Source organism: Canis lupus, chromosome 11 (genome assembly GCF_011100685.1).
Source record: "Canis lupus familiaris isolate Mischka breed German Shepherd chromosome 11, alternate assembly UU_Cfam_GSD_1.0, whole genome shotgun sequence".
NCBI lineage: Eukaryota > Metazoa > Chordata > Mammalia > Carnivora > Canidae > Canis > Canis lupus.
This window is the reverse complement of record NC_049232.1, coordinates 39,223,029-39,774,643: the sequence shown is the minus strand read 5'-3', so window position 1 is coordinate 39,774,643 and position 551,615 is coordinate 39,223,029. Positions and strand designations below refer to the sequence as shown.

The 551,615-nt window shown below is 41.2% G+C and overlaps 2 protein-coding genes, 3 long non-coding RNA genes, 1 other non-coding gene and 3 pseudogenes across 13 annotated transcripts; 4 read left to right on the top strand and 5 right to left on the bottom strand.

The window, feature by feature from the left end:
* Positions 1-66,093: 66,093 nt before the first annotated feature.
* Positions 66,094-85,288, bottom strand: LOC102151501. 2 transcript variants are annotated; one of them, XR_005366810.1, is made up of 5 exons: positions 85,035-85,288; positions 77,390-77,601; positions 76,808-76,867; positions 67,324-67,563; positions 66,094-66,145 (listed from the first exon to the last, which is right to left on the bottom strand). It is a non-coding gene; the product is annotated as an uncharacterized LOC102151501 (long non-coding RNA). The 2 variants fall into 2 exon arrangements; XR_005366809.1 differs by lacking the exon at positions 76,808-76,867.
* Positions 83,672-83,796, bottom strand: LOC119874082 (annotated as a pseudogene).
* Positions 85,289-90,745: 5,457 nt separating the features above from the next.
* Positions 90,746-91,479, top strand: LOC111097905 (annotated as a pseudogene).
* A 15,923-nt stretch (positions 91,480-107,402) lies between these two features.
* LOC119876804 lies at positions 107,403-110,496 on the top strand. The gene is made up of 3 exons (XR_005366808.1): positions 107,403-108,277; positions 110,109-110,160; positions 110,356-110,496. It is a non-coding gene; the product is annotated as an uncharacterized LOC119876804 (long non-coding RNA).
* A 33,236-nt stretch (positions 110,497-143,732) lies between these two features.
* LOC119874114 lies at positions 143,733-143,839 on the bottom strand. The gene has a single exon (XR_005367324.1). It is a non-coding gene; the product is annotated as a U6 spliceosomal RNA (small nuclear RNA).
* Positions 143,840-195,724: 51,885 nt separating this feature from the next.
* SLC24A2 (solute carrier family 24 member 2) lies at positions 195,725-447,480 on the top strand. Of its 3 annotated transcripts, none has more exons than XM_038552504.1 (11): positions 195,725-195,851; positions 197,730-198,817; positions 347,423-347,461; positions 350,041-350,149; positions 376,358-376,408; positions 395,610-395,708; positions 398,549-398,667; positions 417,957-418,097; positions 426,005-426,094; positions 433,494-433,660; positions 438,415-447,480. In XM_038552504.1, exons 2-11 carry the CDS (start codon positions 197,888-197,890, stop codon positions 438,662-438,664), a joined length of 1,995 nt encoding a protein of 664 aa, XP_038408432.1. In that variant the 5' UTR covers positions 195,725-195,851; positions 197,730-197,887; the 3' UTR covers positions 438,665-447,480. The 3 variants fall into 3 exon arrangements, with proteins under 3 accessions (XP_038408432.1, XP_038408434.1, XP_038408433.1); XM_038552505.1 differs by lacking the exon at positions 195,725-195,851 and adding an exon at positions 196,320-196,552; XM_038552506.1 differs by lacking the exon at positions 376,358-376,408.
* On the top strand, positions 371,331-371,656 carry LOC100687371 (annotated as a pseudogene).
* Positions 447,473-451,145, bottom strand: LOC111098062. Its single transcript, XR_005366807.1, has 4 exons — positions 450,873-451,145; positions 449,117-449,217; positions 448,755-449,010; positions 447,473-447,573 (listed from the first exon to the last, which is right to left on the bottom strand). It is a non-coding gene; the product is annotated as an uncharacterized LOC111098062 (long non-coding RNA).
* A 42,662-nt stretch (positions 451,146-493,807) lies between these two features.
* ACER2 (alkaline ceramidase 2) lies at positions 493,808-526,543 on the bottom strand. Of its 5 annotated transcripts, none has more exons than XM_038552498.1 (7): positions 526,337-526,543; positions 517,267-517,381; positions 516,319-516,460; positions 509,073-509,210; positions 502,271-502,362; positions 501,964-502,101; positions 493,808-498,274 (listed from the first exon to the last, which is right to left on the bottom strand). In XM_038552498.1, the coding sequence occupies exons 1-7, from the start codon at positions 526,442-526,444 to the stop codon at positions 498,033-498,035; spliced, it is 975 nt and encodes a 324-aa protein (XP_038408426.1). In that variant the 5' UTR covers positions 526,445-526,543; the 3' UTR covers positions 493,808-498,032. The 5 variants fall into 5 exon arrangements, with proteins under 5 accessions (XP_038408426.1, XP_038408427.1, XP_038408428.1 ...); XM_038552499.1 differs by having other exon boundaries at positions 502,304-502,362; XM_038552500.1 differs by lacking the exon at positions 502,271-502,362 and having other exon boundaries at positions 526,337-526,542.
* Positions 526,544-551,615: the final 25,072 nt, after the last annotated feature.

The window sequence follows — 551,615 nt, the reverse complement described above, 5'->3', positions numbered from 1 at the left end:
AAAGTAGTTCTAGTACTTTTCAGAGAGTGTGTGTGTGTGTGTATTCTTCAAAAATTTCTACACATAGGAGCATGCCACTTGAAAATAAAGAATTTACTTCTTATCTTCCAATTTGATTAATTTCTTTAGCACATAGTTTGCAGTCTTTATTCATTAAATATGACATTAGCTGAAGATTTTTCATAGATGTTCTTTATGAAGTCGAGGCAATTCCTTTCAACTTCTGGTTTGCTGAGAGATTTTAATCATGAATGCATGTTGGATTTGTCAAATGCTTTCTCTGCATCTATTAAATGACCACTTGGGTTTTGTCCTTTATTATGCTACAATGATGTATTACATTAATTGATTTTTATGTATGAAGCTCAACCTTGCATTCCTGGGATAAATCTCACTTGGTTTTTTACTACAATTCTTTTATATGTTGCTGAATTTGGTTTGCTAATATTTTAAGGATTTTTGTACTTGTGGTCATAAAAATTATTGGTCTATCATTTTCTTTTCTAGTAATATCTTTGTCCAGCTTTGGTAACAGGATAATGCTGGCCTCATAGAATGAGTTAGGAAGTGCTCCCTCTTCTATTTCTTTTTTGGAACACTTTGAGAAGAATTGATGCATAGTCTTTAAATGTTTGGTATAATTCACCAGGAAAGCCGTTGGTCCTACAATACTATTTGTTGAGTGGCCTTTGATTAGTGATTTAATCTCTTTATTTGCTATAAATCTGCTTAGGTTTTCTATTTTTGTCATGAAATAGAAATACTAATATGGGTAATTTCTGTGTTTTTAGGAATCTGTCCATTTCATCTATGTTGTCCAATTTGTTGGCTTACAATTGTTTATGGTATGCTCTTACACTTCTTTTTATTTCTGTAAGGCCAATAGTAATGTCTCCACTTTAATTTCTGATTTTAGTTATTCACATTTTCTGTTTTTCTTAGTCAGTCTAACGATTTGTCAAAGTGTTGATCTTTTCTAAGAGCCAAATTTTGATTTCATTGATCCTATCTTTTCCTATGATCTATTTCACTTATCTCTGCTCTAATTTTCATTATTTTCTTCCTTCCATTAGCATTGGGTTTAATTTGCTCTTCTTTTTCCAGTTCTTTGAGGTGTAAAGTAGGTTATTGACTTGAGAGAGATCTTTTTTATTATAGGGATTTACAACTATAAATTTCCCTGTGAGCACTGCTTTTGCTGCATCTCATAAGTTTTGGTATGTTATGTTTTCATTTTAATTCATCTCAAAGTATTTTCTAATTTCCCTTTTGATTTCCTTTTTGGTCCATTTAATAGAGTGTTGTTTTATTTCCACATATTTGTGAATTTTCTAGTTTTCCTCTGTTATTGATTTCTAGTTTTATTCCATTGTGGTTTGAAAAGATACTTCGTATGATTTCAATCTTTTAAAATTTATGGAGACTTTTTTGTGGCTTTGTGGTCTGTCTTGGAGAATATTCCATGTGCATGTGAGAAAAAATATATTTTGCTATTGTTAGCTGGAGTATTCTATATGTGTCTGTTAGATCTAGTTGGTTTATAATATTGTCCAAGTCCTTTATAACCCTGCTGACCTCCTCTCTAGATGTCCTTCTGCCTTTACTTATCATAGATTGTGAATATATTGGGCCAACCCAAATAATCTAGAACCATCTCATTTCAGAACTTTTAACTTAATCACATCTGCAATCTCCCTTTTTCCTTTTAAGGAAATATATTTGCAAATTCCAGGGATTAGGAAGTGGACCTATTTAGGAGGTCATTGTTCAGCCTACCACAGTAACTGTATAGTCTTGGCTAAATACTTATCTATAGTCAGCATACTTGCTACCTCCAGGGTAGGACAGCTTTGACTCAGAAAGAGGGAGAAGAATGTGCAACTACAATAGCATGAAGCAAAATATTATATCAAAGTAGCATTTTGAAAAATTCCCAAAGTATCAGAATGATGGATATTATCCCTTCAGAATAAAAGGGGGCTTCAACTTATATGACAGTGGAAATTAGACCAGAAGACTGTATTTAATGTATTTACTGAATTGAATGTACTTAATGTGAATTAGAAAGAGATTTTAAATGGAGGAGTTATTTTTGACTACATGATAAGGTAGAAAAAAATCTGAGTGACCTGCTAATATTTCTGTGGGTTTTGTTTTTTGTTTTTTTTGTAGGGCATAGATTTGTATTAGAAGCATACTTTGAGCCTCTAGATATGAATTTCATGGTATAGTTTTCATTTCCATTAATGATACTTATGGGCCTATTCCTGTGTATGTCACAATAACTATGCTTCATGGTGGGAAGATTTTATAAAATAGGAGTTATGTTTTCCACTGGGTTTTTGTAACTGAAATTTTTTCTAAATGTTGATTCCTCTATATTTGTGTTACTCACACATGTCCAACTTGAAAAGACCTTGATCTGACTTCTATTCAATTAAGTTTTACTGCTTTGTACTCTAAAGCCAAACCATAACTATAAACCTAGGAGAAAAGTTATGACTGAAGGAGAGAACAGCGCAACCTGCGAACGGCTCTCTTTCCATCATTTAAAAATCTTTAGTGGTGAGCCAGGAAGCTTCTGACCAGTAAATATAATGTTAAATATTGAGCTCCTTTATTAGATTTTATTTTAATATTTTTGTTTATCAAGATGAGGGCTTTTGAAGGATAACTACCAAGTCCAGTGGAAAATAATGTGTGAACAGTTTTGATAACTTACTGGAGTGCAATCAGATGATGTGGTTTCATATCTTGGTTCTGATACTTGCAGCCTACATAAACATGGGGAAGTAAAATAATCTCTTTGAGTCTCAGTTTTCTCATCTGTAAAATGAGATTAATAATATCTATCTCAGATTTGAGAGTTATGAAAACATGCTTTGAAAATGTAATATATTAAACAAATGAAATGAATTACCTTTCCTCTCAAATGAAAAAAAACCCTCTGTGTTGAACAGTAATAATGGACTTGCACTTTTAGTACAATATTTGTGAATATATATGATGTATATACACAAACACATTTAGGTGAACAATTGTTCAATTCGGTGAACAAAAAGTTACTAGGGGTTTTAAAAAATTATGTCTTTAATCTCCATTGTAGGTTCAAAATGAAATCAATACTCTAGAGATAGAGTTTTCTTCTAACACTACACAAGAAGAACTAAAAGAAATGTCTCTTTGCAAGTAATTTAAAATGATTTACAGAGAATTTAATGCTGTACAGAAAGGTTTGCTTTTCCCTTTTTATTTGAAAAAGGAGAAATAAGAGGGAAATATAGGGTCATTTGCTCATTAGGGTCACTCAAATGCATGGAGATACACATATCACTTCTGGACATTCATTTTCTAGAATAAAGTCATATGGCTATATCTATCTATCCTAGGTCTTTATTCACCCAATCAAGCTTCAAAGACCAAAGTAGTTGCATTACCTGAGATCAGGTCATGTGCTCTTGCTTTGGGTTGTCAGCAGATTTAATAGTGGAAGGTAAGGATCTGATTTCTATTTAGACATGTTCAATAGGGAATTCTCCTAAATGAGGAACACTTGGGGAACAATGAGCCAATAAATAAACAAACAAATAAATAAATAAAAATGTAAAAACCCACTGTTTATTACATAATTATTTTATTAGAAAAAGTGTATAACCAGGATGACTAGACACAGTGAGACCTTCAAATGACTAAATCTCAACATTTACTGGTTCAATCATAGAACTGGGACTAGAATCTTGTTTGGTAGATAGTATTCTGTAGTCAGCCACAGTGACATCCCCAGTCCACATCTTTCTCAAATAATGCGACCTTGATACTCTTCTCATTGATAGGTGAGTCTTTTCCTTTCCCTTGAAATATGGGAAATATGGTCACTTATTTGCTTATTCAATCACCTATCCAGCATGTATATTAATACATATATATGGTATTCAGCATGTCTTTTGTTTCTTGGGGAAAATGGATACTATTGTCAAATGTCAGGCTCTTTGCTAATAATGTTAACTAATCTAAGTATCACCATTTCCTATATGATAGGTACTATTCCCATTTTACAGATGATTTTTGTGAGTCAGATGTACTCTAGCATATGTTTGGTTCCTTTTAGAATTTAAGTACTACAGTCAATTTCTAAACATTTAAATACTATATATATCTGCTATCTCTAACATTGCATAGTGGTATAGCAGAGTAGAAACAACATGGACTCTGGAGCTGGTATGCCTAGGTTTAAATCCTGGCTCTGCCCCTTAAAATGTGTGACCACGTGCAGATCACTTAATCTTTCTGTCTCAGTTTTCTCATCTGTAAATTATGGATAGTAATAGTACCCATACTGGAACATTGTTATGAAAATTATACACATTAATATTTGTAAGATGTTTAGAATAGTGCCTGACAAATAATTAAGCAGTGTTTTAATGATTACTAGGTAAAATGTTAAAAATCAAATCAAATACAATGTACTTTAACCTTCTCTTGTACCATATAGTTTTTTTTTTCTTTCAGTTTTACCTAATTTTAATTTTGTGAATCATATAATGGACAATTTGTAGAAGACGTTGTATCTCCTCTTTAGCTCTCCCATAAGAACACTTGACCTACAGATGTTTAGCTGGTTCATTATGGGATGAGAAAGAGCTTGCTGCAGCAAGGAAATGTGCAGATAGATGGAAAAGAGCTTAATGATCATCAGAAATTATATTCATATATGTAACATTCCTGGCCCTCAAATATCTCATATCTTGGGGCACCTGGGTGGCTCAGTGATTGAGCGTCTGCCTTTGGCTCAGGTCATGATCCCAGAGTCCTGGGATCAAATCCCATATCAGGCTCCTCAGAGGAAGCCTGCTTCTCCCTCTGCCTATATCCCTGCCTCTCTCTGTGTCTCATGAATAAATAAATAAATTCTTTTAAAAAATCTCATATCTTGCTTGACATATTCATAATTGATAGTATTTCATAATCTTTTAGCAGAATGTTTCAAGTATGGTAAAGGTGAACAGAAATGACACTGATTTGCTGAGGTACCTAAAGAAAAACTTCTTAGAGAAATACTTCCTTACTTGTGGTTTCTGATTGGCAGCATGGTGGCTGAGTTAATGCAATAATTGGGGGAGGGAGGTGGTAATATTAATCAGAGCTGCTGATTGTCCCATGGACTGTATCTGTTATGGGTATCTATTTACTCATGGAACACAACACTTCATTTTACGTCCACACTGTGATAGAATTACATTGGTCTTGTCTACTCATGGCCACACATTCTGTGCTATGCAATTGGAGATCTCAATGCGGTCACTCAGCTTAGGCCCTACCAGGAGCTAGCTCTGTTCTCTGGAGACCTACACCAAAATGAGGCAGCCTAAGAGCAGCAAAAGGCTCCAACTGTGAGGATTCCATTCAGAACAATGGATAAGAGTCTAGGAGAGGAAAGCACCAAACCCCTCATGCATATGCAGCACCAGATGGAGATAAAGAATTTTTACAATGGGGAATTGGAAAGAGCCAGAGTAGCTGTAGAAAACTCAGGTGGGAGAAAAAAGACCAGAAATGGAGACCAGAGGCAAAGGGGGGGGGGAGGGGGGAGAGTACAATAGAGAGCACTTTTGTGAAGAAAGTGTAAGTAAAGCAAACAAAAGGTAGGAAAATACAAAATGCCCCCTAAAAGTTGCTCTCCCCTCGAAGTTCTTTTTATGCTTCTCTATCATGATAATTTCATGATGTGTTGGAATTCCTTGATTTTATATCCTTCTGACACCTCTCTAAATTGTGAGCATAGGTAGGGCAAGGCAGTGGCCAGCAGGTAGCTGTTTCTAGGACAGGATGGAGGGAAGGAAAGGGGGGTTAATAGGGACTTACAGTAAGGAAGGAAAATGTAGAGGCGAGAGAGAGAAGTTGAGCAAAAATTAACAAACACATAATCACTAACTAGGATGATAAAAGAGACAAGATAGCCATCAGAAATGGGAAAGCCTCTCTCATTCTGATTTGCCTTATCTCATTCAGTTTCAAACATTTTATATCCAGAGAAGCTCAAATGCTGAGACTGCTTTTAAAAAAGTAGAGGTAGTTAGAGAGGATGAAATCCATATGTTTCTGATTCTTTTACGTAAATCTCATTGAAATACAGCTCAGTGTAGGGCGATTGAATGTCATATATGCCAATGCACAGCATACTAATCATTTTAAGCCATTTTTGACGCTCCAGGAAGTCTCCAAGAATAAACAATATGAAGCCCCAAAGGCCTAACAGTGTAGTCTGAAAGGAAAAGCCAAAAATATCTGAAAGAAAGTCTACATTTCCAAATTCAACAGTCTGCTGTGAAGAATCCAAGGATATTTAATGATGCCCAGGAGCCCAGGAAATGGCAGAGAAGGGATAGCAACTGGGAACCAGGTAGAGAGTCCTTACCAGCAAATGTTATAAGGAAGAGGGAAGAAGATATAGCAACATCCAAATGGAGAAGAGAGTGAGGCTCGATTCGAAAGTAATTAGCAGTAGATTGAAGTGAGGAAAAAAAAGAAAGAAATGGGAAAAGAGGGAAATCAAGCAGTTAGAAACCAATCCAACCTTTAAAGAATATGGTTTTACAGCTACAAGACTGTAAAGTGCACTTATTCCTTATTTTAATGCTTCATACACTAGTTCAGACACAGCCATTGCAGGGAAACACTTTCCATACCCTAAAGAAGACAAAAAATGTTTTTGTACTCTAATACCTTCTATTTTGGTTGGGGAGAAAGGCCATCAACTAATAAGGGGAAAGATTCAAGGACAAGTTGGGATTTGGGTTTTAGCATTTTGCACAGGTGATGATGCCACAAGTGTTAATTGTGTTCACATCTTCTCTGTCCATACTGATTTGTTGTCTGTACTATTGGTTACTCAGATGTATAAACGTGATTATTATCTATTTCCTCCTGTACTTCTTCATAGACTTAATGTTTAATAATCCCCTAAATTCCTAAATTCATATGTTGAAGCCCTAACCTCCAATGTGATGGTATTTGGAAGTGGGGCTTTTTTTTTTTAAGACTTTATTTATTTATTCATGAGAGACACAGAGAGAGAGAGGCAGAGGGAGAAGCAGGCTCCATGCAGGGAGCCCGATGTGGGACTCGATCCTGGGACTCCAGGGTCACACTCTGGGCTGATGGCAGGTGCTAAACCATTGAGCCACCTGGGGATCCCTGAAAGTGGGGCTTTTGAAAGGTAATTAGGTTTAGATAAGGTCATGAGGGTGAGGTGTTCGTGATGGGATGGGAGTCCTTATAAGTAGAGAAAAAAACTGGAGCTCAGTCTTTCTCCACCATATCAGGATACAGTGAGAAGGTGACCATCTGCAAGCCAGAAGAAGGATCATCACGAACCCAACCATCCAGCTTCCAGAACTGTGGGAAATAAATTTCTGTTGGTTAAGCCATCCACTTTTATGGTATTTTGTTATGACAGCCTGAGCTAAGACAATTATAATTTATTGAATGATTATTTACTGAGATAGAAGAGAATGAACATGTTATGTTGGGCCTAGATACATCCATGTGGAGATGTTAAATAAGTGATTGGTTATATACATTTGGGTACCATCAATATATCTAATCAATGATAGTGAAACTATGAGAGTAGTTGAAAACTTCAAATAATAATAGCTAATATATATTGGATGCTTCAATATGCCAGGAAATACTTTACGCACTTGATATAGATTATCTCACTAATCCTTACAATAGCCTTGTGGGCTAGCAACTATTGTTATCCTGAGTTTACACATGAGAAAAGGGGATTAGTATTCTTCTCAGTGAAATTGAATCATCCCAGAGAAAAGACCACATCCCAGAGAAAAGACAGTGACATTAGGGGTCCCCTAGTGAATAATTAAAGCCCTGCCTCCTATACTTATAGCTTAAAACAAGCTCTCCTAAATATTAACAGATAGCCAAAGATCACTATATATCTCAGAAATCCTCCAAAATGAAATACAAAGACTAAGATAAGCCAACAAAGGGAATATGCAAAAGATATGTATGTACCTTTGTCTTAATTTATGGCTCAGTATATCATAACTTTTAGTAAAGGTTCAATGTGTGCTTCACTAAGATGGGTACATTGCAATTGTTGGCAGTATTATTCTATATGTATCTATTATGTCAAGTAAGTTAGTCATGTTATTCAGTTTGTTAACCATGTTGTTTGCATCTTGTCTATCTATTCTAATTTGTTGTCTGTTCTATCAGGTGTACAAATGTCCTAGTATGTGATTATTGTCTGTTTTGTCTTGTAGTTCTGCCAATTTTCCTTTATACATTTTAAATCTTTTATGTTAGGTGTACAAAAAATTAGACCAATCTTTAATATTGTTTAAAACTTTATGAAGTGTCCCTCTTTATAACTAATAATGCTTTTTGCTTGATATTAACATTGTTGTTTTGGTGAGTATTAGCTAACCAAATACTCTTTTTCTATTCTTTTACATTTAAACTATTTCTATCCTGTTTTCTACATATTATTTGTAAACAATACATTGTTAAGTTTTGCTTAGCCAGTTTGATAATCTTTCTTTTATCTGGTGCATTTAGTTCATTTACATTTAATATAATTAGTGATATATTTGGGCTTTAAATCTACTATTGTACTATTGTGCTTTCTAATCTTCTTTTACATATTAACTTTTCCTTTTCTTCCCTTATTTTGATTTAAATTTTTTCCATTTTCCTCTGTAATTTGAAAGTCATATATCCTTTTATTATTCTTTAGTTCTCCCCCTATTTTTCAACCACTGGTTCATTATGATGAACTGCAGAATGCAGAGCAAATGAATAGGTTTCAACTTTGTGTCACTATATCCTCGGCTGCATGTTGTCACTGTCAGTAAAAATTCAAAGTCAGACCCACCTATATAAAACTAGGCTCCAATATTCACTTGCATTATCATGGATAACATACTCACTTCCTGGAGTTTCTTCACTTGTGCAGTGAGGTTGATATACCACTTTAACCTTAAAGTCTATATTATACTAATGGGGTTGATGTGAGGATAAAGTGAGATAACGTTTGAAAAGCATTGAACACCGATCCTAACACATGGTTAAGCATAGATTTCTATTCCCCTGTTTCTTTTTCTAAGCTGCACCTTGACCAGACTGAAAGAAGATTCCCAAAATCTTAAAGTCAAGTCAACTTGGGGAGTGAGTTATCTTGCAAATAACTGGCCTTACTTATTTTACATTGCTCTAGTTAGCTTCAAATTCAGAGATGGACAATGCTGATGTTGGAACCAAGTCACGTATGTGTGTGTATATGTGGTACATGCATATGTCAGTTCCTGGCCTGTTGATAGCAGGTATGTTCCATGTCCCTTCCCTCCTCTGGTCAGTTCCACTGGGTGACTGATACTTGAAAGCTGTATTTTCCTGTGTCTCCTGTCAGCTGCTTTCTTGTTAGGTTTGACTAATGGGACACACCAGTGAGACTGTGGGCAGAGGATGGAAGAAGTTGACTGATTTTACCTTCTCTATTTTCATCCAGGGTCATCTTCCCAAGTGGGTGTGTCTATTCCATTCCTCTGATTTTTTTCTGAACAGATGTGGTGCATTTCTAACATCCACTCAATGATTTCTGCCTCTGGGGTCTGGTAAACTACCTTTAATTCCTCTGGTTCAGTACAGCAGCAGTTTCTTGATGTTGCCAATCTCTGGGTTGCTTACATGACTCCCATACGACTACTCAAGTATTCCCTTATCTTTGCAACCGGTCACCTGGAGTAAATGCACTCTTGTATGCTTAGTGTGGCTTCTGTTTTCCTGGTAGGACCATGTTTGAAACTATGTAAGTAACTTCGTGTGTGTGTGTGTGTGTGTGTGTGTGTGTAAGAAAAAGAGAGACAGAGAAACACAGAGATTATACTTAGAAGTCAATTAAAGTAGAGTCACCCACTTTAGTGACTGTGGCCTTCTATGCACTGCCAAAATGATAGCTGATAAACTATGAGCCAGTAAGATACTCTAAGGGAAAAAACTTCATTGGAGTCACTGAATGACTTAAGGTAGCCACTCAGTGAGGTGTGACACTATGAATTATGTGAACATTTTCATAGGTATTCAAACATATGGTTGCTGATTGATTGATTGATGGTTCTGGAACAATAACCATTACAAAATAGAAAATAGTCCCCTTCCTGCTTCAACTATTTCCTCATTCTCTGAAAGAAAATAGAGTTTGTTGTCCATCTTCATATCTTCCTTATTGCTAGATAAGCCCAGGGAAATCCTTGCCACTTGTAGTTGCTCTTCAACAATGCCTGTCCTCTTAATGGGATAGAAGATCCCAGCAATCACCCAATACCCAGGATTGCTAAATGCCATCAAATAGTTAAAAATAGGAATGGGCAGGAAAAAAAAATCCTGAATGTAAATTACTTGGGAGGATTTTAGAACCTTGGTTTTGCTATTTATAAAATTCTTTCACATTAGAAATATTGAAATCCCTGTTTAAATAAAGAAGTACGAAGAGGGATTAGATCTGATAACTCCATCTTTTCCTTCTAGAGATAGCTCTATTAATTGGTATTTCCCCACCCAGTTGAAGCTGGACTCTTGTATTCTTTGTCTCACTCCCTGTTTTAGATTTTTCACTTCTCTATTTTGAATGTTGACTCCTTTAATTACTTTGTTACTCATTTGCCAAGAAGAATATTTTTCAGTCTAGCCCTGTGTGCCTATAAAACCTGAAGCAATTTCTCTAAATAATGCCCCCTTTGACCCATCATTGGCTTGGGCTGTTTCTCTTTAACGTAGGCCAATGTAGAAAAGCTTTATTGCCCATGTAGAAAGATCTCACTAACAGATTTGACCATATACGTTTATTCTCTTGTGCTTTAGGTGGTTGGAAGGTGGATGCCTATAACAGTGCTTCCATGTTTGAACTGCCAAGCAAATTCTCTGTATTCAAAAGGGATAACCTAGTAATGCTGCAAAATGTTTTAAAGTCAACAAATATTTACTGAACATCTCTTATGTGCCAAGCACTGTGCTAGACATTCCAAGAATATAAAAAATAACATGATAGTACTAGAGGGAATATATTAAACAAGCTATTTAAAGCACTTACCATTGTTCCTGGCATCAATAAATGGTAGCTATTCTTTTATTTTTGGAAATTTATTTTTTACTGGTGTTCAATTTGCCAACACATAGAATAACACCCAGTGCTCATCCCGTCAAGTGCCCACCTCAGTGCCCATCACCTAGTCACCCCCACCCCCCTGCCCACCTCCCCTTCCACCACCCCCAGCTCATCTCCCAGAGTTAGGAGTCTTTCATGTTCTGTCTCCCTTTCTGATATTTCCCACTCATTTTTTCTCCTTTACCCTTTATTCCCTTTCACTATTTTTTATATTCCCCCAATGAATGAGACCATATAATGTTTGTCCTTCCCCGATTGACTTATTTCACTCAACATAATACCCTCCAATTCCATCCATGTCGAAGCAAATGGTGGGTATTTGTCATTTCTAATGGCTGAGGAATATTCCATTGTATACATAGACCACATATTCTTTATCTATTCATCTTTCAATGGACACCAAGGCTCCTTCCACAGTTTGGCTATTGTGGACATTGCGGCTATAAACATCGGAGTGCAGGTGTCCCGGCGTTTCACTGCATCTGTATCTTTGGGGTAAATCCCCAGCAGTGCAATTGCTGGGTCATAGGGCAGATCTATTTTTAACACTTTGAGGAACCTCCACACAGTTTTCCAGAGTAGTTATTCTTAGTTACATTGGGTTTTATATCCAGATCTCGGGTTTTCCCTGCTCAGAGGGATCAAGCTGAGACCAGCATATTTGCCACATGACACTGCTCCTATGTTCTATATCTATTTTATCTACTTTAACCTAATTCCTAACTACCAACCTATTTTATGTCTAGACTAGTACTATCATCTATCTCCTAAATAACCTCTCTAATTTAACCTTGGTTTCAGCTCCTGCTTTTCATCCCCTTATCTTTTTTTTTTTTTTTTTTAAGATTTTATTTACTGATTCATGAGACACAAAGAGAAAGAGAGAGGCAGAGACACAGGCATAGGGAGAAGCAGACTCCATGCAGGGAGCTTGATGTGGGACTCGATCCCAGGACTCCAGGACCATGCCCTGGGCCAAAGGCACGTGCTAAACTGCTGAGCCACCCAGGGATCACTAATCCCCTTATCTTAATATTGATAATAGCTAACATTTAACCTGACTTCTACTTGAGCCTGGCACTATTTTATAAGTGTTTTATTGAGCATTATCTCATTGAATCCTATGCAATAGGTCCTACTTTCCTCCCTTTTTCACTAATTAGAAATTGAAGCTTAGTAAAATCAAGCAAACTGCCTGCACAGCTGCAAAGTAGCAGAACCAGGAGTTGAATCCAGGCAACCTGACTCTAGAGCTTGTGGTCTTAAATGCTAGGTCATGTTGCCTGGGCCCCGGGGCCTTAACATTAGCCTAACCTGTTCTAGTCCCAGGTTAGTCCAGATGCTATTCTGGACTCCAGTCCTAATAGACTCTGTGGGCAGGCTGCAGCTTCCTCCCCAGCTCTAGCACTAAGAACTAGAATTACATAATTAAGAAGAGGAAAAGCACTCCCCTAAGAAGCAAAGGCTCCCCACGTGATCTTCCTTTGCTCCATGTGGACTCTAGAATGCGGAATTAAAAAAGCCAAAAAAAGTCCTGGGTTTCTTAAGAATGTAGATAGACAAGGACTACCCCAGAGATTTACTGTGAGAAAACACTGTTTTAAGGAGAGGCAAAAGGCTGCTTTAAAACGCTGGAAGTTGATATGTGAGATCAAAAGCAAATGAGATTCTCAGGGGATGGGAGGAGGTGAGCAGAGACTACTGCAAAGCAGCTTTCCTCTTAGTCTCAGGAGGTGATGGGTGGCTCCTCAGCTTGCAAATTCTTCTCTCTCTGTGTAAAGATTGTCCACGTTCAGTTGTAGCTCTTTGGGCATTCTCCTTTCCCCCTTAACTGCCCTCCTTGAATACCATACAGTACTCCCTCAAGCTGTAACCAACTAAACCCTCAACAGCATTCTCAGCAGGAAAAATGTTGTTCCTATCGCAGAGGACATATGGCTTCAAGACAAAGATGGGCTCCATTTGCATTTCTGTTGACAACCAATTTTAAGTGCCCATGAAAAAGCCCTTGGTGTTGCCACTCTGATGGAAGTTTGGCTTTGTCTGCCTAAGCATTTCCTTACTCTGGGACTCGCAGTCACCAGATGCAGCAGAGAAACCTGCCCGGGTCAGCCTGTTCCTTCCTTTCCTTCCCTCTCTTTTCCCAGGAGCAATGAGACAGCATGAAGATGGCTGCGAACAAGTCTCTTTGTTGAAATACTGACTCTGGCTTCTATACACAGTGGGCACTTACCTTTCTTCTTTCATTTGGCCCCACCCAGCCTCTGTGCCTTGGCTCTAAAAATATTTTTTAGTTAATTTCATGGAAGGTACCTTACAGATAAAACAAGATGAACAGCATTGCCCTGGCCAAGGTTCTTCTCAGGAAAGGGAATTGTCAGTGCCGGGAAAGGTGGGACAGGACTGCAGCTAGGAGCCTGCCCAACCTGGGGGTGGAGGAGACCTGCTGTTTGTTGCCTGCTAAGGCACAGGCCCTTTGCACAAGCTAATCTCCTCCTCCACGTGTGGGGAACCTGGCTCCAGAGCCAGCCTACCAAGTTCAAACCCTATTATTCACTGTCTCTCTGACCTCAGGCGAGTTTTTAACCTCTTATTTAACCTCCTTGATTCTCTCACCTGCATAATGAGGCATAATGATGGCAGTTCATCCCAGGGTTGTTGGAGAAAAAACGCAAGAAGAACAGTATGTGGCACACAGTAATAGCACCAGAGTGTTCCCTTTTTATGTCTTACTTAAATCATCACATTAATCTTTGCCCTTCCTTCCAATCTCAGCTGCAGTGTTACTTTCCCAGGGAAACCTTCCTACCTTGCTTTGCTGCATAGGTTTCTGAGAAATCTGTTCTTTCGTGATATGTTGATGATTGTAATCATTTGGTACATTTGTCTTGTCCACTGGGCCGTAAGCTCTGTTTTATCATTGCACACTCAGTATCTGACACCATGTCTACCACAGAGTAGGTTCTCAATAAATTTCTGCCAAATGCGTGAATGACCCACGTAGAGAAAGGTTTCAAGCAACTAAGTTGAAGTTGTATCCAGTTCAACAAAAACATACTGAGCACATGCTCTGTTACTAGACTGTCCTAGAAGCTATTCAGGCAGAGTTGGAAAAGGTGGTTCCTGATCTCAAGAAGCCCCGTTAGAAGTCAACAGCCGTGTATACTGGGATGACGTTTATGTAAGCCATGTATTAGTCTAACAACAACCAAGTATGAATTGCTGGGGTAACTTTTGCTTTCCTACGTATTGTGGGAGCCTAATTTGTTAATGATAGATGTACACATGGTGGCAATAGGGCCTATGTGCACAAACAAATTAATAAAACAGGATAATCAGAGGAATTCTGATTATGTGGTAGAAAATAACAATTTGCATTTCTCTGGAGATTTATAACCTTGTAGTTCCATGGCAGTTTTCCTTTATGAGCTTCAGGTCATTGCATAATTTTCATCCCCATTTTGCTAGATGAGAGAAAAATCTGCAACTTTCTGTAGTACCCAGTGAAGACCTAACTTCACACTCTTCCTCCTGGACCTCTTGGCCTTCTGTGAAGCAGCAAAGGGAACCTGGGTGGTAGAGGATGGGGGCTGGGGAGATGCCTTCACAGCTCTGAGCACACTTTGCCTCAAAGTGTAAAATGAGCCCAAAGCTCCTTGTCACCTGTCCTGTGGGTCTGTGGCAGCTCAGGATCCTGCTTGCACAAATCCTGCTCCTGGCACAGCAGAGATGGTGGGTTTTCCCTCTTGTGATGACAGCCCATTAGGCCCCAAAGGCCCTTCTGCAAGGCTTAGCATATTGTCGTAATCATTTGGGGCTGCTATAACAAATTACGCCATAGACTGGGTGGCTTCAACAACAATTTATATGTCATGGCTTTAGAGAATGGAAGTCCAAGAACAGGGTGCCAGTATGGTTGGGTTCTGAATGAGGTCTTATTTCTGGGCTGTAGATCGCCTACTTGTTATTGCATCCTCACGGGGTGGAGAGAGGGAGCCAGATCTCTGGCCCCTTTTTATGAGGGCACTAATCCCATTAATGAGGGCTCCATTCTCATGACCTCATCACCTCCCAAAGACCTCACCTAATACCACCATACTGGGATTAGGTTTCAACATATGAATTCTGGGGGGATGCCAACATTCAGTTCATAAAATGTGTTCCTTATTACTGAGGTGGGGGTGTTGGAAGGCCACATAAGCGTGTTCGTCACCAACAAGGCCTCGGTCCCAAGGAGGAAGTCCAAGCCACCTCACTCCTACTTGGTAAAGGGGAGACATCTTCCCAGGACCCAGTCCCCAGAGGTCAGGCACTTTTGCTTTCCATTTTTTCTTCAGGGACTTTAGTTCTAGCCATTGAAGAATTTAACTGTAAGCTCCCAAACTCCTCTCTAGTGTTTCTTCCAGAAGCCCAAATGGGCTATACAAATGGAATCCCAGATGCCTTCTCAATTATCCCAGAGTTGCTCTGTGGTGGTGGGGGTGGGAAAGCAGCAAACTTAGTTCAGATTTCTCTTTATTTTTTAAATTTTTTTTTCCAGATTTCTCTTTAAATGAGATTATTCTCTTCCTTTCACTGATGCCACAAATTCCCACCATCTCTTCCCTGTTTATTATTTAAGTGTGCTTAGAACCTGCCCTCTGACAAGTACTGAACTAGTGGCAAGCTGGAGATGCCCAGAGCTATGCCCTCTTGACCCTAGACAATTCCTGCCATGGTCTGCTCACCAGGGACAGTGCACACTCAGTGTCACCCCTCAGTGTCACACTCCCCATGCCAGGAAGCACTAAACAAATGCCCCACCACAAGACAACAGGCTCCCCACTCTAGGTGCCAGACTCCCCTCCTTTGTCTCATCCTTGTGCTTGGAGCTACTGTGGCCAAAGTGCAGAGTCTGGCACCTGAGGGGGACAAGGGGGGCTCTCGGCAGCCAGCCTACCTGTCAAGTGCTTCTGGGATTAGGAGTGCCCACTGCCAACACTCCCTCTGGAAGAACTTGATGGGTGGGCGTCCTGCCAAGAGGCAGAGCTCAAAGCCCTTCTGTGCATGTGCTTCTCAGACCCCCAACTGGCTACTTAGCTATTTGGCCAGATACCAATTTTTCCAGCAGTGTTTTTTGAGCCCCACCTATCTTTGGCTTGGCTGGATTAAGCAGACTCACTATCAAATACTATCAATTTTCCTTCATATGTATGAGGCTGACCCTGAAGCAGTTTGTTGGGTTGGGTCCATGTCTTTCCTCTACCCCAACTACCCACCACCCCCCTCTCCACAAATGATTTTGATGATACAAGGCTGGTTTTGTTCTTTTAAAACAAAGCCTCTGTTCTGGGTGGATGTTCCAAGTCAGAAAGCCTGGTTGTGTTTATCCCAGGCCATTGGCTGGGCATTCACATGCTTTTTGTATTTGGTAAGTGACAGTATTTGCAAAAGCTGATTGCCACAGCAGGCGGAACAGAGACAAGACTAGCAAAAACATGTGTCGGTAACATATGCTGTAGCCTTTTCTTCTTTGCTTGGAGGACTGACACTTCCTACAGGAAGAAGTAATTATTTTGCATGTGCATAGATTACACTGGAATGAAAAAGGGAGGGGAGGGTCTGCCGCTTTATACATAAAAGAAGAAATCTCTCTCTCCCTCTCTCTCTCTCTTACACACACACACACACACACACACACACACACATATGTTCCTCATGCTCACATGCATACACACAGGTTAACCTGCTTACTTTTAGACATCACTCTTTTAAAACAGTGATGTCCTAAAAACTGGAAGTCTATTATTAGCAAAAATGTCTCTCCTAGGAGGGAATAAAAGCATCATCTTGAGAGTTAAACAAGCCTCTCTTCAACTCCTATCTCCTATAGACGGTGCGGCCCCTAGAAAACTATTAAAGCTCTACAGTTCATCTGCCGCTGGTGGACCAAAGGCCTCATTCTCACGTTTGTCTTGTGGATGAAACTGTAAAACGCATGATTTAAGTACCTAAGTAGTGTTCTCCTTTCCCCTCTCTGTGTCAGCTTGCCGACAGGGCCAGCAATCCTAAATGGCCCTGATGTTCGACTTCACTTGGATCTTCATTGATGAGTGGAAGCCGTGGGGGACTCTGGGCAATTCCAGATAGTTCTGGAACTGCTTGGAACCTCAGAACTTACTGCACATATTTTTGGGCAGCCACAAAGAATAAGTCTGAAAATGCGACTCGGGGAAGCAGACCCAAATGGAACTCAGATTCCTGCGCTTTAAGCAATATTTGCCTTGGTCATTTGGTGGAAGTTCAAAAGAACTGGGTGACGCATTTTGGGATGGAGCCGGCAAGGCCCTCTCATGTCTTGCTGTAGGCTCAGAAGTCCTGGCAACAACACAGCTAACATTTGATTCATTATTCCATCTTAACCAACCCTCTTTCCCACCCTCAACCTGGAATCATTCTGCACTGTATGCATTAGCATGAGTGTCTCCAGCTGCTTTACACATTCCTCAGGGCAGCGTCTCTTTCAAACTTCTCACATATACCTGTTGTTGTATTTACCACCCAGGTTTCTCTAAGATAACAACAAAAAATTGTTCCATCTGCCTTGACTGAGAGTCACATGCTGGTAAGTGGTGAATAAATCTGGAACTGACCAAATGATGATAGCTTACATTTATTAAGCACATATTCTGTGTAAGGATGGTGCCAAGCACATATTTAGATACTTCGCGACAACCTTGGGAGATTCTTTCAACCACATTTCACAATTGAATGTTAAATCTCTCACCCAATGTCACGAAGCTGGAAGATGGAGGACATGAAACTTGACCTCAAGCCAGCACATCTTCAGAGCCCAACATTTAACTGCTGCCCTGTGCTGAATGGATGGATGAGTGTTAGAGCTTGAGAGAACTTTATCAACATCCCCATACCCTGGATCTTTGCTATGTCTTCCCTACAGTTTCAGCCCTGCACTTCCCCTTATATAGAAGAAACTCTTATCCTAATTTATGTGACTTGGTGGCTCCCGTATTCTCCACTCCTTAGAGCTGGGTCCTCATTTTCCTCCCCTGTACCTGGTACCTCCATGTTGTCAGCACTGAGCTCCAAGTCACGCCTCCAGGGAGCCCCTCCGAGGGAACGGAAATGTGCCCCCAAACCCCAACCCAGAAGCTGGAGCCCGGCTGCCAATCTCTACGATGCCAACCTCCTACCTGCCTGCTTCACCTGCTGTAGCTGCAGGAAGACCTGGAGGAACGCTTTTGCTATAGCACCTTCTGCCCCCTAGTGCTCACTGTTATTCTTGCACCCTCCAAATCCTTCCTTCTGCCCCAGAGCTGGGTTTCCTGTCCATCTCTCCACAGGACCCTTCTCTTAGCCGCGCCACTCAAGTGCGCATGCCCAACTCCAGATTCCAGCTCCCCCTGATGGGCTCTGCACCCCTGCAATTAACCAGGACGGGCCCAGAGTGCCTCCAGACATAGCTGACCCCATCTAACCCACCCCTCATTTGGATGGAGGCCCAGGGAAGCTAAGGGATTTCGTCAAGGTCACAGACAGAGCAAGAAACACAGGCTGGGGGGCTGGAACAAGGGTCCAGAGCCTGGTTCAGCATCTTTCCACCACACCACACTGCCTCCTTTCTCCCCTGTCTGTATTTTCCTCCTGCCTTCCTTTTCTCCCTCACCCACACCTTTTTAATTTAAGTTTTAACATCTGTTCTCTCTTAGTCCATTATTTCTGTGACATTTTATATTATGTTGAATTTCCATTTCCACTTAAGACCCATCCATTTTTCTTATAAAACACATTTTGAATCTGCTTTAAAATTTTTTTTATATAACTTCTTAAAAATTCAGCTTGATTCTTTCATTCTGGCACCTTTCTTGGCTTATCTTTCCTGCCTCCTTAGCAGCAGAAATCGTTCTCTGCTTCCATGTAGTTTTGCTCCTCCTATTCTCTGCACCACTGTCATATCAGGCCTGTAATCTAACAATCCATTTTTGCTCATTATTTGTGAAACCCCTATTTTTTTAAATGCAAATGAGGAAACCAGTGGTTTTATATTGGGGGGAAAAGCCTTTTTGCTGGTAATTTTACTGATGCTGCTGCAGAAAGATCTCAGAAGGGGAGAGGGCAGGAGAAGGGAAAGGATCACATGTGAAAGTGCCTCATGCTCCACATTTCCAAAATTATGTACTGAAGTTTTATTCACAAGGTCATCTGCAGAGAGCACCGTGTTGAGAGTCAGGCTTCCCGTCTTGGGACTGCCACCTCTGACTGTGAAGTGGCTATCCTTAGGAGTAACCAGGAAACAGTCAAGTCCTTACTAAGGAAAAGGGCCCAGAGAACTGGGTGTCCTTCCAGGAAACAATTACAAGAATAGAAAGGATGATAGCTAATATTTAAGGAGCCCTTATACCCTGCTAGGTATTGGGCCAAACACTTTACATTGATTAGCTCCTTCACCTCTCACAACTTCCTGAGGGCTCTCTTCTTATTCCTTCCATTGAAGAGATGAAGCAATCAAAGTTCAGAGGTTAATAACTCGGCCAGGCTGACACGGCTAGTGTAGGCAGGGTTGGAATCCAAGCATAGGAAACCTAGCATCTCCAGAGTCAGTGCATCTAATTATACAGGAATAGTTGGGGGAAACTTGTTTTTCCAACATTTTGCCATACTCTGGAATTAAAATGAGTCCAAGGGACTGAAACCCTGGAGGATCCAAGCCTCACATTACCAGACATTGCAGAATAATTATATTTTCTCTGAACTCTTCCAATTCGGAAACTTTCAGACCTAGTCTTTTAAAGTGGCAATATTGTAGTGGTGCCTGTGTAGCTCATTCACTTAAGTGTCCAACTCTTGCTTTCAACTCAGGTCATGAGCTTGAGGTTGTGAGATCAAGCCCCTTGTCAGGCACCCCACTGAGCATGAAGCCTGCTTAGGATTCTGTCTCTCCCTCTGCCTCTACCCCTCCCTCTGCCCACATGTGCACTCTCTCTCTCTCAAAAAAAGTGGCATTATTGTAATCATAATTCTAAAAATATTTTTTTTCACATTGCAATTGTCAGGATTTTTAATTTAAGCACTATTGACATTTTAGGCTGGATGATTCTTTGTTGTGAGGGGCTGGACTGCCCATCGTGGGATGTTTAGCAGCATTGTTGGCCTCTACCCACTGGAGGCCAGGAATACTCTTCATCCATTGCCCCTCTTTCCCTTCTTCCCAGAATCATGAAATCATAACAACTGAAAATGTCTCCAAACAACTGCTGAATATTCCATGGCGGGTGGGGTGGGGTGGGGGGAGCATTCCCCAGCACCACCAAATGAGAACCATTGTGTTAGACATTGCCCAAATCCTAAGTCCTGACCTATATATAGTCTTATAAATGGGACCAGGGTTCCACATACCTTTACCCTAGAGCTTAACCAAAATGTTCTTGCCACTAGGAAGATGGGGAGATAGTGCGCAGAGCTATTTGCAACTATTTCCATTGGTTTTCACAACTTCTTCCCTTCAGAGAATCACTCAATTCTTGGCAACCTTATGTTCTCTCCATATCCTTTCTTTTCCTCTCTTCTAACTTTTTCCCCATTACCTTAATGAATCATTTTGTTTCTTCCCTTTTTTCCTTTTTCTTCTCCCTCTTCATTCCTGTATGAGGTAAAATAGAATCCTAGCCATTTCAGATAAAGATGAACAATTCTGCTGTCAATAATCTCCTTTCTAGGAAAAATGAAAGACAGATGTTTTGATATGGAATCAAGTGAGATAAAACCTACCATCATCAACCTTTAAGCTTTTCAAAAGTGGACAGATGTCCCTTTCAAAACTTGATAGAGATTTTCTTCTGCGGCTTCATTTTTCATAGCAAGTCTCCAGTTTTCTAGGAACTAGCATATTCTTGGCCAAGCCATATATCATAATTAAACTTTCAACAACATTGGTAATGAAAGCTAGTATTTATTGAGTACTTACTACATGATGGGCACCAAGCGACTGACAAGCATTGTCTTATTTCATCATCACAATTTAATGAAGTTACTTGGAATGGACATCATTCCAGATCTCAAGTTAAAGGTTTGCATAACCTAGGTATTGTGGACATTTGAAGAGCTTCAAGGTTTTTCCCAAAGTCAGGAAAAGCCAGAATGAGGACTCAAGCCCCTGATCATCAGTATTCCACTGAATTCATTGTTCCTCATTTTTCTCTCAATTTCTAAAGATAGCATAGTATTGGCTTTTTCTATCTTTTCTATTTAGTTATATAGCATATTTTAACCACATTCTGGAAAAATGGATTATTGAGAAAACCTGGGGAATGTCTCAATTTATGATATTCCTATAACAGAAATGCAGTGTGAATTACAAATACCCATGTTCATCAATATAATTTTGCAACATAAGCTCCCTTGAAATGAAGATTTTCCCCCCCCTATTGAGCATTCACAGACAATTGTGGGATCGATGCCAGTTCTCTTTTAAACAGTATCTACTGGTTCTTGAATCTGAAAGGGCCAGAGTACTTAGGAATAAGCACATTTTCCCCAGTAGCTGAGTCGATTTGTAAAATATCTAGAAGAATGGAGTGAAGGCAAATGTAATGCAGTGCCTTAAACAAAGAGTTGCAAAAAAAAATCAATACAGGCATCTTTTATTTTATCTGAGATGTAGTTCACACAGAGAATTTGTGTAGAGCAAAACTTGAGCTTTTAAATCAACTTCTGTTATAAAATCTGAACATTCCTATAGTAAAGAAACGATTTCAGACAAACTGAAAGCATTTTGTAAGGAAGGGGTATGTCAATAACCAAGCATGGGGGACTGGTGGTGTAGAGCTGAGAAGTGCTTTTGAGTCATTTTCAATAATTTTTACATCTTTAACAAAGCCACTCCCATGTCTGTAACTTTCTCTCCATGGTCAACTTCACCCTCACTCTTCCAGCGTCGTTTAGGAAAAGATCTATAGCGCTAAGGTTTTCCTTAAATTTCTAAGCAAATGCCCTTCCTGCTTGGCCTGGATAGTTCTCATTTTCTATATCAAGACTAGCATTTGATAACAAATGCTTCCAACACATGTAAAAACATGTAAAACTCCTGCATTTCTTCAGCCACTATTCAGGTTTTTCACAGGCTCTGAAATGACAATTCTTTCCATTGTTACTTTTTTCTTCTTCTAGCAGGTAGCTAGCTACCTTGTCTCCTAAAGATTAAGAGGGGGATCACAAACATTATTTATGTCCAGAATTTTCCAGTTCAGCTTTTCCTTTATTTCTCAGCAGCCCTGCAAGTTAGTTTTTTCTTCACATTGCAATTGTCAGGATTTTTAATTTAAGCACTGAGTGAATGAATTATGAGTGAATAATTCATTATGAATTATTCACTATGAGTGAATTATACCCACTTCATAGATGAAGGAACTGAGTCTAAAAACAACTAAATGACATGCCTGGCAATGAAGTGGAGCAACTTGGCTTTGGACTGAAGTCTAACTTAGTTGGACACCCTTATTTTCTTCACTAGTATTGTGCTGCTCAAGGACTTTTTGAAAACACAAAGAGAACCATGTAGAACCATGGGGTCACATTCTCAGACATATCAAATTCTCTTGAGTACATGTTTAAAACGACTATTTCCAAACCCAGGAAATCCATATCTATGGGTATGGGCCTTGGGAATCTGCATACTAGCATAGACCCCCAAATAACCCTCATTCACATTCAAGTTCGAGAATCATTAAATTGGAGTTCATGAATGGACTTCAGATTTTGTGAACTGCCTTCAACCTTCTGTCAAGTGTTGTGTGTACATTATTTAGAGGATATCTTTCATTGGATTCTTAAAGGGGGCCTTGACCCTGAAAAGACAAAGAATACCAGCTTCAAAAAAATGCCTCGTCATTTTCTAGTTTTTGATCAGCTGCAGGGAGTGAGAAGTGGCTAAGTCAGCTTGAAGTAGAAGTCTTTGCACTGTGTGTACAGCCCCATCTCCCACCTCGCCTCACTCCTCCCTGGCTGGGATCCTTCCTAGGCCCTCCTGGAACCAGCTCCTGCTCTATCCTATTCACAGCAGGAAACTCTCCCTATTGACAGAATCCTTGCTAATGCAGATGATGCAGAATGGTCTGTCTTCTCGTCTACACTAACTGCACTGAGTTAGTCGACTTGGTGACCCAAGTTGTCTAATATTTTACTGTAAACAGGATACCATTTATGTGAAAGAACGCAGTTACCGTATTTCTCTGTCATCTGCAGTCTGCAGAGAACAAAAAACAATGGTAACCTGACCCTTGGGCAAAATGCTAATGGCTACGTAATTGACTTAGCAGATAATTATAAAACACAGTTCCGTATTAAAACACAAAAGATGTAATTATTGCACTTTATAAACTAATTAATGAATACTAACTCAATTCAATAATTAATAATTCATTATTTAACCTCTAATTAAATGATCATCCTTCCTTTCCCTGCAAACTTTGCTGGTGGCTTAATTGCTCTGGGCCAAATATACAAGAGAGCTATCCTTCTCTGTTAATTAAACAGTGCAGAGATTTGAAATCATGGTAACAGAGAGAATTAGGGAATTTAAACTGAAGTGCAGGTATCCCCTGCTTTTCGAAAGTTCACTTTATGCCACCTCGCTTTTACAAAAGACCTACATTAGTAATTGTGTTCTCTAACCAAAAGAAATCTGAAGGGGAGTTTTGCTTTTACAAGGAAAGGCAAAAAGTGAAAGCGGCATTCAGCGTTTGCCCTGCAGCGAGCCTTGATGGAGGCAGTGAGCACCCCAAGCAGCGAGAGTGGCACCCCCAAGCCCCTTCCCAAGGAACTACATTCAGCATCTCAGCATCAAGCCATCAAAACTTTGAACTTCATGAGCATCTGTGCTTTATCTCGATTTGTTTTGCGTATCCATTAGCAAGATGTGTCTTAAAGTACTGGAAAAGCCTAAGAGAAGTATTTTTGGGGTCTAGGCACACTCAAAATATGTTCCATATACATTAATGGCAATTGTTTCTTTGTGTCTTCCCATTTCAGCTTATGAAGTGTTTCATAGAAACACTCTACTTCCAGAAAGGGGGCGAAACTGTATCTCCCATTTGGAAGACACAACATCAGCTCCCGCCCAAAGCATAAACCGATTAAAACAGTCCAGAGTAACTCACATTTAAGAACTGGACAAGACAGTTGGTGAACAGAGGGGTGTCTGAGATATGGATCAAGTCTTGGGAGCAAAGCAGGAGCCCATGAGACCGGACACGCGGTCAGGCCCCAGAGCAGCTGTGTACTGCAAACACCGACACTGGCCAAGGACGGCCAGTTATGAGAATCTCTTCCTAATTCTGTGGTCTCTGACATCACACCAGCAGCTTGAAATCAGTCAGCATGGGAGTATTTACACCACAGAAATTGGGGTACACTCCAAATCAGGGCTTTTTTCCCTTCTTTTATTGGAGTACTAGTTGTTCAACATTTACTAGCCCCTAGATCAGCAGAGGTGACTTGTGGCTGAGTTCTAGATGGTCTGCCTACAAATGCTAAAATCGTAGTGGCTCCGGGGCTGACCTACAGGTTGCAGCTCCTTCCCTGGGAATCTAGGAAAGGAATCAATGTTTACAGAGTCTGTGCTCTAAGACCAGGATGATGGCAGCTCTGTACAGCGCATCTTGATGGATCCCCAAACAACAGTGATAGACGTTGCTCTTGTTCCTAGCAAACTCTTGATTTAAAAAAAGTACCTACTTCCCTCATGATTATTCTCCATTAATTTACAACACAGTTATAATCTATTTGTTAGTGGCTTACTCTTCATTTAAAAAAATGTAATAAATTCTTGGCATTTCAATAAATAATAAGGCTTTTTCTCTTTGTAATTATATATATATATATATATATATATATATATATATATATATAATAAAATGTGTGTCTTTGGGCTTTTTTACATTTTATGGAAGCAGAGTGGCATTCCCACAGCATCCACAATGTTTTTGTAGGGGCCAAGGAATAACAGAGCAGACTAACAAATATTTTCCTCACAGAAAGGGTTTTTTCTGGTGTGAAGTGCTGGCGAGGATGTGAGAGTAGGTGGGGGTTCTGACTGGGTCAATTCATCACTTAACTACTCCGCATCCCATTCTGAGAAATACATCTGCTGTTTCCCCTTTTCTCTCCTCTCTCCTGGTTGTTCCTCTAAAAGGGCTCATTTTACTAAACAGTCACTAATGGTTTCCTCATCTGTGAAAGGAATTATGGTCAGAGCTACCTCATACCTACCTTCTAAGAATGAGATGAGTTAACATTCACAGAGCTCTTACAACAGTGGCACATACAGAGAGTTGAATGAGTGATGCTCTTAGAGGCAGACAAAGGATTTAGCATTAGGAAAGACAGGGAGCTGGAAAGGCGGAGATGGTGCAAGAAGTTGCGTGGAATCCCCGGAGCTCACAGGAGCACAGGAAATGTGATGAGTGACCAGATGACTGGCTCCTTCTGTGGGTGCAGCCAGTTGGTATTCTCCCTGCTCATTGTAGGACATTTGGAGTCCTCCTAAAGGAGGCACTAGTGCTCTCCCATGGCAGATCTCTCATCTGCATGATTCTGTGACAAAAGCTCAGATCCTCCTCCCATGGCTAAGTTCAGTTACTGCAGTAGACTCTTCCCTGGTCCCCCACCCTCCAGAACACAGATCTGATTTCCTCTTTGGTCCACTCCGTAGACAGTGATTTATCTAAAACACACATGACCACCCATCTCCTTTCCTGAAGACCCTTCAAAGCTCCCCATAACTTTCAGAATGGATTTTTTTTAAAAAGATTTTTAATTATTTATTCATGAGAGACACAGAGAGAAGGGCAGGGACATAGGCAGAGGAAGAAGCAGGCTCCCATAGGGAGCCCGATGTGGGACTCGATCCCAGGATCCCGGGATCATGACCTGAGCCGAAGGCAGACAGTCAACCACTGAGCCACCCAGGCGTACCCAGAATAGATTTTAAGTTTGGCAGCACAACTTATTTTTATTTTTTAAAAAGAATTTACTTATTTATTTTAGAGAGAGAGTATGTGTGTGAGGGCATGGGCAGTAGAGAGACAGACAAGCAGACTCTGTGCTGAGCGTGGAGCCCAACTTAGGGCTCAGTCTCACTACTCTGAGATCATGACCTGAGCTGAAATCAAGGGTCCAATGCTTAGCTGACTGAGCCAGCCAGGCCTTTCCCATCTGGCCTCTGCTCTGCTAGAAAGCCACTCCCTGCCATGCCTCTTCCTTCCAGCCACCCTGCACCAGTGCAATCCTGCCATCATGCTTTATGTCTTTACACATACTGTTCCTTATATCTGAAATATTCTCTCCAGAGAGACCTCATCAAACATTCGAACGTGGCAGATGTTCTACTCCTTCAAAGTTCACCTCCGACATCACCTACTCGGTGATGCCAATCCCAAAACACACAGCAAGGAGGCAGCCATGGAGGAGCCAGGAAGCATGTTCTCACCAGACACTGCAGCTGCTGGCTCCTTGGTCTTAGACTTCCCAGCCTCAGAACTATGAGAAATAAATTTCAGTTGTTCATAAGCCACCCCGTCCTAAGGTGTTTTGTTATAGGAGCCAGAACAGACTAAAACCACAGGCCCATTTCCTGTGCACCCAGAGCAGCCTTTGTGTAACTCTAACATGGGGCTCGTCACATTGTCTTTTCATACCCGTCACGCTGTATGCTCACTTCACTGCACTCACCTACCTCACACACACGCGCATCCACGCACATGCGCCAGCAATGGTAGCTAACATTGGAGCTGGAGGTCATCGCCTGGGTTCACATCTGGTTCTGCCGTGGAATCTCACTTCCACATCGGCAGACTGGAACTCAAGAGCAATCACTCGTAGGGGGTGTTGCAGAGGGTCATGCAATAATCTGCACAAGTTCTCAAAAGCTGCCTGACAGTACCTGAGTGCTCAGTAAATGCGGTTTGATTTATTTTTCTTTATGATCAGGAACCATTCAACATCGTCTGATCAGCACTGTGAATCAAGCACTGCACCAGATTGGCCAAGACTGGCGTTGAGAGCGAGGGCTCCGCAGTCAAGATGTGCTTGGGTTGCAACATTGAACTGTGGTATCTCTAAAAATTATGTAATGAGAGTTCTCACCTTTCGTGGTGCTTGGGAGTAGTAGATGAAATAAAACAATTCACCTTGCCCATGTAAATACTTAACAGGGGGTAGGTATTCTTCCCAAAGCCGGAAATGAACCAATGAGTACACCAGCCAGCGTGGACACATGGCGCTCACTGCCAGACCCACGGGCCTTGCCATGACCACAGCGCTCAGCTGAACCCATCGTGCTGCTTTGGCCCTTTTGCCTTCTGAAAAGCTTCGGTGACAAAGATCTGGCTCCTGCTACAGTTGCACCTCGAGCCCCCACACTAAATCACAGCAAATGATAAATTGCTGGGGAGTGGGAGGAAGAGTGATGGAGGGGGTGTGCAGTCTGGCTGAGAGGCTCACCCAAACTTTCAAGTAGCCTCCACAATAAATCCAGGACTGTCGCTTGGTGATTAGTTAGAGGAAACAGAAACTGCAGGACAAAGCCAGGAAATGACCTTAGAGACTAAACACAGTGTATTTTATTTTAGGGCTTTTTCTCACTTAGAAGTGCTGCCAGGTTGTTTAAAGAGAACGAGTGTTATCAGGGAAGGATTTGGGGATCTGCCAGGCTTTTGACAACATGTGGTAAAAAATTTACAAAGCCCGGAATCAAAGGATGAGGACAGACAGGAGGATGTGTACTCCAGAGATGCTGCAGGTGGGCCTGAGGTTAACATAAACTTTTTATTGCCCTTTGGGGAGCTTTCTAGTAAGCCTGATGGACTCTGTGAGGCCAGGCGGAAGCCCAAGTAGAATGGCACGTTTCTGTGAACGACCACAGAGTGAGGCAAGGGTGGGGAGCCATATGGGTCATTCAAGACCCATGGGAGTTCATCAGGGAACGGTGCAGAGCGGTGAGGACCCACCAGGACAAATGAGGTTTTGGGCACACTGCCGTCTCCATTTTTAGACAGATGGAAATCAAAATGCTGTTTGAGGAAGAATATAAAAAAGCCACCGCAATTTAAAGCCATTCATGGGAAATGGGGAGGAAGGAAGGTTAAAAGTATTGAGCCCCTCTTGTGCTGTCGAGGGCTGGCTGGAGGTTCCTGCTAACCCGTGACAGCGGAGGACATGGTGCTAGTGCATGCTGGTCAAATGCCCTTGGTGCTGCAAGTGGGAGAAATGAGGGTTGTACAAGGTCTGCCTGATTCCAGAGCCTTCTATTGCTTTGCCTTGGAAGGGATAGACAGGAGTTGACTATCAGCTGTCAGGAATGCACTTTTCTCTGCAAGTGACTGCTTTGCTGTTCATTGTTCAAATGGTACAGGAGTCCCCAAAGCGTGGGGCTGAGAGGTCTCCCCCATGATTTCCCCACCCCCCAGGGATGGTTCTGGCTTACTAAACATGAACTTATTCATATTCTCGCATGTGCAGACAAGAGACCGCAGGCTCCTTTATCCTTGGATTGGCCTCAGGCCCGTCTATATTTTTAATGATGCCATTAACTGAGGCATGCAAAGGAGTAATTCTGAGACCGTTTATTTTCTCTCAAAGAGAATCTGCAAATGGTTCCAGGGATTTTATAAATGTGATAAAAAAAATAGCTAATAATAGCTTCAATTTATGGAGTGCTTACTATGTGCTAGGCACTGTGAGAAGTGTTTTACGACCATTGTCTTATTTAATTGCAAACCAGTGGCATGCAGGAAAATCTGGCCTGTAGACTGGAACACTGTTTCTCAAAAATAAATTTGAATGTGTTTAAAGGGGGTCTGGGCTCTTCAGTTTTCTACAGCCCACACTGTTTCCTAACTTTTTACCCCCTTACCTCATTTACATTGTTGCCAGGCCCCTGTAGGCAGTTGCATTTGTGACTTCTGCTTTAAAATAGCCTGATGAAATAGGCCATACTGGGGCCCCATTTTAGTGCTGAGGCAAAGAAAGAAAATGCAACTTGACCCATGCCACGTGGTTGGCAAGTGGTTTAGGATTTGAAAACAAATTCTTCTGACCATGGGACAAGTGCTGAACCAACGCGGTATATTCCCTTGCATATATCATGACAAAGTTTCCACACAATGGTATAGTGTCTTTGTTTAGGGCAAGAGGAGTCATCCAGAACAATTCTTTAATAACAGCAACATGTCTTCTACTCCCCTTCTACCTCCCTGCTTCTTCCTTTGTAGAGAAGCTGTCTATAAAGGCTGTTGGCACATGGATCTTGTGTCTAAGAGAGGTAGAAGTGGGAGAGACATCACTTCCATTTTCCCATACGAGCCAAAGACCATAGTGTCACCTGTAAGTAGAATTCCAGGACATTGATTTCTGGATTGGGAGATGCACGAGAAGAATGTCATAGCAAAGGCTTTCCAGGAACAGGAACTAGGTGCATCCGTCTTCACAGCATCACCTCCCAGCACAGAAACTGGTATACAGTAGCTGACCAAGAAGTGTGGACTATTATTATTGCTATTGCCATAGTTATTATTAATTATTGGTATTACGACTATCAAGGAGCTGGCTAACAATAAAATTCACTAATATCCAAAACCACCACCGGAAGGGTGACATTTCCCTTTTATTTTATGACCGTACCTTTTCTGATTAATTTGTAAATTAAATAATGTTCCAGGTTGACCAATATTTCTGCTTAACATACTGAATACACATTATTAGCTTCAACTTAATTCATTTATTGGTTCGCCATTCATTTATTCAGCAAATACTTATCAAGCGACCCAGTATTAGGAGCTGGGATCCAGGGTGATTACAATTTCTGCACTTCAGGCTAATACATGCTAGTACAATGTTTTCAAACAGCAGGATACAATTCATTAGTGAGACATAAAATTAATTTAGTGAGTCATAACAAGCACTAAAGAAAACATGACAGAACAGATTAGAAAACACCAAAGTGAACTTTGGGTAAGTATCATTTTAGGAACATTTATTTCCATAACATCTATGAGCGTGTTGCAAATATCCTGAGTGGCATTGTAAAGCATTTCTTGCAGGAGGCTAAGATCAAAAGGCATTGAAAGCTACTTGTCTGGTGGTCTAGGGAAGAGAGTCCAGAAGGACAGATGCTCGAACAAGAAGATGACCAGATGGCTGAATTACAAGGGTTTCCTTTGCCCCTCAGGTGTTTCTCAGTAAGTCAACAGATGTCCACAGATTGAAAAACACTCGAAAACCCTCGTCCAAAATTCTTTGGGTTCAGATGCTTCATGCTTTGGGACTAGACTTCTTTTTTGGCTTTAAAAACCTTAGTCCCTCCCTTTTTTGTAATGATTGAAATCCACTAGATACACACACACATTTATACTCTTTTTAAAATCTATGAACTCCATGGGTTTCCTTATCAGAGAACCCACTAATTCTAATCACATAATCACATTCCCAACACCACAAATAGCTTAAATATTTACAGGCTGGAGTGGGAACCAGTAAATGTAGAAAGGCTGTCAAGCTTGGCAGCATTGTCAATAATTCAGTAGTAACCTCCTTGCTGACAGCCAAAGCCAGGAAAACTGATTCCGGTGCCAAATGCAGGTTCCAATACAGTTCACATTTCTATTCCAGCCCCACTGCTTGTGTGCATGTACATGTTTGTGGATGGGAGTTTGTCAATTGTTTATTTTTTCTAAGCCCTTTGTGAGGTCTCCTGCAAATCGCTTTCCAGGTCTACGCTTGGAATATTCTCCCACACATTCTCCAGATTTTCAACCAAATCCAGACGGCACAGGCCCGTGTTGTTTAGATTTGTTTGCCTCTAAGTAGTCCTCTGATGAGGCTTTGAAGCAAGCACCCCAGGATGATAAATGGGAGAAACTCACACCTCTTGGAAGAGCTGTGATTCCACTCTGTCTGCCTGGAGCCCAAGCAAAGTGGCTCTAAATTGATTTACAGAGACAACTGGGAAAATGAGACAGTGTTTCCGTGGAGATGCAGCTAATTAAAGGCTCGAGGAACCAGCTTGGTCTTCTTGGGCTCTTTACTTATGCCTGAGCACCATATTCCTCTGCAGCACAGGGGCTCCCAGCTCCAGGGCATCCAGAGGGCCTTCACTCATTGAGAAATATGTTCTCAAGGGGAGCAGTGGGCGCTCCTTAAAAACACCACTTTTGGAACAGGTTGGCCAGCCATTTGCCTTCCCCAGCTGAGGAACAGGAGGGTTGATTGTTTTCCTTCCCAGTTTGTTCCCCAGAAACAGCTGCTTCTCTGGGCGTTTGGCTAACTCTAACCCTGAGCAAAATCACCAGGAGCCCAGAGCGGGGTAAATGAAAAAGTAGGAAACCTTAAGGCTAAGCAGATTGTGCCTTTCTCCTGTGGATGAGGGCTCTTTCTAAGCAAGATGAGAGAAAAGGGACTTGATCATCTCTGGGATTGGTGGTGGGAGGTGGGGGGCTTTCTGAATGCAAATGAAACGAATCAAAGCCATTGGTTTCCAATCCGAAGGAAACCTGAGATCACGAAGAAGTGACGGTTACAAAGATTGTGCAATTTCCAAAAGCAACCCTTTTTACGTGGCTAATGATTAACAGTAACCAAGGCTGCTAATCTGTCCCTTTTCTCTGCTACTTCCTGCTCACCTCACTATGAAGTTTTCTTTGTGTTTCCATGGAAATACAGAGCAGTTTACATGAAATATTTTTAAAAGCAAGCGTGGGGAACCCATCCTTTGTGTATTGATCTTACCATATTCTGTTGTACCACTTTGAAATCAGGTCAAATGGATCATTTCAAACCTTTGGGTCACACATTTTATTTGCATGGTCTCATTCAAATCTCTTATGAAAATATACAGTGGGCATGACTTGAGAGTCAGTCTATTTTAACTTTCATAACTGAGTGGACTGATTTTTCAGACTGCTCAGTATCCAAATGGCAATAGACACAGCGTGCCATTTCATTTCCTTTTCTGTTAATAACTGAAGCGCTTCTTACTGAAATTTAATTCCATATTCTTTATATTCTGCCTGCTGTTGACTTCAGAACCCCATCCCTCCATGGTCATATCTGCCCCGGATCATTTTCTTCAATCGAACCAAGTGAATTCAGGTGACCATGCCTAGAATAGTGCCCAGTGTGTAGTAGGTGTTTTAGCACCTTCTTTTACCCCATTTCAGATCTAGAATGTGATCATCTTTATTAGCAAATAAATGGCTGCTCAAGGAAATAGTCAAAGCTGCGTAACAGCAACAGACCAGGATTGTTGGTTTGACTGACTTTTTGTTTTTAGTAGCACTCAACTCACATTCCTGACCACCAAGTTCCTGGACTAAGGTTCCAAGAAGGAATTGGTAAGAGAGAAGCAGCAGAAACCTCTTCTTCAGGAATATAACTTAGCTGCCACGGTTCCTTTGTGTCTCAGAGTGAACACATGGATTAGTGACCACACTGCCATGGATGTCAATAATAGGGATTGTGTGAGGGAGGGAGGTGCTGTCACTGAGCTCCTGGCCTCTGACCCCAGACTGACTTGGCTTGAATCCCCCCTCCACCACTTAGAAGCTGTGAAACCTTGGGCAAGCTGTCTAATGGTTCTGTGACCCTGTCCCCTCATCTATAAGCTGTGGCTAATAATATACTTACCCTGAGGTTTTCTGTACAGATTAAATAAGTTAATATATAAAAATTGCCTTAAGAATACCTGTTATATGTGAAGAACTGTGTATATTTTTGGTGTTACTATTATTTTTTTATTTTAGGTAAGCTATATGCCTATCAAGGGGCTTGACCTCACAACCCTGAGATCAAGAGTTGCATGCTCTGCTGACTAAGCCAGCCAGGGGCCTCTGTTTTTGATATTATTATCATTTAAAATTACCCTCAACTTTGTAGAAAATAGTGGAAGGAGATTTGACAGATGACACAGAGAAGTGAAGAGTGTGAGGAAATCCAGAGATGTGCTTCCTTTCAGAAGGAGAGAAGAAAAACATTTTAGAAAAACATAATCAATTGAGTGTTGGTGGTACTGGCCAGAAAAGATTCATTAAATGTAGTAACACTGCAGAAGGGGAAGATGTGTCAGGTGTAGGTGGGAGATACAGAATAAATTAAATCAGGGGTTTTAGCGGGAAGATTGGGGGGACAGGCAGGATGAAAATATAGACTATTTTCATTCTGAACCTCAACAGAGTGAGGTGAGTTTGGATCATGGGTAGAGTTCAGCCGATGGAGGCAGAGCCTGCGGGGAAGCCAAGTCCTGGCTGTTCTGTCCCAGCTCCTACCAGGCATGCGAGGAGGTGATGCTGGTGCAGAGGAGGCGTAGTGGCTCCTCATCCTAATAATCATATCATGAGAAATTCCAGGTATAAAATAAGTGAATCACTACTAGGAGTAGCCCTACATATGGTGGGATGATCTGAGCTGGAGTTTAGGAGGGGGTTGAAAAGTAGGCCGCAGAAGACAGCAGAAGGGGAATGGACAGCCTGGTTCGTATAGGAGATTGTACTGAACCCACCTGTGTGCTTGAAAACGTCTCTGGTAATGCTGTCTGACACTCTGTGAACCTGTGTTGCCTCACTGCATCATCTCTTTGCCCCCGTGGACTTTGCACCATGGAAAACACAACAGAGCCAGAAAACCTGGAGCTCATTCTCCTGCTGCTGAGGCTATTGTGAGTCTATTTGGACTACTAACAATTGGGACAGCTGCTTAGATTTTATATTATGTATGTGTGCAATGTGTATAAATAAGCACAACCCACTAAATACTTTTGTGTAAGAGCAAATGGATTATACATGCACACACCTATTCACAACTCCCTTATAATTTATGTAACTTTTTCAAAAATGAATATTATTTAATGATTTGTATTATAAGGCATTGGTTCAGTGTGAAGATGTTCATTTTTTAGTCTATCTCTTCTGTATTTGGATATGTATATACATAAATATACATGACTATGTATTATAAATTACATCTATATATACAGTATATAGTCTCAAAAGTATATGAGTGTACACAATGTAAACTCCTGATCTCCAAGGGGACAGATAAAAAAGAGACTAGTGGAAAAGAGCCACCTGGGAAGTACTCTTTCCAGAGAATCTTATTTAAGTGATGTTGAACTTAAGAGAGTCTTTGATTTAAATATTCTTGACATTCCTAAATTTTAAAAGAAAAGGTACAAACAGCATAAAAGAAGGAGAAAGACCACCTGCAATCTCCACTTAGAGATGATCACTTTAATGTTTTAGTGTACAGATTACCTTGTACCAATTCTACACACACATGCAAAAATACAAGCATACACACATTTTCTAGTTCTATAAAATTGCACTCAACCAAAGCGTGCTTTTCAATATTGTTTTTTTCCACTTACTTGCCAAAAAATAGAAAAGTTCATTATAATTATTAATAGGCATACAATGTAATTACTTTTGCCCAGATCTATGCCTTTTTGTTGTGACCGGATGACAGCAGTCTTTTCCTGGTATCTGTTAAGTGCTAACTATATGCCAGTTACTATGCAAAGTGTTTTATTTTTTAAATTTTTAAAAAAGATTTTATTTATTTATTTGACAGAGAGAGAGCCAGAGGGCACAAGCAGGGGGAATGGGAGATGGAGAGGGAGAAGCAGGCTCTCCACTGAGCAGGGAGCCGGACTTGGGACTCTATCCCAGGACCTGGGGATCATAAGCCAAAGGCAGATGCTTAACCAACTGAGCCATCCAGGTGCCCCTGTGAAGCGTTATATATCCATGATCCCATCAAATATTCACAGTAGCCACATGAGGAGAAAGGATATGCAGCCAGGAGAGAATCCACGAGTTCCCTGGCTAAACATTGTTTAAACATTAGGAATCCCAGGCTCATGGGTTGAGCTCAGGGTTATGGACACTTCTCGTGTAGCACCCCCAACCCCCGCTTTTTTTTAACTGATATAATTTTTAATTAAGTTTTTAATTTTAATTCCAGTATAGTTAACTAAATAACATATAGTTAACTATTATATCAGTTTCAGGTGTACAATATAGGGACACAACAATTCTATGCACTACTCAGTGTTCATCATGATAAGTGTGCTCTTAATCCCCATCACCTATCTCACCCATCCCCCCACCCCCCCTCCCCTCTGGTAACCAGTAGTTTGCTCTCTATAGTTGAGTCTGTTTCTTGGTTTATCTCTCCCTCTCTTTTAATCTCTTTGTTTCCCTTTGTTGATCTGTTTTGGTTCTAAAATTCTACATATGAATGAAGTCATATGGTTTTTGTCTTTGAATTATTCTACTCAGCATTATACTCTCTAGTGCTATCCATGTTGTTGCAAATGGCAAGGTTTTATTCTATTATATAGCTGAATAATATTCTGTTGTATATATGCCACATCTTTTTTATCCATTCATCAGCTGATGAACAGTTGGGCTGCTTCCATAATTTGGCTATTGCAAATAATGCTGCAAAAATATAGGGGTGCATGTACCCCTTTCAATTAGTGTTTTTGTGGGATCCCTGGGTGACGCAGCGGTTTGGCGCCTGCCTTTGGCCCAGGGTGCAATCCTGGAGACCCGGGATCGAATCCCACGTCGGGCTCCCGGTGCATGGAGCCTGCTTCTCCCTCTGCCTGTGTCTCTGCCTCTCTCTCTCTCTCTCTCTCTCTCTGTGTGTGACTATCATAAATAAATTTAAAAAAAAAATTAGTGTTTTTGTATTTTGGAGGTAAATACCCAGTAGTGTGATGACTGGATCTTAGGGTAGTTCTATTTTTTACTTTTTGAGGAAACTTTATATTGTTTTCCACAGTGGCTGTACCAGTTGGCATTCCCACCAATAGTGCGCAAATTTCCTTTTTCTCCATGTCCTTGTCAACACTTGTTTCTTGTGTTTTTTATTTTAGCCTTTCCAACAGGTGTGAAGTGAAATCTCATTGTAGTTTTGATCTGCATTTCCCTAATGATTAATCTTGCTGTACATCTTTTTATGTGTTTGTTGGAGAAATGTCTGTTCATATCTTCTGCCCATTTTTTAATTGGGTTGCTTTTTGGATGTTGAGTTGTTTAAGTTCTTTGTGTATTTTGGATACTAACCCTTTATTGGATATGTCATTTATAAATATCTTCTCCCATTCAGTAGGTTGCTTTTTAGTTTTATTATTTCCTTCACTGTGCAGAAATTTTATTTTTTGATGTGCTCCTAAGAGTTCATTTTTGCTTCTATTTCCCTTGCATCAGGAGACAGATCTAGACAAATGCTGCTACAGCCAATGTCAAAGAAATTACTGTCTGTCCTCTCTTCTAGGATTTTAATGGTTTCGGGTCTCACATGTAGGTCTTTAATCCATTTTCAGTTTATTTTTGGGTATGATGAAAGAAAGTGGTCTGGTTACATTCTTTTGCATGTAGTTGTCTAGTCTTCCCAGCACCATGTGTTGAAGAGACTCTTTTTCCTATTGTATTATTCTTGTCTCCTTTGTCAAAGATTAACTGACCATATAATTGTGGGTTTATTTCTGAGTTTTCTATTCTGTTCCATTGATCTATGTGTATATTTTGTGCCAATACCATAGTGTTTTAATTACTACAGCTTTGTAATATAACTTGAAGTCTGGAGTTAGGATACCTCAGTTTCGTTTTTCACTTCAAGATTGCTTTGGCTAGGGCATCTGGGTGGGTCAGTGGTTGAGCGTCTGCCTTTTGGCTCAGGTCGTGATCCCAGGGTTCTGGGACTGAATCCTCCATCTGCAGGAAGCCTGCTTCTCCCTCTGCCTATGTGTCTGCCTCTCCCTGTATCTCTCATGAATAAGTAAATTAAATCTTTAAAAAAAAAAAAAGATTGCTTTGGCTATTTGGGGTCCTTTATGGTTCCACACAAATTTTAGGATTGTTTGTTCTAGCTCTGTAAAAAATGTTATTGCTATTTTGATAAGGATTGCTTAAATGTGTAGATTGTTTTGGGCAGGATAGACATTTAACAACATTTGTTCTTCTAATCCATGAGCATGGAATGTCTTTCCATTTCTTTCTATCATCTTTAATTTCTTTCATCAACGTTTTATAGTTTTCAGAGTACAGGTCTTTCGATTTATTCCTTTAGTTTATTCCTAAGTATCTTATTATTTTTTGATGTAATTGTAAATGGAGTTTAGTTTAGTTTATTTAGTTTATTCCTGGATATCTTATTATTTTTGGTGCAGTTGTACATGGAATTATTTTCTTAATTTCTCTTTTTGCTGCTTCATTATTGATGTATCAAAATGCAACAGATTTCTCTATGTTCATTTTGTATCTTGCAACTTTTCTAAATTTATCAGTTCTAATAGTTTTTTGGTGGGGTTTTTAGGGTTTCCCTATATAATATCATGACATCTACAAATAGAGAAAGTTTTACTTCTTCCTTATTGATTTGGATGCCTTTAATTTCTTTTTTGTTGTCTGATTGCTGTGGTTAGGACTTCCAGTACTATGTTGAATAAAAGTGGTGAAAGTGGACATCCCTGTCATGTTCCTGACCTTAGGGGAAAAGCTCTCAGGTTTTCCTCATTGAGTATGATGTTCAGTGTGGATTTTTTATATAATGACCTTTATTAACTTGAGGTATATTCCACCTAGATCTAACTTGTTGAGGGTTTTTATCATGAATGGATGTTTTACTTTGTCAAATGCTTTTTCTGCAACTATTAAAATGATCATATGGTTTTTTTCCTTTCTCTTGTGATGTCATGCATCATGTTGATTGATTCACAAATATTGAACCACCTTTCCATCCTGGGAGTAAATCCTACTTGATCATGGTAAATGATGTTTTTAATGTATTGTTGGGTTCAGTTTGCTAAGTCTTTTGTTGAGGATTTTTGTATCTATGTTCATCAGGGATATTGGCCTATAGTTCTCTTTTTTAGAGGTGTCTTTATCTGGTTTTGGTATCAGGGTAATACTGGCCTCCTATAATGAATTTGGAAGTTTTCCTTTCTCTTCTATTTTTTGGAATAGTTTGAGAATAGGTCTATTAACTCTTCTTTAAATGTTTGGTAGAATTCGCCTATGAAGCCATCTGGTCCTGGACTTCTGTATGTTGGGAGTTTTTGATTACTAATTCAACTTCATAGCTGATAATTGGTCTGTTCAAATTTTCTAGAGATCTATGCCTTTTTAAATTAAAATTTATGTCATCTTTTAATTAGAAGTGTCTGTTTCCTGGGACACCTGGGTGGCTCAGCAGTTGAGTGTCTGCCTTAGGCTCAGGGCATGATCCTGGGTCCAGGGATTAAGGCCTACATCAGGCTCCCTGTGAGGAGCCTGCTTCTCCCTCTGTCTATGTCTCTGCCTCTCTCTGTGTCTCTCATGAATAAATAAAATCTTTTTTAAAAAAGAAGTGTTTGTTTCCTTAAATATACAAGTAGTACAAGAACACAGGCATGTAAAATTGCAAATGAAAGCCTTTTCTCCCCTAATATCAATTATCCCCCTTCTTCCTCCCTCTACAATGTCTCTCTCCTCCTCAGTGAGAACTGCTGCTCACACTTGGGAGTGAATCCTCCTATGCCTTTTTCTGAATATTTGCATGTATGTGCATGTATAGTTGGAGATTTTTATTACATTTACTTTCAACAAATCCATCACTGAATTTAAATATATCCTGTATGATTTAGAAATATTTAGTACTTAGAGAAAATATTTAGACAGCTTTAGTGGAAGAGTTAAATAAATCATACATAGTTCATAGTTTATTTATCTTGAATTATGCACAGGATTAGGTTAAATCTAGAAAATCAGTCACCTCAGATCCTTTTTAGTAGTGGATGGATATGGGTGAATGTGGCATAAATTATAAGCAAAACATATTCAGGAAATCACTTAGGAATCAATGTAGAGTACAGTTCATTTAACCTCATGAACTATTTCATAAATGTCTCTATTATACATCTACATTTATATCCTGAATAATGTCTTTCTAATCCAAGCCCTAGAATTAGATATTATATATATATTAATCAATAAGGTATATATTACATTTTTATGTTTTTCCTAATAACTATATCCTAGTGAATGGATTCTGAGTTCTTTAATAATACAATAGAATCAAGCTAAAAATAATATTTTAGTCCCATAGAAATACACTATTTATAAGAAAGGGCATGGATTAAATATATAAGACAAACAAGGATCTGCTTGATATCATTTTTACACTCCTGTTATAGTTTAAAAAGCACTGGCTTAGATTTTCCAGTTGATGATGCAGATCTAAATTAGCAAAATTGTCATGTACCCTTAAAATTTGCTTACTATACTTGTATACATTTTTAGGTGATGATAGAAAGAAATGTCTAAACAGCTAAAGGTACACTAAAATGGTCCAGATATTGATCCCTTCCTTCTTAGAAGATTCTTTTAAAATATAATTTCATCTAATGAGGTTGTGAAATAGAATCTTATGCAATGTGATAAAATACAGTTTGTGTAAATACAATCTTACATAGTGAAACTTTTCCTTCTGCCTTGGAAATGGTGACCAGGGCCTAAAGCTGAGAACAGGAGGAATCAGGGACCCCACATACAAACAAATGGGGCTACATTCCCATCCAGGACTAAGAGATTTGCTTAGTAGCCACCACCCAATTTTGATCCCCATCCAAGTCTAGATGAGAAGACTGGAAGTAGGTGAAAAACAAAAGAATCACTGGAGTTAGAAGTCTTAGATATTTTATGCTGTGTAACTTAGCCAAGCTAGAACTATGTTTTCTAGAATTCCCTTCTAAGTATGGTCTGGGCTAGGATTGGCCACAAAAGAAATTCCTAGGAGAACTGCAAGGCAGGAGGGAGGCAGCAGCCACCTCTTAGAAACACAGATACTGAGCTTATGCTCAAGCATATTGTCAGGAACCCACTAGCTTATCTTACAAGCATTTTACAATCCATAGTTCTTCTAGTTCTTATCACATTTCCTCCTTCAGCTCAACTCCTGGGTCAGACATGTGTTTCACTCCATAGTAAATGGCACCAGCTTCTATAAGACTCCCCATCTTTGAAGTGAGAGACAGTGAGATTGCCATAGGTTCCAGTTCATCTTTGTGGGTTGCAGTTCATCCTTGCTCTCCCCCACTTCATATCCATCTTTCCTTTCTGACTGTCAGAGCTGCTGATGTTAGGCCCAGCACCAGATACAGAAGTACAGTGGAATATAAACCATATAAACATAAAGAAAGGATAGTTAAGAGAATGACTCAGAAATTAAGGGTTCCCAATGAAGGGAAGATCAGCATCTCCCTACTCCAACTGCATATTCTTTTGAGCTAGAAACCTGAAGATCTTCTTGGCCCTGCCAGTGGGGTAGAGCAAAAAGGAGAAAAGGAATAAGTGGGAGCTCAGTGCATCCTCTAGAGTTTGTGGCATGAGGAATGTGGAGTCTGGAGTCTGCCTCTTTTGTAGAGGTCTCTAATGATAGCTGGCTGGCCCACAGCAGAGTAGTGTACTTGAGAAGAATATAGGGGGTGGGGCAACCCACCTTACCTTTGAAATGTATAATGGCACTTATCAGGGATCCAGTGCAAAACACAAAAGCCATGGGGCTACCAAGGTGGCAACCAAATGAAGGTTGGCCAGTCTGAAGGTAGGGGGTGGAGGGTAAAGGTAAGGAATTTTGTCCACAAAGGTAGACACAACTACCTGCCAGCAATAGAGGGGTGGAGTAAAGAGGACCATCACCTCTTATAACCATGTGTAAACTCTCCATGCACAGAACCCACCAGTGGCAGACAAAACTAGGCCAAGCCAGAGTGAGACCAATGCTGTCTTCCATTATAGACAGGCAGCCAGGGATTTCTGCTCTCTGCCAAGTTCCTCTTCCCAACAAACTCAGAGACCTAGAAGTGGATGGGGCTAGGGGAAAGAAAGTGTCTCTAAGTCTGACTGAGAAACGGGGAAGAAGAATTAAAGGGAAGACTACTTGCCCTCACTGCTGCCTGTACTATAGGATATTTCTATTAGCTTTTGGATTAGACTTTCAAACTTGGCTGAAATAATTCTTTTTTAAATAATTAAGTTTTACAAAAAGTGATGGAATATGCCCAAGGGGGCCTTAGACATAACAGTGGAGAACACTGATAGTGAAAAATAAAACTGTTTCATGTTAGTATCCCTAACACATTCAGACTTTTCAGTAAAAGACACATAGAAGCATTTATATACACAAAACTGGATTTATATATGTGGGTGAATATGTATATGTGTACATATATATATATATATACACACATACCCATACATACATGTATGGTACTCATTTATAATTGAGTTGGAGAGCTTGAGAACCTAGATTAGATTTTGCAAATATGTGACTGATGTGCCACCCACCTCACCCCACCCCATCCATCCATTGCCCAAGGTAGACATTACTAATTGGTCACTGCCCTCTTTCACACTGAACTAGGACTCAGGTACAGAATCCTGTACAGACATTTCAAAGAGACTAGAGTTGGCATACAAGATGAAACCTGTTTACCATACCTGTTCAAGTCCAGAGATCAGGAGAGGGAACCTGGTTTTAAGCAGTCATGAAAACCTATGCTTTTAAAAAAATTTGCTCAGAGCCTATTTATTCTTACTGAGGGCTTAATTTTAGTAAGCTTTATCAGCTGTCATCTGATTTATCAGTCCACTACTTGAAAGAGTAAGCTAATTAAGCGTTGAGATTTTGCTGGCACTAATAGTAGGAAGCCAGGATACTGACAAAAAGAAGGTGTCACAAATTTAAAAAAATTTTCCATTTACTAAGCATTTTTAACTTTGTTTTTATTCTCTTTTATCCTCAAAACAATGCTCTAAGTAAAGTATTGCAATTTATTCCCATTTTATAGGGGAGAAGATCTCAGGCTCACAAAACTTAAGTGACTTACCCAAGAACACACAGTTGGGAGTTAATCCTAGTCTTTAACACTCCTAAGCACATACTATTTTCTTGACGCTACATAAGACACCTCCCCCCACCTCTGCCTCACCTCCAAATTATAAGCTTCAGGTTGCCAAGAGCATAGTAGCTTGGGGTCATCTAATGTAGGAGCAGAAAGTCACCTAGAATTCAATGACACCTAAAGCCATGAATTTTAGAATAGAGTAATATATAAAGTTTCTGATGATTACCCTGAGTCATTAAGAAAGTATTAAGTTTATATGCTCTGCAAATAAGAAGGGTAAGTAAATGTAGAATATGTTTTAATTTTTTAAATTAAAATGCTTTCAAGTGGGCCTATTGTGTACATACATTGTATCATACTCTATATATATCATGTAGCCCATTTTTTTGTGTTTTTTTTATTGGAGTTCAATTTGCCAACATATAGCATAACACCCAGTGCTCATCCTGTCAAGTGCCCCCCTCAGTACCCGTCACCCAGTCACCCCATCCCCCTGCTGGCCTCCCTTCCACTACCCCTTGTTCGTTTCCCAGAGTTAGGAGTCTCTCATATTCTGTCTCCCTCTCTGATATTTCCCACTCATTTTCTCTCCTTTCCTCTATAATCCCTTTCACTAACTTTTATATTCCCCAAATGAATGAGACCATATAATGTTTGTCCTTCTCCGATTGACTTACTTCACTCAGCATAATACCCTCCAGTTCCATCCACATCGAAGTAAATGGTGGGTATTTGTCATTTCTAATGGCTGAGGAATATTCCATTGTATACATAGACCACATCTTCTTTATCCATTCATCTTTCGATGGACACTGAGGCTCCTTCCACAGTTTGGCTATTGTGGACATTGCTGCTAGAAACATCGAGGTGCAGGTGTGGCAGTGTTTCACTTCATCTGTATCTTTGGGGTAAATCCCCAGCAGTGCAATTGCTGGGTCATAGGGCAGTTCTATTTTTAACTCTTTGAGGAACCTCCACACAGTTTTCCAGAGTCTCTGCACCAGTCCACATTCCCACCAACAGTGCAAGAGGGTCCCCCTTCTCCGCATCCTCTCCAACATTTGTTGTTTCCTGCCTTGTTAATTTTCCCCATTCTCACAGGTGTGAGGTGGTATCTCATTGTGGTTTTGATTTGTATTTCCCTGATGGCCAGTGATGCGGAGCATTTTCTCCTGTGCATGTTGGCCATGTCTATGTCTTCCTTTGTGAGATTTCTGTTCATGTCTTTTGCCCAATTCATGATTGGATTGTTTGTTTCTTTGAGTTGAGTTTAATAAGTTCTTTATAGATCTTGGATACTAGCCCTTTATCTGATATGTCATTTACAAATGTCTTCTCCCATTCTGTAGGTTGTCTTAGTTTTGTTGACTGTTTCTTTTGCTGTGCAGAAGCTTTTTATCTTGATTAAGTCCCAATAGTTCATTTTTGCTTTTGTTTCCCTTGCCTTCATAGATGTATCTTGCAAGAAGTTGCTGTGGCCAAGTTCAAAAAGGATGTTGTCTGTGTTCTTCTCTAGGATTTTGATGGATTCTTGTCTCACATTTAGATCTTTCATCCAATTTGAGTTTATCTTTGTGAATGGTGTAAGAGAATGGTCTAGTTTCATTCTTTTGCATGTGGCTGTCCAATTTTCCTAGCACCATTTATTGAAGAGACTGTCCTTTTTCCAGTGGGTAGTCTTTCCTGCTTTGTCAAATATTAGTGGAGCATAGAGTTGAGGGCTCATTTCTGGGTTCTCTATTCTTTTCCTTTGATCTATGTGTCTGTTTTTGTACCAGTACCACACTGTCTTGATGATCACAGCTTTGTAGTACAACTTGAAATCCGGCATTGTGATGCCCCTGGCTCTGTTTTTCTTTTTAAATATTATCATGTAGCCCATTATTAAGCCAGATAAATTGGGTGACTATGTTTATGTGTGTATAAGCACATGTATATGGCATGACAAAATATATGTCCAAATTTCCTAAGAGAAGCTACTGAAATGCTAACTACCAGCTGACCCTATGCCACCTATCCTCAACTTTCAGGTCATTTTCAAATGATAAACAAAACAAAACAAAACAAAACAAAAAAACCTGAGAATTTTAAGATTGTTTGTTTTGTTTTAGAAACAAAGAATCAGATCCTGGAATTCCTGATCATTTTGACTGTTCATGTTTTTCCCCATCTCTACTTTATCTTTAGCACCCAGTTAAACCACTGATCTTTGGTTTCATAAACTCATTTCTTATTCTGCAAACAATGTAAGATTATCTTCTTCTCCTCCCACCCAAAAGAACTTTTTTCTGGGAGAACCCTCTTTTGATATACTAAAAAAAAATAAAATAAAAAAATAAAGTCACCTTCCCCAATCTTTTAGGATCTTTCCCTTCAGTGAGTTAATAAAAGAGGTTTTTAGAATCCCAGTGACCTGAGTACAAGTCTTAGCTCAACAACTCAGTAATTCTGTGACCTTGAGCAAGATCCTTGACCTTATTGTCTGTTTCTTCATCTTAAAATGAAGATACAATGTCAGTATCTACACTTTGGACTACTATGAAGATTAAATTAGTTAATATATGTAAAGCCTTTAACATAGTATCAGGCATAGACCAGCCGTCAAAGGATGTTTAACTGATATTATTTCCTAACCCCTTCTACATGTAAGACTGCCAGGTGTTTAGACATCTTTCTCCCAGTTCTTACTAGGAAATAATTTTGTAGGTGCAACAATTTGTACAAAAGAGAAGAGGACCTTCTGATTTGCCTGACTTTTTGATCAATTGTGGGTAAAGGGAATGGAAACCATTGTCTTTGAGGTGATTATCAGATGCATGCAGATTAAAATTAAAGAGACTTCTCCAGGCACTCTCCTCTCTATGAATTTCATTGTGATGTTTTAATGCTCAACTTTGGATATAGCACAACTATTTCCATGACAACCAGTATAGTTTGGGAAATTATTTCATTATGATAACTAACAGACTGGGGCAATAGAGAAAAAAATCTCTTATTTAATATCAGTTCCTTCAAGGAAAAGAAAAAAATGTGTGTGTTTTTAAAATGAGATTGTTTTCAAGTTTGTCTCATTCAGAAATCTTCTCTTTATATCAACTCAGGTTCAATTATGTAATCCCAAAGGAAGAAAAGAAGACTCATCGTCTTCACTGCACATTGTTTGGCCTGCTTAATAAAAGCAGTGCCTGCTTTGTTTTGTTATAATCCCTCATTCTTTGGGATTTAATGAGACAAGATACTGTATTTTGAAATGAACACATATACAAAGGCAAGTCGATTTCCTTTGGGGATAAATCTCTTATAAAACTCCAGCTCAACAAATTTAAATATAATAATAGCTTTGACTAAATCTGTATACGGTGAAATCCACTAATGGAGACCACCCCACAGTTCAATAAAACAAAACAAAACAAGAGAGTCTTTTAGGCAGGTGGTCTCCAAACGCAAATTCATGATAGCTTATGTTCAGTTATTAACTGGAAGGATCCGTGGTAAGATAGAGTTAGCAAGTGTTTTCAAAGAATGTCACTTCTCTTTCCTCCCTCTCCCTTCCTCAGATTGTGGAATGCTCAGTAATGTGCTCAGCTTCCCTGGAAAAGGCCAATCAACACAGTGGCCACAGGCCCAGCTGAGCATTGGTCAACAAAAGTGTCCTTCTCTTTGATTTAAAGCTAATTGAATGGAAACCTCCAAATGTTGGAGACTAAAGATTTGGGAAGCAGAGGCTACTGTGCAAATAGAGATTGCATAAGCACAGCCCATGCTTTCTAAGCATCCGTTGGCTGCTTGGTAGAGATGGTTGTAAGGGATGGGTACCTATATCTATTTTATACATAGTCAGTCTTAGATATATGAAAGAATGTCTAGGCTGAGAAAAATCTCTCAGAGCAAAGAAAAGAAAATCACCCTATGATCCCAGTTTTCCAGCCCAACTACTACTTGAATATATGTATATTTTTTTCCAGATTTTAAAATATACAGACATATACAAATAAACAGCTGTAATCATTGAGGATATACAGTTTTTATCCTGCACATTTTCATTAACTATCCCGTTAATACAGTCTTCACAATCATCATTTAAATGATGATGCAGGGATCCCTGGGTGGCGCAGCGGTTTAGCGCCTGCCTTTGGCCCAGGGCGCGATCCTGGAGACCCAGGATCGAATCCCACATCGGGCTCCCAGTGCATGGAGCCTGCTTTTCCCTCTGCCTATGTCTCTGCCTCTCTCTCTCTCTCTCTCTCTCTCTCTCTGTGTGACTATCATAAATAAATAAAAATTTTAAAAAAATGATGATGCCATTGATTAGCCAACAACCTCTCATTAGCCAAGTCTGGTCTGTTGCTTGTTTTTCCAAATAAAGTTTTATTGAAACTTGGCTATGGTTATTCATTTTTGCACTGTTCGTGGCTGTTACAGCGGCAGAAATGATTAGTGGTTCAGAAACCTTGTGGCCTGCAAATCCTAAAATATTTATTCTGCCCTTTACATATAAAGTTTACCAAAGCCTGGCCTACTTTCCATTAAGTTGAACTCCATAAGACAGAACATAAAGACTCCTAACTCTGGGAAACAAACTAGGGGTGGTGGAAGGGGAGGAGGGTGAGGAGTGGGGGTGAATGGGTGACGGGCACTGAGGGGGGCACTTGACGGGATGAGCACTGGGTGTTATTCTGTATGTTGGTAAATTGGACACCAATAAAAAATAAATTTATTATAAAAAAAGAGAAAAAAGTTGAACTCCATAATTTATTCAACCAACCCTCTATTTCTGAACATTTAGTTTGCTTTTCCTTTTCTAATTGCTACCACCTCACAGAATATCAGGGTTCATATATTTTTTCCCTTTTTAAAAAAGATTTCCTTAGCTTACATTCCTTAAAGTAGGATTACTGCATCAAAAGTTATGAATATATAAAATAGATATAGATCTATATAGAAGGTGCAACAATTTGTACAAAAACTGCATGAAATAAAGTAGTTTGTCCTATAACAATACATTCCTCTGATAATAGGTGCTTGTCAACCATATGGACACAGAACAGGTGTGGATTTTGGCTGATCTGTGGCTATATGGCTAATTGCCAGAGTAGAGTCTTGGGAGCATCATTCTTATCACAGGCATACTTGTCTAACGTGAGTTTGTGTTATGGGTTCAATTGTTTGGCTAGTTGCTACGTATCATTTACAGTGATGCTTCTTAGTACATTTCGAGGAGAATCCTCTCACACAGATTTGCCACACAAAATCCTCTTACCACAATACCCACTTTGACAAACATAAAATGAACATCAAAGAGGCGGGCAGGACCAGCTTCATAATCTGCGGGGCCTTGTGCAAAAGCATCGTGGCAGGCCCCTTATTCAGAAGTGTTTAAGAGTCTGGAGATGGCAACACCACGGTGTACAGGACTCCATGTGAACACTTGCCCATGAAACAAGCACAGTCCCCTTCTAATTACAGGGCCCCATATAAATACATACCCATGAAGCCAGCCCGCCAGGTAGGTAGAGGGTGTTTGGAGAGGCCACAGCTAATAAAGACCCTACTAAATAGAAGGCAGTCAGCCCCCGTGACCAAGCTCTCCTAGAGACATGGACAGTGGGCAGGGATGGCAGAAAAATCTGGAAGAAGTACTTGGCTGCTCTGCATCTGGAAAAAGGTGGGTCAAGAATGTCTGTGGTCTCCTTGGTGTCAGTCACTCTGACGGCACTAACCTGGAGTCCCATCAGTCACTTGCTCTTCTGTGGTTAAGAGCAGGGGCTCTCGAGTCTGATTGCTTAGGTTCAAGGGCTAACTGTGACTTCCTGTAAGAGCCTTGGACAAATTACCTTCAGTTTCCTCATCTGCAAAATGTTTCTTTAACATGGAAGCAATGCATGTTGCACAGAGACCCCTCCCAACTGCTAGTGAGATGGCGCTGGCTTGTCAACCTATGTAGACACAGTGTTGCGGTGAGGCATAGGATGAGAGCATTATTGGTGTCACTATTACTCCTCTGATGTTGAAGCCATATGGCGAAAAGCAGAGTGCCTGTCTCTGCACTAGAGAGCATGGTACAGAAGCAATCCTTCCAGATTATGTCAGCACTTAACCCAAGTATGTTCTACTAACCCAGGGCTGAGGGCTGCCTCTAGATGTTGGAAAGCAAAAGAATTCAATGAACAAATAAATTTTGGAAATGCTGGGTTAAACTCACTTAATATTTCCCACCTTCAATATGCTAGTGTATAAAAAGGCTGTATTGTATACTTTCCATGAAGTCCATTTTCCTGGGAATGTACCACAGGACTAATGATGTTTCCAAGAAATACCTTTTAGGAGGTACCACTCTACTAAATAGTTCTGGATCAAAGTAGGTGTTGCTTTGTAAAATGTCATTTATTTGGACAAGTGACTTTTAGTTGAAGACCTCGTGAACAGGACACGTAATGATTTAAGCAACACATGGCTGCATTGGCTCCTTCCCCTTCCTGCCACACCCTCATCAGGTCTCCTTCTGCAGGGCAGTTCCTCTTCCCCCACATAGGGTTGGGCACAGGCTGCAGCTCCTGTGCTGCTAAGGCCTGACACAGGACCGCCAAGTGCAGCTAGCAGAGGGGGAAGGATTCAGGGAGGGTCAGCAGGTGCTATCCACATATGAATATGTAATTTCTCAGGAAGGTGAGTGCACACTCCCTGCTCACACTTACCCCCATTCATTGCACAGATCTATGAAGACAGGACATTTTTTTTTTTTTAAATCAGGGATAGATTCCCTGGCCTTTGGCTTGTTCCTTAGTGATGGGATGCAACTATCATCCTTCCATTTGGTTATTTTAAAAGTGAGAGTATGGCCATTAGAGCAAGAGATGGTCATCTCTGCTCTCAAATACCAACATAATATTCATTTTACTGTCTATTGGGGTCAGATTATCCTTCTAAATTCACAAGACAGTAATTCCAACATATGTTCTCTGCCTCCCTCCCCCACACTTTCTTATACACAACTCTCCCGGCAACAGTGATTGTTTTCTTATGAAACATATCTCTGTGTATGAAGGAGAAAGAGTCTTACATTTTACTATTAATTCTCCCTTGCTGGCATATATATTTCTTTCCTTTTTTTCTGAGGCCAAAGCCAAAGCCAAGCTTCATCTTTTAGTTCAAAATCGGAACCTTAAAATTATAAAATGCTGACACTGAAAAAACTCAGATGCAAAAAGGTGGGAACTAGAAGCTGTGAGAGAAGGGATCTGTGTTTCCTGGAGCCAGCTCATGATCTTCCTCGAGCTCCCATGGCAGTTACTATGGATTTGTATACGTGTGCTTTTTATCTTCTATTTCTTTATTGCCCTCCAATAAGACTAGATGAACATTCTAAGGATGGAGATCCTGCATGTTGTATATTGAGACCTAGCTCAGAAAGTCTTCTCTCCAGTCTAAGATAGGTTTCCTCCCTGTTGTAACTATAGGGCAGTCTGGATCCAACCTGCCTGGGCCCCAGCTGGTCTCTGTTATTTACTAGCTCCATCCTAACTATATACAGGCAAGTCAGGTAAGCCCTTTGTACCTCAGTTTCCTTACCTATGGAATAGGAAGCTCTTGTGAGCAAAATCCACATCATATGCTTAGCACAGCTCCTGGCATAGAGCAGTCATTTATAAATATTAGCTAGTTAATATAGGGTGGAATACAACACTGAGTGCCAACTACTTTTGTGCATGTTAGTTTACAAAAATCTTTTTAGGTAGAAACTGTCAACTCCATTGTGTAGCTAGAAGAACAGCAAATCAGAGAAATGTGGTTTTCTTGTCCCAGGTCACACAGTCAGTGATTTGCAAAACTGAACTTCCGGTCCCCCCAACACTCCAGTCCCTGAACCTCTCCGTATCATCCGTAGCACTCCAGCCATGAGGATGCTGAACTGGGGCAGTCTCGGTCCAACTCTTCTGCCATCTACCAAAATCAGCACCAGAGACCAAAATAAAGAGGGAGACAATGGGCCCCTTCTAGATGTCATATTCCCAGCTGTGGGTGTTGACAGCTCTTTGTACCTCCTGGGTCTCACTAATGAACATTCTCTGTGACTCTGGCTCAGGAAATTTTGGGGCAGTGGACAGGAGGTCAGCTCTGTAATTCCATAACCGCTTGCTCATAGGGAGAAGCTACGACAGCAGCTGGGATCCTTTCCATGATGAGTAATTGCCCCATCATACAAATCTATTTAGACCACATCCTTCTGGTGCAAACCACCAGTTGATTTAAGATGCAAACCTTTTGTAGCTCATTGCCAGAAGGATAAAATATAGAGTTTACCCAGACTTTTCTTTGCTGAAGTATTTATTGTAAATCATTAGTTACTGTTAGTTGCTACCCATATATCAAGCAATTCCTACCCAGCTCCGGGTGCTGAATGAATTCTCTGTGCTTTTCTAGAAAATGTACCATTTGTCCAAGAACATAATTACTGCATACTCTTTAAAACTCCCATGCTCATATATTCATATGGAGAAACTCAGACCCAAGGACACCCAATTAGCTGGAAACAGTCAATGTGGTTTTTAATGCAGGAACCACAAGTCTTTGGGGATGTTTAGGAACAAGGATAATAAATGCCTCACCTACTATTCAGGCTTGCAGCCAGAGAGGGGAGGGGAGGATACTAACTTTCACGGAGTATCTCCTTGCTACAAGCCTTGTGCTAAACACTTTATACAGGTCCCTTTAGTTCTCCCAGCAGCCCCAATAGGCAGGTATCCTCATTTTCATCTTATACATAAGTCAATTGAGAATCACCATCCTGTGTCATGAAGCAGAGGAGCCACAGTCCATCCCCCAAAGAATTCACTTTCCCAAGTCTCTCTGCTGGATCAGAGATTCCCACTAGCTGATTCCTGGCTTATGCTGGTCTGAGGCTTCTGTGGGTGGCTCTGTAACAAATAGGATGGCTGAGGTTCCCCATGAGAGGGGCTGCCGTTGAATATCAAGGAGCAAAGCTGCTATGTATAGCAAGCGTTTTCATCTCGCCACCAACAAAGATCAAGCACACAGAATCTGAATCCCCCCAGGGGTGGGAGAAGGAGTGAAGTCCTATTTTCCCTTGACCATTCTACACGGAGCATGCAGCAATATGGGCAGACAATTAGTATGAACAGATTTGAGCAAAACACCACATCTGATTGATGCTGAAAGCACACCCGTGTGGGAGCACACAAAGGGCTGCTGAAGGAGAGGGCTGATCGTATGTAGCAGGGCCTGCTTAAAAATTCTAATCCTCATAAGCTTCTGAGGAAACTGCTCTTTTCACTGGGCAGGTTTTTAATATTTATTGCTGAGGGCCATTTTAATCCTAATGAAAATAGCGTGTCCTCAGGAAAAGAAGTGCAGTAGCTAAAAAGAACAAGTGTGGCCCTGGCATTTAATGTCCACAAGGCTCACAGAGGGTAGAGGTGACCCAGAAGTGCATCACTGAAAGGCTTCAGGAAGTAGCACTGACAGGAAAGAGTTGAGCACTAAAGGGGGGTACATGTAGACAACTTCTGGTTGAGTTCCCCCCAAATGGAAGACTCAAGCTCATCGTTGGCAGAAAAGCAGTCAATACAGCTCGTAGGCCGAGAGACTCCAAATTCATCTGCCAGGGTCTGAATCCCAGCTCTGCCATTCTTAAACCCCAATCTCTTTGTGGATAAGATGAAGATGATGATGATCAAGGATCTTGCTGGTTTGTTAATGGAGATCCATTGAGACCATAAATGTAAATCAGCCGGCACAGACTCTGGCACAGACTAAGTCTAAATAAATGAGAGATACATTATTGTTATTATTATTATATTTTTTATTACTGCTGTGACTTATCCCCAACATTACTGGCTTTTTTGCTCAGAAAACGAGGATGGCAGATATGGACTAAGAGCTTGGCAATGATGAAGGAGAGCCTGTTGGAAGGAGTCGGGGGAAGTTAATGATGCATCCTCTATTGATAACATTAGGACTGAAATCTGGCTTAAGTTGGTAAGGAAAACCAGAGCTTCACTTTTGCAGTGAGGGACGGTGGCAAATCAACTGTTTATTCAAATAGTGTTTCCATTGGCAGGTAAAATGTATTGCTTGAATCTGAGCAGGTCCTCAAGGGGGAGGGATCTCAACAGAGCTGAACCTGTGTGAAAGTGTGAAATCTGGGATCCCTGGGTGGCGCAGTGGTTTAGCGCCTGCCTTTGGCCTGGGGCGTGATCCTGGAGACCCAGGATCAAATCCCACGTCGGACTCCCGGTGCATGGAGCCTGCTTCTCCCTCTGCCTATGTCTTTGCCTCTCTTTCTCTCTCTCTCTGTGTGACTATCATAAATTAAAAAAAAAAAAAAAAAAAAAAAAAAGTGTGAAATCTGAAGTTCTCTCGGCCAGGCTCACAGCTCCTGTTGTATGCCAGTTTTTGTCAGAAACAATATCATTTTTAATTCCTCAGTAAAATTTCCCTGTGCCTTTCCCCATCAGTAATGGTGCATCAGTGATTGGGGAAGCCCTTCGATCTTTGGGGGAATCTTACCCTTGGAGCGACTGAGCACAATGACCCTGACCCCCTCTTCTGGGCTCACAGATGGGGGAACTCAGCTTCCTCCCCCTAAGGACTGGATTAAGGGCTTAAGGAGCATCATGAAAGATTATAGTACTCCCACTCCCATTTGAAAGCAAAAATGAAAACAGTATCAAATTGTTAAATAAACTCATCTTTCAAAATGACAGAAAGCTTAAGTATATGATGGTGTTATAGTGTCTTCCTTCTAATTTCACTTTCCATGCCCCGGCTCTGCTGGTACCCTAAACTCATGCCTGGTCTGATTCTGGAGAAGCCAGCACCACCATTATGAGGACAAAAATTATGAAGAGGAAATAGCAAAGATCCTCTCCAAGACCAAATTTTAGATGTTTCTTCCAGGCTTGAGGAAAATACCTCTTTTGGGGGTCTAACTCTTGAAAAACACAGCCAGCTAAGGGGCCCAGGAGATTATCTGCTTTCTGGCTTTTTACACCACTTTTGCCTATAAACATGGGCATAGTTTCCTGACCAGTTGTCTCCCTCTGTCTCGTCTTCCTCCTCTCTTCTCCATTCTCTGTGCTGTGACCACAGACTGCTTTTGACAGTTCAAACCCAGTGATGTCACTGCCTAGTTGGATACCTGTCAGGCTCCTCATGTCTGGACCTGCCATTGTCAAACCAGGGAAAGGGTACTTCCTGAGGAAAGGGGCCTCGTGGAGCATTCAGGGGCACAGGATAAACAAGGCAGATCTTCTGTAATGGTGATAAATGTAAAAGTTTGCTTTTATACGAACAAATATGAATATATTGTGGTATAGAACACATAGTTTTCCTGGCTGTTAAAGATGAAACATGGGATTCCAGAGGAATTTCACAGTTGGGGTTGTTGGCTCCTAACCCAGTGCTTAAGGAGATAAGCAATCACTCTCCTAAGACTTTTTTTTTTTTTTAAGATTTTATTTATTTATTCATAAGAGACACAGAGAGAAGTGGAGACACGGGCAGAGGGAGAAGCAGGCTCCCTAAGGGGAGCCCCATGCGGGACTCGATTCCAGTACACTGGGATCACAAACTGAGCCAAAGGCAGATGCTCAACCACTGAGCCACCCAGGTGTCCGTCTTCTAAGGCTTTAAAGCAGAGAATTTGGTGGAGTACTGACCTGAGGATAAAATCAAGCTCTTTGGTGCAAACAAAACTTTCTGAGATCTGGAGCCTGCCTTTTCTTCCCAGCTTCACGTTTGTTCCCCATTCATGCCACACTTCTTACAGTTCGTGCATATCAGTTATAAGTATCTTTGCTAACTCCACGCCTTTAGCTATATCTCTGGAATATCTTTTAGGCACCCATCTTCTTAAAGAGCTGGAAGATGATGCTGTCTCTTAACCTTCCCTTCCCTTCCCCAAAGAACCACGTACAGCTGCCTCTTGAGAGCAGGCTATGAGAGGTTAGCTCAGCAGTGAGCATGTGCCTGTTCATGTCTAAGGTGGGGAGAGGCATAAGCCATGCTGCCTTGACTAAGTGTATGGTGCCCCATCTCTTGAATATTAGGAAGTAGTAAGTGATTGAAGGCTGGATGCTATGGCTGTTTACTCAAGGCTCTGTCACTTATCAACTGGATGATCCTGGACTAAACTCTCTGTGCATCAAATTGTTCATCTATAATGTAGGGATTATAGCAGGATAATCATTTGGTAAAGAAGGGCCAAGATTCCAAATGTGGTAAATGCTTCAAACACTGTGGCCTCTGATAGAACATTACCTATTATCATCATTAAGCACTCCTTATGGGAAGGAGTTTGCTCAAAATGCCCAGTGTCAGAAAAAATCCTGGTTCCCAAGTATTCTCATGTATCCTCCTCATAGCCTGAATCCTGTGGTTTATAGGACAAATGTGTTTCAGGGAGTAAATTCAGTTATTTTTACGTTTTTTCCTTTCAGAAGGCAGAGGATTCTGATATACCCATACACAATACCTACCCTCCCTTTCCTTTGGGGCATGAGTATTGGAAGAGAGATTGAAGGTTGAACATATTTCTAAGGTAGAGGTCAGGAGGGTAGAGATCATAAGAGAAAAGTTTAATATTGAATTGATTAAGATTATGATATTTTAACTGAAATTTAATTTACATAACAAGATTATTTTTTAAGTACTCTATACCCAGTATGGGGCTTGAATTCACAACCCCAAGATCAAGAACTGTATGTTCCACCAAGTGAGACAACCAGGTGCCTCCCCCCCCCGACAAGATTATTATTATTAAGTCCAAAAGATATTCATAGAAGAAAGAAAGAGAACTGACATTCGTTGTGAGTTCATGTGCCAGTCTTCAATCCTGACTCTCATAATAATCCTGCATGAAGGGAATAGTTATCCTTGTATGGAAAAACACTCAAGCTCTGAGATATTAGCTCACATAGGGGTTAAATCCCCTAACGATCCCCCAAATTAAAAAATAATGGCATTTGCTCCTACTGAAATTCCATATCCTCAGCTTAAGACAAAGAACTTTTATTTTAGTTTTAATTAATGAAATCTGCATTCTGTGGGAAATAGACCCCTCCAGTCTTACCCCTTTTACATATTTGAAGAGACCTCCATAGGGAGTCTCTCTCTCTGTCTTTGTCTGTCTGTCTCTCTTTCTCTGTGGAGTGAACCAGCATAGGCTGGCTCCAGGTAGATGAAAGGAAGGAGCTGGGGTGTGGTGGAAAGCTGTTGAACCTCAATGCACAGAGCCATACCATCCGCAGGTCAGCAGATGGCAGCCAGAGCCCCATCCTCACACATGCTAAGTTCCTCGGAGGTCCCTGAGAAGTCGTGCTGCTCCCCCTTTGGGCATTCCCTTTGAGCTTGGCAGCTACTGCCTGGCTCTCAATCCAAGAGCGTTAAGTGAGACTTTGAACAGCGTCAAGGGCCTGGTCATCCCTTCCTCCAGGCATGATTTGTTAATCTACTGTGAATGAGCCAAGATGAGAAACCCTGCAGCTGCTGCACCCACAGGTGCCCAGCTCATTCAGACATAAACCAATTGGCCATGCTCTAGTCGGGAATTTGTATGACTCAGAGCGGAGAATGAGAGCCTGCTCAAGACTCTTGCCCGTGGAATTTATAGTGTTGATGGTTAATTACCTTGGCCGTCCACACTAAGGCTTTCTTTCCCTAGTCTTTTGCCAATGGTCACAGTTTGTTATTGCCTATTAATTTTGTACTTGTCAGCAGAGGACTCACATTCTGAGATAATGAGAAATTGCAGTGTCTTTTCCTGATGGAGAAAGTTGTCTTCACTCCTCCTGGAGTGTCTTTTTCTACTCAAGTACAGAAGCCTGCTGTAGTAGAAAAAGCAGCTCACCTGGAATCAGCCAGATCTGTTTTGCTCCCAGCTCTGCCACCTGCCAGCAGCATGAACCTCTGTAATCTACTTGGCCCCTCTTCACCTCAGTTTCCTACCCACAGTGCTGCTGCGGAGATTAATTACAAATGAACAAGATAATAACGGAAGGGTGCTGGCATATAGGGAGGGCTCAATTACTGTGTCTTTCTTCTTCTCTTCCTGTGTTTAGATCTGATCACTTTCACCATGGGCATTAATGACTGTGCTTTATCAATCACTAAGCATGAAGTTCAAAGCTCTTTTATTAGTGGTTATGGGGATACAACAGTAATATTTCTAGAGGGGCTTAACATCTTGTTGGGGAAAGACGTAATTAGAGAGTAGGATGGTCAACCATAAAATGCTCAATTACCCAGTGCATACTCTTGGCCCAGGGTGGGAAGAAATCTGTGTGGGCTCTGGTTATCAGGTTCAGCTTCATGGAGAGAGGGTGTGGAATGAAGAACTAATGTGGCACGTTGCCCTGAATGCAGTAGCAGATACTTTATAACTGCTAACTGTGTTGAATGATTGTACATATTTAATGTTTGGAATGAATAACTTTCTAGTTTACAATGTAAGCTGTTCAGAGGAAAAGTAAATGTCAGTGAATGGTTAGAGAATTTTAGGAAGGACATGGACAAAATTTTAAAAATTAGGGATTTATTTTCAAATGGATTAGAAAAAATTAACACATGCATTGCATGAGTTTATATTTTCTAGATCTGGGGTGAAAGTTAAGTGTTAAGATTGTGTGAATTTTTTAAATACATTAAATAATATTAAAGGTAGTAGATAGGTGTGTCAACAATCAATGGTGTATGGCATGTGAATGACTAAAGTTTGGGAAACTACACTGGAAGTGGTATGATTAGTCTCTGGATAGCTTTTGGGGGAAAAGATAAGAACCAGAATCTTCATCTCTCTGCTGTGAGAGGTTGTGTGCTTTTACTTTTCTTGACTCATTTTCCTCATTTATTAAACAGGGATAATTTTGATGCTACCTTATGAGGATGGTTAATATTTATAAAGCATTTATAACACTGCCTGGCACATGTTAAGAGTTCAATTAGAGTAAGAGAAAAAACCATGAGAGCTCTATTGGTTTAGGGGCTGGCATTGACTAAGTGAATGATGGAGGTACTAGGTGTTCTAATAGGTCTTTGAGAGGAAGCGTTAACCTGCCCCACACTGACACACAGCGCTAGGTCAACAGATTGTGCTGTGGTTGCCAGGAAGAAATTTGTGCTCTGTCATTCAAACCCTTGTGGGTTACTCAAGGTCACAAGTCCTTTTCCTGTATGACCAGAGAAACCACATACTTGGGCAGCTGGGAAGATACTTCTGCCAATGTACAAAGAGCTGATGTGATTCTACAAACAACGGCATGGGTGGTTTTCCCTGTGAGGCAAGTAAGTCCCCAGTCAACCGAGCTAAATTTACTCTGAATCCTTGAGCCTGCTCCAGTGAGGTCCTGGACCCTCCTGATTCTTTCAGAGGCAGATGAAAGAATGAACCAAGACTTGTCTCTGGTTTTTTATTCAGTTGATAAACATTTTATTCCAATCCCAGAAGCTTGCCGATTTGAATTGGATGGTACAAAGTTTATATATAAAGCTATTTGGTTCCACCCAGAGGTAGATATATTTTAGCACTCACGCAGATTGCATTTACCACTCCTGATGTATAGCCACTGGTTTTGGAATTTTAAAAATATCTTTATTTGGCAACACTTATCAAGTGAGCAGGCACTGTGACAGAAATGCTGTCAAAGATCTGAAGAAAACAATCCTCAAAGCTCTACCTCCTGTGCAGCCTTCTTGAGCACCAGACCCATATTGCCAAGGCTTCTAGACATCCCCTAATGCATATGGAGTTGTTCCCTTGAGAATTTCCAATGAACAGGAGTGTTTAAACATATTGAGAAGTCCTGGAAAAACAATCCTATTTAACCTAACCGTGTTTGGTAGTGGATTCCTTTTGAATGATAGCCTTAATGTTTCTGTTCCCTAGAAGGCAGAATAGAAAATACTGCCCCAGCATAGCCATATCATCCATTCAATCATCAGCCTAAAACCCTGGATAATATACCCTACACTTCTTTTCCCTCAACCAGCCAGTCCCCAAGTCCTATTGTTCTACCTTGGGGATATTTCAAGAATCCCTCCCCACCTCTTCATCCCTGCTACCAAAGCCTTAGCTTAAGTCCTGCTCAGATCTATTTTGAACATCCAGACTCTTCTCCCTACCTTCAGCCTCTCTCCTCTATAACCCATTGTTCAGAGTTATTTTCCTAAAAATAAATCTTATCATATTACTTTTCTACTTAGAACCTCCCTTAGCTCCCCTTTGCTCCCATGGAGAAGCCAAACTTATTCTCAGGCACTAATTCTAAGGCAGAAAATAGCATGGTAGTTACAGGCATAGACTTTGAAATCAATTAGTCCTGGCTAGACCCTGGGCAATTTTTTTAGTCCTTTCAAGGCTCAGTTTTATCATCTATAGTCATCTACAATTATGGTATAGATTTAACGGAACTATGGTAAGGATTCAGAGGAAAATACACATATGATGCTTAACACAGCACACAAAATATTGAAAATGCTTATAATTTTAGTCATCTTTATTAATATTATACACTACCCTGAATAGCTGAGCCCTAGCTCTCCAATTTCAACATGGGACAGCCTTCCCTCACAATTACCTATGATTCAGTCAGAGGGCACCATCTAGCCCTTCTCCAACATGGCCTGCCTGTCTCCATGATTTTGTACTTTTCCCTCTCTACAAGGTACTGTTCTCCCCTCCTCTGATGGATGTGTCCTCGTTCCAAGAGATCCCTCTGCCAGTTGAAAGAAATAACTGTCATAAAGTCCATGTGCTTTCCTCTACAGGAAAGTCTTGAAGGCTTTGCCTGTTTATTTAGAATTGGGTAGAAGTTTCAACCTACTGATTTAGCACACAAGATCATCTAGTTTCCTTGGTAAGTGGGAGAGGAAATGGTGTGCTCAGCTTATAAGGAGATCAGACTAGAAGCCACAAGGGGAAGCAAAAGCTAAGAAACAAGAAGAGTGACATGACAGCCCACTTAGTTTAAAGCATAGCTTACAGGGACCTCACAGTATTAATATCCACTTCAACAGACACTTACATAAAAGGATTGACTGGGCTCGGTGCAATAATTGACATTCCTCATGATGACTACAAAATCACCAGAAATAAGCAATGAAAGTTATAAATGCATTTTACTGTCAAGTGCTTATGATAGACAACCATTATGCTAAGTGTTTATGTTAAGGGTTTTGACTCACTCTCATCGTACGTAGTGCTTCCACCCTCCATTCTACAAATGAGAAAATCAAGGCTTAGAGAAATTAAGAGACTCATAGGTGTTCAGTTGGTGAGTGGCAGAGTTCTATTGATTCTAAGGCTAGTAAATCCAATCATTTATAATATTGCTGCTTTGTAAGTTTACTATGTCTGATAAATTCTGCTTAAATAGGCATAGAATATTAATACAAATATTTATCATTAATATGTAGGACTAACTGTATTTTGCTAAGTTGTTTTACCTGGCGTTGTTCACATTTTTTAAATGCTGGTGTGTTAGCAACCTGCAGAATTCATAAGCAGGTATCTCATATTTCTCCGTTGCTAGATAAATGATGCTTCGAACAGATGACTAAGAAAGTTAGCTTCCCAAGAGAAAATCTAATGACTGTGAGCATGTTTGTGTTTCACAGGCTTATTGTGAAAATTAAAGTTTCAACCAAAATTGTATGCTTTATTTTGTCATAGGAGATTTTCCTTAGAACTGGAGTCAAAGGTGGGTATGTGAATTGGAATGAGTAGATTCAGTGTTCTTCTGATCTCTGTTTTGTTTCAGAGACAGCTCAGTGTGTATAAACTTGTTTCTCTTCTGCCTTCTTGGTTCTTCTACAAAAGCAGAACCACCCCTGTGGGGGACACCGCCTGTTGCCTGTCCCTTCAAGCTTGTCCTTAGGCTATCACCTTTTAAAGCCAGCTCTTGTCTCTCTTCCCATTCAAGCCAGACCCTCCCTCTCTTGTCTAAATCTTAGCCAAGCATAGCAAGACCAGCTGGTGAGAGCCTTGTCAAAAACAATGGCACCAGACCCTGCTTAATGGAACACTGCTTGTGCCAGTCGAAGCTTCCTGGATTGGAACAGTTGATTTTGAGTTGTGGCCCATTCTCTGACCCATATTGAAGCACTGTCTTCAGTGAGGATTAAAAGCCTTGTGAACTGGAGTAAGAAGAAGTAGAAGAAAGAGGTCATTGTGGGTCTAGAAAGAATCAATACTGTCTCTTTGAAAAAGCCTGTGTCTGTTCCCAGACTGACCATCTGGGGCTGTGTGGCTCAAAACCAGCTACAAAAGAGGAAAGGAGAATTAAATTGAGACGGGGAGAACTTTACAAGGCAGGTTTCCAAGGTAGCTTGTTTGGGAAGACTAAAAAGGAGCCAAAGACGGTGTACGGAGAAAGGATTCAAGAAAAGTAGAAAAAAACCTTCGATTCCTCTACATACCTGTACTTCATCTGCCCCTCCTGTGCCCCTGCCAAATGTTTTCCAGATGTGAATAAAGAACTATTTCTATAGCACTCACAAGTTCTCCCCGATTCTTGAAAGCCTCTTTAGCATAATTTTACAAAAGTATTTTTGTATTCAATGAAATTGACATTTCCAATGGATTCCAAACTTGGAGCTGATGGGCATGAATGCAGGGTGGGGAGGGGTAAGAATAGAGAGAGATGGCGGTGGTGCTTTGGTGTCCTTACAGGAGAGAGAGTTTCCTCCACTGAGGGTTCATGGTTTCACTTTTCTTTGGGTGAGGGTGGTAAATGAGTGAAGACACAGCAGCAAAAGTGGCCAGAGGAAATTGAGAGTACAGATGTGTGATGCAGGATTGTCAGGCTAAAACTGAGTGTGCTCAGATCCATGCTAGATCCCTCTAGCTTTAAGAAACCAATGATACCTGCTCCAGCTCAAGTTCTAGAATTAGAAAAACTTTTAAGAAAATAGATACATTTCCCCAGGAGGCCAACCAGCCTTAGAAGTGATGCAGTTCTTGATCCTTGAGTCTGGAATTAAGCCCAATGTGGCTGCAGCAGTGAAATGCTGCCTAGTGAGTGGAGTATTGAAGCAGGAGTGGTGAGAGCTTCAGCATTGGACAAACTCTGGCTCCAGGATGGATTGGCTATGTATCCCTGGATGAATCCTTAATATTTATAATCCTCAGTCTTCACTAATAAATTAAAACGGCAAAACTGAATCTACTGGAAGACTTTTTTTTTTTTTTTTTTTTTTTACTGGAAGACTTTTGTGTCATAACAGCAGGAAGATAGGAAGTTAATGATTTCTTGTACATGATCGGTATTTTGCTTCAGAAGGCAATTTCACACGTCAAGTCTGTCCACTAGGGTATCCTATAGCTCTCTTCCCCCATTATATTCCAGAGGTCAGTGGCCCAACTGACTGTCAGTGCACTTCAACTGCACATTTCCACAGGCACCTGTAATCTTCATGATTCAACTAAACTCATGGTTTTGCTTAAATGTGATCTTCCTCTCACTTTCCCAATGTAGCATTAGTTCTTCCAGGTGAGAAATTTCAGTATCACCCTTGACTCCCTCTGTCCCATTCATCACTGTCACATACCACTCTTATCATCTGCTTTGTTCCCTCCTTTGTCACTGACTCTGCTTGAGTTCAAACTCATTGTCTTTCATCAGAGCCAATAGCATCCTTTCTGTATTCAGATTGAGTTGAAATTTACATATTAACCATTTTATTTATTTTGTATTAAGTTGTCTATGTTTTATAATTTTTTCCATTTTATTGAGATGTAACTGACAAAAATGTGTAAAATTAAGGTATACAACATAATTAACCATTTCAAAGTTAACAATCTGGTATAATCACAGTATTGTGCAACTACCATCTCTACTTAGTTCCTAAATACTTTCATCACCCCAAAAGGAAATCTGTACCCATTAGCAGTTACCTTCTATTCCCTCCCATCCTTAGCCCCTGGTAACAATCAGTCTGCTTTCTATCTCTATGGATTTATCTATTCTGGATATTTTGTATTAATGGAATCACACAATATGCAATATTTTATTTCTGACTTCTTTCAGTTAGTATAATATTTTCTATTTCTCCACATTGTAACATGTATCAGTATTTCATTCCTTTTTGTGGTTGACTAACATTATTTTGCATGTATATACCACAATTTATTTATCCATTTAACTTAAGTGGGCACTGGGTTGTTTCCACCTTTTGGCTTTGTGAATAGTGCTGCTATGAACATAGGTGCACATGAATTTGTTTTGCAATTCTTTTGGGTATCTACAGAAGAGTGGGATTGCTTGGTCAATTGGTAATTCTGTGTTTCACTTTTGAGGAACTGCGAAATTCCTTTCTACAGCAGCTGAACCATTTTATATTCCCACCAGCACTTTTAAGGATTCTGATTTCTCCATATCTTCACCAACATTTCTTCTTTTCCATTTGTTTATTATAGCCATCCTAGAGAGTGTGAAGTGGTATTGATCTGCAATTCCTTAATGGCCAATGAGATTGAATATCTTTTCATGTGCTTTTTGGCCATTTTTATATCTTTTTTGAAAGGATATCTATATAAGCACTTTGTTCACTTTTTGATTGGATTGTTGGTCTTTTTGTTGTTGAATTATAATAGTTCTTTATATATATTCTGGATATTAGAATCTTACCAGATATATGATTTGCAAATCTTTTCCCGTTCTGTATGTTATCTCTTTTCTTGATAATGTCCTTTAATGCACAAAAACTCTAAATTTTGATTGAATCCATTTTACCTATTTGTTGTTATTAATGCTTTTGATTGCTTAGACTTTGTCATATCTAAAAATTCATTGTCAAATCCAACATTGTGAATACTTACTTCTATTTTTTCTTCTAAGATTTTTATAGTTTTATTTTATTTTTTTTATTTTTATAGTTTTAGCTCTTATTTAAGTCATTGATTCATTGAGTTCATTTCTCAGTGCTTTTAAAAATCACCCTTATTAAAGTATAATTTACATATGAAAACATTCAAATTTTAATGTACAACTTGGTGAGTTTTGATAAAGGTATACAATTATGTAACCACCATTGCAACTATGATTTAGAACATTTCCATTACCCCTCAAAAGTTCTCTTGCCTCCTTTTATATAGTTAATACCCTCTCTGACCCTGGTCCCTGGCAAAATTAATTTGCTTTATTCAATAGTTTTGCCTTTTCTAGAATTTCATAGAAATGGATTCATACAATATATAAGTGTTTATGTCTGGCCACTTCACTTACAATAATACCTTTTGAGATTCACCTAAGTTGTATCAGTAATTCACTCCTTTTTATTTCTATTAAAGAAATATGCCTATTGTATGTTTATACCACAATTTGTCTATCCAGTCACCAGTTGATGAACTTTTGTTTCCAATGTTTTGGCTATTATAAATGAAGCTGCTATGTACATTTCATACAAGTCTTTTTATGGACATATGTTTTTAGTTCTCTTGGAGAAATTCCCAGGAGTGGGATTGCTGAGTCATATGGTAAGTGTATGTTTAACTTCATAAAAAATTACCAAACTATGTTCCAAAATAGGCATATGATTTTCAACTCCGACTGGCAATGTATGTTTCGGATGCTGCATGTCCTCAACAACACTTGTTATTGTCAGTCTTTTTTCATTCTAGCAATTCTAATAATGTGGATTGGTGTCTCATTTGGAGTTTTGTTTTTTTAATTCGACATATTTTTTTTAGAAGTATTTTTAGGTTTACTTGAAAATTACACAGCAAGTAAAGAGAGTCCCCATATGTTCCTTTCCCCAAACCCCTTAAATTTTACAGATGGTGTGAGGTATGGCCTAACTTCGTTTTATTTCTCTTTTTTCTTTTTCTTTTCTTTTTTTCTTTTTTCTTTTTTTCTTTTTTTACATGTGGATATCCAGTTGTTCCAGGACCATTTGCTGAAAAGACTGAAAAGAATATTCTTTTCCCATTGAATGGTTTTGGCATCCTTGTTAGAAATAAATTGGCCATATAATGGATGAGTTGATTCTAGACTTTCAATTCTATTCCAATGGTCCATAGATCTATCCTTATACCAGTACCATGCTATTGTGATTACAGTAGTTGTGTAGTAAGGTTTGAAATCAGGAAGTGAGTCTTATAACTTTGTTCTTTTTCCCTATTGTTGGGCTATCCAGGGCCCGTTGTGATTCCATGTGAATTTGGTGGTCAGCTTTTCCATTTCTGCAGAAAGGGCCATTAGCATTTTGATAGGGATTGCACTGAATCTGTAGATCACTTTGGGTAATATTTCCATCTTAACATTATTGTCTTCTAACTCATGATTACGGGATGTCTTTCCATTTATATAGTTCTTTAATTTCTTTCAGCAGTGTTTTGTGTTTTCCATGTACAGGTCTCTCATCTTCTTGGTTGGATTTTTTTTCTAGGTATTATATTCTTTTGCATGCAATTATAAATACAATCTTTACTTAATTTCCTTTTCAGATTGTTCACTGCCGGAATACAAAGATACAACTTATGTTTGTGTATTGATCTTCTATCCTGCAACTTTGCTGAAGTCCCTACTAAGTGCCAGGAAGAGTCACTCATGTCATTGCAGTTAATTCTCCCTTGATTAAACTCTGCCCACTTTCCAGTATCAACCCCCATCACTTGTTTTCTTTGCTGCTGACCATTCCCAGCAGCTTACTATTCTTCAAACCCATCATACTGTTTCTCAGTTCACATTTGTGCTGGTATTTCCTTAACCAAAATGCCTAACTCCCTCACTTCTCTAGGTGTATGACCAACAGTAGCATTACTTAGAGCTTGTTAGAAAATGCAGAGTTACATGGCCTGTCCCAGCTACTAAGGCAGGATCTGTAACTCCAGTGATTTGGATGCAGATTAAATTTGAGAAGCATGGATCTTTTTTCTCCTTTTCTATCAGATAACTCCTCCTATCCTTCAAAGCCCAGCTTAGCTATCGCCTCCTCTAAGACTTTATCCATGTCCCAGGTAAAAGTTAATCAATTCCTCTCTGTGCTATTTCTTTTATATACTTATACCACATCTGTTTTCTTTACTAGACTATGAATTCCTTGTATCAAGGAATTAAGTCAGCTTCATTTCTATGTCCTTTGCAGGCAATCAATCTACAATAGATATGTGTTGAATTAGGTGGATAGCCATCCACATGAGGGAGATTTTATCATTATATGGTAAATGCAGAAACTGGAGCTCAAGGAAGTAAAGTTGTGTTGTAGAGACACAGTTGAAATTTGAGCCCAGACCCCTTCATTTCAATGCCCATGTTCTCACCTTTATGCCATACAGCCATTTTAAGAATTTTAGACAGTGAAGAGAAATACCCTAACATACTGGGATTTTCTACATGTGGGCAGCTGCCTATTCTGAGGTTGGTAACTAAGAGTAAGGAAAGTCTAGTAACTAAGAATAAGGAAAATGCAGCCAAAGAGATTGGTGCTGGAGCACTAGGCATGTCTTAGGAAACCAAAGAAATACTTTGAAATTTTAAGGTCCATTTACAAAGATCAGTCCAGTCCCAAAGTGTGTTATCTGGATGTTCTTCATATGCATATCTATATGTGTACAGTGCCCACCCTAAAAAATGTACTCAAAATTTGTTGTCTAAAAGAATGAATGAATGTCTTTCTTTGCACCTATATGTGTATCCAGTTCATATGTATATATTACACATCTATAAATAGCTATGTATATCTGTGACTGTGTGTTCCAGGCCCTTGCTCTTTCTTCAAAATGTGGTCTGGAGGACCAGCAATATTGGCACCACTTGGAAATTGGTGGAAATGCAAAGACGCAGGCATCATCTCAGACAAACTGAACCAGAATCTGAATTTTTAATCATATTCCTGGATGATTCATGTGCACATAAAAGTCTGAGAGCACCATTCTAAATCATCCCAAGTATGCCAGGACAGGCTGTCATGTCAAGTCTAAGCAAAAGATGCTGAAAAGCTGCCAGAGAGATTTTTCAGTTACTTACAGTACCCTGGGATCATTATCTCACTCCTCTGCTCTTCACAACCTGTAGACAAAGATCTAATTTACCACTTAAAAAGAGAGCATACACATGTCACCACAAGCACACAGAACATATCTGAACCTTTGTTGATACTTTATGATCTGGTTTGGCCTTAAAGCCTTCCTCAGTGTACAGAAAAACTTGCCTCTTTCATTCAGTAGAGCTACTCATCTACCCTTTTCTTTCTCTCTGCTAACGTTCTTCCCCCCACCTCCCCACTCACTCATTAGCAAGAAGATAGCTTTTCTCTTCACTAACCTCCATTCTAGCAACTCAGAGAATTTTTCATTTTCTCCATTACCCCAGTCCTAAGAATTAGATGTGTGTGTGTATCTGTCTGTTTTGTTTTGTGTAAAGGTAGCTGGGGGAACAACTGATATTTCTAAAGTTGCTAAATACTTGGAAGAACATATGCTCTTTCCTTTCCTCAAATTTGTCTTGGTAATCATAACATTGGTTGGTTGCACTGACACTATCCTCTTTCTTCATCTACTATCACCACCTGCGCCATACCTAAGGCTTTTTTTTAAGAGTATAGAAATTATCTTAGGGTCGCATTTTTTCTCTTTCTACCAAGTAACAGTCTTCAACTCAAAGAAAAACTGGTAATTGAAGCAAGCTAAAGATAACAACTAGGGGTTATTTCTGAACAACATTGCACTGAAACTTATCATTTCTCTCTAAGCTCTCTTCTTAAGGAACTGATAAAAGTGGCTCCTATATCCTTTTGCTAAAGATGGCATCAAATGATCATGATACAGATGGCGACATAGTATTATATAGGGCATTACACACAGTTATAAAGTTGGAAAACCAGCTTAGTAAATGACTCTGCTATGAATAGAAACATGTATTTATTACAAGTTGGAGTTTTATTTGACAAACTGAAAAGTGCAGAAATGCCCATTCTCTTATTCTCTGCAATTAAATCCCCCTCTAAGCACCTATCCATCTATCCTGGCAGGAAATTTAAGTTATTAATAAGATTCTCCTGGGGGTTATGTCAAGGAAAGAGGTTGTCCTTCTCTTTAGTTCATGACCCATGACCATCATCAGCTAAAGCAAGGTCCCACTCTGGATTTACTTGTTTTTCTTCTTTATCCCTGTCTCAATTCACATTCTCCCGCCTCTCCCAAGGTCCCCACTTGAATGTATTTAAGTATGTTTTTGGTTGTGTGTACCTCTTTTCTCTGCAGCAAGGTCCAGAAAAGAAGACAGGAACATGGGTGCAAGTTCCTTCTGTAGAGAAGAGTTGGAATGCTATGCTGAGATAATAATTTGGAATTGATTTACTGAATCTTTCTCTTTCTCTTGCGTTTCAGGCAAGTAGCTGGACCCCTGATGTTGCCTTGCTTTGGGGATTTGTGTAGGGCAGAAGGCAGCAGGTATTTGTAGTTGGACCCCCTCTCTTTTGTAAAAGCCTAAACACAAAGAGGAGATTTAGCTGGGGAGTGCCTTTGAAGGTATTTAGATGCCACTGTGAATGTGTTTATGATTTAAACAAATGGATTTGAAATCTAAATCTTTTTTCATTCAACTTATCTTTTCATTCATTCAAGAAACTTATTTCTTATTACTGTAATTCCATGTATTTATTGCTTTTAGCAAGGTCATTATACACTATCAAATGCATTTTTAAAAAAGATTTTATTTATTCAACAGAGAGAGAGCACAAGTAGATAGAGGGAAGAGAGAGAAGCAGATTCCCTGCTGAGCAGAGAGCCCAGCACTGGGCTCAGTCCCAGGAACCTGGGATCGTGACCTGAGCAGAAGGCAGACACTTAACCAACTGAGCCACCCAGGGACCCCTGTCAAATGCATTTGATACACATTTTACTTACCTAATCCTTTAGTGAAGAACTCACTAAAGTTGGAGTCACCTCCAACCTCAGTAACACACTGCAAGGAATAGCCCTACACATTTTCCTTTACAGATTGGTTGAGGACTTCTCTAAGATTCATACCCAAGAGCAGGATTGCTGGGTATAAAGTACTATATATTAATTTCACCAATAACTACTTTCCTGAATGGCAATGCTAGTTTGTTGTGAACACTGTGATTTAGAATAAATATATATTTAGTCTTCTTCCACTGTTCTAGCACCTAGCTCCTAAAACCCTTGAGATTTCCTCTTGGACAAGAAGAGAGAGGTGTCCATTGTTACGTTAATGAGACAACCTTAGGTACTCACCTAAGGCTGGAAGCTGGTTGCAGGGAGAATTGATCAAGTGATAAGAGCTCTGGAAATTTCAGTCCCACCCCTGAACTCCAGGGAGGGGAGAAGAGACGGATGTTGAAACTATCACCAACTGCCAATGATTTAATCAATTAGGACTATAAATTAAAGCCTCCATAAAAGCCCAGAAGGACTGGGTTTGGAGAGCTTATGGGTTGGTGAACACATTGGGTTGTGGGAGTGGTGTACGTAATTAAGGAAGCTCTGTGTTTATCTATACCTTGCCCTCTGTATCTTGTCCATTTGGCTGTTTCTGAGTTTCATCCTTTTTTTTTTTTTTTCATCCTTTCTTAATAAACCAGTGATCTAGTAAGAACAATGTTTCTCTGAGTTCTGTGAGCTGCTCCAGCAAATTCACTGAAGCTGAGGAAGGGGTTGTGAGGCTCTCTGACCTATATATACCCAGTTGGTAAGAAGCACAGGTGAGCTTGCCATTGGCCAGAAGTGGGGTTGGGTGGTAGTAGTGGTGAGATTGTCTCATAGAAGTGATGCCTTACCCTGAGGGATCTGACACTATTTTGTGATAGTGAGTTAAATGGTAGGACACCAGCTGGTGTCAGAGCATTGTTTGGAGGTGTGGGGGTGCCCCACCTCCATGAATCAGAACTGGGTGCAAAACCAAAATATTCATCTTCCTGTCGGTTGTGTGTGAAGATTCGTACACCCATGTCCTCATCAACACATGACATCATGGAATTCTCTAATTTTTTTCCAAACTGATGAGGATGATGCATTTCTAGGATTACTTGTGGGCTAGAACATTGTTTTATATACCAGTCATTTAAGTTTTCCATTTTTAATTGCTTTTCCATTTTCCTATTGAGTGTCTTGTATTTTATTATTATTTGTAGGCATTCTTTATACAGTCTAGATCCCTCTTTTGTTTTGCATTGAAAACAACTTCTGTTTGTTAACTCAGAATATTATGTCCTCTAGTAACAGAAAAGAAACCATATACTTAAAGTATAAAAGTAAGTCTAAAATAACAGTGAAAAAAATAATAAAATAAAATAAAATAAAATAAAATAAAATAAAATAAAATAACAGTGATGTGAACTACCTCTGGAGACATGAAAAACTTCTATCATCGTGTTTCAGTTAGCTATTAAATATTTCAGTCCAATGATTATTTTCCAGTTATTAAAAGCTCATTTAAATTTATATATTTGGGACTTGCCTAGTCTAATAACAAGCACCTGGATTGAGGGTTTGTGGTGAGGGAACTTATCTTGCTGTGATCATCCAATATCAGTGTACTGTGGACAAGTCACTTAATCTTTTTACTCCTCAGCTTGCTCATTTAATTAAATGAGCTGTTTGACCTGTCATTTTGCAAACAAATATCAGGAGGACAAAGTGGAAGTAAATCATGGAGGTATGCTTTATAAACTGTAAAACACTATATATAACATATATATCAATATATGTTGTTATGACTGCTATTAACCATCATAATTATTAAAAGAAGCATTCCTGGGAAGGGCTGGCATTGAAAATAGTATCACACACTTACCTTTCTAACTAAACCCCCCCCCCACTTTTCCTGCAATTTGAAGGCAACCAGAGCACCTTTGTATTTGTAATCATCTAAGTTTTATAAATGACTTTACACTTCAAGCTACAGATAGGACTATGTGCTTCTCAGAGTATCATTGCACATCTCCATGCGTCTTCCTTTTTGACTAAAGGATGAATTACCTATTTTCACATGCAAAAATTTTTTTAAATCTCCAAACTTAAAGAAAAATCCCTGCCAAGATTCATAATTTGCATATCCTCTATGATTTATTTAATTATTTATACCAAGGACCGTATCAAAGATCTAGAGTATGAGACATAACGATTAAGACCTCAGACTACAGAATGCACAAGTATGAATCCTGTCTGGCTGTCATTTGCTAACTGATCTTGGGGAAGTTACTTTGCCTCTCTATTTCCCAGTTTCCTCATACGTATATTGCGGATAACAACAATGATATCTCAGAGGGTTGGAGTGATGAATATATTCGTTATCATGGGTAAGTACTCAGTGGAAGTTTGCTGTTACTATCATCATTTAAATTTGATGAAATTAAAGCTACCTCTCTTGAGATTCCATATAAATAAAATTGATATTCTGACCTAGGGGTTACACTTATTTTAAAAGTTAGGGAGGGGTGCTTGGGTGGCTCAGTTAAGTGTCTGCCTTTGGCTCAGGTCATGATTTCAGGGTACTAGGATGGAGTCCTGCTTTGGTCTTCCTGCTTAGCGGGGAGTCTGCTTCTCTCTCTTGCCCTCCCCCTGCTCATGCTCTCATTCTCTCTCTTTTTCTCCTTCTTTCAAATAAATAAAACATTTTGTAAAAAACTTAGGGAGAGACGAGTATAGTAATGACACAGAAAGGAGCATTTTCTAAACAACCTCTTGAGGTAAAGCTTCATCCTCACCATCGGAGTGTTGAGCCTTTCCTTTAGGACTATGAGGCCCAAGAAAGTGGAAAAATGCGGTGACATGCTGGTTTCTCTTCCCTTCTCAGTTTTCTCACTATCGCAAGAATGAAGCTGAACCAAAAAATAGCTTAGGATTTGGGGAGGCACTGGCACTCAGGGAGCAGCAAGTCAAATTCAGAGTTTGGAACTGGGAATGAGACCTAAAGATAAGACAGAGACCCAAGGCAGGGGATCCACAGAGGACTGGTTCCCTGGATTGGTTGGGAAGAGGCCATAAAAGCTATGGAGGGGGCTGACAAGTCTGAAGATGAGTGGAAAAAGGACTACATTACTGGTAATTAAAGTCAAAAGAAACATTGACTTTTAAAACCATAAGATGCAAATCTTCCCTAGGAAGGTAAAGTGGGATATAGAAGACTCTGGTTGACAATCAAAACAAAACAAGTTACTCTTCATAGGGTCAGGGCAAAGCAGAAGCCAAGAAACCAGTAAGCTAGATTAGCCAAGGACAGGTGTGCAGTAAATTCAACAACATACATGGGGCAATGTGTAGAACCCAAGTAGACAGTCTAGAATGTCAACAAAAGGACTTGATGACAATGACCAATCTGTCTTGTGCTTCTGTTCCTAGGTTAAGCACTAAACATATTGTCTCAAGAACAGAGGAGAGCAGGTAAATATCTGTGAGACATTTTACCTTACCTTAGCCCTGTGAGGGTAAGAGTGCAAATGAACACAACTAGGGATATTCAGTGGCAAGAGCCCGATTGAACTGTATTAGATGTTACCTGGCTTCTTTCGAGGATCTATAAATCCAAAAATGAAATAAACAATACACCATGAAAAAGTTTATAACACAAATTGACTATGTACCTAAATTAAACAAATACAACTAATTATAAGTGTTTCATTATCTTTTAAAGGAAATAAAAGGGTGCCTGTGTGGCTCAGTCAATTAAGCATCCCATTCTTGATTTCGGGTCAGGCCATGATCTTGAGGTCATGAGATCAAGACCACAACTGGGACTCCAAGCTCAGCAGGGAGTCTGCTTGAGATTCCCTCTCTCCCTCTCCCTCTGCCACTCCCCTCCCCCCCCCCCCCCACCAAATAAATAAATAAAATCTTAAAAAAAAAATAAAGGAATATCTTTTGGGCTTCCAAATCTTTCTCAATAGTTCATTTACTGGAATGACTTGGGTCATGCCCAAGTCCCTTTCTTTTTGTTTTTTTTTCCAAGTCCCTTTCTCTTTTGATCCATGGTCTCCTCCCGATCTCTGTGTTTCAATTGCTCTTTTTACCATACTGGATGATGTTGTCTTTTGAAGTTTTACTGTCCTTGTTGCTATTCAAGTTGTCAAAGCCTGTTACCCACTGCAATTAGCCACCTGTCCTGTCTTTGTTATGACTACAACTGCTGATCTTTCTTGTATGTTTATTGAATTTATCTTACATTTTTCTTTTCTTTTTTTTTTAAGATTTTATTTATTTATTCATGAGAGACATAGAGAGAGAGAGAGAGGCAGAGACACAGGCAGAGGGAGAAGCAGGCTCCATGCAGGAAGCCTGACATGGGACTCGATCCTGGGTCTCCAGGATCAGGCCCTGGGCTGAAGACAGAGCTAAACCACTGAGCCACCAGGGCTGCCCCACATTTTTATTTTCACAAGCATTTATTATTGTCATATCTTTCACTAGGGCATAGGACCTGAGTACCTTTTATCCAGAATTGTACTGCAATCAGCAAAGAATAGAGTATTGGAAGCAATAAATGTGCCCTTAAAGGAGTACAATGTTAAAATCAGGATAAGTCATCAAAATCCAGGTCTTCAATCCCAGTGAGCTGAGTGAAAAATTTGGCCAGTCTTTGAGATAGAGCAATCATAGCAACTGATGTGTGACTTGATGAAAATAACAAAAAATGGATCATTTCTTTTGGCCTCCAGGTACTTTCTATTCTCATACCAAGTCCTATGAAGTAGACATTTTTATATTCCTTGTATGGATGAAGAAATGGAGGTCCAAAGAGTTTCCATAACTTAATAAATTTGTGATAGGGCTAGGACTCAAACTCTGGTCCAACTTATTCCAAAGCTCATCATTTCTCTTCAATTCCATATTTCCCTGGATGGACAAGAGGTACAGAGAAGGAGACATACATGGAATAATTCAAGTAGCAGAGTTCAGGCACACTTGAAAGATTTTTTTTTTTTTTTTTGAGATTGTATACATCCTTCATTGAAAAGTATATTTTAAGAGAAAAAATCAGTGTATACATCAAGGATGTCCAGGGAGTGTTAAGATAAGAGAAGTATTTATATGGAAGCAGGCTAGGAGCCAAGAGGTAAGAGACCCCAAAAGATCTACACTAGGCTCTTAAGACTAGAGGCTAAATATCAAAGATCTTTAGATCAGACAATTTGTGTCCCTTTGGCCTAAACCAATCATGATAATCCTGTTTCTCCTTGCCTGGAATGAGGTAATTCTATGATCCTCCCTTAGGGACGAATATGTGACCTAGTTTGGGCCAATGAAAACTTAAGGGAAATCTGCAGGCCTGGGGGGCTTCTGGAAAGATTTTCCTGCCAGATACAAAGAAAGAAAATTCTGGAAAATCCTTCCTGCTTGGGACAGGGTCATATAAATAAATATGTGACATCCCGCTGTAGCAGCCATCTTGTGCCCATAAAGGAACCACAGAGAAACAAAAGCATCCTATGAAATAACAATATTTGAACTTCGTATATCTTTTGTACATACTCAATAGTTTGGAAAGTACTTTTAGATAGCTAATCTCATTTAATGCTTAAATAATCCTGCAAGCTTGTTATTATGTGTGCTCTGGAAGGATCTAAAATCTATAGATTTCACCAAAGTGATGGCCAGAGGATGGAACTAAAGTTACCCAACATTTGCAGCTGGTTTTCTAACTGGTCCTTTACAGTGTTCTGAATTCCTTTCCAGTATCACCTGAAACAAGCTCCCAAAGGAGACTTCAGACTTCAGATCCCCAGGATGTCACAAGGAAAATCAATTAATGATCTAAAGCCCAGGTTTCTATTTTGTTCAGAAAAGAATACTGGAATGATTAAAGGTTAGGCAAAACTAAAAAGGGTACACCAGCACTGCTGACACAGCTTAGGGCCCACTTACTGAGGAAATGCCAAAGGCTCCAGGCTGGTTCAAAAACTAGTTGGGAGTGAAGAGCATGAAAATCATTTACCACAGAGGTTTTATTGTTATTTGTTTGGAGAACTTTCACCATGGGGTTGGTTTGGGTATTTTTATTTATTTATTTATTTTTTTTAGATTTTATTTACTTATTTGAGAGAGACAGAGATAGCAACAGAGATAGTGAGAGAAAGCACAAACTGAAAGCAGAGGGAGCAGCAGACTCCCCACTGAGCAGGGAGCTCCATGTGAGGCTCTCGATCCCAGGACCTTGGGATCATGACTTGAGCCAAAGTATGCTTAACCGACTGAGCCACCCAGGCACCCCTCACCATAGGGTTTGGTTTTTTTTCACCATCGGGTTTTAAGGCAAATTCATAATGGCTTTAAATCATTATTTAAATATATTTCCACCTTCTCATGACAAATAATTTCATTCTGTTAAGTCTTGAAGTAAAAAAGTCCACCAAGGTGCTAATCATTGCACATAATTAAATGCTATAAAATGACATTGACCTAAAAACAGTAGCAACTGCAAATAAGGTAGAATGCAGGGGAAATACACTTATTTAGGGCTTATCATGTACCAGAAACTACATACTACATAATCTGACTCTCCCAATATCCCTGTGAGATAATATTATTAGTAATCTATAAAAGTGAATACATCACAAATTTAATGAATCCAGTTTGCAGTGTATAATAAGCCAGAATATCATCCTGAATTATTAGACTCACTATATATGGAAACAAAACATGCAAACTATTCAGTTAATTCAATTTTTAAAATTGAGTCAAATGACCTTGTTTTACTCCTTGCTGAAAAGAAACATACTTGCTGAATAAGTAAATTTAAAAAAAAAATCTTTTAGTTAATTATTTTGAGATTGTACAGCCACAGCATGTGAATGGGTCTCAAACAAGCCAGTTGAATGTATTTGGTTTGGGGGCATCTGATGTAATTATCCTCTTACTTCATACTTGATGAGAGCAGTTTATACGAGTTACCTTATTAAATTATCTCAAAATCCTATGAGGTATGAATTATTCACGTTTTACAAATGAGAAAAAAAAACTTCTGGAAGGTTAGCTTGATGCCAAGGTTACAGAGCAAGAAAATGGCAAAAGCAGGACCTAAGTGTGGGTGTGTCTGGCTCAAAAGGCCTTGTAGATCTACTACTACTGGCTGTAATCAAACACAGTTTTACTTTAACAGATGATAGGAAGAAATGCTTTTGAATTTAAGACCACAAAAATCAATTGCTTCACTGAGTGTAGGATCTGTTAGACAATTTTTCTCAAATGAGAATTTTATGTATTTCCTACATTTCTCATTGAGGGAGTTGCAGAAAGAGCAAAGGAAAAAAAGCTGTGCTGGTATTTCCAAATGATGCTGTAAGAATCATACCATCGCTATGTGTACTACATGTCCACACTGGTAGCCTCCAATTTGATTTTTTTTTAAAAGATGTTATTTATTTATTCATGAGAGACACAGAGAGAGAGGCAGAGACGCAGGCAGAGGGAGAAGCAGGCTCCCTGCATGGAGGGAGCCTGACGTGAGACTCAATCACGGGACTCCAGGATCACGCCCTGGGCAGGGCGCTAAACCGCTGAGCCATCCAGGGATCCCCACCAATTTGATTTTTAAAGTTCGGCTCTCAAGTCCTATTTCTGTGCTCTCTAAGTACTTGACTGACTGTCAATAGAAAGGCCTAGTACCTTCCAACCTCCTTCCAGCCTCCCAAAAATCAAACTTCGCGTCATTGTTCAAATAGGCAGATGCAGGCAGACATGGTCTTAATCAACTTGGATGTTAATTTTAATCAAAATAAAATGATTTGATGAGCATTGGATTAAGACTTGAGTTTGAGGCTTGTTCTGCCTCTTAACAACTAAAACCATGGCAAGTTATTTAATTTCTCTGAGCCTCAATCCTATTATCCAGAAGTGTTTCTCAAACTCTATTTTTAAAATACCCAATCCACTGGAGGAAAAATACTTTTGTAAAATGAATTAAAATGAATTACCAGGAAAATGAAATAGAAAACATAAACATATGGAGTACATTTTTTTAGATTATTAGATTCAACAGGCAAAACATTGCTCTAATTGTTAAAAGTTTCTAAACACCTACTCACAATTTTTCATCTTAATTTCTCATCTCACTGAGGCCTGAAAAGAGTTCACAGCCTGTCATCAGTACAGGAACTCCATTTCAAATCACACTGATCTCTAAGATTAAGGATAAAAATATCTTTAATCATTGAAAGGCTGTTGCTAGAATTCAATGTATAATGTATGTGAAATGCTTAGAAGAGTGCCTAGTAAGTTCAAAACATAAAGAAATTCTAGTCCCTGCCATAAAATTAAACCCCAGGCCTCTAAGGAATCAGCATCAGGTAGAGAATATCCTGGCCAAAGCAAGTGAGATAAAGCGCCTGACTGAGGGCACTTGCTCTTGTCCCCAACTTGACCTTCCCATTGGGATTTTCTTTTGTTTTCTCTCTCACTCCAGCTCTCTCTACTTATTCCCTGCCCACTGCCACCATGATATGATACTGGCCTTACGGGGGAGGGGAGGAAATTGCTTCCCATTCAGAGTCAGAAACAGAGTAGGTGGCCTAACAACAACGAAGTTTACAAAGTATTAAGTCTGGTCCAACCCCACTTATCTGATGTATGGTTCCATAGTCCTTTGGCATAGAGGGCCATAAGTCAAATCGGTGACCACCCAGCTCTATTCTTTATCAGTCTTTAACAAGTTAGTTAATGATAGCTCTGGGTTTCAATTGCCTCATGTATGAAATGAGGAAAAAGTAATACCTACCTGATAGGGCTGGTATGAAGATTGAATGAGCTAATACATATCAAGAGCTGGGAATAGCACCTGGGACAAAATAAGCAATCTGCTCAAGAAAGTGTCATGTGCCACCATCATCATCATTGTCATCATCATCACTGAAACCCTGGAACCCTTCACTTCTCAGCTTCTGTTCTGTCTCCACAAATCAGAAGTCATTCTGAATGGACCTTAGAGAAATACTCTCCTAGACAAAATCTCCTCCCTAGGAGAGATCCTGTCATAGCACTTACCTGACTATGACCCTTACACTTAGATTTCATTTCCACTTGGAGAGATACTCCTTTTCCTTCAGTGATTGGTAGGGACATGTGCTGACCTTTTAAATGAGAATCCTCCTTCTTACCTGGCTGTGGTTTATCCACACAGGGCTACAGTCTATCTTAACACAAATCTTTGCTGTTGCTTTCATATAACATGCAACACAACTTACAATATGTTTTGATATCCAGAAACTATTTCCTAACTGTGGGTTTTGTACCAATTATCTAATGCTACAATAATACTGCATAACAAACTACCACAAACCACACAACAACAAACATTTACCGCTTATGCATCTGAGAGGTGTGTTTAGAAGCTTTGCTGATCTTGGCTCAGCTAAATGATTCTGCTGGTCTTGGTTGGACTTGCTAATGTGTGGGAGGATCATCTGGTTGTTGACTGATCTAGGATCATCTCAGCTGGAGTGACAGGGTGACTTAGTGCTGTTTTGTGTGTGTCTCATCCTCCAGCAGGCTAACACAGACATGTTCTCCTGGCTATGGCAGAAAATATAAGAACAAGTGGGAACTTTGACACTTCTCAGGTCTCTACTTGCAACACATTTGTGAATCCGATTGGCCAAAGCAGGTCACAGAGCTAAGTTCAGGGCAGTAGGGAAACAGCACCACAATGTTACATGGCAATATGCAAGGGTAGCATGCTCATTAAATGCTTGTTTTGCCTTCCTTCCATTTCTTTATATTCCTGTCCAATCAGATCAGGAAAACCACTTGCTGATTCATATTACCAACTCAGGACCCAGTGTCAAGCCAAGATTTTATTGAATATACACTCTAGGATTTGGTTTGTTTGTTTGTTTTAATGGAATCTGTAGGGTACTTTTCTTTCTTTTCCCCAGTAGGCAGAAAAGTAGCAAAAGAAAACATTCATTTTTAATAATGGATATCTGAACATTTCATGTTATAATCCCTAGGATGACTTATAGCTCCTATTGGGACCAGTCTTCATCCCATGGTATTATGCTAGTCTCAACAAATGAATTTCACACACAAGGAATAATACTCAAATAGCTACTTATTAGAGCTGAATGCTTTTCTCATAAAACTTGCAAAATATAAAATGAGCTTTCTTACTGGAGGTAGACTCTAGGGAGATTTCCTGTGTTAGTTATTTGATATTTTCCTCTCAAATAAGAAAAAATACTGTATTTCCTTTCTGAAGGCATTTCCTAACTAAGCACAGAATTATTATCGCCATTTCTTAAGGAGGAAAATAATTTTCACTTGCGTGAAACTTCTCAGATGACATCTTGGTCAAAGGGAAGTATAAAGTCCTCCTGTTATCAGTTAACTCTCCAATTAGTGACTTTATGGGAAGGTTCCTAGACAGCAGCAATGATTTCAGAATGGGCCCTTCTGCTTTAAGAGCAAAATCAGAACCTCCCGAATCCCCTTGCGATAAAGGAGTTACTTGGACATACGTATGACTGTGCATGGAGGGAGGTGGGGCACTGACAGTGGGCAGAGTCCTGGTCCACACTCTAGCTTGCACTTGCTTTTTGTCCATCATTTGTACTAAACAAGGTCAGGTGAATAATTCATCATAAAGATGCATGAAGGTGTGTAATGGTGGGATCATGGCATTGCATACAGTCCCTTCCACTCTTCCCCAGATTTATGTCACTGACCTCATATCCTTGCACAAAACTTGGACTCTGAGGTGAGACAGCCTTGGGCTAGTATTTTAATCAGACCATTCACAATCTCTGTGACCTGGTAACTTTTAAGTGATTTCTGTGAACTTGAGACCACTCACCCGTAAAATAGGAATATGTTTCTTACTGGTACAGTGATACCTGACATACAGGAAGTCACTAAATAGAACTTTCCTACCACCCCCATTGCATCTCCTCTCCCACCCCTTTCTGATCCTCTTTTCCCACCTTCACCTCAAGCCTTACAGGCATTGCTTATCTTAGAAAGAGAGAGACATGAAAAGCAGCTAGATCTTGAATTTGATGCTGAAAGTTTCTATCAAAGTCTCTGCAGAAAAGCAGTAATGTGCCTGAAGTGAAGAGACACCTGAAGAAAGGAAGAGGGAACAGAGAGCTTCATTCTGAGGAGAGGGGGAAGTGTGGAATTTTTAATTTTTCATAGGCCGGAGACCCAGGCTTTCTGAGAAAGATGGAGTGAGACTGACATAACTTTGATTTTCATGGAAATTATCATTTGACTTTGATCTTAAGAGAAGGTCACTGAGCCAAATGGTGAGGTTTAGGTGTGGGGGGAGGGATTTGGGGGAGGGTGTGGAGGCTGTGAGATAGAAGAGATAAAAAAAAGGAGGACACTTCATTCTGAGAGGAAAAAGTGTATGTGTGCGCGCGCACAGCAATGACTGGGGGGATGCAGGAACAGGGAATTCCCTTTTCTCTGCCATAAGGAATTCAGGTTTAAAGCCGGAAATGTCTTAGAGAAGCTGAAAGAATATTGTACTTAATTCCCTCAGTTCCATGCTAGTTATAAACACAGGAAAGAAATGTGGAGCTGAAGAATGTCTAGTAAAACAAGCACTGTAAACCTTTTATTATCATATTTGTGGCTTCTGGGGTATGACTTTAATATCATCTTTTAAGATGTTGCTCACTTAAAGCAATTGTGTCTAAGTTTAAATTAAATAAAAAACCTATCCCAAGTATTTCTTTTCTCCCTTCAATTAATTTTCCATTTAAGTATATGATTTCCTTGCTGAAGAAGCTCATGCCCTGAGAGGAATGCATACTTTTAAGTATTTCCACACTTGAAGAGATCTATTAATTATGTAAAATAACACAAAGATAAAAAGCAGTGCATTGTAGGGGCAGGGCCCCCTGCAAATATCCTGGGTCATGGCCTGTCACAACTGGCTGTGTGACCTTGGGTGAAGTCCTTGACTTTTCTGAGCCTTAACTCCTCTATGTGTTTTACATGAGGGGTAAAGTTCATTTCAGTTAGGCTTTTTATCATAATTAGGTGACTATAGTCTCAAACCAAAGTTAGTGTGACATATAAGAAATCCATCCACTTCTTAGAGGCTGTGGAGCTTAATTCTATTAGCAAATTAACTTCTCCAAATTCTAATTTCTCATCTATAAAATGGAAATTATAACAATGTCTATCCTGTTAGGCTCGTTTGGAGGTTTACATGAGAGAATGCTTGTGAAGAGAGTAGCATACTGACTGGCACTTAGGAAGTGTTCCAAGAATGTAGGTTAAACAAGAAAAAGACAAGAGAAGCTGCTGTGCTTCAGAGTCCAATCATTCTCTGCCATCCCATTTTGGCACTGTGGGGTCCCCAGTGTGTTTAAAGGAACAATGTAAAGCTCAGTTAACAAAACAAAGATGAGGAGGCGGAGAAGGATGATAATAGCTCACCAGGCTCTCTGTTCAAAGTGCTTTTATCTGTATTAACACATTTAATACATTATGAGGTAGATAAAATTATCATCCCCATTTTATAGACGAGGAATCTGAGTCACAGAGAGGTTAAGTGATTTGCTTAATGCCACACAGCTACTACAGATCACCTCTCTTTAGTGAAATTGAAAATGGACACTGTCTCCAACAGATCTGGGGAAAAAAAAAAACAACAGAAAAGGACTTCTAGCCTTTTTGGTTTTTCATGGGTGCTCAGAAAGTTGGCTGATTAAATAATGTACAAGCCTGAGTTCGCCCCCAAATTTCCACGCCTGTATCTAGCAGTTCCTTCCCACCTTGTGCTAATGAACATGCAAAAGAAGATCTCAACATTTGTCTAATGACATTAACTAATGCTGCCCCCTGCATGGTGATTATGAGTGGCGCTGTGCTGTGGCTTCAGCAAGCAGGTGGTAGAAATTCATAATGAAGAATGCATACAGATTATAGCATTTTGGTTTATTTGATGGTGAAATTTGCCAAGGGTTCAAAACCTTTTCCAATTGGCTCACTTATCCTCAGCATGATTAGGGGGGCTTGATGTAAAGAACTAAGAAGCATGGGATGAACTAAAGATAAATTGCATTAGAGCTACCCCGACGTTAGAGTACCGACTCAGAATGCTAATGAATAAAGCTTCTGTGATGCTCTTTATGAAAGGAAATCTACAGGAGGCAAAATATGGACTCAGAAGACCAATTCTGACTAAACCTACTGGCATAGAGGGAGACATTTTTTTTTTTTTGTATTGGGGAATGAGAAGTTTGCTAAGAATTAGGAGCTATATACACCTAGTTGTATGTGTAAGTGGACAAGTGCACTTCTTGAAGGATTGGATGTGCTTAAGAAAAATAAAGTAGTGAATTGCTTTCTATACTGAGAGGAGAAATTTATTCATGCTAATGTTGGCAGATGAACTATTACTTAATAATGGTTTAATAACAGTGGAACAACCTAGGATTTATTCCAGGGAAACAGAATGAGGAGGACAAATTCTTATTCTGTTCTGCTTTGTATGCTTCCCAAGGTCATGCTAAGTGTATATGTTAATTTTTTTTTCACTCATGGTCGTAGGAAGCATATTTAAATTCAATTAAATATATATATTTGCTAAATACAAAAACAAGGCAAGTGGAAATGATTAAAAAACCTACCCCATCATTTTTGGGGAAATTTCCAGGCTTATAAAGGAAAAGTTGCCTCATGGTAATTGCAAAAGCCTTAAGATTTTTATTATAGTACTTTCTGGGCAGCTTTTTCTTGGTAATTTCTTCTATTAGTTCAATTGCTTGAGAGCAAAAAAATTTGTATTCAAAATTCCATATTCTCAGCAATCACATTGAGACACCATCATTTTGTCAATCTGCAGACCTACTTTTTGTTTGAATTTAGAAGCTTCTTTTTAACTACAGTCCAGTATTTTCCTGTGTTGATTTTTCTCTACAGAACGTTTAACCTTTATCTCATTTTCCAGGAGGACAGTTTGATAGTGACATTTCTGTTAGTGAGGATGGTCTTCAAATGCAGCAAATTATTCTCAAATGCCCTAACTCTCCAATGAGAAGAGTATTTAAAGTATCTCAGAGTTGACTGTATTATTTTTTTCTGTTCATGATTTGAATTTTTTTGAATAGTAAATAGTAATTTCTTATAGTCTGAGCTTATCCAAAAGATATTAATGGCTCTGAGGATGCTGAAATGCTTTTAGTATTCATACTTACTCATCGTTGAACAAGGCTGCCTTTCATTTGCAGCAAAAGAAGTTAATTTATACACCGTTATTATATGCACACAAATGCTATTATGGGCATGCACACACAGGGGTCCAACTTTATTCTTAATTATTCATGCTAGTGGAAGGGAGGCAGAGACAACACAGAGTTGTACACAATCCAAAACCCTTAAATATTTTAGTTTAGAATGTCCTGCTTGACTTTCCTTTGGACCTAGAAAACTTAACCAAAATGATATGTGAACATTTAAATATTTAATAGTTACCTGCTGTATACAGATTTCTAAGTACCAGGGGATATTATGAGGTATAAAAGGAATACCTGGTAAATAGTTTGCTGAGAGATCAAGTTGATCAAAAGGAGGGATAAACTTATACTTGTGATGTTAGCTAGAGAGAAAAAGGCAATAATGGACCAACTCTTATCAAGTAATTGCCAGAATAAAATTGTGGTGGTAAGGCAGTAAAGTACAAAGCTAGTTTTTTGAGTGAAAGGTGTGTTGACTCCGGAGTTGAAGGGACTAGTGGCTATAGTTTTAAGCAATGGAAAAGTGCTCCAGATCTCTAGAAAATTGCAGAGAGGAAAGCCTAAGTAAAGTCACTGCTTTGTAGCTCCAGGATGAGTTGTGGTAAGTGACTTGCCAGATCACACACGGTGCATCCGTACCAGAATAGAGGCTAAAATTCCTGTTTTCTGAGCCCTCATTCAGTAAAGGGATAGGGTCCTGGTCTCCTATAATTGGATTAAATTGCATTTCTCCATGGAACAGTTTTAATAGCTATTTTGACTACAGTCACATAAGACACAACAGGTTAAATCAATTTCATTGACTTGAGTAACTGGAGTTTAAAACTACAACCACACACCAAGCCAGGCAAGGTTCCAGTCACATTAAACAGTTTGCTCTTCATCACATTCTCCTTGGGTATTTTCTTCAGAGCTGGCATTCAGCTGGAATGCATCAATATGATGGCACAATTTGTTAAAAAAAAATTTTTTTTGACAGCATGTAGGATTTATTGGAGGACATGAATAAGAAGGGAGTAGTACCGAGGTTCTCATGAGTGCAGGGCCTATCATTTGTCCAGGGCATCGTAACTAGGGATATATTTGACCCTACAACCACTGCGGATAATCTGCTTTTCAGTCACCTTGCTCCAAATTCATCCACTTTAAACTTAGTAAAGCCCCACTTCTTGGAAATGTGGATCTTCCAGCAGCCAGGGAACTTGAATTTGGCTCTGCAGAGAGCTTCAGTTACAAGTTCCTTGTTCTGCAGGTGGGTACAGATGGACATGATGACTTGGCCAACATTGACCATGGCCACTACACGCTGAGGCTTTCCAAAGGTGCCCAATATTACCTGTCTGGAGCCTGGATTGGGAGTAGCATGAGGTCAGACATCAATGTCCACTAGAAAGGGCTATCTCTGAGGTCCCTTAAGAAAATTCAATCAACAGCTGCATATACTATTGAGGAGGCTACTATTTGCAGCCATTATACACTGGACCCCCATGAGGAAAGAGCACAAATTATTAAAATATAAAACACTTCTGTTCCAGTTGGGAAATAGTCACATCTTTGATAGCCCAATGCCCTTAACCACCTCAAGATCCATTCAGATGTCTTAAGTTTCCATAATTCAGTAATAAAAGGAGAAGAGCCAGAACCCCAGAAGACCCTGTTTCAGCACCACAGCCAGCATTTGTTCTGATTGGCTGGTGTTGGTGCCACCATTCACTGTGGTTGGTCAGTGCTGAGACCAGCATTTATTCTAATAAATCAGTGCCAATGGTGTGCCAGTGGTTAAGAATTGTATTAGTGCTACATTTTCCCTTCCATGTTTTTGTTCATACTGTTCTTCTGCCTTGAATGAGCTCTTTTCACCTATTCACCTTGGACCTCATGTATGTCACAGGCAACTGTTTACACAACTGTGGGAGTTGGTGAAGCAACCTCTAGAAGGCTGTCATCTGAGACTGGAGCTTAACATCCACATGGCAGGTAGGCAGGAAGGCTGGAACCCTAAGCACAAGGAAACATCAAAACTTTGTCTGCTCTCACCTCTCAGCTTAGTGAGGAGAGTATTCCTTAGAAGCCAAAGCCCTTTATCGCAGGGCTAAACAAATATGGCTGGCCCAGAAGTCAGAAAAGCTAAAGGAGGGTAAGGTTAAGCAATCACAGGCCTGGCTGCTGCACCACACCAGCAAGGTGAGTTAGCAGATCAGCAGTGACACATGTGCACTACAGAAGGCTGCTGCTTCCCTTCTGCCATTAGGGAGAATCTTCCTAGTGCCTTAGAAACATAGGAGAATGGGAAGTCTGGGGAATGTAGTTCAGCCTAGCCAAACTGACACAGGACAAAGCCATCATACCTTAGTACTAAGGCTCCAGTCAAGTGCCATCTCCTCCCTACATCCCTCTCTCCTGTGACCAGGGTGGAAGTTTGCATTCCCTCCTCTGAGTCCCCAAAGCTCTCTATCAAAACCACATGGTGGCATTTAAGATGCACCCAGCATTTTCACGGTTAGTCTGCCCTTAGTATGTCCACCACTAGACTGTAAGCTCCTCAAAGTGAGAATCTGAAGATAGTTACATCGCCTGACCCATAGCAAGGAATTCACAAACATTCATGGAATGAATGAGGGAATCAATGAACGAATAATGAACTAATTGGCATGACACTGAGATGTTGTGGGAAGCAAGATGCAAGGGCAGTATATTCACTACCCATTACTACATACCAAACATCCCCCAAACTTAGCAGCTTGAAACAACAGTTACCATCTCACAGATTCTGAGAGTCAGGAATCTGGGAGCAGTTTAGCTGGGTCATTCTAGCTCAGGGTGTCTGGTGAAGTCCCAGTCAAACCATTGGCTGTGGCTGTAGTCATTTGAAGGGGCTGGAGGATCAGCTTCCAATCTCCCTCACATGGCTATTGACAGGAGGGCTTTACTTCCTCATCACACAGGCCTCTCCATGGGGCTATTCACAACATGGCAGCGGGCTTCTCCCAGAACAAGGGATGCAGAAGAGAGAGGTGATGCCAAGCTGCCTTTTATGACCTACTCTCTGAGTCATACATTGTGATTTCCACCTTATCCTCTTAGTTAGAAGTGAGTCACTAAGTACAGCCCACACTCAGCTGGAGGAGTGATTACACAGAGCATGAACACCATGAGGTTTTGATCATTAGAAGCCATCTTACAAGCTGCCTCACAAGTGGGAAAAAGGAAGGCTTTAGGCAGGAGACCATGCCATAGAGTTCTTTAGTTGAACTCAAAAATTTAAACTCACTCCCCACTATTTGGTGTGTAGAGTCATGTTCTTCCCCCCACTTCCCTTATTTATTTATTTTTTTTGGTAAAGTCTACTCACTGAAATAGGCCTTTAATGTCAAGCCAAAGATTGGATTTTGTGAAAATACCTTCAAAGAAGAACAGGGAGAGGGAATCCAATTTGGATATAACCTTTCTTTACAAAAATGATTTCCTTTGCTGCAGCCAAGTTTGATTTGGCTGCTGGGGAATACTGATGAGCAAAGTAAACAGCAGTTTTGATTTCACACACACACACACACACACACACACACACACACACACACAATCCTGAGTTTGCCTCATCAAGATAAATATTGTAACCTAGTCTACAGGAGTCCAGGACAATAATAGATCTATTTGTTGAACAGCTAACATAGGCAATAATTTACTGAGCACTTACTAAGCATCAGATATTGTGCTAAGGGCTTAACATGTATTATCATACTTAATTCTCAATCATATGAGGCAGGTATTACTATTCCAATTTTTTACAGGTGAGTAAACTAAAGCTTAGAGAGATTTATATAATTTAGAAGTTTAGAGATGTTACCTACCTAAGCTCACATAGCTGGCTAGTGTCAGGGTCAGCACTCCCCCCACCCCTTTTTTTTAGAGCAGGCTCTATGCCCAGCATGGAGCCCAAAGCAGGGCTTGAACTCATGACGCTGAGGTCAAGACCTGAGCTGAGATCAAGAGTCAGACGCTTAACTGACTGAGCCACCCAGGCACCCTGGCATTCATCATTCTTGAATGCCTCATTACACTGCTATCATCATACTTCTGTGAGACACTAGGTGCTGGGGTAGGTGCCTATGTTCATTGCTTGCTATTCTCAATAACCCTTTGAGGTAGGTATTATCCCCATTTTGTGGATGAGAAACTAAAGTTCAAAGAAGAGGTTACTTGCTTTAGCCCACACAGTTAATAACAGCCTGGGATTTAAACCCCACCACTGTGTGAATCAAAAGTCTGTGCTCTTTCTACCACCTTTATTGCCTTCTAGCTTAGTGGTTTTCAAACTGCAGAACTTATTAATGCATAGTGAAGTCAATGAAGTGTGTCTCAGTCAGTATTTAAAATACTGAAGTAGATATTTCTATTTTTAATGTTTTAAGAAACCTCCCTACTGTTTTCCAGTGGTGGCACTAATTTATATTCCCACCCACAGTGCAGGAGGGCTCCTTTTTCTCCATATCCTCACCAATACTTGTTATTTCTTGTCTTTGATTCTAGCCATTCTGACCTGTGTAGGGTGATACCTCATTGTGGGTTAGATTTGATTTTTCTCTGATAATTCGTGATGCTGAATATCTTCATATGTCTATTGGCCACCTATATGTCTTCTTTATTTATTTATTTTTTAAATATTTATTTATTTATTTATTTATTTATTTATTTATTTATTTATGATAGACATAGAGAGAGAGAGAGAGAGAGAGAGGTAGAGACAGAGGCAGAGGGAGAAGCAGGCTCCATGCCGGGAGCCCAACATGGGACTCGATCCCGGGATTCGAGGATTGCACCCTGGGCCAAAGGCAGGCGCTAAACCACTGAGCCACCTAGGGATCCCCTATATGTCTTCTTTAGAAAAATGTCTAGTCAGGTCCTCTGACCATTTCAGATTACTTGTGTTTTTTTTTTTTTTTTTTGATATTGAGTTGTATAAGCTATGTATTTTGGATATTAACCCCTTATTGAATATATCTTTGCCAAAATCTTCTCCCATTCAGTAGGATGCCTTTTTTGTTTTATTGATAGTTTCCTTTGCTGTACAGAAATTTTTTATTGTGATGTAGTCCCAATAGTTTGTTCTTGCTTTTGTTTCCCTTACCTTAGGAGACATGACTAGAAAAATGTTGCTATATGGATGATGGCAAAGAAATTACTACCTATGTTCTTTTCTAGGAGTTTTCTGGTTTAGGTCTCACATTTAGGTCTTTAAACCATTTTGAGTTTATTTTTATAATGTAGTGTAAGAAAGTAAAACAGAATGGAGATTCTTCAAAAAATTAAAAATGGAAATACCATATGATCTAGTAATTCCACTACTGGGTATTTACCCAAAGAAAAGAAAAACACTAATTTGAAAAGATAATGCACCTCTATGTTTACTGCAGCATTATCTACAACAGCCAAGATATGGAAGCAACCCAAGTGTCCACTGATAGATGAATAGATAAAGAAGATGTGGGACACGGACACACACACACACACACAGACACACAGGAATATTATGCAGCCATAAAATGAATGAAATCCTGTCATTTACAACAACAAAGATAGTCCTAGAGGGTATAATGCTAAATGAAATAAGTCAGACAGAGACAATACCATATGATTTTGCTCATTATGTGGAATCTAAAAAAATATAAATGAATAAATAAGCAAAAGGCAGAATCAGACTTATAGATACAGAGAACAAACTGATGGCTACGAGAGAGGAAGGAATTGAGGGGATAGGGAAAAATAGGTGGATGGGAGTGGGAAACACAGCCTTCCAGTTATGGAATGACTAAGTCCCAGGGATAAAAGGTGCAGCACAAGGAATAGAGTCAATGGTACTGTGATGGTGATGCATGGTGACAGATGGGAGCTACACATATGGTGAGCACAGTGTTATGTACAGAGTTGTTGAATCACTGTGGTCCACTTGAAACTAATGCAACATGTTGTGCCAACTATACCCAAAAAAAAAAAAAATACTGGAGTAGAATCGAATGGTAGGGAAGGAGAAGCAAGAAGAAAAAGGAATAAAAAATATTAGTATGCATCACACATAGTAACAGTAGTCATTGCTTAATGAAAGTTTTATTTTAGTTATGTACACATGTATGGGTAATTATGTATGTGATTGTGCATATGTGAGATTGTATGTGTATGTGTTAGGATGTGAAATGCATTTCTTCTTTGGTTGTATCAAAAGCATTGGAAAGCCTCTGTCCTAGTCACTCCGTCTATTTTTTTTTTAAAGATTTTATTTATTTGAGAGAGAGAGACAGAGAGAGAGAGATTGAGAGAAGAGGGAGGGGCAGCAGGAGATGGAGAAGCAGACTCCCTACTGAGCAGGGAGTCCCATGTGGGACTCGATCCCAGGATCCGAGGATCAAGACCTGAGCTGAAGGCAAATGCTTAACTGACTGAGCCACCCAGGCACCCTCCTCCATCTATTCCTAAGGCCACTGCCAACAGGTAAATGTTCAGGTTTTAATGATAGTTTGCTCTCACCATACATACTTTCCTCTGGCCCTAAGCAATTAGAAAAGGGTAGTTACAATTTTTGATCCACTTCCTAGTGCCCTTTCTACTAAAATAAAATTAAGGACAACCATAGGCAATCAGTTAACCTGATCTCAACTTACTAGGTGTCTGACCTTTGCTGAGTTACTTGACCCTTCTAGAGGTAGCCTCCCTGAATTTTACTTTTCCCACACTTCAAGTTGGGTAATTATATGCTCACTTATGCTGATTGAGTGAGATCATGTGAACTTCTTAGCATAATACCTGACACAACAATCATTAAATGAGCACCAGCTTTTAAGTTATCTGCATAGACTGGAGGAGTCTTAATTGAGAGACTCACATTCAAGGAAATAAAAGGGTAAGGAGGGAAATGTATTTTTTTTCTGACCTTGAACCCTCCAACCCCATGACAACAAATGAACTGAAAGAATGCAGGCCTACTTACGTTAATTTATTTATCAAATACTTATTCAATGCCTACTATGTGCCAGAGACTAGGCTCATTTACAAAAATATAAGAGTTTATACCGCTGAAACCCAAATTTATAGATGCTTCTTAAAGTTGGGATATATTAGAAGAGCATGGTGATAAATCACTTTGGCACCTTATGATTGTGGACAAGAGCGATCATCACTTAACTCTTACATGTAAGCTCTGTCAAATGAACTTGAGCGATAATAGCCTCATTTTTTAAAGCTATGTCCACATGGCATCTGATTGATTGAATCTGAGGTCCCCACTTTCCATTTTTATAGCTTAGTCCCTTCTCTCTACATGCCACAATCAAGAGGATTGATTTTCCTTGTACATTGTCTTTTCTTCTCTCCAATTCCCAGGTCCCTCTTTTTCTCTTCCATACCCTCCCGTGATCACTGATTCTTCTCCTATGTTCTGCCAATTATCTTCAGCCCTGAGCTGTGGGACTCACATTTTTTCCCCATACACATTTCCAATGAGAGGTAGATTAGCAAGAATCGAAGTGTGGGTCTTAGGGGAAAAGAGCCACAGTGAAAGGACACTGGCTTCTAATTCTTTGCCACACATCTTTGCTTTTGGGGGCAGGGAACCTACCACACAAAAATCACCTTTCCATGCTTAAAGTATACGTGTATGACTTACCACTCCTTTTTAAAGGGTCACATACAAAAACAGGGCCTCAAAACTGTTGGCTGACTTTCATTGAACATAAAAATGATGACATTTTAGCTGTATTCACTATTAAAAGTCACAAGCAGTAATGTTTACATGTGTGTGCCCCTTTAGCCTTTACAAAATATTTTCACTCGCATTCTTTTATTTCACACACTTATCTTATGCCACCAGTGCCTCATAAAGCCAGTGAGAAAAAGGATTAGTTGATATTATAAGAAACCTCTCTGTGAAGTAGACAAAACGAGTATTTTATCCTCATTTTTCAGACGAGGAAATTGAAGCTTAGAGAGATTGTGTCTTGCCCAATGTCACTTAGCTCCAAAGGGCAGGGTTAGTACTGGAGTCTGAGACCTGGCAGCCAACCCTCATTGATTAGTACCTGAGACTTAGACACGTTTAGCGCCCAGCATACCAACACTTGGGTGCAACTGTGCCCCTTCAAACAAGTTTGGGTCTCAGAAGTCCTTAGTGGTAGAGCTCAGGCCTCACTCAGGCAGCTCCAGAATGCGGAGAAACAGTACCTCTGGGCAGACTTTTCAGTGAAGCTTTGCTAATTTGCAGCAGCTGGACAATGTTCCTCATCAATATTTGTCAGTGTGGTGGCCACATCATTTCACCGTGGTGACAGGGACTCAGCTCCAGAAGCCTATCTAGTTAAAGCACCTGGATTCTAGTCTTTCAATGGCTTTGAGAAAACCCAAAGGACCTGCTCTGAGCCTAGTGGGCTTCTAGACAAGATGTTTTGCCTCCATCAGGATGTACTGCTAGACAGTCAGGCATGATGATGTCCTCAAGAACCCTACACCATGACTCTTCTTCCATCAGTCATGTACTCATGACTGGCAACCTTGGAAAGACAGTAGTTCCAGAGCTCAAATATCAGGACCTTGACAAGGCCAGTATGCCCTTCCCTGCCATGACCCTATGGCACTGGCAGTATGAACAAGGTCCCAGTGATGAAAGCTAGAGCTACCCATGTCATCATGAATTTTCTAATCACAGAGCAGACCCAGAGGAGCACTCAATGCTCTGAGCAAAAAAGCAGGGCTGAGAGATGCTGGATTCATACTCCAAAAAGGCCTTCCAACCAAGGAGATCAAGTACTTTCAAGTGGCAGAAGCTCACTGCACACTAAAGCTACACAGCAAAGAGATAAAAGAAGGAAGTCTATCTGATAAAAGAAGGTAGAATGGGTAGCCCATTCTACCCCAAGTAGCACCCCTCCCCTTCCTCTAAGCAGAAACAGAGACTGGGATACTTCTGGTTCTGTCACAGTCCTAGCACCATGGATTTTGGAAATGGAGATATAGACAGAAATTCATCAGAAACATGGAGTTTCTTTGAACTATGACCCCTCCAAAAGTTTGATTGGGATTTTGCCACTCAGGTCTACAAAGGGGCCCAGAAGCCCTTTCCTATGGACTGGCTCAGACCCAGGCCACTTGCATGGCTGAGGATCCAGCAACATTCAAGCCAACCAAGATGGACATTCCAGTGATAAAAGGGAAGAAATAATTGTCACAGACCCATATCTCAAACTTGAATGTGCTTATGCCTACTGGGTTCTAGAGCTCTTTTTCCTCCAGGGACTTTGGATAGAGAGGGTCTCCTTCACTTTTTTCTTGGCTCTGACATAGGAAAGGTATACTTTTAAAAACTTGTTAAACTGAAGCTAGAACAAGAGACATAGCTGACTTTGAGAAACAGTACAATGTATGGAAGAAGTAATTTTGTACTGCTTTAATTTATACTTTTTTAAGTTTTTTTTTTTTTTTAAGTAATCTCTATAACCCAACATGGGACTTGAACTTATGACCCCAAGATCAAGAGTCACATGCTCTTCCAACTGAGCCAGCCAGGCACCCCTGTACTGCTTTAATTTAAAGTCAGACTAAATAATCTTATCAGTGATGTGGGGAGAACTTCATTACCTACTTTCATATCTTTTAACCTAAACAAGAGCTTCAATCATTGCTTATTAGGTAAATAATATTTGTGTCATTCTAAAACCTAGGCTTTTGATTCCCTTATTGCTGCCAGTGCTGCTATAAAGCAATGGCAAGTCATAGAGATGTTCACTGACTAGTTTAGACAATTTTGGCTTTCTTGATTCTGTATAAAATAAGATTTGGTTGCATTGCTTCCTCCAAAGAAGGGGTTGGAAAGCCTAAGAATTCATTTCAATATTCTTACAACCAGAGGATAATATAATACGGACTCTCTAGGGTCACATAGGTGGCTCAGTTGGTTAAGCATCTGACTTGATTTTGGCTCAGGTCATGATCTCAGGGTTGTGAAATCGAGCCCTGCATCAGGCTCTGTACTCACTGTAGAATCAGCTTGAGATTTTCTCTCTCCCTCTCCCCCTGCATCTCCTCCCCTCATTCCCCACCTCTCTAAAATCAATCAATCAATCAATCAACCAATCTTTTAAAAAAGTATGGACTCCCTAGAATCCCAAAATAAGAGAGTGAAGAAGTCTGGTAGAAAATGCTGGTTTATTGCCTAATACATGTCCAGTCCTATTGAAGTTGCAAAATCAATGATTTCTAATCTTTCTTGAGGGAAAAGATGCCAATTTTCCCAGGACTGCCCATGTTTAAGTCTATTTTCCCAACATTACTAAAATTTATGTCAAATAGAAAGGACTTAGATAAGCTAAGACAATTTTGTTAAAGAAGGAGTTACACCACCTAATTTCCAGATTTATCACAAAGCTACAGTAATCAAGATACTGTGATATTGGTGTAAGGAAAAAACATATAAATCAATAATCTGGAAATAAACCCTTCATTTAGAATCAATTGTTGACAAATGAGTCAAGGCAATTCAATGGAAAAAAGATAGTCTTTCTTTTTTTTTTTAAGATTTATTTATTTAAGAGAGAGGGAGAAAGAGGGTGGGTACCTAAGTGGAGGGAGAGGGTGAGGAAGAGGGAGAAAGAGAATCTCAAGCAGGCTCCACACCCAGCATGGAGCCCAACTCGGGGCTCAATCTCATGACCCCAAGATCATGACCTGAGCTAAAATCAAGTCCAATACTTAACCAACTCTGTCCCCTAGGCACCCCTTTTTTACTTATAAATTATGCTGGGTACTAAATATCTGCATGAAAAATAAAGTGAACCCTTATACCTCACACACTAAATATCTGCATGAAAAAAACTAAACCTTGACCCTTACACCCTACATAAACGAAAACTGTCTACACAAAAATTAACTCAAATTGTGTCATCGACCTAAATATAAGAACTAAAGCTATTAAAATTCTAGAGAAAAAATTGAGAAGAAAATCTCTGTAACATTGAGATTCTTAAATAGGACACAAAAAACTCAAACCATAAGAGAAAAAAAGTTTGTAAGTTGGATTTGACAAAAAATTAGAAATGCTTCCCTGTCAAAAGACACTTAAAAATATGAAAAGATAAGTCACAGATTTAAAAAGAAAAAAAAACGAAATATATAAGTAACAGTGACAACTTAATAAGAAAAACAACACAATTTTAAAGAAGTGAGGGGAAGATTTGGACACTTTCCAAAAAGTTATATGAATAAGTTCCCCTTAAGGTCAAGACTCTTCATGAGGAAGCGATACTTCTGGTGATACCCATCAAAGGCCTCAGGGAGGAGCCCTTCGCCTGCTCTTCAGCAATAAGTGAGCCTCATCAGGGAACTTCACAGGGGGCCAACCATCTCCGTTCCTCACTCAGTAGTCTTCTGACTTTGCTTTGGAATGGAGGTTTCCTGTGGTCACAAAATCTCTTATGCAAAGACTTCATTGGCCCTAGACAGATTTTGTAATAACCACAACCTCACAGGCCCCAGAAGGTTTTGAGCTATTTTTCACTTCCTCTTTTTGGTTTAAATTTTCCAAACTAGTAATCAAGAAACAGTCTGAACCGCAACCTGATAATGAGACCCAAACTTGATAGATGATCCCCATCTCCATGCCATTCCCCTCTCTTCCACTACAATATGAGTTTAATGAGAGCTGAATATTATCAAAGATCAAATGGCTTAAACAAAATAGAAGTTTTTTTTTTTAAGATTTTATTTATTCATGAGAGACACAGAGAGAGAGAGAGAGAGAGAGAGAGAGGCAGAGACATGGGCAGAGGGAGAAGCAGGCTTCATGCAGGGAGCTGGATGGATGCGGGACTCTATCCAGGGACTCCAGGATCACGCCCTGAGCCAAAGGCAGATGCTTAACCACTGAACCACCCAGGCATCCCAAATATAAGTTTTTTGTAATAGTGATAATAACAATAGCAAGCCTTATGTAGCACTACAGCAGCCTGTTCACATAATTTAACTGATATAATCCTTACAACAACCCTATCAGGGAGGTATTAATAATATCCCCCACGTACAGATGAAAAACCTAAGTCGCAGAGAGTTTTAATGATTTGCCCAAAGTGACACAGCTAATTTAATTAAATCACAGATTTGGATTTGAACTCAGGATCTAGCTCCAAAATTTAAGCTTTTAACCACTATACCCATGCTTCTCAACTTCTAATGTGTATACAAATTATTGGGAGGGTTGTCTTTTTTTTTTTTTTTCTTAATGCAGATTATAATTCAGCAGGCCTGAGGTAGAGCCAGAGATTTTGTACTTTTAATAAGCTCTCAGGTGCTGCTGCTGATCTGACCACACTTTGATTCACAAGGCACTATGCTAAACCACCACTCTTATAATCAGCTAGTTTACACTAGTAGGCAGTCCAGAGGGTGTGGGGTGGTTCTATTCCACAAGATGGTCTAAGGATCTTCTTCTTTCTTGACAGCACCCACTAGGGACTGCCCTCAGCTACATGGTCAAAAATGAACCACCACATCCACATTGCAATCTCTGGGAAGAAAGAGAAAGTGGAGAGCAATTATATTCCTTAAAGGCATGACCAGAAGTTACATGTCACTCAGGCAGTGCTTGTCCTCCAGATTTAGTCATGGCGTCAACACCAAAGCTGCATGGCAGGCGGGGTAAATGTTGTCTCCAGCTAGACAGCCACTTGGCTAAAACTCAGGAGGTTCTACTACTAAAATAAAACTTTTAACATGGATGAATGTAGATTATTGAGACAACTCACAGTCTCTGCTACAGTGTACTCAAAAGCCTTCAAATGTTTCATCACATCCTGTTATCTCTCTCTTCTGAGACTGATCTAATTCATCCTCTTCCATTCCCCTCCACCGTCTGCTGACCGGCACACAAGTTCCTTTGTGTCCAGAAAAACCCATTTCACCACTAGGTCACCTCCCTTAATTTGATTCCTCCAAAGCTCTGCTTAAGTGTAAAGGGAGAATCCATAATGCTTCACACCCTAAAGGGAGTAGTTTAGGATGAATACATAAGTGTCTTAAACATACACATTCCCCCTTTCTTTCTTTCGCCCTATTTCTTTAGAGGCCCATCTACTCTTGGTCTTTACCTGAACCTGAAGGAAACACAATAAAGTAGAAAATACTCTCTTTGGGTTGAATTATTTTGATGAATTTTTCCTTTTTCTCTAACGAAGTGTTAAGCAGCTTCTTGGTTTCTTATCTCATAGGTGGAGAAGTCATGAGGAAAATATTGTGAAGGTAATGTATTCTAAGTAGGTGTGATTTGAATCAAGTTTAGGCGAAGACTGGGAGGCTGCCTTCACTTTTATTAGACTATCTTAGCCTAAACCCGGCAACTTAGAGACATTTGGATTAGGCAACTCACACAATGCACTTATCCTGTCAGCAGACATGGATGAATTGGCTGGAAGTAGAGAAGGCAGTGAGGAACCATGGTAGCTTTACTACATCCAGTCACTTGTGCAGGTTGTAAGGGCTTAGGAGTCCTGCATATCACTCTGGAATCTGGATCTTCTTTAAAGGACTTTATCTTCACAGTTGGGAAATATATTTGAGACCACTGCTTTGTTTACAAGCTTTTGAATTAAGCACAAAAGCAAGAGATACCCCAAGAAGAAAAAGCAAGCTGGGGTTCAGTAGGAATCATTGTTCCAGCGTCAAAATCTATCAACTTCGGGCTTCTGAAATAGGTCTACAAAATCTACTGAACACAATTTATTGAAATCAATTGAATAAATCCACTTTTTTGGGCCAGTCGAAATGCAGTCTCACTTTTAGACAGACCTACGAGTCATTTCTGATAACTGATTTTCAAAAGATGGCACCTGGCTGTTTATTGACGGAGGTTGTAGCTTTTGAATGGGGCCTGGCGGACAGCATGGCCTATCCATTTGTTTTAGCTTTCTCAATAATCAGCAAGTATCACTGCAGGCTCAGTTGGTCTGGCTGATTGATTGTAAAGACAGCCAAAATGAACAGCTCGGCCATCTCACAATCTGATTTCCCCACCATGTATTGACTCAGTCCAAGTTACATATGTTACAGTATTTGCAAAGCTGTCACTGTTATAAAACAGTTCCTGGGCACTTGCTCCCGACAGGGACTCTATGAGCTCTATGAGAATTCGTTAAAATTAGAAACCAACTCACCTTGGCCTGTTTGAGCTTTGCAAATTCTCTCACGTGGGGAGAGGGAAGCAGTTTCGCAGCTATTGCCACATTCTCGCAAACACAGCAGTAACAACAATGACAAAACAGATAGCTCTTTCTGAGAATTCTCTTTGATGTGATTCACCAGGCAGTGACTGGGCGAATGAAAGTGGATAGAGAACAACCTTAGATTTTATGTGTGAGTGTGTGTGTGTTGTTTGACTTTGTGGATTTTGATCTGCCTTAATTTTTAAAATCGCAGGATGTGCGGGTGTGGAGACCAAACCCCTGGGCCCTTTCTTATCCAAGAAGAGGAAGTGCTGGCATCTGCTGGTTGAGGTGGGGACTGTTCCTTAGCACAAGTTGTCTCATTAACTCAGGGGATGACCTGGTCTGTCTGGAAACTGTCTGTGTTTCAGAACCCTTGGCTGATTTATGGTTAGAGCAAAACGGGTTGTTTGAAATCGGGGATCCAGCGGTTTGCTTTCATTTGTCTTTAAAGCCTTCAGTTGAATTCAGGATAGATCAGAGAGATTTCTCATTGCACTAAATAAACTTCTAACGATACTGATTGAGCTCCTCAGATGGGACACTATGGGAATGCAGGAAATTCAAGGGCCATTAAATCACCAAGCACACTTTGTTGAAATTATGATACTCTAGTCACCCGTGGCTAAATGAAGAGCAGAGGTTTAATGAGTTTACCAGGTTCAAAATGAGCCTGTGTCAGGCAGGAATCAGACTCATTAATTAGGACCCCACTTAACTATCGAGTAGTTTTACTTACTAGCAGTACTCAGGTTTGGAGGAGGCAGCAGAGACTTGGGGACGGTTTGCTTGGGGTCAATTACGCACTATGAAGTAAAGGTTAAGAGGGGGCTGAGGGTATTGAGAAGATCATTTTAACCAACTTCCACCACTGACCACAATAAACATGAAAATCCCAAGTCCTTACATCTCACCGTTGAACCTGCTTGAGACCCCAGAATGGCAATCTTCTCCATCCAGGGAGGGTGCCCAGACCATGGACAATGCCTAAAATGCCTGGCTACTTTCAAAGCTGCAGCTGGTATGGAGTAGGAAGAGACTGACGTCCCTGAGTGTCCAAACCCCTGAGGGATGTATGGACCAAATCAGTCTGTTCAGAAATGGGAAGATACCTCCATTTTGCTTATCAGCAATTAGTTGAGCATTAGGAACTTGGGCTGTGGGCTTTGGGAAAACATTGGCTGCCTCATACCATGAGGTCTTTTGGAGCTTCATTTCTTCCTGCTCAAAATAAGGATAATGATAACACCTAACACAAAGAGGTGTTGTGGGGATTCCAAGTAATGATGAGGGTCAAGGTGCTTAGGTAGTGCCTTGCATTTTCTAAGCGTTCCGCCAAAGAAGGTGTTTGCTGCCGTCTACTCTCTACAAGGAGAAAGTTACTCCTTTTCACTTCTAGTTTTTCTTTTTTTTAAGATTTTATTTTATTTGTGAGGGACACACAGAGAGAGGCAGAGACATAGACAGAGGGAGAAGCAGGCCCCTTATGGGGAGCCCGATGCTGGACTCGATTCTTGGACCTGAGATCATGACTTAAGCTGAAGGTAGATGCCCAACCATTGAGCCAGCCAGGCGTCCCTTCACTTCTAGTTTTAACCATATAAAGCAATGAACGTTGGGGGGGTGGGGGGGTGGAAAGGAAACCTAGACCTGAAATGTTTAGGGAGTGGAGTCTGGTGAACCGCTATCAGGACTGAGTAACTGTTCTCACGTGAAGGGGGTCCATTTCCACAGACCTGCTTTGCTTTCTCCCGCTTTCCCTCCAGTGTTCTGCCTTTCTCCCTATCTCCCCACTTTCTTTTACCTCCCCCCCACCCCCATCTCTCCACCTGTTTTTGTGCTGGAAGAGCCTGGTGCTGCTAGCAGTTTCTTATAAAGCAAAGGCATCTCGTTCCCAATTCAGAGAAATTGCAAATAAAATTGCCACAGCCGAGTCTGCAATTTAATGTCTTTTATGCTTGTCCGTGACAACTCAATGCTGTGTTGAACATGCTAATCTTCCGATTTGGTGTCTTTATTCTTTAATTCAAAGAGAAACAGCTGAGTTAGATGTATACGATTTGACTTATCAGGACCGCTCTGTATGTACAAAAGGGATGTGTGGAGGAAAGACCCATCCACAGAGAGAACACCGCGGGGACAGGCTGGGGCAGATCAAACAAACTGGACAATCTTTTTCTCAAGATGGAAATCTGACAACATAAGTCCAGCAACTCGGAATGCTCAGAATGGTCACTTTCCCCTTGTAACTATGATACACACACACACATACACACACACACGTACATATATATTAGCTAACTTCCACTCACCTCCAGCCTCTTGCCACCTAGGTATCTGTGCACTCTACTGGAGTGAACATCAGGCCTCATGATCCCAGAGAAACAAAGGGACACTGAAACTTCAGAAAGTCACTGTCTCACACAGCATGTTGCAAAGGCCTAAGGCTGGTGGAAAACTGCATTTCTATCCTGAAATACATTCCTGTTAATGAGGAGAGGATCGGATTACTGGCTAAATGTTCTTTCTGTTGGGTACTAAGCACTATTTCTAAGTAGTACCTTTTCTGATAGTTCACATTCATTCCTTCTCATTTTTTTCATCATTCCTTTGATTCATCTGTTTAAATGCATAGGAAAATGTGGTGTGAGAATTAAGCTCCTCTAGAGCAGTGTTGTTTTTTTAACATCATTTTTGTATTCTCAATTTTTAGCTCAGTGTCTTACACCAATTAGAATCTCAACCGATTTTTTTAAGCTTCTATTTATTTATTCATGAAAGAGAGAGAGAGGAAGAGAGATAGGCAGGGGGAGAAGCAGGCTCCCTGCAGGGAGCCCAGTGTGGGACTCAATCCCAGGACCCCATGACCTGAGCCAAAGACAGACGCTCAGCCACTGAGCCATCCAGGTGTCCCAACATATTTTTTGATGAGTGAATGAAGGATCAGGTTGTAGTTGCTTTCAAATATCAGTGAATAAAATAGGCTAAGTAACTTTTTAAAGTTTAAATAAGAGGGAGCAGTACTTTTCTTACTTGAGATAATGACAAAACTGTGCAGTGTTGTATCTCGGGTCAGCCAAAAAAAAATACAGATATAGATACAGATCTATTTTTTATCTATATATGGATATGTAGATATCTCAGCAGAGAATTATCTGCAAAATTATCTTCAAAATCATTATTCTACTTAATGATTTCAGAGAAGAGGCACAAATGCACTCTGGAGGTTTCTTTCAGAAAGATTCTTGCTAGCAACTAATAGTGGTTTGGGGGCAGTTGCTGAGCTCAAAAGCACTGTAGATACTCTAAAACAATAAAGAAATGGCTTGAGTTGTATTAAAAAAAGAATTAATGAAAAGGGACATAAGAGATATAATGAAAATAAATAGTTCTTCCTCTTCCAACTTCCCTCCTGGGAACAAGTTATGAAAGATAGCTGGGATAGTAGACCCTGGAATAAAATTCTTCCAGGGTAGAAATTAATTAGGGTGAACACATGAAAGCCCAGGTTTAATTGTTCCTTTCAATATAGTAACAGAATATATTCATTATACAACTTTAAATGAGTGTCCCATTAATGGAGTACACCTCCAACAGAACACCATAAATTAATATTTTTATATATCCTATAATTATTTTGGGAGTAGCACACTGGGTGTGCATTACAGCTAGAGGAGGTGCTAAAAGCATTAATCAGGTTAAGGTCATCATTTAAAATACACAATTGTTGATATTCCATTTAAGCTTTTAAAAAATATTTTAATATTCCATGACCCTCGTGAAGATGACTGATAATTTCTTAAGCTTCTGGGGGAAAAAAAAACCTGCTTCTGTTTTAAGATTTTATTTATTTGAGAGAGAGAGAGAGAGAGAAAAAAAAAAAAAAAGCACACAAGCAGGGGGAGAGGCAGAGACGGGCTCCTTGCTTGATCCCAGGACCCCAAGATCATGACCTAAGCCAAAGGCAGATGCTTAACCGAGCCACCCAGGCGCCCCTCTATTTCTAGTTCTAACTCAATGTCTCATGTTGATTTCCAGATTTCTCTAGAAAGCTCATTTGGGGCCCTTCTTTAGACCCAACCGGTAGAAGAGACTGAATTTTCTTTCCAGCTTCACATTTCTGGTTGGTTCATCAGTGCCCAGAGGCTACACCGTCAACATCTAGGACAACACTGTCCCGGTTATGGCAGCACAATAAGCTTCACCTTCTCATAGGTCTAAATTCTTCTCAGGATTAAGTGGGGATTTTGTGACACAGATGACATCTTCCTGGGCACAGTGCCATATGGACCTAAATGGTGGCCTCAGGACACTTAAGCAATCTGGTTATAAATATCTTCTTACTTCTAAATACTCAGCTGACAAGGTGATTGTGTTAGCTAGGGTAAATTAAAAACACAATATGTTGTTTAACCATGTTAAGCTGTCCTTTTCTTTCCCCTAAGAAATTCTCATATTCTTTCACAATTGATATAAATGTGCCCACAGCCTGGATTGTGACTAGAGATGCAGTTTCCTTTTGAATTCAACCTAGAAGAAATGTGGCCTGGATAGCACCTGGCTCCAAAGCCCGAATCAGCCTCTGCCTCTCCATGTGACCTTAGGCAAATTATTTAACCTCTCTGCTCCTTAGTGGCCTCCTCTGTAAAATGGCAATGATAATAGCAACTGTATCTTTGAGATTCACTGGGAGGGTAGGAGCTGATATTTGTAATGTGCTCGGCATCAAGTTGGCCACATATAAAGGCAAGGTCAGTGTTCACTGTTTTTTTTTTCCCTAGCTCAGCTGCTGAAAATTAAGAAGACATTTAACTCTTACTGAAATGTAGTTTCTCAGAGGGTTGACAGAATGAGATAAAATATGTGTGAGGCTTGGAAAACTATCAGGATTGTATGAAGGTTTGCAAAAATGCCAACTAAGGTAAAGAATTATAGTAAATAAAACAAGGGGAGTTTTTTTAAACTAAATTATTTTTTGTTTTAAATCCCTAAATTTTCATATTTTATCTTTTGAGAGAAATCCTTCTTGTAAACATATATATGCATATGTGTGCATACACATACACAAGGCCTCAAAGTATCCCTTGTGGGATTAAACATCCCAGTAATGATTCCACATTAGTACTTTCTCATGTTTATCATATGTTTTATGGAATAGAAACAGGTATATTCGTGGAAGGTATATTCATCCAAAATCTTGTTATATGCAATATCCTTAATTTTTATTAAAACAAAAGTATTTATCATGTGCTTATAGTAAGTATGGAATTACAAATGCCATATGATGGGCATTTTAGCCCAGATGGGTTTAGAATAGGTAAGCCATCCTTCCCTTTTGCAACACAGCTCTCCTTCTCCAACACACGTGTGCCCGTACACACACACTCCCAAACCTCTACGAAATCTGGTAAATAAATCTGGTGGTGCTCTAAAGCAGGTGTTGTGGTTCTTTGGGGGGTGGGGGGGCAAGAGGAGTCTGGGTAGCCTGAAACATATGATCCTTCTATACTACAGCAGTCCATAAAGTAGACCTTGAGAAAGACAGCAAAACAACTTAAAACCAGATAAAATGGAGGCTTATGGGGCTGGGCCATTGAGCCTGGAGTCAGCTCATCAACACTAAAGATGCTGATGAATCAGAAAATCAGGGAAGAAGGCCTCAAGATTCAGTCTCCCAGGACAGGCTGGCCTCAGAGATTTATTCTCAGATCTTTTTTTATTTGTCTCTGCTGCATAGTAAAACTTGGGTGGGCAAAATTCTCCCCATTCCAGGGACCCTGTATAGACTGCTGTAGATTTTATGGGACTGATACTCTTCTTTTTTAGAGGGCCATTTATGCCCGGTGTCTTTCCTCTTCTCAGCCAGTGTACATCACTCTCTAAATCTTCCTCCCCCACCTTTGAAAATTTATGGCAGCTTTCAGCCAGGCTTGGCTTAAAGCCATTGACCTCTGTGGCCTGTGTTATTGACCAGAACACAGCATCTTCTGCCCACATAATATATGTCTCTTTATCTCCCTGAAAGGAAAGGAAATGACTCTTGGAATGGCCAGGAACACAATAAAAATGAGAGAGGCTTTCTCGGTTTTTTGTCAGTGGCATTTGGCTTTACAAAAAGCCACACTGGGATTCGGGTGTGTGCTAAGCAGTGCTTTGAATGGTGCATTGAGAGGGCACCCTTGGGAGCATGCATTGTAGGATACAAGGTCTGTCCCAAATAAAATCACCATTTTTTAATTTCTCACCTTGAGTGTGGGTGAATGAATAGCCCTAGGTCAGCAAGTTTCCAGAACTAAATCTATAGATGCTCCAACGTAGTGATCCCACAGAGACACGTGAAAAATGCAGCAGGGTTCACAGATCCTGCCTGCCCTTTGGGTCACAGTGGCATAGAAGACTGGAGCTGGAAGGGCCAGGAGCCTCATCTCATTCAAGCTGCGAAATCTGCAAATAAGGAAACTGAGGCCCAGTGAGAAGATGCCACTTTGTCCACATTGCAGAGCAAATAGGTGCTAGGAATGGAGTCCACCACTAATGGAGGAAGCACTACATGACCTTGCCTTAAAAGCACCCCCTTTTAAAAAAACTCCCACCAAATAAAGACACAAAATTCCATATAGTAGCAAGAGGTATACAAATGAGTCAGCAAAAGCCTCTTGCCTTCCCCCTTTAGGTATTATTTCCCAAATCCCATACTTAAGAATCCTCAGCTGCCCGGAAAACAGTACCAGATGCCTCTCACTATCCCTTTCAGACAGGAGCTGGGAGCATACCCTAAAGGAAAACCATGCAAAAAGTGGCTTAACAGCTTTGCAGCCTTGGAGGAGTCTCTTACCTTTGAACCCTCCACTTCCCATAGGTACAGTGTGAATGGGAGCATCACCCTACTCAAAGGTGTTATGAGAAGTGAGAGCAGGTACTGAGGAGCATACTAACAAGTCAAGCGCTATCGGCATAGTCTGGGTTTAAGAAAAATGTATTGGAGGTTTGGGATACCACAGAACTCCAGATGAGCTGGAGCATTTTATTTGACTGTACCAGGACTTTCTGGAGGAGGACCTGGGCAGAAGTTGTGATTTTTAATATGGCTATAACTCACTAAGAGCTGGCTATTTATTTCTACCTACAGCATTAGTTCTCAGGCTCATATTTTTTTTTTGTTTTTTTTTTAAAGATTTATTTATTTGAGAGAAAGAGAGAGAGCAGGAAAGGGGGGTGGAGCAGAGGGAGAAGAGAGAGGGGGAGAGGGAGAGAGGGAGAGAGAGAGAGAGAGAGAGAGAGAGAGAGAGAATCCCAAGCAGACTCCCCGCTGACCACACAGCCCTACCCCAGCTCAATCCCACAACCCTAAGATCACAATCTGAGTGGAAATCAAGAGTCAGACACTCAACTGACTGAGCCACTCAGGCACCTCAGTTCTCAGATAGGTTTAAAGGATAGAACACCAATGTGGTGCCATACTCCTTGCAGAACACCAGGATATGTTGCTATACTCCATCCAATCACGTAAACTAGAATCCAGACACAGCATTACTAGCAGAAGGCATATACTATCTACCTATTTATATGATCTATCATAAGCAGTCATGTCCATGAAAAAAATATAACTAGACACTGCAGACTAAGGAGTTTCCCCATTTCCCATCATCATTTGATCATTGCTTGTTCGTTAAGTTTTGTAAGTAGTCTCAAGGAGACAAGCTGTAGCAAATGCTAAAGTTTGAAGTAAAATCTGTGGAGGGAAAACTTTGAAATTAGAAAATTGTAACTGGAACCTTCCCCCTCACCCCGGAAATTTAGAGGAGACATGATTATTGATGAAAAAGCTCAGCCCAGCTTACATGAAACCAAGAATCCATGAACAATTTAAGAACCACCACACTAGAGGGTCGGTGAACCGGGAGAAGTCCTATTTCCTGGTCATCTAAGTATCAAAACAAGGAAAAGAGACCCAGAAACTTGGTCAAGGTGAGTTTTTAGTATCTTGCCTAACCAATAATATTTAATACTATGAAGCAAAATAAAACTATTTCAGGATCTGTAGGTAATTCTTTAAGACATTTTAATAAGCCATACTTCTATTCAGGACCATGAATTTTATCCTAAAACTGAAAGTGTCAAAGTACTGAGAACATTAATAGTAGCCTTAAAACTATATGCATATAGGTCAAGTTGACATTAAAGTATTTTTATCTTGCTTAGAATCTTTGTTTTCTCACATTTTTCTTTCAAAAAATAGCATATTAAAAGCCTAACAATTCAACCCTAAAAATTGAGTTTCTAGCATGTTTTAAAAAACGATTGTCCAACAGTAGGGAATTGGCTGAGTAACCCAAATATGTACCAAAATGATGGGTTATGCAGACCTTAAAAAAATATTTTTTGTAAGAATGACTAATGACATGGAAAAATACAAACTGCATATTAAGGTAAATGGTCCCTAAGAATGTATCTTACAATATTATTTCATTTGTAATCTATATATACAGGTAGGGAAAACTCACCAATGGTTAATAGTGGTAATGTTATTAACAGCTGCTCTATGTTCTCCTTTTCACATATTTGCATTTTTAGTAAACGCATTGCTTCTGTAATAACCAAATCACTATCATTGGTGTAAATACTAGAGCTTCTATGCAATGTTATTTAACTGCTAAAGTACTAGAAATATAACCATTTCATCTATAAGGCTTTCCCACCACACGGATCCTGAAGACACCATTAGAACACGGCTTCCATTCCAGAAGAAATGTGTGTGTATATGTATACATGTGTATGATTGTGTTTGTTTGCAGAGACACAAATATATACAAAATTCTCTATCAACTTGATTGGCTGTTAGGGTACATGGATAAATTTCAACAGACAACACTTATTTGGTTATAATCCAGGTTCTCATTAGAGAGTATAGTTTCAAGCTCATTGTCATCTGATAATTTTCAGGAGCTAAATTCAGAGAAATTCAATTTAATTTTTAAAAATTAAAAATAATGACTCTGTTGTTACAAAACTATATCTAATCTTCCAAGTATTCCAAGGTCTATCTCCAGACGAAACAGGGAGCTGGGTTCCCATGGAATTATTTATCTGATTTGCATTTGGGTGTGCCATCAACTATCTGGTTGAGATTCATTATAAGGGGGGAAAAACGTGATACATTTCAAAGATGTTGTTGAAGATGTTAACTGCATCTCCATGTTTTCTAGAGGAAGATTTCAGGAAGAAATTTCATTTTGATGTTTTAATAACAAAAAGAAGGCAAATTCTCCCAAAGAACCAGTTTGTTTTCATGTGTGGATGATATGAATCAGCTGACCAGGGGTTCCTTCTCTGCTCTCGCATAGCTGTGTGCCAAATGTGTGGCCCAGCTGTAGCAAATGTGCGAATCAATGTAGTGTGTTTTTAAACCTAATTCTTGACTCAATTTTATGTTCCCACCATGTTTTCCTTTCTCTCCCCTTTTTGTTTCTTGCTTTAAAGAAAAAAAAAAAAGGAAAGAAAAGAAAAGAAGTGCACTAAATATATGTGTGTGGGAACAAATCAACAAGGACAGAAGAACTTAACGTGAAAAGCTGCGGCCTCTTGCCCCTCCGCTCTCTGCCTCCACCCCCCATCGCACTCCCCAGATTCAACCTCTTTTAACTGTTTGTTTTTAGTTCCTTTAGCAGTTACCTCCATAAATCTAGATAAGAGGCTTAACCTCTTTTTCTCCATTTATCAACTTGAGATAATATCTCTAGACACCTTAATATGAAAAGGGAGGACTTAGCTCATTTACTAGAAACCTCCTCTAGTTCCAAGTGTTTTATGTTTACATTATTTTCAGTTCTATGGTTCTTATGTTTGCAACTTTAAATACATACATCTTTTCATCAGAGGCCTCCACCCTCAGATTTTTAATTGTGTGTACTACTTACTGCGAGCTGCCTCATTTTAGCAAGTGAAGACAACAAACAATGCAAATCCCAAACAGTGAGGCCACAAAGTCTTCATGATGAATCCAAAGCTAAACAGTTAAGGAGCCCTAGAAAACATAAGCGGTGGTAACACAGACCAGGTGGGTCCCAGACATGGTAAGCTCTTAGTTTTATCTCTGGAGCAGCCTCAGTTACTCGTACATTAAGGCTTAAACTGAAGCTTGAACAATGAGCTTCATGCATCTACCTGATACCCAGGTGAAATCCTTTTAAACCCTTTTGTGTTTACTTGAAACCTTGGATTTCAAAGTTTGTCTTTTCAAAAATGTTTAAGGTACTTAATACTCCTTCTTTCCAGTAGAAAAGCCCCCCACCCTCACCCCCCCCCCCCCGTAACTCTTTTTACAAAGAAAAGGCTTCAAATGGAGTCACTTATGCTAGGTCACATCACCAAACCAGAGCTTAATACCTAATCTAAGTATAGCTTCAACCTCCCCCAGAATGTAGTCCTTACCAGTCAGCCAGGACTTTTCTGATCAGTCCCACTGTGATCATCCATGGGCCTGTCCATCCCACCAAAGATGAATTCATCCCCCTAATAAATCCCTTCCTTCGTCACCAAAGGAAGGTATCTTAGGTATCTTCACCTAAAGCAATCCTCTTTTCTATGTATGACTTCCCAGTCATGCCTTTAAGAACCCTTCCTTTGCTATAGCCCTTTGAGGCGTCTCTTTTACTTGCTAGATAAGATGCTGCCCAACAGCATAGTAGAACCAGTAAGATCTTCAAACATACTCTATTGGATTTTGTTTTTTAACACCTCACACCTAGAAGTTTCTTGATTAACCTTAAAAACAAAACTGGCAGCTATTTTACCAGCAAAAATACGCATGTTTAGAATAGCACACAATTTCAGTTCAGATGACAAAAACACAGCCAACTCCTCAGATCAAAGGAGAAAAAAATGCTCTTCTATAAAGGAGAAGGGGTAAGTTTGAGCTGTAATAAAAAGTCCACTGGCAGAAACTGGGAGTTCAAAGTTCCATTGGCTGTGTCATGACTGTCTCCCATTGGCTGGGTTGTTGCTAGGAAAGGAGACAGATCTTCTTCCTTTCAGGTGGGCTAGCGAGGTAGCCAAAGTAGTAGGAGAACAACTTGCAAGGTACTTCACTTCCCCGTAGAGTCTGCAACTGACAATGAGTGGTCGGGCAAGATGGTTTCCTGACGCCATCTGAAGCCTGGTTACCTTTTATGAATTATTAATTCATTTTCACATCTTCAAAGGCTCATTATTATGGGTTGTGTAGACTTGAACCAATGGGTGAGGGGTACGGATCCATCTCCATGACCTCACAGTGGTTTAACCTGGTGACATGCCTCCCCTGGGCTCCTCATGCTGGCACACACATTAGACCTCGCAGAAGATCAGTTAGGACAGCTCTGGCAAAGAGGACAAAGCCAGTACACTGGACTTGGCCACCCATGTCATTCAGCACCAGCCATGTACAGGCAATAAGCCAGGTTCTCACTGCAAACACAAGGGCCGTGGATCAGACAAGGATGAAGAACAGGTGCTGGGAGTAGCGCTGAGAGGAAGCAGGGAAGCAGCAAGGTGATGGGGGTTGGGGGTCAGAAGACCTGTCCAGGTGTGGTAACCGGGATCTAAAGCGGAGGGGCAGGGGATCAAAGGCAGTATGACAAGAAATGGAGAATTCTTAGATGCGGACAGGCGTGGGTTTGAAAAAAATATGATTGATGTTATAACATTATGTATGAGAAACATTGAAAAAAGAAACACATGAAGACGTCGCTCAGAAATTGGAGTGAACGACTGGAAGTTACAAAGGGTTGAGAGGTACTGCTTTCATAAAGCCATGTACTCCGTTAATTAAAAATACCTAAATAAATCCTTTGACTCAAATCTGCCATAATTGATTACATTTGCTTGCTCTTAACTCTAGTATAATAGGAAAATTTATAATGCATCATTTTAAATGCCACAACATTGCTAAAAAGCTTGTGCCTGGGGCAAGTGAATGAGTGGAGCGTGATTGAATGGGCAAGGGGGTTCTATGGCAGCTTTGCTTTGTTTCCTAATTTCTCTTAATGGCATGGACCATTAGTTTGTATTTTCCTCCTAGTCCCTCTCAAGCCTGCTGCTCTTAACTGCTGCTTTTTCTTTTTCTTTCTTTTTTCTTTTCCCTTTTTTTTTTTTTTTGCATTTAGTTCAGTTCCCTTGGACCCTCTTGAGAAACCCTCAGCCCACTCAACTGAAATCTTCAGCAGCAAGGACCCGGTGCCCACCAGGGGCTCTTAAACTTTAGTTTGCTTGGTAATCATCCAGGAAGGCTGTTAAAAATACACATTCTTGCACTAGAACCCCCATCTTGGCCTCCTTGATTTCAAATACAGTAGGTCAGGGTGGGGGCTGGGGGATCTTTTACAAGCAATTCTAGGGATACATATGTACATGATCTTTGGCCCAATACTGAGAAGGGTTTTTCACCCCACCATGTTCTGTCCCTACCGTACCCAGCTCTACCCCTAAGGCTAAAGGGGCAACGGACAACCTTTACCACGAGGAAAACAAGATTCCAAGGATGACCAAATCTCACATCTCTTGCCAGCCCTCCCTCCTTCACCCAAACCTCCACATTTAAAATCTCTCCACATTTAAAATCTCTTCCACCATCTCCTACTCTGTAGCTCCTTAGAGGAGCAAAAAACAGAAATGCCACTCCATCCTCCACACACCACACCCCCAGGGAGCCCCTCCATCCATGCTTTGGTTTTTGATTGAGATAAAGTTGACATACAATATTACATTAGTTTCAGGTGTACAACATAGTGACTTAATTCTATACGTTTCAAAATGCTCACCACCATGAGTACAGTCACCATCTGTCACAACACAATTATTACGGTATCATTGACTACATTCCCCGTGCTGTACTTCTCATCCCTGTGACTTATTTATTTTAAAACTAGAAGTTTGTACCTCTCAATCCCCTTCACCTATTTTGCCCATCCCCATGCCACGGGGCCCCTGGCAACCACGTGTTTGTTCTCTGTAATTAGCCACTCTTTAGAGACTCTCATCAAGCAAAAGAGAAAGTTCCCCCGCCGTCTTTAAAACTCTCTGGGAAGTCCAGGGTAACATTTCCTCTTGGAAAGCTCTTTGCCATGATTTTCCCAGGGCTGTACTTGAGTGAAACTCCCAAAGGAAATTACCACTTAAATTAGGCAGGATGTGCTGGCTGCTTTTTTGGCCTCTGCCAAGCACACACACACTGAGGGATGATGGGGGGCGGGGGGACTTGAGAGGGACCCACACAGGGGCTGGGGGACCTTTGGGGAGAGACAGGCCTGAGGACATCACTGGGGAAGCCAACACTGTGAAATGAAGCCATCTGCTCCTTTCCTGCCAAATCTTCCACTGGCCTGTAAGGTGTGTGTGTGTGTGTGTGTGTGTGTGTGTGTGTGTGTGTTGGGGGGTTGGGGAGGAAATGATGGGCCAGCTTTGGCACCCAGCTACCCATCTTGGAACCTGCCCTCTTAGGTGCAGAGGCCTCCATGGAACCAGACTGCAGGTTCCATGAAAGCAAGAGCAAGATCTGTTTTGCTTTTGTTCTCCTGCTTTTTTGTTTTTAAGTTGTAGTTGATATACAATGTGTTATTGGTTTCAGGTGTACAACATGGTGATTTGACAATTCTGTACATTACGCAGTGCTCACCGCAGTAAGTGTAGTCACCATCTGTCACCGTACAAAGTTATTTCAGTATTATTGGCTATATTTCCTAGGCTATACTTTTCATCCCTGTGGTTTTTCTCCCTTTTTAAAAAGATAAATACCATAAGATTTGGCCTTTTAACATACGCCATTCAGTGGGTTTTAGTGTATTCTGGAGGTTGAGTCACCACTTGAATTTCAGAACATTTTCATCACCCAGAAAGGAAGTCCCTCTACCCAGGAGCCCCTCTGCCCCCCAACTCTCCTCCCCACACCACTGATCCACTTTCGCTCTCTATGGATTTACCTACTCTGGGCATTTCATATAAATGAAATCTTACTACCTGTGGCTTTAGGCATCTGGCTCCTTTCACCGAGCATCGTATTTCAAGGTTCATTCACATGTAGCATGTGCCAGTCCTTCATTCCTCTTTATTAGAGAACAATATTCCATTGTGTGGATAGACCACATTTTGTGTATCCCTTCGTCAGGTGATGAACACTTGGATTGTTTCTACTTCTTGGCTCTTATGAATAATAGGCATGAAGGTTCGTGTACAAGAGTTTAAGTGGACACATGTCCTCATTTCTTTTGAGTATGCCTGGGACTTACTTGGGTCATATAGCAGCTCTGTGTTGAACTCTCTGGAAGAATCTGTTTGTACCCACTGCTGCAATTCCCCACTGACAGTCCAGCCCCTGGCATGTTCCTTGGCAAATGGATGAGTGAATTAAATCAATGAAAGAAATAAGGAATCAAAAGAGTGAGGTTCTGAGTTCTTGAGTGTGAGAGCATTTTATACTCTATTAAGAGCAGTACAAATGGGATTTACTGGTATTAAATAATGGTATCAGAAGTTCCTAATCTGGGATCTATGGAAGAGCTACAGGAGGGTGGTGAATGATCAGAAATTGTACATACTATAGAATTGAGTACATGTAGTGTTGTCTTTGGATCAGGCAAATGGAATACCTTGGAGACCCTGCTCAGGCTCTGCCCCTCTCAACAGGATATGGTGTGCCAGAGGCCCAGGGAATGTGCCAAGGTAATTTCTAGTCTAAAGAGCCCAAGCCTTTTCCCCAGGTTCATCCTCTCGAGGGCAATTCATGCCACTCTGGTCAAAGGAGACCGGAGACAAAAGTGCAGACAGAGGTGCAACCTGCAGGGTAAGATTTTATACCCTAGGTGCCCAGGAGCCCACCCCCCACTCCAGGGATGGAAAGAGAAGGGGAGAGGGCAGGCTGCTGACTGGGCTGAGGGTTAGCAGCTGAGGGGGTGAGGACCAGCTCTATCCCCAGCTGCCACTTTCCAGTAAGAAACTCTAAGAAACCCAAGGATTCTAAATTCAAACCTGGCTTTCCAGTCTTAGGTTCCTTGGAAATGCTCAAGAGGAGGATGGCATTCATGTTATGATTGGCAGAGCAGGGCTGGAAGGATGAGGAAGCATCTTGTGACAAGTGGCACATGGGCCTCCACTTCCATTTGTGTGCTTGTCCCAGGCCTATAGCAGGGGGAACCCATGTACATGGGTTGTTTTTTCTGTTTTTTGTTTTCCAAGGAGATGGTATATAGCTGTCATCAGATTTTCAAAGGCCTCAAAAAATCTGGACCACAATGGAAACAGTTGAAAATGAAAGGGAACACCAGAATAGAAGCCAGAAGTTCTGAGTTTTAGCCCTTCTCCCTCTGCACACAAGCTGCATGAACTCAGGTAGCTTCTCCTGATCTTAGGAACTTAGTTATCCAGACAATGAAATGGAAATCATCCTGACATATGTTAAATTTGCCATAAAGCATTAAGGAATGCAAGGTTCTTATAATTTAGGCTCATAATATTGCTACAAGCTAAATTTCACTACAAAATTTGCAAAAGATTTATTATGTAAGATAGACTTGCATTACATAGTTTGTCCGGTTATTCAGCAGTAAATTAGAGGCAGTTAAAATATATATAACTAAGAATTCTGACACTCTTGCCCAAGCTTTCATCTCTACACCACATCCTCTCAACCAAGACAAAGAAATATTGACCATTACAGAACAGAAATGTTTTCCTGAGAGCTGTGATTATTTAAATAGTTTCCTTTTTTTTCTTATGGCTCAGTAATATTTTTCAGTTTCTCCACATGAATTTATTCCTAGTATTTGTTTGTTCTTCTACTCTTATGTTTAATGGAGCCGTGAATATTATGGCATGTAAATACATGAGAAATTTCAGCTGTTAGCCATTATGGCTGATACATAATGGATGATTTTTTACTAAATTAACAAAACCAATTCTACACAAGGAAAAAAGCTAAATCTCTAAAAACTAACCAGCTTAGTCTGTAATATGAAATAGCCAACTTAAGTTTCTATTTCTTTATTCAATGGATTCATTGTTACCAATGAATTACATAGACAGATCATAGAGACATAATTATTCTAGTCATGGTGGTGGTTATTTGAGGTAGAGTGACCAACTGTCCTTTCCATGCTGAATCTCATATAGGCAGGACTGGGCAAATCAAATTGGTTGGTCACTCTAATTGAAAGTTAACGTACCATTTTGTCTATGATTTTTTTTTAAAGATTTTATTTATTTATTCATGAGAGACACAAAGAGAGAGAGAGAGGCAGAGGGAGAAGCAGGCTCCACACAGGGAGCCCGACGTGGGACTTGATCCCGGGTCTCCAGGATCACGCCCTGGGCCGAAGGCAACACTAAACCGCTAAGCCACCTGGGCTGCCCTTGTCTATGATTTAAATCTAAAAGTTGTGGGAGACTTGTCAATTTAGGTTTTCTAGTTGTCTACACCTCCTTTTTTTTGGTTTGAGAAGGAATATGTGTGCATGAATGGATTATCGATGCTAGTATGATGTTCTTAAGCTTTAATCAGAACAAGGACAATGGGACGAAATTAACATCCTTCACATTCTAAGTAGATTTTGCATGATAAAAACGGATTGTTACTTTTCCATTGTGTGTTTTATGTGTTAAATATGTTATTATTTAATATCTTTATATTATTAAATATTAAGCCATTGCCAAATTATTACTAAAAAAATCCATTTTTAAATTTTACTACTGAACATGGAAGTTATACGAGTTTTTCATCCTTCTCAGTTCTCAATTATAAGTGCTCTGCTGCTAAGCTTTCACCTGGATAATTTTTTGGCCTCAGTTTGAAAGCCCAACTGATCAAGATTACAACCTGGAGATCATCTTGACCTTGCCCAGTTTGTCCTCTTGCTCATCTTGGGATACGTTCTTGTGTCCCTTGTCGTTTTAATAGCCTATAGCTATGAATGTTGTTACTCTATGTCAACCATAGTGTTTTCATTTTTTGTTTAGTGAGCTTTTGCTTCCTTCTCTTCTATTTCATATTCTGTGGTCATCATTATTTAATGACTTTTTTTGAAAAGTATCAATCACCGTTGGTCAGTGATCATTTGACAATGAATTTCATGGATTTTGCCAAAGCCAATCCTGTGTTGAAATACAAGAGGTAAGCCTTCCATGCAGACCTATTGTGGTATGTGGTACAAATAGTAAAGTTTCCCTCATTAGAAACCTTAAAAATAGACATAGCCTTAAAGAGTTCTTACTTACCTGGGAACAAATTCTAGCTCGACTACTTACTAGCTATCTGAATGTGCACAATTACGTGATGTCCTGGAACTCTGTTTCCCAAACTATGAATGAGAAGGTTGAACTTTTTCAGAGGTTCTTAACCTGATGACCACTGCTGAACCGCAGGTTATCTGTGAACACTCCTGAAATCTCATTAGTTCATATGTCTCTACATGTACTCCCACTATGGGGATCCATTCCTTCCCCCTTCATTCACCAAGGAGTTCACGATGTAAAAGATGGACAACCACTGAGCCAGATGGTCTCTGAGAAGACTCTGGGACAAAGTGTATGATATATAAGTTTTCAAATATCATTGTTTCTAACCTCTTTAAAAATCAATTTAGCATAATCTATCAAAACTTCCAAAATAAGGAATGTGAATGGCTATCTCAGAGGCCATGGGCATCCTGGTCTCTCTGCTGCAGAATTGCTGGTTTGAAGCAAATCCCAAATGAGGGCAGCAAAAACAGTTCTCTTTGGTGTTAGGCTAAGGAATTGGGAATTAACCTTGGGGGTGGGGGAACCTGTTGACAGGTTTTGAGAAGAGAAGTGGTATGATGAAAGCACCGTTTTGGGGAAAATCGAAATGGAATTAATGTGGTAGGATGATCTGGAAAGAGCCTGGGGATACCAAAGGAGTTCATGTTATAGAACAGTATTAACTCAACTGTGTTCCTTGTTCCTCTAGTGATCTGACACATGTTAATAGGTGTTCTCCCCCAGAAAGTTGCTGGGGCCAATAATCTGGGGAAATGCTGAGTTGCCAAAGTGAGCAAGTTTTCATCCCATGATTTTCAGAACTTTTAATAATCGAATGCTACTGAACACAGCACTTTTCCAGTATCAATTGGCCACAACCCTCCCTACCAATGCCTATTAAATTCCCCCGAGTCCACTTCTGGTGGTGAAGAGAATGAGCTATGAAATCAGACTGCAAGGATACCTTTACCACTAGGAGCTCAATGAGTTTGTCCAAGTTTCTTTTTTTTTTTTTTTTTTTTTTTTTTTTTTTACAGGAAAATCATGTTTTAATCACTGTGTCCAAGTTTCTTAATCTCTCTGTGATCCAGCTTCCTCTTCTGGAAAGTGGGGGCACTTCTGATAATTGACTACCTGATTGTTATGGAAATTAACAAGATAATGCGCGTCAAGTGCTTACACAAGCCTGGACCATAACAAGTGCTCAAGGGCTACAAATGCTGCCTCTGCTAAAGATGATTCTATAGATCATGTATTTATTTGTTAGCTCCGAATAATTCCTCTCTTTAAGACCTGGAGTTAGTTGCTCTAGCTGTTAGAAAGTTCTTTAGAGCACAAATCTGCCTGCCCATCATTTCTATACCTTTTTACATTTTAATTATTCACTCAACAAACATTTATTGATCACCTACCGTGGGCCAAGCATTCTAAACCAAGCACTAACAAAACCAGACTTACAATTTAGAAAAAGTCATTCTAAATCTATGGCAACCTCCCTCAGTCTCTACTTCCTCACTGGTCAAATGCGAATCATACCTACCTTATAGAAGCAGTCTGAGGATTAAATAAAATTACTATAAGCTGGTGAGCACACTGCTCAATTAATTTTAATGATTAGATTTATAATAAACGCCTCTCCTTGCTGCAGTCTTCTGATTGGTGAACACAAAGTACAAAATGTGTTGGGCCAGGCAGGGGAAGATGAAGGGTGGCCAGAGAAATGGAACAAAGGCGGCCTCGGTGGGATTCGGTGACCTCCTCAAGGTCGCTCAGCTGTGAAGAATGTGAGCTGGGACTGGAGCTCAGGTCTGTCTGGCTCCAAAATTCATGTTTTTAACCCCTGACCCTGACCAGTAACTTCTCCCTCCATCTTTTTAGACTCTGGTTCTGTGCTAAGAACATCATTTCAGAATCTCCTAGAAACCACACTGGCCTTTTCAGAGAGGAACTGCTGATTCCCTTTTCAGAGAAAAGCTTCTGCATCTCCAATGCCCTGGCCCCCAACTCTCAGTGTGCTGCAGCTAAAATGTATCAATGGTTTGGAAAGAGCTAGAACTTACTTCCCAGCTGTGGGAAGAAAGCTTGACCGGGCCTCTGCTGAATATTCTGGCAAAGCCTCACTTTTCCAATGCACGGAGCTCCTCGAGCCCCCAGGACAAAGGCTGCCAGGCTGCTAAGGGCATTGGCATGGGGCCAACTCCAGGGGTGAGCGGAGGATTTGCTGCTGCTGGGCAGACAATGGCCCGTTGCTCCCGGCCAGGTGCCGCAGACTCTCCCTTATGGGGCTCAGAAGTGGCATTTTCTTTGTGAGTTGCGGGAGGCTGGAGCAAGAGGGAGGAAGGTTTGGTTTTAGTGGGGCTTGATCCCTTACTGAGCTCAGTGCGTTGGGCTTTCAGAAGATATTCTTGAGTTTCAGTTCACACCCCATTGGATTTCACTTCAACCTGAAAACTCACAGGGAAGGTCAGCTGAAACAACTGAGTTTGGTCGGCTCTCCCCTCAGAGCCATAAATCACACCCTGCCAAGGAGGAAAAGAAGAGGTGAGATGAGAAATTTGGCCTACCTTGTCTAATTCACCCCGAGTATGTGTGTGCGTTGGGGAGGATGCGGGTGTGTGGGGGGGGGTGTTGTAAAGGGTAGGGATTTTCATTTCACACCTGCTTGGGTTTTTATTATGAAATGTTTCCATCATGACACTCAGGTGTGTTTCCTTAAAACTAGCTTCGGCCTGATAGGAATAAGCTGCCAATCCAGGCTCACATGAACACTAATCATCATCACTTAGATGCAGATATATATGGGCAAGATACTGCATGAAACACTTGACTTTCATTATTGCATTCGATCCTCAACCCCACGATGTGGGTACCATTATCATCCCCCCTTTTATACAAGAGGAAACTAGACTTGGCTAAAAACTTAGCAGAACTAGAAAGAGACCTTCATGACACAGATTGCACTAGGGAAACCTTTGACCAGAGGAGGCCTAGGGAGCTGCTTCTCCCTAGACTGGTTGTAGGGACCAGGTGGCCACAGAGCGGGGATCCTTCACCAGGGTCAAGGGCAGAGGGTGGAAGTGCTTATGAAGTCCACCTACTGGGGTTCTTTCTGACTTGATGCCACTCTGAGGCTCTTGCAGGCCCAACTGTAGGAGGGAGAACTCTGTGCTTCCCCAGTACCTAGTAGTAGGGATCTGGCCCCAAAGTCTCCCCAACTCAAATTCCCATACATGAATGGGAATTACTGATATGCTTCAAGGGAAACACAGACTTCTAACTGGTGTGAAAGGGACCTTGGTGACTATGTCCCCATTGCCACCCCACTGCTCTCTGTGGGGGCCCACAGCCCGGCAGTCCCCTCCCTGTGTCTGCTGGCTCATGACTCAGCATTTGGTTTGGCTCCTCAGATTATTAGCTTAGTTGTACAATAAAACTCATGTGCTCTTTAGAACGTCTTCTTAAAAACCCGGATCACATCAGTTGGCTTCCTCAATCCTCCTCTACGCCCCTTTCTGGGTCCATAGAGTGAAGGTCAATTCCAATACAATATGGAGACATGACAGCTCTGGGGCCCATTTGTCTGCATCCCTTCAATAGAATTTTTTTCTTTTTAAATCCCCATTGTAAGATTATAATGCTCCAATTTACAGGGTCTGAAGCTGTCTTTTTTTTTTTCTTTTTTTTTTTTTTTAAGTAATACCTGCGAAAATAGCACTACCCCCTGAGTTATGCAGAGCCCTGCGCGTCTTCGGAGACAGGAACACCTGGCCAGGGGCGGGGTGAGATTTGGAGAGGACCGAGCGGAGGAACCGGGCTGCGGGGCGCGGGGCGCGGGGCGCGGGGAACCCGGGTCCTCCCCGCGCCGCCCGACGCCGAGCCGGGCCGGCTTCCCTGGCGCGCAGCGCTGAAAAGCAAGCCACGCAATCCCAGCGGGGGAGAAAGGGAGCCGGAAAATGGTGAAGTCGAACAAAGGGGCAGGAAGAAAAAGCACAAAAACAAAAGTGTTCCTCCCCCTGCAGGGCGAAGGGAGCCGCCGCCGGGGCTCCAGCTCGGTCCCCGCCCGCCATCTAGTGGCCGCGCTCCGGGACTGCAGCCCGCGCCGCGGCGGGGGAGCCGCACGGGGGGAGGCGCCCGGAGCCGCTGCCTCCTGGTCCCAAGACAGGACGTCCCCAGCCGCACAAAGGGTAACTGGAGCCAAAACCTCGCCCGGGACAGCAGACCCCTCTCCGCGGGAGGGGATGTGTCTTTGGACTCGAGACACTGTGCAACCACAACACAGATGTGCGTCTGGCTCCACCTGCAGGTTAACGGAGGTTGGGATTGGACCTTCCCCAGGGCCTGGCGAGTTCCTTAAAAGGATTCACACGTGTAGCACGCGATTGCACTCTCCCTCCCGAAGAGCTGGTTCTCTCTTCGTCAAGACTATGTGTTACTCCTGCTTCTTTTTTTTTTTATATAAAGATTTTATTTATTTATTCATGAGAGAGAGAGAGAGAGGCAGAGACACAGGCAGAGGGAGAAGCAGGCTCCATGCAGGGAGCTGGACGTGGGACTCGATCCGGGGTCTCCAGGATCACGTCTCGGGCTGAAGGCGGCGCTAAACCGCTGAGCCACCTGGGCTGACCCTATCCAGAAGTCAACCATTCTTAACTTTTGAGGAGACCAGGGAAGAGGTGACATGGGTTCATTGGCCAGGACTCCCTCCCTAGTGGGGCACCCCAAGTTTTAGCCTCAACTAATAATTAGCTTTCCTTTGAAAAAATAAATAATGCAGATTCTGGCCATTTCCCCCCCCCCCCCCATTTCCAAGAACAAAATATTCAGATCTTGGTACTAGTGTTCACAGATGAACTAATATAGAGAGCTTTTCAGCAGCAAGGACTAAGATATTTAGGAATAAAATACATAAGCACATAAAGTTACCCTTTTAGAAATATACATGTATACACTGAATGGTTACACTCGCCACAGCCTTGGATAGCTGCCCAAAATGCCAAAAATTTTCATGTGTGGGGGCACCGGGGTGGCTCAGGTCATGGTCTCGGAGTCTCAGGACAGATCCTTACTGGCTCAGTCTCCCTGCTCATGGGGGAGCCTGTTTCCTCCACTCTCTGGGCCCCACCCCCTGCTCATGCGCTCTCTCTCTCTCTCTCTCAAATAAAATCTTTTAAAAACTTCTCACGTGTGTTACAGCCTAAGGGGTTGTAACAAAAAGATCAAGTAAATAGAGCCTCTTCAAATCCCATTTTTTTCTGTGTCTATATATATAAGACAAAAAATGGTTGATATAAGCAGCAGCCTGTTTCTCTAGGCTCCTCTGTGTTCCTTCCTGATCGCTATAAATGTATAGATTTGGACTGACCCGCAGAGGCAGCCTAGATTTGTCCATAAAGTCTGAGGTTTGTTTCAGGACACGTCTGTGCCAGTCTGCGAGGTCGCTGGTCAATCTGGGGGTGATGATGCAAGCTCCTTTATGTGAAGCAAGCAGTGCTTTGCTTTGGTACTCGAGACCTCAGACGGAGCTCCAGGCTGCCCCCTCCATCGGCTTGTGCTGGGCCACGGAGCCTGGTAATCGGCTCCCCTTGAAGCCTGACCTCCAAGAGCACTGAGTGTGGCACATTCAGACAAGCAGTTTCCTTCTGTCTGCACCGCTTTCAAAGGCCTGACTTCTTTGCTTCAAGAGCCAAATGAACTCAAGGACGGCAATTACACAGCAGACAGTAGACTCTCGTGGAGACAGGAGAGGAGGAAGATGCTGAGGAGCTTGGCAGTTGCTTTGGTTAAAAAGTTATTTCACTTTTTTGATGTGTTTTGCTCTCAGAGATTCCACCTGCTTTTCTCCTCACTTATTCACACCCTGGCCTTCATCTTAGAAAATTAACTTCTGCAGGCAATGAAAGTAGTTCTCCTGAGCCAAAGGATATGGGATCCCCATTGGCTCTTGCCTAGGAGTCAGTTGGGAAAAGAACTTTCTGAAGCAGGGATGCCTGTGATAGATTAGACCCACAGTATCATCGACTATGGACTTTTGCAAATCCATCTTCTAAAACTTCAGCTCCGTAGTTAGGAGCTAAGGGAAACTGCCATGGTGGGACTCTTGAGATAGGTAGGTAGCCACTGCCTCGCCCACCGTCCTGCCAGGTGCCCCAGGAGCACGGAGAGCATCCCAAAGTTAACCAGAGGAGGGTGGGTCAGCAGCTTGGACTGGGAAGCTGTCTGGAGGCACTGGGCTTCCTACCACCGATGGACTCCGCAGGACTAGAGCAGTGATGGAGACTCGACCAAGATGATATCCAGAAGCCACAGCAGGTAAAAGCCATGGGGAGGGGGAGAACAGAAAGCAGGGCAACCAGTAACGGCCAGAGAAGTGGGTGCTGGAGTCCCCCAGAAAGCAGCCTGGTGGCCGAGCTCTGGAGAAGGGAACAGCTGATGACATCATAACACAATGGCCCTAAATGACCCTTCATGTCTTGGTTCAGCTGGCTCAGAAGGACATACCAGCCACCCTCTGCCACTTCTGTTTTTCCTCACTCCTGGGCAAAAAGCCCAACAATAACCGTGTCACCCGAGCCTACTGGGTGTAGCTCCCTGTTTCTTAAAGAAACTGGGATGACTGTGGCACAACCAAACGGACAAAATGTCATGTCTTTTTGTTCTTGACCCTTGCCACCCTCTTCCCTTTAGAAATGACCTCCACCCACTACTAATTTGTCTCTGTGGGTGACACTTGGCAGATTGCATTCTCCAAAAGCATCCACAATATTTCCCATCCCACGTGTTCTTTTACAATGGGACCTTGTCATTCTTCTGTGAATGTGGGTGGGCCTGCGACTGCTTCAACCTAGGGACAGCAACATTGATGCCGTGTGACTTTCATGAGAAGGGAAAAAGCCTCTTCATGTGTGGCTGGGTGGACAGGCATCCTGAGAGGGACAGCCATGTTTCTCATCCTGGCTAGGATACCATATCTCCTCCAATCTTTTTTTTTAATATTTTATTTATTTATTCATGAGAGACACACAGAGAGAAGCAGAGACATAGGCAGAGGGAGAAGCAGGCTCCCTGTGGAGACTGATGTGGGACTTGATCCCAGGACTCTGGGATCACAATGACCTGAGTCAAAGGCAGACACTCAACCACTAGGCCACCCAGGTACCCTATCTCCTCCAATCTAAGAGGCTTCCTACGTGAGAAGTGTCATCAATTCAACGAGGCATTTAGGGAACAGAAGGACCATCACTACCATGTCACGTATGTCATCTACTGTATGATGCATTATAAGAAATTTTAAAAGAGGAAACAAATGCAGTTAATATAAAGAAATAGGGCAGGTCCTTCAGCATGTTTGGACACCTTTTAGTACATGCTGAAAGTACAAGGGAAGGAAAGTTTGTAGCCTATAGAAGCCCCTGACTTCCTTCAGGGGTGTATGCAGGACTGATTTCTCCCCTGGGCTCCATACTTCTAGGGTCCTACAAAAGTGTTTTAATTTCTTTCAAAATCAAAAGAAAAAAAATAACTTTTAGATTGACTAAAGTTTTTTTTTAACATAAAAAGGAATATATTCCTTTCTCTGCAAACACATTCATGTAATTTTTAAGGTTTAAGATGTTTGATTTAAATGCTTATACATATTTAGCAAATGTTCAATGTGCTTTATCTAGGAAAGTCATCGTACAACTGAGTTGTCTTGATCACCTGCTAAAGAGGCTCTGACACATAGTGCTTCCCTTTCATCCTCTCAATACCAGGATCCCAGGGATCCTCTAGAAATCAATCCCGGGGGTGGGGGGTGGCGTGGGGGGGGGGGTGGAGTTTTCCATTCAGTACTTCCCTATTTGGAGTCTAGATGGCCCCATTGCTCTAAAGTTAGCTGTGCAAAGTTGCTGTGATTTACATTAACTGTGGGATGCCTCCTAGGGAGCAAAAGGGGGGTTACTTTTTGGTAGAGATGTCTCCAGTGTGCAAGGCCGAAGGCAGGCCTGGGATTCTTCATGGCTGTCATCCTTTTAAACCTTTAGTCCCTGAGGATAATCCATGGAAAGTAAAACCTGGCCATTTTGAACTAAACTTGAATTATTGAGCATGCCAGGCCTGCATGAAAAATTTATATGTCTAGGTAAGTAAATAGGGTGCATAAAAAGATTTTATTGAACTTCTCCAAATCAGGGAAGAATAGTAAATGGCTGCTTTTTCTTTCTTTTCTTCTTTCTTTTTCTTTTCTTTCTTTCTCTTTCTTTTCTTTCTTTCTTTCTTTCTTTCTTTCTTTCTTTCTTTCTTTCTTTCTTTCTTTCTTTCTTTCTTTCTTTCATTAGAGGAAGCCAGTGTAACTTGTTAAGAGATCTCTTGGCTCCCTTGAAAATAATGGACTCAAATACTTAGGGACAAATTAGCAGGAAAAAAAAATACAACTCCCTGAAGCTATTTGATACTTAGGGAGATCATTCATAAAATTTTTGAGGGAAACACTAAATTTTCCACTTCAGATTCCTAGCCTAATCTTTGAGTTTAGAAGAGTTGCTCATGAAACAATGGAAAGGGCCTGAATCATTCAGGTCTCTTTTCTGTTGCTGCTTGGGGTGGACATACATGCAAATGCATGTGAATGGAAGCAGATGTATTTAAAGATCATAAAAACCCACTCCTGGCATTCTTGGACAGGAGAATAATTTCTTATATTTCTTCTAATGTGTGTCTTATGTCCATAGAGGCATTTTAACCCTTTTCTTCCCTCTTGGCTACTTTGAAAATGATTTGTTCCTATCATATTAAATTCAAATTCCATATGAATAATAGGTGTGCTTTCTGTAATGTAAATTACCAGCAAGGACTTGGGGTCTCTTGTCTGCATAGTACCATGGATGGAAGACAAGGGACAAGGTAGGATGTAGGAAGTGGCCTTGGACCACAGGGTCCTCTGTGGAGATATGGGCTTACATACTGTGTTATTTCCAGGAAGGGAGGAAAATCAAATGAGCTTTATTGAAATATGCTCAGGTAACGGGTTTAAATGCTCCCCAAATGATGATATATGTACATGTATATGAATGGAAAATAAACTCTAAATCCCAGTTGAGATGAGGTTACTAGATATCATACATAGCATGCTAAGTTCTGATTTTTTTTTTAGTTCATATTTTCTTTTATTTAAATTCAATTTAGTTAACATATAGTGTATTATTAGTTTCAGGGGTAGACTTTTATGATTCATCAGTTGTATATAACTCAGTGCTCATTCAGCATGTGCCCTCCTTAATGCCCATCACCCCCCACCTCCTCCCCTCCAGCAACCCTCAGTTGGTTTCTTAGAGTTAAGAGTCTCTTACGTTTGCCTCCCTCTCTGTTTTCATTTTATTTTTCCTTCCCTTCTCCTATGTTCATTCATTTTGTTTCTTAAATTCCACAGAGTGAAATCATATGGTACTTGTCTTTCTCTGACTGACTTATTTTTCTTAGCACTATCTTCTCCTCTCCATCCATGTCATTGCAGATGGCAAGATTTCATTTTTTGCTGGCTGAGGAATATTCCATTGTATCTATGTACCACCTCTTCTTTATCCATTCATCTGTCGATGGACATCTGGGCTTCTTCCATATTTTGGCTATTGTGGGCACTGCTGCTATAACAGGTACATATGCCCCTTCAGATCACTATTTTTGTATCCTTTGCATAAATACATAGTAGTACAATTGCTGAGTTCTATTTTTGTAAGTTCTATTTTTATAAGTTCAAAGTTCTTAGTGAAGATATTAAAACTATCAGAAGGTGCCTCATGTTGAGAACACAGGTAAATGATCATTGTTTAACATAGGTGCACTGTTGGGAGCAGGTTGGGAATTTACTTTGGAGCTCTCAAATGATAAATACAGATAGACAGCAACATGTCAATGTTGTCAATGTGTCAATGCTATTTTTAGCTTGTTACCTATATTGACCTACTTAATCCTCAGGATAACCTATGAGGTTGGGTACTATTACTATCTCCTTTTCTTTCTTTACAGATGAGGAAACATAGGCAAAGAAAGGCTAAATAATTTTCTCAAGGTCACAGGTGAGGAGGGGCATAGCTGGATTGAACCTAGCTTGGTTCCACACTCTAGAATCTTACTGCTCCAGCGTGTTGCAGGCTCTGTAGCTGTCCTGTCCAGATCCCCTCAGAACTCACAGCTCTTACAGAGGCTGACAGTCCCTCACTGCCTGAGGATTCTCATCACAGATACCCATCACACATAGACCTGTGGGAAGTGCTGAGTACTTAACACCCCCTGGTATCCCTGCAGCTCTCAACCAACAACTAACAAGAGACGGTGGATGAGCAACAGCTTGAGGCATGCTTTCTTCAGCCTGTCAGAGATTTGCAGCAAGACAGCTCAAAGTGGTCATTTTTGGCTTCCTTTCCTTCCTCGTCTTACTTCATCACTTTCCTGGCATCTCCTCCTAAATAAACTGCGTGTACCTCAGAGTCTATATCTAGGGAACGTGGGCTTTGAAAAATCATGAGTGCTAAATTCATCATTGGCAGATGTGAGAATTGTCCTAAAACTAACTCTATTTTTTCCTATCATGATGAATTTACCAAAAAAAAAAAAAAAAGGATAAATCTGGAAATGTCAAAATCCTACCAAATGATGTTAAACATTCTTGGTAATTGGAAGAGATGATTTATTTCCAAGCTGCTGTACCTAATGAATCCGGTAAGCTGTTTCTTAACATAAACTTAGCCTTAATATAACTTCAAAGAAAGGAAATACATCAGATGGTCCATGACTATACCAAGAACCTCATATTATTTTTAGGCTCTGACCTAAAAGGTAAGAATGCAAATAAATAGAATATTAAAAATACCCAGATCAAAGTAAAAAATGCCACATTCCATTATGAATCTTCCAACATACTTAGACATGCTTTGGACTCAAGGGGGGAAAAGGTTTTTTTTTTTTTTTCCCCCATTAAACTGTGAGTTGTGATGTTTGGCTGTATTTTTTACTTTGTCCCAAATATGTTGGCATCTAGATTTATTTTGCCAAAATCTCATGTGAGCCATTTTCACTGTTCCCTTCAACTTTCATTCTTCCCTGTCCTTCCATTGTATTTTCAATTAGAGACTGTATCAATAAAAAGCAAATTATAATGTCCAAGATTTAGATGAAGCAGTATATTGCCATCAACCTCCAAAGCACAATAAAGTAGAACATTCTAAAAGTGATTGTATAAGAGAAGGCCAGGAATCACTCTCTGTGCCTCTTTTTGGGCCTGTTTGCCAACTGAGCTGAACTCAGTAGGAACAGCAGAAGCCAGCACTAATCCTTCACATAACTAGCCTCTCTCACTCTGCTCTGTGAAATCATTTCCCTTGACACAAGTTTGGATAGGTTCCATGGCTTTCTAGGCACTTTCTGGTAATAAAAGTTCTCCAGCAACTGTTAAATAATTAAAACCCCATTCAGCATAATATCAAAAGTCCAACCTTCGTTTAATTTAAATCTTCCCCTTCCTCCAACACTGGCCTATTTCAGGCAAAGAGAGGTATAGGTGACTTTTGATTCTGCTTAAGAGTCAAGTCTTAAGTAAGAGAGAAGGGAGCCTTAGGACTTAACTGGTCTTACTTGCCTGGGACATCCTACACTGGCAGCAGGGCCTCCCTTGTGGTGCTTGCACAGTGGCTGGCCCTTCATCACATGGCTCTGGTATTTTCATTGGAGTTCCCCCTTTGGACATCTGCAATGAGGAGTTTCCCCAGGGGCAGACAATGCTTCATCTGGCTGGCACACGGGCTGTCCCTAGTCTTTGGGCTTCTCTGATAACACCTGTGGCATAGTCTTGCCGTTTCCTGATTCATAAGGTGTTCCTGGTGAATGCCTCTCAGACAGCTCATGCTGAGACTCCTTTAAGGCATTTACAGCTGGACTCTGGGGAGACACACCATGGCTGTCTCGGCAGATGCAGGTAGCATCAACCTGCATCTCACCTTTGAGCTTCCCATAGTTCAAAATGGCACCGTGGGTGAGAAGCAAGTGAAAGCAGAGGTATGGGACTAGAGAGGGAATGGTGTGATGCACAGAAGCAAGAGAGAGGAAACTGCCTTGAATGAAACCCACAATCTATTCCAGAGCATAGAAAATTACAGAATGCTTCCCTGTGTTTTATAAAGCCAGATAAACACGATATCAAAATGACACCAATAACACCAACAATAAAGACTCCAAGTTAATCTTACTTATTACAATAGATATGAAAAACCCTAAACACTAGCAAATATAATTCAGCAGTTAATTAAAGAAATGATATACCACAATAAAATAAGGTATTTCCCACAAATGTAAATATAGGAAATATAGTAGTAGGAAATCAGTATGTGTGTGTGATATCCCCTGCTGGGATACATGTATGATTATTTCAAAGGATAATGACAAGATAGCAATAAAATTCCATTCTAATTCCTTAATTTTTTTTTAAAAAAAGAAAATCATATAGCAACCCTGATTCCTTATTTTAAAAAAATTATTTAGCAACACAGAAGGATGCTTTCTTAACATGAAGGAAGCCAGCCATTTTCTTAACAACAAGGCAAGCACTGGAGGTATTCCCAATAGCAATAGGAATAAGATAAAGATTCCCTCCAACCCACTGTTGTATAATACTATCCTTAAAGTTCTGAACATTATATTAATATTTGAAAAAGAAAAGGAATTCCAGTTATTGAAAATAAACATAACATAATAATTATATGTAAATTATATCATATCACATAACCTTAAAACTACAAAGCATCTACTGAAAAATTATCAAAGATAATCAAAAGATTTGAGACAAAAGTATAAATTGAAATATTTATTGCATATCAGTGAAAGTATATTTTAAATAGAAAACAGCAAAAATGTCCTATTCACTATTTTAACAAAAAGATACACAAAAGCCCTAGAGAAAAGCTTATAGGCATGATCTAATTTTTTTTTTTTTTTAGATTTTTATTTATCTATTCATGAGAGACACAGGGAGAGAGAGGCAGAGACACAGGCAGAGGGAGAAGCAGGCTCCATGCAAGGAGCCCGATGTGGGACTTGATCCCAGATCCTGGGATCACGCCCTGAGCTGAAGTCAGACGCTCAACTGCTGAGCCATCCAGGCGTCCCTATAGGCATGATCTATATGAAAAGAACTGCAAAACCTGGCTATGGGATGTCAAAATAGAGGAATATATGATGTTCCTGGATGGGAAAATGAATATTATAAATATGTCAAATGAATTTATAGGTCTAAATGCAATCCAAATCTCAATGGGATTTTAAAAATATTTGACAGTGTGATGATAAAATTCATTTGGAGGCAAAAATAAACATAAAATGCCAAAAAATACTATAAAAAGGAAGAATCATCTATGAACATGGTCTCTACCAGCTGTAAATTTTAAGGCCATAAGAAATAAGATAGTGTGACTAAAATTTCAGAAAAAAATAAAATTAATTTTTTCCTAAAGACTACACTGCAGCAATATCCAGGTGGCATAAAGTTATTAAAACATGAAAGCAGAGAGACAAGTATCTTTGTGATCCTTTTGTGAATAAAGACATTCCAAACCCAAAAGCTGTTGAAGAAAATACAGAGGGAAACTTGGAAGATTAAATTTAAAGGGGGGATCCCTGGGTGGCGCAGCGGTTTGGCGCCTGCCTTTGGCCCAGGGCGCGATCCTGGAGACCCGGGATCGAATCCCACATCAGGCTCCCGGTGCATGGAGCCTGCTTTTCCCTCTGCCTGTGTCTCTGCCTCTCTCTCTCTCTCTCTCTGTGTGTGACTGTCATAAATAAATAAAAATTAAAAAATAAATAAATAAATAAATTTAAAGGGAAATGTGAAGCTTCTGTAAGTCAAAGAATATAATGATCATAACTAAAGGCAGATCCAAAAAACCGAGAAGAAAATTTGCTACAAGACAAACAAGGTATCTGCATCCATCCATAATTACTTCAGAATTCAGACAATTCATTAGGAAACATAACTAAAATCTTCATAGAATAATGGATATGGAATATGAACAGCTAGAGGAACTCCAATAAAACATACAAAAATTTCAGCTTTAGTATTCATTTTTAAAAGGTGAAGTAGAGGGGATCCCTGGGTGCCTCAGCGGTTTAGATCCTACCTTCGGCCTAGGGCGTGATCCTGGAGTCCTGGGATCAAGTCCCACATCGGGCTCTCTTCATGGAGCCTGCTTCCCCCTCTGCCTGTGTCTCTACCTCTCTCTTTCTCTGTGTCTCTCATGGATAAATAAAATCTTAAAAAAATAAATAAATAAAAGGTGAAGTAGGGAGATAGAGCCTCCAGGTAAGGAATGAGTAAGTCATGGGAATAAAAAGCTGAGCATAAGGAATACCATCAATGATACTGTAATAGGGATGTAATGGGACAGGTGGCGGCTATCCCTGTACTGAACATAGCCCACTGTATATGAACTTGTCAAGTCACTAAGTTGAACACCTGAATTAATGTAACATTGTGTGTCAACTATACTCACATAAGAAAAAGAAAAAAAGACTAAGATGCTATCATTCTATTAAATTAGCAAATGTTAGAAATGATAATATTCAATGTTGACAGTCTGGGAGGTATGGAATTTTCATACATCAATGGAATTGGAAATTGTTGCAACTCTTTAATAAAAGAACTTAACCATTAAAATCAAAAGTCTTAAAATAGGCTTTGATGAAGTAATTCCATTTCTAGGCATCTGTCCTAAAAAAGGTATTAGGTATGTACAAAAAGACTTTTTTTATAAGCAAGTTTAATTCATCATTATTTAGACAGAAAAAGACTTGAACTAGCCCACATGTCCAGCTATAGAGGAATAATTAATAATGCAACTATAAAAAAAAACATTTTCTGAGAATATTTAATAGCATGTAATATTGCTCATGATCTAATGCTATGTGGAATAAAGCAGGTATAGAACTATGTATCTCAATTTATTCTAGGAAGATAGACAGATAAATACTTTTTTAAGACTCTAAGGAAATACTTTAAAATGTTAATAGTGGGTTGGCAAAGACTGATAAAGCTTCTCCCTTCATGTTTTTCTTAAATTCTTAGGTAAATTTTTAAATTGTGTAAAATAAGCCATATTACAAAAAAAATTTCAGAAGAACATATACACATGCTTTTAAATTATTAAAGTAAATAAGAGCAAAGTTCTCATACTTCCTGATTCCAAAACCAACTATAAAGCTATAGTAGTAAAACGGCATGGTACTGATATAAGTATACACATATATATCAATGGAATAGAATCAGAAGTCCAGAAATAAACCATATATATATATATATATATATATAGTCAATAAATTTTCTACAAGGGTTCAAAGACTATTCAATGGGGAAAGAATAGTGTTTCAACATAAGGTTCTGGGACACAGGTATCCACACGCAAAAAAAATAAATGTGACCTCTACCTCACATCATCTATAAAAATAAACTCAAAATAGATTAAAGACATACCGAAACATTAGCATTAAAACTATAAAACTCTTCAAAGGAAACATCTTGGCATAGTTTTGTGACCTTAGAAAAAGCAACCATTTATTAAATATAAGATCAAAAACATAAGCAACAACAACAAAATAGATTAATTCGATCTTATCAAAATTAAAAACTTTAATGCTTTAAAGAAAACCATTAAGAGTGAAAAGACGGCCCAAAAAATGGGAGAAAATATATACCAATTACAATCAGATAAGAGTCTAGTATCCAAAATATCTAAAAAACTGTCAGAACTCAACAATAAGGCAAATAACCCAATTTAAAAATGGACAAGGAATCTGAGTGCACATTCTCCAAAGAAGATCTTTAAATGGCCAATAAGCCAGGAGAAGATGCTTGTTAGGAAGTAGGAAAAGGCAAAAAATTAAAAACCATAATGAGATACTATTTCACACCCACTGGAATGGCTACATTAAAAAAAATGCAAAGGAAAAGAACAAGTGCTGATGAGGATGTAGAGAAATTGGAATCCTCAGACATTGCTGGTGGGAGTATAAAATGGTTCCACTGTATGGAAAAAGCTTAACAGTCCCTCAAAGGTTAAATATTTACTGCATGATCCAGCAATTTCACTCCTAAAAATATACCTAAGAGAAGTGTAAATCCATGTCTACACAAAAACTTCTACATGAATAACAGCATCATTCACAGTCACCAAAAAAAATGAAAATAACCCAAATGTGCATCAAGTGAACAGACTGTTTAAATGTGATATAGCCATAAAATGGAATATTAATTAGCCATAAAAAGGAATGAAGTACTGACGCATACTACAACATGGATGAGCCTTGAAAATATTATGCTAAGTGAAAGAAGTCAGACACAAAAGGACACATATCATATGCTACCATTCATATGAAATATCCAGAATAGGCAAATCTATAGAGACAAAAAAAAACGGGTTTGTGGTTGCCAGGTAGTAGGAGGAGAGTAGAATTAGGAGGAATAGTGTTTTTGGGAGGAATGATGGAAATATTCTGGAATCAGTAGGGGTAATGGCTGTGCAACATGGCACATATATTAAAAACCAATGGATTTTGCACTTTAAATAAATTAAAATTGTATGTTATGTGAATTTTATCTAAATCAATTTTTTAATTAAAATATGTTTTAGATGAGGGCAGCCCGGGTGGTTTAGCAGTTTAGCGCCACCTTTGGCCCAGGGCCTGATCCTGGAGACTCAGGATGGAGTCCTACGTAGGCTCCCTGCATGGAGCCTGCTTCTCCCTCTGCTTGTGTCTCTGCCTCTCTCTCTCTCTCTCTCTCTCTGTATGTCTGTCAGGAATAAATAAATAAAATCTTTAAAAAATATGTTTTAGATGAAATTAAAATCAAATGTGTGTAGAACTCTTGAGGCACCTGGAGTCAGATCTTTTATGTAACAGGATTTTGCAAAGGCCTATCTCCACAATCCGGTTCCTAGCTCTGACTGACCACGTGACATTGGCCACTTGTTGCTTTAAGCCCATTTTCTCATTATGAAATAAGCTGTTTTATGGTTCAAATGGAATAGCCTTTGTGACTATAAGGCATAGTTGTAAGGGACTATTATTACTTTGATCTCTTCTCACTCTTTTCTAAATTGCAGACTCAGAAGAGTCAACAGAATGCCTTAGGAGAACAGATCTTCTGCCTACATCAGTAGAAATGATATTTGAGCTTGTCTGGTTGAGTTTACCAGAAAGATCCAAGAAAAGCCTTTTGAGACAAAAAGAAATGTGTATTGGAAAAACACAAACTCAGGGAATGCTAGGTGTTTAATGTGGTTGGAAATCACTGGAGTAGAAGTTGTGGGAAAGAATAATGGAGAAGAATTTGGGAGCAAGTCATGTAGGGCCTCTTGTTAAAGAAGTCTGTATTTTGTCCTTGGAGCGAAGAGGAGGCGATGGATATGTTTAGGGGTGGGTGTCAGGATGACAAATGAATCTTAGGAAGGAGTGTTGTGACATCATGGAGGATGAGCCAATGTAGGGATAGGCTGTCAACAAGAGGACCTGACAAAAGGTGATTGAAACTCTGTAGGTGAGAGGTATCAGGGATCTGATCTAAGGTAGGAAAAAAGTAAGGATAAACAGGAAGATCTGAAGGAAAGGACATTTTGAGGTAGAATCCAAAGTATTTGGCAATCGGTTAAATATGTATTAAGGAGAAGAGGAATAAATACAAATATAAGGTTTTTGCTTTTAAAAACAAGGGTCTACTACCATACCACTGATCAAGATTGGGCTTTCTTGCTGAGCTGGCATGGTGAGGATCACATGTTTGATGTGAGATATATTAAGAATTAAGTTAAATACTGATCGTGGATCACCGGGTTGGAAGAAACAAACTCACTCAAGCATGAGCAGGCAAAAAGGAATTTACTGTGAAAAAAGATTCAAATGTAAGATTTGTGAGGTCAGAGACTACATTTTTCTTGTCCAGCAAAATATTTCTTGCCCTTAGCGAAGTTCCTGATGTAAGTAGGTTGTCGAACGATATTTGAAAAATGATTGAATTTCGTGAGCTACAATGAAGGCAACACAGCAGGGGCTCATCAGCACTAGAGAATTCTTAGGAAATCACCTGCTCCATCTCGATCTCTCTGAAATCCCATTGCAATTTGCTTGGCTCCACTTTGCACATTTGCCCCATTCTCCAGATCCTTTCTCTCAACTGGCTTCCTCTGCTTATTTATCAATTGGAGAAGGTCTCAAGCCCTGTATCACCTTACAGTTGTAGGGCTCTCTGGCAGGGGATTTCCAGGCAAAGGAATCTGACTGGCCTGGCTTAGAGCAGATAGTCACTCTGGTCAAATCAACTATGGCCTGAGGGAAGAGGTCACATAGTGATCTGCATGGCTACCCTTTATGGGCTGTGGGAAGGCACATTCTCTAAGAAGGGGGTGTTGGCAGACAGAAAGTGACTGTACTTCTAATATAGGGCTGCAGCCAAACACCAGGTGTAGCTGAAAATATGGGACCTACATTTTAGACAGGGTGGCTGGAGATTTTGGCATTATTAGCAAACAGATAATGCTTGAAGTCATCGGTCTAGATGAAACAACCTCTGTATGTAGAAAAATGAGTATGTAGAAGTGATAAAATACTGGGCTATAAGAAATAAAGGGAAAGAGTCAATGAATGAGAGGAGTCATTGTCAGAGAAAGATTTAAAAAACCCAGGAGAGACACATAGAGACTTTGAGGAAGGAGAGAATACTAAGAAATAAAAAACAGTTTCATCTTCATTTTTAAAAAGCATTTTCTGATAGTTTCACAAGCCTGCAAGTTGAGATAGATACATCATTCTGGGTGTCAGCCAGGCTTTTGATATCTTTCATGACATCATTTTGGACAAGACAGAGAAACAAAGATGGGATAAAATTCAGATGGGAGAATTACCAATCAGGCAATGAAGAACCCCGAAGGGATATAATGGGAGGATATCCAGCACAGGCAACTCTAATGTAAGCCGAAAGACTCTAATGTAGTCTTGTTTTTGTGAACTTCTTATAAGCTGTGTGGATATAAATAAGAATCATTCCTTTATCTAATTTGTGAATAGCATGAAGGTGGAAATAATGGCAAGAAACTGGTGTGTCAGAGTGAGGGTCCTACCTGAATTCAGTGGAAAAGAAGAGGATAACTTGGCAACTTACTGAAACCACTGATTTCCAACCCCACCTCAGTCAAATTCCTGCTGATGGGATGGGAATAGAAAACTCATATTTGTAACCCTTTTTCCAGGACATACTACTTACCAGTATTGTCCATGGACTAACATCTGAGAACATGGGCTTAAACTGCTAACAGGCTCAGTTTCTGAGTCGGTAAAGTGAGAAGTCACCAGAATGATCCCTAAGGTCTTTTCCAACTAGAATGTTTACATCTGTGCACATGGAAGGAAGACATGTATTTCAACAGAGAGTTTACCCAACCTCTAATTGCTGACCTCAGTCCTTGCACTGGGGATTTGAACACCATCATGACATCCCCGAAGTAAGCATCCTCATTCTGTGATCAATCCTTATTCTGGGAAGTTATGTGGTAGCTTTCAAAAGATGCTTAAAATGTAAATACACATTTATATAAAATTAATTGGGTAAGTAGATAAATAAAACCTTAGGTGTCAGACACTGAAAGTCTCAATGGCATGTTACACACCAGGTTTCTTTCTCAAATTCAGCCATACCCATTTGCCTAACCCCCAAGATCACCCTTAAATGTCTGATTTTATTGTCAATGGAAAGAGAAACTAGTGTGCTGGGATAAGATCCAGGCAGGAGTTAAAAACAAGTGATAATGAATGTGCATCATAGGTGTTCTTCTTACAGCCATGGGTGAAGCACATTTCTCACCACAGAACAGGTTTAATGAAGCAGTGAGTGAAGGCCAAGGTAGAGTCATTAACATCTCATCTCTTGGTGGAGATGCTGGTTATCCAATGACACTACGCAGTAAGACCAGGTAGGACTGCGCTCCACATCTTTAGTACTGGGAATCTCATCCAGTGATAGAAGAGCTCAGATCATACTTCACTGCACAAATATTTACTGAGTTTCTACCATGCTCCAAACACTTTTCTAAAGAAGCTCAAAGCTGGGTGAGAAAGACAGAATGAATAGTTGTAAAGTAAGAGCATAGTGATGGATAGATACAAATAGCCACTATGGAAGCATAGTGATGGATAGATACATATAGCTAGTATGGAAGCACAGAGGAAGGACAGCCATCCCTCCCTCCAGGAAGAGGACCAACCTGGAAAGGCTTTTTTAAAGTAGGTGACTAAAAGCCAAAAGGCTAAGCCTCGAATAATGAAGTTAGGCATCTTTGCTGGTAAATATAGCCAGGTGTCAGTGGGCAAAAGAGCCCAAGAGAGGATGTTCTTGGCAGTTATGAGTTTAAGCAGTTTCACATACCGAACATGCTCTATGTAGAAACCTGAAAGGACAGAGAGCAAATCAGGAGGTGAGGTTGGAGATGGACCTCCATCCAGGAACTTGGACTTTACCCTGCAGGAAACGGAGGATCTCTGAGGGTTCAAAAGTATAGGAGTGATGTCTAAGGCTGACATCTGGAGGAGGGATTTAATGGAGCTAAAACTAGAGGGAGGAGGACCAGTTATGATGACCACTGATGAACAAGAGACGATCGAGGCCAATCTAGAAACCTAATGGTAGAGATGGATAAAGGGAATCATTTAAAAAAAAAAAAATAGGTAACATCTCCTGTGTTTGGCAATATGTAGGTATGAGGAGCAGGAGTGAACTGGGGTGAGTTCCTAGGTTTGTGGTTTGGATGACAGAATGGCACTAATTTAAGAAGAGAGAAAGAGCAGGCAAAGTAGATTACTCTAAAGTTTGGATGAAAAGGAAATGAGATTTGGAGTACCTTGATGGCTCAGTTAAGCATCTGACTCTTGGGCTCAGGTCATGATCTCAGGGTCCTGGGATCAAGCCCCATGTCAGGTTCCATACTGAGCACAGATTCAGCATGTCCCTCTCCCTCACCTCCTCCCCTCACACACGCACACTCTCTCTCTCTAATAAATACATGAATAAATCTTTTTAAAAAAGAAAAGGAAATGAAATGCGATTAGATGGAGTTAGTGGGGGACATAGACAACAGACTATACATTTCAGGAGGACAAGGACTGTATCTGTATTATTCACTCACAATGTCCTCAACACCTAGATCAGTGTCTGTGCTTTTAAATCTTGAATAAATGTTATTTCCAATGAATGTTGTAGGGACACGGGAAGGATGGATCCTTAGATGAGAAAGATTTGAGCATGTTTATAAGCAGAGAGGAACCAACTGGGGGAGGAAATGAAGTTATAACAGAAGGAAGGTATGCTTGATATAGTAAAGAGGATCCCAAAATAGGCCACGTTGGCATAAGGATTATTTAGAGCAGACTGATGGCAACTGGAGAATTGACAGATATAGAAAGAGTTCTCTGCCCTCTTTTTATCTGCCTAAAAAAGCAGGGCATAAGTTTCCCTAGGTGAAAGTGCCTCCACCACCACCAGGAAGAGAAGAGCAATTCTTACCATCAGAGATAGACAGTCAACACCAAGATGAGTTTCCATAAACCAACTTTACTAAAATAACCTTTATTTTCCATTAATTCCCCCATAGATTTCACTCAATCTTCTCTTGATGCTCAAACCTCCTTTTCTTCCTTAACATGGTATATAAGCCCCTGAGTCCAATAGCTTCCTTGAATTTCACTTCCTTTCCATGAACTCTTGTGCAAGTAAACATTAAGAAAATATTGTGCCTTACTGCTGTTAATCTATCTTTTGTTAGTTTATTTTGCATGCCTCCAGACACTGAACCTAAGAGGGGAGAAGGAAAAGTTGTTTCTCCCCGACAACAGCCAAGCCCCTAAAGAGGTGGGAAGGGATAGGGTCCAGGGTGCAGGTAATTTCACAAAAAGTGCAACATCACCTGCCCTGAGCCAAGAGAAAAGTTGCTGAGGATGGCTACTAAATATAAGTGTTTATAGAGAAAATACTAGGAAGTTGAAGGAGCTTATGCCTGATGGGCTTTCATATTCTTGAATTAGTTAGAGGCAGTCTTAGTGATACTCCTCACCTCTGATCCTATATTACTGTCCTTGAACCAACTGAGAGCCAGAAGGGCTGGGCTTTACATTCTCTCTCTGTCATATCCTGAGTTGTACCCCCTAAGTATAATTGAGACCCACAAGCCTGGCACCTTGTGTGTATGTATGTGTAACAGTTTCTTTTAACATAAAAATAATACATGCATATGGCTAAAAATAAAAGATACGGAATGATATAAATTAATGAGAAAAGTCGTCACCAAATGTGTTGTAAGACCAGGGTGTGTGTGCTTGGAGGGGAATGAGGAGGATATATATGTAACAAGCTTTTCAAACAAGTCTTAAAGCTCCAGGCCTCAAATAAAGTTTTGAGTTATCTATTGAATAAAATGTTAAAGAAGTTCAGAAACTGTTTTACAAAAAAAGCCTAATTCAAGACTTGCTATATATACTATGAAACTCAGTGCTCCTTTTGTCCTTCTAGTCTTTTCCTTTAAGATGAATTCTCTATTATGAGGATTTTTAGTTCCTCAAGTAAATAGAGCCCTGCTGGTCTTCCCTACCAGCTGTGCAGACATGTCCAGGCTTGACTGGATCCCAGGGCAGGGAAAAAAAAAGGCCTGGCTTTAAGCTGGGTCTCCTGCTGTGCAAATTTACAAAAATATTTCATGTCATACACCCACGGATTCAACAATTTAGAGGGGAGTCCAAAAAGTTAAATGCACAAAAGACTGTAAAAAGAAGTGAGCGGTATGAAACAGCAAATGAGAAACCACACAATGTGTGTATTATTCTTCTGGTCTGCGTGAGAAAGAATCATGACTAATAAAAGAAAAATGAATGACCATGACCCTCAAAAGGTGCTGATCAAAGAAAATGTAGTTCCATTATTTTTCCGCCTCTGGTTTAATCTTAGGGGGCCAGTTTTGGTCCAATCCAGGAAACTTGGTTGAATTCAAGAACTTAAGAGAGTCTCTTCAGATAGTTGAGTCTGCTTTGGATAACACGGAGTCTTTCACATTTTCTCCCCCTTCTTTTGCTCTTCCCTAAGACAACACATGGCTGTAGAGGGTGATGGTAGTATATATCTCATGGTGGGTTGTAAAGGAGAGGCAGGGCCCTTGGATTCACACAATATCTGATCAAGGCTCCTGGAACTTAAATGTGAAATGAAAATTCTATATACCTTGTTATGATACAGATTCTGGTTCACAGAATCTGGGGTGATAACCCAAGATTCCACATATCTAACAAGATCCCAGGTGATACTGATGCTGTGCTGGTCTTTGGATACACTTCAAAAGCTCAGTTCCTAGATCCTTGCAGGCCTCTGATGTAACATGTCTGTTCTGCTTAGCCTCCAGGCCAGTGACCACTGAGGTATGACCCAGTAGACATTTTGAGATGACATGCTGCCTCTCACAAAGGAAGTCTCAGCCATCTTCCTTCAGTTACAAAGTCTTTGCATAGAGGCTTCTTTGGCTCTGTACAGCTCAGGTGCTCTCTCAGAGCATGGGCATCTACTCACTAGGATGTGAGGGAACGTGTGGGCTCCCCGAATGCCATACAAGGCATCGGAGCACCTCACAGGGTACAACTTCACACTCATTTATCACCTTCTACCACATTGCACCATCTCCTGTGTCATACTGGAAGAGGTCCCATGTGACAGTTCTTTAGGCTTACAGCTTTCCTCTAGCACCAGGTCAGAGGCCATTGTAGGAGAGGAAACATTCCTTTTCCTACTACCCTGCTGGGTTCTCCCTCTCCCTTACAACCATGTAAATTGGTTGACAAAAGAGAGATTAACAAAAGAAAAGCACTGAAATTTATTTAATATAAATTTTATTTAACACTGGAACCTTTGTAAGGAAATGAAGACCCAAGTGAATGGTGAAACCTGAGGATTTTTATATGAGGTTTGCTGAAGAGCAGAAAGTCATGAGAAGATGTGATAGGATGGACAGGTATGAGTTAAAGGCAGTAAACTGGGGGGAAACTTAGCAAGGTCTGTTCATCCAGATTCTTCTCATTACCCTTTATCTTCAGAGACAAGCTTGTTCCTTTCCTCCTGGCACAAGGAGGGCACCTCTCACATGAGGGTTTACTGACTTGCTTGGGCAGAGATGTGGGAGCTCTGAGAGTCCTTGCTTCTGCCATTTCTCAGGTCACTTCAGCCTAAAATGTTCAATATGCCAAGGCACGATATTTTGAGGTAGCATATTCTGACCCACATCATAGTCCACCTCTAACTCCCATAATATTCTCCTATTTGGCTGAATATTTCTGAGGTCTCATATCAGAGTGCAGCTTCAAGAAGGGAAAACAGAATCATAACATGCCTCTGCCTGGCTAGATCTCTGCCTCCCTCCCATTGCACCACACCTGAGCAAGAAGGGCTGGGCATTTTGTTTCCTCTCCATTATATCCTGAGTAATACCTCCCTGTTGTGGTGAAGCCCTAGATTCATATGTTGAACCCCTAATCTCCAATGGGATGGTATGCACTGGGGCCTTTGGGAGGTAACTAGGTTTAGATGAGGTCAGATGTCATTAGTGCCTTAAACAGACATGAAGGTACCAGAGCTCACTTTCTCTCTCTCTTTCCCCCATGTGAGGATACAGTAAGAAGGAAGTGGGCTGTGAACCAGAAGGAGGGCCTTTACCAAGAAGCTGACAATGAAGGCATCCTGATCCAGGACCTTCAGCCTCTAGAACTGAGAAATGAATGTTTTTTGCTGAAGTCACTCAGTCTATGGTATTCTATGGTATTCTGTGATAATAGCCCAAACTGACTAAGATACTCTCTAAGCATAGTCAAGTCTCAGGAGGCTTGACACTCAAGCTGTCAAATGGGAGTTAAAGAAATTTAGAAACTGCTCTGTTTGTATTTATTATTTATTTTGCAAAAAAGAACAAACATCTAAGTTTATTTAATTAATACTTATATTTTTCTGTGTAAATAAGCATATCATAAGTAAACCAGGTGTCTGAAACTTTATGTATAATATTCCATTTTTTAATTGAGGTATAATTGACATGTAACATTTTATTAGTTTCAGCTGTATAACATAATTCAGTATTTGTATACACTGAGAAATGGTCACCATAGTAATGTTAGTTACCAACCATTACCACAGAAAGTTACAGAAAAAAAAATTTTCTTGTTATGAGAAATTTTAGATTTCATTCTCTTGGCGACTTTTAAGAACATGCTACAATATTATTGAGTACAGTCACCATGCTTTATATTACATCCCCATGACTTATTTATTTTATAATTGAAAGTTTGTACCTCTTGACCTCTTCACCCATTTTGCCTAACCCCCAAATGCCCTCCCCTCTAAGACCACTGTTCCATTCTCTGTATCTATGAAAGAGATTCTTTTATTAAGAAAATGTCTTATTTACAAGGCTTGCTATAAACTTTGAGACTCAATGACTCTTTTTCCTAGGTAGGATTTGTTCTCTCTCCTCCTAAACTAGTGAGCCTTAAGGTTTAGCCATGGAGGCAAAAGACTGTAAGAGACTATGACGTAGGGTGGAAATAAAGCTATATTGGTTTTCTGTATCGGATATGTTATACCTATAACCATACTCATACATCTCATAAATGCTAATTCACAAAGCCCATTTCTGTTCCTCCTTCCCTTCTGACTTAATTGTAATGTAGTGATTACCTTACATTACACTCTTGTCCTATTTTAGAATTCTAGCCTTTTCTAGAGACCCTGCTCACCAGTACAAAGTTGATTGATATTATGATATTTACAACAGGAGGTTGACAGATCCAGGGACCAAGGCAAGTGACCCAATAAATATCCTTTTCCAGAGTGAGCCTTTATTTAATAGACAGAGCACCTGTTCCGCCCAGGCCAGATCCTATGAACTGACACTTAACCAGAGGACCACCAGAGCTGTTTTTGTTGCTGTCACTGCTGTTGCTGATAAGGAGTTTTTCATTGTTAAAGGCTTTATCCACTAAAAAATATCTGATTATTGATTATCTAGGCCCTCTGATTTCTCTAAGGTCAGGATTAATCTGTTGTAAGGGGAAAGTCTTTTCTCCTTGTCTGGAAATGTCCTTTCCCCACTGTCTGCCTTGAAGATGTCTACTCAGTTTTTAAAATCCAGCTGTAATGTTGCCTACTCTGTACAGCCTTCCCTGAGCTATTGCTGCACTCAGGAAGACAAGAGTCCTCTGTTACATGCCGTTGCTCTAGCTTGTAAGAACCTCTATTGTCACACCATTCACAGTGACTCAAGAGTATTTGCCATCACATCTGTCTCCCTTACAGAATTTTTTGTATTGTTCACACCAGTCATAGTCTGGCACACAGTAGATGATCAATAAGCATTTGTCAACTGAGTGGCTGAAAAAATAAATGAGTAGATCTTAAGTGCCAGTACCCAAGGTCCCATAGGTAGTAAAAAGTAATGCTAGAATTCAACAGTGGATTGAGACCACCCGCCTCAAGCCCATTTTTGCCCGGGACCACACTGCCTTGCACTTTTGGATTTTCAAATTGAGGTAGCTTATTGTCTACCTACGATAAATAGGAGTGAACTGGCATGAGCCTTATATATTTTTCCAGTCTCTTCTCTCCTCCCTGTCCTCCCTTTGGTGAAGAGCTTTCCCAGAATCGCCACTGGAACTTAGTTTTGGGGTAGTGTTGGCCCAAGAACAGAATGAACTATCATGAGGTTGAGCCCTTAAGAGTCAAGAGCAGAAAAGAACTTTCCTTGAAGTCTTCTCTTAAGAATTGCTGGCATTTTTCATATGTTTATTGTGTGCTTGACATATTGGTAAGATTTTGCATACTTTGATTTAATTGTAACAACCACCCTTTGAGAGATGCCTTCCTGATGTGCTTTATTTCACAAATAGGGAACAGAGAGTCCTGAGATCCTGGTAACTGCCCAAGGCCTTGTTGGTTTTAGCAGTAGCAGAACTGCGACCAGAGCCTGCACTGGGTATGCCTCATGTCAAAATCTAGTCTCTTACAGTAATGGTTCACCACCAGGAATACACCAGTAAGGAAGAGGGAAGGAGAATTAATTAGGAATTGGCATTTATTCGGGTAATAGGTACCTCAAGCTTTGTGGCCACCCAACATCTCTGAACACCTTTCCTGTATTTGGGTGATTTTACACATTGAAAGTCCCACCCACCCAAAGGTGGAAACCAGACATTTGCAGTTGTGCAAAATGGGACAATTCCACTCAATACGCACATGGGGACTAACTGACCGAAAAAGTGAAAGAACCTCACAAAAATAGAAACAGCAGCAGACACACCGGTCCCTTTAGCCACTGCATTCTGTTAAATGCATTAAACAAAGGGGCTGTTAGAGTGGAGTGACTCTAATGCCCAGCAGCCAATATAAGCAAATCCAAATCTAAACCTTACTTTTACAAATGCCTCAAAGTTATGAAATCAAAATACTAAAGACAGCCAATCACAAACAGTCAAGTAGGCTTTAAGCTGTAGCCAACTAAATAATTTCCACACTTTCTCCATTAAGTTTTCCCTCTGGCTCCTGTGGACAGAGTGCTCCTAACCACTTACAATCTGGCACTACCCAAGTCAAATCGATTTTTGCTCAAATAACCTCTCAAACATGTTTAATATTCCTCAGTTTGTTTTTTTAGCAGTTCTAAAGCATTGCACAGAGATTTAACAAGGCCATACAGCAAAATCTCAGAGAGTGACCTTAATCTTGGGCTATGGGGCTTATGAGCTACGTGATTAGAGAAGCACTGGCCCGTCTCATTGGGTAACTAGGCATCTGGGACCATAGTCATAGGGCATGGCAGAAAGAAGGCTCCATCCCTACCCTCATCTGTCATGGCTTTGGGGAACATCAGGCCTTTCTCTGATATACGGTGAAAGCTGGGGACCAATGCTCACAGTTGTAGTTGTATGAATGATAAACTATTGCTTGAACCCCAGCAACCAAGCAGCATTTAAGACTCCAGAAGGACCAGCCCTTCCTCTGGTAGAATCAGTGTAGGATCTGAGCCTCATAGGTAGCCAGAACTGACTGCTTTAAGCCACTGGCCTATAGCCAGTTTCCAGCAAGCTTCCAGGGGAGGAACTCGTGTCCTAGAAGGAAACCTGCAGAGAGAATCAGTCTTAGACAAATTACCCCTTTCTCTCCCTTGCTTTTCCAGCCTCCCTTGCAGTAAGGGCATGGTGTGTGGTCTAGGCCCTGCTGGTCAGACATGCCCATGTGAGATTTGATTTAGAAGAGAACAGGGTGAGAATACAGGAGCATGAAACACATTTCCTGTGGTGGCTCATAACAGAGGCCTCTGTTCCTGGGTACAACGGTGGGGGTAACTCTGGAATCCAGGGCCAGCATCAACTTTGTCGGTTCTGATATGTGTGCCTAGATAATGCTGCGACAGGGCCGCTTCTGGGACAGACTCATGGGTGGTTGGTACTGTTCCTGTCCATGTGCCTTCCAGCTGATCTAGCCCTCCTCAACATTCTCTGAGCTTCCTAAAGCCAACCTGGGATAAATTCATCCTCTGCTTCAATTCAAGCTCAAGTTGGTTCTGCTTTGATGGCCCAGAAGAAGAGTGATCACTGACCATCTATTTTGTGCCTGGCACAGTCCTCGGCACTGTCCTATTCTTTATCCAACTGGATTCTCACACACATACTACCAGACAAATACAATTTGAAATGCTGAAGAAAAGGGGGGGAAGGCTTGGGATGAGGCTGACAAGACCAACACCAGAGATTGTTTGTCAACCATTGACTCTGTGCCTTATCCCATAAGCATGCATTATACACACCCCAAGTTGTAGGTAAAATGAACACCACATACCTGGCTGCAGATGTGGGGGTGGAAGCTTCCACAGACCCTCCTACAAGGTTCTTCTTTGCAATCTCATGCTGGCAGCCAGACATACAAAGTATTGGAGATTCTCCCACAAGCTCTGACTTACTGTGTATAGCAGTGCTTCAGAGAAAGTGCCTAGATATTGTTCTCTGACCCTGGGACCACCCCCTGCCCAGGCTTTCCTGTTGCAACTCCCTATAGTCACGTAAGCTCTAACTCCTCAACTGAAGTCATGATTTCTAAAATACACAGTTCCTCTTTCCCTGCCTGGCCTGCAACTGATACAATCGGTAAAATGAAAAGGGGGATGGGAAATAACGTATATGGTAAAAATAAATCTCGAATACATTTTGTTCAAAGCAAACTAGAATAATGGGAAAACCTTGAGCTTCAGGAATCATAAATGATCAGGTTAAAATCTCAGCTTTACCCCTTGAAGTTCTGTGATGTTCAGTAAGTTAACTACTGAACATCTCTGAGCCTCCATTGTCTCATTTTAAAATGGGCACAATATTTGCCTCATAGGCTTGGTGACGATTAAATGAGAATGTTTTAAAGTGTTGAGAACATAATAGACTCAAATCTCAGGCCCTTTCCATTTGTGACCAATGCTTAGAAATCAAATATAATGAGGATGTGTATTTGTTACTCATTTTAACTGAGAATTCTTGTTTTTGTTCAAAGATTTATTTATTTATTTGAGAGAAAGAGAAAGAGCCCACACATGAATAGGGGGGAGGCAGAGGGAGAGGGAGAGAATCTCAAGCAGAATCCATGACATGGAGCACTTGATCCCGTGACCCTGAGATCATGACCTGAGCTAAAGCCAAGAGTCAGACACTTAACTGACTGAGCCACCCAGGTGCCCCAAGAATTCTTGTTTTTAACAGCTATTTATAGGACTTGCAGGATAAAAATGAATACCTTTATAAAACACAGCTTTAAATAATATATATATCAAAACAAAATTGTGATTGCTCTGGATTTGTTCTCTCAAATTGGTTTTTAAAAGTATTCTGTACTATGCTTCTTTTATTTTTTATTTAGTTTTTAAATATAGAATGCTTCACAAATCTGTGTGTCATCCTTGTACAGGGGCCATGCTAATCTTCTCTATATTGTTCCAATTTTAGTCTATGTGCTGCCGAAGTGAGCACTGTACTATGCTTCTTTTAATATACTTCAGAAAAAAAGTGTAAGCTTTCATAGGCTATGGAGTTTTAAGTTTTCAGAAAGTAAAAATTTCATTTTTCACATTTATAAACAGGAAAAAATGTTAGACATAGCATATACTTGATTGATAACTAATTGTTGATGGCACATTGAGACAATAAAATACAAGCTAAGAGTTCATTGTACTCACATGGAGAGGCTCATTCGTAGTTTTGAAAATAGTTTCACCAAGGGCATAGTTCTCCCAGTCTATGACCCCAAGGATGACTTGGCTCTTTGGGTCTCAGTGTTTCCTCACCAGTTACTGCAAAGAAGGCTTAATGTGGAGTCTTCCAAGTTCCAGCATTCTAGGACCATGAATGTGAGCTCTGCTGGCAATAAATAACATTTACTCAGTTATTCCTCCTCCTCACCAAATGAGAAAAGCAGGTGATAATTAGATTCTTCCCAACCCTTGAATGTGATAATTTAAAAGAATAATAATAGCATGGTATGTGTAATAAGGCATTTTACTGAATGTTTTATAGCCAGTACATAATTCAATCCTCACAATCCCAATAACACAAAACTATTCTCTAATTCGCAGACAAGGAAATGGAGGCAGAGTAAAGCTAAGTAACCCTCACAATGGTGCCCAGTAAGGACAAAACCTGAGGGAATACTGAAGTGTGGTAAAGGGTATTGGCTCTGGGAGTCAGACTGACCTGGGTTTAAATCCTGACTTTACCTTCTTTGTGTTTTAGGGGCAAATTACTTAATCTTTTCAATCCTCCATTTTTGCTATCTGTTCAATGATGATGATACTAGTTGTATTTCCCTCCAAGAATTAAATGAAATCATTTGTTTAGTGTTCAACAAGTAAGAACTATACTAGAGATGATGATTTATATTACCTCCCGAAGAATTTCTGTTCAACAACACTCAGTATCTTAAGCAAACTGGCATTTCAAAACCCAAGCGCTGTGCACTAATGTTGTTAGACACATGTTAACCTTTTTCACCAATTAGAAAGACTAATGCAACATAACTCGCTAAGCTGCTTCACATTTCATGCATACTCAGAGAGGATGTCCAAAAAAATTAGCTCTTTATGACAGATTGCTGTATGCCGTATTACAAACATATTTCCCACTACTCATAGGAAGGCACTCAGCAATCCAGAAGGAATTTTTCAACATGCTAATTAATGCAGATAATATATCTTCTCTGCAATTGAAAAGGTCAGAGGAATGTATCCATTCTCTCTTTCATTGATTAAAAAATGTTTGCATCCTCTTTTGATCTTCCCCCTATTTTACCCAAAAGAACTGAGGATGCCCACCCAGGAATATTAGATAATCTTCCACCCCATTGCCTAATGGTGAGAAACCTCTTGATGCCTTTGGGCTCAGCTGTGCTCATTAGGTACAGAAATGCCCTGAGAAGATAGCGAACTTAGTCAGATTTTTGTTTGTCTGCAGTTTGATGTAATAGTGTTTTATTTTTGGCCCCCCGTTGCTCAGCAAAAAAAAAAAAAAAAAAAAAAAAAAAAAAAAACCTGGTTAAGCTGCTGATTTCCTCTAAATGCTGAGCACAGGGGATTGTAGCTTGATAAAGTCATTTAGTTGCTACATGTTTATATTCAAACCATGCCAGGGGCTCTTGCTGGAGTTTTTCATGAGGAATGTGATGATGTGTACTTCACAGGGGTTAAAATAGCTGTGAATTTACCAGTACTACCTCATAGGGGATTTTAAAAAATTTATTTCATCTTTAGGGCTTTGAAATATAACATTTTATGTAGGTTTTCACTGAAGATGTCACAAAGAGAAGTATGTATGCTTTCACTGAACAAAATTAGCTGTAACTTCCCCAATTCCTAAATTCTGAAACACTATTACATTGGCCATTTGGTCTTGAATGTGGCACCCTCAAGACATTTCCCAGGAGGTGTTATCAAGGCCTACTTGAATAGAAAAATTCATAATTGTGGCATCCACACTAAAGTGAGAGAAGGAACTCGGGGATGAGAGAACTGATATAAAAATACCTTGTCTCCTTTTCCTGTTTTCTTTTCTCTTCTCTCTTCTCCCAGCACTGAAGGGAAAGGCAAAACTGGGAATGTAGACTGTGCTTATCTAAAATAAGAAAAAATGTTGAGTTAGAAAAGCTGTTGATTTTCCATCCATCCATCCATCCATCCATTCCATAAACATGTATCTGTTAAATATCTGTAAAAGGCCAATGTGCTGGAGATACATAAACAAAATTGTGTTGTCCATTAAGTCAGTTATTCGTGTAATAAACATTACCAATTAGCCAATATTTGATTCATGAAAACTGAAAACAAGTAATTATAACATATGGAATGAGTATATAAAAGTATTCAAGGGGTGGCTGGCTGGCTCAGTCAGTAGAGCATGCAACTCTTGATCTCAGGGCCGTGAGTTCAAGCCCCATGCTGAGCACAGAGCTAGCTTACTTAAATGAAAAGGCACTCAAAATGCTGAGGAAACAAGAAGCTGAGAAAATAAGCCCTCACCAGTAGCGTAAGTGACAGAGGCTGAGTTAAAGAGGCACATAGGTTGCAAGCCACAGGTTATATGGTAAAGCTGTCTCTGGAAACTTCAGCTGCTAAGGTACTCAGAGGCAGTGTGGGATGACAGAATATGACCTCAGGAGCCACACAGACCCTGGGTTTGCATCCTTATTGTGGCAGACTACATTTCCAATCTCCTTTGCAGCTGTGCAAGGCTTTGAAGATTAAGTTCTAGCCAATGATTGCAAGTAGAAGTAGTGCTATAGACTGTGTCCTCTTGAAATTCATACGTTAAAATCCCAACCCACAAGTGTATTAGGAGGTGGGGCCTTTGGGAGTTCACCAAGGCACCCTCCTGAATGGGATTGGTGCCCCTATAAAAGAGACCCCAGAGAGCTCTCTTACCTCTTCTGCCATGTAAGGACACAGCTATCAATGAACCAGGAAGGCACAGCTGTTTATGAACCAGGGAGAGAGCTCTCATCAGACACAAATTTGCTGGCACCTTGATCATAGTCTTCCCAGTCCCCTGAACCATGAGAAATAAACTTCTGTTGTTTATAAACCACCTTGTTTATGGTTAAGTTGCTATAGAAGCCTGATGGACTAAGACAATGGAATAATTTCCAAGAAGTATCCTTAAGAGAAGGGAATTTCTCTCCCCTCTTCCTATTTTTTTTTTTTTCTGTTGGCAGATAGGTGACCATGAAAACACATGCTAGGGCAACTACCTTAGATTATCAGATGGAAACCTTATGCGGAGGATAGAGAGCAACATGAGCCACAGAGTCTGATGAATATGAAGCCACCATACCAGCCTCATGTGGCCTGTGGGAGGAAAATAAAGTTTACCACATGTTTTAGCCACTACTGTCACTTGCAGTTGAACTTAATCCTAACTCCTACCAAAAGTGAGACCTTAATGAAATACAATCTGAAAACTATGAGTCTCAGTTTCCTCATCTACAAAATGAGAATAATAATAATACTTATTTTTATAATTGTTGGAAGGACTGAATTATGAGTAAATACATTTAATCCATCTAAAATAATGCCAAGTATCCAAGTAGTAGTATTATAAACAGCAGTATTTATATGTTTACTATGATTATAGTAATGTTCTGTGTCTTTCCAAAGCTCATGCTCCACAAATCTCTAAAACTTGAACAGAATCAGTACCCCTGTTCTCTGACCGTTGCATCAACTATCATCAAGGTCAAGCATCAGCTGAAATCCATGGTGTTTACTTGAGCAGTGGGGGATATTGGGGTAGAAGAAGATGGGGGAGGAGGGTAGAGTTGGGAGAAATCAATAGTTCTTCAGATATGTGAAGTTTGAGATGCTTATCAGGTATCTAAGTGGAAATAAATGTAGAGTAAGCAGTTTGATATATGATTCTAGAGCTATTCAGGAAGGCACTGGAGCACCGCAGATTTGAGTCTTATCAGCACCTAGATGGTATTAAAAGCTATGGGGTAGAATGAGATCACCTAAGAATGTATATCTCAAGATAACAAGGCCAAGAGCATAGTCTTCAAAGCATTCTAATATTTAGAGTTCAGTAGAGAAGAAATTGATAAGGAAAATCCAACCAATAGGCTGTTTCAGAAAGCCTAGAGACTCAATGTCTTATGGAAGAGGTAATCAGCTGTATCAAATGCCACTGAGAAGTTAAGTGAGCAGAGGACAGAAATTGCCTGCTGGCATTGGTGAGAAATGGGTCACTGGCAACTAGATATGTTAGGCAGCCTCTAAGATGGCCCCCCATGAGTCTCTCCTCCTGGTATCCATACCCTTGACTGGATTTACTGACTTATTTTTTTTTTTAATTTTTTTTAAAGCAGGCTCCATTCCTAGCCCAATGCAGGACTTGAACTCAGGGCATGCCCCTGAGATAAAGACCTGAGCTGAGACTAAGAGTCAGATGCTTAATCTGGTGAGCCACTCAGGCACCGTTTTACTGACTTTTAATAGAATACAGAGGTGATGCAACTTCTGAGTCTAGATTATAATATGGCTACAGCTTCTATCCTGCTATCTCTCTGTCTCTCTTTCTCTCTCTCTCTCTCTCTCTCTTCAGTGTTTGGCTTGAGTGCAGGCACAGAATAAAAGATAGGTTTAAACTGAGTAGGGATTTTTCAAGGCAATGATGAGAGAAGAAAAGAGGTTTGGGACTTAAAGAGGCTTATATGGGAGTAGTCATAATGGTGGTCTCTAGACTCTAAGCTATGTGAGAAGAGAAGTGAGAACATGAAGTATGTAAGGGAAAGAGAAAACATAGTAGGACAAAAGATTAGAACCCCAGTGGGATGAGGACCCAGTGGAATACCAGAGTAACTGAGGAGAAAGGATTAAGAGGTAATGGGTAGAGAGAAGAATGCTTCAAACAGAGATTTTGAAACACATACTTGTGAATGTAATGTCTACAGTACAACCTTAAGAGTCAGTGGCTCAGAGAGAGTGAAGGAAAATGTGGAAAGAAACTAAAGGTGTGGAATAATTACTGATGTAGGTGTGGAAATCATCCAGGATCTCCACAGACATATGGTAAGGATGACAGTGAGGCAGATGCCAGGACCACCAGACCCAGGAGTAGCAGGTTCTCTACCCAGAATGAATTTCCTACTCTGTATCACTCAGAGACAGTCGGCTTCCCTGACACCTCTAAGCTCAGACATTAGAAAGTGGTAACTCACATTAGAACCATAATTTATCTAAAGACAAGTCTTCCTCATTTCTACTCTTCCAGGATATGCCTTAAGCCTACAAACAAGTGGTATATTTAATGTAACAACACAAGAATCAAAAGTAAAAAGCTCACACATAAAACTGGTGCCCCCAAGACTGAATCACTCTAAACAAAGATGGTCATATTACATACTCACAGCTGGAGGCATTGAATGATATAGAAGACAAAATTGGGCTGCTTGATGTGTGCTCCTTAGTCACTTTAGGTTTTGTCAACGAGCAAGAAAGATCAAGACACTGGGGGAATGTAGGAGGAAAAATAGCAAATTTGGGCAAAGGGAATGAAAGGAAGGCTATAAGTACATCTTTAAAGCATTTGCACCTGCTTAGGAATGAACTTTAAAGATTTATTTATTTGAGAGAGAGAGAGAGAGCAGAGGGGGAGGGGCAGAGAGAGAGGGAAAGAGAATCTCAAGCAGACTCTGCACTGAGCGCCAAGGCCGACATGGGGCTCGATCCCATGACTCTGAGATCATGACCTGAGCCAAAACCAAAAGTCAGACACTCAACCAACTGTGTCACTCAGGTGCCCCAGGAATGAACTTTAAAAGGAAATACTATTTTATCATATAAAAATTTATCAGAAATATTAAAACATAATGGAACCACATTTGTCTACAGGGTGACAATGCAAAACACCCACTTAAAGTTTGGAAGACTACTTTTAAATTATATTAAATCTTAATTAAGTGCTTGATCACTTCTACAACACATGCTAGCTGGATTCTGAGCTTGTTTTCTCACCTGTAAAATGGAAATAGTAACCAAAAATTTCATGGGATTTCTGTAAGAACCAACAGACATGGTATATGTGAAAGTGTTTTATAAATTCTAAAGTTCTCTACACATAAAAATATCTTCATCAACATCCACAGGAAATCATGATTATCATATGAACATCCATTATTTGTGTCTACCTAGACCTCTGCCCTCCTTCCACTAATAACATATCCCCCTCCCAGTGAAGAACTGTTGTTCCTTATCATTGAGGGAGTACCCACTGCCCATGCTGGCCAAGCGATTCATCACACCTCATACACCTGGCCACAGTGCTGGGTCAGGACAGCTGTGTCCTGTAAGTCAGTCCATTCATAGTTCTTCTTGGGTTCCTTTTTCTTTTCTTGCCAAGAGCTATAAGAATATGTCCCCAGAGAGACTGGCAACCATATCCTCCCCTGCCACCTGCAGGATAAAGTTGACATGTAGAAAGAATGAGAAGTGAGACAGAGTCCTTAAAGAATTTCCATCATCCTATATGGCCAGCCCCAATCCTGTCCATCTCATAATTTCCTTACATGAACTTTATGCACACTCAAACACACACATACATAAGCATTTGAGTTTCATTTTAGTCACTTCCAATAAACAATTTGGCTAACACAGATTCCACAACAAAAAACTTTCAAATTAAAAAAAGTGGAGAGAGAAGAACTTGCTCATTGTTTCCTTTTCAAATCTAGAATAGTGTTCAGAATAGCACACAGAACCACTGAATGGGAGTAACCTTAGAGATACATCTAGAATGATGTAAAGACACATCATTTTACAGATGAGGGAACTGAACCCCCCTAATATGAAACAACTGGAGCAAGTTCATAGTTTGCCAGTAAATTCGGTGAGGGTTCTTTGCTTATAAAATAGTTCTTTGTGGGGCACCTGGGTGGCTCAGTCGGCTGAGTGTCCCACTCTTGATTTTGGCTCAGATTTCCCGAGATCAAGCCCTGAGTTCAGCAGGGAGTCTGCTTGGGTTTCTCTTTCTCTTTCCCTCTGCCCTTACCTCCACTCGCGTGCACGCACTTGCATGCACACTCTGTCTCTATGAATCAATCAATCTTTAAATAGAATAAAATAGCTCTTTGCTTTACAAAACACTACACTATATTTTTCCTTTTAGTTGATGCTTACAATATATATTTCCTAATCTATGACCATGTTAAAAAATACTTCATTGAATTTGTAAAACTTTGATTTGTACACAACTCAGGAAAGCACTTATTGCATTTATATATAATTCCAGCTTGGACACGCTACTTATGGTATCAGAAATTCAGAGTCTTTTCAATGAGTCAGCACTGGGATAGACAAAATGTTTAGATTGGAAAATCTCAGTAGCTTGAAGAAGTAGAGACGATTGCCTGGTAGAAACATGATACTCCTATTAAATGTTCCAGTGATTCCTAAAGCAGTTGATGAAATCCTTACTGCTGTAATTCTTGTATTAGGTAATTTTAATAATTTCATGTTCTAAGTCACAACCGTTTAACCAGTTTCTCTTGGAGTGCAATTATTTTCATCAATCTTTCTGTATATCTAATGGAACTGAGAGAGCCCCAAAAGGAATCATATATCAGCTCCCTCCGTGAACTATCCTTTTCGTTCAGTGAAACACAGCTCAAAATAGGATTTTCAAGGGTGTCATTTTTCAGATGGTATTCAATGTTGTTTACTATTTGCTTTTATTTGAATTACTGAGCTCAATTTTCCGATCTATGGCTTGGCTTTTTGTATATCTTCAAATGCATGTATCTTCTTCCATACTATCCTACATTATATATTTGCTTATATATCTTCTTACATATATAACATATGTAACTTGCATATCTTTACTTTTGCCCAGTGAGAACTGGGTGGAAGCTTATTCTCAATGTTTTGCCACCTCTTATCCTCTATCCCTGTAAAGCCCCAGAAAGTTGCTACGGAGGGACCAAATCTCTACTGGGTTAAAGCTGACAGTGGGCAATACTGAGCCTTCTACTAAATTCAAAACTATGATTTCTGTATGCTTACTAATGCCAACTTTTTTCTCCATTGCTTTTTCAGGGGTCTAAGGATAGTATAGCGATAGACATAGTGTTAATCTTAAAAGCTATCAGTCACAAGGAGGAGATGTCGTACTAATAACAAGAGAGCATATAATCATAGATATCAAAACCAAAGAGGTGCAAAGGAACAGAAACATAAAAGTCTCAGAGAAAAAAAAATGCAATGCTTATTGAGCAAATAAAGATGTTAACCTTTAGACTGAAAATTAAAACAGCAGCAAGATACCTTTTTTTTTTCACTAATAAAAACAGCAATGACTTACACATGTATGTTCAACACTGGCCAGAGTGTGATGGGATAGGCACTCTATCTCTGTTGGTATATCTTATAACAGCACAGTATTTCTGGAAAGCTATTTAACAGCACATCAAGAGTCTTTAAAATATTCACACTTTCACCCACTTTCAAAAACCACCACCCCCCACAAGAAAATAATCAGAGCAAAGACAAAGATTAATGCATGACATTATTTTGGTGGTGCCTACAGCAATTAAAAAATGTAAACACCATCAATGTACAAAAGCAGAATGGTTAAATGAATTACAGAACAGGCATAGGCCGAATTATTAAATAGTGATTAAAAATGATGTTTCTGAAAATGTTTAAAACATGGAGAAATTCTCATGATTTCACACCATGAAGAAAGTAGGGCATGTGACAAATGTACTGCAGAAGAATCCATGAAACTGAAAGTACCTGCTACTCCCCAGCCTTCATTTGAGGAAACCACCCTGAGCGGTTGTTTGTGCCTCATGTTGTCTTAGCTTGTGATAATAGGGGTACCACATCATTTAACTTGTGCAAATTTAATTCTATGACCTCCGCAAAAAATAAAATGAGAAAAATAACTTCTGAAGTAGCGATGGCAATTTCCACTAGATAAGTGTGTGCCCTAAGTGAGCCTGACATGGGAATTATGAATTTGCTGTTCCCTCAGAAATTTCAGGCTCTAAGGAGCTGTCACTGTAGAGGAATCTTGCCAAAATGTGTAATTCTAGAGTATAAAGAGGTAGTTCTATAACATTATCCTTTGCATATGAACTCTATTGCTCTGTACCTTCTCATCACACTGGCTCCTGTAACATCCCCTAGGGTGTCTCTATGTTGCCAAACTGAGCAGGTTGTTCTCAGGCTTCATCTTATTCAACCTCTCAAGGCACTTGATACATTTACATTTTCTTCCTTCTAGAGAATGTCCACCTCACTTCCGGGAACATTATTCTCTCTTCCTTTTCATCCCATTCATCTGTTTCACTGATCCCTTTTCCTCTTCCTGTAGTCTATTAAGATTATAGTGTTTTCAGGTCTTAGTTTTTCAACATCTTCTCTGGCTAGACTCAGGTGATCATGGTTCAGGAGAACGATGGCTTTAAATATCAACTATAATCATATGATAATAATAGGACTAATGACTCACCCCCTACTTTGTGCCCCATTCTAAGTATATTACATATATTAATCAACCCTCACAATGGGGCTATGAGATAGTTCATATTATTATCCCCACCTTAAAATAAAAACTGAGGCACAGAGAAATTAAATAATTTGCCCAGAGTCACAGCTAATAGAGGATGGATTCAAGACCTGAACCCAGGCATTCGGGCTGCAACTTGCCTGCCTACTCTTAAGTACTATCCTGTATTATACTCCACCACCTCCTCAATGATTCCTAAGTTGTACCTCTATCTGTTACCTCTTTCCTAAAACTCAAGATTTGTACACTGGACATCTTTGGTTTGATGTTTAATGTAAACTTCAAACTTAAATATATCCAAAATGGTATTTTTATTCCCCTTCAAATCTCTTCCTCCTGTAGCCTTCCTGCTCAGTGAATGGCCTCCCCACTTTACTCATTGCTCAAGCCATCCTTGACTTCCCTTCCTCTCATTTCTCATACTCATTTAAATACTGTTGGCTCTGTCTTCTAAATAAATCAAGAATCTTGTTTTTTTTTTTTTTTTTTCCATCTTTTTTGTAGCTATCACCATAAAGCACATCAACTTTTCTCACCTGGACTCCCACATAGTCTAATTTCTACATAAATTGAGACTACTCTATGCTGAGGAAAATCAGCTCCACTACCTTAGCCATGACATACTGGTCTAAGGGTCCGTGTCTAAACCAGTTGTAACTATATATAAGTGGACATAAGGAAAGTTAAACCTGTCTGGCCAATAAGGATGCTCCATATGAGTGGTGGCTCACTAACCCAATTAGATGATAATTTGGGGGGTTATATGATGTGAGTTTGTATGCTGACCAGTGCTAAGTGACTGCCCTGGTCCTCTGAGGCCTGTTATGTAAGTCTAGTCTTGAAAACCTTGGATCCCTGTGTGCAGACTAAGAAGAAAACATCTCATTGTATTATACATTTGCCTTTTAAAAAAGTAATCTTGTTATAGTCCTTTAAAAAGTAATCCTGTTATAGTGCTTCTTTACAATTTTAAAAAGAAAAATGTGCATGGGAAAAGAATGGAGGAAAAGAAATCAAATCGCAATTAGTATTCAACTCCAGGAGCTCTTTGTATGGGGCTTTGTTATTGTTGTTCTGCTTTTTGCTGTTTTACTCTACTTTTCAGAATATCATGTTTTGATAATCGAGGAAAACAATGTTAAGAGCCAAGTGTAAGAGGGACTGTGGAAAGAGTATTTTCATATTCAAAAAGAATGGGATCAAGGCAATTGTGAAGTATATTATTGTTTATTCACTATTATTTTAAAAATTCACTCATTCTCCTATACAAATACTTGAATCCTAAAAGAAAAAGAAGAATATAAAAATTTCAAATTCTGACCTTTGAATCTATATTTGACATACTTCTTACTCCCAAGGAAGTTTAAAAAAGAAAAGGAAAGGCAGTGGACTCAAGACATTTAGTTCTAATCTATGTGCCCTCTGCTGGCTGTCTTTTTCATGGCTTTCCACCATTGCATTTTTGGTTTTGGGGGAATGTTTTTATGTTTTTCTGATACTACTGCAAGACCAAAAAAAAAAAAACGAACAAACAAACAAAAAAAACCCACATAACTCCTCAGATATACAAAACTAGTAACATTTTAAAATTCAAGAAGTCTTTGTAACAAGGCTCTGTTGGGCCCCCAAATAACTTGCTGTCTCCTTTAAAACAAAGATAATAATGACTACACAAGGCATTTATATGATGCTCTCTACAGATTTTCCTAAACTCATAGCTATTTAACTTATTGTGATTGTACCTTACCATGACTCATGTGTACATCACTCAGCTGCAAAACGTCCCTCTGCAGACTGCATACAAATTACTAAACCCCAAGCAACCTCCTCTTTGGGATCCAAATCACTTTCTTGATCCCCAGCTGGTTCCATCTCACAGCCCCCTTTCCCAGAGGTTCCCCCTTCTAAACCAGTACCAGCCTAAGCATGGCCTCTTAAGATGTTACTGGTGCTCATATAGAAAATGAGGAAGATACAGAAGAAGGGAAGGGTGCATTCAACAGGAAAAAAATAGGAAGGGAAGAAGGAATAAAGATCAGCAGACTGAGAGAGAATGTCCAGTTGGCATAAAATAATGATTTTGTTCTGTGCTTGATAAATGGCTTCGAAGGTGGTTTCCATAGAGAAGTCCAAGCATGTACTGAATTATGGAGACACTGTTACTTGCATTGGCTAAAGAGCACTACTCTGAAGGGCAATATTCTTTTGGTATTATGATTCAGGTTTTTTTGGGGGTGGGGGGGATATTGTCAGTATATTTTTATTATTTTAAATTTTATTTTATTTTTGAGAAAGAGAGAGAGAAAGAGGAAGGGAGGGCAGGGGGAGAGAGAATATTAAGCACGTTCCATACTTAGTGTGGAGCCTGATGCAGGGCTCCATCATACAACCCTGAGATCATGATCTGAAATGAACTGAAGAGTCAGACACTTACCAAATGAGCCATGCAGTCACCCTGATCACTTTATTTTAAATTAATTTTTATATCCTGCTTTCTTCCAAAAGGGATTTAAGATAACTTCCAAAGATGTTGTAGAGTAACAAGAAGGATTAATTTTTTAAAATTCTGGTGCTCCTCCTGGATTAGCAGATGGTGAGCTGGCTGGAACTGGCTCTACTCCCTCTCCCAATGGGAAACTTGCATCCAACCCCAACTTCCCCTTGCAGCAAGGCTTCAAACTTCCCACTGGTCTCCAGGTCTCCAGGTGGTATGCAGGTGTATTCCCAGTGCTGCTGCAGAGCAGGCACCTAACCTCTGGCTGCTTGGCAACAAGGAGTCCCTATCACTGACAAGGGCATTTGCATGGTCACTCATAAAAAGGAGACCAATTAAATGTTTTTCTCTCTTTCCTGGAACATTCTAGATCTGCCCATTCCAAGGTGCCTCTGCACAGGGTAGTAACACAACTATTGCCTCTCTGACCATGAGCTCTAGCCAACACCATCTGTTCCTACTGGTGTTATTTACAAGACTCAATACGATATATTGGGGATCCCTGGGTTCCTGCCTTCAGTCCAGGGTGTGATCCTGGAGTCCCAGGATCGAGTTCCCCATTAGGCTCCCTGCATGGAACCTGCTTCTCCCTCTGCCTGTGTCTCTGCCTCTCTTTCTCTCTATGTCTCTCATGAATAAATAAAATCTTTAAAAAAAAAAAAAAAGACTCGATACAATATAAATTCACACCACAGAAAAATTAAGTACATACATAAATTTATAGGAATGAGTAATGAAAAAATAAGATGGAACTAGGGTTGATGACATAAATTGATTGCATGTCATGAAGTTACATGTTCTTGTATGCCGCAAGTCCCAATGATTTCAGCCCTTGTGTATCTTTATTCCCTATAATACTCAGAACAAGAGTCCAAGTATCCACTCCATGGGACCACAGGCAGTCCACTCTTTCTCTAGGTTCCATTCACTGAGGGTCTCTAGAGCCCTACAGAAAGCCTCCATATGCTACAATCCTGTCTTGGTGGTCATGGTCACATGGCTACCTCTTTAGCTTGCCATCTTTATTTTTTTTTAAAGATTTCATTTATTTATTTGAGAGAGAGAGAGAAAGAGAGAGAGAGAGCACAAGCAGGGGGAGAGGCAGAGGGAGAAGCAGGCTCCCTGCTCTGCAGGGAGCCCAACATGGATTTCTATCCCAGGACCCTGAGATCATGACCTGAGCTGAAGGCAGATGCTTAAAACTGAGCAACCAACCCAGCCTTCCATCTTACTTTACAGGTCACTTCTGGCCATCTCAGAAGCAGCCTCATCCTGACCTCTGCCATTTTTCCCTCCTAACACTGGGTAATTCCACACCTGAGATAAATTTCTAGAATATGTAAGACTTTACTAAAAGCAAAGGAGATATCACAAGAGAATTTCTATACAGAAAAGGTAAATTACTTAGATATTTAAATGGTCACAACCTTTAGAATCCATAGGCCAAACTTAATGCAGTTACTTCCTCATCCTTTACCCCAGGGACTTGGTCTAATAGCAGGTTCCAGCTTCTTTCTCACAAAGGAATATTTTTTTAAGATTAATTTATTTATTTTATGAGAGAGAGAGAAAGCACAAGTGGTAAGGGCAGGAGAGAGATTCCCAAGCAGACTCTGCTCTGAGCATGGGGCCCCATATGGGGCTCTATCTCACCACCCTGAGATCACAACCTGAGTTGAAACTAAGAGTCAGATGCCTAACAAACTGCACCAGCCAGGTGCAGTGCAAGCCCCCAGCCGCCCCCCCCCCCCCACTTTTAAAGATTTATTTATTTACCACACAGGAATTTTTGACTCTGACTTCCCTATTGAGGTTTTTTATTTTCACTAGGGTCTAATAGGGAAGAAAATCATGTTTTCCTCCCCATCAGCATCAGGCTCTTCTTCCAGACAATAGCATAAAAATCTACACAGATATGAATACCCCAAAGGAGGTCAATTTCATTTCACATTCAGAGATATTTAGTTCCCATACTGTCCAAAGCTCTCTGAAATAAGATTTTGGCTTTACCTTTGCAAAAGAGAAATGAGAGTATTTTTCTGAATCTAGAAAATAGTTCTTCTCAAATCAGAAAACAGCTGGCAGCTTTAAGATAGCAGCTCAAACTGACTTAGTGTCATCAAGATTTCAAAAATACTGGCTCCATATTTTTGGTGGACCACAAATATGGTTCTAAATCTTGAAAACATTGTAGGGGGAAACATGATTTGCTTTGTGTTTCAAGATAGCAATAAGCTTTCCTTGTGGCTATCACAAAGAGAGAGAACTATGTAAGGGCACCTGGGTGGCTCAGTTGGCTAGGGTCTGACTCTTGGTTTTGGCTCAGGTCATGGATCTCAGGGATGTGAGATTCAGCGTCCAGTTGGAATCCATGCTCAGCAGGGAATCGAGATTCTCTCCCTCTCCCTTTTCTCTTCCCCCTGCTCATACACACATTCTCTCTCTTTCTCAAGTAAGTAAACTATTTTTTTTAAAGAAACATACATTTTAATGTCAATTATAAGTCCAGATATTGGTTCATTCTAAATAAATTTGAGTGAACATGCTCTGGCACTTATGGTTATAGACATCTTTCCACATTTATGAGCACTCTGGCCTAAACTGGAAAATATTCAAGAAAAAGAAGTACAGTAAAATTTAATGTGTCCTTTGAGTTGGCTTTCTCTTTCTCTTTCTTCCTTTCTCTCTCTCTTTCTTTCTTTCTTTCTTTCTTTCTTTCTTTCTTTCTTTCTTTCTCTTTCTTTCTTTCTTTCTTCAAGATTTTATTTATTTATTCACGGGATACACAGAGAGAGAGGCAGAGACATAGGCAGAGGGAGAAGCAGACTCCCTGCAAGGAGCCCAGTGCAGGACTTGATCCCAGGATCCTAGGATCATGACCTGAGTCAAAGGCAGACACTCAACCACTCAGCCACCCAGATGCCTCTTGAGTTGGCTTTCACAAATAAATTTGCTGAAGCTAACAACGCTGAAGGAAGACCTCTCCACTAGCCAGATAGTGACGAGATTTTTCTAAAATAAAAAAGTTGGGATTCGACTAAATCTTGAAATTTTTCCAAACACACCTGTTTGAAGCACTGAATAAAGTTGTTTATCATTTATTAAGCACAACTGGAGAAGCTTTGGGGAATCCGTGTACCTTGGAACCAGTCAAGCTAGTATGTTACTTGACACAGAAGAAATCTGAAGCAGTGTCTTATTCAAGTAACATAATCCACACTCAAATTCTCCCATTTCTATGCACATCATAGAATAATTGGCAGCTACTCTTCCTTTTCCTTTCAACATGCAAGTGGATGAAACCCCTGCATTTCTCCCTGCATTCCACACTGACTTGTAGCTGCTGGGGGCAGGCTTAAACTTCAAAGAAGAACTTCTCTTTCCTGAGCCCTGTTTTGAAACTTCAAAGGCCCGCACTGTCTTCGAAATGGTGACAAGTTTCCTTGCCAAGAAAACTTCCCCATGAGGATAATCTTGATATTCTGGGCACAGATGGAGTCCTTGCAGGACTTGGTAACACATCTGGTTTGCGGCTTTGATGAACAAAGAGGCTCCGTATGTCATCATGACTCATCGCTGTCCTCATCAGCATGCATTTCGCTCAGAGACTCTGCCAACGGACTCAACAGAAGTTTTGTCATCATCTACTTTAAGTCCTCAATTCCATCAGATCCAGGGCCTTCATTCACCTCACTTTCAAAAGATTTTGTTAAGAAAGGAGAGCAAAATAGAAATGTTTTCTACTACACAGAAGATCACTGGCCTTCTTGAGGGTAAGTCTTTGAAGAGTCAATTGAAACATCAGGGGGGATTTTCAGCTTCCTGAGGGAGAAAAGGAAAGTCTGCTCAGTATAAACTGACAGGAAAGTATTCATTCATGATGTGATTTTTTTTTTGGCAATACTTGTAGCCATAGGCAAGAGTTAAAGCTTTCCATTCAAAACTTGAGTCACCATTACGGATGCTGGTAAAAACAAAACAAAATAAAAACTATTTTGGCAAAGCCCCCCCCCCCTTTCCTATTCTGGAAGATAAAATTGGACATAGAAAGCAGAACTAACTTTTAAGGCTAGAGGAAGTGCTTCTGTAAACAGGAGAGAGGATAGAGCCTTAGAGAGTTTGGTGTAGGTAGAAATCTGAAGACATAATCAAACATGGCAGAAAAATACTTTTGCTCAGATTATTTGCTTAAAATTTGGGAACACAGAATCAGAAGACATACTTTCTTTGATGACATAGTATCGATAATGTAGATGAAACACAGAAACAGAAGGGAACTGCAGGAAAGAAAAAGCTGCATTTTCCCCCCTTTGTTTCTCTTCTGGCTTCTATTCTCACTAGAACATAAACCCCCACCCCACTCTCCACATGCTTTGTAATGCAAATGGCTATGTCCTCCTTGTAAAGGACAAGGGGTTAATGATTCTCTAGAACAATGGCTAAAATTCTCTAGAATAAATAACATCTAAGGAAGGATCAGATGAGAATGACCCAAAGGAAGCTATCATTTGTGCATTTCAGGTCCTGTAACTAGACATCTCAATACCAAGACCCCCTGACTTCAAGAAATACTACCTGGTCCCTTGTCTTTGTTCTAACTGGTCCCTCCATGCCTGAAAGGACACATATATCAGACTACCATCCTCATAAGAATAGCCAAAGATAAGATTCATGATCTGGGTAGCCCTGGTGGCTCAGCGGTTTAGCACAGCCTACAGCCCAGGGTATGCTCCTGGAGACCTGGGATCGAGTCCCATGTTGGGCTACCTGCCTGGGTCTCTGCCTCTCTCTCTCTCTGTGTATCTCTCATGAATAAATAAATAAAATCCTTAAAAAAAAATAAGACTCATGCTCTTTTCCTTTCTAAGTCCTCTGGACACTCTGTCCATACTTTTCCCCCCCGTCTTCCACGCCCCTCACCTCTCTCTCATATACATATATCTTCAATAAACTGCTTTCAGCTCCTGCTGGCTCATGCTTGATTTCCATCCTACATGAAGCTAGGGACTCTCTTGGCTGGTCCCATGGGACCCCCAACCTTTCGGTCTTCAGACCTGGCCTGCCAGCATCACAAAGACAAAGCTGACCTCAGTGACTAAGAACAAAGAAAGTGATGCAATGTGAATTCAACTGGAAGAATCTTGAGGGAATTCAGCACCTGGAAATAAGTCTGTCCTTATGTGGCAAAGGGAGCTACTGATACAGTCCTAAAATTTTTCAACTATTAATATAAAACGTTAGAAAGCATCTGGGTCAAACTCATACATATTCAAGAACATTTCACCATTTCCAAGTTCTCGTACTGACCAAGGACAACCTCCTTGATACTGAAATAAACCATTAGAATTAAGTTTGACTTTTAATTTTGTTTGTGTGTGTGTGTTTTTTTTTTTTACCTTTTTTTAAAGCAAGGATTCAATTATATTTATATGAAAAATGAAAATGGGAGATATAATTCTTTCTGGGAAACATTTTTCTATTCGAGGTGAAGGAAACCAATTTCCAGTGCAATAAATTATATTAACTGAAAAATAGTGTATGTACAAGTTTATAGAATTTTTGTCTAGAGTTGGAATCAACAGTCTTTGGCAAATGTTCAAAGCAGTACATGACTCCAAAAAATTTTAAAATGCTGATCTAGAGAAACAGTTGTACTAGTTATCCTTGAAGCAGGTAGTGATTTGGGGTACTGGGCAAGTACATGGAGTCCAGTCAGACAATTTTGCAGTTTGAGTGTTGCATTATATTCTTTACTAGGGTAGAATTAAAATCCTCATAATAGAACGGAGTTGCCTCTAAGAATTTTACCTGATAAATGCCCATTCCTCCTCCTATCAAGTGAAGACTCTCTTCTGAATATAATTTGGGTTAACTGTATTGTCAAGACAAATGGATACTTGAAGACCCAAGTTCCACATCATAGAATACAATAATTTCAACTGGGAAAAAATTTATGGTTTTCCATTAGAAAAATAGAGTAAATAGAGTAAATCTCTCTTATATCACAGAGACTAAAACACAGAGTCTAAGAACTTAGAAGTCTTAGGACTTTTTCCTAAGAAGATTAGGAAAGTCAGCTTTCTGTGGCCTATTTAGTTTGTCTACCTTGAAAATTAGCACTTAACGGCTTTTAAAACTGAAATGTGAAACTGTGGTCAAGTTCAAAGAAAGGAAAATGAAATTCAAGGAAAGGTTGACTTTCGGTTGTAAATGCCAGTTCACTCTGCATAACCTCCAGGTGTTAAATAAGGCTCCACTTGTACCCGGAGCCTTATTATTTTCTATAATAGAAAACAAGGTTGAGATGGCTTACTTGGTGTTGAGAGCTACATGAGTGTTATTTCGTCAATACATACTTCTTAAATAAAACCACAAATATCTGATTCCACCATCCAAGCCTTCCCACTAAAAGCATACTCTTTTGAAGCTTTCTAATTTCAAACAACTTTCTTTTTCATGATTATCCTTATTACTATAATGCCCTGACTCACTCCAAGCTTCTGTGTTACACACTAGAGGGGTCTTCTCCCCATACAGCAGTGGGCAGGCTGAGAACCCAGGTACCTCCACACCCAGGTGCCTTCAGCCCCAGGGTTTTGATTTGCCTTCCTATTACCACTTATGGAGCTTTTCTAGTGTCCTTTGTGACTATCTGGTCCCAGCTACCGGATTATACAACTGGGCCTGATGCCCAGAGAACCACAACTGCCATCACCTTGACATTAGCCCAGTAAGAATGATTTTGGACTTACCTTCAGAACTATAAGGTAATATGTGTTCTTTTAAGCCACTAAGCTTGTGGTCATTTGTTATAACAGCTATGAAAAAACACTTGTTAAGATGACAATCTTTCCAAATTGATTGCCAGATTCAACAAAATCCCAACATGATTTTTTTTTTAAAGAAACTGACAAGCCAATCCTAAAATTTACATGGAAATGCAAAGGACCTAGAACATACTAAAAATGGCTCAAGGGAATTTGAGGAGAATGAGGGATATGTTTAAAACTGGATTTGGGTCATGGCTGCACAATGGTGAAAAATCAATGACTTACACTCTTAACCCAGATGAATTTTATGATATGTAAATTATACCTTAATATGGGTAAAAATAAAATATATGCATACTTACAAGGAGGTGTAATTGCTTGTACATAATGCTTTTTTACATTTATAAAACTGTTGAATCTAGGTGATTAACGAATCTAGAACAATTCAAATGATCTATTCCTCAGTGTTTCTTTGTGTTTAAAAATGTTCTCGATACAAGAATTCTTTGAATTTGTCATTGTTGCAATATAAACTAAATTACAGAGAAGATGAGATCATTGAATAATACCTTATACTACTGTATCATGTTAAATATAATTTTAAATCATTACTCTGATGTCTGCCTAATTGATTTTTAATTATTTAAAAGTCTTCATAGCTCATAGACATTAGAATCAGGCCCTTTGTCAGAAACATAACCCTATATGATAGCATTGATCCTATGAGAGAAGCAGGTTTTATTAAGATTTAGTTTTTGGGCCTCTTCCCTGAGAAAATAACCTGCTGAGAATGTGTTAGCTAACTGCTTTTTAAATTTGTTCACATGTATCAGCTCTTCTTTTCCCCCACAACAACGCTTTAAGAACTTTGTGTATCTAAATCCATCATAGAAACATTCACTTTAAATATCCTTGATTGTTGATGAAATATCACATCAGTGTTTTGGTCTTCACAGTTTAGACTGGTGCCTACTATGTTTATGTCTTCTTAGAATCATAACATTCCAGACATAAAGGGATAAAGATGTTTGCGTGGTTGCCTTACAGAACATCTATAGCCCAAAAATAGACACATTTTTATGCTGTAGGCTATACATTGGTGAGTACATTTTATTGTCACTCATATTCACAACGATTTTATAATGCATTCCATTTTAAGAACAGACATAAATTGTGGCGCCGGGGTGGCTCAGTCAGTTAAGCAGCCAACTCTTGATTTTGGCTCAGGTCATGATCTTGGGGTCCTGGGATGAAGCCCTAAGTCTGGCTCCATGCTCAGCAGTGAGTCTACTTCAGGACACTCTCTCTCCCTCTGCCCCCCGCCGCCCCCGTCCCGCTAGCGCTCGCAAGTCTCTCTCTCTCTCAAATAAACAAATTTTTTTTAAAAAAGAACAAATCTTTTTTGCCAATGTTGCTTTATCTTTCTAATAAACATTTGCAAACTAGTGCTAAAAACATAATAATAGTGCAATGTTCATTAGCCAGTGTGAATAGAATCTCATGGCCACACATTCAAATGAACTGAATTTAATGTTATAACCTCAGCAAGATACCAATCTTTTAAAATAAAATATTCAAAAATATTCCTTGTATACTTACTATTATATACTATACATTGCCAGAGACATTTCACATGTGTGTACAGATATGTATCTATACAGAATTTATTCTACAAATACATAATGGGCAATTAAGAGATTTTTTTTTTTTAATGGTATTCTGGCCCTAATACCTGTTTGGTTTTTTCTTGCCTTACTTGCTGACCTACCTAATTCCCAAACTGGGCAGATATAAGTCTGCACTACCCAGAAAACTTTCTTTGACACTCACTCTTCCCCTGGGGTCCCTGTGCCCACGTGGCACCCCCTAGATCCTTGCATATCTTTACCCTCACTGCTTCACTAGGGATGCACCTGTCTCTTTACCAGGCTGCCTTCCCCACTCCATTGTGGTTCCCTCACATGCAGAATCTATGTTTTATTTCTCGTTGTATCACCAGTGCCTAGGGCATCTTTGGATGTCAAATAAATATAGCCTTTGAGGGACACCTGGGAGGCTCAGTGGTTAAGCATCTGCCTTTGGCTCAGGGCGTGATCCTGGAGTCCTAGGATGGAGTCCCACATCAGGCTCCCTGCATGGAATCTGCTTCTCCCTGTGTCTCTCATGAATAAATAAATAAAATATTTTTTAAAAATATAGCCTTTGAAAGATGCTAGTCAGGATGCAGATTATTCCGGGTCAACATTTATTGAAATTCTGCTGTTGGGTAAGAGCTCTAGTCAAGTAAGGAACCCAAGAATGAGTGGATCTAATTCTGTGGACTACAAGAACCTGAAGTATATCACAATTTAGAGAAGAATCTTTTGTGGTTAGAAGATTTTTACATTTTTAAAAATCTTACCTACTGTCCTTTAAGCAAAACTGTATTAACATATTTAGAAAGTATTTAAAATGTGTTTGCCATTCTTATTGTATATAATTATATTTCTATAGTTCTTAAATACTAATAATAGTTAACTCTGCCTGGGACTATTAGAAGCACTTTACATATAATACTGTATATCATTTATACTCAATACTTCATATATACCATGTATATACAGATAATTTATACCTAACCTGCTTTACACTATATCATTTATTCTCCACCCAATTACTCCCATTTTGACCATTTTATAGATGAAGAACCAGAAGCGCAGAGAAGCTAAGTAACTTGCACAAGTCATTTAATACAGAATATGATAGAGCCAAAATTTTAACACTCTCACTTTCTCCCCTGGGTTTTAGCTTAACATTTTCAGCAAATCTACAGTTTAAACCTCCTCCTCTGTACGCACAAAAAATTTAGTATTATCAAGTTAACTTACATCTAAATTCAGAAAAGTCCCTTTGTTCTGAATAATTTAAATAACAATGCCATGGATTCTAACACAATCTGAACCCACACAGGAATGGCTGTCACAAGGGAACTGCTGATAGTTGACAAATTTGAACTGCAGCTTCCCATTGAAAAAACAGAAGTCTTTTGAAATCCGATTCAAAGCTGGGATCAAGCCTTGCGGGCAACCCAGGTTTGGGAGCTTCTTCCATCCAAACATAAAATGACTAAATAATTAGCGCAGGCCCCATGAATTCACCATCTATTTGTTCAAGCAAATTAGGCTATGAAGTGAAAAAAGGAATTACTCAAAATAAATTAACAGGGATTCGAATGGTGTGCAGGGCTGACACAGGAGTAGCAAAATATGTGTTGTGCTTGCCTGCTGTGTAAGCTCCGAATTTTTCTGCCAATGTGGATCATTCTATTCATTGGTGATGTATTTATTATTTTTACCTCTCCACAAGTAATTGAGGCCTCAAAAACACACAGAGGTAAGGATGGTTTTTTAAAAATCTGAAAAGAGAGTAAGAGAGACAGGAGGAAGAGATTTAGATCAGCAACCACTGAGAAAGATAGGTTAATGCAACCCACGGAGAGTTACATTTAGTGCACTTGGCAGCCAAGGCTAAAAGAGAAACATTATAAATTATGCGGTTCACATTATCTGATACAAGAAAGCAGTTTGTTCTTCAGGATATACAAAATTTGTCCTAACATTCAGTTCTACAAGAAACTTCTCTCGGAGATATAGAAGCAATGGTCAGTATTAAATGAACACATGGATAGCAGTTTCGTAAAAGAGGCAGAAAGTTCTATTGTTTCTCTTCTGAATCATTCTCTGTTTGATCACATCTCTGTTTACTTGCATCTGTGTAGCACTAGCCCTGTCCCCAAATAATCCAATGTAACAGTTGTGTAATGTCAAATGATTAGAAGAGCCATTTCTCCCCACTAAATTATTTTTTGTTTAAAGATTTTATTTATTTATTCATGAGAGACACAGAGAGAGAGGCAGAGACATAGGCAGAGGGAGAAGCAGACTCCTTGCAGGGAGCCTGATGTGGGACTCCATCCCATATCCTGGGATCAGGCCCTGAGCTGAAGGCAGATGCTCAACCCCTGAGCCACCCAGGCGTCCCTCCCCCACTAAATTATCTTAAAGTCATATGAACAGAACCCAAGCCAGCTCTGCATTTCTGCTCCAACATTTAACACAAGTGGAAATTTCTGAATAAGAATTTAGGATGCCATGAACTCCTCAAGGGCAAGGACACAGTGATTAGTGAAGTCCCAAATGAATAAACATGTATTAAACCACAATTCTCCAAAAGACATTGCACTAATAGCTATGTGCGCTATTTTTTTTTTTTTTTTTTTTTTTTAGATTTTGGGGCTTCATAGAGGATTATAATCCTTCATATCTGGAGGTATAGATATAGAGATCCTGATTTTTCAATTTTATCAAAGAAAGATTTCAGAAAACACTATATCTATTATTACTATAATTTCAAAAAAAGATGAAGCATATTGACATAAGGAAAGTAAGAAGAGCATGGCTTCAACATAAAGGACAGTCCTCTAACTTGAATATATTAGCTTTTTTAAAACCTGGCTACATGCTTCATATTTTTTCCTCTGCTGCAGACTGGTGACAGCAACTACATATCTCTTCCCCAAACTTTCCTGTCACTAATATCCTGTTCAGTGTCCTTTATTGACAAATATATATATAAAACCCAGGTCTAATATCACAGAGCAGGCAAAAAAGGTGAATTCAGAGCTAAGAGGCAATGGGTTGATAGCTGATATATCATCCTCCATGTAAGCCCTTCCCACAACCTCTCACTGATCCTACAATGCTCGCTTCACCTATGCACATTGAACAAACCAGATACACCTCAAGAACTTTGCCTTGCTATTCTTTTACCTGGAATGCTCTTCCCCCAGATATCTAGACAACTGCCCCTCTCAACTTGTCCAGGCCTTTGCTCAAATGCCATCCTCTCAGTGATGGCTTTCCTGGCTACTCCAACACCGCATGCCCCTTCTCTTCCTCATTTTACTCCATAACACTTACTGATATATACTATAATGTATACTTTTTACTTATTTATCTTGTTTATATTTAATATCTTTGCTAGAAAATGACTTCTGCAAGAATAAAGATTTTGTCTGTTTTATTCATTGTTGTATTCTCAGCACTTAGAACACTGCCTGCCTCAGAGGAGGCACTTGATAAATATTTGTTTAATGAACAGTCTTTTAAAAAAAAAAGTAAAAGTTTACAAACTTTTAAGTCAAGGGTAATGAAAAAGTATATGGTTCCAAAAAAATTAAAACATATGTCCATGAAAAGACTTATACAAGAATGTCTATTGCTTTATCCACAAGAGCCAAAAAGCACTGTAAACCATTCATCTGTCCATCAACAAGGGAGCTGACATATATTTTATTGATGAATATACTCATCAATAAAAATGAATTAACTACTGATACACCTGCAACATGGATAATTCTCAGAAACATACTGAGCAAAGAACCCAGTTACAAAAACGTACCTACTGTATGAGTACTTTTATATGAAGTTCCATAATTGGTAAAACTAATCTATAGTAATAGAATTCAGAGTAGTATTTGCCTAGGAAAAGGGGAAAGGAATACAAGGGTCCCTTCTGGGATGACTGGATGTTCTATATCTCAATGGGGTGGAGGTTATCAGGAATACACACTTATCAAAACTCACTGAATGACAACCTTATAATGAGTACATTTCATCCTATGTAAATTTTACCTCAATGAAAAACTCAGTCATAATCTGATTCAAAGTCAAGTCACAAAAAAGCAATCTGTAATCCCAATTTGATGATAATCTGTTAATTAAATAAGGACAACACATATATTCTTCTAAGTTTACCAAGAAAAACAGTTACAATTTGAATGGCATATCTTGGTCCCAAATGGATTCTTTATTTGGAAATCAATAATTTTATTTCAGAAAAAAAGATAAATATTTGGCATATTGATGGTTTGAGTTTTTTTCTCACTACTAGAAGTTTTTGTATTATAAACTACTTTCTTATCTTTTATTATGAACAACTGGATAAATTTTAAGCTAATTTTATGTCTCCCAAATTAAAAATCACTTTTAAAATTCAGCTTGGGAAATAAAAGGTCTATGAATCAAATGTAATTGAGAATTCAATGACATTTGCAGCACTACAATTGTTCAGAATGATTTGATTTCAAATTTATTGGGAACATGCTTTAAAAATGCATGTTTTTTCCCCCTAAGTTTCAAAATAGCTCGTAAGTGGCTCTACCTTAAGGATTAGTGGAGAGGAGATGTTTCAGATGGAAGGAATATTAAGAAAGGTGGATGAGTTTTAAAAGAGGCACAGAAAACAATGAACTGTAGAGACTTAACCATAGGAAACAAACTGGGAGTTGCTGAAGGGGTGGGTGGTGAGGGGGTGGGGTAACTGGGTGATGGGCATTAAGGAGGGCATGTGATGTAATAAACACTGGGTATTATACCAATTAATCACTAAATTCTACCCCTAAACTAATAATGCACTATATGTTAACTAAATTGAATTTAAATACAATTTTTTTAAAGAAAAAAATTAGAAAATAATGGACTTGATTTTTACCCAGACTTCTTGAGATATGACCAGGAGAACATTAGTGGTCTTCTCTCTGGGCAGCCAGACTAAAATGCATAAATGTACTTGATATAGCTGGTGACCAGAATTCATATAGTCAGGCACATGCTAGCCATTCAATTCCTTTGCTAGGTTCTTTGCCTCATGGATGGGTCAATGCCAAGGTCTTCAGAGTCCCTGTAATGTCCAGTTAGGGAAGAGTAGGAGTCTGGAGTCTACTGGGTCTAGATGATTTACCACATTGCAGAACTGCTCAGATGACCCTTACAAGGTGTTACTGGTTCCCAGAACAGAAGGCTCTTGGGACTGTCAGTCTATTTCATTTCATCTAAGAGATCCTAATATAGTTGGGGGTTGAAGTTCCAATTGGATGATTCAGGACTCAGCTCTTACTGTGTGACTTAGGGTAAATTATTTAACCTTTTCTAAGAGTTGGCATCCTGGTTTGTAAAATGCAGCTATTAATAATACTTATCTCACAGCATTGTGGTGAGAATCTAATGAACATATCAAAATCCAGCACAATGCCTCATGACGAGTAAATACATAGACAGTGTTATGTAAAGATATGTTAGTTAGTTTTAGAGACTTTGAATTCCTGAGGGATTCCCCAAAATAACTTACTTTTTCTGGGGCAAAAATGTCCTGGCATAGCTGAAGCAAATGCAGTATCTAGCAGATTTCTTTTAGCCATAAAGCCTAATATTTAAGATAGATCATGTCCAAGGTCTGTGCTCACAGCAGTATCACTTGTATGGCAGTCCTAGGCAGGTACCTCTGGTGGAAAACTACTGGAAAGACTCTTCTATCTCCATCATAGACCTGTGCCTCATCACTCATAGGCTCCTCCCCCTGGATGGTCAAGGGAGCCAATTAGGCCAATATTATCCTAGGTTGTGTTTACATACCAAATTAAAAAAAAAATGACACTGGAAAATCCAGATACAATAAAACCCCAAACTTTAAGTAGTAAAAAGAAAAATGAGATGAATAATTATACTAGAAGAATTAGGGAAAAAATGTAATAATTTTGTAAGAGAGGGATGGAAGGCAGGCCGGCAGACAGGCTGGTCAGTCGGTCCTGAGCTTTCTTTCTTTCTTTCTTTTTTTTGTTTAAAGATTCATTTATTTATTTATCATAGACAGAGAGAGAGAGAGGCAGAGACACAGGAGGAGGGAGAAGCAGGCTCCATGCCGGGAGCCCGACATGGGACTGGATCCCGGGACTCCAGGATCGCACCCTGGGCCAAAGGCAGGCGCTAAACCGCTGAGCCACCCAGGGATCCCCCGGTCCTGAGCTTTCTAACAGCCAAGGCAAAGAGGGCAAAACTGAAGATTTCTTAAGTTCCAGTCTCCGTTTAAAAGGCATTGACCAGGGATATCTGGGTGGCTCAGTGGTTGGGCATCTGCCTTTGGCTTGGGGCCTGATTCTGGGGTCCTGGGATCAAGTCCCTCATAGGGCTCCCCACAGGGAGCCTACTTCTCCCTCTGCCTCTCTCTCATGAATAAATAAATAAAATCTTTTTTAAAAAATGACCCTGCCTGGACTGCAGAATGTTGGTGTAGACCCAGGGCTTTTCTGGTCCTGAGCAGCAGACCCTCCCCTTTTTAACCCTCCCCTAAGCTGCCTCTTACTTTTAGCAAAGCAGCTGGTGCTGGGTTCCCTACCAACATCTTCTTCTCTCACATACCCACCCTCCAGCAGTATGTTCTTTGAGGACACCCAATCACTTTTAAAATTCCTTGCATCTGTTCAATCTGTACGCTTCCACAACATCTTATCCAGTTTTTAAAACTTAGGGAGGGGATTAAATGCAGGGATAAGACATGATCTGCCCAGCCTCCATGAGAATCTAGATATGAACTCCTCTCATTCACAAATTTATATTCACAATTCTAGGAAAACAACTTCCTTTCCTATTTTTTAAAATATGTAATTCATATTCTGTTTTACGGGGATTAAGTCAAGCTATCTACCAAACAAAGTGCTTGTACTTCTATTTGTAATTGAATTTTGGTACACACAAAAAATAATAATACCAACCATCATAAAAAGCAGGCTGGGGTCATAAAAAAATTAATCCCTTGCTGCGATCATGAGAGATGGTGAGGACAGATAGACAGCAAAAGGAGTTACACATGTGGAAATTGTTTGGATGAGACTCCGTTGGCAGAAGAAAGGGCGTTGGCTGACAGAAATAGTTTTGACATGTCTTATAGATGGGTGATTCCAGAGTTCATAGAATCCTCTAAGGAAGGATGTTTCACCCTCAATAGGAAATTTTAAGTAGATGACTTCTCTTCACACAGCTAATAAGGAGAAGGAGTATCTCCAGGGAACAGGAGTAAGGAACTAGAAAATATCACCCTATTCCCTTGAGAGTAAGGCAACAATTTAATAAGAACCTTTGGCTTCTTTGTTGGATTTGGGGGAGGGAGGAGGAGAAGAGCACAGAGGGAGGAAAACAAAGAGACACTACTTAAACATGCATGCTGAATGTAAGCCATAGTCCCATTTCAGAAATGTCAAAATGTGTGAACATGTACACCTGAGAATCAAGAAAATACAGTGATAAAGCTAATAATATCTTTTTTTAAAGTACTTTTTGTAAATGATAGGTATTTGCTCTTTCTTCACGGTCATTTGAATGTCCATGTTAATCTTGTAAATTCCCAATTAAAGGTACATACTTGGAGAGAGAAGGTTACAATTTAGAGACTTTGGTGGAAATGTAATTTCATTTGTTATAAATCAAGTTCTTTTTTTTTTAGATTTTATTTATTTATTCATGATAGAGACACAGAGAGAGGCAGAGACACAAGCAGAGGGAGAAGCAGGCTCCCTGTAGGGAGCCCAACGTGGGATTCAATCCCGGGACTCCAGAATCAGGCCCTGGGCCAAAGGCAGGCGCTAAACCATTGAGCCACCCAGGGATCTCCATAAATCAAGTTCTTATATTTGATAACCAAGACTTAATTATAATGTGAAATGGGCAAAAGTGTTATTTTATTTTAAGATTTATTTATTTTAGAGGGAGTGGCAGAAGGAGAGAGAGAATCTTAAGCAGACTCTCCACTGAGCACGGCACTCAATGCAGGACTCGACCTCACGACCTTGAGATCATGATCCTGAGATCATGACCTGAACATCAAGAGTCAGATGCTTAACCAACTGAGCCACTCAGTCACCCCAGAGGGGTTATTTTAAACATGCAAACAATGTAATTACAGTTTCTTGATGTATTCTATAGATGCCAAATTCCACATGTATAATCCTTCATATAGCTACTATAAAAATTAATATATACAAGTATATATGAATGAACATATTATACATATATAATATCACCCAATGGGAACGGGTCAGTTTGCCCAAAGACCTTTATCGAATGATCAGTTCAATCCACTTTTGATTGGTTATTTATCTGTCCTAATATCATAAGCTCTTTTGCCTCTTTTGGGCAATTAACTCTTAACACTTTGAAATGGCCAAGATAAAACCAATTCTGGTTGTGTTCTCAGCATAATTAAACATAGTTTCTTATTCTATTCTATAGATGCGTTTATGGAATGACACAAACCAACAGACTGAAACAAAGTTAAGAGTGATACTGCCCATCTGGGTGCACTCAAACATATTAAGACCGATAAAGCACAGTCTCTCCTGGATTATTATTTTGAGATTATGTAAATTGGGCATCTATACCGTAATGGAGTTGCTGCTTCTCCAAACCTTGCACCCAGATGTGAAATTGTTATATTGCTACTCATCACAAACTATCTCAAACAACTGCATTTATTCTCAAAAATTTATTGAATGCCTTCTATTGGTTTGCATTAAATACTTGATGTCAGTGGTACACTATAGCGTGGGAGAGATAGATGCCACCAAAACTTCATGCTCCCATTTCTACTGTTGAGGTGTTCCCACAAAAAGGTTACACTTCCCCAAACCCCCTTGTGCCACAGATGGGGCCACGGGAGCAGTTCTTATCATCAGAGTACATTTGCAAGTGATGTATGGCACTTCTGGGTCAGGGTAATTTTAAATGGGTGCTTTCTCTATCCTCTATTCTCCCTCATGGAAGCAGAGGACTTTGAGGTCCTAGACAACAGTAGAGCTATAAGATGGAAAAAAGCCTGGGTCCCTGAATAACCATGTGGAGGGAAGCCACTCACCAAATGGATGGGAATAAAGAAAATTTAACTATGCAAAGAGGGAAAGAAAGGCAGGGAGAAAAACATGTATAAAGTTCTCCTGGTATGAACATGTGTATGTGAAGGACTGAAAAAGACCAGAATGTCTATGCAGATTTCAGCAACTGGTTGCCAAATACCATTTAAGTCATCAGGGAGAATGTCAGTGCAGCCATAATAAATAAATAAATAAATACATACATACATACATACATACATACATAAATAAAATTTTGATTAAAGTTATAAAAACAGAGCAAAAAGTAAATGGATAATAACATATGTCCCAACATGGAAGCCTTTGGTATTACTTGTGCTCTATTGCCCATTACACTGGCTACCATTGTTGGGTATAGCTCTTCATGTTTTATAATCCAGTATGATATTATGAACTTGAGATGTTGAAAAGTGCAATGTTCAAAAGCGGGATACAAAAGAACCTAATTGTTTAAAAAATGTTCAAAATCTGATAAATACATATTAGAAAAAAATAAATATGTTATATTTCCTTTAATTTAAAAGATAAAAATTAGTCTTTGCATGGGCTCCAAGGAGTCTATAAATCTCTGAAAATGCAGACAAAAGTTTATGGATTTTGTGCAGAGATGCCTTTTTCTAGGGATAGGTTCCACACACATATCTGATTTTACAAGATTAAGAACTAAATGTATTAATGTCTAAAATATTTAGAAGTGAGGCCAGAGAATCAAGAAAAAATTAATAAAGTGGTGAATTTTAAGTGAGCGAGTAATTAGGCAAGAACAGGGTTTAGGGAAATTGGCCCAGGGCCCATCCAATGAACTAAGCAACTTTCCAGTTATTATTTCATTTATATAATCCATATACCCTCAAAGGTCATATTTTATTTTCTGTAACATATTGGAAAAGGAAAAAAAAATCAGAGTTAGAAATATTAAGTGCCTTTTTCAGAATTTTCAGGAGAATTCCAGGACTCCTCCAGTTACTGCTTTTTGCTCTTAACCATCTGATTATTCCCATAAAATTGAAATGGGTGCCAAGAGAGCTCTTACCCTCAAAATTTAGATGTCTTCTGTGTGTTTGAGCCCAATGTTTGTGGTGATTAACTTAATAGGGAAGTTTTCTCACATTAGCCAAAATCTATATTCTGCTCTGCCTTGAAAAAGAAAGCATTTTTTATTAACCTTCAGATTTCAGGCCAATCAGTCTGAAGGATGATCTTTTAGAATTCTCTGTGTTTTCTCACTGAATTTCAGGACCACATTGTCCAACTGCATATCTGACATTGTGAGGAAATGGTTTTCAGACATGATTTTTCCAGTGTTAATTACAGTTGTGCTTCATCTCTTTTTTGGAAACTTAGATATCATTTGCAAGATCTTTCTAAACGGAAGATTCATTTTTTTTTTTTTTAATTCCACAGACAGGAACTGCTGCTAAACTTACAAAGAGATGTCTAATGTCTAAATGTTGATAGTACTTTAGTAAGAGAGCCATAAAAACTGTCAAATTCTGCATAGGTGTGTTCTGGCAACCCACAGCCCCCCATGTAGGAAGATCACTCCCCACATCACACCCCAGAATTATAACTGACTTCCATGCCCACTTAGGAACACAGCACTAGTTGCTTACCCTGACATCCATTCTCTCTATCTTTCCAAAGAATAGCATCTTAATTTTTAGTTAGGTATTTTATCACTCAGAACTTTAAAAACTACCTTTTACTGTGTAGAATGTGACCATATGACTAAGTCGGAACAAGATATTGATGGGTGTGATGGAATGGCTTAAAATATACCAACATTCCCACAAGAACAATTAGCACAAAATAAGCAAACAACAAACATGTTTAAAGCCATTAAAGGACTGCTAAAGCAACCAGAGTTGGAGGGACCAAGATTTTGGAGAGCAAGGAACAATGGTGAGGTGAATTGAGCATCAGCAACTGCTTTTTTTCCATGGGTATTTGTGCATTTGGAGCTAGGGCGAAAGGCTGAGAATGTAGGCTTTGCACATACATAAGGCTGCTGAGGGCTGATACAGAAACCAGTAAGTATTTTGGTAGGTTCATGGGGCCAGAGAGTCAAAGACACATTATAAGACAAGAGTGTCTGTTGGGAGGAGAGTGGGTACAGAGAAGCAAGCCTAACATGTGGTTGGTTTATTCCTTTAACCAATCACCAAATTCTGGAACTACACAGTGTAAGAGGCTAAGAAGCTAAGTAGAAAGAAAGCCTCTGGAAAACAGAAGGTTTAGCTAAAGGGCAAGAATTAGAGTTCAGGACCTCCTGGAAAGAAAGAGAATACATCAGGCTCTTAGTTGGAAGCCCTGAAGGGCTAAATTTAGATTAAGAGCCGAGGAGAATATAGGAAAGTAGGGACTTACTAAAACTACATTGCTCAGTGCCCCAAATGACGTGAGATATTCAGACCTAATTCTTTCTGCCTAGGAAAGAAAATGGTGAATATTTTCTGGAAGGAGATAAAATCATCTGGAGGCTATACAGTAATAAATTGTTTGGCATTCAATCAAAATTACTACACATGACAAGAGGAAGTACAATATGACTTGAAATGAAGAGAAAAAATTAAATAACAGATGTAGAACTACAGGTGGCTCTCATACTGGAGTTACCAAAGATTTTAAAATAGCAATGACTAAAATGTTAGACAAAACAGATGGAAAAAATGAAGAATTTCATTGTAGAATTATTATCCATAAAAAGAATCAAATGGAAATTCTAGAACTGGCCTGGAAACTTGAGTTTACCAGCCAATTAGAGACATCAATAAAGAAGATTAGTGAGGTGGAAGACAGGTTGCTAGGAAATATCTAGAGTGAAGCACTAAGAGAAAAAAAGGATTAAAAATTTACAAGAGTATAACACACGCATAATAAAAAACCAAATGTAAATATAATTGGATTTCCAGAAGGTGAGAAGAAAAAAATATAAGAAAGAAAAAAAAAGAAGGAGAGATCATGGTCAACTGATTTTTTTAAAAAGCAGCTAAGAAAAAAAAAAAAAGGTTATTACCTTCAAAAACAAAATCCAAACTTCTGTAAGTCAGAAGATAATGAGATGATATTTTGAAAGTGATGAAAGGAAATAACTTTAATGAAGGGCACAACAGGAATATAGCAATGGTATTGTAATGGCATTGTATGGTGACAGACGGGAGCTACACTTGTGAGCATAGCATAACGTAGAGACTTGTTGTACACCTGACACTAATGTAACATTGTGTGTCAACTATATTTTAATAAAAACAAAAGAAAAAAGGAAATAACTTTAAAACTAAAATTCTATGTTTAATAAAATTATCCATCAAAAATGAAGGCAAAATAAGGAAGTTTTCAAACAAAACATAATTTTTACCAGAATATCTCTACTAGTGGAAGTTATTCAGACAAAAAGAAAATTATCCCAGACTAAAACACAAAAATGCAATAAATAAAGAAGAACAATGGAAAGGATAAATAAGAGTAAACAAGAATATAAGACAATATCTTTCAGGGATTTAAAATAAAGTTAACAGAGGGATAATTGAATTAAGATGATCTAATGGTTTTAATATTAGGAAAGTGGTGAAATATAATCCATATTGGACTATAATAAATCAAGACTGCATGATGAAATCTCATAACCTCTAAAAAATAGTGAAAGGATAGAAAAATGACAGTTGATAAAGGGTAAAATGGAATGAAAAAATTAATCCAAAAGAAGTCCAGAAAAAAGAGAAAAAGATAAATAGACCAAATAGAAGTGTGACATATCAAAACCAAATAATGTTAGTAATCAAAGCATATGTAAGTGAACTAATTGTAAATTTAAGTTTGTAATGCAAATGAACTAAATGCCCCAAATATTTGGAAAGATATGCAGCCAGCTGCTAACTCTGGCACCTCTGGGGAGTAAAAAGTGTTTGAGGAAAAATATGGAGAAGGATTTTATTTTCTAAAATGTTGATTGTTAGGAATGTTCCCAATAAACATATTTTACTTTTGAATTTAAAAGAAGAAAAATGTGATATTTTATATACCTACTTAGCCAACTGTTCTATCAGTTTTGTCCAGTTTTTCCTGTGGGCCTCACATACTCCTTGCTAAGGTTATCCCTAACACTGGTTATTATATGGTTTAAAAAATTATTGTCATAAGATCTCATTATCCATTTTGTTTTCCAACAAGTTACTGGTTATATAAAATAGAGCTACAAATTTTGGCATGGTTTTTCTTATAACAAGTTACTTTACTGGATTCATTAACTAACACTCCTCTTTCAAATGTCAGGATATTCTATCATCTCGAGATACACAAGTACTCCCTCCTTCTACTTTATCCTGAATGTGTACAATGCTAACAGACTGTTGAAGCCCATTTCCACTTGTGACCATGAAAGCTGATCAATTCTTCACATTCTCAATATGTGCTCTACATGCACTGAGGTCCCTCCACGCTGGATATCCAAGCTCCCTGTAGTTGGTACTGGTCTCCTAGGACTGTGCTACACAGGCTCCTGGAAGAGGTGGGACAAACCTGATTCCAAGCTGACTTCACCTCATCCTCAGAATCTCCTATTTGCAATTCAGGCCTTCCTTCTGGTGCCTTACTCACTCAAGGCTAAATTTCTCTATGCTGTTTCCTTTTTTTTTTTTTTTTTTAATAATAAATTTATTTTTATTGGTGTTCAATTTGCCAATATACAAAATAACACCCAGTGCTCATCCCATCAAGTGCCCCCTCAGTGCCCGTCACCCATTCACCCCCACCCCCCACCCTCCTCCCCTTCCACCATCCCTAGTTCATTTCCCAGAGTTAGGAGTCTTCATGTTCTGTCTCCCTTTCTGATATTTCCTACCCATTTCTTCTCCCTTCCCTTCTATTCTCTTTCACTATTATTTATATTCCCCAAATGAATGAGACCATATAATGTTTGTCCTTCTCCGATTGACTTATTTCACTCAGCATAATACCCTCCAGTTCCATCCACGTTGAAGCAAATGGTGGGTATTTGTCATTTCTAATGGCTGAGTAATATTCCATTGTATAAATAAACCACATCTTCTTTATCCATTCATCTTTCGATGGACACCAAGGCTCCTTCCACAGTTTGGCTATTGTGGACATTGCTGCTATAAACATCGGGGTGCCGGTGTCCCGGCGTTTCATTGCATCTGTATCTTTGGGGTAAATCCCCAGCAGTGCAATTGCTGGGTCGTAGGGCAGGTCTATTTTTAACTCTTTGAGGAACCTCCACACAGTTTTCCAGAGTCTCTGCACCAGTTCACATTCCCACCAACAGTGTAAGAGGGTTCCCCTTTCTCCGCATCCTCTCCAACATTTGTTGTTTCCTGCCTTGTTAATTTTCCCCATTCTCACTGGTGTGAGGTGGTATCTCATTGTGGTTTTGATTTGTATTTCACTGATGGCAAGTAATGCAGAGCATTTTCTCATATGCATGTTGGCCATGTCTATGTCTTCCTCTGTGAGATTTCTCTTCATGTCTTTTGCCCATTTCATGATTGGATTGTTTGTTTCTTTGGTGTTGAGTTTAAGAAGTTCTTTATAGATCTTGGAAACTAGCCCTTTATCTGATACATCATTTGCAAATATCTTCTCCCATTCTGTAAGTTGTCTTTTAGTTTTCTTTGCTGTTTCCTAAGAGTCTAGCCAGCAGTCTGGTTGTTATGCCCTAGGGGCATAAAATCAGTTTCCCCAAAGTGTGAGATATTCTGGAGGCTGTTAAGAAAATAATTTTTTGTGTGTGCCGAGAAAATAATTTTTTGCCAGGGATAGGTTTTCAAAATCCTTAAAATTTTAAAGCGTTTATATCTTTGCATTCTGCTCCATCTCAGAGTATTTAACCTGTTTCTGTGTAACAGAAAAATCCAACAGAGTCTGGTGTCATTTTAAAATTCATTGTTGATGGATTTTTTTTAAAACATATTGAGGCATAAAGAAAACCAAAAACTAGCCAATCACTCTATCCCCTGTATAACTCCTATGGACATTAAAAAAAAAAAAAGTAATACCTGTATATTAACACTTCAGCACCAGTCAGGTAATCTGCTGATAGATCCCTGCCATTCCCCAAAGGAAGGTGACCTTGTCTGAAATTATCTGCATTTTGCTTTTATAACTCCTCATCCTGCCCTCTTCCATGTCTTTCATTTTGTGTAGCGCTTTGGAATTCCTATTTGCTAGATGTGATGCTGCCCAATTTATGAACTGAACAAAGCTAGTAAGATCTGTAAAATTTACCCATTTGAGTTTTGTTTAACAACAGATAAACCTTAGGGCCCCTGGGTGGCTCAGTCAGTTAAGTGTCTGCCTTCAGCCCAGGTCATGATTTCAGAGTTCTAGGATCCAGCCCCACACTGGGCTCCCTGCTCAGAGGGGAGTCTGCTTCTCCCTCTCCACCTACTCATACTTTCTCTTTCTCAAAAAAATAAATAAAATCTTTAAAAAAAAGAAAAAGAAGGAAAGAAAAAGAAAAAAAAGAAAATCTTTCTTAAATAATCTTAAAATGTTCACTTCCTGCATTGTATCAGAAAATTCTTGTTCTTAGAGTTGTTAATCATTATTCTAAAGACAAGGAGTTATATGTCCAAATATTCTTTATGTAAATGTCATCCATTTCTTTCATGGGAGTTCCAATTTCATTACTCACATGCCTTTTAAAAGAGGATGCATGTATGTCCTTCAGACTTACCAGAAATGAGAGAGAATACTGCAGTAGTTTCACAAACATCTGTCTAATCTGGTAATGCTGACACTATCGTGGTGGTTTTATTTCAGGCACCTTCCAGCACAATCTATATATAACTCTAAAAAAAATGGTAACTATTTCTTTTAGAAGTCTGAAACAAGATCTACAAAGAACCCAAAAAGATTACTCAGTATAATTCCCCATCTATAGGGAGTCCTTAGGGAGCAGAACCCAAATTTATCTACTTGCCTTTCCCCCATAGTGCCTTTTGTTTAGAATTTGGTCTATAAATGTTCTCTGAATTGACTGGAAGTCCTAACCATTCAGAATGGATGACACCTTAAATATTTTTCAGGTAGTCATGCTGTTCATCAAAAGAAAAGAAAGGTCCTGAGGCCCTGACTTTGAACAAATGAAGAATCAGAGCCACAGTGATGAAACTGGTGTTAAGTAGCTCTTATGCAAGGGAACTCAAAGTCCTTTACAGTGTCACAGGGCAATCGTTTTCTTTTAAAGCAAACACCTTTCAGTAGCCATAAAGTATGAGAAGAGGCAGGGCCACTGTCTGCAATCTGAAATGCCATATTTCCTCAAATTACAATTAGCATGTAAAATACTTTCATATCCATTTTTATTCAAATATGCCACCTTTGTAGTTATAGTAACCCTTTTATATTTAGATTTGGTTGTCTAGTTGAGCCATTCATTTCATGCTCTCTCCTAAATGTACCAGGTTTCTCTCTCCCTTGTTCTTTCTAATAGAATCCACTGCTGCACTTTTTTCTTCTAACATGTTGGTTCACCCTAAAAGATGTGAGAAACGCAAAATAAAATACCATATTGAATCACAAAATTAGGAAAACAGTTTCTTAGACTATCAGGAAAGTTAGATGATGTCACTGTGTTCAGATACATGGCAGGAGCCAGGTTCTTACACACATTTCAAACCTACTCCTTTTGTCCCTTGTTACCATAAAGATATACCACTTAACTGACTTAAATTCCTAAGATTATAAATGGTCCCATTTGGGTTGTAAAATTCATGGGTCAGACGAGCAAGATTGTTTCCAAAAGAGGACAGAATCCAAATGCTAGAGAGATTTTAAGTCCATTTTCTGTTTGTTTGAGTTTTTTTCAATTTATAAAGGAAAATCTCAAATGAGAAGACATGTAAAATTAGCATATTTCTCTTTTAGGATCTGTTATGACATCTGATTTTATGTTTACAGAAATGGATTTTCAAATCCATTCTATTTAGAAAGAGGCATGAAAATTCAGAGCAGTAGAAACCTCCATTGATCTCATCTAGAGCCTTTATTTTGCAGGTGAGAAAACTGAAGCTGCAAAGAAATGAGGGACCTACTTAGGGTCATACATCTAGTTAATGGCTCAATTCAAGCCCCCTACTCCAGAACTGTGTGTTCTTTCCATGACATGCCCAGTCTTCACACCATGCTGATTCCACTGTATTCCTTAAGATGTTAAATTTCAGGATTTTATATCTTGCTATGATTTTTCCAGATAATTAAATTTTAAAATAAAATAAAATAATACTGTTTAGCCTAAATTTTCCTAATATATGATAAACAGCATGCCCCTTCTAACTTCATCTAGTTTACCAATCAAAGCTAGAGTAAAATGTGGCAAAGCAAAAGTTTTTTTTTAAGATTTTACTTATTTATTCATGAGAGACACACAGAGAGAGGCAGAGACATAGGCAGAGGGAGAAGCAGGCTCTCAGTGGGGTGCAGGACTCCATCTCAGGACCCCAGGATCACAACCTGAGCTGAAGGCAGATGCACAACCACTGAGCAACCCAGGTGTCCTAAGAAAAAATTTTGATTTAATTTTTAGGAGGAAAAAAATTCATTCATTCATTCATTCATTCATTCATTCATTATATAAGCAACAATCCATAGTAACATTTAGATAAGACAATTTACTGGGAAACTAATAAATCTTAAGCCTTAGGGGCCTATACTTGGCAACTTGCCTAGGCCCCTTCTAAGATCCTATGACTAAGGAAAAAAAAGAAAGATCCTATGACTAAATTTATATTCTTTTTCTTAGGCCCATGAAAATATTTGAGCTTCAGGCTACACAATACTTGGACCTAACAGTGGAAGAAAAATGATCAAGTTCATAATTTGGATGCATTTGAAGCATTGGTTCACCAAGAACTAAACATGGTAACCTAATTTCCATTTTTTGCTTACTAGGTAGTACAAGAGATTGAAATCAATCATGTAACGTGATTATCACAATCTTCTGTGTGTCAGGTGCTGTTCAAGGGTTTGGGGACAACACAGTAACAAAGTACCTGTCCTCACAGAGCATAGTACAATGGAACTAATCATATATATCTTCATTTTTAATAAGCTTCTTAAGATGTATTTTTGAATTAGATGAAGTTATGTGTTCTGCATGATTACATTATTGGGTAGATTTCTTATCAGGGGAATGGCCTAACATTAAAGAATTGATTAACAGATTCGTGTACACTTGGGAAGCAGTCTATAGAATAGTCTATAGAATAGAATGTCAGTCAATGGCATTGCTTTATTCAATTATTTTACTAAACATCCAAATATAAAACACAGGCATCCTTATTAAACGTACAGCTGAAGAGTATAGGTCAATATGATAAATGACAAAGTCAAGACTTGTCAATATTTTCCATGAAATGTAGGTGGGCTTTCATGCAAGGCTATTCCATTATCGACAGCATTATACCCCTTTATCACATTGTGTTGACAGGTGTCGAGAATAATATGTTAGTACATGTCCAATCACTAGGATAGTTTGCTAAATTAGTATGTCAGTTTTAAAACTGAAACATTTCTCTCTTATAAATTCAAGAAAGTACTGACATCTCTGTTAGAATATCATTTATTAAAACTAAATCTCCAAACTTCTCATAATGATTATGTAATGTAGCATATCAATAGAATAAAGGACCCAAACCACATGATCACCTTAATAGACGCAGGAAAAGCATTTAACAAAGTCCAATACCTCATTATAAAAAACACTCAACAAAAAAAATAAATAAATAAAAAATAAAAAAATAAAAAACACTCAATAAACTAAAATAGAACAGAACTTTCTCAACTTGATAAAAGCCATCTGTGAAAACCCCCCAGCCAGCATATACTTAATGGTGAAAGACTAAGTACTTCCTCTGAGGTCAGGAAAAGACAGCTCTTGCTACTTGTCTTCAGCATAATACTGGAGGTTCTAACCAAGGCAATTAGGAAAAAAAATGAAATAAAATGCATCTTGATTGGAAAGGAGGAAGTGAAACTTTCTGTTTGCAACTGATATGATCTTATATAAAGGCTATTCTAAGGATCCAATAAAAGACTTTGAGATCTAATAAACAAGTCCAGCAAGGTTGCTGGATATAATATACAAAAATTATTTGTATTTCTATACAGTAGCAATGGACAATCCCAAAACAAAGTTAAGAAAACAATTCCATTTATAATAGCTTTGAAAAAAATTAAATACTTAGAATGAAATTTAATTAAAGAGATATGAAACATATACTCTGAAAAGCTACAAAATAATGTTGAAAGAAATTAAAGAAGACTTAAATGGAGAGAATTCCCATGTTCATAGATGGAAGGACTTAATATGGTTAAGACAGCAACACTCTCCAAACTGATCTATAGATTCAACACAATTCCTATTAAAATCCTAGGTGATTCCCTTGCAGGTATTGATGAGCTGGTCCTACAGTTCATATGGAAATGCAAAGGACCCAGAATAGTCAAGACAATATTGAAAGGAACACTGTTGTAGGACCCACACTTCCTTATTTTTCCACAACATCAGATGTTCTAGACTGCTATTCACTGTCAGTATCATTTCTTCTTCACTAAATAGTATTTTTCTTCACTAAAAATAATTGTACATTTTTAAAATATAAATTTAATGGTATGTGCATTACATCTTAGTAAAGATGTTTTAAAAACTCTAATTCTCCAATTCTTTTCAAAATGAAATGTTTTCATTTCTCAAATATTTAACTACTCCTGTTCACAATTTCTATTAATGGCATAATTTCCAAACTACAAGCTACCAACTGAGGTGCAAGTATTTTTCTAATTTTCATGATTTCATCTCCTTTATCTTCCAGAATATTGCATATTTCTCTGATATTTGATAAACAGTAGTAAATGTAGAGTTATCAAGAATATATGTATATATTTTATATCTTTAATTGCATTATCCAAAAATTATTGAATATGGTGGTTAATATCAAATTAAAAAATACCCAGAAAAAAATTTAAAACTCCAAATTGTCTCCTTAATATTACACTAGCACATCCATATAAAGTTTAGTAGCGTTTTTATGTCAACATATTTCACTGAAATAATTTCTCTCTAATACCACAGTCATTATAGCATTTCAGATATTTATGTCAGCTCTTTATGACATATTTATGTCAGCTAATTATGTCAATACTGAAAAAAACAATTTCCAACTTTCTTTGAAGTGCTGAATTTTTCACTTAAAGAAAATTATTCTGTTTACATAGAGCAATTGAAACATCATCAATAATTAAAATTTTACTTTTGAATTATGTTTTCCAAAAAGCAGTGTTCTCTCCCAAAGGAAACAAAACTACAGATCTGAAGGGATACATGTACCCCAATGTTTATAGCAGCATTATTAACTATAACCAAACAATGGAACAAGCCCAAATGTCAATTATAAAAAAGAACTGGTCAATGGAATATCACTCTGCCATAAAAAAAAAAAAAAAGAAACCTTGCCATTTGCAATGATATGGATGGAGCTAGAGTGTATTATGCTAAGTGAAATAAGTCAGTCAGAGAAAAACAAATACCATATGATCTTACTCATATTTGGAATTTAGGAAACAGATGAACATATGGGAAAGGAGAAAAGAAAAAGAGGAGAGAGAGAAACAAACCTTAAGAGACTCTTAAAGATAGCTTAAAGATAGAGAACAAACTGATGGTTGATGGAGGGATATGAGTAGGGGATGGGCTAGATGGACAATGGGTATTAAGGAGGGCACTTGTTATGATCAACACTGGGAGTTGTGTGTAAGTGATAAGTCACTGAATTCTACTCTGGAAACTGTACCTAAAATTTAAATTTATAAAAAGTAGTGTTCTCTTGTCAGTAAACATGTATTTTTTTAAAAGATTGGTTGATTTCTTTATTTGAGGGATGGATAGATAGATAGATAGATAGATAGATAGATAGATAGATAGATAGATAGAGCGAGCCAGGGTGGGGAAGGTAAGAGGGTGAGGAAGAAGGAGAGAAGCAGATACCCCTCTGACCCCAGAGCCCAGTGATGTGGGGCTCAATCTCACAACCCTGAGATCATGACCTGAGCTAAAATCAAGAGTCAGATGCTTAACCAACAGAGCCACCCAGGCACCCCAGTAAACATATGTTTTTAACAAGCCAGGACTACAAATATAGATTATAATTATTTATCAATTTGATATTATTCCTTTTTTCACAGTCTTATTAAATATTCATGCCTAAAAACGTCCATTCCTTCTTAGGAATTTCAAATGACTTCATTTACTTTCTCAAGAATTTGACTTAAACTTTTGAAATTTTTATTGAATTTTTTTTAAAGATCTTATTTATTTATTCATGAGAGACACAGAGAGAGAGAGAGAGAGAGAGAGAGAGAGACAGGCAGAGGGAGAAGCAGGCTCCATACAGGGAGCCCGATATGGGACTCGAGGATCACACCCCAGGCCAAAGGCAGGCACTAAACCTCTGAGCCACCCAGGGATCCCTGAAATATTTATTGACTTTTATTGAACTTTTGAGTTTTTATAGTTTCACTCACTCTTGATATTTAATTTTTTTCCCTTAATGATGATCATAAATTTCTTATGTTTAAATCCTAAGATTTAACAGAATATGATTCCTAATCTAACAAAATGTTTAACATTTTTACCTTTAAATAATATAATTTTGATGTTATTTCTTCTTTATACTTCCAGATTCAAATTATTCCTATTAATTATATTTAACAGAAATATTGAGAAACATATCCAAACTTTATTGTCCCTTCATTCTAGGTATCTCTATTCAACACTCTTTTATAAATCCTTACATTTCAAAACATTAAAATATACACTTACACAAGAATTACAACATAGTAACTATAAAAGACAAATAAAAAAAACCCTACTTAGATGGAGGAACAACTAGAATTTCAGGATGAAAATAAACTGGTCATTCTCCCAAATCACAGACAGTTTTATAAGGAACACATAATCTATCTGATCTGTATATGGAGCTTTGGCTAACTGGCTATAGAGCTATCACTGTTTCTCAGATGTTTTTATGACAGGTGACCATTTATCAAGGGTTCTTGAGACATCCTACACCTTTTCACTAGAGCTGGTGAGTTTTTATTATGAATGAACTTCACTGTTGCTATAGTAACATTTCCCAAGTGGTACAGAGTTATTTCAGTATTTTAATAATCAGCCTGACCATTATCTGTCCTAAGTCTGCATGGACTCCTCCATTGAAGGGTCAAGAAAATTACTCTTAATAAAGAATGCTCTCCATTATAGTCCGATGTGTGCCTAGTATGGAAAACTGACAGGACAGGAAGTATTTGAGGGAAAATAGTGACTCTCCCTAATCCTTCTGCTAAGGATTTAGCCAAGACAAGACAAAGTTTGGTTGTCCCTGCCATCCCCTTGATTTCAGACTTCTAGCACCTGGAGCTGTAAGAGAATAAACTTCTGTTGTTTTAAGCTACCAAGTGTGTGGAAACTAGTTTTGGCAACTTGAGGAAACTAATATACATATAAGTAAACTTGAGTGTGATGCAGGAGAGAGGGAGGGAATATCAGGTAGATTTGCAGTGCTGACCAAAGTGGACTGAATAGAAACAAACACACAAATGGCTAAACAAAACATCTGAACCACAAAAAGAGACTGAACATTGTCTCCAGCTGACAGCCAGCAAGGAAATCAAGACCTTAGTTCTACAAGAGCATGGAGCAGAGTCCTCCCAATACCTGAATGAGCAGGAAACAGATTTCCCCTTGAGCTTCCAGAAAAATTGCCTTGCTGACACCTCCATTTTTAGTCCAGTGAGACTATACTGGAGTTCTGACCTATAGAACTGTAAGATAATAAATGTGTTGTTTTAAGATGCTGAGGTTGTATTGTTTATTTTTTAACAGCAGCAATAGAAAACTAATTGCACAAAGATATAGGATACGCCCCAAAGATATAAAGCTTCGCTGAAAGTCTTAAAAAAGCAATGACATCTCCAAAGATCTTCCCCCACCCTGTGTAGCTAGGAGATGGCCCTTCTCAGAGCTGGAAGAAGACTGAAGGTTGACCCTCTGTAGAAGCTCAACAAGAGTTATCTGGGACATAGGGCAAAGCTATGGTCAAGTGTGAGCTATCTTAAAGTCTATAAGCTGAATGATAAAACTCCATCAACTTCATTTCTTACTCAGTTCCCATAATGCTGGCAGCTAGGAATAAATATCTCTGGTAGGAGCTTGAAGAAATCCCCCATGGGGAAATTGATCAGCCAAGGAGAAGTTATACAGATACTGACACTCTTTTTTTTTTTAATTTTTATTTATTTATGATAGTCACACACAGAGAGAGAGAGAGAGGCAGAGACACAGGCAGAGGGAGAAGCAGGCTCCATGCACCGGGAGCACGACGTGGGACTCGATCCCGGGTCTCCAGGATCGCACCCCGGACCAAAGGCAGGTGCTAAACCACTGCGCCACCCAGGGATCCCCGATACTGACACTCTCATTTCTTCCAATGTAATGGTCAAGTCCTCACTTGATTACCCTATAGTAATCAAGTATAGTAAAGCCCTCTTCTTGACAGGTCCCATCCAAGCGAGGGCTTTGGATTAGCATTTTAGTGCCTCACTCTTAATTATCTTTCTTTTTAAGATTTTATTTGTAAGAAATTTCTACACCGAACATGGGGTTCAAACTAACAACCCTGAGATCAAGAGTTGCATGCTCTGCCAACTGAGCCAGGCAGGTACCCTCCTCACTCTTAATTATTAACAGACACCAAAGTAAACCAGACATTTTAGAAAGGCCAGAATAGTGAAAAGGAACTTGTAGGAAACTGAACCTTCAAGGGGAAGACTGTGCAATAAGCTATAAGAAATTTTCTGTCATTCAAAGATTTTATTGAACACCTACTAGGCATTTACTGTTCTAGGTGTTGAACATAAAGTAATTAGCAAGGAAGAAAAGTGCAGGGCCTTATGAGGCTTACATTACCTAAGCAAGGGAAGAGATGCTGCTAGACCTAAGGACTAAAGGCAGAGAACTGTCTTTAAAAGAAAGAGTCAAAGAACAAGATAGAGCTTTTAAAAATTAAAAATGTAATAAGTGGACTTTTTAATACTAGAAGGATTAAATGATACAGCTGAAAATCTCCTGAGAGATAGAAAATGGAGAAGAAAAAATGCCTTAATTAGGGGATCAGGCAAGGAAGGTAGGGGGAGGTCACGGAGCTCCAGGAGTGATGCCTCATGATGGGGGAACCATAAAACAGGCATATCAACTGAAATGTTTAAAAACGCTGAGGGAAAAATGAACAGTGCCATCAGAGGATGTGGGGTGAGTTCGTATACTAGACAGCTCAACTGATTGTATTTGCATAATTCAAAGGACATATTGATTAAAGATATGAATATTAATTTATTCAAAATGGTGATATTTCTATATTGAAAGGATGAGGCAAGGATTAAGTTGAGATGAGGGCTTCAGGGAGTGAGTGGGGAGACATTGTAATAGGAAGAAATAATTTTCTCTCTTAATAGGAATTTGATAGCTAACATCCACATTAGATAAATCAAGATACTAAAAAGACAAGCCTACTATTTTGAAAGGTAATGATAAATACTAGGGAAAAACAAACCGCTAAAACCTACAAACATGATACATCCAGGGACAAGGAAGCAGGAGTTGTGGGGAGAAAAAAACTGCAATTTTTAAAATAAGCCATGTAGTAATATTTGGAGTGTTTGAGGGGCTCAGTATATGTCACCTATTGTCCATCTTGATTACAAACAGATTAAGAAATAAGCAAAATGGAGTGGCAGGTGGAAGAGAAACTATCACTATTATCCCCATAAAGGCTAATTTGGGGAAGTGATAAGTTGGAGTGCTAGACAGACTTACTAACTGAGTCCCAGTGTTGAGCCAGGGGAGGTGTGCTCCCATGGTATCAGGACCCCCCCCCCCAAACCCACCACCACACACACACGTATGTTACTTGGAGGGGGAAGAGTGTTGCTGAACTAAACAGTTTGAGACCCCTGAACTGGGAAAATGATTAGTGATTCATACATTTTACTTTAATGAGTTCTATAAAACAAGTATCTTCAATGTTCAAAACCAAAGATACAGTAGCACATTCTTGTTGGCTTGCCCTATACACAGTGGATGCTCAAGGCATATATCTCCTTTCCCAATATTTTAAACTGTATATTATGTTGAAATTCTGAGCCAGAGATAGGTAAAGAGAATGTAGTTAAAAAGGAAGGCAGCAGTGGTACAATTTTTTTGAGCTGTTAGAAAGAAGTGTTCCTTGTTTGCCCTCCAAATGGATGGTCCTGACTCTGCCTCTCCCCCAGACTCTGTGCCTCTCCCCCAGCAGGTCTTCTTTTAGCAGTATTATTTATCCTTCTTTCCTTGCTAATGTGGCTTTAAGAGACAGAGGGGCACCCTGGAGGTCACTCAGGAAGTCCCCACTAGAATCAGGAAGACAGCCAGGTTTTTATACTCTAGGTCCTTTTGTTAGAAAGACAGACCATGCTCCCATCCTCTTCTAAGCCTTGTCTCAGTACTGTGCCTAACTTGGTGCCCAGGAGGCCAGAGCTGAGCTGGGGTTGCAAGAGAAACTCAATTTTTGTGCTTCCTGAGCATTTAAGCCCGGAAAAAATCCTGTCCCTAATGTAAGAATCGCAGGCATTTATAATTTCTCATTTCCTAAATAGATGAAAAAGAAGAAAGAGCAATAATTCGGGTGTGCTACTTTAAGTGCTATTGCAAAAACCACTATCAAAAGCAAAGAAGTCTGTACTTACATCTCTAAACCCCACAGATATCTTTTTCTTGCTTTATAGTTCTTATTGAACCGGAAGGGGAAAGCCACTGGCCAAAAAAAAAAAAAAAAAAAAAAAAAAAAAGAGCCAAATGCAAAGGAAAAGAAAGTCAGCCCAGAGTTGGGGGCCAAAGGAGAACATTTTTCAGAGAACATCAGGATTTTATTTTGGCATTTACACCTGTGATTTTTAAATAAGCAAAACAGATCTTCTTAGGAAGTAGAAAGCTATCCTAGATTATAGACAGCTGGTGGTAGAAAAAACCCACAGGCATCACCTAGGGATATGATCACAGCAGGCAAAATGCAACTAAGTCTCAGTAGGCAAAGACTAAAAATCTCAGTCATATAAAATGAGGGTCAGTAGAAAGAACTTGGGCGTGGGAACCAATATTGGGCAAATGAGAACCACTTAATATTGGGCAAGCCACTTAACCTCACTGAGCTTCAGTTTCTTCATTTGTAAAATTAGGAAATAATGGTGATAAAAGTCATGAGATTGAAGAGATTAATGAAAATTTGTAGTTCCCCCTTTGTTCCTATTCTCCAAGGTGACAGTCATTAGTGCCGGTCACCAAATCGTCCTATTCTCTCTTAAGCACGTAGTGCAACCATACCTTCTCGCTCCCTTGAAAATACAACCATGTGCTTTGCTTTGGCCAATAAAATCTGAACAGCATCACCTTTCAGCTAAAGCTTTAAAATTGAGTATAAGATCTGCCATGTACCTTTTTTCTCTGGCAATGTTCCAGACAGGGACCAGCTTGGCATCAGGAGTGAGCATGACATAGCAAAATTCACAAAGAACAGGTAGTGTAAATAAGAAACAAAACCTTTCTTTTCAGCCACCTTGAGCTCTTTGTTACTGCAGCAGAACCTGCACCTCCTGATTGATTCATTTTCCTTTGAGTAACTGCATTTGCCATCAACTCATTAATTCATGCCACAGATATGTATTGAACAAATGCCAAGCATTGTGTTAGATGCTGGGAAATGTAGGATCTGATTCTTGTCCTCAAGAAGCTCAAAGGAGGAAGGAAAGAAGGTCGTTGTTATAAGTCTTTTAAAAATATCCCTCTGTTGATTCCAATATTGAATGAGAATCAAGGATGAGAATTACTACTTTTGTACACATGGAGTCCTTCCTCTATGTCCTGGTTACTTGAAGATATTGATAACAGAGAAGGTGGAATTGTAATAAAAGAAAGGAAGAAGGTTGTGTGTTGAAGGGAGAATGAAAAAAGAGGTGGTTAAACTGACAAAGTAAAAACTGAGTATTTCACGTTGTCTCTTGGTTACCCACAACTTCCTGGCTCAGCTATCTCTCTTCCATGTTCCCTTTAAGAAAATTTATTAGAACTTTTCTCCTTTAGTCTGAACATCAAGTCAAAAACAATATAAAATTGCTTATTATAACTTCAGTACCATTGACTTTTAAAAAATTCTCAATTTATTATGGAGAAGATGTAAAATAAAAACCCAACACAATAAATTTCTCATGGTGAAATTATAGACACAGTGCCAATTGGATATGTCATTTTAGATGGAAGCAAGGGGAACTTACCAATCCTATCATAAACCATGCCATCCTATGTTTCTATGTGAAAATGATATGGGTGCCTTAGTAAGTTATTAACTCATCCTGTTGGCCATTTTCATTAAGGTTTTTCTGTGAAGTTTTATCTTGTTCTTTTGTTTGGAACCATTCCTCTGCTTCTTCATTTTCCCTAAGCATTAGATAAAATAGCCACTTCTAGTCTCGAAGGAGTGGCCTCCTATAAGAGATAATCTTATTGTTCAACCCGCCCTAGCTCTTCCTCATCTCTCAAACTTTTGTGATTGTCCAAGCAGCCTATTTTATTTGAATGGCTCCCAGGAGTTCAAGGTGTGCCAAGACCTGTCAATGTCCCAGAGGGGAGGATCTCAGCATCTAGAGGCAGACCCTGAGGTACCAACTTTTATTTATTTATTGATTTTTTAAAAGATTTTATTTATTTATTCATGAGAGACACAGAGAGAGGTGGGGGGGTGGGGCAGAAACATAGGCAGAGGGAGACGCAGGCTCCGTGCAAGGAGCCCGATATGGGACTCGATCCCAGGACTCCAGGATCATGCCCTGGGCTAAAGGCAGGCACCAAACCGCTGAGCCACCTAGGGAGCCCAGGTACCAACTTTTAAAGTATGCAAATATATACAGTCCCCTGGGGTCACAAGCCTAAGCCCCACAGGCCACCAGTGCTAAGTAACCAAGACATATCCTTTGGGGACAAAAATCAGGGCTGCAGATAACTGTATGAGCCTCTATGGGAGATACCTGAGAGCTGTGGCAATGCAGAGAAAGAGCGCAGAGATGGTATGCATGGGCCCAGACCTTTAGATATAGGCCTGAAGCTCCGGCTGAAGCTCCAGGACAAGGAAATAGGCCTTTTTCACAGGAAAGACTGAGTGTATGTTTCAGGCTGCTGTCCTTGCAGTGCCCTGGGTGGAGGTCAGGGTGGGGGGACACAGACTGCCCTAAAACTAGCTGTACGATTATTCCAGGCCTGTGGGACCCAGGAAGATGAGCGCCTCCCACCCCCCACACTTCCCAGCCACTACAGCAGGTGATCAAGGGGGACACCTCTGGCAGCAGCTGCAAAGAGCAGGGCACTACAAGTAAGAAGTAGGGGTGTCAGAGGTGTGTAAAAGCTCCCCTCTGGGAGATACTGGAGCTGTGGAGTACAGCAGAGTGCCAGTATAAAGATGGAGCCCACCAGCTAGAGTCAGGCAGAGGGAGTGTGTAGAGATCACACTCACACACACACACACACACACACACACACACACTCCGTTGCTGGAGCCACCCCCATCCACCTGCTGAGGACACAGGACAGGACAGCACCAGAGCAAAGACGGCACCTGCCAGGCTCCTGCCCTGGACAGCATCCCTGCAGCGCCCACAGGATGCAGGTGCCTCAGGGCGGAGCTCCAGGACACGCAAGTGGGGGATCCAACCTCACGAAGTCCCAGCGCCCCTTACCCAAGTTTTCTGTTCTGAGCGGCTTTAAGAGCTGCTTCTCCCGTCATCGCAGCCTTGTGGGGCTCCTGGTATGACCCCCATCGGTTTTCAAGGCTAAATGTTTCGGGGGGATTTTCTCTCAGGTGCAGATGTTTAAAGGTGGGGTGCCTAATAGGGAATTCAACCCCGCTTAGCTCCTTAGGGCCAAGGCCTGGCTTTTTTGAGTTCCCTCCCCAAGGTCAGTCCTCCCACCCAGGGTGGGGTGTATGGCAAGACCGTGTGTCCCAGCGCCCCCTACCTGACAAGGAGTCTCTCAGCCAATGTCTCTGGGTATTTTTTTCAGAGGAAATTGTTCCCCACGTAGCTGTTGATTGGGTGCTTTCGCTGGGAGGAGGTGAATTCAGGATGCTCCAAAGTCTTCATCTTGACCAGGAACCTGGTTCCTTTTTCCCTTTGGCAGTTTTATATTAAAAAGAGTCTATTAGCTTAAGGATGATCCCACGCTTTTTATTTTTATTTTTATTTTTATTTTTTTTTACGCTTTTTAAAATTCATTGTTGATTTCTGAAATTCTCTCCTCCAGAATTACAAAAAGAGCTCAACATTCTTAACTGGTAATTACCAATGACTCCTATAAACTCTGTGTTCAGAGAAATCACAGTTAATAAAAGAGTAAGCATGATGCCAATTAATGTTTATACTTAGGCAGGTATCTAAAAATAAATAAATAGTTGGCTCTTTATAGGAATATTTCTAGAAATACATTACAATCTTTTCCTCTTAAGCAGAACCCCGTATAGAAGATCCACCCCCACCTCGATCCCACCTCATGTAGTCAGAGACATCCACTGCATCAGAGGATATTAGGTTTGTTATGCCAGGAAAATAAGGACAAAGGCAGAGTAAAAGTATAGCCTAATTGGTTACCCTGCAGTCCATTCTGTAGAGAAGAGGCAAAATAAATGCATGATTATTTTCTTTTTTCTAAAACAGCTTCAAAGTAATGAGTTCACTCCCTTTTATCTCTCAACAATGACCAATCAACTGAGTTGCTTTAGAATCATAAGGAACTTATAATCATATTTGATGTGTTTGAAACAATTACAATTATTGTGAATTTTGGGTGCTCAAAATGACGCATCCTTGCCTAGTGGGAACTTATTTTAATTGATTCTTCGGTCTTTTTGACAAAACCCTAGTACTGGTTGATAGCTTCCTTGCTTTCTGTAAATATTTATCAATAACGTATCTGGGATTTCCTTGAAAATGATGGCACAGGAAAAATAAGTATAGATGAAACAGGATTGGCCATGGGTTGATAATCGCCCGGTGGAATTTCCTTACACTATTCTCTTACATTTGTATATGTCTGACATTTCCAAAAAAAAAGTAAAGGTTTAAAAAGTTTGGCCTTTGACTTCCAAAAGAGGACCTTGAAATCGTTAGTAAGGACAGTGGTCTTAAATGCCTGGTTTTGACGAAAGAAAAAGAGATTTGTAAGTTCCCAAGGCTTCTCTTGACTTACGAAGAGTAAGTGCAGAGGCCTGAGTATAGAGTTTTACTCAAAATCAGAGGTAGTGAGCTTTCTGGATATGAGGATATTCCCCTAGTCCCAGGAAGGCATGAAACCCTCTCTAAGACAGAAAACAGGAAGGTGGAGAGTGAAGAGAGTGGAAACCGTGAGCTGATTGCCTCAAAGGTTTTTCCTGCTGAGTACCCTTTTGACAGTTTTGGTTGTGGTCGCTGGGCTGGCTAAAAACAGCTTCTGAAGGTCACCTGTTTGGCTCATCTTCTTCCACACTTTAGCCCAGATTCTTGCCTCTAATCCCCCAAAAGACTGACTCAATTTCTTGTGGTCCGGGAAATCTTGCTTTCCAAACAGGGCAGGAAAGAGCACTGGACTGGGAGTCCAGAGGCCAGCATTTGAGCCCTGTGACTCAAAAGGACACTGTGTCCTGGGTCTCCATTTCATCACCCCTTAAACGAAAGGTCAGCTGCAAGCCCCGGGATCCTTCAGTGTCCCGACCTTCCCAGGAACCCTGGGCCTGAACACAAGCCCTGCAGGCCTTTGCGCCTCTTCACTGAACATCTTTTCCACCATTACACATTACACAGCTTCCTACCCAATAGGTGACTGCTGTCACTTTCTGCAGATAATTGGGAGAGGAGGTGCCCAGCATAGATGAACCCCAAAGTTGGCAGCACTTTCAGGCTCCGGGAAGCAGGCGCGTCACCGACCTGTACGATTTCTCCTCTGCGTCCTTGCTCGCCTGCAAAGCCTGACCCCAGTCCCCACTGCGGAGAAATCTCCTAAGAGACGGCTGCCGGCGCGGCCTCTGCGCCCGGGAGGCGTGGAGCGGAGGGCGCGGGAGCCGAGCGCGCTGCGGCCACGCTCCCCGCGCAGAGACGAGAGGGAGGGGCGCGCGGGCGGGGGCCGGGCAGCACCGGAGGCGGCGCGCAGGGCTCGCCGCGGCTCAGTCTCCTCCCGAGCCCAGCCCCGGCCGGCGGGAGCCGCGGCGAGCGCGAGCGCGAGCGGGAGCCGGAGACCGGGCCTCGGCGCGGGGAGGCGGAGGGCCGGGGACAGCCCCCGCCGCGCGCGCGTCCTCCCGGCGCATCCCGGTAAGTGCGGGCGGCCGGGTCCCCGCCAGCCTCGGGGCTCGGTGGCCGCAGCGCCCGCGGCGCCCGCTCCGGCTGCGCTCATCCCGCTGCTGCAGGCTCACAGGTGGCTCTGCGGTGGCCGCGGGTGCCCCAGGCCCCGCCAGGAGTTCGCTAACTCTCTCGGCTCGGGGCGCGGTTTCCGAGCCCCCCCCGCCCCCAACCCCGCTTCTTCCACCGCGAGCGCCCTTGCTTCCGGCTCCGAGGTGGGGGGCGCGGCGGGGCCGGGCCTGCCGTCGGGGTAGACGCGCCGGGGGGACGCTCCCCTTCCCCAAACCAGCGCCAGAGGATCGGGGGGGGCGGGGGCGGGGCGGAGATGCTGGCCAAGCGCCTTCCCGAGCCGCATCCCCGCTCGCTTGGTGGGGCGTCCGTCCTTTAGTTTTATTTTCCTATTAACCCACCGGGGAAAGTTTGGGACCACACAAGGCAAAGTTGGGGCGCGGCTGGGGTGCACTTCTCCGGCAGAGGCAGCTCCGGTGGAGCGAGGCGGCGGGTTTGCAGGTGGAGCCGGCTCGCTGGAGCTGGCCGTGCGCCCTGGGAGTGGAGTCTGTCCCTGCCCGTGGCCCTGGCCGGCATTGTGACAATCCCCGGGGCGCTGTGAGTCGCTTAATCTTTGGTGTTCGAAGCGTCGACATCTGCAGCCGGCCCCCAAATCTCTGTGATAGGTAGCAGCATCTTAGCCTGGTTTGACTTGTGTTCTTGCTCCGCTCTGCAAACCTGAGCTCCAGCTTATCTCAGTGTTTAACCGGCGTGTGTTTAATTAGCTTATTTTACACCTGAGATGATCTCAGCGAGCCTCTAAAATGAAGTCGGTGATATAAAAAGGAACAACGACAGGGTTTTTAGAGAAAAATTTAAATAGGAACCTTCAGAAAAGCTGCTGTGGTGTCTAGATGTTTTACCCATCTCTGTGGGATAGAGAATGAAAAGTGCTTGACTATCTAACCTACTAGAAGAGTCAGTGTTGGGGCTATTTTTATCAGATTTTGTGGACAGAGGTACTGCTGCAGCTTGCATATTGTTTACAAAATACACATTTAGTCTCTAGAAATAGCCTACTTGTTAGGAGTTGTTTAACTATGTTGTCTATTTTACATATGACTGAAGGTTGTTTTTAAAAATAAGCTTTAGCTGAAAACAATATCTAGGTATTTAGGGAAGGCAGCCCATGTCACCAGAACATTCTTTTGTAAACTTAAATTTTTAAAGGGCTGTTTGTCTGCATCAGGCATAGGAGAAGCTTTTCATGAAAAATAAGACGCTGAGATCTTTATGTGTTACAGGAAAACAGTGCAGTCTCCTCTGACGCTCAGTGCTTTCAAATGATAGATTAGATAGAAAAGCATGCCTTCAACTGGAATTATATAATTGAACAAAAAGAAAACACAATGGGCAATTATTGGTTGTCCAAGTACTTAGATAGTTCTAAAAGAAGTGGTATCTTTTATCACTGGGAGGTTGTTACATGAGTAGAGGTGGGATAAATTTTTAAAGGTGATCGATTTTCATCTACAAATTTTTTTATATTTAACACACACATCTGCATAGTCTATCCAACATTGGATTTACCAAAATGTTTAAATTTATAAACACATCATTGTTATAAGTGCTTACTAGGTGCCACATCTTACTCTAAGTGTCTCATCCTCAAAGCAGTCCTTGGTGGCAGTTGCCACCAGTAATTGTTCTTATTTCTGAGATGGGGAAACTGAGGCACGAGTTAAGTAACTTACCCAAGGTCAAACACAGGATAGGACTTTATCATACATGCAAAGTTCTTTTTATAGAAAAGACATATGATGATTTTGTCATTTATTCTCCTTGTTTTAATTTTTCTTTAAGCCTGAATGTCAAAAACATTTCCTGTGACGTGTAAGAATCCCTGATTGTAGAAGTTCCCCCACAAGCACCGTTGACTCTAAAGGGAAGAAAAGTATGAGAGAACCTTATCTGGTTGAGTCTACAATTTGAAGACCACCACAGCCACCAGAAAACCAAGGATGGATCTGCACCAAAGCACTGCCATTACCTTCCTTGAGAAATGGTGTTTGGATAAGTCACTGTCTGGCTGCAGGAGACATTATAATGTCAGGAAAAAACTGAAGTTAATTCGAATCTTGGGCCTTCTCATGGGCCTAGTAGCCATCAGCACTGTCTCATTTTCAATCAGTGCCTTTTCTGAGCCAGAGACACAGAGCACAGAAGAGGTCATTGGTGCAAGTGGCCCTAGGGCAATACACGGTTACCGTCAAAGAACCCTCTTAGATTTAAATGACAAGATTCTGGATTACACTCCACAGCCACCTCTTTCTCAGGAAGGCAAATCTGAGAATACTACAGATCATGCCCAAGGAGACTACCCAAGAGACATCTTTTCCCTCGAGGAGAGAAGAAAAGGCGCCATCATTCTGCACGTCATTGGAATGATCTACATGTTCATAGCCTTAGCCATTGTCTGTGATGAGTTCTTTGTTCCTTCTTTGACTGTCATCACTGAGAAATTGGGCATCTCTGACGATGTGGCTGGAGCCACCTTTATGGCGGCTGGGGGCTCGGCCCCAGAACTTTTCACGTCTCTTATAGGGGTATTTATTGCTCACAGCAATGTTGGCATAGGCACAATCGTGGGCTCGGCAGTGTTCAATATCCTCTTTGTTATTGGCATGTGTGCTCTGTTTTCTAGAGAAATCTTAAACCTGACATGGTGGCCGCTCTTTCGGGATGTGTCCTTCTACATCGTTGACTTGATCATGCTGATCATATTTTTCCTGGATAATGTTATCATGTGGTGGGAAAGCTTGCTTCTCTTAACAGCTTACTTTGGCTATGTGGTTTTCATGAAATTCAACGTCCAAGTAGAAAGATGGGTGAAGCAAATGATAAATCGCAATAAAGTCGTCAAGGTGACAGCACCAGAGGCCCAAGCAAAGGTTGGTGGTGGTGGTTGTTTATTCAATGTTCTAAGTAATTATGTTTTTGAGATCTACCACTCTTTTAATGTGATGGTGTGTGAGGCTCTAGTGGGTAGCAGATTGCTTTCTGCAGTTCTGTGGTAGCCAGACTGACATGGCAGTGGGAAAACATAATTTGGAGATATTCTTGTGGATATCTCCTAAATTCTCAAGCCACTTGCTTAAGAGTAAAACATTGATAAGTATGGGTTGTGCAAGTATCCATGAGTGAATTCAACAGTTATTTACATCCGAAAGGAGGCATAATGATTTTGTGAGCAATTTACTTTTCATGGGAAAGTGTTTGTGTGTGTGTGTGTGTGTGTGTGTGTGTGTGTGTAGCCTAGCAAGTTTCAGGCATGTTTTTTAAATAGGCCCATGACAATGATCGAAGAACCATCACTTTAGAGACATTTAAAGAAGAAAGTTTGTTTGTGTCACCAGAGCTGTACCTTTAAGTTAGCGGCAGGACCCAGAAGGACTGGTCATTGCGGTGATCATAGCCATTTTTCTTGATCCACCCAGTGATCATCAGACCACTTGAGCAGGAACTGATTGGGATCCATGACAGGAAGTGATTGCCAAGCTCTGCTGTCTGCCTCCATGGCCTTACAGCACTTTTGCATGCCATGAAAAACATGACCCAAAATAATTTTACAGTAGAATATGAGGGAGTTTTAATGATGAGAGTAACCACTTAGGTGGTGAGCAAATTGGTAGAGGGCTTAGAATAAATTGGTCTGCAAGTTTATAAACTAATTTTTTTAAATAATGACTAAACACATCAATAACATTTTATGTTAAATATAGTAATGAGGTTCTGATTTATATCCTAACATTGGAATGTTGTCTCTGAATGTGATTTTAAATAGAAACCAAAATACATATGCAGATTTTTCATACTAGCATCTGGGAAAATTCTCATGTATGCAAAAAACAGATGTTGAGTGGAGGGTGAGATATTTTATCCAAAAAAAAAAAAAAAAGGTATTAGCATAATTCCTTTACATTCAGGTTGGATGACCACTTATCATTTTTGTGGCAACCATAGCATGAAAGCAAAGTGCAGTAAAAAAACAAAAACCAAAACACCAGTAATATTGCTATTTATTACATGTAAAAGAAAAATGTTTTCATCTGTATTTTTTTTCTGACATTTCACTCAGTGTATTATTGTTTGTTAGAAACTGTAGTAAAAAAAAAAAGTCATTTACCAGTAGACATGGCAAGTAAGCATTTAGATGTTAGACTTGAATATATCCTTGAGGGCCTGATTGGACCCCTCTCCTTGCTCTAATTTTGTAGCCAGCAGGATGATCCCTCAAGCCTGATGGCTAGTTTGAGTGGTTTGCATTCATAATCTATGGGTTTATTCCAGTTAGAGTTCTTAATAATTGCCAAGGGAAAGGCATATTTTTTTAGAGTCAAGGAAATGATTTGGTATCTTACAAATATCCTGGGCACATCAAGGGTAAAAAGTCTTTTCGAGAGCTGAATATATTTTTGTTTTGTTACACAACGGTGGAACTCGAATTAACTTAAAAACAAATTCTGCCGAAGGTTATGCTGACAACATTTATGATAAAGGAATTTGCAGAGCAATTCAATGGTGTAGTTAAGATTGTGGGGAGATTTTCTAATTTCAGGAGGAGCTGGTTTTGTGCACATGGTAGTAACTTTTTAAATACAGTTTACAGGCCATATTCAATCAGTTGTAAACCATTAAAGTAGCTCTGCAAGAATCTTTACCTACTGTAGTAGGTGACTGTTATGTCGTATTTATATTTAAAAATCAGTAGCTTAGGCTGACGTTCCTTAGCAGTTGTTAATTCAAATCCATAATTTTGCGCTATGCTTAATATTGTGCATGTTTTAAATTTGGAAGTTCTGGATTTACCAAATTAAAAAAGAAAGTAGATTAGATTCAAGTCTATTTCTCCTGTTTGTTATCCCTCTCAAATATGTTCAGTGTATTATTTCCCCATGTTAGCACTAAATAGCTTTAATTTATTCCTTTTAATCATTATTATTTCTTGTGGCATTTAGTAACTAAATTGAAGTATAAATTATGACGAGAATAGAATTTTTTTAAACATAACTATGCCTTGCTTGGCATTCCTCAAAAATGCTAGAACACATTTTTTAGGTGGAGAAGTACATAATGGTATGTAAGATTTCCTTCAGGGCATTTCACCTTGTCAATTTCGTCTTTGAAGCATTGTTGGAAAAAAAATTTGTTTCAGCAGCTGGTTTTATCAATATGCCTGATTTCAGAATCGTATGGAGGTTTTGCTGCCCAAGCCCTGAACATAAGATGTCTCAAATGGGATGAGTCCTTGAATGTGGCCTTCCATTCTCATTCTGTGACTACATACCCCACCTATCCTCCAGAAGCCTGTGCTTCTGATGCCATCAAAACATGCAGGAAAGAAACCCTGACCCAAATGCAGCCCTCAATGAAATCTTCATTGAGATTTCATTGGGATGTGGTGTAGAAGAATTTAGGAAGCAGAATACTAAGCATGTTTCCATGGTCTTATTTTTATAACTATGGAGCATGGGAGTTTGGGAGACTAGAGGAAACATATTTTAGGTATTCTTGTACAAATCATCCGTGGTTCTCGCTCAAAAATCATCAGCTCTGCTGGGCTTTTGGCAGTGAACTGTTTTTGGAAACTACATGCCTCAATAGACAGGTTGAAAATTCTAATTTGGTTCTATTATTGAGGATATATGTCATGGGGCAACTGTGAAACATGGAAAAATGTGAACTGGCATATTTTTTCATAGTTACAGTAATAGTTTCTCATCTCATTTGATTTTTACACCCATTCGTTATTACTACTATTTCTTTTAGTGAGTATCATATCCTTTTTAAAAAGTTACATTGAGTCATCACAGTGTAAATAGACATGGGGCATTGACTCAGGGTGAAAAAGATTTCAATCCCAATGTGTAATTAGCTCTCTGATCTCAGAAGTTATATAAACTCTCTGAGCCACAGTTTCCTAATGTGGACCTGAAGATAATAATGCCTACTTCATGAAGCTAGGAAAATTATTAAATGAAGAAATGAATGCTAAGTGACTAACAAAGCCCTTGGCAAATGTGGGTTGTTTAATAAATGGTAGTACCTTTCCTTTTATCTTCTGTTATTAAATGAAAAGTAAGTAAAAATGAATTCTTTTTTTAAGAGTTATTTATTTAGTTGAGAAAGAGAGTGTACATGTCAGCAGGGGGAGGGGCACAGGGAAAGGGAGAGAGAGACTCTCAAGCAAACTCCCCACTGAGCATGGAGCCTGATGTGGGACTCTATCCCATGACCATGAGACCATGACCTGAGCTGAAATCAAGAGTGGGATGCTCAACCAACTGATCCATCCAGGCACCCCTAAAATAAATTATTTTAAATTCAAGAATTTCACATTTTTTGAAAGCTGTAATTCATGCCAGTGAATCATTGAGTTAAGCAGGTCATTGTCTCCCTTAGGGGCATATACTATTTGTCACAGTATGATATTTATAAGCCCTGGTTCACATACAGTGAATATTTGCAGGCCAGATATTATCATAAACTCTAAGAAACCTCCAAGTGCATTTATTGTCCTGAAATTTTATTGTGTAGAATTTTGCTTGAAATAAGTAGGCTGTTAACTGGGGTTAAGAAATATCTGTGCTAAGCAGAGGTTTTTGTTTTAACGGTATTCTTATTTGTAAATTATTGAGACTCTTCTAAAAACCTCTCCATAGCTGGTCAGGAATAACTTTGAATACTGCAGGATGTGAAGCAGTGGTGTTTCAGGGCATTCAGAGCATTTTGCTATGCTTCTGGCCTGACTGCTTGAGGTCCCTTGATCTGTTATGGTGCTAGGCCGTCATTGGCCTAGAAAGCAGCTGTCCATGGTATTTAGCTTCTTCTTAGTCTTGGCATTATAATCTGACAGCAATTCAGCCCAGTTCTAATGAAGGGAATGGTCTAAATAAAGACGCTTAAATCTGAGTAGTTGAGTAGGCTAGTTAGTAATTTCAGCGTGCTTTGCTTTATTTGGTTTGCATGTTCCTGAAAAGTTGTTTGTAAATAGAGTTCCTGTAGTTCGAGTTGTTACTAATGTTCATGAGAAAAACAAAATTGAAGCAATGCTATAAATATTCCTCATAACGTGAAGTAGTTCTTATAAGGTGCTAAACCTAAATAATTTTATTAGTACAAATCTATGGGTCCAAGCTCACTTATGGCACAGTAGATACTATTTATTCAGCCTTTGTTTCCCCTCCACACCTAGGAAATAAATTAGTAAAATTAATGTACAAACTTCCAAGGAAGGTAAGGTAAGATCATCCTTATAATAAATTAAAGGATAGTGTTACTTGGTAGACTTGGAAACTCTCTGTCCTTCTCATAAGAAAGAAAATGTAGACTTTAAAATTCTTGACTGACTAGGTGTAGTATGTAAATGTAGCATGTTTATCTAGTGATACAGCATTATGCCTTTTCCTTCTTCTGTTTCCTTCTACTTATATTAAAAGCAAACTCTTTAATTTAGTTACTGCCTGTAATTCCAAGAGTAAAGACATTTCAACAGACCCAGAAAGCCCACTGGATTTTAATACACAGAATTCAGATTATCTTTGGCTTTTCATCCTTGCTATTCTGATTTCTCCAGCAAGAGAATATCTAAATTTTCTGAATCCTGGCAATGTTGGGAGCAAGGATTTACTACCACTTCCCTTCCTTCCTCTCTTCTTCCTTTGTCCATTTCTCCTCCCACCCACCCACCCCCAATTCCTCTCTTCCCCTCTTCTTTCCTTTTTATTCTGTCTGTCTCTCTTTTTGGTAGAACCAGATAATTTGTATTTTAGCTTTAACAATGAATGGGATTGTTATGTTTAAACTGTTCCTTGGCTGTTAAGGAGGCAAGTACACCTTCAGGATGGATTTGACTGGTTTTGTTTTTCCTTTCTTTTACTTTCAATCTTCTTTTATTTTAAATAAGTCCCTAGTAAGCAGAATATAGCTACATTTTGTTTAATTCAGTTTGACAATCATCTTTTAACTGGAAAGTTGATTGACATTGATTGCGATTAGTGTTACATTTGGGTTCTTTCTGTTATGCTATTTTATACTTTCTATTCATTCTGATCTGTTTCTTCTTTATAATTTCTCCTTGCCTTTTTTTGGAGAAGGAGGGGCATTGAATTTTTTCCCCTAAATTTCTTTGTCCCTTTAATAGTTTGCAATTTATACACTCTATTTCTATTCTTTTAGTGTTGGCTTATAAATTTTAACGTGTATATTAAACTTAACATAGTATAGGTTAATTACACTGCTGCCAAACAACCTAAGGACTTTAGAACCTTTTAACTCTATCACCTGTCCTCTGTCATATATATATATATATATATATATATATATATATATATATATATATATATATATGTGTCAAAGTCCATGATTTAAGTTCTACCTTCCTGCCTGTTTTATAACAGCTTTAATGAGATATAACTTAACTTTTTTAACCCTACAAATTAGACATTGTTATTATGCCATCAGTGTTTTTAGATTTAACCATTTCTTTACCAGCTTTTCTCCTCATTTTTTCCATTTCAGACCTCTTTTCAGGAGGTTTCTTTTTTTTTTTACTCTACTGATATTTTTTATAGGTCCCTTTAGCAAGAATCAATTAATAGTAAATGCTCTTGTTTTTATTTGCTTAGAGATATTATTTCACTTTTAGTCCTGAAAGATGGTGTGGGTAGAAAATTATTTTCTCATCTTACTTTGAAAATAACATTCCACTATCTCTGACTTCTGTTTTTGCTGTTGAAAAAAACTGCTGTCAGGTGTAAAGGTTGTTCCTTTGTAAGAAATCCATGTTTTCATTTTGACTACATTTAAGGTTGTCTCTGTTTTCGGTGGTTAACATTTTCTTTATGCCATGTCAAATATTCTTTTCTTACTTATTTATCCCCAATCTGTGATTCATTAAACTTCCTGAATTTGCAGGTTAGTGCATTCTACCATTTTCAGCTCTACCTCATTCTTCCTATAGTCTTCTAGAATTCTGATTAAACAGATGTTGTACCATCTCAACCCATCTGTCACATTTTGTAACTACTCTTTTTCTACCTCTTCTTTTTCATTCTGTTCATTTTTTTATATTGACCTCCTAGTTTCTAATTTTCTCTTCAATGTTGTCTAATCTCTAAAGATCATCCATTAGGTTCCTAATATTATTATATTGTTTTATGCTTAGAGGTTTTTTGTGGCTCTTTCATATCTGTCAGGTTGACTTTTATTGTTTCTTATTCCTTCATCATTTATCAATTTCTTTAGAAATGTTAAATTCATTATATTTCATAATCGATATTCCTTGGGACAGTATCCTTGCAGGTCTAGTTTTGCTGTTTTATTGATTCTTGATCATGTAGAGTTGCTTTCTTAGGTATTTAGTGATTTAAAAAACACAACTTTGAATTCCTATTTCTTGGAACTTTACCCATAGGAAGTCATTGAGGTCTGGGTTTTAAATGTGTTTCTTTGGAGGCAGTTGCTTCTCAGGCAAGTGCCTGATAGCACAACCAACCTGGCATCATTCTAATTTAAATGTTTGACCTTTTTTACCCAGGTAGTGTGAATTCAGACTCCAAACCCATATGTGTGAGCCAGTGGTAGAAATTTTTTAAAGGAGATTCTTCTCTCTTTCTTTCTACAATATCACTCAAAACCAAGATGAAGATAAGCCCATCCTGCTATTTCCCCTTGCTAGGCAGGTTTTTCTCCCTTATTCACCAGCTAAGAGTATCAACCCTTCATTTCTCACTTATTGGAAGGGGAGGTTTCTGAATTGTTTCCTCCCTATGAGGCCTTTGTAGCTTTTAAAAACCTAGTCTTTGGCCACTGGGGATTGCCAAGTACTCTGAAGACAAAGCAATACAGACCCCTTTGGATTTGTGCTTACTTGATGCTGTTGCTTCAAGAAACCTCTGATTCCTCACTAACATAGTTAGAGAACTTTAAAAATATAATATCCAACATTTGGGGGTGTGACATACTGAGAATGGTTTCTCTGAATATTTGGCCCATTATATTGCCAGAAATATATATTTCAGACTGTGGGTTTGTCAAAAGATAATGCATATAACAAGGGATACTGATATGGAATTTTAATTGAGTAATCTCAGAGTGTTTCATGCAGCCTAACCATTGTAATAAAGCTTCTCATCAACGAAAATCCTACCAATGGCAAATTTTGAGTCAAATCTAAGAGGCAATTCTAACAGAAAATTATTTGTGACTACTTTATTTTATTTTTTTTTGGGGGGGGGCACTTTAAATTTGCCTTTTAAGTAATACTTTTACCAGATACTGAAAGTAATATATTCATCATAGGATTATAAAAACACATAAAAATATTAAAAAGAGATTTAAAATAGCCCATAATCTCTTCATTGCACCATCCAAAAATAATTCTATGCATTTCTTTGAGGCTTTTCTCACATACACACACACACACACACACACACACACACACACACATATCACATGCATATTCACATATATATCTAAGTATTTAGATAAATTGGAATGATATTGGATATACATAACTTTAAACTTGTATTGGGTATATAACATTTTAGTTTTCTAAGATCTTATTTATTTGAAAGTGAAAGAGAGTACACAAGCAGGGGGAGGGGCAGAGAGAGAAGCAGACTCCCCACTGAGCAGGGAGCCTGACAGGGGCTCAATTCTAGGACCCCAGGATCACGACCTGAGCTGAAGGCAAACTCTTAGCAAACTAAGCCACCCAGGTGCCCCACATTTTAGTTTTTTTAAAAAAGCTTGACTATTTATGATCATTTCCTTGTATCATTAAATGTAATTCACTGTTAAGTATTATTTTATAATAGAAAACCATTTTCATATTATAAAATGTTGCAAATATGTCAGTACTATAAAAAATGCTACAACAAATAGCCTTACACACAAATTTCTGATTTTAGAGAACCAGAAATTCTGGATCAAAGTTTATGAGCTTCTTATTTTGCTTTTAAGGATTTTATTTATTTATACATGAGAGACACAGAGAGGCAGAGACACAGGCAGAGGGAGACTCAGGCTCCCCATGGGGAGCCCAATGCGGGACTTGATCCCAGGACTCCAGGATCATACCCTGAGCCGAAGGCAGATGCTCAACCACTGAGCCACCCAGGAATCCTATTTATGAGCTTTTTAAAGTTTCTGCTACATTGTGACATACTTGGTAGTGTTGGCTATTATAGTTTTTAATGTTTTTATGTTTTTGCAGTGCAATATAGCATTTTGTTTTAATTGGAATTTCTTTGATTAATTGAGACACTGAGTGTTGAAAGATACATTTATTGAGAATTAATTTTTTAATAAGTTGCCAGTTTGCTGTGTGTCCTTTGTGTCATTTCTTAAGTTTTCTATGATGACTCAAAGATCTCTTAAAAATATATGTTGAGGATCACTAACATTAGCTTTCATCCTTCCCCATGATTTCCACACCTAAATAAAGACAGGAAGTTTTGTGGTTTTTTGTTTTAAAGGATTAATTATTTTGAAGAAGGAGGCCTTGTACTCAGGAGTTGGGAGATGAGGTTCCCAGGGACTGGCCATGTGACCATAGGGAATCCTATGTCACCTAAGACTCCTATTTTCTCATCTGGAAAATGGGAGACTTGACCGGGATGACCTAAAACATTGCTGCCAGCTTGTCATTTCTGTCCTTGGAAGCTCTAGTGTATATATACAGAACACTCTAATCGTGTCAAAGTAATTAAAGTTACTTAAAACAGAAGACCAGACTCTCACCATTCCCATCTCAACAAATTCTGTTTCTAAATTGGCTTACCTGAGGTCTTTCCACACAAACGACTTATTGGCTTGGCCAAGCAAAAGTTTTAGCTTGGACATGTCGTGGGAGATAGTTCTTCCAGACAGGAGAACAACTTGCATGGGAGAAAGTCATTTAAAGTTTACTGCAAAAAAATAAAAATAAAAAATAAATAAACTTTACTGCAGGATTCTAGTAGACCTGCTTAGCATTTGTGGTTTCTGGCAGGGAAAACCCACCGTGGCAGCTGCCTGTGCATCCCTGGGATGCTAGTCTCTCCACAGTCGAGAGACTGGGCATGTACTTCACACCATGGCCTTATGACATCAACACCCTGAAATAGAGATCATCTCCACCTGCACATCAGGAACGTGAGGGTCAGAAAACATAAGTGATTGCCTGAGGTCCCAACTGAGTGGTCTTAAGCTGCATTTGAACTTAGGTCTGACTCCTAAATACCTTCTTGTTTCCCTAGTGCTTCTCACTGGACAGTTGGGGATAAAGACAAAGCAAACCTCCAAATTAGATTCCCATTTCATATTAGGCTCTGTTAAGTTCGTGACTTTCAAATATTTTTTACTATGATCTCCACTAAGAAATACATTTTACATTCTAACCCATCGTGTAACACAGTGCACGCACACACACATACATATGTGCATGTTTACATATATACATATAAGAGTAAAATCTTAGAGTGATGTACTTTTTCTTTCTTAAATTTTCTACACTATCAGAAATACCAGTTTTGACCCTCTAAAGTAATTTCATCACGCACCAATGAGTTGTCACCTGAATTTTAAAAAATAGTATCATGTTAAGAAATTTCTTTTTTTCCTCCTCTTCCTCTTAGCAGGGCTTCCCTACAAAACTGTGCTGGGTTGCTGCACAAGGGCATCTTTCTGATCAAGGAGATGGACAGGGACGGAAATTCAGACATCCCTCTGCTGGATAAGCTATGTGCTTTGGTGTGGGACTGTGGCTGCCCAGAGGAAGGGCTGCTTTTTCTTCATTCAACAAAAGTGCCCTTTGGGCTGGCCATGGGTTTGCTTCCTACCCTCAACTTCTCCTTTTTATAATTGAGTATTGAGAATTTTAGAGCCATGGATCCATGGGGACCATTATGTGCATGTAAATCTATGCTGATTTTCATGTTTGGGACTGTTTCAGCCATTTAGAGTTGGATCCACATGTTATCTCAGCTACCTCCCCAAGCACACACACTGTCCGTGTTCAGCTGGGTAACTTCACCCCTCTGACTAATGCAGATTTCTGCAGAGTCCTAAAATGCCAGCATATACCAAGCTACGTCTTGCTCTCTGGCTCTGACATAGACTGATTGCAGGGTAAGGAAGGGGCAGATCAAAGCATGATATGCTCCCTGAGCCTCGACTCATCCTTGTTTCCCAGTGAGCTTGTCATTGGGTAGAAAAGAAACGTGGATGAAACGGAGATGAAATCAGAGGAAAGCAGAACCTTGGCGAGAAGACCAAAGCTGCATTTCAATTAGGTTGGTTTCCTTTTTTTCAAAGGCTGGATTTGTAAGCCAAATGATGCAGACATGGTTCTCATGCTGGTAAAGACTGGTGGGTTTGGAAAGGGTCTGGGCACCAGGCCATATCATGCCATGCTTACAGCTTTAGAGGATACACGCAGAATCTGCATTGGCAGGAACCAAGCCTGGAGAGATGATGTCCTTTTCATCCCGCACAGTGGTGGTCTAACCATGGTCCAGGCACTCTGCCTCAAACATCTCCTTGACAGTAAAGAAGCCAGTTTATCTTCTAGGTCCTCACCAGCTCTGATAACTCTGTGCTTCTCCATTTTTTTAAAAAATATTTATCCATTTGAGAGCAAACAAGCAGGGGCGGGGCGGCCAAGGCAGAGGGATGGACAGACTCCCCACTGAGCAGGGAGCCCCACATGGAGCTCGACCCCAGGACCCCGGGATCATATCCCGAGCCGAAGGCAGATGCTTAACCGAGTGAGCCCCCCGTGGGCCCCCTGTGCTTCTCTATTAATGGGAAAGAAACAAGTATTTGCTTATAATTGTGGACTGGCCGATAGAAGAGGTGATCAGGTAATGAAGCCCTGAACTTGCCTCCTTCCAAGTGCTTTTCCAATTAAGGAACCCAATTAAAGCAGATTAGTTCCTCTGGAGGGGTAACGAGGGCTTCTTTACCCCTCCAGAGGACCTTCGTGGAAAGAGGCAAGTGGGTAGTGCTTTGTAAGTCACTTTCTCTTTTACTGTTTGATGGGTGTTAAGCTGGGCAAGCAGGCTGCTGGTAGAAACAGGTTTCACCTAGCAACCCTAGTCCTCCCGCTTAAGTCTCTTCATCTGTTTCCTAACCTCTCAAGCAGGCTGAGTTGGTTTCATTTTTCCATGCCATCTGATAACAATTAAATACATGTTGAACCACTTCTATTATTTTAGGCCTGTGGTAGACCCTGGTGTGTTCCAGGAACTTGGGACTTTGCTTCCTGAGATGAAGTATGATAGTGAAGCTTTAACATGATGGAATTATTATTTATGCCTGGGTTAGAGTGTGACCATTTTAGCTGTTTAATCTTGGACACATTACTTAACCTCTCTAAACTTACATTTGCTTGTCTATAAATTTGGGAAAATGATAGAATTTTCTTCATAGGCTGTGAATTTTGATGAGACTGCACAGGAAAAGTGCTTCTCAGAGATGGTCCCACCTGGCCTCTTCCTCTGAGTCCCTTGTGCTACTAGCCTGCTGTCTGGGGTCTCTACCCCCACCCCACCTCCCCAGTGTGTTTTCCTCCTGTCACTTTAGGACCTTGCCTCCCTTCCTGGAATCACTTTGCCATGCCTCCCATGCAGCAATATGAAGGCACAGTTGCCCCAGCTAATCCCTAGCTAATAGTCAAATCCTCAGCGTTCGGACTTGAACCTGCTTTCCCTCTGTTCTTGAAGAGGATTAAGAGAGAAGCAGTTTCCCTATCTCTGAAACTGAACCTCAGTCAGCTGTGAAATTCCCCTGAGCCCTCCTGTCACTGCCCTGTAGATGCACTTACTCTTTTCTTATGTGCACCATCAATATTTCATCTTAGCTTGTCATGTCTCCATCCGGTCATGGCTATGCCTTATGTTGGTTTGTCTGCAGCTGTGTTTCCTGCCTTGGACCCAGCTACTGCCCTTGACTCAGGGACTAACCAATATCATGTGCAGTATCTGTTCCCAGGTTCCTAGGTAAAAGTGCAAAGGGCACTTAATGCCCTTCGACATGTTGGTAATGGAGGTGATGAGTGTTCGTGATAAACAGCTTGGGTCCGGAAAAAAAAATCATAACACAAATGGCTTATGTGTTCGAGTCACATGGCAAACAACAAATGTCCAACTTAAGAAATTATTATTTCTGTCATTAGTAATTCCCCAGTCCCTTCAGGTTGCAAGTATGGGTATCAGGGTGGGTCAGGGCCCCCAATTCAAAGAGTCAGATTACTCTAGCTGTAGCTTTAATAGCCTTTTTGGAGATATAATTTATTATAGAATTTATTTGTTAATTTATTATGTAAACTCATAATTTAAGTGTGCAATTCAGTGGTTTTTAGTATATTCACAGAATTGTAAAACCAGCACCACTATCTACCTTGGGAACATTTTCATCACCCCAAAAAAGAAACCCTATACCAATTAGTAGTGGATTCCCCCTTTTCTCTCCCTGCAGTCCCTGGTAGTCGCCAATCTGCTTTCTGTTGCTATAGATTTGTCTGTTCTGGACATTTCATAGAAATGGAATCAAGCAATATGGGGCCTTTTGTGTCTGACTTCTTTCACTTAGCATGTGTTTGAGGGTCACCCATGTTGTAGCCTTTTAATGGCCAAATATTACCTGCAAAACTGGACCACAATTTGCTTATCCACTCATCAGTTTATGAACATTGGTATTATTTCCACTCGGGGGACCATTATGGATAACGTTGCTATAAACATTTGCATACAAGTTTTGTGTGGGTGTATGTTTTCAGTTCTCTTTGGCATATACTTAGGAATGGGATTGCTAGGTCACATGTTCACTCTATGTTTAACATTTTCAGGAATTGCTAAACTGTTTTCCAAAGTGGCCGCACCATTTTGCATGCCTACTAGCAATGCATGTTTTCATTTCTCTTTGCCAACATTTGTTATTATGTCTTTTTAATTATACTCGTCCTAGTAGATATGAAATAGTATCTGGTTTTGATTTGCATTTCCTTGAAGGATGATGATGTTGAACATCTTTTCATGAGTTTATTGGCCATTTATATATCTTTTCTGGAGAAATATCTATTCAAATATTTTGCCTATTTTTGAATTGGGTTATTTGCCTTATCATTGATTCAAGAGTTCTTTGCACATTCTGGATACAAGTCCCTTGCCATATCTGTGATATATAAATATTTTCTCCCATTGTGTGAGTTGTTAAGGAAGGTGCTCCATAGATAGGGCAGCTCTTAGACTGGGGACCCTTGGGTCTCTAAGCTGTTCTCTAAGACATACTTATATTTAGAGTGATTTGGTACTCTTGGGCTCAACCCTAAAGCTGCTTCTTCCCTTGAGTTGGCCTTGAGAAAAGATTGATCCCCTTGAAGCTAAGGACTAGAAGAGGATTCAGGTTTTTGGGGGGTCCGGGCCTTCCTGATTATGGAGATCATGGGGACATATGAATCTACTTGAATTTTGGTCCCAGGTTGTTTGTGGTCTGCTGATTGCATCATTCCTCTTTACTTACTTCTGACTCTTCTCTGTATTATCTAAGATAGTTTCTTGTCATCAGATCTCCTGCCCTACATCTTACCCAGAAGCCCTGTCAGAAAAGCAGTTAGGCTATAGACCTTCGCTTCCAGATGAGAGCTTTGCCCATTTTGCCATCTGGACCTTGGCACTTAGCTTTATGTATCTTGGTTGTGGGCCAGTCCTGTCCATTTCACCCCCTGTCCCCCACTATAAACCATCCTACTCCAGGCTCTATGAACATTTGCCTTCATCTTAAACAAAGCGTTGTAAGTATATGGAGCAGCATACAGTAAATAATAACAATATGGTAATGATCTACTCCATCATTGTCTACCGTGAAAACTAATTGGACAAACTTGATTAATGAGCATGCTCTGAGAGTAAAGAGAGCTTCTCCAAGCAGTCATGCTTTGTACAAAAATGCAGAATTGTTTCAAAGCTCCAGCAGTTTCCAGGGGGCTCAGGAAACATTTTCTTTCTTGCTTCTAGCTTGCTTCAGCTGCACGATGACTGGTGGCATGGTAGATGGAGTTTTGTGGTCCTGAACAAGAGGCTGATTTATTTAAATAGGTTCAGATGTGCCAGGCTGCTCTTTTGATGCTTATTTTGAAGGACCGTTACAAATCTGCTGTTTTCGGCTGCCTTTTATTTTAAGTCCAATTAAGTGGATAGCTACAAATAGCTCTGACCTTGAAAGTCTAAGTGAAGGTGAGATGGGAGAACAGGCTTAGGAAGCATATGTTTTGGCATGTTAATGCTCTGCAAGTCATACACACTTAAGGAAAATAAATAGAACAGGACAAGATAATGTTGTGCTTTAGGAGGAAGAATTTGAATGCCCTGGGAAGTAGCACCACATGCTTCACTGGTGGATAATCATAAACTGTGCTAAAAATTAATCCAACTCCATCTCACTTCACTGTGGCTCTGGGAGACAAGCTCCAAATGAGTGGTAATGTCAGTGATGTTCAATGCATCATCACCTTGGATCAGTGTGTCTGCTGCATGTCACCACTGAGCGATGCCCTCAGCAGCCCTGGCACATGATTTGTATTATTTATTTGTAGTAAAATAGTGCTTAGAGTACCACACCACCATTTCAGTTCAGTTTCTTGCAAATGTGGATCACAGGAAGACCCTCTGTAGTTGAATAGCTTGTTCTAAAAATATCAGCATGGGACCTCTTATTAAAATTCTTAAAGCCCTAGAGTTGGGTTATGGAGGTTTAAAGATTTTTTTTAGCCATCTTTACAAAAATAATATGAAGTATTTTGTGATGTGCCATGAGCTGCTCTTTGGTCTTCTTAACCTTATGAGTCCAGGAGCAAAAATGCTTATTCAGGAATTTTACTGACTCACTGAATGGCTATTCTGATACAGTTCTAGTTTCTGTGCACCTATTTTAAAATATTTTTGTGTTCTTACTACCCTACTAAATGCTCCAACGTTTTGTGAGTTACATATGTGTTTATCTGTCCCCAGTTTTCTACATCCAGAAATGGGGGCAGATGGCTTTTCCCTTGTCTCGTGGGATAGCGCAATAATTAACGAGGTGATAGGAAGGGATCGCTGTCTGAGCCCACAGGCAAATGGGACTAAAGACACAAAGAGACAGTGGCAGGCACTGAATGAGAATACTAGGACATAGGACCAGAATGATCTCAAGCACATTTTCTTGTAAGGTTCACGTAAATTGTCTTTATGGAAAGGATCACTCTAATGTGAATATCCTGAAAAAATGTTCACATAGTCGTCTTGGGAGAATAATAAACCACTCTCTGACAGTCTATATTTGTATATGTATTTGTTTTGAAATATCATAAACTTCCATTTTTCTGGAAGTCCTGTATGCAGATGATCAGAACAGAATGAAGATCCAAGGCCATGAGGATTTTCAAGAGCCAAATAGATGCCAGAAGATCAATGCTCTAAATTTCAGGCCCTTAATCATGTAACTACTCTATAAGACTCTTTATAAGGTTCTGTTTATATGTTTTCCCATAGACAGAATTCAAATAAGTTAGATTGCCTGGCTTCCCAGCCCATAAAGAAATTGGAAGCAATCACCATAGTCTCTGTGGAACAGGAGGCAGGTAGAGCTTTGTGTGGGGGGAGACTCCTCTGTCCATGCACACAGAGAGCCAGGCCTGCCACTGGCCTGTTCACTGTCTTTAAGCATATTTTAAAAGGCTCCCTGCTCTAACCAGACCAATTAGAAAAGGCACAACCCTACTCCCTCCTCCAGGTATAAACGGCTCTGGAGATGCAGGATGTGATAAGCAGAAGGCATTTTTTTTAAAGATTTTATATATTTATTCATGAGAGACACAGAGAAAGGCAGAGACATAGGCAGAGGGAGAAGCAGGCTCCCTGCAGGGAGCCCGATGTGAGACTCGACACAGGACCCCTGGATCATGACCTGAGCCAAAGGCAGATGCTCAACTGCTGAGCCACTCAGGTGCCCCTAAGCAGAAGGCATCTTTGTGCAAAGGGAAAGCTGCCATCTCCTCAAGGTGGGCAAATACAGTGCCTACCAGGACTCATGTACTGGCGTGGAACACAGGCTGTGCTCTCCCCCCAGCCATACACCTCAGGGCAGTGTATCATACAGATGTGTAGATATATATCACATCAGTAAGACAGCCGGTGGCAACAAGATCCTGGAGAACTCTAAGACCACACAAAAATAGATCTGTCTGGGTTAAGTGTAGGTTCAAAACAGTGCTGCACCTTTTTATGGTACCAATGAGCTTGAAAGTCATATAATAATTAATGTTGGTAATACCTACAGAAACACTGAGAGAGTCTGAATTATGTTCAACATACCTTGTGCTGGTGGCAGTGGAAGTATAGAGCAGGAGCTCAGTGACCTACGGGTTTGTGTAACTGGGGCCATGATCCAGGTGGGCCATGATGGTGGCCTGGCCAGAGGCAGGGAGAAGCGCCTAAATTCTGTACATATCTTGAAGGTAGAACCAATAGTGTTTGCTGATAGCTTAGGTACAAGGTGTGATAGAAAGAGAGAAATGCAGGATGATGCCAAGATGTGGGGCCCGAATCATGGGAGGCGTGGAATGTCCATTAACTGAGATGGGGAAGACTTCAGGAGGAGCAGGTTTCAGGGGGAAGATAGGAGTTCAATTTTCAATTCAAGTTTTGAGATCTAAATGATTAAGTTTAACATTAAAACCGGTATGTCGAGCAGGCAGTTAGGGCACATCTAGAATTCAGATAAGAGTTACAAGTTCAGAAATCCTGAAACCCTAGATAGTATGTAAAGCCAGGGGACTGAAGTGAAGAGGTCAGAGACCTGAGTCCTGAGGTTTCCAGCCTGGGGATGGGAGGAAAATGAGGAGGAAGCAGCAGAGGAGCTGGAGAAGTGGCAGTTAAGGGGGAAAGGAGGACACCTGGAGAATGAGGAAGTCAGGTGAAGAAAGGATCTCGAGAAAAGAGTGGTTGTGTCAAGTCCTCACCAGCTAGGACGAAGACAGAGAATAAGATATATTCACTGGCCAAGCCCAGGTTTGGTGGGGTGGGTGGGGAACAAAGCCTGGTAAGGTGGGTCCAAGAAATGGGAGTATGGGAATTAGAGATAGGTGTAAAGGTGAACAAACAGATGGGGTACAAGCTGGGAGAAAATATAGAGCCAGGAGGTGTTTTTCAAGTGGGAAAAAAACCTAGCATGTGCGTGTAGTCATGGGCATGACACAGGCAAGTGGGAAGACTCAATGAAGTGAAGAGGGGAGACTCGCTGGACAGCACATCTTTGAGTAAGTGAGGAAGGTGAGGAAGATCCCGTACCAAACCAACAGGTTGCTTAGGTGAGTGGCACTTACTCAGGGGTCAGCCGAACAACTGCAAGGCTGCAGGTTATGGGTAAATGCATTCAAAGACTTGTGCAAGGGTCTCTCTTTGTGTTTTCTCAGCATGATAGGAAGCAACTGATTTCCGAAATCTGATTGGAAAACACTTTGATGAGTAATAAAACCTGTCGATCATAGCAACATTCAATAAAATTGAGTTGTGTAGCTCTGATTGAATTACAGAAATCTGTACTTCTTGGGAAGCCAAGAAGCAGAGTGATAAACATTAATCCCTCTTCTTCTGAAAGACCGCATTATTATTATTTTTCTGACAACAGGCTATAGAAGGGCATTTATTTGCAGTTCAGTGGGCCTGCAGGATGGCTTTCTCATTCCCTTGGGAGCCCCAGTTAGGCCAAAACATGGCTTGTGATAGAAACATAGAAGTCAGTGAAATAGAAGCTTCATTAGGGCAGGAATTTATTTTGTTCACACATGAATCCTTAGAAGAGTGCTTGGCAGATAATAAATGCTCAGTAAACAATTATTGAGTGAATGACCGATACCAAACCAAGGGCAACCAGAGTATTTTTTTTTTTTTTTTTTTACCGAAAAGGATTGTTACCAAGATTTGAAGTGATCTGTTTCTACACTCTCAATTTGTCATCATTCAAGTGAGACTGTCCATATGGCCACCTCACTGCCTGCGTTCCTCCAAACACTTTGTTCTTCAGAACTGGCTGAAGAATATTGCTTATAGCTCTATGTTTATGGGATAATTTCAGAGGCTTTTAATCCATAAAGTCACTTTGCTGTCAAAAGCTAGGAGAATCTGTGTAGAATGAAAATCTGCCCCCTGATCTCATCAGGTCCAATCTCATTATGAAATGGTTATGGAGATTATAGAGTTTAATGGGTAAAATGCCTGGTACCATCTGTTGGGGAGTTGGATACCTACACTGATCAACCAGATATGGCTGTGAAATTTCAGAACAAGGTCCTCTGGTACTCAAGTTATGCAAACTTGCTACCATAGGTCTGGCATGATGAGAATTTAGAAGCTAAATAGCAGCGTTACACTTCACATTCCAGACCTAGATGCCTGCTGTCTTTCGTGTGATCTTCATTGTCAACAGTAGGATCTCCGAGTAAGCTAATTGTTCTTTATTTCCCTTTTGCTTGGCAAGATGAGTGTCTTCGGAAAAATCAATAGGCTGCTTAATGATGGTCGTGCACAAAACAGCTGTGGCAAGCATTTTTTGCAGTCAGTCCCAGAAGCCTCAGAGGAAAGGTGCATTGCAGTGTGGGGTAATCTCCTTAGTGAAGGAGACTAGCTGAATTTACATTAGTAGAAGAGGAAGATATATTTTAGCTCCAGCTTGTCCAGTTAGTGGGAATGATTGACAGACACTAGTGATTAGTAGGGAATAAAACAGATTTCTTGAGGTATTGGAGCATCATGCTCTTTAAAGAGGATCATCTTCCTTATTAAAAACATACCAAACCTCACAAGGGTCTCCCCGTCCCTTGGGTACCCTCATGGGCACAAGCCAATGCCACTGAATGACCTTTGAGATGTAGACTACTCCTATGGGACTTTTGGGTTCCAAGGGTGACAGAAGGAAACCATACTCTCTTGTTCCTTTTTTAGCAAGTAGAATTTATTTTCCAAATAATGTTATATTCTAACTCTTAGGTTGGTTAGTTTTTTGATTAAAGACCTGATGGACACAAACAAGGGAAGGTCAGCATTCCATATGAATGGTCCCAGTTGCAAAGTGTAGCACAACTGTGACCTTGCCAACAGATTATTTCTGGTTGTTCCTTTCCTCCCTCTTCCAGAGGAGGGCTCAGGTAGTACTCATGTGGACAAGCGAATGATGAGGGGAACTGGGGCCCTTCTGTATTTGTCTTTTTCACCAGCTTAGTTTAGGCAAAAGCATGGACTTTATGTCTGTTGGTAGGTCATAGGCCATTTTCTTTCATGCTCTGGAAACGGGCTCTTCCTGTTTGACATTGAAATGATGCTAACACAGACTCAATGGTAGACTCTCTTAAGTTTCCATGTTGGTATGTCTAGATCATTGTCAAGATCTTTACTGGGTTGTATGTGACTTTAAAACACGAGGAAATCGGGATCCCTGGGTGGCGCAGCGGTTTGGCACCTGCGTTTGGCCCAGGGCGCGATCCTGGAGACCCAGGATCGAATCCCACGTCGGGCTCCCGGTGCATGGAGCCTGCTTCTCCCTCTGTCTGTGTCTCTGCCTCTCTCTCTCTCTCTCTCTGTGACTATTATAAATAAATAAAAATTAAAAATAAAAAATTAAAAAAATAAAACATGAGGAAATCCCATTGGCTTATTGGAGTATTTTGGATTTTTAAAAATTTAACGTCTGAGCTTTGCCTTTTCCTCAAGCCATTTGGGGGTGGGGGGTGGGGCAGAGGGAGAGGGAGACAGAGAGAATCTCAAGGAGGCTCCATGTCCAGCACAGAGCCTGAAGCGGAGCTCAATCTCACAACCCTGAGATCATGACTGAGCTGAAATCAAGAGCTGGATGCTTAAACTACTGAGCCACTCCGGCACATCCCCCCACCCCCAAACCATTTTTTTTAACTACCGAGAGGATATTTCTGTTTTACAACTTTGCCAACAAAGAAAGTAATAATCTTTTCAAATTTTAAGCAACTATTCCTTAAAGTAAGAAGAGGAAGGAAGAGGAGAAGGAAAAGAAAAGAAACTGCTTTACGATTTTTTTCTATCCTTCTTTACAACCAAATTTATAAATCAGTGAAGTTTTATAAGGATTGATCATTTTTTAAGATGCAGCTGTGTATTTTGCTGCTGTGTGTTTAGTTTCATCTAAAACTCTCAGATTTATCAAATACATGGTGTGCTAAATGGAGGACAGACCCCATGCTTGGCACTTTGGGTACAGAGATAAGGAAGATGGGAGTCTTGCCTTCACAGAATTGACACTCTATCATCATTTGGCCAGTAAGTCATTTCATTTGTAGGTTGGCAAATTGAATAGATTGACTCTGGAACTGTGAGGTAAGGATTTCTGTTGCAAAGAGGCTGTAGTAGAAGCCTGGAACATGCATTCCACGCTCTAGTTTTATACATTTCTGGTGCCATAGACTTTTCCCCACAACATCTTCTGTAAACTTAAGCATTTGCTAGGAGGACTACAGAAACATGGTATTTTTCTGAGTAAAATGAACAAATTTAAGTCAATGGTTCAAAGAACCTAGTCTGAAATAGAATCCGATAAATCTGGTTTTCTAGTTCCAGAATATTCTGGAATGCTTCTGAAATGCAACTGTAATCTTTACTGCCTCCCAAAGGTGAATTAGTTATCCGGTAAGAACATGATTGCCCAAGCAGAGGCATGTTGTACTCAGACTTCTGGGCTACAGAAACTGCAAGACAATAAATGGATGCTGTTTTAAATGTCAGAATTTGTGGTAATTTGTTAGACAGCAATAAAGAAGTAATATACCCATGATAACAACATTGTATAAAAAGCTATCCAGTGGTGCCTGAGTGGCGGAGGCAGCAGCATCCAACTCTGGGTTTTGGCTCCAGTTGTGATGTCGGGGTCATGAGATCAAGCCTCATGGAGTCTGCTTAAGACTCTCTCTCCCTCTCCCTCTACCCATCCCTATGCAGGCATGCACAGGCTCTCTTCTCTCTCTGAAATAAATAAATCTTTAAAAACAAAAACAAAAAACCTATGCAAAAATGTTGGAATACTAATAGCTAAGCTTTGAGTATTTTCAAAGAATCACCATAGACTATTTAAGCCCATGATTCTCCTTTTCTTGGAGTCCCTCCGGAATTATTTTCTTCTTCTCTTGGTTTCTATAGTTTAAAAGCAACAATAAAAACTCCTCTGCAAAAGGACACATTCATTTGTTTATAGATTCATGCATCAAATATTTATTACATATCCACTATGTATGTGCCTGGTGCTCAGTTGGGCATTTGGAAGTAAAATCTGACTAATGCATGGTCATTGTGCAAATAGGAGCTCAGACAAGAAAGTAGATTGTTGCATACAGTTCAGGTGCTTAAACTTGAAGATTATAGCTGGTTACACCGGGCACTGGAAGCAGGTGGCATTTACCTTGGTGAATTTGCTATGGTCAGGAGCCTGCCTGTCAGCCCACTGGGCTCATAAACCTGCTTGTGATGGTGCATTGCAAAGGGATTGTCTCTCAGAGGTGGACTTGTATTGCCCAAGCTCATTATGATTGCTATCTATTAATACAAATCCAATTAGAGCCCATTAAAATACAATGAGAGCTACATCTCTAAAACCGAATGGAAAGCTCAAATCAGAAAATCAGTGCCTTATTATCCCCCAGTAGGCAAGTACATGGAAAACAAAATTATAATAATCAGGGTGACAATCTATTAATTTGCAATGAAGAATTAAACTGTCAAGTTGTCTGATCTGACCAACACATTGGCTCTGCCTAGATAACAAAATGTGAAGCCAGATTATGGCATCATGATGGATTTAAGAAGCGTTGTTTTGCTAAAATGCTTGACAGACTCTCACCACAGTAGGGATGACCTTACACTTGCTCAGCCAGGATTTCCTCTACCCTTGAGAGCCCTTGGACAGGCCTGGCCAACTTATGTCTCATCGTGCTGCTTCCTGCACTTCGCTGTGCTTTCCACCCCGACCACCTGTTCATGGCACAGCACAGCACACAGTACGACATAAACAATTATGTTTCCAGGTAATCAGTTGCAATTAGTTTCCAGTTCTCCTTCTTTAAGGTTACTCTTTGATTGGGATTTGGGATATTCCTCTACCATTTCCTGCCCTGTTACGGTCCTCTGGGTTTGTGTTCACACAGGGTTAATCAATACGATATGATAAATTCTATAATAGAAGTGTACAGAGGGTCCCATGGGAACTTGGTACAAAAAGAAACTAACGTTTATTGAATTCTTTCTAGGGACCAAGGACTGTGGCCAGCATCCTACATGTATTACTCATGTAATCCACCATAACGCCTTTGTTGTAGGAACTAGAGATTAAGAAATTTGCCCATAATTACAAAGTGAGTAAGATGCAGGACCAGGGTTAAAGACCAGGCCATGTGAGTCCAAGGCTTACATTCTCAACTGCTGTGCTCTACTGCCTTCCTTTGGTCTTTTGAGTCTTCTCACTCACTCTGAAGGATGGAGAAGTATGTCAGTCTGGGCTCAGCTTGCAGAAATTGGAAACCACTCTGTTGTTCTAAAAAGAGTGAGGGTTTTAACGTAGGAAGTGAATGCTTGCAAAATCACTGTGAGAGCTGGGTTTCCAGGAGTGACTTCAGAACCACACTGGTAGGCCTGGCCTGCCCAAAGAGCTACTGCATCTGCCTCACTCAGAAAGGGGCTGGGGAGGGAGGGAATCAGGAAGCTGCCCCTGGGACTGTTGTTTCTGGAATAAACCACCAGTGCCCTGCCTCTTAGCACTATGATCCTAGTCACTAAACACCCCAGGTTAATAAGAAAAATCCTCTCTGTGATTGCCAGGAGAAAGCAGAAATAGCAGAAGCAGAGCATGCACCTTGCTTTCCCCTCCTAAACCAGTTTGGGAGTCTCTGATCGGCTAAACTTACATAACATCCTACACCACAGCCACAGAAGCGGCCAGGAAATGTCACTGCCGGATTTGCCAACCTCTGCAGTTCAGGAAGGCACACCAGAAGGAAAGTGGGACAGATGCAGAGTGCCAGAACCCGTGTCACTAAGGAGGAACACACAGAGGGCTGATGTGCCTGGGGTCATACAATGAGTGATAGGTGGCCTGGGCTCTCACAGAATTGGTCAGACTCTAAGCTCTATGTTCACACTCCTCTCCATTTCCTGACTCCCCTTACTTGGGAAAGGAGCATTCCCGGAGACAGCTTCATGGAGAAACGGTCTTGAAGGAGGAGTGTACTGTGATCCTGGGAAGACAGCGGGTAGGGCAGGGCCGCCGGGAGCACGTGCATCCTCTCTCTTCCTCTGGTACAGAGGTTGTGATCCCTTTTTCAGGATCTCTGAGGAATCAGTGCAGTGGCTTACCTCTGTGAAAGCGACATAGTGAGCCTTCTTAACCTCCATAATGTAGTTTAAATTGTTAGTGTTGTAGAAAAGGTTAGGGCTTTTAGTTTTTCTCTTCATTTAGTTTTTGGAGGGTATTTCTCTTGTGTGCATGTTCAAATACACAATTTAATAATTTACATACCTTCGCTGCTAGAAAGACTGCTTGATTCTCTCAAAGAACCTTGATGGTTGATGGAGGTGCGAGATTCTGGTGGATGCTGATTGTTGGAATCAGAAGAGGCTGCCCCTGCAGTGATGGAGAGAAGTCTGGGGAGTCTGATTCCCTCCCCCCACCTAATCCACAGTGAGCCCTAGCATCCCTGTCTGGTCCTCAGCTTGGTTTTCTACTAGTGTGTACCTCTAGTAGGACAGTAGTTTTGAAGGAACAGGTGACCAAGTAGGCAAATACCATGCTTGGTGGGAAAAAATTAGAACATACCAAAACAAAGAAGCACTGGAAGGTCTTTGAAACTAGGAGGTTCAGATATTAACTATTCACAGCGGTGTAATTTAATTCATTCCTTAGAAGCTAGAGGTAAACACAGTATTATAGGAAGATGGTGGTTTAAAAATAAAGATGGGCTTTGTGCCAGTCTGACTGATAAGCACCCAATGGCACAGGAAATGGACAAACTATTTGAGGATATTCAGAGTTTAGGGTCATTAATTTTTTTCCCCACAGTTTTAGCTCTGCTCATCAGAACTCTCCAGAATAAGAGCCATCGCTGTTCTTAAAAGCTTTATTGATTGTCAACCCAGATAAAATTCAGGGTTTCAAAAATGCTGGGGCTTTGGGAGGGGCACCAGTTGAGTTGAGAGATGTGGTTAGATGAGAAATGACTCAACTGTGTGTTGCTCGCCTCTCTGCTGAGTCAGGGGAGCTGCTGGTGATCTGAGGCCATTAAAAGGGGCCTTTTGTGTCTCCATACAAGGCTCTTCTCTATCTAGCCAGAGCGTGCAAAGAAAAGGATTTGATAAAAAGTGAATGTAGATCTAAATCCCACTCCTGGCACCTGAGGGATCAGGGGACTATCTCCGGAAACCATCATTTAGGGATCTCAGTGTTTCCATTTTTCATTCCTCAGACATTTGTCCTTATTCTATCTGCTAATACGTACAGAGGATTTTGAGCATGGCATAGCAGTTTGGAGCTTAGAGTCTGGTGCCAGATTGGCTTTGGTTCAAAATCTGGTGTGGCCACATATTATCTGTGTGACCTTGGGGATGTCACTTAATTCCTCTGTTCCTCAGTTTCCTCATCTGTGAAATGGGCATGATAATAGTACCTGTTTCCTAAGACTGTTGTAAGGATTAAGTAAATAGAATACTTACAGACCCTCTAGAAAAGTTAGCTATTATTGTAGATGTGAACTTTTTGTTTCTTTTTTCCCCACAACCCTATGAGGTAGATCTTTATTAAGACTATTAAACATAGGTAGAAACTGAGGCTCTGTGAGTTTAAGGAGTTTGCTCAAAGTGACAGAACTTATAAGGGGTTGAGCCAGGGTCCAAATGCCCAGGACCACATGACCGCAGAGCCTGTGCTAAAAGGCTTCTTCTTTCACCGTGATGATCATGTTTAACTCTGGAAGAGACAAGATGTTCTTTATTCAAGGGAATCATTGTCTTTGCTTACTAGGTTGCAGCCCTGGGTTTCTGAGTCTCTCCTTCACATTATGAACCCTGTCTTTGAATCCTGCTAATACTTCTGAAGTCATACACCTCTCCTAGGTCTTTTCTGTCTGCCAAGAAGAATCACCTGCCTTCTAATCCCCATCCTGGATCATTCTTTCTGCACCTCGTTTCTCTAGGTTTTGTTCTTTCTTATTTCTTCCTTGGGAAGCAGCTAGCACTGATGTCACATAACCAAATACCTGTCAGGCACTCATCAAATGAACATTTTTAAGGTCAAATTCTGCCTTTTGACAGCTTTCGACTACATATAAAGTGGTTACTGCATTGCACATTCTAATTTTGGCAAAGGGATGATTTCTTTGCAGAGAAGCAGCTGGTGCACAGAGAGGAACAGGACCAGTCCTGTCTTTGGAGAAGATTAGGTGAAATCATAGTGCTCAGAAATGTCTAATTCAGGCACTCCCTTCCCTCATGGCCTGATAAAGTGCACTCAGGTTAGAAAGGAGCTGTCTCCACCCCCCTTCCCACTCCTGATCTCAAGTCAAATGTGTACTAAGGAAAGAACTATGGTGTTATCTGCAATGCTGGGGAAGGAGGCAGGGTAACATGTCAGGTGGCCCTGGTAGGGCACTCATCTATGGGAGTCTAATGCCTGATGAGAGACTCAGGGGCCTGGTGTCAGAGCTATAGAACTCTCAGCTGCCACGGTCCGGGTCCTTTTTCCCCCTAAAAATCCTCCCCACTCCTCCCCTATCTCCCCAATATTGCTTACATTTTCTTAAGACAAAGCAGGTAGATTGGTGATCCTCAAAGCTGGCTGCACGTTAGAATCACCTGGGAAGTTTTAATAACTTCCTTTGAGGCCTGGGCCATCAAAGATTCTAATTCAAAGGTTCTTGAATGGGCATGAACACCAGTAGTTTTAGAAAGTTTCTCAGGTGCTTCTACTTCACAGATGAGTTCATGCTACCAGTGACAAGCCATAGCATGTTGGGCAGCCATTGACATCTTTGCTTCTTCTTCTATCAAATAGAGATAATAACGGTACTAGTCTCATAGGGTTGTTGTCAGGATTAAAAGGTTAAAACACATAAAGAGCCTAGAAAATCATCTAGCACATAAGCACTAGGCCAATGTTAGCCATAAGAATGATCATTGCTTATAATTATTATACTTGGTGCTTGTGTAAAGTCCTAGGAATTCAAAGGTCAGGAAAGTAAGTCCCTGCCCTCAAGCTCATAATCCCCTGGGGAAGACAGACATGCCACTGCTACACTCAGTACAAAGTGGTAAGCCCTGGAGTGAAGGCAGGCCCCACGTGCTATGTGTGCACAGGCTGGAGAACAAGCTAGACCTCTCTGGAGAGGAAAGCTGCTTACTGGAAACAGACCTACCCCCGAGCACGGTCTAGAAGGGCAGATTCACCAGACACAAGCAGGGCAGGAGGAGGACACTCCAGGTAAAGGAACAGTCTTTGCAAAGTCATCTTAACATGAGAGAGCATCAGATGGCAGACAACTGGCCGTAGTGTGGCACCATCTGTTGTTGGGGGAGAAGTGATGGTCAAGAGGCTAGAAACAAAGACCAATGCTGAAACTTGAAGGACCTGCGTGCCTGCCCAGAGGCGATTGGATTTTACCCTACAGGCATGAAAAGCCGAGTACATTTTTAAGAAATGGAGAAACATCCTGAAAAATTTTAGAAAGCTATCTCACAGCAATGAGGAGAGGAGACCCAAAGAGGAAATGGCTGGTGGGGAGGGGTCTCTGTTAAGACCCACTTGCTGATGGTTGGGGTGAGAGATGCTGACAGCTGACCCCCCTCCCTTGAATTAAGGGGCCCGCAGGAGATAGGACTTGTGAGGTGGCCTCCCCACCCCCACCCACCAGAGGTGACAGTTGACTGAGCTGTAAGGATAGTAGTGGCATGGGGTGGGGTTGGGGGGAACGAGGGGGCTGCCAGCCTGGGACCATTGCAGCCTTGGTGTGTGGACTGCGGTTGAGGCAGGAATTCTAGGACAAGTGGGTTTGGAGAAGAGTGAATTGAGTGTTGAGCATGTTGAGTATGAGAGCCTTCTGGGATATCCAAGTAGAGGACATTTAGGTAGAGGTTCTTTATCAGGCAGCTTCAAAGAAAGATTGTTGTACCCTTAGGCCTTTCCAGTCCTCCCAGAAAATCTTTCCATACCCTGAAAAGACCTCTGTGAAAACCTTATCCACCAACCAGCTCCACAAGCTAGAAGTTGGAATCCTGTCAAAGACTCCCTGTCCTTGAACTACACCACCACCAGTCTACACCAGCCACATCCAACCGATCCTCCTTGTTTCAGGAGGCACTGGTAACTGTGATTCCTTTAGTCTTGGCTTGAGTTCTAGAGAGTCTGGGAGCTGTATGCCTGGCTTCCCAGTTTGGTATATCTCACCAGGCTTGATCACAAAGGGTGTTCCAGATGGAAGACTGGTTCATGGTCCCGTTGGCAGAATGCACTGCAGTGCGACAGTGACTTTACACTGTTAAATAAAAATGTTACTAAGTCCCAAGTTGTGGCATGTAAACACTTGCTGCTGCATCACCTTGACCCCTACAAAGCCTCACCTCATTAGGATTGCAAAGTAAAATATAGGGCAACTGATTAAGTTCGAATTTTGGATAAACAAGGAATCATTTCTTAGCATAAGTATATCCCAAATATTGCACTAAATACTAAAAGTGCTTGTTTATCTACAACACAAATTTAACTGGGCATCTTGGATTTTTATTTGCTAAACCTGGCTACCCTATCCCCGGTCCACCTCACACATTTCTTTTAATGCCTAGAATCTTCTAATAAGAAATAAATGGCTCCTTTTGCCTTTAGCCTGAGGAGGTCAGCTGAACTCGATTCTGGAGTGATGGGGCCCTGGTTCTCCCTTATCCCACACTCAGTAAATTTATCTTTGTGGGGTTTTGTTTGTTTTGTTTTAGATCTCTGGTCGTCTTTGTTTTATTCTTTGAACACACACCTTTATTTTTTTTTTTATTTTTTAAATTTTTTTTTTTAATTTTATTTATTTATTTATGATAGTCACACAGTGAGAGAGAGAGAGGCAGAGACATAGGCAGAGGGAGAAGCAGGCTCCATGCACCGGGAGCCCGATGTGGGATTCGATCCCGGGTCTCCAGGATCGCGCCCTGGGCCAAAGGCAAGCGCCAAACCGCTGCGCCACCCAGGGATCCCGAACACACACCTTTAAAAAACAAGTACCCTACCGAATATAAATACATAGCCCAAAAAAAGAGATCCTGGTTGGTTTAATAAAATTCAGACAGATCAGCCAAACGAAATGAAATGTGTGCTATTTCCCTATCTCCTTTAAACAAAATTAGCAAATACCTGCATTTTGCTGAGGATGCTGGGGATCTGTATTGCATGCCCTTTTGTTATTTATTTAACCTCTGTCTCCTAAGTAACCTGAGCTGAGGGCAAGAAGAGAGGTGACTTGGGTCAGTATCTGGAAGGCACACATTGGTCTTGCTGATTCATGAGACTCTTGGGGGCTTATTGATGGCATCTGGAAATAGTTCTGGAAGCTGGTGATGCCGATCGGATGTGTTTTATCCTGCACCACAAGGTCTAGAGAGAGAGAGAGATTGCACAATCTGGTGCAGCAACCTGTTCGAGATAGGAGGAGGCTCTTGTTTCTAATTTAACACAAACCCACTTCCTCTTGCGCTCTCTCCATTTGAAATGGAATGTTGCTTATCACCCTCCCCTGAGGTTGGACTGTATCCTGTAATTCTTTCATCCTTCTGCACCTAGGGATTCTTTACCCCTTCTGGTTAAGTTAGACCAATTCTAATAGGAAGCCGAGAAGATGTTTGGGCTGTGTTATTTAAAAACCCCAAACAAAAAAGGAACAACAGAAACAATTGGGCCTCAGCTACCTAGATAAAGGAACTGACCAATATTGCTGAAAACTTGGCAGGTCAGACGACAAAGATCATAATTTTGACACCAACCAGCCACATCTGGCATCCATCCTGCAAAATCCTACTGTTTCACTGTGAATACACATTTAATAAGACATGCTCAGAAAGGTGCCTCAATAATTTTTTTCTGCCACTTACCCTGCCACATTAGTAGAAGGCCCATCTTAAAAATTCCTGTGTCATTCCTTGGTGCAGTTTCAGAGGGAAGAGAATAATGTTTTGTGATGTTGTTGAGCATAAAGAAACCACTGTCCCATGATAAAGGGGGAAATCTGCCTGCTTGTTTATGAGTACTGGTGGGAGCCAGAGAACTGAAACCTCAGATCTTCTTCGCTCCTGCACAACATATTTATGTTGGCTTCAGCTGAACTGAGTGTGAGCCACTGTCAAATGCTAATGGCTTTGGATATTTGTTTTTTGTAAATAATTCAATAAACCCCCTGGGAGGCCCATATGCCCATTCACTGCTGCATATCTCTTTTGTGAATGTGCACCTTTTGCAAAACTGGAAAACAAATCCGCAGGGGCCGAGAAATTGAGATGGAGCCGAGCATCAGCCCTGAGCACAGGCTCAGGACCAAGACTGCTTGCATTTAGCATCCTGTGGTGGCACCATCTCCTAACTTTATGATCTCCAGCAATTTATTAGACTCTGTGTGCCTCTGTTTCCTCACCTGTGAAGTGCAGAGAGCTGTGTGGGTGACATGGCTTGATGCAGAGCAGCTCCAGTCCATTCCTGCCCACAGTCTTTGTGTGCATGTGTGGTGTGTGCGTGTGTGTCTGTGTGCCATCGTAAGTGTGTCCGGGCAACCTGCAGTGCTCTCTTCATTTGATCTCTTCTTGGGTCATGTGAGTTTATGGAAGAGGTTTGTAGTCGAAGTTAATTTCCAGATAAGGCAAGAAGAATTTGCTCGGCTGATCCCATGAAAGACAGCTTGGTCTGTCAGATAATATTTTCGTAATTCTGTTGGTTGCCTATTACAGGCTGGACACCATGCTAATCACTTTCCTAGACTACATAGTCTTCTTGTAGGTAGGGCTGTTACCCCTTTTTGACAGTTAAGGAAATGGAGACTTAAAGAGGTTAAGGATATGTATATCGAGTTACATAATATGGGGCCAAAAAAGCCAGTTGCATATGTATATTGTGAAACCAGTTATAGAAATGTTTTCGAGATATATACATATGTATATATGTATATAAGAGAGAGAAAGTAAAGGTATAAAAAGTGCATGAGAATGTTAAATAGCAAATCAGGGGGTGAGGAAAGGGAGAGGAAGGGAGTACAGAGGAGCTTCAATTTTATCTATCATACTTTCCGGTAAGTGTCAACATGGCAATGTGTTAAAATCTGAGTAAGTCAGGCAGTGGATTCACAGGTGGTCATTATATTCTCTGTACCTTTTTGAATGCTTAAAATATCTCATAATATTAGAAAGAGATTCTGTGATAGTGATCTGGAGAGTGCCAGCACAGCACCAGCACGCACGGACCCTCAAAGGATGGGACTGTTCTCGTGAGTTGGCTTTTCTCCCCTCTAAGTATTGCTGTGAAGGAACACTGCTGATTTCACTGTTGGAATTCCATTCTGTAGTGAAGATGCAGCAGTTAGAAACTTTTACATGATTCCCCAAAAGGCACTCAGAACCCCTTTGGGAATATTTTTTCAGTGGTCACATACACCAACAACATAAGCAAGGGTGTCTAAAAATACGTATCTCCAAGTGCACTAAATAAATCTTCCTTGTCAGAAATAGCACTTAGCTTAGCTTCCCCATGGATCATCTTTCGGCTTTTGGCCTTCATTTTTTAAATATGCAAGTTAAAGAAACAAGGCAGGGGGTACTATTTTTAGAGTAATACCAGAATGAGGGAAAAAATGATTCTCTGGGTCAATCAAAAATTAAAAGCTTCCCATTGCATGCCCTTGGGTATATTTCATAATTTTTCGCTGATTGCAGAAGCACTATCAATTTTATTGACACTAGACTGTTATGGTAATGGAGTTTCTTTTATTATTAAATTCTATTACAGTTAGTCACAGCGAGCCTACACACACTATCTGCAGTTGGAGTTGCCTCGGGCACCTCTCTAATAGCATAGAGATATTGAATATTTTTGTATCAGAATTAGCAATTTCCCCTGTCTGTCATGGCTGCTAGAAAAATCAGTGCTGCTGATTTCATGCCATTTAGATTTTGCATCTACTTTGAGGGTTACTTCTGACTTTGATGCACAAAAACTAAATAAAATATTTGAACGTTTCACTGATGAGCTCACTAGAAGGTTGCCATAGGCTCTGAAAACAAGGGAGCTGTTGATCTCCTGATGATATCGTGTAATTGAAAAGAGGATTGCACTAACCCACATGTGCACTCATGCATTTAAAAAAGAAGAAAAAAAAGACACAAAGAAAATGCACACTAGGAGGAGTTGCAAAGATAGAAGCAGGGGTAGGAGTAACCTACAACCGACAAACATGGGTAGCCTTTATAAGCTGGAAAAATTAAGAAAATAAGTTCTCCCCTCGAGTCTCCAGAAGGAATGTGGTCCTGGCAACCCATTTTAGATATCTGACCTCCAGTACTTGCTTGTTTAGCTAGGTATCAATGGGTGACTTGGCTGCACACGTGCTCTGAAGGACTTAATCCAGAAGGTTCCCAAACATGCTTGTATCTTTGCTAAGAGGTGAATGGCTCAATTGGAAATTGAGAGCACCAGCCCATACCTTTCCAAGGACAGAATCACTTGGCAGAAGAACTAGCCTCAGGGAGGTTTCTGGAAGCTTGAGCCAACCTCCAGGAGGACAACAAGAGAAACCTCCTAGTCTAACCCAGCTGCACCAGGAATACCAGTAAGAGGAAGGAGGAGATGGTATCAAGGACACAAGTGGGAGAATTGACTTGGGGAAGGAATGGGAACATCTATGGGATGATGGGAGAAAAGGGAAAGAAAATGGGAAGAAAAGAGAAAAGATGGAAGCAAAGGAAGTAATACTTGTTTTCCAGTTTTACTGAGAAATAATTAGCATACATCACTTTATAAGTTTAAGTGTAGAGCATGATGGTTTGATTTACATATATTATGAAATAATTGCGACAGGTTAACATCAGTTATTTCCTATAGCACAATAAAAAAAAAGAAAAACAATTCTTGTGATGAGAACCCTTAGAATCTACTCTCAACAAGAAAGCATTACTCTGAATTAAAGACCATGGTCTTGGCCTTCTCAGTAACATAGACAAAGCTCCTCTTCTGAATCGGAGGGAGGCGCTTGTCCTGGGGAAAAGAAGAGGTTTGGCTGGAGAATGTGCTAGAGAGTTGACAGGAGATAATAAAACATCACCGAGCAGCAGTGCCAACCCATCTGAAATGAAATATACTGTGGATCTTCTCCTCTCCCAACACACTGCAGCACGGTGGTGAAGGCAGTGACCCAGGACAGAGGATCCAGAACAGAATGAGGAGAAGCCATTTTTCTCTTTAAACCACAGAACAATCACATAGGCACAGCTCTACAGTTTAGATGTGAGTTAATAAAGTTAAGAAGTGTCCTCCTTGCCTGCAACCTGATCAAAACAAGTTACCAGTCCACTCATGCTGTTGTCCCGGGTGCCCTGTGGAGTTTCTAGAACACCAGAATTGCTTCTGAATCTCCATGCTTTTTGAACCAGGAAAGGCGGTAGCATGCCTCAGGATAAACAGAGTCCTAGCATCTGAGCATAATTTTACTGCTAGATATTTTAGAAGGGGGCAGCACTTAAATAATTTACCTAGCAAGTAATTTAGAACATTTTTATATTATGCAAACAGGAACAGATTGCAGAATGCTAAATCTCTCTATCTTTGTTGGATAGAATACAGATTTCCAAGAAATTGGGCTTTATAGCAACCACGTTGGGCTACATGCCTCTGCGCAGCCCCCACCTGCACCCTCCCTGTCCTCTGCTCTGGGACAGCGGCAAAGTCCAAGAACTGTCACTGAAGGAAAACACCTCATTCTTCCAAGTTGTACTTACAGAACAGTAAATCATCATTCTTTTAAAAAAATGTGGAAAATCAGCATTACCTATGTTTCAAATACTGTTTCCCTAAAAAGCAGCTGATTAAAATTCTGTATAATTTATAAGGAGAATTACAAATCAGGGTATGATCAACTTCTCATGAACAGAAGTGAGGAACTGATTGACCCCATGACATAATCTCAGACATAATCATCCAACTGAGCTCTAACAGCTTTCTCAGGCCAATACTGACTTTGACTTTTTAATTTTTACATGCTGTTATTTTGTAAGAGCTGTTAAGCATTAAATTTCTCTACTTTTCAAAATAACAGGTTTTTCTCAGACTTATGAAAAATTCAAAGACATTTGAAAATTGTTTAAGTCTTTCACTGAAACACAAAAGAGTTCTCTGGTTTTAATTAGAAATTCCCATGTCCCATTGGGATTGCCATCTGTTGATAAGGGATCCCATAGTATTCCTCTGCAGGCTGCAATATGGTGCCCATGAAGCTGTCATCCATTCCAAAAGGAGGTCTGCTTTCTCACCAGTAGGAGTACATTTATGGTCCAGAGGCAGCAACTGACTCAGTGTCCCCTGAGGACAGGTATGTGTGTCAAAGAGGGTGAGAGGTTAACTTCTTTGATTCCTTTCACAGATAAGTTCATAGTTTGCCTTCTTGAAACGAGACATGTTCTACTGCTGCTCAGAGTGCTTTTAGGAAAGCAGGACCAGGCTGCAAATCATAGAGCAGGATCTAACCCCTCTTTAGCCCCTTGTCCTACACTTGAACTAAGGGAAGTTTCCAAACTCCTTATACTTAAAATTTTTTAAAAGTGTATATAGGGAAGGAGCACAGAGAGGAATAAGAATACCAGCTCTGTTCCGTAAGACAAATGTAAGAATTCAATGCAGTCATGCTAATGAAAATGCTCTTTGGGGATGGATCTCATTATATACAAATATTGAAGATTATTAAAGAGCATACCAAAGATGACTGTGTTCAAGATATGTCTCAGAGATCTGTTCAGAGGAGATTGCTTCACGCACAAATATTGATTGGACATGACTACACTGTGGTCTAACGAAAATAGAAAACAGAAAAGTTCCTAACTTAGGGGAATATCAATCTATTGATCTAAGAAGGCTCTATAATTTATATATTGTTGAGGCCTTTATTTCCTGCTTTCACACCTTCTGAAAAGATGGTCAGCTAAGAACAGGCTGGTAGGAAATAGATGAGCCGCCAGTTCCTGGCTTTTATTGTTAGCTAGTCGAATCCAGTTGAATTCATGAGTGTTACTGGTTTGTTTTCCTCGAGATAATACCTGCTTTCCATCTTACCACAGTGTATTTTGACTACATTCTCAGTATTTTGTTCTCTGGTTTGGGCAATACCCATTCAAATAACATGCAACTTTCCTCTCCTCTGCTTCTAAATAAGCACCTACCATGGAGCTCTCCCATATTTATGACATCAACACTTTGATGGCAGTTGCTTCTGAGATGGAAATTGGCTTTTTTGCCTCTGGATTTCAGTATTGCCATGTCAATTTCATTCCTAATGGGAAATTCTAAGAGAAATAACGTGAGCATGTGACAGAGGTGTGGCTGATAGCTCAGATATGCCTTGTCAAAAATTATACCAGTAGAATTGAGTTAATCACAATAATGTGAAGCCAAAACTAAACAAGTTTTAAACAAAATTAAACAATTTTCAATACTCCTTAAAAAAGAGAATAGAAACAGCTGAATATTCAAATAGTTGAACTGTTGTCATTCTGTTTACCTGGAGTGGGAAGAAGAGGCGTTTGATATTTTACAAAAATGTGTGCTCAGTTAGAGAAAATAAATACCTTTATGTCAAGCACAGAGTTTTTACTTTATTATCTTGAAAGCTGTATGGGTCGGGATCCAGTGAAGTAGCAAGAACCTCACTTGTTACTTGAACAGGCCAAGATTAAACATAAGGAGTGGTTACCTAGGTATGAAGTTAATTACCTAAAGTGTAAGAGAATTTTAAGGTACCAGGGAGTTAGAATTGCAGGAAGCAGCTGCCACTCTTAAGACTGGAGAGACAGGACAGAGGCTAGGCATTTTTAAAGTTTAGAAACCTAGAGGAGGAGGCTGCTCACTGATGCCCCTGTCTTTGAGCAGAGGGCCATGAGCCTGATTCTATAAGAAACAGTGTGCTGCATTTAGCTGCCACCACAGGGAAGTACTACCCTCCCTGGGATGAAGCTGAAAGGATCAGGAAACAGACTGGAAGTGCACAGGAAGTGAAAAGGGAGGAGCAAGTCCCTTCACTTCCAGTCTTGCCCTAGTGCCCCTTTCCAGAGAACCATAGGGAAAGCTGGCAGGTCAGAAACCGAGTTTGCAGAGCAGCACCCTGGGTTCAGAAAGCCAGAATATAGAAGGGGGGGGGGGTTGGATCTAAGAGGCAATAACTTTATCACTGGCACAGAAGTTTTCAGACAAGAAGGCTAGGTGATGGCAGCAGAAGAAACCAAACAAGGAGCTCTTATGAAGACTCAGGCAGCCCTCAGGATGCCAGGAAAGGCATACAAAGTGTAGCATCATCCTAATCATGGTCTTCAAATGATAGCTTTAACAATGTTTATTAGGGATCCCCTGGGTGGCGCAGCGGTTTGGCGCCTGCCTTTGGCCCGGGGCGTGATCCTGGAGACCTGGGATCGAATCCCACGTCGGGCTCCCTGCATGGAGCCTGCTTCTCGCTCTGCCTGTGTCTCTGCCTCTCTGTCTCTCTCTGTGTAACTATCATGAATAAATAAATAAAATCTTTAAAAAAAAAAAAACAATGTTTATTAACCTTCAAATAAAGCCAGTAAAACTGTGATTTAGATATAGAGGACAGTAACCCATCATGAGGCTGTTGGTCTCTGTGAATAGTTGTTTGTTTTTTAGGTCATGGAAAGTTTCAAATGTACCTGAAGTCCAAAGAATAATACAGTGAACCCAGCACCCAACTATAACAATCATAAGCATTTGGCTTCTTGTGTTTTATTTATGACCCCCCCCCATCCACACTCCCTCTCCATTCCTCCAGCTTCTCATTGAACTATATAATTTTGTTCCTAAACAATTCAATATATTTAATTACAGCTTCATGAATTTCCACAAATCAAACATGCTCATGTAAGTCCCACCTAGATCAGGAAAAAGAATGTTAGAAACCACCCAGAGCCCCTTTATAGTTCTTTTCTTTTTAAGATTTTATTTATTTATCCATGAGAGACACAGAGAGAGAGGTAGAGACACAGGCAGAGAGAGAGGCAGAGAGAGAGAAGCAGGCTCCATGCAGGAAGCCCGACGTGGGACCCAATTCCAGGTCTCTAGGATCACGCCTTGGACCAAAGGCAGGCGCACCAAACTGCTGAGCCACCCAGGCTGCCCTATAGTTCTTTTCAAGATCGTCTCCCCACTATTTTCCAAAAGAGTGACTACTATCACTAGTTTTGAATTTTGTATATATGGACTTCCAGAGTATGTGTGTTTTGGAGTTTGGCCTCTTTTGCTCAACGTTGTTGGTGTAATTTAAACATGTTGCATGTAGCCATAGTTCACTTACATTTATTGCCCTGTAGTAATTTATTGTAGGACTGTACCACAATTTATTCATTCACTCTACAATTGATAGACAATTGTTTCCAGCTTTTGGCTATTACAAAAATGAACATTCTTGTATGTGTTTTTTGGTACACACTTGTATACATTTCCGTTGGATATATATCAAGAAAGGAATTGTTGGATCTTAGAATATGCACATGTCCAACTTCAATAAAAACTGTCTAACAGTTTTTCAAAGTGGTTTACCTCCCACTAGTCCCTATTGCTCCATATCCTTGTCAACACTTGGCATTATCTGTATTTTTCATTTTAAACATTTGGATAGGTGTGTCATGGTGTTTCATTATAATTTTAAGTTGTGTTTTCATGATAAGCGCATTTCCTAATGCTTGGCTATTTGGATATATTTTATAAAGGGTCTGTTCGAGTATTTTACATGCTTTCAATGGGTTGTCTATCTTTTTTTCTTACTGATTTGTAGGAGTTCTTTCTATATTCTGTATCTGAGTCCTTTGTGGGACATAAATGCTGTGCGTACCTTCTCCCACTGTAGCTTGGCTTTTCATTCTCTTAATGATGTCTGTGATAATAAACATTCTTAATTTTGTTGTGGTCCAATTTATCAGACTTTTTCTTTATAGTTAGTGCTTATCATGTCTAGTTTAGGAAGCTTTTACCTATTCCAGTGTGATAGAGATATTCTCTTGTGTTATATTCTAAAAGCTTTTCTTTAACCTTTCACATTTAGGTCTAAAATCCACCTGCAGTTGAAATTTGTTTCTGATGTAAGATACAGAACAGATCTTTTTTTTCTTTCTCATAAGGATATACCATTGTCCTGGCACTATTTCTTAAAAAGATTACTATTTGCTCACTGCACTGTAGTTTCACCTGTCTTGAATCAAGTGATGGTATGAGTCTGTTTATGGTTTCTCTATTTGTATATCCTTGTGTGGATACCATGTAATTTTGATTGTAATAAGGATTGAGACATCTAATGGTGTTCCTTCTTGAAGTTTACTCTTCTTCAGAACTTTCTTGGCTTTTCTTGCCTTTTGCTTTATTTCCATGTAAATTTTAAAATAGTTTACCAATTTTCTAAATTACCTGATAGAATTTTGACTAGAATTGCATTCAGTCTATAATTTAACTTGAATAGAAATGACTTATTTGCAATACAGAACTTTATACCTATGAACATTTTGTAACTTTACATTGATTTAGACTTTTTGAATTTCTCTAATTAATGTTTTTTTTGGTAGAGTCTTTGCATATATTTCATTGGATTTATTTCTAGATGTATGATTTTCATAGAGTTATGCTATTTTAAATAGATAATATTTAAAATTTTATTTTCTGTGTCTTGCTTGTACATGGAAATATAATTGGCCTGTTAAATTCAGCTATTCAAATAGTTTATTTGAAAATAATTTGATTTTTTTCTATGTATATAATCATGTTGTCTGCAAATAATGCAGACACTTTATTTCTTCCTTTCTAATCTTTAAACCTTTTTTCTTTGCTTCATTGCACTACTAAAGACCAATACCACTTTTAGACTAGTGAATCACAAATACACACTGAACATAATAAATTTATTCTAAATTTATTCTATGCATGGGTTCCTCTTTCACATGGGAGCTGTTACCCTAAATATCCTATTTAACCCTAACACCATCCAGCCCCCCGAGAAGTGGTTCTCCTCCTCTCTTGCATGGTCATTGAAACAAAAGGTGATGGTGTCCAGATTCCATGACAATTTGTGAGTTGCCTTGTGTTGATAGTAGAGACAAACACTGCTTTACAGTGGAGGGAGCTTAGAGTGGCAGAAGCACTTATGTAAAAGGCAGGTTAATTAACCTGACACATCTATCCTCTGAACCAGCACAAATACATAGATTCCGTGACTAATGAAGTATTATTTCTCACTACTTTGGGCTTCTTATTTATGGTTCTGGGGATTGGCAGGTTATGTATAAATCAACATTTTGTGCAGTAGTTGTGCATCCTAGGACATTCTGGAACATTTTCCAGAAGCAAACAATTTGTGTTACTCTGAAATTTACATATAACTCTGTATCTAATATATGTAATGCTTCATACTGATTCTTTCCATTGGCATGTAGAAGAACAGTGAATGCATGAATTGTAAATGTTTTACATTTATAACAATATTTAATCAAATTTATTAAATTCTCAAAAATGATAAAATACCAAGTTTCTTTACATTTGATTTAAAATTTTGAGATTCTGGGATCCCTGGGTGGCGCAGCGGTTTGGCGCCTGCCTTTGACCCAGGGCACGATCCTGGAGACCCGGGATCGAATCCCACGTCGGGCTCCTGGTGCATGGAGCCTGCTTCTCCCTCTGCCTATGTCTCTGCCTCTCTCTCTCTCTCTGTGTGTGTGACTATCATAAATAAATAAAAATTAAAAAAATAAAATAAAATAAAATAAAATAAAATAAAATTTTGAGATTCACTAATTTGTAGCCTGCCTTCAGTTGTAATGTATAATCTTGAGGATTTTAGATGAAAGGGGACATTTTTGAAAACAGAAACTTTTGATATTTTATATTTTCATTATTTTTACCAAAATGTATATACTTTGAATGCAGTCACATTTTATATTTTAATCCTTTAAATTATTACTTTCAGTATTACCAATTATACAAAAATCTTAACTATAACAACATGAGAAATTTGCCAAAAGTATAAAAAAAAACCTTATGAAATAAATATGTAATAACTGATGGATTATTCATGCATTCCTTGTTTGACTTATGCAAACATGGCTGGCCCATCGACAGAACACCCAGATATGTATCATAATAATTAAATTTCATCATCTTTGATATTTGGCAATTTTAAGTCATATAAAAATATTAGTTTTATACTTCTTAATTTTGTCTTTATAAAGGTATACTTGTCAAGGTTTGTCTTTATAAAGGTATACTTCTCAACATAGACATGTTAGAACATAGTTTGAACATATGGGAAATGTGACTTCGATTTGTTTTCTTACCCTTGTCCTTGCAAATGAACTTGGGTGAGTCTGGCTAGGACCTTGGGTTACAGTGCTGTGTAGAGGAAAAGATAGCCAGCATCCTTGTGTATCAAGAGTCTTCAAATGTTCAGTTAGTTCAATACCAGTTTTTTACCTCTGTCCTTTCTATCAGTTTCAGGGAGAAGTACATTAAAATTTCTCACAACGTTTGTAGATTTGTCTATTTTTCTATTAATTTTGCGTTATATATTCTGAAGCTGTGTTATTAAACATATAAATTGAGAAATGTTACATCATTAGGCTGAGATAACTTTTTTATTCTTGAGAAATGGCCCTCTTAATTTCTAGTAACTCTTCTGGCTTAAGCCTGTTTTGTCTGATTTTAATATAGCCATGTTAGCTTTCTTTTGGTTAATTTTTGTCTGAAATTTTTTGCTCTTCCAATCTTTTCATACCCTTATATTCAAAGTGTGTCTCTTGTAAGACGCATGTAATGCGATTTTATTTACAATTATTTGCTTACGATCTTTGTTTCCTAATCAGAGTATAGAGTCAATTCATATTTGATGTAATTATGGGTATATTTGGACTTAAATCCATCATCTTATTTATTTTCTTTATGTCTTATCAATATTCTCTGTTCTTTTTCTCTGTTATTTTGCTTTTTGGATTAAGTATTATTATTTCATTTTGTTACCTTCCTTTATTTTATTATTTTATTAAAACTGTAAATACATCACACATGCTTAACTTACTGAAATCTGATATAAATGAGTACTTTGACCACTTTCTGGACAATGTGTATTAAGAATCTTAGGAAATGTTATTCCATTTAATACTCCCAGACACACTTTTTATGTTACTGTTGCCAAGTATTTTCTTTCTAAAGATGTCTTTGATTCAAACTGCTCTTCAGTCTTTGTTCAAATGTCACTTCCTCTGAGAGCCTTGCCTGCATCATCCTTATCCAAACAACTTCACCTTACTTCTTTCTTCTTTCTTTTGTTTTGTCTTTCCTCATGAACTTATCACATGAAATGAAGTATTTGTTCCCTGTTTCTTACTTTGTTTACTATCTTTATCATTAACTCCTTAAAGGCAAGGGCTATCTCTCTTCTTCACCAGGATGTGGTCCAGTAACCGTATGTTGACTCACTAATGTAGGTCAGAGGTGCCCAGCAGAGGCCACAGCCACTAACTCTCAGGAATGAGGAAAGCAGAAGCCCATATGGCCTTGGAGAACTGCTGCAAACCACAAGTCAAAGATTTGATATCTGGAAAACTTAGGTGGGATACTAGGATCGCTCCAGAAATAACACAGTGGGCAGATTTCCTCTATTCATGTTTTTCGTTCATTCAACATTTCCTGAACACCTGTTCAAATCTGGGCACCAGGCTAGGTGCTGAATACTGTGCTAGACTCCACACTGTGTGTGGTAAGCAGGATTCTCTACAAAATCCCTTCATAGATCATCCTGGGAAACAAGGCCTGGCTAAAGAGAATGTTGTAATGAAAAGAAACAGAGACTGCTCTTCTGATGAGGTGTCCTTGGGCTGAAGGAAATCAAGAGGTTTGGTCTTGATAGCCTTAGGTCAGCTATGTTGAGACATGATACAAAAGGGTATTCATGTATAAAGGTACTTAAAACTGATCCAAGAAAATTCTAAATCCAAAGACCCTGGATATATAGTGCCCTATCCTCCTCATTGCTGAGACTCAAGAACTAAAGGCCATTAGGCCTGGAAACTTGGACTAGGGTGCCAACCAGAGAGCAGCTTAGATGCCGTGCTAGCTTGGAGCCATGTTAGCCTTTTTTGCTTTTATTTTTTTATTCACCAGTCACATCTTATGATGTCTGAAATGTTCTACCCTTATGTGGCTTTACAGTCACTGTTTTCTTCCCTTGTAAGCAGTTGGGCCTGACGTAGTGTAAGGGATACTTGCCTCTGGCTTTTGCCCATTTCTGGAAAAAAAAAAAGGTCATGGGTTAATTTCTATGTTGTACTCACAGAATGGCTAATGAAAAAAAATCAGCATTTAAAAAAAATAATTGGGGCTACAGTATTTTCACATTTTCCACTCTCGGCCTTTTCTCCAGCCTGACAGGCAGATGGAAAGGCAGCTGGACCCACAATAAAAAGTGACCCTAGTAGCAAATCCCTCTGTTTCATGGCCAGCCCTGGGTTCTGCATATGGGATGTAGCTGGCATTTGCAGGCAGAGTACCTGCAGAGGAAGAACCAGCATGGCTGTGGAGAAGAGGCGGGTCTCAGGTGTGACATTAGGATCTCATCCCGAGGCATACTCAACATTGCTGAAGCACTTTACAGACTGCCAGCCCTCAAGGACTCATATGGATGGATGTGCCCATGCCATTAAAGAGCCAGCGTTTCTAGTATTTCCACAAGTGCTGGTCTTGCTGTACCCTGTTGGTCTGAGCCACTAGTCAGAGTTTGGTTTTTTTCTGGAAGCCATTTGAACTTTGTAGAGATTGCCCCACAGCCTCTGCCTCTTCACTGCCAATCAGTGGAGCTAAACCACCTGGAATGTTTGTTTGGGTAACAGGCATAACTAGGTGCCCATTGGGGGTCAGGCTCTGGGTTTAGTATAACTAGACAAGTGTCTGCACCTACCTTTTTTCAGTACATGCAAGTCTTCATCAGAAAGAGATTTTTTTAACCCTGCAAGCAACTCTTCAAGGTTCTCTTTGGACATCCAAAAAAATATGGCAGTAGGTATTGTTTTAGGGCCTCTACAATGTGCCAGCATTATCTCGACACCTTTCCTCCACATCCTCAAGTCCTTACCTTGCAAAGTAGATATTGTTACACCCATTTCACAGAGCAGGAGATAATGCTCCAGTGATTGGAGAAATTGAGTCACAGTGAGTAGGTTGCAAAGCTAGGGTTTATATCCAGCTTAATTCAGTGACACTGTGCACCTTTAGAAACTGTCTGTGTTGTGACAATTTACCTAACAATTTAATTCCCCTAACTATTAAGTTACGGATATTTGAACTGCTCTTTCTCTCCATAAGCATTGGTACCATCAGGGCGTCAGACTCTCGGTTTAGGCTGCAACTTGCATAAAGGGATTACACCTCATTCAGAACATCTGTCCTCTTTGTAAGTCATCACTCAATGTCAAGATGACAATCAGTTTTCTTTCCTATAATACTACATTCTCTTCAAGGCAAGAGATATAAAATACTAAGACAATCACTTCAGCTAAGGAATGAATTTTCAGTCCTCCAGTTCCTCACCTTGAATATCCACAGTGGTGAGGGATCATGGCATCCACTTATGTGAAAGCCAAAAGCAGTCTCATTTGAATGGACAGATGACAATAATCAGCATGTGTCTTTGATGATTTATTGGCAGTTATTATTTTGTATAACAATTCTATTATTATTAATTCTATTATTAACCATGTTTTTATAAATATATCTTAAATACACAGAAATGTAACTGCAGTAAATGATTACCATACTAAATATAAATATCCAGGCAGTCCTTAATTTTCAAGCTTTTGGGATAGCTGCCATGCAAAGCGAGGGCATGGTTCCAGTGTGCAGGTTCCACTAACAGATTACCATTCAAAGTGAAAACTGCCTATAGTCACCATTTGTTCAGCGTCAGCTCTGTTCTTGCTACTCCATTTGAGGTTTTACCCAGGCTCTGTGTATTAGTCAGTTCGAGCTGCTATAACAAAAGATCACAGACACGGGGGCTTAAGCAACAGAAATTTACTTTTCTCAAAGTTCTGGAGGCTAGAAGTCCAAAAGCAAGATGCTAGTCAATTCACTTTCTGGTGGGGACGTTTTCCTGACTTGTAGACTACAAACTTTTTGCTGTGTCCTCACATGGGAGAGAGGGAAGGAAAGTGAGTTCTCTGATATCCTTTTTATAAAGGAATCTAATTCTATCAGATGAGACTTATGACTTCATTTAACCTTAATTATTTCCTTATAGGCCCTCGCTTCAAATCCAGACACATTGGGGGTTAGGTCTTCAACAAATGAATTGGGGTGTAAGGGATACAAAAATTCTGTCCATAGCACAATGTATATAATCTTCACAAGAATCACATTTGACAGTAAGTCATCTTCATGACTGAAACAGAGGTCAAACCAGTACTTGATTCTAAAACCCATATCTTTTCTACCAGCTAGGCCACTTCCTAAACTTTATTCAGTGGCTCTATATTGAGAATATACAAAAAGGACAAGAATAGCTAAACCTGACTAATCAGTCATCTATGGACTAAGCTAGTTTGTTTTGTGCTGGCCTGTTTTAAAAGATGTACCTCAAGACAAATCAGTGTCACTTAGCTTTTGAACAGATAGATTATAAAGCAGAATGGAATGAAAAGTATACAGTTTTAAGTATGGTCAAGTGCGTGAAAGATACGTACCTTTTTTTCTTTTAAATTGTCAGAAATGTTTATTACCAAAGGAAAAAATAACCTAAAACCAATAGGATTTAAAAGCAGAAATTGAAAACACTATTTAATATGATCTTAAATGGAGTCATATGTGCTTAGAAAAGATAGTATTAAATGTTTTAGATATTTAGACATTTTGATGCAAAAGTAACATATCCATATTTTAAGCAATTCAAGCAATAGAAAATATATAAAAACTTATATAAATATACATATGTGGTTTTTAAACAAAAATGACTCTTAGACATTATTTGCTTTTTTTATTTAATATATAATAAGTTGGATATATTCTCATGTTGCTACACACAGATTTGCCTCATTCTGTGAAACAGTGGCCTGGCATCTCATAGTAAGTTTGTCCCATCATTCACTTAACTATTTCCCTATTAGTGGACGCTTAGTTTGTTTCCCACAATCACAAAAACATAGGCTGGCTGTTTTTATTTACTAACAACATAAAGGATGTCTTAGTCCATCTGGACTGAGCATCTTTGCATTTCTCTTCTTATACACATGGGCAGATAACTCATGTGATTTCTCTGTAAAATAAATGCAATCACTGCATCAAAAGCATGCATAATCAAGATGCCGACAGTTATTGCCAAATTAAATTTAAGATAAATTTTCACATTTAATGTTTCCAAAGATGCATTCTGCATCAAGTGTGATGAAATAAGCCACTGTTCTCACTGCATTGCCTCCCCCTCCTTTGGTGACATTTGATCAGAGGCCTAAATGAACTGAGGGAGATAGCCATGCTGCTCTGGAATGTGCTAGCAAAAACAATAGTTAGCTGAACATACATGTAGACTTGGGGGAGGTAAACTGACATTCATGCACTGAAATGGTAGTTTTTTTTTCTTCCTTCATTCTTCCACTTCATTCCACAAACACTTATGAGATGTCTCCTATGTGGAAGGCAAAGTGATGGGTACCACGGTTGTTCCAGAGGTGAAGAAGCCAAATAGGACCTTGCCCAGATTCATGTATTTCACCATTCTTTTTTTCAGTAGGCAATGATTTTGATTTATGTTTTTAATTTACAGACAGAAAAATTCACTCTTTTGGTATCCTGTTTTGCTTTTTTCATTCAAACCTCAAACAAAAGCAACAAAAATTGTTGCTATTGAATATGCCCTTTGCTATGATTTGAATGTTTATGTTTCCCCCAAATTCTTATGTTGAAACCCTAATACCCAAGTTGATGATATTAGGAAGTAGGGCCTTTGGGGCTATTTATGGGATTAGTGCTCTTATATGAGACACCACAGAGAGTTCCCCGGCCCCTTCCACCAGACAAGAATACAAGGAGAAATCTGCAACCTGCTAGAGGACCCTCATTTGATCATGGTGGCACTCTGATCTCAGACTTCAAGAACTGTGAAAAATAAATGCTGTATTATAAGCCACTCAGGCTATTATATTTTGTTATATCATCCCAGATGGACTAAGGCATCCTTAATTTTGTCAGTGAATAAAAATAGCTGGCCTAGAGTTCTTTGGGCCTCTTACTGTACAAAAATTTAGGAGCCTTCCAATGTGCAGTGTTTCCTAAATCAAAGGTCTGTTCAATTAAACTTTTTTAAAAAGTAAGATGTGGGTTACAGCTATTTTTGTTTTGTTTTGTTTGACATAAGCATTATGTAGCCTTTGAATTTTATGCCTGCCTTTTCTGAGCCTTTTTCCCCACCAGAGTTGAGAACCTTCTATAATCATTACATGTGACAACTTAAGACTTTTTTCATTACAACAAAGCAGGATGAATAAAAGGTGTAGTCTTTCAAGCTGAAACTACATTACCAACCTGATGCTCTGGAAAATGCTAATACTCAATATATTAAAAGGACAGCCAACTTAGCCCTCTTAATGCCCATTTGCCTGAATTTACGAGATACCATTCTTTTCAGTTGGGTATTTTTAAAATTATCCAGCTGGGAGTGACTCAATTTTTTTTTGTCACTAATTCATTAAAAATGCCAGTCATACCAAGCAACTCAAGTGAGACCATCTGCCTTTCAGAAAACCTTAAATACCCAAAGAACAAGTGGAACTCTGTTCTTTGGGTCTGAGCTGGGACTGATGCACTTAGAAAGGGCAGAGCTTCCAAATCCAGCACACCTAACCCCGCTACAACTCCCCACTTCCTTACCTGCCCAGCAGTTGAACTATTTGGGTCCTTGGCTGTTTAGGCCCTTAGGGTTAACCTATCTTTCCCTTTTGTGAACTTTCTAGCGATGTGCTGTAAAGAATGGAAGCAATCCCTTTACTCTCTAAGAGTTTACCCTATCAGTTTTATATTTATTTGAAAACAAAGTCACTACTGAAACCAGAAATCATAAACTAATGTTATTCTTAATTCTTTCTCAATGGATAGTTTTTTGGATAGAGTCATCTTTTCCATATTTAGGATAAATGAATTTTTTTAAAAAATATGTCTTCTAGAAGATGGTCTACAGTGCAATTACTTGAATAGCTTAAAAATAGTTAGACAAAGAATGACAGATATAATATTCATTGACCCAACAAATAGTTACAGGTGTCCACCACATGCTAGCCATTGTTCTGCATGCTTAGGCACCTGCAGGGAACAAAGTTGGCCCAAATCCCTGCCCTCTTAGAGCTGACCTTGAAGTGGGGGAGGACAGATAGTACCAAATAAATAAGTAAATGATTCAGTACAGGGGAGGATGCAAAGTGCTATGGAGAAAAAATAATTAGGGAAGAAAGGGGGGAATTATATTGTCAAACTCTTAATGCCAAAAGGAAATGCAATTATGAGCTAAACGTGTACAAGTTATATAAGGCCATTTTTCATAATCTTGATTGTATCTGAAGCATTCTTTTTTGTTTCTTGAGAAAACAAAAATGTCACTATATAAAGATCACCCTCTTTGAATCTATCCACAGAAAAATGTCTAGTATTTGTACCAACTCAAGTTAGGATAGTAGAGCAGTAAATTTCAGCAAATTTCCTTTTTTAAAAATTTATTTTTCTTTTTTTCTTTTATTATATTATTATTATTATTATTATTATTATTATTATTTAGTAAATTTACTTGATAAGAAGGTATGGTAAAGCCTACAGATACAGAATTGCTGTTTTTACCGTCCTTAAAAATAAGGTGACATAATCTTTGCTTCTTTAGTGGTGAAAAAATTTCGCCCCAAATTATTTCCATGCCTGAATGAAGTGGGTATAAATAATAAATCTGGCATTGACTTCATGGAGGCATCCAGCAGGATGATGATCTGCCCTGTACTGCCAAGCAGTAGACACAGTACAATATTTCTAATGTGAAGGGAAAAAATCCAAATGCACCCAGAGCATTTATTATAACTTTAATCAAAAAGTTTTCTGGTTTTAAAAGAAAAGAAAGGCTCTTTAGATCAGGTTGACTTTGCCTCCGGGTAAACAGATCAATCTACAGGATAGAAAATACTCTATAGAACAGTTGGTAAACTGCAGCTGAATTTAACTAAGTTAACCATATGTGAATGATGCTATCCAGTGATTTTAAGTGAGTCATCTGCATGACCACTAGGGGATATTTAATGCCCACTGGTTTTATTAGCAAATAGGAATTGGGTAATCATTATGAAGAGAGCAAAATCACATTTCACACTGGTCAGCTTGGAGAAGATCGTGGAGGTCTCTGAGCACTGATGACAGCCTTGTCTTCCATCTCCCTGTTTTGGGGGGGAGTGCTCTGCCTTCTGATTGCTGTTTGGAAGCAATAACCAACACTGCCATTTATTTGCTTTCATATTCAAACAAAATAAGACTGATAAACGAAAACAATAGGAGTGAGAATAATACACTAATCACACAGGAAGATTTTACTTTTGTTTATGGAACAAGATTTTACCTTCTTCTTTTACCTTTTTGGTCAGATATAAGATACTCTCAAAGTTTTATTTTCTTGCAGGCAATTAGAATATTGTTATTGCAGCAAGGAGGCTGCCAGTTGAGAGGAAGTGTAATCCTGTGCCATGTTTAATGTGAAATGCTTGTCTGCATCATGGAAGGTCTTGCCAAGAGGTGACTCCAGGGAGATTGATTTTTGAAGTCCTATAAAGCTGGAGGCAGAAACCTTAGGGCACGTAGGCCTTGACTCTGCTTTCTCTCCTTGGTGAGGAGATGGCCTCCTTAGAGATGAGTTTGCTTCAAGAATCAAGATATCATAGAGTTTATAAATATTCCTTGCTGAGCAGAAGCCCATATGGACCTGGAGCATAAATTTCTTCCCAATACCATATCAATCTAAATATAAAGGGCCAGGGCATAGCAAGAATTGGACTTTTCTTCAAATCTGGCATAACTCTACCCCAGAAGGGAATGTGAGTGGCTGTTGGGTGTCCTGAGAGTAAGTAAGGGGAAAACTCTCAATGACATGCTGAATCTAATGCTGAACTGTGGCCCGACATCCATTCAGTTCTGTGTCTTTTGGGCCATGGGGAAAGAGTGCATATGAGCTGTTTTCCCAAACTCCCACCCCTGAAATGCCACAGTAACAGTGGCCTTCATGTGTATTTTTAATACTATAATCTTTATTCATATACCATCTCATATTCTTATCTATATTTCCCTTAAAATGACAAAAGTTAATGTGTACATAATTTGAAATGCTGTAAAAAATAATAAAATATAATGCTCTGATATGATCAATGGAGCCCTAGGAAGATAGCTTGTTTTGTAGACTGCTTGCTTCCAAATCTGAGAGCTTTTATCAAAACATTCAACAGAGTTTGTACACATTTCATCCTAAGCCAAAATAGAGTAAAAAATAAGACGTTGAGCCAAATTCTCTCACCTAAACTATTTGCTTATTCTGAGGGAGGCATGTCTGGATTGGTATTAGCTCCTTTAGCTACTAAAGAAACAACTGATTGAGTTATATATAATTACAATATGCAATATGAAATTAACCACTTATCAAATGTACAATGTGCAGAGTATACTCTAAGGTTTCTCAGCCTGGGCACTACTAACATTTTGAGCTGGATACTTCTTTGCTGTAGGGTACTGTGCTAAGCACAGAAGGAAGTTTAATAACATCCCTGGCTTCTGCCTGCTAGATGCCAATAGCACCCACCACCACCTGCCAGGTGGGACAAATATGTCTCCAGACATTGCAAAAAATGCCCTTGGGGTGCAGAATTACCAACTGGTATATACTATAATGGACAAGAATAACTATTGTATAGACAGAGGTTTTAAATGGTACAGACCATGCCTTTGAGACACTTGAAGAGGGTGGGAAGTGGTTTCCAGTGGGAAAGTTTGGGGAGGCTATGGGAGGGAGGCTATGGGAAGAATTTCTATTGTTTTGAAATTTTTAGTTTCTTGAAGTTTGTATAGGATTTTAGATTAAACTGTAGCTTGGTTATTGGCTTACCTTTAGTGGTATCTTTTCCAACTGCTGTTTATATTTGAAATACGCCCTATTGGTTTCAAAGCTGTTTAAATTTCCAAAATATGCCAAAATTATAATTTGTACACAAACTTAAAATTGAGAGAATTTAAGTAATTTTTATTTCCTTTTTAAAACTAAGACTGAATTATTTCTGAACTTAATAATGTGGCTTTTTTGGAATTGGAGCATCTGGGGGTAATTACATTGTGTCTGAACGTGCTGTTCTCCATTTATAAATGCCACCCAAAAAACCAGTTAGCATTATTTTACTGAAAGGGAAGTAATATAACTGGCCTTGCATCAATAATGCTACCTTTTGTCAGGACCTCCTCCCAGCTCCCCTACCAAGAAAAAACAAAGTACACGTTAAGTCATTTAGATATTTTAATCCTGTATCCAGTGCATCTTGTCCAGATCAAAATTGTGTGCAATTGACTTTCAAATATTTGTTGAATCTTCAATGTAGCTTTAACTTTGAAGGCATCACCTTTCTTAAAGGAAATGACTTGCTGAAATTGTGTCATGTTTGAAAAGCAGGTGTTATAGCCTTCTGGTGTATTAAAATGTCATTCTTTTCCTGGTTAGATGCCTCATTAAGACTGATTGAGCAATAATCAGCTATGCACTTAACCAAGTGTGTGAGATTAATCATGAGTCTGTGTTCACCAAACTTTGTAGCTCTGAGTTATCTGAAACTGTAGTCTTTTAGGATGACTTGCTCTTAAATTCTTCTTCGAATGAATTATTATTCTCTTCCAGGTATAATAATTGTGTCACTATCAATATCACTACATAACAAATTAAGTTGTAGGATTGTGGCTGAAGTTGTGTTCAGATAAAAACATTACTATCAATGTACCATAAATCGTATTATAACATGAGTTAGACTACTTCATAAATTAAAGATATCTGAATAGTTTAATGCATTCAGCAAATATAAATTTATGAATTGCAAATCCTTAATATGGCAAAATGCTCATTTTATAAGAGACATACCTTGTACAGGACCCAGTATCTAAGTTCTCAAAAAGTGTTTGAAGTAAGCTCTTGATGTTAATAGCTGTCCTGAAGTATGATGTATAGAAGACTTTCCCAATTGTGAATTTTGCTTCAATGATTGTTCTCACTTTGACTCTGGCCCTGGACTTCTATTATTAATTATTAACAGAAATTCTCTTGAAATTATCTTTCAAGGAGAATTCTATTAATAGGACAGTAAATGATCTGACTCTATCTGATTCAGCTATACTGGAAGGCAAGGTGATAGCCCTAATATTTTTTAGGATCCCTCTTAGTTCTATAATCAGTTCTGAAGTCATATGGTAAAAATTGCTTATTTCAGAGAATCTATGTTAAAGTCACTATCATAAGATGAAAGATTCAATTTATGGCTTTAGATAGAGTTTAAGGGGGGGATATCTTGGCCTTAAATTAAATGGAAGGTGATAGAATGTTTGGAATGGAAACACCTGTATTAATTACCATTTTTAATGGGGGAGGAATGAATGCCAGATGTTCTGTGGGCTCATTCTTTTTTTGCTGCATCTTATTTTTCTTTGTTGTTAGCAAAAATATGAAATAAAAACTCTTTCACATTTACGCAGCAGAAACAGAAAAAGAGAACAAATGACATGACTGTTAGATAAAGCAGCACCTAAAATAATTGCCATAAGCTACTTGGAGATTTATTGTGAATTCGATTGCAGGAATGTGCATGATGAAAGTGGCATCTGTCATTTTAAAACAATATAGTAATTTATTTTAAAATGGATCCATGTGCACTGCTTAGATTGACAGGTTTTTAAATTTTGATGATAATTTTATCACTACCACCCCCAAGCCCCAGTATTTTATGTGCCGTTTGCTTTGGGATTTTCCTTGAATTAAAAATTGAACAATCTTATTGCAGTGCAGAGAGGATTTCATTACTTTCAGAGGTGACCTTCCAGATTCTATTAGGACAAGAAAATAGCCTTTAACAATGTCACTCAAAACCTATCTTTCTATACAGGCTTCACCTCATTCTAGCACCTTCAAATATTCTAGAAACTCTCTGACACTTCTCCTTCCCTCTGCCCTTCCTACCTAGAGTCAGGAATAAATATGAGTTACGGTTGTTTGGAAGACTTCTTTATCATTTTTTGTGTGATTCTGCCCCTTGCATTTTTGTTGCCTCAGCCCTTCACATCGAAAGCTAGTACTTTGAAGATAGGAATTGAATATCCTATTCCTTTGTAACTGCCGAGAGAGCATAATTCAGATCCCTGTACCAAATGGGCCTCTGATATTGTTAACCGTTTTTTTCCGATGAAATATTCCATTATTCCTTTAAAGACTGTTTTGATTTATCATACATTTTTTTTGCTATGTATAAGAGCTACAAACTAAGTATCAATCAACTATTCTCAGCTTCTCTGTTGAAGATGTAATAGTGCCGAAGAAAGTAGAACTTTTATTCATTTTACTATATAGCAAGTCATAATATTATTTTTTATTTTGAAAGTAATATCAAAATATGTATCCAACCCAACATTCTCAGCTCAGTCCAGTTAATTTCTACAAGAAGTCATATTTTTTCAATTGCTTCAGTAGAATTTCGAATCTCATAAACTTTCTGAGGCAACATTCTTGAAGATGGTATCTGATGTCATCTGCTCCAGGATTCCTTAATCCAGTTTTTTCCACCTAAATAAATCTATTTGTATGCACCCCTACTATGCATGAAACTACTTAAATACTGTTTTTCTATAACTTCCATTTAAAATTAAGCAAGACCATGAAAATAGCATATACAAAAAATATAATAGCAGTTAATAGATAGTTTCTGGAATGCTTTGTCCTCTCAGGAGGAATTGTGTAACCAATAGGATATGAGAAACTTGGAAAAGCATCATGGAAAATAACTTTATACTGGAAAATGGAGAGAAAACAGTATACAAAATGAAGTTGAAGAAATGAGACCTATAATCTGAAAAAGAACAATAAGCCTCACTAATTTGGTGACTGTTTTCAGTTATATAAAGAATAATGATCAGTGTTTTCTCCATGAATATACAAAGAGAGAGACTTTTTAAAAAAGGAAATAAGCTTTAGATGGAAAAAAATAAGGTTAGATAGGATGAAAATATTCCCCAAATGAAGGCTGTTATGTGTTAGAATGATTTATTTATAAGGACCATGGAATTGTTTCATTAGGAAGTCATAAGAATGAGGAAGACACATAAGTGTCTGAAATGGGGACTAAATGATATTTTAAAGAGCCTCCCATTTTAATGGTTTTTAAGATTACTTTCCATTTATTATTTAATTTCTTTATTAACTTCCCTGATTCCATCAGATTTATCATCATTTCATGATTAAAGGTTTTTAAACCTTCATTACAAAAGAAGGAAGAACACTTCCATGTTCAGTTATGTTACTGGAATATATATTTTTGTTCCCCTTTCTTCCTGTATTGTTTTTCTTCTTTTATTGTTGTCATTCCAATCAAGGCAAATTGCTAGCTCCAAAATAAAGAAATAATCCAGATTTGCACAACAACTTCTCTAGCTAGTATCAACATAGGGTCAACATTTAAGAATATTTGTAATGGAAAAGGGTGACTGTAGCTAAAATCCAGCAGAGATCATCTTGCTCTGAATCTTCATGAACATGCAGAATTAATGTTTTGATTTCAAAATAGACCAAGTGAGCTGTATTTTAAAAGTGAGGTTTTCAGAGTGAAAAATTCTGGATTAGTTGCTAGTTTTCAACCTGTGTGTGTGTGTGTGTGTGTGTGTGTGTGTGCGGGCATTGTGAAAAACTTTAAATTCCCATCCCTTTGGGTAAAACAGTGATTTTTTCTTAAATTTATAAAAGGAAATAATTACCAACAAATGAAACATGTAAGAAGAAGGGTCAGAAGTTGCCATTTCTATATTATAGAACTACACACTTCAGAGCAGAATTACTGGGACATTATATAAATGGTCACTTGTATCAAGCACTATACTTTGGAAACTTAGAGATTCAAGTAAGATAATATTAACATCTTGGAGATATGTAGAAGCTTTTAGAGGAGTCACACACACACAGACACACACACACACACACACACACACACCACACGCACCAGCACCCGCCACCAAACATACACAAATTGTTTCAGAACTATGGAAAGGAAATTGAGGGCCTGAGTTTCCACTTAAGTGTTTGCTATTGAGTTGAGTCAAGAACACATTAGACCCTTTTGCCCACACTGAGGTGGTTTGGTAGGTTGTGGTTTTGTTTTGTTTTGCTTTTGTTTTTTGTTTGTTTTAACATATAATATGTTCCAAATAAAGTACTCTCATACCTCGGACTCGAGAAAGGCTCCAGCTTTATGGAGAATTCTTAAGCACCATGGACAGCTGCAGCTTTCTTCCTGCAGTTCTGTAGTTTACTAACACACAAGAACCAGTGAAGAACAAATTCAGAACAATGTTTACTGTGAAATTTCACTCTTGCATTTTCAGACAAGGCTGTCTCAGGTGAGCACTTCCACTTATAAAGGGACCCTTCCCACTCAATTGTTGAGCAGTTTGTGTACCATCTTCTGCAAGTCCTTTTGTAGTGTCTGCTAAATTATTGTAGATTCTCAGAAAGAGTCAAATTGATGTCCCCAAAATTAAAGCCAGCCTCCTTCAGTTTTGTTTGGCACACACAGAGATACAAAATAGCAAGGCAAGGATTTTGAGATACAATATAGTAAGGCAAGCATTACTTGTATTGGTTGGTCACAAAACTAGCAACGTAGCATCTGCAAGTCTATCTCCAGCCTGCTTCTTTCATTTATGTTACTTGCCTGGGGCTGTAGGAATTTTATTTTGTGAACCATATCATAGAGGTCCAATAGAATTTTGAGGAACTTTAGAGTTGTCTCAAATAAAGACTAGGACCCTGAAAGATTGTGTGGCTTGCTTAGTCACATAACATTGTATATGATATATGTATACACACATTATTCCCAGGTGTGATCAGTTCTGTGTTATACATTAATGGAAAACCAGAGAAAGAATATCCAGAAGGGTAGATAATAACATGATACAAGACATTCTGAGTCCTCGAGATAGTTACCTGAAGTTTGTTTAGGTTTGAAATCCATTTTACATGACCAGTGAACTTGCTCACTTCTAGTAAGTACTTAAGATTTTATCTTAATCAAAAATGAAACTTATCATAAATTTCTAAATCCAATCCAGGCTGATTCCTGTCTTTTTCTTCTCTGCTTTTCACTTTCTGGACCCTTTCTCTTCTGCCATTAGTGGGGTGGAGGTGGGGATTAAATACAAATCCTCCAGTAGTCAGATTCCCCTCATTTCTCAGATCAGCTCTTACTCTGTACAACAAAGGTCTAGGAATCAAGATGGTAAAGATATCTTTAGAGCACTGAGCATCATCTAAGAGCATTGTTAAGAACTCAGATAAAACAACAAAAAAAAAGTGACATAGAATAGTCTGGGTCAGATCTACAACAGAATAATAGTGCTTAAAGAGATTAGAACTGGATAACCATCCACCAGATTTTAAGATGTTAGCCATGCTTCCTTCCCCACTAATTTGGTGACAAAAGTATTGGGATAGGTCCCTAGAGGAATAGTAAAATTCTCCTGACCCAAAGCACAATACTGGTAACCAAGAAAAAGAATGTCTTGTGACTGAGAGCACCAGGATAAGAAACTATGCCTCAGAAAATGTCAAACAATAAAGTCATAGCAGTGCATGCCCAGAAGGAAGATTCATCAGGAATCTTGGCATTTGGGATATTATATGAAGTGGAGGTGGAAGGGAACTGAGGACTTATTGCTTTGTGCCAATATTCTGTTTGACAGCTTGTTGCAGATGGGTTCCTCTTTCTCATATAAGTGAAATATGTCAAGGGAAATGTGTCCCACTTTTCTCAGACTGGCTCTGAAATTTCAAAAGGCAAGACTCTGGTATAAATTCAGAGAGAGTCATGAGGGAAATAACTTGACACCACACTTAAAAGTTCCAAAAGTTGAAGAGGAATGAAAACGGGTCATCTTTTAATGAGATAACAGAAAGGCATTCCCACAATGGGAACTGTCGATTCAATTTTGAACATGCATGAGATTCATCTCCCATTCGAGGTGTTCACTGTCCATGGTGTCCATGGTGACCATAAGCCTAACTATCAATAAGGGCCGGTCTGAGTAGCCCAGTGATGCTATTACAGTGTTGTTACCCAGTTGTCATCGTTATCTTTAAATATCCCGATTTTAACACATGCATGCATTGTCTTTCTATAAAGTTTTGAATTTTCATGTAGTTGAGGCATCAAAAACTGATTCTTAGACCCTTTTATGGGAAACCCTAATTCAGCATAGTCATTGCAAGAGGCTTCAAATAATTTTAGTCCGAGAAAAAGAAGAGAAGCTGTAGAGAACAGCTAAGAAAATAAATTAGAAGCCAGGTAAAAATTCAGATTCTCATGCAATATTTTGGTCCCAGATCAGGTGAAGTATATATTATAACTTTATTGTTTATCAGTTTAACTTTCAAATTTAGATGAGTTTATATAGACTTCCATTTTTTCTAGAATCCTAAAAAATATCAAATAGGTTTTTGTTATTGTTGTTATTGTTACAATGTTCTTAATGACCTCTGAGGCAAATATTTTGGCAGCCTCTTTTTATTAAGTGCATTCATCCTCATTCTTTGAAAATTAGAAATCTGTATATTGTGCATATGACAGTTCCTGGTTAATCAATGAGTTAAATTCACCTAACCATTTCATTCTACCACTATTTCCAAATAAACTAGAGTGTACTGAGCACTTATAAGGCACTTTCTCTCATGGGACCTTCATGTAGGTCTCTTTCTGATCTAACATTCCCATTTTTTTTTCTGAATATGAGGACTAGTGAGTCAGCACAGTGTGTTCAAGGTTGCAGAGAAATATATGGCAAAGCTCAGAGCCCTTTGGCTCATTTCCAGGGTGCTATTCATTAGCTCCTACCTTCTAATCCTACCTCTACATTTTGTCAAATGATGTGAGTGTACCTGGTGTCTCTGGAAAAGCTCTCACTGTTTCTGGCAAAGTGAACTGAAGTAATTCATCCATTATGCAGAATTCAGATGTCAGATTACAAACAACTTCAAGCATCTGGAATAGCACCAAACCAGGTTTGATGAAAGAGAGGGGAAGTGGTGAGGACAGATAATTGTGTGTTTTAAAGGATGGTTTGTCCAGAGTTTGAGCAGACCAAAGTAACAATGGTAACTAAGAAGACTTAGAAACCTAGAGATTGTATAGTACCATGGACTGATCAGATATGAACACACAAGCATGAAGATATGATTGAAGCAAAAGAAAGAAGCTAATAGAAGAAGGAAATAAGATGACAACAACAGAGGGGTAAAGGCTGTTTGGATGAAAGGAGTGATGGCTGTTAGATATAAGTGCTGGGAGCCTGTGAGAAAGGATCAACTTGAAGAGGCCAACAGAAGAACTTATCAAAAAATTATTATAGATGTCAGCAGTCCCACAATACATGAATGGTCCAAAAACAGCTATCAGCTATCAGCCCTAGGATAACACTGATGTCTGGGGTGGGGAGGGTCATATTTCAGATAAGGATAAATCTGATCACTCCAGGGATAATATAGGGGTCACTGCATATAAAGTTTATTGAAAGCCTTCAAACATGTAGTTCAATAGTGGCTAATGACCATGAGGCCAGAGACCTTGTTCTATCCCTGAGACTCATACATTGCCTAACATAAAATATGTCCCAAGGATGTATGCTGAATGAAATATGAATAAGCCATCATTGTCATCTGGTAGAGTCTTTAGCTATAGAATAATAGAAACATGCAGTTAGATTGAGAGTGAGCATGTTGTAGATCATATCTTGGAGTATGGACTGGGAAAAGCAAAGGGGAATAGAAATAGGAAACATAACCCAGGCATATTAGAAATGAACAAACCTGGGAAACCTAGCCTGGACAAGTTATTCATTTTTCTCTGTTGAATAACTTGGTTAGAAAGAATTGCTGTTGGGACACCTGGGTGGCTCAGCGGTTGAATGTCTGCCTTTGGCTCAGGTCATGATCCCAGAGTCCCAGGATTGAGTCCCATATTGGGCTCCCTGCATGGAGCCTGCTTCTCCTTCTGCCTATGTCTTTGCCTCTCTCTCTATGTCTCTCATGAATAAATAAATAAAATATTAAAAAAAAAAACAAAGAAAGAGATGTCCTAAAGCCTTCTGATTTTATGTTGTAAATTCTGTTGATAAGCTGCTATGCTTGGCTAAATGGAGGTACCTCTTCTATCTGAGTGTTTCTCAGTGAAAACAGAGGATACCTTTCCTTTCCCCTCCCCCACAATGACTTGCAACTCAAAACAATATGAAAAGACATATTTTAAAGAACAAATTAGAAAAACAACAGATTCTTAGTTGACTAAAGCAGTGGGTATTTTCTGCTAGGTACTTTGACTGGTTTTAACTTTTATAAATGGCCACCATAGTATACAGCTATATATGAATTGTCAGCTGTTTATTCCTTTCATAAAACTCATTTGTAGAGAGTCATTTGTGTCTTGGTCACATCTCCCAGATTTTCTGTGGTCTGTGCCTGGTTTTAAACATAGAAGGACAGGTTGACCAAAACCGCAGAGGCTGGTCTTATAGACTCCCAGAAAATAAAGCCTTTACTTATAGAAAAAAAACTTTAGTATGGAGCTTTCAGAGGAGGCACAGTGTTGATTCCAGAGAACAGGCTAATGCATAGATGGATGAAGAATACTTCCCAAGAGGTTCCATCATGTTTTGGTACCTTCAGGGAAAGATTATTTCAAGTCTGAGTCTTCCATGAGGATACTTCAGCTACGCTCCAGCTAGGCAATTATGGCTCTAACCTTGAAGAGGCAAGATTACCATATGAGATCATTTTCCTGCCTGCCCATGTATCAGCTGGAATACTATTTAGAAAGAAAATACAAGAAACATTTGATGTGTTCTACAAATACTACACAAAACATCCAAACTTATTGTCCATTAAATGCGTTTTGTAGGCGTCTAGAATTCTTTTCAAAGTCAAACATGGGAATGGTTCAAGAAAAATATAGTCTGGTATTAAATCTCTAGATGTGTTCATTTTCTGATGATGCTAATGGAATTAGAGAAAATAAGGCACTTTAGGAGGAGGTTTTCCCCACTTCTCACATACACGTGTGGGCTAGTAATGAGAAATCCTCCTCCTCCATACAAGGGAAGTAGATGAGCCATGTGAGTTGCCAAAAGGGCTGACTGAAGAGATCACAAACAAGCTTCTGAAGGTTACTGAGAAGGTAATAAGACCATAGAAAAAGAGCAAAGAAGTTGTGTGTGTGTGTGTGTGTTTGTGTGTTTGTTTGTTTGTTTGTTTGTTTTGACCAAGAGAACCCCAAAAGGAAAAGGCTACTTTCAGTCTTGGGTTCAGCAATCCATGTTGGAAAAGGGAGGCTTTGGACATTGCCACCATGGTTCGGGACATGCTGCATTTCACCTATGAGAGAAATAAGTTCTAGGGCTACTCATGGAATCCTAACCCTGCAGCCCTGAGACCTGAACTCACCCTTGCTTATACATAAGCATAAACACAGTTTCACAAAAGAACTGTTCATAAGGATGAGCATGGGTCATTAACACACACACACACACACACATTTATTATAAAAGAGAGGGAAGTATTGTGGTATTTTGTGTTTCAGAAAGATTTTAATTAGTGAAAACTTGAAAAATACGGAAGAATTACTCAACTTTTTAAAGTTCTATTTAATATATTCAGAAGTTACTTCCTCTCGATTCTCAGGAGATAGAGTGTTTTGGAACTTCATTTAATAGCAGGCTAGAATCAAGTTCTGTAAGAATATTCTGACCATTCATAAGGATCTACAAGCAGTCAGGAGATGTCTTTATCTCCTCTAAAATGTGCAATTTTTTTTGGCACTTATAATTTCTCTTGAATACTTAAAGTTCTTTCCAAAAGAAAGCATCTTAGAAATTGGTCTTACATGTCTTAAGGAATTCAGAAAGACTATAATAAATTTAAAAAAATACATTAATTTTACAGTTAGGTAAGGACTTCAGTACATGAATATACTTACTAGGGCTGGAAACTGGATAATACCCACTGAATTGATAGGCCTAGCATTACATTAATGCTAATAAAAACCTCTTAGAAACACATTTTCAACTTACAGGTCTTTATTCAGATAATTTTTAATTGTGAGAATGCATTTTTGCTCAATGACAAGCAGATATTAATGTTTATAATGGGTAAGGACATAGTTTCTCGATATGAAATGACTAGTTTTAGGTCTCAAAAGCCCATAGTATTCATAAATGTGAGAGACAAATACATTTAAAATGTTTTCTGCCTTTAAAGCATCTTTTTGGATAAGGTGAGTAAAAGTGTGCCCATTATTAGAAAATTTCCTGAAACCTGGCAATTGTAATATGTAACCATCAAAACAGATTTCAGTAGCTACACAGAATTGAAGCTTTCCCATTGGTGGCATGTCTCCATACCCCTAAAATAAGAACTTTCTCTTTTTCCTCCAACTTTTTAAAGGGAACCCTCCTCCTTCCTTCATTCAACGGATTTTTGTAAAACATCTACCATTATCTGGGTACTAGATGTTAGCAGCATATAAAACATTGAAGACAACAATAAGAACTGATATAACATTAGCTAGTGGTAAATACTATGAGGAAAGATACAACAGAAAAGGGGGACAGAGAGACATGGGGTTTCTGTTTTAGCCTGGGTTTTAAAAAGGTTCCCTAGAGGTAACATTTGAGTACAGAGCTCAATTAAGTGAGGGAGTGAATCATGCAGCTATCTAGGGCAGTGATTCTTAACTGGGGGCGATTTGTCTCCTCATGGGACATTTGGCATCTGGGAATGTTTTTGGTTGTCACAACCTGGTCTGGGGGTGGGAAGGTGCTACTGGCAACTAGAGAATAGAAGCCAGAGATGTTGTTAAACATCCTGCAATGCATAGGACAGCCCCCATAACAAAAGAATTATTCAGCTCAAAATGTTCATAGCACTGAGGTTAAGAAACCCTCATCTAGGGCAAGAATATTCCAGGCTAAGTTAATACACAACAGGTCCCAAGATGGGAACTTGTTTGGCACATTTGAGGAAGACCTTGAGGGATTGTGTGGCGGGAACTCAGTGACAAAGCATATTTACCAGGAAAAGAATTTGAAAGAGAGCTCACAGCCAGATCACATTGGGTAAGAGTCAAGACCTCTGCTTCTGTGTTCTCTGCCCCTGTTTCCCATTCTACTAAACTCCTATTTCACAACTCTTTTAGGAGAACTAGCCAGCTTTGCTAGCAGGTGTCCTGGGAAGCTGACTCTTTTTTTGTGAAACAAAATTTTTCACCTACTTTTTTTTACCTAAAAAATGAGTTCTCAGCTATGTTGCCCAGCAGTGGGGGATCTTCCAAGTTCACTCTTCAAAGATCTGGAAGATCAGTCCACTGACGTTCTAGAATGGAGCCCTCCAATATGGTAGTTATAAGTCATATGTGGCAATTTGAATTTAAATTAATAGAAATGAAATAAGATTAGAAATTTAGTTCTTCAAATGTTCTAGCCACATTACAAGCACTCAATAGCCACATGTGACTATGGCTGCCATATTGCACAGCTCATATATGAAGCATTTCATCATTGTTATATTGGGTAATACTCTTCTCAAATAATTAAATATTAATAATATAAGGAACCTTTGAATTGAGCAGTTATTTCTTTGTGAAATATAAGGAAACAGAACCAAGAAAGGTTAACTGATATATCCAAGGTAACTGTGTCAGTTAATTTTAAGTCCATAAAAAAACCACCCCAAAACTTAGCATCCTAAAACAGGAATCATTTATTTAGTTTATAGTTCTGTGGGTCAGCAATTTGGTCTAGACTTGGCATGGCGGTTCCAGTTTGGGCTGGATTTACTCACGATTGCTGTGTCAGCTGCTGAGTTAGCTGGGAGTGGTTGATCTAAGATAGCCTCAGCCTTAATACTCACTGTCCACTCTATGTGTCTGTCATCTCTAAGCAGACCATTGTGGTCCGGTTCACATGGTGGTGGTGGCAGCGATCATAAGAATAAGGCCATAGCTCACGTTTGCAACTCACATCATCACTTCTGCTTCATTACAGTGGCTAACACAAATCATAACACAAGTCCACATTCAAAGGGTAGAGAAATTGACTCTTGATAAAAAAAGAGCTGTAAAGAATGTGGCCATTTTAAAAAATTTACTACCATCTTACAGGTAATAAGTTGAAAGTTGGAATGAATGCAAACCCAAGTCTGTATGTCTAGTGGTGTTACTCTAAACTCCTCAGGGTTTTCCTATCCCCTTTCTCTGACAACTTCCAAGTCCTGTTCTGTTAGCACTTATATTTTTGATTTCCCATATGTTTAGAAATTAAAACACAAAACAAAACAAGAGCTTTGGATTCTAGCAAATGATATCTTAACTTAGTATTTGACTCATTCTCTCATATTACCCGATAGAGGAAAATGAGAGATAATTTTAAGTAATTAAAGAACAGAATTTATTTTATAAAATATACAGGGAGAATTTTGAGAAGGTATTTCAAAACTTGGATGTAAATGGTAGCCAAAGAAGTGATGATCTTACAGCACAAGCATCATTTTGGAAATGGAAACACACACAGAGGGCAGTCAGGCAAAAGAAGCTGGAGCACAAGGGAGGCTCAGAGCAGGGGCAGAATAAGAACATAGAGTCAGTCCTGCTGTGATGGGATAGAAGAAGATTGGAAAAGATAGTAAGTCCAGGGATACAGTGCAGGTGTTCAGTGGACTCATTCAGCATGGCCACCATCAATGCTTTCTTGTGCTATTAATCCTTGAAAAATCGTATTGAGCATTCTTCTATGAAAATTTGAGCATCCTTTCTTGAAAATAAATTGGAAGATTGCATCAAAAGACTTTAAAATGTTGCAATAATTTTCTCAGAATTTCCATGTCAAGGAGTTTATCTAAACAAGGGCTCAGATATCCTCTCAATAAGGAATGCCCACTAATGTTGATTGTAATGATGGTTATTAATGCGAAAAATTAGCAGTGATATCATTGAGCAACAACACAGCAATCAGCAACTCATTTTGCTAGTCATTAAAAATTAAGTTTTTACTTAATTAAACAGCAAAATCTTTAGGCTACCAGGTTAAACAGGATAAAATGGCCAAATCTGTATACATAGGTTTATTATAATTTTAAATAACTATTTTTTATGTTTTCTTTAGTTTCTAGAGTCAAGCATAAATTGTTTTTACAATCAGGAAAAAAGATTTTTAAGGGACGCCTGGAAGGCTCAGTGGTTGAGCCCCTGCCTTTGGCTTAGGTTGTGGTCTCAGGGTCCTGGGATCAAATCCTGCATCGGGCTCCCCACAGGGAGCCCACTTCTCCCTCTGCCTGTGTCTCTCCCTCTCTTTCTGTGTCTCTCATGAATAAATAAATAAAATCTCAAAAAAAAGGTTTCTAAAATTTATTTCATGTAATATAAAACATTTGGAAACCATTCACTTCTGAGCAGGATTAGATTCAAATGCTATTGTCTTTAGGCAAAAGGCCAAAAATTTATAGAGGAATAAATAAATCCAAAGTAATTCATGAATTTATCTAAAATCTTCCTGTAGTACCTGTTAAGTATGAGAAGTTGATGTTTTATTTGCTAAATAGAGTTCTATTTCATTTTTTTTAAAGAGCAAAAATCAGCCTCTTTCAAAAACCCTCTGCAAAAGCCGTTTGTTTTATGAACCAAGACTAAAAGATATCCACCCTTTTTGAGGTTTTATATATTTCAGTCATGAGCACTTCCTAGTCTTCTTAGATTTACCCACGAGAGAATCTTATTTTACATGCAGATTTTTCACTTTCATTGTAACTTTTTTCTATTACTTGAAAACTCTACATGGTTAAAAAAATTCAAACAGTACAAGAATGGGCGTAGTGAGTCCCAGTCTTCCAATATCCCTTCCTCCCAGGGTACTGTTCTTTTCACTTTTCTCATATTCTTCTATCAATAGTCTAGGATTATACAAGCATTTTTATATGCATAGACTCCCACATCTTTTTTTCACAAGTGAGACCGTGTTACACACTCTGTTCTTGAGTTCTCTGATTTTTTTTTCTACTTTATTTATTTGGGACATGATTTCATGTTAGCACTTAGGGATCTCTCATTGTTCCTAAGAGCCATATGGAAATATGGTCTTATGTTTTGAGCTTTAACTGGCCTCAGTCTCCCGGACCATTTCCTGTGTTACTCTTATCCTGACCTTCCCCAGGCTCTTCATGCTGAGACCTCCAGTGACCTCTTCGAAAGTCAACACCCCAGTATCAGTCAGGGGCATGATAAAGCTTCTTTTGCTATCTCCAGACCTCTTCAGTTGGCAAGTAGGTGACTGTCAGGTTTGTGCTTAATTAGCTAGCCCATTTCCCTTTATCTTTATCTAAAGATTTTATTTATTTATTTTAGAGAGAGAGAGAGCATGAGCAGGGTGAACAGGGCAGAGAGACAGGGAGAGAGAGAATCCCAAGCAGACTCTGTGCTGAGCACAAAGCCGATGCGGGGCTCCATCTCACGATCCCACAATTGTGACCTGAGCCAAAACCAAAAGTCGGATGCTTAACTGACTGAGCACCCCCACCAGGAGCCCTCCCTTAATTTTTTAAAGGAATGGCCCCTAGAGGATCCTGAAGTCCTTTCAATGGTGGAAACTTGCTTGAGTTTGGAGCTCCTGAGTCTCGTTGAGCATCTTTTCTCCTCACTGTTATTTTCCACATGCCCACACTGCGGCTTCTATTTTGCTTTTCTGCCTACACACCAGAGAGCTTGTTCTCAGCTATGAGTATTACTCAGTGACTCTGTTTTCTAACTTTCAAAACTAGTTTCAAGAACGAAGTATATCTTCAGAAGCGCAGATAGAGATTTATTTCTACTTAGGAGGCTATATGTCATGTGCTTAGATGTCTTCAGTTAGGTGGCATCCCTAAATCCTGGGTATTATTATCCTTATGTTGTACAGGAAATAGCTCTGATTTGAGAGGACAACAAACCTCAGATAAGAATTAGGCTTTTGAGTCTGTAGAGTTAACTTTCACTCATAAATTTGGTGAGCTCCTTGGGAGTGGATGCCTTTAAGATGTCCTTTAAATGCTTATAGCAGTGGCTCTCAATTTTGTGGTCTCAGGTCCTCTTTACGCTCTTAAAAATTGAGGACCCCAATATCTTTTTAAAAGGGGGAGTCACCTGGGTGGCTCAGTGGTTGAGTGTCTGCCTTTGGCTCAGGTCGTGATCCTGGGGTCCCAGGATCAAGTCCTGCATCGGGTTCCCCACAGGGAGCCTTCTTCTCCCTCTGCCTATGTCTCTGCCTCTCTCTGTGTGTCTCTCATGAATAAAATATTTTTAAAAAATTATTGAGGACCCCAAACAGCTTTCATTGATTTTCCATATTCATTATATTCAAAATTAAAACTGGGAAAACTTTAAAGCCCAAGATAATCTAAGCACATATAATATTAGCCATGACAGCAAACACATCATGACAAACATTTAGCCCCTGGAAAATTCCATCTGTTTGAGAGAATGACAGCGAAAAAGGCAAACAGTGTCTTAGTATTAATATGAAATAGTTTTGACCTCACAGCCCTCCTAAATGGAAATGCAATGACTCTCAAGGATCCCTAGACCTCTCTTTGAGAACTGCTAGCCTGCTGTATAAATCCGAAACAATTACTTTTTAAGGAGGACCAGGTATTATGTGGCCAGGAAATTTTTTTTTTTTCTGCAGCTGCTGAGTTAATCTCCAGTTGGCCCCAAGTAGCCAGTAGATCTCTATGGAGTGGGCTGGAAGGAAAAAAGCATTTATCAGGTACCTTCTCACTGTCTCTTCCATCATCCCCCACTTCCAGTTAATCACCAATCTCACTCCATTTGCAATCATCTACTTCCACTGACATTGGCCTACTCTAGAGTAGGCTCATCTCTCGCCTACATTAATGCAGCAAACTCCCACCTGGTCTCCAATTCTCCTGTCTTGCCTCCAGTCCTCTCTGTGCCCAGAGTATTCTTTCTAAGACCCCAGACAGACCATGACTGACCCTGACAATGTCCATTGCCTTTTGGGTGAAGTTAACTTTCTCCACACAGCTTCTAAGACCCCTTCACAACTGGACTCTGCTGACCCCTCTAGTATCACTTCCCTTCTTTCCACCACCCCCACTCACTATCCTAAATTCTTATTCTAACCATTTTTGTCTGCTGAGCACCTGAACACGTGTGATCTTTCTCACATGTGAGCCTTGAAATGTGGTATTCCCACTGTCTAAAACTTCCTAGCCTTTCTTGGCTAAGACCTACTGATCCATCAGCTCTCATTTAAATGTCACTTCCTCCATGAAGACGTCCTCACCACCACTGCCCCCATGGTTGGGTTAGGTACACCTCTTATTTTTTTCCCATGATAGATGGTCTCTCCCTGTTGTAGCGCTTGTGACACTGTGCAGTAATTGTGTCTCCTTGAGTATATCCCCCGAGCTTGAAAGCATTCTGAGGCAAGGGAACATGTCCAGAATCATGCACATCCTCTGCCTTCAGAGCAATTTCTGACACGTTGGACACACAATCCATAGTTGTTGATGACGAATCAGTCAATTCTTCATGCATATCCTAATGCTCCATAATAAATGCTTTATGTGCATTTCATTCTCTTAACTCAAGTAGATACTATTTCTCCCAATTTTGTGTAAAGGAATGTGGGTCCTTTACTTCTGTTGCGTAAATGTCCCAGCAGCTAGGAAATAGTGAAGCTGGGATTACAATCCTTTTTCCAACCACAGTATGCTGAAATACAGAGATCACCAAAATGGTAAACAATTGGCAAAAATGAATAAAGTTTAGGGTAAATTTTCCAAGAGAGAGTGCAGGCAAAGAATCATTCTGATGGAGCACCTAGGTCTTCTTTTAGCTTCCAGTGAATACTGTTGGAATGTATCTTCCCAACCAGAGCTTAGAATAAAGCCATGGAAAATACTTCTTAAGGGAAGTTGATCTGTTTCATCATAAAAGTGCTTTCCTAGTTGGCAGTCTTGAAAATATCTATGCTCCTGTAGCTTCATAGCCTTGTGTTTTTTGTTGTTTTTTTTTTTAAGAAAAAACAAGTCGTTTGTTTTTAATGTGCCCCAAGAGCTCCAGGGACTGCAGTGTAGAGGTTACACAGCCTCACTTCACACCTATTGGAAAATTCTTACCTTATAAGTCTTTCTTCTGACAGCATCTTGTTACATTTATAAAATCCCTGTGGGTTGTTTTTCTTCCAGTTCGGCCTATTGGTTCATGTTTATTTTTCCAGAAAGAACTGAGTGGGATTCTGAAAACAGAAAAGGAATTAAAAAGAGAGTTTTGTTGTTTTTATTTTTTAAAGAGGCATGTTTATAGTAGAAAATACAGGTCAGCCAAAAAGAAAGAAAATATATATCTCCTTTAATTCTGCCACTGTTGGGATTTTGGTGTACACACTTTTCATCTGACTTGCTGCCTCTATGTCTCTGTGTATATCTGTCTGTCTCACTCATATGTATAAATTATACATGCTTTTTAAAAACTTAGTAGTGTAGTATTCATAATTTGTATGAAATAGCCTTAATTGACCAGTTGCAAATATCTTTCCATGCCACTATCATCTACCTCAGTGTTTCTCAAATTGGAATGCACGTGTGCATTGCTGGGAGCTTGATAGAAGTGCCAAATCTCAGAGCTGGCTCCCGACCTGCTCACTCAGAAACTGCATTTTAAGAAGTTTCAGATGAAGGCGATGATGTTATTCCAAGGACCACATTTCAGTAGCATCAGTGAATATCCTTTGTGAAGGCAGATGTGTCCTTAAGGTCCATGTGTCGAAGTTTATGTAACCAAATCCCATTTTGTCAAACATCGGAGTTATTTCCAGTTTCCTTGCTGATGAGGCATATCTTTATGAATATTTGAACACACCCATCATTCTTTCTTTAGGAAAAAAAGCCTGTAAGTAGTTTACTGGATCATACATATATTATTTAAAGATATTTATTTACTTATTTCACAGAGAAGGTGAGCACATGCGCAAGCGGAAGAAGCAGCAGAGGGAGAGGGAGAAGCAGACTCCCTGCTCAACAGGGATCCCGGGAGCCCAACCCAGGACTCAGCCCCAGGACCCCAGGATCATGACCTGAGTGCTTAACTGACTGAGCCACCCAGGCGCCCCAGAATCATACATATTTTTAAGGGAAATAATGCATTTTTAAAGAGTCCCAAACCATAATGAATTCCACCATAGCACATCAGAGCAAAACGTAGCTGTGGCATTTCCTATCACATCTGCATTTTCCCCCAGCCACAGTGAACAAAGACAGAGCTTTCCTTGGTATTTTTGGTAATTGTGATCACCATGTTGTGTTTATTGAAATGCCTTTTCTTTGTCTTCAGTTCATCTAATTTTACCCAACCTTACACGTGCCGTTTTAATCTCACTTCCTCCAGAAAGTTTCCCCCTTCAGTTCCACTTACAGTTAGCTCACTTGCTAAGTATTTTTTTCACCATTATCCTCTGAGCCAGCTATCTGGAAGCACACGTACTTCACTCTCTCCTGATGCCATTTGAATATACCAGTTGGCATCTCTTCATAACTATTTTATGAAATGCTTGAGGGAGTGGATCTTCAGTGTGCTGCTGCCAAGTCCTTTGTGTCCCCTCTCCTGGGGCTTTACTCCACAAAGGGTTTGGGTGCAGAAGGAAGAGCTCACCATTTGAAATGAGCAGGCCTGTTTTGGGGGCCCAGATCTGTATTTACCATCTGTGACATCAAGGAGCAAGTCCTATAACTCCTGAGCCCTGGTTTTGTCATCTGTAAAATGGGAATAATATCTGTGCAGCTTACTTAACAAATAATAAGGTGGTTGTGCAAATTAAGACTATAATCCATAATATCATTTCCCTAAGTCTAAAAAATTCAGTTAAAAAGTCTCCATTTGGAGTTTGTCTCTGAACTCAGATGTGCAACTCTTTCCTTCTCTCCCTCACTTTTTATCCCTTCACTTTAAAAAAAAGAGCCTATCTCGAGCTCAGGGATACCTTTACCTAACACAGTGCCTAACAGGAATTAAGCAGTGTTGTTTTGTTTTCATTGCATTTATTTACTTTCTATATATGGCAAGCAATATTGGTTTTGCTAGTTATGGTAGTATCTGAGTTAATTTTTTAAATAAGCTTATCAAAGTTTTAAAAAGGGCAAGACAATTTAAAGTAAAATGGTGGGTAAACAGTAGAGCATAAGTTATGAAAATATGACAAAAGATCACACTGATGTTATAAAAAAGACTGAAGCTTGAGAAACATCTTACTGTAGGAAGCCACCTTCGAACTGTAAGACAATAGATGGATGTCAGGTTTTATTTTAGCTGTTATTATGTAAACTACTAGAGAATCAGTTCTGTGGGTTGTTCTCCAACAGAGCTGTAGACATAATAGACTCTGAATAAAAATTACTCAGGTGTGATTAAAGGTAGACCAAAAAATCAAGCGTTCTGTTATTTGACAAATGACTATTGCTTCAGCCTGCAGAAGTATCCAAAGAGCATAGAAAAACTAGTTTGTTTCTGATTTTAAAAAAAAAAAAGTCATATATAAATGTCATTAAGGGAGTTGATCAAAGTAACTGGAATGGCTGAACACATACCAGTTACAATTAGGAGAAACTGAAGAGTATGTTACTTGGCAATGAGACATTTCTTTTCATTATCAAATAAATAAATAAATAAATAAATAAATAAATAAATAAATAAATAAATATTTGAGCAACACCATTTGTACAGAGAATACTTTACTGGGGGATATTTCACTAAAACCTACATCCATGGGGGGAAAAAAACAAGATATAAGATTTACTGTGCTCTGAGATAACATGATTACTGCTACTGTATTAGAACTCAAAACAAGTTCACCTAGAATTTTCTAGGTAGTGCTGTTACTTGGCATCTCTAAAAGCAGGGGCAGGCCTTATTAATTCTACCTCTATCTGAAGAAATGAAATCAGAGCGAGATTAAGTTATTAGACTAAGATCATGCAGTTGCTTTATAGTCAGAATGAAAAATAAGAGATTCTGGCTCAGTGGACCTTGTACTTTCATCACTGATTTCTATCTGGGGTGGGCTTCTGGGAGTCTCCATCTTCCTGCTGGTCTGGGTGGATTCTGTAATTCAATTCAATGCTTCTAGGCCTGGATTGTGCAGTAGTGGGTTAAATTAAATTAAGTGGGATTAAGAGAAGGACCAGCATGATTGTTTTGAGGAGGACAGACAGGAATGAGTCTTTAATGTGAAGGATGCTGACTAAGCTCATGATGCAAGTAGACCAAGTCGTGGGCAGCTTATTTTCCTAAGACCTGAAGGAAGGCTTCTTGAATTCCTCTTCTCCACATAACCAAAACCAATACAGGAGTATACAGTGATTTTTTTACAGGCTCTGGAGCTGAGCCAATTTCGTTTCAAACCCTGCTTTTACCATTATCCATAGTATCTTGGACAAGTTACTCAATGTCTCTGATCTTTAGTTCAGCTACAAAATGGGAAGAATAATGGTACTTACCCAATATGCTTATAACAAGGATTTAATGTGGTTTTCAAAAAAAAAATTGTATTTAGAAAGCCCCTGCCTGCAATATAGAAAGTACTAAGAAGATTAAAAATATTTCTGGGAAGGAAAGTGTGAGCCAATGTTTGAGACGTTTCAGGCCTCTCTGGGGCCTACAGTCCTGCCTCTGGGGTGGAAGTTATTCCTATTACTTTAGATGATGGCAATGCCCTTTGGGTCTCTTATTTGTTTCATTAACAAGTTGTTATCAAAAAAGTTCTAAAAACAATATTTTCCATCGTGTCTCAAAGCCTTTGCCTCCAAGAAGACATTCTATACTCCTTTAAGATTTCCACTCTTTTAAGATTGTCACCTCAACTAAAACAGAACTCAGGATTCTTTCCTCAAACTGAGACGCGCTTCTGACTCCCCTTAGTCAACATTCTCCCATGATGGCCCAGTTCATCTTTTTTGACTCCTCCTTCTATCTACCATAGGCTTCTCCCTTTGTAATCTTAGTCTAATTTTGGGTTTCCCTAGAAGCAGATCCCAAGACAAGGCCTGGCATGCAAGGAGTTTACTTGTAAGGTCCAGAAAACACCAAGCGCAGGGAGAGCCAGAGGAGAGGTAGGAAGTAAGCAAAGAAGGGAAACCCAACCAATAGGGTGAGTTATAAAGCCACGGGGGGGGGGGGGGGGTGATTGGAGCTTATTCCTCAGGAGGAAACTGGAGGATGGCATAAAACATACCTGTGGTCACCCAAATAATCTGCCCCCCCACCACTGGCCATGCCCTAATCCCCAGATCCTGTGAATATGTTGCCTTATATGATAAAAGATACTTTGCCTTTATGACTAAATTAAAGATCCTGAGATGGGAGGATTATCCAAGTGGACCCATAGTAGACTCTAGGCTCTTTATAAGAGGGAGGCAGCAGGGTCAAGAGTCAAAAAGAGATTTGAAGGTGCTAAGCTGCTGGCTTTGAAGATGGAAGAACGGGCCAAGAACCAAAAAATGCAGGCAGCATCTAGAAGTTGGAAAGCAAGGAAACAGATTCTCCCCCAGCATCTCTGGAAGTAACTCAGCTCTACCAACACCTTGATTTTTAACCCATTTGGGACCAAGACCCATTTTGGAGTTCTATCAGAAGTATTAGTTGGTAACTTTGTGTTACTCTAAGCTTCTGAGTTATGAGCATTTTTTTTTACAGCAGTAATAGGAAACAAATATAACAATCCACAGAATTCATCTGCCCAGAGGGCAAGGGAGCTGGGGTGTGTATGTATTGATTCCTGTCAGTTATCTGGCTGAGTCTGCTGGGCATGGGAGTGTGAATTCCTCAGCACTCTGGTCAAGGGGGTAGACACTGGCAATCAAAAATCACCCAGCACACGTTAACATGCTTGGCTCCCAGGGAATGGACAGGACACCAACGATCTGCCATAGTGTGCCTTTTATAGGCTATTCCTGTCTCATCTGCCTCTAGCATCACCTCCGCTTTGGATCACCCCTTCCAGAAAATCCCCCAGCATCTTACAGATTAATTTTTCTGGAACAGGGAGTGTTTTACATGGGGTGCCCCCTTTCTCAAAAATCTTCAACGTTTCCATAAGGAAAGATTCTTATAAAAGAAATCCCAGAGGTCAAGAAATAAAACTTCAGGTTGGATCCCTTGATACTTTCATCTCAGCCCCTGAGCTTTTAAAATTGGGTGTGTGGGAGAGACTAAGGATGTGCTTGGGTACCTATTTGTGTACAGAGTGCCAGGATTGGCATATGAACCTTTGGAGGCTTGAAACGTGGATCCCTTAGGTCTGCATTCCTGAGAATAGCAGTAACACCAGGAGGAAGTGAGAAAATTGATTTGAAAATGAAGAAGGTTAATTAAAGGAAACATTTGAGATGTGCACTTGTCAATTGACACTAGAGAAACGGAGCCTGAGAAATTCTGAGTTCTGCACATTTACAGAATGTCACACATATATTGAGATAAACCCAGAATCTAAGGAGACATAATAGGCTGAAATAACTTCCATGCACGAAAGCAAGGACGTTTACCCTTCCTACTCTACCTGCCCTTATGGGAAGTGCTGCAAATTTCAGAGCCTTTGTGTGGCTAACTTCAGGCTCACAGGACTCATTCTTTTTTTTTAAGATTTTATTTATTTATTCGTGAGAGACACAGAGAGAAAAGCAGAGACATAGGCAGAGAGAGAAGCAGGCTCCCCGTGTGGAGCCCGATGTGGGACTTGATCCCAGCACCCTGGGATCACAACCCAAGCCAAAGACAGACACTCAATCACTGAGCCACCCAGGTGCCCTCCCTTAGACTTTGTTCACATATTCATGTTGACTTTCCCAACGTGTGCTGACCCGGTGCTAGCTACTGGTCCAGACCATTAAGGGGCAGAGAAAGGAAAGAAAAGAGTCTATACATTTTTCACATACCAAAAATAAATATGCTTTAAAGTTAGAAGAGAAGGTGCTTGATACTGGAGGCATTTTGGTTTTGGTTTTGGTTTTGATTTATCCTTGTATCAGAGTAAGGGTGAAAGGCAGAGCTAAGAAAGGAAGGAAATGAGCCTTCACGGAGCATCACACAGGTGTTTGGTTCTCACTGACCCTCTAAAGAAGGCATCTATAACTCCAGTTTATAAATGCTGAGTTTCAAAGAGGTTCAAAGAGGTTACAGATTTGACTAATGCCATGAAACTGAAAGTTGATCATATGGGATTTGGGCCTCAGTCTGTTTCTAGCATCTATATTCTCTTGTCTTTCTCTCATGAAAGACATAACTTGGATCTGTGTCGTGTTTTTCAAAAACATTTTCGTAGGGTGCCTGGATGGCTCAGTCAGTTAAGTGACTGACTCTTGATTTTAGCTCAGGTCATGATCTCAGGTTGTGAGATCAAGCCCCATGTTGGGCTCCGTGCTTGGCATGGAGTTTGTTTAAGAGTCTGTCTCTCGGGACACCTGGGTGGCTCAGCAGTTGAGCATCTGCCTTTGGCCCAGGGCATGATCCTGGAGACCTGGGATCGAGTCCCACATCGGGCTCCCTGCATGGAGCCTGCTTCTCCCTCTGCCTGTGTCTCTGCCTCTCTCTTTCTGTGTCTCTCATGAATAAATAAATAAAATATTTTTTTTAAAAAAAGAGTCTGTCTCTCCCTCTGCCCTTCCCCTGCATATGCTTGTGTGCACTTTCTCTATCTCTCTCTCAAAAGAAAAAAGCATTTTCTTATGCTGTCTTTAAATTTCATCTGTGGATAGATATCAATTGCCACATTTAATGGATAAAATTACAATGATTCAGATCTGTTTTTCCCAAAGACATCCAGCTAGTAAGCAGTAAAACAGGTCTGGGTTTAGGGCTCATGCCTCACAGCCTTTTCAGTTCATCATTGTGTCCAGACCAGAAGAGACTGAGTCATGGTGGCCTGAAACCAGTTAGTAGCAGGCAGTTCATTTCAGAGAATCAGTCTGGTCAGAAAAAAATTAACTGAGACTTCATTGTTTCTTAATTCTTAAATTAATGCAGTCTGCTTACAGAAACTTTGGATAATATAGAAAAAAAAGAAAAGAAAAATCAGCTGGAAAATCACCACCCAGAAATGATCACAAGTATTATGTTATACATTCCCTTCCAGTGCATGTAATGCCAGTACACATGCATGTTGTATTTTTTTAAGTACGATCATGTTGTATATAGTTTAATACCCAGTCTCTCTAATTAACAGTAAATGATGAGTAATTCCCCGTGCCATTAACCACCTGAAGTAACTTCCTCACTTACCATGATATTGCAAGAACATAACCTTCATTTATTCAAACGTTCACTTACTGTTGTACAAAGAAATCATTCCTGGTTGTAAACTGTTATACACGACATTGCACTTTGGGCATCTAAACATAAAATTTACATCTCCAATAGCTGTGGGCAAGAGGATCGATTTCTCCATCTTGTGTATTATTATTTTAGAACTTTTGTAAGAGGGGCACCTGAGTGGCTGGTCAGTTAAGCATCTGCCTTTGGCTCAGCTCATGATCCCAGGGTTCTGCAACCATGTCCCTTGTTGGGCTGCTTGCTCGGGAGGGAGTCTGCCTATCATCCCTCTGCTGCTCCCCCACTAGTGCTCTCTCTCTCTCTCTCTCACTTGCTCACTCTCTCAAAAATTAATACAATCTTTTTCTAAGTAAATAAAACCTTTGCAAGATTGATAAAGGAAAAATTTTTTCTAATTGGCATTATACAGATGACAGCCAAGCTGAACTTGCTTCTGCATGTGTATTGTATCAGGGGTTCTGATCCACTTGCCATACCAGGTTTGTTTCTGTGTCGCCACAATCCTCAGAGGCCCAGCAGTAGGTACGAAGACAATCACATTTTAAAATATTCCCAGCACTCCCATGTCAAGCCAGTGCCTGGGTGAAAACACAAACACCTCTGGGCAGAAGCCAGGTCTTACTCATCTTTCTTCTCCCCAATTTCTGGCTCTGAGCCAGACACCTGCCAGGTTCTCAGTATATTTGTTGAAAACATGTAAAACATTCTAATTTTGGCCTTCTGACTTGCTGTGTGATTTTCAACAAGTTAGGTCACCTCTCTGTGCCTCCATGTCTCCGACTGTAAATGAATGGAAATGTGAAGTGATATGCTTCATGAACTAAGTACCACCGAAATGCCACAGCTCCCACACAGAAGTCTCTATGTATGTGCACCTGGGCAGGGTGCCTTTCCTTCTCCTGCCAGGTGTGGAGAAGTCCATATGTATTAGAGACTCGGGCTTACATTTCCTTCTCCCTTCTCATGCTGATGTACTGTGGCTAGAGCCCATTTCTTGTTGGTTCTCTTTCTATTCTCAGAGTCTAGCACAGTGCATGGCACACAGGAAGTATCAGGAAGGGAGGCAGGATAGGAAGGAGTCATTAATGATGAAAAGATGAGGGGAAGAACCATTTGTGCTGGAGGAGCTCCTACAGATCACATTTTAGAGGGCATCTTCTTGGTCACTGTTTTATTTTTGTAAGCACAGCTATGTTAGCATCCTCACTTTATAGACACTTGCTAGAATAAATTTAAATAACTAGCTGGGGAAATTAAATCGGATACAAATTTTCCATATTAAAACATTTCTGTCCTATTGTGTTTTGCTTTGTTTTGTCACTGGTCATGGTCTTAATATGTATTTTCTAATCAAGAAGCATAGAGTTTTCACTTTTAGAGGAAGTACACTTTGTATGAAGCAATGATTAGATTACAAATGAATCTTTTTTTTAGATGAACTTTGTAATCATATCCAAAAGTGGTGAAGTCACTTCAGTTTCCCAAGCTAATTTAAATGAATACTTCTGAAGCCAATGAAAACTGGAAAGTACAAACTATATCTTCTTTAAGGATCCTTTTGCTTCCTAAATAATGTAACATGTTTATTTTAACCTGCTAAATATGTGTGTCTTTAAATGTTTCATTCCTTGGCATACAGTATTTCAAAATAGACAATGTTTCTAAAATGACAATTAAAATGACAATTTTAGCTAAGCTGGAAAAGGAAATTAAAATTAATCCACTCACAACTTTCATCATTTATTTATACAATTAAAAATGACGAGTTTTATGCTTTTCTCAATTCCCAAATGATTTCTCTAGTTAGAACAAATTAGTGCCAAAGAAAAAGGCATTTGTTATGTAATGGCAGAAGTTGTTATTACAATTTTAAAAGCCTTTGATGTAATCATTTAGCTGAGGGACTGAATTCATTGATGAGATTTTAAACATTGACAAACATGTTGTTTTTTAATTTCTTAGAGTTTCTATCTTGGACCATGACTGCTAGAGGCCTAAAATATAATCAGTTTCTCTTCTGTAGCAATTCATCATTTTCCCCCAATACTTAGAGAAAATCTAGAAGGAAATGGCTGGACATGGCAACATGACCAAGTACGATGGTTCTATAGAACTTTACAAACAGGTACATGACTCAGTTATATAGTTGGTTATTAGAAAAGAAAAACTAATTTGTTCTAGAATGATGCCACTGGGGTTAAATTTAAATTATGTATTTGAAATTAAACTTCAGAGATTTTAAAAGAAAGCCTATACATTTTTATTTTATATTTTAAAGCATGGAATAAATTGACTACACATTGAATTTTCTTACAACTGTATTTTTAGAAATTAATTCCTACTCCATGAATCAAACTCAATACTTTTTGTTGGATGCCATATTTTATCTTTCTGAAGATATTAAAAGTAATTTTTATATACTATAATTTAAATGACATCAAAAACATAAAGGGACAATATTAACAAGCAACTCTAAGCCCAAAATGGAGTGTAAGAAATGAACCATTACAAAGTTGCAATTCTCCACGTGCCCCTCCCAGTCATGCTTCCTTGCCACCCACTTTCCAGAAGTGACCTCTGTCCTGAATCTGATAAATAGCCAAGATGTATAGCCTTATAGATTTAGTAGACAGATACAAGTCCTAAAGGATACATAGTAATGTTGTACATTTTCCTAAATTTATATAAAAAGTATCTTAATAAATATGGTCTACTGCAATTGGCTTTTTTTAAGTCAACACTATATTTATGAGACTTACCTATATTGAAATATACTATATGATTCATTTTAAGTTACTTATGGTCTTCAGTTATATGAATAAACTGCAATTAATCTATTCATTCTCTTTTGGTGAACAAAAAGATTGTCCTACTAACAAGCAATGCTGCCATAAATAATCTGTGCATCTCACCAGGGGATATGTGCAGGAGTTCCTCTGAGAAAAATCCCTGCAATGGGAAGTACTAGGTCATGGTTTGTTCACCTGTTTGCTGGATGTTGCAAAGTTGCATTTTAGGTTCAATTGTAACAATTACAGTTTTTCTTTTTATGTGTTTTGCGAGGTCTCTGTTTCCTCCAAACTTTTGTTCATATAAGGTGGTTTTTCTTATTAGGCTGATGTTTATTTTCATCTCTGACTTTCATGTGGGGCTTTCTTCAAATGTGTGGTGAAGGGTCAGCCATTCATATTTAAGGATAAAGTCTGAGGGAGCCGGTTGAAGTCCTATGTGAGCGATGGGGACAAGGGACGAGTGTGACCTGTGAGCTTCACTCTAAGACAGGGTTCCTCAGCAGCAGCACTACTGGCATTTGGGGCTGGATGGTTCATTGTAGGGGGGCCGTTATGTGCACTGTAGGATGTCTGATCATTTTCCTGGCCTCTCCCCATGAGATGTCAGTAGAGCTACGCACCTCTCTCTAGTTATGATAATCAGAGTTGTCTCCACGTGTCCTGTGGGGACCACCCCCAACACCTCAGGATGAGAACTTCTGCTCTAGGATGAATGCGTGGCTGCCTAGCCTTTTTATTTCCTCCAAAATTAAATTTTCTCCAGAAGAGCTCCTCCAGTGTCTTGTTCCTGGTAGAAGAGGAGTGAAGAAGTCAGTCTGGAGAAGGACCAGGTCCAGTCCTTTCCTTTGGCCTTCACTTTCTCCTGGTACTCCATGCCGGCCCCTGGCTGGGGCTGGAGTTCCTCCAACGCCTCCCAGATTAAATTTCAGACACTTAGTGTGGGATGAGCGCTGGGTGTTATTCTATATGTTGGCAAATTGAACACCAATAAAAAATAAATTTATAAAAATAAAAAATTTCGGACACTCAGCCCCCTGTCCCTAGGGTAGTCTCACCTGCCTGAAAAATGTGGGGAACAAGGATTGGCAATTTTTTACGTTTGTAACCAACATTGAATGGCATCATTGTCCTCACATGGTATATCTTTGTGCATATCTGAATTCTTTATGATAAATTCCCAAAAGTGGTAATAAAAAATACATGCAATTTTTTTTAAGTAGGTGCCACCCTGAGTTTGGAGCCCAATGTGGGCATGAACTCAACAACCCCTGAGATCAAGAGTCAGATGCTTAACTGACTGAGCCACCCAGTCCCCAAAATATGTGGAATTTAAAATGCACTTACTGGTCTATGCATTTTCAACCCTTGATACATAACTATCCAAATTCATCTAATCAGTTCTTTGTTTCCTTTTGTCAGCATTTATCTTTAGAAAATCTTTACTTTTCCTGTAACCTTCTCTTTATCAGTGAATGTAAGTAAAATAAATTGTTAATCCTCAATTGAGCAAGTATTAGAAAAAAATATCCTATTCAGGTGCCTGGGTGGCTCAGTTGGTTGAGCATCTGACAGTTGATTTTTGGCTCTGGTCATGATCTCAGGGTTGTGAGATCAAGCCCTGTATCAGGCTCTGCACTGAGCATGGAACCTGCTTAAAATTCTCTCTCCCTCTGCCCCTTGCTGTTCCCTCTCTCTCTCTCAAAAAAAAATATTTGCTTTCCCCTCTAAGTAACAAATCAGTTCTTTTTAAAAATATTTTATTTATTTATTTATTCATGAGAGACACAGAGAGAAGGGCAGAGACATAGGCAGAGGGAGAAGCAGGCTCCCTGTGGGGAGCCTGATGTGGGTCTTAATCCTAGAAGCCTGATCATGACCTGAGCCCAAGGCAGACACTCAACCACTGAGCCAGAGACGCCCAATAACAAATCAGTTCTTAAAGAAGATGTAAAGCGGATGGAAAATTCTCCATTGCTGGGGAGAACAAATACTTCTGCAGATGTAATCTGTAAAACTCTTGTGCCCCTTCCCTCATATAACTCTGGAGGCATTTAAACTGAGTGGGGAGTGATTAAGCTGATTGCTAAAACAATAATCTATAAGAATACCCCTAACTGGTCAGTTGCAATTCCATCATTTATCATGTTCCTGTGCAAACAAGCCATTATTTTTCTAATGTTTTAAATTTTTCTTTATTTAGAATAGACATTGAAATGACTCAGGGGCTTTTTAGAGCATACTAGTTGACTATGCTTGAACAGGCAACTCTGTTATACTTCAACCGGTTCATTTTGTCTTCATGGTGAAAATCCCAATTTGAAGAGGATTTAATGTACATTAATCTTCTAGGAAAGCTTCTATGATCATTTCTTCCTCCCCACTGATTCTCTGACCATTTTTTTCCTCTTTCTGACCTCCTTGGTTTTTTAGATACTTGTCTTATGTGAAAATAACCGAAAAATTTAATTCTAGTTAATGAGCAAAGATACTTAGGAGAGTCGGGAGGAGGGGAGGAGGAAAAGAGGAAAGGCAGGTAGGCGGTCTGACTTTAAAAAGAAAGAAGGAAAAAGCGCCTTGTAAATCACCTTTCGAAAACTCAAATTCCTCTTTTCTGTATGTGAGAAGCATCTTAAAAACAAAACTGACCTTTTAGGAGAGACAGACAAGACATCTCTCATGCTTACGAGGCTCGTCAATGTCCTGTTCTATTTTTGCCCTCTAAATGTACTTGACTAAGGAGAACACTGTGTTTTTAAACCTCTTCATTTTGGAGATACATGACGAATAAGAGTTAAGTTACATAAAGGCAATGCTTTCATCTATTGATTACTTGTCCTTGGTTTTAGACAGGGCCACCAACAACCAGAAAAGAAATAATTCCATCATGTAGTAAAATTGATGACTAAACAGTGAATAAACTAATACACATGTATGGTTCACATACTATGGTTCACATACTATGGTTCACATGGATGGTTCTCCTTGCTAGAGAGTTTCATTCATACATAGACACATGGATAGATACACGAGGCCTACAGAGAGAGGCCAACACTTCATGGATGTTACCTCCTTTTATTCTCATAAATGCCATGAGTTGATGGTGCCTCCATCATGTAGACAGACATAAACTGTAAGAGGTTATATAGTTAAATGACCTTAGCTAAAGCTCAAATGGATAACACGTGGTATTTATCAGATCTGAAACTGATGAGTGGAGCCTGAAAAAATGAGAGGATTTGGTAATTATAAATATTTGGTCATTAATCAATATTCATTCGTCCAACACATTTTTTATTGAGTATCTTCTTGGTGCTGGAGAAAATACATGAAGAATAAAAATCCCTGTCCTCATATAGCATACAGTGTACAGGAGGAAAGATAATAAACACAACAAATAAGATAGTGACACATAATGACAAGTGCTAGGGAGAAAAATAAAGCATTGAGTGGATAAAGAATGATCATTAGAAGAAAGAGAAGCAGTTGCTCCCTCTGAAGCCACAAAATCTATGAAGCATTTTTTTTCCTACCGATTCAGAAAGAAAACCATGTTTTATGGTTTACTACTGGCATATTGTACCCACAGAGAAGCTAAAACATGCTAATTTAAAGAATAAAAAAGGAAAGACTTTCAGTTTCATCTTGTAATATTGTAGTATTGTAGTCGACCATCAAGTAACATCTAAATTACAGTGTCTGAGCTGAGGGGAGGAGAAAATGAGGTGTCCATGCAAACAACACTGGAACTTGGGCTCCCTGGGAATACTCAGCATCTCAGGTGAAGAACTTGGTGTGTCTGACCTGGAATGCAGTCATATAGTCATTGTTCCCTAGACCAGCAGTTCACAATGAGTGGCATAAACACCACGGTGGCACTTGAAAGGAGTTAAGTGGTATGACAAACATTTTTAATGATTATGTGCTGATACTTTAACATATACTAGGAAAAATTTATTAACTGGTACAAAAGCCATAATTTCTCTAGGTTTATTACCTAGAATCAGCAAGGAAGTATTGAAGTAAAAGAGAAGTGAGTCCACTTAAAGAAAAATACTAGGTCAGTAGCAGTATATAGTACACGGACGTGGACAAAACTGTGACAATAGCACATGAAGGTCTAAGGCTGAGTGAACACAACCTTCACTATGGTCTCTGGTCACCACAAACCCTGTGAGGATAGATTTCCTATGGTCCTTTATTTTCTGATAACCTCCTCTGCTCACATAACTTTTCCACTCATGTGAGTCATGGGGGGTTGGCCAGCAGGTGCACTGAGCATTTTTCCATCCTTGATCTCTGGCTTTTCAACTTCTCCTTTGGTTGTGTGGATAAAAGACCCCTCCAAAGTAGCTCTTACAGGCAGGTACATTCTATATCTGTAGGCTCCTCTCGTTCCTTCTTGGTCACCTCTTCAGAAAAGGAATGTGGCCATGTTGACAGTAGACCAACTTTGCACTAGGCTTCTGGTATCTGAAATTATCTTGGGCAGCTTCAAAAGTATTCATTATTTAACGAATTATCAGGTGACCCTGTGGTTTGAATGTGATACTGTTTTATCTTTTGCCAGTGCACATACACATACTCATACACACAGAGAAAGGAAATAGACTTCCCTTGCTGGTGACCATACTACACCTGATTCAGGCTTTGCAATCCTATCCACTTAGCACTGTGAATATCCATTATATAGCAACAGGGTGATGCAGTGAATTACAGAAGAAAGGGATTTGGAACCAGACTGAATTCCAAGTTTACTACCTACCAGAGTTTGAACGTGGCCTTGTTCAAATGATTTGTCATTGCCAAGAGCTTCAGTTTCATGGAAAATAGGGGAAATTCTACTTACCAGGTTTGTATTTAGGATTGAGTGTATATAAAAGCTTGGCATATAAATCAGAATCATTTGTATTTCTTTAATTAACAATTTTTAAAAAGAAAATACCATAGTTTTTCAGTAGTTTGTCCAGTAGCTTCAGGTCTGGCTGGAGCTCAGGTGACATCACTCAGTACCATTTGGGCTTTGCCTCTGTCTGCGTGTCTCTTGCACTCAACCTTGCTTTTCTCTGGGACAGCTTCATTCTCAGGCAGGCTCTTTCTTTGTAAACAAGAGTAGGCAGTAAAAAGTAAACAAGCCACCAGCAGCTCTTAGCTTACATTGCATCAACTTAACACCCCATCTTAATCTGTTTGGGCTGCTATACCAGAATATACCAGAGACTGGGTTGCTTACAAATTTATGTCTCACAGTTCTAAGGCCAGGAAATCAAAGATCAGGTGCCAGCACAGTTGGTGTCTCGTGGGAGCCCACTTCCCGATTCTTTGTCAGCACCTTCTGCCCATGTCCTCACTAGGTGGGAGATGTTAGGGAACTCTGTGGGGTCTCTTTTATATGAATATGAATCCTCTTTATGAGGATAGAGCCCTCATGACCTAAGGACCACCCCAAACCTCACCCACGAATACAATCAGGTCAGTCATTAGAACCTTAACACATGAATTTGGGGGGATGCAAACATTCAGAACCTAGCAATCCGCAAAGGAAAGACAGTTCCTCTTTCCCAGTGGTCAGCCAAAAATCCCAGTCTTAGACCAGCTTGCAGCCATGGCCAGGAGGTGAGATATACTGACAGATCTGAGTCACCTGTTCCTGTGAAGTGGAAGCTGGGGAGGAGGATCCCCTCCCAAATCATATGGACCCCTCAATAGAAGAGAGAGGGGTCCTTCAGCCAGACAAAATGCTTTTTCCAGAAAGAAAAGAAGAGGTTGCTCGGCATGAGAAAACATCAGCAATCTCATACAGGGCATGACTCATGACAGGTGGCCAGAGCAGAAGGCTCTGCTTATGATGAAGGTTACATTAGATGTGCCACACTGGCAGGTCCTTTCCCCTTCATGTCAATTGGCCTGTGGCATTTACTCTTTGAAAACTATAATAAACATGTGTCATGTATCACACTACCACGGTCCATAAGAGAATGAATATTCCGAACATTCATCAAATATGCTGAAAGATCTGCTCTGTAACTCCTTAACATCCATATCTCTCTCACTAGCAACTCTTACCAGTAAGAATATCAAATCATCAAAGCTGAGTCAATCTTATTGAGACTAAATTGAGTACACTAAGAACGTGGCCTTTTGAGAAAAGCTCAGACCTTTAAAAAAAATTGTATGATTAAGTGGCTGATTGAGTTGCTATTTTTCCCCTTTTTGGGGAAATAATAATAATAACTACTGCTCTTCCTTCTCCGGAGAAGGCAGCACTGGCTGGGGAGCCAGAATAACTGCCCCATTTATGATTCGGTCCACTTAATTAAGCCAGACCCAGTCTCAGCCACCTCACCTGTAAAATGGCAATGGTACTGGTTTTATAAGGTTATATTGAAAATATGATGAAGAAATAATGAGTAAAACAACCAGGAAAGGCAAGGGAAGTGAGCCATGAGATGAAAAACTTGGAAACTCTGAGACATGTGGAGACACGTTGGCATGGCTGTTTCAGAACAAAGAATGTGACCAGCGTGTTGGCATAGTGCCTAATGCACATTCTTTTTTCCCCATGTCAATAAAAGACTCCTTCATTACAGATGTGTAATTTTAATATGTACATTAATTTGTTTCATAGAAAAAAAATAATTTGTTTCATAGAATTGAAAGTCTCAAGTTTATGTGAGATTTGAACCAAGTTAATTTATATTATGTCCTCCACAGTAGCACTAACAATCTACCACTTGACCCTATGAGACCCTGTATTTCTTCAAATTAACAAACTAGGAAAATTTAGATTCTGGGAGCTCTGAGCATGGCATCAGGAGACATGCAAAATTACAGACATTTCGAGAAAGACATGAATGTTGGAGACAGATAAGAAACCCAGAATCAGTGAAATGATTAAAAAAAAAAAATTTACAACGCACACCTAGTATATTTCCTCCCGGTGAGTGAATGTTACTCACCGGGAACACATTCTGATTTGCATCTTGAAAGTGAAGATAAAAAACAAAACCCATTCTAAGGAAATTTACTTTCCAGTCAATGTAACTAAAGTGCAACTCTTTTAAAACCGAAAAAAAAAATCCTCAGTGATGACCCATGGACCTCAATCACTATTGTGCCTTCAAACTCAGATTTAACAAAAATATATTCAGCCTATCAGAAGGTGCCCAGCATCTTATCAGCAACATTTTCATATGCTCCTCATTTTGGTTCTGCTACAGTGCAATGAGGGAAATTTTATTCCATCATCTTTCAGAAGAAACAGGTTCTAGAAGAAACAGGTTCTAGAGAAGACAGGACTTGCCAAAAGCCATGAAGGCATTAAGCCAGAAAGCCAGGATTATAAAGCCCAGGTTTGGGCTACTCTATATCCAGGGCTCTTCTCCCAGAGTACTAGGAGCCTACTCTCAACCAAAATGGAGTTTTTGATTTTTCACATTTAATAGTACCTTTCTTCATCAAGATCTCTACAAGCTGAACAAATTGATTTGCAAGTTATTTATAGAAATCATTTCACCCATCATTGAAAGCAGCCTTGGCAGAGCTTTTCAAAAGCACATGAAAATATTGCCTGGCAGTTTAATGAAATGGAAAAATAGAGAAATTATTGGAAGCGACAGAGTGTTTATGCATAAACACTGGAAAGCACACATGGGGGCATAGGGCGGGGCCCACCATTGAACTTCAGGGTTAATTAACGCTGTAGGAACACAGGCTTTTTAGTCCTTGTCCTGGTCCTTTTAAGGGATCAGGGCTCCTGACTGGAACATTTGCCACTTAAATTACAGGGCCCCAAACTAATCCTGTATCTTGGGATGTTAATCTTAAAACAGCCAAAAGTTGTAGCTGGTGGGAACCTAAGTCAGACTCAAGGAGGGGAGCGAAGGTCAAAGCCAGAGAGTAGAAACTAAAGTCATGTGGGAGGGGGCTGCAGAAAACCTCAAACCCCTCCATGTGCTGGAAGCTCACAGACAAGTTGAGAGAAATGGCCTGGGACACATTGGAGAGATTGTCCCAGAAAGAAAAATATGGAAAAATATGGAAATAAGGAAGTCAGAGCCCTTTTCTGTCACACTCACTGCCTGATACATGGGAGCACTGGCATGGGCTAAAGGAATTTCCTTTTGTGTTTTCTCCCTCATGGATTCCACTTTCAAGTCTACCACATGAATCCCTAACAAAGTTTCATAATGGTTTATACAATAAGTAGTTTTAGGACTATGCACTCGTGGGTAAATAATGTCCCATTTTATACATCTCATATGTAGAACACAATGGATTGATTAACCTATCCAGACTACCATGATAAAGTCGATGTGGAACCGGATTAGAACTCAACACCGCAATGCTACCATCTTGCTGATCTTCTAGGATGGATTTTTCTTGGGTTCTGATTACCTACTCTCCTAACCATTTGGCTTCCCTAAGAGAAAGAACCATATTCCAGACATCAACAAGCCTAGGAGGAACACATCACCCTGGAACTTCTAGAATGTTCAAATTTACCTTTACCTGTCAAACAAACTCAGGGGTTCACTGTCCTTAGTTCTTTGACACAGTCACGCTCGGTTATAGTGTAGTTCTGTAAAGTGCTAACCAACCCTCTAGCCGCAAGTATGGACTGCTTGAGCAAATGTGTACCATCTCTCCTTGACTATCTTAATTAAAGGACTTGCTGGTGGAGGTTCGCTCTAAGGTTGTCACCCTGATTCTAGAGGGAGACCTTTTGGGGGAAGGGCTCCTCTTCTCTTAGGCGCATCCTGATTTCCATGGGTAGGGGAGGGTCGGGTCTCTGTTTCTTTAATCATCAACCACAAAGTTGAAGGAAGGCTCTCTCCTGGGCCTTGGAAATTTTAGGGAAATGACATAGAAACAGAATATTTTTTAATTTTTTCATTTTTTAAATATATTTTATTTATTTATTCATGAGATACAGAGAGAGAGAGAGAGAGATAGGCAGAGGGAGAAGCAGGTTGTCTGTGGTGAGCCTGATGTGGGACTTGATCCCAGGACTCCGGGATCATGACCTGAGCCAAAGGCAGACACTCAACTACTGAGCTACCCAGGTGCCCCCACACTAGCTTTTTATTTTTTTATTTTATATTATTATTTTTTTTAAGATTCATGACAGACAGAGAGAGAGAGAGAGAGGCAGAGAGACAGGCAGAGAGAGAAGCAGGCTCCATGCAGGGAGCCTGACATGGGACTCAATCCCAGATCTCCAGGATCACACTCTGGGCTGAAGGCAGGGCTAAACCCCAGAAAATTTTTTTTAAAAAGCTTGGAGCTGATTGGCCCTGCAGGGAGACTAGAACCCTAGAGGATCCTATACCTGTTATTTCTGAACCTGATTCTTGATTTTCTTTGAATCAAGTGAGTTGCTTCATTTCTTTCCAATAAACCCTTTTCCTTGTTAGCCAGAAAGTTTCTTTGGCTTGTAACCATAGAATCCTAAGGCCTACGCTTCAAGAAGAGATAGCAACGGGCCTGAGACATAGAAAGAAACTGCCAGGAAGTGAGAGAAAGCAAAGAGGTGTGTGAAGCCCTTGTGCACAGGACAGGTAGCCTCCCACCTGGTGTCCTTGGCACCAGCTCACCAACAGCTTTCTTAAATGCTTTCCCCCCTCAAAAATTTGTAATGCCCCCATTTAACCCCAGGAAAGCTGCTCTGTCTATATTTGACTTCCTTTCTGGTTGCTCTTGGCTAGATTTCCATCACCCAGTGTAGTGATCCTCACCACTTCAGAAGCTCTAATTAGAAGCCTCCAATTAATATGAGTGGGAAAATGAACTCAATGTTGTTTAATTAATGAAGTTTGGTTGGCCTCATCTTTCATCAAAGAATTAAAAGACATTACTTGTAGATTTAAAAAAAATGTTCAAAGCACAACTTAGAGGGAGGACACCAGCTGCTGAGTATATAAGGCAGGTCACTTGGCCAGAATGGCTGCATATGACTGGCTTAAATGGCCATCATCTTCTCCAGACCCTTCCGTTCCAGGTCAGTGAACTCCTCTGCATCCTTCAAAATAAAACTCATGTCCAGGTCATCTCCCTGAAACTTTTTTTTTTCTTTTTTTTTTTTTTAAAGATTTTATTATTTATTTATTTATCAGAGAGAGAGAGAGAGAGAGCGCAGAAGCAGGGAGAGAGGCAGAGGAAGAAGGAGAAGTAGGTTCCTGCTGAGCAGGGAGCCCAATTGGGGTGCTTCATCCCAGGACCGTGGAATCATGACCAGAGCTGAAGGCAGACACTTAACTAACAGAGCCACCCAGGTGCCCAAAACTTCCAGTTTTGTCATTGCTCATGCCCCCCCCCCAAGCTCCCCACTAAACTGTAAACACCATAGACTTATTGTAGCATCTGGCACACAGTAAGCCCTCAGTCAGGAATTCATTGTTCTTTAGGGCGACCTGTTCCCTCTTCGGCAAATGTCCCACATTAGAACTTTACAGCAGTGTTATACTAGGAGTGAGGTTGGTGAAGCAGAATATTCATTGTGAGTTCATGGCTTCACAGCCACCTTAGTTCATCTGTATTTTTCTACCATGAGCCTTTTTTTTTTTTTTTTTTTTTTTGGAAACAGCTGCTTTCATTTTTGTTTTGTTTTTCAATCCATCTCCCTCCAAGACAGTACAGGCAATCAATACATATATAAAATAAAAAGAATGGACAATGGATATAAGCCATTACTTTTGGGAGGGGGTTCCTTTAGGGCCCCATCTTCAAAAATCTTCCATTTCTTCCATCACTTGCTTAGAATAAGTACAGATTAGTTTCAACAATGGTGTATTTTAAGATCAACTATAAATGTATCTGATCCCAAATTAAAGTTCCCTTGCCATGTCTTATGGTGCACTCGTGTGTTTACTTCTCCTGTACTTCTGCTCCTTGGTGTGCTGCTGTGTCACACCAGATAATGTGCTGGTTATATTTTGCCATGGAAACGGGCCTTTCCTTTGGGGTTTTCTGCATACCGTGGCCACAGAGATTGAGACGGTTCCGCTGCTGGGGTTTGGTATTGAAGTGTTTTCCCCTTTTGACATTCTAGTAAAAAATTAAAGGAAGGAAAAACAGCTGTAAGAGGGAGGATTACTATAATAGGAGATGGATATCTTTATTCCTTCTAATATTCATTAGCGATTCAGTTTAAGGCCTTATCTCAATGGTTTGGGCTTACCGTCGTCCAGGCTTTGCACTCAGCCACGTAAATTTGATATGCAACTATTTACTACCAGTACCAAAAGGAACACAAAGTGTAATTTCACGTGTGCTGCCTGAGACACTGAGGATCTTACTCCTGGCCCAGCAGACATTTCTGGGCATTCATCGCAGCACGTCAACATTGTTAAAATTAGAATCTCACCTCCGGTAAATGTTCACACGAAGCACATCCATGATGCAGGATAATGAGTTTCAGAGGCCCCTATCTCGGTCCCAGTTCCAATTAACCTGTGGCAGAGAGAACATGCATAAAAAATGTCAACAGGAAAATGAAGCTGGTGGATTTGGGCAGAAGAAATGATAAATCACGCCGGTGGTTCCCATCAATCAGTGCCTGCTTCCGGTGCGTGAAGAAGTTGTTTTTGCAAACCAGTGTTTGTCACTCTCCTCTCAATTATTCTGCAAACATAATCCACTGTTTCCCAGACAAAGGTAGACTGAATGAATCTCTAGAGAGGAAAAGTACATGATCTCCTTACTCATTAATCTGTGAATCCTCAGTATGTGCTTGTAATGTTCATGTTACCAAAAGCCAAACTTGCTGTCATTACATCAGGGGGCCCTATTATTGCCCACCGCTTTCATTTTTATGGCTGTGCTACATAGAAAGTGCCTTGCCCCCAAAACCTTTTTTTTCTGAGCAGTACAAACCAGAGACAAAGGGAAATGAAATACTGAAATCCCAGTGAGACCCAGTGTCTCTGCTGGACCACAGTTGGTTGGTTTCCTGCACTGCACCTCCATGCCCCCACTGGGTCGAGCTGGGAGATCCATCAGTGAACAAAAGAAACAATTATTCCTACCCTCTTAAAGATTACATTCTAGAGAAGGAAGCCAGGAAATAAAATAAGTAAATTATAGGACACTAGCAGGTGGGAAGGGCTATGGAGATGCTTGATGAAGAGAGGTAGGGAATGCCAGAGGGTGGAGAGGCTGCAATTTGAAATAAGGTGGTCAGAAAGGCCTCGTTGGAAAAAGTGACATTTGAGCAAAGACTTGAAGGAGGGGCCAGAGATCTAAGATCTAGAGGATATATGGGGCAAAAAGTATTCCAGAGAGGAAAGTCCAGATCAAGACCCCGAAGGAGTGCTGGAGAAACATGAGCAAAGACAAGTGAGATCAGAGAGGTAAGGTGGGGATGAAGGACCTGAGGGTCTCTGTAAGGGCTTTGGCTTCTGCTTCAAGACAGGAACCCATTTAGAAGGCTTTCAGCAGAGGAAAAGCATGTCCTGACGTTTTATATGGGGTCCCTCTGGCTGCTGTGCTGAGAGCGGGCTAAAATGAGTAGGAGGATGGGAATAGGGAGACCCAGAAATAATTTAGATGGTATTGCACTTACCAGGTACAAAAAGATGGGCCAGATGGTAGTGGAAGGGGCCTCAAGAATGAGCCAGAGTCTGGATGCTCTGTGAACACACCCACATCTGCCATATATTTGGAGTGTTTCAAGTCAGCAAAACTTCCTGAGCATTTACCATGTCAGTTCTTGATGAGAAAGAAAGGAATTTGTCACTAGTTGTATTTGTGAACGTCTCAACATTGTGAAATTGACAAGGGCTTTTAAAATGTTCTGAAGCTATGAATCTTTGCCTTAAGTAAATCTGGGTCATGTGAAAGATTGTAGGGGCAGGTGACCCCCAAAGTGAAATTTATACTCTCATCATTTTAGCTATGGAAGTGATAGAGTGATAACTGTCCACATTTCCCATAAAATTTAAGAAATGAAACGAAAGCATTCCCGCTAACGTGGTCATTCTAGTGAACAAAAGTTGTGCAAAGAAACTAGGATTTGCAACAGAACTTTGTCAACCACAGAGAAGTCACTGCTGCAGTATCTTCTGTGGCTGGATCCCTTCATCTTCATTCTTTGTGTTATGGCTGTGTGAGCCATGCCTTTCTCTCTGTGTGTCCTGACACTCTGTGCTTCCATGTCTTTCCATATCTTTGACTTCTAGAGTGCCCTGTTCTCTACTACTGCCAACCATCAAACGTTGGCCCAAATGACACTCCTAACTGGGTTAGGTGCTTCTCCTGCAGCCATTGTGGCACTTCTCATGTTAGATTTCTCTACTTGTCTTTCCTTCTTGACTATCAACTCCCTGAGGCCACGAACTGTGTCCACGTTCTTTGTACCCAAGTGCTAAAATAATATTGCCTGACACTCGGGAAGTACTTAGTGTGTGTCAAAGTAAAGTTGGTCTTACAGAGGGGGTGCCTGACTGGCTCAGTCGGTGGAACACATGACTCTTGGTTTGGGGGTCAGGAGTTTTGAGCTCCATGTTAGAGGTAGAGTTTATGTAAACAAAGGAGGCATTTTAAAAAATTAATAAAGTTGGCTTGAAAGAGCCCAAGGGAATTCATCATTTGTTAGGTGACTGTATTTGCAGGAAACATTTAAGGTTTCTTGCTGTGCTAACAGGAATTACCACCATTTAGGAGCACCTGGGTAGCTCAGTGGGTTAAGTGTCTGATTGCAGCTCAGGTCATGATCTCGGGATCCTGGGATTGAGCCCCACATGGAGCTCCACGCTCAGTAAGGAGTCTGCTTTTCCCTCTCCTTCTGCCCCTCCCTGCCACTCATGCATTCTCTCTCTCTCTCTCTCTCTTTCTCTCTCTCCCTCTCTCTCTCTCTCTCTCGTAGATAAATAAAATCTTAAAAATTTTGAAAAAAAGAATGAGGGACTCCTGGGTAGCTCAGCGGTTGAACATCTGCCTTCGGCTCAGGAAAATCTTAAAAATTTTGAAAAAAAGAATGAGGGACTCCTGAGTGGCCCAGCAGTTGAGCATCTGCCTTCGGCTCAGGGTGTGATCCTGGAATGCCTAGATCATCGGGCTCCCTGCACAGAGCCTGCTTCTCCCTCTACCTATGTCCCTGCTTCTGTGTGTCTCTCATGAAAAATAAAATCTTAAAAAAAAGAAAAAAGAAAAAAAAGAATGACCACCATTTACTATGAACATGCAGTGTAACCAGGACAGAGGTAGGCACCTTACAAACATTATCCTATTCAGGCCTCCAACACTATGAGGAAGATATTTTTAATCCTTATTTTGCAGATAAGACAACTTTAGGTATGGAAGGGCAAGGTGGTCATCTAGACCTTTACGCAATCCACAGAAATGATCAAAATGGATAATTTAAAGAACCTAAGGACACTATTTCCCTTTAATATATGTAGGTAAATAGGCAGTAAATTCACAAATTTAATAAATGAAACCTACCGTAACATGGCCTAGGATAACAGGAACTCAGCAGACAGTGCTGGTAATCAGCTCCCATCCCCTGCCTCATCCCTGTTCTCAATGAAGGGGCTGAATTCTTGTCAGGGTGTCAGCCCCAGGGTGTCAGTGCAGAATTTAGGGCATGATTGCCCGGTGCTCATTTGAAATGCCTTCACCGGGATACAGTCAGCTGTGTAAGTTTTACTACCTTTACTTTTGTAGGTTTTGTGACAGCATAGACAGAGTACAACAGATTATTTTTCATTAACCTCCTAATGCAGAACTGCACATTTACATGATTGGTTTTTCTTATCCCACTTACCATGTTATGATGGAGCACTTCGGTATTTGATTACTTGGAAGAGCTATCAATTTGCGGCATCATTTATTAGTTGATTCGTGTCAATTCTGTGAATGGTGAGAAGGGATTTAAAAGAAATCCATTATAGCCTCAGACAGGCAGTCTCCCGGTTCCAGACATTTTTATTTTCATAAGAATTTTATTTTAGTTGCAGGCAAGTATGAGCTATTTAGCAGGAATCAGTTGAAAAGGCAAAGCATCTGTATTTGTTCATGGGAAGGAGATCTTTAGATGTCTTCTTGACATGCTTATGGGAACGCTTTTGATTTTCTTTGGGTAAAAAGTAAAATTTAAGGTAGGAGGACAAGAGAAAGGACCTTCAGCACCTTTGAAGTAGAGATGAGGCATCACACAAGACAAATTAGAGAGAAATCCAAAGGCAAGTGCTTTATTCGGTGGTACCAGCCGGGCTGCGCAGGAGGTGGGGCGGGAGGCGGTGACATCTCCGGGTGCGGGCAGGTGGGGTGTGCATTTCCATTGGGAAGCCCTCCTGGTGAGAAGGCAGCTGCAGGATGGGGTGCAAAGCTTCCTAACAGAAATAGATGTAGGAGAGGGTACCGAGAATTACATAAACTAGCGCCTGAGGGTGGGGTGGTGGAAAGCACAGAATTTAGACTCAGAATAACAAGTGGAAGCAGCAGCCAAAGTGGCTTGTCATTCCTGAGTAATGGGCTCTTTCAGGCCTGCTACCCGCATCATCTCTGGGAGTTGGTGTGACTAGCCCAAGTGTTGCCATGAGGAAAGAGACTCAAAGAGGTGGAGTCATTTGCCTAAGGCTGCTTAGCTGGTGTGACAGAGAGAGGACTTGAGACCAGCAGTGTCTGATTGAAGCCCCCCGATCTTTTTGTGGCATGCTGCTGCCTGGGGCCTGGCTCTGTCATCACCCTTCACTGTTTGTATTGTGTGCTCGTGCCCATGTGTTTATTTTTTTATGTTTATAGTTATACATATTTGTTTACATATGTTTGGATATTACATGTAAATATTTGCTTATGTTAGTATATGTATATGTTTATATGTCTCTACTTACTGTATCTATATAAATGTACAACACATAATACCATATGGTACAGAATGTGTATTTTATGTAATGTAACCACATGTAATTGGAGACAATTTTTATAGAGATACGTTAAATACATTTGTATAGTTTTTTAAGTATACAGAGTATTTATTTGATTTTAAATTTTTAGATTACCTGAGAATTAAGTGTTTTATTCACCTTAACTTGAGTTTTTCTAATAAAAAACTCATCATTAAAATGTCTGTAAAGGAATCCCTTGGGTAGTCGTGAGATCAAGCCCGAGTAGGGCTCCATGCCCACCGTGGAGCCTGCTTAGGATTCTCTCAGTCTCTCCCTCTCCCACCACTCCTCTCCCCTCCCTACTCCATTTTTCTCTCAACAAAAAAAGAAGGAAGACAGGAATAAAGGAGGGAGGGAGGGAGGGAGGGAGGGAGGGAGGGAGGGAGGAAGGAAGGAAGGAAGGAAGGAAGGAAGGAAGGAAGGAAGGAAGGAAGGAATTCCTTGAGTAGAAATTAAATGAGTTAAATATTAAATAATAAAATAATTTATCTCCAAAGCCAAATCTGCCCTTCCTAATGTAAATACCTCAAAGGTAGAGGTACAAAGTTTCATCAGGTTTATGTGACATTTGAATCGAATGGGATCCCCAATTGTAAATATAATGAGGAGTTCATTTATCTTATTTTATTTGCTTCTTTCTTAGCCTTTCTCTTACTAGCCTAATTCCTAATAAAAAATTGTTTTCAAAAACTTTTCCCACTATGCAAGATATACGTGTGGAAAAAGTACCTTTGTTGTGGGAAAAAAATAGAAAATACAGGTAAACAAAAATTACCTATACTTTTACTACCCAGAGATGAGCATTGCTAATATAAGAAGCATAGACTTCTAAGTCTCTTGAAGCTTCTAATTTTTAAATGCTATTTTTATTTATTCATACATTCAACAAATAATTGGTGAGCCCTAGAATTGGTAAATGCTGGTGTTTGGGGGAAACTCCTTGAAAGAAAGATCTAAGGGATTTTATGTAACCAAAACTCCCTAGTAAAAAAAAGAAAACTCCCTAGAAACACTAAATACCTTTTAATGATTGTAGAATTAACCCCATTCTAATCTGACTACTTTAGGTTAATTAGCTTGAGGTCTCAGCACTGATGGCTGGATTAAGTTTTTATCAGGAATATCAGAAATGTTCCTTAGAAAGCTATAAAGTTCATCCGGTGCAGATAAAGCAGGCTGTGCTCTCCCACCTGGTGACCTAGACAGTGCAAAGTGACTTACAGAGCACACAGAACAATTATCCTCACTCTGAGATGTGCAAAAGTCTGGGCCATGTCTGCCTCTTCTGCCCCGCAATGCATTTTTATGTGCTTGGGCATTCTCTGGAGGCTGGCAGAGCTGGGATCAAAATCTGGCTGTGCTTATTAGCCGTGTGCTCTTGGGCCAATAATGTAATCTCTCTCTGCTTCAATTTCCTCATCTGTAAAAGGGGAGTAATTAGATGGGATTGTCATAAGGAACAAATAAAATATAGTGCATAGGGTGTCGGTGACTTTAATGGTAGCCATAATAACTGTCGTCATTTAAGGAACAAGCTGAACAGGAGATATCATGAATTCTTTTTACTTCTGAGGTTCACAGAATATGTGATGGTTGTAGGGAGTTGAATTCTATGAGATTACATGGGTAATAGACAGTTGTAAATATGTTGTGTGCTCATATTTGGAAGCTTCTAGCAGTATTGGCATTGGGAACTAGGATGTCAAAATACCTAATAGCCATCACAGGGCTAATCCAGAGTGATGAAGTAACATGCTTCCCTGTGACTTTAATTCTCACCTGAGCCTAACATCTCCAGGAATCAAAGAGGAGGGACTCAAGACTGAGGTCTGATACTCCTGATGGCTTCCAGTGGTACCATGAAGGACAGAAAGGAAATATTGAGGCCTCTGAGAATGAAGTGATACTTCAACCAGGTGTTGAGAATTTCATGGGGGTATTGTGTTCCAGGAAGGCAGCAGAGCACAGCATTGGAACATCTGGGCTCTGGGATCAAGTGGTATTAAGAATGACCTGCATGCTCTGAGCCTCACCTTCCTCATGTATCAAATGAAGATAAGAGTCTGCTCAGATTGGAAAATAAAATAGGCTGTGGGCAGGGGCTGCCTGGGTGGCTCAGTTGGTTAGGTATCTGATTTCGGCTCAGGTCATGTCTTAGGGTCCTGGGATTGGGCCCCAGAAGGCGAGCAGGGAGTCTGCTTCTCCCTCTCCCTCTCCCTCTCTGCCCCTCCTCCTGCTAGTTCATGTGCACTCTCTCTCAAATAAAATCTTAAAATAGTCTGGGAAGATGTAGAGTAGTAGGAGGTGATATTGAATCAAGGTAGTGTTGACAATGACAACTGGGAACATAATCCACTTCAGCAGTCAGTGGGTATCCAGTATGCCCAGGCATCATGCATCTTTGCTGGAGAGTCAGAGATGAATTAGAGACCATGTCCAAATCCAAAGAGCCACCAGTGTGGCCAGGGAGACGGGCATGTAAATTAAAACATGACAAACACAATGTGAAATGTCCAAGAATAGAATTAGGGTCAGAGGTCCAAGGAGTTGCTGAGGGGGCAGTGGGTGAGAGGTCATAGGCGGCTTCCTGGAGGAGGTAGTATCAGAATTGGTGGTGGGTAAAAGGATGAATCTCTAGGGTTACAAGGTAGAGGAAAACAATTCCAGGCAGAGCAAGCAGCAGGCCACAAGTGGCATGGAACAGCTGGGATATGAGGTGCCATGTGGGCAGAGAGCCTCCACAGGAGGAAGAGTTCATCCTGGCATACTTTCCACACTGTTCCAAGGAGCTGACACTCCAGTGTCTGTCTGCAGGTCTCAGTGAAGAGTTTCACCCAGGAAGAGGGAGAGTGCAATTTAGAAAGCAACCTTGGACAGCAGTGGAGCTCCAAACCTAGAGGCAAGAACATTCTTTAAGAGGCAATGGAGAATGCATGGTCAGGGGCAAAGACTTGAGGATGGAGAGAAGAAAGAAGGAGAAGCAGTGATTGGGAGGTGGACTCACCAGGATGTGGTGACCAGTCAGACCTGAGTAGTGGTCATGGACGTTCAGGGTGGCTCCTGGCCTCTGGCTGGATGATGGAATCAGGAACCAAGATGGGAAATGGCAGAGGGCAACCAGTCTGTGTGGGGGAGTAGAAAGGATAAATCACAGTGTGTTCTCTTCTGAATATTTGTGAGAGGCACCTGAGGAAAACACAGGGGACGACTAGGTTAGAGAAGAAATGACTTTGGCAAAATCTCTGTCCTCATTATCGTACCACCTTCTTCCTTTAGCCATGATTCTTAAGATTTTATTTTCTCTCATTATATGAGAATTCATTCAGGTTATATTCTTTTTGTTTTTAAGATTTTATTTATTTACTCATGAGAGACACACAGAGAGAGGCAGAGACACAGGCAGAGGGAGAAGCAGGCTCCCTGCAAGGAGCCCGTTGTGGGACTCGATCCTGGATCCTAGAATCATGCCCTGGGCCAAAGGCAGACACTCGACCACTGAGCCACCCAGGTGTCCCCAGGTTATGTTCTTAAATAGGGAAATCAAGCTATTCTCAGTAGTAGAGGCATCTAGATTTATCAGTATCTCTGCTGAAAGAACAGACCCCAATTACACAAATATAAAAGTACCTGCTCTTTGTTCATATGTACCGAGTATTTTATTTTAGATATTTTAAGAAAAGAGTGAAAATAATATATTGTTTGGATAGCTCTGAAAATGCTCACATAAATAGCACCTGTCATAGTGGACACATTGTGCTTTATAATAGATAAAATGTCCTGGGCAAAGAACAGAGCCCCACTTAGCGAGTAGTTTACTGTCTGAAATCATGAAAGGCACCAAGTAATATAACCTCAGGGAAAAGGACAAAATGTCCTGCATTGAACAAAACTTAACAGTTTCAGGAGGCCTTTAGAGGGGAAAAAAATCTGCTAGGGAGGAGAAAGTGTTTCTTTATTACTAGTACACGCTGTTCTGGTGAATTGGAAATAAATATATACTCTCTACCCTGCTGGGCTTTAATTCATTTATAGTCATTTTTTTAAGCAAAAGTTTCAAATCTCTGCACTAGTAATGATGGATACTGTATAGCTGCATGGACAGATAGAGCTAGAAAGTAATTTTCTTCTTGAGACACATAGTTTCCTCACATTTAATCGAGGGAATAAAAACAAGGTCCCCTCAATCTCATTTGAAAATAACAAGAATTAAAAAGATGTGTTCTGGAAGGGTTCAGGAAAAAAGCATTCTGTTAATTATAAAATATTTTATAAAAGCTAGTAAGTTATGATTTGCTTATGTTGTCTTTTACATATAGTACATTGTAACTCTCATCCTTACTTTGTTTTTAAGATGTATCTATTTATTTGAGAGTGTGAGCACATGCCTGTGAGCAGGGCAGGGGCTAAAGGAGGAGGAGAGAATCCTCAAGCAGACTCCCCAGTGAGCATGGAGCCTGATGTGGGGGCTCAGTCCCAGGACCCTGAGATCATGACCTGAGCTGAAACCAAGAGTCAGACGTTTAACTGACTGAACCACCCAGCCACCCCCTCATTCTTACTGAAGATCAGGAAACTGAAACCCCAAGAGGTTAAGTGTCATCCGTAGCTAGAGTGTTATGATGCCAGGGTCCATCCTTACTTCTGCCCAGTGCCCTTAGGGAACTCTGCAACCAATCTGATTCATTTTCATTCAGTCCAGCCCAGTCAATCAATCACAGTAAACTATTCGCCTCTCCTCCCTGGGGCACCAGCGCAACCAGTTACCTAGCCAGAAACCGTAGCTTCCCAGCCAGTAGCTCTCACACCCACTCCAGATCCAAGGTGTTGGCGGTCCTGTAATTCCACTTTCCCAACACCTCCCAAAGTCACCCCTTTGGTCTCATCCCCACTGACCCCACATGAGTCCAGGCCACCTTCATTTCTCCTTGGACAAGAGCAGCACTTCTAGACAGCCCCCTGCATCCGTCCTGGTGCCACTTCAATCCCCTTCACCCAGGGCCATGTTTCGAAAACTCACCCCCCCGTACACTGTGCCCTTTCCCTGCCTGCTGCCTCTCGCTGGCTTGCCTCAAGAACAGACTAATCCATGGCAAGAGTGAGGGTTTGTGATATCAATAAGCACACATGCCGGGCAGCCTTGACATTCCATCAGGATGGCATGGCTCTAGAATCAGAGAACCTGGTGTTTGAACCCCGGGTGTGTTGGTTGCCTAGGGCTGCCATAACAAAGGATGGCAAACTGGGTGGTGTCAAGCAACAGAAATTTGTGATCTCACAATTATGGAGGCTGAAACTCTGAAATGGAAGTGGTGGCAGAACCACGTTCCCTCCGAAGGCCCTTAGGGAAGAGTCTTTCCTGGCCTCCTCCTAGCTTTTGGGGGTCTTAAGCTGCTTACATCTGCAGAGACTCTATTCCAAATAAGGCCACATTCACAGGTACCAGGAATTAGGACTACAGCCTATCTTTTCAGGGGACAAAGTTCAACCCTACAACAGGTTTGCCCCCTGACTTTGCACTTCTTCCAACTTTGAATTTCTCATTTATACAGTAGGAATGGCATTATCAAATTGCTAGGGTTACTGTGAATGATAATTGAGATATCCATATGGAGTGTTTGTCATAATGCCTGCCTCATAGAGACCGCTCAGAAAGTGGCAGCTGTGACTTGTTGCCAGACTTTCCTTTAAAGAACTATCTGTAATCTAACCTCACTTCTAAATGTACCAGGGAAACTTGGCATTTCAAGAAACCCTGCATCCAATACTTGAGGAGCACAGCAGATAATGGTTACTAATTTATTTTTATTCTGATCTCTGCATATTGGGAGAGTCCGTGGACCATGATAAAACAAATCAAAATCTAAATTCAAATGTTGGGTTTACTCAAGGGTGCTAATCTATGAATTCAGACTGAGCCTGCGGAGCGACCTACTGAGGAAACCTATCCATCATCACTGCCGGTCACAACCCTTCAAGGGGAGGACCCACAGTGCTCCGGATGGCAGAGGCTTCTAAGGGCGGCCCTGCCAATCTCTTCTGCTTCCAGTTGTCTAGCTGCTTATCGGAAGGAGAGATAGGCGATTGGGAAGGAAGGCGATCCCTGCTTGCAGATTCAAGGTCGCACTCTGGTGCTCTGCCCGCCCATTAGGTTTGTTGCCAGCAGCTTTAGTGTCCTGCTTTGGTGTCTCAGTGGCCTTGGGACTGCCCGTGACAGCACCGACCACAGCGCCAGGCATATGCAGGCTTAGTTTAATCAGTGCAACTGGGGGGTGCTTAGGCAGACTCCAGTGCAGAGGGTGGCAGAAATGCTTAATGAGAGAGAAAACAAGAGCCTCTTTGGAAAGCAGGATAGGCGCAGTAGAGCTGTTTCTCACACTCAAAAGCTGGAGTTGACCCCTGCCCTCGACAGCCTGACTGCCTGTGGGAGGTGGACAGAGGGCCTTTCCTGCTGATCTGATCCATCCCTGTGTCTCCAGGAGTCTATTCTTCGGCCAAGTCAGGAAGCATCTTCTGTCACTGTTCTTTATGCTTGCCTGGGTGGAGAGGAGAGCAGATTATCCTGGTGGGAGAATGGAGATGGAAGAGATGCCTGGCTCTGCATTGTACTTTTCTCCATGATCTCTTTAAAAAAAAAAAAAAAAAAAAAAAAAAGATACCCCTGAGCTAGGGTTTGTTTGAAGCCATCAGAAGGCTACTGTTCTAGAACTTTGTTGTAATGGGGGCACTGGTACAAAGATCAGCTTCAGAGACAGACCTGGATTCACATTTCCTCTTTGGGCACTCACTAGCTTTGTGCCTTGGTCAAGTTTCTTGACCTCTCTGAGCTTGGGTTTTCTCATCTGTCAAATATTTCCCTTGTGGGCTTATTATAAGAGTTAAATGAGATGGCATAGGTAACCAGAAAGTGCTTGGTGGATGTTGGATCCCATCTTTCTCTTTCCTTTTCCAGAAAGTGGACTAATGCACTGAACATTTAGCCATTGACCTGCTTTGCAGGTGATAAATGCAGAGTGTATCTTCAGTCAGAAGCCTATATTTTTTTTTAAGATTTTATTTATTTGACACAGAGAGAGAGAGCACAAGCAGGGGGAGGGGTAGGTAGAGGGAGAGGAAGAAGCAGACTTCCCGCTGAGCAGGGAGCCAGACGTGGGGCTCAAACTCAGCACCCTGAGATCATGACCTGAACAGAAGTCAGACGTTTAACTGACTGAGCCACTCAGGTGCCCCAGAAACCTATTTCTTTCAAAATTATATAGATAAATTAATATTTTATTAGAATATACTATGTACTGTTGCTACATTAATTTTATAGTGGTGGTATCTGTTATTAGTGATCTAGAACCAGTAAGACAGAGAATACACACGCATGTGTGTACACACACACACACACACACACGGTCATAGGGCAGTGAATGAGACCAAAAAGCAAATTAATTGTAAAAGTACCACATAAATCCTGATAAAAGATGTTCAGAAAAATAAGCATTAAGTCAAATTGAAAAGTGGCAAGGGACAGGATGCTTTTTGAGAGCAGATGTTACTTTTTTAAAGGACAAGTGGAAAGAACATCCTGGGCAGAATTGAAAACATGTACCAAGACAAGGAGATATAGATGGGAACTCCAGGCTCAAGGACCACAGGTAGCTCAGTATGCCCTGTGGAGGCATCAAAGTGTAACCCTGGATCTCTGGCCAAAACTTGAAAGTTAGTTGATGGGACACATCCATGTCTTGAAGGTTTACTAATACAGGGCATGGTGATCATTGCACGTTGGGCACAGAGACATGTGTGTAACCCAGAAAGTGAGAACTTTAAGCAACAAGTACTTGGTTCCCACTGTGTGTCAGGCACTGTCCTTGTCCTCAAGGATTGTACAGTCTAGAGCTACAGCGCCCAGTACAGGCCACTGCTGAGCCTTTGATATGTGACTGGTCCAAATGAGATGTACTATAAGTATAAGGCATACTCTGGTATACATTATATGTCATTATCGATTTTTTTATCAATTACGTTTTGAGATTATACTCAATACTGTTACATTGGTTAAGTAAAACCTATGAAGAAAACTCATTTTACCTGTTTCTTTTTTTAAAATTTATTATTGAAGTATAACATTAGTTTCAGGTGAATAATATAGTCATTTGACAATTCTGTACATTACTCAATGCTCCCATGATAAGTGTAGTCACCATACAACATTATTATAATATGAATTATTATAATATAATAATAATATTATAATATAATATTATAATATGAATGATTATGTTCCCTATGCTATATTTTTCATCACCATACATTATTATAATATGAATTATTATAATATAATAATAATAATATTATAATATAATATTATAATATGAATGATTATGTTCCCTATGCTATATTTTTCATCTCCATGACTTATTCATTTTTAACTGGAAGTTTGTACCTCTTAATCTCCTCCCCCACCCATCTCCTCTCTGGTAACCATCAATTTGTTCTCTGTATTTAAGAGTTTCCTTTTTGTTTGTCTCTTTTTTAATTTGCTTTGTTTCTTAAATTCCATATATAAGTGGAATCATGGTACTTGTTTTTCTCTGGTTGATTTATTTCACTTAGCATTATACCCTCTAGATCTATCCATGTTATTACAAATGGCAATATTTTTATTTTTATGCCACAGTAATATTCCATACACACACACACATATATATGTGCATGTTTACATATGTGTGTATACATGTACATATACACCACGTCTTCTTTATCCATTCACCTGTCAGTGGACACTTTGAAAAGATACATAGCATGTATCTTTTCTTTTTTATTTTATTTTGTTTTTTTTAAATTTTATTTATTTATTCATGAGAGACATACACAGAGAGAAAGAGAGGCAGAGACACAGGCAGAGGGAGAAGCAGGCTCCATTCCATGCAGGGAGCCTGACCTGGGACTCGATCCCTGGTCTCCAGGACCACACCAGGGATTGAAGGTGGCGCTAGGCCACTGAGCCACCGGGCTGCCCACATGTATCTTTTCAAATTAGTGTTTTTGTATTCTTTGGGCAAATACTGTAGTACAGTAGCAGAATTATGGGATCATATGGTAATTCAATTAAATTTTTAATTTTTTGAGGAACCTCCAAACTGTTTTCTACAGAGGCTGCACCAGTTTGCATTTCTAGCAATAGTGCATAAGGGTTCTTTTCTCCCCACATCCTCACCAACATTTGTTGTTGCCTGTGTTTTTTATTTTAGCCATTATGACAGTTGTAAGGCGATACCTCATTGTGACTTTGATTTGCATTTCCCTGATTATCAGTGATGTTGAGCATCTTATCATGTATCTATTGACCATCTATATGTCTTCTTTGGAGAATTGTCTGTTCATGTCTTCTGCTCATACTTTAATTGTATTATTTCTTTTTTTGTGTTGAGGTGTATCAGTTCTTTATATATTTTGGATACTAACTATCAGATATGTCATTTGCAAATATCTTCTCTCATTCAGTAGATTGTCTCTTAATTTTGTTATTTCCTTTGGTGTGCAGAAGCTTTGTCTTTTGATGTCCCAATAGTTTATTTTTGCTTTTGCTTCCTTTGCCTCAGGAGACATATCTAGAAAGATGTTGCTATGGCGGATGTCAGAGAAATTACTACCTGTGTTCTTTTCTAGGATTTTTATGGTTTCAGGCCTCACATTTAGATCTTTAATCCATCTTGAGGGGAGGCTTTTGTGTATTTTGCTTGTAGTTATCCAGTTTTCCCAGCACCATTTTTTGAAGACTTTCTTTTTCCCATTCTTTCTTTTTCCATCCTTGCCCCCTTTGTTGAACATTAATTGACCATAACTCATGAGTGTATTTCTGGGTTTTCTGTTCTGTTCCATTGATCTATGTTTCTAGCTATCTGTTTTTGTGCCAGTACCATACTGTTTTGATTATTACAGCTTTGTAGGATATCTTGAAATCTGGGGTTGTGATACCGCCAGCTTTATTCTTCTTTTTCAAAATTGCTTTGGCTATTTGAAATCTTTTGTGGTGGTTACTTTTTAAATGTGGCTCCTAGAAACTTTACAGTTGTATATGTAGCTCCATTGGACAACACTGGTCTTGAGATTGAAAAGTCTTGGCCTGAGATGCCCGGGAAGGACATGGAGCTTGAATACTGCTGTGGAGAATTAGTCAGGCTCAGGTACATATAAAGGAAGAGGAAGGATTTCCCAAAAGGAGAGTGGTAAGTGTGTAAGCATCAAGGTAGAATGTGTAGGACTCATGTAAGGAATTATGAGTAGACTGGATGGCACAGGTGAAAAACACTCAGTGACACTTTGATAAAATGATGCATGTTGAGCATTCACACTCAGATATGCTGAAAGGTTTCATGTTAATGATAAGCAGGAAGAAATGTCCATCACTGGCAGTAACAATGGAAAATTACCCAAAAAAGGCTCCCTAATTTTTCACTTTGGTTGGTAGCCAAGGGTTACCCTAGAGAACATTAAAATATTATCTCATGATTAAAGTTTTGGGAAAAAATGAAAGTGTTGGTGAATCTTGGCATGCCTTTTATTTGAACTTCGTCAACACTGTGACTTAAAGCTACAAATACGTGTTCAAGGAAGATATGGATTAAGGCACAGGTGACAGACCCCTGCATGAGGATCTTCACAGGAGAATTAAGAAATGTCTCTAATCTCTCATGATGATGTCCTGTGAAACAACTACTAGATGGGCTCCCTGCCACAAGAAATCATGAGCTGAATTGATCCAACATGGTATTTTATTCTGGCTTTAAAGTACTTAGAAGAAAGATATCCCGGGCATGATGATTTTACAATAATTGCTGACTTTCTCTTGATCTCCAAAGGATGCTAAAGCAAGATCCTGCCTTGATACTGTGTTGGGTACTTTATCTAGTGGTTTATATAGTATTGTTCATGGTCTACGGGGATTCATACTCTACGACAGGCAAGGTAGTAAATAGAGCTGATGTCAGTTCAATACACAAAAACCATGGATATGAAGTATATGTCATAGATAAATTACTTTTTGATACTGAATGGAGGGGAGGAATTACAAGAATGGTTATTTAACCAAGCTGCTTATAATGGCAAATTTTTTACCATTTCTTTTATCCAGCCAACCCGCAGAATCCCCTAGATGGGGTTTCTCATGACTGGGGAAGACAATTAATCCAATGTGGGAAGTTCTGCCAAAATGTTCAAGAACTACCTCTTGAGCAGGCTTGCTAGCTGATGGACTTTTATGTACCTGCAACACCCCAATGGGCCACAATTACTACATGTCATAGCTCAGACAGACTTGAGATCCAAGCCTGGCTTTGGCATTTATTGGTATGTTACCTTTAGGAGATTACAAAACCCTTCTAAGCCTCAGCTTCCTTATCTGTAACATGGGATAGTAACCCTATCTATCTCATAACACTCTCTGTGTCATGAGGATCACATGAGATAATGTGTGTAAAGTGCCCGGTGCTTGGGGTTTGCAAGCCTCATGGTGGTGTTGGTTGTGCTGGAAGTTCTAGTATAAGCTTTCCTTTACAAGAGGAATCAGGAAGCTGCCTTTTTTAGCTTTTACCCCAGGACTTCTCAATCTTCCAGGTGCTGACATGGAGTTTTCTCTGCTACTCCATAGCAAAATATAAAGCATTCTGAAGTAGAATTTCTTCAATCTCTCTTTCCACTTGGCTGCTCCTCACTTGTGCCCCTTCTCAGGAAGCTTGGAGTCACTTCCCCTTTCTTGCCCTCACTCCTAGTTGCAGAGGTTTTTGAGAACTTTCTCATTTCTCAAATATCTGGGCTGAGAACACATTAAGTTATTTCAAGGGGGGATTTATGTGTTTTCATTGGTGCCCTGAATCAAACCAATCAAGTCAAGAGGAGGGATAAAGTAGGAAGATAAATAGAAAAACACCAAGACATAAGGGTTAGGTCATCATGAAGAGCCTCCCCCCACCCCACACACACAGGGGCATGCACTTCTATGAATGAGTCACTTCTAAAAATAGCGACATCCTTAAGGAGAAATGGTAGAGCAGTAATTACTCAGACAGCAGCTTCCTCCACCTGCTTCCTTGGGGCAGGAACTGGGGTACATAAAGACAGAAGCTTCAAGATGGTCCAACAGGTAGAGCAATCGGAGGGATCCTCTGTGACAAATACAGACTTTCAGATCTCTACCTTTCAACTGTTTGCTTTTTATTTGTTTTCCACCTGGAAGAATTGTAGCGTGCCAAGAGCCAGCCTATTTGCATTTAAAAGAGGCTTGCTCCTTCCCCCCACCCCATAATTCCAATTCTCCGCCTACTCACCTTAAAAATGAAGATACTGCCCTTTAGTTTCAGGTTTTGATGGTAATGGAGGTCAGGACCTGAGCTACCTGCCTGGCTCTGCACCTGATGGTATTCGAGAGAAGCTCCTGAGCATATTTGCAAATCATGACCCCCCAGGGACCCTGGCTTCCACTTGTCCTATTTGCTCCTCTTCAGGAAATCAGCTTTCTCAAGAGCTTACTCTTCATCACAGCTCTGCCAGTTAATGCAGACACAGCTGGTCTGATAGCAAAATAATCAAGCATGCCATCAATGAAGAATGTACTATCTGCAACACTATGCTCAGGCCAAATGGCATTAAGGGAGTTAATATAAACACTGTGTAAGTTTTACCCATAACATTTTTAGAATTATTATAGAGGATAAGCACTTGAGTTTTGCCATCAGAGCCCTGGATCCTGTTCTTAGCTTTTCACCTTAAGAAAGTCAGGGACCAGAAATGTGTGGGAAATATCAGAAAGGGAGACAGAACGTAAAGACTGCTAACTCTGGGAAACGAACTAGGGGTGGTGGAAGGGGAGAAGGGCGGGGGGTGGGAGTGAATGGGTGACGGGCACTGGGGGTTATTCTGTATGTTAGTAAATTGAACACCAATAAAAAATAAATTAAAAAAAAAAAAGAAAGAAAGAAAGTCAGGGACCCAGTAGAAACAAAACAAGTAATTGAAGAGAATTTAATGAAGGGGCTGTTGCCAAAGGAATAGGTGGCTTGATTCATTTCTTGGGGCTGTTGTAACAAAGCATCACTGACTGAACAGTGTAAAACAACAGAAAGCTATTATCCCATGGTTCTGGAGGCTAGAAGTCGGAAGTCAAGGTATCAGCAGAGTTAGGCTCTTTCTGAATCCTGAGAAATCCTCCCTCATCTCTCCTGAGCTTTTGGTGTGTCCAGTAGGCTGTGGTGCTCTTTGGCTTGCAGCCCCCTGAGTCAGATCTCTGCCTGCCTTTACTGTCTCCTTTATCTTCACAAGGAGGGTGAGAGGTCCCAACAACTAGATCCAGAGAAGTCAGGAGAGAGAGTAAGTGGAAAAAGAGAAATCAAGGGATTTCAACCACCAGAGTTGCAAACAAGTGGGAGGAGAAGAGGGTGGAAGGTGCAAAGAGACCCCAGCTGCACATCAGATTTCAAGAGGCAAAGGAGCTGGAAAGAAGATGCCAAGAGCTAAGAACGAGGAACATGGGAGTAGTGTGAGTCTACTCTGGGTTCTGAAGGTGGGAATGAAAAACGAGAATCTTCCAAATGGGAAAAGTGAGAATCTGGGAAAGAGAAGACAAATCAATGCATGAGGTGGGATGATAGGAGAAGGATTGCAAAAAGGGTATCTGGAATCAAGTAGTGATAAGAAGAGTTGAATGAAAAAAGAGAGACTTGAGATGGGAAATGAGACCCTAAAGATTTTAGACTGATTACAACTAAGAGAAGGTCATCCTAGAGCCTCTGTAGACCAAAGAGTAGGTTACGTTAGCCACAAACAGAGAATAACATCAGACTGGTGGAAGGGCGACAGAATTAGCCACAGAGCAATCTTGACTTCCCACATGTAAGTTTTTAGTATTTCTATTTTCATTTTTCATATTGGTTGTAGTCTTGGCAACCACAAAGACTTTGCATTCTTTTCATTGTGGTGTCTTACATAGCAATTTGATTTAAATGGAAGCTCTCTCTGTGGAAATGATCCATTCCCTGGTCTCAGAGAGAAACACAAGCTAGTCCACAGCGTGGAAGCTAACAATCTGAGAATTGTCAGATTCTTACACAAGCAATTCTAAAAGGACTCACTTGTCGTCATCACGGACTGAGCTTCAGAAATCCAGGTGGGAGAAAGTGATTCGGGCTCTGCAGGGGCAGTAGAACTTGGGGCCTCCTGTGATCCTATTCACAATCAACTGTGGCACCCTTAGGTTAGAATGTTAAATGTGGGGTTTCAAGCCACTGTGCCCTCCTCCCACACCCACAGAAGACATCACAAATCTATGCGAGCAGCCTCTTCCAGCCAGCCAGCCAGCAAGGTATGAACTTCAAATTGTCCTTGGGACAGATCTCCAGACAACCTCCACCCACCAACTGTAACTGGCAGGGGGGTTGAGACTCATTTGCCACTGGCCTTTGGAGAGTTTTTCTTAACTTCATGTCACTGGAATTTGTATCACTGGGGAACTCTATAAATCTGTAGTGAAGAAAATCCTTCACCAGTTAATGCAATAACACCTAGTTATCCCACCTCATCACTGAACAAGGACTAGGACTCCATTGTCTGGAGAACTGAAGCCAGTTCACCTCAAAAACCGTTTCTTTTTTTTTTTTTTTTTTAATTTTATTTATTTATGATAGTCACACACAGAGAGAGAGAGAGAGAGAGAGAGAGAGAGGCAGAGACATAGGCAGAGGGAGAAGCAGGCTCCATGCACCAGGAGCCCGATGTGGGATTCGATCCTGAGTCTCCAGGATCGCGCCCTGGGCCAAAGGCAGGCGCCAAACCGCTGTGCCACCCAGGAATCCCTCAAAAACCGTTTCTGATGGAAATCTTCCTAAGGAGCATTCACTACATTCTTCCTTGCTTGGGAAATAGAGTATATTGGATGCCATTTAATCTCTTCTTCTTGGCCTTTCATTTTTTTTAACGTATTTTAAGATATTTTATGCACTTCTACAGATAGCTTGGAAGACATCTCCTCTATTAGCTTCTATGTCTTTAGAATGCCACTTGGGTCAACTTCTGATGGTCTTATCACCTTCCAATTTTCTGTCTGAGGCTACATAGACAGTAGGAGAGGCTATCAAAGATCCAGGGGAACTAAGAATGTTAAATCACTAAGCCATTCTCCACATTATACCAAAGTGAGGTAGATGTGCTTGGTGAGGAATCTTTCCCCTCTGCAGTGACCAATACTTCTTTTACGTATTTGGGAATTTGAGGCTGTGTTATCGATGTGTAAGGCCCTGGCATTTTAATTTCAAGATTAATGGGCTATTTGGACATTCCCTGAGAATTAATTTTTTTGGCTACTTTACTTACTTTGTCTAAAATAAACTAATATTTAATCACAGATTATAAATAAGTTATAGACCGAAAGCCATGAATATTCATAAGAATGAACTTGGCTGAACTTGGACCTGAGAAAATGAGGGAATGATTGCTCGTGTGTGTGTTGCAGACTTGGTCCAAGATCCCTTCTATTGTCTTCACAGCGAATATGCATTCATGCAGTGCTGTGGTGAATATGAGAGTCCATACTGGACATGGTTGGAATCATGGAAATAGGGTGATAAACTGAATTGAGAATGGGTGGGGGCAGGTATAAAGGATATTCCTAGGTGAATGAGAAAGGATCTCTGCCCTCATTTTGCTCACAAAGAATTACAGGCGACACAAGGTTCTTAGAACTGCCAGACAAACAATATCCTGCACCATATTTTGCAGGGCCCCCTTTCTTTACTGGAAATGAAACTCACAGATAATATGTCTAAGGGAGAGGGAAGATGGTAGATGACCTCCCAGTTCCTCACTGGGGCAAGGAGTAGACAGAAAAGGGGGACCACTAACCAAGTGAGGGGAGGGGCAGGCTCTCCAAGTGGTTGGAAATTGGGGTGTGTCACACAAGAGAAAAGCCATGATTTAGCACACAGTGCACACAGTGTGGAGGACAGGCAGCCAGGCCAAAATGTCAAGAATACTCCAAGTGCCAGGAATACACCCAGGCAAGACAGAAGATAAACTCATACATATGGATGCATACAGCAGAATGGATGAATCTCAGAAACTTGGGAAAGAGCCAGATATAAAAGACCATCTTCTGTATGATTTCATTCATAGGAGAGTCTAGAAGAGGCAAAGGTTTGATAACTGAAGGCACATCAGCAGTCGCTTGTGACCAGGGATTGGGAAGGGGCTTAACTGATGAGGGGCATGAGGAAACTTTTTGAGAAGATGGAAATGTTCTGTATCATGAGTATGGTGGTGATTCACGATATTAATGTTCGCTAAAACTCATCAAATTGTACACTTAAGGTGGATAAATTGTATGTACATTATGCCACCGTAAGGCTGTTCTTCAAAAATCAGGTGTGTAATCTGGCAAAGTAGAATCACAAAACACTTTGACATTGAGGCAGCAACTCCAAGGACCAGCAGATGAGACTGGGCACAAGTCATTAGAGAAATGCCAGAACAGATGTAACCTGGCCAGATCACTGTTAGACTGGGTTATTTATTCCACAAACATATATCACACACCTTCTATATGCCAGACACTATTCTAGGCCTCAAGTACATAATGATGATAGAGGAATCACCAACTTAATAAAACTCTATACTCCACTGCATATTCAATGTCCCAATGATATTTGGACAATTTTATAGCAAGCTTGTCAGTATGTCTATTTGGGTAACCTTGGGAGGTTAACTTTTTAGCTAACAACAATGCTTTCAGAATGAAGAATATTAATCCATGTTGATAAGAAATGAGGATATTACACACTGGCAGGAATATTTATCCACAGTGAGTCCTAGCTTGTGGCAGGAATATTTATCCACAGTGAGTACCTAGCTTGTGAACTGGCAGTCCACAAGCTGGCAGGAATATTTATCCACAGTGAGTTCTAGCTTGTGGTTTTGTTCATTCAGCACATTCCTTGGGCACCTACCATGTGTCAGGCACTGAAGAAGAGGCTCACATGAATGGGTCTCTATTCTCAAGAGAATCATAAACTGGAAGAAGAGAGAAGGCAACCTTACTACTCTGATCATAATCAAAGATGGCACGTGATCAAGTATCCTAAGAAAATGTCAGTGTGCTATGGTGCTCAGGAGAGTGTGCTCTCACTTCTTGCCAGGACATTGAGGGATATTTCAATGACAAATCTTGTTTGCTCTTGATCCTTTGTTGTCTGGGCCTGGGCCCAGACCCTGAGGTTGAAAGGTCTCTGTCCTCAAAGGAAGCAGGTTCGCTTAGCTGAATATGTCCAAGGATTGAGGGGTGGGCAGTAGGCAACCTGAGGTGGGCTGAGTTTCAAGGCCCCAAATTGGAACAGTGAGAGTGAATCAAAACCAGGTGAGTTGGTGTGTAGAACTAGTTGAATTTTCCCTGGCAGATAAGTGATAGGGCATAGAAGGTGGACAGAATGGCATGGGTATACGCAGGAAAAAGGCAAGGCATGTTGTGCTCACAATATCACAGTGCCTGGGACATAGCAGAGGCTCAGTAAATATTAGGTGAGTGCAATGAATGAATGAATGAATGAATCATTGAATCTGGTGGGCCAAACCACAAAGAGGAAAGGTTGAAAGCAAGGACACTAGTTTTAAGCAGGCCTGAGGATCTGAACAAGTATGACTATTTTAGATATATAAGGGTACTGAAACAAAGTACCACAAATGTTGTGACTTAAAACAACACACATTTATTATGTTAGTGTTCTGGAGGTCAGAATTCTAAGATTGAGGTGTTGGCAGGGCTGTGTTCATTCTGGAGGCATCAGAGGAGAATGCATTTCTTTGCCTTCTCTAGCTTCTAGAAACCAAACTGCATTCCTTGGTGTGCAACTCCTTTCTCCATCTCCAGTGCCTCTCTCCTACTTCTGACTCTGTAGTCTTTTTTTACCTCTAAATCTAACTCTGTTGCTTCTCTTTTACAAGGACTTCCAGAAAATCCTTTTTGCCATAAAAAATAACACATTCGCAGATTCCTGGGGTTAGGACAGGGCATGGACATCTTGGGGCCCATTATTTAGCCTACCATGGTAATATGAAATTCCAAGTCTTTTCATTCATTTAACAAAAGGCCAGGAACTAGAGGAAGTACTTTACCTCCAAAGCAAACAAGAGAAAGATGAGAAGATAATGATCAATAACCTTTAATCACATACAGATTAAATAGAAGGCACTACTAATTAGCTTTAGCAGTAGAGATTCAAAAAGATTTGAAATTTCTGTCCAAGCACAAGGACGTTTAGTGAGCTTCATCTTAGGGCGTAAATTAGTATGGCATCTCCAGCAATCAGGTAGTCTACTTGAGTAAGGATTAGCTCACTGAGGACTACCTGAATGGAAGGGAAGAACCAAGATCTGCAGGGGAAGGATAATTGGCTTCTCTCTGAGAGGAATAATTATGGTCAGGGTTGAAAACTGAGTTGTAAAAAAGTGGCTGAAGCCCCTGGAGAACTTCATAGGGAAACCTGGGAGATTAGGAAGGAATGGATCCTATTACAGTATACACTGTCATCAGTTGGATGATGCCAGTAATGTTTTAGGGCCCATTAGCTTGATCTCTCGATGTCCTCATCTGCAAAATAAAGGTATTATTTAGATAAGACAACTCTGTGATTTATTTTTAACCTAATTTTACAAAATAGTGATAGTTTGCTTGCTAGTCCTCATAAAGTAACACTCTAGGGAAGGGGATATAGGGAAAAAGGAGAGAGAAACATGAAGATGAGGGGGGGAGATTGTCCCACTGGCAAGCTGCATGTTCCTTGGTGTCTGATGTCATCTCTCATCCATCCTGCAAGTGCCTATTGGCTAACAAAGGGAGTAGTGTTAAGATCATGGCTTCTGAGTCAGACTGCCTGGGTCTAAATCCTGACTCTATTCACCATATGACTTTAAACAGGTTTCCTAAGTTCTCTCTGTTTCATATTCTTTGTCTAAAGTTAGAAATAACAATACTACCTTTGTCATTGAGTTGTTCCAAGAATTAAACTAGCCAGCCAATACATGCTAAGATGCTGAAAACAGTAAGTGCTGTTGTAAGTACTTGCATTATTATTAGGTGCAATTATTGCTGACACGGCTCCTAGTTGGGGTATTGTAGCTTTACTAAAAATGTTTCTTTCACATCGTATTCTTAAAAGCAAATGAGGTCATCAGGGTTTTGCATCTGTGCTGTCTCATACTGTTAGGTCTACATCTGAGCTTGTTTCTGAAGAAGTACTCATTTTTCAGTTTTTAAATTTTGGAAGGCAGCAAACTATTTATCTTTGAGGCAGATGGATATCCTGTCAATGCAAATTGACCACTTAGCTATAAATTCTCTTCAAATGTAAGTTATAGTTCTCCACTTCAGAAGCATTTCAACCCTGCCAACAGAATTGACTTCACAGAAGGCTATTGATGCTGGCACCAGAAGAAAAACAGGAGCTGATTTGTAAAAATACCTGTGAATTAATTTCTATTTTGGTTGTAAATCTTGTTTGTTGTTTGCTTTTGCTTTATTTATTTGTGTGCATATGTGTTTATGTGTATGTGTGTGTATATGCCACGCTTTGTCTCTGCAGATGGCTTAGCTGTCTGGGAAAAACTGGTCTATTCAAGGACATTGCTGACTATTTAATGAGGCCAAGGTCATGGTTTCAGTTCTTATTTGGCCACATAGCTTTTCTCTCTGTTTCCTTTCATAGCCACAGGCTTCTCCCTAATTGTCACATCTAAGCTCTGTAGTGGGATATGAGGATGGGGGCAGGAAGCAGATTATTAGGGCCAGTCCGTAATTGCAGGTCAAGCTTATGATAAGCCAGAGGCCTCCCGAGATGTTAGTTATGATCACTCATGAAGTTTTTCTTTTTGGTCTTCATGTGATGACCACTTCCTAATTTTCCCTGGGAAATTGGGCCCCTACAGAAATTTACTTTAGGCTCTATTTCTCCTAACCAATAGACTAGATCATTTCAGTATCCATCCTCTTTACTGACAGAGTAGACTCCTGGGACCCAATTAGTACCACTATTTTTTGTCTTTTGGAGGTATTACATCTTTGGTTTCTTAAATTTTCAGCTCTTGAGTCTATTTTCAAAGAATTTGCTAATACGAACTAATATTTATTAAGCGCTTAGTTACCAGATACCAAGACCTTCTACATGAATTACCTTCTTTAATTCTCAAAATAGCCTATGAGGTAGAACATAATATTCCTTTCTTCCAGTGAAGACTGCGGTATAGAACAGTTACATTGCCAGTTGTACACAGAGTTAGGATTCAAACTCTTATAGCTGCTTCCAGATCCTGTAGTCTTTAGCCAGTGTGCTATGACACTTCCCTGCAAATGTACACTCTGAACAGAAGAACTAGCAACTGGGTGATTGCTTCTGATTTGAGGGGATGCTCTTATATTACATCACCATTGTCGGAACTAGATCCAAGATGACTACCTGGCAAACTGAGCAAACTGGACCAACTCTTATGTGTCAGGAATTAGATCTTATTCCTGTGCACTGCCCATATTTCCTAGTTGAATCACATGCCACTAGGAAACTATAGCCTGGACCTCAGAAATACTTTATTAAACAGAGATGCTTGAACATGCTAGTATTTGTGACCAAATGAAACCTGCCTTTGAAGGACCCTTTGATCCAGACATGCTCTCTCCAAATATCAGTACTAGACCATATTTTTGGAAGTGATTTTTCAAATGCTGAAAAGAAACCCCACATTAAAGTCCAAGCATAGTATTCTTACTGACCTTCCCAACCCTGACTCTTATCGTAAAGATAGGGCTCAAGAAGCTGAATGGTATAATATCTGTACTTGCTTTTTTAAATGCAATAGCATTTCATATCTTCCTGTCAATTTTGAAATACCCAACAAATTTTTGTGAAGACAATGCAAGCTGCAGATCAACAAGTATTATTTTTTTTTAAAAATTGTAATACTTTTCAGTGCTTATCATAAACATAAGCATAAAATGCCTACTGCCTCATCTGAAGAAGCAAAAGTTTGTATACCTTAATTCTCAAAGCCATTTAGGGTTATCTCCAAACCTCTTAACACTTACGGTGTTTACTAGTTGGGTAATATTTGGCACTGATTCCTTTCTAGTATTTAAAGGGGTCTGACTGATCCCTGATGTTGACTTTTTCCAGATGGTTTTTACATTTCCCATCATCTACATCTTCTGAAGAATTGTGTGTGTGGGGGGGGTAATTTGTAATCGGCGATGGTAAAACCACTAAGCCCTCTTTTCTTGAAATGAATAACTTTAGGCTCAGACAATTTGAGCAAAACCAGTTTTATTAAATAACTTTGAGTCATTTCCTTCCCTGTTCTAGCTTTCCCCATCTGCCAACACACGTGGGTGGTGCAGAGTCTGTGAAACTCAACACAAATTGACCCTTTTTATGGCTTGTTTTATAAACACAAAACTCAGTAACCAACCCTAACCCCTTAATCTTAAAAGTGTCCTCTTTGATTAGATATCTCCCCTTGTCAGTGACTCAGTGTCACCTGGTTCCCCTCTGCCCAACAGAATTAAATTCTTTCCCTACTCCAAATAATACTTACAAACTGTCTCCCATTTGGGGCTTTCTTCCTACAGGTGAATTTTATGTCCTTCACTTCTCCTTAAATGATCTGGTTTAACTTCCCAGTTTGTAGCATTGCATTATGTTGGTGTAGTTTCCAGTTTAACCAATTTAATTCTTTTTTTTTAAGATTTTATTTATTTACTCATGAGAGACACAGAGAGAGAGGCAGAGACATAAGCAGAGGGAGAAGCAGGTTCTGCACAAGAAGTCGATATGGGACTCAATCGCGGGACCGCGATCATGCCCTAAGCCAAAGGCAGACGCTCAACTGCTGAGCCACCCAGGCCTCCCCAATTTAATTCATCTTGTTTTCACTCTTTCTCTTATGTACTGAAGTTCTTTCCATCAGTGACATCCAACTCATTTGGATGCTTGGTTTCTTTGTTTCTTGGTTTTTGGTTTTCCATGACCCCGTCTGATCTCTTGCTACTTCTCTGAATTCATTAAACCTAACATTTTTGAAATTTATTATCCTTGTTTGGCAGATTCTCCTTCTTTATTAGCATCGGACAGCCATGACAAGAACACTTATTAATTGGATGACCTTAGAATGAGTTGTTTAACTTTGCTGCCCATCTATAGAATGAAGACCTTACAGGGACGTTGTATCTATTATTTCAACTAATGTCTGCCCGTTGCCTAATACAGTTTATGGCACTTCAGTTAATTTTTGCACCATCTTTATTTATGAGAACTAGTTAATAGGGTTGTCATGGCTAGTTAGCTTTTTATCTTTTATCCTCCTTCTTTGCCTTCCATAAATACCCCCAACCACTACCACCAATAGGAGAAGAAAGGAGATTTAAACTCAAGGTTCACCATCCTTGTGTGGATGTCCACTGTAAAATAGATGTTGGCTAACCCAAGTAAGACCCCTATAACCTTGCTTATCATGAGCCTTCTCTTCATGCTGCTTCTCTTCATAGTGATTGTTAAAGGATAGAGAGAAATCCAAGCATTTTCCCATCGACTGTTAGGAGTTAATGATTCTTGTAAAGGTGAGAACCTACATTTACTTAAAGGATTGGTTTTAAAAACAGAAACATAAATGGTACCCTACTGATTAATTTTATAAGCATTCTCTCCTGCTGATAATAAATCCTGTTTATTTCCCCCTTCCATCTTAATCCAGAAGTGTTCTTTTAAATATGTTCATGTTGTCCTACCCTTACATTATTTTTAATACCCGATTTCCCTGACTCCTCAATTATATTTCTACATTGGCAGTGCTGTTCTGAGCAGTACATGCTGCCACACCTCATCTCAGGGACATCTGTCACATGAGAACAGAGTCATGAACACCACCTCTTTTCATCCTTCCCACTGCACCTTCTCTATTTGTAGAGACCTCTTCATGGTCTTGTCCTTTTTGGTCAAATTTTCTAATAAAGAAGATTTAGGAAACCCCAACACAGGCCATCTATAATTTCCCTGAGATAAAAGGATAAAACTTTAAAGAGTTTTGACAGGTAAATATTCTTACACATACCTTTGCTAAAGCTTTAGTTTCTACAGGAGAGATATAGATAACTAACTTACTCATTGTCAAGGAAGAATTCACAACATTGGAAGGAAACAAATAAACCACCAAAGTCAGGCTGTGAATACTACTATAACTGAGGAATCCTCATGACAAGTAGAGAAAGGAAATTAATTTTCTCTGGGAAAATCTTGGAAAGCTTCATGGAAAAGGTGATTGTTAAAGGATAGAGAGAAGTCCAGCAAACTTCTAGAGGGGAATGGCCAAGGATAGTATTCCAGAGAAGAGGCGCCACTAAAGAACTTACAACTCCTTTACCCCGGTGTGTGTATATGTGTATGTGTGTGTACATATGTGTTTAAAGATGAGTGAAGGCATTGAGTAGGAAATACATGCTAAGATTGGTTGCAGCCTTATTTTTAGGGCCATAAAAGCCACAAAGACTTATTTTTACTCTAAACATGCCCAAGGAGATAATAGCAAAGAGGGAGCAGATTGGGAGAGGGTGTGTTTATGTCTTGTTCCTGTCTGATTAGCACACCCTTGAAACAGGAAAGCTTGTTGTTATCTATCAAAATCATTTTGCCTGTCACTCTTATCCCACCCAATTTGGGGCCCCGCACACAGGTCCATTCTCACAGCCGTGACCTTTCTTTAGAAGGTGAACCTGGCTTCACATCACTGATGTTTAAATTCAACATTCAAAGCTTTAGAGACATTTCTTTCTGAAAGAAAGAAAGTGTGTCAGCCCTAAAGTGACAGCCCCCTGCTTGCTGCTGAAAGAGGATTCAGGCTTTTTTTTTTTTTTAATAATCAGTGACAAGGGCAATTTCAGAGAAGAGAAATGATCTGTTGGTGAAAATACAATTTCTCTTCAAATCTTCTTCAAGGGGAGCCTGAGAACAAGCCAGAAAGTCAAATGGCTTATATTTTGCTTTATGATTAAAAGAAATATATAAGATGATATACCACAATATACCTGTTTGCTTGGCCCTTAGTTACACAAAATGGCTAGAATTCTTTGCATGTTGGCTCAAACTCAGGTCCTACTTGAACTGTGCCTAAAACAGGTTATTTTTTTAAATTATTATTTATTTTTTAATTGAAGTTCGATTTGCCAACCTATAGTATAACACCCACTGTTCATCCCATCAAGTGCCCCCCTTAGTGCCTGTACCCAGTCACCCCATCCACCCCTACCCACCTCCCCTTCCACTACCCTTTGTTCATTTCCCAGAGTTAGGGGTCTCTCATGTTTACTTGATAGCAAAGACTATCTTGCTTTACATCATTTCCAAGGTAATCTTGTATACATCATCCTATGTATTTTTCCTGGCACTCCTAGGAAGGCTTATCACAATGTTATAGCTGGGGAAACTGGAGCCACAGAGGCTGACAGCATTCCCAAAATCACACGGTGGGAAGATATGGGAACATCACTTCAAGTGGGCCATCTGATGTGGGTCCAGTGCTCTTGGCATTTCAAGCACAGCCATTTCTCTAGGGATCAATTTCTTCTTTAAAAAGAGAGGAATGGACAAGGACAGTTCCCTCAGAGGTTCCTTACAGACCCAGAGAATTTAGACTTGTGATTCATAGTGAAAAATTTTGCCAAGTCTTCTTTCTTGCAGAACCAATGTGGGAAATCCAAAATTGAGGTGTAGAGTGGGCCAGAGCCACTGGGAGCTTGGGCTACTGGAGCTGTTCCCCACCACCCTCCACTGTCACCCAACCCCATACTGATCGTGACTGCAGACCCAGTCATTGGGACCTACCTAAAACATGTTCATCCTTTCCACATTCTGTTCTGAGTCCCATTTCTTCCATACCCTTCTTTGCCATCATGTTTTAAAGCACACATTTTTGGCCACCATGTTTAAAGCATACATCATGTTTACTCCAAAGTACAAAATATGTCTTCTACAGCCATAAGCTCACAAACTAGCTTAGACTAAATAGTCCTGAATAATTAATTGTAAAAATGCAGCATATTCTTATAAGGAGCAAAGAAATTTTAAGTAAAATAATAATAATGTCAATTTTATTGTGTGAGATATTCCTAAGATAGTGGAAATTCATTATCTTTGTCTTTACAAAAGTATGTGAATAGCAATTATATTAATGCAGTAGCTAATTTAATCTCTATGAGTTGGATTTATTTTAACATTCAGTTATTTTTTTTATGTTTTTGGAAATGTGTCCCCTCCATATCCTTATGCCATATAGCTCGAATACTAAAATTATTATTTTCATCAGTGGGGATAAGGAGCATCTAACCTCTATGAAATAGAATATAATAGAATAAGATCAAATACTACTTATGAAGAATCCTATTTTCAGTTATTTACAAGTATCCACAAAGCAAAACATGAAAAATGTCATGATTAGTTTTTTAAAAATAAACATGAACTCTTTATGGTTCAAGCAGATTACTTATGTAAAGATATAGAGAGAAAATGCATAAGGTAAGGCTAGTTGAGGAAAACAGAAGTGTAATTTAAAATTAAGCAAGCTTAAATTGAGATAGAAACATGAAGGTCAAGAGGCATAGACATTGGGTCTAGATAGCCTGTGTGCTTTGGGAGAATGATTTATTCTTCCCCGCTGTTTTCTCAGTTTTCCTGTTCTGTAAGTTAAGGATGAAAACAGAACTTATCTTACAGGCTGTTAAAAGGATTCCCTGAGGGAATCACAGACCCTTCCTGGCGTAGTAAGCATACAATGAGTGTTACCTTAAAATATTAAAAATATTACAGCCATGTCTATTTAGTCTGAATGTCCTTACACCTCAGAAGCCAGTCTTCCCCCCACATTCATTAGAATCACTGAATCATTTCCACCATTGGTGTGTCTAACACTCCACCTTATTCTCACTTTCCATAAATCTTTGATCTTTAGAGGAGAGATGCCATTCCTTATGAAGCTCTAACTTAACAACCATAGCATTGAGTTGGACGAGTGTGTCTTCAGGTGGGAGGTGTGTCATAAGTAGTTATTATGACTATAAAGACTAAAGTACCCAAGTTCGTAAATTTACTTACACCAGTTAGAATGGTTTCAAGGTTATTACAATGACCTCAGGCTCATTCCCCTGAGTTCCAACAAGCTTCCACAAGTGGGATAGATGCAAAATTATGAAATCCAGGCATTCCTACACTCTGTGGATAAAGCACAACATTTCTGGTCTATTGCTGTGCAGGTGCCAGTATGTCAGTGTCATATCTCCACGTGTTGCAGAAAAAAATTGAATGTCGAGAACTGCAGTCCTAAGCAGCACGTTGATCGTGATGTATTACAAGTGCTTTGCAAACTGGACAGGGATACAGAGGTACCTGTAGTTATTTTTGGTAAATACATGTTACAGAGAGAAGACTCAGACAGGACAGGTCTGCCCCATCTGAAGTAGATAAGAGTATCTGGGGCAGTTGTCCTGGGACATGGTACCTGTGGCAACCGGCTCCTCTCATCCATTCTCTGGAGCAGATATTGACTAGATTCCTTGTTGGCCTTTTAGTAGCAAATGCTCCACATACAGAGAAATATACCCAAAGGACCTATGCTCAATTTGCTGCCATTTTAGGGTCCTTTGCACCAATTATTCAAATTTAATGGCAGTAGCAAAGTGTGGAATACAAGAGACATGTCAAAAACTAAGCTGGAAATATTTCATACAAATAAGATTAGTGAAAAATATAACATCTGGCCTGAATAATGGGTCCATTAATCTCTGCATGTAGGCATTTCAGCAGGAAAGAGACAATAAATCTAATAGTTTTATACTATAGAGTCCACCAAGTTTAGTAAAATGCACATATAAGTAAAGCAGGTATTCCTAACTCTTCAATATTTAACATTAAGATAAAAATTCTTCATCTTAATACAGCCAGACAGCTTACATTTGATATGCAAAGTGCATTTAAAATCAGTAGTTACTAAATCAAATCCACTGATTTTTGTAAGTGGGTAGATGATTGATGGACTCATTCAGATCAGTAAAAAAAAATAAAAAAAAATTAATACCATCTCTAGAAGCAGGATCTTGCAATCACAAAATGTGAAAAGCCGCAGCCCCATATAAGCAACCTTCAGAGCCAAATCAACCAACAGCAAAACAAGCAAACTTCAGTCGGTCTATGTGAGCAGGAGCTGCAGACATAGCTACTGCTTACTCTACCTTAGGGAACTTGGCTCCAAGAGGAGTATATACTCAGCTTGAAAAGCTGACCCTGTGGTTTTGGTACACTGCCTCCTGGTGTCACCCCTGTGCCAGGCCATGGATTCTGAGTAATTCAAGCTGAGCTCTGGATGAGGGCATTGTTGCCAACCCCATCTGCTTGAGCAACCTCCCAGATGATGACAGACACATTTTCACTAATCACCCTATTGCCTCCAGGACCAACCACCCGCTCGAATATTCCTCCCTTTGGTCCCAGATCCCAATGTGTGGGCCCACACAGGATGTGAGAGGATGTGTGTGGTAGACCTAAAGTCAGGACACCTTCTAGCCTATGTTCTACCTGAGGAGACCCAGGCACATGAAGAACCAGTTCTCATCAGCCTGTGTCTTCTGCCTTCCAACAGCCGGTCCAGTCTCCCTCTCTACAGCCTGTCCTGGGAATTCAGCAGTCCCATTCACACCCTCTTACCCCTTGCCAGGCCACCTCTTTCCATCTGCGGCCGACTCTACCCTACGTCCTTACTAGACCTGCTGAGGTCGATGACAGTTTTACTAAAAGAAGAAGGAGGACATGTTTTAGCAATAGAATTCATCACATTTGCTGCAGATTGAACGTAAGACAAAAGGGGAAGAGAAAATTTAAGAACGATTCCTAATTTGGGGGATCTGGCACAGTTGGGTAGATGGTGGTGCCATCCTCTACTAAAGGGTAGATGGAAGATTAACAGGTTGGAGAGTGGAAGTAAAAATTTTTAGTAAGCATGTGTTGCTTTTACAGTCCAAACACACACGTTATTTTAAGTGTTAAAAAAATGCTTAAACAACCTAAAATAAACCAAAGACATATAGAGATGTTTTATAACATCTCAGCATATGATTGGACTGATTTCAAAATACAGAGAGAAAGACATTAATATCTGTGAAAGTGAACTTTGTCTAGTGGGCATAACAGACTACCCATGGCCAATGAATAGAGGTGGCTAAGTGGCAGGTGGATGTGCATGTTCAGAGGGGATAAAGCCAGGAGTAGAGGGGCCTATTGATGGTGTGTATGGCCAAGGGATTGGAAACAGAAGAGGGCAGAGTTAGTGAGGTAGAAGGAAAGCCTCAATGAGACCATGGCAGGAGTTAGACACATGCTGACATGGTCCGTGAAATGTGAGGACAGGAAATGGCCACTCTCTCTCTTTTTATTTAAGAGTCTATTTATACCTGAGAGACACAGAGATAGACACAGACACAGAAAGAGTGGCAGAGACATAGGCAGAGGGAGAAGCAGGCCCCCTCTGGGGAGCCATATGCGGGACTTGATCCCAGGACTCTGGGATCATGACCTGAACCAAAGGCAGACGCTCAACCACTGAGCCACCCAGGTGCCTGTGGCTACTGTCTTCACATCAGAGTGCTTTGCCGACTTGGACAAGAGTAGAATTCCTAGACTAGTACAATAGCTTCCTAACCAATCTCCCACTTTCCACACTTGACCTCCCTCCAATCTCTACAGCAACCAAAGCCATCTTTTTAATTAAGTTTTAGGTTCCATCAGTCACTTGCTTGAAACCCTTCACTGGCTCACCCTCTGCACTTAGAACAAAATGCAAACTCCCAGGGCTGGAGCTAGGGCAAGGTGAGTGAGGCACAAAATTGAAGGGGACCCCTCAATATCTCAGTAATCAAGATAAATAATATTTTAATATGGTATTTTTTTAAAATCAAGTTGGCCCGTGGTTGCTGGTTGGTTTTTGTTGTTATTTTTTGTTTATTTCAAGTTTTATTTCAATTCCTGGTGGTTAACATCCACCTGGAATTAGTTTCCAGTTTCCATCCAGTGTAAGATTAGTTTCAGTAGTAGGATTTAGTGATTCGTCACTTACACACAACACCCAGTGCTCATCACAGGTACCCTCCTTCATCCTTGTCACCCACTTAACCCATCCCCTCACCTCTCTCCCTCCAGCAACCCTCAGCATGTTCCCTATAGTTAAGAATCCTTTATAAGGTTTGCCTCTCTTTTTTTTCTTTCCCCTTTGTTCATCTGTTTTGTTTCTTAAATCCCGCATATGACTATTACCCAGCCACAAAAAAAGAAGAATGCAATTTTGCATTTACAACAACGTGGATAGAGCTAGAGTGTATTATGCTAAGTGCAGTAAGTCAGAGAAAGACAAATGCCATCGGATTCCAGCTGCTTGCTTTTCTAAATGGAGTTTTATTGGAACCAGGGCCAGGATTCAGGTAAGGTAAGACAGACTTAAGCAGGGACACCTGGGTGGCTCAGTGGTTGAGTGTCTGCCTTCGGCTCAGGGTATGGTCCCAGGTCCGGGGATCAAGCCCTGCATTGGGCTCCCTGCATGGAGCCTACTTCTCCCTCTGCCTGTGTTTCTGCCTCTCTCTCATGAATAAATAAAATATTTTAAAAAGAAAAGAAAGGCTCAGGCAGATGCAGAGTCAAAGCCTATCTTTAAAATCTTGATCTTTTGTTAGTTGTGGAATTTTTGCATTAATTTTGGTTTTTGAAATATTGCATTTATATCACTTATGTTTCTGAGTTTTGGGGGCCCCCTAAATTTTTGTGCACAAAGTAAATGAGATGTTTTCCTCACCCCTATCCTGGTTCTGCAGACCTCATATCAAGACCTGTACTATCAAAGAATGTGTATTGCTTTTATGGTCGAAACCATAAATATTAGCTTAAATTTTTAAAAAATGTTTAAGCAACTGAAAATAAACCCAAGATATGTGAAGATGTTTTGCCCAGCCATACGGAAAGGCACACAACTTTGTCATCTAAAAAAGGTGAAGATTCAACTTCTTATTTTCCAAATGGATCTGATCTTAGTAAGAGCTCGGCGAGGCACAGGGATTAATAACAGCAGGAGAGCCATTTTTAGATAAAACTGATGATGCTTTCATGGAAACATTCCAGGCAGATTAAAGTTGCATAAGACATAATGCTTTTTGACTGCTTAGATATGTTACGATCATCATTTTTTGTGACTTCTCCAACACAGAGGAGAGGTTTTTTTCTTACCAGGTTATCAACCAGTAACTTTTCATTTGTTCAGGCTGCTTTAAGTTCTTCATTCATCTACTAAACTCCAGTTATTACACTGAAGCATGAAGAATCTTAGAAATCCACTAACAACTATGTTTTTAAGAGTGTGGATGATTTGAGGTTTGATTAATAAATATTTGTAGGCTTTCCAGTTGATGAGAAATATTTTTCTTAGCCTCTCCCCCCTCTTCCCTCATCATAATGCCTTATGTTGTAAAGGTTGATTTGCTTCCTCTGTGAGTAACTGTGGTAAAGTGGATTTAACAGGGCCTAAAAGCTATTGACTCTCAGTGCAGCACTAATATTATAGGAGATACGGATATCTCAGTTTCCCTATTTGAGATTTGAGAATCCAATAATGCAAAACGCTGTCATCATTATAGCTGGAAATTGCTTACCCAGAAATTGCCAATGTGACCCACATGTCCAAACAAGATCATCAGTGAGCAAAACACCTGAGTGTATCCCCCATGCACACACGTCCCTAAAGTACTTGCCTCATTGCTCAGTTGTAATTGCTGTCATCTGACTGGGTGATGGCTGGCATGCCATCCAGCAGGGGATGGCAAGCAGGCTAGCCTGGGCTTGTTCACTTGGTGGCTGGTCAGAATTCCAAAGGAACATCTAGATGCGTGCACATTCCCTTGAGGTCTATGCTGGAAACCGGCACACTGTCACTTCTACCACAATCTGTTGGCCAAAGCAAGTCACCAGACCAGCCCACATCAAGGGGAAGGGAAATAACCTCTACCTCCTGATGGGAAGGGTGGGGGGAGGAGGGAGGGCAGATCACTACAAAGTCACTGATGCAAAATTATCTGGGGGGAGAATAATTTTGCAAACCATTTGTAACCATTTTGCAAACAAACTACTACAATTAATAAAATTGGAAAACCGGGATCCCTGGGTGGCGCAGCGGTTTGGCGCCTGCCTTTGGCCCAGGGCGTGATCCTGGAGACCCGGGATCGAATCCCACATCGGGCTCCCTGCATGGAGCCTGCTTCTCCCTCTGCCTATGTCTCTGCCTCTCTCTCTCTGTGTGACTGTCATGAATAAATAAATAAAATCTTAAATAAAATAAAATTGGAAAACCCACTCGTTTACCTATAGTACGGTGGCTTCACCTTGTGATTTTTTTTTAAGCAAGGTTAGTAAGGGAGAAGCGTGGATGAAGAGCTGTAGGAGAGAATCTTTGTATTGATGAAACCACTTGCAAATGCAAAATGGTGATTGTTGGATGAGAAAATAGAAAAATCAAAGCAGATTCCATTCTCATCTGTCTGGGATGACAGTGATTGCCTTGCCCAGTTCTCCATGGTTTTATGAAGTTGAAATTCTTGGCCAAAGCTTCTGAGAGATTCAGTATTTGTTTAGACAGGAATTCCAACCTAATTGCCATCATCTGAGTTTAGACACCTAATTGTTCTAATGATAGATTCTTATGATTTTTCTATTCTCATATGTTTGTTAAGTGCCAGTAGGGATCCAGGAATTTTATATCTTCATCTTATTTAATTTGGTAATTAAACAGCCCCCTGAGATCTCTGTCATCTACATGTTACAGTGGAGGAACTGAGGTTTACAGCCTTTTAGTAACTAGCTTGAGGCCACAGAACTAGTAAATTGGCAGAGCCTGGGATATTTAAAACACACTATTCTCTAGTATCATTCTATGGCTTTATCCTCTTATGTGTTATCTGTAAAAATAAAAACTGCCAGGTATTTTGCCAGCCAAAGATAGGTTTATTCAGGAATAAAAGAGAGTTGCAATCTGGGACAAACAAGCTGCAGCAAAACAGTAGGCAAGTCTGAGGAACAAAGGAGAAGTACACTTTTTTGAGGAGAAAAAGAGGTAATTTGAGAAGGCTATTATAAACTAAAAAATCCATTGGTGTAAACTGGGACTTCAAAGTATGGTGGCTTTTTATTGGCTAAGCTACTGGGGGACGGGGATGGGGGAGGGAAGGAAAGTGTCTCTTCCTCCAGGTGGAATAGTAGAGTAGTATCCATTTGCAAGGTCAAATCCATTTAAGGTCAAGTTCATCTCTTCCTGTTGGCTCTGCAATTGACTACAAGCGATGGGACATGAGAGCTCCCCCTGCCTACTTCCTGACTCCTTTTTAGTGAGGTTTCCCATTACTAATTTTCTAAATGATTGTACTTAAGATTATAATACAAATGTCAAAATCTAACTCGTTGGGAAATAATTATTCCACGATCAAAAAATAAACAAAAAGAGATTTCTTTAAATATCCTAAGATGTCTAAATGCTTATTTGTGGATCTCTAATGTGGGTACACAGAAAGTATTACAATCATCTGCCTAATGAATATCCACTGGCAGTAAAGATAAATTCAACATACTAAAAGTTGGTTTTCTACAAAACTTCTCAAGAATGTGTTTTTGGATAAAATAATGGTTCATGGGGCGGGGTGGGGGGGGTGGGGGGCGGGTTGGGGAGCAACCTTTTCTAATTCAACTAAGTGCTCTCTGGTGTCCTGAAAGTCTGTGCCCTCCCAGATGTTAACACATGTCCTGATCCTGCCAGTTCCATAGCCTCAAGCCTACAGAGAAGAACACAAGTTTCTGGGCCAGTCTTGGACATGAACCCCAACTTTCTCAAGTACTACTTTCGTGGCCTTAGGCTCTTTACTCAGCCTCACTGGGCTACTTTCTCAGCAGTAAAATGGGATTTGTAATGCTTATGGAGCTATAATGTTAAATGAGATAATGCATTTAAATCAAGGGGTTCAAATGCTGAGTGCTATTGATTTTGTCTCTCACCATGCATTTTTTAACAGAAGCTCACCAAAATAAAGCACAGTAAGCAAATGACCCCACAGGATGAGCTGACTTCACGTGTTTATTGTCCTTTTTCATCATATATCCCATACCTATCCTTCTTCACCGAGTGAATATTCATAAAACAACAAAATGTGATGGGAAATGGCATACAACAGACAAGAGCTCTAGGCCCAGCTCACTGAGTAACTAGCTGTCCTTACCACACCCAATTGCTGCATTTCTTTGAGCTTCACTTCCTTCCAGCTGTGAAACAAAGATGCTAAAGGAGATACTGATAATTCTGCTAATACAGTTAGACAGCCATGTGTGAACCCTTAGCACGGTGCCTGGTACTTTGCTATACCGTTGTTTTATTCCCTTTGGCATTTGCAAGGAAGTGCACAACATCCAGGTATTTGGAGACTCTTTTCCTTTTTCTCACTTGTTTATTTAGGGGTTTTCTGCTTCCCCTTTTGTGTTTCTTCAAGGTCACCTCGAAGTCATAAACCACCCCTAAAGCTGCCAAAGCCTATAGAGGGGCGACATTTGGAACAAACACAAGCTGGACGTGATGGGGTCCGATCCCCAGAGCAGACCTCTGGCACTCTGCCGGCGGCTGCCTACTGACTAGAGTCAGGCCATCTGCAGTAACATTCAGCTCGTCTTCCTAGACTTTGAACTAATTGGGAACTTGTCAGAGTGTGTAATACGCTTCGTGCTGCCTTCTGCTCCAGCGCTCGGCCAGAAGCCCGGTTCAGTGGCACCAGGCTGTCAATTGGATAGAATAGATGAGTCTTTTTGGAATCCCTCCTTTCTGTCAGTTAGCAGGTGATAATTTATGCCCTTTGTAATAATACCCCCCAGCTTCCAAAGGGGGTAAGCATTTTGAAAGCCCTAAATCAACAGTTCTCGACCTTCTTAGTGTTGCACTTTTGAGAATCTGATGGAAGTTATGGATGCTCTTTTTCCTGCCCCTGAAAATTTATGCCTACATAAAATTTTACATTTTTCAGAGATTTCACAGATTCCTCCCCTAAATCCAGACTGTGGGCCCCAAATTCTAGCATCAAGTAGTGTTTGCATTTATGGAGGTCTGGATGGTTAATATTGTTCATCAATAAGCTAATACCAAACAGCAGGCAGGAAATAAGTACTGGTGTCTGGAGCAACATTTTTTTTTAAAGAACCAAATGGGGATCCCTGGGTGGCGCAGCGGTTTGGCGCCTGCCTTTGGCCCGGGGCGCGATCCTGGAGACCTGGGATCGAATCCCACGTCGGGCTCCCTGCATGGAGCCTGCTTCTCCCTCTGCCTGTCTCTGCCTCTCTGTCTCTCTCTGTGTAACTATCATGAATAAATAAATAAAATCTTTAAAAAAAAAAAAAGAACCAAATGATTAGTGACCTGCTCTCAGTGGGATACACAGAGAAAGGAGGAAGTCTTGCAAATAAAATATTTTTAAATTAAGTTTTAATTTTAACTCCTATATAGTTATATTAGTTTCAGGTGTACAGTACAGTACAGTGATTCAGCAATTCCAAACACCACCCACTGCTCACAAGGACAAGTGCCCTCCTAATCCCCTCCACCTGCTCTCTGGTAACCACCAGCTTGTTCTCTGTCATTAAGAATCTATTTCTAGGTGTGTGTGTGTGAGTGTGTGTGTGTGTGTGTGTGTCTTTCTCCCTTTTTTCCTTTGCTGACTTGTTTTGTTTCTTAAATTCCACAAATGAGTGAAATAATATGGTATTTGTCTTTCTCTGACTAGCTTCTAAAATGGATATTTTGTTTTACATATAATTAACTAGATTTGGGGACAAAAGTATAAATACAAACATATTTGATCATATTGTCAAAAAAACCCACATAAGTAATATTAATCTGTCAATTCATCATCACCTGTGACATATAAAATGCACACACACATATAGGACAATGCCCACATCCTCAGAAGACAGCATATGAAATGTGTAGGGGTGAAGATTGTCTTCAGTTTATTTTAAAATGATTCAGAAAAAAATAAACATATATTGATAAAGCAAATATAGAAAATGTTAATTATTGAATCTAAGCAGTGGGAATATGGCTGTTCATTGTATTTTTCTTATAACTTTGGTTTGAACATTTTTATTACAAAAACTTAGAGAATAAATATATTATTTTGAGAAAAAATGTTAACTTAAGCACAGCCTTTCACCTTCAGAGTGGATTTTCTTCAATTAATTGATGAGCATCATTCCCCTCACGTCCAGTATATTTTTCATTGTGGTTTAGAATCTTGTCCAAAGATGTTCAATGTTACTACTATTATAATTTTGTAAATAATAAATGTTCAGTGATGACATTATACTTTATACAGCATTATATGGTTATTATCAGCATTTAAGAAGCTGTCTAGGCAATAAGCTCAATGTACTAGGGCCTGCTACAAAATGAAGTGTGTAGAACTATTTTGAGAAGTTCCTAATGGTTAAACCAAGGCTTCGGAGCCAGCAGTAGTTACAAAGAAAGCTTCTTCTACAGGATATTTCTCATGTTGTTGTCCCCTGATTGGACAACAAATTTTTTAATTCCAGCACTGAAAATAGTGCTGGACATTTGGCCAAGAAGATGGTACTAACCGTAATATCCACACCTCCTGGCTCTATTTGAACTGTAATGCAGTTAGGATTCCCAGAGCATATCTCTTCCATTTCTGTTACTACAAGGCTACATCTGCTTTCAATAGTATACAATTTCCACTATGCTATTGACAGATAACAGATAAGATATGCCCTAGGAGACCACAGCCACTATCTGGAACCAGAAGTTTTGTTTTAAGGTCTGAACCTTCCAACATCATTAGTTCATTACTATTTTACCAGCAAAAATAGAACACTATCTTCACTTAATGGCAGGCCTCAGTTTCATCTCACTTTTTCAATTTATACATTGCTTTTATGTGATTAGAAGGATGCACGATGTTTGAAAATACTCTTTTTTTTTTTCTTTTTTTTTTTTTTTATTGGTGTTCAATTTACTAACATACAGAATAATACCCAGTGCCCGTCACCCATTCACTCCCACCCCCCGCCCTCCTCCCCTTCTACCACCCCTAGTTCGTTTCCCAGAGTTAGCAGTCTTTACGTTCTGTCTCCCTTTCTGATATTTCCCACACATTTCTTCTCCCTTCCCTTATTTTCCCTTTCACTATTATTTATATTCCCCAAATGAATGAGAACATATAATGTTTGTCCTTCTCCGACTGACTTACTTCACTCAGCATAATACCCTCCAGTTCCATCCACGTTGAAGCAAATGGTGGGTATTTGTCATTTCTAATAGCTGAGTAATATTCCATTGTATACATAAACCACATCTTCTTTATCCATTCATCTTTCGTTGGACACCGAGGCTCCTTCCACAGTTTGGCTATAGTGGCCATTGCTGCTAGAAACATCGGGGTGCAGGTGTCCCGGCGTTTCATTGCATTTGTATCTTTGGGGTAAATCCCCAACAGTGCAATTGCTGGGTCGTAGGGCAGGTATATTTTTAACTGTTTGAGGAACCTCCACACAGTTTTCCAGAGTGGCTGCACCAGTTCACATTCCCACCAACAGTGTAAGAGGGTTCCCTTTTCTCCGCATCCTCTCCAACATTTGTTGTTTCCTGCCTTGTTAATTTTCCCCATTCTCACTGGTGTGAGGTGGTATCTCATTGTAGTTTTGATTTGTATTTCCCTGATGGCAAGTGATGCAGAGCATTTTCTCATATGCATGTTGGCCATGTCTATGTCTTCCTCTGTGAGATTTCTGTTCATGTCTTTTGCCCATTTCATGATTGGATTGTTTGTTTCTTTGGTGTTGAGTTTGATAAGTTCTTTATAGATCTTGGAAACTAGCCCTTTATCTGATATGTCATTTGCAAATATCTTCTCCCATTCTGTAGGTTGTCTTTGAGTTTTGTTGACTGTATCCTTTGCTGTGCAAAAGCTTCTTATCTTGATGAAGTCCCAATAGTTCATTTTTGCTTTTGTTTCTTTTGCCTTCGTGGATGTATCTTGCAAGAAGTTACTATGGCCGAGTTCAAAAAGGGTGTTGCCTGTGTTCTTCTCTAGGATTTTGATGGAATCTTGTCTCACATTTAGATCTTTCATCCATTTTGAGTTTATCTTTGTGTATGGTGAAAGAGAGTGGTCTAGTTTCATTCTTCTGCATGTGGATGTCCAATTTTCCCAGCACCATTTATTGAAGAGACTGTCTTTCTTCCAATGGATAGTCTTTCCTCCTTTATCGAATATTAGTTGCCCATAAAGTTCAGGGTCCACTTCTGGATTCTCTATTCTGTTCCACTGATCTATGTGTCTCTTTTTGTGCCAGTACCACACTGTCTTGATGACCACAGCTTTGTAGTACAACCTGAAATCTGGCATTGTGATGCCCCCAGATATGGTTTTCTTTTTTAAAATTCCCCTGGCTATTCGGGGTCTTTTCTGATTCCACACAAATCTTAAAATAATTTGTTCTAACTCTCTGAAGAAAGTCCATGGTATTTTGATAGGGATTGCATTAAACGTGTATATTGCCCTGGGTAACATTGACATTTTCACAATATTAATTCTGCCAATCCATGAGCATGGAATATTTTTCCATCTCTTTGTGTCTTCCTCAATTTCTTTCAGAAGTGTTCTATAGTTTTGAGGGTATAGATCCTTTACATCTTTGGTGAGGTTTATTCCTAGGTATCTTATGCTTTTGGGTGCAATTGTAAATGGGATTGACTCCTTAATTTCTCTTTCTTCAGTCTCATTGTTAGTGTATAGAAATGCCACTGACTTCTGGGCATTGATTTTGTATCCTGCCACGCTACCGAATTGCTGTATGAGTTCTAGCAATCTTGGGGTGGAGACTTTTGGGTTTTCTATGTAGAGTATCATGTCATCGGCGAAGAGGGAGAGTTTGACTTCTTCTTTGCCAATTTGAATGCCTTTAATGTCTTTTTGTTGTCTGATTGCTGAGGCTAGGACTTCCAGTACTATGTTGAATAGCAGTGGTGAGAGTGGACATCCCTGTCTTGTTCCTGATCTTAGGGGAAAGGCTCCCAGTGCTTCCCCATTGAGAATGATATTTGCTGTGGGCTTTTCATAGATGGCTTTTAAGATGTCGAGGAATGTTCCCTCTATCCCTACACTCTGAAGAGTTTTAATCAGGAATGGATGCTGTATTTTGTCAAATGCTTTCTCTGCATCCAATGAGAGGATCATATGGTTCTTGGTTTTTCTCTTGCTGATATGATGAATCACATTGATTGTTTTACGGGTGTTGAACCAGCCTTGTGTCCCAGGGATAAATCCTACTTGGTCATGGTGAATAATTTTCTTAATGTACTGTTGGATCCTATTGGCCAGTATCTTGTTGAGAATTTTTGCATCCATGTTCATCAGGGATATTGGTCTGTAATTCTCCTTTTTGGCGGGGTCTTTGTCTGGCTTTGGAATTAAGGTGATGCTGGCTTCATAGAACGAATTTGGAAGTACTCCATCTCTTTCTATCTTTCCAAACAGCTTTAGGAGAATAGGTATGATTTCTTCTTTAAACGTTTGATAAAATTCTCCTGGGAAGCCATCTGGCCCTGGACTCTTGTGTCTTGGGAGGTTTTTGATGACTGCTTCAATTTCCTCCCTGGTTATTGGCCTGTTCAGGTTTTCTATTTCTTCCTGTTCCAGTTTTGGTAGTTTGTGGCTTTCCAGGAATGCGTCCATTTCTTCTAGATTGCCTAATTTATTGGCGTATAGCTGTTCATAATATGTTTTTAAAATCGTTTGTATTTCCTTGGTGTTGGTAGTGATCTCTCCTTTCTCATTCATGATTTTATTAATTTGAGTCTTCTCTCTCTTCTTTTTAATAAGGCTGGCTAATGGTTTATCTATCTTATTAATTCTTTCAAAGAACCAACTCCTGGTTCTGTTGATCTGTTCCACAGTTCTTCTGGTCTCGATTTCGTTGAGTTCTGCTCGGATCTTTATTAACTCCCTTCTTCTCTTGGGTGTAGGATCTATTTGCTGTTTTTTCTCTAGCTCCTTTATGTGTAAGGTTAGCTTTTGTATTTGAGTTCTTTCCAGTTTTTGAATGGATGCTTGTATTGCGATGTATTTCCCCCTCAGGACTGCTTTTGCTGCATCCCAAAGATTTTGAACGGTTGTATCTTCATTCTCATTAGTTTCCATGAATCTTTTTAATTCTTCCTTAATTTCCTGGTTGACCCTTTTATCTTTTAGCAGGATGGTCCTTAACCTCCATGTGTTTGAGGTCCTTCCAAACTTCTTGTTGTGATTTAGTTCTAATTTCAAGGCATTATGGTCCGAGAATATGCAGGGGACAATCCCAATCTTTTGGTATCGGTTCAGACCCGATTTGTGACCCAATATGTGGTCTATTCTGGAGAAAGTTCCATGTGCGCTTGAGAAGAATGTGTATTCAGTTGAGTTTGGATGTAAAGTTCTGTAGATATCTGTGAAATCCATCTGGTCCAGTGTATCATTTAAAGCTCTCGTTTCTTTGGAGATGTTGTGCTTAGAAGACCTATCGAGTATAGAAAGAGCTAGATTGAAGTCACCAAGTATAAGTGTATTATTATCTAAGTATTTCTTCACTTTGGTTAATAATTGATTTATATATTTGGCAGCTCCCACATTCGGAGCATATATATTGAGGATTGTTAAGTCCTCTTGTTGAATAGATCCTTTAAGTATGATATAGTGTCCCTCTTCATCTCTCACTACAGTCTTTGGGGTAAATTTTAGTTTATCTGATATAAGGATGGCTACCCCTGCTTTCTTTTGAGGACCATTTGAATGGTAAATGGTTCTCCAACCTTTTATTTTCAGGCTGTAGGTGTTCTTCTGTCTAAAATGAGTCTCTTGTAGACAGCAAATAGATGGGTCCTGCTTTTTTATCCAGTCTGAAACCCTGCGCCTTTTGATGGGGTCATTAAGCCCGTTCACATTCAGAGTTACTATTGAGAGATATGAGTTTAGTGTCATCATGATATCTATTCAGTCTTTGTTTTTGTGGACTGTTCCACTGAACTTCTTCTTAAAGGGGAATTTTAAGAGGCCCCCTTAAAATTTCTTGCAGAGCTGGTTTGGAGGTCACATATTCTTTTAGTTGCTGCCTGTCTTGGAAGCTCTTTATCTCTCCTTCCATTTTGAATGAGAGCCTTGCTGGATAAAGTATTCTTGGTTGCATGTTCTTCTCATTTAGGACCCTGAATATATCCTGCCAGCCCTTTCTGGCCTGCCAGGTCTCTGTGGAGAGGTCTGCTGTTACCCTAATACTCCTCCCCATAAAAGTCAGGGATTTCTTGTCTCTTGCTGCTTTAAGGATCTTCTCCTTATCTTTGGAATTTGCAAGCTTCACAATTAAATGTCGAGGTGTTGAACGGTTTTTATTGATTTTAGGGGGGGATCTCTCTATTTCCTGGATCTGAATGCCTGTTTCCTTTCCCAGATTAGGAAAGTTTTCAGCTAGAATTTGTTCAAATACATATTCTGGCCCTCTGTCCCTTTCGGCGCCCTCGGGAACCCCAATTAAACGTAGGTTTTTCTTCCTCAGGCTGTCGTTTATTTCCCTTAATCTATCTTCATGGTCTTTTAATTGTTTGTCTCTTTTTTCCTCAGTTTCCCTCTTTGCTATCAACTTGTCTTCTAGGTCACTCACTCGTTCTTCCACCTCGTTAATCCTCGTCGTTAGGACTTCTAGTTTGGATTGCATCTCATTCAATTGATTTTTAATTTCTGCCTGATTAGCTCTAAATTCTGCAGTCATGAAGTCTCTTGAGTCCTTTATACTTTTTTCTAGAGCCACCAGTAGCTGTATAATAGTGCTTCTGAATTGGCTTTCTGACATTGAATTGTAATCCAGATTTTGTAACTCTGTGGGAGAGAGGACTGTTTCTGATTCTTTCTTTTGAGGTGAGGTTTTCCTTCTAGTCATTTTGCTCAGTGCAGAGTGGCCAAAAGCAAGTTGTATTGGGAAAAAGAGAAAAAGAGAGGAGAGAAAGAAGGAAAGAAAAGAGAAAGAGAAAAAAAAAGGGAAGAAAAAGAAAAAAAAAAACGAAAAAAAAAAAAAGAAGAAGAAAAAGAGAAAGAAAAAGATGGAGAAAAAAAAGGGGGTGGGGGAAGGAAACAAATCAAAAAGCAAAACAAAACAAAAACAAAAACAAAAACAAACAAACAAAAAAAGAACCACCGGGGAGTATCTTCTGATTCTGTGTACTTTAAGTCCCTTGGCTTCTCCTGGAAGTTGTCCGTCTAGCTGGTCTTCTGGGGGAGGGGCCTGTTGTGCTGATTTTCAGGTGTTAGCAGTTGGGGGAGCTGCTGTGCCCCTGCCTGGTGCAGGGCTCGGTGGGGGTTGTTTACCCCGTGAGGCCGCAGGAGGAACAGCCCCAGTGTCGGGGCAGCTCTGGAAACCTGGATTCAGCTCCGGCAGGAACTCCGTCTGCAGGGCCTGGAGGCTCCGGGCCGGGCCGCTGATCTGCTCAGCTGGGGCAGGAGCGTCCTCGCTGTCCTGGGCCCTCCCGGCCTCTGCCTGTCCCGGGGGAGGCGGGATCCTGGGCTGTGTCCCGGCGCCCTGTGCTCCGGAGCCTGCGCTGGTGGATTCGCGCTCCCGGGCCTCGCAGCCACCTCCGCGGAGCCGCCCCCGAGCCCCTCCGAGCTGCTCCTGGAACCGCGCAGCCCCCTCTGCACGGAGCCTCTTCCTCTGCCCGAGCCCCTCCGAGCTGCTCCCGGGGCCGCGCAGCCCCCTCCGCGGAGCCGCCGCCCGAGCCCCTCCGAGCTGCTCCTGGAACCGCGCAGCCCCCTCTGCACGGAGCCTCTTCCTCTGCCCGAGCCCCTCCGAGCTGCTCCCGGGGCCCCGCAGCCCCCTCCGCGGAGCCGCCGCCCGAGCCCCTCCGAGCTGCTCCGGGTCCCGCCGGGTCCCGCGGTGCGCGCTGCAGCCCTTAGGGAGCTCGGCGCACTCTCCTGGGCGCGCAGTTGCTCTGTTAGTGTCCCGGGGAACCCGAGGGCATCCCCGCCCTCCCGGGTCCTGCTCCAACTCCCTGCGAGCCCCTTTCCGCCCGGGAAGGTCGGTGCAGCTCCTGCTCCTCCGGGACGGGGCTCTCCTGTCCTGGGGACACTCGCCCCGGCCTCAGCCCGGCTCCTCGCGGGGCCCCTCCCCCTTGGAGGCCTTTGTTCCTTTATTTCTTTTTCCCCGTCTTCCTACCTTGATAGAAGCGCGAATTCTTCTCACTGTAGCATTCCAGCTGATCTCTCTTTAAATCTCAGGCCGAATTCATAGATTTTCAGGATAATTTGAAGGTTTTCTAGGTAGTTTGGTGGAGACAGGTGATTTGGGGACCCTACTCTTCCGCCATCTTGTTCCTCCCCCTCGTTTGAAAATACTCTTAAAATCATGTACATTTTGTTCAAAGAAAAGCTAATGATTAAAGCTCTAAATTTCCCTAAATAGTTTTATGAGGATTGGATGGCTCCCACTTACTGAATAAATTTCCTTCTATCCTGCGTGGAAGGTGAATTCAGAGGGTGTTTTATCTTTAGAGAATAAATAAATTTAGAGAATGCAAAGAGAGTGGTGTCTTAGACCCAAGTGAGTAAGTACATGAGAAATGTTCAACATCATAAGCCATTAGAGAAATGCACATTAAAATCACAATGAGATATCACTGCACCTATTAGAATAACTAAAATAAATAATGACAATACCAGACACTAGCAAGAATGCAGAAGAGCTGGATCATTCACATATTGCTGGTGGGAATATAAAATGCTATGGCCACTCTAGGAAAATAGTCGGGCACTTTTTTTCTGAAACTAAAAATGGTCTCATGACCCAGAACTTATATTCTTGGGCATAGATCCCACAGACATGAGACTTATTTTATTTATTTTATTTTATTTTATTTTATTTATTCATGAGAGACACACAGGGAGAGGCAGAGACACAGGCAGAGGGAGAAGCAGGCCTCTCACAGGGATCCCAATGTGGGACTCGATCCTGGACCCCGGGATCATGCCCTGAGCCAAAGGCAGACACTTGACCACTGAGCCACCCAGGTGTCCCAAAACTTGTTTTTATGTAGAAATTGGTACATCTGTATTCATAGTTTCATTCACAGTGGTTCCAAACTGGAAACTATCCAAAGGCCCTTAGATAGGAGGATATAAGACATCCATACCATAGAATACTACTCAACAGTACAAAAGAAATAAATTATTGATACATGCAACAGCTTGGATGAACTTCAAGGTAGTTGTATTGGGTGGAAAAAGCCAGTCTTATAAAGGATACATACTGGGATCCCTGGGTGGCGCGGTGGTTTAGCGCCTGCCTTTGGTCCAGGGCGCGATCCTGGAGACCCGGGATCGAATCCCATGTCGGGCTCCCGGTGCATGGAGCCTCTTTCTCCCTCTGCCTAAGTCCCTGCCTCTCTCTCTCTCTCTCTCTCTCTCTCTCCCTGTGACTATCATAAATAAATAAAAATTTTAAAAAAAGGATACATACTGCATGATTCCACTTATGTAACAATCATGAAAAAACTTGGAGAGGTGAATTCCAGGTCAGTAGTAAGGGATGAGGAGAGGGGATGGGTAGAGCTATGAAGGAATAGCACAAGGGAAGCTCGTGGTAAATGGTACAGCTAAGTATCTTAATTCCAGTGGTGTTTACATGAAGCTACACATGTGATTAAATTGTATAGGGTGACACACATGCCATACACAATCACAAGTAAATGCACATATAACTGGTGAAATCTGAATGAACTCTATAGACTGTACCAATGTCAGTTTCTTGGCTGTGATATTGTACTATGGGTAATGTGAGATGTTATCCCGGGTGGAGACTAGGTGTGGGTGCAGAGGATGTCCCTGTACATTTTTCTTTGCAACAATAATTGGTTGTATTTTTCTGTAGTTATCTGTTAATCTATGATTGTTTCAAAGTGAAAAGTTTCTTTTAAGTGCTTCCTATGAGTCCCTACCACCTAGGATTATGAGGAGGATGAGCATATAGCACAATTATCTCAAGCGTGGCTAGTGCTCAGCAAAAGGCAGCAGGGGTTTTGTATGTTAACTCTGATGTCACTACTTAATTGGAAGACTGTCTGAGAAGAGAGATTTAAACTTGAATATAAGTTCCATGAGAACAAGGAATTGGGCTGTTTTGTTCGCTGTTGTATCCTCATACCTAGAATAGTTTAGCACATATAAATAAGGTGCTCATCAAGTATGTGTTGCAGACAGTATGAAAGAGTGATTTTGAAGATACCATGAAGGAAGATGTGTAGCAAATGGAGCAAGAGGGCATAACTTCATCATACCCAGGGTAGGACACAAATAAGAGCTAAAATGGCAATTTGCCAGGACTGCCTTCTGGCTAGGAAAGATAAGTGAGCTGAGATGTTGAGGATAAATTTAAATCTCAATAGGACTCTCACTTCCCTTGATTGCATCAGTCTTAGGGGGACAATTGAGACTGTAACCACTGTCACATCAAGCCAGTTGGGGGGACTCCTAGTTCCCAGGGTGCACAGGTATCTCATGGTCAATGCCCAATGGAGCTGTTCCTTATTACCATGTTTCCACTTATTACATGGTGGCTTTATTCTGTTCATTGCTTCCACCAGGTGAACGAGATCACTACTGCTATACTCCTCTGCCATGAGCAGTACAGGTCCACCCTACATTGGACCACCAACAGGAAGATGGGCTCTCTCCGGTTAAAGGACCCATGCAATTGTGACTGGGTCCATGGTCACAGGGACTAATCCAAAGAATTATTAGCTGATGCCACTCACTATTAGTCAAAATAGTTTCTGCTGACCTTGGCCTAAGCCCCAACACTGGATCCAGGGCCCTCAACCCTTTTCCATCTCAAGATGAGTTTCCTGCCTCTTTGAGCATCTCCTTGCTTGCAAAGCTCTAGATCGACACCTCTTTGTAACTGTCAATCAAAATATCAATGTTCAGGGATCCCTGGGTGGCTCAGCAGTTTAGCGCCTGCCTTCAGCCCAGGGTGTGATCCTGGAGTCCCAGGATCAGGTCCCACATCAGGCTTCCTGCATGGAGCCTGCTTCTCCCTCTGCCTGTGTCTCTGCCTCTCTCTGTGTGTCTCTCATGAATAAATAAATAAAAGCTTAAAAAAAAAGACATCAATGTTCAGTGTTACGAAGACACCCATGTTCAAGAGAATTAGAGTCCTAGCCAAACAAACAAAATGGCAATCTCCAGCAATCAAGAATAAGTGTGAAATGCCAATTTTAAAATAGGAGTTCAAAAAATAAAAAAATAAAAAATAAATAAAATAAAATAAGAGTTCAAAGAAGGAAGGTTTTATATTATTACATTTCCATAGGAATGAAGAAATAGAGGCCTGGTCGGTACATCTCAGAAACCGGAGGAGAATGAGTCAAGAAACAGTGGGTCATTAGCAATATCAAATGATAAGAGAAAAGTGACATAGTTCAGTGTTAGGCTGGAAAAAAAAGCCACTTGCCTCCAGCTTGGTGATATTTGATCATAAAGGCTCATTAAAAAAATAGATCTAATTTCACTTATTTATTTTTAAACATGCATCTAGCACCATTGTGCTAGGTACTGTGGAATAATATAAAATGGGGGGAAAATGGCCTCTGCCCTCAGAGGGTACTCTATAACAAGACAGAGAGAGAAATAAGACAAAAAACGTAAAAGAATGAACAAGGAAGCAAATAGGGAGATTCACCAAGTATGAATGGAATATGGATGTAGCCAAGCAGTGTCCCATCTGCATGACATGAGTGATCTTAATTCCCTCCTGGGCTCTCTTGGGAATAGGAGAGCAGGTCAAGAAATGGGACCAATTCTCAATATCAGTACATTTTCAACAGGAAATGTTGTGTAATTCATGTTTGCACCCTTTGTTGTTTTCCCAAAGTTTAATTACCTTTCATTTGTATCGTTAAATATTTAAATTGGGTTTACGCAATACACATTTGCTTCCTGAGAATTCCAAAACCATGTTCAGCAAATCTGGCATCTCTTATTTGCTGCGCATGTGGAAATTGTGTCACATCCTGTAGGAACCAGGTGCTGGTATGGTGCCAATGAAATTTCTAGGATCACAAGTTAAAATGTGGTGGAGAGGGAACCCTGGGTGGCGCAGCGGTTTAGCACCTGCCTTTGGCCCAGGGCACGATCCTGGAGACCCCGGATGGAATCCCACGTCAGGCTCCCGGGGCATGGAGCCCGCTTCTCCCTCTGCCTATGTCTCTGCCTCTCTCTCTCTCTCTGTATGACTATCATAAATAAATAAAAATTTAAAAAAATTAAAAAAATAAAATTAAAAAATAAAATGTGGTGGAGAAAAAGTATGTTGTATTCATGAGGTTACACTGTATCTAGGAGATCATCAAAGTGAAAAGTTACATATACCAAAATCATGAAGTTATGTTCAAATTATAGTCTTTTGTTCTTCTTGGAGTTCAGAGTTTCACTTTTTCTCTTTTTTGTCTTTAAAAATGTGAAAGTTCTTTTACAAACTTTGTTGCTAATAATATTGCCAAAAAATAATCACACTTCCAATTTTATTACTTTCAAGTTGCACTTTAAATATTTAGTGCCCTTGATGAGATGAGCACTGGGAGTTACACTATATGGTGGCAAATTAAATTTAAATAAAATCTTTTTTAAAAAATAAAATAAGTATTTAGTGCCTTGTTCTATATGTTGGATTTGTAATTCTATAGAATCATGTTCTTTATCTTCTTCATAGTCTTTGCTAGCTTCTCTTCAAACAGAAGGCATGTTTTTGTGTAATTAATAAATTAGTCATAAAGTTGTTCACAAAACTTTGTGAACATAACCTAATTTATGGTTAGACCACAGTTAATTCACTTATGTGTATACCCTTAAATATAACACTTAATTTTAAGTGATCTAACTACTATCCATTACATCTAGTTAATTTTACATAACATATTCTGGGATGTGAGCTCCATGAGGATAGAGATATTTTTCCAGTTCTGGTCACATATGTATACCTAGAATCTGGAAAAATACCTGGCATATAAGTAAGTAAGTGTCCAATAAATATTACCAAATAAGTATTGTTAAAGGATTGAATTTTTTAAATTCAAAACTTCCTATTCAGAGTTTCCCATTGATGATAATATGAGACACTGTATGATTATTTAATTTTTTTGAGATGTTCTTCCCTTGAAACAAAGAAACAGCAGTAGTCCTCCAAGTAACAGAAATAAATTGAAGACTGAGCACACTGTGCCTCCAAATAAACAATATAGACTAGTATCGTGCACCCACAGTGACAAATGGGACCACAAGAGGGCTCCACTTTTCCCACCTACTGCTGAGCTATAAACTCCTCCATACAAGTCAACCTGCTATATGGATAATCTAATTTGCAGAGTTACTTGAAACTATACCATTGTGAAGGTCATAAAAAGTGCCTCCATGACCTTCAAGAGACAGAACCAATGATGAAAATTCATGACAATTGTAGGTGAGTCTAAATAATAATGCTGGGAAAGACAAAGAAAATAACCTCTACTCTTACTGCATTAGCAGGCATCAACTTTTTGTACCAAACACACACAAATAAAATCTCATTTTGCATTCACATCAATCACTTAACAATACCATTTTCTGGCCTCCATTGGAAGTCAGAACTCATTAATAGCTCTTAATGAACATAAATTTTTTATTGCATTTGGAATCTAGTGCCTCCAGCTCCTTTCCACAGGCCACAGCAAGGAAAAACCCCACTTTCTTGTTTCTTCTGTGCTTAAAGCTCTGGAGCCCAGCTGTCTGAATTCATATCCCAACTCTGCCATGAACTGGCTGTGTGGCCTTGAACAAACTAACCAACCTCCATCAGCCTCAAGGTCCCTTATGTATTAAAGGTGGCAGGAGTGGTTATAATACCTCTTTTGAGGGTTCAATGAGATATTTCTATATAAAGCACTTGGCACAAGTTGAACTTTCAATAAATGCTATCCATGATGACTGGAATCTGTTTGATTTGCAGTAAATCCAGCACCAGCATTTGTTGGAGTTTTCTTTAAAATTCACACCCTCCTAGACACTCTTTCCTCCAAAGAAGCAAGACAATCCAGACGTAATATGTGAATGCATTTAGGGTTCTTTACTAGTCAAAGGATATTTGTGTGACTATAGCCAGAACACCACGAGCAGATTGTGTTTATTGGCATATCATAATGGTTCATTAGCATTTGTGAGAATTGCTCTAACAGTACAACAAAGTATATTAACAACATCTGGATTTGGGGGGTGGGGGAGATGAGAGATGACAGTGGTAGTTGGATTGCTAATCCCTAAATTAAGTGAATTAACGCAGAAGCTTAGTATCCTGAGTATAGAAACAGGCTAAGGAAACTCCCACTTATCTCTCTCCATTTATGAAATGAGGATTGCGGTTTTCTGTGTACCAACTTAATAAGTATTATTTTCTTAAAAAGAGAGAGAAGAGGGGCACCTGGATGGTAGTCGGTTAAGCATCCAACTCTTAGTTTCAGCTTGGGTCATGATCTCAGTTGGGGTTGTGGGATCCAGCCCCAGGTGTGGGGCTCTATGCTGAGTGCAGACTCTGCTTAGATTCTCTCTCTCCTCCTTCTCCACACACCACCTACCCCCCCAAAATAAATAAATAAATCTTTTTTAAAAGAGAAGAAATTAGTCTATGTTTACTTACTGATTGACAATAGCACATAAACAAGATAGATGATAGATGGATAAATGAATGGATAGATAGATAGAATAGAGACGTGGGTGGCTCAGTCAGTTAAGCATCCGATTCTTGGTTTCAACTTGGGTCATGATCTCAGTCCTGAGGTGGAGCCCACGAGCTCAGCAGGGAGTCCGCTTAAAGATTCTCTCCCTCCGCCCCTTCCACCACACATAAACACGTGCATGTGTTCTCTCTCTCAAATAAATAAATCTTTTTTTAAGTATATTTAGAAGATAGACGGGTAGACATTCACATTATATATATGATACGCAGAATTTTTTGATAATGATATATGATCTGTAAAGTGTGGAGACACTGATAATATACAACTATGTAGATTTCAGCTGGTTAGTCACTGTGCAATTCTGCATCTTGAAATTATGCTGTCCTCTTTGCCTTACTGGATATTCCCCAAATTGTATTTCCTAACAATTTTAGAGTAGATCACAGCAGATGCCCCATGCCATCTGTTATAAGCAGCTGCCCTCTCCTGGGGTAGGTTTTTTCGAGTTTTGCCTGGGACCTTATTTCACTCTTTGTCCAAATCATGACTTTCAACAGATGTGAGAGGTACTCATACTGGACATGTTCACAGATCCTCCCTGCGCAGCCTGGCTTCCTGGATTCAGAGAACTTCTAATGCAGAATGTTACCCAATGAGAAATGGCTTCAGCAGAAATTGAATTCATAGCTAAGCCTGTAGCCTTTCTGATCCAAATATTTCCCTTTTTCTTCTCACAAGCAACATCCTGAAAAGTGAAAGTATTAAACAGAAAACTTGCGGAGTTCCCAGGCTAAGAAGGGTCCTTTGGGTTCAAGTGTGGGTTTTGCTCTCTCTTTATTTTCCAACCTTCAGAGCTTCCTGATTGAAACCAGAGCCTCTAAGGTATGTGAGATGTGAAGTGCTGACATAGCCAATGCTGAATCCTTCAGACAATGCCAATTCATGGGAGCCAAGTCAAGAAAATGTAACCTGTTTTGTCGTCCCCTCCTCCCTCAGCTGCCGACTAGGATATGCCCAGTAAACCACCCTGAAGTGTCCTACACACATCACCTCTCACCATCCTGAAAACTGGAAGTTTCCTCCTCTCAGAAGCCACTCAGTTCTCTAATCCAGTTTACAACCGTGGACATGCTTTTGTTTTATAATATGTCATCATTCTGGGGCATCTGGGTGGCTCAGTTGGTTAAGCATCTGCCTTTGGCTCAGGTCATGGTTCTGGGGTCCTGGGATTGAGTCCTACATTGGGCTCCCTGCTCAGGGGAGAATCTGTTTCTCTCTCCCCACCCCTGTCCTTCCCCCACCTTGCTCTTGCACTCTCACGCACTCTCTCTCTCACTCTCAAATAAATAAAAGCTTAAAAAATAATAATAATTTGTCATTATTCCTTCTTGTGACTCCTACTTTTTATTATAATGATAATGGAACTAATCCATAGTGCTTACTTTGTACCAAATGTTGGTCTAAGCACTTACATGTATTAATCCAAGTAACCCTTGCAACAAACTCTGAAATTGTTACTGCTAGTATCCCCATTTTACAGATGAGGAAACTAAAGCATAGAGAGATTAAGTAACTTGTCCCTGGTCACATTGCCAATAACTGACAAAAATAGGAAAATGAACCTGAACAGTGTGGTCCATATTCCTAACAACTATATGATGTCACTGCTCATCCTATATTATTTTCTTCTCTTTTAACAATTATTTAAAAGGCAAAAGATTGAGTTGCCTGGGTGCCTCATTTGGCTGGGCATCTGACTCCTGATTTCAGCAGGGATCATGATCTCAGGGTCATGAGATCCAGCCTCGCATCAGGCAAGGAGTCTGCTTGAGAGTCTCTCCTCCCTCTGCCCCTGCTCTCTCTCTCTCTCTCTCTCTCTCAAAGAAATAAATACATCCTTAAACATAAAAAAATTAAAAGGCAAAATATTGTTCCTTAACTGTCACTGGCAATTTCATTTTACTCTGTCCATTTTAGGCAATATCTATTCTTCTGAATTTTTTTTCTAGTATTCCAAATATTTCATGAACATAGGAATTACTCAAACAAACTGTTAAAAGGCTTTGCTTCCAAAATGTGAGCTTCCATTGCCACACTTTTTACTTATTTTCAACACTTTCTTCCCATTGCAATGTGTTTATTTTTTAAACTTCTTCCAATATGTTTCTTTAAACCAGAGTTGCGAAGTGGGTATTCCTGCATCCTGGGCTGCCACCTCCTGTAATTCATTAATCTGAGATTCTTATTTTGCTAATGGGCAGAGAGTGGGATAACTACATAAGCAACCAATAGAAAGGTTACTTGAACTTTAGTACATTCTTAGTACTTCTTTCTTTAGGAATTAATTTAATCCCTCCTCCCTTAATGTTTTGGGGAATCCACTAAGACCAAAAAGGGAGGGAGACAGTGATGATTTTTGCATCTGATTAGTGGTAAGATTTCTTTTCCTTTTAGATTTTTAGGACTGAGGCTTTCACATTTTCCAACCCATAGACTTTGAGGTTTATTAGTCTCTTTCCAAGAGAGATGTTTTGAAAGTTATTGTTTGTTACAGCTAAATGCATTGAAAGAAAAAGGAGACATCATTTCATACTTCCTTGTTAATTTCTTAAACGAAAATCCATCATTCTCCTCCACCCAACCTTTCTAAGTTCCAAGGTGTCATGATAATGTCAGTTAAATATTGGATTAATATTTCTGATGGCTGGCATATATATTTTAGGTCACATTTAGGACAAAATAATGATATAGTACTTCCAGGTCCTTGATACAATAAATTCTGGTGCATTTCACAGATCTAGTGAGAGATTATAGTTGCAGAAGTTTATGGATGTTACTTGACTGTTGTGAATAGTTGCTTATCTCTGATGCCATTCCACTGTCCAGAAAAGCCACCCCTTATTTTACACAGTTGTATTTTGGCTTATGAAATCTTCCCAGTGACTCATTTGATTATGTGATTTACAGGTGGGCAATTACTGGTCAGAATGAAACAAGGACTGTGTGGTCATGATGTAGCTACACTGTGTCATATTTGCCTAATGTTATATGTCTAAAGTGGAAGTGGGGGCCTGTATATGGAGAAGCCAGTGGTTTCTGAGGTCAAAGGAAGAGAGACAATTTGCGGATTTATGAATGGCTTATAGTGTTTAAAATGCTTTCTAAGTGGGCTGTTGTATAATGGGGGTCGGAACACTTTCACTTTCAAATAGATAGCAAAATTCCCATACAGAATTGGGGTTTCTCAATTGCCCAATCACTTGCAGTGATTAGGGAGGAGGCCAGTTTAAGATAAAGGGTTGAATTTCAGAGTATTTTCTTGTAAGTAAAAGGTGTATTCCTTATATCCTGGCCTAATGGATGTCCTGCTTTCATGAATGAAGAGGAAGATCTGTGTTGGTACAACAGAGCCTCAACCTGGGACCTTTGGGGATGCATTTTATGAACTCTTTTACATATTCCTCAAGAATTTCCATGTATGTTCTCAATTGGCTTAACAAATTTTTCCTGTGGCTGGCACAGCCTTTCAACTGACTACCAGGAATTGGGCTTTCAAATTAGCGCTGCCCAAAGATATGATATTTTGGGGGGTTTAAAATCAAAGGCATTTAAACACAAAATGGATAAGAAGAATGCCAACATTAATCCTTAAAGCCCCATTCGTCTTCTTTTGAAGAAGCTATTTTCTGTAGTGTACAGTGGCTTAAAATAAACTTGCCACATGTTCAGTGGCCCTGAAAATAAATTCACAACACTGAGGCCAACCCCAAAACCAAATAGTTAGCTCAATAATTCAGATGTTAGAAATACTACAGGCTTATAAGCTTTGGCTATCCACATCTGAATCTTTTTTTGTTTGTTTGTTATCTTCACCAGTTACTAACAGTGTAATTAAAACCCCTTTAAAATTGAGTTCCTGACCTAATCAGCAGTGAGTCTCTAGGACCACAAAGTGGTCACCTTAATGGGGCCATTAAGGTGAGGCTGGGCCAGGTGAGCATGAGGGATGATCAGATGCGTGTGAACCCCTAAAAATGAGGGGCACATTTCATGTGGCACATTTCTCATCTTTTCTACAACAGAGCTACATAAAAGGAAAAGGGAGGTCTTAATGGCCTCAGTTGCCATTTCTGTATATAATGAAATATACATGTTGTAACCTGATATATATTCATGTCTGCAAGTTACACTTGAAAGGAAACTAATGATGTCAACTTCTGCTGACATTCAACAGTGGGAGATTTTGAAAAGGATTTCAGACCTTGCTCTGCACTCAGTTTTTTCTTTGCAGAATCTATGTGCAAGGCCTTTTCTTTCCATTTATTGTGTCTCAGGATCCATCTTGCTTGCGAGAGAAAAAAGCAAGTCAATGGGGCAGATCTTTTTTCTCCCTTGCAGACCAAAAAACAGGTTTGATTTTTTTTTTCCTTCCTCAAATATTTTCTTTAAATATATATTTTTAAAATCCAAAATCTGGGATGGTTAGGACTTTGTTCTCATAAAGACCACCCTGTTCTCTTACCCTTTTCATCCTGTTCCTTCATGTTCTATAGTGTCGCTGTGGTTATCAATCCCAGCTTATAATTATTTGTCTCCCATTTAGCCACAAGGTGTAAATTTGCTAACTGAAAAGGCGTGCTCTGACAGTTAATCTCCTTGTATGTCCAAAGGCTGGGCTTGCTGTACTGGATAACTTCCCTGGGGGATTGTTCTATAGAATGTGAGGCCATTTGTTGGGCTGTCTGATGTAGAAGAAGAGAAAATGAAAGGACCTGCCAGAGAGAAGAGAGTGGGATCATACAGTGCCTTCAGAGTAAAGAAGGGAAATCAAAGAACAATTTTAGGTCCACTTCAGTCTGCAGGCATGTTCCTGGGAGCTAGAGAATCAGTGATATTTTCTTATTCATGTTTTTAGAGAAGTCTCTGAGAGAGAGCCCCAAGTCAGGGGAATGGCAAATTTAGAATGCCCAGGGATGTGCTCAGAAATTACCACCAGTGCAGGGGCACCTGGGTGGCTCAGTTGGTTAGTATCTGTGTCTTGATTTCTGCTCAGGTCATGATATCAGGGTCATGGGATCGAGCCTGGTGTCGGGCTCTGTGCTGGGTGTGGAGCCTGCTTGGGATTCTCTCTCTCTCTCCCTCTCCCTCTGCGCCCCATCACCTCTCCCTCTCTTAAAAAAAAAAAATACCACCAATGTAGAACACTTCTGTCTAGGCCTGAGAGTTAACAAGCTCTTTAAGGGCCCAACAAAAATGTTTAGAAAAAGTATGTGTTGATATCAACTCTAAAATCTAAACCATGGGGACACCTGGGTGGCTCAGTGGTTGAGCGTCTGCCTTCGGCTCAGGGCATGATCCTGGGATCCCGGAATCAAGTCCTGTGTTGGGCTCCCTGTGGGGAGCCTGCTTCTCCCTCTGCCTATGTCTCTGTCTCTCTCTGTGTCTCATGAATAAATAAAATCTTTTAAAAAGATAAAAATTTAAAAAATAAAATCTAAAAAAGGTAACCATAGAATTATTAAATGTTTAATTGAATGTCTATACATATTTAACATCAACTTCATTAAGTATGAAATTTAGTCTTCTTAAAAGTTACATTATCTGTGAAAACAAATTATGGATTCAGTTTCTCACGTTCCAAGATCTCAAGCATGCCGATCATGATTAAATGAATTGCATGTAGCCAATAATTTGAAATACAAAATTATGAAAGGATTATAAGAATCCTTTCCATTTTTGTACGCAGAAATGTATATTTTAGGTGGGATACTGGAGCATCTTAATGTTCTTATATAAAGACATGTGGTAGGATTGAAAAAGAGAGCCCAAGATTTATGAAGATTCTAAAACAGCTCTGTACCATGTCCTCATCTCTGTACATGATTGGTTATTCCTGAAGACATAGATCACCAAAGATACCAATGGGAAGGACCAGAGGCAACCTGGGAGCAGGGTTCCAGGTTGTTCTTGCTGTATGCAACCATAGTTGAGGTGTGGTGACAAAGGCAGCATAGTCTGAGCATGAGGAAGATCAAAGGCACCTGCACATTGTTAGATCACAGGATGGTGCCCTGCTTCTGCTGAAGGAGTGTTCATACTAGGTTAACAAAGCAAAGCCATCCAGTTGGGTCATGTTGGTAGAACTCCAGTGTCCTTTTGTTGAAGTTGTGTTCTCTCCTAACAGATGACCAGGCCCATGGGTGCCCTTGTATTCAAGTCGACTTTTCTCTACTTGACAGATATTTCCATTTTTAGAATGGAAAACTTGAAGTGGTAGAGGCAGAAAAGGTGTATTATTTGAATTCTGCATGTGATGATCTTAGTCTTTAATTCAGTGACCTAACTTCTCTTCAGGCTTTATTTTATTCACCATATATGGAGAAGTGAATGTTGGCTTCCTCCAAAATAGTTGGAAAATGATACTTCCTTGTAATGTCAACTCTTAACAATAACCACCAATAATTGGTATGATTCTTGCAGAATTTCTTTATATATACTAAAGTATTGTTAATTTATTTTTTCTATAAAATGACATGACCAATAAGGTTTTAATTTTTTTCAGTTGAATAGTATATCTTAGATATTTTTGCATGTCAATACATGTGTACTTACCTCATTTATTTTAATGACCACATGGTATTCCATTGCATGGATGGGCCATAATTGGTTGAACTGCCCTCAATTGCTGAGCATTGGGGATGGCCATTCAACTTTGAGCATTCAGAAGAATGTACCACGTGTCTAAATAAATCATTACATATTGGCTAGTCATCTATATCACTGGCCCCCTGTATTGGTTCCTTCCTGCCCAGAAGGAGAAAGAGCCAAATCTTCCCTTATAGTGATGTTTGTTATTAAATGTAAAACTTACTACATGTTACTTGTTGTTTATTTATTTATGTCTTTTGTTTTTGCCTTTTTCTCTTATGCAGTCATCTACAGCCAGGGACAAGGATGAGCAGGCTCTACCGGTAGGAAGCAGTGGCTCTGTCTGTACCTGTCCGTGTGCCTGTGGAGAGTGTGGGAGGGGGTGGGAGGAGGAGAGTTCATGTGCTCAACAAACCATCCTCCCCCTTGGGATACTTAAATGGCTTAATCTACCAGTATATATGTATATTCAGTCCTGTAATTAGTGTCAACTGTATTCTGATATTCACTGATACTCAAATTATTTATGAGACTAGATTTCAAAAAGTTTGAGTTCTCTCTTTTATTTGTCATAACCCTTTATATGACTTGAAAGAGTGAAATATTTCCAAATTGCATCCCATGGGATGTTGAGCTGATATTTGGGGACAGTGTGGGATCTAAAAATGCTTGATATCTATTTTTTATGTATCTGCATGCACTTAATTTTGGGTTGGAAATTTCTTTTGGTTCCATCAAAAGAAATGCTGCATGAGAGCTGTGTATTTAATATATACATAAGACCCCAAAAAATGCTTTAAGTTGTTCTACAGATAAAATTCTTTGCCAGTGAAGATCTCCCCAGCAAAGTTCTTCCAGTTTCCTAGAATGAGCATAGTAACAGTGATTATGACAAATTATTAACAACAAACACATTTTCCAGTGCCTATCCAATTAACACATCACATTCTGTAATGTGCAACATGGCAAGGGAATGACCTTCAGAGTTTTTGTGTTCAGCCTTCAAACAGTGATTACATTTCAACTCGATCCAAGTCTCTCAACCTTGCCCTAAAATATTTTGAACCTAAATCATCTAAATCAAATATTACAATGCATTAAAAAAAGTTACAGATTTTAAAGACTGATAAAACTAGTAATAAAGATACATATGACCCATCCATCCTCCTGTAGTGCTCAGTGCAAAGACTTAGGATATTCACTGAGAGCCCATCAGATATACCAGACCTGGACTATGGATACAGACCCAGTCTCTTCCTTTAAGAAACTCATGATCTATTTCACCATTGAGACACCAGTAATCTCCTCTGATTCTTCTTCAATCAGAGTTAGGAATATGATTTCTGATAGAATATCAGTTATGATAAAATCACACCAAGAAATCCACGTTTCTCCATGTATCTCACACTGGCATTTTACCCATACTTCAAGTTACCGTGGATTTCACATTTGTTCCCAAATGTCTGGACCATGATTGTTAATAAGTTTTCTACAAAATAGGAGACCTCTGGGCACTGTCCAAATTAACCAAGTTAACCAGATTTCTTTAGCGTTACACTTAGTGGTCTAATGTGTATCTTAAAATGCTAAAGGTGGGTTGATCCAGGATATAGCGCTTGCCAAATATATTCAATTGTGAAGTCTCTTGGGGGACTCTTATTGGGAAGCCCCCTTGTGGATCTTGACTATGATGGAATAAATATTGGAAAACCCTATAATGTAGATAGTTGAGAGAGTTCATGGGAAATTGTATTTTATTTTTAGCTGGCCCCAGAAAAATTTCATGTCAGGATTTTTGGATCAGAAGTTCAATAAGCAATTAATTCCTTCGCATTACCTTACCTCGTTCCCTCTTAAATCTGGCTGTCTGTAAAGCTCAGCTGCTTCTAAAGTCTCTTCCCCTGTGAGAACTAGCACAAAACCAACCAAAGGGAGAGAAAGCAGTTCCTACTCAGGATAAAAATCCATCAAATCCTGAGGGTTTAGGGTGTCTTTTTTTAGATTGCATTTGAAGATGCCATGAAAAGAGTTTGTCAGTAACCTTATCTGTACAAGTTTTTTATTCTCCTCTTACCTGTCAGTTTCACCTCATTGGCCAAAGGGTCATAATAGTAGTTTATGCAAAAGGAGTCCCTCCCTTGGAAGTCAGGAGATTTTTTTCCTTCAAATCTTTCTTGATATAGAGCATAGGGCTTCATGAATTAGAACTGTGGCCCCCAGAGTAGAGATGAGGTTCCCCAGGAGATATGCGAGCTATTCCTTTGGGGAGCAAGGAGAAAAAATTAGCACCTCTATCACTTATTTTCTATATTTTTCTTCATAGTTTCTGTTTTTGCGAATGTTTTATAATAGATATGCTCATATTTTGGTATGTGTGGATATAGAGACAGAGATAGATACATACATGCATACTCAAAAACTTTACAGTTAGGGTGCACATCTAAACATTTTAGAGACCATCTACCAGTTCAGAAAACAAATTTTGAGAGGCACAAACCTGAGATCCACTTCTCTATTCTCCATTTTTTGTCTGTGTGACCCAGACATCTCATTTTACTTCTCTGAGACAGTTTCCAAATCTGTCTAAAGGGAAGAATGACCATATCTAGTTCTGAGGGCTCATTCTGAAGTTGCAATAAACTAGTGGAGGTGAAGCATATAGCACAATGACCATTAAGTAAGCTCCCAAAACAGGGGGGGTGGGTAGCAATTAATTCATTTAGGATGTGAGAAAGCCATTCCTTTGCAGGATTTGAAATGTACTTTGAATATCTTTTGGACCATAGAGTGTCATCATGTGACAGAAATGAGTGACTACCAGACTAAGTGAGATCTTATCTGTAATGCACTTGCCAATAGTTGCCAAGAACTAATAGCATCTTTGTCTGGTTTCTCTGCTCAGGCTAAGCCACGTCTCCAACGAGGTGGAAGTTCTGCCTCCCTCCACAACAGTCTCATGAGGAATAGCATCTTCCAGCTCATGATTCACACCCTTGACCCACTCGCTGAAGGTAAATGTCAGGCATTAGTTTGGGAGCTTGTTTTGGGGGAAAAAGGATGTAAAAAGGCTTCTTTTCAGAAAACATCTTTACGCTTCCATCACACAAGCCTGCCAGTGTCCTCGTGTGGAGCATCTGCCCTGGCCCCTTGGTGTGCTTTATCTGCAACAGCCTCAGTTCACAATTGGAGAGTTTTGTACCAGGAGTAGGATCTGAAGTCTGTGTACAGATTCTGTCTTTTGATGCCGGCAGCATAAAGAGTTTATTATGAGGCCGAGAAGACAAAAAGGGTTCTCTTCCTCCCAGCTGGAGTGACAATTCTCTTTCATCATCCCTCCTAAGTTCCCAAATGAAGTTGTATATGAAGATTAATTTTTAAAATTACATTTTTAAAAAAAGAGAGGGAGAAGAGAACTCTATGACTTTGGGCCATGAATATTTGGGGGAATGATGTTCACCGTAGAACACTGATATTGTCCTGATTCTTTGGCAGCTGGAGGGTGGTATGTGAGCTAAGCATCCAAAGAGCCTTCTCAAAGGTAACTGCTTAGGATCAGTCTCAAAAGGCCTGGTTCACCTCCTAGGGTAAATGAACCATTACAAAGAATCCAGTATTGTGTTCTTCAAGTTATACTCATTCATAATAAAGGCAGATTCATCCTGTTTCTTAACTTGCGTAACTGTCGTAAAAATTTGCTTTTCCAGTAAGTAGGTATCTTATGTGTCAAATAGATGTCAGAGGCTGTTAGCAAGGGGTTCAAATGTAAGCTAGTGTGTTCTCCCTTCATCTCTGGACCTTGTAATTGGGCCTGATATTACATGGGGACTAACAGGGATCATTGGAAGAGCATGGCCTGGGATGAGATTCTCAAATCATATCACATAAGTCAGAGCTCTTACCCAAAACAAAGCTTTGCTGAATAATTTCAAGGGTACAGGTCATCAAGAGATTCAGATGAAGGAAAGAAAATATGGGAACCTCAAGAACAGCTCCCCATATCCTGTCTTCCCTTATTAAATACACCTCCCACCCAGAATGATAGGTGAAGATCATGGGATCACCACTCACTACAAAGCATTTTGATTATGAAACATCCCCATTTTATACTTCGGAGAGTTATATAGTTGATGTGATATTCTCCAGGGAGCCCTGCTTCATAGGTACTGGGTCCTATTTACTAGAGGTAATCTTGAGCCAGGGGCATCCTGAATATCATTACTCTCTTAACCCAGAGGCCCACTAGATGAGGGAATTACACCTGGTCACTAGCCTTCTTTTTATTCCCCTGGGTCTCCCACCACCACCACCACCACCACCACCCCAGAGAAGGGAGCAAAGGGATGGCAGGCCAACTTCCTCCTAGCTGCTAAGCAGTTGTGTGACTTTGGGCAACTTTGAGCCTCTCTAGTACTTGGTTTCTTCATCTAGAGTAAGAGTTACCTTCATCTAACGTTTTACAGTTGATAAAGCATTTTCACACCTGTGAACTTAGGCTTCGTAATTCCTCTTCATAGCCAACATTATTATTCTAATTGTGTAAGATATCATACCACCCAAGTAGATCTCAATTTGGCCCCCTCTCTCTCTGCTAGCTGTTGATTCCAAGCCATCCTCATTGCTTCCTGGCTTCCTGTGGGGCCTTCCTAACTGGTTTCCTAGTGCCTCCTTGCCTCCTCCACTGCATATTTTTCACATGTCACCCCAAATAATCCTCTTAAAAAGTAAATCAAATTATGTCACTCCTACTTATAACCCACAGTGGCTTTCCATATGGCTCTTGGAAAAATTGTGAAATACTTCTCATGGTGTATATGATCTGCCTTTTCCCCCAAACTCAGTTTGACTCACTATGCTTTAGCCACAGAGGCCTTTCCATCTTCAGACAGGTACTCCTTTCCTGCCTTGGAATCTTTCCATGGGTTGTTACCCCCACCCAGAATCCTTTGCTTTCTCCCACTATCTTCCACTGCCCCTCCCCATTCTTTTTTTTTTTAACATTTTATTTATTTATTCATATGAAACACAGAGAGAGAGAGAGGCAGAGACATAGACAGAGGGAGAAGCAAGCTCCCTGAGGGGAGCCCAATGTGGGACTCTATCCCAGGACCCCGGGATCACAGCCTGAGCCAAAGGCAGACACTCAGCTACTGGGCCACCCAGATCCCCCTCCCACCCCATTCTTCAGCAAGCTGTCCACAGAACACTTCCCAGCCACCCAGTATAAGTCAGGGCCCCAATCCTCATCTCTCCGCGCACTCTTCATTTTCCCTATCACTCACATTATAATTTGCGTGATTGTTTGTTTACTGTCTCCTCTACGATGCAGTAAATTCTAGAACAGGAACTCTATTCTATTCACTAGTTTCCCCCTAAATTCTAGCGGAGTGCTGCTGAAACTCAAGAAAGATTAAGTAACGTGGCCAATGTCAGGCTTTTGACCTGATATTCATAGAATTTCAAAGCCCTCTAAAGCCCCATGGCTTGTATCTTGGTTATTTTGAGCCACCATCTTTCCTACCCCATCACCCTAAATAGGACCATATGAGCGAAGAACCATTTTATCTGCCCCAACGTGATTATGAGCAGGCAACTGAGTACATTTATTTTTTGCAAGGCAGTATTATGTAGTAATTAAGAGGACAGACTCCAGAGCCAAACTCTCTGACTGTAGATTTCAGCTCTGCATTTACTAGCTGTGTGACCTTGGACAAGTTATCTAATCTCTCTGTACCTCAGTTTCCTCATCTATAAAATCAGGATATCTATTGCATAGGGCTGTTGTAAGGATTAAAGGAGTGAATATACATAAAGCATTTAGCACACTGCCTAGCAGGTCATAAGTACCACATACAGGTTTAGAATCACTCTGTTTCATTATTTTGAAAATTAATGCATCATGTAATTCTTTTTTTTTTTTAGATTTTATTTATTTATTTATTTGAGGGAGAGAGTGAGTGGGGGGAAAGGCAGAGGGAGAAGGACATGACCTTGAGATCATGACCTGAGAGGAAACCAAGTCTGATGCTTCACCAACTGAACCACCCAAGTGCCCCGATTCTTTTTAATTTAAAATGTCCAAAAGGCTATAATAAATAAGTCTTTCTCCTCCATCAACCTCCCAATTTTCTTCAGTCTCCCAATTCTCCCCAGAGAAAACCACCCAGAAACCAATTCTCGGGGCTCATTCCAGAGATGGTTTATGAATATACAGCTCTATGTGTGCACACCCATGCGTGCGTGTGTATGTGTGTGTGTGTGTCTGTGTGTCTGTGTGTATCCTTGCCCACAGGTCCCAAAAATCTAAATTTCTCTGGTGTTTGTTTGGGAGAGTTCAGTCTCTGATAGGGCTTGTTTTTGTTCATCCTCATTCATAGAGGAGGTTATGCTTTGTTTCTGTGAGATAAGAGAAAGTGAATCTGGGTTTGTCTCGGAGTCGGGCCATCGGTGATTTTCCAAAACACCTGGCCCTTGTGGTGCTGTGTGCAATTAAAGTGTTTGTTCCTGCTATAGCAAGATGCGCCTTTGGAATCCAGCGCCTGCTTTCAAGGTGAAAACTCCCCCTGAAAGACGGGGAGCGCTCTAGTGGCGTGAATCTGAGAGAATGCTGAGAGCCATAATCATTTCTGGACTTGAGTGATTAGAAAATATGGAAAGCACTTCAATGCTTTAAAATTGCTCCATAGCACCCGGCCAAGAAAACAGATTGCTCTGGTATTTTTCCCCAAAAATTCACAATCATTTTCCATTCCAAGAACAGCCAAAAAAATTAACCCACGGCTCTCAGAAATAGTCATCTCTCTTTTAGTTTGCATCTAATCACTTGAATTCGCACGTCCTCGTGCCAAACTGTCACCTTTTAACAATATAGAGCGTGCTGGTTACATCACCAGTTGATGGCTTGAACGCTGCAGTGGCTACCCTATTACACTGAAGGGCAGGTCACTGATGCTCCTGGCGTCCACATGGCATGCAGTGTTCACAGAGGGCAGTTTTCTGCTTCATCTGGAAACATCATCAGTGGCTTACAAAAAGACCTCTGTCCCTTGGTCTCATCTGTTCCGCTCAAGTGTTCCTGTCTTCCACAACCCAGTGATAGAGCCATTGCCTTAACTGGTGGTTGGTTTGGCCCCTGAGCCTGAGTCACCAGATCCATCAGTATCTGTGTTTCCCTTATCTATTGATATGTAACAAAGCATCCAAGAGGCAGGTGGCTTAGAAGCACCACGGTATTATTATTTGCTCCTGATTTCTTGCATCAGGAATTTGAACAGGGATCAGTGGGCTGATTCTTCTATTCCATGTGGTATTGATGGAGCTCATTTGATGTTATCCAGCTATTAGATGGTCTGATTAGAAGGTCCAGAAGGGCCTCACACTCACACCTGGCACCTTTGAAGGCACAACTGGAAGGCTGGGCTCAGCTGGAACTCCCTCTGACTCTTCATGTTGTCTCAGGGCCTTTCCACATGGTTGGATGCAGTGGCTCGGGGCTCCAAGAGCAAATCTCCCAAGAGGCCCAGGTATAAGCTGCAAGGTTTCCAGTGACCTAGCCTGAGAAGTCCCTGAATGTCACTTCTGCATTCTACCAATCAAGCTGTCACAAAGGCCAGCCCAGACTCTGGGACAGGAGGAGGAGACTTTGCCTCTCAGTGGAAGACACCAAAGAACTTGAAGCTACCTTTAATCTAACCCAGTCTGTTTTGGGGGCACATACCAATTGATCATTGATTGGTTCCTGTGTTCATTGGTGTGCTCTGAATAGACCACACTGTTGGGAAGGGACAGAGCCATAGTCAGCCTCCCTTGGATGAAGGTTTAGTCCAAAGCAAGACTGAACAGTGTCTTTCCAGGGCCACAAAATGAACAGAATATTGTTCATGAAAGAAAGGAATCTGCTTATAGCTTACATAAATGGTTGGAATAAGGAATTTGTTTCTTTCATAAGAAAGCCCTAGAAAGCTAGCATTATCAATTTTGGGGGTCACAGGATGGCTGTCTGAATTGATGTTTCTAATAAATTCAGTGTCTCATATTGATTTTAACATTTTCTTTAAACAAGCCATCATATTTACCCAGATATACATCTTTATGAACCTAAAATAAGGATGCTGGGTATAGCACTTTTAGGTTGGATAGCTTCTACTATCAATTTGTCTAAATATTAATACCACGAACTAATATTTGCAGAATTCTTACTATGACCCAGGCCCTATGCTGAGTGCTCTACATAAGCCGTCTCATGTGATCCTTACATTAGCCCTACTCCATCATTCAGAGAAGGACACCAAAGTGTAAAGAGATCATGTCTTGCCTCACCAAGTGATACAGGCAGTAAATGGCAGAGCCACAGTTTGAACCCTATATCTGCCAGACTCTAAACCTGTGTTTATGCTTCTTGATCTCTGCTGCCTTGGGTAATCTCATGTCCAACTCTGTGTTCCCTGTTGTCCTGGTGTAGATCCCAGCCCAAATAACAGGAGCTCTGACCAACCCCTGGACCAGTTATACACTCGGTTTGTAACATGTGAAATTCCCATACATACACCTTTGCAGCAAGGCCCGTCTTAGCCTTGACTCCTCCCATCACAGCCCCACACCGTGAGTTCCAGACATTCTCCTAGGCCCTCCATGCACCTTGACTCCTCCCTCAGCTGCCGCTCAAGTACATGTATTACTGTTGATCTACCTGTCCAGGATGACATGGTACCCCATGGATAACCCTGCAGTTCCAGGAAAGGCCAATGACTGCATGATGGAATGGGGAGACTGATGGGGGAGGAGGCACACAGAATGCCATTAGAGATTGGCTCTATAGCTATGAGGAGGTCAGCCTGTGGTCCAAAAGTCAGTCTGCCTGGGTCCAAATCCTGACTCAACCTCTTGCTCTGAGACCTTCAGAAAGCTTCTCAATCTCATTGGGCCTCAGTTTTCTCACTTTTAAAATGGGGTAATGATAGCACCACCAGCATATGTTTATGATTCACATTGCTCCAGCTTTTAGTGCCTTGGTTTCTTCACCTGTAAAGGGTAATGATAGTTCTGCTATCAAACATGTATGGTGAACATTCAATACAATAGTATCCCCAAATCATTAAATTGGTGCTCACTGAGTGTAGGCAGTGATTTCCCAGTTAAAATTGTGTTCAGTGTCATGAAATAAAATCCAACTGCAGTGGGTTAATTTAAGAGGTTTCTCTAAGACTTGATTTTTTTTTTTTTTGGAAAAGTTTTAGGTTCACAACATAATTGAGAGGAAGGTAAGAGATTTCCCATATACTGCTTACCCCCACACATGAACATCCTCCCTCATTATCAATGCCACTCACAAGTATGATACCTTTGTTACCAGGAATGAACCTACAGTGACATTGTAATCACCCAAAGTCCATATTCACCTTAGGGTCCACTCTTGGTACTGTGTATTCTATGGGTTTAGGCAAATGAGAAATGACATATATCCATCATTATAATATCAAACCGAGTGTTTTCTTGCCCTAAAAATCCTCTGTGCTTTGCCTGCTCATGCTTCTCATATGTGCATGCACACACCCCTGGCAACCACTGGTCTTTTCACTGTCTCCATAGTTTTGCCTTTTCTAGACTGTCACAGAGTTGGAATTGTACAGTAGATAGCCTTTCCAGATTGGCCTTAATATTTTTTTAGGGTTTCCTTTCTCTTATTTAACCAGAAGCCCAATAGGAAGCAGTCCAAGGCTGGTCACATAGCTCCAGTCTGCCGTGAGGAACACAGTGTCCTTCCGTTTCTTCATTCTTCCATCCAGAGCTTGTTTCTCTCATCCTCATCTTCAGAAGAAGACAGCTGTTCCCCTTCAAATCCCCCCACCTATCATATCCTTATTCTGGGAAGAAGACAGTGCAGCTGTCTTTTTTTAATTGGAAGAACCTTAGTGTTCCCAGAAGCAGACTTCCACTTACACCACACAGGTCACAACAGAGCTATGTGACCACCCCAACTTACAAAGGAGCAAAAATGGGGCACTCTGCCTCCCCAAGCATGGAACTCCACGTAGATCCCAGTGAAGGTCAAATACGTTCCCTTCTTCTTCCTGTTCCTAGGAACCTTAATCCTCTCTTCTCGGGTGCCTGATTTACAAAGAAGAGATGTGATGTTCCCTTCTTTCTCCCTTTAAAGGGCTCTCTGTTGGCCCACAGGTCCAACTTTAATCCAGTGACCCCAGATCCTGCTCCGGAAAAGGCATGCCCCAAAACTTGCCATCTAAGAATCCTGGCTCCCCTAAAGTATCAGTAAAATCATGCCCAACCTCTGCTCAAAACCGTCTCACCAATGGTAAATACCCTGGTGCTTACCGAGGCCCTAAGGCCCCCGGAGCCCTGCCTGTCTTCCCTTCTCCCTTCCTTTCTGCCTTTCTCTGCTTTCCTCCCTCCCCCCTTCTCTCTTCCTCTCCCTTCCCACTTCTCTGGCTGCCCACCAGCTTCTTCTCACAAACTCCAAACACACTCTTGCGTCAGGGCTTTTGACATATTCCTTCTTCCCTCAGACATCCAAATACTCCCTGCCCTCCCTTCCTTCAAATCAGCCTTCATATGTCACCTGACCAGAGAGGCCTTATTCAATCAACCTTTGCAAAGTAGCAGGATCAAAATGATGATAATAAATCAGAGTTTCGGATCTTCCTTGACCTGCTTTATTATTTCTCTGTAATGCTCATCACCATGAATGTATTTGTGCATTGTTCACTGCCTGTCTCTCCCTCATATCTCTGACAGGACAGGACATGGGGCAGGCTGTATCTCCAGGGCCCAGCATACATATGGACCCCAATACAGATTTGTTGAATGCATTAGATGAGTGCTTGCCTTTATCATTTTTCTGCTGGAGAGCTCTCTGTCTGTAGCCATGTGGGCTATCTTAGCCCATGCCCGAGCAAAGGCTCTCTTTGGTTGGGACCACCTAAGTCCTCGTCAGTTGAGGGCTGTCCCTCCAATGGTGAATAGTAGTCATTTCTGCCATGGCCACCACTGTATCCCCTGCCTCTTGCATGGCACTGACATGAGGTAGATGCTCAGTCACTATTTGCTGGATGAGTGAATAAATCTCCCTCTGGTTCTGGCAATATTGCTATGGTGGGAAATGTTTGCTCTGTCTGCTGCCTTCTTTTTTCATTTTTGTTAAAGATTTTATTTATTCATGAGAGACACAGAGAGGCAGAGACATAGGCAGAGGGAGAAGCAGGCTTCCCTGGGGAGCCTGATGCAGAACTTGATCCCAGGACCCCGGGATCATGACCTGAGCCGAAGGGAGACACTCAACCACTGAGCCACCCAGGCATCCCTGTCTGTTGCCTTCCTGGTGAGTTGTGTTCACTTCCGCTTTTCTTTCCAAACTCTTGGTTCTCCTTTTTCATTTCCTTTTCCTTCCTTTGAGATAGCTTTGGCTCTTTTTCCCATTGCATTCCAGGGGCCTAATTTTCTATGTTCAAAGAATTACCATCATTCCGAAATTCTAAAAAGTTTATTTGAGTCTTTCATTCGTTTGTCAAAATCAAACACCTCTAAAATAGCTTCTACCACATAATGTTGTGTTAAACTGTGTGTGAGAAGGAAATCGCAAAAGGAGAAGCCCCTCATTCAATCTCTGTGGATTCGGGGATTATCTTCTACAGTTCCAGAAATTGCTCCTTCCTCGTAGAATTTTAAATGTGATTTACATTTTTTCATTGTAAAAACAACTTTATTAATAGCAAAATCTAACAAATAAGTACACCTGGTACCTTAGAAACACACAAGTGGAAATAATACTGGCCTACTGGGCTATAATTGAACTGAAGGATTATTTAACTACAGGGCTTGAGGCGGTTTAGAACAGCAGGGTCCCATGCCTGTATGTAATTCCCTTCGGGCTGTTTGTTGAGACAAAATCTTCAGAATCCCATAATGAAATGTCTGAAAATGACACTGTGCTCATACCTACCTTATTTGCTGTTAGACAGACAGACAGATGTTTCCCACTGTACATTCACTTCACGTTATCAGAGCCAATCTCACTGTTGTGACTTTCCAGCCAACACATTCATGTTACATTTATTCAGATTGGTTGGGGGAGCATCCTGGGAGCCTTTCTGTTGCCTTCCTGAAGGACAGTTTTGCTCCCTCCTTTCCCCCTCCAGTAGCTATTGTGACATCCCAGTGCCATCTGTCCTGTCTTTATCGGTCTGGCTCAGGCGGTGGGAGGTGAACGGGCAGCTTTGGTGACCTGAATTCCAGGACATCTCAATTGTAAAAGCCTCACAAATGAGTAGCAAATATCTCTTTTTCTCACTGTCTCCCCCCACAGGTTTTCAAACTTAAAAAAAAAAAAAATCAGCAGAACCTTTTGCTCAAAAGAATTCCCACAGGGAAGAGTAAAAAAAATGTTTCAAACTGTTAGAACTGTTAAGAGTTCACTCATGTCAAATCCTTTAGCAACATGCCTGATTCAATACCCTTCCTCTAGATCAGCGAAAATCAACATAAAAGCAATGAAGACACCATTTACAAAATGCAACAAAGCCACCGACTACCAAGCGTTAACCCAAAGGAAATATTTAAGAACGTTATAGCGCAAACAATAAGTAATCGGTTCTGAAGAACATAGAAAATCTAAATAAATGTTGATTCATTATAGAGTTTTCAGTTCTCCCCAAATTAAACTCTAAATGCAACTCAACCCTGATTGAAATCCTGAGAAGATATTTCATGGGACTTCATCACTTGGTTTGTAAATTTATAGAGAACAAGCAAAAGAAGAGCACAGACACTTTTCTGAAGATGAACAAAAAGGGGAAAATGCCCATTAGAGATCAAAATGCAGCTCATAGATGCTCTGGTTGAAGTGCTTGGCAGGAAGGAGGAGAGGCTGGACCAGAGGCAGCAGGGGTCTCTCCAGGAATAGCAGTAAGATGTGAGAGCCACTGCCCCCATGGAATCTGTTCATCGCTCTCAGTGAAGCACTCTGGGGAAAGGAGAGGGGCTTCCTGGGGCATTAGAACCACTTATTTGAAGGAACAAAGCCCTCAATCCTGAAGCAGTGAAAGCACACATTTATGGAGGCAACATCACGTTGTAACAAGTGAAGATGAATGAACCAAATTGGACCTCCATGTTGGGGTGCATAGAGTGCCGAGCACAGTGGTGGGCAGAGTTCTCAGGGTGTGAACCTGATGTCTTTTCCTAGAGAAAGTGAGCTTTGAGGGTGGTTCTTGGAGGAGGTGAGGAGCCTGGGCAGGCAGAGAAGAAGGCAGCAGTTTAAAGCGTTGGACCTCAGGGAGACTCAAAGAGAACCAAAACTATTGTCATTGATCCAACCACAATGGGGGCTCTTTGGGGATGAGCAGGCAAACAGGTGGCTCTGTGCTCCCTGAACGAACATTCTAGCAGTCTCTCCTTTCAGGGGGCACTAGGGCAGTGTGTGTGTGTGTGTGTGTGTGTGTGTGTCCATGTGTGTGTTGACCATACCTGTGCATGTGTGATTCAAGTGCAGGAAGGAAAGGGTCTTACAGATGGTGAAGAGCAAACACACAAGAGTAGAAGTTGGAAGTGCCTACTGTGTGCCACACACCTAATAGTCACCTTGGGTGATTCCCTCAATGGTGGCTATGGAAATTGTTGTATGTTTTACCTCTGAGTAAACTGAGGTGCACAATGACATTACTTGCTCATCATCACTTAGCTCCTAAGTTTATCCTCAGAGCCCGGATGCCTTCCATGCTCCCAGGGCTCCCACCTCTAGTCGCACATGTCCATCTCTTATCCACAGAGCCAAACACCTATTTTGTAAAACCATTCCAGTTCCTTAACATACATTGAGTGTTAACGTGAAGCTGACACTAAGATTTAAAACGTTCACTTGCTTGCTGAGTTTTCCTTTTTTTTCTCACCAAACAGTAGAACTTGTTATTTCCCTAGCTTCTATTTTTAAAAACAGCTTCAATATGAGTTTTCATAAATTGTCATTTGATCCCAGAAGCAAGTCATTTTCAGGCCTATTTCATTCAAAATGTGGGGAAGTTTTCCCTGAAAGGCAGTATTGTAACCTTTCTCTTTATCCCAAGTCATAGATCAGTTTAAATTAGCAAGAAAAATGTTTGTATCCAGCCTCGGTTGGTAAGTGAATAGGCAACAGGAGTGGAAATCTTCACTGGAGAAGAATAAAATCCAATCTACTGTCTGTGTTTTTAATAAGATGACAGTAGTTTAAATGCCTGGATAGAGGAAGACAGACTATTAATGCCTCTCACAGAGCAAGCACAGGGACAAGTCAAATAGCTCCTCTCTTTGGGAAATAATAAAGCATTACTCTTGGATTTGAACAGCAAAGATGGTTGAAATTGAATCTCTCTTTGGGTTGAACACATTATAAATAAGTTTCATTTGGGGCATGAAGGGAATGTGAATGACCTTATTGAAGTCAATGATTTTGAGGATGGAAGGGGGTTCTCTCTCTCTCTCTCTTGCTCTCTCTCTCTCAAGTTTGCTTTGAAGTAAAGGCCACAAAGAAATGTGGCCCAAGACCCAATTTTGATGGCACTTGAGTTTATACATAGCACAAAGAAGGGAAAAGACACAGAAGCATCCGTAATCTTGCAGATTCATCTCTGTTCTCTTGAACTTATCACATGCTCAAAAGATGCAGTTAGAAATCCTTCTGAGGGAAGGACTCAGAGTCCCAGGGAGAGCAAGCAGCTATCACAGGCATGAGGGTGTGGAGGACCAAAGGATGGAGGCAACCCCTGAAAATGCACTTTGATTTTACTGACAACTGCCCATTCCAAATGTGTGTTGATACATAAATACCATCTGTGATGTAAGAGCATTCAAAGGTGTTTTCTTCCAAATGAAACACTAAAGACACCTCTGCTTGTTTAATGAATGGCAAGGCCTCTCTTAATAAAGAGCAGGTTGGATGACTTGCATACAGTTAGGAGACAGTATGCTGTGATCGTAGCCAAAACTCTTCCCAGTTTGACTCTTGCATCTGGGTTGTGTGCTGTGTGGTGTGCTCACCTCTGGATGTTGATCATGTTGTAAATGCACATCCTCAAGCTACTGTCAGTCTGTTTCCCTCTGACCCCACGATATCAGATCCCCCAAGCCTGTTCCTCTCTCCTCAGTCACTACAAAGAATTTCCTCACCCCACACCAAACTGTCCTTTATACCTTGTCTAGAGGCTCAAATAAGACTATATGATACACATGCACCCGTGTCACACAGTCACTGACACACATTCACACACATATCAAGAGTCCAGCAAGATTGTCGTTTTTACGAAGCTTTTGGTCTATGTCAGATTGATTTCTTATTTGTGTGTGGATTCATGTATTCATTCATTCATGTACGATACACATTTCTATTGCAAGCTGATGTGAGTGTAGTGTAGTGATGTAGTGATGGAATAACCCATTGGGAAAGATGGTTCTTTACAAGCCCCCACTATAGATAAGTCTCTGGGTGAACAGTAGCCAGTGCTTATACTGGACTGGTTTAAACCTGGAAACCAGTTTAAACAATGTTGCTGCATCTGAGCTTCCCAGTGCATTGCAGTAACCCACATGGCTACTTCTGAGGTGGTGGTTTCCCTCTGACTTCCCAAGGCGGCAGCACTTAATCCCAAAGCAAGTGCAACTTTGCTTCAAAGCTACGGCCTTAGGCCAGAACAACCGTCATTGCCAGGAGTTCAAAATCATAGTGAGTCAGTTTCATTCCAGAAAACTATTTGTGATGAAAATGTTCCTCTGCCATTTCTAAAAAAACCTTACCCAGTTATTCACCTTCCTTTCCATGCATGCACCACGTTTCCATTCATGATGTAATAGGTCATGCAGAGTTTCCTTGCTAGAAAAAAGTTTCAGAACCTTTTCTAGACTTCAGGAGTGTACACCATCTTCTTTATGCTAGTGAGGATCAGCAAAAAGGATCTGACCCTTGGAGTGTAACAGTAGGATCATCCAGTATGCCTGTTGAGATGGGCTTTCTCCCCTGCTAGGTGGGGACTCTTCCCCATGTAGAACTCTTCCCATCAGACTCATGGGAGGAGAAACATTGTGTAGTTGTTAGACCCGTTGTGAAACCAGCCACCTTGGTTCCAACCCCAGATCTGCCACTTACTTGCTGCATGATCCTGGGCACGCTATTTAACTTCTCTCTAGCTCGGCTTCCTTTGTAAAACAGGGAAGATAATAATATCTATCCCTTAAGCCTATTAAGTATACTCACTACAGTGCTATTCACAGGGCATGCAGAACATTGCCTGGCACATCATTAGTTCCATGTAGATGTTTGTCAAATAAATTGCTCTCAGTTGTTTTTTTTTTTCTTGCAATCAACATATTTCCAGGTACTTTTCAGTAAACCAGTATTAAGTTTTTGAATTATCTTTTCTCTATTTTCCCTTAAAAATAAGCCTATTTGTATGTGCCAATTTTTTAGATCCCATCATACCTTTTTGGCAGTCTGGCCTTTCGTGGAGCAAAAGCTATCCTGGAGCTGTATGGCTGTAGTTTATGTATTTACAAAGTTGTACAATAAGAAGGAAATTGGCGTGACATAGTACTTAACTCATTTCCTTCCAGAAAGTCCTGATTTCATCTGGGGTTCATAGCTTTCAGATGTTCAGCAGACTAAAAAAAAAAAAATTCCTCTTCCTAACATATTGATAAAAATCTGGAAGAGCAATTACTGTATTAATTTTTTAGTCCTGCGGAAACATTGCTAGGTCACCATTTCTATCCATGGGGATTAGAAGGTCCTGTCATGCCTTGCCTCCTCCAACATCGTCAGATCTCTGGTCCACTGGCAGGCATTTGCTATTTGATCTAAGGTGTATAATGGACTATTTATGAAACATGTCTTCATCTCCTGCCCTATCTTCACATCTGGATTTTAAACTCACTTGTATAGTTCCACATTATACCATATGGCATTTAATTAGGCGTATTGGTAAATGGATTTACACTTAGATGAAATTTAGATGATTGCATAAATATTCTTTCTACTTTGAATTTGATCCTTTAAGGTCTTCATAACTTGGGGTGATTGTTTCTATTATGGTAGGGATCCAAATAATCAGTAAAGTGACATCCTGCACAATGCTGGAGTGCAAGATACATAATTATAAGGATAGCTTTTCTTTTCATCTCTTTCCACATTAGTGGCATTAATTTCTTGTTGTTTTCTCACTCTTTTTTCCCTCTTTTTCATCCTCTTCTCAAATTATTTTAACTTCTCAGATTTCTCTCTTATCCCTTGCCTTTTATCACCCTTCCTCCTCCCTTCCCCCCACTGAGATGGCTGGAGTTTTTTGTTTTGTTTTGTTTTTTCATTTTGTTGCTTTTTCTCTCCCTCTAGGATGCTTTTCTTGTGCGCTTTTCTATATTGTTTGATGCTCAGTACATCATAGGGTAGAAACTCAGCTGTGCTGACCCGTGGCTGAATATAATTTAGCACTGATTCTCTCTGCCTGGCAAATACCACTGACTCCAGCCAGGCTGCAAGATGGGATCCAGGAGAACATCCAAGTTGTTCTCTAGCCAGCATGCAGTATCCATTCTCTGCACCAGTGGTTTTTTCCACTTCCATTTCCAAGATGTCACCGCCATTTTGTCTTCTGTGTGCTGAGGACTCTACTGATGGTACTTTTGCACATGACGTAAATCCTCTTAAATTTACAGAGGCAGTGAAAGGGATTCCAAGAGTTGAGGCCACATACATCTTCCTCCCTGCAGAGACACTGAAAACAGAATAGTTGAAACTGCAGGGTTAGAACACTAAAATGGAAGGAACCATAGGCATCAGTACCAAAGGCAACTCAGCTGAAGAAGATCAACAGTGCACTATTAAATAGAGATCTAATTCAATTCAACAGCGTTTGAACACCTACAGAGTGCCAGGAACTCTGCTGGGTGCTGAAATTAACAAAATAAATAAGAGGATTCTTTGCCCTGTAGGGCAGAAAGCAAATAGGTTAAGGTACATTTGATGAACACACAACAAAAGTATGTACTTGGAACAGACACACAGGAGGACCTGACTCCCACTAGGGATGGGGGCCGTTCAGGGATGCCGCCTGCAGGAGGGAACCTCAGAACTGGGTTCTGAAGGATTGAATAAACTAGGAGACCTAATAAAAGTCCAACATGAAAAGTGCAGGATTCAGAGCTATCATATTTTGATTTTGTGTTTTGAAAGCATGACGCTGGAAAGTGTGAAAGGTAGGTGAGAGGTGTTGAGAGTAGACAGGAGGAGGTGAGAAAGATTGGGAATTGAGAGTTCAAATAAGACTATGGCAAGAGCCTCAGACTAAGGCAGGGGCAATGGGAATGGAGCAGGAAGGATGGAATTGAGTTTAGGGATGGAACTGATAGAGCTTCCGGACTGGTTGGGATGTGGGTGTTGCTTATGATGTGGAAGCATTAGCACCATCTGGGGCCCCACCCTGTGGATCTTGCTTACATGTAATATAGCCAAGCTCCTATGTCTGTGAAAGAAAGTGGGCCTGTCTAGACATGTACCACCTCAAGTCCTTTTTTTAAAAAGGAGGAGGGGGGACAGGAAAAGGGAATGGAATGTTTTGCCACTTTAAAGACTTAGTAATATATATGTCAGTATCCTGCACCCAAATTTGATAAGACTTAATCAGAAAATTTGTTTTGCTTGATTTCATGAATATAATCTTTCAATTTCCAGAGATGCAAAAATGTGCCCAAGATGTTATAAAATGTCATTAATGAAAACGTTAGCTTTCCTAACCCCTTACCTACACAGGAAAAAAAAAATTATCGAAAACATGTTTTAGAACCTTGCTATCAGAAGAGGTCAGACAGATTTTCTGAAATAAGAAATAAATTCCAAATGTTATACAGATGGTACCTGATACTGTGTGCTCTTTGCTATTCAAACTATAGTTTTTTACTATCTTTGACAATATCATTTTCTCCCTGGAGACTCCGCCTGAAAAAGAAGATACCAGAAAAAGTATTAAATATTCAGCCAAAACTCTGAATTGATGCCCACAGAGACCATTAGAATGACAATCACTGGAATAGGTAACATTTATTGAATACTTAATTTGTGCCAGACACTGTGTTAAGCATTTTATATAAATTAAGTCATTTAATTTTCACATCAACGCTATGAGATAGGAACTTCTATTATAGTCATTTAACATATAAGGATGGTGAAAGTTATAATAGTTACATAATAAGAAGTGATTGATGGAGCCATGTTCAAATCCAGATTTGTTGGACCCCAGAACTCACTCTTTTAACATTGGATGTATCCACTTTGCTATACAGTTGAAGTCCCTTTTGAATGATCCTTTTGAAAGTCAAAACTTAAAGGTGTTTATAATATCTCTTTGCCTGAGCTGGACATTCTTTAAATAATGCCAGCAGCCCCCATGTACTTGATGTCAGATTATACAAAAGAATATGACCTTCATAGACTTCCTTTGGCATGATGTAATTGGCCATTATTTTTGTCATTCTTTTCCTTTCACCTGTTTCTCCTCCAATATAAGCTTGTGAAATGGATGTTAGAACAAGTTTCTAATACTAGGTCAGTTATTGTTACTTACTATGTTAGCCTGGATATTCATTACTCACTGAGCTTTGGCACAATCATAGAATGATGGCTCCCATTGATGGAACACTTCCAATGTCCCAGGCATCGAGTAAAGCCCCTGACAACAACACAATAGGGAGTACTAGAATTAGCCCCATTATAGATAGGTAAACTAAGGAGTATTTTATTACAAAGTCACATATCTAATAAGAATTAAAGTCTGGATTAGAACTCACATCCATTGACTCTAAAACATACTGTACTGCAAGATCGCCATGTTCTGCATCATGGTGAGGTCTCTTGATAACAGATTCATGCTGATTTTGAAAAGAGCAGAAGAATGCTATCCATTTAAAGGAAAACCAATAGATGCCTTAAAGCCATATTAATGCCTACCATGTTTTTTTAATGAATAATATGTGCCAATTACATGTTAAGTACCTCTAGTCCTCACCACAACCCTACAAGACAACTATTACTGTTTCCATTTTATGTAAGTATAGGAATGGAGTATCAGAGAGGTTCGGTAACATGCCCAAAGTCTCATGGCTAGTATGTGGCAGACCCAGTTGTCAAGTCAAGGTCCATAGAGCTCCAAACTCAAAGATATAGTTTTAGGCTGTATCATCACTTGCTTTTCTCCATCCCTTCGGGGAGAAAAACATTCTGACAAAGTATCAGTATTTAAAATTATGTTAAAGTTGTCATTGAGATTTTTAATTACACAATTAAAGGGATACTCATAAAAACCCAGGAAATCTTTTTTTAACCACACTGTTTTGGGTTGATCCTCTTGCATAGGTTTCTCACTGTTTTTCTTTAAAAATCCTTTCCAGAAACCTGCTTGCTCTGTCCTATACTCTCTCTCCTGCCCCCAACCCACCTCAAAAGGAAAGCAACAGAACAGCACATCCAGGTCCCATTTTTCTTGTTTGATCATCCAGAGCATGTAAATTACAGTGAAATATGGCCTGAGTCAGCTCCTCACAGGATGGAAATCAGTAACCATTGATATTGCTAAGCAACACCGCAGAGGAGCAAGGCTGCAAATTAGGTGACAAATTTATAAGAAGTCGGAGTATCTGGGGACTCACTTGGGCATTTCATTATGGACCATCTGGATGATCCACAGTGATGACCACACATTATTGTTCACCGTTCGAGGATGATAATTCCCATGTAATTATGGCACCTCCCTCTGTGGTTCTAACTAGCCTCTCAGAACCTTTCACTATATTTTTCATAATCCAGACAGTTCCTTGCAAGATAATTGGGAACAGTTACACCTAATGGGCAACTTCCATTCTTTCCCAAAATAAGATTTGAAACAAAACATAAATGATGCCACTCCATTGGCTTGTGTGAAGGCAGAGCCAGCTGGGCAAGAACATACATACAGGAGGGAGTTAGTCACAGGATGCTAGCAGCTCCATGGGCCTGACATGGGCTCCACCTTGGTGATCCCAGAGGAGCTGGAGGTGATGAGGTTCAATTTGCCCCTAAGCCAGAGATGAGCAGACTGTGGTACGTACACCAGGTGAACTTTGTTAGCTTCGAGAGAGACAAGGAAGTGAGCCCAAGTCCTTGACTCTCTGGAGAAGACTTGCCTAGCAAGGACCCCTCCCAGTTCCAACGGCCAAGCTGGTTTCATTTGTTCTTTCATTCATCCAACTAATATTTATAAGAATTTGACCAAGCAACCTGATTTTAACCCAAAGATTACAAATTGATGAGCCAAATATGAGCCAGGTGGTGTTTTGTTTTGTCATTGCTGTTTTGTTGTTTTGTTTTGTTTTTTGAGAGAGAGCACCAGCAGAGAGTGGAAGGAATCTCAAGCAGACTCCCCACTGAGCGTAGAGTCTGACATGGGGCTTGGTCTCTAGACCTTGAGATCATGACCAGAACTGATATCAAGAGTCAGGCAGTTAACAGACTCAGCCACCCAGATGACCTTCTAGGTGGTGTTTTTTAATTTGGAATTTGTTGCAACATTTTTTTAAAGACTTTATTTATTCATGAGAGACACAGAGAAAGAGGCAGAGACATAGAGGGAGAAGCAGGCTCCTTGCAGGGAGCATGATGTGGACTCAATCCCAGAACCCTGGGATCATGACCTGAGCCAAAGGCAGATGCTCAACCACTGAGCCACCTAGGTGCCCCCATTGCCAATGTTTAAAAAGCAGGAATTTTCATGTAAAAATCCAGGTATCTGGCTTCCCTTGAATAATCAGCAGATCTTTCAACACTGCACCCACGTTTCCACATGGAGCTGGAGGTGCATGGCCATTGCCCATTTTTAAGCATGCACTGTCCAGGTGTCCATAATCACACCACTCCCTGTCCTTGTCTCCAGCCCACTCTGCTCACATCCCTACCTGGCGCCTGTGGCTCATTCATGCCTTGTCAGAATGCTTCTGTGCTCAGACACAGGCCAGATGCTGGGACCGTTCTGACTCCAGATTTGGCTGGTGATGTAACATCAGTGTTTGCTGGGAGCTGGGGCCTCAGAATGATGTCAGCAGCTGGACGTTAACAAGGAAATATACAGAGTGGGGTGACAGAAACATCAGCAGTAACAAACTAGTGTGGCCAGGTTTGCAGGAAGCAAAGGGTATTTCACAAAGGGGCTAGATTCAACGGGCATGAAAATCAGGTGATAAATTTGTGAGCAGTCTGTTCAGAAATCCTACTTTCAACTCAATAGCTGATGGAAGTCTGTGCCCCAGTTCAACCCTTTATTTTCATTTGCACAGTTCTTGCCTGGCATCCAAAAGCCTAAGTGAGAGGTTTTCATCTCGCAGAAGAAAAAGAAGCACTCATTAGCATAGAAAGGGGAGAGAGAGTCAGATGTGAAGGAACTCCATAGAGCAAAGGCCTCTCTGTTAACACCTTGTGTGTGACATCCATGTGTTGCCATGTGTAAGAGTACAGCTGTCCCTGGGCAAGTGTGTACATATTAGGAACTCTTTGGGAAGCTTAACACATGAACATCAGTGTCCGTCCACCCTCCCACCCCCCACCACGGAATGGTAAGCAGAAACTTCGGCTGTGAGTCAGTACTTTGAAAGCCTCTTTTGAGTGAGAATTTGAAGGTTAAAATATTCCTTTCCTTCTGACTTGAATAGGAAGTGAGGACTCATGGCTGTTTCCTCATTTAACCTCAGTCTCTCCAAGTTTATTTTTAAGTTTAAAAAGTTACTTGCATTAGCATGAATTTGATATAAAAGAATAATGACCAAAAAAAGCCTTTTAATGGGAAGCAATTAATTGTGGTGGCTTGTGCAGCCCGCCCCCCCCCCCCGCTTTTTTTGAGGTGAAATGAAACCAAAGCTTTCAATTGCACTGTATTGGAAACTACCTTTTAACTCAGAACTCGTGCTTATTGTGATGCAAGTTTTTCACAGGAAAAGACAAGAGAAAAAAGGTAAGGCCAGATATACTGCAAGAAACTTAAAAATTATATAGATCCACAAATATAAATGCTACATTTATGTTGGGGAGTGGGATGGGAAATTACAAATACTCAACTGTCATCCCCCCCTCCCATTCACAACATTTCAATAATAAAAATAAATTCACAAGCTTAAAAAAAAAAAAAAAGCCACCTCAGGCTGAAACTGCAAAACATGGCTCTGGAAGTTAGCCAGGGCAGCCTTTACCAAACTGAAAGTTTTTCTTTAGATGGTTTTCCTTGTGTTTAAGAGAAGAAGTCTAGGGGTTTTGTTGACTTGCACATGGCAAGCATTGGTGCCCACCCTCAGAGATGATCAGAGCTTGAATAGGATTCAGCAACCTCTTGCTAGGCCAAGTTGATGTTCATGTTGGACCTTTGGCAGACAGTGAAGAGGGGTACTAGTTACTAAAGATGTCTGTGCCACCCCAGTGCAAAGTGCTTTATATGCTTGTCCTCATCTGATCCTCCAAAAACCCTCCTGAGAATAGGTATTTATTGTTCTCGTCTTTATTTTTTTAAAGATATATTTATTTATTTTAGAGAGAGACAAAGCATGAACAGGAAAAGGGGCAGAGGGAGAGGGAGAGAGAATCCTCAAGCAGACTCCCGACTGAGCGTGGAGGCTGGTGCAGGACTCAATCCCAGAACCCTGAGTACATGACCTGAGCCAAAATCAGGAGTCAGATAGTAGACCAACTGAGCCACCCAGGCACCCTGTTCTTGGCCCCATTTTAACTGAAGAAGAGTTTGAGACTCAGAGAGGATCACCGGGCTCATAAGTAGTAGAGCCACTACTTTGACTTAGCCAGCTTGTCTATCTCACTCAGAAGCATTCTTAACCTTGATAATGATGTCATGGCATCTGTGCCTGCCTTCCTAACTTCAGCTTCTAGGGAAGTTCAACAAACCAAAGCATCCTAAACCTCACTGTCATTTGGGAGCTGTGCATTTATATGTTTTATTTAAGAAATGTGAAGAGAGTGTTGATAAGAGAAAAGCACTGTTCTAGGTTCTCTTGGAAGAGATCTAAGAGGAAGAGGATCTCGGTCTCCAACATGTGGACATCCTACTTGGAGACACTGGCTTGTGTGCAAATATTAGAAGGGAAGGTGCCTAGGTCCCGAGTAGAACACAGGTGGTCAGATGGATGATAGGTCATGTGCTATCCCATAAGTAGTAGAGCCACTGCGGGTAAAGGGGAGCCTGGGGGGCAATCCGGGGTAATCCGTGAGTGGGTGCCAGCCGTGCGCTGACCCCTGCGACCCCCGTTGCCATGTCTCGCAAAATCGAGGAAATCAAGGACTTCTTGCTGACAGCCCAGCGAAGGACGCCAAATCCATCAAGATCAAGAAGAATAAGGATAATGTGAAGTTTAAAGTTCGATGCAGCCGATATCTTTATACTTTGGTCATCACAGACAAATAGAGGGCAGAGAAACTCAAGCAGTCTCTGCCCCCAGGTTTGTCAGTGAAGGAGCTAAAATGAACCTGGCCCACTGATTTGAACTGTATTAAAATTTTTAAAATTCTTTAAAAAAAAAAAAAAGCCATGGTTATGGTCCATGTTTTGACATTCTCCATAGATCTGAGAGGAGAGGACTGAGGAAGAAATTTCTTTTACATGCAGGTCCCAACATAGTAGAATAGCTTTTGTAGTTGAGCAACAAATGGCAATTTAAAACCTCTTTAAGTAGTGTTGAATTTGTTTTAACAAACCTGTATAAAATACCAAATTCTCTAACTGCTCTGCTCCATGTCCCCATGGGTTCTACCTCACTCTTCTTTTTTTTTTTTTTTTTTTTAAATTTTATTTATTTATGATAGTCATCACAGAGAGAGAGAGGCAGAGACATAGGCAGAGGGAGAAGCAGGCTCCATGCAGGGAGCCTGACGTGGGATTCGATCCTGGGTCTCCAGGATCGCGCCCTGGGCCAAAGGCAGGCGCTAAACCGCTGCGCCACCCAGGGATCCCTACCTCACTCTTCTTGATGGAGCTTGTGGTAGTGAAGCTGCCCCTTACTATGGCTTAGTCAGTGTTATTATCTCATCTATCTCACCTTTACCACAACTTTATGGGATTAATATATTTATGCCTCTTACAGCTGAGGACACCGAGGCTTGGAGAGGTCAAGCAATTTGCTCAAAGTCACACAGCTAATAAGTGGCAAATCACAGATTCAAGTCTACACCCTGGTTTCAAAGCCCATGTCCTTAATTTCCATTTGCTACTGAAAATAATCCTTCCATGGGTTGATCTAATTCAGTATCTGCACACACCTTCTGGTGTGTAGCAAAGGCAACTTTACTGAGAGACTACCTTTGTATGAGAATGCCTTAATTTTTAGGTCTTCCACATTCAAACCAATACCAAAAATAAAGAAGCTCCTTGACTTAAAAAAATAAGTAATCATTTTTTTCCTATAGCTAACATTTAAGTAATAAATACTTGTTCTCACTGATTCCCCACCCCCTCTATTTTTCATTCTAATAAAATAAACCCAGCATAGATGCTTCTATTGACTTTCTGGCTTATATATCAGAATTTGAGGCCTGAAAGGTGAGAAGTCACTTTTCTCCTGCTCCTGTCTGGGGAGATTTGCTGAAAAGGGGGTTGAAAATACCAAAGGCCTCAAAAGTGGAGCTGAGAAAGTCGGTGTTGGAAGGAGAAATCTGTACCCATACTGTTCCTTTTTTTTTTTTAAGACTTTATTTATTTATTCATAAGAGATGCACAGAGAGAGGCAGAGACACAGATAGAGGGAGAAGCAGGCTCCCCATAGGGAGCCCAATGCGGGGGGGTGGGGGTGGGGGTTGATTTGGCTCAATCCCAGGACTCCAGGATCACACCCTGAGGCAAAGGCAGACACTCAACAGCTGAGCCACCCAGAGGTCCCAACCCATGCTATTCTTAAGAAAGGAGATCAGGGGCCTCAAAAACTAGCTCTTATTCACAGATTCTTTGATCCTGAAGATAAGACCCTTCCCTTGACTCACCAATCATGAAGTGTGGACAGGAATCAGAAGGTACCTTAAAGCAGGTCGTTATGTTGCAGGACCTGGAAAGAAGTGGATGGAAGAATGACAAAAGGCTCCATCCGTCCTAGAGAGCTGGGAGCATGGATGCCGGTGGCCGCAACTATCCAAATAGTGTGAAAGGAAGTGTGGTCACCATGACAGGCAGCATTCAGATCGGCTTACAGGCTCAACTCCAACACCAAACACTGGGTTCTGGAATTTTTTCTTAGGCTGTGTGGGCTTCTTAAAGAAATGTTGCAGTGAAGAGACACCAGGTGGTACCCAGGATGATATTCACTGGTGATTCATCTCTCTTCCGATCCTCTCTGCCTCTTGCTCAGTTGATATGATAGATATTGCTAGTGGAGATTAAACATCCCTCTCTTGAACTCCCTCACTTCCTCCTATCCCATAGAAATTCCACTTGGATGAGGCTGTGTTGGAATCCTAATCCAATAGTGTAATGGTACCTTGGTTAGTCTCTGTGGGAAGTGTGCTGACTGAAGCCATTTCCCCTAGAAGGTGAGTTTTCATTCATGCCTCTTAGGCCCTCTCAGGCCATGGTGGCTGAGACCACTCTCTGTGAGGCATCCATGGTCTGTAGGATACCAGCCAGGTGCATGATGTGCTCTGGCTGACATATGCATGTCGTGTTCATCCTAGTTGCATGCCACACCCCTCTTCCTGCACCCCCTGAGGCCCTGGTTCAGGAATGAGAGCCACTACCTCTTGGAGATGCAACCCTACCGACTCCAGGATGCTGTCTTGAACATCTGAAAACATGGGAACACTGAGCCTAGCATCTCACCATCCCTTCGCAGTATGCATTAAAGACTATTCTAACAGGGTCGTTTCCTTCCCATTCTTTTCTGCCTTTGCCTCAGTAAGCAACAAATATGATTCTCTTCCCTGGGGAGGATCTTCTTCCCTTGCCTTCCTTCCTCACTGTGCTTTGAGTTGCTATGTCTCCTGTTGTTCTTTGGCTTTTCACTACTTTTATTCCTTCTCTTCCACCATCTTTAGCTTCATTTTTGGTACGTTCTACTCAGTTCTTATCCCTCTGTCCCATTCATCCAAGGGAGCAGCGAAGAAACAATCTGGACCCTGCCATAGCAGCAACAGTGTGTGAGCTTTGTCAGACATGAACAGTTTCAATTTCAACTATGTAAAAATAAAACAACTGAAGAATATGTTTGTATTTATTTATACCTGATTTCACAAGAGATGGGGTAAAAAATAATCACATCTGCCACAAGCAGATGTTTGACAGTTTGTAACTGATACATAGAAAACAGGCAAGTGTATATGGAGAGGTTGCATCTAAAAAGACAGATCCATAAAATTGCAGTGGTTTATCTTTCCTGTATAGAATATGGTTTACACCCAACTTGGCAAACCCAGAGCCACCCACATTCTGTTTCCTGAGCAAATAGTTGTGAATACCAGCTGCTTATGCTACTGCTTTACCTCAGGGGAAGAGTAGAGGTTACAAAAAAATTAGCTGGATGATGTAATTTGTGAACTTACTATAAGGTTTTACGCGCATGCATGTGCATGCGTGCACACACACACGTGCATATATTATGTGTAAAGCCACCATGAACATGCGTTTAATATTTATGAAGGTATTTAGATCATTTAAAAATTCCAAGCTTGTGCAATGTCATATGTATAATAGACTACTGTTCTTAAAATATCTAGAAAAAAAATTATATTCCACTGAAGGCAATCCTCAGAAGTCATTAAAAAGACTTTCTTGTTATTTACACAAAATTCAATTTCTTATTGAAGTACTTGCACGTTTTGTATCTAACAAAATCCAGAGTAGACAGGTTTTTGCAGAAAGATAAGGATGAGGTGATTTTTCTCCTTAAGGCATAATTTTGCATTGGTGCATTAAAACAGCTTCAGTAAAAATTTAGGCAAAATGGAAAAGGGATATATATACACACACATTATATATAATATATATAACATATATAATGCATAATATAAATACAAAATAGAAGAACATTTATTATTATTGTCTTTTAAGCTAGATCCTTCATCTTGCACACAAAACCCATCAATTATTAGTTGATTTGGATGTGGATTTTCACTGGCTTCCCAAGTTAATGAGCCAGGGAGGCATTCTGCAGAACCACAGGAATATCTCTTGAGTCTAATTAATTTCTTGAGGTTTATTGGGAGACTGTTGTTATGACCAGGAAAAAAAAATTTTTTTTAACCTATTCACAATGTTGCTTAAAACAATCTGGAATTTTCAGATGAAGAAGAATAAAAGTTTCTATTTTAGAACTGAAGTAAGAAAAACAGACAGGGTGCATCCCAGCCTCGTCTCCTCCCCAGCCCCAGCTGACTCAGCACCCCCAGCTGATTCAGCACAGCTGTGCTTTCTGCCACTGGGGCCCATGGCCACTGGAGCCTTCAGCGGCCCGTGCACAGGAGGGGCTGCTGGTAGCCTCCCGTGCCCTGCCATCCAAGGAGCAGCGGGCGATGCTCGGCCTGGGAGACATGGTGCCCTGTCACCTGCCTGAGCCAGGTGCCCTCCCTCTTCTTCCCAGAGCACTCTGCACCTTTTGCAGCTCTTCTCAGCAGGCTGTACTCATGGTATTCACTGTTTTCTATCTAAAATATGTGCTAAAAGTGAAAGGGGAGGTTAGAGCCTGGTGTTGCATTTTGGGTTTTCCCAGGTAGCCACCTTAATCTCCGGGAAGTGGTTGTGTCGGGGAGGAGCCATTGAACCGAACCTCTGGGCCCATGATTCTGCGCAAAGGATGCCAGTCTGCAAGCCTCACGGGGCCTGGACATTGTCCTTGTTTGACCCTTTCTCCTGGAGTGTCACCTCTATAAAAATTATAGGGCCAGGCTAGACCCGGTGTGAAGTTCTCTTGCCACATACTCTGTTTCATCAGATGTTAAAATAACTGTGTCCTCTTCTGTAATGCAGGGCACATCCTACCCCCAGTAGAATAATATATTTTAAGTGATTTCTGAAAATGGGCCGTGAAAGCTGTCTGCCACATGGCCCATGTTTGCACATCCCTATATAGTTACGATTGCGGAATTTGACAGTATAACTCTGAATCTGATTAATTAAGAATGTGTAAAAACAAAGTTCTTGCATTACAGCTCGTTCCTTATCTTTGTGTCTTTTACTGTGATGTTGTAGAACTTGGATCATATGGAAAACTAAAATATTATGACACAATGACTGAAGAAGGTAAGAATGATTTTAGAATTGTATGCATTGGCTTTTTTTTTTTTTTTTTCATTTCTGGTGTCTGGTGCTTGCCCATTTTTTTTCATCTTTCTTTCCTCTTTGCATGACTTCAGTGACATTGTGTGATTTATTATTCTTTCCACATTTTCGTCTAGTTTTTGCCATCATGTTTATTTGGGATTGGAGACGTGCAATACCATGGGTAAACATGTTATTCCATTCAGATGATCCAAACCATCTCAGTTGTGTAACATATTCAGAGAAATGGTGTCGGCAACATAAGCGCAAGTACACACTCATGTGCCACCATTGTTTCCCACACGTGCTCACAACAACACATAGAAACACGCCCGATCAACACTCTTCTCTTAATATGCCCTGAATTTCAGAGTGGGTGGATGTTCTGATCTGTGCAAAGAAATGGGTGATATAAAGCAACTCTTGCACCCAAAACCAGATGGAGACCTGTTTCTGATGCACTGGGCTGTGGCCTCATGTTCTAAGCCCCCACAGTCCCTGTGCCCTCATCTAAGAGCATTACTCTGAGAAGCCAGGGCCACAGTTCCAGCCAATGGAACTGAATTCACTGGGGTTCACACTCTGTGGTATTGAGCACATCATTTTAACCATTTCCCCTGTGTCAATGAAGTCTGGCAGAGATTTATTTTTACATGAATTTACTAATGAACTCCAGGCACTACCCCAGAGCACCACCTTGACCCAATGAGAATCACTTCTGTTGAAATTAGTTCACCATGGAAGAGCAATTTGAAGATTTTGCTTTCTTGAGAAGGGAGTTGTCATATTGCCCTGGCCCCCATTTCACCCCACATGTATCTCCACCTCTTGAATAAGAAACAATATTTGTAAGTTATGAAAACATTTGGGGTTTCCACGTGATTTGTACACTGATATTGACAAGTAATCACAAAGTAGCCTCGAAGGAGAATCAGCTAATTTTGTCTTTCAGCATGAGAGAAACTCCCAAATGTGTTGCATATCTTGTTTTCAGCTTCTAGTATTTCTAAGTTGCCTTAGCTTGCCAAAGATCTAGTTGCTTTGCATCCAAGAAGCAGAACATCTGACAGCTCTTGGTAAGAGGAAGCCCCTTCTCTGCCTCCCCCCCACAACGCTGCCTTCTGCACAACACCCAGGCCCTTCTCAGTTGCTCTTGCTGTGCTTTCAGTTAACCACTGTGATGTTTTCTGAAGCAACAGGCCACTATTAGGATCTCAGACTGGGCCGCGTTATGGCCCAAGACCCTCCCAAGAATCTGGGGAAATGAGAACCCCGGAAACAGAAAGCTACCTATGAGAATAAGTGTCCTACCACCGAGAGGATAGAAAGCGCAATCCAGACCTTAAAGGAAGGCTCTGGTCCCAGCTTTTAGTTGTATTCCATGTCTTCAGACCACTTTGATTTTTATTGGTGGTTAGTTTGAGAAGCCAAAGCTTTGGGGGCTTGCTGACTTGATTTTTTAATCACACCCCGGGCATCTTGCTAGCCACCACCTTCGGGTTTGTGGCTCCAGCAGCAGGTGGGTCTCTTAACTTCCACCGGACCTGTCAGGACCCTCACCCTCTCTCTTTACTCCTTCCTGTCCTCTGCCCGTCACCCTTACCTTCCCATCATCGGGGAAGCTGCTGCCTCTCCATAGCTTTCGGTGCCCCATTTCCCCCTCACTCTGCTCTTTTCCTTCCTCTTTCCACATCCATTTGAGCAAAGGTTGCCATCGGAGCACTCTCCTTCTCAGCCTCCCTAAACCAGACGGTTCAAGGTCACACGAAGGTGCACAGCTGCAACTTTCGATCCCATGAGTCCACTTGATAACCACTGCACTTTCTAGGCAGGAAACCAAAGTCAAAATCATGTCTGCAATGAGGATTGTGGCTGGCCCTCAGCAAGACTGTGGGGTTGTGTTCAGGGGCCCCCCCCTGGGTCACCTTTAACATTTCTCATACTTTGCATTACCATCCCTTCTCACAAATCCCTTTGTGTCCGGTTCTTAGCTGAATATTCATCCCTAGTATGGCAATAGCTAATAGTAGCTAAAACAGCATTTTTAAATTGTGTTCTATGATGTACTCGTTTCATACAATGTCATTAGCAATTTTGCAACAACCCAGGAAAAAATGAAAAAAGCAAGTAAGACTGATTTCATAGTTTACTAAGTAGAAGAGCTTCTGAGTTAAGTTAAATAGTTTTCTCTCCCATGTGACTTGTCAGAGGCTTCAATATGCCGCTGTATGCTGCTGCACAGAGGAAATCATAAAGAGGGATGGAGTTCACAGTACTTCCCAGACTTCTTTGATCAGAGAACTCTTTCTTCCCTGGAACCTCTTGTGGGACTGTTTTGGAAATGCTAATTAAGGGTGCTATCCTACCCTTGGATTAGGAACCTCTGAAAGATGGAAAAGGCATTCTAAACACATAGCCACCCCTCTCAGGTACTCATAGAAAGGATACCTTGGGAACAGAGGTCTTCCTCTAGCCACAGCAGATCACACTCTCTGGCACCTGCCTCCATAACAAGCCAGGCCTGGCTGACCCCTAACTCTGGGATTCTATCTAAAAGGCTCAAAGCCAGCTCAGTAACCTAAGACTGGGCAACAGCCATGCATGACTTCTTCAAACTCTCGAAGGCCTTTCCCTTCTCATCAAAAATAATAACTCTGCTCGGTGCCTCTTCCTTCCTACAATTGAAGGAAGTGTAGTACAGATGAAGATGTTCAGGGCAGTAACTGCAGGCTAGCTAGCCTTCAGGAAATAGCCCTCACCATGTTTAACATTTCTTTTCCCAGGTTTAGAGATGTGACTAGCTCTTGAGCAGGGCTTTATGATCATTGCCCATATGACTAGTCATCACTTGTAGCCATTTCCAGGAAATTCTCTGGATGTGACATGAGGTCAGCTACTTTAAATGAGGGCCTGGCTTCCACCCCCCTCCTTCAAGTAGAGCAAATGGAAAGATGGATTATATGTGCCATTCCATATCTTAAGAGGAATTGAGTGATGATTTCCTAAATATAGAGAATTGTCCTGTACATATTCACCTCATTACTTTTAAGCACCTGCTACATGCAAATTACTTTGCTAAGTGTTTTGGGGAAATATGAGATTAAAAGGTGAGCAGTTTGCCCCCACAGAACTTACAGAGAGGGAGAGAAATAAAACACAGTAACTACCGAGCCACCAGAAAGAAAATGGTAAGTACCATAGGTATTCGGGAGAAGATGACAGGCTACACAGGAAAAGGAAGGATGCTTTCAACCAGGAGGAAGATTTAGTGGAGAAAGTGAGCTGGGCCCCAAGGATCAGTAAATATTGGGTACACTGGAGAAGGAGGAGTGGTAAGTTCTGATCTAACAGGCTGAGAAAGGGGTCAAAGAACAGGAGCCCACCAATCTTTACTGGGTGTCTCCTACCTGCCAGGTGCAATGCTCTGGGCTTCATGTATTCTATGTCACTTAATTCTTGCAATGACCACACAAGGTAGATTTTATTGAAGATGAGAAAGCTAAAGCTCAAAGAAGTATTTTACTAGATGAGGAAACTAAAACTCAGAAAAGCAAAGTATTTGGCTCTGGGACTCAAGGGTAGTTAGTGGTGCCTTGGGACCTAAACTCAGGGTTGTGGCATGCCCAAGCCCTGCCCTCTGGGCACCACTGTAGTTTGTTATATAAGGTGGGTATGAAGAAATAGTTCAAATTTAGATCAGTAGAGGGAGTGGGAAGAAATGCTTGATGGGGATCAGCCATGGGAAAGGTTTAAACCACAGACTTAGAATCAGGGAATCATAGAGTGAACAATGAGCCACTGAATGAAACAGGAACCCGTACTTGAATAATCCACCATTAAACAAAAAGGGTATTTTAATAAAACAAAATACTCTCAGACACTGGACAAAACCATGACTTTTTACAAAATGTGTCCTCGACCTCAGAGCCTTTTCTCTCCCTCCCTCTCTCCTCCTCAGGTGCCTCAGAACCTAAACTGGAACAGCTCCCCAGGCCATACCCAACCTCCTCCCTACCCCAAGCTAATCAGAATTGTATTCACTCCTTCATTCATTCCCTATGCATTTACTCAGCAACACTTAGGATGTACCAGGCACTAGATTGGGTGCAGGACTAATTAGAGACAATCCTTCTCCTAAAGAATTCACACTCAAGTGTGTGTGTGGTGGGGGGGGGGGGGGGGCACAGGCCAAGAAATGAGAAGTATGATGGACAGACCCAAGGTGCAGGGGGAGCCCAGCAGAAGGCATCATGTCCAGCCTTGAGAAGTGAGGGCAGGCTTCGCAGAGAGGTGATGTCTCCATTTCCTCATTCCTGCATCCCAAGATAACAGTCTTACCAGTCACCTGATACTAATGTGTTCACTTAATAATAATGGAGCACCTGCTCTGTAAGATGCATTTTGCTAGACTTGATAAATTAGTAAGCCTTACTCCTCCAAAGGATTGTATTTCTTTCTATAACAAGGTGTTTTGAGGGAAGTAAACAAATTACTCTAGAAGTGGTCTTTTGATGACCTCTGATTCCTCTACATGGGTGGTTGTCCTCTTATCTCCTCCTGCAGTAAGACTACACATACTTGGAAGGGCAATTTTCACTTAAAGCTAATAACCCATAGTTTCTTTCTCATCTGCAAATACCCAAATTATATACCATTCTCATTCTGGAATATTCTAAATAAATTGAACCTGACTTCCTTACTAAAATTAGTCTACAGGAAAATGTAGAAAGCTAGTTCAAAAGAAAACAAACGTGTGATAGAACAGATGAATTAATAGGAGAAGAGATCTTTCCACCAATCACAGTATATAGAACTACTAATTTTCACTCTTTGGAGATAAACATTCATAGAGATATATAGATAGATAGGTAGACAGAAACACTGACTCATATCTTGCAAAGAAGCAATGTATGGGGAAAGTTGCCTGCAGCAGACTATCCTAAACTCATTGCCACTTAAGAGTAGCCATTTCCAGGAAAAATAATTTCTCCATCAATTTAAAAAATCTTTGTTCATTTGCATAAGAAAAAAAGATATAAAAGTTGTTGTAATGTCAAGAGCAAAAATTATAATTACCTTTTCCTTAATGAAATTAAGGATGCTGCTTCACGGCAACCAACAGCCCCTTTACCAGGCTGAGAAACTAATCTTACCTGAATCATGGGGTCCTAAATTAGGCATGTGGCTGAGTTTTGAAAGCCCCCATTACCTCAAAAGAACAAAAGCATCTTAAGGTCACATAGTCTAGCAAGTCAGTTGATGTGCTTAACTGCAGTGAAATAGTCCAGTTCTTTTTCAAGGAGAAATTGAATTTTGGAATTCCATTTAACAGTGTTTTCCACTATCCAAGATGTACCCTCTGAAAATGTAGTCCCACCAGAGGTCTTGATGTTATCTATGGCCTTCGCATTTTATTTATTTATTTTTGCCTACATGGATAAGACTGTGTTATATACATTCATATATCAGGCAGGATAGGTTCAGCTACATATAGTAGAAAATTCAAATTAACCATGGTTTAGGTCAGAAGGAAGCTAATTTCTCTCTCAAGTAAAAGAGGTCCAGAGGGAGGCTGTACATAGCAGACATGGAAGCCCTACAATAACCCAATACCCAGTCTCCTTCCATCTTCTGCTCCACAATCCTAACACATGACTTTCAACCTCAAGAGCACCTTGTGGCCCAAGATGGCTGCTCCTAGAGCTCCAGCCATTGTGCCTATATTCCAGGAAGGAGGAAGAGCCAACATGATTTTTCCCAGCTCTTTTGTCTTCTTTTTAAGGAGGCTTCCCTTTAGACCCTCCCATAAAACTACCCAAAACTCAGTTATATGGCTACACCTGGCTTCAGGGAAGCTTGAAGATATAGTTTATTAAACCAGGTGATTTGCTGTCCCCAATAATTTAGGTATTATATCATTAGGAAACAAAAAGGAAATCGATATCAGATAGGCAATATGCAATCTCTCCACAAGAGAGAAATAGCACTTTTGTATAATTGTATGTTGGAGGGGAGGATGGAGAACAGAGCAAGCTGTGGGAAGGATGTTGAGAACTCATGTAAACTTTGAGGTGCCCATGAGACATCCAAATGGGAATGTGGGGGAAATAGAGGAAATGGAGTCTGGATCTTGGGAGAAAGTTCAGGGCTATGGATGCAAATTTGGGAGTCACACAATATCAGTGTTCTTTAAGCCACAGAACTGGATAAGAATACCTAGCTAATCAATAGGGAAGAGGAGGTCAAGGTTGGCCCAAGGGACTCCAAAGTTTAGAGTCTGGGAAGAAGGGGGAGACCCAGCAAAGAAGACTGGGGTGGACAGAGGACCAGGAGAGAATGGCGGCCCAGAAGCCAAGGAACCGTTCCACAGGAATGCAATGAGAAGAGGATAGCACCAATGAACTGACCAGTGAAATCGAAGAATTGTTGTAGTACAAAGATAAGAGTGGTGGACACAAAGCGAGATGCTTCAAGTCAGGACTTTGGAACTGGGACAGTTATTGTTAATGATGAAGTCTAGGGTCTAGCTGCAGGAGTAGGTGAATAAAGTGAGCTGGAGGGGCAAGTGGCCAGAGGTGAGCAGGTTAGGGTGGTGAGGAGCCAAGTGTTGCAAGGCTTACCTATGTAAAGTCACCAAAGCTGGTGACAGAAGCCCTAGTGTAAATAAGTAGTGAACTGCGTTCTCATTTCTTCAGGAATGAGGGAAGGAGGATGAGAAAATCAGTTGCAGTGGTGGTAGTGGAGGTGGCTTGTGCTTCAATGGAGGGAGGAGAAACGATCTAGAAGTAGAGAGGAAGGGGCGGGGGATGTGAGGCATTTGGAAAGACAAGCAGCTGTCCCTTTCAAGGGCCATGAGAGAAAATGGGCCTTCAGGAAACAGCCGAGTTTCAGCTGAAACAGAAAGGCAAAAAGAACATTCAGAGCAGAGGTTAAGGATGTAGAGACAGATCTCCTGATGGCAGAGGTGGGAGACTGAGTCAGGCCAGGCATTTTCAGAGCCACATGGGGAGAGGAGTCTGGATGGTGTTAGATAACCCAGAGGCTCCTGAAATGAAGAAGGACATAGGATGGAAATGGGAACAACCTAACAATGGTTAGAAGTTCTTACCTGGGATTGGCCCCATGGACAATTTACCGTGAGAAAGTAGGGTCTGTCTTTCCAGGAGAGGGGCTCTGGAGAACCGCTTAAGTCCAGCTGGTGGTGAGGGAGGTTGAGCAAGGAGCCTCCCTCAAATGAGAGAGAGAGAGAGAGAGGACTCAGCCCAGCACCAGAAAACCTTTCCTACAGACATGCCAAAGATGGAGTGGCCTGCCTTAAAAGGCGTTCCTTACCTCTGGAGTGAAGCCTCTTTCAGAAGAGTGTTCAGATAAGGGACACCTCAATGCCCCTTCCAGCCCAAGATTCTTTCCTGGTGCCTTTTATTAAATGTGATGGGAGACATTGGTTTAGAGTCTATTTTTAAGATTAAATCTTTTGAAAACTTGAACTTATGTTTTGGTTAAGCTGCCACCAAGACAGTGGGTAGGTAGGTTCCTGGGCCACAGCTTCTGAAATAGAAGGCAGGTATATTATTTGATCCGGCTCATAGATAAACTGTTGATTAATGTGGTTACATACATAGCAAATAGTACATTACATAGTTCCCGAGAAACAGACCTTTAAAAGAACAATGGGCCATCTTCCCTTTTGGGTGCAAATACAAACTTTTAGCACAATAGAAATTGTAACTGCAAATTAATTTTAATTATTCTTTTTATTATAAAAACATCACTTTCACACAGAGGTAAAAAGCAAACACTACACAGGGAAAAAGCGATAAAAGCGAGTCTTCCTTTTACCCCAGGTTCCACTCATTCCTTAGAGGTAACCACTATCATCGGTTTTCTAACATATGCTCTTTTCTTCCACACGCTGTTCTCTATACCTGGCTTTTGTTTATTAGCATGTAGTGGAGATGTTTCCACGTTAGCACAGTCCTCATTCCTTTTAGTAGCTTTGTAATATTCCAATGCTTGGCTCTTCCATGGTAGGTCTGTTCCATCTGTCCCCTGTGGATGAACATTCATGGTACTTCCATTTTTTATTGATTTATCCAGTTATTAGAACACAACATGAGCATCTTCTTTGCCCCTATAGCAGACTCTGCTGAGTAGGGAATATACATACGTATAAAATAAATCCCTAAAAAAAGAAATACCACATCAAAGCATATGCACATTTAAGATTTTGAAAGATATGGCCAAATTGCCCTGCAAAGCAGGAGCACCAGTTTGTGCTCCCACCAACAGTAAAAGAGATCCTCAAACAAATTTAACTAAGTCCTCTGAACATTGATTCGTAACTGACTTCCATACAAAGACTAGTGTGTCTATTATAACTACCTTCAAATTTACTTATTTTTAAAACCTGAATTTTTTCACCCAAGGTGAGTTAAAGCCAGGGTACAGTTATGATCGAAGTCTTTCCTCTCTAAATTACATGACAAGACTATTCCTCCCACACAGAATATCCAATTTCCACCGCAGCATGTGCCCTTCTTACCACAAAACTGTTGACATCCCCAAGAATGTCTGAGAAGTACACTGCAAGTTAACTTTCTGCCTTCCAATTACCAAAGTGAGGAAGTCCCTGTTGTGCACAGACACCATTTCCAATGCCATGTTATGTTTCATTCATTCCAGGTCTATGGTTTAACTCATTCAGTCCAACTTTCCATAACCTGAGGATTTTTCTAGGCACTTGAACAGATGCTCTCTGTAAGGCTGAGCCTTACCCCTACCCCTGCCCAAAACGTACTTGACTCGCCAGTTATTAACCACATTACTTTTCCAGAGATGTATTCTTACATGTATCTCCCTGGGGCTGGATCTTAGGAAGACAGCAGCCTAGTAAGTGTGCATAACCAAACTAACCAGCTAGTAACCGGTATCAGATCTGCCCGAAAGACCAAACCAGCTGTGTGGGTAAATCCACGGTCTTCCTGAAAACCAGGACCCAGGAACTCTAATTAGAATACATCCAGTTTTTCCAACTTCATTGCATCTTATTTCATGATCTAAATTGTCAGCAGTAAAAGCAGAAAGATTGGACCTGGCAAGTAAAGGCAGATTTTGCCACATTGCATATGTAGAAGGTGTTAAGTTGCAGCAGAAGGCAAATTGGGGATGCTGCTTTTTGTCTATTTCTGACATCTCTAGAGCTGAAAATGTTAAGTTGCCTTCATTAGTCAACCTTGAGTACTATTATTATAAGTTAATGATATAATTTCCCACCCCCATGAAGCTTTCTCTCAAAAAAAAAAAAAAAAAGTGGGAATCGGTAATACCAGGAGGCTGGCGTGTTCAATTAAGCATGGTAAGTTTCTCTTTTGATTAAATCTGAAATGAACTGAATCATCTCATTTTAGTCATGGACCACTGAGCCCTCAGGAGCGGTTAGTTAAGAACTCTCAGCATGTGTCAGCACTTCTGTTGCAAACCCATGCTTCCAAATGAGATTTACAGGCACCAGTTTACAATGTAACACTGAGGATTCAAGAAACTAGGAAGTAGGACCTCAAATTAATTGACAGTTCCCAGACACATGAAATCCAGGCGATAGGAGATGATGTACGTACACAATCGAGTGGCTGCTACCGAAGGAATGTCAGCCACATCTAAAGTCTCTCACTTTATATCAAGATAAATAATTGGGTATGATAAATAGGCTCATCATGAGAAAGAACGGTTTAGGTTCAGTTTTTTATATGCAAGTCAGAATAACCATTCATACACATTTATTGAGCACCCACTCGTTGTCAGGTGCTGTGAACAAATCAAAACTTTGCCCAAGTAAATACAATAATGTTATAACGCACTTGCAGAGATGTACCCGAGATATGGGCTTTGAAACCTGACTCTGAAGAGACCATTTGCACCCCTCAGGTGGTCGTGGGGTTGGAGGTTGGCAAGTCTTGAGATCTGAGGCCTGCCCTAGTAACGTGATTCTTTAGTCATTTATCTCTTAGATGTCCACAGGGTGCAAGGGATGGGAGCAAGAGGAAGACATTCAGACTTCCATGTGGCAGCCCCTACCTGGCTCAGAACTCCAAAGCTGAGATCAGAGAAACCCCTTTGAGAATTTTGTGTGTTGAGTGCCATTTGTATCTCTGTCTAGGAGATAGAAATTTTTGGAAAATTAAGTTCCTAAAATTATAAAGCAGGTGACCTAAAATGATAAAGAACATTAGCTCTCCAGCGGTGTCAACCTCAGCTAAGGTCAGGGAATTGGCTCTTTTCCTGAAACACCATATTCTTTCATTGATCCCTGCTGTGAATTTTTTGGTTTGTAAAATTCCAATTTTGCCTGAACCTGATTAGATTATATATTTTTTAAGAGTCTCAAAATAGACAAATATTGACTGCAAACACTATTAGACTTTAGAGGCTTAATCACCGCATTAACCAAGAAGAGTGCCTGGTGAGTTTTCTGTACTGTGCGTCTGGTCCTTGTTTTCTATTCCCAGAAGGAATATAAACTATGAATAGATTTTCATACAGCAAGTACTCTAAGCATGCATGCGTACGCACGCACGCACACACACACACACCCTTTGTTGTTTGTGTTAATGTTGCTATATTCATAAACACTGAGGACCAGCCTAAGAAGTAGGAAGGGGGGAGCAGATGACAAATGACATCCCTATCCTTGAGGGGCTCGCAGCTCACTGGAGAGAGGTCAGTAAAATGCCTCTGAGGGTCTCTAATACGCATGATAGGACAGGTTTGAGTGCTGTGATAGAGAAAAGGGCCAGCGTGCCTTGCCATCCCAGGAAAGGGACTCAGGGGAAGCTTTCTGAAAGATGAGATGCTTTAAAGCATCTAAAGAGTCTTAAAAAGGAGTATGACACGCAGATAACAAGTGTGGAACATTCTAAGCCACGAGAAGCATTACTCAGAAACTGGGAGACCAGCTAATAAGAGGCTGTAACCAACATCCAGGCTGGAAATGTTGGATCTAAGGTATTCAAAGGTAGACTCAGAAGGAGTTGACAACTCAATGTGGGGTGTCAGGAGGATCCCTAAGACGGCTGGAAAACACTGGAAGTGAGGAAATCACCAATAGAAAATGCAAGCAGACAGGCACATTCCCAGGGAGAAGAGGATGTGTGGGAGTGTGGGCCATGTTGAGTTTAACTGTCAGAGGGGCTTCCAAGTGAAATGCTCAGAAGTTCATTGGATAAAAGGATCAGAGCCAGAGAGCTGAATTTGGGAATCACCGATATTTAGGTGGAGATCCACTGGGTTCCTTTGGGAGAATGTGGGGAGGTGGACAGGGAGCAAGGAGGGAGCCTGGGGAACAGTGGCCTAAGGGTCACTCTCAGGAGTCCTGGAAAATCAGATTGGACTTCAGCAATGGGGTGAAGATTATCAGATGCCCTGAGAGACCCAGTCATGTGGAGGCAAAAAGTGGCCGAGGGTGGGTTCAGTGGGGGGATGTTGCCAAAGGCCAGATGCAGAGTGAGGAAGTGAACAAAGGAGCCCTAAAGATTCAGAGGCACCAGCATAGACATTTCCAGAGGCTTGGCTGTGAGAGAAGACACGAGAGGGCAGGGCAGGCAGGAAAGCCAAAGTAAAGGGAAAGGTTCCCAGTGGAGAGATTTAACCAGGATTATATGCTGAGGGGAAAAAAGGAAGGATGGAAGACTCATGATGAGTAGCTAAAGTCCCTGCAGAGGCAAGAAATTGTAATAAAGGACAAAACATCAATCTTTAAGATACCAACTTTTGAAAAGCATTGGAAATTTTCCAAAACATTTATGAAAGCACTCCACATTTCCAATGATAAGGTGACCTGCCAGGGGAGATGATAGAATCAATTCACATGTGGACAGATTCATTCTTTACGGGTGATTCTGAAGGTCATTCATAGGGAAAATTATTTTTTAAAACCTTAATAAGGAAATCTGGCTGCTTCATTTCATTATATGATGGCTACCAGTTGAGATACAATTATGTATATATTCTCATTAATTACAGAAACTAGTCCTATGATGATGTCTATAAAAATACAATTAAATTATGTTGATTACCCTTATTATATGGTTCATTTACAGAATATTTACTAAAGACATTTTACAAGATATTACAATACTGGTTTAATTTCCATTAATATCAATGTAGTCATAATTGGTTTTCCATGATGCTTCACAAAAATTAGAAAAAAATATTTAGAGCTTATAACTCAAGAATAAATATAAGAATAAATAAACTCTATGTTCTTGGTATTTTTGCTTAATGTGAAAATTTCCACCATGTTTTGCTCCTAAGAATAAAAATCAGAGGCACCTGACTGGCTCATTCCGTAGAGCATGTGTCTCTTGATCTTAGGATCATGAGTTCAAGTCCCATTTTGGGCATAGAGCTTACTTAACAACAACAACAAAACAATAAAAATCAATAAAGTAAAAAATTAAAGTCAGGTCAGATCCTATTAGATGAATAAGCTGCCCCATGAGGATAGTTTATAAAATGAAGAGGATTTTATTCATTCACTCTGCTAAGTGAGATCTTGTATCTTAGAACCTTGACCTTCCATACTCTTCTGAGAAGGATTCATCATGAATCTTAAGTCCTTGTTTTTCGTCTCCCTGGCTCCAAGCTGCAACTCTACAGGGCACCAGCTAGATCTGTCTTGGTCACCGAACACCACCTGGTATACAGCACAGGTGTGGTTAATATTTACAGAGTTGAAGATCGTTCTGACATACCCACTTGAAAGCAAAGCTCACACTAAGAGTCAATATAGGGAGAACTTCACTGGAATTCACTGAGTGCACCTGCTGTGCCGCCGAGCACTACTCTCTGATGCTTGCTGAGAGACACAAGATGGCGAGAGAAGGTCCCTTCCCCAGAGAAGTCTAATGTCTGATGGGAAAGTAGGCATGTGGGCAGCAAACTGGAATAAGGGCTGTGATGAGGAGTGATCAGAGTGCCATTCGAGTGATGGATTTCCACTTGGGAAGGAGGGGTATGGCTATCACTAGAGAAATCTTCAGTTTGGGCCTTCAGATAAGCCTTGACAAATAAGAAGCATCTTAATAGAGAAGGAGGAGCCAAAGCCCCGCCTTCCCTTCTCTGCCTCTCCTCTGTGTCACAAAGGCCCCTCTCAGCACCCACCTTGTTGGCCTTGGCAGTATGCAGAAAAAGGGGGACTGATATGCCCCTCTCTTCCACCCCTGGGCCTCATCCATGCCATTTTCTCCTATTTACCTTCAGAAAATTCCTGGGATCCCCCATATAGGCTCTGCCCCCTCTGGGGACATGTAGGGATTTGCTTTGGGTCATTAGCCAACAAGAAGCATACTAAGGAGTGATTGCCTCATCTACTTGCCTGGAAACCCAGAAACCAGGACTTATCAAGCCCTACGGGAAACTCTGGGGGTCACCATAGAGAACAAAACCAACAGAAATCCCTATCCTCATGGAGCTCTGCTGCTAAAAGATAGGAAAAAGATAACCAATAGTAATGATACAGCATCTTAGATGGTGATTAATGTTTTAGAGAAAATAACCTGGGGATAGATAGGAAATGCTGGATAGGAAAAGGCTGCATTTTTAAATAGGCTCCTCAGAGAAGCCTCAATGAGAAGGTGACATTGAGCAAATACTCGAAGGAGCTGAGAGAGTGAAGGCAATGGATCTCTGGGAGAAGAACGTTCCAGGTAGAGGGACCAGCAAATACCGTGGCTCTGAGGTGGGGCCAGCATGGCTCCAGTAGAGTGAGCCTGGAGAGAGGGAAAGGATGAGGCAGGGCGGCCTCAGTGGCTAAACCCCTTTCTTTACAGGTCCTTGTCACAACCTTGGCTTTCACTTTGACCTGGGGAGCCACTGCAGGATTTTGCCCAAAGGAGTGGCATGATCTGATTAATCACTAAGGTTACTGGGATGAGACCAGCCTGGGGAAGAGGTTAAGGTGGAAGGGGACACTAGTTAGTAGACCAGCAGGATTGTTGCTGCTCCTGGGAGAGGAGGAAAGAAAAGCAGTGGTCAGCTTCTGAAATATTTTGAACGCAGAGATTCCAGGCTTGCCACAGGATAGCATGTGGGCTGTGAGGGGAAGAGAGGAGCCCACGCTGACCCCAAGGGCAGCATTAGCTTATGCCACGGCAGTATCCTTGCATGCCTTCTCAGAGCGATGGTGGCCTCCCTGCCTTGAGTCTGCACTTCCAGGAGGAAAAATAAAAAGGCGATGAATAAACAGGAGGAAGGTTCAGCTGCATGTCTGCTTTTGAAGCTACCTGCCAAGTCATAAACTTCAAAGACAGAGACAGGAAAAGCAGAACTATAAACACAAAAATAGATTTAAAACACTATGTTCAAGTTTTCCCCTCCTGTTTCAATTTTTCTTTTCTTCTCCCAAACCGAGGTCTGTTCACTGAGGTGTGTGTGGCTGCTCCCTTTTGCACCTATATATCTCTTTTGTCCCTTCTCTTCTGGGTTGCTGAGGCTCAAAATGTTCTGCAGCAGGCAGGATCTAATCTGGTCACCCCCCCACCCACCCACCCGAAGGGTCCCGTTCTAACACTGGGGGTTACCGGCTTGGTGGGAAAGAGGTGAAGGCATTTCCAGGGACTGTTTTCATTAATTAACAGCAGAACAGAAACAAAAGTCATTTCCTTGGGGTGAGCAGACCTTCTGAAGGTTATTTTGCTGGGCAGCTTGGGGCATCTCTTTTATGTCTGGGTGATGGGGCCAAGGATTTTGATTCCCGATTGTTTTTCGGAATTTGTTCCTATTCACATTAGGTCCTCATGCTTTGATCTTTCATTCCGCTCTGCTCTTCCACCCCCTCAACACACGCTCCCCTGAGGACACTCAGCTGGTATTCTTTTGCAAATTTCAGAACAAGCTAAACTATATTAAAACTGTGTACTAGGTTTTGACGTAGGTGCCTCACGATTTGAGCAGAGTTTGCTATTTCCGAGATCTTAAGTATACAAATATCTGTCGCCGTGTAAAAATACAACACTGTAAGGCTTCGCACCACAACAGAGTATATTTTTTTAAGGTTGCCTTAAAACATGTTAAAAATCGCTCCTTCCCTCGCTCTGAAAAGTACCCAAAAATGTCTTCATTCTCTATCTCCAGGCACAGAGCTGCAGTCGTTTCTGAAATCTGCCCCCCTGTGTCAACCCCGAATGCCAGTGTGGAGTCCATGCCTAAAATAGTTTACGGAAGCAGCCCCTCGCCTGCCAAGGTCTACACCTGGAGGCTGCTAAACGTGACTTCTGTTGTGAATATCAATCTTTTTATTTCCAGCTCTTCGCGGGAAGGATGTCCTGTCACCCCCCCCCCCCCCCCCAGTAATAACCCTTCCTGAGTAACAATGCCTGAGCATTTGCTCTATGTCAGAGGCCGTGTAAACACCTGATGTGTATCAACCCACTGAGCCTTCCCACACCTGTATGAGGAGCGTGTTACGATCCCGTTTTAAAATTCCGAGCCTGAGACACAGAGGTAAAGCCCTCGGGCGTCAGCAAGTGCTTTGGAGCACACGGATCCGCGCGGCAGGATTTCCTCGCCCGGACTCTGTCCTCACAGGTGGTGGGGAAAACTGACCTCTCCATCTTCAGATGGCAAATGTCTCGGTGTTTAGACACAGAACGGCAGCTCTGTTACCTTGACCTTCTCAATTTCAGGAAGATGTAAAGCGATCCTTTTCCTAACCAGTTGCGGAGCTGACTTTGGAGGCGTCGCTGACGCCGGTCCACCGAGGCTTACACCGTGGGGTCAGGAGGCAGCGAATCCTCCAGGCTGGCATGTTCGGATCGAGAGAGAAGAGAAAATGCCAACGATTCTCCGAAGCAGCTCAGGGCCGTGTCACCCTTGTAGTTTTCACTAGTTTTCATTAGTCTGTCTTTTCTTTTTCCTCTTATTGATAGACTGCTTCCAACGCTAGGTGTTGTGATAAGCCCTTCGCACACACTTTTCTCACTTAATTCTTGTGTTTAACTTATGAGCCGATGCCATTGGAATCCCCGTTTGACAGATGGCAAAACTGAAGCTCAGGAATATTCAGGAACTTACCGAATTCGCCCAGTAGTCGGTGAAAGAGGCAGAACTTAAACCCAGATGCACCTGCCCCTAAGTCACGTCCAAAATTTAACCACAATACTGTGTGGTCCTCAACACATACACAGCCTACTTGGTGTTCTCCCCAGCTCATGGTGTCAGGCCGCCCCAGTCCTGAAGGTGACTTGCCTTCCTACCCCAAGGCACAGAGGGTCACTTTGGGAATCACAGGGTCTGTGCTGGCCTCTGCCCCAGGGACCTCATGCCTACGCTCCTCTGGTTAGCCATCCTCCCGTCTTTCCTCAGGAGGTGCCCTGTGGCGATCCCCAGGGTGTCCATTGGGCTGAAAGGAGCATTCCTTGCTTTGTCAGGCTGTGCCCCACCACCCTCGAGGAGCACACCTGAGTGCTGATTCTGAAGGTGCCATTTCAACTGCTGCTTTTCTAGAAATGAATCTTTAAGAGAAAATCCTTTTAGGCTGTGGGGTAGCCATTGTCAGCCCTCAGAATGCAGAATGGTAATCAGGTCATGCTAACTGGGACAAAGATTGAGTTAGAGAAGTCAAAGAAGGGAGTGGAAAGGAGAGGTCCCAGCCCGCCTCCCAGCAGTGCCCTGCTGCCCGTAGGGCTAAACCCCCAGAGAGAGCAGAGAGAGCCAACCCCTCCCACCTTCCAGCAGCTTAGAAAATCTCAAGTGCTGCTGCAGTGGGAAGAGTAGTGACACGCTATCTCGAAAGCCCTCGCTGACCTGTGAAAATGTTTGAGAACCTATGAAATCCCGCATCTAGAATCATTTCCTACCCTGTGCTCCCAGCCTTCCTTTAAAGGATTTGGGGAAGCCAGCCCACCAGGGACAGTGGCCGACACCGTGCTCAAGGAGGTTTCCTGGCAGAGGGAGTGGCAGGCCCCTCCCATGGGTGCCTTCTATTGTCATTTCTCTGTCTGGTATCCATCTGAGCTCTGAAAATACTCCTGTAACCACACACAGTAGGCGATCAGCTGTTTGCTGTCAAGTATTTTCTCTGCCCTGATTCCTGACTTTGGGGCATTCCTTAGACTGGGTTATTTCTGGCTGTCTCCACAGGTTTATTTGTCTCCTCTTCTGAATGCTTTCCTGCTTTATTATCATTTTTATATAATTTTCAAGTGGCAATTATTGATCATCTTCATTTCGCAGAGCTTCAGAAGGTTCTAAGTTCAAAGAGTGACCCTGAGACCACTGAACAGTTTTATGAGTAGAAGCACCATCTTCTCTGTTTCAGAACTTGCTTTTCTGTCTTCTGGACTTTTTAGCAAATAACGTGAGAACCTCTCGGAGGTATCTTCCACCAGAAGTACCCCCTCTTCGGGCTTACGGCTGCAGAGTATGGAGAAGCAGACAAGACTAGGTTTGGCAGCCAGGAGAGTGGCCTGCATCCACACCAGCAACCTCCAGGCAATCACAACCCCCGGCCTACCTCCTCCTTCCTTGATCTTTCTCTTTCTTTTCTGTCCTTTCTTATTCCCTTTCGCTTCCTCCTCCTTCTATCCCCAGGCTTTCTTTTCTTTCTCCCCTTTCTTCCCAGAGTTTCCCTCAGAAATTAAATAAAAACAGCTGAATTCAAAATACCCTTCAGTATAGTGACCCTAATGCTGACCTTCAACCTCCCTCGGGGTTGGACATGCTGCCTGTCACCTCATCCTTCTTTCTCGTTCCTTATGAAGCCCAAGCCACGTACAGACCAACTTTGCTCTGCGTAACATTTCCCTTCCTGTTTCCTTTGAGAACATGTGCTCTGGTGCACGTGCACGGGCAGCACCGAGGCGCTCTAGTCCTAGAGGCTACCTTTGGGGTAGCCAAGTGTCTGGGCTTAGGACTGATGGAGCCTGGAAGCAGAAAGGGTTCCATCCAGCATCACCTTCACCATTGGAATCAGCTGATCCCACTCTAGCTTACAGCTTTTGTCACCCCCACCCCATCACACAAGTCACTACTCTGACCACACCCCATCTGTGAGGAGGGGAGGTTAAGTGGATGCCAACATGCCATGTCCCTTCCTAGGAAAAGAGATTCTCCAAGAGAAACATCTGGGTTTGAGTTTGGTTTGGTTCAGCGTGGGTCAAACTAGAAAAGTAAAATGAGCTCCCTGTTAATACGCTGCTGGGGAATCCAGCCAACACGAATGCCTACTGAGAAAATTGTAGAGGTTGTGGTGTACTGAAGGACTTATCATATCTGAATCTAGGCAACAACCAGTCTATTTAAAATAAGGCTCCTTTGTACCTTGAATGTTCCCGGTGCAGGGGGGCGGAAGGAATCAAGGATTAATAGAGAAAGCAAAACGAGCTATGTTTCACTAATTTCTACATTATTGCATGCTTTTTTTTTTTTCTGTGCTTGTTGCATGCATTTAACCATTAATTATGTCAATAATGGAGAAGAAGTTAAGTGTTTGACTTGTGGTATAGCGGTTTGAAATGGTCATTTTGAGAATTTGCAGGATTTTTCCAGCACCTTTCCTTAAGCGTCTCATCACCGACAGACGTGACCTGCTGTGCTCAGTTGATCATTCTTTGCCCTAAATCCCCAGGTGGAAGCAGTTGCCTCCTTGATGCTTTAATTGCAGCTGACTCAGCTAATTCGGAAAGCTGGGATGCATCCTCCCAGCTCATTTAGAAACTTCAATGTTCATTAAGATGTTTGAAAACTGAAGTCAATTCAGAAGACCCCTGGGCTTGGCTTTCCATTGTCAAAAGACAATTCTGGGGATGGACATTTAATTCCAGAGGAATGGCTGTATCTCCAGAGCAGCTCGGTGTCTTTAGACATGTTTTAGATTTCAGTAGAAGGGGGAGTTTTAGTGATGATTGGTGCCTTCATTTATTTTGTAGGCAGTTGGGAGGGGGGGTGGAGTTTTGAGTCAAACCTTCCATCTGTGGTCTGGCGGCTTGAGATTCTCAACAGAGATTTGGGCTAAAGAATCCACAAAGGTAAGAAAACACCCTTCACGCGGGGCACAGGGCCTTTGGGTTGAGCAGAAAGTTGTGAAAGCCCCAAGCCTGTCGGGCCAGTGCTTCACCATTTCCCATGAGCCTCTCTCTTTATCTTCCTCCTCATTGTGCCTCCTTTCCACTGCTTTCTCTTGCTTCAGGGAGGTTCAGAGAAAAGGCATCTATTCTCCACAAGATCGCCAAGAAGAAATGCCAGGTGGATGAGAACGAGAGGCAGAATGGGGCTGCCAATCACGTGGGTGAGTGCAGAGAAACTTGCATCCCATGCCTTTCCTGGAGCGCATGGAAGGGAGCAGGGAGGCAGGAGGCCGCGTGGGCACCCTTGACTTGGTGTGGACACCCAGCCCTGCTGCTCAGCCTGTTCCTGGGTGTCCAGGAGAACCCACTTCCCCTGGGGGGTTGGGGGAGCACACCTAACTCTAGGGGAACCCCAAGAAAAGTAATACGATTCTGAGGAACCTAAAGTAAAACCAGCTTCTAACCAGATTGTTCCCTCAAAGAGTAGAAAATCACTTTATTTCAGGAATTCCACAGAAGGAGGACACACACACACAAACACACACACACACACATACACACACACACACACACACCTGTCATTTAATGTTTAACAAAAGGTAAGAGTATCCTTTCTGAGATTCTTACCTGGTAACCAGATACTTACACATTATACCTATGACATAGCCTATGCCACACCCACTAAATTACCAGATGGTTCGCTTGGTCACTCCTCAGCTGAGTGACTGGGTCCCTGAGAGACGACGCCACCTCCCCTTTCTCAAGAATTCAGCAATACCAGCCCAAGTCTCTTTCGGCTGATTTTTTTCTGAGCGCCCGTGTGACCAGATCGTGACATTCAGACATCTTATTTTAACATGGAACATGATGTTCCTCTTCTCCTGTCTGCAACTATCATATAATTCACTAATTCTAAATTCAAACTAAATTTAACATAATCTGGATCTCTACTACAAACGATGCTATTGCCCAAGGAACTGTAATGATCTGCAGACAAAATGCAATAGTGTTGCACTCAAAATACATGACACTCCTTAGAAGAGTTTCTGCCTCTCCTATTATCCTGACTTCGGGGTCCAGAAAAATTTTTGGCCAAGAAACAGTCAAGATTCTATTGGATATGAAAAAAAAACTTGAGGGGAATAAGCTGAAATGTTAAATATTATGTTCAAGGGATGTTTCTTCTCATCTGTTCATGTCTATTCTCAGACCTCTTAATTCTGATTTGCGATATGATTGTCCCATGTTGGTTGGGTCAGGTTTGGCCATTGTGGGCTGATCTTAAAGTTGTCTCACTTTAGCCAAAAGACCCCCTAAAACCCAGTTTTAAGATTTCCCAAGGTACTTAGTGTTTAGTGTCTTTTATAACGGGACCAAGTATATTAGGATTAACTGGCAGAGCCACCCACTGCAGGACATCACATACATAACACTGCCACTAATAAAAACAGAAAGATAAAATAAATTGGAGCTTCTATGGCTCTCCAAATTTAAATATTTATGCCTCTATATTTCACAATGAAATGCATGAATAAACATAAACATTTCCCTATGATTTCCAAAATTTGGCCACTTCAAACCCAATAATTTTTATGTAACTCTCAAGATATTTTCCAGTGATAAAAATATGTAGTCCTTCAGAAGTTACTAGAAAAAAACATTCTGATGCTACAAGCTGCCTGATACTGGTCGTATCTGATACTGATGAGCATTATGAACCACACAGCTTCATTGTCTCCTGAAATCCAGAAAATACTCAGCACAGCCAGAAGGCCTAAGAACCTTTATATTTTGCTCCCACTGAAGTCCTGGCAGACCTTGGTGGTGCTGATCACTGATCCTCTGAACCCCCAAATGAATCTTCTCCTGCAAGGCATTTATTGTCATAATTACCAGAATACTTTGTTTCTTGTTTACTTGCTCTATTCCAGCACTGTGCCAAGTGCTATTATATGCATTTTCTTATTTAATTTTTACAGGCAGGCCCTTTGATTGTGTTCTTTGCAGTATTAGTACATCACCCCAGTTTCACAGATGAGGAAGCTAAATCTCAAAGAAGTTATATTACTTGCCAGGGGTCCCACAGCATGTGCAGTAGAGCAGAGTATGAACCCAGGCCGGTCTGTGATGCCCAGTGTCAGAGATCCCAGTGTCAGAGAGTCCCAGTGTTTAGCCATGACCCTGAAGTCATTCCTCAACTCCCAGAGGAAAACTGGAATCTATACTTGCTGACCTGTGGCTTCCTGCTAGGCAGATGTGAGGAATGACAGATGTTTCCTTCTGTTACTTGTTCAGCTTCTCCTTGCCTTGCTTGTAATAGGATGCCCAGGTATAGAATGTGCTGAGTAGCATTCTTCAGGCATTTTGAGAAGACCAGGCTCTTGAGCCTGTCCCCACCAGCTAGACATTAACAGGGCTGTGGACTCAACAAGACTAGAGAATTAGAGCTCTTAGCAGGGGGCCTTAAGGTCAACCAGCTAAACCCCCTCATTTCAGAGATAAGGTTCCTGAAGCTTGGAGAAAGGAGAAGACTTGCCCAAAGTGACAGCCTGATAGTGGCAGAGCAGAACCTACGACCCAAGTTTCCTGGGGCCTCGGCCAATAAATATCCCTTCCAAAATGCTGTATAGAAGAAAAGATCCTACTGTGAAAAAAAAAAAATTCTGAGGGGTGTGGTCCCTGGGTATAAATAGTAGTGTGTAGATTAAGTATGGTTTTGGTGAAAAAACATCTGTGTTCATGTTCTCAAATGGCTAGTTGGTGAATTTGCCTAGTGGAGAGAATGCATGCCATGGGAGCTGAAAGGGGACTCAAGATATCAAGGCACAGTGAGAGACACAGAGAGCCATTAGAGAGAGGAGGAGGACTGAAAATGCTGACAGGTATTGGGGGGAATGGTAGAAATCCTTTGACATTTGGCACAACCCCGCCCCGGGGGCCTTACCATCCCTCCGAAAACACTGTCTTCTTTGGCCCAACATTTTAGGACGTTCCTTCCGATGTGCTCTTACCTGCATTGACTCCCTTTGCTTTCTCTGTGTATGTCTACACTGTACCACAGAAAAAATCGAGCTCCCCAACAGCACCAGCACAGAGGTTGAAATGACAACACCCAGTGATGCTTCAGAACCTGTACAAAATGGAAATCTCTCCCACACCATTGAAGCCGCGGAAGCCCAGGTATGGCTTTTCCTTGCTCTTCTGGGCCGCTGCTCCTATTGCTCCCCTAACACAGCAGCATAGAGGCTCCGTTCTCCTCGGAGGCCCACACTCCCGGCAGGACAGACACCAGGAAAAATCAGTTCTTTGTGTCTGTTGCTCCTCACCAGCAAAGGGCTCCACCTGCATCAAGCTCTTTGTTTATTGAATGAATACACATATTCTCTCACTGTTTCTCAGTGTGGGATCCAGGGCCTCATGCATTTCATTTCCTGGAAATAAAAATGCAGATCCCTGGGCCATACTCCAGACCTGATGAAACAGTGTCCAAGTATCAGCATTTTAAACTCACTTCCAGGGTGATTCTTAATATATGAAAAAGTTCGATGGCCGTCGCAGCCTAATCCTTTCTCTGAGTCTTTAAGATCAAGGCCAAGGATACCTGGGTGGCTCCGTGGTTGAGTGTGTTGAGTGTCTGCTCAAGATGTGATCAAGGTGTGATCCCAGGTCCTGGGATCAAGTCCCACATCGGGCTCCCCAAGGGGAGCCTGCTGCTTCTCCCTCTCCCTCTGCCTATGTCTCTGCCTCAATGTGTGTTGTGTCTCTCATGAATAAATAAATAGAATCTTTAAAAAAAAATAATAAGATCAAGGTTAAGTAACCCGGGAAACTACAGCCATCACACCTCAGTTAACCCCCCCTTGACCTTCCCTGCTTCTGCAATTGAAATTCATCAATACTCTGGCCCTTTCTGCCAGTGAGTGGTGCAACCTACAGGTAGCTGTTTGATCTGGTAGTAAGAACGCTTAACCTTCACCTGTGCTCTGTGCCACAGATTTGGTCCTGGGCACTTCACATATATTACCTTTAAACCTCATAGCTGAAGATATGGGTCATCATTTTCTCCCTTTTACAGTTGAGGAAGCTAAAGCTTGACAAGATAAAGTGCTTAATCAGGATTACCTAGCTGGTAGGTAGTAGAGCTGAGATTGGATCCCAGGACCATCTAAGTAAGTACAGTGCCTATACTATTTCCACCACACCGCACTGCCTCTGGACCACAGCTGCTCACAAAAGGGAGCAGAACCACTCAAAAGCAGGTGATGCTTGCCACATTTCTAGACCTCATCCTCACCAAGTGAATCAGCATTTCTAAGGCAGAGAGCCCCAACTCACATTTTAATCAAACACCCTAGGTCAGTGTTTCTCAAACTCAAGTGCATTTATAAAGCTCCCGGGGATCATGTTAAAATTCAGAATCTGATCTGTTCAGGTCTGGAGTGGGTCCCAGAGTCTGCAAGTCTAGCAAGCCCCCAGATGGTTCTGACGCTGCTGGTCCAAGGACCACACTCTGAATAGCACTGCTGTAAAGTTTGTGACCTACTTCTGTAGACAGAATTTTCCCAATGAGCTAAAAAGTTACACAGTGCCCACAAATAGAAGCCAGACTACAACAAATCTATTCCAGTGCTCTCTTGTCCTTTATACCAGGATACACTCTGCAATGGAGCCTGCCCTTCTTAGGAAAAAAAACATGCCAATTATTGTCCCTTGTCCTTATTCCCTGAAAGAATATGCAAGAAAAGTCTCTTCACTTAAAGGAAAGGGTAAAGATGTTGAGCACCTTTGCATGTACCTGTTGGTCATTTGTATGTCTTTTTTGGAAAAATATCTATTCAAGTCCTTTGCCCATTTTTAATTAGGTTATAATTTTTTTTTTTTTTGCTATTGAGTTGTAGGGGTTCCTTACATATTTTGGATATTAACTCCTTATCAGATATATGGCTTGCAAGTAAGTGTTTTGTCTAATTCCATAGATTGCCTTTCATTTTGTTGATGGCTTGCTTTATTCTGCTTTTCACAGATACATGTATATCAGATGACCACTTACCCCTTGAATAGATATGATTTTTAGTTGTCAATTACACTTCAGTAAAGCTGGAAAAGAAATAACTAAAGGAAATGATAAAGAAATGAAGCTCCTTTGGCTCCGTCTCCTCTGCCTTCCAGGCTCTCGCTTTCTAGGCTCTCGCCTTTCTGCCCCGAGCCCTATGGTCCCTTCGCATTAGCTCAAGGGCAAGCTGGCAGAGCAGCTTATGTCCACGTGGATAAGCAGCATGTGGCAGCAGGAGGCAGTCCCCCAGGACATCTAGCTGCCCTTGGGGATGGTACAGTCGCAGGTGTGCAGAGGGCAACCTCCTCATCGTGCCTCTCCATCTGGCTGGCAGAGGGACATCTGTGCCCCCCACAAGGGGACACCTTGCTGCAGGCGAGTGAGCGAGACCCACCCGGCCCCTCTCTGAGCAGACCTGTGCCCCTGGGTCTCACACAGGGAAGCAGGATAGATTTGAGCACCACCTCAAGGGCAGACAGATCTCCAGAGAGCCACCCAGCTGGCTGCAGGATGGCCTAGTGGGGAATTGCGGGTCCACCCAGTGAGTCACCTAATCTTGCTTTAGTCTCCTCATCAACAGAATATAGATAATGATGGTGCCGGTCTTGTTTGGGTTATTAGGAGAGTTACACAAGAAAATGTATGGAAAGCACTTAGCACAAAGCTAAATGCTGCTATTTATATTATTATGTGCCCACACTTACCATATAAATCCCAGCCAAAGTGTTCCTTCCCTGAAGGAGCTCATTTAGGTAAAATGAAAACACATACATACATATAGAAAATACATACATATATGTAAATAGGGATGGGTATAGGTGGATGCACACATAAACAGATATAATATATATTCATATATATAAAATGTCTGGGGGTATTCAGGATATAATAAACATTTGCAGTAAATAAATAATTATAGCCCAGTGTGACCACAGAGCTCTGTGCAAAGTGTTCTTGGAGCCTGCCCGAGGAAGAAGCTGATACTCACAAGAGAAAGTATAAAAGCTTCATGGAAGAGGTAACATTTGACTGGGTGTTGGTGGGTGAGTAGGTGTTCATTGCTTAGAGAAGATGACAAGTGCAAAGGTGTAACACCTTAAGAGGGAACTTCATGTTTAGTGATGGGTGAGAAGGCCAATGGACCTGGAGACTGAAGTATAGGGTGAGGAGTGAAGAGAGATCCATTAGGAAAAGCAAATGAGTCTGAAACTCTTCAACTGTTCAACCAGAAAAAATTTAAGTGTTCATCTAATAAGTGTCAGGCACCATGCGGGTCACTGGAGACACCCATGCATTCTAGCAGAGCAGAGAAGTTGCATATACAAACCAAGATATAGATGACCACAATGGCCATGAATAAAATACAACATGGTGGCATGGTGGAGGCCTAGTGGAGGGCCCCTGTAGGTTGGGAGATAGGAGGAGGCCTCACCAAGTAAGTGGCATTCAACTGAGACTGAACTCCAGGAGGCAACCGAGGAAACAGCACCCAGGGAGGCAGAAATGAGTTTGGATCATTTGAGGAACAGAAAAATCTGTGTGGCTGGTGGCTGGGAAGCAGAGAGAGGGAGGATGGTGGCCCTGAGGTGGGACAGGAGGGCCAAGCAGGGCTGGCTCACTTCGTACAACATAATAAGGATGCTGACTTCCTTCTAGGGCAGCAACAAGTTGCTGGAGGTTCCCAGATGTGATTTGCACTTCTAAAAAATCCCCAGGGCTTCACTGCCATGTGGAGAGTGAACTTGGGGCAAGAGGGTAGTATACCAATAGCAGGGCAAAGAGGTCATTGGAAGAGTTGAGGCTAAGAGGTGATGTTTACATGAACTAGTGCAGTAGACATGAAGGTGTAGAGAAATACGTAGATAGAGAAGGGCATTGTAGGTACCACTGAACAGTCTGGACTTGACCCTGTGAGGAGTGGGGAGCAGCAGGGGGGTTATGGGAAGCAAAGTCAGTGTCACATTTGGATGAGAAGAGGATAATGCTATCAGGATGGTCAAGAAGGGGCCAGAGTGAGGGAAGACTGGATACAGGGTGGCAAGGTAAGACTCTGTTCATTCAATGATCAACAAACTATAGTCTGAGGTCAAATCTGGCCTGTAACTTGTTTTAATTCAACCTGTGAGACAAGAATGTTTTTACATTTTTAAAGGCTTAAAAAAAAAAAAAAAAGGCAGTAGCAGCATCTGCGACAGAGACCATATGGACCACAAAGCCTAAAATATTTACTATCTGGCCCTTTACAGGAAAAGTTTGCCCACCCCTAGACCATCTGCAGTCGAGAGAGAGAGAGAGAGAGAGAGAGAGAGAGAGAGAGAGAGAGAGAGAAAGAAAGAAAGAAAGAAAGAAAGAAAGAAAGAAAGAAAGAAAGAGAAAGAAAGAACTCTTCATATATTGATACAGAATGATCTTCAATATATGTTCAATGAGAAAGGCATAATGCCAAATTGTACCCAGTCTAGTATATTTGTAGGAGGGGGCAAAGCAGAGATAAATAGCATACGTATTTGCTTGGAATACTACTGAAAAAACTGGTGGTGTTAACTCCTTCCTGAACCAGGGCCTGGGTGATGGGGAACCAGATTCTTTCCAGTATGCAACTTTCTTTAGCTTTTAAATGTTGAACCAGTTAACTGTATTCCCTATTCCAAAAAATGCAACAAGAAAAATAATAATAATGGGTTAAGTTAAAACAGAATCAGTATGCTTTAGTGGTTTAAGATCAGAGACTATGGAGATGGACATGAATCCAAGTCCCAGATCTACCACTTCCCTGTTTATGACATTGGCCAACTTACTTAACCTCTCTGTTGCCCATTTTCCTTCTCTGTGAAGCATGGATAATGATCCTGTTTCATAGCATTGCTGTGAGAATAGAATGCTCTTGGAACAGTTCTTGGCACACAGAAAACACTGCCCGGGTGTTTGCTATTATTAGTGGTGCTTAGTAAAACTTTAAAAATGGTATCAAGTAGCCCAGGTGACAAAGCCTTAGACCAACTTTTGGCTGTGACATGGATGGCAATGGCTGGATCCAAGAGCCATGTCTGAGGTGGCATTGAGAAGATCTGGTCCTAGAGAGAGAACGAGAAAGGAAGGTCTAGGTGATCTTGAGGTTGCCAGTTGAGAACCCTGGGTGATGGGGTGCATTAGGCCCAGGACTTCAGAATCAGAATAAAGATATGAAATTGGAACACTCAGGTTCCCCTCAAAGCACGGCTTCCCAGGAATCATTCAGTGCCTTTATGGTGTTAGTTTATCTCTTTCCCAGTTGTATGTTTATCAAGCTACAAGAAGAATGAGGTGTGCATCCTGACTTACTAATGGAAACTATGAGCCCCATGAACCACGCACACATTGCTGGTATTCTCTGGGGACTTGAGCCTGGTCCCGTGTAATTGCCTTGCTGTTTCAAAATCCCATTTACAAGGGAACTAATTTTACGTTGACACCTCATCTCTGAGAGCTTTCTCCAGGACAGATTTTACACTGGCAATGAAGAACATTTTAAAATAAGCTCTTTCACAGAGGGAGCCCCTTTGCAGGAGGTTTTTTTCTTCATTTGTACGTTCTCTGGAACCAAGAAATAATTTGACTTCTAAACGGCTCAGTGCTAATTACCTCCTCCCAGTGACTGCTGACACAACGCAGTCACTCTAACGCAGAACTGACTTGAGCTGCCGCAGAGAATTCACCAAGCTTCCAAATTTCCACTGCCAGGACTTTATCCAGGTCTGGAAAACAATGGAAAGAAACAAACTGTCCCACCCAGGACCCAGCATTTTCTTACACTTCCGTTCCGCCAATCTAGACAACAACCAGGTGATGGCATTTGGGCGCCTCGTTGCATCCTCCTGTCCGATGCATGACACAGCAGAACCCTTTCAATATACATTCACCGTGACAGGATAGAAGGGGCGATGCCTTGCAAACTTCTCATATTCCAAAATCTGCAAGTCTGACTTTTTTTGTGTGTGTGTGTCCATGTTCATGCATCGTGAGGTGGTTTTTTTAATATGCTGCGGCTTTTATTTCATTTTGCCTCTAAGATTTCTCTCTGTCCTTAGGGAAATCAGAATTGTCTTTGCCTTGGTGAAAAGTTGCACAGGTGCACCAATAGGCAAACAGGTTTATATAAGAAAATCACATTCCCACGGCAAAAAAGATATAGATAGATAAATAGAGAATGTACAAAATGCATGATTATTTTTTCTCTCACTTGCTCTCTGCACACTTAAATATCACCTTACTGTGTTAAGCCCTTCCTTTCTCCTTTTGGGAACTCAGGCCTGATTTATTTCTCCCCAGTCTAGCATTGGCCTTTACCTAAACTCAGCAGAGTTTTTAAGGTCTGCTTTCATAAAGCCTCATAGTGCTGATAAAAATGTTTCAGTATTATGTGACTAAGAATGCGTAGGGAAAGATGATAAAAGCGATTGTGATTTTTAGATTTCTCTAAAAAAAAAAAAAAGATAAAACGCATAAAAATATCTCCTTTCCATTAAATTTGGATCTCTGAGGATAGTGGTGAAAAAAAAAAAGCAAGCATGATTATCAAGGCAGCAGTTTATTACAGGTTGTTCTTATTGTTCTATGATTTTGGAGCTCCTTCGGGAGACTTCATAATAAATTTTGGTAAAAAATGTTAGCTCTGATAGGGATCTCTGAGATTATTGAAGCAGATGGTACCTAGAATCCCCATGGTGTCTTCCTAAAATATTACCCTTCTTTCGCGAACGTTTATGTTCTCAGCCATAGGGAGGTTTAACAAAGGCTTTGTGAGCCTCGAATCTTCTTCTTATTCAAAGAACAAGTATCTTTCCTCAGTGACTAAGGTGTAACAGCCAGTTCACCATTTTGAAAGCTTAAAAATAGCCAAGGATTGCATTTCCCCCATTGATGAGTTCATTCAACCTCTTGGAACATCAGTAAGACAAAATAAGAGGATTCAGGCCCCCCAAGAAATGTAGGCTTTGGGGGAAAGTGGGATGTGTCTGTGTGCCTGAGGACACCAGAGCACAGGGCAGTGCTGGGGGAGATGCCAAGGCCCAATAGTGAAAGGAAAAGAACATTTAAAGATTCTCCATCTAACGGGACTCTTGAAGGTCCAAGCCGTGTTAGAACTCTAATTCCCTCAGAAAAGAAATTCTTTAGTATCAGAGAAAACCCAATACAAACTATTTTTTAAAAAGTAGAAATTATAATGTCTTACCTAACAGACTTTATTGCAAGAGTTCATTTCTGGAAGAGAGAATATTTTTTTTCAATCTATACATCTATTTTTCTAAGGAAAAATTGAGGTCCAGTTTGTGCATCTGATGACCTGGACAATATTTACGAACTGCTTAAGATGTACCCAAAGGCCTTTTGAACACATTGTAAAATGAAATTAAGATCTGACTCGAGTTTCTGACTAAATTTGAATATTGACAAAGAATTATATATTCACTAGGAATCTTACTGTTAGTAACACCATTTGTCATTGTGCTTTCTGAAGGAGTTTGAAGAACGTCTATTAATCATGCACATAAAATACATTAAGGGCTGACTATTAAGAAGGAAAAAAACCTCCCTGGAAAAAAACACTGGCATTAATATTACTATTCCTATGAGAATTTCTAATCCATTTGATAATAAAATGATGAGAATGATTTTTGAATTATTTTTTATGATTCCCCAGTAGCTTTTGAATTGACAAATCTTTCATGATTTGTATTGGCAAGATTTACGAAACCCATGGAAACAATACAAAAAACAATTTACAACAGCCATACAGAAAGATATCCATCTTGTCCGTAGGTTGCATCTCAGAATTATTTGGGCAAAAATGCAAAGTGAAGAAAAGCAATTGCATTCCACCAGACTCTTCAGATGCCATTTTACATTGCAATAAAATGGTCTCTTGGCTTTCAGAGAACTTAGGTTCAGACAGCTCCATCACTCTCACAGCAAGATACTTTGAAATGTTGATTTCAATTCAAAGTCCTATAGAAGCAAATTATGTTTTTTCAGGTTGCCATTGCTGAGTGAAACCTTATTTTGTTTTTAATATCCCAAGTTCTTGGGATCCCTGGGTGGCGCAGCGGTTTGGCGCCTGCCTTTGGCCCAGGGCCCGATCCTGGAGACCCAGGATCGAGTCCCACGTCGGGCTCCCAGGTGCATGGAGCCTGCTTCTCCCTCTGCCTGTGTCTCTGCCTCTCTCTCTCTCTCTCTGTGACTATCATAAATAGATAAAAAAAAAAATTTAAAAAAAAAAATATCCCAAGTTCTTGATGCTTGGTTGTTGTTGTTTTGTTTTTTTTAATTTTTCATCTCTATGTAAAACAAACCATATGATGGTATTATAAAGGGAGTGAATTATTTCCTACCACTAGGTGGGCAGAGATTTATCACTTTTAAAAAACTTGTTTGCTACGTAAATGTTAGCTCTGTTGGTTCAGGATGTCCACACAGAAGGCAGTACAAATGTCTCAGATGGTGCATCCTCCCAAAAAAGAAGATGCTTTTGCCTTACCTCTTTTTGACTTACCTCTTAGAAAAACGTGATAGAAACATAGAAGATTTTTTTAAAACAGTGTGGAGAGAATGAGGTATATTGCTAAATCTATATATATAATGCAAAGACATTGAGAAACTAAGAGAACAAGAGTAAAGAAGTTTTTCAGAGAATGAGGATGGGGAAAGTGATTCAAAGTTAATTAAAGCAATTAAGTGATTTATTTCAAAGCCCAAAGAAACCTATTGAAAACTGAGATGTTTTTTTAAAAGATAAATATTCATATGGTCAGCGTGTGTAAGTCTGCTTGGGCTACCATAATAAAATACCATAGACTGGGTGGCTTAAACCACAGAAATTTATTTTCTCACAGTTCTGGAGGCTCTAAGTCCAAGATTAAAGCTCTGGCCAATTCACTTTCTGGCAAGGGCTCTCTTCCTGGCTTGCAGGTGGCTGCCTTCTCTCTATGTCCTCATATGGCCTGTCCTTGAACACATAAGGTGGGGTTGGGAGCATCCTCTGATGTCTCTTCCTACGAGACATTACTGCTGTCAGATGGGAGACCCACTCCTCTGACCTCATTTAAGTACTTCCTTTGAGATGCCATCTCCAAATACAGCCACACCAGGGGGTTAGGGCTTCAACATATGAATTTTGGAGGAACACAAACATTCTGTCCATTATTAACAGTCAGTAAGGACTCATGTTAGAGTTGAGTAAATAACAGTTTTCCAAATGCAGCGCTCTGGTTTTCCATCATTGGGATCTAAAAGTTTTTCTTCTTTCAGATTCTCCTGTTTTCATTCCTTTTTCAAAGAAAAAAATCTAGCAAATGGCAAATGAGTTTTCCTTAGCCATACAGCCCTTAGTTGACCCATCCCAGAATTCTGAGTTTGCTTTCAAAATGACTCACAACACACCTTACTTGGCAAATCCTGAACTATGGCTCCCGGGGTCCCCAAAATTCATTTTTCCTTGTGTCACTGAGAGATTTTGAGTACAGATTTTTGGGCCTGTGAGGCCAAAATGATCCACAACCCAGCAGTGAATGTTTTTATAGGTCATATTTTTCATATGCCAATTTTAAGCATGATGTCCTATTTCTGTAATAGATATAGTGGTATGTTGACCCCACTAATTGGCCAATCAATTTAGGGGAAAATGGAAGAGAGAACCACTTACCATCCCTCCCTGGGCCAGTTGGTATTTATGGTGGGAGTTTATCATAAATTTCTATTGCTATTTCTACTCCTATTTAAGCCACCTAGTCTATAGCACTTTGTTATGGCAGCCCAAGCAGATTAATACACTCACCATATGGATATTTATCTTTTTAAAATTATCTATCTATCTATCTATCTATCTATCTATTTATTTGGGGGGTGGGAGAGGCACAGAGAGAATCTCAAGCAGACTCTGCACTCAGCACAGAGCCCAAGGCAGGACTCGGTCCCACGACCCAGAGAACACAACCGGAGCCAAAATCAAGAGTCAGAGCTCAACCAACTGAGCCACCCAGGCACCCCTAAATATCTCATTTTTGAATAAATTTCCTTTGTAAAGCACTGGTGTGATTTGAGCTTACAAAATGGAGAGCACTCTATGGAATATTTCTTGGGAGGCACCTTTTACTTGCCAAATAGTTGTTGATTTCGGAGACTTTCACTGTATTAAAATGTGACTGCATTTTTTGGCAACTTTACCTTTGAGAGTTCCAACTCTGCTATTGTTTTTAGCTCTGCACAAAACACAGAATCAAGGTGTCACAATATTATGAGTCTTGCCATCTGCTTGGAAGCTTTGTTTCTGATAGAAAGTCTACTTACAGCCTACCTACTGAAATAAAATAGCATTTTCTCCATAGAGCTGTGGAATTCTCCCTTTCATCCTATTTATAAAGGCCTTCTATTTAGTCATCTTACCTAAAAGGAAAGTAAATTAGATTGTTGACATCACTACAGCCAATGAACACTCAGTAAATGTTGGCTGAATGCATAGATGGAGGAACAAAATTATTACAGTTTCTACTTTTACATCAGATCATTGAATTATAGAATTTTATTGCTAGAAGTATCATAATTCACTTAAGTCAAACTTATTTCTCTTAGATGTCTTTGAAGAAATTACTTTCCTAAACACCCAGTAAATGTTGGTTATTATTGTTATTTTTAATGTGTTTACTATGTGCCAAACACCATTTCAAGTAACTTTCATGAATTATCTCAGTTAATTTTATAACAACAGTAATGTTGTAAAAGAATGTTCTGGAGCAGAAGTGGGTCTTCTTTATTAATTCCTTTTCCAACAACTCCTTCATTAGGTAAGGTACTTTCAAGATTCTTCTCTCTCTAGGAGCCTCCCACACACACACTGTACAGGCACACACACCTTTTCACTGGTTCCCACAGGAAACCTAATTGGAAAAGCAAAACATGCCATCTTTGTCAAAGAGAGTATTTTTAATGCTTCAATAATGAAAGAGGCCAGAGGTAGGAGGAGAAGCAGATAGTCCCTGTTTAAGGCTGATGCTGTTTTGTTGGGCATATTCTTCCCTTGAGGTTCTACTGGCCTTTGAACACTGAATGCTGGAGTCTAGAAATAACCTACCTCCTATTTCAGTTCTTGCTAAAGTTAGCCTCAGGAAAGTTTATTATTGTAAAGGGCTTAATCCATCTTCGATGATGGCCCCTAGATATTCATTTTAGAAGTAGCTAGTGCAAGATTATCCAGAGTTATGGGAATCGGGGGTGACATCAGGCAATGAAATGCACATAAAATCTCAAGCCCTCAATTTGGCCATTGGCGTGCTTGGTTGTCACCCTCCTCCCACGTGAAGCTGGCACTAAACTTCAGTACTTTTTCCTTGGGCAGAGATGCTAAAGAACAAGTCTTCCTTCTTCACCTGCATTTGAAGTCCTGGCCTCCATTGATATCAGCCTCACATTTCATTTTTAAATTTGTACCTGGCACCCTGGAGATCTTCCCCACAGAGTTAGAGGAGGGAAGAAGGTTCTAAGTTTCAAATTAGACTACTTCTCAATGCATCACAGTGGCCCCTCCTAGTCACATACCTCCCAAATCTGCTCTTCATTTCCCCTTCAGAGCTGCCCTGGATGTTATAACAAGAATGCCATAGAATGAATAGCTTAGAAACAACAGAAATGTATTCCTCTCGGTTATGGAGGCTGAGAAGTCCAAGATCAAGTGATAGGTGATGGAATCCACATCCTGGTTCATAAATGGCCATTTTGGTGACTGTGTCCTCACATGGCAGAAGGGGCGAGCTAGCTCTCTGAAGGCTAATCCCAAGAACACTAATCCCAATCACAAGGGCTCTGCCACCATGACCCAGTCATCTCCCAAAGGCCCTACTCCCTAACACCATCACACTGGGGAGTAGGACTTCAACATGAATTTCAGAGGGACACAAGCATGTAGTCTACAGGAGACTCAAAGAAAAGGAAAAGAACATAACTAAAAACTAAGGTGTTTCTGTTCACCTTTTCCTAGAAATGTGAGCCATCCAAACCATCAGAAATTAGTTCTAGGGAACCCTGGGTGGCGCAGCAGTTTAGCGCCTGCCTTTGGCCCAGGGCGCGATCCTGGAGACCCGAGATCGAATCCCACGTCGGGCTCCTGGTGCATGGAGCCTGCTTCTCCCTCTGCCTGTGTCTCTGCCTCTCTATCTCTCTGTGACTATCATAAATAAATAAAAAAATTAAAAAAAAAAGAAATTAGTTCTAGGTTCAAGAAAATTAAGCAAAATTATGTCAATTAAATGCTTTAGCTATGTTTGCTATAGCTAGGATTTTTGGCTTAATAGGTCAAATTTATTACAAATAAAGCTGGTGTATGAGTGGAAAACATTAGAGAAGGTGACAAAACATGAGAGACTCCTAACTCTGGGAAATAAACAAAGGGTAGTGGAAGGGGAGGTGGGGGGGGGAATGGGGTGACTGTGTAACGGGCACTGAGGAGGGCACTTGATGGGATGAGCACTGGGTGTTATATGTTGGCAAATTAAACTTCAATTAAAAAATTAAAATCAAACAAAGCTGGTGTAACTAGGCATAAAGCACATTTTTTTTAGGATACCTATTTTTTAGGAGGGAGGAGGGGAAGCAGTATGAAATGGGGAAAGAATCTTGAGCTGGGAGTGAAATGGGAGGTCACTCGGGCCCAGCCTCACACTATGACCTTTCTTCAGCATACCACTTCATCACAGGGCCCTCATCCATCAAGTGAGAAGGTGCGACCACAATGTACTAGGGCCCTTCAATTCTGAAATTCAGGAGCTCCTTCTCTTGGAGCCTAGAGCTCCTATTCTAAATATCTCAGAAGGCTTTGATTGTAGCTTGTCTTTTGTGATCAGGGCCCATACAGTGAACCAAACGGCAGAACTTCTTGGTCAGGAAGGTAGACAGTCCCACAGTAAAGCATTGCCCCTTCAACACAAGTTCTGTCTCACAACGACATGGATTTTAAGGGCTGCTGGAGCCTAAAATGTAGTGTGGTGTACCCTACAGATCACATGTAGTATATATTCTTTGGCCATTCCACCATTTCCATTGATTTGCCTCAGGTCACACAGCTAGTTAGAGATGAGATTCATGGCCTAAGGGAAGAGGATTAACACACATCAATCCCTGGGTCTCTACCAGGAACTGTGCGTCCTATAGTTGCCTGAGAGTTACCATCCCCAGTCTACAGATGAATGTCTCCCATATGGTCTAGACATTACACATTAGTTCCTTTTTGAAAACTCTGTTGGAGTGTGATATTTTTAATATTCTTGATGCACCCACCCAACCTCACTTCATAGGCTCAAGCAGATGTTTTTATGGATCTGTTTTCCCACTCTCGGCCCCTCTGGGCCCTGTAGGTGATTGATTCTCCTAGCATGCACCACATTCTTTTGGTGAGCTTTATCCCATTTGGCCATTCATGTGAGCACCTATGTGGCTGAACAACAATGGAGATATAAACTCCATATATCTCTCCTTCAGATATAAATTATAGAAACAGCAACAATAGCAAATATGTTAAGGAACATTCTAAGTAGAAGTACAAATCACTTAAAATCTTAGCCTTCAGCCAACTTGACCATGGCTCAATGCTTTAGAGTAAATGAGTTATATTTTTCATGACTATTCAAGTGCTAGCATGTTATTCTACTCAGCATCATGCCACACTGAAGGGGCTCCCCAGTGAGAAGAAACGGCCCTCCCCAGAGCTGAAGAGTGTCGTTCTTTTGTAGGGGATAGACAAGTGAGAACTTCACTTCCAACCCAAATCAAATCCTAACTGAGCTGAGAACTGGGCCGATCCAGTTGATCCTCTGAGATTACTCCTTGTGAACTGAAGATGTTATTAGCAATCAATAAAACTGAACTTGAAGATGGCCTATATTTAGATGACTTCCGGGTTTTCATTTTAATTCTCTGATAGAAGAGATTGCATTAAAATGGGCTCACCTTCACACTGAAATCTTTCACAATGCCCTTCACAGACAATAATAAGAAATTGGCTTGCTTCCAAGAAATATTTCTCTGGCTGTAGAAGTGACCTCTGGACTGGTGAATCCAGCTCCAGCCCCTCCCCTGGAGACCTGATGCCTGTTCTAGGGCAAACCATCCCTACCAGGCACAAGTGGAAATAGTATAAGATGTACATGCAAGGAAGCTAAAAAGATTCTCATGAGGGGCATCTGGGTGCTGTCAGTTAAGCATCTGTCTTCAGGTCAGGGCATGATCTCAAGGTCCTGGGATGGAGCCCCACATCAGGCTCCCTGCTCAGCAGAGAAGTCTACTTCTCCCTCTCCCCTCTCCCTCTGTGATCTCTCTCTTCTCTCTCAAATAAATGTATAAAATCTTTCAATTAATTAATTTAATTAAAAGATTCTCATGATAGTAGGCCACAAGTGGACAAGCTGTAGGTATCCTCCCATTCTCCAGATAAATAAAAAATTAGTTGATTGCTCCAGAGACCTCCCAGTAGGTACCAACTGAACTCTGGAAGTGTTCTCTTCTATCTGTAAGTGTTCTGATGGCCAGATCTCCAAGATCCAACCTTCAGTATTGATAAATGAATCCTAGAAGATGATTGCCCAGTTGTCACTTAGGATAACTCTCTCTCTCTCTCATTCTCTCTCTCTGTCCTCCCCCCCACCACACACACAAAGTTATCCAAGTAATTCCATTCAACCACTGAGGAGTTTCAGTTTTGAGGCTGCCATCCCTTGTTTTACAAAGATTCAAGGCTGCTTGCAAAAATACTTCTGAGGAAAATAGTAACATGAAGAATTTTAAGAAAAGTCAGCACAAGAGGAGAAGGAAAAGGAAAGGGTGGGCCTGGGGTAAGCGACACAGACCCCAGAGCTGTGATGGGTGGGTGGAGTTTACAGATTTGACTCTGAATCCCCCAGGGCAGAGCAAGGGGAAGAAATAGTATCATTTACCTGATTCACAGTATTTCTAAGATTTTTCAAAGTTGCTCAAAAGAAGCATGACTTTTCCCAGTGCTGAGATGTGAAAGATATTTTTCTCCCTTGATTCCTCAGAAAGAGGACATTGGATTAGTGAGGTTCCACTGCGAGCAATCAAAAGCCCAAAGTAACATGGCCTGAGTACAATAGAATTTTAGGTTTCTCTCAAGTCACTATACGTAGCTCAGGACTAGAACAGCTCTTGATGGGTATCAGGAACTCAGATGCTTTCATATTTTTTCTCCACTTCATGGTCCAAGATGACTGTTAAAGTTCTGGCCAAAATGTTCCATTCCAGCCAGCAGGAAGAAGGAAGGAGAGATGAAGGACACACCTCCATCCTTTAAAGATACATCCTTAAGTTGCAGAGGATTTTTCTGATTACTTCTTGTTGGCCAGAACCTCCCATGGCCATGCCTCATTGCAAGAGAGGCTGAAAACAGAGCCTTTCACTTGACGGGATGAGCACTGGGTGTTATTCTATATGTTGGCAAATTGAACACCAATAAAAAATAAATTTATTTAAAAAAAAAAAGAAAACAGAGCCTTTATTCTAGGCCTAGGTGAAAGTGGGCTTTCTGTCACCCATGAAGATGCACACTTTCATCTAGGCCTAGGATAAAGGCTCTCAGGTATTGAGGTTAGGGTTTCAACATAGGAATTAGGGGAGGGCACCATTGAGTACATAACAGGCAGAAGCTCGAAGCTCCTGCCTCATGTCCTGCCAGGACCCATGAGCAGGGAGCCTGATGAGGGGCTCGATCCCAGGACCCTGAGATCAGGGCCTGAGCGGAAGGCAGACACTTAACCAACTGAGCCACCCAGATGCCACTCTGTCCTCTCTTTTAAAACCAAGTTTCCTTGAACCCAGGAGTTAGGACCTAGTGTACTAGTTTGCATGAGAAGACACTCCATGAATACCTGCAGGTGATGGTGGTCACTGCCTAAGACATCACAGCAGGAGCAAAGCCTGGAAGCCAGGACTTCTTATTCTCTAGCACCTACTCTTCCCACCAAGCTGCACTGATCCCTTCATGGTCTGGCACACAGCACACATTATGTGGGAAGGTAAAGTCATGTGTTTTAGTCTCAGATTTTTCCGTATCAGAAACTATAAAACCCTAAAGAGCTGATTGCTGGCCTTGGTTTCACATAAGTCTAGTGCTTCTACCGAGACCCCAGCATGTATCAACTATTTTAAACCCTTCTATCAAAAGTCATTTGAATTTTTTCTGGGGCTTTTTTTTCATTGTTTTGTTTTCTGTGGACACTCCACAGAAGCTTTTGGAGGTTTGGATGGGTTGCTACAAGGTCAAAGCTGAGATGCCACAACTCCAGGAAAAATTGAAAAATCAGTACACTAACCTCAGTGGCCTCTCACCAGGGCTGAGACTAATGAACAACATGCCAGCAGCCCCAGCTTGGGCAAAGGCAAAACTGGCCCCAGACTTCGAATGGTTTTTTTTTTTCCACTTCTCTAACCAGCTTGCAAGCTGTCGCCCATTGAATCAGTGAGATTGCACTTGGCAAGAAGACAATGAAAATTTTCCCCAAAATATGCTGACAGCCTTGCTCCCAGGACACCTCTTGAAACCACCCCCAGGTTCTGGGCTCCTATATTCTGTAGCAGAACTCTTTCCCAAGAGGCTGTGGATTCTGGATGAAGAGCTCTGTTTATATGGCCTGAAAGCCAGGTTCTTCTTCTTGCCCATTTCTGCCCTAGCAACGCCACCTCAAATGCAGCTTTTGGAAGCTGTACAATATAGCTAATTGTTTGCGCTGGACAGTAGTGTGTTTAGAGCTTATGCATCTAAACAGACAATTATTTTCTGCTATTTGCTAGTGGCACTGCCTGCCTGGTGACTTTGGCAGATGGAGAAAGGAGCTAATCCGTAGGTTATAAGCAGAAGGGTTATTGATGAAATGTCACCATCTGTTGGTGTCATTAAAATGATATGAGTCATAAAGAGTTGCTTTTGTTTTTTCTCAGAAAAAGGTTAGCTTAGAGTCTAGAGAGAAGTTGCTAGATTGTGGATGGCAGTTGGATGGGACTAGGGGCTGCGAGTGTCAGTCCTGGAAGGGGGAGGAGCCTTGATGAGCTTATCAGATCAGCTTGATGAGTCTTTCGAGAGGTGCTGGAATCCTCTGCCTGAATAGAACCAGCCATCTGGTATGAGATGAGGTCCTTATTGGGAATGATGCTTCAACTATCCCATGATTCCTCCCTATGTCTGAGTCATCTAATGGGGGAGGGGGAAGTCATTCATTTGGGATAAACAAGAAAGATCATACCTAGGAGGGAGCAGTTAAAGCACACCTGTCTCCTAAAACTCTCATTGGCCTCGTTACAGAGAGATTATTCATGCAGCCAGCTGACATCTTGGGAGGCTGGCAATCTCAATGGGGAATGATATTTTCTATGTCTGCTGTATCTCCTGGGAGGACATGGAGTGATCTCAGAAGAGGAACCCATGACAGTATGCCCAAGCTTGCATCAGACATGGGAGCCCCCAGGATGTAGAAAAGGAAGCAGCGAGTGGAACCATATGAATGATATAGTGAAGGAATCAGCTTCTGGTCTTTTTTTTTTTTTTTTTTTTTTTTTTTTTAGCTTCTGGTCTTACTGAACTTACTGTCTTCCTCCCTGTCAATTTCATTGATTTCTTCTGTAACTTATTTATTATTTATTTTCTTCTGCTTACTTTGGATTTAATTTGCTCTCCTTCTTCTAGTTTCCTAAAGAGGAAACACAGATTGTTATTTAAACTTTCTTCTTTGCCAACATGTCGCATAGCAAAGGGATGGAGAGCATGAGAAGTATACTCAGTGAGGATACGGATGACCAAAAAACTGGTACCGACTTCCTAATTCTGCCTATTTATCTAATCCTCTTGGTTCACTCGTATTTGCTGTTTATAAACTCTTTTACCCACTGCCAAGGAAGGACATATGCCCAAAGAGAAAGAACCTGTTATTACCAACTTTTTTCAGTATGGCTTAAGATTCCTTTTACATATATATATATTTTTAATTTTAACTCATGGAGAGAGAGTGTGGGTGATTGTGTAAACCACTACAAATTCTTTTGGCAGTACTAGGGTTGAAATTATAAATAAACATAACACCACAACGTATCGGCCTTACACCCAGCCTTGCATCTGGTTGAGTCCTTTTCCCCTCTCCAGTTGGCCTAAGCCTGCCCGCCACACATCCCCTGCCCCTCCCAAGGAGAGGGGTGCTGGGGCGGGATGGGGGGGGTCAGTGCTGCTGTTGGAAATAGTGCGCACTGCTGGAAGCAAGAGCCACAAGGGGTGGGCAGGAGCTTCATGAAGCCTATGAGGGTTATTTATATGGTCTCAAAGGGAGGCATCCATGAAAAAGTTCCTGATGATATTTTTAGATCTGATGCTTGATCCTCCTGCAGCACTTTCATTTTTACACAGGCAGGGAAGGGAGTGATTGATGCTGTCTGCAGTGCTGTTTTGAAGGCTTGGAGGGTCCATCTGACAGGCTAATGGTCAGACTGCCTGGCCCGTGGCCACCTCCTGTCTCTTCTAGATCTGGAACTTCAGAAGCTGCTGACTTCAGCAGGTGGCACATAAAACCCTAGCCGCTTGCTGCCAAGTCAGACATTCTGAAGTTTACCCCTGACTCTGAGGTCCTGAGGTCCTGTGCAGTTGACACTCATGGGTTCAGTCTCTTGCTCTACTCCCATACTCTGTTTCTCTGGGAATGGGACACAGGATTGTGGAATAAGCCTTTGACTGGAATGAAAATGGTTTAGAATTTAACAAGATGATTATATAGTTTAAAAGCTCACAACCATACAATAATCCATGCGTTTGACTATTCCAGGGCTAGGGAAGAGAGTTGAGTATTATTACCGAATTGTTTTTATAGTTACTTTTATTTGCCCACTCAAAGTCAATGCTCTAAATATATATAAATTTATTTTTTAAAATAAAAGCATAGATATTTAAGTTTAAATTTTTTTTAATTAAAAAAAATCCTCCCCAAGGATTCCCATAATGAATCCTATAGCTTTATCTTCGAGGAGAAGGGAAGACACAGAGAAGGGGGGCATTGGGGTCTTTTGCTCTGTGGATATGGTTTCTCATAAAAAGTCCATGGATCATAGCTATAGCCCATTCCAGTTGGATGGTCATTTCATTTAAGTGAGAAGCTGAAGAGTGTTCAGGGAGAGAAAAGGAAGCCCCTGAGTTCTCATGGATGTGCAACATATTGTCTATCCCTGGGATTCAGACTCTGATACAAGGGGTTCTCTTACAAACTTAAAAATCATATGATGACGCTGGTGGGATAACCCAAGAAAATTCCTGATGGAGTCCCAAGCCACCCTCCCTGGCTATATGCTCTTGCTCTTGTACATGGTCATCTTTTTCGTTTATTCCTTCATCTCTATTTTTCTACAACAGACCACAGAGACGGGTGAAGATGAGGAGGACCAGCCTCTCAGCCTGGCCTGGCCTTCCAACCCCCGCAAGCAAGTCACATTCCTAATTGTTTTCCCCATAGTGTTTCCTCTCTGGATTACCTTACCCGACGTCCGCAAACCTGTGAGTAATCATTGTTTAATCGACTCCTTGTGAAAAGCTCAGTGTATAATAATATGCACAGGCTGCTTCTCTTTGCCTTGAGAGGCAAAGAGGGGGTAACATATGTACTTGTGTATGCTTATATATGTCTAAAATTTCTCTGGACAGGTACACAATTATAGTGATTGTTCAAGTTATCTGATCTATGTAACAAGCCACCTCAAAACATAGTGCCATGGAAACAATAAACACTCCATTCTGTTTGCAGATCCTGTAGATCAGGAATTCAAATAGGGCACATTGAGGGTTGCGTGTCTCTGCTCCGCAACATCCAGGGCCTCTGCTGGGAAAACTGAATAGCTGTGGGATGGACTCATCTGATGTTTCTAGGGGCAGAGATGATTCAAAGGCTGGGTTCAGCTGCGATGGTCTGTGGGAGAGCCTAAATGTGGCTTCTCCATGTGACTTGGGCTCCCTCACAGCATGGTAGCCTCAAGATAGTCAGATACTGTAGACAAGAGGTCAGGGCTCTAAGAATGAGTGTCCCAGCAGCACAAGGCAGAAGGTCTTTGATGACCTAAACTCAGAAGTCACAGCAAGCCACTTCCACTATATTCTAGGGTCAAAACATTCATAAGTTTGTCCTGATTAAAGGAGAGGAGACAAAAAATTTACCCAGAATATGTCAGTGTCATATAAGGTATGACATCTTTGATGGAAACAGTGTCAAAGAATTGGCAACCATGCTTTAAAGCCACCATTCAATTCAAAAAATAATGTAAAGAAACGTATTCGTGTAGTGTAAATGCCTACTTGTCTGATCTTCTCAATCCTGTATTGCTGTCATTACTACCATCGATATTCCTTTCTACCATTATTATGTAGCAGGTGCATTGACCATAATACCATCTTATGAGCAGCAAAGTACAATCTAAGTATAGATCAAATCAAAAGAACATCTCTCCTAGTGTTGAACTGGGTTCTTGGGCCAGTGCCCCAAAGGGTAAGGGAACTAATGATAGTAAGTAGCTGTACGTTTTGGTATGGCCCTGCACACACATCTCATTCAACAAAGGTGTGCACCTACTGTACATCAGACTCTGCCCTATGTATTTCCAATAAGTCATATTGTGGAATCTCAAGAAACAGCTAGCATAGGAATATGTGTGTACACACCCACATTTTATATATGCATTTCTTATATATAATGTTATATATTATTGGCATAAGTGGAAAGAAACTTACACCCAAAGAAGTTAACTAACTCATCCCTGATCACTTCCTCAGAGATGGAGCAAAGTTTCAGATCCAAGTCCAGGTGACCACACAACTTGGACTCCCGCCCTATTTCATGATACCAGAAAGTGGAAGTCCAAGAATATCATGTCTGAATGCATTTACAATAAGGCACTGTGGTAACATGCAGCAAAATTGAGCATAAATCTTAAGAGCCCCATGGTGATCCCACTCTCAGTACTTTAAGAAGGCAGAAGAAAAATCCTGTCCCCACTGACCTATAAATAATCCAGCTGGTGGAGAGCCATGTCTTGTCAGGTACAGGCCAGAAAAGGGACCCCCTCATGTAAGGACTCCCAACGTTAGAGGTTTCCAAATAGAGGGTGCATGTAACAAGTGTGACTTACTTAAAGCAGTATTTAAGTTTCTTTATTTACAACATAATTGCAGAACATCTGCTCTGTGCAAAGGCCTGGCTTCCTGGAAACCTCCAGTGAATGAGCTGGAATGTGTTGAGTTTCTTCATGGCTCACGTCACACTGACATTTCTGAGATGCGCGTGCTCACATGTGCTCTCTCTCTCACACACACACACACACACACACACTTTCTCTCTCTCTCTCCTTCCATTGTTCTGTTTAGACGAGTGCTTTTGCTCTGCCCCAAGGAGGAAATTCAGAGAGACAAACATGAGTTCCTAAATTCCTGTGCCTAGTTTAGTGTGGCCCCATATAGGAGGCTGATGGCCTGCAAAGGGGGTGTCAGCACACAGCCACTGGAGCAGTCAGGAAAAGTGTGCAGGAATGGGAGGAAGATGCCAGTAACCAAGGCCTGGGCTCTCAGGTTGGGTTGGACTCCTAGAGCAAGGGCTGGAAAAGTGCTGGTTGTCTCTGTGATCTGAGCTCAAAGGACAAGGACGCTGTTAGGGAAGATCAAAGCTCTGAACCAGCGACTCTGGGACAACACACAGGACTCCACCATGGCAGCAGTGAGCTGGATCACGACAGCTGTCCTGGCTTATGCTACAACCCCAAAGGATACAAGGCAAGAAGATGCAGCTGCACATGATGCTCTCCTTTGTAATACCATGGACTGATCATTCACTGTGCACAAACCTTGAGAGCCAGCTTCTGGGCCTGGGTAGCCAAGAGCCATCCCTGGGATGAACTGGATTTTTTTCTCTTTCTTTGCATATACTATGTGCTGTCCCAAGCAAAAATGCAACTCTCAGAGCATTTGGTGGTTTTAAAATTTCCTTAGCATATATTTATTGAATACCTATTATATGCCAAGCATCAAGCCTATACCCGAAAAGACATGTGAAGACACAGAATTCACAATTCCTATCTTTAAGGGGCTCAAAACTTAGTAGAAGAAATAAGGCATGTAACTATAGGGCAAGACTGGCTAGCCATATCAGTGACAGTAGCTAGATTCAAACAAATGTCCTGACTCCATCAGTGTTCTCATTCTACCACACTGACTACAATGTTTTCCCCCCACATAACTCATGAGCTGTGCAACCTTGAGAAAGTCACTTCTCAACTGTGAACCTCACTTTTCCTCCTCTCTGAAATACAGGGAGGGAAGATCTCTAGATTCCCTGCCAGCCATGACATCCTATGATTAAGGAAAGCATAAAGAGATAACCATCAACGCAGCACTGCAAATTTAAGGGGACCGTACATCCCAGTTTGCCCAGGATAATCCCAGTTTAATCTCAAAACATCCTGGTTTGGAATATGAATTATATGGCCATCCTCTGCATATACAAAACGCCAAATGAAAAACCATGCCTGTGGATACAAAAGCCAATAAGTGGCTTCTTGATCATGCTTAGCATGATCAAGAAGAGTTTCATTAGGTTTGGTCTTGTGTCTGTTATCATTTGCTGTGTGACACACCAGCCCAAAACTTAGCAGCTTAAAAAAGTAAGCAATTTTTAAATGCAGAATTCTATGAATTGACCATTTGTTCTGGGCTCAGCTGGACAGTTCTGCTCACTTAGATGGCTGGGGTCTTGTTGGCATAGGATCATGTCAGCTGGAAAAGCTCATCTCTGCACCACATGGTCTCTTACCTTACGTAGGCTAGTCAAAGCTGATTCACGTGACAGCCACGTTCCAAGGGCAGCAAGAATGAAAGCTACAGAGCCTCTTGAGATCCAGTTTGGAATCCCCCCACGCTGTCACTTTTACCATATCCTGTTGGTCAAAGAAAGGCATAAGCCCACCCCAGAGTCAAAGGACGGGAAAATAGACCCCACCTCTTGGTTATAAAGGGTTGTGGCTGTTTTGACAGTCTTCATGCTCTGCCACAAGGGCCTTTTGAAAAAATATCAAGGGAGAGGAAAAAGAGGAGAAAATTATTAATTAATAAACACGTGCTACTCCGGAGGGCCTGGCAACTCTCCGTCTCCCAGTAGTTTTTGAATTACCCGTGGAGATGAACGTTCCAAACCTTGACAGTAATTACGAGGAAAACATGATTTTTTTAGTATCCATCCAGTTTCAGAGTAAACAGTACTCCCACTTGTTTTTATTTCCCCTTTATTTATATGCAAATTATATGACAGTGTTTGTGGGATTGTACACCATTCCAGCTCAGATTAATTCACTTTTATAGTTTTCTTAAAATAATGGCTTCAGTTTAAACGCAAAAGAACGAAAATATAAACCTCAATGAGAAACATGTCTTTGATAAACACTGAAAATAATAAAGGAAATAGAGACCCCAAAAGTTATATTCTCTCCTGATCCAGGATGGAGTTTCTTACAAAACAGGAATACATCAAAACATGACCTTTTGAACTGGGAAGGTACCTAAGAAGTCAGCTCTGTTTTTGCCATTGATACCATTCATTGATTGGTTCACCAAATATTTATTGTGTCTGCTGTGTGCCAAGCATAGGCTTAGCAAAAACGAGTGATTGAGACCCAGAGAGGTTTAGTGACTTGTTCAAGCACACCCAGCAAGTAAGAGGCAAAGTCAAGACTCTCAGCCAGGTCTCTGCAGGCACTTCCATCTCTCTGAATGTCAGTTCCCTCAACTCTTAGAAAACAAAACAAGGATAACATCATCTAATAACAACCACCATTATTATCTCAGTACTTATTATGTGGCACTCTGGTAGACACTTCGTGAACATGAAATCCTCAGAACAACTATATATCGTTATTTCCCCCTATTTTACAGATGAAAAAACTGAGGCTTAGAAGATGAAATTATTTCTCTCAGATCACATCACTGGTAATTGGTGAGCAAGGATTTCAATACTGGTCCTATTAATCCAGAGAACACACTTTTAATATTAAATAGGATTGTTTGGTGGACTGTTGTTAGATATGCATGCCCCAGAACCTTGCACAGAATAGATGCTCAGTGAATATTTAGCCATTTAAATCAGTAAGGATACGGCCAATTTGTGCAATCAGCTAATGTCCAGAAATATTTCTCAAGCCAAGAAAGTATCCCACTGATGTACTAAAAGCTTCTAATGAGAACATTAGCTGTCAATTATACACGTAAACCATTACATTGGGAACAAAATGGCCGCCACATGGACGCAATTTGCTTTTTGCTAATTAGTATGAGGTTCATCCCAGCAGATGTTAGGATGAGCCACCCTTACTAACCAAAAATTGACATGTCAGACCTTGGCTTCAAGGGCTATTTTCTTCCTTCCAATGAGACTGGTAACTAAATAATTGCACAAGTATCACTGGGTAGTGATGTCTGGAATGAGACCATAGAGTCCAAATAAGGGGAGTCATTCAGAAGAAAATGAAAGAAGAAGGAATTACCTGGGCTGTGAGATTGGAAAGGACAAGATAGTTTGACAGTTGGGAAACATTTAACTGAACTGCTGATGCATAAAGGGTTGATACTTCCCAATCAGGGACGATATGGGAGGTTGGGCGAGGCAGATGGCCATACAGCTGGAATGCTAGCCTCTACCTCCCCGATGCTCCTTATATTTTTCTGCCATTCAGAGAACAGGCTGGGATTATGATCATCATTATCATTATGTCTGTAAGCTGGGCATACTTTGAGCATCATTGACCTTGTTTTTTTTTTTTTTAAGAAAAAAAATGGTATAACCTAAATATTAGGAAGGAATACCTGCTGGATAGTCAGACAGAGCTGGGTTTGAATTTCAGGTCTAGTTCAAGATCTGGGTACAGAGTAGGTACCTGGCCTTTACCTGCCCTTCATTTATGATGAAGACCTGGAAACTTACAAATAAAAACTATCTTTAATTTCTTTTCACTGAGTCCCTAGTATAACACTAGGTACATATAGATGCCCATGAATTACTAATTGGCCTCTTGATCAAGAATCATAAGCATCATCAAAAGAGGTTTTCATTAGCATGTTGATGTGAACTTAGTTCCTTTATATCCTTACTCTGATTCCTTAGTTTCTACCTTTTGACTAGGAATGTTCCATGGGTCAGGGATGATATTTTTCAGATGAGAAATATCTCCAAATAATTTGATTCTAACTCATCACACTACATCAATGTGCAGATATGCAAAGGTATAACAAAATAATTACATATTTAATAAATGATCTAACCTGTAAAATGAGCAATCTATGAAATGAAGACTCTCCCAAGATCTCCAGTACATATGCCATACCATAAAGTATGGAGATGGTACTCCATTCCCTCACAGGATGCTCAGAATCAAGCTCACAACCTGATTGCTGCTCCAATCACATGCGTGGCCCCATACAAGAAAGGCCTTTTCCTTCCCTGTCACACAGCCTGGCCATACGAGAAGAAACTCTTACTCACTTAGGATCCTGAAACAGTGACGTGCGACCAGAAGAAAAGAATGGGAACTCCATTCAGCTAAATGCCATGTCTGGAAAAACTTGCACTGTCAATTTTAAGGTTTGGGGAATCTGCTCTCTAAAATCCAGCTAAAGCCTCAGCTCTAAAGGAATTCACTCTCAGAAGTAAATGTCTCAACGTCCACTTTGAAAAATGGATTACTTTTTTTTTTTCCCATAACCCACTAACGTGTTCAGGCCCCCAGTAGGGGCCTGAGTCTTTAGCCAAAATATTTTCCTCCCACTCCCTGGGGTCTGATGTCTCTCTCAATTTAAGCAAGCCCACAGGTCTTGCAGATACTACAGCTAACAAACAGCGCAAAAAAAGTCAGCACTCATTAAGCAAAAGAAATTGTTATTGTGAAATTTAACGGAATGGCATGAGTGATAATAAAAACATATATTGAAAATTCAAAATTAGTAAAGAGAACATAAGCCTGGTCTGGGGTGATAGAGACTGTGTTCATTATTATTATAGATATTCATTATATATATAATATATCTATAATAACATATATATTATATATATAATATTAATATATATATTAATATATTATTATAGATATATATAGAGAGATTCCTCTTAATGAAGCTCTCAAAAGCCATGACAGAAAGTGTTCTGTGTGGCTGCCCAAGGTCTGCTCTTTAGACAATTGAAATAGCTTTCATCCAAGTCAACTCCAGAATTCACTTCCCTGGACAAAATTGGATGGAATTATCAAAGCAAAAAATGAGATTGTTTCTCATACTGGAAAGCTTTGAAATAAAAAGTGTTCGGTTGGCAATAATAGGTGAGAGGGTGAGGGCATTCTGCTACCCGAGTATGTTTTAAAGGACCCCAATTTTGGAGAAAAAAAAAAGCTATCAACAAAAGACCACCACAATCCAGTGTAAGCCTGGATCTCTCTGTAGTGGGGTCAGGTAAAAAACACTGCATTTTGAGTATCTGATTTTGGCTAACATTTGAAAGAAACTAAAAGTGTTCACACTGAGCGCTGAGCAATTTATAGAATTGGTGAATCATTATGCTGTATTGTACACAATATAACATTGTATGTTCATTATAATTGAATTTAAAAAATAAAAATAAAAAGTGTTCAGACTCTAAGTCTGCAATTGCACAAAGGCCAGTGCTCAAAGCAGAAATGGACATAATACAGTCAGGGGTGCGGAACAGGAGAAAAAACCATCCCAAGATCATCTACTCTACCTCCTGTGTGAAGAGCAACACATTGGGCCTCTGTCTATACTCTATAAGGGTGGTTCAAATATGTTCTAGAGTGTGGCTGTCATCAGGAATCTATAGAAACTATGGTGATGACTTCTGTGTGGCTTTTCCCAGTAATTCGTGGTACTATAAGATGAACCTGTTTTGCAACCTATTGATCCTTCTTGTTAAAAGCAATTAATCACATAGTTTTTCTGGCTAATGGACTGATAGGATACATGGGGTGAAGCAATAGAAACTGATTCTGATGAACTTGAGCAGAAGGGAACAGAAGAGGGAGGAAGGCTATGAGGTGGTCAAAAGATTGAGGGCAAGGCTGAGAAACCAGGCCGTGGGAAGGGCAAGGGGCAGGGGGCATCTGAGCAGCCAGCAGCAGAAACAGACATTCTCTTCAAGAGACTTCCATCTCAGGAACTTGCTTGGTGATGATATGGCTCCAACCAACATTCCCAAGAGTGAGTCTTCCTGTTCCAGCTTGACTGGAGTTAGGCAGGGCCTTCTGATTGCTGAGCCTATGAAGATGGAAGGCAATGGAGAAGTAGCGGCAATAGTGGATTTAGCTTTGGTCTGTCAGATCCACCTCACTGGACAGCACTGACACTCTCCCCTCTTTCTGGTTCTCTTTCAGTCATCAAGGAAGTTTTTTCCCATCACGTTCTTTGGCTCCATCACGTGGATCGCTGTATTCTCTTACTTGATGGTCTGGTGGGCACACCAGGTAAGACCTCCATAGGAAGGCCCATTTGCCTGGTTCTTCTCATGGTTGCCAAAGGGCTAATCAATGTGTTTGCTTTTGAAAAGTGTCAGAGGATATTTACCCCAAAGATACAAATGTAATGAAACAATAGGACACCTGCACCCCAATGTTCATAGCAGCATGTCCACAATAGCCAAACTGTGGAAGGAGCCATGATGTCCTTTGACAGATGAATGGATAAAGAAGATATGGTAATATATACAATGGAATATTACTCAGCCATCAGAAAGGATGAATACATACCATTTACATCAACACGGATAGAACTGGAGGGTATTGGAATGCCTGGGTGGCTCAGCAGTTGAGCATCTGCCTTTGGCTTGGGGTGTGATCCCAGGATCCTGGGATCGAGTCCCAAATCGGGCTTCCTGCATGGAGCCTGCTTCTCTCTCTGCCCCTCTTTCTCTCTGTCTCTCATGAATAAATAAATAAAATCTTAAAAAAAAAAAAAAAAGAACTGGAGGGTATTATGCTGAGTGAAATAAGTCAATTGGAGAAAGACAATTATTACATGATTTCACTCGTATGTGGAATATAAGAAATAGTGAAAGGGACTATAAGGGAAAGGAGGGAAACTAAATGGGGAAAAATTAGAAAGGAAGACAAACCATGAGAGACTCCTAACTCTGAAACTAAGAAGGGGTTGCAGAAGGGGAGGTAAGTAAGAGGATGGGGTAACTGGGTGATGGACACTAAGAAGGGCTCATAATGAGATGAGCACTGGGCATTACACTATATGTTGGCAAACTGAATATAAAGAAGATATTTTTTAAAAGGAAAAAAAAGAAAAGTGTCAGAATAGTATTGTGTCCAACAAGACAGGATACATATTCCAGGACTAAAGGATTTAAGCCCACTTCACTTCCCCATGCCTCCTGGTCTCCTCCTATAGTGGGGAGTCAAATCAGCACAACCCTGAACATCCGTGTGGAGGAGGTCCCCTCAACTCTTCTTGCCTTCTGTAGCCTGAATCTAGGCCTACCCAGGTCTAAGAGGAATGGCAAGGTTTTACCTGATTCCATGACACTTACTTCCTCTTGACAGCCGCTCACCTCATGCTCTCACCAGCTTTTCAGATTGGCTCTAGGAAGAGAACTGGAGACAAGAGAGTCTCTTATTTGAACCTCAGTTTGCTATCATGATGATGTATTTTGCTTTTCCCACTTTTAACTCAGTACTAGTCGTAGTGCCCATCACAAAACTAAATTCTCAGGAATTGTTTGCTGTAACACATGGATGAAAGAATGAATTGCCAACATTTCACATTCTCAGAGATAATACTGGTAACTATTACTGATCAAATGGGTACCAGATGCTGGACAATTCATATCGCTTTGTCCTCCTGATCTTGACAGTCACTGTGTTCATAGGCACAAATCCCATGAAGGAGGTACTATTATTATCCACAGTTGGAGGAGTTATGCTTAGAACTAATAATAAAAATCCTCAGGATCATATAGGTTTAAGTAACAGAACTGAGATTATAACCCAGAGCTCTGAAACTCCAGAACCTATGCTTTTATCCTCTATTATAAGCTGCACAAATTTCAAACTTCCCACTTGTATTCTTTGTTTAACATAGTCTGAAAATATATATCATATACATCTGATAAAGCACTTGTATCCAGGATATATTTTTTAAATTCTTAAAATTCAATGATGGAAAGGCAAGGGGCACCAGACTGGCTCAGTTGGTAGAGCATGTGACTCTTTATCTCAGGGTCATAAGTTCAAGCCCCATGTTGGGTGTGGAGCCTGCTCAAAAAACAAACCAAAACAAAACAAAACAAAACAAACCCCACACATAAAACAATAAAAAGGCAAGCATCTACAGGCATCCTAATGTTTAAGATGGACAAAAGATTTGAATAGATATTTTACCAAAGATGTGAAAATAGATAATACACAAGAAAACATGCTCAACATCTTATTCATTAGAGAAATGCAAATCAGCACCACAGTGAGATACCACTTCCCTCTCACTTAGGATGAATATAATAAAAAAGACAATAACAAATGTTGTAGAGGATGTATAGAAATTGGAACCTTTATATATTAGTGGCAAGAATGTTAAATAATGCAGCCTCTTTAGAAAACAGTTTGGCAGTCCACAAAATGTTAAACATAGAGTCACTATATGATCCAGTGATTCCACTACCTGTATACCCAGGAGAAATGAAAACATCCATACAAAAATTTATACACACATGTTCACAGAAGCATTATTCATAATTGCCAAATGATGGAAACCACCCAAATGCCCATCAACTAATGAAACCATATACAAAATGTGGTCTGTCCACACAGTAGAATACTATCCCACAATAAAAAGGAACAAAGTACTAGTACACGCTACATGTGAATGAATGTTTAAAATATGCTAAATGAAAAAGATAGTCAAAAAAGACCCCATGTTATATGACTTTAATTATAGGAAATGTGAAAAATTGGCAAATCTATAGAGACAAAGTACTTAATAGTTGCCTAGGGTTGGGGAGGTTGGAGGGAATGATGAGTGACTGCTAATAGGTATGGGGTTTCTTCCTGGGATAATGAAAAAGCTATAAATTTAAATTATGGTGATGGCTCTACAAGTTTATAAATATACTAAAAATTGAACTATCTACACTTTAAATAGGTTATTTTTATGATATATGAATTATATCTCAATAGAGTTGTTTAAAAATAAACACAAGGGGAGCCTGGGTGGCTCAGTGGGTTAAGCGTCCAACTCTTGATTTTGGCTCCGGTCATGATCTCAAGGTCATAAGATCAAGCCCCACATCAGGCTCTGCACTGGGTGTGGAGCCTGCTTGAGATTCTCTCTCTCCCTCTCCCTCTGCTTCTCCCCTCCTTCTCCCCCCCCCCCGCACAGCTTGCAGTCGTGCTCTCTCTCTAGACAAATAAACACGAGATACTACTTCACAAACACTAGCATGCCTATATTCAAAAAGGCAGATATGTGTTGATGAGGATGTGGAGAAGCAGGACTACAAACATTTATCAAAACTCACAGAACTATATACTTTTTAGAGGGTGAGTTTTACTGGATGTAAAATTATACTTTGCTGTATGTTTGTAAATTACACCTTAAAAAAAAAAAAGAACATATACCATCATTGAAAAAATCCACTGGAAATGTCAGTCTATATACCCAGTATTATTCCTTCAAGATACTGCATATTATTCCTATCCTAGTTATTTTTTAAGGAGTTTATTTGTTTATTCATGAGAGACACGGAGAGAGGCAGAGACATAGGCAGAGGGAGAAGCAGGATCCCTGCAGGGAGCCCAATGTGGACCCAATCCCAGGACCCTGGGATCACGACCTGAGCCAAAGGCAGATGCTCAACCACTGAACCACCCAAGCATCCCTATCCTAGTTGTTTTATGACATTTGACTTCAGATTATTCTTCCTGGATGTTTCCAAAAAATTGTTGACCCTGAAGAAACTCTGCTTGCCCCAAAGTCACAATTTTTCCACATTCACTGAAAGTCATTTGCCACCAATATCATTACAGTAGGTAAGCTGCTCCTCAGCCTCCAGATTTCCATGCTAGAAGGACTATTTGCTATTCATAACATGTAATGGGTTTTTAAAAAATAATTATCTTTATTCTTAAAAAAATAATGGTTATTATTCTTTCCTGTCCTGATAAAGAAAAAAGTGGTGTTTTTTTTTTCTCACTTGTTTTCTGGATATTTCTCTTTAGCCATTCTAGAAAAAAATCATCCTATTGGCTTCCATCTTTTTTGTCCTTTTTAATGATTATCTTAATTCCATACTCTTGCTTCCTTTTCATTTTCTTGTAGAAAAAATGCAAACATAACGCCAAGAACAATAGTAATTACCAAAAGGCCCAGGAATATGAAGTGCATAAAGAGAAACCTTACTTTCTAGTAAAGCATAAGAAGTTTTTCTTTTCTCCTCTAGAAATGCTCTTCTAAGACATCCAGAGATCTGATCAAAATAGCAAATTCTTTTCTAAGCAGTCTAGCTCTAATTCTGTTGCTTATACTTTTGAGCTATAAAGGCCAGAAAGACAACAAATGCACCATTTAGTGTTCAACTATTTTATTATCCACAGTCTTACCAACAATAAATGCTATTTAATACCATTATTTAGCTACTGTTTGGCCAAAATTAAATGCCCTTTACATAAAATGCTTTACGCATATTTTCCCTTAGTTTTTGTTACTTTCTATTGTATTTGCATCATGAAATTAGTAAATGTCTTGGGTTATCAGAACATTAGGTTAAAATCTATCCTGCATCTAATATGAGAAGTTAGTTCCAAGAGTCAAATACGACCTTGTGTCTCATTTTGCCAACATGACATTTTTGCAGTTCCTCCTTAAATCAAGGCAATGACCTGCATCACACAATATTCAGAGCAGCACTGAATTTGGATTCTGAGTGGCCCCATCATCTACTTCAATCAGAAAACAGGAATTCCATCCAAGAAACATCTGATGTCCTTTCTACCCCTAACTTCTCTGATGCTAGCAATTTGATCAGTGCTATCCCATCCATGTACCTGTTATCTTGCCTCTAACTCTCCAGAAGCCAAATTCAATGAAATTTTCTTAAAATGAGCTTATGAAGACTAGTTCTCAATCAGTGAAAATGTTTCTAGGAGCCACATAGATTCATCAGAAGTTTGATGTACAATAAAAAATCTTCATTATTTTCATGATTTCCTGCATTGACTGATAACTGATGCCTATTAAATAACTGATGCCTATTAAACCCACTTCAGTCTCTGCTTCCAGAGCCCAGCGGCTAGTCTGATAAGTTGGAGAGGGAAAGGGGTAGTGTCTGAGTTAGCATAGCTGGTATTTATTGAGTATTTATACCTGACACCGTGTTCTTTGCTCTGTCTGCATCATCATATATAATCATCAGAACAGGGTGGACATTATTATCCCCATTCTACAAATGATTAAAACCAAGGCTCAAGAAAGTTGACTACCATGTACTGTGAGTGGCAGGCTAAGATTGGCACCCAATTCTCCCTTTATCTGAGCCATCACTCTTAGCCACACCATCGTAATACCCCACTTCAGTTTCTCTTTTTTTTTTCTGTCTATAGAGCCATTCAAACTCCAAATACAAGTGTTGTTTTAAAATAGCCACTGCTTTAGAACTCCCTTGAGGAATCATCCTATTTATTGGGGATGACAATCATTCAGTCAGCATCTTCAGTCTTTGAAAATGTTTCATTCCAAATCTAACAAACAAACAAAAAAAAAAATAGGTCATCAAGGAGACTTGGGCACTCCTGTGTTGAGCACTTATTTAATTTTTTCTAAGAGAATCAGTGGAAAACATGCTAGTAAAATCACCTAAGTATATAGATTGACTAATCTATTCAGCAAATAGATATTGAGAGTCTATTAAACACCAGGCGAGGGACGCCTGGGTGGCTCAGTGGTTGGGCATCTGCCTTCAGCTCATGGCATGATCCAGGTCCAGGAATGAAGTCCTGCATCAGGCTCCCTATGGGGAGCCTGCTTCTCCCTCTATCTCTCTGCCTCCCTCTGTATGTCTCTCATGAATAAGCAAAAAAATAAAAATCTTTAAAAAAAAAAAACACACCAGACAATATTCTATATATTAAGGAGACCAAGCAGTGATCAAGCAGTGATTCTGCTTGCATGGACTTCCTTTAGGATGGGGAACAAAGAATCTTTGCTCCATGAGGATAGGATAAACTACTTTAGCTAACCAGGCTCTAGAGCAGACGTGACCATCCAAACAAAAAATAGCTCCCAGCTATGCTTTTAAGTTAGTGGAAACCATGCTATTACTAATAAATCACAAAAGTTATTTAGAAATGAGCTTGTTCTATTCCCTAAAAACTCTTATTCTTACATGCTACTCTGGCCCTTTGAATTTTTTTTCCAAAAATGTTGAGTGTTATTGAGTAGGCTGTTGAAAACCAAATTGGGAGCATCATCTTAAAAGTTTTCAGAACTGCAGTTGACCAACTCCAGGAAATACATAAAGTTTTTAAAAGTCCCAAGAAGATTCTTTAAAAAGTTGCTCAAGAGAATAGAGGAACCTCCATCTGAGGCTAGATAACTGTCCAAAATAGACTTTATCAGTGTTAAAAGGCAATGACTGAAATAAAACATAATAATGGTCCCCCTTTGCTTTTCAGTAACCTTGTACTATTTGCAAAGGGCTTTTCCACAAATGTTCTTTTTTACTCCTCCCAATCACTTGTAAGATAGGTATTATCATTCCCCCTTTAAGGATAAGAAAGCAAGGATCAAAGACATTACATAACTGGTTAACTTAACAATAGGTCAAATTCTTTTTTTTTTTTTAAGATTTTATGTATTTATTCATGAGAGAGAGAGAGAGAGGCAGAGACACAGGCAGAGAGAGAGGCAGGCTCCATGCAGGGAGCCTGATGTGGGACTTGATCCTGGGATTCCAGTATCATGCCCTAGGCCAAAGGCAGGCACTCAACCACTGAGCCACCCAGGCAAACAATAGGTCAAATTCTTAACAAATGCCAGAGCCAGCCTTGGACTTGTGATTTCCTAACTGATGGTTTCTCCGTAACTGCCTTGCTGATTTACAGTCATATATTACCAAACCCCAAAACACCCCAAATCAAGTTTCCTATGGAATGGTAGTCTAGAAGTGTTTAAGTGGGCTACAGACACTAGGAGATGTCTGAGAAAAAATGGGAACACTGGGTGTTAGTCCTTAACCTTCAGTTGTTAATCCAAAGGCAAATGTGCTACAGGATTTAGTACCATTGCCAGGCACTGGCCTCTGGAGCCAATGGCCAGTTGACTTTTAGAACTCCCTTCTGCCTCCTGTCTCAGTCTTACCAGACATCATATAGAGACTGCATTCAAGCCCTCTATAGCTCTTTCCTGAGATTATCTGTTTAATTCTCATGTGAACAGTCCTGATCTTTTGGGTCTGAATATGATTAACGTAGGAACTCCTCTATGGCAGTGATTGTGGCTTACTCTTTATCATCTCACCCCTCCACATACTGCAGATAGGAACTCATTAAAAGGGAGTACCAAGTGGTACATGGTACTTTTGGGTGGTACATTTGGTTAAGCATCTGACTCTTGGTTTTGGCTCAGGTCATGGTCTCAGGGCCCTGATCTCAGGGTCATGAGATCAAGCCCCATGTTGGGCCCCATGCTCAGCAGAGAGTCAGCTTGTGAGTCTCTCTCCCACTCCCTGCCCCTTCTGCTTTTGCATGCTCTCTCTCTCAAATAGATAAATAAATATTTTTTTAAAAAAAGGATTTGCATGGTAATGTTTGTAGGTTTGTTGGTTTTGTGACTACAAACACTCATGTGTGTACCTGTTACTACTTTTAGGTTGGAGAGACAATTGGCATTAGTGAAGAGATTATGGGTCTGACCATCTTGGCTGCTGGGACCTCCATCCCTGATCTTATTACCAGTGTCATAGTGGCCCGGAAGGGACTTGGGGACATGGCTGTGTCCAGCTCTGTTGGAAGCAACATCTTTGACATCACTGTAGGGTGAGTAGAAACAGTCTTGTGAAGGTGCACACACCAGCTCTAATACTGTCTTTGTCTTCTGAGAAGCTGTGAAGACATGACCAGGATCTCTGAGCTCAAAATTAACCAATACCAATAGAAAGTAAACACAGGAAGTACTATTCAATTTCATGAACTCCATTTTTCATTTTCAGAGGACTTAATGAAGAATAAGTTATTCCCAGTTAGGCAGAAACAACATGCCTGCATATGGAGTGGATATTGTAGGAAATACTTTAAGAATTTTGCTTATATAATGGCATTGGCTAGAAGTTAAGAATATTTAGTATTCAGGTATGATGGAGATGCTGTAGACTTTTACTGTATTTTTTCCATATTCTTATTCTAATTAAAGTCCCTACCAGCCTCGGGTGAGATTTTGGATCATAAAACAGATTGGAACAAACATAGGCCCAGCAAAAATATCCCATCTCCTTCCTTGGAAATTGCTGGCAGGTTTGGCATTATCATGTATGTATGCTGGTAAAGATATTCTAGGTTTTTTGAAAGCCAGAAGATAAGATCTATTCTTACAATTGAGCAAACTGGAGTTCTCAATATGAATAATCTCTAAAGTGGATCAGACTGGGGTGGGATGCTATTACTTCTGTCATTTCATTTAACGTGTCAGAAGTAAAAGTAGTCTGCTAAATAACCCTGAATGAGAACCCCTGAGAAAGTAAGACATGAGATGTTATGCTTGTGTTCCCAGAGCTGAGCTCTTGACACTTAAATTTAGAAACTAAGATGGATCTACTTTCTCATTGAACATCTTGAATATTATTCTCTCTTGTACCTTGGTGTTACCTATGTTTCTTCATTCAGTGTCTCCTTTGTGTATTAGATGTACATTTTTATCCATTTAGGCCATACAGTAATCCTATGGCTTAAGTATTTTTTTTAAGATTTTATTTATTTATTCATGAGAGACACACAGAAAGAGGCAGAGATATAAGCAAAGGGAGAAACAGGCTTCGCACAGGAAGCCTGATGTGGGACTCAATCCCAGAACCCTGGGATCATGACCTGAGCCAAAGGCAGACACTCAACCACTGAGCCACCCAGGTGCCCCATGACTAAGTATTATGATCCCCATTTTTCAGATAAGGAAACTGAAGGGCACAGAGTTCACAAAACTAGTAAGAGATGGCTGGGATTTGGACAGAGTCTGTGCTTTCCACGACAACACCCTCCACACAAACCCTGCCCTGAGCTCCCACCATCTTAACCACCTTTGAATTCTAAAGATTCCCTCTCCAGCCATATTTCCTTCCTTCTCAGGCCCCTCTCACTCAAGATTCCTCCCTGCTTGTCTTTCTGGAAAATTCCCCATTTACCCTCCCAAAGTCAAATCCCAGCTTCCCTGATTCCCTTGGGCCTGACTAGGGGTTCTTGCTCCTGTAGACTCTCTACAGATGGTGTTCTTGTCATGGTCATGCTTATCAGTCTGCCCACTAGACTGTAAACTACTCAAGAGCAACAGCTCCCCAAAGCCTAAAACAATGTCTAATGCATGGTGGCACCTTGACAAATGTTTGTAGACTGAATGAATGAATATATGAATGAATGCCTTAAAAGATGCCTGTTTCAAAGGAAGGGTATCTCTAGTAGAAACTGTTTTCTCAGTTGCACTGCTTACACATTTAGAGTAGTTTTCTTGGTCAGTCTCTTGTAAAAAAAGGAAAACAAAATGTGCTATGGTATAAAGAGAGAAAATCCTACAAGTTAGGAAGAATTATAAGACCTCTTTGTCAAAAAAAGACCTCTTTGTCCTGTTTTTTAAAAATAAATATCCTAGGGAATTACAAGATGCTTTTTCGTTCACTGTTCTTAAATTGCATATATAGGAACAGGTTAAATGAAAGTTTAAAGAAAAATAACCCCTAACCCTACCACTCAAAAACAACATTTAATTTTTGTATGTTGTCTTCCAAATACCTTTCGGAGGTCTTTTGTTTTTCCACTTTAAAGCCATTTTTATGTGTGGCTCAAAATAGGCATCTATTAGTAAAGTAGTAAATCAACTATTTTTCTAAGTTCCTTTATAACTCTCATAATTAACATTTTATCACTTCAAAATATTTCATCCCATTGCTTTTCAGTTTAGCCATTATTTTTTATATTTTTCCAATTTTCTGCTATTATGGGGGTTTTGATGAAGACCTTTTTTTTTTAATTTTTATTTATTTATGATAGTCACAGAGAGAAAGAGAGAGGCAGAGACATAGGCAGAGGGAGAAGCAGGCTCCATGCACCAGGAGCCCGATGTGGGATTCGATCCCGGGTCTCCAGGATCGCGCCCTGGGCCAAAGGCAGGCGCCAAACCGCAGCGCCACCCAGGGATCTCCCGATGAAGACCTTAATGCAGAAAACCTCCACTTTTAATTATTTTTTTAGGGTAAATTCCTTCAAGAAATGTTAATGAATTAGAAGCTATAAGCATTTTAATGGCTACTGATGTATATTTTTCAAAAAGGTCTTTCTCAAGAGTTTATGCCAATTGACGAACTTGTTAGAAATATATTGAGTATAAAAGATATTTCATTGTCTCGTTGGCATTCTCTTTTTGTTGATAATATTAATACATACTCAGGTAAAAGATTTTAGACATATAAAGCATAAATAAAAATGAATGATAATCTACCGTCCTGTTTTAGTTCATATATAGTTTACATTATTGAAATTACATTGCTATTTTTACATGTATCCTTCATTTTAACTGTAGAATTATATCATGAGTATTTGCCTATATTATTATAAGCTTATGATTTTTAATGGCTACATAACATTACCTCAACTTCAAAGTTTGCTACTTAACTAGATTTTTATTATTAGAGATTAAGGTATACCCAATTTTTCACTACTCAAAGTAACACTGAAATGATCATTTTTCTGAATAAAGTTACATTTGCAAGTATTATATGTATATATAAATATATATTTTATATATATATATAATATATATATCAATTATTTATTTATTTTAGAGAGAGAGCAAGTGAGTATGAGCAGGGAAGGGGTGGGGTGGGGGGAATTCCCAGCAGACTCCACACACACAGCAGAGCCCAACCTGAGGATCGATCTCATGATCCCGAGATCATAACCCCAGTTGAAATCAAGAGCTGGATGCTTATTCAGCTATGCCACCCAGACACCCCAACATTTCAAATACTTCTATGCTTGATCCCTGAAAAATAGAATTGATAAATCAAAAGGCACCAAAAAAAAAGTAATTTTTCCTACAAAGAGTTTTTCCTTATTTGTAGTGCCATCCAGCACAACTTCATATAGCAAACTTCATATAGCACAACCTCATACCTGTATTGGTTACCAAGCAGTTGCATCAATCACTTCAGTTTGGCACAGGTCAAATACGTAACCAGATGGGGCCTGCATGTGCCAGGTCCTGGATATTCAAAGATGTAGAACTCAGGAGCTCTTCCTTCACATGCTCCCTCTGGCAGAGGAGACCAGCTATGTAAACTCACTACCCCTTTCACCTCATTATTTCTCTCAAGCTATTTGCTTTTCTTTGGAGAGCTTTGTGCTTCAAAAGAGCACCTCTTCTTCCCCACCCCTGAGGTCAGGCCAAAACTGAATCTCCCCTAGCCAAAGGCTAAGACTCTGCAGAAGCCGCATCCAGCTGGGTGGCTGGATCTATGTTTCCCCAGCCAATGTTCCATCATTAGGCTCGATGGGTAGGACTGCATCTCACCCAGCCCCTTGGAGGTGCATGGGCCATGTGAGTCATGTGTTTCCAGCTGCTCAGAGTCCTAACTCACCCCCAGGATGCAGCTAACGGTTAGCTTTTCTGATATCTTCCATTGTTGCCACTCTGGATAGAAAAAAAAAAGATGTTACCAGATTTTTAAAAAGTCAAATACAAAGGGAAGGGACAGGTATAAAAATACATAGTAAAGTTTTTTAAATCACATTACAAATGTAAGACCCTGTCTTCCTCAAATTTTTCAGGAAGCCCAATTGTTAGTCAAAAGATTATCCCATCTTTTCCAAAATAAATCTCAAACAGCTATATGGTACCAGGTATCATTTATCATCTCTGGCCAGTAGATTGTGCATTAAATTATGGCTATTCTCCATCTCCATTCCTAAAAATAATGTTGCCATTTTCACCACTGATTTCTATGCCTTTTCTCCATTTGTCTGCTCCTTCTCCTGCCCTGAACAAATTGTCCAGTTCACCTTTTTAGGGCTGGGTGCCACATTTGAATTCAACTTGGAAAGCACACAATAATTTCAAATCACAATCAGAAATCACCCCACAATGATCATATCAGTCTTTTCAGGAACCAGGGTGGCTCAGTTGGATAAGCGTCTGACTCTTGGTTTCGGCTCAGGTCACGATCTCAGGGTCATTGGATCAAGCCCAGCAGTGGGCTCCATGCTCACTGCGTAGTCTACTTAAGACTCTCTCTCCCTCTCTTTCTCTCTCTCTCAAATAAATAAATGAATGAACTCAAATCACCTGCAGTGGTCCCAGCTTTGATCTTACTCAACCATAGAACAAATTCTCTCTTTTCCCTAATTGAGTCAGGAAATAGATAAAAGTTTTTGAAGTTCACCTGACTTCCTTTTGTGATTTCCTGAGCCGACCACGCATGAGTCATAACAAACTTAACCAGACACCCTCCTCAGATTATAGATTCCAAGAAGCTGATGCTATGCCATATGCCTCCTCCAACATGTCTGACTGCTCCCCCATCTATCCTTCACAGGCTCCCACTGCCCTGGCTCCTATACACCATCATTCACAGATTCCAACCAGTGGCTGTCAGCAGCAATGGCCTCTTCTGTGCCATCGTCCTCCTCTTCATCATGCTGCTCTTCGTCATCCTCTCCATTGCCCTCTGCAAATGGCGGATGAACAAAGTGCTGGGCTTCATCATGTTCGGCCTCTACTTTGTGTTCCTGGTGGTCAGTGTCCTCCTAGAAGACAGAATTCTTGTGTGCCCTGTCTCCATCTAATAGGAAAAGCCATATCTTGAACTAACAGCATGGATGGTCCCTCCCCGCCCTGGGTTCTAGGCTCCTTGGCCTCTCCAAAAGAGGCTGCTGACACACAGCCATGGACATTTCAAAGTGTCCCTCCTTGGCGGATTTGAGGATGGATGGATTTGCACTGGGCCCACTCATTTCACAAGCTGCTGCCAACCTTGCCTACTGAAACAGCTTCATGCAAGAGACCATGCAAGAGCCGTTCATTTGGGGCTTCTCTCCATTCACCACTGACAGGTACTCCTCGCTGGTCGGAGGTACATTCATTGTAATGATGCAAACAATGACAAAGGCTCTCTCTATATATACATACAAAATATACAAATTATAAATAGATGCACATGAACACACCCCTGCCTGTTCCTGTATTATACCTCTCCTTTCATATCTATAGAGTAATACATACCTGTATACAAAAACAAAGAAAAATTTTATATATATATATAAAATCAACACACACACATATATATAAATACAAATGCATCTTTTCAGGGATAGCTCTAGTATATTTATAGCACCTATTTGAAGAGGGGCATCACCTCCAGTCTGAGCTTTAACTCTTAAGTGCAAGAGGTAAACTAATAGAATCATTGCAGTGACCTTCAGCCTACTTTGGACTTATCAGGATCCTGCCTGGTAAGGTGGTTATCTTAGAGAGATATGTTGCAGGAGGGAGGGCTTGGTGGAGAGGGTCTGTAGGGACTCTGAGCTGAGACCTCCAAAACATTCCCACCAGCCAAACAGTGAAGACTATCTGCCCATCCTCACCAGGGCACACTGGCCAAAACCCATGCAGTTACTTGGAACAGACAGAGGTAAAACCCAGACTGTGTGGATATTGCTTTGAGGGCAGGAGAGAGGTGACCAGGGTTTGGGTTTTTTGAAGTTTTTTTTATATATTGCCCCAGCATGCAAGTAGAAAAATATAACTGCACACCAGATTAGTGCTCTTCTAGGACAATGAGACTATATAAACTGAACCTATATTGTCCTAATGCATGTCCCATTATCATCCAAAAAGGTGGGGGGCAAGTCTAACTGTGATTGTCTTTTAGGCATGTTTTGATGCTAAGGGCTGACATATAATCAAAATGCCTGCCAAGGGAGCCTGTGGTATGTAACAAGAAATATCATCCAGTAGAGGGGCTCAGTGGAACTTGCCACCTAATGAGAACATAAGGGCATAGTTCTTTAAAGCACCTTCCAATGTGGTTCATAAAGGGCTTCAGTGTCTAAAGAAATCATTATTCCTCCAATAGAACTAAACTGATTCTGATCAATACTGCTTGGGTTGAGGCAGCTTAGAGATGTTTGGAAAGGCATCTATATACTCAGCGCACCCGGGAAGGCTTCTGATTCCAATGTCTAGTGGTGCCAGGACCAGGATTTGGCTAAAGCCCATGCAAAATCTGTGTCTCTCCTTCCATCGGGACCCCAAAGAGGACTCTTCTGAGTCTACTGAAAAACCTCTTCACACCTGGCCTCCAGCCAGTCTTTCCAAGGTTTTGATCTCCTGATTTTGCTCAGCATTCTTGTGACATTTTCATTTCATTCCTTCTCCCAAATTCTGTTTGACGTCTTGTAGGACTTCCCAGATCTATGTCAATAGAAATTAAAACCATCAGGGGGAACAAAAGGCGAACTAAATTGATGAAAAAATAGTTTCTCCTCTCCCCAAGTCATGCTTTCCTTACAGTCAGTTGAAAAAGTAAATAGAGGATGGCCCACGATCCTGTATCCATCTTCCATCTAAGTCAGCACACACCACATATGGGGGACAATACGGTGTGTGTTCTCATATCCAGTCTATCATGTCCCTAACGCCTGCTGTGATTCTGTTGTGGGCACATACCTCCTAACATAGGGAGACAGGGTGCACAAGTGACAATTAAATAGAGGGGAAGGGAGACCTGACAGCCCCAGCTCGAGCTCAGTGGTCCTTCCACATAACCTCAGCTCACTCCACAAAGCATGGCAGTAGCAGGCAGTGCCCATCACAGCTCTTCACCCACAAGCAGAAGGCACAGGAAATCAAGATGCGGCCACACAGGAGGCGAGCCCTCCAGTCTCTCCAACTCGGCCAAGTCGGGTTTTCAGTTGTGTGAGAAAAGCCCACGTCAAGGGCAGGATGTGTTGAGGCAAGAACACACATCTGTGCTACTTCTTTAGAGCCAAAGAGAATGCAAGTGAATTTCTTGCTGAAACCTCTGGCTGTTTTCCCTGCGCATTACTTAAAGGGGAGCAAACTGGGTTATTGCGTGAATATTATTGGTGGGTCTGCTGTTTGAATAGGTGACTGTCACCCCACTATAGATATATGAAACCAGAAAGGATGAGGGAGGCCCACTGCACCTCTGTTCTTGTTGCAGCACTTGCTTATGCTCCCCTGTCTCATTCTTTCCCCATCACTCCCAGCTCACAGTGAAGACCCATCCAAGCAGCCACAGAGCATTTTACTTGCCTTGGGAGCTCCACTCCATAGGAAGTATTGTGGTTATTAATGAGAAGCTGTACTTGAGGAGACAGGCCGTCAGAGTCCATCCCCACCCCGGGGTGTGCTCCGAGCACGAGGTACAGAGCAGTATTCCCCGGCTGCCTGTTATGCAGTTGCCTTCCCCTGCCACGGCTTGCCCAGTATGTGTCTGGGAGGGGATGTGTTGGGCTAGGGGGAGTCCAGAGAGCAGTGTGTGGAATGCAACAGTGGACCTTGAAAAGCATTCAAATCACTAACATAATTTATAAGAAAGAACTTTCCTGAGCAGCATCATCTCTAACACTTCCCCTGCATGCCCGTGTACATGCATAGATACCTGTAGATCTTTATACCAGATTTCTAGGTACACACACACTTACAGCATCACCCTTGACCCAGTCACCTTCAGGATTCAAAAGCAGGGCACATCAAATTTGTCATAATGAAGGAAAAGAAAAGTCACCCACACTGACAACTGAAGGGACCTCGTAGGTTTTTTTCTGTACATGTGTACATACAGGCCTACACATACGCCCCCACGCCATATACCTTCCCACTCCAAGAGTCGAGCTACAGCCTATGGAAATGGCCAGCCATAGCCCTAATGCTGACATACAAGCAAAGAATACACAGCAGAAAAACTTAGACTGTAGATATTCTCTGCTTTCTTGTAGCAGGGCATATAAAGGAATATCAAAAATTCTAGAACCACCTTCTTATTTCTCAATCTAAAATAAACAAGCCGTGCCCAAGTGGTTCCATGCAGTCACAGCAAACCAAGCAGGTCTTGCTTGCTGTCACCTTGCCTGCTGTCGCTCAAGGCAGCCTCCGCACAAGAGAGCGACCTGGCCCAAACCAAGAATGCCTAAATAGAACCTTCTAAGCTGCATCTGGAAATGCCCGTGCTGGGTCCAGCCACCTTCTGAACCTGACTAGTTCCTGCAGAATTGAAGTTGGAGCTGAGATGCGTCTATGCAGTCCTCCAGGACCTAAGCCGAGCCCAACAGGGGCAGAGCAGGAAGATGCTGTATATGTGCACAGACTAGAGGGCAGGCCTATTCATCAGTTCAGCAGATGTAACCGAATATCCTAGAGACTTGCCCAGAAGATTATCAAAAGAGGCAGGCACGGATTCATATTCAGGGAAAAATGCTTTGTCAGGCTTCTAACAGGTGCCACCTGACAGGGGCCAGTATAATTTATTTTCTAGGAAAGACATGAATCAGGTGGTTTGGAGGCCTTTCAGCAAAACACAGCTGCCTTGCTGATGAGACATTTGATAATATTAATGTACATCCCTTCCTGGGCAAGGAGAAAGTTGGCAAACTCCCCACCAATGCTCACAGCTTTTAAATTCCTCCATAACAGGAAGATGGGAGATGAGCCATAAAGGGAGCCCCCTCCTTTCCTGGCCACCTTAGCAGAAAACTGACCAAGCAAATGGCAAAAGTTAGAGCTGCTGGCCAGAGACAAGGTTGGAGAAGAAGCGACGTCTGTTCGATGCTCTGCTGAGATCGCCGGGTCGGAATAAGGGACAGGAGTCTGATGACCTATCTGAATACAAGCATTTTGCAAAACTTCAATATGCCTTCTTCCCTGCCCCTGCCAACACACACACACAGATGATGAGGATGCCATGCTTCCTCGCACAGGACAGATTGGTACTACAGTAATTAAGTGGCCATATTAGAAGTGGCAGCTCAATTCCAGAAGAAATAAAGGGAAACCGTCCTCAGGGTGATTTCTGGGGAAATCATCTAACTCCTGAAGGCTTGACATAGAAGCTTAATGCTCATTCTTGCTAAGCCAGATCTCACATAACCACGTGGCTTAGTATTTTTAAAAGCCACATCCTCCGCAATATTGTCTTTAAGTAGTAAGGGCTTGGCCATTAAAAGAGAATTAGTGGGGGGGAAAATGAAGCATAAGGAAAAGGAAGAAAAAAAATTTATTCACTTTGAGTCCCAAGAAACCAAGTGTCACATTGATACATATCCCCATGTAGTTTAAAACAATGACAAATTTCAGGCTTTTCCAACCAATTATAAGAACCTGCATAGGGTCCCAGATAAAAATATCTTCCCCTCTCTAGAAGGCTTTGGGAAGGAAAGGTAATGTGCCCCCAGCCCACTACTTCAGCTTAGCTCCTCCCTGTCTCTTGGCATATCTTTGTTCATCTCACAGCTTCATATTCTTTGAACTATGTAGCAAACGAGAAAAGCAATAAAGGACACGCGCACCACTCCATTTCTTATGGTTACAACATCACAACGTTGTTGTTGTTGTTGTTGTTGTTGTTGTTGTTGTTGTTGTTTCACTTCACTGGGAGCTTTGAAACTGCTCAGGTTACGGCCTATGACCGGCCTCTGACCGCCAGGAGAACGTAGGCATCTGTAGAAAGCAGAGGAGCGCTCATGTTCAGGATGGAAAGTAGCACATCTTTCCACCCAGACACCCGCCTCCAAACACTGTCTGCGCTGCCACTTTCCAGGCTTTCCGCACCCCTGGGGGACCAGCCTTGCTCAGAACCACTTGCATTCCACAGTGGTCTTTCATCTGTCTGGCGAAAGTTTCCTTTAAAAACAGCAAGAGAGAGCTAAAAATGATAAGTGGATCCACAAGTCGGCCAGTTCTTTTAGAGACAAAAATGACCTTGTAATTACTGCTGGAGAGAAAACTCTGTTCAAATTAGTTGTAGAAGGGGCACTGCATGGATCCCCAAATTATGCCAGAGCACTTTCACTAGATGATTGATTGCTAGACTGGAAAACCTGAAAGAATTAAAAACAAAAAAAAAAAACAAAAAAACAAAAACAGATGAATACCCAAGTCTGAAAGGGTGCCATAGAATTTGTGTTGAGTTTGCCAAAGGTTTAATTCTGTTGAGACAGGTCGTCCAACCTATCACCCTAATCAAAAGGACAGTTCTTTTGTAGGTGAGGGGTCCTGGCATAGGGGTTCCTGATGGAACCAGGTTTCATCAAGTATTAACAACCAGCAGGTTTACCCTAGCCCAACAAGTTGGTGACTTCACCTGTGTCTTTTTGGGGGATGGAAAAGAACTGGGTCTGGGCACTCTTCACTATGTGCCTCTCACATCATTGGGAGTCCCCACTATGTGACCCTTTATCTGTTTTCATCAAAAGTATCTTTAGAGCTTTATTTCAGAGTCCTTTTTTCCTAACCCTCTTAATTCTTCCAGTTCTTCTCTACTCAGCGTTTTTACCTGCTTTATGTTACTCCTAAATTATAGAACCCTATGACTCATCATGACACAGGTCAGTCTGAACAGGGCTGAATTACAGTCTCAAACCTATTGCTTTGCTCCCTTTTGCTGAACTTCTCTGTTGCTCTTACTTTTACAAAGTCACACTACATTGCTAATTCACATTCATCTTCTGTACCCTATCACTTCTGATCTCTTCTCCGAGACATTTAGCTAAAGCGGGTGCACCTCTCGGCCTGCCCCAGTGCATTTGATTCACCATTTTGCCTACTATGAGCCACTCTCCACTTGGCCTCTTTGAGTCTCCATCTGTTTATTTCTAGGGCCGCTTCCAGTTTTCAAGTCCAGGTTGGACTCAGAGCTTTCTCCCTTTCCAGATTCTGCTTGCTCTTGGCCAGTCTACTGAGCATTTGTCCACCACTTCATTAATGTGAATATTCAAAAACACTGGGCCCCTCCTCCCAAAAATTTCTGTTTCATGTCTTTGGCAGTTTCTCAGGGGGAAAAAATCCCTCCTGATTGCTACTGCAATGTGAACAGAGTTCACATTCATAAAAGAGTAGAGTCACAGAAATACCTTTAGAGTTTAGAGCACCAGTAGGCCTTGGTGCAACAGCACTAACAGGCGTTTATCCAGGGGTGAAAAGTTTGAACACAGGGTGTGGCATAATCATGAGGCCTGGTGAAGTCAAGTTCATGGGCTTCATTTTTACTGTCATAATTCCACGCTCACAAAGAACTCAGAGTGGGGGAGACACCACTGGAGATCATTCAGAAACTCTACTTGCTTTGATATACCAAAAGGAATTCATGCTTTCACTTACATAGGAAATAGGGGAAATGTTGGTCCTCCTCTTATCACCCAGTATTGTAGTGTATTTCCTTCCTTGGGTACTAGGTTGGATAGGAATTGTGTGGCTGTAGATTGGGTCCTGGCCCAGGAAAGTGGGCTACAGTTCAGCAAAAGCACAGGAATTTGGTTCTGCATTCTCACGTATTGGGCTGCATGTTCCTTTATAATGGATCCGTAAGTAACAAAGGCCTTGGGACTGACAGTTCTCTTAAACAGTGAATTACCTGAAAGAGAATGCTAATTTTTAAAATCATGTCACACACACACACACACACACAAAGGAATGAGTTAAGTCTGAATCCCTGAATTAAATAATTTTAAGGATCAAATTACATGCATGCAGTATGGATAGATAATTCCTTGCCATTTAATTAAATGATTCTCCAATTCTTCTCATCAGGATAAAACTGAAGGACAATGGATGCCTTTTGGGTTTTTAATTTTTTAATATTGCACTTTATAGTACTTCATAAGAGACAATTGTCTTAATTAAAGCCATAAAATACCAATAATACATATATTCAGGGCTTCTGAATATAGTCAATCAATAAGCAGTCATGAGTCATTCCTGTTTTGTATTGTTTATTGTAAATTGGAGTTTATCTGTTCTGTTTTTTATTGCATACAATTATTGTTCTAGACAATCCTAACCTGATAAACTTTAAATGTGTACTTTAATAAAACTCTGCAAATGAAAGAAATTATTCATTTCACAAAAGCATTCTTCATCTTCAAAGTAGCTTGTGACATAGTTTCTTGAAACAGCAAGTTCTGATACTATATTGAAAGTCTAAATTATAGATCTACTATTTTTCAGGAATCCATTTGTTATGTAAAGCAAGGTTCACCTATACAGAGAGTGAAATGGATAATTAGGTAAATACATACCTGGGAAACATAAGGTTTGTTTGAGTTTTTATATATATAAATGTGGGATGGGCCTAAGAAGTTCCCTTATAAAAATGGCAAACATAGATATACAATTTGTCAATAATTTCCTGTGCTGAAATATAAACCTTCCTTGGGAGGACACGGCAAATAACAGACATCATAACGCATTTCCTTTCTGCTAAAATACACATGTTCTGACCAGTGTGGTAGACTACTTACCTATACACAGACGTCCCCACAACTAGAAACTTTAATATTTCCATTTATCATAATTTTCTATGTAATTTGAGGGAAAGCTAAAAGAATAACCAAAAAGCACTTAAGAGCCTAGAAATATTCACCACAACTGGACCTCTAAATTCTCAACATGGAGTAAACATGGTTATTAAATTGAACGACCCCACCAATTTGATGCTTAAATGGCCATTTACCCTAAGTCAGAGTGTCTAGGCCCAGAGCCAGTGACGTTCTTGTTGGGGACTGTTTTGTGGTCCGAAGAGTTTCTCCAAAGGGCAGAGACTCTATCCAGAAGAGGGAGCCTCTGTTGACATACAGCCCTGCTGAACTCTGCACATAAAGTCCATATTTGTGCCCTGCACCTATCTCAAGTGTGTCTTCTGCTCGAGTCTGAGAAAGTTCGAGAAGCAAGAGCTTTTATCTCCAAACAATCTGCAGTCTCATGGAGCCATCAAAAATTGGAGTAGCAAAGCTACCTTCCTGGATTAATTAAGTTGCCACTAGCACTAGAGGAAAGATAAATTATACTTTTGTTCTTTGCATATTGGTAAAACAGAGAAAATGTGGTCACCACTGACCCCAACAAAGACTTTTGCCCTAGAACACATAAACTCTTTTTTGGAGAGATTATATTAACAATATCAGAATGCCATTTTTGTAAAGGATCTTTTTAGGGATAGATGTCATCTCGCTCTTCCTTTGTTTGCCTCCATTTTAAAGAAGCATTTTAACCCTTCTCTTTACCCCCAGCAAGACTCCAGCTGATGCACTTCTGAATTATTTTTGTCATTTTCTGTGTGTTTTGTTTATTACGTGCAATTTTCACTGGATGACAGATGTATGGAGATTTCGCGTCAGTTTATTCTCTGTGAATATGTCTGTACATAGACGGAAAGCTATATTTATTTGTACATAGGCTGTTTGCAGTAATGTGTTCTGTCACATGGACTCCACTTGACAAAGGGCGTTTCCTCACTGTGTTCCTGTTATGCTTTCCACACCTTTGTGCTTCTCCTGCTGGTAATCAACTCATAGAATATCACTTTATGTAACTAAGTCTCCTCGGTGTGAAAAATAATAGTAATAAAATTACTGACTCAAAAAACCCCACATTGTTTTGTTTTTTGGAATAATCCTTACCTTCAGCTAATCAGGACCCTCAGGATATCAAGCAATAGATACACAGTCACAGAAGTTTCCTTGCACAGATTCAAAGAGACAAAAAGACAAGCAATACTTACTGTTCATTGTAACTACCACTTACTGAATGCTTCCTAATGTCATTTGAGCTTTTATTTTTGTTTAAGATTTTATGTATTTATTTGACAGAGAGAGCACATGTGCGCAAGAGCAGAGGGTGGGGGGTGCAGAGGCAGAGGTAGAAGTAGGACTCCCCCGCAACAGGGAGCCAGAAGCAGGGCTCAATTCCAGGACCCTGGGATCAGGACCTGAGTCCCTCGTGTGAGCTTTTAAATGTCTGACAGAAGGGACACCTGGGTGGCTCAGCAGTTGAGCGTCTACCTTTGACCCAGGGAGTGATCCTGGGGTCCTGGGATCAAGTCCCGAATCAAGCTCCCTGCATGGAACCCTCTTCTCCCTCTGCCTGTGTCTCTGCCTCTCTCTCTCTCTGTGTCTCTCATGAATAAATTAAAAAAAAAAAAAAAGTCTGACAGAACCTCATACATTGAAAGAACTATACTAATAATAGTATTTCATTAATTAAATACATGGAAATTGTACATTTAAAGGCCTAATGTTCCCTGAGCCTTTAAGTTCAATTGAGAAGTCTTGTTATGAATATTTTATGTAAAAATAAGAATTCATAGTCACTTTTTATTACATTCAATTAACTCATAAGTTTAAAAGATTAAATTCTAAAAAGTTAACCTCACTCATGAATTAAATTCCCTCGGGCACTTTTAAAATTTTACACAGTTAACATATCCAATACCCTAAAGTAACTCCAAAAGACTGATGGAATTACAAACCTAAAAACCAAAATCTTCCTATGCACTTCGGTGATTCTTATTAATCTGTCAAACAAATAAAATATTGTAAACCATTTAATATTTAAATTTTTATACTAAAAAATTAAAATTTTATACCATTTACATTTAAGTACTATTTGCAAACAATAAAAGTCCACAGTACCTTTAAAATTAACGTCACGAGTCTAATATAAATTATACATTTCAAATCTTAATCCGATTATCTGATATGCCAGATATATTTGAAATATCTTAACACAAACGCACGCAAAATATCCCAATGATTATAAAACTTATTCCTAAACCACACCAAAATATGAATGCTATCAATTCTATTTACTTTATGATCGCTGTATTTCAATATCATCTTGCCTACTAATGAGTGGACCTACCATCTCTGGCAGAATGAGATGACAGCCGGAGTCACAATAGCATTATTTATCATTTAGAGAGTGGAGCCCAGAACATGACCTGTGATCCCCACATACAAGATGACTCTACTGGAGCCAAGAGAAATCATGTAGCTCTCAGACTGTGAGTCAAATTCTGTTTCATGTCTGTCCGTAGAGAGCCTCTTTCCTTCTTCACCAAGCCCAAGCCTCTGGGCTGGGGTTTAATTTTGCAATCCAATGAGCCTCATTAACATTACTTTTTTTGGGGGGAGGGGGGGAAAAAAAAAAAACATTACTCTTTTTAACTTGAAATCTTCAAAGTTGTATATCCGCATTTGAACAGGTGAATTTTGGAGGCCCACCTGGGTTATAGCCAGTTTTTCTATACCTCTGGATTGTATTCAAATAATCTCTTTATTGCTTGGTTGGACTCTTCATTCCATTCATAACTTTCTTGTCTGTTCTGAACACAAATCCAAACATTTTATTAACAACTTTTTTTTAAGATTGATTTATTTATTTATTTTTATTTATGATAGACATAGAGAGAGAGAGAGAGAGAGGCAGAGACACAGGCAGAGGGAGAAGCAAGCTCCATGCCGGGAGCCCGACGCAGGACTCGATCCCAGGACCCCAGGATCGTGCCCTGGGCCAAAGGCAGGCACCAAACCACTGAGCCACCCAAGGATCCCTTTATTAACAACTCTGCATATGCACTGATACTAAATGCTCTGTATACATTTCATTTAATCCTCATAACAACTCATTGAGTTGGGTACCATTATTACTCCCATTTTACAAATAGAAATGTGAAGCCCCAAGTTGTTCAGGGACACGCCCAAGGTCACACAGCGTCAGAATATTAAACTAAATCTGAGTCCTTCCACTACCCAAATTTGAGCTCTTGAACATTACTTTTTACCTTCTTCCATGAGCTACATAATTACCCCAAGTCCTAGGACTTAGAATTATGGGCCACACAGGCCACTAGACAGGGTGAAAACACCAAAGTTGATCAAGTATTGGGCCTCCTTTGGCATTCCTAAATTTACACTTCTCCATAAAAAAGTACCAGCACACCAGCTGCAACTCACTGAGTTTGGTGTCTTCACCACAGGATTTCTCAACCTTGGCACCAGGGACATTTGGGGCTAGAAAATTATTTGTTGATGGGTGCTGTCCTACGTATTATAGGATGTGTAGCAGTATACCCTGGCTTTTTATACCCATTAGGTACAAGGTTCAACAAGCAGAAAAAAAGTCTCCAGACATTGGCAAATGTACCCTAGGGATAGAGTAGGGGTGGGGCAAAGTCACCCCTTGAGAACCACTATGGTTCTGTCAAGTAGAATTTCAGTCTACAGTGTCAAGTAGACTTCAGCCAATGGTCGCCTTTTCAGCTCTCTTGTGTTCTCTGTCTCTTTCTGTCACACACACACACACACACACACACACACCTTCTAGCCCCCACCCACAAAAGTGCAGAGGTAAAAATTCAAGCAGGAAAAGTTCATTTGGCCTCAATTTTTAAATGGCCTCCATATGAACAGAAACTACTGAAGCTAAACCTTAGGACTCCTCCTTCAGCCCATTCTACAAGTATCGGCAGTTTACCAAGTATAATCTGTGTCTAAGGGGTCTGCCTCTCTTGAGCGTCTGGGTCTCTCCTTGGGCAAAGCTTGGCCATTCTCTTGAAAGAATTTCTGCAAGCCACAACCATGGAATAGCACATCCCCAAAATCATGCTCTGAGGTGACCTCCATAATGAATATCCATTGGCATTGTCCTGATGACTGGATTTCTCCCCAGAGGGAGATTTCAAGGTCTTTTTTCTCTGTCAGCATAGTGGATGGGCTGCGGGCAAACAATCAACTTTAAGGAAAGCTTAAAATCCATGCTTCCTCTCATCTTCCTTCCTTCCAAAATGAATCCTACTTCTCAGAGACGAGGATTTAGGAACTCTTTATATGCAGTGAAAAGGCCCAAACATTTTAATGCTGCATTCAACACAGTTATGTTTACTGCCCCTGATGGTATTTTTGATCCATGTTTGAGACTGTAAATATTTTCATCACACATTAATGTCAATTTCATCAGTGCTGATTTTAGGCAACTTACATTAGGTTGATTAAAATGTGTGATCAGTTGTCCATGGAGAACAATTTCTAACCATTTTCATTTTATTGAAATTTTCATAGAGACCATGCTTTCTGTATAAATTTTAAAATAGAGGGCAGCAGCTGGGTGGCTCAGTCGGTTAAACACCCAAGTCTTGATTTCAGCTCAGGTCATGCTCTCAGATTCCTGGCATCCACGAGCCCCCGCTCATCGAGGAGTCTGCTTCAGGATTTTCTCTCTCCCTGTGCCCCTCTCCTGGGCTCACTCACTCCTCTTTCTAAAATAAATAAATAAATCTTTAAAAAATATATTAATAAAATAAAACAGGAATTCAACTCATCAACTATGTTTTGTTTTGTAACCATATCAAAAATTTTACCCACCATAGTTGCTATTGGGAATAGCTATTGGGAATGTAATCTTTAACTAGTCAACATGGAATTTCCTGGCCAATACTAGGAAATTTACTGATAGACCCCTTCCACCACCCTTTAGAGGGCAGCCTATCTAAACAATTCATTCCTTGCTAATCAATTATTTTCTTTTAATGCCCTCTGTCTTTAAAAACCTTTCTCTTGTTTAGCTGAGTTAAGCTCCCCTCTACCCGCTAGATGGGATTGTTGCCTGATCCAGGAGTTGTTCAATAAAGCCAATCTGATCCTTAAAATTACTGGATTAGGGAAGCCTGGGTGGCTTAGCAGTTGAGCATCTGCCTTTCACTCAGGGCGTGATCCCAGGGTCCCGGGATCCAGTCCCACCTCGGGCTCTCTCAGGGAGCCTGCTTCTCCCTCTGCTTGTGTCTCTACCTCTCTCTGTGTGTCTCATGAATAAATAAAACCTTTTTTAAAAATTAGAAGAATAAATAAATAAATAAATAAATAAATAAATAAATAAATAAATAAATAATAAATAAAAATAAAAATTAGAAGAATAAAAAATAAATGTACTCAACTGAATGTTGTTTTTTTAACAATCTTCTCCACTATTTGGACTGAACCCAGTTTTTATTAGTACAGTTTTACAGTTTAAATTTCACCAAGAACATTTAAGTTTGCCACCAATTTTCTTATTTGCAACTCAATAATATATTGTACTCTTTGGAGGTTATGTTGCTAAAGAAAAAAAACCATAGTAAACCATAGGTTACGTTGCTAAAAAAAAAAAAAAAAAAAAAAAACCTCTTTGGAGGTTACATTGCTAAAGAAAGAAACCAAACCACTGCATAGAAAAAAAACCATAGTTGCTAAGGAAAAAAACCTGGAATTGCTATATTTTTTCACCTTTTAGGAGGACTAATTTTTAGGTTTGTTCTCAGTAAAGATTTATAGCAGCAAAAACACATGATTTCCTAATGCACAGCAACTCTGCATGGCTTTTTCTGTTGTTGCTGTTTCTGATTGGTTTTTTCTTTTTTTTTTTTTACTACCCCCATGCGTTTATAATACCATTTTTTAAACTTGTTTCTGAATGAAATGTCAGCATAAAGTTGTGTAAGACTAAAATCATGAGAACTCTCTATTTAAACAACAACAAAACCTACTGTGGTATGAATTTGATTAATCTATAAAGTGTTAAAGGAAAATATTTCACATGAGCAATTTTATTAGGTTTTATCAAATTAGATTTGTAAGAATAAAAATAAGTTACAAAAACAAATTGCCTTTGCAACTATTTATGTTAGCAATTGGCCTACAAAACACCCATATAATTATATAATTAATGTTTGTTTTTTCTTTTTTTTTTAAGAATTAAAAAAAAAAAAGGTACTCCCTAGTCACAAATGTGGAGATACTGGGGTCCAAATGCATTGACAATTACTTAACATACAGAAGTCTTTTTTTTTTTTTTTAAGATTTTATTTATTTATTTATTCATGAGAGACACAGAGAGAGGCAGAGACACAGGCAGAGGGAGAAGCAGGCTCCTTGCAGGGAGCCCAATGACTGGATCCCGGGACTCCAGGATCACGCCCTGGGCTGAAGGGAGGCACTCAACCACTGAGCCACCCAGGCATCCCTAAACATACAGAATTCTTGATATAAAGTATGCAGTGATCAGAGTTCAGAACTGTCAAAAAGAGTGACTTTGATCTACCTTTTCCTACCTGTAGGTTACTTAATGACTCTGCATCGGCAGGCAGAGGGAGAGGGAGAAGCAGACTGCCTGTTGAGCAGGGAACCTGATGTGAGGCTCCAGACCAAGACCCTGGGATCATGACCTGAGCCAAAGGCAGATGCTTAACGGACTGAACCACCTAGGCACCCCCACTGTAGGCTTCTGGTGTCTTTCAGCTCCGTCCTTCCCATCCCATGTGACTTTGAACAAGTTCTAGAACCTCACTAAGACTGAGAAGACGTCTTCAATGGGTCCTTTATTGGGATATCTGGACACTTTCTAATCTTACAGATTACAAGAATCCTAATTGTTTGTCCAGGACTCTAATACTACACACATAGAAAGCCCATCTCTTACTGGGATGCCACAGAGCCCAGTCCCCCCACTTACCCTCACTCAGCATTGTGCCCAGGACCTGGGGATCTAGAAGCCTAGCTTGATTAGTAACAACGTACGAAGCAGGTGTCAGACTCATCTAGTACATAAGACATTCTGAGATGCACAAACCCCTCAGGGTCTCCACATCTCTTGGAGGCTTTGGGGATCTATACCTACGAGTGACACACTGAAACACTAACCTCCTGCCTGGTGGATCTTGCCTCTAGGGCCAGCTCACACATTAAACACATTCTATGTATCTCTACAGGGACAGACCTTGAATGCTGCAAACCCAGAGTTGACAAACACTTGGTGAATTATGTCACTAATGCTCCCTCACCCTCAGCAGACATCAACAACCCATCATAGCACCATTTCCTGCTACACTTCCCAGCCAGGCATTCCAGGCAGCCCCTACCCATCAGATCTGCCGGCAGGCAAGGCAAAACCGAATGGTTACATCCTAGCCCAACTAAGAAATGAGGAAAATGAGAGCTAAACAGGCAGTGCTGCTTTCCTGAGGTCACACTAGAAAGCCTCCGAACTGGATACTAAGGTCTGGTTTTTGTTTTGTGCATCGTCTTTGCTGGAGAACCGTGCTAAGAAACCTCTTGTTTAAAAGGCTTAGGTTAGGTCATTAGTTAGGTTATAGCAAGACAGTGAATGATGGCAGCTTCCAATTAGTGAGAACTGTGGAGAAAGAAAAGAAAGGTTTTGCTGCCAGGATTTGATAATAGAATTTCCAGTAAATAATAACACCACCTCAAGGACCAAAAAAAAAAAAAAAACAACAACAACTTATGCCCAAATTTGGTTACAAAACTGTTGGAAGGTATGCATACAGCTCTCCCTGCTGCCAGCCGCTAATGACCCGTGTCCTTGAAATAGAATCAGGTCAGAGAAGGTTGTAAACATTCATGCTTTCCTGTCTGCTCGCAGGAATTTGCTCAAATGTGCAATCAATCCCTGGAATAATTCCATTGGACGTAAGGGAAAAAGAAAAAAAATTTTTCCACATGAAAAGTAACACTAGTCACTCCAGTTGGCCGAGATCAACCATTCCTAGGTCAGGAATGGCATTTAGGAGAGGCTGGGAGATAGAAGGAGGATGGGAGAGACTCTGTCCCCAGGGTCCTCAAGCTCCCCCTCCAGCCAAGACTGTTGCCTAAATTTTGTCTTAGTAGCTTATCTCTCCAGCTCAGTGATTCTCAACCAAGAGGCTGCGCCCCAAGGGCATATCCAAAACACCTGCAGGCATCTTCAAATTCCTCAGTAAAACCAGCCCCCCGGTCCAGTTGCCCCTCCACCCTCGCCAAAGCGTGCTCTTCCAGGTGAGGGCCATAGGGAGCCCTCGCTGAAGGGAGTGCATCCCGTGTTGGGTGGAAAGAAGACTGGGAATCCCGTTAAGCCTAAGCCCTGATCCTATGGAGATGATAACAGCTCTAGGAGGAGTCACGCCTCGGAGTTTCTCCAAATGACCAGGAAGAGTGCCTTATACTTTTTCATGCTCAAGCCTAAAAGGCGCCAGATACAGGCATTAGCACTGGGTGCCCCAGGGGAAGCAGCCCCAGCCCTGTTCTCAAAGATTTCATGGCTGGCAGAGAGCAACACATATGTGACAAATACAAGACTGTACTAGAATAAGCAGCCTCAGAGGGTGGGTAAGAAACCAGATGGCCTGGGTTGAAAACCCTAATTCTGCACTTACTATTTGGGTGACCTACACCTCTCTGCGCCCCGCTTTTCCCATCTGTGACTTCATGAGAGTTATTTTCTGTGGGTTAAATCAGGTACCATTTATTTAGAATACCCCCTAGAGCAGGGCCTACCTCACAGTAAGCAGCATCCCTCTGATAAATAAGTGCTGTAAACAGATGTCTGTGTGTGACTGGAGCCCAGTGGAGGGCCCGATCCACCCCTCTAGGAATTCAGGGAAAGCTGCAGAGAAAAGCCAGCCCTGACCGAGGCTTGGGGGATAGAGTGGTAAGTCTCGCAAGAGGAACATGTACCAAGTGACAGATGAGGGGAAAAAAATGCGGCATTTGGGGGAACAATATTTGATGTGGGCTAGAAGGATCGGTAGGGTCTGCTAGGGGATGGAGGGAAGCAAGATGAACAGATGGGTGGCAGCAGATTGCAGAGAGCCCTGTCCAACTCCTCCAAGCCAGCTGGACTGTCCCAGGCCACCGGAGGCCCTTCACCAGCATGTGATGTGGTCAGACCGAGGTTCAAGAAAGTCCTGCACAGGGACGCCTGGGTGGCGTGGGGGTTGAGTGTCTTCCTTCGGCTAAGGGCGAGATCTTGGGGTCCTGGGATCGAGTCCCACATGGAGCTCCCCTCAGAAAGCCTGCTTCTCCCTCTGCCCCACTGTATCAGACTCTGTATCTCTCATGAATAAATACATAAAATCTTTTGAAAGAAAGAATAAGAAAGCCCGTCCTGCACATACTGAAAAGAAATGAAGTCTCGGATTTGCTTCAAAATGCCCCTTTGGGGTGGGCGATATAGAAGAAACTGCATTGGCTCGGAGTTGATCATTGTTGAGGCTGGGTGATGGAGATGTGGGGGTTCGTTGTATTATTCTGGTTTTATGGGACTGGAATTTTCCATCATAAACAATTATCCGGGGAGGGTGGCTGGGAGAAAGCTCTTAGGCACTCTCCTCTCTGCTGTCACGGGTCATTTGCGCCACAGTGTGAAAGGAGGAAAGTTCTGGTGGGGATGAAGAGGCAGCAGAGGAAGCTGTGGTGGCCCATCCTACACATACTGAAAAGAAAAAAAAGTGAAAGTAAAGTGGAGGAGGGAGAAGGCGGTGAGCCAGGAGGTCAGGCTGCCTGAGACCACTCGGCCTCCACCTGCGTAATTGCGCACCTGACGCAGATTTTGGGGATCAGCTCTAGGCACTCTCAAGGCCTGACCGCTTCTGCTGCAACCCCCAGCTTTGGGGGCTATCCTGAGGCCACTGCTTGTAGACTTTTCCCCACCATGGGGGGTCCAGGCAACTCCAGAACTGCCCTGAGCCCATTTTAGCATCCACGATGATGAGTTTTTTCTGAAGGAAGCTGTTCTGAGATCTTGGATCTTAGGTATGTCAGTCACTTCGTGTGTCCTGGCTCTCACTCCAGGACCTTCATCACGGACGGGAGTTGAGTTACGGTATGAGAGCCCCAAACCCACCTGGACTCCTGGGAGCACCCCAGAGAGCCCTCCAGGTGGTTCCGAGGGAGGTTCAGCCTCTGGGAGCTCCAGGAGGCACTCATGAGATGACAGGTGCTGCCTGTTTCACAGCAAGAAGATAAATGGAAGCCAGTGGTGGGAGCCAGAGCAGGAGTAAGCATGCCCAAGGGGAGGAAGTACTAGAGGAAAACCCTCTTAGGAAAACTGGCTTCTAGCAAAGGAGCAGGCTCAAGCTTTAGGATGATTCTTAAAAAAAGGAAAAATGTTCTTATTCTAAGGCAACATTAAATCCAAAGATTCTGAACTATCCTAGTAGGGAGCTAAGGGGACTCCTTCATGTGTCCTCTTCATATTTCTGCAGCGGAATGGTCTTAAGCAGCCCACAGAGCCCCATCTCCGCCCCTCAGATCTTTGCCTGCCTTTCTCTCCTTTTTTCTTCCTATATTTTCCCCTATATCTGTTGGAGTAGGGGGCGAGGGCAGCTACAATCTTCTGCCACTTTGACATCTGCCATAGTGTAGCAGGAACTGCTCTAAGGACAAGAGGCTGACTCAGGTTTGTCCTGAGCAGCAGCACAGGGTGGGGAGGGGGTGCCGGGCAGGAAAGCCAGAGGGGGGATGTGGGATGAAAGCCTGCTAGGAGGGCAGTGGACACAGGCTTCCCAAGCCCCTACGCATTGCCACACCACCCCAAAAGAGCAGCTGGGGCTCCAGCCAACACTGCTGCTGCTCGCCAGGCATCCTTCCAGGCTATCCCTGCCAGCAGCAGGGGCACTCTGAAAATACCTCTGGGGTAACTGCCAAAAAAATAGGTAAGGTGGGAAGAAGTGGGGGAGGGAATAGAGAGGTTAGCCTGCCTACCACCTCACACGTTTAGAATGCAGCAGGTGGCTCAGTCCTGGTCCTGGGATCAAGCCCCACATCTGGCTCCCTGCTTAGCAGGGAGTCTGCTTCTCCTTCTGCCCCTCCCCTTGCTTGTGCTTGCTCTCTCTAGCTCTCAAATCTTTAAAATGCAACCAGGAAGCTCATGGTACCACTGCCTTCTACAGGCAAAACGGTCGACTGTGAAGTGGCCCCATTGAGAGCGCCCTGAAGATAGGCTATCTCCATGTCCTACCAGGAGGCCTAGAAGTAACAGGAAAGCCCCCTCCCCAGGAGCTCCGAGGGGCTAGCTGCAGCCAGTAGGGTCCTCCCCCCCCCCACCCCCACCCCCACCCCCACCCCCTCCCCCACCCAGAAAGGGCAGAGGCTGAGCTGTCTTAAGGCAAACCTGATGGTCTTTGGGATCTCAATGGTTCTCACCTAAAAGCTATCAGGACTGACCACCTCCCAGCCCAGCCCCGCGGGGGATTTGAAAACCTCTGCAAATGGCTTGGAGTTGTATCGTGACGCTGGAGCACCACCTGGCATTTAATGGGCAAGATCCAGCGATGCTCAATTTCCTGGGAAGTACGGGAAACATCCTTTTGCTCAAAATGCCACAAGCTGTCTCTTTGGAAAAACCCTGCTAAGACCTTGCATTTGCTGGGGGCTTTACCAGGCCACTGTTTTTCAAAACCTGAGGCTTCCTGGACTCCTAGACCTCGTCCACAGAGCCCAGTTAGGCAAACACTACGTCCAAAGGTAAAGGTCACCAGTTTTGGAAATCTCTGGTGATGTACACGCAAAAGCAGGCCCCGAAATCCCATGCTGCTGTTGATTTTGAGATGGTCCTCTGTGATCCAGAATAAGGGTTTCCTAATCTTTAAGCATAAAATCATAATTGTTACCATGGTACAAAGAACACCTACCCCCTCAAGCGTGTGCCTGTGGGCCTTCTCCCCGGAACCCGAGCATACAGGCTACTTGATCTTTGCTGATCAAGGCGGCCTAGCCTCCCTGACTCCATGGCAGCTGCAGGCAGGCAGCAGGTGGGAACTCAAGGGCACATTCTCAACGGCTCTGGAGGTGGGGGCAGCAAACTGTTTGAACCCACCTTCCAGCTGATTCTGATGCACCTTAGATTTGGGCACCCCTGCTCTAGATGCATTCATTTGAAACTTGGGTGTCCTATCAAAGTAACAAAGGTTACTGATTGCACACGCGCGCGCGCACACACACACACACACACACACACCCTTGGTTGCCTGCAACAACTGAGGGCAGGAAGGAGTAAGATCTAAGGAAAACCTTCTGGTTGGAGGGGGGATGTGAGGGTGTGGAAAAGCCAAACTCCTCCCTTCCCCAGATGCTCCCTCAGCCTGCCTGGGCAATACTCTCAGCTCCTGGCCAGACTGCAAAGCTCAGACCAGGCTCCCAGTGATGCAGGTGATCTAGGGGCAAAGGATGAGAGGTTGTTTGGGCAGGAGAACAACAGTGAGCATTTAGCCCCCGTCTCAGAACAACCACCACCTTTAATTCCTCACAACTACCCTCTGGGGCAGGTAGGATTAACAGATGGAGAAAGAGCCCTTTGGGAAATAAAATGACTTGCCCAAGGTCATTCAGCTACTTAGGAGAAATGAGCTTTGGAAGATTCAGCCATGTTCTAAATTCTGTGCTATTGTCAGTATTGTCAAAAAGAATTTTTCCTGATGATGGAAATGTTTTGGGGGATCCCTGGGTGGCTCAGCGGTTTAACTCCTGCCTTTGGCCCAGGGCGTGATCCTGGAGTCCCAGGATCGAGTCCCACATCAAGCTCCCTGCATGGAGCCTGCTTCTCCCTCTGCCTGTGTCTCTGTGTGTCTCTCATGCATAAATAAATAAAATCTTTTTTTTAAAAAAAAAAGGAAATGTCCTTTATGGGTAGCTGCTAGCCACTTCTGGCTATTGAGCAGGTGAAATGTGGATGGTACAACAAGGGAGTACATCCCTTGTCTTAAGTAGGCCACATGTGGTTGGTGGCTAAGCTGTTGCACAGTGAAGATCATCTGGTGTTGCATAAAAATATAAAAATGCTGTAAGAATGGAAGTCTTCACCCAAATAACCCCAAGGAAAAAAAAGTAAACACAAGAATTTTGGTATAACTAACAATCCTATGACTCATTAACCTTCTAATGGAAGTGCTGACAGATTCTTAAGGTGTCTGAGTAAAAGAAATAACGTTAATCCTGACTCAATTATTCAGATTTAAAGAGGCCTACCTTAAAAAAATAAAAAATAAATAAATAAAATAAAAAAATAATAATAAAAAAAAAGAGGCCTACCTTTTTCAATTGTTGGCAGCCGGCAGTAGCCAGGGATGGCAGCTGGGAGATACCCTATGCCACCAACTAATGGCCTGAATGAGGACAGTGAAGGCATATGTAACATCTTAGCATTTAATCTCTTTGCCATTTGACAGATTTTTGGAGACCCCCTGGCTTGTTTCTTACAACCGTCATTTTTCTAAATATTAAGAGGGCCCGGTCAAATGGTTACAACACGGAGGTTGATTCATAGCAATGAACCATAGGCATTATAGCAATCTAGCCATTACTTGGCGCTGGGCGAGGCAATCTTCTAAGCTGGCAGTCTTAAACAAGCCTATGCCCAGAAAAGATTATAGGGCATATCTCCTGGTTAACACAGTTGGCATCTGTCACCTGGCCATTCAGTGGCTGCTTAGATGAGATTCCCAGCCCAAGGGGCCATTCAGTAGATTCCAGAACAGGTGAAGGACTCCCAATTCAGGCACCAATTGAATGAGATTCGTGCCTTCTCTTGTCAGCAAATAGAATCCACTAGACAATTCTGCTCCAAACCTTATTTGCCTTTTGAACTGCCTAAGATTCTGGGCCCTTTTGAAAGTGATAAGCAAATCAACAACAGTGGAGGTAGAGAAAAGCCAAATCCATATACTCTGCAAAAATCAGAGCCTCGGTCAAAACCCTGAGCCAGCAGGAAGGTGGTAAAGTAGTAGGTAATCGAGCAACCAAGAGTGTTGGAAGAAATTCTGAAAGCTGAATGTTAGGACCCAAGCAGTGAAGAGCAACATAAAAGGATTAAAGAATTAATAGCAGAGGAAGGAAGAAAAAAAGCCTGAACAAAACAAGGTTTTCTTTCCAAAACACCGTGGGTCACAAAGCCAATCCATGCTCTTACTGGTGCCTCTGCACACACTGAGCTACCTTTAAAGACCAGACCTGTCCTATGCTTGACGGACACCTGCCAAGGAGTCCACCTCTCTGGGCACACAGTAGACCATTAAAAAAAAATTACCAGTCTGAAGTCTCATTGTGCTCTATGGTGACTTTTCGAAACCACTGCATCTCACTGTCCCGAGCATATAAATCACCCGTATGACTTGTTAACCTATTACTTTGAATTAGTATTTCAGTCGGTCTGGAATGAGACCTGAGATTCTATGTTTCTAACAAGCTCCTAGGGAGGCCAGTGTGCTGGTCTTTGGACTCTACTTTGAATAACAAGCCTTTTTTTTTTTTTTTTTTTTTTTTTTTTTTTTTCTGTTGGTCACAAGCTAGCACAATTGGCTGAGAATCACACCAGGAAAGCCAAGAATGTCAGTCTGATCCCCATCAGTGGGGTCACTGTTGCTGCAAACAGGTCCAGCTGGTCCCCTCGGGTCTTTGTCACATACGCAGGACCAGAGGAGATAGGATGGGAAGGAACTCAAATGGCCCCCTGGAGGCCAGCACTCTGTACCTGGGCTGCTCCGGGAAGCCAACCCTGAGCAACAGCCATGTTGTTCGGGAACCATGACCCTGCTCTTTCCCTCCCCAGCATCCTGTAAGGCCTGCTCCCTGGGATGGCCACTTCAGAAGGACTCTTCCACAAAATCACTCAGAAGCAGGATTGCAAGCAGGCCTCCTCTCCCTGCCTGGCTGATCCAAAGAGGCTGCCCACAGAGCTGTCTTGAGAAACACTCGGAAACCAGGCTTTGACTCTGCTGGAATAACTGTCATAATGGATTAATGATGCCTAATGGGGGGAAAGAGGAGGAAAGTGGAAGCGTAGGCAGCACCGGGCCGACTCTGAGCAGGTGTGAAGGTCTTGCAGGGAGGCTGGCAGGCACGGCCGGGAGATCCAGCATGCCCACCCACGGATCTCCTGACAGTCACCGGTGTGGCACTGCATCCGGCGTCCGGGCCTGGGCTAAGGTATCTGGTCCTGGGTCTCGTGACTCCAATCCCATGCGCTGCTGTCAGAAAGGGACCCTAAGAAAGTGCTTGGCGGGGGGGGAAGATCTGGTCTTCTACCACTAGGCCGGCTGCCTCACCAGAGAACAAGCACTCAAAGTACTCCTAGTAGATGGAGCACTGCAGAGTCCACATTTTGAGAACGCTAACCATTTTTAAAGAATCAGAAGGACCTGGGTGTTAGTCCCTGGGTAAGAGTCTCATTTAGCTGCTTTAGAGCAGCCCCTTTATTTTAGCTTCTTTTGTCCATAGAATGGAGTCTAACTAGGTGGACTCAAATTCTCTTTGTACTCCATGGTACAGATCTACAATCCTGGAGGACATTCAAACAAAAGCACTGTGCCCAGCCACAAATCACAGCTGCAGTCGCTCCCCTTTGTCATAAATTGGATTTTTTTTTTTTTTTTTTGAAAGGCATTTTGGTCTTTGGTTAGTGAGTTACTGCTGTTGTAGATCTCAGGCTCTCCATAAGTTTAGATGAGGAAAATGAGGTTAGTAAAGGGTTAATCCTTTCTGCCTGAGGAGAAGCAAGTTTGACAGCCCTAATTCATTTTTTAAAAGCTTTGTTTCTGGAACTAACGCTTCTCCAAGATAAAATCCGTGAGCCTCCGACTGTGATTCTGACAACCTATGAAAGTTACCTGGGAGAATTACGAGGATACAAGGGTGGAAGGTAGGGTCCTAATAAGAGTTGCCTCCCACCCTACCAGGTGATTCTTAGGCACACAGTTTGAGGACACTCACATGGGGCTTTGTCCCTCCGCTGGAGGGCGGGGCTAGGAAGACGTGTCACATAATGAATACTTGAAATGAATTTGAGGTGCATCTGGTGTTGGCGTCACTGGCACATACTTTCACTGGTGTTTACTTTCTGAAGTCAAAAAGAAGCCCCTCAGTTTAAAAAAAAAAAATCCTCTTTTATAGCCATGGCTCTGGCTTCTTTTCATTGGTTTCACATCATTTTAACAAAACGATTTTCTGTCTCCAGTTAAAGAAATGTATGTATGTATGTATGCCGATAAACCATGTACTTCACCAAAACCTAGAACAATTTGAGTGTTGATTTATGTCCTTACATGCCTGCCTTTAAAATCCATTACCTACTGTGCCCTAGGACCAACCGCTTCATGGTTACCTTATAGATTAAAAAGTAGAAATGTTAGCATTGCAACAGACCTTTGACTCGGTGTTTTAACTGGAATCACTAGATTTCTGTGCTGTAAAATGTAAACATGTTAGAGATCGAGATTGGGGGTGAGAGAGGGGAGACTCTTAAATAGCACTTATATAATACTCTGGTTTCTCTTCAGATCGCATAAATCTTTCGCCTTAAATAGCACTTATTATGACTCCCCCACCCCCACCCCCCCAACCAGACCAAAGGGCACTGAGCTAGACCATTTGCAAAAAGCAGCCATTATTCCCCTGTTTCCAAATCCCTTGGCAATGGCAAGCAAGAGGTATTCACTCCTCCTTGGAATCTGACCTGGCATTTGACTTGATTTAACCAATAGAATGGCTAAAGGGACATCATGTCAGTTCAGAGCCTAATCCTCAAGAGGCCTGGCAGGCTACCACTCGTTTTCTTGGAATTTACCTAGCCATTGCATGAGTAAGTCTAGACCAAGCTGCTGGAAACACGAGCCCCCCCAGCGAAGCACCACTGAGACCAGCAGCCCCCTAGCTGGCCACAGATGCTGAGTAAGCTCGGAAAAATGGGCTGGCTACCCTCAGCACAAAAAAACCTTAAATATGGTTTTTGTTTTAAGCCACTAAGTTTTGGGATGTTGGTCATATAAGCAGAGCTGACCAATACAAGGAGAGGCTGCATCTGAATTTTAGCTTTCTACCTCCAGCAGCCAGCATGGTGTTTGGTGCAATGTGGCATTCAATGAATAAATGTTGAACAAGCAAATAAAGAAATCAGTGTGACTGCACAGTGGTCAGCCCTTAACTTCCTTACTGTTCAGTGTACTGTGGGGTAAAGCAGCATTCTTTCTTGAGCTATAAAAATAGGCACGTTTCAGAACTTTACATTTTGACAGCAGCACAGCCCCTGTCATTAAGAAATAGGTAGGAGATTGGGTACCTCCCTCTCTGAAGTCTGAGGGACATGCCTATAATTCTCTAAAGAACTCAAACCATTAAGTAATTCTTTTTTTTTAAGATTTTATTTATTTATTCATAGAGCTGCAGAGAGCGAGAGAGAGAGAGAGAGAGAGAGAGAGAGAGAGGCAGAGACACAGGCAGAGGGAGAAGCAGGCTCCATGCAGAGAGCCTGACGTGGGACTCGATCCACGGTCCCCAGATCACGCCCTGGGCTGCAGGCGGCGCCAAACTGCTGCGCCACCGGGGCTGCCCAAAGTAATTACTTCTTGAAACTGTATTCACTGGGAGTCTGTTTCTTTAACCTACTTCCAGAACAGCCCTGAAATGGACACGCCCCACATCACAGAAATGAACCCCCTGTTGTTCCCCTCTGGAGGATTATTGGTTACATCTACTCAAGGATATAATCAGGAACTGTGAGATATAGGTAGGAGTATGCTTGCATGTCACCTCCAGATTTTGACCATCCCCAATCTATTTGTAATAAAATCTATATATACCTAATAAAAATTCAGGTCTCCAGCTAGCATCCCTAAAGGTGGCATGTGGATCTCAAGATCCATGAGGATACAATAGGATATTAGCCATAAAGAAAATGCAGAAATCCTACCATTTTCAACAATGTGGGTGGACCTTGAAGGTGCTTTGCTAAATAAATCAAATATTGTATGATCTTTTATATGAGGAATCACAAAAACAAAAGAGATCAGGCTTGTGGCTACCAATGGTGGAGCATGGTAGAAGAGGGAATTAGAGGAAGGTGGTCTAAAGGTCCAAACTTCCAGTTATAAATAAGTGTAAAGTACAATATGACTGTAGCTAACACTGCTGTATGATCTATGGGAATGTTAAGAGTAAATCCTAAGAACCCTCATCACAAGAATTTTTTTCCATATTTTTTCTGTTGTATCTATAAGATCAATGGATGTTAGCTGAATCTACTGTGGTAATTTCACAACAAATCAAGCCATCATGCTGCATGCCTTAAACTTAGGCATGATCTAGGTCAATCCTCCAAATTGGTTTGGGGTGGGGGACTAAGATTCCATGAAGAAACCCAAAAACAATATTCAAAAATGGAGGAAAAAAAACTACCCCATGGTATATTTGCTACTAAATGTTCATAGACTGTTAAACATAACATTCAGTATAACAAAGTCCTGTACTAGAATTGGTCAATGTGACAACAGGCCTATAGTCTGTCATGGGATGATTCAGCTGAACCATTTTGCCACGTCTGTACATGCACTGATTGTAAAATCTTCATTTATACGTTAGGCCTTCCCTTGAATGGAGCCTATCATTTTGTGTGTTCACATTTGTTACTAGGATTATTTTTTCCTTGACTTGTAACAAAAATCATGTCTTTTTTTCCTTCATGAGGTGTTTTTTATTGTTTTTTGTTTGGTTTGGGGCGTTTTGGTTTTGGTTTTATTTTTTAAGACCACTTATCTGGATGACTTTGGAAAAGCTTAACAGATAAGTCAGGACTTCTCAAGCCTTTCCAGGAAGGAATGGGTGTGAAGAGGTCACAAACATGTCACACATGTGCACATGTGCCCAGGCATCCATGGTTTCTAAGTTAGCTTCTAGTCCTAGGAATGGCTGGAAGAACACTTGTAGCCAGAGACCCATCTTGGGAATGTCATGTGCTTTGGGAAAAATTAAGGCTCAAATCTGGCATTTAATCTAGAAATTCCACTCCCAGGGACCTAGTCTACATATATATATGAAGGAAGATATTCAAGGATTTTCATTGCAGTGTTTATAACAAAAACTAGAATCAGGTAACCTAAGTATCCACCACTAAGTTATGTGGTTAAATAAAACAGAACCTTTATTCGGTTGACTGCTATGTAGATACTAAAAGGAATGGAACCTTTCTGGTTGTGCTGCTATGGAAAGTGCTCTTAGCTGCATTATTACGTGAAAAAGTGCAGGATAACGTGCATTAGACCCCTACCTGTATATGCACAAAAAAAATTATATCAGGATGTGTAAACTCCTAATGGTGTTTACATGTGGAGGATGGCACTAGATGATTAGAAAGTTCTCCAATTCCAACAATAAGAGACTCTTCCTCATTTGGGATTTTTCTCCTGTGCATATGCTATCCTCATGATCAAAAATTAAATCCTACCACCAACACCTGACGACTGCAACAGATCGCAAAAGTGAACACCATTCTTTTCTCTTCCCTGTATGCTCACCCCTTTGCCCTAGGACTTTTCAGCTCCTTCACCAAAAACTGGGGTCCACTTTACCTTCCTTTGACCCTGGGCAGACCTCATGACCCACTCTGATAGACGCAGTAGCAGTTCTGTGAGGCCTTGCCTCCATTCACCCTTCCTCTTGGAATCCTGCCAAGGTACCAAGTGAACAAGGCCCAGCCAGCCTCTGAAGGACTAGTGAGCTTGTGTGACTGGTTTTCCCTACTCCCAGCACTCCAGCTGAGAGGCAGACAATTGCTAGAATGGTCAGCTAAATCAATGGTGGTAGTTCAGGCCACTGCTTTTGGGAATGGTTTGTAACAGTAAAAGCTAACTGATATTCCAACAATGTGACCTTACGAAGAATCTGCTTTCTCTTTTGAAAGATGGCAATGACCACACCAACTAAATAAGAGCTGTGTAAAAGCTTAAGTGAGCTAATGCGTTTAAAAAAACACATAAAAAAAACTTCAAATATTCTTTTCTCCATGCTCAGTGAAAGACAATGAATCTTGAAAGTTGAAACAGAAGGAAGGTGTCCCCCTGTGCCTAGCTGGAAAGTTTAACTTCCCACTTATAGAGGCCTGGAGCTGGGAGAGTCAGAACTAGAGGAAGGCTGTGTGTGAGTGTACGTGTGTGTGTGTGTGTGTGTGTGTGTGTGTGTGTGTGTGTGTGTATACGCACAAGATTTGGAACACTGACTAAAGTCTTGATGGTCACCCACTATATAAAGAGCTCTGGCTGGGATGTGCAGGGCGGGGTGGGGGGCGGAGGGGTACCTGGGTGGCTCAGGTCATGATCCCAGGGTCCTAGGCTTCCTACTCAGCAGAGAGCCTGCTTCTCCCTCTCCTCCCCCTCCTCCTGCCTGTGCTCTCTCAGTCTCTGTCAAATAAATGCATAAAATCCTAGAAACTCTGTGGGCCCAGCGACCTGGAAATCTATACCCTGGGGTCCCCTCCTTGATAGTCCCAGAAATGCAGAGACAGCACTGACACCTGTCGAAGCAGGGCCAGTCTGGAGGTCCACTCAGGCAAGGAGAGGGTTGGAAGATCCCTAACAGGAGTCCTTGTTTCAGTGGAGTTCACCACAGCTGTGGTGGCCTGACAATATGCAGCCCCTCACCCACTGTGCTGGATCCCTGTAGCATAAGAACACCAGAGGGGGTTCTGCCTTTGGAGGAGATAGAATGGCCCTCCGGGATAATCCATGCTCCGAAAGTCTCAGAACTCCACAGCTGCCAACCTCCTGGGTTCTGTGCAGTGGCCCCAGATGATCCAGCCTCCAGGCCTGGGACCATTCTGAGCATCCCTGCTCCCTTGGGGGATTCAAAAAGAGCTGTCTGCTGGTAAGGGCCCTGGGGAGCATCTCTATGAGGTCTTGGAATAGTGGAGACCAAGGAAAGAGTCTGCAGGATTCCACCAGAGTGAGGCCTGAGAGACTGTAGAGAGAGTTATCCAGACCCTCTGCAGAGAGTAGACCTTGAGAATAAATCAATCACCCACTGCAGGATACTCGAGGAATCCTGAAACTGGCAGGACACTGGCCAGCTTTCACAGTGGGGATGGCTGCCAAGGAGTGCTGGGCAAACACCTGCTCTTTGGATTCTGTACCAGGAATTCCATCCTATAAGGTAGGCCAGGTGGAAAAGCAGAGGGAAAATGTGGGAAGGGCATTCTAAGCAAAGGGGAGAGTATGGCAAAGGGCACAGAGATACAGCCTGGAAGTGTTACAAATCATCTGGAGTGGCTGGAATTTACCAGCATGTAGGTGATCTCGCTGCCAGTTAATAGGGCATGAGGGGGAGGCCAGATTGTCCTTAAAGAACTTGAGTTTCAGGGACACCTGGGTGGCTCAGTGGTTGAGTGTCTGCCTTGGCTCAGAGCATGATCCCCGGGGTCCCAGGATGGAGTTCCATATCAGGCTCCCTGCAGGAAACCTGCTTCTCTGTGTGTCTCTCAGGAATATTTTTTTTAATTCAATTTCATCTTGTAAGCAGTATCTTATTTTCAAATAAGGGGGGAGGAACCTTGCACAAAGCCTAGCACATAGTAAATGCTCAATCCTTGTTGGGTGAGTTAAAGAACTGAATCTGGGTCCCACTAAACCATAATTTTAGCAGTCCATTAAAATTGGGGAATGCTCATTTAATTTTTAACTATGATAAAAGCAGCTACCATTCCTAAGTACTTATAACAAATACTATCTCACCAGCTCTCAAACTTGGCTGTACACTGAAATACCTAAGGAGACTATTGATGTGGACAGTTCCCACAGCCAGAAATTCTGACTTCCTGTACCTAGGTGCTGCCTGGCATTGAGATTCTTTTTGAAACCCTTCCAGCAATTCTAATGTTCAGCCAAGTTTGAGACCCTACAGCCGTGACTCATTTAATCATGGCAACAACTTCAGGAGGTAGACTGTCATCATCCCTGGTGCAAACAGCCATGTTGGAACATTGGGTGGTCTGTGTTTGTGAAAGAGATTGGGGGCTATCTATGAGTCAAGGGGGAGTTTATCGGCTGTCTGGCTTGCTTAAAGTCTTAGAGCTGTAGGCAGGTTTAACAGAGGAAGAACTAGGCTGTTCTGTCTCCCCAGAGTTAGAGGCCCAAGAGTAGGGAGATGGCCCTACATTCCAAGACCAGAAAGTGAGACCAGAAAAAAGATTAAAAAGGAAGATGGTGGCAATTAGCTGAGGAAGGGTAGAAGAGTGAATGCTGACCAGCTCTTATTCTTCTGCCAGGAAAAGCAGCTGGCTATCCTTTTAACAATTCTTTGTCTTCTCCAGAAAGACAGAACATGTTCTATGTAGAGATGCTTCCGTTAGTAGCTGCAGTGGCTGGTTCCAAAGACAGGGGTAGGGGGTCGAAAAGACCATATCCATGATTTCTTTTTCCCTCAAATTTATTGAGTTAATGTGATTTAAAAAAAAAAACATATTACTAAATCAAATAGCTGGGTCTCTCTCCAGATAGAGACAGCATTAAACAGTATGCCCACTACATAGGATAGCAATGGGGTGGGGATGAAGTGCCTTCGGCTTCAGCATTGCCTAAGGCCTAACTTTAACCAATAATCTTTCTTACAAATTGCACTCAGGTTCATTAGGCCTCTATTGGTTTCAAGTAAAAGAATCCAGTTTGATGTAGTCAGCAAGAATGTATTAAAATGGCACAAAAGTAGCTCACCCACAGGGCCAGCAAAGTAATAAAGGAGAGGACAGTTTGCTGGCATAGCTGGCCAACTCCGGCTCCAGAATCACCTCCAGAACTGGAAGGATTTCAATTGCCCTGACTGATGAAGCCGAATCTCCAAGGATTCAAAGCATCATTCTTTTCTTTTAAAAGCGTTCAGATGAAAAAAAAAAAAAAATAAAAAAAAAAAATAAAAGCGTTCAGATGTTTCTAACATGCAGCTGGGGAGACAATTCTCTGGCTAATGTGAGCATAAGAGCTCAAATTTCTTGAAGACTTGCTGGGCTAAGCCTTAGTCTAGCTGGTACCTCATTTACATTTCACAAATTGATGATGTGGGTATAATTCTCTGCATTTCACAGATGTGGAAGCTGAGGTACATGGAGGATTAAGTGGCCCTGGAAGGTGTCCTGAGACCTGATGTGTGGGAATGGACAAGCAGCTGGGAAGGCATTGTAGGAACAGCATGGCAGGAAGGAAAGAACAGAGTACAGGGGGCCAGTGGAGATCACATGTGCGAGCATATGATCAGGTGCTAAGGAGACGCTGGGGACACTCAAGCTATCTATAGGGATGATCTCACCTCTGAGGAGGGGACACAGCCTCCACATGAGCCCCTGTGTTACAACCATGTGGCAGTTGAAAATGGAGTGAAGAAGAAGTGCTATTTTTAACTAAAGCTGTAAGGGAAGTATTTAGGTCGGTGGAACATCGTCACTAAGACCAGATGGCAAAAGCTGCCATCTTTCCAATAGTGAACAATATTGAGAAACTCTTAAAGTCCACAAAGACTAAAAGACTTTGGACATTAGGGACCATTTACAAAGAGTAATTCTTCACCTCTCATGGCTTTCTGTTCTATTAGCTCTGTCCACTGGAAAGAATTAAAAACCATGACCAATCCATTAGCCAGAACCTAGATTAGGTCTTGGCTGTTTTAGTGAAACACTATATCATTACTTGAAGTTCTATGTGTTTGGGTCCAGGTCTAGTAGGAAATGTACAAAATGACCCTGGAACACATTGTCTTCCTGGTTAACAAGGAAGCTGCCAATTACTAGGGTCATGTCAGAAGATTCAAGAACCAACCTAGCCTCACTGGTTAAAGATGGAACCGTAGGAGTATAAATCATTGCAATAGCTTGAAATCCAACAGATACACTTAACTCCATGAGTTTATAATTACATATATTTGGTCCTTTTTGAAAGATGGTAGGGAACCAATTTTATTATCTTGAATATTGGTAAATAAGAGAATCAACGATATGTGACCTCTGTGTTCTATATGATCTTTATCACTGGTCAACCAAATACATGAGAATATTTATCTCTGCTTCATAAAAGTATTCCAAGTAGTAAATGCAAAAGGAACAATAGAATATTGCATCTTTTAATGTCTAAAACTAAACTTTAGTGTCTATGGATGCACATTTGGATTAAAAAACCAGAAAACTAGAATATTGATGACTTGTCAGGGGAGAAAAGATGGCAATTGTGGTTAGTGTGGGGGACCTACATAGGCTTCTTGGGTGGTGGTAATGTCTGTTTCTTGACTTCATGGTGGTTACACAGGCATTTGCTTGGCATAAATCACTGTCACACATATGTATGGCTTTCGTGAAAAGGCAACCATGAAAAGTATTTTAAATGTCTAAAGTATTTTTAAAGTATTTTTTTAAATATGGCATCTCCATTTCAGTGACTCAGGAAGGCTTCTGGGATGCTTCACCACTACCCCTGCCAACTCTGCCTCCCATTCATTAATTCTCTCTATAAATATTGCAAACTTACTATAGAAGAGACACTATGCCAGGCACTGAAGATTCCATGCAAAAGGCAGACCTATTCCCTGCCCCCTTAAAGCTTCTATCCTAGTTGAGGTAAAAAGTAGACTGACGGATAAAATTACAAATGCTGACGGGCTGCAACAAGGAAATAAGCAATGTGTACAAGCAGAGCTGAATGGGGAATGTGAAGTCTACATAGCTGGGCTGGTGAGGAAAGACCATAAATGAAGCAATGTATAATCTGGGACCTGAAAAATAAGTAGGAGTCTATTGTTAGAGCAAGTGGAAGAATATTCCCGAAGGTGGAGATAAGAAGCCCTTGGACGAGGAGTTGATGGATTGGAATAGCTGACAGAAAATCATTGTGGCTAGAGTTAGTGAGAGGCAAGTGGCACTCCCGAGCATGAAGAGGTGAACAGGGACAGGATTCTGGAGGGTCCCATAGGCCACAGTTAGGGTCTGGGTTTTTTCTCCTAGGAGCGATAAGCAGCTACATTAGGTTTAAAGCTAAGGAGCAGCATGATAGAAACTAAGTTTTAAGACCACACATTTGCTGCTAGGTGGAGAATAGAAGAGATGAGAGGGTGCGGTGGGTCCAGGCCAGAGAGGATGCTTGTGTTGGGGAGCATGGCGGCAGCACAGATGGAGATGAAGAGGTGGTTTCGAGAACTGTTATGGCAGCAGAACCAATGAGGCCTGCTGCTGATGGGTTGATGGACAGCAAAGGGTGTAATCAGGGGAAGGATCGCCCAGGACACAGGAGTCTGTGGCTCAGTGTGTCCTCAACAGCTGACCTTTAAGTCCTGGGACCAGATGGGCTCACCATGAACAAGCATACGGAAGAAAAACCTAAATGAGAATCCAAGGACCTGGAGATCCCTGGGGGCTTAGCGGTTTAGGGCCACCTTCGGCCCAGGGAGTGATCCTGGAGTCCCGAAATCGGGACATCGGGGCTCCCTGCATGGAGCCTGCCTCTCCCTCTGCCTGTGTCTCTGCCTCTCTCTGTGTATCTCTCATGAATAAATAAATCTTTAAAAAAAAAAAAGTGTTCAAGGACTGCGTTACTAAGTACCATGTAGAATAGGGGTTGGCAAACTTCTCCTTAACAGCCACATAGTAATATTCCAGGCTTTGTTGGGCCTAAGCACTAGAATGTGAAAGCCAGCATGCACTGGGTGTAAACAAATGCCAATAGCTGGATTCTAGTAACACCCTATTTATGGGAAGTGATGTTTGAACTTCATATCATTTTCAGGTGTAATGAAATTCTGCCTTTTTTTTTTTTTTTTTTTTTTTTTACCATTTAAAAATGTAAAAACCCATTCTTTGCTCTCTGGTGCCACCACAACAGGCAGAGGGCCGATTTGGACACAAGGCTACCCCTGATCGAGAATTCAGAGAAGAAAAAGTGGAAGCATGTGAGGCTAGAGGAATGGCATATGGGGGTTAGCAGGAGAAGGCCCATCCCAGCTCTCTCTGAAAGGGGAACCCCATCAGATGGATTAAAGTCAATCCCTGATCAATTAAGGTCACCAGCTGGACCAGAAAGCAGCAGAAGCAGCTACAGAAGAACTCTAGTGGTGGCCTGAGAAAGGGTTGTCCCCCTGGTCCTTCCAAAACAAAGGTGAATCAAAGGAGACCTCAAGCCTCCTTGTTCTGATGCTACTGGCTGAGAACTTGAGGCTGAAAACTATTTTCCTGATCAGGGCAATCCTCACCGCACCCTTCATTCTCACCCCAGCTGGTAGGGGAAAGACAGAAGAGAAAACGTATAAAACCATCAATCTGGAGTATTACTGTAGGGACAGGAGACTCATGAAGGAACCACTGATGCGAATGATGATCCTATACAGGCTGTGGTAAGCAGAATCCTGTTTTGGCTTGAATTGTATTCCCCCAACTATGCTTGATGTGCTAACACCCGGTACTTTAGGATGCGATGAGGCCATGCTGGAGCCGGGTGGACCTCTAACCCAATACAACTGGTGTCCTTATAAAAGGGAGAACAATATGTGAAAAGGGGAAGGCAGAGGTTGACCCTCCCACTTCTGAGGATATGCCAAGGATTGCCAGCCAACCCCACACACACAGCCAGAGGAGAGGCACAGAACATATTCTGTCTCCCTGCCCTCTGAAGGAACTACCCCTACCAACAGCTTGATCTCAAACTTCTGATCTTCAGAACCGTGAGTTGGTAAATCCTGTTGAAGCCACCCAGTTTGTGGTACTTGTGAGGAACCCAGTACAGCAGCCAAAATCCCTGCCCCCGAGGACCCAGGCTCTGTATAATCCAAAAGCTGTCCCTCCTGTCACTGTGCTATATGGCAGAAGGGATTTTGCAGGTGTGATTAAGGTCCCTAATCAGTTGGCTTTGAGTTAAACAAAAGGGAAATTATCCTGGGTGGGCCTGACCCAATCAAGTGAGCCCTTAAAAGGCACTGGGCCTTCCTCTAAGAACTTCAAAGTGTGAGAAGATGAGGGCCCACAGAGAGGCCTGGCCAGTGGCAAGCATCCAAGAGAGGCTTCTAGGAACCGAGCGCATACCCAGCCAATAGCCAGCAAGGAAACAGGATCCTCAGTCCTTCAACCACCAGAAATTGAATTCTACCAACAACCTGGATGAACCTGGCAGAGATCTAGGTGAGAAAACTGCTTGGCTAACACCTTGATTTCAGTCCTGGGAGACCGAGTGGAGAAGCCAGGTGCACCATGCCTGGACTTCTGACCTGCAGAGCTGAGAGGTCATAGGCAGGTGGTGGTCTTTTTTTTTTTTTTTTTTTAAGATTTTATTTATTCATGAGACACACACAGAGGCAAAGACCTAGGCAGAGAGAGAAGCAGGCTCCATGCAATCTTTGGACACCGGGATCACACCCTGAGCCAAAGGCAGATGCTCAACCACTGAGCCACTGAGGTGCCCCGGTGGGTGATGTTCCAAAGTGCTGGGCAGATGGCATTTTTGTTAGGCCGAGTGGAACACTGATATATATATATGTATATATAGGCCAAACTCTAAACCATGATAAGTATATTTTAAATGACCTAAATGCAATAGTGTAAGTGGGCTTTTCTTTTTTATTATAATGTTAATTGTAAATGGGGGTGCAGAAGGAGTTTACAGTAGCAGAGCATTTTAGATTTCCAAAGTGTGATAAGGGGGAAAAAGTTTTCAAATATGCTAAAGATAATTCAAATTGTTACCAATTGGTGAAAAGCACTGAGTTGAGAAGAGGCCTCATGTATCTGAAGAAGCATAATGAACCCACCCCCTCACCTTTCAGGTTCCAAATACATGTGTGGCTTAAGAAAGATGATTGAAGAGGAGAAGAATTCTCTTCCTCCCACTCTTACCCACCCAGAGCAATTAGTGACAGGGAACAAAGAATGCCACATGCCTTCTTGGTCTAAGACTTCAGAGAATAGAGCTGGGTAGAGAAGGCAGGTGCCCAGGAAATGTCTGCATCACAGGAGTAAAGTGACAGAAGCTGGGTGGCCCCTGCCAGTGGGCAACATTGACAGACCAGGGGATTTCTAGGCCTAGAACTGAAGTATTTCTTCCTCCTCTCTGTCCATTTAACGCTTCAAGAGAATTGGGAGGCTGACTGACAAAGCATCTAGCCCATGTGTTGGGTACTATTCTATGTACTTACATTGGCATTCCTGTTAATCCTCACGGCCTTCTATATTAAGGCTGTCCAGAGAAACAGAAGCAATCGCATGTGGGGAGGGATGGAATGAGGTGGGGGTGGGTGGAGGGACAGAGGTTTATCATAAGGAATCTGCAGGCGGCAGGCAGCCTGGAGACCCAGGAGAGCCACTGTTCTAGTTCACCAAAAACTGTCTGTAGCATTGGCTCTTCTTGGTTCTAGAACAGAGACCAGGTTCAAAGGCAGTCCTCTGGAGAATTCTTGCTCTAGGGAAGACTGATCTTTGTTCTGTTCGAGTACTCAACTGATGGTATGAGGCCCACACACTATGGGGAGGGTACTGTACTTAAAATTTATAGATTTAAGTGTTATTCATCCAAAACCCTCACAAGAATGCCCAGAATGTTTGAACATCTGGTCCACCTGCAGCCCAGTGATATTGACCTATAAAACAAGCCATCACATCCTCTGAAAGGTAAATATTGCCCTCATTTTGCATGTGAGGGGACTGGGCTTCAGAAGGATTAAGCAACCTCCCCAGTCAAGAAGCTGGTTGGAGGTCAGGCTCTGGTCAAACCCTGGTCCCCATGACTCTGGAAAGTTGGGGGTGGGATGTGTACCATGGAATCTCACCTGGAGGAAAAAGACCCAGTTCTGTCCCACCCACATTAAGTGACCCTCAAACTACTATTCAATCAACTAGCTTGATTTGAGTCCTTAATGTGCAGTGAGCTGTCGGGGAAATGAAAAATCTAATCTTGGAGACAAAAATCCAAAAGCTGCCAAAACGTGAAACCAGTCTCTGTTTCTCTCTGATTCGGGGGTTCAAGATGCTTCCCCTGAGACCCACCAGAAGTGAGTGGTCATGCTGGGAACAGCACCCACGTCTGTCTGTCCACCTCTCCTGCTGCGAGAACCTCTCCCTTCTCAGAGGACCACGGAGAAGATGAGCGTGTGAATTTTCTTTCGTGAAGGTGATTGTCAGCTGACGTCCACCAAGGCCAGGGAGCGGGTATTCAAGTCCTCTTCTTCCAGCAGGATGTGTGATCAACCTTCCCTTAGGACAACCAGACCAGGAATCTAGGAAAGTCATGGCAAGCGCCCCCGGGCCCCCATCCTGCTTCCTCACACATTCCTTGCACATCAGTACCGGGTCTGGCGCCTCTGGTGTGGCTGTCTTAGTTCAACCATTCAGGAAGTGGACTTCCTCCTCCACCTCCTGCCCTTGTGTTGGTCTCCTAGACCTCCTCTGCTGAGGGACCACTGGTGACATCTAGTGGCCAAGGCAGAGGCAGCAACAGAAGAGCCAGGATTCCTGGTGGTCTTTCCTGGAGGTGAGCCTAATCACTACTTAATCCTTGGACAGAGGAAGCACGGGAGGAGTCAGATTTCCCAAGAGGGAGAAGGCCTGCAGGAGAACAGAGAGGTGGCTGACGGCTCAGAGACCTGTGGTTTGCATATTAAAGGGAACATGACCTTGCTTCTTAGGCTGGTCAAGGGGCACCTATGTTAAAAGGCACAGAAAAGCTGGTGGGCTTTTCTTGATTCTGGTCCCTGGAAAAGAGCCAAATGAGGACCTCCAGAGACTGACCCCTTCGCATCCTTCCTCCCTCTTTCTGCATTGTCCACCATGTTTAGTAGCCACTAATGATGCTTTGGTGGCCCCAGCCACATTTTTTTAATATAATCTTTTCTTTAATTTTTATTTATTTATGATAGTCACACAGAGCGAGAGAGAGAGAGAGAGAGAGAGAGAGGCAGAGACACAGGCAGAGGGAGAAGCAGGCTCCATGCACCGGGAGCCCGACGTGGGACTCGATCCCGGGTCTCCAGGATCGCGCCCTGGGCCAAAGGCAGGCGCTAAACCGCTGCGCCACCCAGGGATCCCCCCAGCCACATTTCAAGTGCTCAATAGCCGCATGTGGTTGGTGCCCATATGCCCAATAGTGTAGATTATAGAATATTCCCAACACAAAGTTATAAGGAATAAATCCTGAGCTACAGGCTAGGAATTTGTTCCCTATGTGTCTTCTAAACTCTGTTTTCCCATTGAAGTTTCCATTGAAAAGAAGGGCAGTTCCACTAGATGGAAATGTCCTCTTGTTACACTTCAGTGTGGAAGCACAGACTGACAGAAGCCATTGACACAAATTTGGCTTTGACTGGGTGTTTTCCAGGTGCATGCTACTTCTAGGTCTTTCTCCCAAGAACATGAGCCATGTAGGTGGTTTTTTTTTTGGGGGGGGGGGTCCATTTGTCACTGGAGATAAGGTATTTTCTCCCTTCTTCCTCTTCAAGAGAAATAACTTTCCTTAGGGTGCCTGGGTGGCTCAGTGGATGAGCATCTGCCTTTGGCTCAGGCCATAACCATGGGGTCCTAGGATTGAGTCCAGCATCAGACTCCCCACGGGGAGCCTGCTTCTCCCTCTGCCTATACCACTGCCTCTCTCTGTGTGTCTCTCATAAATAAATAAAATCTTTTAAAAATAACTTTCCTCAAATGCAAGACAAGAAAAGGATACCTGGTAAAAATGTTTAGGTCCTCTGGTTTGGGATAAGGAACGGTTCATTAGGGACACAAGCTAGCCAAATCTCAAGGCCAAAAATGAGTCCTGAATCAGGGACCATTGGCCTAGCCACTGATCTCTATAACCATCCTATCTCCATAGTACCTACCATGGGCCGGGTGATACTCTAAGCTCTGAGAATTCAGCCATGAGTGAATATGCACTTTCCCTGATGGAGCTTACCTGGAGGGGAGTGACCCATAATACAAATAATGGTGCCACATCCATGTAATAGATCCAGTTCAGCCATGTAAGATAATAGCTAGCAACAGCTGCCTTTAAATTCATAACCTACCCCTATTCCTTACCAAGCACTGAGCTCTCTGCTCATCATCAATTAATCAATCCTCCCCAAAAATTGTGTTAGGTCTTCAGTATTGCTATCCTCACCTTCCGTATCCACAAACACTCAGAAGGAAAACCAGTTGCTTAAAGCCACCCTGCCAGGACAAGGATATACCAGCGTTCAAGCCCTGGTCTCCTTCCATATGGAAAGAAAAAAAGTATCTGTTGTCTGAAGACCTGCTTTCCAGGCTCCCTTTTGTTACCCAAGTAGCTGTAAGCCTTTGGGCTAATCACAAAATCTTTCCCAGCTCAGTTATTCCTCTGTAAAATGAAGATATGATACCAGGAAACATCTAAGATCCTTTCCGGTACAAACATTGAGTAATTCTAGAATGCCAGGAAGGTCCTGTAGCTCTGCTGGGTAGAGTCTGTCTGGTTCACTTCTTCTCAGTGGTTAAAGATGGTTGGATACAGTCCGATGTGCCCCATGGTGGGAAAACAGAAGTCGCTATGGAAACGGGAAGAGCACCTATGCATACCTGGGGAGGCTGTGGCCGGGGCGTCAGCAGAGAAAGCTTCCTGGAGGAGGTGTTATGTAAATAGAATCCTGAAGGCCAAGTATAGAAGAAAGTGTTGAAAATGTGGAAAAGGAAGGAAGCTGGCTGGGCAGAGGGCACAGAAATGCCAGAGCCTAGAGGGCAGGGACTCCTGGAGGTGGTGTGCAGCTTGGAAGAAGGAGCCAGGGAGCCTGGAGAGGTGCCCTGTGATGGAGTTCATACACCTGCTCAGAAGTGTTCCCTTTGAGGGTATCAGGCAATCACTGAATTGTGCTACAGATGGGAAGACAGCCAAAAATGCTTCTCAGCATCCACATCAGCAAGGTCACTGTCCACCAGCTTGCGAGGTCACTCCATAAAGAGTGCCCTGAGCATTCACCCTGTGCTGTTGTACACAGACCTCTGTAGTGCTCAAAGCAATTCCACCTCCCAAACTCCCAAAGCTGTTAAGTGGCGAGGCCAGAACTCCCCGAGTTCAAGTCAAAGCTCTGGCCTCTGTTCCATAGCCAACTTGCCAAATCCAGTGGTTGGTTGGCTGATCATCCTGGGGGAAAACTAAAAGCAGGAGAGTTTGTATTGGGGATGATCTTGAAAGGAACTTAGAGAGAGCGGAAGTCTGCAATCGAAACCTACTCTGGGGCTCCTGGGTAGCTCAGTCAGTGAAATCTCTGCCTTTCGACTCAGGTCCTCATTCCAGGGTCCTGGGATTGAGCCCCACATCCCTGCTAAGCAGGGAGCCTACTTTTCCCTCTCCTGTTCCCTCTGCTGGTGCTCTAGCTCTCTCTCAAATAAAATCTTTAAACTCTGCTTTGGTGAACATTTCTCTTCCATTGTCATTCCAGATCATTCGTTAGTTTCAGAACCGATCTGTGGTTCTCTGGATGGCACATCCTGCTGGGCTTACCAGAATTTCCTGCAAGGCTTTTTCATACTTAGCAATCACTGAGACTATGTGCTCCCCACCTTGTCCCAAGGCCTTTCCCCTCCGCATGCTCCCATGTTCCCTCCCCCTCTCCCACCTGTCCAGTGGACACAGGATATCCCACGGGTGTGCTAGGTGGGGATTGCAGAGAACCACTGGCTTAATCATCAGATAGATGCAAGTACCATAGCCATTTCAGGTTGTGATGAGGACTTGATAAAATGGCTAGAAAAGGCCTTGAAAGGGTAGCTGTGCCTGGATGCCTGGCACACACACACGGATATTCACTATTCTTAAGGAAAAGATCAGATCTGACCACCTAAAGCTTTCAAACATTTGTGTGTGAAATAATAGCAGTAACCACTATACTCAAAGGGCTCACTTCCTTGCCCATAGTTTTCTCAATAAGAAAAACACTGAAGCCCCCCATTGACCACTGAGGAAACTGTCAGTCACCAACCTATATCCTCTGAATGTTTGAGGATTACCTCCTCGCATCCTCCTATAACCTGACCAAGTATATGCTGATTAGCCCCAGTGAAGAACGGTGACTACAGCAACGGGCTGGAGAGGTTTGCATTTACGGCGACATTGCTCCTTTCTGCAGTCTGTAGCACAATTCTCAAGTGAAGGACTTATGCCTTGGCCTCCGTTTCTTGATCTGTGGCATGACTCCCTCATCTGCGGCTTAGGTGGGTAGGAAGAGCTGCCCTTTTCCATCCTGCAGCCCCAGCAAAATGAAATTTCACATGTTCCCATTGTTTATGATCATGTTGACCAACTTCTGGAGAATATGTGTGTACCCTAGAACTGCAAAGGGGAAAAGCCTCCCAAGGTCACCTAGTTATGAACTGGTGTGCTTCCCCTACTGAAAGATGAGGCCACAGGCTCCACCTTCAGCATACTTCAAGCCAGAGTCCTTGGGGAACCCAGGTCAATGAGGGCCTTGACATTCCCCTAATCCCCAATGACAGCTCATTCGAGAGAGCCTGAACTAGTGTCCCAGCTCAGAGTCTTAGGGTCACACACTGTTGCTCCTGTGTGTTCCTGGCCTAAACCTGGGGAATCCATCGGTTCTGTTTCTCAAATAATGCTCCTAGAAACCTGGTGGGTCCCCCCTGCCCCCCAAGGCAGTTTGAGGATGGAACCAGAAGGATTTGGATGAGTTACAAGTTCTGTTTACATCTGTTTTATATACTGACTTCCCTGCGCTGCTGAGAACAGATTGAAAACTCCTAGAGCTAGCCGAGTCCCTCTTCATTAGAGAAAATTTAAGTGGAGCCTGAGAAAGAAGACTAAAAATATGACACAGGTCCCCTGGCCCTGATGTTCTTTCTCCCCCATCCTTATTATGGCATTTGGTTGGCTGCTCTGATCACGCCTGTGAAAAAAATCACTTCCCACTCTGCTGCGCTCCTCCAGCTTTCCAGGCACTTGCTAAGGTGTAATGAGGTAAACATTCAGTTTGGCTACATGAGCCAGAAAACCTAAACAATTGCCCAAACAAAAAAAAAGTTTATTTCTGTATCAATGCAGTCCAGAGTTGGTCTGGCAGCTCCACAAAACTTTTAAAAACCCAGGTTCTCATCTCAAGCGTGTGTTACTTTACTCCTGTTTCAAGATGGCACCCAGAGCTCCAGCCACCACATCCACATTCCAGGAAGAATAGAGGAAGGGCAACAAAGAAAAAGAACAAATGGAGATTCAAGTTGCTTTTAAGGGAAATGTACTAGTAAAGGTTCTCCAGAGAAATAGAAAAAAATAGGATGCATAAAGATCTAATAGAGCCTTATCGTGCAATTATGGAAACTAAGACATCCTGTGGTTTGCCATCTGCAAGATGGAGGCCAAGGAAAGCCAACAATTTAATTCTAATCTAAGCCCGAAGCCCTGAGAACCAGGGGAGTCAGTGGTGTAAGTGTCCGTCCAAATCTGAAAGCCAGAAAACTGAGAACACCAATGTCTGAGTGTTCCCTGCTACCCTTTTTTGCTCTGTAATGGTCTTCCATGGATAGGATGATGTCTACCCAATCTGGTAAGAAATCATCTTCACTCACTGATTTAAATGCCCATCTCTTCCAGAAACATCCTCACAGACATACGCAGAAATGTTTTACCAGCCATCTGGTCATCTCTCAATTTTATGTGTCACCTTGACTGGGTTAACTATTGATAGCAGTTTCCTGAAAGCCACCACTATGCCATTTCTACTTCTCTTCAAAGAGCAGTGACTTGGGGAAGGGTGGAGAAATGTAGACTTCTATTCTAGACGGCTACCTCCACTGCTAAAAATGGAAACTTCTATTGCAAAGAAAAACAACTGATCTCTAGGTAGGCAATGAGCAGTCTCTGCCACTCAAAGTTATTTCATTAATCCTCTCAACATGTTTATGAAGTAATTTCTATCATTTTACAGATGGTGAAATCAAGGCTTAGACTTCTTGATAGAGATCTCTCATTCAAAATCCCTGGCCATCATTCTGACTGAAACTCCATAAGAGACATCAGCCAGCACTGCCCAGCCAAGCCATTCCTTAATTCCTGACCCTCAGACACTGAGACAGTAAATGTTAACTCTTGCTTTAAGCCAGTTGCTTTTGGGGTAATTTGTTATGCAATCACTTGTATAGCTTATGGTGTGTGTCTTCCAAGAAGATTTGCATTTTCACAGGGGATTCTTGGGGGCACCTGGCTTAGTAGAGAGCACGTGACTCTTGATCTTGGGGTTGGAAGTTCAAGCCCCAAGTAGAGTGTGCTTTAAATATTACTTTAAAAAAAATCTTTAGAAAAGGAGGGGGGAGGACTCTTAGAGAGGCTGTCCATGTGGCAGGAAAGAAGCCCTGAGCTTGAAGTCCAAAGACCTGGATCTGATCCTGCTTCTACCTCATAAAAACCATACAAGTCTGGAAGGGGTCCTTCCAGGCCCTGGACCTCAGAATCCTCATAAGCAGTTTTAAAGGGAAGGAGATAGGTGTTGGACTATGTGGCCTCACCAATCCCTTCCAGCTTTACTCCTGTCACTGCTGGAGGGCTGAAGCTACGGGAGCGGAGCATGGCACCTCACGCCAGGCCAGCAGCTGCTTTTTCCACAGCTCTTGAGGCTGTAGCCTATGGCCCTTGGAGGAAGAGGAGCCCTAGGCCCTCACCAGGCTCTCCACCTCCTGCATCTAGCCTACTGAGCCCCACTGCCCCATGCCTAGGACCAGGGCTTTAACTGAACTAATGAAAGGTGTGGACATCCAACCTCTGTGAGCGGAAATTTCTAGGTCGAGGGCCTGGAAGGGGCCACAATTCAGCCTCTCTGGAAAAGACTTGAGGCTTAACCATCATGCACGCTGGAAAAGAAAAGCTGAAATTGTCTGGCCTTCTGGCCAGTGTAATATCTCCAAATGGGTGGTTTTCAATGAGAGGCAATTTTGCCCGCCCCCCCGCCCCCATCTCAGTGGTGAGTATTTGATATTTGGAGACATTTTGGGTTGTCACAATTATGGAGGCCCCATGACCTAGAGGTGTCATCTAGGTGGGTGGAGGTCAGGTATGATTCTGCATATCCTAGAATTTACAGGACAAGCCCCCACAAGGAGATTATCCTGCTGGGAATATCCATAGGACCCAGAGTGGGGAACCTCTAAATGAAGGTACTCGAGACAGCCAAGAACAGAAGCTCACAGTATAACGATTTCTCCCCAAAATGTTACTGAGCAAAGTTACTATTCTTTGAGGGTAAGAAATCTGGAACTAGATTAGGGGTTAGGCTACCCAGCTGAGAGCTCTCTCTCACCCAGAGACCTCCACCTCAGCTCTGCACATGTGCTGTTTCCCAGGTGGCTGCTGGCACCTCCTCTGAATTGGGACTGAGATCCTCAAGGAAGGAACCACCCAGAGGTAGATCCTGCATTTGTGAGGCCTTTATATACTTTGGGGGTATCCCTTTTAAAAAGGAACAAGGGGGATCCCTGGGTGGCTCAGCGGTTTGGCGCCTGCCTTTGGCCCAGGGCGCGATCCTGGAATCCCAGGATCGAATCCCGTGTCAGGCTTCTGGCATGGAGCCTGCTTCTCCCTCTTCCTGTGTCTCTGCCTCTCTCTCTCTCTCTCTCTCTCTCTCTCTCTCTCTCATGAATAAATAAATCTTTAAAAAATAAAATAAAATAAAAAAGGAACAAGGTGTTCAGGAGGACCCTCCAGTGGGGAGCCCTGCAGCTTGTCATCAGCTCTGGGATGAATCTGCTCTAGAATCCCAGAGTGTGAGGATTCCCCAGAAATCCCTTGCCCCTTGAGGCACATGTCTGCAGCCAGGAGTCAGCCACTGCAGCTCCACTGAAGACCTCCCAAAGGAGGGGAGCTATAGGCATAGGAGAACCTCCCCCGCTGTGAGGGAGGCAAGGTCCCCGGCAGCCTGGCACCTGCAGGCCGCACCTTGTGCAAGCACCCAGATGTCTCACCGCACACCCTGCCCTGCTGCGCTCCCCCCTTGGTGGCATTTTTCCCAAAATGACCAAGATGCACAATTACCACAGTCTTGCAGGTCCAGGTCCCTCTGATATTTTCAACTCCCAGGCATAGCCCCTCCTAATCAGTCTCAAGGCTTTCCCTGTGCAACACACTCCACCCTCCCTCCATCCCCCAGCCCTACATACATACAACTCCTACTCCTGACAGACCGAATGGGTGCTGTTGACAAAGGTTCCATCTGCTGTCCAACCTGCGGAGATCTTTGACTTGGTGCTGTCCTCATCAGTCTGGCAGATCTCTGTTCGGACACTGCCTTCCAATCCACAAAGACTTCCTTGTCCCAGTGAAGTATTCCCACCACCCCTTGAACTGTTCTTGCTTTATGATTTGATTGATTGATAAGTCGAGGTTTAAATTCAATCGATCTCATAAACACGGATTGCCAAGTCAGCCCTGGGCTTGCCTCTAGCAGTACAGACATGAGGAGGAGTGGGGTGGTGCATAGCCAGCTAGCTTTTCCTACCAGACACCCTGAATGTCCAGGACAGAAGGGATTTTTCTCCCAAGTGAAGCTCCAGGCAAGTTTCCTAAGACCCATTGTTTCCTACTTCCCCCCACAAACTTGCCTTCCTATTGTACCACCACTCCCTCCCTTTCTCAAGGTATTTTTCCACCACTGGTTGTGGGTGGGGCACAGATCCCCCAGCTCAGATGGGGGAACATGGAAGGAACTATAGGAAACTGTGACAGGGACCAGAGAAGAGAAATAAGCCCTGGGTGCACATGTGTGTGTATATGTATAAGTGTACATACGTGCGTATGGTGAGGACCTAGCTACTCTGAGACCCTAGATTCTGGTGTCTTTGGCTAAGTACGTATGCGGGGGATCCCACATTCTTGGAAGGTGCAAGAAGCAGCTTGTGTGAGACAGTGTAGTAGGTTGAATAGCGTCCCCCCAAAACTCGTGTCTACCCAGTGACCCTATTTGGAAATTGGATCTTTACAGATGTGATTAAGATGGGGCCTTACTGGATTACAGTAGGTCCTATATTCAATGAATGTTGTCTTTATTTTTTTTTTAAGACTTTACTTGTTTTGGAGAGCAAGCAGAGGGAGGAGCAGCAGGAGAGAGAGAATCTTAAACAGACTCCACACTGAGCACAGAGCCCAATGCAGGGCTTGATCTCCCAACCCTGAAATCACAACCTGGGTTGAGACCAAGAGTTGGACACTTAACCGACTGAGCCACCCAGGAGCCCCTAATGACTGGTGTCCTCATAAGGGAGGAGATTCAAACAGAGGAGTAGGAAAGAAGCCATGTGACAGCAAATAGAGAATAGAGGCATGCATCTATCCACAGGCCAAGGGATGAGGATTGCTGGCTGCCATGAGAAGCCAGGAGAGAGCCACGGAACCAAATTTACGCTCAAGCCTCCAACCTTGCCAACTCCTTGATTTTTCAGACTTCTGACCTCCTGAACTGAGAGAGCTCCAATCCTATTGTTCTAGGCTACTTAGTTTATGGTAATTTGCTACTGAAACCACAGGAATTTCCAACCCAATCCGAAAGATTGTACAATCTTGTACCCAAGTACATGTATGGTAGACAGGAGAGCAAAAGCTACAATGTTCCATATCCTACTTCTGTCATTCACCAGCTACATGTCCTCATGCTGGTGACCATACCTCTGGGTGTCCATGTTTCCATGTCCCGATACTAGTTCCAGTGCCTTGTGATCAGTTATCTGCAATGGTATAAGGACTTGGCACACATAGAAGGTGCCCAGTGTCTACTAATCACATCCTGCTCACTCTTAACTCTACCCATTCAGCCCAGGGGCCACAGTCCCTCCTTATCTGCTATCAGAGCAAAGATGGGAGAGTCCCCAGGTTTGGGGGTGAGGAAGAGTTTAGCTACTTTCCAGCTCTATGACCTTGGGTTCCATATTCAACTCCACTCTGCCTCAGAACTTAGTTCATCCAGAAAATAAAAATCATTAAAAAACCTTGCTCATACATTGTTAGGGATTCTATTGCCCAAAATTCACATGCTGAAGCCCTAACCCCCAGTAGGATGGTATTTGGAGCTGGGGCTTTTGGGAGGTAATTGGACTTAGGTGCGGTCACGAGGGTGGGTCTTCATGATAAAATTAGTATCCTTAGAAGGACTAGACCCCAGATTAGTCTGTCTCCCCACCATGGGAGGAAGCAGCCCTCTGTAAGCAAGATGCCAGCCAGACGAGGAACCGGATGTGTCGGCACCTGGGTCCTGGACTTCATAGCCTCAGAAGTGGGAGAACTGAGCATCTGCTGTTTAAGCTGCTCTCCTCCAGCAGCCTGCATGGCCGCCTGCGCTAAGACAGCTAATTGTCCACTCATTCAACAAATGGTTACTGAGCTCCTACAGAGCATCGGAACTGCTGTTCTTGTGCCTGATAGATAACTATGAACAAGTTATCTGCTCAAACTAGGAACTACAGACCAAGTCCCTGCCCTCCCGGAGCTACCACTGGTGGGAAAGACAACAAAGGTACAGCTATCACGTCCGTTGCTAGTGCAGATGAACAAAGTTGTGAGATGAGATGAACCCATATAGGTAAAGTATGGGATGCACAAGCATTCACTAAAAGTTCACTATCTTCTCATAATTTCCTCTTCTGACCCCTCTGGTTTGACTCCTGGCACCATTATTCTCCCACCCCACAAACTCGACACTTGGGGACATGTGTGGGTGGGTATGTTAAGTTACATGGCAAAAGGGAATTAAGGTTTCTAATAGTTAACCTTAGATGGGAGCTTCTCCTGGATTCTTGGGTAGGCCCAGTGCCCTCACAGGGCCCTTCTAAGCGGGAGAGGGGAAGCGGAAAAGAACTGGAAAGATGATGGCATGAGAAGGACTTGGCCCAGTGTTGCTGGTGGCACAGATGGAAGAGGGCTGCAAACCACGAACTATAGGCAGTCTCTAAAAGCTGAAAGAAGGCAGGCACCAAAGGTTCCTCCTAGAGCCTCCAGAATGTAGCCCTAAGGAAACTGATTTTTTTTTTTAACTCCGTGAAACCCATTTGAGACTTCTGACCTCCCAAACCGCAAGATATTTGTATTGTTCTAAGCCACTAAGTTGTTGTGGCAATAGGAAACAAATACTGGGGTCATCTTTGGCTACTTCTCGCATGTCCTCTACTCCCACTCCTTAGAAAAGTGACTGGTTCTGCCTTCATCGAGTCTGCTGCCACCCTCCCCTCACCACACAACCAGCACCCACTTTATGCCCTGGTTTCCTGGATCGAGTTTGTGAGTTTTTTCTTTGTGCCAGATTTTGAAAGAAAGGGGTATTCTTAAAGACCTAACCCCTGCCCTATTATGTTACAGTGTGAAAAGCACTGTGATAAAGGGGAAGGAGCTGAAGGAGGGAAGTAATAGGAAAAGCTTCCTGAAAGGAAGTACTCTCCGGAGGCGAGACCTGATATGGGGCATTCTAGCAGAGGGAATCCTTTCTACAAAGGCCCTATGTTTACCAGCCTCCAAGATGGCCCTCCATGACCCTCACTCCTGGGACCTTTTGTGTAGTCCCTTCCCACATTGAACAGGGCACTTACATAACAGGATATTAGAGAAATGACTGTGGTTTCTGAGGCTGGGTCATAAAAGCCATTGTAACTTCCTGTCTGCTCTGTTGAGTCACTCAGTCTAGAAGTCACTTGGCCTATTGTGGAGGAGCCCTATGGAGCCATCTACCCAGCAAGTAGCTGAGGCCTTCAGCCAACCGCCCTGTGAGTGACTTATCAGGGAGGTGAATTCTACTCCTCTAGTCAAGCCTTCAGATGACCATAGCTCCAACTGCTATGTCCTTCATGAGTTGGTAGTCAAGCTGAGGCAGAACCACCTGGCTAAGCTGCTCCCAAACTTGTGACCTACGGGAATAAATATTTGTTTCAAGCCCACTGAGTTTGGGGTGACTCATTACACAGCAATGGGTAACTAACATAGGCCCTAAGGCCAAGTGAAAGACCATGAAGAGCTACACCAAGGTCTTCACTCCAGTGTAGGGTACAAGAGGAGAGCAGTTCAAAACAATACCGGAAAAGAAGACAAGGACCAGATTATGAAGGAGATTCTAAATCATGTAAAGGCCCTCAAATAAAGTTTGCTTTGGAGCAACTGAGTGGCTTAGTTAGCTGAGCATCCACCTCTTGATTCCAGCTCAGGTCAGGATTGAGCCCCAAGTCAGGCCCTGCACTCAGTACAAAGTCTTGGGATTCTCTTTCCCTCTCTCTCTGCCCCTATCCCCATGTTCGATCTCTCTCTCTCTCTTTTTCTCTTTCTCTCTCTCTCTCTCTCATAATTTTAAAGATTAAATTTGCTTTGCTCTTAGAGTGATGGAGAATTTGTGGGCTCTGTGTAGTGAATTGACCTGGTGAGATTTTTCTTCAGAAAAAATGGTTCTGGGGGGCCCCTGGGTGACACAGTTGGTTAAGTGGCCAACTCTTAGCTTTGGCTCATATCATGATCTCAGGGTCTTGAGATCGAGCCCTGCATTGGGCTACATGCTCAGCACAGAGTCTGCTGGAGATTCTTTCCTTCTCCCTCAGCCCCTCTCCCTTTCTTGCTCACTTGTGCACTTGCTCTCTTTCTCTCAAATCTTAAAAAAAAAAAAAAAAAAAGAAAGATGACTGTGGCTCCAGACGGAGGATGGATTGGCAAGAGATGGTAGCTGCTTCACTAGGATGGAGAGAACTGGATGGATTTTAAGACATTGGAAAAGCAGAATCAAGAGGATTCACTTATTGTTAGGTTAGATATGGACAACAGCAGAAAGGCAGGGATTTCCCCAGCAAATGAATAGAAAATGTCATGACTTACTGAGAAAGCGTACAAGGTCCAAGTTTGAGAGCTATAAATGAAGGCAAATGTGAAATGCCTAGTGGATGTCCAGAGATGGCCAAGAAATAATTGGATCTGTCACTATAGGAAACAGACCGTTTGGACTGTGGAACCAGAAGTTTAGAGGATTCCTCTGTGTGTACACACCATCACCCCTGGGAAGTGTGGGGAATGGGGTGCAGCTTCTCACTATGGCCACAAGACAACAACACTTACATCTATGACTGCCTGGTGGTAGGTCATCTTATCAACTGCCACTTATTTGAGCACCTACTCTATGCCCACTGCTACTCCATATTTTGTCTAATCATGTGTACTAACAGGACAGTTTTGAATCTGATAATCCCAACTTGGTGCCCACCTATATGAAAACCTTTTACCTCTTTTGCCATTTAAGAAATCCTTTGTAGTTAAAAGAACTAAGTGTGAGACAGTAATCCATCAAAATCCTAAGGGAGAACACAGGCAGCAACCTCTGTGACCTCAGCCACAGCAACTTCTTGCTAATCACGTCTCCAAAGGCAAGGGAAACCAAAGCAAAAATGAACTATTGGGACTTAATCAAGATAAAAAGTTTTTGAGACGCCTGGGTGGCTCAGTGATTGAGCATCTGTCTTTGGCTCAGGGTGTGATCCCAGGGTTCTGGGATCAAGTCCAACATCGAGCTCCCCACGGGGAGCCTGCTTCTACCTCTGCCTATGTCTCTGCCTCTCTCTGTGTGTGTCTCGTGAATAAATAAATCTTTTCTAAAAAGATAAAAAGCTTTTGTACAGCAAAGGAAACCATAGACAAAACTAAAAGAAAACCTACAGAATGGGAGAAGATACTTGCAAATGCCATATCAAATAAAGGGCTAGTATCTAAAATCTATAAAGAACTTATCAGGCAGTGGCTGCTGGGAAGATGGCAGAGTGGAAGGACCCTGGGCTCACCTCGTGTGGCATGGCCACTTGGAGAATACCCAGATCAGCATAAACAACCCAGAAAGTGACCAAAGGCTGGCAGGACAGATTCTGCAGCTGGATATAGACAAGAAGCCACAGCAAAGCAGATCCACCCCCTCTTGGCAAGATCCCATCAAACAGTGCCACGAGCCTGGCAGTGTGCAAGCAGCCCAGACAAGGCCCAACACCACTCCTGCTCCAAGAAGAGGGGAAGATAACCACACACCAGTCTGACCACAACCCCCAGTCAGGGGACAGCAGAGGGAAAGTGCCCTGCAGTTCGGTGCTGCTTCATCTCTGGCAAACACCTGGTCTGACTCAACTCCAGCCCAAGGCAGCCCTGGACTGGCCCACTAAAACCACAGGCAAGACCCCACCCACAACAGGCAGAGATCCATTGCAGACTGGACTGAAGGCAAACACAGCCCAGCTACAACAGTAGGATACCCCTGTAGCAACACACATAGGAGACGCCCCTGAAGCACCATTTTCTGGTGAAAAGGAAACCTTGCACTGTGGGGCACTTTAGGATCTCTTCTTCATAAAGCCATTACTTCAAGTGTGGGAGACAAAAATGATTTTCCTAACCCATAGAAATAGACTAAACAAGAAGACAGAGGAATATGTCCCAAGTGAAAAAGCAGAACAAAACCCTAGCAAGAGATCTAAACAAAATGAAGATAAGTAATATATCTATTAGTGAATTTAAAGTGATGCTCATAAAGATACTCGTTATAATTGAGAAAGAGTACAGGACTTCCATGAGACCCTCCACAAAGAGATAGGAGACCTGAAAGAATTAGAGATAATGAACTCACTAAATGAAATTAAAAATAGATCACCAGGAATAAATAGCAAAAAAGAGGAAGTAGAAGAATGGGTCAGCAACCTGGAGGACAGAGTAGTGGAAAGTAATCAAGCTGAGCAAATGGGGGGGGGGGGGTGGAGATTACATAAAATGAGAAATAGTCCCAGAGAACTCAGCGACACTGTCAAGCATAATGACAATTGCATGATAAGGTATCCCAGAAGAGAAGAGAGAAAAGGGGGCAGAAGACTTATTTGAAGAAATAATAGCTAAAAAACCTCCTGAATCTGGGGAAGGAAAGAGAAATCCAGATTCAGGAGGTACAGAGAGCCCCCAATAAAACCAACCCAAAGAGGTCTGCACCAAGACACAAAGTAAATAAGATGGCCAGAGGTAGGGACACCTGGGTGGCTCAGTTGGTTAAGTGTCTGCCTTCAGCTCAGGTCGTGATCTCAGGGTCCTGGGATCAAGCCCATGTCAGGCTCCCTGCTCAGTGGAGTCTGTTTCTCCTTCTCTCCCCTACTCATGCTCTCTCTCTGTCTCTCTCAAATACATAAAATCTTTGGGGGGGGGGGTGTCCAAAGTAGTGATAGAGAATTTTAAAAGCAGCAAGAGAAAGATAACCCATATGTGAGGGGGAAACCCCATAAGACTATCAGTGGATTTTTCAGCAGAAACTCTGCAGGCCAGAAAAAAGCAGATAATATGTTCAAAGTGCTAAAAGGGAAAAATCAGCCAAGAATACTCAATCCAGCAAGGTGTTCATTCAGAACCGAAGAAGAGAGAATTTCCCAGAAAGACAATAGTTAAAGTCATGACCAGGAGCAAAACCAGCCATGTCCCTGTCACACACGATGCCATGATGCCATCGGCCGAGGGGTCTCAAATCCACAGTCCAGCCTCCCTCCTGCCTCAGTCAGCCTGCACTACCGGCCACCTGCTCAATCCCAAATCAACATGCCTTCACCTCAGGTTGACGAGGACTCAAACTGATACTCTTCCCCTCAAACTTCAGCCCCTAGGCTCAAGTTTGTGCACAAAAGTGGGCATGATTATAACAGCAGAATGAAGCAACCCAAACAGGGACACTAATTCTGTGGAAGACATAATGGATAAAAGGAGCGTGTACTAGGCTGAGAACATCAACAAGCACATAAAAAAATAGTGCATAAAGCAAGATTCTGGCTACTAAAAGAAACAAACCTGGGAAAAATAAGATGAAATCAAAGATGGAGATAAACCATAAGGGGCTCCCAATCATAGGAAAGAAACTGAGAGTCGCTGGAGGGGAGGGAGGGGAGGGACGGGGTAACTGGGTGATGGGCATTAAGGAGGGCATATGAATGAGGAAATGATCAGCGGGTGAATGAGGGAATGAGCACTGGGTGTTATATGCAATTGATGAATCTCTAAATTCTACCTCTGAAACTAATAACACACTATATGTTAATTGCATTTAATTTAAAATCCTTTGTAGAAAGAGAACTGAATAGAAGAGTTGAAAGTCTTGGGTCTAAATCTTGCCTCTGCCACCTAATGGCTATGATCAAAATACCTTTCTGAGCCTCGGTTTTATCCTATTCAAACCAGGAATAATAGTAATACTGGCCTCACAAAAAAGACATGAGGAGTAAATAAGACAACTTTGTGTGAAAATAACTTATGTGCAGAGTTCTCAAAAAAAGGTTAGCTTCAAGAAAACCGTACTCCTAGGCAATATACCCGTCCTTTCATTGGTCTGAGATTATATGTTAAATGTAGCTCACAGGTCCATCAGTTAAAGCTTAGAAGTCTCCAGCGGACTCCTGGCTAGTCCGATGTTACCACTGTCCCCTGCCTGCCTTCCCAGTGCTGTTGATGGGTCTTGTATGCATGGATTTCAGCAATCGGTGGTTTCTCCCCTCCACACAACACCCTGATTTGTTCAGCACATGGCCCTCTACAGCTAGCACCACGTGTAATACAAAACAGGCGTTTATTTGCCAAGTACTGGTTTAAACTGGATTCAGTCTTAAAGATTTTTTTGGGTTTTACTGGGCAGTTGACTTGTATAAATGGAACTATTAATCCCGAAAGGTAAACTTAACTCCGGCAGATTAAAAAAAAAACTCCCTCCAGATCACAACTCAGTTTTCAGGTGCAGGAAAATATTAATTTTCTGGTATTTGGCAGATTTTTAAAACTCTGAGATCAAACACCTAAGAGGATGAAGAATGAGTTGCTGGGCGAAGTGAGGAGGAGAAAAGGCATAGAGCTGCTTGAGGGGAAAATAAGCAGGAACACATGCCTGGACCCAGAAAGAAACTGTGTAACTTGGAGTTTTGAGATAATTATATGGAGTTCTGGGGTGGTTTGTACTTGGGAAGGGCTTCAAGTGCACCACGGAGAGGAATTCCCAAAAAGGCCACAAGAGGGAGATATTACTCCAGGAGTCCCTCCCTGTCCTTTCCACCCAAGAAGGCCATGGCTTTCTTTGTTCAGACTCCCTTGCCTAGCAAATGTCACCGATGTCACCGTCCATTTTGTCTCCTCATGCCCCTGGTTTTACCTTAAGCCACTTTCTTGTGACTAGCTTTAACACAGAAATTTATTTTATTGCTATTTGTTAAATTTTTAAGATAGTGTTACAGTCTCTGTTCTCAGCGGTAAAAGCAGCTAAACCAAACGTTTTAATAAGAAATATAAAATAAACCAATTTAAAAAACATGAGAGGTTGATCTTTCTTTCCCTTTTTTATGAGTTACTACCCAGAGAGGCTTCCCAGGTAAGTGGGGCATCACCAGGCCTGGAGCCTGTTAGAAACCGAAGTGGCCACTTGAAGCCAAGAAGAAAAAGAAGAAACCCCTAACTTGGGGAGAAAGGCAGCCGGCACTCAGGTCGGGGCAGGAAGGAGGCTGAGCCCCACCCCACAGAGAATGAAGGGCAAAAAACCCCAAATGTTGTACCTCTTAAATTTTATTATGGAAAAATCCAATAATCCAAAAGACGGAATAATAGGACAGACCCAGATACAATCTTATGGAGTATCTGAAACTATAAACCAGGAAAGAGCTTTGAGGAAAATGTAAGCTCCCATATTGTTGAGGACACTTGAAGGGCACATCCCAGGGATCCTGGTCTGGCCCCCTCCAGCCCCTCCTAATGGAAAGTCCACACCTAGAGGAGGGGGGGGACGGGGCAGGAGCACTGGTTTTAGAGGGTGTAGGGAAAGCAGACCTGTGGAGGTAACAGTCTAGTGCCCCATCCTGCAGGAGGAGTTCTTTACTTGGGTGGCTTCTAGGGACACTTGAATTCCCAGAAAGTTACACGTATAGGCACTTCCCTAGAAGACTCCCCACTCCCACCAGACTGTCAAAAGGCTCTCTGGCCATTCCTTATCCCCTCACCCAGGCCAGAAAAAAAGTCTAAAAACCCCACTGTTAATGACACCGATAATACTCATCCAGTTTCTTTTGGTGGTCACGTTGTTCTTTTAAATACGATGATCTATGAAATCTTTAATAATTAAAAAAAATGGTCACAGAGAATTAAGAAAAATGGGTACATAATTTTCCTGCAAAATGAAGTCATTCAGTATGCACTTAGGCACCTTATGCTGGAAGTACTAGGTGTGTTAATGTCACAGCTCCGAGAACAGCTACGCTAATCCAAAGTATGCTTAAAAACGATACCCAATTCATTAACAAATTAATCTGGGAAAATGTGCCTTGTTTGACAACCCATTAAATACATTTTTCATTTTCAACTATTTCAGAAGTCATTTTGGAAATAAAGACAAACATACATATTCACAGAAAATGCCACTTAGGGCTTTAATATCGAATGTAACGGTCCTAGTTCACAAAAATAGCATAAAGTGCAAAAGCTCCATTTCAAAAGGCTCAAAATCACTCCCAAAGCAATGGAGACTAAATGCTACCACAGGCAGTGGGCATACCACCCTTATATGGCACAACTATATAAAGTATAAAACAAGGGATATATCTGAAAATACTATATATGCTCTGATTACACACTGTGATTATAAAATAGTCCACAATCTGGTTTAACATGTAGAGAAAGAAACCATTCAATTAGTCCTTTAGAATAGAGGCCTTTTTGTTTTGTCTGTAGGAGAATAACCACAAAATTCATTGAGAACCCCAATCTGGCCTGTGAATTCTCTTTGGCCAGCTGGAAGGGCAGCACCGAGGCAAAGAGCTGGCAATGAAAGGTTCCCAGCTCATTTGGGGAAAAGGAGCTATGAGAGGGGATCCTGTTGGACAAGCTTCAGCCCTTCCCTTTCCCCCAGGGATGGTTGCATGTCAGCCCCATGGGATGAAGAGCCAAGGAAGACTCCCTCCCGTGCTCAGAGCCTCCGACAGGGCCCTGGCTCACGTAAGCATGATGAACTGATGAGAAGTTTTCACACACCTGAGAAATATGATAAAAATAACAAGTTACTGTATATTTAGAAAGTCTGCGCTTGATGTCCATCAAGCTTAGATTTCCCCCAACAGGACATCTTTCATCCACAATTAATATTTTAGGCACTCATCAGAGGGACAGGCATAGTTTCTCCCAAAATGCAGCCTGTTACCAAATAGATTCAGGTATCTCTTCCCCATCATATGCCTTAAATATAGTCACTGAAGTGCTAATACTATAATCCTAATCATAAAGAGGAGAAAAGATTTTTTCTAAAAGAATCACCACTCAGTGTTTGATTGAAAATAAGAATCACTGACTTAAATGATTGCTTGCTAACTAGGATAGTAATGTTTAATATCCTAGATCCAATTCCTGCTGGTAATCGATCTTGGCAAATTCTAAGGAGAACAAAAATCTGACAGCCATGATGAGTAACTGCCATGACCTAACTCCCAAATGGCAAATCTCCACTTCCCTGTATGATTAGGGGAAAAAACCAAAAAGATTCCTGACTGCACATCAATTAATAAGCTATTCGCTTTTTTTTTTTTTTTTTACATTTGGGGGAAAAAAAAAAACTGTAGAGCCCTATTTTTAACAGCTCACGAATCCAAGAGCAGAGGCCTATCAAAAGGAGAATTCAGTTCATTATTTCTTAGGACCTATTCATGTCAGGCTCAATTTAAAAAGAAGACTCAGCAGTAAGTCAGAATCCAGTGATGAGCTCTCAAGTGTATAGCTAACACGAGTGTATTCCAAAAGCTGCTCCTCATGAAATATACACAACTGGTATTTACATTCCATTCAAGTTACCGTATGAACTGTCCACTCTAAAAGGCATCTATTTACAACTCGAGGCAGGTCGGGGGAGGAATACACCAAAATACCAAAATATTAACAATGATTGTCCTTGGAAAATACAGATTTTTTTTCTCTTCAACTTTCCTATAGTTTTCCAAATTTCTTTCAAGACTGTGTAGTACTATCAAAGCATCATAAGTATAAATATGAATGATGCCATAAGTCTAACTTTAAATAGAACTGTTCAACTTTGGGATCCCTTGGTGGCTCAGCTGTTTAGCGCCTCCCTTCGGCCTGGGGCCTGATCCTGGAGTCCCAGGATCGAGTCCTGCGTCGGGCTCCTGGCATGGAGCCTGCTTCTCCCTCTGCCTGTGTCTCTGCCTCCCTCTCTCTCTCTCTCTCTCTCTCTCTCTCTCTCTGGGTGTGTCTCTCATGAATAAATAAAATCTTAAAAAAAAAAAAACTGTTCAACTCCTACTTTCTTGATTCACCATCTTCATGCTAAGAGCTATAGTGATTTTTGTTCAACAGTAATGCTTTTGTTCTCAAATCTACCCCATTCCATACTTCTTTATCAGTCCTTAACTCATTAAAACCAATCTCTAGAAAGGCCTTCTGGTTTTTTTGGGGAGGGTTGTTTTTTGGGTTTTTGTTTTTTACAGGAAAAACCTCCTTTCTGACATGTTAAGTCCTTTGTCTTGTAGAAGATGGATGGAAACAGCCCTGTGAGTTGGGCCACTTATTTCCAGCAGTCACATTTTATCCGTGTTTCTAAAGGACACTTGGAAACTTCCAGAAGAGCAAGGTCAAAGTGTTGAAGCTGGAGGTGACATTCCCCAGTGACCCACCCTCCCTCCCTGATAGGGAGACCTCCTCCCTTCTTGATTGCTGGAATAATGTTCCCATCACTGAGGAGCCCTAAACAGAAATTAAACCTCATAGAGAATGCAAACACTTCCCACACCCCCTGCCTCTCCTCATCTATGCTTCCACACTAAGACAGCTGGGCTTAAAGTACATCAAAGCTTCCCCCTACTTTGGAGCATTTGTATACTGCAGGAATGGATGAGCCCAGAATCCATGCCTAGTAAGTCCATCTGAAGCGAGGACTGACATTTCCCTTTAAAAAAATTCTAGACTTGAAACCAAAGGACTTAACAGTAGTTCTAAAACTCTAGGTGGTTCCATGAACCACAGAACCACCTAGGTATCAGAGGTGCATTTGAAGGTCCCACAAATACATAAATACTATTTTTCAAAGCACATTTTTAAACCATAATAAACGGGTACGCTCATTCAATACCAAATTTTTTACCACAGAAACCAATTTAACTTGCATTTTCACTGCATGATATTAGGGAAATATATAAGTTCAACCTTAAAATAAATTTAAACAAATAGATCACAACATAGTTCTCAGGTTTGGGTTCCATCAAGATTTCTTACTTTAAATAGGGTTCTGCTACAAATAACTTGAAAACCACAAAAGTAGAATAAAGCCTTTCCTTTTTTAAACTCTCAATTCATTGTTCCTTGTTGGGCTCTTCACCTAGGATCCTGTACAAATTCTGATTACAGCAAGAGTTCCTAGACATGCCAAAGACTGGTACTGTCCAGCTCTCAGATCCCTAGCTACGGACTCCTGTCCTCACCAGGACACGTGTGTCCTGTCTTCCTTTACCATGCAATGTTGCAAAGCAGGAGATGTGGGAGTTCCAGTGAGTATCCCTGAGGTCATGCCTACCCCCTCACGCCTTGCTGACAATTCTGGAATCTTCATTCAGCTCAATGAAGAGGTTAGCCGTAGCCAGTGTCACTTCTGCTGAGGAAAAACTCAAACTTGCCCACTGCAGCAGCAACCTGGGGAGCCAGCGACTAGTCACTGCAGGACTGGAGAAGCAGCTGTCAGATGCTTGAGGAAGCCACCTATTCCCTCAGGAAATAGGGGATGAAAAAGAGGCTAGGTTTTAGAGGATAACTTCCAGCATGGAAGAGCATACAGAAGGCTTCCGATCAGCATAAGCTTCCAGAACTTCAAGTTTGCTCCAGATGTTGAACCAGGATTCATACCCCCAGCTCCCTTGACCAAACAGGAGGCCTTGACCAAAGCTCAGCAGTAAGGGGCAGGGGTCTGTGTGCAGCCAGATCACCCCACACCTGTTCTCCGTGTCTGAGGTGACTGGGCCAGACCGCCAACAATGTCAACGTTTGAAAATTGTGCTCATCTTCGAGAATGGCTCAATGTGAAGTGTAGCTTTTGGCACAGAGGGTCTTTTTGTCCACTTCACCCTCCTCTGAGGTCCCCGGCTCTCAGCAGAGGTAGTAAAGGATTCGCAAGCGCACATAAACTTGGTTACTGTGAGTTCCAGGTGGACGAGTGGCCTCGTGGGTTTCATTGGCTTGGTTTTATTCTAGGGCCATTTCCCCAAATGAAAATCCCTGGCATGTTCCATCGGTCAGTGGGTCTTGCCTGTTGCAGGCTATATCTGTGAGCAGGAGTCTCCTCCGAGAGTACAGGGGGCCACAGAGTCTCAAGTAAACCCCCGCTGGGAAATGAGCCCCACCCCCACTGAGGGACTGCTCTGCCTCTGCCGCAACAGGTCCCTGCATCTGGAAGGGACGCTGAGGAGATCTACCTGGTGCCCCTGAGCCCTCCACTTTCCAATTTCGGGAAAGGGGAAGACACCCTTCCCCCTGCACAGTGGAGTCCTGGTAGGCCACGGCCACACTAGTTAGAGCCCAAGGGAACAGAATACCAAAAAGACAGGCCCTCCCCCTACTCTACAAGCCCCCTGCTGTCTTCACTGGCAAGCCCGATGCAGGAGGGAAAAGCAAGCAGAGAAGCCAGCCTCCCCATCACGTGATCTTGACCGGTGACTTCTTGCTGGCACACAGGAGGGACACGTAGGGGACCCCGATGAAGGCCCATTTCTCGCTGGGCCAGAACTTGATGACGGGGCCCTGCTCGGGGATCTCGGAAGCAGCATCAAAGTAGGCAAAGCATACGCAGCCCAGGTAGGCAGCAAGGCAGATGAGGATGTGCCTGCAGAAGGATACAGGATGTGAGCCCCGAACAGGTAAACAGAGCTGCCGCCCTGGGTGAGCCTGCCCAGCACTCTGGCCCAGCCCACCTCCCCGAGGTAACCACAGGCCAGCGCCTCTTCCCGTCAGGACAGTCTCCCGCATTGCTGGAGACCAACAAATCTGGAACCAATGGGGCCTGCTCTGGAAAGTTCTAAAATATTCCACCTGGTAACAGTCTTTGGCTCAACCCCCAAAGACTGAGGCCCAAGGATTTAAAACAGGTGCTAGGAAGATGGAACTGACATCTGATGAGATCCCACCTTCTTACTGCAATGTTGCATATACATAGTTTCTGCCTTTTACTAGGAATCCTTTTATACCAATTAAACTACTAGTTTTAGTAGGGAAACTTTTTTACTCTACTGTGTCTGTAAAAATTTTAACATGAATCTTTATCAAGCAAGGGACCATCTAGAAGCATGTAATCCTTCTTTCTACCCTAGAGTGGAATTCCATTCCAGATGAATGAAAGACTTAAAATGTTTTTTTAAATATAATCAAAGAAACCACTTTCATAAACTCTGGTGGGGGCAGCCGTTCTGAGAATGAAACAAAGTCCAGGATTCCTATAGGAAAAGACTGACAGGTGTGAGAACAGGAATCTTTAAAACCAAGATGGCACCAAACTCATTCTATTCTGAAAGATAAATGGAAAAGGGGAGGGGGGAATATTTGTACCGTATGACCAAAGAGTTAAAGTCCTTATATTCAAGACTGATGAATCACTGACCTCTACCTCTGAAACCAATAATACATTATATGTTAATTAATTGAATTTAAATTCTATTTTAATTTTTTTTTTTTAATTAAAGTAAAATCCTTATATTCCAGGGCACCTGGGTGGGTTTCCAGCTATTAAGCAGCTGACTCTTGATTTCACCTCAGGTCATGATCTAAGAGGGGGGTGGGATCCAGCCCCACATCAGGCTCTCTACTGAGCATGGAGCCTGCACAGGATTCTCTCTCCCCCTCTGCCCACTCCCTTTACTCATGCACACATTCTCTCTATGTCTCTCAGAAAATAAAAATAAAATCCCTACATTCCAAATAACTCTCAAAAACTAATCATTTCACAGCATGCCCCTTAAAAGAATCGGTAGGGGAGCAGGCAGTGGGTGAGAATGACAGGAGTGAGACTGGCCTCAGGCTGATAAGCACTGAAGCTGGATGTTGCCTCCATGAGGGCTTAATGTAGTATTCCCTATACTCTTGAAAATGATGCAAATGTGCATAATACATACAGCTATTGGACACTAATGACTGGTGACTATGTGCCAGGCACTAGGTGCTAGATATGCTAGATATAAATTTTTTAAAATAGAAAAAACTCCACAGAGAAGGCAAATGAAAAGGTACCTTTCAAAAAAAAAGAAATATACACATTAAAATTACAATGGAAAAGATGCTCAACAATAATTCTAACTTTACAAAGACAGGAAAATATTTTTAATCAGGTTAATAACATTTAAGAGCTAATGCCTTTTACCTATACTTTCATATATATTAGATATTATAGACTCTAACAGAAAGTGTTCATTAATATACTCTCCCTAGATTTGGAGATAGAGATCTATACTTGTACCTGCATTTATAGATACAGATATCTCTATATATAGGTATAGATGTATAAAATTTAACCTAAGGAAATGTTTAGGCATGTGAACAAATAATTATCCATTAATAGTTTGGCTAAATGATTTATAAAGCATCCATACTATGAAATATTAATTGGACACAAAAATATGAAAGGTAATACATATGCATTGGTAAGGAAAGTTGTCCACCATCCTATTAAAAAAAAAAAAAGTTTGGAGCATGTATAGAATGATATATTTATTTTTTAAAAGGTAGAGTTAGAGAAATAGACGTGAAAAATCTGGAAGGTGGGGTTCTTGGGTGGTATATCCATTAAGCAGCCAACTCTTGGTTTTGGTTCAGGTCATGATCTCAGCGTCGTAAGGTCGAGCCCTATCTTGAGATCTGTGTGGAATCTGCTCCAGTTTCTCTCTCCCTCTCCTTTTGTCCCTCCGACACACCCCTCTCTCTTGTGCATGTGTGCTTGGTCTCTCTCAAATAATCTTTTTTAAAAATCTGGAAGGAGGGACACCTGGGTGGTTCAGCTGATGGAGCATGTGACTCTTGATCTTGGGGTTATCAGTTCGAGCTCTGTTAGGTGCAGAGATTACTTAAAAATAATCTTAAAGTCTGGAGGAATAAACTTTAGGTTGTTAACAATTGTTATCACTCTTTGGTGGACAGAATTATGAGAGCCTCTCTATACTACTCTGCTTAAATTTGTTCTTAAAACATCATAACTGAGCTAAAAACATGGTTCAACTGTGGTGTACCTCCTGCTTAATTTCTCAAACTCAGAAACTAAGTTTAGTTAATTACAACTTACTTTTTGAATTTTGCTTAAATTGCTGACATTACCAAGAAACTTGATTAAAAATGTACTTATATAGTACCTTGAATGAAGTCTTTTTTATATACATGTATACATTTATCAAAACTCATTAAAGTACACACTTAAAATCTGCATTTTATGATCTCCATTATAACTCAGCAAATCTATAGTGCATAAATTCACTAGTGTGAGTTGAGGTTGAACCTAAAAAATATCAGGAAAAGGACCCTGAGACTGGAATCTCCAGTTTGTGCTGTTTTATATTGTATTGTCTTTTGGAAAACAGTCCTGGGAGTCCCGGAGCCTTAAACTGAGAGCAGGTTGGGTATCATGCTAAATATATACAAGTTCCCACATTCAAGGCAATTTACACGAGTTTCAGGCATTTCCTGATAGAAGTCAAGCTTCTTCCGAATCTTGGATCTAATATAGCTTTTCCAACTCCTTACCACTAGAATTCTCCCTGGGTGCTTTCAATTTATAAGGGACATCCTAAAGCAGATTTCCCTTGGCCCTTGCTCTCTTTTGCAATCAGAAGTCCTGGAGGACCGAGGAAATCAGGATTCTGGTTTGGAGCTGAAGCAGTTCAGAGGAAGAAACCACTCAACTTCTCAGCTGAGTGTAGGATTCTGCAGGCTGTTTAATAAACTGTTTGCTGTTGTTTTTTGTTTTTTGTTTTTTTTTTTCTTAAACTTAACCACATATCCTGAGCATTCCAATGCATAGATGCTCCAATTCCCATGACTGAACTCCCAGGTGAGCAATCATGAACAATTAATACACCTCTCTGGGCATCTACCTCTACCTGTTAAGTGAAGGGGTGAGACTGTCCCCAAATGACCTGTGTTGCCTTCACCCGGTCACTTGAGCATCTCAGTCCCCACATCACTTCTGTCCCAAGCCTTCCCCACCCCCATCCCACCCCCAGAGATCTAGCTAGAGTTCAGGTTACGGATTCAGCTTTCAAGCTCCTTTCTGCTTTAGTAATGGAACTAGAGGTAAGAGACCGCAGACTTGAACCTCACACAATTAGGTCTTTCTGATCTGGCTAAGCCTGCTCCCCAGAGCCTATTCTGCTTTTGACAATACTTTCCATTGCTTCCAAAAGATCTGACCGTTTCTGTGAGGAGAGAAGAGCGCTCAGGCCGTGCTCCGTCCTCTTGCACACCTGCGTTCCCTACAAGGAAGAGAGTGCCCGCCCATGGGCGGATGAAGACTGCGGTCTGGTCGCTGGCACTTACCACACGCAATGCAGGTAGGGAAAGTGGAAGGAGGACAGCAGCTCACAGAAGGCTCGGTCACTGATCCAGCAGAAGAGCGCGAGGGTCCACCAGAGGCCAGAGAAGAGGCCCAGTTTAAAGACACGCACATTGTCACACCTGCACAGGGACCCAGAAAACAAGTCACCCTCAGTCTGGGCTGCCACCTGCCTTGCTGGCCAATCTTTTCTGGCTCCTCACAACCCCCCCACCCCAGCCTCTCGGCACTGGAGGTCCAACCCCACATCCTGTCACCCCACAAGCTTGTGGACGTGGATGCCATACATACATGTGCAGATGACTCCCAAAGCCGTGTTCTCACCCTGGTCTCTCCCTGACTCCAGACTCCCATAGCCAGCTACCTTCTGGACGTGTCTCCCCCTGTGCAACGCAGACCTACATTTAACATGTCCATAATGAACTCCTAATCTCTCCTCCTGCCCAAGATCTGCTCTCCTCCCAGCCAGCTCAGGCAAAGAGCCTTCCACGCTCTTCAGAAGCTCAAGGCCAGTATCTTAGTCACTGTACTTGTCCACACACGCCACATGCAACCCATCAGCTCTACCTTCACTATATACCCAAAATCTATATACCCTTCCCACCACCTCCACCTGAGTCCAGCCACCATCATTTCCTGCCTGAGTTATGGCAACTGCCTCCTCCTGCCCCTGCTCCTACAGTCCACTCTCAGTGCTCTGCTCAAAGCCTCCCTCTGTCTTCCACTTAACCAGAGGGAAAGCCAACATGTTCTCAGGGGCCACAAGGCCCCACGTGTGCTGGCTTGTTCTCTGCCCTCCACTTGCTCTTCTATTTACACTGCCCCTTGCCACCTCTGCTCATCAACCGCACACCCCCTGCCCCAGGGCTCCTTGCACTCCTCAAATATCCCTGGCATGTTCCCCAGACCTTAGCATTGACTGTTCCTGCCACCTGGAGTGCTCTTCCTCACATATTTATGTGGTTCACTGTCTCCCAAGTCTCTGCTTAATGTCACTCAGTAAGCCCTTTCCTGACCACTGTTGTTAACAATCGCACCTGTCTCCACCCGCTAAGTGACGCTCCCAACCCCACCTCCATTTCCTTTTCTCTCCTCCAATTTTCTCTGTAGGGATTATAACCCCTCTAGCATCCTCCATGTTTTACCTGCTGACAGTTGGTCTTCCCCTGAAACAGCATGGAACACGGAGGGTTCCCCTGATTTGCTGAATAAAAAAGTGAGCTCTCACATACACTGGGACAAAATGCTTTTCAGAAACAAATCCTAAGAGCCCAAAGAAATTTCCATTGTCATTTCCCTCCCTCGTTCTTGAATTGTTCATAAAGGAGGGTGACTTCCATTCCTAGGGAGGCATGCTCAGAGGCAGCTGGTGGCTGAGGGTTCTTCTCAGCTCTCCCTCAGGCTCTCCTTCACTCCACAGACCGCTCCCGGGTCAGCTAAGCTCCCTCTCGGGACCCAGAGTCCAATGTGTAACCTCTGCACCTGAGAAGAAGCCACATCTATTTGTTCATATTTGTTGTATAAATGTCAAAAGCCTGACTGGTTGGTACCTTTCCCAGCCACCTGACAGAAGCATTGGCACAAGCATCAGTGAAAACAGGATGGGAAATAGGTTCAGAAAGGCCAACTCAAAAAACACAAACAGAAATACCCTGTTGTAGGAGAGCTAAATGCATTCCTTGAAACACTTTTCGAGAGAGGCCCAGAACTGGAGACACTAAATTCCTACTTAGCTTTGTTGGGCAGCTCACCCTCGGAGGCTCCTCCTCTCTCTCAGCTCAGCTTTCTCTGCCTCCTCAGGTCTCGGCTTCCAGGGTGCCTTCTCAAATAGACCTTCTCTGACAGCCCCCACCCCTGTTACATTGTCCATACCATGAGTGCCCACCATTTTCCTTCATAACACTCATCACAAGCTGATACAGTTTTCATTTGTGTGATTGTGTGATTGAAGGTCTAGTATCCGACTAGACGGGAAGCTCAAAGAGAATAGGAACTCTACCTGCTTTTCACCAAGTATATGCAGTGCCTGGCCCAGAATAGACATGAAAGCAATGCTTGCTGAATGAATAAATAAAACAAGGAAGTAAAAGAAAATGTTAATTGGATTCCAGTGATCTAAGAAACACATTTTTTTCCTCAGACTTCAAAAAAACAACAACAGCAACCACGTTGATTCAGTACCAAATTCTCTGAATGCATGCTAGGCACTGTGGAAGGCAAAATGAACAGGCCTCTTGCCTTGCTATTGTAAAAGATAAAATGAATGTGGATAAAAATAAGTGTCAACAACTATAGACAATTTGGTACACTCAATTCAATTAAACCTAGAATCTTTTGCTTAAGGAACACACCAGAACATTCCTCAATATGCTGGAGAGGCAGTGCATGTGCCAAGTGGCAAGAGAAGCAGAATGCCGAGTGAGGAGTCATGTGTGGGGAAAGCCCTGCCCAATCAGCATCTCAGGGTGCCCTGGGACTGCCCCTTCCTCTGTTCATAGAGGGAGAGCTCCTGCTACCTGCTGCTGACCAGGCCTATCTATACTTGACTCAATGTGAGATTAAATGAGAAAAGCAGAACAAAAGTGATATATACAATAGGACCCAATTCTAGGATAAAAAAAACCTGAGCTGATAACTGCAGTTCTCCTCTTCTTAACCCTTTGTTGTATTCTCAAAGTTGTCTCCTATACTCAGTAAAAAAGCACCTACTTGAAAATATGTTAGGGATGCCTGGGTGGCTCAGTGGTTGAGTATCTGCCTTTGGCTGAGGTCATGATCCTGGGGTCCTGGGATTGAGTCCCACATCCAGCTCCCCGTGGGGAGCCTGCTTCTCCCTCTATGTCTCTGCCTCTCTGTGTGTCTCACATGATTAAATAAAATCTTAAAAATAAATAAAATAAAATATGTTGAATGTGAGGCACCTAGGTGATTCAGTGGTTGAGCATCTGCCTTTGGCTCAGGTTGTGATCCCAGGGTCCTGGAGATCAAGTCCTGCATCGGGCTTCCCACAGGGAGCCTACTTCTCCTTCTGCCTATGTCTCTGTCTCTCTCTCTCTGTTTCTCTCATGAATAAATAATTTTTTAAAATATTTTATGTTATATGCAGCTGAGCCACTTAGTAATATTCACACAAATTTCATTAAATATCAGGTCATAGCCTGAAATAAAATTTTGTTGTCTCATGGTCTGAGAGAAGAAAGTTCAGAAAAGAAAATGAAAATACGAAAAGAGGGCAGCCTGGGTGGCTCAGCGGTTTAGCCGCCTTCAGCCCAGGGCCTGGTCCTGGAGACCCAGGATTGAGTCCCACGTCAGGCTCCCTGCATGGAGCCTACTTCTCCCTCTGCCTGTGTCTCTGCCTCTCTCTATATATCTCTCTGTGTCTCTCATGAATAAATAAATAAAATCTTAAAAAAAATAAAATAAAATATGAAAAAACTAGAAACAAGCTCTAGCAGCAAGGCTAATGGGAAAGAGAAAGCTTCCCCAGCTCCTTTGAGCAGAGGGAGGCTCAATGAGAAATATTTAGCTGCCACCCACCATTACAGATCACAGATCATAGCTAATGATAGCAGGAAAGGTCCTGGAAGGAAATGCAAAGAAAAACAAAAGCATCCCCTCGTCTGGGAATTTTATCAAAGCAGGCCAACAGCCATCTTCTCTTTCCTTGCTGGGACTTGGCTGGGAACTGGGACATGGCAGTGAACATAGGGGCCTTATCCCTGCCTGTGGAGTCTGCATCAAGAAAAGGGACAGACACTAAACAAAAAACCAGCACAAATAACTTTTTTTAATTACTAAAATATTGGGATGGGTACCAGAAAAGAAGCTTGAGATGCTATGAACAACTGAACAAAACAGGTGAGTTAACGATGAGTCAGAAGCGAGCCAAACAGGAGAGTCCAAAAGTACGTACAACAGGAACAAGGACCTGGGGACAGAAAGAGCTAAGCCCCTTTGGGGGTAGGGAAGATTGGGACAGCTAGAGGATAGAGTGTAAGGGGGAGCTTCATGCAGGACAGGTCAGCAGGTAGGGGTCTGTTAAGATTTTGAACTTCAGCAATGCAATGTCAGCTAAAAAAAAAAAAAAAAAAGAGAGAGAGACTGGGACTATTAGAAGAATGGGCCAGGTTAAGGATATTAAACTTGATGTCAGTTGTCATGTCAACTAATAGAATGACACTGATCAGATGGGGATGTTCAGGGAAGGAAGAGAGGAAACCAGGCTTCTGCCTTGAGCAAATGGGTAGATGGTGCTCCCATTTACTGCAGCTGGAAATATCAAGAGAACCAGGACTGGAAAAGCAGATCAGGAATGTGGATGAATTCGAAACGGCTGTGACAGGTGGAGTCCAAGGTTGGGCAGGTAGCCAGATGTGCCACAGTGGAGGCAGAAGGAAGGACAGAGTCAGACACACACCTGGGAATCATTTGCATGCATTCAGTCATTAGTGCAATGTCAATGAGCTCTTCCAGGCCAAGTGAGAGGTCACCTTAAGGGACCCCTACATGCAAAGGTATGTAGCCAATAAGGAGCTCACCTGAGAGTCTGAAAAGAAGCTGCCGCAGAGCGGAATTCCAGGAGGGTGTGGCATCCTAGGAGGCATAGGGAAGAATGAGGCAAGGATGAGAGGAGTGGATTCTGCAAACAGCTGAGAGAAGAGCGCATAAGACACAGGAGGGCTGAAGAACCATCCCTGGACATATAGCCAAGGGGGGCTTAGGCATGGAAGTGGGGCAGAAGCTAGATTGCACTGGGCTAAAGAAGAAATGAGAGCTAAGGGATGAAGATAACTTTTAAAGATGCTAGGTTGTGATACCTGGCTGCCTCAGTTGGTAGAGTATATGACTCTTGACCTTGGGGTCTTGAGTTTGAGCCTATGTTGGGCACAGAGATCACTTACATATATAATAAGCACTTCTAAGACCTTGGGCTGTGACAGACAAGAGAGAAAGGGTGGTGGTTGGAGACAGACCTGGGCTGAGGCCAGGCTAAGGGCTAGAGAAGATGGGAGAGGCCCCAGTGTTCTTACAGGCCAATGGGAGGGACCATTTAAGGAGGGCTAAGGACCCAGTAGACAATATACAGGAGTAAAGTATGTTTAGGAGAATGGAGGGAATGATCCACAGGCAGAAAGACCCCAGCAGAAAGGATCCAGAAAGGAGGGATACTTCCCCTGATGTTGCCATTTATTAATATAATGACGGAGACCAACAAGCTGGAGTGGTGGCTAGCTTTTCAGGGGCAAAGATTTTTTTAAGTATGAAACAGATGATTTCCTTTGTGATTATGTACAAAGTGAGTTCTCAAGAAACCTAGCTAAGTCCAGGACCTTCTACTCAATTCAGGCCTAATAAGAGCCAGTGCCACTAAACTGTTACAAATCCATTTCAGATCCTTATTGGCAATTTGTGTGTTTTCCGAAGAGCTTCAAAATCGGTTAGTGTTCTGAAACGAGTCTCTTATTTTTCCACTCCTTCAAGGCTACTGAAGGAAGCCAACAAGACAAGACCAATAGCATCCTTCCTTGGCCAGCCAGTATTCTTAAATACTTCTTCAATCACCATTGATCATGCCTGGTATTGCCAGCATTCAAAGCAACCCTCAGAGGCAAAGCAGTGGAAAGAACCATGTATCTCCTCTCAGAACAAAGACTGAGAGAAACCTGTCAATACATCACACAGAGTAACTCTCACACACAAAGTAAGATATACAAGACTTCAGAAGATCGAGCAGTTAAATTCCATGTCCTCAACAATGAGAAAGTCTTGAATTAAAATGCACTTCTAAAGATGGGGCGCCGGGATCCCTGGGTGGCGCAGCGGTTTAGCGCCTGCCTTTGGCCCAGGGCGTGATCCTGGAGACCCGGGATTGAATCCCACGTCGGGCTCCTGGTGCATGGAGCCTGCTTCTCCCTCTGCCTGTGTCTCTGCCTCTCTCTCTCTCTCTCTCTGTTTTATTTATTTTAAATAAATAAAAATTTTTAAAAAAATAAAAAATAAAGATGGGGTGCCTTCTTACAGGGGGGCACCTGAATGGCTCAGTGTTAAGCATCTGCCTTCCACTGGAGTTGTCACCCCAGAGCCCTGAGATCAAGTCCCCCATGGTGCTCCCTGTGGAGCCTGCTTCTCCCTTTGTCTCTGCCTCCCTCTCTCTCTCTCTCATAAATAAAAGTAAAATCTTAAAAAAAATAATAAAGATGGGCACAAAGAAAAAGCATTTTCAGAGTATTCCAACAAGGGCAGTAGTTTGATGTATTTGGGGGTTAAGGAAGCCCTGCACATACAAGGCTAACCTGTCTCTGGATATCAACCCAAACTTGAATAGACAAGTTTCCAAAGGAAAATCCTTATGCAAAAAGCAAAGGCTTACAGGACAGGTGTCAGAGAGCCTAGCACAGTCAATGGTACCATACCTGGAGTCAAAGTTGCCTCGTATATAGACCTCTGTTTCCCCTTCTGCGTGTAAATGCAATAGCCTCACTAGGATTCTTCTCCTTATTCTTGTCATGTAAACAAATCTATTCTTTGCACAGAATTAAGGCTAGGCAGGCTGGTCTAGGCACTCACCAGGTCCTTGAGACGTTCCTGCTGAGCTAGCTTTGGATTGTTGGGATGCATTGCATCCACTAAACAGCTGCTCCCCTCTCCCCTTAATGTTTAGAACCAAGCCATCAAATGTGCTTCTAGTCACCCAGTCAGGAACTAACTTTACATGAAGAGTCAGACTCCTCTTCCACACTTGAGTGTGGTTAAAAACAAAACAAATTAACACCAGAAGCGGGAAGCCTGGGTGGCTCAGTCAGTTAAGCATCAAACTCTTGATTTCAGCTCAGGTCATGATCTCAGGGTCCTGGGATCGAGCCCTGCCTGCCTCAGGCTCTGTGCTCCGCAGGGGGTCTGCTTGAGGTTCTTTCTTTCTCTCTTTCTCTCTCTCCCTCTCCCCCTCCAATCCTCCCCCGCCCCATTCACGTGTGCTTGCTATCTTTCTATCTCAAATCTTCATAAAAACAAAAACAAAACAAAAACCAGAAGCTGGTGTGTTCCCAACACAGGGTCAGCCAAAGGGGCAGGTGGGAAGAACAAAAGTACCCACCTCCTTAGCTCTGCAATGAGCAGCACAGTGCATGGAACCCCCAGGGTCATCAGAGAGATGTTGTTGATGGCAGGCTTGACAAACGCCAGGCATGTTGTAACTGCAGAAAGGACGCAGACCACCGCCTTGAACCTGCCCCTGAATCAATGAAAGCAAACTGAACTGTTAGCAAAGGAGGTCTCGTTTGTTTAGTGAATGCTGGCAAAGGTACAGGTGCCGCAGGCGGAGTATAAGCTGAAAAGAAGTTGTGCCCTAAGTACCAGGAGTCTTAAGCCCACTCACATGCCCAGTTCAGGAACTCCACCTCTAGAAGTTTATCCTTAGGAAATAACCAAAAAATGTGTAAAATATTTAGCCAAGAGAATGGTGAAATGAGAATCCATCTAAGTCCCTGGGGTCTTAAATATGGATAATTGTTTTCGTTAGTGTTACTTTTCTATATTTTTTTTCATATATTGTATGGCAGGGGTTAGCAAGCTTTTTCTGTAAAGGGTAAGACAGCAAATATTTTGGGTTTTTGCAGGTCCCAGGACCTCTGCAGCTACCTAAGTCTGCCTCAGTAGGCAGCAGTAAGTGAGTGGGCGTGGCTGCACACCAATAAAACTTGACTTGCAAAAGCAGGCAGTGGACCCATTTGGCTCATGGGACCTAGCCTTCCGACCCCTGTTCTACAAGGTGAACAACGTGTAGGACTTTTACAAGAAAAACGGGGACGACTGACAAACCACAAAGCTCCCTAGTTTAAAAGAAAAAAACCTATGTGTCTAACACATAAAGCTAAAAGGCTTAAGGAAAAATTCTAAGAGTGTCTATATTTACTGTCAACTCACAGCCCAGCATGCACTGGAACTCTGTTGACATGACAGTCAAGTTTTTGACATGACCAATCTTGGAAAAATCCCACCCTCACATCCCTCAGTGGAGGTGCTTTCTGTAGAAAGAGCCAGAAGTGGCGACGTGATCTGGGACATGGTCCTTCTCTCCCTGGGACTCCCATTTCCTTATCTATGAAACGAAAAGGCTGGACTAGATGATCCCCAAGGCCTCATCCATGGCTGAAATTTAGGAGCACATGATTTTCCTGAAGTTTCTTTTATTCCTCATTAGCACAATTTACTTTGGCCAAAAGCCCTGGAACAGGTCGTAGCTGGGAAACTCATTTGAATGAAATCCCATTATAAAGAAATCAAAGTACACCGAAACCTCCAAAATACAAATTTATCTCTTCGAGAGGAAAACCATTTATCATCAAGGCACAGGAAATCATTGATCGAGCTGCCAACTTTCTGACTGGAAGGAACAGGAATTGTAGCCCTGAACTTCAACCAGAGAAGAAATACGTATGTGGGAAAGAATCCAGGCAGCAAATCCTCAGGAGAGTCGTGTTTTCCTCCTGGCCTTGGCTGGCATCCTTCGCTACTGGATGAAAGGCTGCCTGCTGAGGATGACAGAGGCGGCTCCCCTCCTCCCACCTTGCAAATGGCCCTTAAGGACCCGCCATCACTCTTTCAGGGGGTATGGAGGTTCTTTGACCTGCACCAAGGCTTTTCAGCCTTTTTAGATTGGATAAGCAGAAAAAAAGAAAAAAAAAAAGAGGGTTAGCAAACAAACAAACATTTTTAAATTGCATTACTTCTCTAGACCAATGGTTCGGGAGCTGGAGCCACAGTAATATAAGCACAGGTGTTCCAGCTAACAGATGTGTGTTCACTTTCTGCTCCCCTTGCTTAGTAGCTGTGGGACCTTTTGGCAAATTGCTAAACCCTCCAAGCCTCACATTTCCCCTTTGGAAATGAAGACCCCCTACCCCATGGCGTTCCCTACAAGCATCAGAGCATTTAACATGGTGCCCGGTACCCAGTAACATGGTATGTGCTAATAAAATCCACTATCACTGTCATCATTACCATTGTTTGAGAATAAATGGTAACGTTATTGTGAATAATATCTACTCTCAGGGAAAAGTGACGAGGCTGGTGTTGCAATCTCCCAAAGCTCTATAGGGTACTGCCAAATAGTTCAAAGGCAGCAAGCCTGACGAAACTTGTTTTCTTTAAGGAGAACATAGGCAGACACCTCCCATGTCGGTCCAGAGGGTGTGGAGGAATGTGCTCTAAGAAGAGCCGACAAAACAACCTGTGAACATACAAATCTGCAACCGACAGAAGCCACAGAGCCAGGCTGGCTGACCCCAGAGTCCCCAGAGGTCCTAGGTACAAGAACTGGGAATGTCCAGGAGCGAGGGCTTCTTGACAGGCTGTTGTCTTATCAGCGACGTGGGGCAACCCCTGATGTGATCTCTGGTCCTGTTCTCAACTTTCCAGCCAATTTTGGGCTCAAACTGGAACCAGGTCAGGGAATGCCCATCACTTGGCCTTCCTTGATTCCCCTAAGTCAAAAGAGCCCCAACACCACCAACATAACAAAGCTGCTACTGTTGTTACCTTTAGCCACCCTTTAGAGCAGAGGTTTGCAACCCCATCAGACTCTCCACCCCGTTTATATGGCAAATACTTAGCAATGACACTTTTGTTCTTCCAAAGCGAAATGGATTTTATGGAGGATAAAACCTCCATCATTGTAACCACCGAAAACATATCCATGAACTGCCCAGATGTCCCTTAAGGGATGGAAATGTTCTTGGTTAAGACCCACTCTTTTAAACTATACTTTAGGACTAAAATATAATCTATATAGAATAATCGGCCATGATCGTCACAGGATTACAGCATTTGGTCCTGGAAGGTCCAGGTGTGTCATTTTATTAGTAAGGAACTGACCTGGCCCAGAGAGCCTAAGACTCTGGCCCCCAAGTCTTCCAGCTAGAGCAGGATGGCCAGACCCCAGCCTGCACCCTGGCAATTCAGGATTCAAAACCTGAACTGGATTACAAAATGAGGGCAAAATCCTAAAAGTCACAGTGGGATAAATCTTTAAGAAATGGAAACAATTAGCCTGTAATAGTTCTTTGTTCTTGGGTTTTTTTCTCAAAACAAAAATGTCTAAAAATTCTTAACCATCAACAGCTAAGTGTCTGATGATTCTTAGGATACTCTAGGCAAGAAAAAAGAACAATTTTTTTGACCTGCCAATTATTCCTATTTATATGGTAAACTTTAATAATTTCCCTGCTGTTCTAGACATTCTTCAAAACACCTGCCATATTAACCAGTCATACTAACTGCTAGACTTACTGAGTCCTTACTCTGGACAAGACACTGTACTCTACACTTAATAGGATTTCTCCCCTATATTTCTAACCCCACAAGGTACTCTTAATATCTCCAGTTTACAGATGAGCAAAATGAGGTACCAGAGCTTTAAAAAAAAAAAAACAAAGCCCTATAACCCAAAGCCATGTCCATCTGACACACTTCACCACCAGGCTCTGCTATCCCTTCTCCAGAAGCCTCATATTGGAACTACTTTTAATGTGGTTTTAGAAATATTCCAGCAAACTCTAGATCACAAAAAGAGATGTTAACTGGCAAGCTTGGATGGCTAAGCCACACAATCCCTGGTCTGCAGAAATCCTGGTTTTGATGCGAAGTCTTTGGTCTGGCCTGCCACTTGGGCTCAGAGTTGTACCTGTCCCCATGTCCTGGGCGGTGAGGCCCACAAAAAGGGGTTTGGTTTTCTTGCTCTGTCACTGGCAAGTTGAAGGCAGAATAAAGTTGGAAATCCTTATTTACAGTGCGCCAGTTTCCTATAACACACACCTTTTCCTCATTCACCTCTATGATTCCATTTTCTCCCTCAGTGTGTGTGTGTGTGTGTGTGTGTGTGTGTGTGTGTGTCCAAGATGCTAAGCAGAACTCTCCACGTGCCACTGGTAGTACTGGAAGCTAACTCTGAGCACTCGCCACATTTCTAGTACTCTACTGTATGCTGCAGGATCCTCTCACAAGAGGATTATTTACCTAATTTGACAAATGAGGAAACAGAAAGTGAAAGAGTCAAGACGAGTCACACCATTTGTAAGCAGGGGAGCTAGGATTCTAACCCAGGGAGTCTCCAAGGCTGGGGACACAGACATCTGTGAAGCTCAGGGCTCCAAAGGACTCTCCCCAAGCTGAAGATAGTAGAATCCATCTTCCCAGAGAAATGGTGCTGGTAATACAAAAGTATTGCCACCAAGCTGTCACCTCTCTGTCTCACGGTATGGCTTCATCATTAAAGTTGGTAAGCTTTATAGTCACTACATCCAATGCCTCATTTTCTCTCCTGCTCATAACATTCCCTCATTCCTCCCTTCAAGAAATGAACAAGAAAGGGGCGCCCAGGGGGCTCAGCTGGTTAAGTGTCCAACTCTTGATCTCAGCTCAGGTCTGGATCTTGGGGTCATGAGTTCAAGCCCCGTGTTGGGCTCCATGCTGGGTGTGGAGCCTACTTAAGAAAAGAAAAAAATGAAAAAAGAAAAAGGTTCTCTATGAACACACTAAAAACTGTCACTTGGAATTTCAAGCAGCACCTCCAGACTGTCATGAACAAAATCATCTGCAACTTCTCACTCAAATCCCAGGACTTCAAAGATCAGATCTAAGAGCAAAGAGGTTCCTCAGCTCTCAACTTATCACCCACTAAGCTCGGGGCAGGATGGAGGTAACTGGTGGCCACCTTCTGACACCACAGGAAAGACCAAAGGTAAATGATGTTTCTCAGCCAGAGTTCGAAAGCGCTTGCCTATGACGTCCCCTCATGACCCTGCCTGGCGCTGCCCATCTTTGACCCTCACCCCACCCCATTTCTCCACCTCTGAGGCTTTGTAAGCATCTCTGGTTGTTCTCCTAAAGCCAACGAAGCAAGCACAACAAGACTAGAAACTGAAGACCGCCCAAATCAACCTGCCCCACGGTAAAGCCTACCTCCTCTACTGAGAAGGCCATGGCAAACGGAAACTATATTTCTCCTGAGTCCGAGAATGCCCATCTGGTCACTTCTTGTAAATAGCTGGCTCACTCCTTCTCCGTTTTTGGATAAGTAATCTTGAAGACACTTTATCTGCTTGATGATTCTCCAAGAAAATACTATTTAGGGGCACCTGGGTGGTTCAGTGGTTGAGCGTCTGAACTTTGGCTCAGGGCATGATCTTGGGGTTCTGGGATGGAGTCCCACATCAGGCTACAGGGAGCCTGCTTCTCCCTTTGCTATGTTTCTGTCTTTGTGTATCTCTCATGAATAAATAAATTTTTAAAACTTTTTTAAGATTTTATTTATTTATTCATGAAAGATACAGAGAAAGGCAGAGATGTAGGCAGAGGGAGAAGCAGGCTCCAGGCAGGGAGCCTGATGTGGGACTTGATCCTGAGACTACGGATCACGCCCTGAGCCAGGGGCACGTGCTCAACCGCTGAGCCACCCAGGCGTCCCCCAAAAAAAACTATTTAATTCAAATCCAGCTCTGCACAATGAAGATTGTAAAACTAGTTCATTTGAAGTATGTTTTCTCCCTACCTCGTTGAAAAATACATTTTTAATATTAAAGATTAACATGTGCTCTTTGTTTAAAAAAAAAAAAAAAACTGTACAGGGACGCCTGGGTGGCTCAGCGGTTTGGTGCCTGTCTTCGGCCCAGAGCATGATCCTGAAGACCCGAGATCGAGTCCCATGTCGGGCTCCCTGCATGGAGCCTGCTTCTCTCTCTCTCTCTCTCTCTCTCTCTCTGCCTGTGTCTCTGCCTCTTTCTCTGTATCTCTCATGAATAAATAAATAGAATCTTTAAAAAAAACTGTACAATGGTATAGATTAAAGGGAAAAGCTAAAGTTCTCTCCCTCATTCCCTATTCCATTCCTAATAATAGCCAATGATAGTGGTTGTTTATCTTCCTTCTCTAGGCATCTCTCTGCAAATACCAAAGACACAGGCTCAAAAAGAGATTAATTCATTCTAAAGTTGTAATATCAACATAGTTCTACCATGGGCTTTTTGCAGCCAGCATGTTTTATGGATACTTCTCTACCTCCATCCATAGAGAACAGCCTTTGTCTTTAATAGCTCTAAAATTCCTATTACCAGGAAAACTGTAGGGAATTCTTTTCTTTTCCTAGCATAGCTCTTCCCTGAGTACATACAGCTTGCTTACTTGAATCCATGTTTTTAGACTATTTATCCATATACACACATCTCCATATAAAATAGTGTCCCACAGAGAAATATATGTGGATAATATGTTCTAGGAACATTTCTCATCTTTGAGATTGACTCTCTTCTGTTTCTTCAGATATTAACAAACCTCCTACAGCTCCTCAAAAAAGGCTTTCCCTGACCAAACTCTAAATGAGCACCCCATGTCACCATTACCCTTTTCAGCTTCCTTTTTTTATCCTAGCACTTATCCTAATATTGTACTGTTTGTTTGTTCATTGATTTGTAGCCTTCCCAACTTCAGTATGAGGTCACTGAAGGCAGAAACTCTACCGTTTTGTTTACTGCTTTATCCCAGTGCCTAGAAAAAAAGCATAGTAAGTGTTCAAAAAAAAATATTTACTGGGTGGAAAACCATATAAGCATCACAACAGGTATTAAAATGCATCCCTTGGATGAAAGTCCAGATCTCCAGCTTGGAGGTGTGTATGTGTGTGTGTAGATCTTAGCAGAAGTAAAACCAATACCATTTGACAACCACAAGATCTACAGATACAGGAGCCACTTCCTTAATGGAATTCTATAAACTTATCAAATGGGAGAATTGGATTGGATTCAAGGAAATGTTCTAGCAGAAAATCAAAGGTCTTTGAACTACCATTCAATAATTTCTCCCCCACTGAAAATCTTTCCACTTTTGTTCTTTCCTAAAAGGGAGGCATTTGACTTTTTTGCCCCTAATATCCTATACCTTTTTTCTTTTTTTTAAGATTTTATTTATTTATTCATGAGTGACACAGAGAGAGAGAGAGAGAGAGAGAGAGAGAGAGAGAGAGAGAGAGAGGGGCAGAGACACAGGCAGAGCCCGACATGGGACTCGATCCCAGGATTCCAGGATCACACCCTGGGCTGAAGGCAGCGCTAAACCACTGAGCCACCAGGGCTGCCCCCCTAATATCCTATAAATTCTTCGTCCAAGCATATTAAAATTCCCTCCTCGTTATTATGTCAGGCCATAAACTGATCAGTGAATATTAAACAAGTACATCATAAACTCATCAGGAGGTTAGGCTCCATTGTGTGCTGTTTTCCAGATACATTCATCGATATATTGGGTACTGCACTTAGCAGTAAATACAAAAGTGTTTAGCACAGGCTTACCTGTCATTCCGAAAGACCTTTGGTAGATACCTTCTGGGGAACCACATGGCCAGGGCACACATCAGAACCCAAAGGATTGCAAGTTCATCAAGCATCTGACCCAAGAAACTTAAGGTTGCATGGAAGTAGACGGATCCAATTCCTAGAATCAATTCCAACCAATAAAGAAGGTCACCACAGAAGTACAGACTCGCAAACTCAACACGCTGCTGGAGGACAGCCATTCGACCAACCACTGTCACAATCACCAGATCACACTCTCACTGAAAGAAGCTGAAGGAAGAAACACACACCACCTTGGCATGCAGACTTGAAGCCTAAAAAGAGGATTTCAAGCAGCGCCCCAATGTCAGCACATCAGAACTTTAATAATGCCACAGTTTAATACTCTATCCTCCTCCACCAGGGCTTCATGGGAACAGGCAGTAAGTAAAAGTCAACATTCTCTTACTGTTAAGGATTCCCAATCTGCCTGTGGAAGGAAATGGAAATTATACAAGCATTTCCCAGAACAATGGATGAAGGCTCAAACATCTAGAATTTTCTTTCTTTAATTTTGGACCATTAGGCGAGAGTCTCATCAGAGTTCAATTATTTTGTGTGATGTTTCTTTTTTTCTTTTTCTTTTTCTTTTCTTTCTTTTTTTTTTTTTTTTTTTTTAATGTGTGTGATGTTCTTCAGAAGTCCTCAGAAAATTGTGCTGGCACAGCACCAATGGCTGTTATGTAAATAAAGCCTCAAATGCAATTCAGGGATCATTACAGTAGCCCTTGTTATCAAGCCTATGTTCAAAAGAGTCCTCCTTCTGGCGTTAAGCAAGCAAAATAAAAGTTCGCTAAGACGTCAGGGTGACTTTGGTTTACAAAACATAATGTTCGAATAGGACAGGAAGTGTGCAGAATTCCATTTCCTCCCTTTCAGCCCATGCTCGAAAGTGAATCCACTTACCCACTACAACTAAGAGAGTCCATATTAGGTAGATGCCACTGTTGAAGCATGTTGCATACTGGCGAAACAAGCACATGCAGATGGGCGGTAAAACGAAAAATAAGACGTTGCTGATCTGGGGGGGAGGGGACGTAAAATGAAAAAATGAATATTAAGTAAAAGGGCAAAAAAATAAAGCAGCGTGTTCCAAATATGACTTTTGCAAACTGGGATGAATGTGGGCCACACATCTTGTTTAAGCTCTTACAACTTTTTGTTTTTGTTGTTGTTAACTGCAGATACAGGATAATTTAAGACCTCATTAGTGGCCATTTGGAGGCTTCTTCCGGTCCCTCTGCAGTGTTTTTAGAGTTGTTCCCCAAGATCAATCTATGAAAGCTGCCCAGCCTCCTCTCTGGATCCTAAGAATCTTTCTTTTTTCTGCACAAGACTAACTATGAGGCATTCTGATCTACTCGCACATACATTTTTAAAGGTAAAGCCTTCATTAAGTAATGGTAAAAAACTAAAGTTTAATATGGAGGTGAGGGCTAGACCTCCCAGCTCCCAGTAATTTTCTGCTGGCAAGGCCAGCCTTTTCTCCAAGGCCCACATGAAGGCAGGATGCTTCCTATTTTCCCATGTCTACCCTAATCAGACCTACTTTTAGGTAAAGATCAAACTTTTGAGATTTTAGTGGAGGTTTAAGCCCAGGGGCATTTGGCTTTTCAAAAAAATAAATCTTCCCTAATATGATATACTCAAATTATTGTCATTTTGACACGTAATCACTACTTAAATATCATTAAGGAGATATTTTACATTCTGTTGTTCACATAAAGCTTTGAAATCCAGAGTGAACTTCATACTGACAGCACATCTCCATCTGCCCAGCCATATTGCACATGCTCAACACCCACAGGGGCCTACTGACTACCATACTGGTTGGTGTCACTCTGGAACCTCACCTGTAATTTTTTTTTATTTACTTTTTTTATCTTTTTGTTTTTAGGAAGTCAGAGCCAGCTCCTTTTTTTCTAATTTTTTTTAAATAGAGGGAAAATTTTACATAACCTAAAACGGAACATTTTAAAGTGTACAATTTCATGTCATTAGATGCCATAAGAATATGTAACCATACCTCTGTCTAGTTCTAAAACCTTCTCATCACCCCAAAAAGAAATCCTGTCCCACTGTGCAGGTACTTTCTGCTCCCTCCTCACCTCCTACAGCGCCCCCACCCTGGCAACTGCTAATGTGCTTTCTATGCCTAGGAGTTTACCTACTCTGGGTATTTCATGAAAGTGCATATTCACACGATAGATGACCTTTGTGTCTGGCTTCTTTCACTTAGCACAATGTGTCTGCAGTTCATCCATGTAGTAGCATGTATCAGTATTTTCCTTCTTTTGTGTGACCAACTAATATTCTATCCTCTGGATACCATATGTTTATCCATTTACTCATTAGTGGATCATTGTGAATGGGGCTGCTATGAACATTTCTATACAAACTTTTGAGTGCTTGTTTTCTTCTGGGTATATGCCCAAGCTGGCATTGCTGGGTCTGATGGTAACTCCACGTTTCACTTATTGAGGAACCACCCAGCTGTTTCTCAATGTGGTTGGACCGTGTTACATTCCCACCAGCAATGTACAAGGGTTCTCTAATTTCTCTACCACTCTGTCCACACGTGCTATATTCTGATTGTCTTTGTGGTTAATGAAGGCCATCCTCGAAGGTACAAAGTGGTGGGGACATTCAGCTTGTGAAGTTTCATTTGTAACTGTGACTCATAAATGACAGCAGGTAGAGGAAATGTGAAGAATGTGAAGACTACAGCTACAGAGAAATGAGCAACACCAGTGGGGAAGGGGTGTGAGGATTCCACAAAAAAAGAAAAAAAACTCAGAGGTTGGAGAATGGGGCAGAGGAAGTCCAGAAAGTCAAGGGCCTGGAGTCTTTCAAAAGAGACCCATCCCCTATGTTGAACAGTACAGAGGCGGCCCCAAGGGAACTATGAGGGTGGCAGTCTGAACTGCACTGAATAAGCCAGGGTGGAAAGTCTTTACCAGACCTAGGAAATTGCACCGGGATACAACTGAACAAAATGCACTGGCAAACCTCAGAACCTGAGCTGTACAGGGAAGGATTGGCCCTGTCAGCGGCCTATGTAGGCCTCTTTCATCATCTGGGAGCAGGAAAGGTTAGAAGGGACACCACTTCTAGACAAGAGGGAAGAGAGGGAAGAAGGGAAATAATTTAAGTGAAGAGGGGAGAACCAGATTTTATGTCAGGGGTACGATGGGAACAAGGCTGCTGCCTGGGGTTAAGATCGAAGCCTGAAGTCCCCAGCAGGGCTGCACCATTGTGGAGAAAGGGGTACTTTCTTTCTAGTTGCTAGTTTCTAGTCTGCTCTGCTGGGGATCATTTCTTCCCTGCCACCTGAGAGGCCCAGGAGCTACTTGTGATCCTGGGTGAAAATTCGGATCATCATCTCAGATGCCCCAGCTGGTGTGTGGTCTCCAGTCTCAGAAAAACAGCAACTCCCAGTCACTAAGCAGCAGGTAAAGAGGCATCCGCCTTAGGGTCTGGTCAGCGGTAAGCTGTCTTTCATTATGACTATCACAGCCTTTAACTTTCCAAGGAATCATTTAAATGAGCAATCGGTAGGGGGCACCTGGCTGGCTCAGTGGTTGAGCTTGAGCATCTGTCTTTGGCTCAGGTTGTGATCCCAGGGTCCTGGGATGAGTTCCACATCAGGCTCCTGGCAGGGAGCCTGCTTCTCCCTCTGCCTATCTGCCTCTCTCTCTCCTCTCTGTCTCATGAGTAAATAAATCTTTAAAAAATAAATAAATAAATAAATAAATAAATAAATAAATAAATAAATAAATAAATAATAAATAAGCAATCATTAGGAGTAAAAATGGGAGCATTTAAAGACCATCCCTTGCTTGACAAGGGGCACTGCATGAGCACCCAGAGGGGCTCCCCAGGCTGGCTGAAAGTCAAAGAGGTGGTCACCCAGAGAGCAGGGGCCAGCACTGAGCTATTTCCACCTCCCAGAGCTGATTTTCACCTCTAAGCCCTCACCCCGCCCCCCAGCCACACTCTGACCTCCTTGGCTTAACTCCTCACTGGTTATCTACAAAATCTGACATACCTGTGTTATGCACCTATGATGTGATTTTAAATGTGGCTGTCCTTTTGTTAAGCACAGAAGGAAGGAAAAAGGGAGAAGGAGAAAATGGAACTGTTCCACCATAGGTAACTCAAAACCTGATCTTTCTCCTTTCTTAAACATAAATGTGTTCTCCTGTTTCATTTTGTAATTAAAAAAAAAAAAAAAAGTCCCTTGGGGCGCCTGGGTGGCTCAGTGGCTAAGCGTCTGCCTTCGGCTCAGGTCATGATCCCTGGGTCCTGGGATCGAGTCTTGCATCGGGCTCCCTCCATGGAGCTTGCTTCTCCCCTCTGCCTAGGTCTCTGCCTCTCTCTCTCTCTCTCTCTCCCCATCTCTCTCTCTCTCATGAATAAATAATAAAATCTTTAAAAAAAAAAGTCTCCTTGCCATCCTCCTCCCGAGCAATAACCATTGTCCTCAGATTCACAACCTTCGAGTCATTTCCCTTGCATGTATGTGAATACATATATATATCGCATTGCTCTACTGCCTCTCTCATTCAACAATAGGCTACAAAAACCTTTTCCTCTTAGTTCAGATACATTGACCTCACTTGCTCCAAGTGCTGCGTGTGGCAGCAGTTCATCTAGCCATTCCCCAGGGAAAGGGGCCCCAATGTACCGCCCCTCCTACAATGTCGGGGGATAGAACACATTTTGCTTTTTACACCCTATTTTCATTGCCTAGAGTCCTTGCAATCTCCCTCACAGCCAAGTGCAACCAATTCCTGCCAAGCCGTCCCCCAACTGGCTCTGTCCATCTGTGTTCATCACTTTTTTTTTCAAATTTTTATTTAAATTCCAATTAACATATAGTGCAATGTTGGTTTCTGTGTTGATCATTTTTAAATGTATGTACACACTACTCAGAGGCATGAAGTCGTTCATTACATCTACAGTGAAGTCATGTGACTTCAAACATTTTTTTAATATACCTATTAAGGAGTTTAGAAGCACCATTTGAACATCTCCCAAATAAAACAGAAATCATATTATTGCCTCTTTGTAGCCCTTCTACCAATGATGGCTACCTCTATCGTGTCTTTGAAAGCCCTCCATTTATAAAAAAGGGAAAGACCAAGTCAGAGGGAGACTCTCCCCAAGACAAAAAGAGGAAGGAACTCCTAAAGAAATACAAAAAAGCAAACAAGTCCTAGTTAAAACCCACATTCAGTGGCTCCATCTTGTCTGAGAAATGAAACTTCCCCTTTCAATTGTGTGGGTTACTGAAGGTAAAGCATAGTTCAGCCAAGGGGTATTTTTTAAAGCATATTGCTTTGGAGAACAAGTTTGCCTAGTGTCTGCGGAGCAGATTTTTTTAATTAAAAGGAAACCACAATTTTCAAATGTATTAATTATTTCCTTAGAAAGTTCCTCATTCCATGAATTCCTCTATAACATTGCACCAAAATAATTGCAGGAACAGAGGGCAATCTCCTCCCGTTGCATGGGAGTGTGCACTTTCCCAGGCAGAGGGTAAATGCTGACAAAGCAACAGGCTGTCAGATTTTCTGAACAGGAGATTCATAAACAGCAAAGGGGCATTCCTCTGGCTGGGTAGACTGTGCATCTTAAGTGTATGCAGATGTCTAATCCTCCATTCCATTGCTCTGCTCCTGCCTCTGGAATGATCTACGGTCCTGGTCTGCCTGGACTGAGGAGGGTTCCCCATGGGGCTTTCAGCTTCAAAATCAGGCAAGGCCTGGACAAACCAGGACAAGCTGGTCACCCCACTCAGAAGAATTCTTGCAAAATCCCCCACATTACACCAACCTCATGCAGAATGCTAATAACGCCCTTGCAACTTGTACACATCTCTGGTATGCCACCACCGAGACGCCTGTTTGCAGGTCTGGTCTCTGTGACAGGCACACAGTAGTTGCCCAGTAAATAGATCCAGAGATGAACAAACACAGGAGATAGGCAATTCTGCCCTAAAGGGACATGGGCTTTAGCATATCACGAGAACTACCTTCCCGACCTTGATTGGTGGCAGAGCTAATTTGGGAAGGGTGACAAATGATGAACTGATTTTAAGCACATATTTTGCGTCAAGACTTTTTTCAGCACCAGTTGATTTACTTCTGACCCCCTGAGTCCCTGCCCTGCAACAGAGTGCCCAAAAGCAAAGCCCAGTGGTTAAAAAGTAGATCCTACTTTTCCCTAAAGCAGTGAGTTCTACAGTCTTTCTCTTCAGTGTGACTAGAGCCCAAAAACTTAAAACAGAAAAAGGAACTGAAGTCCATAAAACTTGTATGTAAAAGAAACAGTACAAAATGTGCACAAGCAAAAGGCGGTGAAAGAGCATGACATGTTCTTGGAAGGGAGATTTGGGCTTGGCTGAAGCAAAGGATGATGACAAGACTTGAGGCAACAGAGATTTGCGGGGCCCCAAAACAAGATGCTTTATACATCCAAACACTGTCAGTGGGAATATAAACCAGGGTACTCTCTCTAGTGGGCCATTTAGCAATAATTATCGGTCTTTAAGTAAACACTTTCCTTGATATAGCAATTCCCTGTGGAGGATTAGTACTTGTATAAGTACATCCAGATGCATATATAAGAATATTCATGGCATCACTGCTCAGAAACCAAGCTGAAAGTATAAAACATAAAATGCCTTAAATATCCATAAATAAGAGATTGAATGGGTAAATAAATCACGGTCAATCCATTAAATGGAACACTAATTAGACACTGTAAAGAAGATAACTCTGAGCCAATATAGAACCATCTCTAAGACCTATTAAGAGAAAACACCAAGAGAAGTTTGTGTAGTATAATCTTAATTGCGTTGAATAAAAACTTATTGTATATATACATTATACATATGTATCTCATATGGTCACCCAAATACATGTGTTTTGTACAATGCCTGAAAAAAGGTCTGAAGAGATACACAAGAAAGCATATTTTTCACTTTATAACTTGTGTACTATGAATTTTTTTACCACGATAATGCTATTTGTGAAAAGTAGTAAGCAGGAAATTCACTGAAGTAGATTTGGGAGAGGATTCTAGAAGGGGAGGTTGGAAGGAGAAGCCCACACCACTCAATGTCAATTAGAGACCCCTAAGAGAAGTTTCCCCAATAGGAACCAATGGCCTATCCCAGGCTCCAACTGGGAAAGATGCACCTTGCATCTCCCACAAGAAATCCATTACCGTGGCCACTCAGCCAATGAGAAACAATCACTCTGAACTCTCTTCTCCAGTTCAAAACAGCCCCTCCTGACTTCCTCCTTTTCCATAAGATAACATTCCTCTCCTTTGTGTGTTGGACTTGCCTATGGTTTTGCTATAGCTTGCTTGTTCCAAATAGCAATTCTGTCTCATTCCAAAATAAACCCACTTTTGGTGGTAAAGTAACTTTTATTTCTAAGGTTAACATTTTATAATAAAGACCAATATAACAAAAAAAATGAAAACCTTTTTCATATCAAACATCATGAATATTATCCTGTAGATCAAATGGTCCCAACACAAAAGTTTCTAGTTAAAGAATGACCCAATGATAAACACCCAGGTTGTATAGAATAAAGACGTCACAGAAGGCTGCAGTGGCATTTCCATCTTCAGAAGTATCTTTGTAGAGTCAAATGCACCAAGTTCTAACTCTATTTCTGCCATTTTCTTGGCCTCGGCAAATTGCATCATCTATCCAGACCCTGGTTTCTTCCTTTTATCAAATGGATCTAATAATGAGCACCCACCACTTGGGTGATTGTATAGTACGCAGCAGAGCTTCAACACCTAGCAAACAATTAATGGTAGCCACTAGTAATTGAGGTTGTAGTAATGATCTGCTGCTACCCCCAAGACCCATTAAGAAGGTTTCAGATCCCTCTCCTAGTCCTCTCTTGATTTTATATCTTCAGTTCCTTAAACTTTTCCTCAAAATTAGTAATGATTATTTTCTTCTAAAATGGATAATTAGACCTACTGCCTTCCTATGAGGATTTAATGAGCTGTTTATCACCAATAATAGTTCACTGCTTTCCTCAATACAAGAGAGAAGCATGAGTTCATCTTGTGATAAGCTTCAGAAGATACGTAAGGCATGGAAACAGAAGGAAACGGTTTTTGCTAAACTCTTTGGACCTACACTCAACAAAGTTAGGTGACCAACTACTTGTCTGAGATTTAAAGCTCTCTGTTGGGCTAAAGTATATTTTGTGGTTTTCGGAGTATTCCAAAGAATAAGGCCTGTCAGGCAGACCAGGCAGGCTAATCACCCACAGACACTGCAGCTGAAGACCAACAGTTCATTTCAAGAAAAGACTTTGGCACTCACTCCCTAACAGCTCCAATGGGACTAGATTAAAAGTAAAAACAACATAAACTACACCCACCTCCCCCCACCCCCGCCGCAAACCTCATCCAGCACTCTGGGGCTTTTCAAGGCAGGCACAGAGCAGCTATAGATGAACTTCTGGCCAAGTAATTAGGTCTGAGTAGCTGGCCTCAAACTCCACAGATCATTACCTTGCTGGGTGTGTGAGAACTTGTCCCTGCCCTGTCATTTGTTCTCTAACTCTGGTGAAATCCTTAGTACTCTCCACTTACCGAGGAGAAAATGAGTTACTGCTACTGAAAGTACCCAGCCATGCCCCCACCCCATCCCATGTGCCACCCTTTACCCCTGAGAGAATGCTCTGAATGAAGGAGTTCTGCAGGTGAGTTGTAGCCACCTCCACTATGTCTTTCACAGTATCTATGGACAGCAGAGGACCAGGCTTTCTTGAAGAACTAACCTAGTCATAAATAAGCACAAATAAGAGTGTTGGTGAGGGGGGAAGGAGAGAAGAGTGCAGATTTCTGGATCATGTGAGAAACATGAGTATGACAGTTTCTTTCTCTAGAGTTCAGTTGCATCATCAATGAATGAAAAGCCTGGAACTAGCTCATCTGATATCCCTCCGGACTGACTCATGCCAAGGACACTCTCTCCAGCAAATCTTAGGAGAAAATCCTAAAGAACAACCTCAAATTCACAGTGACTTGTAAACCAGGAGTTCCTGTTTTTTTGTGTGGGGTAGCCGAAGACATGACCATGCAGTCTTCCCTTTGGTCGGAGAATCCTGAGCCTCCGCACAGTGAAAAGAAGAGGCATTTCCTTCCAGCATCAAGGTTTCGCTCCGGTTAATACAACAGCACACAGGACACTGCAGTGGGGAAGTTTCAGCTTCCATAGCAGGGACCGAGGCGAGCCCACCAAGCACGCACAATCACTCCCAAACTTCCCTCTCACTCCTCAGGCTTAATCCCTGGAGAGGGCACAGGCCTGGGGGAGCTGACTTGGGGCTGGACTGAGACTGGGAACTAAACGCAAAGAAATAAGAGCTAGTGGCAATTAACTTGATTCTGGCCAAAAGCAACTCGACCTGTTATTGGTGTATTAGTGGGGCAGGGCCAGTCGGCAGTGGCAATGGGCCCTGCCCCAGACTGCTCTCTCGGGGACTCCCCTGCCCCCGCCCCACCCCCAGCCCGCGCTCCTGGGGCAGGTGTTCAGGGAGAAACCGCGCGATGCGACCCCGAGTGCGTCACGCCACCGAGGTCCTAGGGAGGAAGGGAATCGTCCCGGCGGGCTCGCCAGCCTCGGAGTCACCCACCTGGGGCAGGGGCTGACACGGACCACTGGCTTCGGGACAGGTGGCGGCCAAACAAGACAATGGAGCCATCAGGAGGAAATGGCAAGAGGAGGATGAGCCCAGATGTCGGGATAGGGACAGAAGAGAACAGATGGAGAGCAGGAGGGGGCGCGCCGATGCCCCGGCCCCGGAGAGAGGATGCCCCGGATGCACGCGGACACCCACGTCCAGGTTCAGGCGCAGCCACGACTGGGGGTCCCCTCCCGCCCCTCCCTCCGGCCCGCCTGCCGGCCCCGCGCCCGCGCCCGCGCCCGCACCGTGTTGTAGAACTCGGCGATGGCAGGCACGATGGTGTAGTTGTCCTCGCACCAGTCCACCTCCGAGCTGCCAGCCCGCAGCTGGTCCCACCAGTGCGGGATGCTCATGGCCGCGGTGGGGCATCGGGGCAGCCGCTCCCGCAGCCGCCGAGCGCCCGAGCCACTGCGGGGAGCCGAGCGCCGCGGCCGCCGCTTTATACGCGCCGAGTCAGCCGCCGGATGTGGCGCCTCCCCAGCCGGCCTCCCGGGCCCTCCGCCGGGGGACGGGCCTGCTCGCGGGCCCCGCCCCGGCCCCGCCCCCGGAGGGGACCGCGGCGGCGGCAGGCCACGCCCACCCGGGCCGGGCTGCGGGCTGCGGGCTGCACCGGGGCGGGGGCGGGGGCGGAGGCGGAGGCGTCCCGGACCGCGGGGCGGCAGGTGGCGGGCGCGGCGCCGCGGGGCTGGGGGCCTGCCCACGCCCCCTCCCGCTCAGACTCCCTGGCGCCACCTCCTCCCCGGGAGCACGCTGCCCCTGTGGACTCTCAGGGCGTCTGCTCTGTGGGGGACCCGTACTCACCCTCCAGAGACACAAGCCCCCCCTGCCCCCCGTCCCTCGGAAGCCCATGAGGGTGTGCGTGGCAGGACTCGGTGCCATGGGCTACAGCAGGACGCCCTTGCAGGCTGGAGTGCCGGCTCCACGACCTTCCCCTGCAGCCTCTGCACCCGCCGTTCAGTAGAGCACCTCTGCCAATTTCTAGGACACTCTTGGTCTCCGGGACTCTAGCTTTAGGGCTTTAATCTGATCTGATCTTCAGTTAAACATAGGACGAAACTCTAGCCATAGTAACACTCAGAGGCCGCGGTGTGGCAGATATGACATCTCCAGGACAAAGAGCAAGAGATGATGGCAGATAGATAGATAGATAGATAGATAGATAGATAGATAGATAGATAGATGATAGCATTTATTATACACCAGGCACTGTTTGAGGAGCTTCCGTGCATCACCACTTAGGTAGTGTTCCCAGGGTAATCCTGTGAAGTGGGTTCCTTTGGACAATGCCCCAGTAAAGCAGGGCTAGAAATCAAATTCGGACAGAATGATCTCAGACCTGCTGGTAACTACTTTGCTGCTGTAGTTTCTAAAACCCAATCTGGTCCCCACAAAAGCCAACCATGTGTGTGTCTGTCTCTGTGTATGTGCATGTGGGTAGGGGTGGGGGGTGCTCTGGTCCTCCTTCCTTGAGTGGTTCTAGGATTACCAGGCCAGGACAGTGGCAGTGGCTAAGAAACTTCTGGTCAGCCATCCATGGTGCCTGGCACTTGCATCTGCTTGCTCAAACCTGCATGGTATGCTGAGGCAGCAGCTTGCCAGGGACAGCCCTCTCTAGGCCTGACCGTCTATTGGAACGCTGGCTGGTACTCCAGTGTCCATCTGTAGCAAATACCCACACAGCCATTTGCAGGCTTCCCCAGATCTCCAGAAACTGCAAGCCCCAACTCCTCTTTCATCTCCAGAAAAATTCAGCTTTTTTTCCCCCCCCTCCCCCCCCGCTGGAAACTAAACCACACTCCTTCTTTCATCTGTCCCAGCATCTGTCCTCCTCCTAGACAGCCAATTCCACTGTCCAGGAACCCAGATAACACTGGTACCTTCTCGTAAGGTTGGACCCATTCAGGCCTCCAGGACACCCAGTGTGAGCTGGCCAATTCAATGGGAGGGGGAAAATATTCCTCACAGTCACAGAGGAAATGTAATCAGTTAATTTCTCTGTGCCTCACAGTGCTACACTAATTGTCCAACAACAGTTTTCCCCATCGTACTCCTTCCAGGATTTAAGGTAGAAATATATCTGTATTAACTCTACTAGTATAAAACATACCATTATTTTATATATCAATGATTCTCAAAGTGTGTTCCCCTTTCAGGGGATCCATAAGGTGAAAACTCTTTTCCTGTGAACACTGCAACATGATCTGCCCCTTTTGCTCTCATTCTTAAAAGTCTCTTTAAATTTTGAATACGAGGGGTGGTTGGTTAAGCATCCAACACTTGGTTTTGGCTCTGGTCATGATCTCAGGGTGCTGAGTTTGAGTCCTACGTGGGGCTCTGTGCTGAGCATGGAGACTGCTTGAATCTCCCTCTCCCTTTGCCCCTCCTCCACCACATGCACACATTTCTCTCTCAAAAAAAAAATTTTTTTTAAGATTTTATTCATTTATTCATGAGAGACACAAAGAGAGGCAAAGACCCAGGCAGAGGGAGAAGCAGGCTCCATGCAGGGAGCCTGATGTGGAACTCGATCCCAGGACTCCAGGATCCCCTGGGCCAAAGGCAGTCGCTAAACCGCTGAGCCACTGAGGGATGCCCTCAAAAAAAAATTTTTTTTAGTATGAAAAACATCGCTAGATATTACCACACAAATAAAAGAATTTTAGGATCCTCAATCTTCATTATAAAAGACGTCCTCAAATCAAAAAGGTTGAGAGCTGCCCTTTAAAAAAAAAGATATGCCGAATTAAACTTTGTTGTGTTTTTATCTTTTAGAATTTTTAAATATTCATTGAATGAGAGCTTTTAGACTTACATAGTTATCTCCTATCATTCTTATGTTATGTAAAAGGGAAAATATAAGCACAATAAACTTATTAAGGAATTCCTATAATTTCGGGACCCCTGGATGGCTCAGTGGTTGAGCATCTGCCTTCAGCCCCAGGTGTGATCCCAGGATCTGGGATCGAGTCCCACATCGGGCTCCCCTGCATGGAGCCTGTTTCTCCCTCTGCCTGTGTCTCTGCCTCTCTCAATCTGTGTCTCTCATGAATAAACAAATAAATAAAATCTTAAAAAAAAAAAAAAAGGAATTCCTATAATTTCATCACAGAATCTCTCACCTTTTTCCTAATTGTTTTTCACCTGAGTCATTAGTGTCCTCATGTTATTAATTACCAAGCATTGCTGATACAGCATTTCTTCACCGCACTCTACCACTGAATGCTTCCAAACCTCATGTACATATCTTGATGCTGGCATGTTCTTGCCTGAAGGTTGCAAGGGAAAGTTTTGAGACAATAGGTATCATGCTTCTTTTCCAGACAGTCCTTAGGTGATTTGTTGACAGAAACATGGAGATTACAGTTGCCAATTCATTCCACCAGGATTAACCACTGAGTTTGTGTGCATTCAGGCAATGACAATACATCTTGACCTCCACTTGGCCAACTGTGGGATTGTATAACATATAAAATGCCACCCACTGTAGGATGTATCTGGATTTCAGGATGTTAAAATGTAAAAACATTATGACTTTTAGGGGCACCTGGGTGACTCAGTTAAGAGTCTGCCTTCAGCTCATGTCATGATGCCAGGGTCCTGGGATCGAGTCCTTCATTGGGCTCCCTGCTCAGTAGGGAGTCTGCTTCTCCCTCTCCCTCTGCCTTTCCCCCAAGCTGTGCTCTCTCTCTCTCAAATAAATATTTAAAAAACAACATTGTGACTTTTAGCACCACTAAAATAGAGAATTCACTAGATATAAAACCTCCTCCAAATCCCGCTAGGGAATGATGATGAGGTCCTCCTACTCAGGAACTCTTACTGGCAATGACCATCCTAGTTCAAGATCAAAACCAACCACTTGGGTTCTAATTACAATTGCACAGAGAGACAGTGCTAAGCTAAAGCCATTGGTGGGCAGCACCAGGGACAAAGGTTACATTTCCCCAAAGACATCAGTGATGGTCTTCTTGGGACTGTGTTGAAGTTTTTTTGATATTGTCATCAACTCTCCTCATTGTTGCCATTTTTTTTCAATGAATATAACCTAGTAATTTAACATTAGGACCTATCACTGGATCATTAATTCTGAAATAGATTTATGTTAATAATATGCCTTGACAACTACCATTAGTGATTGAATACAAGACTCTGAAATCAGGTGTAAACAGAGAGCTTGGGGAGAGCAGGATGGGGGAATGTGACAGCAGAGAACAGGGCACTGTTGAGTTCTGGCGATGAGTTTACTTACATTGCTTTTGGTCTAAATATGAATCAGTGATACAGATCCATAGAGCAAGTCTAAGGGAACCAGCCCTTCAGGGAAGTCAGGATGCCTGCATCTTCTCTTTTTACAGAGTTTATAACTATGTTTATATTTGGTCTAAGTAAATATCTGATAATAAATATCCAGTTCAACTGGTTCTACAAGTAGAAGTCATCACGTCACAGTCTTCTTTGGAAAGAATTGCAGGCACCTGCGCCAATAAAGCACGAAGTGCACAATCGAGGATGAAATTTTCTGTATTTTCCTGTCTAGCCAGAGTTTTTCATTATGGTCTTGATTCTCAAAGTGTCATCCCCAGACCAGCAGCATCAGCATCACCTAGGGACTTCGTAGAAATGCAAATTTCTAGGCCCATTCCCCAGATCTATTGAGTCAGAAACTCTGGAAGTAGAGTCCAACAATCTGTGCCTTAACAACACCTCCAGGTGATTCCAACCCACGCTCAAATTTGAGAACCACTATTTAAGCCCAAGTGTGCAAGGGCAAAAATTCATTATGGACTGTATGCTTTGTTTCCCTGAAAAATCAGATCTAAGCCAAGACTAGCCACCACCAGTGAGAGGAGAGAGAAGACCTGAGAAAGACTGCCCTCTTTTCCCCTGGCTCTTCACCGAACTCGGAGCTCAGAGTTTGCTCACCCACTCCAGTTAGGAGGGAAACAAGACAAATGAGCAAGGATTTTTTTTTTTTTTTTAATCTAAGACAAAATCTCCAGGTTCAGAATTGTGAGAGAGGGCTGTAGGAAGCAGGGACTCACCAGGACCACATTATTGCAGCCCCTACAGGAACATGTCCATATTTGCTGCGTTGGGTGCTCTACTAGATTACTGACAGGTCATCAGAGACTACTTCCTGCCATTGTTCCTAGGCCTCTCTCTTTTCTCTAATCTACACTGGAAAGCCACAAACAGTTTGTTAGGACTGGGTGTATCTGTAGTACAAGTCAGTAGATTCTGATTGGAAGTCTGAGGCTTTGCCTGTGCCTGCAGTGCATGGAATTTGTGAATGTGGATTTTTTTTTTTTTTTAGATTTTATTTATTTATTCATGAGAAACACAGAGAGAGAGAGAGAGAGAGAGAGAAAGGCAGAGGCACAGGCAGAGGGAGAAGCAGGCTCCATGCCGGGAGCCCGACATGGGACCCGATCCCAGGTCTCCGGATCATGCCCTGGGCTGAAGGCAGCACTTAAACCGCTGAGCCATCAGGGCTGCCCATAGTGTGGATTTTGACAGCTCCTTCTCGACAGAGAGGGTGTTACTCTGTTAGATAACTACTTTTCAAGAGTATAAGGGTATATGGCATTTTTGAGCACCTGCTTTGTGCTCATAATAAGTGCTGGGTAATATGAATAAATAAGAATAAATAAATAAATATAAATAAAATATTATTCTTGGCCTCCTGGAGCACAGTCTAGTAGAGGCCCACAAACCATCAGATACAATGTGATACTTGCTAACATGGAGATGCACACATTAAACATGAAAGCAAGGAGTGGAGGGCCCACGTCTGCCCTGAGAGCCAAGGTAGGCCCAGCAGAGGAGATAGCCTCAGAACAGAGCTATACAAGATGAATAGGATTTTACCAGGAAAAGCCCTGAGGAGAGGAAATTCCATAGAAGGAACAGCATGTGCAAAAGTACGAAAGTCTGAGAAAGTGTAATAATTCAGGGAACTTCAAACTTATGTTTCAAATGGAAAAGTGGCAGAAAGGGAGGCCGAGCTGGAAGACAAATAGGTGGTATGAGGAGTACACTTGGAGATACCAATAACACTTGGTGAGGTCTTTCTATGATCCAGATGAGGGATGACAGCAGCATGGCCAAAGCATGCATTCATTCATTTACATGTAATTCTTGAGTACTTTCTGATGTGCCTGGACAGTCTTTGAGGTGCCAAGGATGAAGTGGTGGGCAAAATCGATGCTCTGTCTGTCCTCACGGAGCTTGCAGTCTAGACAGAAAGTCAGATGTTGAATATTGCCTACGTCATTCGTTACAAGAGTGCCATGAAAAAGTGCACGTATCACGACAATAGCCAGCAGTAGATCTGACCTTGTCTGAGGGTGTCAGGAAAGGCTTCCCAGAGCAGGTGGGTTCTAAGCCGAGAGAAAGGAAGTTTAAGGCAGGGGAAAGGCCATTGAAATAAGGGATGCAATCCATACAGAAAAGGAGTTGTGATAGACTGTACTATTGATTCCAGATACTTGGACACACTTTCCCGACCCACTGCCATGGGACTTAACCTTGTCATTGGCTGTGAGCAAGAGATTGTGGGTGGAATTGATGTCTTCTGTGACTACCAGAGGCTTTGAAATCAATCCCATTCTGCCATTCTTTGCCTGCTGCCGATGATGCCAGATGGGGGCTGCTGCTTCCACCTCGGCTCCTAGAACGGAGGAGACATGAGAGCAGAGCAGAAGCGCGCTCAACCCAACTTAGAACATCAGCAAAAAAAAAAAAAGCAAAACAAAAAAAAAAAACAAGAAAACAGAACTGTCTTGTCACTGAGATGGGTGTGTGTGACTGTTTCCTACTCCAGCATAACCTAATGAAGGCTGACAAATACAGAAGGAGAACCAAAAGCTTAACTACTAATTAGAGGTAGACATGAAAGAGGAGGGGAAAAAACAGAAGACGGCTTCAAATAGTCTAGCCTGAGCCATCAGAAGAAGATGGCCAGGTGACTAACCCCGGAGGGAAGCTAGGAGGGAAAAATGTGATGGAGGCTCAGACTTGTTGAGTTAAAGCTGCAAGCTGGGGCTCCGAGAAAGATCTATACTCTCAGCAACTGAGGAGGCAAGCTGAAAGACCGAGGGCTGGTCAGGATTGGGCAAAAAGGGTAAGAATAGGAGGAGAAAAGGGAGCCCTAAAAGCCCTGTGGGGAAAGAGCTCACCGGACACTAAGGGACCAGAGAATGGGTTGGGGCCAGGGGAGGGGCCACAGTTCCCGAGGCCCGAGTGACAGGGAGGCGCCCGAGCCGTCCCGCAGGGCGAGGGAGAAGCAGGTGTGTACCTGGTTAAGAAATAAAAAGTGGTGGTGTTGACTCCTGAAGGAGGGAAAAAAGCCAGAACCCAAACCAAAACTCTGGCCCTTACTTCTGATTCACAGGAACTGAGTCACCTGGGGATCTTGTAAAAATGTTACAAATGCCGATTCTGATTTAGTAGGTCTTGAGTAGCGTCCCAGATTCTGCATTTCTCACGAACGCCTAAGTGATGCAGATCCTTGCTGCTGCTTCACATTTTAGTAGCGAGGCTGTGGAGGACAGACGAAATGAGGACATGCAAGTGCAATCAGTAAAATTTAGATTAAAGGAAACTCTTCATGACCGCCCAATGTCTTAAGCAAAAGCTGGAGAAGAAACGTATAGATTTCCTATAGAAACCTAACAATCAGTTGCAATGTGTAGAAAGGTCTAGATCTTAAGAGTGTAAACAAATAATTTCTAGGAAAACGTGGAACAGGAAACACTGGATATTTGCTGATATTGGGAATTATCGTTGGTTGGGAGAGATGTTAATAATGGTATGATTATGTTTGAAAATGTGAGTCTTCAGAAGGCTACTACTTTATTTTTTTATTAAGATTTTATTTCAGAAAGAGAGGGAGCGGGGGAAAGTGAGAGCATGAGCTGGGGGAGGGGTAGAGGAAGAGGGAAAAGCCGACTCCCAGCCCAGCAGGGAGCTCCACCTGGGGCTGGATCCCAGGACCAGGACCCTGGGATGATGACCTAAGCTGAAGGCAGATGCCTAACCAACTGAGGCACCCAGGCGCCCTAGAAGGCTACTACTTTGATTCCATCTTATGACCTTCTAGAAAAGGCAAAATTAAGAAATAGAAAACAGATCTGTGGTTACTTGAGGGAAGTAAAGGGAGTTCACTGCAAGGGGCATGGGGAAGTTTGAGGGGATGATAGAACTGTTCTACATTCTGATTATCATGGTTATATATAATTGAGTTCATAAAACCTCACAACTGTACTTTATAAGGGTAAATTTTACCGCATGTAAACTATACCTTAATAAAGCTGACCATAACCAAAAATAAAAAAGAAAGCATTGTATAGAGATATATACTGAAATAGTTACAGACCAAATAGAGCGTCTCAGACTTGCTTTAAAACAACGGGGGAGGAGGCACCTGGCTGACTCAATTGGGAGAGCATGCGACTCTTCATCTTGCGGTTGTGGGTTTGAGCCCCATGCTGGGTGAAGAAATTACTTAAATAAATCTTTTTTTTTTTTTTTTTTTTTTAATGGGGGAGGAAGTTGGTTTGGGCGTACAGATGGAACAACACTGTCCTTAAATGGATAACTGTTGAAACTGGGTGATAGAGACATTAGTCTCTCTACTTTGCATATGTTTAATTTTTCCACAATAAGTTTTTTAAAAGCTAAAGAAGCAATGGACTTCATTAAATAGGGGCCTCCCCACAAGCACCCATGTAGCCGAGAGCACCAGAAAGGAGATGGGTGAGTGAGGATGAAGGGCTCAGCCTTTCCCAGTGGCTACCATTAGCAATTCTGGTTGGACCTGTGGTTATTACCTGTCCCTTTCATTCCAGAGGGCACAAGATGGCAGGGAGTTACCCTCACCTGAGGAAGCAAATGGCAAATGGCCTGAGAGGAAATCCTCTCAGGCCTGTGCATGAGAAGGCCCTTTCACCAGGGAGCCTTTGGTAAACAAGCAATCAGCAGCCTGGGTGGGGTCCAGGTGATGCTGTGGCCACAGACTCTCTGGAACCAGGAAGCTAGAAAGGTCAGGGACTGGTCAGTGCCATGCCTCCCAGTCCTCCCCAACCCCTGGGTTTGGCTCTCTGATTCCTGAGATATCCCTTGAGGGAGGTGACCCTGGCTTGTCAGACATTCTACCCACTGGAAAGATGCATCACAACAGCCTATAAACTCCATACTTCCTTCACTCTGCCTTGTCTTCAGCCTTTCAGAGAGCAAGAAACACCTTGGCGAAATGCAAGCAGAGCAAGTAAAGATGGAGGAGGTCAGGTGGGGTAAAATGTGAGTACCTGGGTGGCACATTTGGTGAAAAAGTACATGAATCAAGCAGGAGCTTGAGTTATGGGACTTTCCTTTAGTATAGGAGAAACTTGGGCAAATTTCAGCCTAAAAAAAAAAAAAAGGCACCCAGGTAGAAGAACAGATTTAAAATGTAAAGCAAAAATAAAAGGGTGACTCATGAAACTAGATCCTGAAGAAGATGGAAAAAGGTGGAATTGAAAACTTAAGATCTTGCAATTTACCAGGAGCGGAGAAGTGCATGGAGGAGACACATGTTTTATCTGTCCCAGTGTCTCCTCCTTTTCTGGGATTTTCCACCACTTCTTTGATGGGGACAGCCCACCTCCCACCTTCCCCTGCCCCTACACCATTCAGATGGCTGCCATAGGAACACTGTGGTAACACACTGCAACCTAACTCTGTGGCTAGGGTTCATCAGTCCAGCAGTGGGTCTTGATCCAAGTTGGCTGATCAGAATGCATCAGTAGGAATTTAGGATCAGTGGCTGAGCTTCTACCTTCAGCTCAGGGCATGATCCCCGGTCCAGGGATCGAATACTGTATCGGGCTCCCTGTGAGGAGCCGCTTCTCCCTCTATGTCTCTGCCTCTCTCTGTGTGTCTATCATGAATAAATAAATAAATAAATAAATAAATAAATAAATAATCTTAAAAAAAAAAAGAATTGAGCTCTGGGTTAGAGATTTGAACCTGGGCACTATTGATAACCTGTCCTACCAGATGGGTAGACAAGCTGGCGGAACTGGTCATCAGTGCAAAAACATGGTGAAGCCATTCTACAAAGAGTTGTCTAGATAAGTAGTAGTCCAAATGGAAGTCTCTAGCTCCAGCTATGCCCAGGGACGTAGCCACATACAAATGTCCCCAAGACACCCCAGGACCTTTATGGTGAAGTCACTTTTTTTTTCTTAAGCTAGTTTGAGTGGGGTTTCGGTGACTCGAAACCAAGTATCCTAAAGGAATTCTATGCCAAAGAAGGGGCAATGTAGAGACTATATATTAAACACCTGGAAACATGTTGAGGATGAGGGAAGATTGGGGCAGTTCATACTTCTGAGAGAAGTGAGAGAAAAAGTTGTCTAACTACCTGTCCGGGTATGAGGTCAGGGGCCTTAAAGAAGGTGAAAAAGATTGAAACCAGTAAGATCATCCTTTTTCCTAAATTCTCAGATCATTTTAACAATGGAGGCAAAGATCTAGTATATACTGTAGATGGAGAGAGTCACTGCCAGCAAAGTTCCAGACAAGGCACTAAGTAGAACCAAATCTTTTCACCATTCTCATTAGTAATTCAGCCTGAGGAACAAATGATCTGAAAGTCTGAGGACACTTGACTCTCCTCTCAAGTGTGAAAATTGGAAGAAATTTAATCCTAGAAATATTTGACAGTTCCCAAAATGAATGAACACGTTACAATTTTTCACATGAAAACATATTTTAAGGATGAGCATTTTGAAGAAAACTCTGATGGGGTTTGCAGTGACAACCTAAAGAATAATTTGGGCAACAACTCATGGATTTTTGTAGTGGCCCCTTTCCTGCATCAGTCAGGAACAGGAAGTGATTGGATCCATGATTTGCCCAGCTCTCTGGGCTGCTCCCATGGTCAGTGGAATTTCCTACAGGATAATGGGCTCCACCAGATTAAATCCTACTCTCAACTTCCACCCATGGAAGAAACTGCTGGAACCCTACTGCCAATTGTTGCCAGAATGGCCTTCAGAGCTTATCAGGCCCAGAAGGGTCATCCTCCAGCCTCCAGCTAGACACCGCCTTCCTTAGCCTAAGAGGATCAGAACCTGAATTCCATTTGCCTGAGAAGAATGACCAGGAAAGCTCTGCCCTCAGCAATTAATTCCTCTTGAGTTCCTTGAAAAAAGATTTTTACCACAGTGCATAATAAATATTTTAGATAAAGGATCAATATATACTGCATGTAAATAAATAACTAAAGGTACATTTAATGGGATTATTGATATGTTGAGCTTAATTATGCCCTTTCATTTTTTTGTTTTGTTTTGTGTTTACCAGTTTTCTTTTTCCTATCTTGTAGGTTACTTGAACATTTTCTAGGGTTCCATTTGGATCTGTCTGCAGTGTTTTTAAGGGTTATCTCTTTGTGGAGTTGTCTCCATAGTTGCTCTAGGTGTTATACAAGTTAGCAGTCTCCTAGTATCGTTTCTCCTATTTAAGTGAAGTACAGAACTTGCCTCCTTTTACATCTTTTTTTTTTTTAAGATTTTATTTATTTATTCATAAGAGACAGAGAGAGAGAGAGAGAGAGAGAGGCAGAGACACAGGGAGAAGCAGGCTCCATGCAGGGAGCCTGACGTGGTACTGGATCCGGGTCTCCAAGATCACGCCCTGGGCTAAAGGCGGTGCTAAACCGCTGAGCCACCCGGGCTGCCCTTTTTACATTTTCTCTTTTACTCTTTTTTTTTCCCCCATTTATAATATAATCGCATTAAAAATTTTCTCTACATCTATTTAGAAACACACTAAACAGTGCTATACATTTCACTTTAACCATCAAACATTACTTTGAACACTCAAGAGACAGGAAGTCTGCTGTATTCACCCATATTTTTGCTCTGTTCTTTTCCCCTAATGTTGCAAGCTTCATTCTTTTATCATTTACTTTCTGTTTTAAAAATGTCCTTTAGGGGCACCTGGGTGGCTGAGTCAGTTAAGCGTCTGCTTTTGGCTCAGGTTATGATCTTAGGGTCCTGAGGTAAAGCACTACAGCCCCACACCCAGGCTCCCTGCTCAGCAGGAAGACTGCTTTTCCCTCTCCCTCTGCCCCTCAACCTGCTTGTGCTCTCATTCTCTCTCTTTCTCTCTCTCTCATAAATAAATAAATTAATTAATTAATTAATTAATTAAAATATTTAAAAGAATGACTAAAGGGGGGGGGGTGGCTGGGTGGCCAAGTCAGCTAAGAATGACCAAAGAACTTTATTTTTTTTAGAGTGGGTGTGCTGGCAACAATTCTTTAAATTTTCTTTCATCTGAGAATGTCTTTTCCCACCTCATCCAAGAAAGATAGTTTTTCTAAGTATAGAATTCTGTGTTGAGTTCTTTAAGCCCCTTTCCTAGTCCTTAGAGAAATATTACACCACTTCTTTCATAGCCTCCATGGTTTCTGATGAAAAATCCATTGTGTTTCCTAATAAGTAAAATGTTGTGTTTCTCTAGCTGTTTTTTTTTTTCTTTGTCTTTAGTTTTCAGAACCTTAATTATGTTGCATCTTGATGTGAATTTCTTGGATTCCATTTGCAGTTTGCTCAGCTTCCTGAATCTGTAGGTTGATGTTTCTTACTACATTTGGGAACTTTCCGGCCATTAGTTCTTGAAGTATGTTTTCAGTCCTGTTTTCTCTCTCTTCTTCCGGGACTCCAGTGACATGAACATTCGATTCTGGGCTTTTTTGGTGGCTCCCAGTTCCCTTAGGTTCTGCTCATTTTTTTAAATCTAGTTCATCTGTTGTTCACATTAGTAATGTCTATCATACTATGTTCTAGTTTACTTGTTCATTTATCCCATCCACTCTGCTGTCTAGCCCATTCACTGAGTTTTTATTTTGGTTATTGTATTTTTCAGTTCTTTCCCACTTAGTTCTTCTTTAGAGTTTGTATTACTTTGCTAAGACTTTGTTTTCTTGCTAAGTCCTTCTAATTTTTCATTTATTTCAAGCATAGTTTTCTTGGCACATCGAAGTATTTGTATCATGGCTATTTTAAAATTTTCAGGTAGAGGGATCCCTGGGTGGCGCAGCGGTTTAGCGCCTGCCTTTGGCCCAGGGCGCGATCCTGGAGACCCGGGATCGAATCCCACGTCAGGCTCCCGGTGCGTGGAGCCTGCTTCTCCCTCTGCCTGTGTCTCTGCCTCTCTCTCTCTCTCTCTGTGACTATCATAAATGAATAAAAATTTAAAAAATAAATAAATGATTAAAAAAAATAATAAAATAAAATTTTCGGGTAGAGAGGGGTATGTCTGGCTCAGTTGATGGAGCATGCCATTCTTGATCTCAGGGCTGTAAGTTTGAGCCCCACACTGAGTGTAGAGAATTCTTTAAATAAATAAATAAATAAAATCTTTATTAAAAAATTCGTTGTCAGTAATGTTAACCTCTGTGTCATCTCTACTTTTATAATCCACCGCCCCATCACTTTGAGATCTTCCTCATTCTTGGTATGATGATTTTTTTTTTTTTTTAAACCTCAATATTGGAACCCCGGGTGGCTCAGCGGTTTAGCGCAGCCTTCAGCCCAGGGTGTGATCCTGGAGACCCGGAATCGATTCCCACATCAGGCTCCCCGCATGGAGCCTGCTTCTCCTTCTGCCTGTGTCTCTGCCTCTCTCTCTCTCTCTGTCTCTCATGAATAAATAAATAAAATCTTAAAAAAAAAACCTCAATATTTTCGTATTATGTTATACAACTATGGATCTTATTAAACCTTCTGTCTTAGCTGGCTTTCTCTGAAGGGGAAGGGGAGGATCTACCCCTCCAAGTAGAGGGTGCAAGTCCAAGATCTGCATATAGTCTCCACTGGCCTCATTGGCCAGCTGGGCTGAAAGTTCAACTCCCTACTTAGCTTTCTCTGATACCGCCCTGATAGGATTGTTGGAAAACCTCAGAAGAGCCTGATAAGGGTGGAAGTCTAGGTTTCCATTCATCCTTTGCTTGTGTGGTTGAGGTTGGGCTGTAGTCTGTCTGTTTTTCCTGTGGTGGTTGGCTGGAGTAGAATGTGATTATCTGAATGTCTCTGCCTTGCTAGACTACCCCTGTCTCCGTCCTCTGACTAGGGAAAACAAACTTTTGCTGTGGAATTTTTGGTCTACGCCTACTGGCATTTTGAGTTGCTGGCTTCTCCAATTCCAAGCCTGGGATGTATGAGTCAAAAAGAAAATGCGAAGAACTCCTCCATCATACCATTCCTTGGGTCCTGATGTTTCTAGCCAGCCTGCCTTCTCTCCACCTTTCTTTCTTTTCTTTTTTTTTTTTTTTAAGATTTATTTATTTAATCATGAGGGACACAAAGGCAGAGACCCAGGCAGAGGGAGAAGCAGGTTCCCTGCAGGGGCCCGATGTGGGACTCGATTCCAGGACCACAGGATCATGCCCTGAGCCAAAGGCAGAAGCTCAACCACTGAGCCACCCAGGCATCCCATCTCTCCACCTTTCAAATGCTTCTTTTGTATATAGTGTCTAGAGTTCTTGGTTATATTTAGTAGGAGGAATAGGGAATGTAGGCCTACTCCATATTCCTGAAGCCAGAATTCTAGGGGAACAGATTTTTATTGCAAGCTAGTGGTCTCCCCAGATGAGAAGCAGAGAGAGAGTGAGGACAGAAGAGGAGCAAGGATGAGTCCTGGGACCTCCATGTCCAGAGAGGAGAAGAGGAGGAACTAGCAAGGCAGCAAGAAGGTACAGCTAGGGAGGTAAGAGGACAAGCTAAAGCATGTAAAATAGCAATAGTTAACCTCCTTTTATTTTATTTTTAACATTTTATTTATTTGAGAGTAAGAGCAGGAGTGAGGGGAGGGGCAGGGGGAAAGGCAGGGGGACAGAGTGGGGAGAAGAGTGGGCAGAAGCAGAGTCCCTGCTGAGGGGACCTGAGACTTGTTGATGCCAGCACACGGGGATCATGACCTGAGCCAAAGGCAGGCAATTAACAGACAGAGCTACCCAGGTGTCCCTTAGTTAACCACCTTTTAAAGGAGAGTGTAAGTGAACACAAAATCCAGCCTGGAGCGGGTTTGAGAAAGAATTAGGAGCAAAGTGAAAAAAAGAAAGTAACCAAAGACACATATTGTGTGATTTCATTTATAGGAAACATCAGAACTAGCCAAAGTATAGTGACAGAAATAGATTAGTGGCTCCTTAGGGCTGGGGTGATGGGGTAGTTTGGAAAAATAGAGTTGGGAAATTACTACATGGTACGGGGTTTCCCTGGGGTGAGAAAAATACTTCACAATTGGGTTGTGGTGATAGCTGCACAACTCTGGGATATTTTTTTTTAAATATTGCATAACTTAAATGGATGAATTGTATAGTATGTGAATTATATTCCAATAAAGCTGCTAAAAAGGGGGCAAGGGAGAAAAAATGATACACCCTGGGGAAAAAAGCATTGAGTTTTTATGCAGGGCTAATTTCCCTTACATAAACAGTTAATAATCCCACAGAAAAAAAATGGTAAAAGATGGAACAGAAGAATATATAAAAAGATGCTTAATTCATAGTAATAGTGCTATAAATTATAACCACATTAAAATAGGCTACTTCACAATCAGACTGAAAAAACCCCAAAGCATGGTAACACTTGCCAAGACTTTATTTTTTATTTTTTCAGAAGCCATGTTTATTGTGTCTGAGATGATCCATCAGGTGATCCCTGAGCTACAAAGGATAAAAGGAAACCCTCTCATTACAAGCTGACAAAGGTAAAGCAAAAACATTTTTTGCAATGGCATGAACAACACACTCAAATAGATCTGGGTTTTATACATATGACCTAATTCCTAGTCTTCTATGGCTACTTTTATAACTTTATACAGATAATGAATTAGGTAAAAGGCACTATAATATTTGGGGGACTTCAGGAACAGTATCCTTAGTACTCCACCAAATATATTCTGATATCCCAAAGAAGCAAGATTTGCAAGTAGGTGTGCAAAACATAACTAATCTACTACTACACAGTTCTACTCTTGACAGCATTTACCTCTTGGGGGGGGGGGAGTCTTCCAGTCTCCAAAGGATAAAAGCAGAGAGTGAGTAGAGTCAGTACAACATGCAGGCAGAACACTGTCCTGTAAAAGCTATGAAGTTTGCAGCACAAGGAGAAGAATCCTTCTCCTCCACACCACACACAAATGATGAATTATGGCACCTAGCTCTTGCTCCTCTGTCTGGCTATCCCATCATGTTCTGCTCTGTTGGTCAAATACTGAGTGGCTGTGCTTCCCTGAAAAGGAGGAGCATCCTCTTCCATCTCCGAATCCCCTGCACCTAGCCTGGTTGTGACATAAAGTAGGTGCTCAGCGCGTGTTTGGTGAATGAGGTCCTTGCAGACCCTCCCTGTGGCTTGACCATGTGAATCAACCCATTAGACCTCCGCCCCAAGTTCAGACTTCCATTCTCTTCTTGTAATGAGATCAGCATGTGTTCAAATGTTCAGGGAAAGACTCCCCAGCTCAGCACAACTTCAAGACGAGAAAGGAAGGTGTTGCTGGGAATGACACGCACAAAATTAAAGGAACCTGATATTGACGGTGGGATTGATGACGTGGTGTAAGGGATGAGGAGGATTGCTAAGCTCCATTGAGAGTCTGCTGTGCACTGAGAACTGTTTAACTTTTTCCCTCGTTAGTTCATTTATCCCTGACAAGAACTCTAGAAAAAAGGTATTACCACCATTTTACAGATGGGGAAACTAAGACACAGAAAGAGCCAGTAAAATGTTCAAGGTGACATAGTCATGTAGGAATGAAAACACATGGGACCAAAAGATTGCCCCAATAGAGTTATTTGATCTGATTAAACCAACCAAACACACAAAGACCAGGTTTATTCTTCTACTTTTCCTGCCATTCCTGTTCCTTCCTTCCCCACCACCAAATATCGCATAAATATATGCCAGAGCTGATTTGCCACAACTCTGCAAAAACATCCCTTGGTCCCTGACCCGAGGGGTGAGAAATTCATTGTAATTTTGCTCCTGGATATAGTTCCAGAAATAATGCCAAGGAATTTTCCTAATTTCATTTCTTTCGTTTCACTTCCTTTCACAAACATAGTGTGGGCATGTTTAAAGTTAGTTTCTTTCTACAAGTAGAAATTGCCCTTGAAATTTAGTTTGTGTCTAAAACAATCTTTTTTTTTTTTTTCCTGCTTCCTCAACTTGGGCCAAATATGAGACAGCTTACTGAAATGCACAAACTCATTTCCTCCCTTACTCCTTCTCTTCCTTTCTGTATTTATGCCTCCCTTTGGAAAATATTCCTTTTCCCAAACTCACTTGAAAAACTCATTTACCAGTGAGTTAGGGGAAATTTTACTTACTGCTCTTGGGATTACTTTAACTTAACACTATTGGATATAAAAAAGTATTCTATGTGGTCTGGTTTCTCCTGGTCCAGACACTACCTTCAGGCCCTTAAGGGCTGAACTGTGCCCCACCCCCATTCTTAAATTGAAGTCCTAACCTCAGTGCTTCAGAATATGACTAGTTGGAGATAGGGTCTTTAATGAGGTAATTCAGTTAAAACGAGGTCTTTAAGATGGGCCCTAATTTAATGTGACTGGAAAAGAGATCAAGGACACAGACACACATGGAGGAAAGACCATTGATGATACAGAGGTGGCCAGCTACAAGCCAAGAAGTGAGGTCTTGGAAGAAATCAATCCTGCCAACAGCTTGGTTCTCAGACTTCCAGGATTGTAAGTAAATAAATTTCTGCTGTTCAACCACTTATTCCATGGTATTTTGATACGGTAGCCCTCTCAGGTTAATACAGGTCCCCAACTCAAAGCTCACCTCTTTCACTGTGTCACTCAGCCTCCAAACCTGTATGTCCAACAGCCTATTGGATGTTTCCACTTGTGTATCACACAGACACTTCACACTTTGTGTCTAAAGCACAGGTCTCATCACTGTCTGTAGGCCTGCTCTTCTTTCAAAGCTACCCATTCAGCAATGACATCCCTGTGACAAGCCAGAAATCTAGGTGCCATTACTGACTCGGCTGTCCCTCCATTCCCACTTCTATTAGCTACAGAGTTCTGTGCATTCTTACCTCTTGAATCTTTTTGTTTCTTAACTTTTTGTTTGCATTGAAAAAATGTCAAAACCAAATAAAATTTAAAAGACTATAGGGAAAATAAACCATTTTTTAAAAAGACGTATTTATTTCGGAGAGAAAGAGAGCATCCACACAAGCTAGGGAAAGTGCAGCAAGAGAGGGAGAGAGAGAGAATCCAAGCAGATCCACCCCACCCCACCGAGCATGGAGCCTGACTCAGGACTCAATCCCATGACCCTGAGATCAGGACCTAAGCTGAAATCGAGAATCAGATGCTTAACTGACTGAGCTACTCACGTGCCCCCCATTTAATCTTTTTTATATTTGCTTCTACTTCTCCCGTATATACACTCTTCTGTGTATATATATACTATCTATATAATAATACATATTATATATGTACATATAAATTTTTCCTGGGCCATTTAAAAGTAAATTACAAACACCAGGGTATTTCATCTCTGAATACTTCAGCATGTACTTCCTAAGAATAAGGATATTCTGCTACATAGCCTCAATATCACCAACATACCTAAAACTTAACATTAAATACATTCTAATATACAGTCCATATTTAAATTTTACCAGTTGTTCCCAAATATCTTTTTCTTCTCCTTCCTTTTCCCTTCCCCATCCCCCCATTCTCATACACATTCACACACACACAAATATATGAGTGCATACTGATACCTCCACTTCAAACCTAACTCCACAAGATTCTATATTTTTTCTACATTTACATATCTCACAGTGAAAATCCTGATTCCTAAGACATCATTGGATTTATTTGCTGTATATCTTACAATATACTATATACCAAATAGTTTCAGAATTATGAGATTAACACAACTATCAGTAGCAAACTTACTAAATAAAATTTAAGATCTTCTTGCACTTCTTCTGGTCCTTAGAATATATTCCCCACCAGGAATATACAATCAGAATATAGCATTGAAATTTCTTGAAAATTTTAATATGACTATTCAATTCAATATATAGTTAATTTGTTTCTGTTTAGATTGAATTTTGTGATTTTTAAAAATCCTTTTATTTTTAAAAATATTTACAACATTTACATAGAAGTCAAACCTTTATAAAAGGAATACTTAAAGTATTAATGTTACAAGATGGCCAAATAAGACATCCCTTGCTTGTATCTATAGACCCCCCAGTGACAATAACTTGGCATCCAACCAGGGACAAGTGCCTTTGTGGGAGCTTCAAGACCCAGGTATATCATGAAACTCTGATGCAGGCCAAGACCAAGAAGAGCTGTTTTGAGAAGGCAGGCCTGTTCCCAGGCTGCTGGCACACCAATCGTGGTCATAGCCACAGCAGATACAGAAACAGCTCTGTACCTTGACAGCTTGGCTACAGCCCCATTTGGCTTTGGTTCTGTCACTAGCACCACATGCTAAAGGACTTGGGAGGAGTCACACCTATCCATGCAGTGGGTAGCCCATGGACCTCAGTCCTGGCTGCCTACCCTGAAGTAGCCTGTGAACTGGAAGTAAGACACTCTCAGCTAGGATCCAGGAGCCCCTGGAAGTAAGCCTGTCAAACGGCAGATTTTGAAACAGCCTTGGAACTGGACTCGAGCCCATCCCAGCAGCAGTCTGTGAACAGTCCTGCTGGCACAAGGAGCTGACAGGAGATATTCCTGTCTGTGACTTAAAGATCCTGCAAGGACCCTATACTTGGCTCTGGCCCCTCTAGCCATGGTCATAGAGCAATCCAGCCCACCCAGGGATCTAGCAGGAGCCAGGCCAATCCATGCCTCCACAGCCAGGACAGCCTCCACTTTTTTTTTTTTTTTTTAAGATTTTATTTATTTCTGAGAGACACAGGGGTGGGGGCGGGGGGCAGAGACACAGGCAGAGGGAGAAGCAGGCTCCATGCCGGGAGCCTGACGTGGGACTCAATCCCGGGTCCCCAGGGTCATGCCCTGGGCTGAAGGCGGCGTTAAACCACTGAGCCACCTGGGCTGCCCAGCCTCTGGCTTTCATTACTATTCCCTCTACCCTATTGCCACCTGGTAAAGGTAATCAATTTAATTAAGTAATCATTAACAAACACATCTCTATTTTATTATTCACTTTCTTATTAAAAAAAAAAAAAAGGAACTTTTTCACTGAAAGATATCTGGGAAACCAGTCCATGTATTTCCTAGAGATAATCCTCATTCTTTTTTTTACTCAAATATACTATGTTTTCTTAATTCTAAGACTCACATTCCTTTCTATTTCAGCATTTCAACATCAAACTAGTCTAAAATCAGTGCCAAGTGAATTTACCAGCTACAGGGTAGAGAGGTAAACTGTGACAGTTCTGTCTTGGGCAATTCTCTATTCTTTGGCTTCTTAATGCAATTTAAGTACTTGAAAGAACAGTGTCATGAAGCTGAATTTTGCATACTTTGGATTGCTATTCATTGTTGACCATATGCTTAAAAAAATTGTGATGCAGTATTGAAACAAAAAGTTGCCATTTATGCAAAAGATTGCCTGTCACATAGGGACACCTGGGTGGCTCAGTGGTTGAGCGGCTGCCTTTGGCTCAAGCCGTGATCCCGGGGTCCGGGATCGAGTCCCATATCAAGCTCCTTGCGGGAAGCCTGCTTCTGCCTCTTCCTGTGTCTCTGCCTTTCTCGGTGTGTCTCTCATGAATAAATAAAGATTGCCTGTCACACACTAGACAGTGCAATTAAATGTAGTAGACACAGCCAAGCCTCTTGGGAGCAATGACAAATTTCAGGGCAAAGGTTAGTGAGAGCCATTTATATATCAGGAAGTACACAGGCACTAGACATTTATCAGTTAAAAGCTTTCCGTTGACTTGCAAGAGAAGCTTTTATAATTCCAGCTTTAATGAAGAAGAAAAAAAGATCAAATAGAAAATAGAGTTGGAATCCCAGCTATTGTTTCTGTTCCTCAAAAGCTTTCATGTAATTCTAAAACTGACAACACTACATACACAGAGGTGCCTGAGTGGCTCAGTTGGTTGAGCGTCTGCCTTCCTCTCAGGTTGTGATCCCTGGGTCCCAGGATTGAGCCCCCATCTGGTTCCCTGCTCAGCAAGGAGTCTGCTTCTTCCTCTGCTGCTCCTCCTGCTGTGCGCATGTGTGCTCCCTCTCTCTCTCTCTGTCAAATAAACAAAATCTTAAAAAAAAAAAAGGACTACATACACAGGATGCCTGCTTTCAACGCTGCAAGTTGACATTGTACTAGAAAGGCTTGCCAGAGCAATTAGGAATGAATGACTGAATGAATGAATAGCATTCAAACTGAAAAGAAGTAAAACTATCTCTATTTACAGATCACATGATCATATATACAAGAGCTGAAAGGCTCCACAAGAAAACTAACAAATTCAGCTGTGTTAGGAAATAAGATGAACACACAAAAATCAGTTGTGTTTCTATACACCAGCAATGAACAATCTGAATGTGAAGTTAAGAAAACAATCCCAGGGGCATCTGGATGGCTCAGTTGGTTAAGCATCTGCCTTTAGCTTAGGTCATGATCCCAGAGTCCTGGAATTGAGCCCAACATCAGGCTCCTTGCTCAGTGGGGAGCCTGCTTCTTTCCTTCTGCCTGTTGCTCCCCCTCCTTGTGCGCTCTCTCTGTCAAATAAATAAAATCTTAAAAAAAAAAAATCCCAAAGAGTAAAATACCTATGAATAAAATGAATCAAGGAGGTAAAATACTTGCAAGCTGAAAACCACCATACATGTCTGAAATAAATTAAAGAAGACCTAAACAAATAGAAAGACCTTCTGTGTTCATGAATTTGAAGATTCAATGTTGTAAAGATGATAAAATTGATCTATAGATTAAATGAAATCCCTCTCAAAATTTCAAAGGCGGGGCAGCCTGGGTGGCTCAGCGGTTTAGCGCCGCCTTCAGCCCAGGGCCTGATCCTGGAGACCCCGGGTATCAAGTCCCACGTCGGGCTCCTTGCATGGAGCCTGCTTCTGCCTCTGCCTGTGTCTCTGCCTCTCTCTTTCTCATGAATAAATAAATAAAAATTTAAAAAAATTTTCAAAGGGGCATATTTTGCATAAATGGGCATAAAATTCATATGGAATTACAAGGGATCCCAAAGAGGTAAGACAATTTTGAAGAAGAGGAACCAAATCAAGGACTCCCATTTCCTGATTTCTGAAACTTACTACAAAACTGCATATCGAAACAGCATGACACTAGCCTAAGGATAGATGTATAGACCAATGGAATAGAATCAAGAGCCCAGACTCATAAACTCATACATCTACGGCCAATTGATTTTCAACAAGGGTGCCAAGATCATTCAATGAGGAAAAGAATAGTGCCCTTAACAAATGGTGGTGGGACAACTGGATATCTACATGCAAAAGAATAAAGTTGGACTTACTACATCACACCATATTAACAAAATAACTCCAAAAGGATCAATGACCTAAATATAAGAACTCAAGCCACACAGTTCTTGAAAATATAGGGGTAAATTATGACGACTTCGGATTTGGCAGTGGATTTGTCTCAGATATAACACCAAAAGAAAAAAATAGATAAACTGGACTTCATCAAAATTAAAAACTATTGTACATCAAAAGACATTATCAAGAAAGTGGCAAGAGACACCTTCAGAAGAAATTTGCTCATCATACATCTAATGAAGGTGTAATATTCAGAATATGCAAAGGTCTCTTACAACTTTTACAACTCTACGAGACATGCTAATTCAAAATGAGGGAGCAGCCCTTCTGCATTATTGATAAGATTATAAAATGGAGCAACTGTTATGGAAAACAGTACAGAGTTTCTTCAAAAAGTTAAAAATAGAACTTCCATTTGACCCAGCAACCCTGCTTCTGGGTTTGTATCTAAAAGAATTGAAAGCAGGGGCTCAAATAGATATATGCACATCTATGTTCACAGCAGCATTATTTATGCATTGGTGGTTCAGTGGTAGAGTTCTTGCCTACAATAGCAGCATTATTCACAATAGCTAAGGGTGGAAGTAACCCAAATATTCATCAACAGATGAATAAACAAAATGTATGTAGATACAATGGAATAATCTTTAGCTTGACAAAGGAAGGCTTCTACATGCTACAACATGGATGAATTTTGAAGACATTATGTTAAGTGCAATAAGCCAATCACAAAAAGACAAGTACTATATGATTCCATTTCTATGAATTTGACTACTTGAGATGCTTCATATAAACAAAGTAGAATGGTGGTTACCAGGGGTGGTGTAAGGGGGTGGGTGGTAGGAAGGAGGAGTTAATTCCAGTTTTGCAAGATGAAAAGGTTCTGGGGAATCTGTTTCACAACAATATGATATATGGATATATTTTAAAGGTTTATTTATGAGAAAGACAAAGAGCTCATGTGAGCAAGCGGGAGAGGGGCAGAGAGAGCGAGGGAGAGAGAAAATCTTAAACGGGCTCCACAGTCAGCACAAAGTCCAACATATGGGGCTGGATCTCTGGATCCTGAGATCATGACATGAGCAGAAGAATTCAGAGTCAGACACTTAACCAACTGAGCCACCCAGGCCCCCTGTGATTATATTTAACACTACTGAACTGTACACTTAGAAGCTATTAAGATGGTAAATTTTGTGGGTTTTGCCACAGTAAAAAAAAATACATAAGAAAAACCTGAGGAGTAGTCCTGGATTTTACTCTTTGCCTCACATGAACTCACTACTACTACTTCAGTGAAAACCATTAGAGCTAAAGAAAACATAATTGGGCAAAGTGCCTGAATAGTTTCCTATCTCTCCACAGAAGATATATAAGAGTCCAAGAGGTACATGAAAAGATGCTTAACCTCATTAGTTATAAGGGAAATGCAAATCAAAACCACAATGAGGCACCACTTCACACCCTGTAGAATGTGGAAAATAATGAAATAAGTACTGGCTAGGATGTTTAATGGGGACAGAGCTTCCCTTTTAGAGCCAGATAGAGGTGGTGGACGCACAACTTTGTCAATGTACCAAATGCCAATGAATTGTTTACTTAAAAATGACGAATTTTTTTATATTAATTTCACCTCATTACAAAAAAATTTCACAGGTTTTAAATGTCATTTGACCAACATTTTGTACATTAATACCAGATGATCAAACAGATTTAGTAGACTTGCAATTTTGAATGTGAAACAGGCCTAAACTCAAATCTTTGTGATATTGAAGTGGAAGATGGGATGTAATAATCTTGGAAAGTAAAATATTGTTTACCTGAAATGCAGGAATTTTTATTTCTTTAAAAAAATAGAGTAAATAAATAATAATCAATGTTCCTTTCTGCAGGACACGGCTTGAGAGTGCAGGCTTCAGAGTTGGACCTCCTGGGCTCCTATTCTTGTCTTCCCAGGACTATCAAATATGTTGTATCTTTCTCATGGCTTGTGTCCTTTTTTTTTTTTTTAAATTTTATTTATTATTTATGATAGTCACAGAGAGAGAGAGAGAGAGAGGCAGAGACACAGGCAGAGGGAGAAACAGGCTCCATGCACCGTGTGTCCTATTAGGAGCTGCATCACTGTGGACTCAAGATTTACTAAAATACATTCACTTAATCTCCCTCTACTGGCTGGTTCCCTACTACCACACTGTAATAGACTAATAATACCTACCAGAGCTGGGGTTATGATAATTTAACAAATATTTACTGAGCACTTATTTTTATGTGCCACGCACCTTGCTGTGTCCTAAGTGTTCCACAGTGAAGGTCAGACAGCGGCGATGGCCTAACTTGTCTTCTCGTAGAGGGCATAGACCATAAACACTGAGGCCAGAGAGCTAGGCTCTTGTCTCCGAGTCAAAGAACGAATCTCCGGGACAGAGAGTGAGTAAAGCAACAGAAGTGTATCAAGCAAGGAGACAGAGAAACGGTCTCAGGAGTGAGAGGGGTCCCAACAGGGTTGCCAACCTGGGCCCCCACGGACGGTCTTTTATTTAGAGCTGACTAGGGAGTTGTGGCCTTATCATTTGAGTGACGTCTTGGCTTGAGTAAGGACTGGTGGTAACATCTTTAATGGCTTCTCTTTTGGGCCTGGTTGTTTGTTGGTCACAGGTGGCGGTCACATAAAAGACACTTAGGGCAGGGTGGTCTGGTTTGTTTCCTTACCTCTGGGTTGTGGTGGTCGTTAACACCCCAGCCTTTAGGGGGTTTCTGTGAGCCCGATCCGCAGCCCGCCGCCTAGCCCCGTCTGTCCCTTACTCGAGACCATTTATGTATCCTGATTGAGTATGAGAAAGGAGGGCAGTGCTATCCCAGAGATGAGAAGGAGGACACTCTTAGGTAGCCAGGGGGCCAGGAAGAGCTTTTCTTGGGAGGGACATCTCACCGGAACGGACCTGCGTGCTATTAACACGCGGCCACAGGTGAATTTGGGGGAA

Excerpts from the sequence above, each read along its gene's own strand:
- SLC24A2 (XM_038552504.1), top strand. The coding sequence starts at position 197,888 with ATGGATCTGCACCAAAGCACTGCCATTACCTTCCTTGAGAAATGGTGT. Across the intron at positions 350,150-376,357 it reads CCTTGACCCACTCGCTGAAG|AACTTGGATCATATGGAAAA; the intron begins GTAAATGTCAGG and ends GTGATGTTGTAG. Across the intron at positions 418,098-426,004 it reads TACCCGACGTCCGCAAACCT|TCATCAAGGAAGTTTTTTCC; the intron begins GTGAGTAATCAT and ends GTTCTCTTTCAG.
- ACER2 (XM_038552498.1), bottom strand. The coding sequence starts at position 526,444 with ATGAGCATCCCGCACTGGTGGGACCAGCTGCGGGCTGGCAGCTCGGAG. Across the intron at positions 516,461-517,266 it reads GACTCTCTTAGTTGTAGTGG|GAATTGGATCCGTCTACTTC; the intron begins GTAAGTGGATTC and ends AATTGATTCTAG. Across the intron at positions 502,102-502,270 it reads TTTGGGAGTCATCTGCACAT|GTGTGACAATGTGCGTGTCT; the intron begins GTATGTATGGCA and ends GTCCCTGTGCAG.